The 576,716-nt window shown below is 43.7% G+C and overlaps 1 protein-coding gene and 1 non-coding gene across 3 annotated transcripts; both read left to right on the plus strand.

Moving 5' to 3' along the window:
• The first annotated feature begins 19,549 nt into the window (after nt 1–19,549).
• LOC126413596 (U6 spliceosomal RNA) lies at nt 19,550–19,653 on the plus strand. The gene has a single exon (XR_007575382.1). It is a non-coding gene; the product is annotated as a U6 spliceosomal RNA (small nuclear RNA).
• A 59,249-nt stretch (nt 19,654–78,902) lies between these two features.
• Nucleotides 78,903–373,974, plus strand: LOC126412767 (zinc finger protein basonuclin-1-like). Of its 2 annotated transcripts, XM_050082521.1 has the most exons (9): nt 78,903–79,287; nt 108,278–108,363; nt 223,626–223,731; nt 343,245–343,435; nt 347,259–348,146; nt 354,024–354,229; nt 364,443–365,945; nt 373,517–373,579; nt 373,666–373,974. In XM_050082521.1, the coding sequence occupies exons 1-7, from the start codon at nt 79,278–79,280 to the stop codon at nt 365,758–365,760; spliced, it is 2,805 nt and encodes a 934-aa protein (XP_049938478.1). In that variant the 5' UTR covers nt 78,903–79,277; the 3' UTR covers nt 365,761–365,945; nt 373,517–373,579; nt 373,666–373,974. The 2 variants fall into 2 exon arrangements, with proteins under 2 accessions (XP_049938478.1, XP_049938479.1); XM_050082522.1 differs by lacking the exon at nt 223,626–223,731.
• Nucleotides 373,975–576,716: the final 202,742 nt, after the last annotated feature.

Genomic DNA, 576,716 nt, shown 5'->3' on the forward strand with positions numbered 1-576,716 from the left:
GATAAGACCACGAGACATATTGCTGACACTCGCCTACTTCGTTGGAGCGACGAGTCAAATAATCTGATGGTGTGTGTACTGAAGGTCTTACAGTACGCACACCACACACACAAACGCCGAAAAATGTCTTGAAATGTCATGTGATGTCGCTGGTGTCGGTGAGGATACTTGGTTTGGTACAGCCGTGCTGCCTGCCGACCAAACAGATGGAAACTCATCTGCTTGGCTTTACACAAACACTATCTCGGCTTTTTCCCGACTTGAATACCGGACCATTCTGCTGTTTACAGCACGCTGCGTGAATCACATAGCCTGCAAAATGCTTCAAATGGCTCTGAGCACTATGGGACTTAACATCTGAGGTCATAAGTCCTCTAGACCTGGAACTACTTAAACCTAACTAACCTAAGGACAGCACGCACATCCATTCCCGAGGCAGGATTCGAACCTGCGACCGTAGTGGTGGCGCAGTTCCAGACTGGAGTGCCTAGAACCGCTCGGCCAAATCGGCCGGCACACAGCCTGCAACACGCAAGGAACACACGGCACGTGTTGAGACGAACTGTCAGTCTTCAGCACCATCTACTGTGGCAACGATGTATTTCCGACACATGTTGAAAGGGCCGTCTTTCCTCCATTTCCACTCAGGAACCCGTACCTGCAGTTTGGAGGTTTTATTAATGTCCACTCTGTATATACGTTTCAGAGCAAATATCTCTGGAACAAAAATAGATTTTGGGAATCGACTTTCACTGGAATGAATGTAAGTCAAGGGCCCATGAAAATAAATGCTGTTTTTTTGTCGACAATCCGTATTATTTGTTACGCGATCAATAACATTGTTCAAAATGGCTCAAATGGCTCTGAGCACTATGGGACTTAAAATCTATGGTCATCAGTCCCCTAGAACTTAGAACTACTTAAACCTAACTAACCTAAGGATATCACACAACACCCAGCCATCACGAGGCAGAGAAAATCCCTGACCCCGCCGGGAATCGAACCCGGGAACCCGGGCGTGGGAAGCGAGAACGCTACCGCACGACCACGAGATGCGGGCATCAATAACATGAAAAATCACAAAAAGAATTGCGTTGGTTGCATCGCAATACGTCAATTACATCCAGAGTATCTGCAAAGCGAAGTTGACGCTAGAAATAAGCGAAACGCGACACTATTGCACACTCGAGGTGCAAGCGAGAACCCGACGATCCCCATCATCGAGATGTGATTTACATACCTAATATTACTTTCACTGTTGCCACGAGGGCCGGAAGTATTCATATGATTTCCTGCCACAAACACTGACATGTGGGGTTCCCGCTTACATCTTGAGACGTGCAATACCGGCAGATTTCGCTTCTTTCAACGGCCAAATGCGCTCTGAAATTTCTTAGAATGTAATTGACGTATTGTGATGCAACCAACGCCATTCTTTTTGTGATTTTTCATGCTACTGACTGCCCAAGAAGTAATATGGGGTGCCCACTTAAAAAAAAAGAAACCCTTGAGTCTGTGTTGTAACTTATATTTACTTACGTTTTAGAATGTCTCACAGAATTTACCTTTATGAGCCCCTGCCTTGTACTCATATCCGTAAAAGTCGTTTACAGAATCTGTTGCTGAACTAGACATATTTGTACTGATATGTTCAAGTGGGCCACCCGTTATGAAAGACTATGTCCTGTCTGACTGACTCATCATCCGCTACGGAAAGTAACTTGAAATTTGGGGAAGATGTTGATCTCATACTGTACATGCGGCTTAATAAAGTATTTTCCAAACGTTCACCCCTAAGTGGGTGAAGTAACGAATGTAATGTTTTCTGAAAGTATGTCTCTATATTAAGGTAATTTTGAAGCTACAACTACGAAAATTGGTATTTGGTTTCTCGGTCAGACGTAAAAAGATAGATATTTCAGCATTTTTGCAAACCTAGCCCCTAAGGAGACCAAATAGTTGGTGAAAACGTTTTGAAAATAAATCTTTATTAAAGAACTACGAAACTATTTTACATCTACGAAAATTCATGTTTGACTCCTCTGTTACAAATAAAGTAATACGTTTTTAGTGTCTTTAGAAACTCTCCGCTAAGGGGATGAAAGTTTTTTCTAAAATACTTAATTATAAAAGAATTTTTAAAGATAAATGCTAGAAAGTTTGTTTTAGGCTTCTTAGTTAGAAATTAAAGAAAGTTAGTTCAGTGTTTTTTGACTGTTAAGCCCTAAGGGACTAAAATAAGGGAGGAAAGTCTTTATTAAACTATTTACTTACGAAAGAATTTTTGAAACTAAATCTCTGAAAATCTGGATTCTGCTTCTCGGCTCCTAAACAGTGTGTGTAAGTGCTGCTGGAAATTCCGTCCCTAAGGGGATAAAATAGGGACGAAAATATTTGTCGAGGTGTTTCTATAGTATCCTGCCCACACGTCTAATACGGGATGCCAATGAAGCAGTTTTCTCGGATCGTTAGATAACAACTCAAGCAAATCGTATTAGTGGAGTTTATTACAGTAAGTTAAACTGACAATACTTAACTTTGCGTGTTCAAAAAGGTGCGTCGCAAGCAAATGGCAACATGCAAATAATCAGTGTCCTTTGATGTAATCAATTTCAATGCAAGCAAAACAAAACAGTTCCTCAGTCACTGCTGTAGCGTTTGTATGACTGCGCGTGTTCCACTCTGGCCGCGGCCAGGCCGCACGGCCCTTGTATTCTCTCCGTGTAGAGGCCGCTCCTGCCGTGCTGCCGTCCCAGCGCTATTGGCCGACGTCGTCTCACAGCCCTCTCTGCTGTAACGTTCCTGGCCGACGTGCCGGCGCTTGATGTTGCGCCGGAACAGTTTCCTTACACCAAAAAACATTTAACACTAAATGTATGAAAACTGCTATCTGACTTCTAAAGTAACATGTGTTAAGGGATGGAAGTTTTTATCGAAATATTCCTTCTCTCTCTGGCGCACAGATGACAAAATGGTAGATATCGAAATAGACGACAGAGGGATAGAGAAACAATTAAAATCGCTCAAAGGAGGAAAGGCCGCTGGACCTGATGGGATACCAGTTCGATTTTGCAGAGAGTACGCGAAGATACTTCCCCCCTTTTACAGCGGTGTCTTTAGAAGAGCGTAGCGTTCCAAAGGATTGGCACAGGTCATCCCCGTTTTCAAGAAGGGACGTCGAACTGATGTGCAGAACTATAGACCTATATCTCTAACGTCTATCAGTTGTAGAATTTTGGAACACGAATTATGTTCTATAATAACTTTTCTGTACACTAGAAATCTACTCTGCAGGAATCAGCATGAGTTTCGAAAAAGACGATCGTGTGAAACCCAGCTCGCGCTATTCGTCCACGAGACTCAGAGGGCCATAGACACTGGTTCGCAGGTAGATGCCGTGTTTCTTGACTTCCGCAAGGCGTTCGATACAGTTGCCCACAGTCGATTAATGAACAAAGTAAGAGCATATGGACTATCAGACCAATTGTGTGATCGGATTGAAGAGTTCCTAGATAACAGAACGCAGCATGTCATTCTCAATAGAGAGAAGTCTTCCGAAGTAAGAGTGATTTCAGGTGTGCCGCAGGGGAGTGTCGTAGGACCGTTGCTATTCGCATTATACATAAATGACCTTGTGGACGACATCGGAAGTTCACTGAGGCTTTTTGCGGATGATGCTGTGGTATATCGAGAGGTTTTAACAATGGAAAATTGTACTGAAATGCAGGAGGATCTGCAGCGAACTGACGCATGGTGCGGCGAATGGCAATTGAATCTCAATGTAGACAAGCGTAATGTGCTGCGAATACATAGAAAGAAAGATCCCTTATCATTTAGCTACAATATAGCAGGTCGGCAACTGGAAGCAGTTAATTCCATAAATTATCTGGGAGTACGCATTAGGAGTGATTTAAAATGGAATGATCATATAAAGTTGATCGTCGGTAAAGCAGATGCCAGACTGAGATTCATTGGGAGAATACTAAGGAAATGCAATATGAAAACAAAGGAATTAGGTTACAGTACACTTGTTCGCCCACTGCTTGAATACTGCTCAGTAGTGTGGGATCCGTACCAGATAGGGTTGATAGAAGAGATAGAGAAGATCCAGCGGAGAGCAGCGCGCTTCGTTACAGAATCATTTAGTAATCGCGAAAGCGTTACGGAGGTGATAGATAAACTCCAGTAGAAGACTCTGCAGGAGAGACGCTCAGTAGCTCGGTACGGGCTTTTGTTGAAGTTTCGAGTACATACCTTCACCGAGGAGTCAAGCAGTATATTGCTCCCTCCTGCGCATATCTCGCGAAGAGACCATGAGGATAATATCAGAGAGATTAGACCCCACACAGAGGCATACCGACAATCCTTCTTTCCACGAACAATACGAGACTGGAATAGAAGGGAGAACCGATAGAGGTACTCAAGGTACTCTCCGCCACACACCGTCAGGTGGCTTGCGGAGTATGGATGTAGATGTAGACAAGAACTCAAAGGCGGTTTAACGAAGACCTCGGGCTCCAGCTACCGGAAACAGCCTTTTGGTCATAAGGCCGTTGGGGAACGACCGTGCTTCTATGACATTTGTTACCGTGAAAAGCTTAGAAGATATTGCAATATGCGAAAAACCTAAAAATTCGATTAATAGTTCCTGGCGAAGAGCTAGTTCGTTTATAAAATATGTGTAAGACGGCGATGTATTCTTTCGCCCTTACTGTTCAGTCTATACTTTGAAGTGGCAATGACATAAATAAAACAAAGCTTCAAGAGTAGGATTGAAACTCAACGTGAAAGGATATCAGTGATAAGTTTATTTGATGACTTTGCTGTCCTCAGTGAAACTGGAGAAGAATCTACTGAGTGAATCAGCAGTCTAATGTGTACACAATACGGATTTAGAGTAAATCGAAGAAAGACGAAAGTAATTAGAAGTAGTAGAAATGAGAACAGCGAGATACTTAACATCAGGATTGATAGTCACAAAGTAGATGAAGTTAAGGAATTCTGCTACCTAGGCAGTAAAAGAACCAATGACGGACGGAGCAAGGAGGAAATCAAAAGAAGACTAGCACTGGCAAAAAGGGCATTCCTGGCCAAGATAAGTCTACTAAAATCAAATATCGGCATTAATTTGGAGAAGAAATTTCTAAGAATGTACGTCTGGAACACAGCATTATATGGTAGTGAAACATGGACTGTGGGAAAACCGGAATAGAAGAGACTTGAGGCATTTGAGATGTGGCGCTACGAAAGAATGCTGAAAATTAGGTGGACTGATTACGTAAGGAATGAGGAGGTTTATCTTAGAATAAGAAAGGATTTTATGCAAAACATTGACAATAAGAAGGGATAGGATGACAGGACATATATTAAGACATCAGTTTCTAACTTCCATAAAACTAGAAGGAACTATAAAGGGTAAAACCTGCAGAGGAAGACATAGATTGGAATACAGCCACCAGATAACTGAGGATGTAGCTTGCAAGTGCGGCTCTGAGATAAAGATGTTGGCGCTGAAGAGTATTTCGTGATGGTCCACCTCAAATCAATCATAAACCTGATGCCTCAAAAATAAATAAATAAAGTGTAAACCATCAAACTCTAGCATACAAGATACGAAAGCTATTTTTTCTTCAACCTCCGATGAGTTGCGAAATGGAGAGCCCGGTGAAAATCAAAAGTGTTTTATTTGCCACATTCAGCTACATCTTCCAACTACTTTTCTGCAGAGTCGCCGCTCCGACTTTGACGTTTGTCGTAGTGTGGTACCAACTTTTCATCACTCTTGTTATAGATGACAGCCACTTTTGTTTTCTGCCAATTCCTTACGCTGGTGTCGAGCTTGTCACATGTGCCAAAATTCTGTCCTTGTAGCGAGCAGTTCATTTGAGCTAACAGATAAAAATCAGAGGGAGCCAAGTCCGGTCTGTATGGTGGGTGATTAACTACTTCCCATCGAAAACACTGCCAAAGTGTTTTCGTTAATCTGCCATGTGCGGCCGAAACTGGAGTAGAACAAAATATAAGAAGTATTATTCAATACCGAAAGTGAAAATAATGAATGTCTATGACTCATAAGAAGTGGAAATGTGATAAGAAGGAGGATATCAATTAAAGAATTCAGAGGAAAATATAGAAATAAGAAATTAAGAAAGCTTTCGGTTTCAAGTGCTGTAAGATAAGAATCGCACTTGCATAATGGGAAACAGTAAATGTCCTGTACGACGTTTCATTTAAATTTTAGTAATTTTTATGGGGAAATCTGCATCTACAAGCATATGAATTTGTTGAAAAATACAATTAGCCAGCACAGTTACACAGTATTTAATGGAAATATTTACCGTACGTTTGATTACACTGCTGCCAAACTACCATTCTTCATCTTCATCTTCCTCTTCTTCAGTTTATGCATTAGGAAATTTGCCTGCTACGGTATTCATCTCTAGCACGGTCTTCCTACAATTCTTCTTAAAGAGCATTTATAATCTAGAGCCCTTAATGTGAACCTTTCTCCGCCCACACGCTCTACATATTCTTTACATATTCTCCTATTTTCCTTTACTTTCTCTTTTAGGTTATACACTCCTATGTTTTTCCTTAAGTACATTTCAGTAGTATCAGCTCTCTGAGACTGCAGATGTGTGTGCAAGTTGCGCTTGCGTGAATGTGTGTGTGTGTGTGTGTGTGTGTGTGTGTGTGTGTGTGTGTGTGTGTGTGTGTGTACTGCTGTCAAATCCCTTAAAGGCCGAAAGCTGTGATTGTGTGAATCTTTGTATCGTGCCTATCGCGGCTCAGCATCTCTGCTATATGGTGAGTAGCAACTTTCCTTCTCTGGTATTGCTACATTCCATCCTGGATTTTCCATTGTTTGATTTTTATGATGTAGTTAGCATCGAAAGGTCTTTGAGCCTGTTACTGTTGACGCTGTTGTATACATAGAAACTGATAAGTTACAAAATTACTGCGAAAAACAAGAAGATACGCAGAGGGCCGATTGCTTGGTGCAAAGATTTGCAGTTGACCGTCATCATAAACAAGTGCTACGTACTGCGCATAAACAGGCGGAAAGCTCCGTTGAGGTTCCGTTGTACGGTAGTTGGACTATCACTGGGCAGTTACATATATTAATTATCTGGGAGTATGTGTACAAAGTTATTCGAAGTAGGACGACCACATAAAGTTAATCGTAGGTGAGGCAGATGCCATACAGAAATTGAATGGAGCAATTCTCATGGAATGTAGTGCACCCACGACGGAGTTAGCTTACAGACCCCTCACCAACTTGAGAACTATTTGTCAGTATGGGTTCCTTACGAGGTCAGATTGATGGAGGAAAGAGTGACGATCTAAGAAGATCCAAAGAAGAACAACGCACTTCGTCATGGTTTCATTTACTAATCACAGGCATATTCATCCTCCACCAGTGGCAGTGGCAGAATATACAAGACAGCTGTTGCGCGTTATGCTGTGATTCACTGTTGGAAGTACGAGAATGTTCGTTCCAAAGTGAGTCGACCAGCGTGGATCCAGGGTTCGATCCTCGGGGGTGTGTAAGTTTTCTTTACTGTCTCTGCCCTCTCCTCTCCTCCCCGCTGCCCTCTCCTCTCCTCCCCGCTGCCCTCTCTGCCAAAATATAATTTACTGTCATCCCCGTATTTAACATGCCACAGGTGCATACGGTCTTAACACTAATCGCAATAAATAGTATATAGTGTTTTCATATTAAAAGATGGGTGTTTAATAAAAGTCTTTGCTTGGTAATGATTGCAAAAATCTGGATGGGGGTTTAGATGAAAGGGGGAGGGGGGATTGTTTACTAAAGTCTTCTTTTCTGCACTGAGGTCAACAATGCACTTTCTCTCTCTTATTGGTAATTTTCTGCCAACATCACATTCGTGGACTAGCATGCTTAATATCAATTCACAAAATTTGTGGTATTGAATGTGGCCAATAAAACTGTAATGAGTTGTATTAATTAAGATAAGCACGCAGTGGAATGTGACTTGGTATGCTAAGGTCTGTAGTTTCTTTCAATCACGCATTTCAGTTCCTCTTGCATAATCCCGGTGATATGGCGTTCAAGTATGAAAACTGAACAGGATTGGAAACATGTCACATTGTCAAGAAAAGAAGGAGTTCATTATGACAAAGAATGGTAGTTTATTCGATAAAGACCTGGGATTGCCACTCGTATACATGAATAAGTACGTTAAGTTGCATAACGTATTCATATTACTGTAAGACGTGTATATTTATATTGTTTATTGTCAAATCACAATTTCTGGAAAATGTTTACTCATGAGACAAAATAAATTCCTCTCTCAGAAAATTACGTAAATAGTGCATCCCTTAATACATGTTAAAATGACAAGAAAAAAAAAATGAACACACTGGTGCTATCAAAAGCGGGTTCGAGACTGGGACGAATGGACGTGTTAGGACGAAGTGTTCTCCACGAAGATATTCATGAAATTAAATACACAGGGATACTACAGGTAGAACTTATCCCATAAATTACTACAATAAAAACCATCACATAGGAAGCGGATGGGATGAGGATAGAATTCGGATTCTGTTTGGTGGAAGCAAGACACGTTACACTCTGTAAAGAGGAACCAAAATGAATTCACTACACAATATTACAGGTAATTTCGCATTTTATATGATGAGAAGCAGTGTTAATGGGCTGATATTAAACAGAGGGCGCGTGTGGAGATCTGCGCCTCATGATTGAGTTCAAGTCTATAAAAGCACCGTAATTCATCTGAAATTTATGAACCGGTGGTTTGTGAAACGGCAAAGACGGACTGCTGAAGGGATTTGGTCCATCCACTCAGTTACTTCGGAGTGAATCTAGCTTGACTTCCATACCAAGTGGTAATATAATGGACAAAAGATTGAAGTCCCATCATACGGGCTACTGGGTTAAAATGACTATAAATACGGCAGCACGATGACCTTTAAACTTGACGAGAAAATAGTAACTAAAAGGTTAATGTATGTGGAAGCACGAAAAGTTAACGGTTCATGTGGCTACTCCACGGGAAGAGCAAAGCCTTACATGCTTAGTCACTCTCGCTGAGCGAGAACAAATAGTAGAAATGAAAAATCGGATCCCGAATCACTTTCTGCAGTATAACGTTAGTAAACTTTACTCACTCAAGTACCTGACTCCAGAATGTAACGGAAGAGCCCAACAGCGCAGGACAGTATACTTACACGCCCCTGAAAAGACTGCCTGGCCGCCGGCCGTATACGCACGTAGCGGCCTGATAGGAAATGTATGGGGAAGCAAACGGTATCTTTCTCACACTGATCTCACCCTCTGCTGTCCTCATGAACAACGCAAACAATTAAGCTGGCAAGAGTCACGTGGAATGCTATTAGCTCTTGTTACCAATGGAACTTTCAAAACAACACTCATGGATTTAACCATTCAAAATCCTTTATGGGAAGCAACAGGAAACAAATGGAGACCTGTAAACAGCATCGTTCATCCAAAGGCTTGTTTTTAGATCAAAGAACTACTGTATGGTGTATAGAAAATTTTTATTAAACGTGGCTTATCGATCCATGGAAATGTAATCCTAATAAATTGTCGTCTCAGTGAATAGTACAGTGCTTTTTCTTTTCTTAGGGTGGTGGAGAGAAGGATTTATTCATTTATTTATTGTTCCGTGGGACCACATTAAGGAGAAGTCTCCATGGTCATGGAACGAGTCAATACATGAAATTATAACACGATTGTAGAAACAGATAAAATGAAATATAAGAAACATATTCAGTTGTAGATTGTAGAAACAGATAAAATGAAACATAAGAAACATATTTAGGCGACACGTCGTTAGTTTAAATAAAGAAAATCAAGAATGTAACACTGGAATTTGCTTAATTTTTTAGCTCTTCCAGGAGCTCCTCGACAGAATAGAAGGAGTGAGCCATGAGGAAACTCTTCAGTTTAGACTTAAAAGCGTTTGGGCTACTGCTAAGATTTTTGAGTTCTTGTGGTAGCTTATTGAAAATGGATGCAGCAGAATACTTCACTCCTTTCTGCACAAGAGTCAAGGAAGTGCATTCCACATGCAGATTTGATTTCTGCCTAGTATTAACTGAGTGAAAGCTGCTAACTCTTGGGAATAAGCTAATATTGCTAACAACAAACGACATTAAAGAAAATATATACTGTGAAGGCAATGTCAAAATTCCCAGACTATTGAATAGGGGTCGACAAGAGGTTTTCGAACTTACACCACACATAGCTCGAACAGCCCGTTTTTGAGTCAAAAATACCCTTTTTGAATCAGAAGAATCACCCCAAAGAATAATACCATATGACATAAGCGTAAGAAAATATGCGAAGTAGACTACTTTTCGTGTTGAAATGTCATTTATTTCAGATATTGTTCTGATGGTAAATAAAGCGGCATTTAGTTTCTGAACAAGATCCTGAACATGGGCTTTCCACAACAGCTTACTATCTATCCGTACGCCTAGGAACTTGAACTGTTCCGTCTCGCTTATAACATGCCCATTCTGTCTGATTAAAATATCAGTTCTTGTTGAATTGTGAGTTAGAAACTGTAAAAACTGAGTCTTACTGTGATTTAGCATCAAATTATTTTCCACAAGCCACGAACTTATTTCATGAACTACATTATTTGATAATTTTTCAATATTACACACAAGATCCTTCACTACCAAGCTGGTGTCATCAGCAAACAGAAATATTTTTGAATCACCTGTAATACTAGAAGGCATATCATTTACATAAATAAGAAACAGCAGTGGCCCCAGCACCGACCCTTGGGGAACGCCCCATTTAACAGTGCCCCATTGGGACTGAACATCATTACCACTTTCAATATTGCGGAGAATTACCTTCTGCTTTCTGTTCTTAAAGTAAGAGGCGAGAGAGCTTACAAGCTACTCCCCTTACTCCATAATGTTCCAACTTCTGCAGTAGTATTTTGTGGTCAACACAGTCAAAAGCCTTCGTTAAATCAAAGAAAACACCTAACGTTCGCAACCTTTTATTTAATCCGTCCAAAACCTCACAGAGAAAAGAGACTATAGCATTTTCAGTTGTTAAGCCATTTCTAAAACCAAACTGTACATTTGACAGCAAATTATGTGAATTTAAATGCTGCAGTAACCTTGTATATACAATCTTCTCGATAACTTTAGCAAACACCGATGGCATAGAAATAGGTCTATAATTGTCAACATTATCCCTGTCTCCCTTTTTATAAAGTGGCTTCACTACCGAGTGCTTTAATCGGTCAGGAAACCGACCACTCCTAAAGTAAAAGTTACAGATATGGCTAAGTACTGAGCTAACATACGTGGAACAATACTTCAGTATTCTGCTAGATACCCCGTCATATCCATGAGAGTTCTTGGTCTTTAGTGATTTAATTATTAACTCAATCTCCCTCTTGTCAGTATCATGGAGGAGCATTTCAGGTAACAGTCTCGGAACACTTTTTTCTAAGAGCGCTATATGATTCCCTGTTGGGACTAGGTTTCTATTTAGTTCACCTGCTATATTCAGAAAGTGATTATTAAATACTGTACATATATGCGACTTATCAGTAACACGGACATTCCCACTACGCACTGATTCTATATCCTCGACCTGTCTCTGCAGACCAGCCACTTCCTTTACGACTGCCCATATGGTTTTAATTTTATCCTGAGACTTAGCTACTCTGTCTGCATACCACATACTTTTTGCCTTCCTAATAACTTTTTTAAGCACCTTACAATACTGTTTGTAATGGGTTACTGAATTTAGATTGTGACTGTTTCTAACATTTTGATATAATTGCCACTTTGTTCTACAAGATATTCTTATACGTTTAGTCAGCCACCCAGGCTGCCTGTTTGTGCTAGTACCCTGTTTTGAACGTTCTAGCCGGCCGAAGTGGCCGTGCGGTTAAAGGCGCTGCAGTCTGGAACCGCAAGACCGCTACGGTCGCAGGTTCGAATCCTGCCTCGGGCATGGATGTTTGTGATATCCTTAGGTTAGTTAGGTTTAACTAGTTCTAAGTTCTAGGGGACTAATGACCACAGCAGTTGAGTCCCATAGTGCTCAGAGCCATTTGAACCATTTGAACGTTCTAACGGAAAGCAACTTTCAAAGAGCACGAGAAAAGTCTTCAGGAAAGCATTATATTTATCGTCTACTGTATCAGCACTATAAATATCTTGCCACTCTTGTTCCGTGATAAGGTTTACAAAAGTCTCTACAGCAACAGGATCAGCTTTCCTAAAATGTTGGTAACTATATTTAACATGTGTTGCAGCACAAAAATCTTTTAGACTTAAAATTTGTGCATCATGATCTGAAAGGCCATTCACCATTTTGCTAACAGAATGCCCTTCTAGTAATGATGAATGAACAAAAATATTGTCTATGGTTGTTCTATTGTTCCCTTTCACTCTCGTTGGAAAGAATACGGTTTGCATAAGATTATATGAATTAAGGAGGTCTACCAGCATCCTTTTCCTTGCGCAATCACTTATACAATTTATATTGAAGTCACCACATATAACTAACTTTTTGTATTTCCGATAAAGTGAACCAAGAACCTCCTCTAGCCTTAGCAAAAATGTTGCGAAATCGGAGTCTGGGGATCTATAAATAACAACAGTAAGAAGTTTAGCTCCACTAAATTTAACCACACCTGCACAACAAACACCTTTTCAGTGCAGTACTTTGAAACATCAATTGACTCAAATGGGATACCGTTTTTCACATACATGGCTACTCCCCCACACCGCAAAGAGCTCCTAAAAAAGCTGCCAGCCAACCTGTATCCTGGTAAAGGAAGCCTCTGAATTATCTCCTTATTTAAGAAGTGTTCAGATATACCAATAATTTCAGAGTCAACATCTATAAGCAGTTCACTAACTTTATATCTAATGCCTTTTATGTTCTGATGAAATATACTAATCCCCTCATTAATCGGATACCTAAGCTTTGTCGAAAGTGGTTTCTTTGTTAGACAGACTTCCCTTAAGCAAGAATACCTGTCAGCTGACTTCAATCTAAAAAAGGTACAGCTCTAACATCCACAACTACCGGAATTTTCCCATGAGTGATCCCACCACCCCGACCTATGCTGTCACCTGTAAGCTTTGCCAACCTCCCCTTTCCATACCTGTTGAGGTGCAGGCCATGTCTAGTGAAACCCGTCCTGCTGATAGACTCCACCGACACCACTGAAATGTGACTCATGCCTTCTGTCATTAGCGCACCCCCAAGTCTCATGTTATTACGCCTGAAGGCTGTATTAAGATGAGGACGATCGTGACGCTGAAACAGTTCCACGAAATGCACATTCGTGTTGCCAGTCTGAGTGGCTATCTTTTCCAGGTCACCATCTATGTCATACTCCCCATCCCTATCAATACTATTACCAGCCCCACCCACAATCACTACCTGATCCTCTTTTGTAAAATCCCTACATAACCCCCCTATGTTAAAAGTCACCTGAGCCAATCCTGCGTTAGGCTTCACAATGCTGGTGACCTGGTACTCACTCCCCAAAACTTCCTGCAACTGCTGGCCTACACCTCTACCATGAGAACTACCTAACAGCAGAACCTTCTTCTCTCTCTTAGACTTTGCAACTGTCCTAGCCACCGTAACTGCTGAGGTCTGCTGCATACTTCCTACATCTACAGCTACTAGAGATTCCTCTCCACTAGACTCTGACAGTTAGTCATATCTATTACAAACACCAATAGTAAAACTATCTGAAAATCTCCTTCTCCTAGCAGATCTCTTGCCAACAGCCAGCTCCCATTCCCCAACCCCCTTCTCCCTCCTCACCCTATCTAGCTCCTCCTGTGCGTTTTTCAACTGCACCTGAAGGGCGCAGATCTTACGCTCCTGCTCCTCTATCAACTTACTCTTGCTACATAACCTGCAGTTCCAGGAGAGGATCTCACCAGAATGCCCACTGGCTTCCCCACTGCATTCCCCCCAGCGAAAATACTTCGAACAAGTCTCACACCGCAATCCACTACTCACGAACCTACGGTAAAGCCCACACTTCTCACTCATGGCAAAATTTTACAGTTATTGAAACAAGAAAACAACTTTATCTAAGTTCCGCTACTACAATAAGAAAATGTTAAAAACTGACTACAGTAATCACAAACTTGCTCTACAAGGAAAGTAACTACTATTATTGACAGTGTTAATCAACAACAAATGAGAATATAACAAAATACTAACACAGAAAGAAAATCAAACGTCTAATGACAGTAACGAAACTGAAAGCAGTTCGCAAAAATTTCTTCTGAAGTTATTTCACCGGAAAACACCAAGAACACCGGTTGAAGACTACTAAAGTTCCTAAATAAACTACTGTACACAAACAATTAATTAGTACTTAGCTTTCGATGCGCCGCTACAGCTGCAACTGGTCAGCGCGGAATGTAAACACGGGTAAGAGGTTACGTTGCTCGATTCGAAACACTCACAAATATCAGGTCACAACACAAGAAAGGCAGAGGTGAATGAAGAAATCATGACCCCCATGACAGCCCCACCGCCTCCAGGATCCGTTCTAGCGTGTCAGTAAACAGTCTGCTTCCCCCTGCATATATCTCGTGAAAATACTGAGAAGACAAAACTTAAGAGATATTCCAGCCCATATGCAAGCCTGCCGACAGCTGTTCTTCCTATGAAACATTTGCGTCGGAACAAGTAAGACGGATAATGATAAGTATCCTGCGGTGCATAAGATACTGCGGTATGTGGATTGTAGGTTTGGAATACACAATTAGAAAGTGATTGAGAACACCGCAATATTTTCTGAAACGAAGGGAACGCTTCTGGAAAAATGAGGACTGGTGGAAATTCCAATTCCGAACTATACTTTGTCTGCATTAGAAAACAGGGCGAATGAATTTATTTGTAGAGTCTGAGGTGGACGTACCCCTCAGCTAGTATTTGCTGCAGTTGCAGCTTCGGACATCGTGTAACCCGTTTCCAGGTAGGCCGGAAACAGGCGATGGGACTTCCTGGAAGAGAAAATAAGACCACTGGGTGTGCACGTCGTAATGAGTGTGGAGAGCGCCACTAAGGATGTTGTAAGTCGGAGGATCGCGCGCCGTTACAGTGTTTTACTACCGCCGCGTCACCGCGGCTAACGAGTCAGCGCAGACGACGCGAATCTCGCCGGGCTCGACGGCACGCTACGGCGGTGCCTCCTCGCCTCGCTTTTATGGCTAACGGAACCACTGGTAACACCTCTAATCACAAATAACTTCTTTATTTCTGCCGTGCAATCGCTAACCGGACGCTTTCGACATCGTATATTGTCATCTTCTGTGAAACTTGGCTATAAATTGTGAAAGTGGCATATAGTGGCAAGTGCTGCGCTATTTCGAAATTCATTGCCGTTAAAATCTTACATCATATACGAGTCACCCGTAGTTTGCGTAATAAAGGCGTAATGCTAATCACTTTCACATGCGTTAAAAATGAAATGGTAATTGCTGCTACTGAGCGAGGAGGCGCATTGCTGAAGCCGCTGGAGTGCACGGCGGTTCGAATCCCAGAATGGATTTCCTCGATTTCCCTGTATGACTTGAGGCGAATGTCGGGAAGACTCCTTTAAGAAGGAGACGGCCCATTTTGCTGCTCCGTCCCGTCAGAACCATATCTCATGCCCCATCACTAGTGACATTCAGGTACTAGAACCTCTAGCAACACTACAGAATAGCTCATTCCTGTGCTCGGGCTGCATACTTTGCCGGGACTGTCCTAATAAATCTGTGTGGTCCATTTTCCCTTTCTACAGTAGGTGTTACACGTTTTACCCATTTCATAGCGCTCCACCACACTAATTGTACATCTCCTTTCAATTATGAGCGCACGGTGAGCACATAAAGATGCCTAGAAAAATATTTTCTAGTGCCAAGTGTAGGTGCCCGCTGAGAGGTTTCGCCTGATTTCATGCAACTCCACTTAACGTATATGTAATGCATTTCGTTTTTCTTGAAAATTCTCGGCAGCACACTGAGGGATCAATAAGGATGCCCCTGCAGAGTTTTCGATGGGAAGTGTTTGATGATCCACCATACAGTCCTGACTTGGCTCCCACTGATGTTCATCTCTGCTCACATGAGCCTCTATCTGTGAAGACAGCATTTTGGTACAGACAACTAAATGCAGATCAGCGTACGAAATTGGCGGAAAGCACAGGTGGCGGCCTTTCATGACACGGGTTATTGAAAAGTGGGTTCGACGCTATGCCAGATGTGTAAGGCGGAGTGGAGAGTATGTAAAGAAATAGTTGAAAGGTGTGGCAAACTGTGGCTAGTAAAACGTTTCTTATTTTCACTATGGTTTCCATTTTGTGACCGATTGGACATTGCTTTCCAAACAGCCGTCGCAGAATTGAAGTGTAACCAAGGACTGCCAAAAGTAGACTTTGCACAGGTTTTAATAATCACTACCAAACATACTTACAAGGGAGCCATCCAAGGCAAGCGTTCATACCGTAACCTGCTGGGACAGCATTACGCCACTCCCCTTGCGGAGGGGCTGCAGCGTGAATGTTCAGACACTGATCGACTGAGTACCCGCCTGGTCCCTGGCACGAATCCGCCCGGCGGCTTTGTGTCGAGGTCCGGTGAGCCGGCCAGTCTGTGGATGGTTTTTAGGCGGTTTTCCATCTGCCTCGGCGAATGCGGGCTGGTTCCCCTTATTCCGCCTCAGCTACATTATGTCGGCGATTGCTGCGCAAACACGTACTCATACACCACCATTACTTTACCACGAAACATAGGGGTACACTCGTCTGGTGGGAGACGTTCCCTGGGGGGAGGGGGGTGGGTCCACTGGGGGCCGAACTGCACAATAATCCTGGGTTCGGTGTGGGACGGCGGAGGGGTGAAGTTCTAACGCCGGAAATGCATATCCTGATATTTCCATCTATTGTACTATAAATTTTTTGTCCTTATTTTGTTAACTGAAGATATGACATTTCTGTGTCTTTATATATTGTAATTGTTTTACTATTTGTATATATATATATATATATATATATATATATATATATTTCTGTATTTATGTCGATGTATAATTGGTTGCTTTTGTAAATATTATTTGTATTTTTACGCTGGGTTTGGCCTAGGGATAACTATGCTATCGAACGATTACATCGATAGGTCATGTGGAGAACCAAAGTGTTTTAGGATCTTTGGTAGTGTTAACTCTGCCGCATGGAGCGCGGGCAGAGAGGGTCTGACGGGAGTAGGGCGGTGGAGCAGGTGTGTTGTGTGACGCTCCCGCGAGTTGCCGCGCTTTCTGGGTATGGCAGCATGTAATTGCGCTCGACTTGCTATGATGGCTTCTGACACGGTGTCGCGGACTGGAAGCATTAGCTGGCGCACATCAAGAGCCCGTTTCGCCTGGTGACCGTGTCGAGAAGAAGGGGCGCCAACATCCAGCTTCTGCAACAGCGACGGCCGACAATAAGTGACTGTCGCCACCTCCCTGATCGACGATTTCAAACCTTCAATCAACCAACAAGGAACACTAAAAGAATGTAAAGTTTTAGAAGTGTATGGCAGACCTCAGCTTTTTCAAACTGTTGCCTCACGAAATTACAGCAACTTAGCATGAACCTCTCTCTGTTGCTCATTGTCCCAATTGCATTACCAAGCAGGGTCCCTTCCTTTTCCGGAATGAACCCGAGTGTCGTTCAAATTCCAACGCCAGCATTAAAGTAATATCATTCGATTTCACTGCTTTAATTTCAAAGTTCAGTTAAGGTATTCATAGCTGGCTACAATATTTAGATTACAGAAGCACAAATTAAGAGTGCGAGTTTTGTTACCATATTTTAGCTTGCCTGTGACTGCAGCTCAGCTTGGTACGTACTAAATTTTCCTATTGTTAACTGTTCAGAATCATTTAATTCAAGTTCAAAGTTAAATCTCTTATTTCTAAATTGCGTAGATTCAAGTTGCTTTTGAAATGATTGTTGAGGTAACCCAAGACTAACCTTATTTAATTGAATTTCGTAGTGCTTCAGAAACAAAGTTCACTATTAATTTCAGTCACTAAATTAACTTTCAGTTTTCCGGTTTTACTAATTCTTTTGCTAAATTAAGTCAGAGTGTAGCGAAATTTATTACTTCTGACAAACATTCAGTTTTCACACAGCATGTGTCAACCTTCCTTCAGTTGCCACGCTTTTAGTGCTAATTATATGTGCATTAATCTTCCATTTTCAGTTATTATAGTAGTTTTCCATAGGACTGGCGATCGTAATTTCCCCAAATCTCAAATATCTAATCAACGCCAATTAATTGTTAACGTAACGACCGCACATCTACTTTCTTTATTAATTTCACCCTTTTCTCGTAATTAATTTCCACCAATTTCATTTGCATTTTTCCTTTCATTTAGATGTAACCCTTTCCTCCCTCTTTACCGACAAATTAACTTCGGTGACGATTGCTTTTCCCAAATTTTTATTGGGTGCTCGCGGTTTAATTTTTCACTGTCATTAAGGTCGATAAGTGAGGGGGAGGTTACAAAGTGGACTGCGGTAGTCGTCGTGGGCTTGTGGACCACTGCGGCTGTGGCGGGGACGGAGCCTCTCCGTCGTTTCTAGGTCCCCAGTTAACATACAACATACAATACAATACCCGTAAAATGGAAATTTTGGCAGGTGTTGCAGTAAGTGGTGAACGTGGCACCTGCGGCGACCACAAAGTAACAATCCCGCCCTGGCGCATATAAATACTTGACACCCAACCACGCTAGACATTGAATCGGCGGGTCATCCAGAAGGCATCCGCTGTGGTGACGGCTCCAGCCTTGAGACAGCCGTCACACAACCCTCATCCCGACATCACAGCATAGGGTGTGCCGAGGGCTATCATCCTGTATGTATATGGTTCTGTCATTCGCCTTGACTGGCTAGTCTCCCAGTCGTCTTGTTAGCAGCGTAGTCCGGCCAGACCGACACACCAGCATCCGACACAGTGAGCCGCCGCTGTCCTGGATTCCACATACCACAGGTCGCTCCAGCACCAAGTCAGGCAGGGCACAGTGTCTGGGAACGTATTTATGACTACGCATCGTACGCCATGGCCCACGGGGTCGACGCCCACCACAATGTGCTTGCCATATATGGGCACAAGTCTAATGTAATGAAGTATGGGGAAATAAATAATGATTTCTGCTGACTTCGAGCTGCTTGTAACTTCTTCCGCCCAATTACTTCCATCAGAGAGTACCCAGACCCATACAGACCTTTCGTCCGTTATTGGAGCTACGGTAGGGTGGTCCGAAATTTCAGTCGTGGTCGCTGCAAAGAATCATACACCATTGTCGATACGTGGCGTCGTAGACATATTAAGCAACGTAAACCTAGTTCTCTGCAGATTTAGTTGAAAACTTTAATGGTCGACTCGGATTAAGTCTGTGCACTATTACACCTATGAAATCAATGCAGTTGCTAGCCTCTGCTTGTCCCGTGAAACGGGATTTGACTATTCACTACTCTAAAGTCAGGTATTGTCTCCAGCGGGAAATGTGCTAAACTTCTGCCCAGACAGAAAAGACTAGCATGGCCCATGCGCAAGGATGGCACTCAAAATCGAGAACGATTCCACATTTTTTATCAGACCTCCGAACACGCAGCCAGGGGTGGAACAGATAGCCTCCTAGGTATCTTCAGATGCGCAAAGCGGAAAACTTGTTCTCCAGATTAAATTTTCTTCAAACTGTTCAAATGTGTGTGAAATGTTATGGGACTTAACTGCTAAGGTCATCAGTCCCTAAGCTTACACGCTACTTAACCTAAATTATCCTAAGAACAAACACACACACCCATGCCCGAGGGAGGACTCGAACCTCCGCTGGAACCAGCCGCATAGTCCATGACTGCAGCGCCAGAGACCGCTCGGCTAATCCCGCGCGGCAAATTTTCTTCCATTTTAAGTACATACCACAGTATTGTCGTTATTTATGCAGATGGTGCCCGGCAAGCGAGTGTCCTCCGTTGTTCTGCTGTTTGCCCTGATAGGGTCTTTTAAGTGCAACTCCGGAACAATTTAAAAATTCTGATGTGGAGTTGTACAGCATTATGACGGCGCTGGAGCGGATTCACTGGCATCATAGTACAAGGTTCCTCGTCCTGTTCAGACTCACCCGGTTCCTTACAAGCGGTCTCTACATCTACATCTACATCCATACTCCGCTAGCCACCTGTAACGAAGGGCGTTGCTCTCCGTTGGATCTTCTCTATCTCTTCTATCAACCCTATCTGGTACGGATCCCACACTGCTGAGCAATATTCAAGCAGTGGGCGAACAAGTGTACTGTAACCCACTTCCTTTGTTTTCGGATTGCATTTCCTTAGAAAACTAGTCTGGCATCTGCTTTACCGACGATCAACTTTATATGATCATTCCATTTGAAATCACTCCTAATGCCTACTCCCAGGTAATTTACGGAATTAACTGCTTCCAGTTGCTGACCTGCTATATTGTAGCTAAATGATAAAGGATTTTTCTTTCTGTGTATTCGCAGCACACTACACTTTTCTACACTGAGATTCAATTGCCATTCCCTGCACCATGCGTCACTTCGTTGCAGATTTTCCTGCATTTCAGTACAATTTTCGATTGTTACAACCTCTCGATATACCACAGCATCATCCGCAAAAAGCCTCAGTGAACTTCCGATGTTATCTAAAAGGTCATTTATGTGTATTGTGAACAGCAACGGTCCTACGACACTCCCCTGCGGCACACCTGAAATCACTCTTACTTCGGAGGATTTCTCTCTAGTGAGAATGACATGCTGCGTTCTGTTATCTAGAAACTCTTCAATACGATAACACAATTGGTCTGATAGTCCATTGGTCCAACAAATGTATTCCGTAGACCAGTTGATTCAGCTTATCCATAAGTCCTTACAGCGGCTCCAACACTGTCGTAAGGAGGCGATCTTCTGTTGGGTACCTGGACACATCAGGACAGAGGGAAACGACAGCCGACAAGGAAGCCAAAGAAGCAAGTTGTACGTTAATGAACCGTCTCTTTGCACATCGTCATATCATCATCCGAGAGACTAATGACGCCTCAATGGGAAACTAAATGGTAGAAGGTGGCGGGAAATAAACTAAGGTCTCTCAAATCGGCCAAACATGCTGGGCACTTGCCCACCAGATTGTGCGTAGGACATAGCGCTTCAATACACCTTTTCCTGCTCCGGCAGGAGGATCCACCACTCCGCGCGGTTTGTGATATGCCGATTTCGGTTCAAATGTTTTAGATACGTGTGTCTTGTATACAGGGTGGTCCATTGATCGTGACTGGGCCAAATATCTCACGAAATAAGCGTCAAACGAAAAAACTACAAAGCCCGAAACTCGTCTAGCTTGAAGGGTGAAAACAGATGGCGCTATGGTTGGCCCGTTAGATGGCGCTGCCATAGGTCAAACGGATATCAACTGCGTTTCTTTAAATAGGAACCCCCATTTTTTATTACATATTCGTGTAGTACGTAAAAAAATATGAATGTTTTAGTTGGACCACTTTTTTCGCTTTGTGATAGATGGCGCTGTAGTAGTCACAAACATATGGCTCACAATTTTAGACGCACAGTTTGTAACAGGTAGGTTTTTAAATGAAAATACAGAATGTAGCTACGTTTGAACATTTTATTTCGGTTGCTCCAATGTGATATATGTACCTTTGTGAACTTATCATTTCTGCTGTTACAGTGTGATTATCTGTAAATACCACATTAATGCAATCAATGCTCAAAATGATGTCCATCAACCTCAATGCATTTGGCAATATGTGTAAAGACATTCCTCTCCACAGCGAGTAGTTCGCCTTCCGTGACGTTCGAAATATATTGACAATGCGCTGACGCATGTTGTTAGGCGGTGTCGGTGGATCACGATAGCAAATATTCTTCAACTTTCCCCACAGAAAGAAATCCGGGGACGTCAGATCCGGTAAACGTGCTTCGACGACCAATCCACCTGTCATGAAATATGCTATTCAGTACCGTTTCAACAGCACGCGAGCTATGTGCCGGATATCCATCATGTTGGAATTACATCGCCATTCTGTCATCCAGTGAAACCTGTTGTAGTAACATCGGTAGAACATGACGTAGGAAATCGGCATACATTGCACCATTTAGATTGCTATCGATAAAATGGGGGCCCAATTATCCTTCCTCCCATAATGCAGCACCATACATTAACCCGGCAAGGTCGCTGATGTTCCACTTGCCGCAGCCATTGTGGATTTTCCGTTGCCCAATAGTGCATATTATGCCGGTTTACGTTACCGCTGTTGGTGACTGACGCTTCGTCGCTAAATAGAATGCGGGCAAAAAATCTCTCATCGTCCCGTAATTTCTCTTGTGCCCAGTGGCAGAACTGTACACGACGTTCAAAGTGGTCACCATGAAATTCCTGGTGCATAGAAATATGGTACGGGTGCAATCGATGTTGATGTTGCATTCTCAACACCGACTTTCTTATAGTCCTGATTCTCGTGCAATTTGTCTGCTAGTGATATGCGGATTAGCCGCGACAGCAGCTAAAACACCTACTTTGGCATCATCATTTGTTGCAGGTCGTGGTTGACGTTTCACATGAGGCCGAACACTTCCTGTTTCCTTAAATAACGTAACTATCCGGCGAACAGTCCGGTCACAATAGCCATACATCAACACGATATCGACCTTTTCCGCAATTGGTAAACGGTCCATTTTAGCACGGGTAACGTATCACGAAGCAAATACTGCCCGCACTGGCGGAATGTTACGTGATACCACGTACTTATACGTTTGTGACTATTATAGCGCCATCTGTCACAAAGCGAAAAAAGTGGTCCAACTAAAACATTCATATTTCTTTACGTACTACACGAGTATGTAATAAAAATGGGGGTTCCTATTTTTAAAAAAACGCAGTTGATATGCGTTTGACCTATGGCAGCGCCAACTAGCGGGCCGACGATAGCGCCATCTGATTTCCCCCTTCAAGCTAGACGACTTTCGTTCTTTGTAGTTTTTCGTTTGACACTTATTTCGTGAGATATTTGGCCCGGTCACTATCAATGGACCACCCTGTATTGACGTAAGGGCAGCTCTCAGTTTGGCTGGAGGTATGCCCTCAGTCCTCCCTGATAATGACAGCAGTGTTACACGGGCTGTGGAAGTTTGTGAACTGTAGGGCCTCATCCCTAATTTGCCGAGGCAGGGCAGCAACATCTGACATGAAGTAATCTGCCTGTGGGGACAGCCTTGGAACCCCCCTCCTCACGACCAGCCCCGCCCCCCTCCACTCCAGGCTCTCCCACAGAATGACACATCGTGAGGGCGCCGAAGACCATGTTGTTGAGCGGCCTGCATCCAAAATAATTATCATCGTCTACAGTCAGACATTTAAGCCACATACAAATCTAACCAGCTTCAGAAAGTTTCGAAGATCTGACCACCGCTAACAGTTCATACACCACCTCCTACTGGCTCCCCACGACATCCACCGATAGCCTCCACAGTGCCAAAACTGTATTAAAGCTCAAAGTCAATAGGGAAGAAAAGGTCAAACGAAAGTACCAAACTGAAACATTCTCACAAACAAATGGAATTTATTGGATTAAACTCGCCAAATTCCCTTCATTCCAGTTAGCTAATGTGTTCACACCCTAACATAAGATATCCTTCCTATTGAGCACATACCTGCTCAGTGAAGGGCAACAGACACCTGGAAAACTGCAAGAAGAGTAAACAGAATTCTACGAGCGCACACAGAAACGTACTTCGGGTTATTGTGATCTTTCCATATTTTAAAGTAACTTTGGTGATCAGCATTGACCACTGTTCCCTGACCTCAGGTAAACATAAAAGGCCAACTCAGTCTTACAGGGCCAACGGCTTACCACACCAACTACAAGTGTTGCTGACCAACTACTCTATTTCACCGAGCTCAAAAACGCTACTTAAAATTATTCAACATTTAGCTCTTTCTGCCAATCAGAACCAAGAACAGAATCTAGGAGTTTTCATTCACCATTTCATGCTCCCGCTAAAGGCGCTACTGTAAGGTCCTCCCAGGATTGTTAGAAGTTTCTTTCTGACAGGTGTTGGAAAACGCGGGCCGCGAAGAAAAATTAAACCATTGGGAGGTTAAGCCAGGGTATTCGTCTGCGACCAGAACCTACTTAGCAGGCTAATGGAAAGACCATCCCCTTCCCCTGGCTACCGGAGACTGGCCCTACCGATCAGGACAAACACACAGAGGCGAAATCATATGTTCAGACTTGGTCGTATTCCCTGTATACAGGGTGTTACAAAAAGGTACGGCCAGACTTTCAGGAAACATTCCTCACACACAAATAAAGAAAAGATGTTATGTGGACATGTGTCCGGAAACGCTTAATTTCCATGTTAGAGCTCATTTTAGTTTCGTCCACCTACGCTCAATGGAGCACGTTATCATGATATCACACGGGATACTCTACCTGTGCTGCTAGAACATGTGCCTTTACAAGTACGACACAACATGTGGTTCATGCGCGATGGAGGTCCTGCACATTTCAGTCGAAGTGTTCGTACGCTTCTCAACAACAGATTCGGTGACCGATGGATTGGTAGAGGCGGACCAGTTCCATGGCTTCCACGCTCTCCTGACCTCAACCCTCTTGACTTTCATTTATGGGGGCATTTGAAAGCTCTTGTCTACGCAACCTCGGTACCAAATGTAGAGACTCTTCGTGCTCGTATTGTGGACGGCTGTGATACGATACGCCATTCTCCAGGGCTGCATCAGCGCATCAGGGATTCCATGCGACGGAGGGTGGATGCATGTGTCCTCGCTAACGGAGGACATTTTGAACATTTCCTGTAACAAAGTGTTTGAAGTCACGCTGGTACGTTCTGTTGCTGTGTGTTTCCATTCCATGATTAATGTGATTTGAAGAGAAGTAATAAAATGAGCTCTAACATGGAAAGTAAGCGTTTCCGGACACATGTCCACACAACATATTTTCTTTCTTTGTGTGTGAGGAATGTTTCCTGAAAGTTTGGCCGTACCTTTTTGTAACACCCTGTATACAGAAATAAAGATCTAGCACACTTTCATCGTGCTTCCAGCACTACGCTGGGTTTAAGCAGATAATGCAGTTTTCTGTAACGAAATAATGTTTCGAAAAGGCTGCACAAATAGTGGGATAGATTTTGATAATGTTTCAAAGTGTTCCGAAGACTAGCATCTCGCCTTGAATGTTAAAAAAAGGCAAACTTTAGCGCTTCACAAATTCGCAGTAACCTAGTTTCTGTGACGATAACATCGATGTCTCAGAACCAGAATTACTCAACGCAAACAATTATTGGCTATAGCAATGTGTGGGGATACTAAATAGTATCATCACAAATTTAAAAGAACCCAATTCCTCCATGAAGGACGATATCTTGGGGAACCTCAAAATTTCACGTGAACTTCAAGGAGAGAATCTTTTAACGGATTGTGGTCGCACGTAAAGTACACCAGCAGCAAGATGCAGTCACACTTTTACTGTGCGACAGCATCGGTAATGTTACCGATGACAACACCACTAAGGCGGATTTACTAAATTCGGTTTTCCAAAAGTCCTACAGCAAAGAAGACGAAGTAAATATTCCAAAATTTAAATCTAGAATCACTGCCAACGTGAGTAACGTAGATACAATCCGCGTAGCGAAGCAGCTTAAATCGCTTAATAAAGGCAAGGCCTCCAGACCAGATAGTATATCAATTAAGTTCCTTTGAGAGTCTGCTGTTACTTACACAATCTCTCGCTGGACAATAGATCGGTAGCTACGTCTGGAATGTTGCACTCGTCACACCAATACGTAAGACAATAAATCTCATTTACTGCGCTCTAACAGTATGAACTACCTTGGACAAAACGGTTTATTTACACAAATTACTGAGTGCTGCTGACAGGGATCTATAAGCGACTTCTTCTCAAATTTTGCCACTAGACTCGTGATTTCCTGTCAGAAGGATTCCTGTCAATTAGTAGTAATTCACGGAAAGTCATCGAGTAAAACAGAAGTAGTGTATAGCGTTCCCCAGGGAATTTCTACAGGTCTCCTGTTGTTTCTGATCTACATAAACGATGTAGGAGACGATCTGAGCAATCCTCTTAGATTTTCTGCAAACGATGCTGTTACACACCGTTTCATAAAGTCATCAGATGATCAAAACCAATTACAAAATCATCCAGACATGATATCTGTATGGTGCGAAAAGTGTCAAGTGACTCTTGAAGTCACCCACATCAATAGTGGAATGAATCCGCTGAATTCCGTTTGCATGATAGATGATACAAATCCGATGGCTGTGAATTCAACTAAATGCTTAGGGATTACAATTACTAATAACTTGAACTGTAGCGATCACATAGATAATGCTGCCGGGAAAGCGAATCAAAGACTGCTATTTATTGGCAGAATACTTAGAGCATGCAACAGGTGAACGAAGCAGGCTACTTACGCGACTGTTGTTCGCCTTCTGCTAGAGTACTGCTGTGCAATAAGGGATCCTTAGCAGATGTGATTGACGGAGGACATCGAAGAAGATCAAAGAAAGGCAACTCGTTTTCTACTCTCGCCACATACAGAATAGAGTGTCGTTGAAATGATACGAGAGTTGGGGAGGGGGGGGGGGGCAATCATTAAAACAAAGAATTTCATTGCGGTGAGATCTTTTCACGAAATTTCAACATTCTCCTGCGAACGCGTAAAAATTTTATTGACACCCACCTACACAGAGAGAAAAGATCATCGCGATAAAATAAGATAAATAAGAAATCCCTCTGAAACATTTAATCTTTCCCGTGCGCTTTTCGAGTGGGGGCGGCAGAGAAGTAGAGAGATACTGGTTTGATTAACCCTCTGCCAGCCGCTTAATTGTGAGTTGCAGAGTAGTCACGTAGATGCAGATCGTAGGTAATGCAGGCGATAAACTTTGGTTCGTTGGTAGGCTACTGGGGTAATGCAAGGGGTCAAAACACTCGTGTGACCCATTGCAGAATTTTTTGTCATGTGTGTGGGAACCATACCAGATAAAAATAACAGGGAATGCTGAACGTAATACAAAGAATGGAAGCAGAAACCCTCACAGATTTGTTTAACCCACGGAACATCCTCACCACTATGTTGAATAAGCTGAAATAGCACACATTTGAAGATGGACGCCAACTATTTTGCGAAAGCTTACTTGCAAAGTTCCGGGAACCAGTATTAAGTGAAGAATCTAGGGGTATTCTACATCCCCCTATGTATCGCTCCCTTATGGACCATTACGATTCCACATAAAAGAATGATAAGAAGCTGTATGGCGTCGTACATGCGAAAAAGATATTTTTGACGCTAGATATGACACATTACGAAGCTAAAATCTGTATCCATATTTTCTACACTGAGGAACTAAGGAAACTGGTACACCTGCCTAATATCGTTTAGGGCCCCCGAGAACACGCTTAAGTGCCGCAACATGACATGGCATGGATTCGACTAATGTCTGAAGTAGTGCTGGAGGGAATTGACACCATGAATCCTGCAGGGCTGCCCACAAATCCGTAAGAGTACGAGGGGGTGGAGATCTCTTCTGAATAGCACGTTGTAAGGCATTGACGATATGCTCAATAATGTTCATGAGTGGGGAATTTGGTTGCCAGAGGAAGTGCATAAAATCAGAAGAGTGTTCTTGGAGCCACTCTGTACCACTTTAGGACGTGTGGAGTGTCGCATTGTCCTGCTGGAGTTGCCGAAGTGCTTCGAAAGGCACAATGGACATGAAAGAATGGAGGTGATCAGACAGGATGCTTACGTACGTGTCACCTGTCAGAGTTGTATCTAGACGTATGAGGCGTTCCATATCACTACAACTCCATATGCCTCACACCATTACAGAGACTCCACCAGCTTGAACAGTCCTCTGGTGACATGCAGGATACATGGATTCATAACGTTGGCTCCATACTCGGACACGTCCTTCCGCTCGATACAATTTGAACCGAGACTCGTCCGACCAGACAATATGTTTCCTGAAACTTCCTGGCAGATTAAAACTGTGTGCCGGACCGAGACTCGGGACCTTTGCCTTTCGTGGGCAAGTGCTCTACCAACTGAGCTACCCAAGCACGACTCACGCCTCGTCCTCACAGCTTTACTTCTGCCAGTACTTCGTCTCATACCTTCCAAACTTTACTCTAAGTTCTCCCGCGAACCTTCCAGAACTAGCACTCCTGAAAGAAAGGATATTGCGGAGACATGGCTTAGCCACAGTCTGGGGGATGCTTCCAGAATGAGATTTTCACTCTGCAGCGGAGTGTGCGCTGATATGAAACTTCCTGGCAGATTAAAACTGTGTACCGGACCGAGACTCGAAATCGGGACCTTTGCCTTTCGCGGGCAAGTGCTCTACCCACTAAGCTACCCAAACACGACTCACACCCCGTCCTGACAGCTTTACTTCTGCCAGTACCTCGTCTCCTACCTTCCAAACTTTACAGAAGCTTTCCTGCGAACATTGCAGAACTAGCGCTCCTGGAAGAAAGGATATTGCGGAGACATGGCTTAGCCACAGCATAAGGGATGTTTCCAGAATGAGATTTTCACTCTGCAGCGGAGTGTGCGCTGATATGAAACTTCCTGGCAGATTAAAACTGTGTACCGGACCGAGACTCGAAATCGGGACCTTTGCCTTTCGCGGGCAAGTGCTCTACCCACTAAGCTACCCAAACACGACTCACACCCCGTCCTGACAGCTTTACTTCTGCCAGTACCTCGTCTCCTACCTTCCAAACTTTACAGAAGCTTTCCTGCGAACATTGCAGAACTAGCGCTCCTGGAAGAAAGGATATTGCGGAGACATGGCTTAGCCACAGCATAAGGGATGTTTCCAGAATGAGAGCTTCTGTAAAGTTTGGAAGTTAGGAGACGAGGTACTGACAGAAGTAAAGCTGTGAGGACGGGGCGTGAGTCGTGCTTGGGTAGCTCAGTTGGTAGAGCACTTGCCCGCGAAAGGCAAAGGTCCCGATTCGAGTCTCGGTCCGGCACACACTTTTAATCTGCCAGGAAGTTTCATATCAGCATACACTCCGCTGCAGAGTGAAAATTTCATTCTGGAAATATGTTTCCTGTCATCAACAGCCCACTGTTGGTGTTGACGGGCAAAGGCGAGGCGTGAAGCTTTCTGTCGCCGAGTCATCAAGGGTACACGAGTGGGCTTTCCGCTCCTAAAGCCCATGTCGATGATGTTTCGTTGAATGGTTCGCACGCTGACACTTGTTGATGGCCCAGCATTGAAGTCCGCAGCAATTTGTGGAAGAGTAGCCCTTTTGTCGCGTTGAACGATTCTCTTCAGTCGTCGTTGGTCCCGTTCTTGCAGGATCTTTTTCCGACGCAGCAGTGTCGAATATCTGATGTTTTACCGACTTCCTTATATTCACGGTACACTAGTGAAGTGGTCGTGCGGAAAAGTCCCCACTTCGTGGCTACATCGGGGATGCTGTGTCCCATCGCTTGTGCGCAAACACTACGTTCAAACTCATTTAAATTAGGTAACCTGCCACTGTAGCAGCAGCAACCGGTGTAACTACTGCGCCAGACACTTGGTGTCTTACGTGACCGTTGCCGAGCGCAGCGCCGTATTCTGCCTGTTTTCGTATCTCTGTATTTGAATACGCATGTCTACATCAGTTTGCCCGCATCTCGTGGTCGTGCGGTAGCGTTCTCGCTTCCCACGCCCGGGTTCCCGGGTTCGATTCCCGGCGGGGTCAGGGATTTTCTCTACCTCGTGATGGCTGGGTGTTGTGTGCTGTCCTTAGGTTAGTTAGGTTTAAGTAGTTCTAAGTTCTAGGGGACTGATGACCGTAGATGTTAAGTCCCATAGTGCTCAGAGCCATTTGAACCATTTCTACATCAGTTTCTGTGGCGCTTCACTGTATGACAAAGGATGAAGCTAAGAGCTGTACCCATATATTCTAATTTCGCTGCATAACGCACAGTCGGTATCCCGCGAACGAGAAGTTAAGGAAGCGACGTCGTCTCGAGGACACTGCAGCCGAAGAGGCTGCCACGCGACGTCCCGAATGCCGGGCATACTCTCGCGTCGGGCCTGGGGATTGTCAGTCGCCGCGCGCCGCGGTATAAAAGTGTCACATGCCGCCTGCTCTGGCCAGCGTCACGCCTCGCAGCCGCGGATCGGATTTCTCGGGACACGCGTGCGTATTCCCTGCGGCACGCACTCCTCTCGGCAAAAATGAGATTGCGCTCTTCCAGGACGCCCCAAATCCTTTGTCGCCTCTCTCTCAGTACACAGGACTGTACGAACGCATCGTGTCCCAGCGATGGAAACTATTTAACTTCGCTAGGGCTTCTAACAACCCTACCACAACAAAGGTCAAAAATTAATTATGATTGTAGTGTTGCTCACGCTGCTAGATATTGCATTTTCGGGCAACAACCAAGTTATATTATGTGACCGGTGTCATTAGAGCACAGTTAATAAAGTCATTTCTTGAAATAATGGATAAACTAGGCCCTCATCTTTTCGTGTTTCCCACGCTGGTCTCGTTGTGAACTCATGGCTCAATCGTCGAAAATCTAGGTAGTGATGATTCCAAGCTCGGATGCAAAGCGGCCTAGGTGTTATTCTGCGATATTCAAAAGTTTTATAGATGTGTTTCATAAACCATTCATGAAGATTAAACTTTTGCAAGTTAGGGTAATGGCTATGTAAAGAAGTAATCAGCACTCCGAATTTAAGTTACACTTCTTTTTTACGACTTTTGTTTCAATATCACGTAACTCGTTCCAAAACAACACTTCACAATATAAAACATACTTGAAAATATCTTCCTCACTGTTAAAGTTCACATTTCATAAACTGAACGCAATTTGCGTCTTTTTAACCTGACGACCAAAGCTTGACTCTCTAATAACCGCTTATGCGCCCAAAAATCAGAGTTACAAGTACGTCAATGATCATAGTGACAAAAGAAAGAATACACATAAGAATAACATCATAGCAATATACACATATCGATGTATCGAAGTACCTCTACATTAATGAAATCAAATATGAATGTTGTCACAGAAATATGTTAACTATTTTACACAAACACAGTAGAATATTGCTGGTAACGAGAGGTCGAGGTGAGGTGCCGTAATGGTTACGTAATTCAAGTACCATTACAGGCTACTAGCCAGGTAATGCGGTTAAATATCCACAAGCTTTCGGATGAGTGCTCCTCGGCCGTTGTCAAGTAGTACTGACGTGTGATTTCAGCTGTCGTCCTTATATAGCCGTGCTACCGCCTGGGACCTCACTGGTCCCCAGTCCACTGACATCTAAGCTATTGTTTTCGTTGCGTGCCTGCTTCAAACTGCAGATGACTGAGTCCTACGCTTAGCTACAAACCGTGTTATTTATTGTATGTTGCCAGACAGATTATTTTTCTCTTTTATTAAGTTATTTGGGAAACCGTTTGTCCGTCTAATGACACTGCAGAGCCAAAAAAACTGGTACACCTGCCTAATCTCGTGTAGGAGCCCCGCGAGCACGCAGAAGAGTCGCAGCACGACGTGACATGGACTCGACAAATGTCTGAAGTAGAGCTGGCCCTGAATCGGCACCATGAATCCTGCAGGACTGTCCATAAATGCATAAGAGTACGAGGGGATGGAGATCTCTTCTGAACACCTTGGCCGCGCGGGATTAGCCGAGCGGTCTCTGGCGCTGCAGTCATGGACCGTGCGGCTGGTTCCGGCGGAGGGTCGAGTCCCCCATCGGGCATGCGTGTGTGCGTTTGTCTTTAGGATAATTTAGGTTAAGTAGTATGTAAGCTTAGGGACTAATGACCTTAGCATTTAAGTCCCATAAGATTTCACACACATTTGAACATTTTTTTTTTAATACCATGTTGCAAGTCATCCGAGGTATGCTGAGTAACTTTCATGTTTGGAGAGTCTGTTGGCCAGCGCAAGTGTTTAAATTCAGAAGAGTGTTCCTGGAGCCACTGCTTAGCAATTATGGACCTTTGAGATGCCGCGTTGTCGTGCTGGAATTGCCCAAGTACGTCGGGATGCACAATGGACATGAATGGACGCAGGTGATCAGACAGGATGCTTAAGTACGTGTCACATGTCAGAGTCGTATCTAGATATATCAGGGGTCTCATATCACTCCAACTGCACACGACCGACACCATTATAAGGCCTCCACCAACTCGAACAGTTCCCTGCTCACATGCAGAGTCCATGGATTCATGAGGCTGTCTTCATAACCGTACACGTCCATCCGCTCGATACAATTTGAAACGAGACTCGTCCGACGTACAATATGTTTCCAGTCATCAACAGTCCAGTGTCGGTGCTACGGGCCCAGGTGAGGCCGAAAGCTTTGCGTCATTCAGTCATCAAGAGCCACGAGTGTGCCTTCGACTCCGGAACCCCATATCGATTATGTTTCGTTGAATGGTTCGCACGCTGACACTTGTTGATGGCCCAGCATTGAAGTCTGTAGGAATTTGTGGAAGGGTTGCATTTCTGTCACGTTGAACGATTCTCTTCAGTCGTCGTTGGTCTCGTTCTTGCAGAGTCGTCCAGAATCTCGTTCTTGCAGAATGTCGGAGATGTGATGTTTTACTGAATTCATAATATTCACGGTACACTCGTGAAATGGTCGTATGGAAAAATCCCCATTTCATCACTACCTCGGAGATGCTGTGTCCTATCGCTCGTGCACGAACACTACGATCGAAGTCACTTAAATCTTGGTAAACGGCCATTGCAGCAGCAGTAACAGACCTAGCAACTGCAACAGACACTTGTTGTCTTGTATTGGCGTTGCCGACCGCAGCGCCATATTCTGCCTGTTTACATATCTCTGTATGTGAATTTGCATGCCTATATCAGTTTCTTTTTCGCTTCAGTATAGATGTCACGTCGAATGAAATTCGGTGTATGCTTTCCAGAGCATGGTCTGCTACTGCTGATTTCTCAGAATACCATCCGCGGAAACTCCTCAACCGGCCGTAGTGGCCGAGCGGTTCTAGACGCTACAGTCTGGAACCGCGCAACCGCTACGGTCGCAGGTTCGAATCCTGCTCGGGCATGGATGTGTGTGATGTCCTTAGGTTAGTTAGGTTTAAGTAGTTCTAAGTTCTAGGGGACTGATGACCTCAGAAGTTAAGTCCCATAGTGCTCAGAGCCATTTGAACCATTTTTTTAAAACTCCTTTCGTATTAAAATACGGCGCTGTTCAGTTGCTTGCACAGTCTGTTTGATATAAAACTGTTCAAACAAAAATGCTGTTGTGTATACAGGGTGTTACGAAAATGTACGGCCAAACTTTCAGGAAACATTCCTCACACACAAAGAAATAAATGTGTTATGTGGACATGTGTCCGGAAACGCTTACTTTCAATTTTAGAGCTCATTTTATTACTTCTCTTCAAATCACATTAATCATGGAATGGAAACACACAGTAACAGAACTTACCAGCGTGACTTAAAACACTTCGTTACAGGAAATGTTCAAAATGTCCTCCGTTAGCGAGGATAAATGCATCCACACTCCGTCGCATGGAATCCCTGATGCGCTGATGCAGCCCTGGAGAATGGCGTCCACAAGACGAGCACGAAGAGTCTCTACATTTGGTACCGGGTTTGCGTAGACAAGAGCTTTCAAATGCCCCCATAAATGAAAGTCAAGAGGGTTGAGGTCAGGAGAGCGTGGAGGAGATGGAATTGGTCCGCCTCTATCAATCCATCGGTCACCGAATCTGTTGTTGGGAAGCGTACGAGCACTTCGACTGAAATGTGCAGGAGCTCCATCGTGCATGAACCACATGTTGTGTCGTACTTGTAAAGGCACATGTTCAACATTACCTTCCATCAATTGGGCCAGGTGGCGGTGAATCGAGGAAGTACAGTACATACTGACGAAACTAAAATGAGCTGTAACATGGAAATTAAGCGATTCCGGACACATGTCCACATAACATATATTTTCTTTATTTGAGTGTGAGGAATGTTTCCTGACAGTTTGGCCGTACCTTTTTGTAACACCCTGTATTTCGGGTGTTCTTGGGCTTGCACCATCTTTCACAGGTCTCTTGAGTTTCCAAACATTTGCTGGAGGCCTAAAGACTGAAAACATATGATTCAGTCATGGATGTGACCACTGTCTATGTTCCACGTCAACCACTCAAAGTTGACATGTGGCACCACTAGCAGTGGTGGGTGTTGAAGCGATAGGAGTGACGAGGACAACAGTGCAATGATTGTCGCAATACGGAAACGCAACGATTTATCTCCGCCCTAAAGGGCATGATCATTGGCTTCCGTGCCAAACGTGGGAGCATTTTCAGACCGGTTATGTTTGTAAAGTGTTCAAGTGCTGCTGTGATTTAACTGCACCGTGCATGGCAAAATGGCGCCCTCCAAAGCCGGCTCCGAGACAACTGTGTGGACCACTGGCCTTAGATCACATGGGTGAAGGATCGCAGCGGAGGTGTGTTCGGGAGAATAGACGTTCAACTAGTGAGCTATTGTCTGCCGAGATGAACCAAGGGGTTGCCAACAGTGTCTCCTCAACGAGCTTTCAGCAAAGGTTGCTACGTATGGCGTCAGGAAACAAAGGGTGTCAGTGCAAGAGACTAGCGAATTAAGTCATAAGCCATCATCAGAATAGAAAGAAATTACATGTGGTGTCCCACAAGGATCCATCTTATGGCCATTGCTTTTTCTTGTGTACATTAATGATCTCTCATCAGTTACACTGCCAGAAGCCGAGTTCGTTTTATTTGCAGATGACACAAGTATTGCAGTAAATAGTATGTCGAGTGTAGTTCTAGAAAGATCTGCTAATGATATTTTCATGGATATTAATAGATGGTTTAAAGCCTACTCACTGATATTAAACTTCGAAAAGACTCACTATATGCTATTCAGAACCTGTAAGAGTTTTCCACCCAGCACATGCATAAAGTATGAAGAAGAGCAGATAGAAGAGGTTGACAGTCTTAAACTCCTGGGATTACAACTTGATAATAAATTCAGTTGGGAGGAGCACACCACAGAACCGCAGAATCGCCTTAACAAATCTGTATTTGCAATTCGAGTTTTAGCAGACATGGGCGACATAAAAATGAAAAAGCTTGCATACTTTGCCTATTTTCATTCCATAGTGTCATATGGTATAATATTTTGGGGTAACTCTTCAAGTCAAACAAAAGTTTTCAGAGTTCAAAAGCATGTAATACGTATTATTTGTGGAGTAAATTCACGGATTTCCTGTAGAAACCTCTTCAAAGAACTGGGTATACTAACTACTGCCTCTCAGTATATTTAATCCTTAATGAAATTTGTCCTAAATAATGTATCTCTTTTTCCAACAAACAGCTCAGTTCATACATACAATACCAGGAACAAAAATTATCTGCACAAGGACTTAAAAGCACTTATTTTAGTTCAAAAAGGGGTCCACTACTCAGGAACACTCATCTTCAATAATTTGCCAGCAAAAATAAAAAATTTAGTTACAAATAAAGATCAGTTTAAAAGGAACCTGAAAGACTCACCAGTGGCCAACTCCCTCTACTCCATTGACGAATTTTTTAATAGAAACAAATGATGTATTGTATATACTCGTACTATTAGTATTGTTATTTCAGCTTAAAAATGATGTATTTTATATACTCATACTATTGGTATTGTTATTTCAGCTTAAAAAAAAAAGAATTTTGACATGTCCCACATCCACGAGGATCTCCTCAGCACGGATCTATGGAACGAATAACTAATCTAATCTAATCTAATCTGCACGAGGCGCCTGGTTCGTGCACCCATACTGACTGCCGTTCATAGTCTACAAATGCGCAACTGGACGACAGGTGGCGTTTTCAGGTGAACCACGTTTTGTGCCCCATCGGACAGATAGCCGTTGCTGTGTATGGTTTGCAACGTTTGAAAGCGAATGGTCCATTCTGGGAGAAAGAGCTTTATGGTCTTGGGAATGTTTTCTTAGTGTTTCCTGGGTGATCTCATCATTTTTTAAGGAAAAAGGCTCAACACAAGAAACAGAATTTGGGGACCACGCGAGCCTTTTATGCAGTTTGTCATTCCTCGGCTCAACGGCATCTACCAGCAGGAGAATGCAACGCGTCACACGGCTTGCAGTGTGCGTGCATTCCTCGAAGAGCACGAGGATGTGTTCTCCACACTACCCTGGGCACCAATCTCACCGGATCAAAACCCGATCATGAATTTGTTGGACCACCTCGAACGGGTTGTTCGGGCCATGAGTTCTTAACCGAGAAACCTGCCTCAATTGGCCACTTCACTGGAGCTGTAGTGGCTCCACATGTCCCTCCGTACCGTCCAGAACATCACTGGATCTGCAAGCGCAATTCGTGTTTTTGATAGGTCGTCACATTAAGTGACTGGAAAGTGTAATTTATGCCTTCAGAGGCAACAGTTAATATTTCGTGAACTACAGAATAACAAACACGCCAAGTTCTTCGCGCCCTCCTCTGGTGTCTTCTGGGTAAGTGTGAACGGTGATACGGCGGCAAACAAAATACGAGAGACGTTTCGGCCTGTGGTATACTGACAAATCAGTGGCAGTAGAGCATGAGAGGATACTGAATTGCATTCGATGAGACATCTATCATTATATGGACAAAGGCTGTCTGGGTTAGTGCAACACAAGAAACAACACAAGACAGATATATAAAACACCCTCAGTAAAGGCGGCGGCTTGCAGCTAAGGAAGGGCAGCCACTGTAACGATGAATCAAGCGGCGAGCGCGCAGCGAAGTCGTTACCGTACAGAACGCTTGAATGTTCAGTAGTGACGTCATATTGGAGAGCACGGCTATGTGAGGACGAAAGCGGCACCCACACGACAGTCAATATTTGAAAGCCCTTAGATACGTTAAAATTGCAACACCAAGAAGAAATGCAGATGATGAACGGGTATTCATTGGACAGATATATTATTCAAGAACTGACATGTGATTACATTTTCACGCAATTTGGGTGCATAGATCCTGAGAAATCAGTACCCAGAACAACCAACACTGGCCGTAATAACGTCCTTGATACGCCTTGGAATTGAGTCAAACAGAGCTTGGATGGCGTGTACATGTACAGCTGCCCTTGCAGCTCCAACACGATACCACAGTTCATCAAGAGTAGAGACTAGCGTATTGTCACGAGGCCGGTTGCTCGGCCACCATTGACCAGACGTTTTCAATTGGTGAGAGATCTGGAGAATGTGCTGGCCAGGGCAGCAGTCGAACATTTTCTGTATCCAGAAAGGCCCGTACAGGACCTGCAACATGCGGTCCTGCATTTTCCTGCTAAAATGTAGGGTTTCGCAGGGACCGAATGAAGGGTAGAGCCACGGGTCGTAACACATCTGAAATGTAACGTACACTGTGCAAAGTGCCGTCAATGCGAACAAGAGGTGACCGAGACGTGTAACCAATGGCGCACCATACCATCACGTCGGGTGATACACCAGTATGGCGATGACGAATACACGCTTCCAATGTGCGTTTACCGCGATGTCGCCAGACACGGATGCGACCATCATGATGCTGTAAACAGAACCTGGATTAATCCTGAGAAATGACGTTTTGCCATTCGTGCACCCAGGTTCGTCATTGAGTACACCATCGCAGGCGCTCCTGTCTGTGACGCAGCGTTAGGGCCAACCGCAGCCATGGTCTCCTTGCTAATAGTCCATGCTGCTGCAAACGTCGTCGAACTGTTCGTGCAGATGGTTGTTGTCTTGCAAACGTTCGCATCTGTTGGCTAAGGGATCGAGACGTGGCTGCACGATCCGTTACAGCCATGCGGATAAGATGCCTGTCATCTCGACTATTAGTGATACGCGGCCGTTGGGATCCAGCACGTCGTTCCGTATTACCCTCCTGAACCCACCGATTCCATACTCTGCTAACAGTCATTGGATCTCGACCAAAGCGAGCAACAATGTCTCGATACGATAAACCGCAATCGCTATTGGCTACAATTTGACTTTTATCAAAGTCGAAAACGTGATGGTACGCATTTCTCCTCCTTACACGAGGCATCACAACAACGTTTCACCAGGCAACGCCGGTCAACTGCTGTTTGTGTATGAGAACTCGATTGGAATCTTTCCTCGTGTCAGCACGTTGTAGGTGTCGCCACCGGCGCCGACCTTGTGTGAATGCTCTGAAAAGCTAATCATTTGCATATCACAGCATCTTCTTCGTGTTGGTTAAATTTCGCGTCTGTAGCGCGTCATCTTCGTGGTGTAGCAATTTTAATGACCAGTAGTGTATTGAATAACTTGACGCGGCTGGATGCTTAGGAGTAATCTTTCAATAATAATATGGAAGACTGGGCGTGTAACTCCCATCCTGTTCTAAGGAAATCAGGCTTTGGTGTGCGATGTGAGAAGTGTGTTGTTGGAACAATTCAGATGTAAATTTCAGGTTCTTTGCAAGGTCACGCCTAACATTCATCCCAGAACAACAACATCGCCCGAACAACATTTACGTTTCTGATGTTGATGCTCATTAAGCAATCGTTGTGTATCATTACTCACAAAGAACGAATCGACACGACCTGGGTTGGTGTCCGCACCACACTCCAAACAGGATAGTACGCGTTATTTTGTTGGACAAAGATGCAATTCCGGGAGTTAGTTCTACTGCAGTAAGAAAGAAAGAAAGAAAATTTCGAGAGTAAGTCCATTCCATAGTCAAAGAAGCTAGACTGCCATTTCTGTAAGCATATTAGTGCTATTGCATCATAACAATGATGCGCTCTATCACTCGTAAAAAAATTTTTTCATTGATTTTTCGAAGTTTAAGCGTTCCATTGTAATTAATTTCCAATCTTTGTAATCAGTCTCCCAAGTCTTATCTCATGCCCTGCGAAAACGGCATTAGCAATGAGGAATCGGCAGTCTTTGCGACTACCCCTGAAGTCGCTCCAAACTCACCGCTCACATTCAGCCGAGTACTATGACTCCAAGCTGTCCGCAGCGGGCGATGCAGTCGTTACAGATACTCCTTCACTCGCTGCAAGACCAACGGTTGCCGCTACGTAAAAAGATAGAGGTCGCCTTAATTATCACGACCACGGTGGAGCAAATTGTATCATTGCGCGTCTCCTTACAAGTCAGCGCACGCACAGATCCAACAGAAGACACACAGAAGACAGGCTGAAGGTACAATGAAGCTAAGAGAACTGCCTTCGATGCCAGTAAAACAGCCATCAGTTACTAGAAGTAATTACTCTGAACGAAAGACAGTATTCACTGAGACAAACTATTGTTAGTGCAGTACAACGTAATAATTTAAATGACTGTCTTTTCCAGATTTTAGCTAAATGTAAAATAATGTAATTAAAAGGGTGTGAACTTTATCTATGCAACAGTACGTATTTCTTTGTGTTTGTGTATGGTATGAAAATGATACTGGCCCGGATAATATCTCACTCACCTTACGATAGGAAACTCAGCTTACGTCATCCATACCAAGGACTGATGATTCAAATTCGGTTTCCTACCTGAAGGTGTATGAAATATTATCCGGGCCAGTATCATTTTGTCCAGCCTGTGCTATAAGTATCTACCTCACTTCGGCCGCCTACAACTGCAGACACATCAAGTAATTGTTGATACATGGCAGAGGGCTGCTGTGTGTGTGTTGGAGGGGGGGGGGAGGTGGGAGGCAAGGGGCCCTCTCACACTACCATGTAATGGTCTGTTTACAGTAGTATACATAACAGGCATGCGACGTATATAGAATACGCTCTTATAGAGTGCAAGCATCAGTTTCTAGGAATAAAGTTCTGCTGCATCAGCAACCACATACAAGTGAGCACTACATTTTTTTGACTGAAATAATTTTTAATTTGTCTCAAGTTTTGCAAACTAGGGTTCATTTTCAGAAATGAAACACAGAATCTCACTTTTAAGAGAAATATTGTAAGTATTCATTGCATCTTTGCAATGTCTTCTTTTTTTGTGGGGTCAGCGGTCTTCTAGATCTACATCTACATGGATACTCTGCAAATCAAATTTAAGTGCCTGGTCGTCGAACCACTTTCACAATTCTCTATTATTCCAATCTCGTATAGCGCGCGGGAAGAATGAACACCTATATCTTTCCGTACGAGCTCTTACTTCCCTTATTTTATCTTTGCAGTCGTTCCTCCCTATGCAAGTCGATGTCAACAAAATATTTTCGCAATCGGAGGAGAAAGTTGGTGATTGGAATTTCGTGAGAAGATTCCGTCGCAACTAAAAACGGCTTTCTTTTAATGATGTCCATCTCAAATCCTGTATCATTTCTATGACACTCTTTCCCAAATTTCGCGATAATACAAAACGTGCTGGCTTTCTTAGAACTTTTTTGATGTACTCCATCAGTCCTACCTGGTAAGGATCCCACACCGGGCAACAGTATTCTAAAAAGAGGACGGACAAGCGTAGTGTAGACCGTCTCCTTAATAGGTCTGTTACATTTCCTAAGTGTCCTGCCAATGAAACGCAGTCTTTGGTTAGCCTTCCCCACAATATCTTCTATGTGTTCCTTCCAATTTAAGTTGTTCGTAATTGTAATACCTAAGTATTTAATTGAATTTACGGCTTTTAGATTAGACTGATTTATCGTGTAACCGAAGTTTAACGAATTCCTTTTAGCACTCATATGGATGACCTCACACTTTTCGCTATTTAAGGTCAACTGCCACTTTTCGCACCATTCCGGTATTTATTATAAATCATTTTGCAGTTTGTTTTGACCTTCTGATGACTTTATTAGTCGATAAACGACAGCTTCATCTGCAAACAACCGAATACGGTTGCTCAGATTGTCTCCCAAATCGTTTATATAGACGAGGAACAGCAACGAGCCTATAACACTACCTTGGGGAACGCCAGAAATCACTTCTGTTTTACTCGATGACTTTCCGTCAGTTACAACGAACTGTGACCTCTCTGACAGGAAATCAAAGATCCAGTCACATAACTGAGACGATATTCCATAAGCACGCAATTTCACTACGAGCCGCTTGTGTGGTACAGTGTCAAAAGCCTTCCGGAAATCCAGAAATACGAAATCGATCTGAAATCCCTTGTCAATAGCACTCAGCACTTCATGTGAATAAAGAGCTAGTTGTGTTTCACAAGAATGATGCTTTCTAAACCCATGTTGACTGTGTGTCAATAGACCGTTTTCTTCGAGGTAATTCATTACGTTCGAACACAATATATGTTCTAAAATCCTGCTGCATAACGACGTTAACGATATGGGCCTGTAATTAAGTGCATTACTCCTACTACCTTTCTTGAATATTGGTGTGACCTGTGCAACTTTCGTCGACCGAACGTTTGTATATGATTGTTAAGTATGGACCTAATGCATCAGCATACTCCGAAAGGAACTTCTGACTGATATGATGCGGCCCCCCATCAATTCCGATCCTCTGCAAACCTCTTCATTTCGGGGTAGCACTTGCAACGTACGTGCTCATTAATTTGCTTCTCCTACAATTTTCGTCCTGCACAGCTCCCTCTGGTACCACGGAAGCTGATGTCCTACCATCCTGTGCCATCTTTTTGTCAGTTTTCCATTCATTCCACTTCTCACCATTTCTGCGGACAATCTTGTCATTCCTTACCTTATCAGTCTACTTAATTTTCAACATTCGTCTCTAGCGCCACTTCTCAAGTGCTTCGATTCTCTTCTGTTCCAGTTTCCAGACAGTACATGTTTCACTACCGTACAATGCTACGCTCAAAACGAACATTCTCGGATACTTCTTCCACAAAATAAGGTCTATATGTTCGATACCAGTTAATTTCTTACGGGTAGGAATGGCCTTTTTATCAGTGCTGGTCTGCTTTTGATGTCCTCCTTGCTCCGCCGGTCATGGCTTATTTTGCTGCTCAGGTAGGAGAATGCCTTGACTGCATCTACTTCTTGATCACCAATCCAGATGTTTAGTCTCTCGCTGACCTCATTTCTAGTACTTCTCATTACTTTCGTCTTCCATTTTCACTCTAAATCTACGTTTTGCACTCATTAGACTATTTTGTACTCATTAGACATTTTATTCCATTCAGCAGATCCTGTAATTCGTCTTCACTTTCAATAAGGGTAGCAATGTCATCAGTGAATCTTATCACAGACACCCTTTCTACTTGAATTTTCATCCCACTCTTGGACCTTTCTTTTATTTCCATCATTGTTTCTTCGATATGTAGATTGAACAGTAAGGCTGAAAGACTACAGCCCAGTCTCACACACTTTATAATCGGCGCACTTCGTACTTGGTCTTCCATTCTTATTATTCTCTCTTGATTGTGGTACATGTTGTATATTTACCTCCCTATAGCTGCCCCTATTTTTTACAGAATTTCGAAGACCTTGCACAATTCTAAATTGACAAACTCTTTTACCAGGGCGACAATCATATGAACGTGTCTTCATTTTTCTTTAGTTTTACTTCCATTATCAACCGCAATGTCAGAGTTGCCTCTCTGGTGACTCTACCTTTGCTGAAGCCAAACTGATCATTATCTAAGACATTCTCAATTCTCTTTTCTGTTCTTCTGTGTGTTATTCTTGTCAGAAACTTGGATGAATGAGCTGCCAAGCTGATTGGGTGATAATTTTGGACTTGTTGACTCTTTCAATCTTTGGAATTGTGTGGATAATGTTCTCTGATGTTGTATGGCCAGACTCATACTTTCTACACACCATCGTGAATAATCGTTTTATTGCCACTCCCCTCCCCCCTCCCTCTCCCAACGATATAAGAAATTCACTCGCCGGTTCTTGCAATATTTTAAATTGTGTGGATAATGTTCTTTGATGTTGTGTGGCCAGACTCATACTTTCTACACACCAACGTGAATAATCGTTTTATTGCCACTCCCCCCCTCTCCCAACGATATTATAAATTCTGATAGTATATTATTTATCCCATCTGCCTTATTTGATTTTAAGTCTTCCAAAGCTCTTTAAAATTCTGATTCTAACACTGGACCCCCTATCTCTTCTACATTGCAATTAAGAATCCATGTACGGCACGTAGTAAATGTTTGTTGTTGTTGTGGTCTTCAGTCCTGAGACTGGTTTGATGCAGCTCTCCATGCTACTCAACCCTGTGCAAGCGTCTTCATCTCCCAGAAACTACTGCAACCTACATCCTTCTGAATCTGTTTAGCGTATTCATCTCTTTCTCTCCCTCTACGATTTTTACCCTCCACGCTGCCCTCCAATAGTAAATTGGTGATCCCTTGATGCCTCGGAACATGTCCTACCAACCTATCCCTTCTTCTAGTTAAGTTGTGCCACAAACTTCTCTTCTCCTCACTCCTATTCAATACCTCCACATTAATTATATGATCTACCCATCTAATCTTCAGCATTCTTCTGTAGCACCACATTTCGAAAGCTTCTATTCTCTTCTTGTCCAAACTAGTTATCGTCCATGTTTCACTTCCATACATGGCTACACTCCATACAAATACTTTCAGAAACGACTTCCTGACACTTAAATCTATACTCGATGTTAACAAATTTCTCTTCTTCAGAAATGCTTTCCTTGCCATTGCCAGTCTACATTTTATATCCTCTCTACTTCGACCATCATCAGTTATTTTGCTCCCCAAATAGCAAAACTCCTTTACTACTTTAAGTGTCTCATTTCCTAATCTAATTCCCTCAGCATCACCCGACTTAATTCGACTACATTCCATTATTATTGTTTTGCTTTTGTTGATGTTCATCTTATATCCTCCTTTCATGACACTGTCCATTCCGTTCAACTGCTCTTCCAAGTCCTTTGCTGTCTCTGACAGAATTACAATGTCATCGGCGAACCTCACAGTTTTTATTTCTTCTCCATCGATTTTAATACCTACTCCAAATTTTTCTTTTGATTCCTTCACTGCTTGCTTAATATAGAGATTGAATAACATCGGGTTAGAGGCTACAACCCTGTCTCACTCCCTTCCCCACCACTGCTTCCCTTTCATGTCCCTCGATTCTTATTACTGCCATCTGGTTTCTGTACAAATTGTAAATAGCTTTTCGCTCCCTCTATTTTACCTCTGACCCCTTCAGAATTTGAAATAGAGTATTCCAGTGAACATTGTCAAAAGCTTTCTCTAAGTCTACAAAAGCCAGAAACGTAGGTTTGTCTTTCCTTAATCTAGCTTCTAAGATAAGACGTAGGGTCAGTATTGCCTCACGTGTTCCAATATTTCTACGGAATCCAAACTGATCTTCCCCGAGGTCAGCTTCTACCAGTTTTTCCACTCGTCTGTAGAGAATACGGGTTAGTATTTTGCATCCGTGACTTATTAAACTGATTGTTCGGTAATTTTCACATCTGTCAGCGCCTGCTTTCTTTGGGATCGGAATTATTATATTCTTCTTGAAGTCTGAGGGTATTTCGCCTGTCTCATACATCATGCTCACCAGATGGTAGAGTTTTGTCAGGACTGGCTCTCCCAAGGCCGTCAGTAGTTCTAATGGAATGTTGTCTACTCCGGGGGCCTTGTTTCGACTCAGGTCATTCAATGCTCTGTCAAACTCTTCACGCAGTAACATATCTCCCATTTCACCTTCATCTATCTCCTCTTCCATTTCCATAATATTGTCCTCAAGTACATTGCCCTTGTATAGGCCCTCTATATATTCCCTTCACCTTTCTGCTTTCCCTTCTTTGCTTAGAACTGGGTTTCCATCTGAGCTCTTGATATTCATAAAAGTGGTTCTCTTTTCTCCAAAGGTCTCTTTAATTTTCCTGTAGGCAGTATCTATCTTACCCCTAGTGAGATAAGCCTCTACATCCTTACATTTGTCCTCTAGCCATCCCTGCTTAACCATTTTGCACTTCCTGTCGATCTCGTTTTTGAGACGTTTGTATTCCTTTTTGCCTGCTTCATTTACTGCATTTTTATATTTTCTCCTTTCATCAATTAAATTCAGTATTTATTCTGTTACCCAAGGATTTCTACTAGCCCTCGTCTTTTTACCTACTAGGTCCTCTGCTGTCTTCACTACTGCATCTCTCAAAGCTACCCATTCTTCTTCTACTGTATTTCTTTCCCCCATTCCTGTCAGGTGTTCCCTTATGCTCTCCCTGAAACACTGTACAACCTCTGGTTCTTTCAGTTTATCCAGGTCCCATCTCCTTAAATTCCCACCTTTTTGCAGTTTCTTCAATTTTAATCTACAGTTCAGAGCCAATAGATTGTGATCAGAGTCCACATCTGCCCCTGGAAATGACTTACAATTTAATACTTGGTTCCAAATCTCTGTCTTACCATTATGTAATCTATCTGAAACCTGTCAGTATCTCCAGGCTTCTTCCATGTATACAACCTTCTGTTATGATTCTTGAACCAAGTGTTAGCTATATTTATCCTCCTCATTATTTTTCGTTCATTCTTAAAGAGCTGGGTGGCCTAGTTGTTAGAAAACTGCACTCGTATTCAGGAGGACAACGGTTCAAATCCAGATTTAGATTTCCCGTGATTTGACTAAAACGTTGCAGGCAAATACGGAGGCCGATTTCCTTCTCAATCCTTGGAACAATCGGAGATTTTGCTCCATCTTTAATGACCTAGAGGCGACAGGACGTTAAACCCTAAACTTCCTTCATTCGTTCTTCGTTCTTGTCGTTCGACTCCCGTTTCTTCTTCTATCATGTCATCAGACAAATCGTCTCCCTCATAAATACCTTCAGTGCTTTCTTTCCACCAAACGGCTCTCTCCTCTGCCTGTAACAGTGGTATTCCCACTGCACACTTACTGTTGCCGCCCTTGATTTTAATTTCAGGGATGGTTGTTAGGCGTTCCTGTATGCTGAGTCGTTCCTTCTGACAATCATTTCGTTTTAGATTTCCACACATTTTTCATACCGGCATTTCGCCTTAGCTTCCTTGCACTTCATTTTTATTTCATTCCTAAATGACTTGTATTTCTGTATTCCCGAATTTCCTTAATTTTGAACTTCCTTCTGTCATCTCCCAACTGAAGTATTTCTTCTGTTACCCGTGGTTTCTTTGCAGTTACCTTCTTTCTACCGATGGTCTCCTTTCCAACTTCCCTAATTTTTCTTTTTAGAAATGCCTGCCCCTATTCAACTGAACTGCCTACTGAGCTATTCCTTATCGTAGTATCTACAGCCTCAGAGAGCTTCAAGCATGTCTCTTCATTCCTTAGTAATTCCGTACCCCACCTCTTTGCCTATGGATTCTTCCTGACTGGTTTCTTAAGCTTCAACCTATTCTTCATCACTACTAAATTGTGATCGGAGTTTGTATCTGCTTCTGGATATGTCTTGCAGTCAAATATCTGATTCCGGAATCTCTCTCTGACTATGATGTAAACTAACTGAAATCTTCTCGCATCTTCCAGCCTTTTCCAAGGATACCACCGCCTCTTGTAATTCTTGAACGTAATATTCTCTATTAGTAGCTGAAATTTGTGGCAGAACTCAGTTTCTCATTCCTAGTACCAAGCCCATGTTCTCCTGTAATCCTTTCTTGTCCTCCTTCGCTCACAACCGCATTCCAGTCCTCCATAACTATTAATGTTCATCTCCATTTACGTACTGAATTACCCGTTCAGTATGCTCAAATACTTTCTCTATCTCTTCATCTTCGGCTTGCGAAGTCGGCATGTATACCTGAACTATCGTTTCCGGTGTTGGTTTTGCTGTCGATTCTGGTGAGAACAGTTGTATCACTGAACTCTTCAACGATGACTCACTCTCTGCCCTACCTTCCTACTCATAACGATTCCTAGTCCCATTACACCATGTTCTGCCGATGTTGATATTTACCCTGTACTCATCTCAGCAGAGATCATTGCCATCTTTGCCTTTCACTTCACTGACCCCTACTACATTCAGATTTTGTAGCTTCCCTACAACGTTCAAAGTTCTGTCATTCCAGCCCCTTCTCGTAGAGCGTTATCTTTTAGTGGCTTATTCGATCCTTTTCCCATGGTCACCACCTTCTTAGCAGTCCCCCTCCAGAAAATCCAAATGGGTTATTTTCCCGGAACCTTTTGCCATTGGGGAGATCATCATGAGACTTCATCAGTCACAGTTATTATGTGCCTTTAATGCAGTTGTTTTTTCCGTTGCCTTCTCCATCCTCAGGACGTTGATCATTGCCATTTCTTCCGCCTGTAGGAGTAGTTTCCAAGGTCAAGAGAGTGGCATGAATCTCTATCCGTTCCTCCGCCCCCTCTGACAAGGCCGCTGGCTGGATGAGCTGTGATTTCTGATACCGGAAGTCCTCGGCCAACACTGCTGATGATTTTTACTCAAAATTTACGCGGTATCAGAGTTCAAACCCGAGGCCTTGACCACGGGAGAGTGACAGTTGAGTAATGCTGTGGATGTGATGATATTCAGTGAGGAGTGTTGGATAATATAACACCTCAACACACTCTTAGCATCAGCCTTTATCACCGTAGCGACATGTTTGACTACAACAGAAACAAAAAGCCAACTTTATGTATTGTGCGAGAACCTTCAGTAACAAATGAACAGTTTTACACTCTTTACTAACCATCAAACGTCAGTACAGTTTCACTTGCTGAAATCATAGTATCCTGGAAGAAATTAAGTCCACATAAAAATAATGATGACATTGTAATTCTGTCAGAGACAGCAAAGGACTTGGAAGAGCAGTTGAACGGAATGGATAGTGTCTTGAAAGGAGGATATAAGATGAACATCAACAAAAGCAAAACGAGTATAATGGAATGTAGTCGAATTATGTCGGGTGATGCTGAGGGTATTAGATCAGGAAATGAGACACTTAAAGTAGTAAAGGAGTTTTGCTATTTGGGGAGCAAAGTAACTGATGATGGTCGAAGTAGAGAGGATATAAAAAGTAAACTGGCAATGGCAAGGAAAGCGTTTCTGAAGAAGAGAAATTTGTTAACATCGAGTATAGATTTAAGTGTCAGGAAGTCGTTTCTGAAAGTATTTGTATGGAGTGTAGCCATGTATGGAAGTGAAACATGGACGATAAATAGTTTAGACAAGAAGAGAATAGAAGCTTTCGAAATGTGGTGCTACAGAAGAATGCTGAAGATTAGATGGGTAGATCACGTAACTAATGAGGAGGTGTTGAATAGGATTGGGGAGAAGAGACGTTTTGGCACGACATGACTAGAAGAAGGGATCGGTTGGTAGGACATACTCTGAGGCATGAAGGGCTCACCAATTTAGTATTGGAGGGCAGCGTGGAGGGTAAAAATCGTAGAGGGAGACCAAGAGATGAATACACCAAGCAGATTCAGAAGGATGTAGGTTGCAGTAGGTACTGGTAGATGAAGACGCTTGCACAGGATAGAGTAGCATGGAGAGCTACATCAAACCAGTCTCAGGACTGAAGACCACAAAAATAAAGGAAGTAGGAGTTCCAGAAAGTACAGAGTTCATCACAGGATGCAATAAGAGAAACTTGATAATAACTTGAGCATTTTAAGAGTTTCTCACAAGACATAGCCCACGACATCACAGATATGCTATGTTGTCTATCACCTGGAATCGAGCACTGCCGACAAAGTCCATCAGCATTACAGCATGCTGAGTCAACGAATTTGGCAGAATCCAGCACAATGGAGCAATGTACTGAGAGTCTAGTGACAGTAGGGATAAGAAACCATTGCACCACCGAGGCTGGCGGCGTTCTACTCGAGGTAGCTCCCCCAAGAGAACCAACTTCCACCTGCTCTGTGTACGGTTACATCTCCACTTTTGTAATTTCCGGTTACCTGCTTTCAGGCGTTGTGGTTAATGGCATTTATGGCGCACCTGCCAAACCTGCTATGTCCACGGCCTATGCCATCGATCCGTCTTCGTCCATTGATGGCAAAGATATGAGATATTCTGTGGCACTTGTTTCACCATTTCCTATATATATAGGGAGAGGAACAGCTCTGAGTCAGAGACTCGAGTACATACCATCTTTTTCTTCGTCCAGCTGCGTCAGTAATCACATCACTTAAAAACAATAAACTAGCTCCTATGGATGGTATATCATTCTAAATTCTGAAATACAGACAGGCAGACTTAACTCATCATCTGACCAAACTACGCAGTACCCGTTAGTAAACATGGAAAGTATCAGAAGACTGGAGTCTTACCACGAATGTTAAACTACCGATGAAAGAAAATCTATCAACTGGGAAGGCACTAATAAAGGCATTAACCCTCTCTCAGTGCCAAGCAAACTCTTTTGCCTCGTTTCTCTAAAAGGGATACAAGAAGCAGCAGACTGTGGACTACGACAAGAAGAGGATGGTTTTCGAAGTGAGACATCCCATTCTGAACAAATATTTGCTCTGTGAAATGTAATAGAACAATGCGTAACACTCAACTGCCCACTGCCCATAAACTTCGTTGATTTTAAAACAGCTTTGCCGGTATATACTGTTAATAACTGCACAAAAATTATGAACCTTCCTGAATTCTTGACCATCTCACTGATGTTTTCGGAAACCTGTAACCGTACTCGAGTTGTATAGTACTAGTTATACTAGTTATAGATTTCATAATGAGAAAAATTATGGACAACTCCAACTTGGACATAAGTTGGAGTCAACTGTCTACATTTTCGGATATGTATTTTCATGATGACATTGTTCTTCTCGCGGATCCACTACTAAGTTTACAACTGCTCACCGACAAGTTGGATGGAATGGCCAGTTCTGTATGGCCAAAAAAATGTTGGTAAGGTAGAAACAATCTGCTTAAAAAGGAGAAATGAATCTACTCATATTACGGTGCAACAGAAGCTACTGCAAGATGTTAAACAATTCCCACACATCAGCAACATTATGTACGATAGCAGGGACGTAGATGCAGACATCAGCAATTCGAAAATATCGATAAAATCAGCACCCAAATTCAGTGTTTTTCACCAACGATGCTTGAGACAGTTTTGATGATCAGTTAGTGTGTCCACATTTCAGTTGATAAGTGTTAAGAAAATGTGATCTACGCTGCCTACACAGAAGCGTCGCTGAAAGAAGGCTGAAAACTCCGGTGCATGTTTTATGTCTGGTAGATGGAAGAGTCTCCAAATCAGCACTGTTGTGGAAAACAACAGATGACTACTGGAAACGAAATCTTACAAAGACCTTTAATGCATGTACTGAGAGGAAGATGAAAACCTGGCAGCTGATCCATCTCAATGGAGGAAATGTGATGCCCGATATGCTACTCAGCATTGGAAAAACTAAGTATAAGTAAGTATAAAGGCTCGTTCGCGCAAGGCCAGCCAGTAATTTAGTCAAGTACCAAGTGATTTAGTAGCTCCAAATGCCAGGTAAACGCAACTAAGCAACTGAGCGTTAGTTGCAGTCAGGTGTCGCCTGTTGCCAAGTGTGTACTGCAGCCTGATTTTCAGCGCAATGGGAAAGCACGCTACACATCTTGCAGCAATGTATGTACTGGAAGAAGTGGGAAAAAAGGTTGAAACTCTGAGGAAGAGGAAGTGGATAGGAAAATGGGTTGGGCGAAAATAATTGCATGGAGCATCTGTTACGTTCCTGAAATAACTCGTATATGAAGGCCCAACAGAATAATTTTCAAAAACGAGAATATCGGAACGTTGCTTTAATTTTCTACTAGAAAAAGTGCTTTGTAAAATCCATTGCACTGACACTAGTCTAAGAGATGCCGTATCCGCAGAAAGTAAACTGCAAGCAGGGGGGTGTTTTGGGACCTTAAGACAACTTTTCGACTATGTAAGCCAAATATTTCTTCATTCCTTCGAGACGTTTATGATACTATTTATGCAGTGCCGAAGGAATACATCAAGGAAACGACTCAGAAATCGTCAAATGGCTCTAAGCACTGTGGGACTTAACATCTGAGGTCATCAGTCCCCTAGACTTGTTGTTGTGATCTTCAGTCCAGAGACTGGTTTCATGCAGCTCTCCGAGCTACTCTATCCTGTGCAAGCTTCTTCATCTCCCAGTACCCACAGCAACCTAGATCGTTCTGAATCTGTTTAGTGTATTCGTCTCTTGGTTTCCCGCTACAATTTTTACTCTCCACGATGCCTTCCAATACTAAATTGGTGATCCCTTGATGCCTCAGAATATGCGCTACTAAGTGATCCTTTCTTCTAGCCAAGTTATGCCACAAATTTCTCCTCTCTCCAATTCTATTCAATACCTCCTCATTAGTTATGTGATCTACCCATCTAATCTTCAGCATCCTTCTGTAGCACCACATTTCGAAAGCTTCTATTCTTTTCTTGTCCAAACTATTTATCGTCCTCGTTTCACTTCCATACATGGCTACACTCCATGCAAACACTTTCAGAAACGACTTCCTGACGCTTAAATCTAGACTTAGAACTACTTAAACCTAACTAACCTACGGATATCATACATATCCATGCCCGAGGCAGTATTAGAGCGTGCGACCGTAGTAGCAGAGCTGTTACAGACTGAAGCACCTAGAACCGCTCGGTCACAGCGGTCGGCTGAGAAATCGTCCTATCAGGCTTTATGTATATATTATTGACTCTTCTGGTTCTGAGTTTGGTGTATTCCGGTAACATGCGAGGCTCTCCCATACGGATGAAGTGAGTGCCTCTCTTATGCTGATTGCACTTTCGGTGGAGTTCTTGCTTTCTTGATTTGGAGCTTAAGGTGAACGCGTACGCATCGAAGTGTGGGTTATGATCTCAAATCTCTTTTGCCGAATTGAGTTTTGTAGTACATGCTGTGGACGAATTCTTTTTCGACACAGTTGCATGTGCTCTGGCACCTGCAGAGCCGACAGCAATGGCAATGATTTTAGTCTAAGTGCATGTTGCTGATCCACAAGAAACACACGAATGGAGAGAGAGAGACGGACGATAATCCACGCTGCTTACCACACGAAATTCACACGTGTCCTGTGGCGCGCCAGGTGGGGTGGGGGCAACTAATTATTTGACTGGCTACTATTCAACCTACTGGATCGAGCCGACTAATCCGTTTTACTTACCACCTTCATTAAACAATGTCATTCAGGCACTTGTAGTCACTAAATCACTCACCGCCTGACTAAACTGAACTCGACAGCAACGTCGACAACCGCCCAATAGTACGAACACCGACTTGAGTGGAAAGAACCAAAACAGGTGGCAGCGCTATAAATTCATCATGTGAAATATACCCTGCAAAGTAGTTTTTGCTGCTCCACTCCATCAGACTGAAAGTAGCTACCAAGTAATAAACGCGAATAACCACAAAAAAGACACATGTAAACCTACAGACATCATCTTTTGATAAGTAAGCATTGTGTTCGCGCGTCCATCAAGCAAGTAGAGACGGAGAGAGAGAGAGAGAGAGAGAGAGAGAGAGAGAGAGTGAAAGGCAGGTGTCGGCACTAAAGTTTCTGTTTAATCTCGGAGCTTTTACGACCCGACACCTGGGACGGGAGACACTCCCTGTAGCCTCACCACTTCCCGTATTAAAAAGCAATGAACGGTACCGGCACGTGATTTACTGCCGACGTAACTCAATTGCCCGTCCGGATTTACGGTGAGCATCCGGGCGCGTATTGACTATCGGAGGCAGCCGACGCGCGAGTGCAGCGGTAATTGGCCGACAGCCTGTGGCCGCGGGTCGCAGAGTTGGCCTGCTCCATTACCTGACGAGTTATGACGGACAGCTGGTCCCAGCGCTGATGCGCGGTTATTAACGGTACATTTGCTCACGCACCGTGTCAGGTTCCGCCGTGGAAAGCTATTCCACAGCCCACGTTACGTGATATTAATATTCATCAGAAGCGCTTGCGGTCGGGGAACCAATAACGAAGTAGCAACGGTAGAATGGGGCGCTTCTAAGCGCGCAGGTTTATCGCGGTCCTAGTTGTCTGCAATTTACGGTGGTGGCACGACCCGAAGACGAGCACTTCGCTCAGATTTGATGTTGGTTCCCGTCTTTCAGTGGTTGACCTAACCTCTCTTCCAGTCGCCCCAAACTAATTTAACGGTGATAAACAATTGCAATGGATAGTCATTACTCAGTAAAATTGACTGGCTGAAGTCCAATAAATTCTGACATTCCTCAGTAACAGAAACTAGACAGGAAAACAATTGACACAACACAAATCTTCACAAGTATTCCCTATTCGCGCACTTTACACACAAAAAAGAACTGCAAACTTATTTGGCAACACGGTTATAAAAATTTCTCTCTCCATAAATCACAAACTTGGCCACCACTTGCTCCACACAGTATACATTACCTCACAACAGAATGCAGTGCGATACACAGGGTGACAAACTGTGGCGTGCACGCACTTTATTCAACATGTAAACGTCACTACAGATATTCGGATTTAGGTTATGACATGTTCGATATGCCTGCCATCATTGGTGATGATGTGGCGCAGACGAATAGACCGAGCGAGGTGGCGCAGTGGTTAGACACTGGACTCGCATTCGGGAGGACGACGGTTCAATCCCGCGTCCGGCCATCCTGATTTCGGTTTTCCGTGATTTCCCTAAATCACTCCAGGCAAATGCCGGGATGGTTCCTCTGAAAGGGCACGGCCGACGTCCTTCCCCATCCTTCCCTAATCCGATGAGACCGATGACCACGCTGTCTGGTCTCCTTCCCCAAACCAACCAACCAACCACCCAGCCAGACGAATAGCGAAATTCCGCATGACCCACTGAAATGCATCGCAATATAGATGCTGTCGGTCATCTCCGGAATGGCTGTTTTCAGCTTAGCAATGGATTTGGGGTTATTGCAGTACACTTTGTCTTTAATGTAGCCCCAGAATCGGAGAATACGGCAGCCAGTCCTGGCCCAAGCCAGAGGCCTCTGCGTACCTCAGAGTCCCAAAGTGCTCTTCAGGAAATGAAACACCCTCCCACTTCGAACAGGTCGAGCTCCGCCTTACATGAAGCAGATCTTGTCGAAATCAGGGTCACTTTGGATTAAGGGTACTAAATCATCACTCAAAACCTTCACGTACCGCTCGGTAATCACCGTACCATCGAGGGATATCGCACCGATTACTCCGTGACTGGACATTACATACCAAACAGTTACCCATTAAGGGTGAAGAACTTCTCGATCGCGAAATACAGATTCTCAGTTACCCAAATTAACCAATTTTGCTTATTGACGAATCCATCCAAATGGAAGTGAGCTTGGTCACTAAACCAAGCGATATACACTTCGAAGTCCTGTTCTTGAATTATGTGCACATTAGTTTTGGTGCAACACAACTGCTGTTCCGTGGTCTTGGGGCTTCATGGCTGATGGATTTGGATTTTGCATGGAAAGAGAAGCAGGTCTTCAACAACAATTTTTCACAGTGTCTTCCTGTTGTGTAGCTCGACTGGTCAATTTTCTGGAGCTGGTTTGAAATGTAGTGCCTGTCTTCTCGATGTTTTCAGATGTTTTCACCCTTTTTGGACGAACCGACATTGCCATCTCTGTCAGCACGAAGACTACCCGTTCTCTCAAACTTGCGAATCAAATTCTTGATTGCTAGCACACTTGGACCGGTTGTCTTCAGCTTGAAATCTGTCGCAAACTTCCTCTGAGCCGCAGTTGGGCTGTTATTGCTCACATTGCAGGTTTCACAGGAGCTGTACGCTCAGGCACGCTGTACCGTGAGATTTTCAAGTGCAAATGGCCGACGACAACACGGTGCGTACGCATGCGCATACTAATTCCCGTCACGCTCGGCGGCCAACCGTACAGTTTGAAAGTCCTAACGCAAACCGTTCAAAAATTAGGACGATTTTATTTCGTGTAGTTCGATAATTGTAACCCCGTATAAACCACTGTGCAACAGATCTTTTCAGGCTCAACCACTATGACAGATCACAATAACTAACCATATTCATGTGAATAAACACACTCCAAATGACATCCGCAACAGCCTAATTGTATACCGTACGTAAAATTAATCGGTCTGTAAAACCAGGAACACTGTAACAAAAGAGAAAATAATCTGGAAACATCTTAAACGAAGAAACTGAGCTTAATAGCCAATGGTTCTTCGGAAATTCCAACAGTTTACTTCTTCCTAAAGAAGCCAGAATTCATAAGCTGCACCATTTTACGAAATACGATCACATTTGATATCAGCAGAAAAAGTTCGTTTAGTAAATAAAATCTGTATATAGCTAAATCATCTTATAAATAACATCAGTGTCATTTAGGTATTATTTGATTTGTATAAGTGCGCAAATTTTCTGTGACGTTGTTAATAGAAAGATAAGTATCTCGTTTTTTTAATATGGATCCACTGCTTCTACATTCTAATGAGATCATATTAGCTTTTAGCTCTTACTGTTTTTATTTTAGTATTGTAACTTGTAATATATCTATGTACTGTTAATATAACTAGCAGAAACCTGTTTTTACAAAACGATATAATCTGATCAAGCACAAGAAAATGAGCCACCAGAGATCGAAATGCATCATGTGTGTTAACAGAAATCATGACTTGTTACTGAAGACGGTTTGCTTTCTTTCTTATGAAAGAAATAGAGGCAATGCGGCAGCACTGACAAGAACGGACCAAGTTAAATATACGTTTTGCTCCATATTATAGTTGGCTGCTTATTTACATTATGGTGTACGTACATAAGAATCTGTAGGCTCATAGAGAGTACCCAAACCGCTGACACATCGAGGAAGGAGTGGGGCGGCATCTCACGTTAATTTCTCAGTGAGTGACAACGACGAAATACAAAACTCTTTAAATGTTTTCAGTGTGCTTTTTATTTCCGAACCAACCTTTTGTCCGTGGTGGCATCGACGGCTACGCGCTCGACACATCAGTAGGGAACATCACCCACGTTAAAGAAAGTAGTTCGCACGCCTCAGTGGCTAATCCGGGTCTAGTGAAGCAGGGGATACAACCCGTCGGCTTTGACCAATGACGTCATACATTACTCATAGATAATAATGTCTTCACTTTCAGCCATAAACAGTAAAATAGTTCTGTGTTCTGGATAAGCGGTATAATTGTACATGAAAGTAATTGAATATGATTTTAAAAGAGATCGCTACATACGGTTTAAGATATTCTTCATGTGCAGTTATTTAAATAATTGGTTGTTTGCAATTCATTCGGTACTTAATTTCATTCTTAGTGATATTGAGGTAATATTAGTTTCTTAATTTAGGCCATGAGGAAGTATTGAATAGGATTCGGGTGAAGAGAAGTTTGTAGCACAACTTGACCAGAAGAAGGGATCGGTTGGTAGGACATGTTCTTAGACATCAAGGGATCACCAATTTAGTATTGGAGGGCAGCGTGGAGGGTAAAAATCGTAGAGGGAGACCAATAGATGAATACACTAAGCAGATTCAGAAGGATGTACGTTGCAGTAGGTACCGGGAGATGAAGAAGCTTGCACAGGATAGAGTAGCATGGAGAGCTGCATCAAACCAGTCTCAGGACTGAAGACCACAACAACAACAACAATTTAGGCCAATTTTTAGTATCTCATTTTCGTTCATTTATCTGTTCCGATGACCCTGGATGATTTGAGAGAGGCTATGGGTGTAGACATGTTGACCACGATTTGTTTTTTTACAAATGTGTTGTCTCGTTGACGAGTATGTTCGATGTCGTGAGTGCAGCGAACATATGCACTTCACAAGTGTTTCTCGTCGCGCCGGCCGAGGTGGCCGAGCGGTTCTAGGCGCTTCAGTCCGGAATCGCGCTGCAGCTACGGTCGCAGGTTCGAATGCTGCCACGGGCATGGATGTGAGTGATCTCCTTAGGTTAGTTAGGTTTACGTAGTTCTAAGTCTAGGGCACTGATGACCTCAGATGTTAAGTCCCATAGTGCTCAGAGCCATTTGAACCATTTTTATCTCGTCGCCGTACTCACGTCTTATTCTTGTGGCGCTGCAGCGATGATTGGTTGTGGCGGTGCATTAGACGAGGGACGTAGTTCGAAAAATCTAAGTTCCCCTGAAGAGACATTATGAAAATTACGTACTGTTGGTGTTTGAGATATCCTGTGTGGCTGTGTGTCCATGAATGTCGTGTGAGTAAGCATACAGTTGTGGTCTGGTACTCTTTTTGTAGGGAAGTTTGTGGGGAATACATGAAATATATGGGGGTCGTTGGGGGGTCCGGTAGTTATGGTCGAAATTGAAGAGTCACATTTTGTCAAAAGAAAGTACAACAGGGGGAACCTCCGGTGGGATTATGGGTTTGGGGAGCTGTAGTTTCAGGTCAAGAGTGTTACGATGTAGTGTTTAAAGTAGTACCCACTCGGAGGAAGGAAGTTTTGGTCAGCTTAATTGAAGATCATGTTCCAGAGGGTTCCATTGTAATTTCAGATGGTTTATCTTCATATAGGGATTTAGGGGAAAGGAGTTATCAGCATCTCGTAGTTAATCACAATATAGAGTTCAGATCATTATCCACAGGGTCTTGCACAAAAGGCATAGAGGGTTGTTGGTCAGCTGTGAAATCTTTTGTAGGGAAAGAAAAACGCCGGATTTCCACACTTCAAAGTCGCTTAGACGCATATTCATTGAGGCGTACCATTCCCCAAACATATTGCCCTTTTAAATGTTTTGTTAAGGGTGATGGGCAAATGTACCGTCCGAAATATGTTAGCTAATTTCACATTACGATGGGGGGGGGGGGGGGTGTGTGAATGTGTGTGTCTGTGCGTGTGTCTGTGTGTGTGTTTTCGTGATGTTTTGTTTATTGTGTATGTGGGTATGTGATTTTTGTTGATGTCTTTATAGGCGAGCTTCGGTTCTTTTAAGAAGTTCTGGTGTGATAAGCCGGCCGGTGTGGCCAAGCGGTTCTAGGCGCTTCAGTCCGGAACCGCGCGACCACTTCGGTCGCAGGTTCGAATCGTGCCTCGGGCATGGATGTGTGTGATGTCCTTAGGTTAGTTAGGTTTAAGTAGTTCTAAGTTCTGTTAAGTCCCATAGTGCTCAGCCATTTGAACCATTTGTCGTTCGTTGGCCTTCGTTGGCCTATGGTGTACGTGCATTACGGAGAACGAGAGAGAGCGATCTCGACAGTCATTAGTCCCCCACACAATAAGCGAAAGGAACAGGAAAGAAAATCGACAATATTGTCGCGATGTGCTCTCCACCGTTCACTTTACAACTCCTTTCGGGTTATACATGTAGACATAGGCTACAGGATTTTGTCGAAGAGAGGATATTTAAGCGAATTTCACGTATTTCATTGCTGTATTATACGATTACGTATGTTTTCGTGTACTCCAGTACATAACAGATATTTGACAGCTGTCGTTCTTCTTTCATTTCCCAGCACTAGTACCACTATGAATTTTTCGAATCTGTACTAACAATATTAAAGGCGAAACACCCGACACAACTGAAATTTGTATCATGTCCTTCAATTGACCTTTACACTGACACTACCTATTCGAAAAGAACGACATATGTAACATTGATGAGGTTTACTTGTAGATGACAACTAAAGAGCAGGATACAAATGTTGTGTATAGCTATATAGCTCAACTAAGGTATGGGATATTATTGTCACTGCTGTGATCAAAACTATAACTTTCAGTCGATACTATTAGCATCGAAGGCGAAAAAAAAAGAACTATACCTCATAGTCAAGTAAGGGATAAAAATTGTGTATGTGTCGTCTTATTGTCTCTTCTTGTAGTTCAACTGCGGTACAGGTTGCAAATGTAACGTACGTCCAGTGCCACGTTTTCGTCAGCAGTGAACATATATATAGGTCAACGGAACTATCGGATACAAATATTATGTACATAGTTCCTTCTGCCATCGGTAGTACTACTATGTACGTAAGAACAGATTATTTGTGGTAGCGGAGGCGAGAGAAACACCACATTTAAAATTTGTATCTCGTGCTTCAGTTGACCTATATATTACAACTGAATAACAGGACATTAATGCTACCGAAAACGAAAGAAATCGACGTACGTTAAACTTGTATCCCGTACTACAGTTAACCAATACAGCTCGAATGAGGTTCGAGATACAACCCATATATACGTGACGTGAGGTATTCTATGCTACCAATATTTCCATCCATTTTTTCTCCTTCATTTTCCACAGAAATAATGAGATACTATCACGCGATATCCTTAACGTGAAAACAGTACTTGCCTTGATATATGTCAACTAAATGTTTCATTTCTCGTATTCCTTTTTTTCTGAACAGTCTTGTCAGCTCTTTCATCTGTGTAATAAATGCTGTCTGGCCAATTCTTACGTCATTGGTCAAAGCCGACGGGTTGTATCCCCTGCTTCACTAGACCCGCAAATCCTAAGTGTTGCTGGAGCTATATCGTGGACAACAGATTGTGTATGCTGTCGCTTCTGCCTGGCAGTATGGTGATGTGTACAAAGAGCACAATTGTAAGGAATGAACGACACAATATGTTACAGGAATGCTATGTTGGAAAAGTTATCCATCTGTAATTACCTCAGGCGTGATTCCATTGTCGCGGCGGCGTAAGATCAGTACAGTGTGATGCAGTGAGCAGAGCGCCTGAGTGTGGCTGGCGTTATGTTGATAGAAATCGTTTTCATTTTTTAGTCGCTAGTGCTTCTCAGTTGGAAACTGTTGAAAGCACACTGAACTGTAAAGACTTCCATTACGCTGTATCGGGTGCTAGGGTGTACCGTCGACACAGTATATGTATCCATGGTCTGCTTAATATGTGTACCATGTGTCTGTCCCTTTCCTCCACCCACAGACCTGAGCCCATCCGCTATCTCTCTGTACACCCTCTCCTTCCTGCCTCTGTCTGTCTCCCTTATTCTCTCTATCGCATCCCTCATTCCTCTCTGTGATCAACTCATCCTCAGCCATCTCTATCCATTGCCTCCTCCCCACTCTCTCTATCCATGCCCACCTCCTCCCCTCTCTGTCCATCTCCTCTTTACCCTACCTGTGCCCATCTGCTCCTTCACTCTGACTCTGCCGATTTCCTCCTCCCACCTCTCTCTGACCATCTCCTTCTCCTCCATAGCTCTGATCAGCTCTGCCCATTTTTTTGTACAGCCCCTGGAATGCAGTCCAATACTACCTGCATGACACCCTGTCTTGCAGGGCAGCCTAGATGTGAAGGAGTTAACAAACAATTTCCACATTCAGCCCCACATCCATGCAATCTTGGTGGTTCTTACCCCAGTAGTACTTCTTCCCAGATAATATGTAGCATATCCGCCAAATTGGATTCAAATCAATTCACTGTTTTACGCCATGATGTAGAATGAACAAACAAACAAACACACACACACACACCTACACACACACACACATATATATATATATATATATATATATATATATATATATATATATATGTGTGTGTGTGTGTGTGTGTGTGTGTGTGTGTGTGTAGGTGTGTGTGTGTTCTATATACATGTGTGTGTGTGTGTGTGGGTGTATGTGTGTGTGTGTAGGTGTGTGTGTGTGTGTGTGTGTGTGTGTGTTTGTTTGTTCATTCTACATCATGGCGTAAAACAGTGAAATGATTTGAATCCAATTTGGCGGATATGCTACATATTATCTGGGAAGAAGTACTACTGGGGTAAGAACCACCAAGATTGCATGGATGTGGGGCTGAATATATATATATATATATATATATATATATATATGGTTCATGGTCTGGGTTCCTGTAGTCATGTCCTAGTTCATGAACACGGGCAACGTATGAGTGGCCAAGTAAGTGGTCCCGACAGTCGGGATACCAGTTACTTTGGAATAAGGCTGGGCATCTCGGACATATTCTGAGTCGTGGTCACCTTTGTGCTCATATGGCAAAGACTACCAAATCCACCGGTTAGTCCCTCAGCCGTTAGGGGTAAAAACCAATGGGACTCGGGGCAAGTAAGGCTAGCAACCTGCTTCCCTGGTACTTTAAATATGATGCTGGCAACAATCAGAGCAAAATGCCTCGGACCTTTGGAGGTGACGGAGTCCCACCTCTAACTGACAAACCAGGGACTCCTAAGATACGACTTGGCAAACAAATGGTAATGAGATGGGGAGCTATTAATATCAATGGGGGCTACTCTGGGAAGAAGGTAGAGCTGGCAGAGGCTACAAGTAAGATGGGGCTGGAAATTTTAGCTGTTAGTGACATTTGGGTAAGGGGTGAGAAAGAAGAGGATGTGGGAGAATACAAGGTCCACCTGTCAGGAGACAAAGCAGGAATAGCACAATGGGGTGTAGGGCTTTACATCAGGAAAGAAATGGAACCCAGCGTAGTTGCAATAAGGTATGTAAACGAACGACTGATGTGGATAGATTTGACAGTGTCTAGCAAGAAAATTAGGATTGTGTCAGTATATTCGCATTGTGAAGGGACAGATCAAGATAAGATGGATAGTTTTTATGAGGCACTCAGTGATGTAGTTGTTAGAGTAAAGGACAAGGACAGTGTTCTGCTCATTGGTGATTTTAACGCCAGGATTGGAAATCGAACAGAAGGGTATGAAAAGGTTATGGGTAAATTTGGAGAGGATATGGAGGCCAACAGGAACGGGAAACAACTCTTGGATTTCTGTGCCAGTATGGGCTTAGTAATCACAAACTCCTTTTTTAAACATAAGAACATTCACCGGTATACTTGGGAAGGCAGGGGAACCAGATCTGTCATTGACTATATAATAACAGAACAGGAATTCAGGAAGGCTGTGAGGGACACACGTGTATTCAGGGGATTCTTTGATGACACTGATCATTATTTAATCTGCAGTGAAATTGGGATTGTGAGGCCGAAAGTGCAGGAGGTCAGGTCCATATGTAGGAGGATATGAGTGGAGAAACGTCAGGATAAGGAAATTAGGCACAAGTACATAACAGCGATCTCAGAAAGGTACCAGTTAGTTGGATGTAGTCAATTACAGTCATTGGAAAAGGAATGGACAAGGTACAGGGACACAGTACTAGAAGTGGCTAAAGAATGTCTTGGAACAGTAGTGTGTAAAAGTAGGATGAAGCAAACAGCTTGGTGGAATGACACAGTCAAGGCAGCCTGTAAAAGGAAAAAGAAGGCGTATCAAGAATGGCTAAATACCAGAACCCAGGTAGACAGAGAAAGTTATGTTGAAGAAAGAAACAAAGCCAAACAGATGATTGCAGCATCCAAGAAGAAATCGTGGAAAGACTTTGGAAACAGGTTGGAGACTATGGGTCAAGCTGCTGGAAAACCATTCTGGAGTGTAATTAGCAGTCTTCGAAAGGGAGATAAGAAGGAAATGACAAGTATTTTGGACAGGTCAGGAAAACTGCTGGTGAATCCTGTGGATGCCTTGGGCAGATGGAGGGAATATTTTGAAGAGTTGCTCAATGTAGGTGAAAATGCGATGAGTAATGTTTCAGATTTCGAGGTAGAATGAGATAGGAATGATGATGGAAATAGGATCACATTTGAGGAAGTGGAAAAAATGGTCAATAGATTGCAGTGCAATAAAGCGGCTGGGGTGGATGAAATTAAGTCGGAACTCATCAAATACAGTGGAATGTCAGGTCTTAAATGGCTACACAGGATAATTGAAATGGCCTGGGAGTCGGGACAGGTTCCATCAGACTGAACAAAAGCAGTAATCACACCAATCTTTAAACATGGAAACAGAAAAGATTGTAACAACTACAGAGGTATCTCTTCAATCAGCGTTGTGGGTAAAATCTTCTCAGGTATTGTTGAAAGGAAAGTGCGAGTATTAGTTGAGGACCAATTGGATGAAAATCAGTGTGGGTTTAGGCCTCTTAGAGGTTGTCAGGAACAGATCTTTAGCTTACGGCAAATAATGGAGAAGTGTTATGAGTGGAACAGGGAATTGTATCTATGCTTTATAGATCTAGAAAAGGCATATGACCGGGTTCCTAGGAGGAAGTTATTGTCTGTTCTACAAGATTATGGAATAGGAGGCAAACTTTTGCAGGCAATTAAAGGTCTTTACATGGATAGTCAGGCAGCAGTTAGAGTTAACGGTAAACTGAGTTCATGGTTCAGAGTAGTTTCAGGGGTAAGACAAGGCTGCAACCTGTCTCCACTGTTGTTCATATTATTTATGGATCATATGTTGAAAACAATAGACTGGCTGGGTGAGATCAAGATATGTGAACACAAAATAAGCAGTCTTGCATATGCGGATGACTTAATTGTGATGGCAGATTCGATTGAAAGTTTGCAAAGTAATATTTCAGAGCTAGATCAGAAATGTAAGGACTATGGTATGAAGATTAGCATCTCCAAAACGAAAGTAATGTCAGTGGGAAAGAAATATAAACGGATTGAGTGCCAGATAGGAGGAACAAAGTTAGAACAGGTGGACTGTTTCAAGTACTTAGGATGCATATTCTCACAGGATGGCAACGTAGTGAAAGAACTGGAAGCGAGGTGTAGCAAAGCTAATGCAGTGAGCGCTCAGCTACGATCTACTCTCTTCTGCACGAAGGAAGTCAGTACCAAGACTAAGTTATCTGTGCACCATTCAATCTTTCGACCAACTTTGTTGTTCGGGAGCGAAAGCTCGGTGGATTCAGGCTACCTTATCAACAAGGTTGAGGTTACGGATATGAAAGTAGCTGGGATGATTGCAGGTACTAGTAGATGGGAACAATGGCAGGAGGGTGTCCACAATGAGGAAATCAAAGAAAAACTGGGAATGAACTCTATAGATGTAGCAGTCAGGGCGAACAGGCTTAGATGGTGGGGTCATGTTACACGCATGGGAGAAGCAAGGTTACCCAAGAGACTCATGGATTCAGCAGTAGAGGGTAGGAGGAGTCGGGGCAGACCGAGGAGAAGGTACCTGGATTCGGTTAAGAATGATTTTGAAGTAATCGGTTTAACATCAGAAGAGGCACAAATGTTAGCACTGAATAGGGGATCATGGAGGAACTGTATAAGGGGGGCTATGCTCCAGACTGAACGCTGAAAGGCATAATCAGTCTTAAATGATGATGATGATGATATACACACACACACACACACATATATATATATATATATATATATATATATATATATATATATATATATATATCATGTCTGAAGGTATATCCTCCACATTATGGAAAATAGCGCACACCCATGTCTCAGTGTAAAGTGTCTCTGGAGCTGTGTTGATGGCCAGCAGTTTGTGTATGTTGTCACTTGTGTTTGGCAATGCAGTGATGTGTGCAATGTGCACTGCTGTGAGGAACTCACGACATTTTCGTTGATACAGCAATGTTATGTTGGAACAAATAAGCAAAAGTTATCTACTTGTTATTACTTTAGCAACATTACTATTGACATGGCACAAAAAATAAATATGGAGTGATGCAGAGTGCAGAGCAGCATTGCCTGATGCACTTGGCTAACAACATGAGGTGTGATGAATTTGTGCATGTCTCTATGGAAACATGATGTGCGTTTCTATGGAAATATTTCAGATCGACTATTGGAGTGCATTGTTCCCATGGCTCATTTAATATGAGTACCACATGTCTGTCCATCTCCTACTCTGTGTCTTTGACCATCTGTCCTTCCCACTATGTCCATCTCCCCACACTGTCTGGTAGTCTCCTCCTCCACTGTCTCTGAGAGGAAATCCCCCTTTTGTTGGGCAAGAATTTCCATGCAGACAGGCTGAGACATCAGGAAAGATCCTACAAAAACTTATGTTAACTATTTCTATGACACTTCACGATTTTTGTGAGATGCTGATATGTGATGGATGGGTTCTGCTATTAGGAGCATCAGGAAGAATGCATTCGGCGTTATTTTGGACTGTTTTCGATAACAGTTTCTGAAAGCATTGCAGAAGATCTTTATAGAGCGCCCTGAGGGAGGGCTTTTCCGTTATTTACATAGGCATGAGACATAAGTATAACACTGACAGCCTTTTAGCTGCAGCTGCACGGATGAGTCGCTACGCAAAAATCTCTCTCTCGGCAATTAGGCCTGCACTGGACCAGCAAGTATGCGTTCCGCCTGGGTAAGCGGCCAGAAGCGTCTTGCACGTTCAATTAGGATCGCTAGGGAGAATGCGCCATGTGATACTCTGGGAATTATTGCAACAGATTTCTATAGCGCATTTAGAGGGGAGACTTGACTCTTATTGGCCGGCCGGAGTGGCTGAGCGGTTCTAGGCGCTTCAGTCTGGAACCGCCCGACCGCTACGGTCGCAGGTTCGAATCCTGCCTCGGGCATGGATGTGTGTGATGTCCTTAGGTTAGTTAGGTTTAAGTAGTTCTAAGTTCTAAGGGACTGATGACCTCAGCTGTTAAGTCCCATAGTGCTCAGAGCCATCTGAACAACTTGACTCTTATTTACATAGACATGTGACGTCAGTATAACATTAGAAGGATCCTGACTATACGACGAAAACAGACGCGACTTTCACCTGCTGGCTGTAGGCAGCAGCGGGCTGAGAGCAGTAGCTCGCGCCCCTGCGTTCGTCTCTCCGGCTTTGGCTAGTGTCCGGATTCGGGGGCGTCGGTCGATGGACGCGTTGGAATATCTGTTGGGTACAGTTCGCTGATATGTCGCGGGTGGCGATAGTTGTAAAGCGTTTTTTGCATCCACTGAGTGTTCGTGCACTCCATTATTTTGGGCTGTTTAAGCGTTGTGAGCGTGTATGCAGAGCCTTTTAATACATTTTTTTGACAATTTACGAGTTGTTTGCGCCTCTGCCCATCAGTGTACTGCGTTATTTCGGTTACTCAGGCGTAGTTTGTAGGTCTGTAGGCTGTGTATTGTGACCCCAAGCACGACAGAGCGAGTGTTTTGTGTCAGTGTAATAAATAAACTACTTGAAATCCATCCCTCAATACATTGTTCCGAAATAAATATGGTATTCTCCTTCCCATCCAGCAGCCCAGAAGCGGCTGAGTCGTTTTCCCGACATTTTTCCCCAGACCGCCATGGAATGAAAGCGCCCTCAGCTGGCAGTACTGCATACTAGGTCAATTGGACTCCTGGAGAACACAATGGATGCAGTTATTGCCTCAAATAGTTTAAATAAAGACAGCATGAAAAATAAAGACTTACATCCATCATATCTAGCACAGACTGAGTCATTTTCCCGCCAATTCCGAGGAAGAGGTGGCGGTTAGATGACTTAGAGGAGATAGCCCAAGTGACCTATTCCCCCCCCCCTTTTCTTAGGTTAGTGGACGTGGCCCATGTGACCTTTTCTCCACCAAAATTTGAATTTCCCACCTTTTCTGGAGGAGGGAGGAGGGGAGGGGGTTTGATTAGTTGAAGTAGCCCAGTTGACCTGTTTGAAAGCCAAAATTTGAACTTACCACCATGACATCATGCGATGTTGCCATATCTATCGCTGCTATCTTGCATCCACCATCTTGGATAAATTTGGCAACAATGCGAAGTGGGGCCATACATAGGTTGCCCCACTACTCATAGTGACTGGTCCAAGGAAATGTGGGGTCACGTACTCTTCTCAGATGAATGTGGATTCATTCTGGATAGTAATTCTGGATGTAGGTGGGAACCACATATCAGTGACATTGTTGTACATGATCGTTTTGGTGGTCCAAGTATTATATTGCGTAATGTGTGAAGACAGTGTTGCAAGGACGTATTGACCTCCAAATTTTGGAACACGACACAGCCACCGGCAATGTTGTTGTGACGCTGCACTCCATCCCTGTATGCACTTTTCAGGGATGCTTTTGACCCTGACTTCACTTTCAGGGTTTTGTACCTCAATCAGCAGAAACAGAATCCTTATAGGATCAGTTTGTTGTCCGTCTGTCTGTCCACTATTAAGACCACATTTTCTCAGGGACACGTGAGGTATCAAGTTGAAATTTATGTCAAATACCAAGGTGTACTGTGTCTTCCGGTCTAAAAATGTAAGTTTCTATGTCAATTGCGAACAAAATACACGGCTATTTATGTCAGACACACAGTTTTTAAAGGTCTCTCAGAGCGCTAGTCCTACTTGCACTTGTCCCATTTTTTTATGGATGAGACTGTGCGGCCACGTCGAACAGAGCAGATGAACACTTGAAACGAGAGGATATTTGACGAATGAATTAGCCTGCATGTTGCCTCAACATTAAATACTGTCAGTCATGTGTATGAGGCGCTGACGAGAAGTATTTTTGCACATCTGCGTGCACCAATGACCATCCAGCAGGAGTGAAACACGCTGGTGGAGCAGTAGTACGCTCTACATCCCTTGTGGCCAGCGTGGGAGCTCGTTGCAGGGCACGCATTTCCTTCCATTGTGACCACTCTTCCTATTAAGAACAATGTCCTGCCTTTTGTAATGTCCATGGGACAAATCACGGTGACATTAGTGTAACCATTGTCTTTGTCTCAAAGTGTCTTTTCTGTTTGTCTCACTGCGTTTTTTTTTTTTTTTTTTAGGACTTCCTGTACTACACTGTAGCCATTCCTTTTACGTACGATCCAAGTTTCATCGATCTATGTTACTTGGCAGTAACATGCCATGCTAAATTTACTTTCATTCTCAGGGTTTGCACATTGGTGTAGGTTGCACATCAGTCGTAGCCGATATGAATCTTCTTAACAAAATTTTCTGTTTATATTGCTGAGTGAAACTGAACGTACTGTCTCTTTACCATTCTTTACCATTTCATATCTGACCTAAGTAATCTGCCCTGACAGAACTCAAATTCTCCTATTCATTAATTACTCACAATATTCAAGGAAAATGTGATCTGACTGCTTTCAAATTAACTCAAAAGAATTGCCCTGAATTAGTAGAAATCCTGACAATAACCTATGCATTTCATAAGTCACTTCCCTCGAAAAAATGTTCATACCCCAACTACAGAAATGCCGCAAGCACCAATACAGTCAGCTAAATAAAAGATTCTAACTACTGAAGGCTCTAACTACTGATAGTCATGTGGTTAGCAAAGGAAAGATTTTGTTGCAAAGCAGACAATGTATTTTTACCACACTAATATGATATCGAGTTCAAAACAAATGTATAATAGTCATGGTCGGCAAAAGACGAATTTTGGGGGCTAGTGCTATTTTTTCTTAGAAAGTTTTCTAGATCTTCTAATTACAGGTCATTCACTTAAAGCCATCTGCGATAGCAACATTTTACATACCGAAAATAAATAGCGTAGACTAGGTATTCTAGAAGAATTAGTGATTTTCAAGCATTTTGCTCGAAGCCTTATCCTTAACGAACAGCTACAGCTACGCAACAAAAGTTTTTTCAACGGTATAAAGCCGTTACTCGATATCTGACTTCCGGTCTCCTTCTGCATATTGCCGAAATGTTCTTTTCCTTCCAAAATTGTCAAATGTTTCTTGGCTGCATTTCACGTCAATATCGCTTTCTACAAGTTGTCATTCAGTCCTATCTACATTTTCATAATAATGGTTTCATGTTTTATCTTACTGTTATAAGCTTTGATGTAGATAAAATGTTATGTTGTATGCTACTATGAAACAAACATTACTTTCCATTATGTACCATATACTGTTCATTTATAATCATTTCTGCTATATTTCAATGTGAACTAGCCTAAATGTATCTACGGCTACTAGATGGCGCGCTCGTTGCAGTGCCATGTTCACCTGGCCGCCTTTGTTAACGCGGGCACCTCAGTCCGTTTCGCAACCTACACCACGCAAGTAACGAGCAGCCCTTAATGGTTCGCCATCACAGTTTTCTTTATCTTAAAAATCTTGGTGACTAATGCTCTTTTGTCATATTTATTATTTTATAAATGACATATAAGTACTGCCAGTCTTTCACGACGATTCCGTACTTATACTCAATTTTTAGTCATAATTCTGTGACCGTGTTATAGAATATAGCCCATTCTTTGTTTTAAATTCGCGAGGAAGACACTCCTTGCAGTGTCGAAACCAGGTTAATTTGTTGAAAATAGTGACCGAGGGCTTATTGTCTTTCAATTGATTTCTGCTGTTATTTCACGCAGTGTTGATTGTTTTTTAGCACTACACAAATGCCGCTGCCCTCGGTCGTTAAGTGAAAGCAGTCGGCCACTGCGATGGCCGTTGTGAGAGATAATGCAAGAAATTTAATGTTCTCGGCACGCACTTATCTCGGAATATTGAATTCTCTAAACATATCTGGAATGGAATGTCCCATGCGTCTATCTCCGACTACCATTCCGGTTCAAAGTTAGCTAATTCACGTCATGTGGTATTAATCCCGTAGGGAACCTCATCGCTTGAATTACCTCAGTACAGATGATAGCTCAACCAATGGACTGCCCTTTTATACGTTGTGTGAGCGTACCGCCGTGCATATCGCTAACCATGTACACTACTGGCCATTAAAACTGCTACACCAAGAAGAAATGCAAATGATAACGGGTATTGATTAGACAAATATGTTATACTAGAACTGACATGTGATTACATTTTCAAGCAACTTGGGTTCATAGATCCTGAGAAATCAGTACCCAGAACAACCACCTCTAGCCGTAATAACGGCCTTGATACGCCTGGGCATTGAGTCAAACAGAGCTTGGATGGCTTGTACAGGTACAGCTGCCCTTGCAGTTTCAACACGATACCACAGTTCATCAAGAGTAGTGAATGGCGTATTGTGACGAGCCAGTTGCTCGGCCATCATTGACCAGACGTTTTCAATTGGTGAGAGATCTGGAGAACCTGCTGGCCAGGGCAGCACTCGAACATTTTCTGTATCCAGAAAGGCCCGTACAGGACCTGCAACATGCGGTCGTGCATTATCCTGATGAAATGTGGGGTTTCGCATAATGTAGAATGAAGGGTAGAGCCACGGGTCGTAACCCATCTGAAATGTAACGTCCACTGTTCAAAGTGCCGTCAATGCGAACAAGAGGTGACCGAGACGTGTAACCAATGCCACCCCATACCATCACGCAGGGTGATGCGCCGGTATCGCGATGACGAATACACGCTTCCAATATGCGTTCACCGCGATGACGCCAAACACGGATGTGACCATCGTGAGGCTGTAAGCAGAACCTGGATTCATCCGAAAAAATAACGTTTTGCCATTCGTGCACCCAGGTTCGTCGTTGAGTACACCATAGCGGGAAGCCCTGTCTGTGATGCAGCGTCAAGGGTAACCGTGACCAAGTCTTGCAAACGTCCCCATCTGTTGACTGAGGAATCGAGACGTGGCTGCACGATCTGTTACAGCCATGCGGATAAGATGCCTGTCATCTCGACTGCTAGTGATACGAGGCCGTTGGGATCCAGCACTACGTTCCGTATTACCCCTCTGAACCCACCGATTCCATATTCTGCTGACAGTCATTGGATCTCGACCAACGCGAGCAGCAATGTCGCGATACGATAAACCGCAATCGCGATGGGCTACAATCCGACTTTTAGCAAAGTCGGAAACGTGTCGGTACGCATTTCTCCCCCTTACACGAGGGATCAGAACACCGTTTCTCCAGGCAACGCCGGTCAAGTGCTGTTTGTGTATGAGAAATCGGTTGGAAACTTTCCTTATGTCAGCACGTTGTAGGTGTCGCCACCCGCGCCAACCTTGTGTGAATGCTCTGAAAACCTAATCATTTGCATATCACAGCATCTTCTTCCTATCGGTTAAATTTCGCGTCTGTAGCACGTCATCTTCGTGGTGTAGCAATTTTAATGGCCAGTAGCGTATATAGGTCGATACTCGCATTCTGACATAGTTGTTCTGACACGACCGTCTACCTGGTGTAACAAGAAACGTGATTCATCCGACGAGGTGACCAATTTCCAATGATCCACGGTCCAGTCTCGCTGACCCCGCCGATGTGACAACACGGGAAGCCGTGTAGCGCGTCCGCTGAGGAGACCCACGTCCAGCCATGTGTGCTGAATGGTGTATTCCGAATCACCGTCGTCTGTACGAGGATTTTATTTTCTCATCAGAGCTGCCACAGAGCGCGCAAGCCAACGACTTTTACATTGTATCACGAGGCGTGGATGTTCAATACCTGTAGCTTTCTAGTGTCATCAACGTCCTTCCACAACTTTCCAAAGATGCTCATGACAGCAGCAAGCGAACAGCGGACAATCTTCACAGTTTCCGAGACGCTTGTTCCAAGTCGCCATACCACAGCAAGCAGCTCTTCATCGAGGTCGCTTATGGCAGCGGATTTCCCCATTTGTGGGCCGTATCGTTGCTAGAATTATTCCGTGCTCGTCTTTGCTCCGCTGAAATACTTCGCTTTGCTGATCATGTGCACACAGCGCTACCAGGCGGCATTAATCTCTCTGCGCACAGTGGTCATCACTATACCACGGCAAACAGATTTCATGATTTCTAAGACTTCAAATGATTTTATCCAACAATTACAACTTAGTTACGATGATGTGAATGATGCTATACTGTAGTGGTGGTACTGAACGTGCATGAAAATCATCACGTTCATGACGAGTAAGATAATGGCCCCCCTTGGAACAGCATGAAGCAACTAACAGTCATTGAGCAGAAGGATGGCTAAGGAACGAAAAACGCAAGGATATATGAGGTGGTTCGTAGTATCTTGGTCGAAGTTCCGGCGGGAGTGGAGTGGATAGGGTACGGAAGTGCATGGAGAGTGGCATACTGGTATTATGGTGCAGTAGGGTCCCAGGACCGGTGATTATTTTATAGGATACTGGGTGGCAGCACTAGATTTTCTGATTAATATATTGGGTCGCATAGTATTGCGATAATCGGTGCATGCGTTGTAGGGATAAAAGTGCTGGTAAATCATCGATGATAATTTCCATTTTACTGCCAACGGCTAACGTACATGGCCAGTAACAATCGACAACAAACATCAATGTGATGAATTTATATAATTGCGCAAAAGGCAACACACAATTATATGTAATATAAATTTTCTTAGTTAATAAATGCAGTAAAAATTAACTTCACTCACTCCACAACTTTCTATACGTTTGCCATAAAAATAACATTCTTAGAGTCCTTTGCTCTTCAGCTTGCTGTGTTGTTGATAGAGAGAATATTCTTCTACAAGCTGACGATTTTACAATGCAGCTCAAATACGTTACTACTTTTTTTCGTAGCTTTGGATAAGTATTACCGATAATATGATTCCATACTTATACCATTTTTAAGAACTAAAGGGCGATGTAACTGGGACATGATGATAGCTCTGTTTATGTTTCAGTTTGCTGATTGTTGTATTTTATGCTATTTTATAATGTTCAATCCATAAATTGATGCGGCTCTTCCCTGATGATTTTAACCACCTTCGAGCAACATATATCATGTTGAAAGTGTATATTCTTGAATACAGAATCGATGGGCGTTCGTACGCCTAAAAGTTAAAATGTTCAGTTGACAGTCAACGACTATTGGCATCTGTTGTGATAACTCCTCAGATTCGTTTCGGTAGTCTGTGCTGGTTGCATGCCCAACGTTTTAATTTTCGGCATAATAGTTACTAGGATTATTTTTCTGTTTTCGATGCACTTACTATCCACACAGAATGTCACAAATGATTTACGATGTTAGCTGCTGTTAGCTTAGAACGTACACTAGGATGGCAATTATTGACATCATTAACCACTGGACGAAGCAGCAAAAATTTTCATTCGTATAGATCGTTCAGTTAATGACTACTTAGTGAATTTACCTGTGCTAAAAACTGATAGAGAATCCCAAAAAATTCTGGTCCCACGTAAAGTCTCTAAAAGGAACGAAGGCTCCCATCAAATCCCTCGGTGACATGTCTGGTTTGCCAGTAGAAGGTAGCAAAAGCAAGGCAAAAGTTTTGAATTCCACGATTAAAAAATAGTTTACGCAGGAGAATCGTACAAACGTGTCGTAGTTTGGCCATCGCACAGTGTCCCGTGTGGATGATATAGTAATAAGCATCCATGACGTAGAGAATAAACTGAAAGAGTCGAAAACAAATAAGTCGCCAGATCCGGATGGGACTTAACATCTGAGGTCATCAGTCCCCTAGAACTTAGAACTACTTAAACATAACTAACCTAAGGACATCATACACATCCATGTCCGAGGCAGGATTCGAACCTGCGACCGTAGCGGTCGCGCGGTTCCAGACTGAAGTGCCTAGAACCGCTCGGCCACACCGGCTGGCAGTTCGGTTTCACAATGGCCCCTTACTTAGTCTGCATTTATGGTGAATCTCTCGACCAGCGCAAAGTGTGAAACGAGTGGAGGAAAGCGCAGGTGACTCCAGTGTACAAGAAGGGTAAAAGAATGGACGGCAAAATTACAAAATGGTTCAAATGGCTCTGAGCACTGTGGGACTCAACTGCTGAGGTCGTAAGTCCCCTAGAACTTAGAACTACTTAAACCTAACTAACCTAAGGACAACACACACATCCATGCCCGAGGCAGGATTCGAACCTGCGACCGTAGCGGTCGCGCGGTTCCAGACTGTAGCGCCAGAACCGCTCGGCCACCAGCGGCCGGCGGCAAAATTACAGACCAGTATCGTTAATATTGGTTTGCTGCAGAATTCTAGAGTATTTTCTGAGTTCGAACACAACAAATTTTCTAGAGACCAAAAAGCTCAGCACACTGGACTCGCAATCGGGAGGACGACGGTTCAATCCCGCGTCCGACCATCCTGATTTAGGTTTTCCGTGATTTCCCTAAATCGCTCCAGGCAAATGCCGGGATGGTTCCTTTGAAAGGGCACGGCCGACTTCCTTCCCCGTCCTTCCCTAATCCGATGAGACCGATGACCTCGCTGTCTGGCCTCCTCCCTCAAACAACCTAACCCAAAAAGCTCATGTTCACGAATCAGCACGGCTTCATAACACGTCGCACGTGCGAGACCCAGGTTGCTTTTTTCCACATTTTATTGCAGATCTGAAGATGAGCGTTGCTGGTTGAAACCAGTAATCTAAGGACCTAACAGTTTTGTGTTCACAGACTGAAAACAAAAGCATTATTTTACACTTTCTCCTTTACTTTTCTGTCCACGACCATGTCACAGATTGTTGTGAACTTTCGTTTTTGAAAATTTTTTATAATTGTCCCGGAAGGTATTGGTACTATTTCCTTCATCTTTAGCTAGTGAGGGTCACATCATGAACACTGTTTATGAACATGTTATCAATTGTGAACAGCTGTCTAAGTGTACTTGAGTTTGAAAATTCACTATTGGAACCAGATTGTATCAGTCAATGTTTACAAGCCCATCTTTTCTGCCTGAATATTGTACAATGACAACACTACAATCCCACAAAGTACTAAAATATTTTTCCTTGGATGGCAAGTAGGCCAAGAATGGATCTCAATTTCTCATAAAAGGCTGTAAATTTGCCATAGGTTTTTTCCTCACTCTGTCTGCGAGTGGAAAAGCAAAAGAAACGGCTAATTGCGGTGAAAGGTGCCCTCCGCCACGCGCCCGACGGTTGCTTTCGGACTATGTATGTAGATGTAGATTTTGTTTGAAGTGTGATTCTTTTCATTGTTCATCACATACTACTACGCTTTGAATAAACGACATTACAGTCCTTTTCATCAATTAAGGCAGTTTCTCAGTCTTTTCAATAAATTTCTTTTTACCGCGTTCATTAGCACTCTGTCTTCCAAATTCTATCTCTTTTCCTTTAACCATTGCAACGATGTCGGTAAAGATTCGTTTAACTGACGATAAAATTATTAACTTTGTTAGTAATTTACGTGGTTTTGTTGGCAACATCGATGTTTGGTATTTCGACTTTTACGTTAATGGGCCAAAGACTAGAGTATCGATACCGAAATATCGATGTTTAAACTCCAGTCACCAGCAATTTGTGAAAAACGTCGGACATCGAACCTGCCCGTAATGCATTGCGCGCAACTTCCCAAGACCAGGAGGTGACTGATACACCAGATAGTGAAAGTATGATTTTTTTAGGCAGTTTCCCCCTTTGGTTTAGGCAAATTATTGACTGGTCCTCACTTTTCGTCTCAGAAAAAAACAAACAGTTAAAATACGATAAGCCACAGAACAGCGTTTACATAAGCGCAAAGGAATTACACACACTGGGTAAGAGTCAGCATTGATTTAAATCAATGAGAAGAGTTGAAAATTTGTAATGGACTGGGATTCGAACGCGGGTCTCCCTCTTGCAAGCCATACGCTCAGGCCACTGCTTCATCCGGACACAGTGGTCAGTGCAATTCCACGGACTACCTTAATACAATTCCCGTCATACTCAAATTCTCAACTTACCCACACACCACTGATATAGTGTCCCTTGTCTATTCTCCTCATTACTGGCGGCATTTCGCGGAAATCTGGTAGAGTTCCAGACCGGTGTGCATCCGCACTGAAGAGATCATAGTCCGTCTCCCTTGTCTGTCCGAAAGAACATGTACACACGTAAGTGCCAAAGAAACTGGTATAGGAATGCGTATTCAAATACAGAGATATATAAACAGGCAGGATACGGCACTGCGGTCGACAACGCCTATATAAGACAACAAGTGTCTGAAGCAGTTGTTAGATCGGTTACTGGCAGGTTATCAAGATTTAAGTGAGTTTGAACGTGGTGTTATAGTCGGCGGACGACCCATGGGACACAACATCTCCGGGGTAGCGATGAAGTAGGGATTTTCCCGTACGACCATTTCACGAGTGTACAGTGAATATCAGGAATCCGGTAAAACATAAAATCTCCGACATAACTGCAGCCGGAGAAAGATCCTGCAAGAATGGGACCAACTACGAGAGAAGAGAATTGTTCGGCGCGACAGCAGGCCAACCCTTCCGCAAATTGCTGCAGATTTCAATATTGGGCCATTAACAAGTTCAAATGGGGTTCAAATGGCTCTGAGTACTATGGGACTTAACATCTGAGGTCATCAGTCCCCTAGAACTTTGAACTACTTAAACCTAACTAACCTACACATCCGCGCCCGAGGCAGGATTCGAACCTGCGACCGTAGCAGTCGAGCGGTTCCAGACTGAAGCGCCTAGAACCGCACGGCCACTCCGGCCGGCCATCAACAAGTGTCAGGGTGCGAACCATTCAACGACACATCATCGATATAGGCTTTCGGAGCGGAAGGAGACAACCTCATGAATCCATGGACCCTGCATGTCAGCAGGGGACTGTTAAGGCTGATGGAGGCTCTGTAATGGTGTGGGGCTTCTATAGGTGGAGTGGTATGTGACCCCTGGTACGTCTAGACACGACTCTGACAGGTGACACGTATGTAAGGATCCTGTCTGATCACCTGCATCCATTAATGTCCACTGTGCTTTCCGACGACTTGGGCAACTCCAGCATAATAATGTGACAACCGACACATCCGGAATTGCTACAGAGTGCTTCCAGGAACACTCTTCTGAGTTTGAACACTTCCGCTGGCCGCCAAACTCCACAGACACGAACATTATTCAGGATATCTGGGATGGCTTGCAACGTGCTGGGCAGAAGGGATCTACACCCGGTCGTGCTCGTACTTGCTGGTTTATGGACAGCCTTGCAGGATTTACAGTGTGAGTTCCATCCCACATGTCGAGTCCACGCCACGTCGTGTTGCGGCACTTCTGTGTGCTCACGTTGGCCCTACACGATATTAGGCAGGTGTACCAGTTTCTTTGAGTCTTCCGAGTATACAGGGGGTTACAAAAAGGTACGGCCAAACTATCACGAACCACTCCTCACACAAAAATAAAGAGAAGATGTTATGTGGACATGTGTCCGGAAACGCTTAATTTCCATGTTAGAGCTCATTTTAGTTACGTCAGTATGTACTGTACTTCCTCGATTCACCGCCAGTTGGCCCAATTGAAGGAAGGTAATGTTGACTTCGGTGCTTGTGTTGACATGCGACTCATTGCTCTACAGTACTAGCATCAAGCACATCAGTACGTAGCATCAACAGGTTAGTGTTCATCACGAAAGTGGTTTTGCAGTCAGTGCAATGTTTACAAATGCGGAGTTGGCAGATGCCCATTTGATGTATGGATTAGCACGGGGCAATAGCCGTGGCGCGGTACGTTTGTATCGAGACTGATTTCCAGAACGAAGGTGTCCCGACAGGAAGACGTTCGAAGCAATTGATCGGCGTCTTAGGGAGCACGGAACATTCCAGCCTATGACTCGCGACTGGGGAAGACCTAGAACGACTAATACACCTGCAATGGACGAGGCAATTCTTCGTGCAGTTGACGATAACCTTAATGTCAGCGTCAGAGAAGTTGCTGCTGTACAAGGTAACGTTGACCACGTCACTGTATGGAGAGTGCTATGGGAGAACCAGTTGTTTCCGTACCATGTACAGCGTGTGGAGGCACTATCAGCAGCAGATTGGCCTCCACGGGTACACTTCTGCGAATGGTTCATCCAACAACGTGTCAATCCTCATGTCAGTACAAATGTTCTGTTTACGGATGGGGCTCCATTCCAACGTGATCAAATTGTAAATTTTCACAATAAAAATTTGTGGGCTGAAGAGAATCCGCACGCAATTGTGCAATCAAGTCATCAACACAGATTTTCTGTGAACGTTTGGGCAGGCATTGTTGGTGATGTCTCGATTGGGCCCCATGTTCTTCCACCTACGCTCAATGGAGCAAGTTATCATGATTTCATACGGGATACTCTACCTGTGCTGCTAGAACATGTGCCTTTACAAGTACGACACAACATGTGGTTCATGCACGATGGAGCTCCTGCACATTTCAGTCGAAGTGTTTGTACGCTTCTCAACAACAGATTCGGTGACCGATGGATTGGTAGAGGCGGACCAATTCCATGGCGTCCACGCTCTCCTGACCTCAACACTCTTGACTTTCATTTATGGGGGCATTTGAAAGGTCTTGTCTACGCTTCCCAGTACCAAATGTAGAGACTCTTTGTGCTCGTATTGTGGACGGCTGTGATACAATACGCCATTCTCCAGGGCTGCATCGGAGCATTAGGGATTCCATGCGACGGAGGGTGGCTCTGTAATGGTGTGGGGCTTCTACAGGTGGCGTGGTATGTGACCCCTGGTACGTCTAGATACGACTCTGACAGGTGACACGTATGTAAGGATCCTGTCTGATCACCTGCATCCATTAGTGTCCACTGTGCTTTCGGGCGGACTTGGGCAATCCAGCATAATAATGTGACAACCGACACATCCGGAATTGCTACAGAGTGGCTCCAGGAACACTCTTCTGAGTTTAAACACTTCCGCTGGCCTTCAAACTCCGAAGAAATTAACATTATTCAGGATATCTGGGATGGCTTGCAACGTGCTGGTCAAAAGAGATCTACACCCGGTCGTACTAGTACTTACTGGTTTATGGACAGCCTTGCAGGATTCAGAGCGTGAGTTCCATCCCACATGTCGATTCCACGCCACGTCGTGTTGAAGCACTTCTGTGTACTCGCGGTGGCCCTACACGATATTAGGCAGGTGTACCAGTTTCTTTGGGACTTCAGAGTATATAGCCTTTGAGTAATTCACAGAAATGTGGCATAGACAGCTCCCCTGCCTTAGGCAACTGACAAATGCGGCAACTGGAACGACATCGGGCATGATCACGGAACGTCCCTTGCGTGCAGAAGCCTGTGGTTCCCGACCAGCCTGCCTCTGCCTGCAGGGGCTGTGGTCAGCGCGGCGGCGCGGCCTGTGGGTGGCGTCAGCTGCCGCGTGGCCGCGATGCGTCGGCGTCGCGACGCGCCGCCCGTCGCGTCACACGTCGCATTGTGTCTGTCCCGGCCGGGCGCCGCCCCCGACGCCGCTGGTTCGCTGTCACGGCTGCCCCGGCCCTCCCTGGTTATGGAAAGAGGGGGGGGGGGGGGGTAGGGGGTAGGGGGTAGGGGCCCCTCGTGTCGCCAGCGGCCGGCCTCCAGTCGCCGCGCGGGGTCTGGCCCAGCAACAAGTGGTCACCGCATCCCGTGCTCCGTGACGTCACGCGCGCGTCACCAAACACGCCGTCGCCGATTCTTCGTCGCGATGATTCACCTGTCGTGACTTGTCGTTGAGAATCCGAGAAAGGACTCTGATTCACAGCCGAAATTCGCGAGGGCTGGCTGACGGCGGAATTAGCGCCGTGGTTGTGTGATGCGAGCTCGAGCCCTCTAGGCGACACGCTCTTGTGCCAGTGCTTCCGGCCACTTAGTTCTAAAGCTACAACGTTGTGGCAACAGACTGCTGAGTGTCCGTCATTGCGAGAAAACGACCCTGGCAACGACTAGCCGATCGTTGTCGTTGCCGCACACGAGGTCTTCAGCAACTGGCATGGGAACAGGTAAGGCAATTTCTTATTTTGTTATTTGCTCACTTTGTTATCTTACACCAGTGGTCACTAACGTTTCTGATACCATTACCCCAGAGAGAAATCAGATATTAACTACTAGGCTCCACTCACCATAATCAAAATTAGCAACTGACTAAACCATGCAAGAACGTTCTTTGAACTCTTTCATTTTTAAAATGACGGAAGATGAGTGATTTTAGGTGTGTTATTAAACCACGGACTAGATTAGATTAGATTAGTACTTGTTCCATAGAACATGAACACGACACTTCGTAATGATGTAGAACATGTCAGGTTAATAAAAGGTGTCTATACAAGATATTACATTACACAAAATATTACATGACACTAAAAAAAAAAAAAAAATTTTTGTTGGGAAATTACCCACTTACTATATCCAAAAATTCATCTAATGAGTAGAGGGAGTTGGCATTGAGAAATTCTTTTAATTTCCTTTTAAATGCTATATGGCTATGTGTTAGACTTTTGATGCTATTAGGTAAGTGACCAAAGACTTTTGTGGCAGCATAATTTACCCCCTTCTGAGCCAAAGTTAGATTTAACCTTGTGTAGTGAAGATAATCCTTTCTCCTAGTGTTGTAGCCATGTACAGTGCTATTACTTTTCAATTCGTTCGGATTGTTAATAACAAATTTCATAAGTGAATATATATATTGTGAGGCTACAGTGAAGATTTACAGCTCTTTAAATAAGTGTCTGCAGGATGATCTTGGATGAGCTCCAGCAATGAACACTCTTTTACTCAGTGATGAGTTAGCCCAGAATATGATGCCATATGAAAGCAGAGAATGAAAATAGGCGTGGTAAGCTAATTTACTCAGATGTATATTGCCAAAATTTGCAATAACCCTAATAGCATATGGAAATGCTTCAAGGCCACCATAATCTGCTTGGTTGCCCCATATAACAGCAAGTTTCAGCCAGGTACTACCTCCAAACACTGCTTGTACATCACAGGTAAAGTTCAGATGGAGTCCACGATAAACATTTGGACCTCCAATCAGTTGCTGTTTATTAAACTGTCCAGCCAAGTCAATATCAATCGCCTTCAAACTACGATACACAGGTACACTGCGCCGCCAGCGACGACGGTAACCACGTCGCGGAGGCATTGCTGTGGCACGTTTCAGCAGATCCTCAGTGTATATTTTCCAGTTCAGTCCCTCATCAATGCATATACCTAGAAATTTTGAACATTCTACCTTAGCTACCGATTTCTGATCGAAGTCTATATTTATTAATGGGGTCATTCCGTTTACTGTGTGGAACTGTACATACTGTGTTTTGTCAAAGTTTAATGAGAGCCCATTTTCAGAGAACCACTTAATGATTTTCTGAAAGACATCGTTTACAATTTCACCAGTTAATTCTTGTCTGTCGGGTGTGATAGCTATACTTGTATCATCGGCAACAAGTACCAGCTAATGACTAATGATTCAACGAGTCAACTGGTGCTACTCATTTCTAACTACCTTTTCTTTATATGTGATAAAATGCATCGAGTCTGCTACCTACAGCTCCTTCTTAAATAAGAAGCTAACCATCCACATTGAAGGTAGACGCGTGCTATAAAGCATGCCTCCTCTGCACCACGCGTCTCCATAGTGACAATTGTTTCACCAGTACCCTGCGGCTCCGTTCAAATCAAAATCAAGTTAAAATGGATGCACTCTACCTGTTGTCAGCACATCACTTGACTGCTGGACTCCTTACAAAAGACCGATTTGGAAGACTTCAGGCTGACAGTTCCATTAGTAATAACAATAAAACTGTGTCTGTCGTACAGCGATGAAGTGCCCATTGTACAGTTATTGTTGTGTTCTGCTGTCAGTTCATTTTTCCGTTGCGAAGTGAATATTGAAGTAATGTCTGGTCCACTGTGGCACTACCTACAACTCACTTATGGAATTTTCATAAGACAATTAAACATGTGTGATACATACTCGTATGTCTCAATTTTACTCCCATAGATGTGTTGCACAAAAAACCGAATGTGTGCGCAGCTGGCGGACTTCAAAAAACATGTTGTTCATACAATAGTTTCACAAGCTATTATCTCCACCACATTGTGTCACGGATTAATTCCAGTATTAGAAACACAAGAGAAATGTAATCGTTGGTGACTTATGTAATGAGTATTACAGTCTTAACAGTGATGATAGTAACGATCTTTCAAAAAAATTTAATTTCGTGACCGAAACACAGTCGCACCCTTTTCTTTTTATCCATCATAAATTTTCATTTTACCCTTTTGGAGGTGATTACCCGAAGGTTGGGAACGCACTGGTCTAGAATGACCAGCAATATGACATTTTCACAACGTAGAGGCAGGCTGTACTACAAGTGCGTGCGTCAGATCAAGGTACATCAATAATTTTTTTCTGGCGTATTTACGTGGTACTACTCGTTATACAGGAATTGGCACTGAGTGTTTCGCCATTTAACTTGAGGCTGCACTGACTGAGAAGACCTGTCCACTTATACTGATACGGGAAATACGGAACTTGTTTCATATTTGTAAAGCAAATGTCCTCACTCTGTCACGGAATTGGCTATTAGCCACGTAGTCAGATGCTGTAGTGCGACCTCTCCGTCAGACTCCAGCTATTACTGCATAGTTCTGCCTCGGCTTTTGTTGCAGCATTCCTGCTGCAGCGATCCAGTGTGGAACGGCTTACGCAGCTTGTTAGGAAGTCCATGGGAAGAATACATTATCGGTGAACATTTATTACAAAGAAACGGTTCGGAATTGTTGTGTGCTGTATTGTAGCAGTGGTGTTGCATTATCACTGTACGTGAACACTACTTTCCCTTTATCATTTTGCGCCGGCCGGGGTGGCCGAGCGGTTCTAGGCGCTTCAGTCCTGAACCGCACAACCGCTACGGTCGCATGTTCGAATCCTGCATCGGGCATGGATGTATGTGATGTCCTAGGTTTACGTAGTTCTAAGTTCTAGGGGACTGATGACCTCAGATGTTAAGTCCCATAGTGCTCAGAGCCATTTATCATCCTTTTGCGTTATTGTTTGTCTTCTAAGATTCCGCGACTTGTTGGTGTCCTACCTTCGTCAGTGTTGAACCGTCGCGCTGAAGAGGCTTGAAACCATGTAACTGCACTGTCGACAGCGAGTGCTACTGATCTCTGGATATGCTTCGTTCTACGTCAACTATAATGGTTTCCTGTTAGGTTTGGCTTAAACGGTGATCAACAGCAACATAAGAAAATGATCACCGCGTTATATAGGATGATATTGGAGCTGAGAGAAAAGGAATGCTACAAAGTAGACGAGGAAATTAGGAAAATTAGATTAAACGTGTAGGATACTGGAGCCAGAGTATATGAGTGGTGCCATTAGTCTACATCTGTAAAATGATTCAACGAAGAGTAACTTCTATGTGGGAAGTAGGCTGGTCATTCTGAAACAGCGCTTTGGTGATAGACGTGTAGAGTTGTGCTTCAGTTATCTAGAGGGGTTTGGAATGTAAACACTGAGAGTGGTTGATGCAAAAAGCCTTATTTTTTTCTTTAAAACTGAGGTTTCAATTACTGAGAAAACGCTGGTGCAAATAATGACGTGCTGTAACATTGGCCGTAGGCCGTACATTTCTGTCGGAAAGGTGCGTTGTACGTGTGTGTGTGTGTGTGTAGGGGGGGGGGGGGAAGGGGGGGGGGAAAGAGAGAGAGAGAGAGAGATTTCTTTGTTTATTTAGAATTACTTTATCCTTTTGTAATTAATGTTTTCTGTCCGTAAAAAGTTTAATGCAGTTCTCCACCCTAGTCACAGGGTATAATGGCTGGGTAAAAAAGGATTTCCTTCTTTTTTGGAGAGTCACAATTTCGTTACTCATTGTTCTGTTCCCTACACAGCTCTAGTTATTTGACAGAGTTTCTGTTTTTCATCACGATTGCATCCAAACTTAAATTACGTGACATTAACGATGGAAGATACCCGTGAATTAAGTGTAATTAGATGACAATAACGAATGATAGCACACATACAAAAAATATTATTTTTATATTTCAGTCGCAGTGCCCTCGTTGGCCAAATGTCTCAGAAATCGTTGCGTGAACTACACATTAATATTCCAAATGTTATTAAAACAATAAAATCACTATCAAACACAATGTGAAATGCACAAAATACGGTAAAATCCAATAACATTGGCAGTGGTACAGGTGACTGTGTTGGTCAGCGATACGAAAGGCAAGTCTGTAAACTGTGATGGGCCACACTGAGAAAGAAAGGCTGCCTCAGACGGACGAAATGACAGAATAATTATTCAGTTTCATGTGCAAGTGAACTTTACTCTAAATCTTGTTCGTTCAGGCAGTATATCCTTGTCAATTAGAAGGGGAGACAATATCCGAGTTGTCTGACTTCATGTCAGCACACTTCGATTAAACTACCAAGCGATTTGGCGAAGCAGCAAGACATCCAGATTCGGGTTTTGACTTGGTTTAGCCAAAGAGCGCTGCCCATTTCCCTCCCCAGCCCGAGACTGTACTCCGTCTCTAATGATATCGTCATGGACGGGACGTCAAGCCCCAACCTTTCTTTTACTCTTAAACTGATGCTGATCCGCGAACGACTAGACCACGCACATCAGAGTCACTCGACAGTCCTGTGGCGTCCCCAAATCCAAAAAAGCTGGTCCGAGCCCCGCAACGGCGCATCCGATATAACTGCTTGTGCCTGTGCCGTGTTATTCCTCTGTTTTGCTAAAAAGCACACGAACGCGATTAACTGATTTTTTTAGTGCGCTCTTTAAATTTATTGATGTCGTAGTTTAATCACTAAACAATCGAAATGACTCCGGGTAAGAAATCAAATCAAAATATGTAACGAAGTTTTCTTCTGAGGAAGTTGTTTTGTACTTTGACATCCTCGCTAAAAACAATACAATAAATTTCGTATGGATGCACACACATTTTATTATCACGCTGCTGTTGTTGTTGTTGTTGTGGTCTTCAGTCCTGAGACTGGTTTGATGCAGCTCTCCATGTTAATCTATCTTGTGCAAGCTCCTTCATCTCCCAGTACCTACTGCAACCTACATCCTTCTGAGTCTGCTTAGTGTATTCATCTCTTGGTCTCCCTCTATGATTTTTACCCTCCACGCTGCCCTCCAATGCTAAATTTGTGATCCCTTGATGCCTCAGGACCTGTCCTACCAGCCGATCCCCCGATCCCTTCTTCTAGTCAAATTGTGCCACAAACTTCTCTTCTCCCCAATCCTATTCAATACCTCCTCATTAGTTACGTGATCTGCCCACCTCATCTTCAGCACTCTTCTGTAGAACCACATTTCGAAAGCTTCTATTCTCTTCTTGTCCAAACTATTTATTGTCCATGTTTCACTTCCATACATGGCTACACTTCATACAAATACTTTCAGAAACGACATCCTGACACTTAAATCTATACTCGATGTTAACAAATTTCTCTTCTTCAGAAACGCTTTCCTTGCTATTGCCAGTCTACATTTTATATCCTCTCTACTTCGACCATCATCAGTTATTTTGCTCCCCAAATAGCAAAACTCCTTTACTACTTTAAGTGTCTCATTTCCTAATCTGATTCCCTCAGCATCACCCGACTTAATTCGACTACATTCCATTATGCTTGTTTTGCTTTTGTTGATATTATTACGCTAGTATTTTAAAATTAATATTAGATATAACTGAAAAAACCGTCTTGAAATAAATGACTGCCAATCGGTTGAAAGCTCATTTATTTATAGTGGAAAGTATCTTCAGTCGTACGTCTTTCGGTTTTCTAACAAGGGCTTCACCTCTATGTTTGCGTCTAAGATAAATTCCAATTGCCGTGTGATAACTTATTCTCGATTCAAGCCAAAAGCATTACTATCTGGTGCGGAGCTCGAAAACTATAATGAGCAATCGTCTTCTCTTAAATCTGCTGTTACCTTATTAACTTAAAATTTATTGGTAACAGTGTTGTGACTTCCTTCAGTGTGTTGCTCATTATGGCAGCACCAGTTCCTACAACTGTAAAACCAGTTTCAAATATTGATGTCAGACTGCGTTTCATACCTGTGGATTGCCTGAAAGACATATGCTATCTCAATTTCATTCTTTAAAGAATAATTTGTCTCGCATCCCATCTGAAAAAAGATGCTAATTTCCACAAGTACGCCACCAATGACAATGCCACTGAAATTTTGCAAGTTCGCAGTCACAAAGAACATTATTGTTCTTTGGGTCTGTGGACTGTGCTCTCTACGCACTGTATGTGTGCACGGTTGTTACCAGCAGCCAGATCACGCCCGCCAAGGGATTCATTTTAAGGTAACAATTCTTTTTTTCTATATTTGCCACCGCAGATAAGCTTCAACCGCCATTAAATTTCGGATAAACATAGCCGATGGCTCTGAGCACTATGCGACTTAACTTCTGAGGTCATCAGTCACCTAGAACTTAGAACTAATTAAACCTAACTAACCTAAGGACATCACACACATCCATGCCCGAGGCAGGATTCGAACCTGCGACCGTAGCGGTCGCTCGGCTCCAGACTGTAGCGACTAGAACCGCTTGGCCACTCCGGCCGCAAACATAGTTGATAAGTATTTACCTATTGTTATTGCTGGAAAGGTATTTAATGAAGTAAACTGGAGGCTGCTTCGTAATTTTACAAGCAGCTCACGATAAATACCTTAGTTTTAAAAATGGCCATCAGTATTGTTAACTATTATTCAAAAAATTCCGATACTAAGTCTGTTTAAAACCATAGTTCAGCAAGTTTGATCAGAGGTAAATCAATTTTCACCGATAAGTAGAGACTACTAGCATTTTCCAAAGTAACTGAGTATGAAATTAAGGTCGAAACAGGAAAATGAAATTCAGGGATGATGGCTAATGTTTCAGCCTCTAAAAAAATTTTCATTTTAATACTTCGTGTAACGTTTCTAAGTGTAATGTAAATTTGACGTATTACGTACGTTATGTTCACAATAATACACAATCGGGTATTGACATCCTACTGCACTTCCTATTCAAAATTGTATCTTTTCGCGTTTGCTTATACCTTTGCAGCCAGTAAGAAAACAAATGTCTGACATGTATCGTTATGTACAAATTATACAAACTCTGTCATATGTCTAAGAAAACCTGACGCATTGTAAAGATTATTATTAATTTTCTGTCCCAAGTATGGTGCAGGTTTACAGTGGGTTATGTAACGCACGATTTTGACATGCGTCGGCAGTGGCGTTTCTGTAAATATTGCATATGTAATACGTTTCTCATTCTGGTTTTTATAAAGTTAATAATAGTTCTTGTTATGAATGTGGTACTAGCAACGAGGAGAAAACACTATCTTCAAATTATGTAAAAAGGAGCAATGAAGTCGTGTGCACGTCATACGTAATAAAAAGTATTTTAACTTCAAAGTGTTTAAATATAAAATGGTATTATGGGTACTATATTTACAGAATCACCTTTGTTGATGTTTTTGTCAATAAAAGGGAAACACATCTGGCATATCATTCCATTCAGCTGCAGTACGCTTAAGACAGAAGAAATCAAATAATAATCGTTACCAAACAGCTGCTGCGAAAGATGAACATCCAAACATAATCACGTGTTTTGACTGTAGTAGATAGTGGAGAGCAGAAAAAGAGCGAGCGAGAAAGAGACTGGTAAAACAGGGGAACAACAGGATGGATGATTCCGAAATTTAGTTTTCAGGTTAAGTATTGTGCAGTTTGAAATGATTTAGGATGTCACAACGATGACGTTGTACGACCATCCACAATTGTCATGCGAAAGCTTGCGCACCCTGTTGGAAGCCGTCAAGCCGTAAACTACAGAGAGAAGCGGATCAAGTACAGTGACGTGCTACCTGTCGTTATAAGTTACGAAGCACATTGTTAGACTGGAAGGGGAAGCGAAGTTATTGTCCGTGCTCTCGTTGACGGACCGTTCCCGGAATTTGCCTCAAATAAGTTGCCTAAAGCACGGAAAACGTAGACCATCATGGCCGGAGTACTGTTCGTCGGTTTTGGATGAGATAGAGAAAATTAAAAGCAGAGAGCGTGATCCAGGGCACTTTGGTTCTGGAAGCCAGAGAGCTTTACAGAAAGTATCGATGAATTCCAGTGGGGGGCACTTCAATAAGGACGTTATGCTTCACGGCGAAACTCCTTCCTAAATTTCATAGGTGCTGCGTTTCTGTACGATTTAGAAAACATATTTTGCATCTTGCGATGTGTGTCTCAAAGACAATGACCGTAAAATAAATTCAGGTTTGCACAGACGGTGTAATATATGTACAGAGCGCTAATGAAACAGGAAGGAGCCGATATGATACTTTTACATTATACACCCTTTCTATATAAACAAATAAAGTAGTCCCGTATTCTCCCCGGTGTGTGTGTGTGTGTGTGTGTGTGTGTGTGTGTGTGTGTGTGTGTGTGTGTGTGTGTGTGTTCGTGTCTGTGTGTGTGTGACCTAGGTGGATGCAAGTAGCTGCAGTTGCTCAGAGATGCATGTACCTGCACTCGACATGGTAGCGTGGACAGCTGCATGAAACCAGCCCCCAGACTGAAGACGACGTCGACAACAAGAACTACAACATCTAACGAGGAACCCCTAGAGTGCCATGTCGCAAAAGGCCACTGATGTTCAGGCATTTGACGCCTCTCATATTATCCACCACGCAACCAGGGCATCAGCTGCTAATGGTAACAGAGGTCCGAACTTTAGGTATCCTATGGTGAGCACAGGATGGAGCTACAGAGGGCAGTTAAACTACTTCGACGACGAGCAGCTCATAGCAGTGCTGCAGTGCTAGTGGTTCGAAAATGGTTCAAATGGCTCTGAGCACTATGGGACTTAACATCTATGGTCATCAGTCCCCTAGAACTTAGAACTACTTAAACCTAACTAACCTAAGGACATCACACAGCACCCAGTCGTCACGAGGCAGAGAAAATCCCTGACCCCGCCGGGAATCGAACCCGGGAACCCGGGCGTGGGAAGCCAGAACGCTACCGCACGACCACGAGATGCGGACAGTGCTAGTGGTGTTGATGCGAAGCAGAGAAGTGGCAATGGTAAACAAAGCAAATATTGCATTATATGTACGGCAGTTGCCGAAGTTCGCATTCCGTCACGAAGGAATCCAAGGAATTTCGCAGAGTGAGAAAGAAGTGGCAGATGGAATATAAGCGTTTCTCCAAGATGTCTTCAGTGGCATGTGTTGTATCGTATGCGCTTGAGTGTGTAGACATTGTAAATGAGGAGTGCTATGATGATACATGCTTAACAAGCGAAAGCTATACTGAAACTATTGTCGAGCCATGTAGTTCATCACCCTTGTCGGGCAGGGAGCCACTAATCCCTCCTCCAGTTAAACGCAGTAAAGGACAATTGTTGTCCAAGAAGCGGGTACTAAATACAATGGAAATGCCAAAAAAGAAAAGAAAGAAAAAAAGAACATAAAGAAAACAGGTTTTCGAATAATTCCGCAGCAATGTGACCGTGTAGTCCATAAGAAAAGCAACACATATTCAAGGGAGAACAAGGTGCACTTGTTACTAAAACGGATGTTTCTGAGTTTAATGGCTCTTCGATACAATTTACGGAATGTGCAAGACGGTAACCTACAACGTTGTGAGTGACAGAGATTACAGTGATTTCAAGGGAAGCAGTGGGTGGTTGCATAACTTCAGTGCTACAGAATTGGAAGACGTAAGATAACGAAACTTCAAACAAAGCGCCAACTTGACGATGCACTTCAAACTGCCGAATCGGCGCGAAAATTTGTAGCTGAAATAAACAAACTTATCCCATCATTCAGTAAGGAATTTGTTTTCAACTCCGAGCAGTCGCAATTTTAAGAAAAAACGTATATGAAAGAAACCCTGGAAAACAGAGATACCAAGAGAACTGTATCAAGATCAACTAACAACAACACCTTAATGCTCTCGTACAAAGTATGCCGATTGTAAATTTGGATGGTAAATTGACTCCAAAGTTATTATTTGTGCTGCGAGAAGTTGGAAGTGCTCCGCCCCCTGCGATTCTTTCTAGTGCGTGTGATCTTGCAAGGATAGTAGAGAATATTGATGTCTCAGAAAGCAAGAGTGGGAAAATGGGCGGAAGAGAACTACAAATATAGTATGAGCACTGCTTTTGCCCAATAGCTGGTCAAAATTACGTACTTACGGTTGATTCCTGGTCTGCGTGTAAAAATCATACTCCTTAAGAGCAAACTATCCCTCCTGAATATCTGTGACATAGCAGTTCATACCACCTGGAATTATCGGAAAAATTCAGACTCTGGATGTCTGTTTTTCCGTGCCTATAAAATATATTATCACACCATCTACAGCTACGCCTTAAAGGATAGCCAGTTCCACGATAAGCTCCGTGATAGACTGTTCCGCATTCGGCTGCACACCATCATATTCCATCAGTTCTCATCACTCTGTTACACTAATATGTTTCTACATGCATTCTTTAAGAGTGGGCCGGCCGGGGTGGCCGAGCGTTTCTAGGAGCTACAGTCTGGAACCGCGCGACCGCTACTGTCGCAGGTTCGAGTCCTGCCTCGGGCATGGATATGTGTGACGTCCTTAGGTTAGTTAGGTTTAAGTCGTTCTGACTTCTAGGGGACTGATGACCTCAAAAGTTAGGTCCCATAGTGCCCAGAGCCATTTGAAACATTTTAAGAGTGGATACCTAGCTGAACGTCCTGTATGTCCGAGAAGTTCACCTTAGATCTTGATGGTGCGAACCTTTGTGATCATTGCGGTGCGCCTTTTCGTATTCGGTGTTCGTTGTCCAAGTCAATGGCTTGTTTTGATCATTTCTTGATTGCCGACAATGTCCATTTTGTGAAGTATAATACAGACATCCCGTAGAAGGTTGATCTCTGTACTTCCCGAGCACTTTCTGTCACCCTCCTGGTGCACATGGTGAGTTATTAGCAGCAAATATTTTTTCTGTGCAATGATTAACACAACACTTTCTAACGAGTCTTACTAAAGATTGAACTTACGACATCGCACTTAAGGAGTTCCTTGTAACGTAAGTAGTGGGGTCAGCAGGGCCTCATGTGTAAAATGCGGAAAGAAGGAAAAACATATTTCGAAAAATACGACGACGATTACAGGCCACGAGAAGAAAAGCCAAGAGAAGGTATCTAAGAAGCATGAATGGGAGCTCAGGAAGATTGTCATGGAAATAGATGTAACGAACTACATAGGAAACTGAAAAGGTTTAAGAAGGATTGAACAACCAACACAAATTCATGAAAGATGTATGGAAGAGTGTCAATGGATTATCAAGGTATTGGAAGAATAGGAATGGCATACTTCAGTGACCTACTAAGCTAGAGGGAGCCAAGTGAATTGCTCTAGTTCACAGATACAGCAGCATTTGCTCCAGAATATTCACCACCAACCATTGCTGACGTAAGATCGTCAAACGTCCAGGAGAGGATGTAGCTCCCGCTGAAATTCTCAAGGCTAGGGACGAAGCCCTCTGAGTCAAGATCAATAAATTCACCAACCTTCTTAATAAATTTTAAACATACAAACATATGCAGTGAAAAATTGTATAACGTTAGCTAAAAACATCAAAGACATAAAAAAAATCCCCAGATGAAAGATTTGTGTCTTCTGACATTACTAACCTACACACGAACATCCCAATCCAGAAAACAATGGGTATCATAGAACAAAACCTACTCAAATATAGAAAAATCTCAAGGCACTACAGAAATTTTGCAAGTAACAAAACTTGTCTTACACCACAATTACTTCAAGTTTGATAATAAAAAATATACACAAGAAGATGTCTTCGTGATGGGATGTAGCACTGCTAGAATCACAGCTGACATATTTTTTAACAGCTTGGAAGAAATAGTCTCGGGAAAAAAAACGCAAATAATCAAAAAATAATATACTACTATAGACATGTAGACGACACTGAAACCGTCGCACCCCAAGATGAAATTTACCATAGAACACGAAACTAACAAGATAATTAACTTTCTCGACTTCACTATTAAGAACGTTAGCAACAAACATTGCCTCGAAATGTACAGAAAGCCTACCACAACAGACTGTATTATCAGAGCACACTCATGTCATCCCAAAGCCCACAAACTCACATTCTTCCACCCATTGCTTAACAGATTAATAAATTTGGCACCATAAGAAGGCGCAATAAAAATCTTAGAATGATAGCCCAGCAAAACGATTATGACTCCATAATTGCAATTATACTATAATAAAGCACAACAAAAAGACTAGATATACATAAAGAAATAACATTGAACATACTCACAACGAAAAGGAACAAAACAACATTCGTAACCAAATATTATATAGGAGACATCTCAAACAAAATCAACAAATTATTCAACAAAACCGACATTGCCTTTGCATATCAAAACACAGCCTCAAACACAAAATTCACAAAATTTCGTGTAACACATGCCACAAACTCCACGTAGGGTAAACCGGTAGAAACTTCGACATTAAATATAAAAAGCACTCCAGAGAAAGTGAAAACCGCCCATCCACATTCTTTCAACATTTTCAAACAGAAGAACTCGACGTAAAACCCATAAACGAAGCACTAGAAATTCTGCGTATTACGCATAAGGGAGCAATGATGAATATCCTTGAGAAAATAGAGATGTATTCACATGCATCCATCAACCCCACAAATCTACTCAACGAGCATACCGACTTAATGCGCAAAAAGTACATAGAAAACTTCATTCACTTCGTAAAGCAAGAAAACGGGTAAAGTAATAAATCAGAGACACTACATAGTGCATATCCGTAGTAATAGCGATAGCACCATGAAGAGTATACAACAAAGACATAAAACCAAGGAAATATCACAAATTGTAGACAATAACAAAATTATTACCAAAAAATAGAAATATAACTTTAAAAAATCTCAATTAAAAGTAAAACAAATCCAGGCAAACTTAGAACCAATCCCATAAAAGTAAAAAAAAAAAAAAAAAAAAACTAATTTCTACACATCACCTACTTATAATGGTAACTATGTAAGCATGTAATACTGTCCATCAACTATCATCCAAGCTGTCAAGAGAAAATTATTATACATGAAACCGACGAAAGCTATATATCTGTCTCCAGCGTACATCTATGAAAAAACTGATAAGTCCCAGAAAACACAAAACATGGCAGCAACGATGTCACATGTAAGGTAAAAATACCAAACGAATGCACTATAACTTTTCCGATCATAGCTACAGGCCATTATATTAAGACGATCACTTACTTATGCTTTTACAGCGCACCTGATGACGGCAATATGGCCAAATTGGCTCATCGTCCGTGATTTATAAAATAAAAACCATTAAAAGAGCAGAGTAGCTGGCTGATATTCATAATAGTCGTGTCATTAGAAGACAAGTTAATCTAATCGAGTTAATTTGCACAAAACAGGCAATACCAGTGTATTGGAAGGTATGTGTGATATGCCCATGCACAGAACGAAAGATTAATTAGTATGTGAAAACTATAGAGTCATACCACTACTGAGCATCCTGTAAAAGATCTTTTCCAACCATCTACAAAAACAAATCGAACCACTGGCAGCGGCAATAGTTGGTGAGTACTAAGGAGAATTCCAAACAGGACGATTAACCATCGACCAGATTTTTGTTTTAAAATATATCTGTGAGAAAACGTACGAATACTGCCCAGAATCAATATTCTTCAAGAAACGCTTGCAATAGAATCCATAGACCGGATATGATTAAAACCATGACAGAATTTATCATGCCAAAGAAACTGTGGAGATTTGTAGAGATACGCTTAAATGACACAAAAGCTAAGACAGGCAAAGGTTTCAAGTGGATGCAGTACTAGAACAAGATGGATTATCACATGTCCGTTTGAATTTGGCACTGGAAAATGTATCGCAGGGGTTCTTCAAAGAGAATTTTCAGGGTGCTGAAATCGCCAATGGAAATATCAACTATCTGACCTAAGCAGATGGCGTTGCCCCAATACGACGCACACAAGAAGAACTGAAAGAGATGTATTAAGACCTTGAAATCAGTGGCACTGAAGTTCGGGCTGCAAATTAACTCTGAAAAAACTGAGTGCATGACCACAAGAAGAAAGCTCCACAACTCCAAAGATCTATCAGTGAAATGTAGGCGAGGGTGTTTTAACCTGAAACGCTTCAGACTTTCGCCTCTTGCCAGCCCTATAACAAACGTTCAGTATATCTTATTACTTCATTTTGATTTGATAGCATCCATGTTATGTTTGCCGTAGTGTTTTCTCAAATTACAAAAATTACTCACCAGAAGCAAGCTTTTTCCAAATGTGAAAAACTGTTCGAAGGTGCAACACGCTCTTGTACCTAGGAAAAAACATTCTACTCCAATTTAAGCGCTGAATAGAGAAAATATTGTCATTTCCGATACTGTATTTAGTAGCCTATGTTTTATGTTATTATTCTCCCACACACCGAAAAACAGTAAGCGAAATCAAAGTAAGACGTATTGTCAAAACCCAGTTACAAGTTAAAAACATTTCGAAATAGAAGCTGTTGGCAACTAACACACAGTTCCGTTGACAAGACAGAGAAAATTGTTACGACGTTAAAGAATTAAGAAAACTCAGTTCATTTGTAACCATCACATATACCATGGTAGAAGAATGTCTTCTGAGTCGACGAAGTACAGCTTAACCTCCCATATTTTATGTAACTACGAAGTTTATTCGCTAACTGCGAATCCCTTGACGTCAGTTGTGTTAAGTATAGAATTTTTTTGTCGTTACTGATACGTAGTAAAAGAATCACACAAAAAAATCAGGATCAACCCTAAGGGCACAGCTACTTGTGACCCTACCAAACAAAAATAAACTGCTCCTTCTTCTGACGTTGCTATCCTATTTACACCTAAACTTCCCCCCTCCCTTCCCCTCCGCCCCTCACCAAAGAAAATTAAGATAACTAAAACGGGCAGTCGCTTGAGTGCCAATTCCTCACGGCGATTTTATAAATTTTTATTTGTTTTTGACTTTTTAATCTTTTCATTTATATTTTATTTATTTTGTTAAATTTTGTGTCCGTGTTATACCGGGTCGTTGGTCTGTACGTGTTGGTGCACATTACTGGGAGGGTGATCATGATTGCGTCATGAAATCTTCCCTCATGTTCACATGAGGGAAGATTTGAACCAAGGACCTCTCGTTCCGCAGATGCTCACGCTAACCACGTGACCACGGCGCTGCTGAGATTACATTATCCTTGATGTTGCATATCTTCCACATGGACTACTCAGTTTGTATATTTTGCTTATTTTTTCATAGTTCCACACAACTTCTTCCTATTTTCTCGATTGATCTGTGTTCAGTTTTTCAAGGCCTATCCACTGTGCAAACTTATAACTAAATCTTAGGGGGGTGCGATGGGGAGGTTCCTTGTCAGTAATAACTGGTTAAAGTTTTGATCACTTGTGCTGAATTCAGATCTTCTTCTGTTTTTGCACGTAGTGTGGTGTATAAATGACTATTTATATGTTCTATGTAAGGAATAAAAGTCTCTTAGATACTTATTCTCTTTACGATACAAAACGTATGTTCATCTGAAATTGTTCTGACATTGAACAATAAACTTACTTTCAATTGAGTACTGGGTTATAGCCTTAATAGTGTATGCCAAACTGATAACTATTACCAGTAAAGTAGCAACTTTATCACGTCATTGAGATAAAATGAAATGAAGTATCGTAAAGGAATGCTAAGGTTTCTGAAAGTCGCCTGTCATGCATTGTACGTGTAGGTTACGAAATTCACAAAACAAAATAATTAATTTCACTTGGAAATACAATTCGCTTTCTTCAGAAGAAACATTACTTGTTGCAAGGATTGAATTTTAAGACAATTTCTTGAGAGAATGGAAGGTTGCCGGATCTAAATGACCCCTTTTATGCACCCAAGGATTAATTCTTCTTGAAGTCTGAGAATATTTCACCTGTCACATACTTCCTGCATAACAGCTTTGTCATGGTTGGTTCTCTCAAGGGCCGTAATAATTCTGAACAATCTTCATCTCCTTCATATGTCTTGTTTCGACCTAGATCTAGCAATGCTCTTTCAAATATTTCCCCCAATATGGGATCGTCCATTTCGTTGTCACCCACTTCCTATTCTCTTTCCCTAATGCTCTCATAAAATTGCCTTGCTGTATGTAACAGATCTGTATATTCCTTCCACCTTGGAGCCTTTTCCATTGTGCTGCTGTGGTTATCAGAGATGAAGAAACTGGCACAGCTTAGACCAGCGTTAACATCGGCTTTAAACGAGTACCAGACTGAAGACCACAACGGCAACTCCTCTCGAATAGCCCCTATGGTGGCGCCCGCCAGATACTCGCAGCGGGCAGCGTGTGCCACAGACGGCTCGCGCTCGACCCTACCAATTATGCTACCAGCAATACAATTGCGTATGATGTATGACCTAACATCCAGGCCCAATGAACAGCTGTGAATACAATTTTGTGTGACCCTTCAACAAGAGAGCTTTCTCAGCAAATGAGATATCACATAATTTGTGATTAATTTAGTGTAAAATTATTTTATGTGATCTCTCTTGTTTTAAAAGAGTGGGCTTTTGCCACTTTCAAAAATACAAAGTCAGTATATTGAAATAGTAGCCTAGAGCGTTTGAATACGATCGTCAGCCCACAACTAAAAACAGGTAAATTAGCGCCACCAGATGAAGAAAAGCATGAATGCACGTGCAGTTCCAAAGCGAGGAACACATTTCTAGCGCCGATGTGAACGCGTTAATGTATATTATTAAATGGCTAAGGTGAAGCCCTATGCAAACACAAGTTGCAGGTTGCCAATCTAACGGCTTCCAGGGGCAACAAAAATTTGATTTTCACTGTTTCATATAATTATTGACCGAATCGGTAAGTATAAAATTCTATCGTAATCTAATCATTGAGAGGTATAAAACTACTTTGAAGGTGTAACACAGTAAGTCAAGAATAAAAGTTAGAAACTGTGTACATGTGAGGCAACGTAGTTCATTAGTGCAAATAACTCGTAGTGTACTGTTACAGTATTTGAGAATGAGAGCAATTAGCGGCTTCTAACAAACTTTACACATATTTTCAAATCTTTTAAAAAACTTTTTTCAATAGTAGACTCCCTCCCCCCTCCCCCCCCCCCCCCCCGAACAAAATAATAAAAGGAAAAAGGAAAAGGAAAACTACGGTTTAGCTCTTCAAGCAGTAAAAGATCAGCATCAGGAATGATGTTTCTATTTTGTTGTTATTTTACTACGAACTCTACTCGCAACACATTTTGCAAACAGTGTCCACATGTATCGGTGAATGACTTGGAAAATTATAGCACTGTGCGATACATAGTTCGGGAGATGTGGCGGTTTGTCATGGGGAGTACGATTCTTCAAATAATTGGCCGCAGCGGGAAAGGGGGGGGGGGGGGGGAAGGAGATAATGCTCGTCGCTAAACTATGGTCTGATTACCATCAACACTGTCACATTCCTTCAGTCCATGAGGCGATGTAGAAAGGTTTAGAGGCTGGCGATATAAAGTCTGGTGATAAGAAACATTACGCAAGCACTTGGCAGAATTCGAACCTCATAGTCGAGCGCCACCACCAAAACACGTGTTTAGGCGAAAACATACGGAACTGCAAGCTGGACAGGCATGCAAGATTGAAGACTTCGTGCAAGTATCCTTTACCATCTGTAGGGTAATTTTATACAAGAATTGGCAATGCTCAAGCTGCCGGAGTCGATCAATTTTGAGTCATGTAATTTCGTGCAATCAATTCAATGCAAACATGCTTGAACACATTTATGACAATGTGCAGGCTTGTGCTAGCAATTGCGAGGCGATCTTCGCATCGGCACTTGTCGGGTGACAAGAAACAAATCACTCGGAATCTGCTGGAAAAAAAAAAAAAATCCAGTATATGAAAGGTAGCCTCGTTTCAAGAGGCAAAGAGGTGTGTTGCATACGTCGTGTTTTCAGCAAACTACATATCACATGATACAGATATGCATACCATAATCAAAACGATAAATTCTGTCAAAGTCACCTACAGGAAGAACAGAAAGAAGGAACTGAAAGCATTTGTTAATCCGGGACAGAAAGAAATGAATTTGAAAGTCCACAGAGATGTTTAGACTATTTAAAGTATTCATAGTAGCGCCAACACGCGAGAAGTAGCAGTATTTCCATCAGTCTGTACACCACGTGTCAAGTTTCCTCTTTCGTTTATCCCGCTTCACTACGGCAGTGCCGGCCAAATCGACAAAATCGTCGTCTTCCGTACCACACTTCTTCGAAGCGCCAGCTGATGCTTGCAAAGTGTGAAGGCAAAGGGGAATGACGCATGCTCGCAGAAAACCCTTTCACCACGCACGCTTATCAAGCCTGCAGTTCCATGTGTGAGCACCTTTAGGGACCTCAGCTATGGCATAAGAAATCTAGGATATTTCAGATATAGATGTTGATTTGAAAACCAGTTCTACTGTTTGCGATTCGACTGTCATAAAAACTACGCCAAATGACTTGATAATGCTACCGGAAATTATACTAGCAATTGTGCAAGAATTTTTAGTACTTTGGAATAAGTAGATTTCCTGATGTTTGAATGAAAATTTTGTGGAAGCGTGATTAATAAGTTTGATCTATCCTGTTGAAACATAACAAAAGCTTGCACCCCAACAAGTTGTTTTTGAGGAAATATAGTTCCTGACTCGGAAAGAGCTTTTAAGTTATAATAAACTGCAGTACGTCTTCCTTCGAAGTAATATGGTACATAACGAATGGGTTGTCGCACGAAGTCCTATTTGGCTTCCAGTACACCGCGGGCGTTACTTCAGATTTTCTGTAGGGCCTGGACAGTGTAATACTCTGTTATACATCGTCACGAAATTGAGACACTTCTAGGAGATTTGAAATTGTACCCAGAGCAGTGGCGAAACGTTTAGTAATTTGAAACGTTACGCTAACGATTTGCTTCCCTGCGCCTATCACATTCTGGAGATTAAATCTCCCTACACGGCCACCATTGGAACAAGCTACAGGCCACAGGCTTCAAGCCACAGGCATAACGCGATTTTGTTACACTGACGCCGGTATGTCCAAATGAGGACTAAAACCAAATGTTTACAGAATAGCACTGCGCTGCAAATTAATACCAATACCATATGTAAGAAACGAGGTACTGAGAGAAATCTTCAGAGATGAAGGACCTCCGGACGTATGCCACGAGAATGTTGTAGGACAATCACTGATCACTACACACATCTAAATGATCTAGTGGGTAACGTCGGAATTTCATAAAACTATTCGCCGATAAAACTCTTACACACAGAGAAGTCGCAAGAAGATTGTAGTGAAAGCCAGTTAAATATGTAGACCACCGTCGCATATTTCTGGGATTGGAGGCTAACCGCCGACAAACAACAAAAGTATCCTACTGGGCGTTAATAGGCGGAACGATCCGTTGTTACATGATTGCATGATTCCGAATAATCGTTGGAAGCAGTCTAACCACTTACATATCAGGCAATATGCGTAAAAAACGTTTTTGAGTAGAACTATCATGTAAAACTATTAGTAGGAAAGGCAGATACAAGACTGAGATTCTTTGGAGGAATACTCACGAAGCGTTGTCCACCCACGAAGGAGATGTTATACAGAACCCTCGTTCTACCGATCCTAATAATGTCCCTAATTATCTGCGTATTTCACGTGTCAGCATCACACGTCATGCAAACACTAGATAGCAGACGAATTACATTATGCAAATAATAGTCTCCGTGTAGACATCAGATTGAACAATGAACACGTTGGTTTAAGCAAAGTTCATTATGTCGTTTATCGAACTCCTAAAGCACCTAAACAGTGAAACAAATGCATGTGTTTGGAACGTCAGCCATTCTGCTGTTCCAGATTCTTAAATCGTCTAAGCTAAAGCACTTTGTAATAACTTATTCTGTTTTGGATTTGGCAAACTATAGACATATAATTAATGACGTGACAAACATTGCTGAAAACTGTGTGTTCGTTGCTAAATGTGAGACCCACATGAAGACTGCGTGAAGATATTTCACTGCGCTAGGTTTTCAGTCATTAACATACTGTAACATGGCCGCAAACCAGCATCGGAGTTGCAAGAATAATGCAAAGAAATTAAGTGGTGTTGTATGAATAGGACTAAAAATAATGTCTTCATTAATGTTAGCAGTGACCATGTACGCGTAGCCTGCAAACTGACTCTTTCCATATCACTTCGGTAGAAGAATCGCTCAAACGAGCTTTGGGACATGTAACTAACTAACTAATTAAATAAATAACTTAGACACGTTTTGTATGCATAGGTTAGTTATATACATTGCCTGAAGATGAAGCAGTGAAACCCGAAAAACGTTGCGTATCTCAACACACTTTATATTTGCGAGTGGCGGTAACTGGACAGATTCATTGACAATAAACTTACTAGTTCAAATGCGGTCCTATTAAGTACTGTTTACGTCAGAGAAAGTTAATTTACATGACAGCTTTGGAACATGTAACTAACTAATTAAATAAATAACTTAGACACGTTTTGTATGCATAGGTTAGTTATATACATTGCCTGACGATGAAGCAGTGAGACCCGAAAAACGTTGCGTATCTCAACACACTTTATATTTGCGAGTGGAGGTAACTGGACAGATTCATTGACAATAAACTTACTAGTTCAATCGCGGTCCTATTAACTACTGTTTACGTCAGAGAAAGTTAATTTACGTGCCAGCGGAACATCTACTGTCGGTATCGTAACAAAGAACAGATTTCCGTTGTGAGTTATTACATGGCTATAAGTATCATTTATAACCAGTAATGGTGCTTATCGCAAGAGTTTTATGAGGCATTATTATTATCTGGTGTTTTGCCTCATAGCGAGGTCTTTGGACAATACTGACTCGCCATCCTTCTCTGTGTGTCCCAAAGAGTTCGTAACTACATAACTATTAAGCAGTTTCACTTAATGTATCAACTTATATCCGTTCCTCCTCCTCTTTATTTTTTCATTTAACTTTTCCTTCCAGTGCACCTGTTAACAAACCTTGTCTTCTTAGAAGTGTCTTAGCTAGTTCTTCTTTCTCTCTGTTACATCTTGTAATGTTTCAGTACCAATGGTTTTTGTACTTACTCGTTCTCACCTCTTGCTGCCCATCTTATCCTTTCTAACGACCACCTTATACCCCTTTCTTTTCGTCGTCATTCAATACCATCCAAGTTTCTTTCCAATACGATTGTACGCCTTTGTAGTGTAGCGGTAGCGTTACCGCCTACCAGCAGGGGGCCCGGGTTCGATTCCCGACTGGATGTTTTGTGTCCATCATCACTGACTAGCAAGTCGCCGATGTGACGTCACCTAAAAACGACTTGCAATACGGCGGCCGAACTCCCCCGAATGGGGTTCCCGGCCAGAATGCCATATGATCATTTCATTTCGTTTCCAATACGAGTCACACAAAACGCTTGACGAAACGTTTTCTCAGCTGTAGGTTCATTCTCTCAGTATACAGCATTTTCTTCCGGTTAATTTCATTCTTGGCAATTCCAGTTACGGTTTTTATTTCTTTACTTCGGGTCACGTCCTGCTTAACTAACACGACTAGGTACTGAAAACACTTTGCTCCTGAATTTTGTCTTGTCCTATGATTACGCTTCCTTTCCTTGTTTTGTCTCAATATTCATACTCTTGGTTCTTACCAGTTTTCATTACTCTTGTCATGATGCCTTTAAATCTTCCACCAAGGTGTTCATTGTTTGTCCTCCTATAATTAAACTCACTACGTCATCTGAAAACTTAATCAATTAGACCCATTTTCCAGCGACAAAAATTCCTGTGATCCCATTAAGATGTTTTTTCTTGACCTCTAAGTATACTGGGTGAATTACCTAAAACTTGCACCGCAAATATCGTGGAAATGGAAAGCGTTATTGATGTGCGGTTTTTCAGGGAATGAATTGGCAGTCAGGGGCTCGTATTGTTAGCCAATAAACAGATTGAAATAATACTTGGAAAGTCTACTTTTTATGAAAACACTTTTTTATGTGGAACTATGCCTATTGACATTAATAAAATAAAAATGGGATAAATCAGAATGTCGATGGTGTCTTTTGAAAGAATCTAATGCAGGTCTTTTACGAGTATAGTATTTTGAAAAGTTTCCTCACCGACACTTGTACAGTACCTATTGTAACACACATTAAAGAACAATACAAGTGCGTACACTGGTCATGTGGCTCCTGACTAGTAGCGAGACAAAGATTGTGCTCAAAATGTCCACTGGCAGTGGCAATACAAGTCTCCAGTCTGGTGTGGAACGACTGCTGCACACGTGATAGCATTTCGGCGGAAATGTCCGAGCAGGTTGCAGTAACACGTTGTTGCATATCATTGGGTGTAGTTTGTATGTCCTTGTAGACAGCGTCTTTTTTCCCCACAGAATAAACACTACAGGTGTCGAATCAGGGGAACGAGCTGCCCAAGGCACGGGTTCTCTGCGTCGAATGCAACGATTTGGAAACAATTCGTGAAGACGTGCCGTAGTACTTAGCGCACTAAGGGCTGGACAGCCATAGTGTTGATACCACAGGTTTCTTCTATCTCCAGAGGAACGTTTTCTGTCATCCGTGGAAGATGGCCCGTTTGGAGTCCACAGTACTTTGGGGCGTTCAGTGTTCCGTCTATGAAAAACGGGTCTATGAGGCTGATGATTCACTACCTCACACTACACGTTTTCAAGGCCATGGACGTTGACATTCCACCTGACGAAGCCAACGGGGATTGTCAGCAGATCAGTAGAGTATATTTCGGCTGTTTACCTATGACTGGTAAATGTGCCTTCATCACTGAACAAGATACACGATACAGCTGGAGTATCCTGTCTTAACGCCCACGCACAGAAGTTAATACGATCCTCATAATTGTTTCCATGCAGTTGTTGATGGAGAGAGATGTGATAGGGATGGAACCTAGGTCAATGGAGAATGCGTAGGACTCTTGCTGACTGACGCCAAATCCTCGTGCGATTGCATTACGCTGAAGCTAACGTGCGGATCAACTGCAAAAGCAGCGAGAACATTAATTTCCCCCTATTCTGTCGTCACTTGTTTTCTTTTGTCATGTTGTCTAGGTGTTACATTATCACTTCCTGTAACTAGTTGAAGAGACTGATAAATAATTGCCGAGATGGTTGACTCTATTGGGATATCTTGCCGGATACACCGTAGTACAATGAACTGCATTCTTCCTGCCCTCTGCATACACCATGTGCATGTTGGCGTTTTTCTGCATTGCTAAAACAAATCTTCCACTCACTGCTTGGACTGACACATACAAACTGACTAGCAAGTTGCAGTGCATTCATGGAACACACAAGCATACTGTGAACAAACATAACAACGTCGTACCGAGAAACTACGCAGCTTGAATGTCACAAACAAGTGTCGCTGTGGGAACTTTTGAAAATACGATATTTCATAAACTACTCGCACTAGAATCGTGAAACATAGGCCACTGACCGCCAACGCATTCTATGAAAACCGCAATACTTGCGATGCAAATTTTAGGTGATTCACCCAGTATATTGAACAGAGTAGGAGAGATAGAGATAGAGAGAGAGAAAGTGTGTTTATGTGTGTGTGTGTGTGTGTGTGTGTGTGTGTGTGTGTGTGTGGTGAGAGAGAGAGAGAGAGAGAGAGAGAGAGAGAGAGAGAGAATACAGTACGACCTTATTTCTTTTTACGCAGTCAAATGATTTTCTTTTTATAAGTAGACAAATACATGGAACATTTCTATTGTCTCCTTCTTTTTATGACTGTCATCTGCCAACTTTAAGAACAGTTACGTAGAAGATTCGTTCCATCTGATAACATTGTACCCAACGACAGGTGAAGCAGACAATAATCTTGTCACTGACGCGCAAAATTTGATGTTCTCTTAAACATAAACTTCCCAGATCCTCTCTATACACTATCACATGTTTCATGTTGTCTTGTACAAAATGAACCTTATGCGTATATCAACTGTCTGTAGCAGTCCGTTGAAATTTTCCAAAATTGTATCTGTAGTGTTTTCGTATAACAGAGACAAGGAATTGAAAGAGTTTCTCTTGGAGGCGGCAGAAAGATCAAGGAAACAGAATGATAGCTCTCTACAATAGCTCCCGATGTACACGAACGGTATTTTGCACTTCAGATCATGTAAAATTGTAGTAAACCTAGAATGTGCTGTTCATTGCGTAGCAGCAGTCATGAATCATGTGCTGCATATCACTTTTTGTAAAAAGATTGTTCGAAAATAGTATATGAACTACACTGGAAAACTGTACTCAAGTGCAGAAAATTTGTGTCAGATTTTATTAAGACTGGACGTTGAACATTTACAAATAAGGGAGACGCGAACGGTCAATGGCTTTTTTGTTGTGAACAGGAAGTCGAAAACTTTGAACGTGAAGATTTCGAAGAAAGATATCAAACCTGATCAAGAAAATTTCAAGATTTGGATTTTGGGGTGGAATTTACTCGCCTCACCTCGGGCATGGATGTGTGTGTTGTCCTTAGGTTAGTTAGGTTTAAGTAGTTCTAAGTTCTAGGGGACTTATGACCTCAGCAGTTGAGTCCCATAGTGCGCAGAGCCATTTGAACCATTTTTTTACTCGCCTCAATCTGCAACTGGTGCGGCCAAAACTGTCGAATTTGGTATTCGAATCCTTTGTCCTGCGTATCTGATCCACTATCAGAGCAGTCTCACCAATCTAGCGAAATAAATCAAACGTACTTAGGAAATCTCAACTCCAACGGAGGTGACATGGTGCTTAAGACCCAAGGGTCCTTTCTCTCAGTCTTGTCTAACTACAAATGTACTCCGTTTCCCATAACTTAGGATGTCGATGGGATGGTAAATTTTGGTCATCCTTTTCCCTGGTGAATCATTGTCCCAAATGATTCACTGCTTTTTACAACTGGAGAGCCTTTACTTCCATTCTCTTCGAAGCCTCCTCAATGCTCTGGTAGGCTGAAACTCCAGTTTTACTGGATGGAAACGGTAACCGAATAATGGTTTAAAACCATTAGCTACATTTAGAAACATTTTTCGCATATGCGGTCGTTGTAAAAATGTAGTTTTTGATGCTAACAGAGGCAGAATGTGCTCATAGCTCATAACTATAGATCTCTATATCCGAAATAGTGCCATTTTATAGAAGTAATATCGGTACTCATACGCTGATAATGTCCTGTTGATGTACAGACCATATCGATACAAAAAGAAAAAGAAGAAAGGCAACCCCACGATCAGGCCCTGAAGACCATGCGACAATCGTCCGACCGCCGCCTCATCCTCAGTCATTCACTATAGAGTGTGGAACTGAGGTGCATGGAGATGGTGGTGGTGGTGGTGGTCGTGGTGTTGATGGTGGTGGTAAGGTCCTATGGGACCAAACTGATGTGGTCATCCGTCCGTAGGCTCACACACTACTAAATCTAACTTAAAGTAACTTACGCTAATGACATCACACACACCCATGCCCGAGGAAGGATTCGAATCTCCGACGGCGGTAGCCGCACGAACCGTGGCAAGGCGCCAAAGACCACGCGGCTACCCAGCGCGGCAGGTGCATGGAATCAGCACAACGCACTCCCAGCCGTTTTCGACGTTTCGACGTTGGGCGGCTACATTTCTCGATATATCAGGATTCCTCGTTTCTATTTTGTACATACCTTTCCTCGGTAATATAACATACCATTCTTTTCACACGTCTTGTCAAATAAACTTATCAAAACGAATATCCATTATTTTTAATAAATCATAGGTATATCTCCTCAGCGAAATTAGATGGTAAGTACTTAACTAGGTTTTGGTGATTTCATTTTCACTTCTTGATATTCTATATATCTCACACATCCGTGTCTCTCTCTCTCTTCATAGAGAAGGCGAGAGACGAATTCATAAAATGGCTTAGTAAATGCGAATAATAATCTGAACCAGATGCAAAAAATGAGGGACATGCTCGAACGAGAATCTTTGAAAATGGTTCTCGAAGTGAATTGGCTTATTGGCTCTTAGGCCAAATCTTTTCCTGCTGTGATACTCAGAACATTCTAAATAAATTATTTGTTTTGTAATTCGCCTTATTATTTTTTGCAGTGATGTGGGAAGCATAATTCTGTGGTATCAGAATCAGTTCTCAATCTTTTTCGGTTCAAAGAAGTTATTTACGGAAAGAGATACAATGTTTTCTCCTGACAAACGTGAGATTTGTCGCTTAAAGATTTAATCTTGCTTACCTCTCTTCGTTTTCCTGTAACTGTAAAATCCCTGTGTTTTCTCTTCAAATGATCTGTGAGTAAATGGAGGAGTCCTTGGCTCACGGTAATCCGGATGGAACCACTGCTTGGCAGAAAGACCATGTACCATCTAATAACGAATGTTCGAAACGTTTCCTTCATGCTTTGACTCTTGGAACAGGTCTAGAGACATACAACAGTGTATCGAGAACGTGATAGTAATAAAAAAGCATTTTGGAGAGAAAATACACTTAGAACGTTTGCAGCGAGGTACTGTCGTTGCAAATTATTCCGAAGAGCAGGACGATTTGAAGATGAAAACCACTTGGCACAAAGACTGACAGATGATCCTTAGAATAAATGAATACAGTGCGACACACGTACGTAGACAGAAAATAAAACAAATATCGTGTGACTATACGATCGGCGATCAGTCTCTGGAATCAGCTGTAGTTGTCACGTAACTAGGAGTATCTGTGCGGAGCAATTTAAACTGCGACGTCCACATAAATCCAGACGTCGAGCAAGGAAGATTACGGAGTGAGATTTACAGGTAAAATGCTGTCGACGTGTAGTTCACCCACAAAACAGGTGTCATACAATACCATCTTTCGCCCTATTCTTGAGTATGGTGCGTTGATCTATAGCTTTACGAAGTACATTTATCGGAAGAGAGGGCAGATTCGAAGAAAATATGCCCTGTTTGTCATGAATCTATGCAGCCAGCGACCAGCTCTCATTTTGCTAAAAGACTTGCAAGGAGACTGTAAATTATTGGAAAGAATGTTGCACTCATATGGACTGTTCATACTATAGTGGGAATCCATACCAAGTAGAAACACGAACAGAGTATGAATGCAGACGAACTAATAAAATCTTTACGGTCGACTTTGTCATATTCAAATGAAAACTCAAAAGCGATCAGTAGAAACGTAAACGATTAAATCTAGATAAGGAACACAAGTATAGATACGTGCAAATCGTATATACTGTTACAGCAATAGTGCTTGGTACTTAAATACTCCACGTGTTTCGTGACTGAAATTTATTTACAAATGCTGTAAGATACATTTCCATCATAGGTAAATTCTTCCGGCGGTGTAGCAGTTGGTATATTTCATGTCCTACTTCGATTCATAAAAACGCTCGTAATCTACAGCTGTTGACTGTCCATTTTCTGAACACGCTTATGATTTCCAGAAACGTAGAAGAGTACAGAGCTCTATACACAGTCATTTAATTACTAATAGAATTAACAGGACATGGCAAATGTTCTACATTGTACTACAAAGTAAAGAAACTAAGTAATGTTGACAACTGTCTGGATACTGATAGGAATAAAATTCCGTGTACAGGCAAAGAAAGATCTTTTGTTCCATATATCAAAAGGTCTGTCAGCATGTGAGGCCCCTCTTGATCTCTTAAACCCTTTGTACACCAGCGACTTGCTTGTGCCGATTGGAAAGTGAATCTACTGCAGCGCCGGCAGCGTTTGTTTCTGTACTGAGTCTCGCTTGTCACAAGTGCTCGTCTTTGTTTACACGTTGCCGCCAAAATTGTGTATGCCAAACGCTATCTGCTGCACTGATGTCCCGATTGGTGCAGAAAGATTTTGTGTCAGATACCCGTCAACAAAACGTCACGTTCCCATTAGACAAATTGGCAACATGTCTTTGTTTAGCTCTGTATTGAGTTGTGAAAGTGAAGTGATGAGGGACGGTCCGTCTCACAGAAAGTTGGAATATAGTTATATAATAATAGTAGAGTTAATTAACGGTGAAAATAGAATTCATGAGCAGTTTCGGGGCCAATGGTCGAATGGTTTGTTTTGTATACTGCTAGGAACTCAACGACTGGAAAAATGTGTCTTAGACACATTTCGAGATATCAACATTCATTTGCTCAAGAAAATATGTACATTCAGATCACACCAAACAATACTGAGAAGGCATTGCGTAGTGCCATTTCGCTTTATCTTTCTTGCCTTATTTTCTCTGTAAGGGCCAGATAATATAAGAAGTGTATTTTTCTCCTTAAAAAGAGCTATTTCTTTAAAGAAACAGTTCTCATTGCTGTTTTTACTTATTGCATATAGCAGGCTTTTGCTCAGGTATTGTAAAACTTTTTCCATCAGGTTTTTGGTTACTCTTGTGAGACAACCATCTCAGAAAAAGTGTAGAGTCGTCATGCAACAGCCGCCATTTTTGACGAAAACAGAGAATAGAATAAAGAATAATAAGACACAAAAGCACAAAGTCCGTTACTATGCCGTGAGTGGTCACTGCGTTAAATAGATTAACTTTCGATGTTCAATGACGACACCAACACTGCCCGTTTAAACGCATGCGCAGTCTTCAGCTTGTTCAGGATTGCAGAACTTTGTACTCGGCACAGTCACCTGATCACTGGCGTTGTTGGTGAAACTGACATGTGAAGTGCTCCGTCACAACCAGTCAAGTTAAATGAGAAAGACGCTCGTACAGAACAGGTTGTAGAATGAACGTCACGATGGTAGGGCACAGTGATCTCCACTGTTGGCTGCAGTGTGGACGTTCTACTTGTCGGAATGAAACATATTTTGTTTGCAGGCGAGGACTACCGGCTGCAGGCGCCCAGAGCTGAGGCTGGCCAATCAGCGCCGAGCCCTTCGCCGACTGGCGGGCCTGTGGAAGGGGTAAGTGTGATTACCCGCCACACACCTCTCCGGCGCAGCTCTCCTCACAACGCATTCTCCACCTGCGATCACTCTCTCTCTCTCTCTCTCCGTGCATGATACGCCACGCATTATGCCTTCATTTTCAACCCCCTCCAACATCCGCTCGTCACGTTGTTCACCAGACGAACAATGGCCATGTACTGTACACAGACAGCTTGCACGTGCGCCGTCTGACGTCCAGAGCCTGACGTTGGACGGTGCGTATGTATTACGTAATTGCAGATCACACAACCTTTGTCTTCGTGAGGGCTCGTAGCATAGCTATCACGATCGTTTCCTGGCAATGGTGTTTGTTTCTTTACGGCACTACAACGTTATGATCGCAGTTTGACATTCCCTGAGTAGTGTGGTAGTGACACTTTACATCGACTGATCAAGGTTAAGTGAAATATACAGCTGAGATTAAGTCATCAAGTTGTGCGTCTAACTAATGATAATTGGATAAGAAATTAATTTATGTTGCCATGTATCATGATAATGAACGGTTCTGTTTCTTGTTGGCTGAAAACGATATACACAAAAACATGTGAAATAAATCTTCCACGCTGCCGCAAAGTAGTTGGATTCTTCATAGAAGCAAATGTCACATTTTGATTTCACAAAAATCTCTGATATCCTGAAACTGTTCACAAGTAAGATGACTTAAAAATATTCTCCAACATTCGCTTAAATGTCCTCTCTTCGACAAAATCCTGCAGCCTACGTCTACATGTATAATCCGAAAGGCGTTGTAAAGTGCACGGTGGTGAGTACATCGCGACAATATTGTCGATTTTCTTTCCTGTTCCTTTCACTTATTGTGTGGGGGAATACTGACTGTCGAGATCGCTCTCTGTCATTCTCCGTAATGCACGTACACCCTAGGCCAACGAAGGCCAACGAACGACAGATGGTTCTTATGGCTCTGAGCACTATGGGACTTAACAGCTGAGGTCATCAGTCCCCTAGAACTTAGAACTACTTAAACCTAACTAACCTAAGAACATCACACACATCCATGCCCGAGGTAGGATTCGAAACTGCGACCGTCGCGGTCGCGCGGTTCCAGACAGAAGCACCTAGAACCGCTTGGCCACTTCGGTCGGCTCGAACAGCAGAGACTGGATTCAGCCGAATATTGGACGGTGACGTACTGGCAGTCGAATTCTCATCCACACAAACGAAGGGTTTGAGGCCAAGCGATACGGTCATGTGGAATCGCAGTTGGCTCGTAACTTGCCGTCGTTGCTCCTGTGTTCAAATGGCTCTGAGCACTATGGGACTTAACTTCTGAGGTCATCAGTCCCCTAGAACTTAGAACTACTTAAACCTAACTAACCTAAGGACATCACACACATCCAAGCCCGAGGCATGATTCGAACCTGCGACCGTAGTGGTCGCGCGGCTCCAGACTGTAGCGCCTAGAACCGATCGGTCACATCGGCCGGCAGCTCCTGTGTTGTTAGTGTTGTCAAGTAGCGTAGTAATTATGTATCCATTAATAGTCACTCAAAGTTTCATTCGTTACCTTCGTCATTTACGACGACAAGATAACATTAAAGCCACCATTTTCTTATCCATGTCGTGCATATCACTCTCTAATGGCTGAGTTATTTTCGTTCAAGCCTCTAGTCTTTTCAGTTTATTTTTATAATCGCAGTTCGTAGGGGCCGATTAACATTCCTGTTCACGATAAGGCTCTATCAGCTTTAATGCTGTCTCTATATTCCAATCTACACTCCAGTAGCCGGCCAGGGTGGCCGAGCGGTTCTAGGCGCTTCAGTCCGGAACCGCGCGACCACAACGGTCGCAGGTTCTAATCCTGCCTCAGGCATGGATGTGTGTGGTGTCCTTAGGTTAGTTAGGTTTAAGTAGTTCTAAGTCCCATAGTGCTCAGAGCCATTTGAACCATGCACTCCGTTATTTTTAAAGACAGTAAAAACACATCCTTACCGAAGGAAACAGCGAATGTTGAAGTTTTTCACGATAGCCGCATTTAGTGTTTTATTGATGGTTTTGCTCTTTAATGTAACAGTCAACTTCTCTACTTCAAACTGTAAATTCCAGAGCTTCTGCTGATGCTCGTTCGACTTAAAGAGCGAAACTGGTCAATAAAGTAAACTAAGTGCGACTTGTGACTGACCTTAAATACACACCCAATTTAGAGGCACACTGAGGTGACAAAAGTCAAGGGCTAGCAGTACGCACATACACAGATGACGGTAGTATCACGTGCACAAGGTATGAAACGGCATTGTATTGGCGAAGAAGTCATTTCGTCTCAGATGATTCATGTGAAGACGTTCTGGAGGGAATTAACAGAAATCGAACGCGGTTCGATATTTGGAGCTAGGTGCATGAGACATTCCATTTTAGTAGTCGTTAGGGAATTCAATATTCCGACGTCCTCAGTGTCAGGAGTGTGCCGAGAATACAAAATTTCAAGAATTACTTCCCACAATGTTCAACACAGTGGCCGAGGGCCTTCTCTTAACGACTGAGAGAAGCGGCGTTTGCATATAGTTGTTAGTGGTAACAGACAAGCAACATTGAGTGGAAAAATCGCAGAAATCAATGTGTGACGTACAACGAACGTATCCGTTAGGACACTGCGGCGAAACCCGGCGTTAATGAGCTTTGACAGCAGACGACCAACGCGGATGCCTTTGCTAACAGCACAACAGTACCTGCAACGCCTCTCCTGGGATCGTTATTATATCGGTTGGACACCAGACCACTGAAAAAGCGTCGCCTGGTCAGATGATTTCAGTTTGTAAGAGCTGATTGCAGTGTGGCGCAGACCCCACGAACCCATGGACTCAAGCTGTCATCGAGGCACTTTGCAAACTGGTGTTGGCTCCATAATAGTGTCGGCTGTGTTGACATGGAATGGACTGGGTCCTCTGCTAAGAGGGACTTGGAGCCGTTTTCAGCCATTTATAGACTCCATGTTTCCAAACAACGACTTTATGTCATCCGGCCACAGTTGTTCGTGACTTGTTTGAGGAACATTCTGGACAATTCGAGTGAATTTTTTTAGCCACCCAGACCGCCCGACACGAATCCCATCCAAAATCTGTGGGAATGAATCGAGAGGTCAGTTCGTGAACAACATCCTGCACCGCCAAATCTTTCGCAGTTATAGACGGCTATAGAGGCAGCATTTCTGCAAAGGGGTTCCAACGACTTGAGTCCATGTCGCGCCGAGTTGGTGCACTGCGTAGTGCAAAAGGAGTTCCGACACGATATTAGGTGGTTCCCATGACTCCTGTCACCTCAGTGCATATATTCCGAAAATCATTGTAAAGTGCACGGTGGAGAGTACATGGTGCCAACACAATCGATTTTCTTTCCTCTTCCATTCACGTATTGGGCGAGGTAATACTGACTGTACATATCGATATCTGACCCTCTTTGTAGCGGAGCGGTCAGCGCGGCGTGTGGAGGAGCACGTTTCGATTCCCGGTAGCGTCAGGGACTTTCGTTGGTGGGAGAAGCGGGGACTGGTACAGGCTGCAGTCAGCCTTGTTAAGCCTCTGAGGAGTTACTCGACAGCTTATTAGCGGTTCCAAGGTCAAGAACCAGACAACAATCGGGAGAGCGGAGTACCATCCACATGCCTGTCCATACCGCATCCAGTGACGCATTTGACAGAAGGTGTGGCGGTCTGTCTGCCCCGATTGGTCCAGTGCGACCATAGGGCGGAACATTTCATTACCTTATGTCGCCCTATACGAGCCTTAAACTCAGTTATTTCATTCTGATAAACCACAAACGAACTCTACGATGGTGGTAGCATAATGGTCGCAGAGTCTTCTTCCAATACAGAGCCTCTAAATTTAGCCAACAACTTTTCGCAAGAACAACGTCGTCTTTCTAGCAAAGATTCGCATTTCAGTTCCCAGGGCATTTCTGTTGCACTATCGTGTGGGCTGTACTGACCTCTTAAGAACCCAGTAGCAGATCTCTAAATTCATTGACGTCTTCAGTAGGGACATAAGCTGAAATAATAAATTAAAACTTGTGCCACAGCAGTGTCTTGAGTTCGAGTATCTTGCTTGTTAGACAGATATACTAGCCACTACACTACGGTGCTATTACGGCTACCGCCCTGCACACCTGGCCGCCCTAGTCGCACGCACTCCCTAAAACAAACGTCAGTCCACGTCATTTGCATATTTTCCCCTTCTTAAATCGTCAGTATTGCCGAGGCTCTCCAACATTGGAGTAACACTCCAGCTTTGTACGTAATGAGGAAAGTCTGCCTTTACCTCAGGCATAGGTGATCTATTGAAGTGGTGCAACAACATTTTTCGGGAGACATTTGAGTCTCTACTTTATCTTCGATTAGTTCACCTATGTCTGAGGTACAGACAGGATTTCCAAACTACGTACAAAGCTGGGGTGCTGTTCCAATATCAGAAAGTCTTGGCAAGATCAGTAGTTTATGAAGGGAAAATAGGCTGAAGATGTGAATTGAGGGTTGTGTTTGGGAGGTCAGTGGACCAGAGTAGTCCATGCAGCTGTGGAAACCACAATACGGCGGCGGTGTAGTGGTTAGTACGCCTGCCACGTAAGACAGAGACCCACGTTGTTATCTGCCGTGTCTTGAGTAGCCACTACACTACGGTGGTATTACGGCTACCGCCCTGCACACCTGGCACGGTAGCTCAGCGTATTCGGTTAGAGAGTTAGTTACCCTCTGTACTAAAAAAAAAAAAAATAAAAAAAAAAAAAGAGTGAATGGACCGACTAACAACGTAAACGGGTGTCATCGGACGTCGGTCTCAAACAAATTCAAAGAAAAATATAGAAGAAAATGAGACTAAGAAAATGCAGGCTGTGGGACAAATTTTACTTCATTACTTCAGCTTGTATCCTTATCGGAGGTAAAGTTGAGACTCATATATCTGCAGGAAAATGTAACTCTATCACTTTGACTGTTTTTATGCCTTCCTGATTAGACCCCTAAAACCGGACTATTACTTACGAATCCATCTCACTAGGTTCTTCTAAGCTATTTCCTTTGCGCAATATTACCCCTAAACACACGAGACTCCCAAGAAAGGCGAAATACGGGGCATAAGCTTTCTGCACTGTTGAAATGCCAATTACGTTTTGTGTACAAGCAAATGTTGAGCTACCAGCAGATGCTTGAAGATGAGGCCAGTTGTCTCTAAGGCTAAAGCCTTCTTATGACGTTTCAACACACACAGTTTAGTTAGGAATCTCGAAATAAACTGTAATTCCCTACGTATAAGGGGCAGTCAGATGAAAACTAGACAGGTGGAAAATAGTAAGAAAACTATTATTTCAAAAGTAATCTCCATAACTCTTAATACATTTATCCCACTGTGAGCCAAGACAGTCAGCAGCTTCATGGAAAACTGTTTGCGGTTGCCTAAGGAACCATGACTGTACTCAGGCATCCACCTCTTCGTCCGAAGTAAATTGATGACCAAGAATGTCTATCTTCAAAGATGGAAATATGAAAGAATACGGAAATCGCACGGAGTTATATCACGACTGTGAGTATAATCACGTGGGCCTGCCCATATGTTGCCAAGATTACTTCGACTACGCTGCAGAATTTTCTCTGGGAATCCCCTACACATCCTCCATACAGTCCGATCTCTCCCCAGTCGTCAATTTTTCTTCTTGACAAATAAGGCGCTTCATCCTGATTGGGGTTCATTGGTAAATCCGTCTGAAGTTTGGGCACTGGAGGTGTTCAGCTTTAACCGTGGATTACGCACTGCACAGTTTAACACAGTTTGCAACGCGAAAATTAGCCTCATACTACGCGTCTGAAGCTTTTTTCTGTACGTTGGAAACGCTTAGCAGGAATTTTCAGGTATTAATAAATCACACGGATGACAATACTCCGTCATACATTGTGGTACGAAGTTAAACTTCCGTAGATCATTATTGCCTGAGCTATAGGTTGCTTTCCGAAGACAAAATTTGTGTGAAACTATCGTAAAATCTTTTTTACCACACTGTTCAGCAGTTAGCGCCTGGAGAACAACGAAATTATGGGAACACTGCCCAAGAATTCTTTGGTACCCAGAAGAGTAACCAACGGGTACGATTAATAAAACTCGAATACATCTGGTGCGCAGTCTTACCCTCTCCTTCAACCCTTGTTGCCTAACTCTATATACGTACAACAATACACACAACTACTAAGTAACAGGGAACTATGCGGCAGGCACTTTCCATAACGTCTGCTCCATAAAAGAAATAAGGAGATCATCTGCAGGCGCCGGTGCTTTTGTGGCAGCAAACTGCTGGCTGTTAAGGGATACAGGTGTCTGAGAGACTAACGCCACGAGAGGATGGAATAAAGGACACGAACGCACTATCATCAGGCACTTTCGCTACGCTAAGGGGCGGCATGGGTAAATACTGGAGTATCGTTACGATACCTCGGTACACAGGAATGACCGGGAGGAGCAACGGCGGTGGGCAGAGCGGTCAGGTACGCCACCGGAAGCGCTGCTGAAGTGCCACAGATGCTCAAAAACGGAGAGAATGAAAATAATCAGATGCTTGAATGGGCAACTGGACTTGCGAAGAGGGCAAGTAATGACATTGTGCGCTAAAGGCCGAATGTAAATCTGTGGTACTATACGTTGTTATTTAACGTTGTTACTAAAAGTCTAGAGAACAACTACATCGATTTACTTCAGATTTTTACACAATACTGTAATAAATGTTCGGATGGACGTGAGCTGCATATTTTTTAATATATATGGTGCATAGATCTATATTTACCATATAAGCGGGTGACCGTCATAAAAAATCTCGACAAATTGTTGTCTAGTTTACTTCTGATATTTGCGCTATACTGCAATAAACCTTCGGATGGACGTAGGTCACAAATTTTAAATATTCGTGGTACACAAATATATATTTAAAGTCTGCACTACTGTTCAAAGAAATGTCGTCACTTACATTGTTACCAAAACTGTCTAAAAGTTCTTGACTGATTTACTTCAAATTTTTACACAATAACCCAATGAAATATCGGGCGGGCGTCAGTTACATTTTTAATTTAGTTCAGACTTTTAGCAACACTTTACTAAAAGTTCGGACGGACATAATCTACATTAAAAAAAAATGATATTTACATATGTACGTAATAACTTATGAAGAGGAAATATTGGTACCAAAAATCCCGAAAATTTACTGAACGATAGACTTCTAATTTTTACACGATATTATATATATATATATATATATATATATATATATATATATATATATATATATATATATAAGTTGTTAGCAAACACCTCGAAAAGTTCTCGGTCGACTTACTACAAATTCTTACACGACCGTTGCAACTTTTTTTTCAAAATATTCAAACAAGCACTTGGACAGACATAGGAAACATATAGGGAAAAACTGTCAGTGGATATCTCGAAAAGTTCTTGACCGACTTACTTCAAATTTTTGCACAATACTCTAATAGATAATCAGACGGACGCAGCCTGCTTATTTCTTATTTAAAGAGGAATCTACGGGTTTTCCTTCCAAACTAACTCGAGAAAGAAAACGCTGTGCTGTCATAATGTGCCGTTTCATTTTCTTTGTGGCAGTAATATTTAACTACAACAGCAGGGCATTTAAAGCTTTAGAGAGATTCTTGCTCCTATATGTATTCTTCCCCCTTATTATAAACATAAATGTTTACACATCTGGGTGATATTTTGTTTTCTTTGCCACAGTCGATTTTAACAGAAAATACGAAAACTGTATACGTGGGTTATCGCCTTATGATTATTAGGCTTCGTGCAAAGCTCTGTAATCCCACCAGTTTGTAAATTAAAACGATTTGAAAGGTTGTAATTGAAACTACTGCGCTCACAGATCCAGCAGTTGGAGAAGTCTTTCTCATACCCCGTATACCAATGATTCCAACCGATTTACCCATTTATTTTAAGCGACTTCAATTTCCAGTCAAGTTTTCGTTAGCTATAACAATAAACATAGCTCAAGGTCAGTGAGAGGTGGCGAAGAGGTGATGTAAAGAGTGGAGGAAGGTGAGGAAATGGTTATAGAAAGAAGGAAAGAGGAGACCGACAGAGAGAGAAGAGAGGAGAAGGCGGAGAGAGACAGGGGGAGGAGGAAGTGGAGAAGATGAGTGAGGAGGAGATGAACGGAGAGAGGGAGAGGGGAGAAGGATATCAGGACGTATATGCAACTCACATCCATATTTAGCAATTTCGAAGCGTTGTCGGATTCATTAGATGTCGAAATAAGAACACATTTCAGATCATGTCATGTGGACTAAAGAACAATGTAATATGTAAGCATTAGCCCTTTCTATATCTATGTCTACATTATGCAAGATAAGTTACAGCGTCCAACTGAGGGTACCTCCTGTACCACTGTCACTTACCCCGTACCTGTTCCAGTCGCCAAAGGTTCACTCGAATTCCGCTAACTTTACGTTCATGGCCTTTTCATGATATATAAGTATGACGAGGCAATATTTTGTTTCACGCCTCCAGGTGCATGAATTTCAACAGCCAAGTACACAGTGATCCAGAAGCCTTCTCTTGACGCGTCTGCCACTACAGTTGGAGAAGAACCTACACTACTGGCCTTTAAAATTGCTACACCAAGAAGAAATGGAGATTATAAACGGGTATTCATTGGACAAATATATTATACTAGAACTGCCATGTGATTACATTTTCACACAATTTGGGTGCATAGATCCAGAGAAACCAGTACCCAGAACAACCACCTCTGGCCGTAATAACGGCCTTGATACGCGTGGGCATTGAGTCAAACAGAGCTTGGATGGTGTGTACAGGTATAGCTGCCCATGCAGCTTCAACAAGATACCACAGTTAATCAAGAGTAGTGACTGGCGTATGGTGACGAGCCAGTTGCTCGGCCACCATTGACCAGACGTTTTCGATTGGTGAGAGATCTGGAGAATATGCTGGCCAGGGCAGAAGTCGAACATTTTCTGTATCCAGAAAGGCCCGTACAGGACCTGCAACATGCGGTCCTGCATTATCCTGCTAAAATGTACGGTTTCGCAGGGATCGAATAAAGGGTAGACCCACGGGTCGTAACACATCTGAAATGTAACGTCCACTGTTCAAAATGCCGTCAATGCGCACAAGAGGTGACCGAGACGTGTAACCAATGGCACCCCATACCATCACGCCAGGTGATACGCCAGTATGGCGATGACGAATACACGCTTCCTACGGTGCGTTTACCGCGATGTCGCCAAACACGGATGCGACCATCTTTTTGCTGTAAACAGAACCTGGATTCATCCGAAACAGTGCAGCATCGTAGGCGCTCCTGTCTGTGACGCAGCGTCAAGGCTAACCGCAGCCACTGTCTCCGAGCTGATAGTCCATGCTGCTGCAAACGTCGTGGAACTGTTCGTGCAGACGGTTGTTGTCTTGCAAACGTCCCCATCTGTTGACTCAGGGATCGAGAGGTGGCTGTACGATCTGTTACAGCCATGCGGATAATATGCCTGTCATCTCGACTGCTAGTGATATGAGGCCGTTGCGATCCAGCACGGCGTTCCTTATTACCCTCCTGAACACACCGATTCCATATTCTGCTAACAGTTATTGGATCTTTGACCATCGCGAGCAGCAATGTCGGGATACGATAAACCGCAATCGCAATAGGCTACAATCCGTCCTTTATCAAAGTCGGAAACGTGATGGTACGCGTTTCTCCTCCTTACACGAGGTATCACAACGTTTCAGCAGGCAACGCCGGCCAACTGCTATCGGTTGGAAACTTTCCTCATGTCTGCATGTTTTAAGTGTCGTTACCGGCGCCAACCTTGTGTGAATGCTCTGAAAAGCTAATCATTTGTATATCACAGCATCTTCTTCCTGTCGGCTAAATTTCGCTTCTGTAGCACGTCATCTTCACGGTGTAGCAATTTTAATAACCAGTAGAGTATATGACGCATTGGCCCTTAAGCGAATATGTAACAGAACATGCTGCTCTCCTCTGCTACCTACATCTGTCCTATCTGGCAGAGATCCCAGTATGACGAGCAATAATTAAGTATTGGTCGAATGAAGTTTTTGTAACGCACATGCATCGTGGGCGGACTGCACTTCTTGAGGATTTTTGCAATGAATATCAGTCTAACGTCTGCCTTACCTACGCTAAGTTTTATGTAGTCGTTCTACACTGACGAAAAAAAAAATCACAGCACCAAGGAAGAGTTGCGTAATATAAACTAAAGTTGGTAGGCGTGTTTCTACATTGGAAGACGATGTCTATTCAGACATCAAACCTGTCCCGTAAGAGTAGCACTAATAGCGCCACTATGAGGATGCAAATCAAGTTTGCTTTAAATACCCGCCGTAACTGTCCAGAGAGTTAATCACCTTTGAGGTTGGATGAGGTGAGTTAATGTTAGTCAAGAATGACTTCAAGGTGACAAAGAGCCATAATCAGCACCTCACTAAGCTTGTACGATGCCGGGTAGAAGGGCTACAGGGAACTGGATGTTCCTTCTGCGACATTTCAGGAACGGTTGTCACGAATGTAGCCAGTGGTCACGCAAGAAGACCGGACTCCGGGAAGCCACGTGGCACTACCGAGAGGTAAGACCGTCGTGTTTGGCGTATGGCTCTGGCGCATTGTACTGCCTCTGCAACAGAATTTGATCAGCAGTTGGCACCACAATGACACAGATAGCTGTTACAAATTTGTTACTCCAAGGACAGTTCCGAGCCCGACGCCCTATAGCGCGCATTCCACTGATCCCAAGCCACCGCCATGGTGGTGTCAAGGAAGAACTCATTGGAGGGCAGCGTTGAGGTCTGCTGTTTTTCCTGATAAAAGCCGGTTCTGTCTCTGTGCCAGTGATGGCCTGTGTTGGTTAGAAGAGGACCTACAAGTAGCGTTATGGTCTGGGGTGCGATTTGGTACGACAGCGGGAGCGCTCGAGTGTTTATCGCTCGAGTGTTTATCCGTCTCGGCATTGAGATTTTTTTACCGTCAGTATTTTAAATCTTACTGTACTCGTACTCCTAATTACTTAATCTATGTGACTACTTGCAGTGATAGTTCCGCAATCGTGTGAATAATGGAAGTTTCTTTCTATTTCTGCACTATATATTACGTTTATTTGACGGTCAACTACCAATCATCCATGACCCTTCGCTCGTCTGCAGGTGTTGCTGCATACAATTTTGTAGCCTCGTTATTTCTCTGAGTGCAACAGCATCATCCACAGAAAGCCTCACAGTACCTCTGACGTTATCAACTGCGTGATTTGTGTATATCGTGGAAAGTAATGGTCCTAAAACACTGCTTTTGGATACTTCCAGAGACAATGTTAGGCACTTTTACGTCCGAAGACTTCTCTCCCTTAAGAATGGCCTGCTACGTTCTGTTTGCTAGGAACTCTTCAGTCCATTCACACAGTTGATCTGCTATTCCGTACACTAGCGTTTTGTTCATTGAGCAGCTATAAGGAATTATATGGAACGTCTTGCCAAATCCAAGGAACAAGCCATCAACCTGGGTGTCACGTCGGCACTTACTGCTTTCTGGGTCTCCTGGACGAACGATTGTTGTTTCTGTAACCTGTGTTGATTACTACAGAGGAGGTTTTTCTGTTCCCATACACGCTGTAATACGCGAATGCAACACACGTTAGAAAAATCTGCAACAGACGGACGTAAGAGGCATACATGTGTTTGGCGGCCGTACTTGAAAACTATTTATTTTCTACCCGCTGTGAACAGTTCACTGCTGCTAAAAGAGGGGCCAGTTCTTCCGTATACTCTACGTTAAATCGTATTAGAGTCCCATCAGCCCATCGTCATACCACAACACAGAAAATAATTTACTAGAAAACATCTCATACCAAAAATTCACACATGAGTAAAATACAGACATGAAACCGGAAAATCTTTTCATCAATTGAAAATCTGTTACTCGCTCATCCTGTTATTAGCTCAGTTAACACAGCGTTGACATGCGGCACAAACTGAGCAATGGATGTGTATGTAAAACAGGAAATAAATTTAATCATGATGGCATCAGCGGACGGTTAACTCAGTGTACGTCACCGCACAGAATCACGATCTCCTGATTCAGTTTACAATGTGCTCGAATGGCTCACAGGAAATCATGAATAAACAGAAGTTAAAAGGAATAAACACGATTTTCTAGATGAAATAGTCAAAATCACTAACATAGGAATTTCAGTGGTAATGAGGATTAATGGGGGCGATTTTTTCATTGGCAGCATCCCGAAGGTGGCGGTCCAATATCCAGATTTTTGTTTTCCCTGGTTTCGCTAAATCTCTCGAACCAAATTCTGGAATGGTTCCTTTGAAAATAACGTGGCTGAGTTTGCTCCCTACTCTTCCCCAGCTTTTACTCCGTCTGTAATGACCCCATTGTTAATGCTACATTAAACCACATTCTTCCCTCCTTTCTTCCTTTTAAGGGTCCGTATCTTAATCGGCTAAACCGTTACTCTTGTAGGATCAATTTTCTGCCCTTCTGTCTCTTTGTCTGTCTGTCCATCAGTAAAGACTGCTAGACTATTTCTCAGGAACGGGAAGAAGAGTTGTAACGTAGAAATTACATCGCATACTAACGTCTACAATCCCTTCGTGGATTTAAAAGTTTAAACTTTTAAGTTAGTGCAGTGAACAGATGCGGCTATGTTTGATATTTGCAAGCTCACTCACTGAAACATGCACTGGGATGACGAATGACGTCGGGCAGCGATATGCACACATACAGATGGCGACAGTATGGCATACACGACGTATAAAAGGGCAGTGCATTGGCAGAGCAGTCATTCGTAATTATGTGATTCGTGTGAAAAGGTTTACGACGTGATTGTGGCCGTACTTAGGAAATTGTCGGATTTTGTATGCGGAATGGTAGTTGGAGCTAGACGCATGGGACATTCCATTCGGCAAACTGTTAGGTAATTCAATATTCCGACATCGACAGTGTCAAGAGTGTGCCGAGAATACCAAATTTCAGGCATTACCTCTCACCACGGACAACGCGATAGGAATGACCGTCACTTAACGAGCGAGAGCAGCGGCGTTTGCGTATCAGACAAGAACTACTGCGTGAAATATCCTCAGAAATGAATGTGGGATATACGACGAACGTGTCCGTTGGTACACTTGTAACCTCCTCCTCACTTATCGACCTTAATGACAGTGAAAAATTAAACCGCGTGTAACTATGGAAATTTGGGAAAAGCAAATCGTCACCAAAGTTAATCTGTCGGTAAAGAGGGAGGAAAGGATAACATCTAAATGAAAGGTAAAATGCAAATGAAACTGGTAGAAATTAATTTTGAAAAGGGGTAAAGTTAATAAAGAAAGTAAATGTGCGGCCGTTACGTCAACAACCAAGTAGCGGTAATTAGATATTTGAGATTTGGGGGAAATTACGGTCGCCAGTCCTATGGACAATTACTATAATAATTGAAAAAGACAGGTTATTCCACATATAATTAGCACTAAAAGCGTGGCAACTGAAGGTTGACACGTGTTGTCTGAAAACTGAATGTTTGTCTGAAGTAATAAATTTCGCTACACCCTGACTTATTTTAGCAACGAATTAATAAAACTGGAAAATTGAAAGTTAACTTAGTGACTGAAATTAATAGTGAACTTTGTTTCTGAAGCATATCGAAATTCAGTAAAATACAGTTAGTCTTGGGCTACCTCAACAATCATTTCAAAAGCTACTTGAATCTACGCAATTTAGAAATAAGAGATTTAACTTTGAACTTGAATTAAAAGATTCTGAACAATTAACAATAGTAAAATTTAGTACGTATCAAGCTGAGCTGCAGTCACAGGTAAGCTAAAATACGGTAACAAAACTCGCACTCTTAATTTGTGCTTGTGCAATCTAAATATTGTAGCCAGCTATGAATACCTTAACTGAAATTTGAAATTAAAGCAGTGAAATCGAATGATGCTGGTGTTTGAATTTCAACGACACTCGGGTTCATTCCGGAAAAGGAAGGGACCCTGCTTGGTAATGCAATTGGGACAATGAGCAACAAAGGTTCATTTAGTTATGAAAATGGATCAGTTTGAAAAGCTGAGGTCTGCCATACAGTTCTAAAACTTGCTTACGTGCTTCCAGTCTTCCTTGTTGGTTGATTGAAGGCTTGAAGCCGTCGATCGAGGAGGTGGCGACAGTCACTCACTGTCGGTCGTCGCTGTTGCAGAAGCTGGATGTTGGCGCGCCTTCTTCTCGACACGGTCTCCAGCCGAAACGGGCTCTTGATGTGTGCCAGCTAACGCTTCCCGTCCGAGACACCATGTCAGAGGCTAACATAGCAAGTCGAGCGCAATTACATGCTGCCAAACCCCGAAAGCGCGGCAACTCGCGGGAGCGTCACACAACACACCCGCTCCACCGCCCTACTCCAGCCAGGCTCCCTCTGCTCTGCCCGCGCTCCAGGCGGCAGAGTTAACACTACCAAAGATCCTAAACACTTTGGTTCTCCACACGACCTATCGATGTATTCGTTCGATAGCATAGTTTTCCCTAGGCCAGACCCAGCGTATAAATGCAAATAATATTCACAAAACAAACCAATTATACATCGACATAAATGCATATATATACAAACAGTAAAACAATTACAATATACAAAGACACAGAAACAGGTAACAAAATAAGGAAAAAAATTTGCAGTGCAATAGATGGAAATAGGAGGATATGCATTTCCGGCGTTTCACACTGCGGCGAAATCTGGCGTTAATCGTCTACTGTAGCAGACGACCAAGGCGAGTGCCTTTGCTAGCAGCACGACGTCCCTCGCAGCGCCTCTCCTAGGCTCGTGACCATATAGGTTGGACCCTAGGCGACTGGAAAACCGTGGTGTGGTCAGATGCGTACCGATTTCAGTTGGCAAGAGCTGATGATAGATTCGAGTGCGGTGCAGGCCCCACGTAGCTATGGACCCATGTTGTGCAAGCTTGTGGTGGCCCCATAACGCTGAGGTCTGTGTTTACATCGAATGGACTGCGTCCTCTGGTCCAGATCAACCGATCATTGACTGGGAATGGTTATGACCGGCTACCTGGAGACCATTTGCAGCCATTTGTGGAGTTCATGTTCCCAAGCAATGATGCAGTTTTTATGTATCGTAAAGAGTTGTGTGACCGGACCACTATTGCTCGCCATTGGTTTGAAGAACATTATGGACATTCTAGTGCATGGTCTGGTCACCCAGATGTCTCAACATGAATCCCATCGAAGATTTATGGCGCACAATCGAGACGTCAGTTCGCGCACAACATCTTGCGCTGGAAATACTTTGCCAGTTATGGGCAGCTGTAGGGTCGGCATCGGTCAAAATTTCTGCAAGGGCTTCCAACAGATATTATGAGGTATTCAAAGACTCACTGTCACCTCAGCTTGTAGGGCACTTCCTCTTGACCTAAAATCATGAAATTTGGCAGTAATCAAGTTCCACAGTACAGGTGAATGAAAAAATCTGAAAACTGTTCCTTTGTAATTATGTCATATAAAAACAAATTTTTTATCTTTACAAACTTACATTGCTTTCGTAATCGGTGAAAAGTTTTATGAACTACTGGAGGGATTTTGACCAGGTTTGCAGTAAGAGGTAGAAAGAGCTCAGTCTTCATAATCAAAAAATATTTCGTCCTAATCGGTTGAGCTACGAAGAAGTACTCAACCCTTGGAGCGCGAGTCCTACCGCCTTCTTTTTATGTACATGATGTGGAAACCCGCTCTAAACGACACGTAACTGGTGTAGGTTAGGGCCACGCAAGTCGCACAAGTGACATCCAATAGAAGGACTCGCATCATGCCATCGAGCCGTACGAAATACATTTGTATAACAGTACTGTTCTCTAATTTGTTATTGGATACAGACACTCAAGATGACTAAAGCAACGTATTAGTTTTCCATTAAAATGTATGAGCTGCTGTAATTTCTTATATTTATAATTATTCAGGTTATACTGGTTGAGACCACCATATGAGTGGAGCTGTAAAAGTTGACGGCCCTAGTGCAATCATTGTTTTAAATTTATGCAAGTCCTTAAAGTAAGCTGCTTTGCTTCATCATACTTCTAGTACTGCGTCAGGGAGAACATAAATGGACGCAACGTACCGTAAGCAGCAGGACTGCCTGTATTCATGTCATGAACAAGCCGAAATGGTATTAGTGTCGGCAAAGCAGATGGAAACGGTCGATAGGCGGCACGGCTATACCAGAACAAGTACCCTCACATATACCAACCACATCACCCAACATTTTATGCCCTTCATGCCATTCTTGGGTCCTTCCAGGCAGACGAACATACGTGCACCAGATTTGGAGGACCGAATTCTACAGGGTATCGAGACAAAGCCTGTACAAGCTCCAGGCAAGTGGGCCGCCAGAATGGTGTAAGCCAAAGTGCGGCAGTCCATGATGCGACGTGTGAACGGGTGCATTGCATCCCATGGAGGCCACTAGGAACATATTTTGTGACAGGTCTGTACTGTGTTCCGGGACGATTTGTCGTCGTTGCATGCACACCGTCATTTAACGGACATATGTTCGTAGGACCTTACTTCCTCCATTTTCAGTCAGGTATTGCTCCCTGCAGTTTGTAGGTTTTTATAATGTTCATCATGTATACGCTGAAGCAAAGATACCCAGTCAGGATCAATGTTTCTAGAGCAGGAAGCTCTTTGGTCATGAGACACACGTGCATCTTTCTTAAATTGGTCAGGGAATGTGATGAAAGTTTCTGGTTGTCCGATAACACTTTGCGTCAGCCGATACTTCTCTGGTGACTGCAATACAGCGCGGAGATGTTCGGGGCGAACTGCACTGAAAGCTGTGGGTAACGAAACCTTCTGTTACTCCACTACACGTTTTGCGAAAGGCCTATGGTAATTCCTATTACTTGTGTTGCCAGAATCAAAGCCATATTCTGGGCGTATTAAGACTGCAGAATTTTCGGGCAATTGGTTCTGCAGGAAGCTTAAGATGATTAACGAGCAGAAGGTAACTCCACATATATTCTGGCTTACATGTATTTTCTTATGCCCTATCTTAATGTGTTTTTCAATGGCGTTTTATAATTATAACTACTATAAGAGTTGGCGAAACTTACACTTTCGGTAACGCATGGTCACGTATTGTGGCCGTGTGTGCACTTGCACTGTGGTTACAACCCCCATCATTTATACTATTTTCGACTAAATACAGATTGTCATTTTACACAAGCTCTTTCTCGTGGCCACAATCTCGCCTTTTTCTAAAATACTGAGCTGTGTGCATTTCACACACAGGTCCACGAAAGTTTTCTTACGGTGTATGAGTTAAGTTTGTTGCTGAGTGAATCTAAGGCTGAGCATCCTCTGGAACCGTATTCATCCGACTATTAGGACAGCTGTATACGACTGCACGTGGCCGAGTAATCCCACGATCTATTGTGGCATTGGCACGCGTCCACTGCACACGACGAAGTCGGCCACATAAGGCCGTAAACGGCCGGCTGACGGAAGAATCCCAGTGAAATGGGATTGGTCGGACGTACTCGGTCGCTCGAAGAGATTTCAGGATTGCAGATGGTGATCGTAAACTTCCCTCCGTGATATTTCAACAGGACACCTGCCAGCCATCTTCAGTTTTCTGTTTATCGTAGGCCCACTCTCACAGATCTGTACTTGCACTCTTCAAGTTGCCATCACCCATCCCAAAGCCGTGAGGGTGCTTAAAACCCCTGTTCACAGGGCCTCCAAAGTGTCGCATGCAGATAGTTATCTAAAGAGCGCGCACATTTAAAGACAGTGTTCAGAGAGAAAGGATACTCAACCCGACAAATGAACAGGACATTCTCAACTAAAACGAAAAATTGGGAACAGGATAAAGAGGAGAGCGCGCCAGCAAATTTCCTAGCATTTCTTCTCTTCGCTGCAAATATTCCCTTCAAATAAGCAAGTAATTTTCAGATGAAATTGATTTTCCTCCCACCATCTAAGATTTCGGACCTGCTACGACCCGTGAAGGATAACCTGTTATTGCGAAGACCGGTAATTTGCAAAGTAACTTACAAGTGCGGTACGGTCTATGTAGGACAAACAACGCGCACAGTGGAAGAATGTTGCACGGAATGTAAACGTTGCACTCGCATTCTGCAAGCCAGCAAGTCTGCAGTTGCAGAACATTGTATCTCCAACGGACATTCAGTGGAGTATCACAAAACATAAATTTTGACCACAACAACATCTTTTTGGGACTCCATTATAAAAGAATCCGTTGAAATACGCATCGCGGAAAATCTAATGAACCTTGACAGCTGCTACCAGCTGGAAAATGCAATCCCTCACCTCCAGACGAAGACGCCAGATCCTTAGAGTTCCTTCAGCGAGGGTTTTGCCAGCGGGCTGTGGGCTCCTTCTGTCAACGTGACTCTGACGCATGCGCGGCAATCATATCAGACGGAGCAGAGAACGACTTCGTCCGTTTTCAATGCCACGTCTGAAGGTGAATGGCAGGTATCCAGCTGAAATATCGTAGAGTGAAGTTTTGGACGACCGGCTGCAATCCTGAAATCTCTTCGAACATTTAATTCATCGTGAAAAGTTTAAAATTGACGTAGTCGGACGTATTCGGTGTAAACGGAGGCCTTTTGTTGTTGCATCTATCTCGATATTCTAACCGTCACCACCTTATTATAACCTAAATTCGATTCATTAATTTTGAAGTAAGTTTAAATTTGGGTGGATGGTCACAATATCACTTGGCACTCTGAGGCAGTGACGCACCGCAGAGAGAGGTAGCAACGGTAGAATTTAAATAAACAGTTTTCATACAACTCATCTGTTAATTGTTCTTCGTTGTTGTCAAAAGTTGTTGGCTCGTAATGCATGTACGAGCTAGATTCCGTAATGTAATATCATATACTGGTGTAGAGGATGCTCGGTTTCATTTTCTTAAATACACACATCAAAAAACCTTTGGCATCACCTCGGTTCCCAGAACTCCTGAAGGTAGACGTTGACTGTGGATACTGTATCACAGATACAGTCCCTTTGACTGTTCAGAGATGTCACTACACCCGCCCAGCGGTTCTAGGCACTACAGTCTGGAACCGCTCGACCGCTACGGTCGCAGGTTCGAATCCTGCCTCGGGCATGGATGTGTGTGATGTCCTTAGGTTAGTTAGGTTTAAGTAGTTCTAAGTACTAGGGGACTGATGATCTTAGAAGTTAAGTCCCATAGTGCTCAGAGCCATTTGAACCATTTTTGAACACCCGCCCAAAGATGTAAACAACCATGCATGAGCAGCGTTTATTAGACTGAGGGGGTCCGACAGCCTATCATTTCCAGTCATTCCACCAGGAAGGAGCTACACGGCTCGTGTTGTATGTAGACGGTCAATATTGCGGTTCGAACGCGTCCGAATTGTTACTTTGTTCCAGTAGGGGTTCTCAGCAAGGGAAGTGTCCAGGCGTCTCGGAGTGAACCAAAGCGAAGCTGTTCGGACATGGAGGAGATACAGAGAGACAGGAACTGTTAATGACATGCCTGGATCAGGCCGCCCAAGGGCTACTCATGCAGTGAATGACCGCTACCTACGGTTTATGTCTCGGAGGAACCCTGGCAGCAACACCTTCATGTTGAATAATGCTTTTCGTGCAGCCACAGGACGTCTTGCTCCGACTCACACTGTGCGCGATATGCTGCATGATGCGCAACTTCACTCCCGACGTCGATGGCGCGGTCCATCTTTGCAACCACATCATGCAGCGCAGTAGAGATGGGCCCAACAACATGCTGAATGGACCGCTCAGGATTGGCATCTAGTTCTCTTCACCGATGAGTGTCGCATATGCCTCCAACCAGACAATCGTCGGTGACGTGTTTGGAGACAACGCGGTCAGGCTGAACGCCTTAGACACACCTGGTGTTTTGGGGTGGCAATATGCGGGGCCGGCGTGCGCCGCTGGTGGTCATGGAAGGCGCTGAAACGGCTGTACGATACGTGAATTCTGTCCTTCGACCGATAGTGCAACAATATCGGCATCATGTTGGCGACGCATTCGTCTTCATGGACGACAATTCGCGTCCCCATCGCGCACATCTTATGAATGACTTCCTTCATGATAATGACATCGCTCGACTACAGTGGCCAGCATGTTCTCCAGACATGAACCCTATCGAACATGCCTGGGATAGATTGAAAAGAGCTGTTCATGGACGACATGGCCCACCAACCACTCTGAGGGATCTACGCCGAATCGCCGTTGCAGCGGGACAAATTGGACCAACAGTGCCTTGATGAACTTGTGGATAGTATGCCACGACGAATACAGGCATGCATCAATGCAAGAGGACGTGCTACTGGGTATTAGAGGTACCGGCGTGTACAGCAGTCTGGACCACCACCTCTGAAGGTCTCGCTGTATGGTGGTAAAACATGCAATGTGTGGTTTTCATGAGCAATAAAAAGGGCAGGTATGATGTTTATGTTGATCTCTATTCCAATTTTCTGTACAGGTTCCCGAACTCCCGGAACCAAGGTGACGCAATTTTTTTTAATGTGTGTGTGATATGAACATTGGTTGAGTTTGTGTTATGGAACAGATACATTTTTAGTCATTTCACTTCACAATGCAATTATGAGCAACCTCCATGGTAACTCAACACATATATAACTCGTATTCCCGACTCGTACCGAACAAGAACAAAGATTTACCGCTCTCAACACATAGCAAAGAAAATACTGTTGTATTTTCTATCTATTCATGCAAAATCACCTTTAGAACATACATTACAAAAGTAAAGTACAAATAATTGTTTATCATTGCTTCTGTTTTTAAGAAATCCATAATCATCATAGTAATTACATAAAGTATTAATATATGTCGATGTTTATACATTTTCGAATAGCTATACGGCAGTGGATTTCTGGATTTTGCGTCTTCAACCTAGGAATCGGTCATTTCATATTATGCTGTATCGTTTAGTACTTTTACCTCACTATAACGAATTTAATTACATTGTGTTTCGCTCTTAATTATCAACTATGGACGTAGAGAAGCAAGACAAGAGATAGCACCACCGCAACATACAGAGGAAACTATGATTAAAAATTACATCGGACATGAGTTGGCAGATAAATGGAAACGCTAATTATTATGTAGCAACAGATAATACTGTGCTATGAGATTTACTGAATATGTCTACATGACGTACAACGTACATTGAATAAGACTGTTTAAAAAATTCTAGAAAGTATATTTAACATCAAATCAAAACTAAGGAGAACATCTTCAACCATACTATCACCCCAACTAAGTAGGATCATCTAAAGTACTCAAACCGCTCCCTTTCGTACACTTGCCAAAAAAAAAAAAAAAATAAAAAAAAAAAAGTAAAGTTATCTAGGGTGGAATGCACTTCACTGACATCACGGTTCTCGCCAACAGAAGCGTACCTTTTTGTCGATTAAGTGCCAAACGATAGCATCTGCTGGTTCTTCTCACTTCAGTTCGATTGTGAAGTCGTGAAACAAGCATATACATTCAAATACAGTGTCAACATTATCTTGCTTATCGTTTCCAATATATCTTTTCAGCAATCGCTGTTTACTAGTCAAGCTCCCAAATGTTCATTCTATCACTTGTCGAGTCCCAGTGATACACCTGCTGAGAGTAGTTTGCATTGGTCCAAGTTTTGTCACTGGGAATGGTCTCATAACGTAAATCTTCAGATCAGTTGTCCCGCGACTGAGTGGCGTCCAGCCGTGTGTCGGATTTTCCTCCGCTGGAGTGTACGAGCTTCATCAGTCGGCCGTAGTCATATGACCATACGGATTACCTGTTAGTTGGGCGAATATTGCCACAGTGGACGTCCAGGCTAAGAGTTGCGGGACATGTGCACAAAGGGATTGCTGACTAATCACGTAGATTCATTTCAGGGCTACGATCAATAAGATGTCACGTCTTTGTTCTGAACGGGTGGCTGACTCTGTCTCCTGCTGCCTGTTGAATTATGTGCTTCGCCCTTTAGAAGCAGCCATTCCCATTGTTTATGAGTAGAGTTTCCTAGTAATCTAGTGAGAGACTATTGATTCTGAGTGTCTGTGTTTGTCGACTTATTGCTCTTACTGCCATAACCTGTTCACACGATCGTTTACAGACTCGCTAGCAACAGCGATTTAACTGCAGCTCCCCTAGTGTGCAGTGGTCGTTAGCTTCGGAGAACCCTCTCCGCCCCCTTCCACTACTGTAATCCCCTTTCCTATTGTGCTGTCGGTGCTTCTGTGAGCCGAGTTACTTTCTGCGCTCTCTACTCGCGCAGAGGACACACAAACTCGCGGCCTGCTCTACAGAAGGAAATTTCACTTTCTCCCTCTGACACGCTTGAAGCCTGTGAACGTGTTTTCTAACGATCTCTTTTAGGGCGAAACTCACGCTGAGACACATCACGTCGTTACTAAATCAGGAGTGTCCGACAACACTACACAGATGAACTTCACGTCCTAAAATGCATTATCCAACGACATACGAGGTGAATGCTTGGAACGACAGCTTAGATCGCTCCTGGATGTTAAGAATGATGAAGGTGGCTCTCGTAATACTCCGATTATCTCCAGCTACTTAGCTGCATAGTTTTCGCAAGTTCCTTGATACGTAATTCCAACAAGACATCGTCCGTCCACAAGTCGCAAAGAATGTTTGAGGCTTTTCCTCTGGAAGCAAATCTCACTTCATCTTTGACCTCCTCGCTCAACCGATTCGTCGTCTGTGGCCTGGGATTTACCGATTTTGGCGACTCGCTCTTACCACTTGTCCTATAGGCGTTACAGCTTGTCTATGTAGAAGGATAGAAGCTATTATCGCAATTGGTGGCGGATTTGTCAAATACTGCGTTTATTTATGTTCTATTGTTCTGATTCTTTTTATCAATATTTTAAACGGACATCTTGTTCCTCTTGTGTCTGCAAAAATTTTCATTTTACTATCGCAATTTCGGTGTTGCGGCATTGTCAAATATAATTAATTAGCGCCTTACTGCGGCCAAGATATAAGTAATGATTCAATTGTAGGCTTGTGTCCCACTTCATACCAACTGAGGCAACAACTGCGACCATTGACATAATTAACTTAATGTTTCCATTTGTGCTATTCCCACGCAGACTGAAAAAGATGTAATTTACACCGGTGCCGTGACATGGCACCAGTTAATTATGCTGGGAAAGAAGTTATCAGTACATGTCACGTAAGGGCTAAATTTCATCTACTCATTTATTACTCTGCGTGTGGACGTGTGTGCACGTGTTCAAGCGTGTGTATGTGTGTGTGTGTGTGTGTGTGTGTGTGTGTGTGTGTATCTTATGTAGTTAGCGACTGGAATACAGCACACCTTTTGCGGGTTCTAATTTCTTTGTGTATGTTTACAATTTCCAGGTGGTGTGTCTGTCGGTAGACAATATTTCCGCCGCCGTATTGTACTTCTACGAAGTCCGATATATTAAGTCATTCTTTGTTAGTTAGCTGTTTTTCGTCCACAGATCACTTAGAAATTGGTATTAGGCATGCCATCGTAACTGAAAAAGGTACAGTTAAGAAAATAACTAATTTTTGCGTACAGGAAATCAATCTGTTCAAAAACAATTCATTTGTATCAAATCACTGGTCAGCCGGCCGAAGTGGCCGTGCGGTTAAAGGCGCTGCAGTCTGGAACCGCAAGACCGCTACGGTCGCAGGTTCGAATCCTGCCTCGGGCATGGATGTTTGTGATGTCCTTAGGTTAGTTAGGTTTAACTAGTTCTAAGTTCTAGGGGACTAATGACCTCAGCAGTTGAGTCCCATAGTACTCAGAGCCATTTGAACCATTTTTGAAATCACTGGTCACTGCCCTCACTACACACAAACTACACTACATCGCTCTGTACACACACACACACACACACACACACACACACACACACACACACACACACACACACACACACGAGCTCGCACTCATCGCATGAGGACCTTTATGACACTTCATCCATGCCTCTCTGAAAAAGCTAGATCAGCAGCTCACCACAGTGAATGAGTTGTGGAGTTACAGAAGACAGTAAAAAGTTAGAATTCTCCAACCAGACATTTTGGTCATAGAATTTCACAGTAACAACCTTTAAACTATGACAGTCGACTGTAGAATGATATTTACTTACTGCCGAGTAATGTTAGTTCCAATTGTTCAAATGGCTCTGAGCACTATGGGACTTAACATCTGAGGTCATCAGTCCCCTAGAACTTAGAACTACTTAAATCTAACTAACCTAAGGACATCACACACATGCATGCCCGAGGCAGAATTCGAACCTGCGACCGTAACAGTCGCTCGTTTCCAGACTGAAGCGCCCAGAACCGCTCGGCCATAATGCTCGGCTAGTAATGTTAGTTATTTAGCATTTCCTATTCTGCTTTATCTAAATAATTCTTTATGTGTATTATAAATTATTTAAAAGGTATACTGTAACTGTTAAAATATTTGAATTTTATTGTACAGTTCTACTCCCGTGTAGAAAATGCTGATTTTCGATTTTTGTAGATGTACGTTTAACCTCACCCTTTCCTCATGATCAACAATGCTTCTGTTTAAGGTGATATTCTTCTTGATGTGGATAACAGATTGGTAGATGTACTCACAGGATCCAATCCACTGCTGTTTAGACAGATCTTTCCATCGAGTTCAGATTACTTTTAATTTATTATTCTAGTTTCTAGTTATGCTGGTCTTAAGACTATGCCCGTATTGTGTGTAACGTGACCATCACAGAATAATTCTGGAGAGAAAGGTAGCGTGGGTGTAAGAATAGCATGTGAATGCAGGACGTTGTCTCACATAGCACGCTCATGACATCTTTGTCAGTGTACTTGTGTGTATATGTCAATATTAATTGCTAAAAAATTGTATTTGCTGTATTGTTTACGAAATTTTTTGTACTCAGTTAATATTACATAATTACACTCGAAGACACATGCTCACAGACACACACACACACACACACACACACACACACACTCACGCACACACACACACACACACACACACACACACACACACACACATACAGAAACACACAGATGAAAGACGCAGCACGAAGGAATTATCCGAATGGGACGGAAAGCGGTAGACGTGATGTAGATGTACAGACAGGCAAATGATTAGAATGTCAGAAAAATTGGATGATTTATTCTAGGGAAACAGCTTCAAAAACTGAGCAAGTCGATAATATTTTCGTAAACTGCTGGCCGTTATGCAAGCTGTTATTCGGCTTTGCACTGACTGATAAAGTTGTTGGATATCCCATTGAGAGATATCGTGCAAAATTCTGTTCAGTCGGCACGTTAGATCATTAAAAACTCGAGCTCGTTGGAAGGCCCCACCCTTAATGCTCCAATGGTGAGAGATCCGACTACCTTGCTGGCCAAGGTAGGGTCTGACAAGCCCGAGCACAAGCAGTAGAAACTCTTGCCGTGTGCGGGCAGGCATTATCTTGCTGAAATGTAAGCCTAGGATAGCTTGTCATGAAGGGCAACAAAATGGGATGTAGACTATCGTCTATGCTGTAAGGGGGCCCACCGCTGCCTGGAACCTTTCCAGACTAGTCTCCGCTTGTCATCAGCGTTCAGTTGGAAGTGGGATCATCTCTGAAGACAGTTCTACACAAGTGAATGAGATTCCAGGCTGCAGAAGTACCCGGAGACGCCTCGCACAGCGGTGGGATACGAACAGTAGTGGCACCACCGTTTAGGATAGGGAAAGTCAGTTTTGTGCGATGTTCTGAGCGCAAGCTACTGCCAGGTGCGGGCCGGATTGCAGTGAGTTACGCTGACCAGAGGTTGCGAAGTGCAATGGAGGCCACAGGGGCCATCGAACCACTGAAAAGAGTAAACGCAGTGGTTCGCATGCCGCAAGCTATAGGCAGAAGGGGCCCACTGGCGCAACCGGGGTGTGGGTAGTATGTTACTCGGAGCGATGCGTTAGTGAAACTGAGGTGTTGTTTCCTAACGAGATTCATTCAAGTGTGGCAGCTCTCCTGAATGGCAGGGCATGTCACACTACTGGCGACACACGGCAACAGATGAGGCGACAGTGTCCCAGTCCACGGCAGGACGTCGGTTCGACCCTCTGAGGCCGATGCAGGGTCCACAGCCAGCCAGGGTGGGCCACTCTTTGGGTCACTACCGCGGGCAGTTGACTCATCTCCCGACACACGCTGGAGACTTGCAAGGCAAGGGCCGCGGGTTCGGACGCCGGCACAGGGGCGGTCGTTGTCGCCACGTTCCCAGTTATGCCAGCCGAGGAAGAAGCCGCAGCGGGGCCGGCCTACGGCTCCCAGTGGAGCAACACGGAGCCAACAGGGATGGTGGCCACTGAGTCGGCTAGCGGCGCAGCCATCCCGACATAATCGGAACTCTACAGCTGCGTACAAGGCCAGCTCGACACAGTGTGTTCCACAGGCCGCTGGGGTGCGACCTCAGCAATGCGGGGCCTGTGACGCAGACCGAGCTGAATGACACTCTGTAGTGGAAACGAATAAATCATTTGTAAAGCTCGGCCGAGTTTTAATATGGCACCTCCTGGCACCCATCCACTACATTTGGTGTCAATATGCCACATCTGGCGTCTGATACTGCAACAGAACCTATTGTCCGCCATATGTTCTGACAGCAGGACCCTCTTGATTGTCATCCGCGGCACGCTTACTGCACAGTGGTATGTCGACGATACTCTGCGTCCCCTTTGGTTACCATTATTGATAAGCCATCCTGGGCTTATGTTTGAACAATATAATTCCCGCCTGCACAAGGCGAGAGTTTCTGCTGCTTGTATTCGTGCCTGCAAACCCGTACCTTGGCCAACAAGGTTGCCAGACCTCTCCCTAGTTGAGAACGTTCAGAGCATTATGGCAGGGCCCTCCAGACAGCTCGCGATTTTGACGATCTAACGCACACAGTGAATATAATTTGGCACGATATCCTTCACAAGGACGTGCAATCCGAATAACTGCTTGTAAAAGGGTCAGATGTCCACCAAAGCGTTCCTGATTTACTCAGTTCGTAAAGTTCTTTCTCTTTAATAAATCACCCACTTTCTTCTTAAATTGTAATCATTTGCTTTTCTGTACATGTACGTCATATCTACCGATTTCCGTCCTTTGGGATAGTTCCTTGGTGCCGTGTCGCTTATCTTACAGTGTATTTTTTGTTTGAAGCAGAAATTCCTGTTGTTTACTTTCTTTACGTTTAGTGAAAGTTTATTGAAAGATAACCAGATACAAACACCTCAGGGTTTCATTTGCTTTCTGTACAACAAGTTTCGACGTTTTATGTTTGGTTACAATGTTGCTGTCGTCAGCAAAATCTCATAGACTTTTCAAGTCGCTTTGAGCTCTGAAACTGCTGTTCATTAACATCTGTTCACATCTGTGGCGTGTTTTCGCGTCCAGTTCTTGTCGGTGATGTTGTTACTACGATGTGGACGCATTAGTTTCCACGCGCCTGCTCCGTTTGCCACTCACTACGAAGAGCACCCGTCTTACGTGCGAGCTATTAGTCGTGTGCGGCACTTCTCTCGCAAATCACGCTGACTGACGTTTTAATTATCGTCCGCTTCCTAATTAATCACCCGCAACGCTTATCGAGGCTTAAGCAACGCGCGAGCAGATTTAAGGCGAGCGAACTTGTAAATAGCAGCGCGAGTGCTGCAGATAAATTCCGGACATTAGTTTAACAAGTTTCCCCTCGCGGAGGAGCGGTCGTGGGGGAGGGGGTGGGCGCAGGACCTGCTCGCAGGGACGCCTGCTTTATTACTCATTGGCGGCCGTTAATTGCTGCGGGACAGAGCCGCGGCCTGCCATTAGGAATCCTTAAATACGGCGCCGAACGGACCGGAGGGGGGCCCCGGGAAGAAAGATGGAGCGCTAGAAAAAATTCAGGATACGCCGTAAATTTCTTCCGTCCCTACTTTACGATGTTGTTCGCGGCGGTGGCGGCGGTGGGCTAGCGGCGTCGCGCGATGCAGGAGTGGGCAGAAGGACGAAGGAATAAGGGGTGAGGGAGGAGGGCGAGAGGCGGAAGAGGACGTGGAGAGGCACGGACGATGAAATATGAGGCTCATCGCGACCGGCGAACAATCAGGAGAGGCCGCGGTCCAGGCAGAGAGCGGAACACCTGCCGGAGGACGTGGAGCTCCGAAACTAACGAGCTCGCACTGTGCAACAGGATGCTGCAGTCCGCTTCCTGGCACGGCACTCGCTACTTCTCGGGCCACGGGGCGAGAATTACGTCGCAGCTACAATCGACTCTTGCCAGTTCGAAACGCAATAAATCTATATCGATAAATCGAACCAGCTCTCGAGTCGCTTGAAAAAACGTCTATAAACATAACAAATACAGTGTGTTTATAAAGAAGTTATGCACTACTGGCCATTAAAATTGATACACCAAGAAGAAATGCAGACGATAAACGGGTAATCAAAAATGGCTCTGAGTACTATGCAACTTAACTTCTGAGGTCATCAGTCGCCTATAACTTAGAACTAACTAAACCTAACTAACCTAAGTACATCACACACATCCGTGCCCGAGGCAGGATTCAAATGTGCGACCGTAGCGGTCGCTCGGCTCCAGACTGTAGCGCCTAGAACCGCACGGCCACTCCGGCCGGCTAAACGGGCATTCACTGGACAGATATATTATACTAGAACTGACATGTGATTACATTTTCACGCAATTTTGGTGCTTAGATCCCGAGAGATCAGTACCCAGAACAACCACCTCTGTCCGTAATAACGGCCTTGATACGCCTGGGCATTGAGTCAAACAGAGCTTGGATGGCGTGTACAGGTACAGCTGCTCATGCAGCTTCAACACGATACCACAGTTCATCAAGAGTAATGACTGGCGTATTGTGACGAGCCAGTTGCTCGGCCACCATCGATCAGACATTTTCAATTGGTGAGAGATCAGGAGAATGCGCTGGCCAGGGCAGCAGTCGAACATTTTCTGTATCCAGAAAGGCCCGTACAGGACCTGCAACATCCGGTCGCGCATCATCCTGCTGAAATGTACGGTTTCGCAGGGATCGAATGAAGGGAAGAGCCACGGGTCATAAAACATCTGAAATGTAACGTCCAGTGTTCAAAGTGCCGTCAATGCGAACAAGAGGTGACCGAAACGTATAACCAATGGTACCCCATACCATCAATGATACTGTAAACAGAACCTGGAGTCATCCGAAAAAATTCTCGTTTAGCCATTCGTGCACCCAGGTTCGTCGTTGAGTATACCGTCGCAGGCGCTCTTCTGTGTGATGCAGCGTCAAGGGTAACCGCAGCCACTGTCTCCGAGCTGATAGTCCATGCCCCGCAAACGTCGTCGAACTGTTCGTGAAGACGGTTGTTGTCTTGCAAACGTCCCTATCTGTTGACCCAGGAATCGAGACGTGGCTGCACCATCCGTTACAGCCATGCGGATAGGATGTCTGTCATCTTGACTGCTAGTGATACGAGGCCTTTGGGCTCCAGCACGGCATTCCGTATTACCCTCCTGTACCCAAAGATTCCATATTCTTCTAACAGTCATTGTATCTCGACCAATGCGAACAGCAATGTCGCGATACGATAAACCGCAATCGCGATAGGCTACAATCCGACCTTTATCAAAGTGGGAAACGTGATGGCACGCATTTCTCCTCCTTACACGAGGCATCACAACAACGTTTCACCATGCAACGTCGGTCAACTCCTGTTTGTGTATGAGAAATCGGTTGGAAACTTTCTTCATGTCAGCACGCTGTAGGTGTCGCCACTGGCGCCAACCTTGTGTGAATGCTCTGAAAAGCTAATCATTTACATATCACAGCATCTTCTTCCTGTCGGTTCGTGGTGTAGCAGTTTTAATGACCAACAGTGTATAAAATTAACCTCTAATTCTGAATAAGTTAAATAATTTTTAGAAATGTTTGATACTGAACTGACTGCAGTGTATCTTCAAGTTTTATTTACATATGTTGAATGTAGCTACTTTTTGCAACACGACAAACGTCTCATCCGTAATAAGTTTGCCGCGCGGAGTGGCCGCGCGCTTTTTAGGCGCCGTATCACGGATTGTGCGGCTCCTCCCCCCGGGGTTCGAGTACTCCCTCGGACATGTGATCAGTCTCCTAGCAAAACCTGTGAAGCAAGTTTTGATGTATGGTCGCAACTGCGTGTGTTATCCGTTGTCGCATCTCCGTCTTTGATGTAACTCCATACACAAAAGTCTATTGCGGTTAAATTACGTGATCACGTTGGCCAGCATAGTGTTTCACCACTTCCAAGCCAAGTCAGCCATCCCCACAGAGATCCGCGACAATTTCACGGTGATAATGTCGTGGGGCGACATATTACTGAAAAATAAATTTTGTGTCCATGTCCTGTTATAGCTGAGGCATCAGACAATGTTCAAGCATGTCCAAGTACGATGTACCAGTTACAGTTGACTCAGTAGAAAAGAAAAAAAAAGGCCATCAATCTTGTTACAGATTTCAGAGCAAAAAACATTTACCTTAGGCAAGTCCCGTACATATTCGTTACGTGACATGGTTTGCGCTCACTCCATATCGAAACATAATGCTGATTCGCTTTACCGGAGTTACGGAAAGTGGCTTCGTCACTTAGCACAATTTTATTACGAAAATCATCTTCAGTCTGCATTTGGTTTATTTCTAACCCAAACTCAGCTCGTTTTTCTCTGTCACTTTCTCTCAAAGCTTGCAACAGTTCCAATTAGTAGGAGATCGCATACAGGACGCTGGTGGGACCTACTCTTGAGTAGTGCTCGAGTGTTTGAGATCCGTACCAGGTCGGACTAAAGGAAGACATCGAAGCAATTCAGAGGCGGACAACATGTAAGTGTTACGTGATGCTCCGGGAACCCAAATGGAAATTCTTGGAGAGAAGGCGGCCTTCTTCTCGAGAAACACTATTGAGAAAATTTAGGGAGCCGCATTTGAAGCTGACTGCCAAACGATTGTATTGCCGCCAACACACACTGAGAAATTGGGACTCAAACGGAGGCGTACAGACTGTCGTTTTTCCGTCGGTCTATTTGCGAGCGGAACAGGAAGGGAAATGAGAAGTAGTGGTACACGTTACCCCCCCCCCCCCCCCCCCCACGCAGCGTACGGTGGCTTTAGGGTTATCTATGAAGATGTAGATTTTTGAATAACCGGCGTTTCCAAGATACCTTCAACACTGTAAAACTGGAGATATTCATTCCTAACCTGGCATGTCTCGTTGATTTACCAAGGCTATGAATGTAAAACTGCCGAAATCGTTCTATTGCTCCATCGCAGACTACTGGTCGAGCCTGACCCAGAATCCTATGTAATACGTGGACAGTTTTGATAAACCCATTTTACCAATTAATAACACTTTGTATTTAAGATGCTGGCTTACAATATTTAGTCCCGACTGTAGCAGCTGATTTGGATTCATGAAACGATAAACAACACTGCGCACGCTCTACACAGCTATACAACTCCACAATGACTGCTGGAATCACTCATTTGCGCATGCCGCCTAGCGTGGACGTCGGAAACTAGTAGTGTTAGCTGGGAATAAAACTTGAAGATATGTTGCATTCAGTGCTGTATCAGATATTTCTGTAAATTATTGACCCTTTTCATAACTAAATATTACTTTTGTGTAACTAATTTATAACCACCCTGAAGTTTATGTTATTGTTTGCTCAATAAACCGAAGCGATTGTCATTAGGGCTGTTAATAAAGTATCGACATATCGACATTTTTTTAAAAAATGTCGATATATACGGGCTTTATCGATATCAAAATGGTAATGTCGATTGCCGATATTTTTATTTTACATCACACTTTTTTCACAATTTTCGTTACGTGCTTGAAGTTATGAAATCTTCACGGGTTATCAGCCAAGTGGCGTCGTCTTCTAGTCGTAATGTTTCAATGGACTGCGTATCGATCATCTTCAGGCGAAGCATTCCAAAAATGGTTCGAATGGCTCTGAGCACTATGGGACTTAACATCTGAGGTCATCAGTCCCCTAGAACTTAGAACTACTTAAACCTAACTACCCTAAGGACATCACACACATCCATGCCCTAGGCAGGATTTGAACCTGCGACCGTAGCGGTCGCACGGTTCCAGACTGAAGCGCCTAGAACCGCTGGCCACAACGGCCGGCTAAGGCGAAGTCGTTTCATAGCCCAAATAAGCCGAGTAAACCTGCAGTCGCGTGCTTGAAGTTGTTCTTTTGAAATCGTAATAGAACAAAATTTTACTTTCACTGTGTGAAGCAGTCTTACTACTTTTTGTGATTTCCTCACGTTCAGTCTTTCTCTCTGACTGTGTGAAGCAAGTATATATAGCCCAAATTCTTCTTTTCGGCAAACAGAAATTTTCGCGGCGTTTATTCTGATTGGCTTGTGCAGGCCGAGGTCCTTGGGCCCCGCTAGATATAATACATTAAATGGCTCCAGTCACCACTGGGGGTGGAGGGTGGAATGAATGGTATAACGAGATTTCCGATGTGAAGAAATAGCACTCCAATTGCATTAAAAAACGCCGGCCTCGGTGGTCTAGCGGTTCAGGCGCTCAGTTCGGAACCGCGGGACTGCTACGGTCGCAGGTTTGAATCCTGCCTCTGGCATGGATGTATGTGATGTCCTTAGGTTAGTTAGGTTTAAGTAGTTCTAAGTTCTAGGGGACTGATGACCACAGATGTTAAGTCCCATAGTGCTCAGAGCCATTGCATTAAAAAACAATTTTTAATGCAGCTAGTGATTTTTCCGGTCGCTCATTCTTCAAGAACAGTTGCTGAAAATGATGAACAAAAATCTAAATCACGAGATCGGTCCTTACGGTGGGCGGAGACGTGTGAGGAGAAATGCTGACGCAAAGGTCGCTCTGCGCTGCCGACAGAGACAGCAACGTTTAGCTTCACCGCGCTATTTTGACTCTACAACTGCTAGGTCGATGACGTTGGCAGAAATGACAAAACAAGGAAACCGACGTGAAGTGTTCCGGACAAATCCGATGTGTGATAAAAGCGAACGACAGACCCATCCCACACCATTGCTAGCAAAGTGGTTATCGCTAAGCGTGGACGCATCGTTTCCCTTTCAATTCTTGCTTTAAGGGGAGCCGGAGGTGGTCAAATCCAAAAAATTACGATTTTTTTTTGCTACCGAAAATTAATTGGAACATTCCTCTTTAATGTAAACTTTGAATTATTGTTCTACTCGCCCTAGAAGTGGAGTTATTACCATTTTCCCCCACGTCTGCAGAGGAAATGGGCGGCCGCTGAATGCATCTAACACCCTCTCGTGACTTCCTGGCGAACTGCTTGGGATTTTCTCGGTCTGTAACGCATACAGCGAGTGTGCAAGGGTTGGCTACATTGTTTTCTGTGACAAATGAAGCGCTAAGATGGCGCTGAGCACTATACGACTTAACTTCTGAGGTCATCAGTCGCCTAGAACTTAGAAATAATTAAACCTAACTAACCTAAGGACATCACACACATCCATGCCCGAGGCAGGATTCGAACCTGTGACCGTAGCGGTCACGCGGTTCCAGACTGAAGCGCCTTTAACCGCACGGCCACACCGGCCGGAAGCGCTAAGAGCTTATGGGCGCACGGCTTCGAAGGCTCAAACAAACTTTGGGTTCAAGTAAGCTCAGTGATGGAAAGACAATAGGAGAGAGAGGCAGGCTTACTGATGAACGTCTACAGAGATACTATGGGTATGCTATAAGGCAAAATACTAATAATGTTAGTGACATGCAAAAAGCAGTGTGGGCATTGTTCCTTCATACTGCCTCTGCCAATGGATACCCTCAACACAGCCTGTGCCCAAAAGATTCCTGGTGCAAATATAATGCAAAAAAGGACTATGATCACATACATGGTTTGCCAGCAGCTGTGATAAATGCAATAAAACCAATTTTTCATGACTTAGCACAGCCAAAATTGTTATACAAATATCTACACGGAAAGACGCAGAATCCTATTGAGAGCGTAAACAATTTGATTTGGAAAGTGATTCCTAAAATGGTGTTTGTAGGCATAAAAACACTGCACTTTGGCATTTATGATGCAATAGCAACCTACAACCAAGGGAACAGTGTGATGTGTGAAGTTCTGAAGGCATTAGGATTTACAGCTGGGGTGAACACTGTACGAGCACTAAGAAATAATGACAGAGGAAGGATAAGAGGAGCAGAAAGAAGAGAAAGGCATATGAAGTATGATGGAACAACTGGCCAGAAAAGAAGACAGAAGAGGAAGCTTTTGGAGGATGGAGAAGAAGACCCTGATAATCCATCCTATAGTGCAGGAATGTATTGAGAAACTTTGATAGCCATTTCCCGTAAATTAGAATTTTTCGAATATAAGGAACATTTTCTCAAAAATCCACTCAAGCTAGAGAGATGAAATTTTCATACAGCGCTCCTAGTGGTCAAAGTTACATTGTAACACAGCCATTTGGCAATATGTTCAGTAGTTTCATTTCAGTTTAATTATAAAGGAATTATTTGTAAAAAAATGTGGGTCATTAATAAAAAAATAATTGGAAGGAAACTAGAAAAGATACTCCAAAATCCCTCTGTCATAACTGCAATACTAAACCACTCTATATGTAAAAAAAAATTCAAATTTTTCTATTTGGTAGTTTATTCATAAATGTTCCTCAAACTTAGTGATTTTAACATGGGCAGCATAGGCACCTCCGGCTCCCCTTAAGGGGGATAAGCAGGCTGATAGTTTGTTGATGTAAGGAATATCTAATCATAAATCAATATTTAAATCTACAACTCTAAAACTGGCAGTATATTTACAATGTTAAGCCGATATTTTTATGGACCGGTACGTCAATATCTTTTTCCGTCGATATATCGATACCTCTTTTCCTGATATATCGAGAGCCGATGATGACACTTTTTAAATGTCGGTATATCGGATTCCCGATGTTTCTGAAAATATCAACAGTCCTAATTATCACCCTGAAACACTCGCTGTAATTTGGTTTTGGCAACTATATATTATTCGGTGGTTCCAGCAGCTTCAACAGTTTTTCAGATAATTATTTCGTCATTGACCTCCTTGTAACATTCGGAATGACGTCGACTCTTCCTGCACAGACCTTTTCCGTAGCTACGCCCACGCAATCGCGCGGCTCGCCAGTCGGCTGTTTTTCCAACGTGTCGTAAGCTGTGATGTCTTGCTGACCGCTGCCACTATGTCTAAGCCACTTAATGTAGTATATCTAGCGGAGCCCAATGACTTTGGACTGCATGAGCCTATCACAATACTAGGCGCGAAAATTTCTGTTTGAGATAACGTGATAGCAACAGGAAGCGGCTCCGGTGCTGGTTTTCACACTGAACGCACGACGATACGGATATAAGAGTCCAACCTACCGTCTCATATATGTAGGTGCAGTCGCGGGATGGCATTGTCCAACTTTGTGCATTTCAGGCATGTATCACTTACGTTCTTTAGAGTAATGTTTGTACTGACGAAATTCTCTTGTCGCATTCTTGTTCAAATGGGAATGAAAATCAACATTCTTTTGTGATCACTTCAGTAGATAGAGATATCTAGTTGTGATAATTAAATCTGAGAGTGTCAATGGCATTCAACGTGTCTGTAAAAGTCGGAAGGACACTTTGATTGCATTATTTCTTGGTCTTGTTAAATAGCTAATCAACGGATAATTTTGTGCAGAACATGTTACGAATTGTAACTGCCTAAGTGGTACTGCCTGCCCTATGTTTAGAGCTTCTTTCAATAGTGACAGTAGAGTCACACATCGTTTTTCAATATTGATTAAATTTCGTATCTTTACTTTCTTAACTTTGCTGGATGTAAATACACAACTAGTGGTGTCTGAAGCAAGACTCTTTCGCTGTGGTGTCCAGTGTGGATGTGTTAAAAGAAGCCTGGGTGGGACTGGTCATTTGAATACAGGACGGCTTACAAACGCCTTCTGAACTTTGGGTTTGCACCATTGCTCAGCCGACTACAGGCCTGCTCCTTCGAAATTAAAGCATAGTGACCACAGGTCCCCTGCGTATTGCTGTTTCGACGAATATGTGCTTTCTGTAGGCTGACGCAAACACTCGAAATCGCCATTTTGCCGTCGCCATTTCTGAAACTTACATTCTAATGTCATCTGCCAATCATATGGACCAGCTGTTTATCCCTCAAATTTGCTTGAAATCCAGGGTTTCATAACAGATACCAGACATACACCCACACTCTCTGCCTTACATATTATAATAATTACAGATAACTGTCTTATCATAAATAATTAAAGGTAAAATATGACACAAATACATGTATCGAGAAAAAGAAATGCTGTTCCCTCCTGATTTACGCTCATGAATTTTTAATGAACCCCTCAAAGATGTGAGCTGCGACAATGAATCTATATGATGATGTTAGCTCTTTTTCATGTATTCACCGCTCAATTCGACACTTTTTCATGATGATAGATCACTTGTTGATGATTTGTTGTAAATTTTTGCATTTTGGCTACTCAGGAATACAGCTCCAGTACAAATTCACGATCACTGCGGATATTTACTGAATAAATCCGTCTCAAACACTTGGTATACATCCTTATGTACATCACTGTTTCGGCTGTGCTATCATTGGATAAAAACTTAGGCCTTCGGTCAATGAAGTGCAACTTCTAAATTTTGATATTATGAGGACAAGAGCCAAAATGGAGTAACAAGTAAAGAAGTATATTAAGCGATGAAGATGGTTAGACACACATCTGACGAAAGAATATGAACTAAGTGGCCACCACGTATTGAGGGTAAAAATAGAACATTCTGGCAGTGAAGAGGCAATCGAAACCATCCAAACCCAGTGTCATCCTCTGCTAATGGAGTCACTGGGCGCTCCATGGAGGGATGTAGGTCCAGCAAACCACTCTCCCTGCATTTATCATGCCTTTTGGCCTTGGAGCCGCTACTAGTCACTAGTCACTGAAGTGGCTCCTCAGTTTTCAACACGAGGCTAAGTGTGTCCCGTTCCAGCCCTCCCACCAAGAAAAAACTCCCTCACAATGCCTAGAATCGCACCTGGGCCCTCAGCATAGCAGCCACACATGCTGACCACTGAGTTATGGAGGCGTACACTATCATATGATAGTGGGGAAAAATGTGACAGTCCAATGAAGTAGCGCCTATCACTCGTCCTGTGCAGAATCAGCTGGAGCGATGTTGTGGAAAAAGGACACCCGTTTGGACAACTGCATAGAAGCTTTTTCATCTTGACACCCTTCCCACCAGCTCCTATGTTTCAATGGTATACCCATGTGACTGCTTCCCTTCAGGGCCTTACGACGCTCGTTCAATAAGTAATGCAACACCTTTTTCTTCTCGGCCAGTTTCTGTTAAAAAATGCGGAATATGTTGCGGACATCGTGGAATATTCCCGCTTCAGCCGCTGTAGTCTCATAAAGTTTCGATGGTGAGCGCGGTAAGTGTAGCCTTTAGAATGATGCCTGCGATGGAGGTGTGTTCCAAGCAGAGAGCTAAGATTGAGTTTCTTTTGGCAGAGAACCAGAACATCGCAGATATTCATAGGAGCTTGCAGAATTTCTACAGAGCCTTAGCTGTGAACAAAAGCACGGTGAGTCGTTGGGTGAGAAGTTTATCATCATGGCACCTAGGTAGCGCAAATCTAACCAATCACGCGCGTGCAGGCCGGCGGCACACAGCTGTGTCTCCTGCAATATTGGAACGTGTGGACATTCTCATTCGAGGTAATCGACGGATCACAATCAAACAGAGGTGCAGTGGTAAGGCTCTACTTGTACTGCACAGGTGTGGTAGCACAGGCGCCCTGGTCGCAACTTGAATAGCTCGCAGATAGGCAGATCGGTTCTTCATTGAAGGAAGATCAGCCTGGGCCTCATCTTCAGCCAGTCACTGTTTTGACAGGCAGCTCCTTGAGTCCAAGCTCCCTTCACACCTAGATGGCTGCCAATTCGTAACGATGGACTCCAAGGTGACGGTGGCTGTAGACACTTTGTTGTTTTCGCCAGGGAATCCTGTCGCGAGGCTGGAAGGAAGGCGATAGTTTTATAGCAGTCAATGACGTTTTCCCCCATAAGGGTGACCGGATGTGCTCGCCTTTTCTGAGCCTGTCAGCGCTCTTGTCTGGACTAATGTTTGACTTCAGGGCTTCAGAGCGATCCTTTATGCAAAATTTGCAATCCGGAAGCCGTTCTTGCGTCATATCTAAGAGGAGTTGCTACATGTAGCCGCGTCACAAAAGAGCGTTGTACCTGTTCCACCCTAAGTGCTGAATCAGGCGTATCGTGGTGAGCTCTTTCGAACTCTATGAGCCAACAGGCTACTGAAGGGAGATAGTGGGCTGCCCTGACAGCTTATGCTCTTTTCAGCCGTATACTTGATTGTTGTATCTGAGTTCTATCTTGGTTTTATTATAATTTCATTAATATTCATTTTGATTTTCGTCTTTGGTCTTGAGAGAATAAATTGTATACCCTGTTCTCACCTTACAGGCGAGGGAAACCACTCTAAATTCTCACCTTGGATTATATTGTAGACAGTAGGTTTGATTGTTATTTCTCTAATTACTTTTTTATTTATTCATTTTTTGACTTTCCCATAAGAGATGGTTGATACTGCTGGCTAGGCCTGTTTACAGTTTCATTTCCTTGTAATTTTACATCTTTTTACTTTATGCAATAAACTGGTGTATATGACGGCCATAGTGCTGAAATTTTCGAAAGCTGAAAATTATGATTTCATGTTTAAGTAGACCCGTCGTCTGTGTATTGGCACTTATTCTGTTCAGCCTGATCAGTAAGTTGCTGGCTTATAATTCTATTTCGTATGTGGCGTTGTGTGCCATTCGTGTGCTAGATCTTGTAGCTTTTCTAAGGAGCTTATTTCTGTGTTGAATAAACTGTTTGTTTGGCTTTCGTTAGCCATCCACACGGACGGTGGGTATTAGAGAATTGCTCTACTGACGATCTTATATGTACAACAAACTAATTCTTCGTTTGAAGCGTCATTAATTTGCCCTTTAACCCAATCACGCTGCCGGCCGAAGTGGCCGTGCGGTTAAAGGCGCTGCAGTCTGGAACCGCAAGACCGCTACGGTCGCAGGTTCGAATCCTGCCTCGGGCATGGATGTTTGTGATGTCCTTAGGTTAGTTAGGTTTAACTAGTTCTAAGTTCTAGGGGACTAATGACCTCAGAAGTTGAGTCCCATAGTGCTCAGAGCCATTTTGAACCAATCACGCTGGCGTGTGGGTCACACTGGACCCTCCAATCGGGAGGCGTGATCCACCAGTGGTTCACGCTCGACTCTACCAGCAGAACAATAATGTGTAATGAATCACCTGTAAGCCAGGTGCAACGAAAAGCTGTGAATACGTATTGTGTGACCCATTCACGAGAGAGGTTTCTGAAAAAATGAGACATATAATTTGTGATTAATTTAGTGTAAAATTATGTGATGTCATTTCTAGTTGTTTTAAAAATAAAGTTTCAGTATGTTAAAATAGTTGCCTATCGCGTTTCTTTATGCCCACCACCTCACAACGAGAAACACAATTCATTGCGCCGACGTGAAAGAATTAATCAGTTTTAAAAGACTGAATTGTTGCCTTCTCTCGCTATGACGTTGTCTATGTCAGGTTTCTATGATAAGATAGTATATGTAGTTTGTATGAGAATTTTTTTTTCCTTTTTGGTGTTATTTCTTGTCCCTATATTTTTAACTTTACGTCTTCTGGTATTTCCTTTTCATCTATTGTGAAATTTTCGTATCCGAAGATAATTAGTTGAATTTTGGCGATATTTTGCCGATGTATTACACGTTTATTTGTTTTAGACCTCCTGTCGTTTTTCCGTGACAACAATATAACTACGTCTACATCTCCATACATTTTCATCTGTGTACAACGCTAGTTGAGGTATATGGCTGGTGAATATACTATACAGGGTGGTCCATTGATCGTGACCGGTACAAATATCTCACGAAATAAGCGTCAAACGTAAAAGCTGCAAAGAACAAAACTTGTCTAGCTGGAAGGGGGAAACCAGATGGCGCTATGGTTGGCCCGCTAGATGGCGCTTCCATAGGTCAAGCGGATATCAACTGCGTTTTTTAAAATAGGAACCCCCATTTTTTATTAAATATTCGTGTAGTACGTAAAGAAATATGAATGTTTTAGTTGGACCACTTTTTTCGCTTTGTGATAGATGGCGCTGTAATAGTCATAAATATATGGCTCACAATTTTAGACGGACAGTTGGTAACAGGTAGGTTTTTTAAATTAAAATACAGAACGTAGGTACGTTTGAACATTTTATTTCGGTTGTTCCAATGTGATACATGTACCTTTGTGAACTTATCATTTCGGAGAACGCATGCTGTTACATTGTGATTACCTGTAAATACCACAATAATGCAATAAATGCTCAAAATGATGTCCGTCAACCTCAATGCATTTGGCAACACGTTGAACGACCTTCCTCTCAACAGCGAGTAGTTCGCCTTCCTTAATGTTCGCACATGCATTGACAATGCGCAGACGTATGTTGTCAGGCGTTGTCGGTGGATCACGATAGCAAATATTCTTCAACTTCCCCCGCAGAAAGAAATCCGGGGTCGTGAGATCCGGTGAACGTTCGGGCCATTGTATGGTGCTTCGACGACCAATCCACCTGTCATGAAATATGCTATTCAATACCGCTTCAACCCCACGCGAGCTACGTGCCGGACATCCACCATGTTAAAAATACATCGCCATTCTGTCATGCAGTGAAACATCTTGTAGTAACATCGGTAGAACATTACGTAGGAAATCAGCATACATTGCACCATGTAGATTGCCATGTATAAAATGGGGGCCAATTATCCTTCCTCCCATAATGCCGCACCATACATTAACCCGCCAAGGTCGCTGATGTTCCACTTGTCGCTGCCATCGTGGATTTTCCGTTGCCCAATAGTGCATATTATTCCGGTTTACGTCACCGCTGTTGGTGAATGACGCTTCGTCGCTAAATAGAACGCGTGCAAAAAATCTGTCATCGTCCCGTAATTTTTCTTGGGCCATTCGCAGAACTGTACACGACGATCAAAGTCGTCGCATGCAATTCCTGATGCATAGAAAAATGGTACGGGTGCAATCGGTGCTGATGTAGCATTCTCAACACCGACGTTTTTGAGATTCCCGATTCTCGCGAGTTTGTCTGCTAATGATGTGCGGATTAGCCGCGACAGCAGTAAAACACCTACTTGGGCATCATCATTTGTTGCAGGTCGTGGCTGACGTTTCACATGTGGCTGAACGCTTACTGTTTCCTTAAATAACGCAACTGTCCAGCAAACGGTCCGGACACTTGGATGATGTCGTCCAGGATACCGAGCAGCATACGTAGCACACACCCGTTGGGCATTTTGTTCACAATAGGCATACATGAACACGGTATCGACCTTTCCGCAATTGGTAAACGGTCCATTTTAACACGAGTAATGTATCACGAAGCAAATACCGTCCGCACTGGCGGAATGTTACGTGATACCACGCATTTATACGTTTGTGACTATTACAGCGCCATCTGTCACAAAGCGAAAAAAGTGGTCCAACTAAAACATTCATATTTCTTTACGTACTACACGAATATTCAATAAAAATGGGGTTTCCTATTTTTAAAAAACGCAGTTGATATCCGTTTGACCTATGGCAGCGCCATTTAGCGGGCCAACCATAGCGTCATCTGGTTTCCCCCTTCAAGTTAGACGAGTTTCGTTCTTTGTAGTTTTTTCGTTTGATGCTTACTTCGTGAGATATTTGGCCCGGTCACTATCAATGGACCACCCTGTATAGAAAAGACGATAATGATAATGGTACTTAAGCACTCGGGATGTTTCATTAAAGTGTAGCAGAGGGCACCAAGGAGCACTTGGTTGGAATAAAGTCAGAGGTGTAGCTTCAAGAGACGCTAGTGGTCTTCCAGGGAGTGTTGCTCCAGCTGATCTGCCACCAACTGCACAGTCTGATTCGTCGCTGGTTCATTGCCATTTTACGGTACACATTTGAAAGCGCTCAACTGGCCGATCGGCTCGGTTACCGGAGTGGAATGTACAGATTATATTATCTCATAGTTCTGACTCCACTTGAGAAGGCGGGCAATGATACGACAAAAACTAGACACTGTTGTTGCCCATGTTTCTGTGGTCTTCAGTCAGACGAATGCCTTGATGCGGCTTTCCATGTTGTTCTCTCCTGTGCATGTCTCTTCCCCTCTCCAGAATTTCTACAACCTAATTATACTTGAAGGTGATTGCTGTAGTATGGCGTTGGTCTTTCTCTGCAATTTTTACTCCCTCTGTTCCATTCATGAAATAATTGACGATTCCCTGATGCCTCAGGAACATGCCTATAAACTGACACCTCCTTTTTGTCAAGTTGTGCCATAAAATTCGTTTCTCCTCACTTCGACATAGTTCCTCTGTATTAGTTATCCGACCCACCCACTTAATCTTCAGGATCCCTTCGTAATGCCACATTTTAAAACCTTCCTGTCTCTTCTTACTCGATGTCTTTATGGTCAATTTTGCACTCCCCAGGAAGGTTGTAAGCCAGATAAACACCTTTCACACTTAAACTTCTAACATATTCCATTTTTTCAGATTTTTTTTTTTTTTTGCTGTTTCCTGTTTGAATTTATATCGGCTATTGTTAGTTACTTTGCTTGTCAAACCTTATCTACTACTTGATATCACTCATTTTCTAAACTAATCCTCCGAGAATCGCTGATTTTATTATAGTCCATTCCTTTACCCTTGCTTTACTTTTGTTGATGTTCATCCCGTATTATCTTTTCAAGACACCACTTGTGCCGTTGAGTTATTCTTCTAAGAGCTTTCTCGTTTCCGAAGAAACTGTAGTGTCATCGACAGATGTCAGATTTTATTCCCTCTCGCTGAACTTTAAATACCGTTCCAAATTTCTCTGTTTTCCTTTACTCCATGTTCAGTGTATAGATTGAATAACGTATGTGATAATCTACAATCCGGTTTCCCTCCGTTATCAACTAATGCTTCCCTTTTATTTTCTCCGATTCTTAACTTAAGTCCTCGTGATAAATATAGTCGCAGTCTGTTTCTGAACAAGTTGCAGATAACCTTTCGCTTCCTGTATTTTATTACCGACTACCTTCAGAATTTCATAGTTCATTCGAGTCAACAATCTCAAAAGTTTTCTCTAAATTCTTCTAAGTCTAAGTTTGCCCTTCATCAGTCTGTCATCTAAGATAACCCCTAGGGACAGTATTGTCTTGCATGTTCCTACATTTCTTCTGAATCCATCTCATCTTCCCCGAAGTCGGCTCCTATCAGCCTTACCATTTCTGTGTAAATAATTCGTGTTATTATTTCGCCACCATGATCTAATAAGCTGCGTTATTCATTTGTATTGCAGACGATAGTTAAAATGTTAATGACGTTTGGTCCTAGACTAGCAGTGAACCGTTGGAGACATAATACAATAGAGAATTTTCATCGCTACTACACTAGTGGCCAATAAAATCGCTACACCTGGAATAAATGCAGATGATAAACGGGTATTCATTGGACGAATATATTATACTAGAACTGACTTGTGATAATATTTTCACGCAATTTGGCTGCATAGATCCTGAGAAATTAGTACCCAGAACAATACCTCTGGCCTAATAACGGCCTTGAGTCAAACAGAGCTTGGATGGCGTGTACAGGTACAGCTGCCCATGCAGCTTCAACACGATACCACAGTTCATCAAGAGTAGTGGCTGGCGTATTGTGACGAGCCAGTTGCTCGGCCACCATCGGCCAGAAGTTTTCAATTGGTGAGAGATCTGGAGAATGTGCTGGCCAGAGCAGCATTCGAACATTTTCCGTATCCAGAAAGGCCCGCACAGGATCTGCAACATGCGGTCGTGCATTGAACTGTTCATGCAGATGGTTGTTGTCTTGCAAACGTCCCCATCTGTTGACTCAGGGATCGAGACGTGGCTGTACGATCCGCTACAGCCATGCGGATAAGATGCCTATCATCTCGACTGCTAGTGATACGAGGCCGTTGGGATCCAGCACGGCATTCCGTATTACCCTCCTGAACCCACCGATTCCATATTCTGCTAACACTCATTGGATCTCGACCAACGCGATTCGATAAACCGCAATCGCGATAGGCTACCATGCGCCCTTTATCAAAGTCGGAAACGTGATGGTACGCATTTCTCCTCCTTACAAGAACGTTTCACGAGGCAACGGCGGTCAACTGGTGTTTGTGTATGAGAAATCGTGGACATCGCCATCTTTGCCAGGGACCAGTGGCACACTAGATGGATCTGATCTACACAGCACTAGAAATCTCACATTTTTACTAACTGTATAGAAACGATGTGAACAACCTCCTTTAAGGCTAAGCTTGTACTTTTAGGTAATTTTGTGGTTTCCTCCGATTATTTTTAAAGCGGACCAAATATTATTGTGCATTCTAGAACTGTACCTGTTGATTCCTCTCTGTCTCTCTCTTACACCTTCCCTTTCTTTGTCTCCCTATTTTTTTCTTTTTTTCGTTACCGTCTTGTTGTCTGTGGCACTTTTTCCTCCGGAGATTGTCTAAGTTAAGATGCAGGTCAGGAAAGATTGCACACTGAAGTTAGTTCAAAAGCCATTACTCTTCGCTTCCGTACCAGATGGTTGCTGTGTCTCATGTCTCGACACGGAGCAACGTTGCAAATTTTTGCACCGGTTTCTCAGCGTCTGGGATAATGAGTATCCAGTAAGACATCGGATCTTGAACCAGCCAAATATCCCTAAAAATGCCGCGTAATAACTGATGCAAAATTCCCGATAAATATTCGCACAGCGCGCTCTCGGGTCTCGTATCAACTCTTAAAAGTAGATAAATAATACGGGGACGGTTGTCGGTGGATGGCGATAACTAATTTGGAGCGCGGCCGTCTCTGCTAACAACCATAAATATTTATAGTTGGCGACGGGCGGAGGAATTATTTATGAAGGAGGTCGGCCCGTACATTACCATAATACGAGAAGAAGTAGCAATTTTCCAATTTGCATCGTAATGCGGCCCGTGGATTACGGCACGAAGGCCGGCGCGGCGCCCTGGGAACGGGCCGGTTCACACAGCGGCGCCACCGTCGCGCCACCCGGCGCCGACGACCGCCACGTTGACGCCCCCACCCGCTCTGCGGCGTCTGGTAACGGCCCGCTCGTGGGAAGCGCAAGTGTTACTTCCTGACACGGGACCCGGCGTGGGTGAAACGACGCGTACCGCGTCTGATTATAGTCTAAAACTCGAGAGTCAGTTGGAGCTGCTGCCCTGACATCAACTGACTGTAGTAAACAACATCAGCATTGCTAGTGGCAGTTGAGAAGGAGATATTTCTTCGCAATTATGAATACAGTGGCGACTAAAGGTGTGAAACACTCATGGGAAGAGGGAACGAAATTAAACTGAACGTGTCGAGAATAGCTTCAACAGAAAGAAGGAAGCCTCATGGTGAACGGACCCTGGATTCCCGTGCTGCAGCAAACGACCGTTGCAGGTGGCAAGAGGAGAACCTCACCGGAAATGACCACGGGAAAGTCCATGGACGCTGGCACTCCAGGTACATATAATTAGCCTCCTGCCTCGGGCATGGATGTGTGTAATGTCCTTAGGTTAGTTAGGTTTAAGTAGTTCTAAGTTCTAGGGGACTGATGACCACAGATGTTAAGTCCACTTAAAAAAAAAAAAAATTAGCCTCCTCGAGCTCGAATCCAGTTCACCATCAGCAATGAAGCGTGAAGCCTTGACAATGCCAGCCACTCGTGCTGGCGAAACGTCATAAAAAAAAATAAAAAAAAGTCGGCCGAAGAACCCGAGACAGAAGCCAACAGGCAGTTTGTCAATAAGAAGCCACGAAAGCCGTAACAGGTGCCGCGAGCGGGAAGCATATATCGCTGGTTAATGGCGTCGCAGTGTCTTCAACGATGAGCTGCGATACTGCACTAACCGGAATGGCCATCGTAGGAGAGTACGTTCACGTTCTGAGAAGAAGTCCCATTCTTCCAGCGTTCTGGAGAGGCGTATAGGTGTTACTCTAGTAGTCAGGATATGGGGAGCCGTAGGTTATGACTCGGGGTCATAGCTGGTAGTGACTGAGGGAACGCCGACGGCACGACACGTCACCGACATCCTCCGACGTCATGTGTTACCTCTCACGCGTCAATGTTATGCCGACCGTTTCCAACAGGACAATGCTTCTCCATACATGACACTTGTCTCTGTGAACTGTCTGCGTGATCTTGAGGTTCTGCTGCGGCCAGCAGTATCCTCAGATCAGTCCTCGGTAACACACATGTGCCACCAGCCGGGAATTAACTCTGTCACAGTGTCCCAGAGCCTGGATGCAGCATATCAGGGACGAGTTAACAGCAACTCTGGGCAAGCTTGCCTCATTAAGAAGAAAAAACGGCTTCAATATACCCTTTCCAACCGTATCAGTGCATGCTTCCAGGGCAGAAAGGGTGAAACGTCGTACTGAGAAGTTCGATCACACTGTCAATTTCTTTGTACATTAGACTCTATATTATTACCAGAAGACGCAACTCAAGTAGTTACTTAACAGCATGTGTGGGTTTATAAATGACCAGAAAAAATACAGCTACAGCGGAGCATTTGACATTTCATTCAGTTTTATTTTAATAATTTTATCACCTGTAGTTTAAACAAGCTGGTCACTGTATGAAGCGTCAAGCAGTCATGTATAACTATTTCAGCAGCGGTTGCCCCAGTTTTAAAATTATCTATTTTGACGATATTATGACATTGTAGCAACGAAACTTTTGCTGTAAGTCGTTTATCGTTGCGGAAATAGAAATTACCTTTAACTGATTTTCATTTTTCTATTTATCTTGTAAAGTTCACATGGTGTTCAGTAGATGAACACAGTTCTAACGATGATATCCCGAATACCAACGCTTCTGGTTATAGAAAGTGGCTGTGTAGTTAACATGCCAATGGTCACCTTAGCATCATCAACTATTTTACCTGCGATGTTTAGTTTATCTCATAGTTGCAATTAGAAAACACGACAATTATTGTACACATGCAGACTGAAGCGACGAATAAAAGTTTGTAGCAAGGCCAGGATTCGAAACCAGGTCTCCTGCTCGCCAGGCAGATGCACTGAACCACGGCACCACTCTGGTACAGTGGCTCTGGACACCAGCCTGCCTCATCAACCCAAATCCCAGTTAACGCGTCAGCCCACATGGTATCTTGGTGTTCTCCCCAATCTCGAATACACTGCAGACGTTCTTCAGCTGTATTGGAATAGCACCTCAGCATCGAACAAGACTGGCCATCCTACCTGAAACCCACGCATAGGTGCTTTAATCAAATGAAACTGCATGGTTCCAAAGACGTTTTCAAGTCTCAAAACATCTGTGTTGTATACAGGGTGGAGAAAAATTGTGTCACGAAATTTTAAACCTACACAGCTGATGTCAGCACGAACCAAAATTACTAATGTCGTGTGGGTCGACAACGCACTATTTTCAAACTACGGAAACTTGGCGCCACTCGCTCTATTTGGCGCTCTGTTGCCTTTCGTCGGGTGACGGGCAGCGCTATTGTTGTCGGTTCACACATGCAAACGTCCCTCGCCCTGTCACTAACCCAACGTGACACGCACACGTTGTCGAATAGGTCTTGCTGTTTGTCTCCACCTCTCGTCAGAGCCATTCACACGTAAGCTTCGCTTCGGGGAACACGCATGTCACCTGCGACTTCGTCATACAGTAAACATTGCGGCGCAGTATTCGTTTGAAGAACAACGAGACATGGTTTTCGTTTATGGGCTAGCCGACGGTAATGCGCATGAAGTTCGACGGTTGTATGAGGAACGGAACCCAGCAAGACGCCATCCACAGCCGCAAACGTTTACAGCAATTCCCTGGCGACTTGGCGAAACAGGCTCGTAACTGGGATATCTCGAACACGACGGTGTGCTGCATTTGAAGAAACTGTTCTCGAGCCCTTCGAAGAAGCAGCTACGATAAGTACTCGAGCGACTGGACACGACATGGGGGTCACTCATGGGTTAGTAGGGGAGGTTTTGAAAGATGACGGCCAGCATCCATTTAGTTTCCGTCCTATCCGAGACCTAAATCCTGTGGCGGACAATGCACACGGGCTACGGTTTTGCCGATGGTTTCTGTGATGTGCTGCACGAGATCTTGACTTCCCCGCCATTGTGTTGTTTACCGACGAGTGCACCTTCCTTCAAGACGGCGTCACGTACGTCCAAGGACAGCATGAACGATTTTCGCTCAACATTTGTGCAGGCATTGTGGGTGGCCATCTGATTGGGCCGGTCCGTCTACCTCCTCGACTTACCAGGGCAACCTACCTTCACTTTTTGCAAGAAACTCTACCCGGCCTGCTGGAAGATGTTCCCCTGGACATACGGCTACGCATGTGGTTGCAGCATGATGGGGAGCCCGCACGTGTCGTGTTCTGCGCGGATATTTAAATGAACTCTTCGACGGCCTGGTAATTGGCAGAGGTGCTCGTAGGACATGGCCCCCGCGACCACCAGACCTCACGCCATCGGACTTTTTCCTGTGGGGTTTCTTCAAGGTTCTAGTTCACTCACCTGGACACGAAACACCTTGAAACGGAGAGCAACTAATGTATGCATCCAACATGCCAACATTCACTTCGGGGCAATGCCAGGAAGCTTTGAAAGAGTTCGGCAAAACACTGTAAGACGTTATCAAGCTCGTGTTGCATCAGAGGGTCGCCAGTTCGAGCACCTGCTCTAAGTAAAAAAATGGTTCAAATGGCTCTGAGCACTATGGGACTTAACATCTGTGGTCATCAGTCCCCTAGAACTTAGGAACTACTTAAACCTAGCTAACCTAAGGACATCACACACATCCGTGCCCGAGGCAGGATTCGAACCTGCGACCGTAGCAGTCGCGCGGTTTCGGACTAAGCGCCTAGAACCGCCAAACCACCGCGGCCGGCTAAGTAAACGATGTCGTAGCTACAAGAAGGGCCCTTTTCAGGGCCGACACAATTTCTAAAAACTTTCTGTATGCGAACTAACAGCTGTTGAACGGTTTGTTCCCGGGACGTCTTATCATGAAACTACAATGGATGTGTCGGGGTCCCGGCGGGGTCCCCGGAGTGGAAGGCTGGCGCGCTACCACTGAGCGTGCCGGCCGCCTCGGATACATCTCTATCTGCGGCAGGCAAAGCATTCGCAGTCATGCGTTAACCAGAGCATCCGGCAACAGGGCAATCCCGCGGCCAGTCGGAGCCCGTGGCACCAAGTTTCCGTAGTTTAAACATTGCGCGTTGTCCACCTACACAACATTAGTAATTTCGCTTCCTACTGGCATCAGCTATCCAGAGTTAAAATTTTGTATCATAATTTTTCTCCACCCTGTATATGCAGTTTGAAGTGACAAATGCAAGTTTGTACCAAGGCCAGCATTCGATCCTGCGCTTGCTAGGGTGGTCTGTGCAGTTATGTAAAGCCACTGTGCAAGAGCGGTGTAGTGATTAACGCGTCTGCCCAGTGAGCAGAAGGCCCGGGTTCGATTCCTAGCTTTGCGACAAGTTGTCATTTGTTGCTTCGGCTTGCATACATACATTATATATCTTTGAGAATTGGCAAAGTTTCTGGAACCATATAGTTTCATTTGACAAAAATTACAGTCTGGTCATGCATATTTTGTCGTGCGGTAGCGTTCTCGCTTCCCGCGCCCGGGTTCTCGGGTTCGATTCCCGGCGGGGTCAGGGATTTTCTCTGCCTCGTGATGACTGGGTGTTGTGTGATGTCCTTAGATTAGTTAGGTTTAAGTAGTTCTAAGTTCTAGGGGGCTTATGACCATAGATGTTAAGTCCCATAGTGCTCAGAGCCATTTGAACTATTTTTTTTTTCATGCATATTTAAGTTGATCTACTTAACATGTTTTCTTATCTTCCATCCTTGCCATTGTGGTAATTCTGCGCTCCAGATGGCACAATATTTACAGAAGTTCTCGAGTAGTCGATGATGTATTTTGCAATTGATATATGTCCCCAAATGAATTCGATGCAGTTCTTCAGTTCTCTGATTCTCTTAAAGTACCCGTACGTAACAGGTTACGAAAACACTTATGAATATGTAGAAGCTGCTAGCGTTTGTACCGGCACGGTTGCGCAGTCTAAACGTCCGCTGCTGTCAGTTCCGGCTATGTCATTCCAACTTATACTGTCGCAACTGTTTCCTACACGTGCTGCGGCTTTTCTGCAAATTGCTGCTTCTGACGATCATGTTCCTGTGCAATAATACGAAATCGGCGGTGTCCACTCGAGGCTACAACAGAAATGGTTCAAATGGCTCTGAGCACTATGCGACTTAGCTTCTGAGGTCACCAGTCGCCTAGAACATGGAACTAATTAAACCTAACTAACCTAAGGACATCACACACATCCATGTCCGAGGCAGGATTCGAACCTGCCACCGTAGCGGTCGTTCGGCTCCAGACTGTAGCGCCTAGAACCGCACGGCCACTCCAGCCGGCCTACAACAGAAGACTTCGCTTTTTGTAGAGTACAGTTTCACCTATTGGATGCAGCAGACCTTACTGATTCTGTTGGGTTTCTTTATTTATGACTCTTTTTCTGGCAATAAAACATCCTACATTTTACCCATTGTCTTGGTCAGGTGACGAGGTAAATCTCAACTGGCAGGTAGTCGATTCGGATAGTGGAGATGGGAGAAGTTTCCTTCGTCAGAATGTGGACACTAAGGCACATAGAAACGATGGTATTCGTTTCCTGATAACGTGTCTGTACGTCAGTGCCCTGTTTCAGATGTAAGCCTATCAAAAATGTTTCTTGGAGTGTGTGTGTGTGTGTGTGAGAGAGAGAGAGAGAGAGAGAGAGAGAGAGAGAGAGGATGGAGGAGGCATATCTGAAATCCCTTAGCAGCGTCTCGTTCATAAGGCGTGCTTCGCACTTCATTTTGAAAAATTTGTGGAAGGACTATGGGACCAAACTGCTAGGCTTTCGCACTACTTGATCTAATTTAAACTAACTTACGCTAAGGACAACACACACACCCATGCCCCAGGGAGGACTCGAACCTCCGACGGGGGGAGCCGCGCGAACCGTGGCAAGACGCCTCAAACCGTACGGCTACTCCGCGCGGCCCTTCGTTTTGAGACGTCAAATGCTGTTACCCATTTGCTGCTAATCGAGAGAATGGTTTCCAGAAATGTTGCGAAGTGCTTCGAGGGCCTGTAGAGGGTGTCTCGAGGAAGAAATGGAGGATAAGATCCCGTGTCTGGAAATACCATCCAACGACGCTACAGAGCTTCGAAATCTTGGCGTCTGCGGCAACACCTCTTCGGCAGCAAACGAGACTTTGTACGCTGACGGGCAGTGGGCGGAATGTCTCGCAGTGTTGTTTCTTTCAGCTATCGCGACTGACTGCCACGATCGCCAGCGGACAAGATGGAGCCAGCCGCAGCGTAGATACGCCTTGTCTCCCATGAATGCGACGCACTGTTGCCTCGGGGAATGAAGCTCTCAGACACGGGCTTCCACTCGCAATTTATTTTTCTCCTGGAACACCTTTAAAATCATCTGTGTTATTCTATATACAGGAGAAAAATAAATTGTAGATGGAAACCCGTGTCGGAAACCGTCATCCACAAAGGGAACAGAACATCGCATTCATAGGAGACAAGGCATGTCTACGCAGCAGATACCTCAGTGGCAATCAGTCGCGGTCACTGAATAACAGACAACATCGCGAGACGCTCCACCTACGGTCCGTAGCGAATTCAGTCATCTTTTCCTGGTGAAGCGGTGACCCTTGTGTCAGGCGCCGGCGCCCATAACTTCAGAGTTCTGCAGCGCCGCTGGATGATTTTTCCGGCCACGGGTTCCTGTCCTCGATTGTTTTCTCAAGGTATCCTCCACACTCACTACAACCACTCTAAATTTGTCGCAACATTTCTGGGACACCACGTGTATTATCAACAATTCAAAACGTGGCGCACGTTCCGTGAAGGAACAATGTTAACTTGAACCACATATGTCTTGCTTGCTGAGAGAGTTCCGTTATTATTCATGCTTACCTGACTTTGTAACAATATTTCGCACAAAATTATGAAATACGAAAAAAAAGCCTTATCCCATTAATAGTCGTATTGGAAGCACAGTAAACGCTCGGAAGTACATTTCTAAATTCTTAAGATATTATTATTTTACGAGGGCTTTTCGGAAAGTAAGGTCCGATCGGTCGGGAAATCGAAACCAATGTAAAAATCAAAAACGCTTTATCTGCAACAGTTAACTACACCCTACGGCTACTGTTCTACATAGTCGCCGTTCCGACTTAGATATTTATCTTATCTTTTTACCAGCATTCCATTATCATGAAAGGCAGCCACCTGCGTCTCCCGCCAATTCCCGTCTTGAAGAAGGAAGTGGATGACAGTTACGTTATGGGGGCTGTATGACATCAGGCGAAATCGCTCACCAGGCCCTCATACTTGGCGGGAGGCTCTATTTTCTAGGTGTCTTTATGCGCTCACTGTGCGCTGAGAATAGAAAAGAGTGACGTCATGCGATTGACGGGCAACACATACATGCGACGTTTCATGGGATTGTCACTGTGTTGGCCGGTGTGGCCAAGCGGTTCTAGGCGCTTTTGTCTGGAACCGCGCGACCGCTACGGTCGCAGGTTCGAATCCTACCTCGGACATGGATGTGTGTGATGTCCTTAGTTTAGCTAGGTTTAAGTAGTTCTAAGTTCTAGGGGACTGATGGCCTCAGATGTTAAGACCCATAGTGCTCAGAGCTATTTTTCTTTTAATTGTCACTCTCGTTTCCATTTCGCAACTGATCGGAACTCACTTTCCGAACAGCCCTCATATGGCTATTGCAGGTACTACAGCAAAACTTTCATGGACTATGGATCCACACTAACGCAACTAGGGGAACGAATCGAAGAAACTATTTGGGAGTTACTTGTAATTGGGCACTGAAGGAATCTTACACATCTCATGATTTAACAAAACAACGTGACTTGTGGTAAGTCTAAACTTTACATAACAAAATGGATGGAAAACACTCACTCTCTCTTTTACACAAGGGACCAGTTACCAACTTTGCCTACCTGAAATTCCGGCCATTGAAATGAATAAATTTTGCGAAGTGACAGAAACCACTGGAAACAGATAATCGTACAGAGTACATAAATGTTCAGTGCGATACTTGCCAACCCAACGTCCTCGACAACTCTGCACGCCATGTGATATCGTCAGAACAAAACACAACTCTCTATGGGTTACGAGTTCAGTGGGCAAATGCGGGAAGTATGCACCAAAAATAATCTTATCAGTGGAGTATGTAAAATTCGTAAACGAGTCAGCGATCGTGTTTGGCACTTATGGATGTCCGTCTTGATCACACATGTTATAAACTCACAATGATCGGTTTCGAATTACTGCTGTCATCAGATCATCACAATTTTCTGACAAACCTTGCCACATCACGACTCTGACGATTAAGTATTGTTGTAAGCCAGTGTTTAGTATACTGAAGACCAAAGGTAGAAAGTACCAAATGACGTGAGACATGAGAGACGGACATGGAATAAACTCCCTTCAGTTTGGGAGAATGACAGGAAATATCCCAAATGTTCCTCTTCTTGTCGACAATGCAGCACTTGCTTCTCATTGAATGCAAAAATGAAAATTATTAAATCTCTTTTATTTAGTAAAGCCTTCATCTGTTATATTATGAAATGAAATAAATACACTCCTGGAAATGGAAAAAAGAACACATTGACACCGGTGTGTCAGACCCACCATACTTGCTCCGGACACTGCGAGAGGGTTGTACAAGCAATGATCACACGCACGGCACAGCGGACACACCAGGAACCGCGGTGTTGGCCGTCGAATGGCGCTAGCTGCGCAGCATTTGTGCACCGCCGCCGTCAGTGTCAGCCAGTTTGCCGTGGCATACGGAGCTCCATCGCAGTCTTTGACACTGGTAGCATGCCGCGACAGCGTGGACGTGAACCGTATGTGCAGTTGACGGACTTTGAGCGAGGGCGTATAGTGGGCATGCGGGAGGCCGGGTGGACGTACCGCCGAATTGCTCAACACGTGGGGCGTGAGGTCTCCACAGTACATCGATGTTGTCGCCAGTGGTCGGCGGAAGGTGCACGTGCCCGTCGACCTGGGACCGGACCGCAGCGACGCACGGATGCACGCCAAGACCGTAGGATCCTACGCAGTGCCGTAGGGGACCGCACCGCCACTTCCCAGCAAATTAGGGACACTGTTGCTCCTGGGGTATCGGCGAGGACCATTCGCAACCGTCTCCATGAAGCTGGGCTACGGTCCCGCAGACCGTTAGGCCGTCTTCCGCTCACGCCCCAACATCGTGCAGCCCGCCTCCAGTGGTGTCGCGACAGGCGTGAATGGAGGGACGAATGGAGACGTGTCGTCTTCAGCGATGAGAGTCGCTTCTGCCTTGGTGCCAATGATGGTCGTATGCGTGTTTGGCGCCGTGCAGGTGAGCGCCACAATCAGGACTGCATACGACCGAGGCACACAGGGCCAACACCCGGCATCATGGTGTTGGGAGCGATCTCCTACACTGGCCGTACACCACTGGTGATCGTCGAGGGGACACTGAATAGCGCACGGTACATCCAAACCGTCATCGAACCCATCGTTGTACCATTCCTAGACCGGCAAGGGAACTTGCTGTTCCAACAGGACAATGCACGTCCGCATGTATCCCGTGCCACCCAACGTGCTCTAGAAGGTGTAAGTCAACTACCCTGGCCAGCAAGATCTCCGGATCTGTCCCCCATTGAGCATGTTTGGGACTGGATGAAGCGTCGTCTCACGCGGTCTGCACGTCCAGCACGAACGCTGGTCCAACTGAGGCGCCAGGTGGAAATGGCATGGCAAGCCGTTCCACAGGACTACATCCAGCATCTCTACGATCGTCTCCATGGGAGAATAGCAGCCTGCATTGCTGCGAAAGGTGGATATACACTGTACTAGTGCCGACATTGTGCATGCTCTGTTGCCTGTGTCTATGTGCCTGTGGTTCTGTCAGTGTGATCATGTGATGTATCTGACCCCAGGAATGTGTCAATAAAGTTTCCCCTTCCTGGGACAATGAATTCACGGTGTTCTTATTTCAATTTCCAGGAGTGTATTATGAAATGAAATAATCGTTCTTTCTTTTTTTTCTTTTTTTTTTTTTTTTACGCCACTTGGGTGACTTGCTCGTCGATGATGAAGAAATCATGACGAAGACAGCGCACTGTATATAATGTTAATGGCTAATTGGCTCTTTCGGAAAACGCATAGTGGTGCAGTAAGAATTAAAGGATACGCGAAACGACGCTGCCTGTTCGCAGCTCGCCCTACAAAGAAAGCATCGCCTTTCCTGACTTCTGATTGCTGAAAGTATGGCAGAATAGCTGGACCCCAGGCTCGTGACTTCGCTTCGGTTTTGAGGGCTGAGTTTGTCAGCTCGGTCTCAGCAAATAAGTTTGAAACTTCATTTTTTGAAGCTAACCTTGAACGTTTACTTTAGAAAGGAGGTATAAGACTATCAGGTCACTCTGACAAGCACATGGTGCTACAGTGAGTTTCTCATTCATATGTAATCTTTGGACTGTGATTGTAATGAAGTGTCGTAGGTCACATTGGGCAACGACTATAAATTATTCCGGTATTCAGCAAAATGAAGAAACCATTCAGCCAAATTAGAGGGTCCACCATCGTCATTACAGTCCCGACGGGTGTAATGAACGAACATACCACCGTACAGGATCTTCAGCGAGAAGGACGCAGCTACTACAGGGCCCAAGGTGAGCAGACAGAACTTTGCTGACGTGCGGCTGAAGCGTACTCCCACGTTAACTGTTAGAGTCTAACGAACAGTCTACGTCACTACGTTTCCAAAAGTAACTTTGATTGATGATGTTGTGTACAGATGATCCCTAAATGAATACCTCTGAAGTACAATGGATCTAACGTCAACTAAGATAGTGAAGCGTTTACAACATATATTACTAGTTTCACCAACTGCGACATAGTCGCGTATACAAACAGTGATCCATTACTGTCAAATGTTTTTTATTCCCGTCTTTGATCACAATATCAATTCTTTAGATGATGACCGGTTTCAGTCCATAATGATCTGAGGACGGTCATTACGGATTGAAACCTGTGATCATCTAAAAAATTGATATTGTGATCAAAGACTGGAATAATAAACATTTTTCGGGTCGGAGATTTTCTCCGCTCAGGGACTGGGTGTTGTGTTGACCCAATTATAGTCATTTCATCCCCAACGACGCGCAAGTCGTCAAAGTGGCGTCAAGTCGAAAGACTTGCACCTGGCGAATTGTCCACCCGACGGGAGGCCCTAGTCACACGACATTTAGATTTTTCGTGGCTGGCGAGGTGGCTAAGGCTGGTTGGTTAATGGGAAACTCACTCTCTTCGGAAATCATATGTTCTCTTTCCACCTCATTGCTACAGATGAGCTCCTAACAGTTTTGGTGACGATACAAGATTGATGTGATCTACTTCTGATGCTGTCGACTGGCCACTTTCCTTTGTAGGGAAGGATAGGTCTTACCAGCACCAAAATCAGCTACAGTGGGAGGTGTGTTCCACACCTCTGTTCTGTATAAAACACCCAACTTGATTTTTTAATCACCTCGGCTCTGTATTATGGTAAACTTTCTCCCCTATTTTATACAACTTGTCCGCTAGACCACTTTCTGTTCGAGTTTCATGTAGTCGGTTTCGTTCTTTCCATTTTCTGATAGACCTGTGCAGTGGTCATAGCCTCAAAACATTTGCTGTAAAATGTCATGCTTGCCACACCTGCAGTTTGTCTTAACCTGCACTAACTGGAATACATGGTGTCGTGTTTGAGTTCAAATGATCAAATGTGTGTGAAATCTTATGGGACTTAACTGCTATGGTCATCAGTCCATAAGCTTAGACACTACTTAACCTAAACTATCCTAAACACACACACCCATGCCCCAGGGAGGACTCGAACCTCCGCCGGGACCAGCCGCACAGTCTATGACTGCAGCGCCTCAGACCGCTCGGCTAATCCCGCGCGGCCGTGTTTGAGTAATTCATGATATATTTTGTCTTTGTCAGAGATCTCATAACAATCCATAGGCGCAAGAGGTGTGTGACTTAAACTCTCTATCACCTTCTGGTTCGTCTCACTGGTTACAAAATATCTTAAAAGGAAACCACAGCTATATTCAATCCACAGCTTGTTCATATTCTTTGTCGTGGCTTAACGATGTAGAGGTACATGTTCGCTTGTTCTGTCAGCACGCACAAAGCAAAAATAAAACTTATTGCTCTTTGAGGTATTCCGGAAACAGTCAGAGTAACGTTATACCACCTCAGGTAACTGCCTTCCACATAGAAACGTGAACAGATAACACACAATATTTTCTCAATAATATTAACTTTACTATTTTATCCTATTATTCTTCTGAATATTGAATCTGTATTTCATTAAGCACGGGTTCAATGTAATTGATTACTATTGAGTTACATATTCCAAATATTCACAACATTTATTCATGGAAAAGAATAAAAGTACGTTCACATTGACAGGAATTAAATATGGCCAAGCTTTCCTTTTATGATATTTTACAACGAGCGAGTCAAACCAGAACGTGACAGAGAGTTGAAATCGAGCGCACCTTTGGCCTGTGGCATATGTAATGTTACGTGATCGCTGAGAAAGATAAAATACAATGGTCACAAAAAAGACGGAAGTTTTATTAAATAATCTATTACTAGAATGGAATACAACACTCATTTATTTTTCAACGTTATCTTCCTCAAGTTCTATGCAGCTATGGTAGTGCTGGATTAGCTTCGGAGTTCCAGAATTCTTGGGGGACATGTACGTAAACAGATACGCCCTGGACTTCTTCATCATCAGTGAACATTGAGCCACTAAAAGCTTCTTTCAGTGGGTTAAAAATGCACACCATTTTCATTTCCCGTTACAATACAGTGAAGAAATCCCTCCCCTTCAGCCTCGTACTGTCGCAAAATCTCCCTGCACACATCCAATCGTCTTTCTTTCAATTCTGATATTAAATGTTTTGGGCCCCACGACGCACACACTTTCTTAAAGATCAGTACGTCATGAACATTACGGTGGGGTGACCCGACGCTAATGTTCATATTTGCTACAACATCACTCATTCTAATACACCTGTTTTTCCCCTAACAACTCTTCAGCTCTTCCAATGTTGTTGTCCGTGACCGCACAGACAGAGCGTCCTGGGATGTGACTCTTCAGCACTTGTTACACAACATTTGCAACGTATCTTCCCACACGTCCACTTGTGTTCGACTCTGACCACTTCCACCATATTCGACTGCCACTCGACGGTGAATTTCGATTGTTTCAACCCTTCAATTAACAGAATGTAGTGTCACTCCGCTGCTTCAGGTTGGTACAAACCCGCAAGGGTGCTGCCATTTTGTTTCACTGATTGCCAGTGCCATCTTTCTGTTCGCGATTCAGGAGTGCCAGGCCCATACGATAATAGTTAAAAGACCGCTGAAAAATCTGCAGTTGAGATACAAGAAATATTCAAGTATATATAATTTTTAACTTTAGGACCTTCTATCTCAGAATGAACAAAAATGGATTTCTACCACTATTGAAATAAGCCCTTCATATGTAACAAAGAAGCACAAACTCTGTCGAAGTTTTATATTTTTATACCACCTCCCGGTTATTTATTGAATATGTTGTGAATATCCCGAATACGATGCACTACGTAATATCTTTCGGTTTTCTTAACTACCATCAACCCATTACCAATGTTACCGAGATGAATCTTTTATCACACTTCAGTAAATGTCTGTTGATGTGATCTGCTGCCTGCCTTGGATGTGGTAGCCGTTTCTTAGCTCCTCTCCGGAATCTAACCCTGATTCCCCGTTACCGGTTACAAACATGGTAGGCGCAGAACGTACCATCGACAGTTGATAAGGCAGACATTTGAAAGATGCGTCGCCGGTATGAGGACTGTGCGATCAGCCCAAAGTTATTCAGAGTCACCAAGGCAAACGGATCGGACAAGCCGGCCGATTGGTTTCGATCTAATGAAAGCGTCCCTTCCATCTCTGGTCGGGACTCTGTTCGCATGTATTAGCTCTAGAATTATCACAGTTATCAAAGTAATGTGGCTACGATCTAAGGAATCATAACTGCACTACACTTGATTGCAGTTAGAGAAAGAGGAGAACGATACACGAGCGACATTTCTGCAATGTAGTTGTAAGAGCAGGATTGGGCAGAAGGTTAGAACTTGTGGAATGAAGGATTCCCAAGACAATACTCGTATCTCGAAGAAAAGAAACAAGCGAACCAAGAACTACATACCAATGTATGTAGTGATCTCGGACATCAACAGGAAAATGACTATTTTCTTCATAAACATCCTTGTACTGGATCAGGTAGAGGTTCGAAAATCAGTTGTTGAAGTTTCTTGTGTACAAGAAAACATAGGTTGGCTGGATCCAAGGCATCTGGATTAGGTATTTATAGGAAACAGAATTTTACAATTGCGCAATTTATAAATAAAACAGAGGTGGATATGGAGATGAAATGTGGCTAATTATGGGTACCCAGGAAGTAAGTATAGTTCTGATTATAGCAGTTCTAAGACACATGATGTAGTCCAGCGAGCTGTGTGTCAACAGGTCTTGTTTTAGCATTCTTCATCCAAGCTGGCAAAAAATATCCAGTAACAGGGTAAACCAATCCTAGAGATGAAACGTGGAGAGTCGATGAAGAGCATCCGCGTGGGGTACCACAGAGTTGCTGGAGAACGCTATTTCGAGCTTCAGTTTTGGCAGCCGTTCTTAGCAGACATTGTTTCTATATAATCGTCCTATCAAGTGTCGCACCAAGGTAATTCGGATTTCTTGTACAAATATTCTATCAAGAGCCGGCCGGTCTGGCCGAGCGGTTCTAGGCGCTTCAGTCTATAACCGCGCGACCGCTACGGGCGCAGGTTCGAATCCTGCCTGGACGTGTGTAATGTCCTTAGGTTAGTTAGGTTTAAATAGTTCTAAGTTCTAGGGGACTGATGACCTCAGATGTTAAGTCCCACAGTGCTCAGAGCCATTTGAACCATTTTTATTCTAACAAGGAAAGTATGAACAAAATCTTACATGGGGCTCGTGCGAGTACCATGCGAAAAAGGCTGCCTTACCTAGCGTCGTATGACGTACGACCTTTGTCAGTAACCGCGCACTGGGCTACAGACACGGGATAATTATCCCCTTGTACCACGCCGCAAGTATGACAAACGATGTCCTGTTTCTTATGAAGGACGAAGGACGAGCGACGCCTTAACAGCCTCGGCCGCACAAAGAGGCCCGCCGCATAACGACAGCTTAGGCCCTCATCTCACGAGTCTGCGACCGGTTGCAGATCTGTTACGCAAGGCGTGCAAGTGCCCACATTTGTGGACAGGTACTGGTATACCTCGTGCAGTTACCGTGTCAGACAACAGCGGACAGCTTCTGCAAAAAATCTTCTGTGTGTAATTCAGTTTCCGCAAGCATTTTAAAGCACTTGTTCGTATTGCAAATAATCTCACCGGCCAAAATATCTGTGAATTCCTTTAGAGACCAAGCGAACATGAAATGTACTCGCAGTTTCGAATACAGACGACCATCAGCTGTTTACTGGAATGGCAATAGTAAAAATTTGTGCCGGTCAGGTTCAAATGGCTCTGAGCACTATGGGACTCAACTGCTGAGGTCATTAGTCCCCTAGAACTTAGAACTAGTTAAACCTAACTAACCTAAGGACATCACAAACATACATGCCCGAGGCAGGATTCGAACCATCGACCGTAGCGGTCTTGCGGTTCCAGACTGCAGCGCCTTTAACCGCACGGCCACTACGGCCGGCCGTGCCGGTCAGGGACTGGAACCCGGATTTCTCGCTTTAAGCGAGTGGTAGCCTTAAGTGCTTCGGCTATCCGTGCACGAATTACAGATAGACCCAAACTCCCATATGTCGTCGTTCCTGCGTCACACCCTATACTCGTACGCACGCTATGTAATTCGTGTACAGGGGAGGACATTTTAATTGAAACTCGCTGCTTGATCTCGACAGATAAGTATGATATTGCAGTGCATGTTGTAACCTCCCCACCGAAAATTTTTAAAAGATATTATTTTAAGTGCTAATGGACATTGTGCTAAGTGTAAGCTCCCCAGAGAAATTTTGAAACACAATAGTTGAATGTTAACTAGAATAAAACCTAATGTAAGCTCCCACCAAATAAATTTAATGACAATAAAAATGAGAATCGCAATCTGACTCAAGGTGTAAGCTGTCACGAAAATGATAAAAAAACAATTCAATGCTAATGAGACTTCATTAACAATGTAAACTCAATTAAACCGAAATATCGGTCTTTGGCCCTGTGCAAAAAATCATAATTAATTTCTTACCTCATTCGAAACTGCATGTCAAAGCTCTGCTCTTATTGTTGGCCACGGGTTGGAGCAAATGCATTGCAAGTATTATTATTATTTTTTTTTAAATATTTTTTAAAAAATTTAATTGAAACTTTTCTTTAAAGGAAATGGAAGGAAATCGTTCGTTCAATTAAATTGTTCTTTTGTTAAAAATATTGCTTTGAAAACCAAAATTATTATTGGGACGATACTTGCACAAATTAGTTACAATTAATTTACATTATTAGCTGAGCGCATTTAAAAATAATATACCTCATCCTGAATCTTGACCAGAGTGCCATGTCGACGCCCGCCGACTCCTCACACACAACTGCACTGGGCTGCTACTACCGACATACTGCCCTGCTCACAGACTGCCCACTGACAGACTGCTCGCAACTGTACTGCACGACTACTACTGACCGAGTACCGCTCGCAACTCTCGCGCGGTCAAGCGCAGACTAGCCACGATAAATGGCTCTCTGGTCAGAGACTCTGCAATGCCTCGCCATCGCCGCCACACAACATACGTGTTTCAATGTGTTATTAAGAAGTACGATGCCTGAAGACGTACAATACCACGTAGCGACTTGCAGTTAAAATGTCCTGTCCTGTACGAGAATTACATAAGATGTGTACAAGTGCAGGTTGTGACACAGGAGCGACTATATATGGAAGTCTGGATCCGGTGTGAGTCGTGCATGGATAGCCAGAGCGGTTAAGGCGACTGCTCGCGTAAAGCGTGAAATCGTGATATCGAGTCCCTGTCTGGCACAAATTTTCATTGTCATCATTCTGGTATACAGCCGATGTTGGTGTCTATTTGCAACTGCGAATATATTTCACGATGGCTATAGTCGCCGCAGTGCCTGTTCCTTTAGTTAGACATGCATACATGTCAGTAGGAATAGTGCATCGCTCTTCTTAACAACACAGGGACTACAATATCGCGTCCAGACCTAGTTTTCGTATGATTTCCTCAAATCGGTCCAGGCAAATGCCGCGATGTTTCCGTCGAAGGGGCACGGTAAACTTATGAGGTGTGATTGGAAAGTTTTAAGAATGGATCCGTTACTGCTTACCGGTTTGGCGGGCAGGTACATAGAGGGTGGGGAGTGAGTCATGCCTTGACCTTGAACGCCCTCTGACAGGAAACTGCGTTTCCTTTATTCATTTCATTGTGGCAACTGGTTGAGTGCGGGTCTGTTAGGGCTTGCTACCGGATTCTGTCTGTGTGGAAATGTATGTAAAAACGAAGCAACGAGTTTGTGTAAAATTTTGTTTTAAAACCGGGGAATCAGCTTCTGAGGCTTACGAACTGTTAAAAACAGCTCCTGGAGATATGCAGTCAAACGTTTTTGTGTGGTTCAACAGATTTGAAAATGGCCACGAATCATTTGAAGATGAACCATGGTCCGTCCGTCCTTCCACCTCAAAAACGCATGAAAATGTTGTGAAAGTTCGATACTTATTGCGCTCTGATCGTAGACTTACAATTTGGAAGATAGCTGATGAACTTAATTTAAGTTTCTATGCAGTTCAGTCAATTTTAACTAAAGATCTGAACAAGCGTCGATTGTCCGCAAAATTCATTCCAAAAGTGTTGTGAAGTGACCAAAAACAATTCCGACATGAAGTGTGCCAAGAACTGATTAATAGGACTAAAAATGACCGAGGTTTGTTAAATAGGTTAATTACAGGTGACGAATCGTGGGTATATGGATATGATCCTGAAACCAAAGTGCAGTCTTCACAGTGGAAGACTGCAGGTTCACCACGAGCCTAAAAACCGCAGCAAGTCAAAGAAGACAATGTTGATGATTTTTTTCTATTCTACCGGAATTGTACATCATGAATTTACCGCTGGAGGACAGACAGTTAACCAGGAATACTACAATTGAGTCCTTGAGCGTTTGCGCGAAAAGGTGTGGAAGGAAAGGCCTGCATTGTGGAAAGACAAGAGTTCGGTGCCACACCGTGACAATGCTCTGGCTCATCGTGCCTTCTCCACCGTTGAATTTTTGACCAAATTCAAAATTCCGGCACTTCCACAACCACCATATTCCCGTGATTTTGCCCCTACAGACTTCTACCTGTTTCCGAAACTGAAATTTTCGCTGAAAGGGAAGCAATTTGACTCGATTGAAGACATCCACACAAATACGGAGAGCATCCATAACACACTTCGGGAAAACAATTTCCAGCAATGTGGAAGCACCGTTGGAGTCGGTGTGTTCAGTCAAAAGGGGACTATTTTGAAGGAGATGCATCACAGTAGCATGTAAGTACCACCATTGTACAATTACTAGCCTCGTACTTTGCTTCTTTAACGAAACAGTCCGACTTTGTATTCCATCTCTAATGACACCGTTCATCGAAGCGATCTTAACTGATATTCCTTCCTTCTTTGCTTGCTTGAAAGAACAGATTGGCCGCACCAGAGCGCTGTAGGCGGTGTGGAACTGGTACCAGACGATCTTGTGAACCGTCATAGTGGTGTAAGTCATGGCAGAATCCATACGAGAGATCGGTCGACGTGGAGGCGCGACACAATGTCAGGAAGCAGCTGTAGTTACATACGACATTGCAGTGCCTGTGTTATTGTGATGACGATGCTCTGTGGCGATCACAGCAGTTACCAAACGCATGAGATGAATTCGCAATTGCGAGTAATGACCACCGCTGGCGATAAGCGGGAAATACGAATTCGAGTCCCGCTTCTGGCACAAATTTTCATTGCCATCATTCCATTCTACAGCTGATGGTAGTCATTACTCGCAGTTGCGAATTCTCATGTGAGCAGCTACAGTGTTTGGAAGTGCCCATCATCACATCGTGAATGAAACTGCTGGTTTCTTTTCTGTGTATTAACGCGGGCTGTGCATCGTGTCTGCAATGAATGATGTACCGACAAGAGTGGAGGCGATCGTCACTCCTTGTCAAGACTACCACCGGCCGCTGTGGCCGAGCGGTTGCAGGCGCTTCAGTCCGGAACCGCACTGCTGCTACAGTCGCAGGTTTGAATCCTGTCTCGGGCTTGGATGTGTGTGATGCCCTTAGGTTAGTTAGGTTTAAGTAGTTCTAAGTCTAGAGACTACTGACCTCAGATGTTAAGACCCATAGTGCTTAGAGACATTTGAACCATTTTCAAAGACTACCACTTCCGAAACCGAAAGCAATGATCGAATACGGCATTACTGGTGTGCTGTTTGACATAGTCACGTCGGTTAAATACCTCAGCGTAGTGTTGCAAATCCACCTTAAGTGAACGAGCACCTAAGGAAGGTGAATGATACACTTAGGTTTTCTGGAAGCATTTTAGGGAAACATAAGTCATTTAGTGCGACCCACTCTTGAGTACTGCCAAAGAGTTTTGGATCTGACCCAGTTCGTATTAAAAGAAGACATCGAAGCGAGTCAGAGAAATGCTGCTGCATTTGTAGCCAGTCGGTTCGACGAACACGTGAGTGTTATGGATTTGCTTCGAGAACTCCAGTGGCAATCATTCGAGGCAAGACAACTTTCGTTTGGCGGAACGCAGTTTAGAAAATGTAGAAAACCGACATTTGTGACTCACTGCAGAATGATTCTACTGCTGCCAACGCACATGTCCCTTAAGGCAAGAGAAATTAGGGCTCGAACGGAGGCATACAAACATTCGATTTTCCGTCTTTCCATTTGCATATCGAACAGGAAAGGAAATGACTATAGTGGCTGTCACGAAAATACGCAGTTCAAGGTCATCTCTCTGTCTTACAGTATTGCCAGTTAGTGGTGATTTCAAGTGTTGGTAACAATTCAGAAAAAAATTAAACACCTCTATTTTAAGTGTACAACATGATAAAGTATTTTCCAAAAGTAAATTCTTGCCTGTTGTACCGAATATATACACACAACAAAAAAAGTTTTGCACCACTTCAGTTAGGAGAGTTCTGGAACCTGTACAGAAAGCTGAAATAGAGATCAACATAAACATCATTTGCGCCCTTTCTATTGCTCATGAAAACCACATATTGCATGTTGTACCACCGTACAGCGAGACCTTCAGAGGTGGCATTCCAGATTATTGTACACACTGTTACCTCTAATACCCAGTATAACGTCCTCTTCCATTTATCCATGCCTGTATTCATCATGACATACTATCCACTAGTTCATCAAGGCATTGTTGGCCCAGATTGTCCCACTCCTCAATGGCGATTTGGGGTAGATCCCTCAGAGTGGTTGGTGGGTAACTTCGTCCATAAACAGCCCTTTTCAATCTATCCCAGGCATGTTCGATGGGGTTCATGCATGGAGAACATGCTGGCCACTCTAGTCGAGCGATGTCGTTATGTTGAAGGAAGTCATTCACAAGATGTGGACGATGGGGGCCCGAATTATCGTCCATGAAGACGAATGCCTCGCCAATATGCTGCCGATATGGTTGCACTATCTGTCGGAGGATGGCATTCACGTATCGTACAGCGTATCGTACGGCGCCTTCCGTGATCACCAGCGGCGTACTTCGGCCCCACATAATGTCACCCCAAAACATCAGGGAATCTCCACCTTGCTGCACTCGCTGGACAAGGTTTCTAAGGCGTTCAGCCTGACCAGGTAGCCTCCAAACACGATTCTGACGATTGTCTGGTTGAAGCCATATGCGACACTCATCGATGAAGAGAACGTGATGCCAATCCTGAGCGGTCCATTCGGCATGTTGTTGGGCCCATCTGTACTGCACTGCATGGTGTCGTGGTTGCAAAGATGGATCGCGCCATGGACATCGGGTGTGAAGTTGCGCATCGTGCAGCCTATTGTGCACAGTTTGAGTCGTAGCACGACCTCCTGTGGCTGCACGAAAACATTATTCAAAATGGTGGCGTTGTTGTCAGGGTTCCTCCGGGCCGTTATCAGTAGACAGCAGTCACTCACCGCAGTAGTAACCCTTGGGCTGCCTGAGCGAGACATGTCATCGATAGATTATGTCTCTCTGTATCTCCTCCATGTCCGAACAACATCGCTTTGGTTCACTCCAAGACGCCTGGACACATCCCTTTTTTAGAGCCCTTTCTGGCACAAAGTAACAATGCAGACGCAATCGATCCGCGGTGTTGGCCGTCTAGGCATGCTTGAACTACAGACAACATTAGCCTTGTACATCCTTCCTGGTGGACTTGAAACGTCCCCTTTGAACAATTATACGGGACTGTGCTTAACCTGACACACAATATTTTTAGCGCAACGCAATCTGACTTTCAAAATTTCCTACTAAAGAATGGCCCTGACAAACATTAAACTATACCTTTCACAAATCACTTACCTCACAAAAATCTTCGCTGCTCAAGCTACTGCAATACAGCGAGCGCCACTACTGCCAGCTAAATAAAGGATTCAAACTACTGAAGGCACTAACTACTGATAGGGATAGTTAGCAAATGAAAGATATTAATAGAGAACAAACAATGTATTTACCTTAATATCATCATATATAAATATATCAGTTCATGAAAAATTACAAAACTCCGCCATCTCTCTCCCCACATCCACCACTGCTGGCGGCTTACCTCCAACTGCGCAACGCTACGCGCTGTTCACATCCAGCTGCCGCTGCCCAACACTACAATGGCAGACAACAATGCAAACTAGCGACAGACTGCACACAGCACAGCCAGTGATTTTCATATTGAGCGCTACGTAACGTTGCCAATAAGAAAACATAAACAGCCTACTTACATAGCCCCCATGCTCCCCACAAAAATTTTTTATTTAGCTGGCAGTAGTGGCGCTCGCTGTATTGCAGTAGCTTGAGCAGCGAAGATTTTTGTGAGGTAAGTGATTTGTGAAAGGTATAGTTTAATGTTAGTCAGGGCCATTCTTTTGTAGAGATTTTTGAAAGTCAGATTGCGTTGCGCTAACAAAATATTGTGTGTCAGGTTAAGCACAGTCATGTAGAATTGTTCAAAGGGGACGTTTCAGGGTCGCCATATGAAACGTCCCCTTTGAACAATTATACGGGACTGTGCTTAACCTGACACACAATATTTTTAGCGCAACGCAATCTGACTTTCAAAATTTCCTACTAAAGAATGGCCCTGACAAACATTAAACTATACCTTTCACAAATCACTTACCTCACAAAAATCTTCGCTGCTCAAGCTACTGCAATACAGCGAGCGCCACTACTGCCAGCTAAATAAAGGATTCAAACTACTGAAGGCACTAACTACTGATAGGGATAGTTAGCAAATGAAAGATATTAATAGAGAACAAACAATGTATTTACCTTAATATCATCATATATAAATATATCAGTTCATGAAAAATTACAAAACTCCGCCATCTCTCTCCCCACATCCACCACTGCTGGCGGCTCACCTCCAACTGCGCAACGCTACGCGCTGTTCACATCCAGCTGCCGCTGCCCAACACTACAATGGCAGACAACAATGCAAACTAGCGACAGACTGCACACAGCACAGCCAGTGATTTTCATATTGAGCGCTACGTAACGTTGCCAATAAGAAAACATAAACAGCCTACTTACAGACTGACTGGAACTGATCGGCTGTCGGATCCCTTCCGTCTAATAGGCGCTGCTCATGCGTACTTGTTTACATCTTTGGGCGGAATTAGTGAAAGCTCTAAACAGTCAAAGGAGCTGTGTCTGTGATACAATATCCACAGTCAACGTCTGTCTACAGGTGTTCTGGGAACCGGGCTGATGCTAAACTTTTTTGATGTGTGTATAAGAAATCTACTGCAAGAAATTTTCAAACAAACGTTTTTTGCTTCAAACGAGTTGGAAAAAACAGAAGCACTAACGTACTGAAAAAAATTAATATTCTTAAAGTTCATAGAAAGATGTCATATATCTATTTCATCGTGAAAATATAAAAGTGTTCCGAAAAAAGTAACGAAAAACGACGTCGCTGCTGAATTTGCATTGTGTTAGACCTGGTAGAAACTTCCAGCGAGAAGGCTGTTAAAGAAATAATAAAATTAAATTTGGAAACGTCTAAGACATCATTACTGTATCGTGCCAACCGTAAACCCTGATTTATTTACGGGAAATTCTTTGTGCGGCGGCTTGCAAGTACTTGTACTTTGCGGCCAGGATTTTTGTTCCGACGGCTAGCCTTGACAGGAACCGCGAATATGCTATAACTAACGAAAATTTTCTGTTTGTATTTTTTACATACCCTTCATCACCACACCCATCCCCATAACGATGATGTAAGCTTTACAAAAGTAGCAATAGATAGTGGAACAAAGTCCGACGTAGCGTTGAAGTCGAGAAAAGTATACTTGTGTTCGTATTGTGTTGTGACCCCCAAGTTTTATCTAAACATATGACAGGCACATTCTCCTCAGCACGCAATAAGAGCAATACATACAAAAACTGCGCTACTGCTGTTGCAAAATCCGTGCATTCCATTAAAAATCCAATTGAAAATCAGGTGAGCGCGAAGACGAAGAACTGAGGTCTCTGAGTCAGAATAATTAACTTTTCCACGGGGATAGCTGAGTATTTTTCTAGTCGTAGGATACTTTCCTCTGTCGTAATAACGAAGTACAGTTCGACGCACTAACGTTTCGTTGAAATTGTCTAGGTCTGTACCTTTCCGTTCACGTTTACATTCCTTTCCTGAAGAATTGGAACACTTTCACCCATCTGGAGATTCTGCCGAAGCTACAGCACTTTTAATACGGCTACAGTCGATTCCGAAATACCACAAGTTTTGCTATCAGTGTATGAATTTGCGCCAAATTTATATTGTTCCTGGTTTCTTCACTGTTGGTCGGATCAGAGGAAAAAAATGACGAGTCAATGTACCTTTTCCCGAAAGAGTGAAACCACACGTGAATATGAGTCACCGTCTCGGAATGCTGAACATTACAACTGGCGAAATCCCCTTCATTACTACTGTGTGTATATGGCAAAAAATCTGTCAAGCAAACAGTTCACACTTCTTGACGCCTGAAGACATCACCCACCGGGTGTGACTTTCAACGCTCGACGAAAGATCTGTACCCAATGACTGGGAAGTTGCACAGCTCAGACCAATATTCAAGAAAGAGGCATAATCCACTTAATTACAGGCCCATACCGCTAACCTTGATAAGCAGCAGGATTTTGGAACATATATTGTGTTCAAACACCTCGAAGAAAATTGTCTATTGAGACACAGTGAACACAGATTTAGAAAACATAGTTCTTGTGAAACACGAGTAGCTCTCTACATATACGAAGTGTTGTGTGCTATTGATTCATATTGATTCCGTATTTCTAGACCTCCAAATTGCTTTTGACACTGTACCACACAAGCGGCTTGTAGTGAAATTGCGTGCTTTTGGAATATCGTCTCAGTTATGTGACTGGATTCTTGATTTCCTGTCAGAGAGGTCACAGTTCGTAGTAACTGACGGGAAGTTATCGAGCAAAACAGAAGTTATTTCTGGCATTTCCCAAAGTAGTGTTAGAGGCCCTTTTCTGTTCCTTATCTATATAAACGATTTGGTAGAAAATCTGAGGAGCCGTCTTACGTTGTTTGCAGATGACGCTGTCGTTTATAGACAAATAAAGTCATCAGAAGATCAAATCAAATTGGAAAACGATTTAGAAAAGATATCTGAATGGTGCGAAAAGTGGTAGTTGGCCCTAAATAACGAAAAGTGTGAGGTCATGAGTGCTGGAAGGAATCCGTTAAACTTCGGTTACACGATAAATCAGTCAAATATAAAGGCCGTAAATTCAACTAAATACCTAGCAATTTCAATGAAGAACAACTTAAATTGGAAGGAACACATATAAAATGTTGTGGGGAAAAGTAACCAAAGACTCCCTGTTATTGGCAGGACGCTTAGAATATGTAACAAATGTACTAAGGAGCCTGCTTACACTACGCTTGTTCGTCATCTTTTAGAATTCTGCTGCGCAGTGTGGGATCCTTACCAGATAGAACTCACGGAGTACAATGAAAAAATTCAAAGGAGGGCAGCACGTTTTGTACTACTATCGCAAATTATGGGAGAGAGTGTCACTGAAATGATGAAGGATTTGGACTGGACATCATTAAAAGAAAGGCGTTTTCCGTTGCGACGGAATCGTCTCACGAATGTCCTCCAGCGGTAAATTCATGATGTACAATTCCGGTAGAATAGAAAAAATCATCAACATTGTCTTCTTTGACTTGCTGCGGTTTTTAGGCTCGTGGTGAACCTGGAGTCTTCCACTGTGAAGACTGCACTTTGGTTTCAGGATCATATCCATATACCCACGATTCGTCACCTGTAATTAACCTATTTAACAAACCTGGGTCATTTTTAGTCCTATTAATCAGTTCTTGGCACACTTCATGTCGGAATTGTTTTTGGTCACCTCACGAAATTCCAATCACCAACTTTCTCCTCCGAATGCGAAAATATTTTGTTGACACAGACCTACGTAGGGCGAAACGATCACCATTATAAAATAAGGGAAATCAGAGCTCGTCCGGGAAGATACAGATGTCCATTCTTTCCTTGCGTTATATGAGATTGGAATAATAGAGAATTGTGAAGGTGGTTCGATGAACTATCTGCCAAGCACTTAAATGTGATTTGCAGAGTATCCATGTAGATGTAGTGACGGCCACTATTCTAGTAGTACTAGGTACCCTCCGCCAAGTACCACACTTTTGTCAAATATCAGAGATATATGTGAGAATAAGATTAATGTACCAATACCAATGGAACTTCAGATTGTCAATTGTAAATAGCATCCAGAATCAAGTTAAGTAATTTTTATGCTTGTTATTATTTTAATAAATGTGTGTGAAAATTAATCAAGTTCTGTTTAATGTTGGTCACCATCAATCTGCTTCTCTAAGCGTGCAAGTGGCATTTCTATTGGCTGACCTAACGGCAGAAGATAAACACGCCACGATAAGACCACGAGACATATTGCTGACACTCGCCTACTTCGTTAGAGCGACAAGTCAAATAATCTGATGGTGTGTGTACTGAAGGTCTTACAGTACGCACATCACATCACCGAAGACGACACGTTTCAGAAGAAATTCATCGTCATGCAGCAACACTTTGTCTGTAAAATTAGCATATAAACCGCAGTCTACAGGCTTTAGAGGGTGTAACACGTTTACAAGCAAAACTGTTTGAGCAGCTATTTTATTCTGTGTATTATTTATAATTTGAAGTTGAATACAAGAAATGATACAAAGCCTTAATATCGGCATATTCATTTTGAATCACCCAGTGTTTCTATCGACGAGTAACGTACATTGGCATATATATACCGCAATTTTTCAAGCGCCGATATTGTGCTTCTCCTCCTGAGTGTTGTACGTGTACCAAAATTTTTGTGCATTTTCCTCCAAGAAACTATACGTGGCGCTCTCGCGTTTCGTCCCTAACGCGGTTTTTGCTTGACCACCCCTTAATATATCATGGAACGCCAAGGAAGGAGTATGGCGCCCTGCTGCGAACCAATCATCTGCAGCCTCTCCGAAGTTTATTAGGCCCGTTTTGTTGTTCTCGTTTATATGTTCGCTTGGTTCTCCGTAAAAAGAAAGAAACGAGTGAATTTACATATATCATCAGAGATATTGTTAACAGGATACGATAAAGAGAGTGGGAGAGGTGGTGGGGGTGCGAGGTGGGGGTGGGGTGGGGGGGAGAGGTGGTGGATAGACAAGGGAGCAATGTAATTTGTGAAAAGCGTGAGAATGACGTGGAACAAATAGCGAGGTCTGTGTTTAGTTATGCCTGACAAAATGGTGAAGCAGCCGGAAGGGGAGCAAAAGAAGAAATGGGACTTAACGGGTTGAGGGAGTGTGTGGTGTTATTGATCACAAAACAGACTCTTGCAAACTTAGAACTTGGCAATGTGAGCCCACTTCTCATTTTAAGGTTGCACCACCTCTGGCCAGGATACACTCATCAACAGTCCGATTTCAGTGTTGACAGACCCAGGCGAGGCGTAAAGCTTTGTGTCGTGCAGTCATCATGGGTACGCGAGTGGGCCTTCAGCTCCGAAAGCCCATATCGATGATGTTTCAAAATGGCTCTGAGCACTATGGGACTTAACTTCTGTGGTCATCAGTCCCCTAGAACTTAGAACTACTTAAACCTAACTAACCTAAGGACATCACACACATCCATGCCCGAGGCAGGATTCGAACCTGCGACCGTAGCAGTCGCACGGTTCCGGACTGAGCGCCTTAACCGCGAGACCACCGCGGCCGGCGATGATGTTCCGTTGAATGGTTCGCACGATGACACTTGTTGATGGCCCAGCACTGAAATCTGCAGCAGTTTGCGGAAGGGTGGCACTTCTGTCACGTCGAACGATTCTCTTCAGCCGTCGTTGGTCCCGTTCTTGAAGGATCTTTTTCTGGCCTCAGCGATGTCAGAGATTTGATGTTTTACCGCATTCCTGATATTCACGGTACGCTCGTGAAATGGCTTGGCTCTGAGCACTATGGGACTTAACATCTCAGGTCATCAGTACCCTAGGTCTTAGAACTACTTAAACCTAACTAACCTAAAGACATCACACACATCCATGCCCGAGGCAGGATTCGAACCTGCGACCGTAGCGGTCGCGTGGCTCCAGACTGAAACGCCTAGAACCGCTCGGCCACCAGCGGCCGGCACACTCGTGAAATAGTCGTACGGGAAAATACCCACTTCATCGCTGCCTCAGAGATGCTATGCCCCATTGCTCATGCGCCGGCTGCAACACCACGCTCAAACTCACTTGAATCTTGATAACCTGCCGTTGTAGCAGCTGTATCCGATCTAACACCTGCGCCAGACACTTGTCCTGTATAGGCGTTGCCGACCTGTTTACATACCTCAGTATCTGAATGAGCATGCGCATACCAGTTTCATTGGCGTTTCATTGTAATTGAAAGAGCTCACTGGTCGCTTTGGAGTGCTCTATATGGTGTACAGTTCGTATTAGACAGTCGCGTGACGCCCCTCCGCTGAAGAAAGTCGTGGCAGTGAAGTGGTGTGTATATGCAGCAGTGTAAGGAAGGAGCTCAGTTAGATGAGACGTCATAGAATAGCAGGAAAGAACTGCCTTATTTGTGCTTGTCCATGACCACAACGTAAATGAAGCTGCCAATACGTTGGTGTGTCAACACAGACTGTACAAGGTTTCTTGAAAGAATGGCGTGCCTCCCGCAACCATGTAATGCGGCGTGATAGCAGCGACCGTAAAGAAATTCAAAGCGACAGGAATAGGGGACGAGTGTGACGTCTAGTGAACAACAATGGGTTGTAAATACAACAGGAGCTGCTGCTGTCGGTGAATGCCGGTCCATCGAAAGCAGTTTCCGAGCGAACGGTGCAAGGGGGACTACATGTAATAGACACCTGGGGTATAGTGCCTCGCAACAGGCCACTGGTCACAGCGACAAATAAAGCTGCCCGTCTTCAAAGGGAACAAAAAACACAGATATGACAGTAACTGTCTGTGAGTTTGTAGTGTGGTCCGACGAGTCACAATTTCTTCTGTTTTTAAATGATATAATGCGTCAAATAAACCGCTAGCCCAAAGAAGTACTTCAGGCGCAGTGTCTAGAGCGTTTAAATGTTGTAAAGATATTTAAAATTATTTATGGGTTCTTGCGTTACTTGTTGGTAGAACAATATAATATTTAAATAACGTATTTAAGGTTGTATAACCGGTACACCGATTAGTTCTACAGTTTTTTTTTATTTCATACTAGTTTTCGGCTTTTTAGGCAATTTTCAGGAAACAACTGAGTAGCATCTGAAAGGGAGGCTGGTTCTTAGATAAGCAAAGATACAGTCACTTGTATAGAGTGTTGTGCATGAAATTTGTTTCTGAATGTAGAAATTACACATTGCGCAATGGACAATGTTAAGCATAATAAACAGTTAAACTGCACAGTATCACAGGTTAAATGTTTATATGGTAAATTTTGTGAGATCTTGCTTGACATTGGCTGAGAAGCTGTTGAACTGAGCGCTCTTCATTTATGTTGAGCAACAGATATGTTTTTTAACATTATAAACTAGACGTTAGCCAATGTACAGTATTATATACAACAATTAGAATTTAGGTAACATGATTATGGTATCATAGTTTCTTGCACAACGTAAATGAAGAGTGCTGAGTATAAGAGTTTCTCAGCCACTGTCAGTACCTCAAAAAATTTAGCATATTACCATTAAACCTGTAATACTGTCCAGTTCAACTATTTATTGTGTTTAACGTTGTCCATTGCGCAACGAGTAGTTTCAACGTTAAGAAACAAGTTTGAAGCACAAGACTCTATACAAGTGACTGTATCATTGCTTATAATCTTCGATTTCTTAAGAACTAGTGTCCTTTTCAGATGCTAATCAGCTGTCCCCTGAAGATGATCTGATAATTCGGAAACTAGTTCCAAATAAACAAAAATCAGTAGAACAAAACAGGTACCCGTTGTTCATCCATAAATATTTAAGATTACCTTTAAAAAAACAAAAAAATAAACTTATTTAGCTGGATATAGAGAGCCTGCACGACAGAACTGCGACGTAACAACGATATAACGGCCGCACAAAGTCTCGACTGTTGTCAGTAACGGTGCAGCAATGGCTGCAAGCAACAGTCTTGTTGTTTCTCCCACCGTCTGCGAGTTTCGGCCAAGCATAGAGTTTCCTAATGCACAAAACACAGAACAGCTCGTAATTCGTCAACTGTGTCACCTGTGCGGGGCAAAGGTCGTTAGCAAACAGATGATCCTTCACTGGTGCAGCAGTTTAACGAAGGTCGTCAGCGACCTTACTGAAGGGTACCGTGAACGACCATTCATCAGAGACGAGCTACTGGAGCTGGGGCAGTGGCCCTTTGTGGAGGACCGTCGCTTCACTACTGCGGATCTCAGTAGGAATATTGGGCAATCGCGACCATTGCTGCATGAAACTGCCGCTAAGCACCTGTTGCTCAAGAATGTATGAATGATCGTATTGGCCAGGTACTCCGTCTGAGTTTGGTTCAATCCCGTCTCCAGCCAACCTGATTTAGGTTTTCCGCGATTTCCCTAAATCGTTTCAGGCAAATGCCGGGATGGTTCTTTTGAAAGGGCACGGCCGATTTCCTTCCCAATCCTTCCCTAACCCGAGCTTGCGCTCCGTCTCTAATGACCTCGTTGTCGACGGGACGTTAAACACTAACCACCACCACCACCTCCGTCTGGGTTTGTTCGGCCGCCTGGTGAAAGTCTTTCTACTTGGTCCAGTCACGTTAATGTGACTGTAGCCTTTGTTCGACGTCAGTCTGTAACAACCACTCAGAGACAGAAGATGGCAGCACTAGCAGTGGAGGGTATATAAAGCGCGTCGGAAGGACGCAGGAACAGTGTTGTCGTTATCGTAATCCGTAAACGGATCGTTTTATCTGATTTACAAAACAGAATGATCATTGGCTTTCGGGCCAGGGGTGGAAGCATTTCCGAGACGGCTAAGTCTGTAAACTGTTCATGTGGCGCCATGTTTGAAGTATCTCCATGCATGACAAAAAGGCACTTTCAAATCTTACGCCATCTGTAGTGCAACGTGGGCTATAGATGACGTGGGTGAAGGACGGCTTTGGAGATGTGCACGGGCGAACAGACATGCAACTGTTGAGAAACTGACCGCCAAACTGAAGCAGTTGGCTACTAACAGTGTCTCCTCAACGACCGTTCAGCGAACGTTGCTGCACCTGGTTCTTGCATCCATGCTGACTGCTGTTCATTGGCAATGGTGACAGTTGACCTTTTTGGAAGAATCGTGTTTTATACTCCATCGGACAGATGGTCGTTGGCATCTACAGTCTGAAACGTCAAAAGCAAACACCCCGCAGCAATCTTCGGAAGGCTCCAGGCCGGGGAGCGTTCCCTAGGTCATATCGCCATTCTGGAAGGCACAACGGATCAACACAAGTATGTAACTGTCTTTGGGGACCATGTCCACCCCTACATGCAGTTCTTTTTTCCTCGGCACGATGGTGTTTACAAGCAGGACAGTGTAAGGCGTCACACAGCTCGCAGTCTACGTGCGTGGTCCGTCGAGCACCAGGATGAGTTTACCGTACTCCCCTGACCACCAAACTCCCCAAGTATAAGCCCAGTCGACAATTTGTGGCACCACCGCGATCTGCTTGTTCGCGCCGTAGATCCTCAACCGAGAAACCTAATGCAGGAGGCCACGGTACTGGAGTCTGTAAGGCCCCACATCCCTGTCACACCTTTCAGAATATCACCGATTCTCCACCTGTGCGTCTCGCAGCGGTAAGCGTTCCAAAACATGGTTATTCGTATTAATATCACTGGGCAGTGCAACTGACGCCACCTCGGCGCCTTACACTTCTTCGTGATGAAGATGAGATGAAATGGTTAGGACAATGCAAGCAACTAGATCTCGACTGAAGAAAATATTCGACTCGGCTTGGTATCGAACACGGGACCCCACGAACCAGATGTAGCATCGCTAACAACTAGACTACGAGATGCGGAAAGTGTTCAAGAAACTGTGTGTCAGATTTGTGCCAAAAAATCCTGATACCCGAACACAGAATAAATCGCTTAGGAACAGCAATGACTTTTATGCAGCGCTATCCATGGTGACAGGATGGACACGGGGGTTGAGACGTGGGTTGCTCGCTTTGCCCCACAAGCAGAGCAGCAGCCCATGTTTTCATTGCGCAGTGAATCTCCGGTCACGACGAAGTTCAAGCAGACTGTATCGGTGTGAAAAGCGATGTGCACGTGTTTTCTGCGACGGGAACAGCATTCTGGTCATTGAATTCCCGCCAAGATGTGAAACAGTGAACGTTAACTGGTACTGTGAGACAATGCGGAAAATGTGACGGGCCATTCGAGACAAGAGACGTGGAATTCTCAGTGTAGGTGTTGTGCTGATTGATGACAACGCTCGCCCTCTTACGACTCAATACACACAACTCCTCTGAAGTACGATCGTAAGGGTTATTAAGCGATATTTGTGACTGTATTGCGGATTTTTTTCGTAGGGAGGACGCAGTATGTTATCTTGGATGGACAGATGGAGATTCGTCGATAAATGTAAAAGTAACTTCGATTGTGTCCCGTCGAAGTGTGTTGGGACCCCTGCTGTTCATGTTGAATAAGGGACGATCAAAAAGTTTCCGTCTGAAGATGTTGCTGCTGTGTATATGTAATGCAGCGTGATGCCGATGCGGGTATAGAAGCAGTGACATGCAGAGAAGGGATTGTGGTGGCATTCGTGTCTGACGAGCGTGCGATAAAGGCGTAAACTTGAACTATGGCGGTGTTGTGACCAAGTGCGTCCTAACAGGCCAGCGCTCTGTTATTCTTTTCTTGGCTGCCGAAGGACAAACACCGGTATAAGAACGAAGAACGTGTGGTGGGAGCATGTCCGTCTCAAACCACCGTTGTGGAACGGTGCACCGAGTTCCGTCGCGATTCGATACGAGATGCCGAAGTCAAGTGGAAGACCTCAGGCACCCGCCCTGCAATTCTGATGTGTCCCCGAGCGGTTATGAGACCTTAGGTCCCTTAAAAATGGCCTTGAAGAGTTGACGATTCCAGTCAAACGAGTCGGAGCAGCAGGCACTTACGAACTTCTTCACGCAGCCGGATGCGGTGTTTCACCAGACGAGTATGCCTCTGTGATGATTGCCTCAGCGCTCGCGGAAACTTTACCCAGTTCGAATTCCGAGTGTTGACTCTACGGCCTTAAAAATGAATCTTTTCGGTGGCACCTTTGCGAACAGTGTCAATAGTAACATCAGGCTATTCGCAAATGACGCAGATATTCAATAGTAAAGTACTGTCTGAAAGAACCTATACAGGTATTCAGTCAAACCTTGAAAGTATTTCAGAGTCGTGCAAGGATTGGCGACTTGATTTAAATGTTCAGAAATGTAAAACTGTGCTCTTCACAAAACGAAAAAACCCTATGACTACAAGAGCAACGAGTTACAGTTGGAATTGGTCAACTCATGCAATGCTTTGTACGGATATCAAATGGAACGCACACATAGGCTTAGCCGTCGGTAAAGCAGATGGAAAACTTAAGTTTATTGGTAACATGCTAGGAAAATCCAGCTAGTCTACAAAGGATAGTGCTAAAAAATCTCGTAGCGACTTTTCCTAGAATATTTGTCAAGTGTGGCACCCGTGTCAAATACTGACAGGGTACATTAAACGTTAACAGAGAAGGACAGCACGAATGATTACAGGTATGTTTGACCCGTGGCAGAGCATCACGAAGATTTTGAAACTACTGAACAGAAAGACTCTTCAAGATAGAGTACTGTCCCGCGAAAGCATACTTGCAAAGATCGAAGCACCGGATTTAAGTGATGACTCAAAAAATATTCTACAACCCTCCAAAGCACGGCTCTCGTATGGATCATGAAGACAGGATTAGATTCTTCTCGCGCACCACATGTGAATCGAACGGAAAAATGTCTCAGTAATTGGTACAGTGGGACCTGCCATCTGCCATGCACTTCACAGTGGTTTGCAGTGTGTAGATGTAGACGCAGATGAAGGATTTCGCTGGGACTTGTCTCATCACTCATCTTATAGTCCTCATCGTGCTTCTAACGATTACTGTCTTTTATTGCACCCGAAGAATTTCCTGTTCTCCGATCAGAATTTTAACATTGACGAAAAAATGAAGACGACTGTCACAAGGTGGTTCTAGTCCCAGACGATAGACTTCTACGACAAAAGAACGCATAACTTCATCCCACAATAAGATAAGTGTCTGAATTCTGGTGGTGATTTTGCCGATAAGTAACTCATACACTACTACATACGTTGCCAATAAAGTTTTTCATGATACTATGCTTTGTAAAAAACGTGCTGTTTTGGGGGCGTTTTTCCTATCATGATTCGGGCCCATTCATTCAGATTACTGAGAACAGACTCCTGTTGATGAAAGTGTCCTGTTTTATACATCTTTACGATCATCTGCTGTGGATGCTGTCATCGTGCAAGTTCACACAGTCGTCCTCACATGACCACAGACATACGCTCCTGCTTCGACGATCTCTCAGGACCCTTGTAATTCCTAAATCAGTCGAGCTTAATCCCATCACGAATGTCTGGCCTATTTTGAACGGCGAGTGAAACGTAGCTTACAACAGACTTACACTTTGGTAACTCTATGGACTCCAAACTTTAATGAATAACTCCATCTGTATATGGCACACATGAAGAAACCTGTAGTATCTCCCTCGCCAGATTGAAGTCATTAGGAAGGCTGAAGGCGGTGTTACACGGTATTATCTTGGTGACCGCTGGAAGTGACTAATTCTACTGTCTCTTGTGCTTATCTACATATACATCTACATATATGTCCATCGAGTCACCATACGATGCATGGCAGAGGGTACTGCTGGTAGCCATTCCCGTTCCCTTTCCACTTGCAAATGGAGAGAGCGAAATCGACTGTCCGTATGCTTCCGTACGGGGCCTGATTATCTTATCGTCCCTATCATTACTCGTTATCTAGTAATTGGGGGCAGTGGAATCGGTCTGCAATCAGCAGCACATGCCAGTTCTCTAACTTTTGGCAATATCATTACGCGAAAAGTACGTCGTCTTCCCTCCAGGGATTCCCATCTGAGGTCACTCGTGTTTATCGAACCTACCGGTAACATATATAGCTGTGCGCCTCTGAAATACTTCCATGTCTCACTTTAATCCAATCTGGTGGGGATCCCAAACACAGGGATCCCCAACACAGGGATCCCAAACACACGATGACCGCTGAAGAATGATCCGCACAAGAGTATTTCCGTACTACCGACGTTACTTGCTCGTTTCCCTTCATGTCGCTTTGTAGCGATGGCCTAGATATTTCATCGACATGATAGTGTCGAGCAGCACACCACTAAGGCTGCATGCCAATATTACGGGATTTTTCTTACTTCACATCTTAATTCATTTAGATTCCTCCACGTTTAGAGATAACTGTCATTTATAACACCATATCTATATCCTGTCCAAGTCATTGTTTACTCCTCTACAGTCGCTCAGAGACAACACTGACTCTTCACTAAAGCGTCATCAGCCCAGAGTCACCACACGTGTAACCACGAGTGTTAACGCGACCGCCTCCGGGAACGGAAAGTATGACGTCCCCGGATCGAATCCGGATTAACGACTAGGGTCCGAATGCTGGTCAGTCTGGATGCTGTTTTTAGACGGTGTCCCACACTGCGCTAGGCGAAAATCGGGCTGGTTCCGATGTTCAGCCTCAGGTACACGCTTTGCAGTCATTTAGAACACTTACTCACACTTGCACACAGAATTCAGACTGTTTAACTACGACTTATCTTAGAAAATAGCATTTGTAGACTTAGAGAAAGCTTTTGAAAATGTTGACTGGAATACTCTCTTTCAAATTCTGAAGGTGGCAGGGGTAAAATACAGGGAGCGAAAGGCTATTTACAATTTGTACAGCAACCAGATGGCAGTTATAAGAGTCGAGGGGCATGAAAGGGAAGCAGTGGTTGGGAAAGGAGTGAGACAGGGTTGTAGCCTCTCACCGATGTTATTCAATCTGTATATTGAGCAAGCAGTAAAGGAAACAAAAGAAAAACACGGAGTAGGTATTAAAATCCATGGAGAAGAAATAAAAATTTTGAGGTTTGCCGATGACATTGTAATTCTGTCAGAGACAGCAAAGGACTTGGAAGAGAAGTTGAACGGAATGGACAGTGTCTTGAAAGGAGGATATAAGATGACCATCAACAAAAGCAAAACGAGGATAATGGAATGCAATCGAATTAAGTCGGGTGATGCTGAGGGAATTAGATTAGGAAATGAGACACTTAAAGTAGTAAAGGAGTTTTGTTATTTGGGGAGCAAAATAACTGATGATGGTCGAAGTAGAGAGGATATAAAATGTAGACTGACAAGGGCATGGAAAGCATTTCTGAAGGAGAGGAAATTGTTAACATCGGGTATAGATTTAAGTGTCAGTGAGTCGTTTCTGAAAATATTATTATGGAGTGTAGCCATGTATGGAAGTGAAACATGGACGATAAATAGTTTGGACAAGAAGAGAATAGAGGCTTGCGAAATTTGGTGCTACCGAAGAATACTGAAGATTAGGTGGGTATTGAATAGAAGTGGGGAGAAGAGGAGGTTGTGGCACAACTTGACTAGAAGAAGGGATCGGTTGGTAGGACATATTCTGAGGCATCAAGGGAGAAGAGGAGGTTGTGGCACAACTTGGCTAGAAGAAGGGCTCGGTTGGTAGGACATATTCTGAGGCATGAAGGGATCACCAATTTAGTATTGGAGGGCAGCGTGGAGGGAGACCAAGAGATGAATACACTTAGCAGATTCAGAAGGATGTAGGTTGCAGTGGGTACTGGGAGATGAAGAAGCTTGCACAGGATAGAGTAGCACGGAGAGCTGCATCCAACCAGTCTCAGGACTGAAGACCACAACAACAACTACGTAAGAAACGATACTGGTCGTATGAAACTATCCTCGGGCACTCCTGACGGTACCTTTGTCTCCGATGGATACTCGCCGTCTACGACAGTGTAGTGGGTTTCATTACTTCGAGCTATGCACATATCTGTGAATGATTTCCATGTGCTCTGATCGTTTTTAACAAGCTGTAGTGAGGCACTGTGTCAAGCGGTCTCAGGAAATTCAGGAATACGATTATATATTTTGAACATGGCTCCGCTACAGCATCGGTGACAGAGCAGCAGGTGTAATAAACAGCCAACCAGCTGCAATAAATGGTCATTTTCAAATAACCTTTACCGTGGTTTCGGCGGATTTAAACCCGTTTTCACATCAGCAGTCAGTCAGTGAAGCTATCTCCACATGAGAAATGTCGGCAACGATCTGTATGTCCATATTAAAAGTTAAGGCCCCTAGAATAAAGAACTTGTCACATCAGTAAAAACAAAGTCTTAAAATAACAGACCATGTTAATAGCTACATGTCGACTTTCAATATGGACATACAGATTGAAACGTCCCCTTAGAAAAACTGCCCGCATCTCGTGGTCGTGCGGTGGCGTTCTCACTTCACACGCCCGGGTTCCCGGGTTCGATTCCCGGGAGGGTCAGGGATTTTCTCTGCCTCGTGATGGCTGGGTGTTGTGTGCTGTCCTTAGGTTAGTTAGGTTTAAGTAATTCTAAGTTCTAGGGGACTGATGACCATAGATGTTAAGTCCCACAGTGCTCAGAGCCATTTGAACCTTAGAAAAATTAATGAATTACATTGCTGATAAACCTCTTACATTATTTGATGTTCAAACAGCTGAGCAGAATTGAACGTACTCAGACATTTCGCTCCTTGCCTATTCTGATCAACACTAAACTGACACACAATATTTTTAGCGCAACGCAATCTGACTTTCAAAAATCCCTACAAAGGAATGGCTCTGACTAAGAATAATCTATACCTTTCATCAATCACTTACCTCACAAAAATCTTCGTTACTCGAACTACTGCAATACAGCGAGCACCACTACTGCCAGCTAAATAAAAGATTCAAACTACTAAAGGCACTAACTACTGATAGGCATAGTTAGCAAATGAAAGATTCTGATAGAGAACAAACAATGTATTTACCTTAATAGTGTTCAAAAGTCATCTATGTAAGTAGGCTGTTCAGGTTTTTATATTGGTAACGCCACGTAGCGCTCCCTACGAAAATCACTGGATGTGCTGTGTGCAGTCTGTGGCTGGTTGGCATTGTTGTAATATTCGCTATTGTAGTGTTGGGCAGTTGGCTGTTGATAGCGCGTAGCGTTGCGCAGTTGGAGGTGAGCCGCCATCAGTGGTGGATGTGGGGAGAGAAATGGCGGAGTTTTGAGAGCGGATGATCTGGGCGTGTGTCTATCAGAGACAGTAAATTTGTAAGACTGGATGTCATGAACTGCTATATGTATTATGACTTTTGAACACTATTAAGGTAAATACATTGTTTGTTCTCTGTCAAAATCTTTCATTTGCTAACCATGCCTATCAGTAGTTAGAGCCTTCAGTAGTTTGAATCTTTTATTTAGCTGGCAGTAGTGGCGCTCGCTGTATTGCAGTAGTTCGAGTAACGAAGATTTTTGTGAGGTAAGTGATTTGTGAAAGGTATAGGTTAATTTTAGTCAGGGCCATTCTTTTGTAGGGATTGTTGAAAGTCAGATTGCGTTGCGCTAGAAATATTGTGTGTCAGTTTAGTGTTGATCAGAATAAGTTAGATAGTAATGTCTGAGTACGTTCAGTTTTTCTCAGCTGTTTGAAAAGCAAATAACGTAAGAGGTTTTCCAGCACAGTAATTCATAAATTTTTGTAAGGGGACGTTTCAAGATCGTCGCCGACACGTGTCATGTGGAGATACATTTACTGGCTGACTGCTAAAGAGAAGTTTCTTTGTCCTTTTGAGGAAGACCGGTTTAAATCCGTCGAAACCATGGGAAAGGTTATTCGAAAACGACCATTTATTACAACTGGTTGGCTGTCTATTACATCTGCCGTTAATATGCTTGTAGGACCACTTTGAGTACTATCTGTGTTAAACAGAAAGAGAGACCTGTGTATGAAACGAACAATAACACCTTTAAGGGAGCCACTTGTGGTACGCTCGAAGCTACTATCCCGTCTCAGAGTTCCTTCCCCGTAAGAAAGTCACGCAGTGATGCTGTGTTGTAATTGCTGGGCACCGAGCTGCTGGTCTGCTACTCTGGTATCTTGTTCCTAGCGCGCAGGGAACCTGTCTCACGCCCCGTTGCCAGTGCCCGCGACACGCGGTCCCTGGCAACGCACCTGCCGGGATGCAGCACGGCGCGTGTCTCTGAGATCCGTATCGAGAGTAGAGCGCACCCCCACAGTGCGTCCGACTGGCCGACAAGCGGCGAGGCAAGGAAGGCCGCTGTCGTCACGGCAGAGCAGCCAGCCAGATACCATCTGCGGCACGTCGCACCCCGGCCGGCAGGTAGCCGCAACCCCCACATTATGTGTTATAACTCATGCCGCCTCATCTCGCCCTCCGCGCCTCTCCGCCGCCGGACGGTCGCGTGACCTTGTCGACCCAGATGGGCTCCCCGGCCCGCCGTGCCTCTCCGCACGTCCTCGCAGGTAGAAGCCGAAGTTCTGTAGGCTGCGTGTTCTGTCACAGCGGCCACATTTAGCACTGCCTACCAGGGATGTACGATGTTGGCAAATCACCCATTCAGATTTCGGTTTCACAGTCGATGCCTAAACATCGCTGGTCGACAATAGTCAACCCTTGACTTCTGGACCTCAGTCAGTTAAAATCGCTCAAAAGAGGAAAAGCCGCTGGACTTGATGGGATATCAGTTCGATTTTACACAGAGTACGCGAAGGAACTTCCCCCCTTTCTTGCAGCGGTGTACCGGAGGCCTCTAGAAGAGCGTAGCGTTCCAAAAGATCGCGAAAGGGCACAGGTCATCCCCGTTTTGAGAAAGGACGTTGAACAGATGTGCAGAACTATAGACCTATATCTCTAACGTCTATCAGTTGTAGAATTTAGGAACACGTATTATATTCGAATATAATGACTTTTCTGGAGACTAGACATCTACTCTGTAGCAATCAGCATGGGTTTCGAAAAGATCGTGTGAAACCCAGCTCGCGCTATTCGTTCACCAGACTCAGAGGGCCATATACACGGGTTCCCAGGTAGATGTCGTGTTTGATACAGTTCCCCACAGTCGTTTAATGAACAAAGTAAGAGCATATGGACTGTCAGGCCAATTGTGTGATTGCATTGAAAAGTTCCTAGATAACAGAACGCAGCATGGCATTCTCAGTGGAGAGAAGTCTTCAGAAGTAAGAGTGATTTCACGAGTGCCGCAGGGGAGTGTCGTAGGACCGTTTCTATTCACAATATACATAAATGACCTCGTGGATAACATGGGAAGTTCACTGAGGCTTTTTGCGTATGATGCTGTAGTATATCGAGAGGTTGTCACAACGGAAAATTGCACTGAAAAGCACGAGGATCTGCAACGAATTGACGCGTGGTGCAGGAAATGGCGATTGAATCTCAATGTAGACAAGTGTAATGTGCTGCGAATACATAGAAAGAAAGATCCTTTATCATCTAGCTACAATACAGCAGGTCAGCAACTGGAAGCAGTTAATTCCATAAATTATCTAGGAGTAGGCATTAAGAGTGATTTAAAATGGAATGATCATATAAAGTTGATCGTCGGTAAAGCAGATGCCAGACTGAGATTCATTGGAAGAATCCTATGGAAATGCAATCCGAAACAAAGGAAGTAGGTTACAGTACACTTGTTCGCCCACTGCTTGAATATTTTTCACCAGCGTGGGATCCGTACCAAATAGGGTTGACGAAGAGGTAGAGAAGATCCAACGGAGAGCAGCGCGCTTCGTTACAGGATCATTTAGTAATCGCGAAACCGTTACGGAGATGACAGATAAACTCCGGTGGAAGACTCTGCAGGAGAGACGCTCAGTAGCTCGGTACGGGGTTTTGTTGAAGTTTCGAGAACATATCTTCACCGAGGAGTTAAGCAGTATATTGCTCCCTCCTACGTATATCTCGCGAAGAGACCATGAGGATAAAATCAGAGAGATTAGAGGAGGCATACTGACACTCTTTCTTTCCACGAACAATACTAGACTGGAATAGAAGGGAGAGCCGATAGAGCTACTCAAAGTACCCTACGCCACACACTGTCAGGTAGCTTGCGGAGTGTGGATGTAGATGTAGATGTAGATGTAGAGACTAGTAAATGTGCCCATGTAATGGATGATTTTCCTCATGCGCGTGATTTGTTCATTCCGCGTTGACAGATGCTTCACAAAAAATATGTAGTGGTGCTATTCTTTCGAGCTGGTGGTCTTTTACAAATGGCTTGTTTCAATCAAACTGTAGTAATTTTATGTATATAGACTGAAGCGGCGAGTGAAAATCGAACCCGGGACTCCTGCTTATTAGGCAGGTGCGTTAGGCACTAAGGCACATTGGTAAAGCGGTTCACACAACAGCACGGATTATCCTGCCACGCCTCCCTGCTCGATCCAAATACTCACTGCCGCCCCAGTCTGCTTTAAATTCCCCCTCACGTACAAATGGAATTGCTTCAATGGCAAGAGATCCCGGGTTCGAGTCTCGGTCGGGGCACACATTTTCAGCTGTCCCAATTGAAGTATATCAACGACACCTGTCGGCAGCTGAAGGTTTCAAATAATTATCATTTATTCTAGAGATGCTGCGCGGTCATCGAGCGGGTTGTCTCCGTTTGGAGAGGTAGAAAAGGTCCAACCATCCCATCACCCAGCCTTCTGCGACGTAGCTGAGCGTTCCCGAAAGAACAGTTACTATCTCCATAGATGACAATACTCTTTAAACGCGAGAAAATGTAAGACACAAACAATAAACAAGAGAAAGAAACCGATGGAGTACTACTACAACCTCTGAAAAAGTAAGTTTCTTTAAATACACACATCAAAAAAAGTTTTGCGTCACCCCGGTTCCCAGAACTCATGAAGATAGACGTTGACAGTGGGTATTGTATCACAGACACAGTCCGTTTAACTGTTCAGAGATATCACTAAATTCGCCTAAAGATGTAAACAACCATTGTGTGAACCATGACATGATGTTAGAGAAATTACAATTCTATGGTATAAATGGTACACCATATGAGTGGTTAAAGTTACATCTACAGAACAGGAAGCAAAAGTCTCTTTATATGCTTCAAGTGATTCAAAGGAGTTTGCCACTTCATCTAACTGGTGTGAAATTACATTAGGTGTTCCACAAGGTTCGATCATGGGTCCCCTCCTGTTCCTGATATATGTCAATGACCTCCCTTCTTATGTGAAACAAGATGCTGAACTAACACTGTGTGCAGATGATGCAAGCATAATTATTAATCCAGTAAAAGAAAGTCCTTTAGAAAATGATACAAATAAGGTCTTTGGAAAAGTTATTAATTCGATATCTGCGAATGGGCTTGATCTTAACTTTGAAAAAACACAGTACATTAAAGTGTCTCCTGCAAAAAGTATAATTCCTTCAATAAATATAACACATTAAAAGAAGTCAGCTATGTTTTTGGGTGTACGTATAGATGAGAATCTTAATTGGAAAATTCAATTTTGGATCTCCTACTGCGACTAGGTTCAGCAACTTTTGCAATCACAGTAATTGCCAATTTTGAGGATATAGAAATTAGTAAGCTAACATACTTTGCATGCTTCCACACTCTGATGTCATACGGAATAATATTCAGTGGCAACTCAACACTTACGCATTAGGTATTCACTGCTCAAAAGAAAGTAGTTAGAACAATGTGTAGGGTTCATAGTCACACATCTTCCAGGCATCTGTTTAAAAGTTTAGGAGTTCTTACAACTGCTTCACAGTACAGTTACTCAGTAATGAAGTTTTTCTCAACAACATGCACCAGTTTAAAATCAACAGCGACATTCACGATTACAATACCAGAAAAAAGAAAGACCTACACTATCCTTTACTTAACCTATCTTTGGCACAGAATGGGGTAAAATATGCTGCTACAAAACTTTTTGATAAATTACCAGATGAAATAAAATGTCTGACAGACAGCAGTAACGGTTACAAAAACAAATTGAAATCATACCTCCTTGACAACTCCTTCTGTACCATAGATGAATTCTTGAATATGAGTAAATAAATCTGGAGATATAGCATATGCATTTTGTGCCATTTAAGGGAATGGGATAGATAATAGAAATATTTAGGTACAACACTATAATGTAAACAAAAAAAGAAAAGAAAAAGCTTGTATCCTGTGCGCGTTTCTTGTGCATTTGACACGTTCCACATCATAACGGTTTCCCGTGGTATTGACCAATGGAACACGTAACTAACTAACTACCCCTTCCATGTTTTACCACAGCAGTCAGTCAGATTATAGTAGTATAAGTATTATCGACGCAATATCTCAGGATACATGTGCTTGTAGTACCATCAGCTGCTAGGACCTCACTCCACTTTATGACATCATTTGTCAGGTATTGCATATTTAGTCAACTGAGATGTGAAGTGTTGAGAATAAAGCTTACGGATTCCAGGGCCAGAAATGTTACACCCATAAGCACCATACTATCAGAGGCATTCGCATGCACTGATGTAATGCGAATTTACCACCATCTGTCGCAAAAGACAGGCCCACCAGTATAAAAGGAGCGGTAAGTGTTGTGTTGTCAGTTGAGACGCAGTAACTGCAGAATGGGTCGGTCATCAGAGTGAATGACTTCGAACGTGGACCAGTCGTTAGCTGTCGCATCAGTAACAGAATCGTCAGGGACATTTTAACCCTTCTAAAGCTGCACAGTCGACTGCTGGTGACGTCGTTGTGACGTGGAAACGAGAAGGAACAACACTGATAAATCAAGACCAAGACATACCGCCTTTACTGATTGACAGGGGCCGTCGAACGTTGCGGAGGGTCGTTATAAGAAATCGCAAAAAATCTGTGAAAAGAGCCGGTCATGAGTTACAAAGTGCTACCAACAGTCCAGCTAGCACAATCTTCCTTTCTTTATTCGTGTCACAGGTACACTAAAAAGAACACATATACGATACATACAAAGAAAATTATACAGTATTCACCCAGAATTGGGCAACTTTGATAGCATTGGGTGTTGCAGACGTTAAGTCATTCATGCTACAGCTGGTTGAGCATAAGTTACATTTGCAGAAATGCTGGGCTATCTGCAATTCACCTCATTCGCACGCTGTTGTGTTGGCATTTGGCAGTTGGAAATTCCATTTAAGGAGATTGTCCCTCGACTTTGCGACTTCGGTCCGTAGTGTGTTCAAGGACTTCCAGATGACCCACTTCTCCATGTGTCCAGGTGGCAGGGATTTTTGTGGTGTCATACAGTTTGACAGGTGTTGGCATCTTTATTTCCACTTAGTGAGTCGGGTAGCCGCAGCTGATCCTTCTAAGGGCTGTGAAGTTGTTAGGAAACTCTTCCTGGACTTCAGTCTTCGCTTGGCAGGTTGATGTCCAGAGAGTGGATTGAACTTCGTCCATGGGGGTTGGCCTTAGGCAGCCTGTAACAGTCCTGCAGCTGTCATTTAAGGCTACATCAACCTGCTTTGCATGTACTGAATTGTACCACACTGGGCTAGCATACTGTCCTGCAGAATAGCACAGTAACTGTGTGAAGCGAGTTAAAACAGTGGGGTAGAATGTTCGAACTGCCCCTGATGAGTCACATGTTTCTCCAGTTAGTGTTAGGCGAAACTTCAGGTGGTGTAAAGAGCAACCTCACTGCAGTGTGGAGACTGCCAACGAGTGATTTGCGCTTTGCCTTAATAACGGCCTTGATAAGCCCGGGCATTGAGTCAAACGGAGCTTGAATGGGGTGTACAGGTACAGCTGCCCATGCAGCTTCAACACGCTACACGCTGAGCCAATCTGATGGAGTGTTTACATTTGGCGAATGTCTTGGGAATTTTTTGGGGAGATCACTTGCAGTATGCAATGAGCTGTTACCTTAAGTTTTTTGTCGTTTCGATACTTCCAGTGCACAGCACTTCATTTGCCTTCTGTTTAACTTTGGTTGCGTGAATCAGTGTCATTTTGCTGTCATGTGTAGACCTAAAAATTAAGTATGGACTAGGCCGTGTTACAGCATGGGGATGTTTTTAATGGTTGGGATGTGGTGCCCCTATTGTGGTTTAGAAAATGGAAATGCAGAGGGATACGAACACTTTTTACAGCGTTGTGTTCAGCGTACAGTAGGTGAGCAGTTCGGATACGATATTTCTTTGTATCATCCTGACGGGCATTCTGTTACAAAGCAGCTTCTGTGAGGCAGTGGTTTGTGTATAATAACAGCCATGAAATGGATTTGTCATCCTAGACTCCCCTCTTGAACGCAGTCGAACGACTTTGGGATGAGTTATAACGTTGAATTCGCTCCACACTACAGCGTCCTCTAACTTCTCTGGTTTCGGCTCTTGAGGAAGAATGGGCAGCTATTTCTCCACAGACTTTAAGACACCTAATCGAAAATGTCCCCAGCAGAGTTCAAGCAGAAGGATGCACACACACACCAAATCAATACCCGTCAATAAGTGCTCGGATACATTTGGTCATACAGTGTATATACACTACTAGCCATTAAAATTGCTACACCAAGAAGAAATGCAGATGATAAATGGGTGTTCCTTGGACAGATATATTATACTAGAACTGACATGAAATTACGTTTTCATGCAATTTGGGTGCATAGATCCTGTGAAATCAGTACCCAGAACAACCACCTCTGTCCGTAATAACGGCCTTGATACGCCTGGGCATTGAGTCAAACAGAGCTTGGATGGGGTGTACAGGTACAGCTGCCCATACAGCTACAACACGATACCACAGTTCATCAAGAGTAGTGACTGGCGCATTGTGACGAGCCAGTTGCTCGGCCGCCATTGACCAGACGTTTTCAATTGGTGAGACATCTGGAGAGTGTCTGGCCAGGGCAGCAGTTGAACATTTACTGCATCCAGAAAGGCCCGTACAGGACCTGCAACATGCGGTCGTGCATTATCCTGCTAAAATGTAGGGTTTCGCAGGGATCGAATGAAGGGTAGAGCCACGGGTCGTAACACATCTGAAATGTAACGTCCACTGTTCAAAGTGCCGTCAAAGCGAACAAGAGGTGACCGAGACATGTGACCCTATACCATCACGCCGAGTGATACGCCAGTATGGCGATGACGAATACACGCTTCCAATGTGCGTCCACCGCGATGTCACCAAACACGGATACGACCATCATGATGCTGTAAACAGAACCGGGATTCATCCGAAAAAATGACGTTTTGCCATTCGTGCACCCAGGTTCGTCTTTGAGTACTCCATCGCAGGCGCTCCTGTCTGTGATGCAGCGCCAAGGGTAACCGCAGCCATGGTCTCCGAGCTGATAGTCCATGCTGCTGCAAACGTCATCGAACTGTTCGTGCAGATGGTCGTTATCTTGCAAACGTCCCCATCTGTTGACTCAGGGATCGAGACGTGGCTGCACGATCCGTTACAGCCATGGGGATAAGATGGCTGTCATCTCGACTGCTAGTGATACGAGGCCGTTGGGATCCTGCACGGCTTTCCGTATTACCCTCATGGACCCACCGATTCCATATTCTGCTAACAGTCATTGAATCTCGACCAACGCGAGCAGCAATGTCGCGATACGATAAACCGCTATCGCGATAGGCTACAATCCGACCTTTATCAAAGTCGGAAACGTGATGGTACGGATTTCTCCTCCTTACACGAGGCGTCACAACAATGTTTCATCAGGCAATGCCGGTCAACTGCTGTTTGTGTATGAGAAAACGTTTGGAAACTTTCCTCATGTCAGCACGTTGTAGGTGTCGCCACCGGCGCCAACCTTGTGTGAATACATCATTTGCATATCACGTTGTCGTCTTCCTGTCGGTTAAATTTCGCGTCTGTAGCACTTCGTGGTGTAGCAATTTTTAATCGCCAGTAGCGTAGAACCTTCTGTATTCAAATTAGATAGTATATTATTTTAATGTCTGAAAAGACTGCCTTTTGAAAAGCAAATAAAGAAACGGAGATGCAGAGGTCGAAGTGGTGAACTACTTGCGCGGGGAGAGACGAACCGCGTCCAGAGTTGAGGCGTGGCGCGCCGCGCGCTCTGTTGACGACATGGCGCGGTCTGCAGGCGGCAGCCACGCACGGCGCAGCACAGCTCGGAGCCCGAGATGGCCCGTAATTGCTGTGGCTGAGGCCGCGGCGGCTGCGGCGAGGTCGATGCCGCAGATCGTGACGCTCGCAGCCTTGGCCGACCAACCGACACTCCGACAAGATCTGAGCTCGCCGCGCCGGCCACATTCCTGGGCCCGCCCGAGGCGAGGCGAGGAGCGGGCGGCGTTCCTCCGCAGACGCCAGGCCGTCCGCCTCCCGTCCGCTCGTCTCGAGAGGTCTGTGGCCACCGCAGCTGCGGGCGCCTCTCTCCCCCCATCTGCATAAGTCTGCCCTTCTGTCCGCAGACAGCCAGTGGTTCTAAAAGTGTCGGCCATAGGACACGCTCAGCTACCTCGCAGAAGGCTGGGTGAAGGGATGGTTGGACCTTTTCTACCTCTCCAAACGGAGACAACCCGCTCGATGACGAAGCTGCAGACAGCTACCGATAGGCCATTGTAGTTGTGGGTCCGCAGCTCCCCACTCATAAGTCCTTTTTACACAAAGACACAGACACACGCTGTGCGGCTGGTCCCGGCGGAGGTTCGAGTCCTCCCTCGGGCATGGCTGTGTGTGTTTGTCCTTAGGATAATTTAGGTTAAGTAGTGTGTAAGCTTATGGACTGATGACCTTAGCGCCGGCCGCAGTGGCGGAGCGGTTCTAGGCGCTTCAGTCCGGAACCGCGCGACCGCTATGGTCGCAGGTTCGAATCCTGCCTCGGGCATGGATGTGTGTGATGTCCTTAGGTTAGTTAGGTTTAAGTAGCCCTAAGTTCTAGGGGACTGATGACCTCAGATGTTAACTCCCATAGTGCTCAGAGCCATTTGAACCATTTTGATGACCTTAGCAGTTGAGTCCAATTAGATTTCACACACATTTGAACGTTTGAACAGACACACAATAGGGCCGCTAGCTCAAGACATTTGAGAAAATGGCGATACAACTGCCTGCAGCGATTGTACATATTTATCAGAGAGACTAAATAAAACTCGAACACTTTAAAAAAGAGATTTTCTTACCCAGTGTGCTTGACTTTTAAAGTGGAAACTGAAGCGTAACACAACAGCTACGAAATATGCTGTTAAGAAGTTCAATTGGCGTTCAAAAAGATTTCTGAATTGTAGACGGTCGTCGTAAACTTCACTCCGCATCATTTCGACTGGACATCTGCCACTCATCTTGAGGTGACCCGTTGAAGACTGACAAAAACTTTTTTTTCTTTATTGTGATTCCCCTGCCCCGTTTGGTCAGGGTAGGGCTGGCAGCGGCACAATCCGCCGCTCTTCAGCCGAGTGACACTACAGTTGAATAAAAAGAGGAAATTGTATGTTAATGGTTCAAATGGCTCTGAGCACTATGGGACTCAACTGCTGTGGTCATCAGTCCCTTAGAACTTAGAACTACTTAAACCTAACTAACCTAAGGACATCACACACATCCATGCCCGAGGCAGGATTCGAACCTGCGGCCGTAGCAGTCGCACGGTTCCAGACTGCGTGCCTAGAACCGCGAGACCACCGCGGCCGGCTAGTATGTTAAAAAGGGCGAAAATAGGGCGACATAAAAATATAGTAAGTGGAGACAATGGGGGTTAAAATATACACAGAGATGGGGACATTCATTGTGATTGAGTTAAAAAAGTAGACATAAAGTCAAAAGAACACAGTTGGTGATTCGTGGAGAACATAAAATACACTGGACTCATTTGCACAATTTAAAAGTTGGCTACCGTATAAAAACACTCCAGAACGAGAGACATTTAAAATATCACTGTAAGTGATGGAGCACACATGAAGAATAAAAATTAGTGGGTGGGACTTGCCGAGGGAGAGGAGGCATGAGAGGAAGGAAAAGGAGCGGAGAGGAAAGTGCCGAGGGGTAGGGGGCCTGGAGGGGGTGGGATGAAAAGAAAAAGGGAGGTCAGGGGCGCACCAAGGGGCAGGAGACGGACGTAGAGGAAGATGGAGAGTTTCAAATGGCTCTAAGCACTATGGGACTTAACTTCTGAGGTCATCAGTCCCCTAGAACTTAGAACTACCTAAACCTTACTAACCTGAGGACATCACACACATCCAGGCGCGAGGCAGAATTCGAACCTGCGACCATAGAGGTCGCGCGGTTGCAGACTGTAGCGCCTAGAACCGCTCGGCAACCCCAGCCGGCAGATGGAGAGGGAAGGAAAGTCAGAAGGTAGCGCAGGGACAAAGAAGGGGGCCACAGGAAATGGAGGAAGGTATATATGAGGGAGGAAAAGCCCTCAGGGGAAGAGAAGAGGAGGAGAGACCCTTAGGAGCAGAATCGGGAAGGTAGGGTTAGAGCTGGTAGGAGTAGAGATCAGGGTGCAGCTCATCATCCAGTAGAGGTATGTGATATAAGTTATGTTGGGAAAGGAGGTGGAGGGTATGAAGATATAGAGAGGGAGGAACACAACAGTAAATGTGCGGCAATGGGCTGGGGGTAGAGAGGATAGAAAACACCGTGGGTGGGGGGGGGGGGGGGGGCATCGAGTCAGCAGACGGTGGAGATATGTTCGAGGAAAAGGAGAAGATTTGGCAAACGGATGGGGTCATAGAAAATCCTCGTGGGGGACGGGAGGCGAATATGGAAGGATAAGTGGAGTGCGTGGCGTCGTTCAAGGATTTGGAGGGCCTTACAGAATCTGGGAGGGGCGGAAATCCAAGGGACACTGGCATAACAAAGGATGGGGTGGATCAAGGATTTGTAGGTGTGAAGGGTGGTGGAAGGATGCAGTCTCCATGTTTGCTAGACAGGAGTTTCAGGAGGCGAGTGGACTTTGCGTTGGATCATAAGGAGATGGGGAGTTCAGATGAGGCGACGGTTGAGGGTGAGGTCAAGGTATTTCAGGGAAGGAGAGAGGCGGATAGGATGACCATAAATGGTGAGGTAAACATCGTGGAGACAGAAAGGTCTTGCCTAGGTCTTGGAAGGGTTGATGTGGAAAACGAAGACATTATTCATTCTCAGTCTTCGATGCCTCACCTGCGGATTGCTGGCAGTCATCCAGTCGAAATATTGTGGAGTGAAGTTTACAACGAGTGGCTACAATCCGCAAATCTCTTCAAACATTTAGTTCACCTGCAAAGTTTTAAATTTCACTGTCCGATTGGTTACACAAAGAATGTGAGCTGGCCAGTCACGTGAATGGACACACACACACACACACACACACCAAACTTTTGCAGAACGATAGTCCCATCCTCCTATCGTGAGACATTTGATTTTAGGATCGTTGAGGGGACCTTTCCTGCTAGGTCTTGTGTGACGCACTTCAGTTGCTGGTCACAGGTATCTCAGTATTTTGTTTCAGATGGCAACGATCTGCAGCAAGTCATATCCAGTAGACGTCTGTCTACGTTTAGGTATTCCGGATGCACAGTATGACAGTACGCGAGCCATCCTCTGGCTCCACATAGATGGCCGAAAACCCCAAATGACTTACGCACAGAGTCAGCGGACAATGTAGATTGTTCAGCTCCTGATTGGGAGATCTTGCTGGCCACGGGAGTATCTTATCATCATGCCGAGAGTTCACAGAGACACGTGCATGTGTGGGCGAGCATTGTTCTGTTGAAAAATGGCACCACAATCCTGCCACATGAGAGATGCTTCTCATGCTTCTCGAAAACATTGGAAGAATGGGACCTATCCCCAGCTCAACAGCGTATCTGTGGTCATCCGGATTAGTGCACAACGACGAGTCACCGCGCAACATAATGCAACACCACTCACCAGCAGTCCATGTTTTCCGGTCAAGGCACACCTCCAAACGCAGCCGTTTTTGTTGTAATGTCAAATACAGCCTCCAAATGGTACGGTAATGCCGACATCCGTATGCTGTTAGTCTCCGAGCAATGGTGCGGGAAGACAAGAAATGCTTCAGGGAGTCAGTCACTTGTTCGCAGATGGCAGGCGCAGGATGTTCAAGGGTTCCGATATGCTTGGTGCACTAGACGACGGACATACCTTGTGGTAAGAAAATGAAACACCTACAGCCGTCCTTGTGATGTCATTTATTGTAAGGCTACCAGTTTCGGCGCTTCAGTGCACCTTCTTCAGACCTCAGCTGACGCTAAAGCGGTTGACACAATCCGTATACATGACGCATCAGTGCCCAACATATCTGGTTTACGCAGACTACCTGTAATTGTGATATTCTCTCTCCAACCGACAACCGTCAACATGTTGACAGTTTATGGTTAGAGAGACAACATCAAGTTACACATAGCGTGCGTAAACCATTTATGTTGGCCACTGATGCATCGTGTATAGGGATAGTGGTAATCCATTCAGCATCAGCTAAGGCCTGAAGATGGTGCACTGAAGCGCCGAAACTGGTAGCCTTACAATAAATGACATCACAAGGACGGCTGCCAGCCGCTGTGGCCGAGCGGTTCTAGGCGCTTCAATCCGGAATCGCGCTGCTGCTACGGTCGCAGGGCATGTATGTGTGGTGACCTTAGGTTAGTAAGGTTTAAGTAGCTCTAAGTCTAGAGGACTGATGACCTCAGATCTTAAGTCCCATAGTGCTTAGAGCCATTTGAACCATAAGAACGGCTGTAGGTGTTTCATTTTCTTACAATAGTAAACGGCCATAGTCCCCCAGACCTCCAGTCACTAGTGTGGACAATCAAAATCTCCCTTGTGGTTGTCAGACGTGATCTCCTGGAAACTTGACGTCCAACATCGGACCACTGTCATACCTGAATGCCCCATAAACCTAACTCCTGGACAATTCTGCAAGACGTTCAAATTGAGACTCCCAATGCAGCTCCTTTCAAAGCCTGTCAAGTACTAATAACGCTGTCTCGCATGGGTACCCAGCATTTCCGTATCGTTGACATGCTCATTCAAAATCGCACACTGTTCACTCCCCTTATTAATCCTACTAGTTCTGGCAACAACATTAAACACGAAAAACGCCACTGCAATCTGCTGGCCATTCAACGCGTCCAGAGAATTACAACTGTAATAATTTACATACCCACCTGTAGTGAGTACGCGTACGAAGCCACAAGACACTCGATAATGTCTTCTGGGTGTTTCTCATATTTCTGTCAGATAATGTAGTCACTGTGTTATTTTTTCTGGTATTAATCGTAATGATGGGAAGAAATCAGATATTTCATATATAGGTGTTTTGTAAGGGGTGAATAGGATTAATTAACTGTAATCGAAAACAGACCTTTTCAGGGAAATAATATAGTTTATTTACAATTTCACAGGTGGAGGATACCCACTTTATTTACCAAAATAATTACAGATGCTATACTGAAGATGTATTATCTTAATTAGCTCCGTAACAAAAAATTGCTTTGACGCTATTTGAAAAATTATTCAAATCAGCGGGATAGGTGAACAGGAAGGAGGAAAGGAAGGAAGAGTAGGGGGTAAATTCCCTCGAGCACTACATCATTAGTGATGGAGCATAGTCTTGGTCTTGTTTCTTGCCGCTAACATACTTTATGTATGACCAGAATCTCTTTTGATTTTCTGCCAGGTTTCGAGATGAAGATTCGTTGTGGAAGGTGTTACAAGCATCTCGCATTGAAGCCCGCGCTAAATTTCGAGCTTCTGTAAAAGATCGCCATTCTTCAGGATTTTCGGCCTGTTTAAATTTGGCGTGTTTGTTTCGTTATTTCTGCAACAGCGTTCTGGCCCGTTTTGTGTTCCAAGGAGGATAAGCTCCGTCGTTTGTTAATTTATTTGGTATAAATATCTCAATTGCTGCCGATGCTATTTTTCTGAATTGAAGCCACGTCTGGTCTGCACTTATATCATTAATTTGGAAGGAGTTATTCAAATAATTATTTGTTTCTCCATGTTTAGAGAATGCTGTTAGTCCGCAGATGTATACTGTAGTAATGAATAGCTGCTCCATTTGCTAACTTCTTCTTTATTGTAGTACAGTCCCAGTTTTGACTTACCTGTTAAAGCCATTCCCCAGTTGCTTCAACACAGCACGATTTTCGGATACATTACAGGACTGTTTAAATATAAAAGCCGAAACGAGCCGTCGACTACCATAAAGAACACATTAGCTAGAGGAGTGGCTGTTTATTAATAAATAATTATTTCTTTACCCTAGCGTAGCCGAGAAGACTCACAACCGCCGCTCATCGTCCGCCTCAAGTGCATTGCAGACTGGTTCTCACCCACGTGGAAGAAAAGGAACGTTTTAGTAACAGCCCAGACTGAGAAATCCTGCAGGTGCGCCACGGACCTGGATGCAGAGTACGAGCGTCGGGCCTCCAGTGCAGTGGCGGTGGCCGGCGGCTGACGAGGGCGATAATCGCCGGCGATGTTCAAAGGCGGCGGCGGCGGCTGCTGCCAGCCGGGGGGAAAAGACCCGCCACAAAAAACTCTGCTGTCACTGGAGGTGTCGCCAGGCCTCCAGGCTTCCTGGAACGTCCGCACGGGGACACGCGGCGGCTGGAGCGACTGGAGCTCTCTCCGGAGATTAAAAGCGACAGCCCGCCCTCCCGACAATGGGAGTGCCGAGTCAGCGCGAGCCGTGATGCCTCCGCTGCGGGCCTGCCTTCTAGGCGCCGGCTTTTAGGGAGTGTTTACACTCACGCAGGTACCGGCAGGTGTTACACAAGCGTGCCTCAAAGGGGCCACAAATGCAGTCACCACCTTTATGGCAGTCACCGGTTTATCCCTTCATCCGCAGTCCTTCACAGAAAGATATTTCCACCATATCGTTTGGTTAAAATAAGTACTTATTTATTACAAAATCTGGCGAATTCCAGACTGCTTAGAACCTAAGACTGTGGTACGATCATTCTCTTCTTATTTTTCCAGAGCTTCTTTTCGCTCTCTATTCGTTTTACATCACTCTCCTAAATTGTAATTTTTGTTGCTGGAAAGGAAATTTTGCGCTATTGATCAGTAGCCCGATATTTTCTCTGCCCTGCATAGTGTATTTTATAAGTTTGCTCAATCCCCTTCTTATCTCCTTCAGCCATCTGTGGAGTCATCTTTTTATTTTGAACTGAAACTATATGACCGTAAAACTTTAATCACCTCTTCCTTAATTTGACTGTGATTGTTTCTATGTTTATATATAACTCTTCATTTCTCCTCTTCGTCCAGTTGCTATCTTTGTTCTTTTGTAGTCCTAAAATTTCTCTGAGTTTTTTTCTTTCATTCTTTTCCACACCTTTCTGTTCACCTCTTTCCTTCAGTGTTATGCTTTGAGATCCATAGAGCGCTTCCGGTTAAATTATCATTGCATATGGTTTAATGTTTTCCTGGAACAATACTTATCATTTATTTCGTCGGTTTTGGGTGAGTTTGTATAATAATTCAAATTTCTTCGACCTTTACTTTTGGTGTTATCTCATCCATTTCATTGTATCCATTCTCGCAAATACTTAAACTTGTCAACTCTTTTGATGTTTCCGTGTTGGCTTGTATATATTTTCCACTGCTGAGCTGAATGTATTCCGTATAATCCGGCTTTAACTGGAATTCCGTGAAGTGTTTCTGTCATTATCTTTCCATCTGCTTTGTTATTTGGAATAAGGTTTGGTGGTTGACAAATGCAGTGTTCCAAATTTCAAACATCGCTTTTGATTGGCAATGATGCTGAAAATTAGGTGGATTGGTGACTGTAGAATGTGGATGTTCTCTGGAGAACCGCCAAACGAGGAACATAACTGAAAACTTTGCCACGAGTTAGTGACAGGGAGATAGTAGGTTTGTTAAGAGCTCAGGGAATAACTTCCATGGTACTAGATGAGGCTGTAGAGGGTGAAAACCGTAGGAGAAGGCATAGATTGGAACATACGCAACAAATCATTGAGGAAGTATGGCGCAACTGTTACTGTGAGGTGAAGAGGTTGGCACAAGAAAGGAATTCATAGCGAGACACACCAAACCAGTCCGACGATTCAAAAAAAGAAAAGAAAGTACTTTTGCCATCTGCAAGAAGTAAAATATTTACGTCTTCTGAAACTACAAATGGAGTAACATTTGTGTACAACAGAAATAACATAGGACCTAAAATCGTGCCTTGTGGTACAGCATTTCTGATTGCTGCAAATTCTGCGTATTTATCGTTGGGTGATTGATGGGGAACTGATATACATTACGAGATGAACTTTTGCATTAGGACATCACTGTCCACACAATTAAAAGCCTTTGGTAAATCACAAAATATTCTTAATGGTAGAAATTTCCGAATGTGTCGCATATAAACGTGCTACTTTGGTACTAGGTCCAAGCCGGGGCCATGCCTTGATAGAGAAGTGGGCCCATAGCTGGTGGCGGTTATTTTTTACCGAAGGCCGGGAGAGAGGAGGGACGCTACCTGCCGCCGATGGGTGCCCACAGCCCCCGGCCTATCGTAATTACCATCTGAGCGCCACGACGTGACGGGGCTGCAGTGACGCCACACTACACGGCGCACTGTGGGCTGCACTGACCTTGCACGTGCTGGAGGGGGGCCAGCCCACCCATCCGAAGCCACTGAGCCGCCTCCAGTGGACCCCCACCGCCGTTTGCTCCTCACTGACCCTGCTTCTGGTACATTCCCACTGATCACACTCGTTTAGTCTCTCGCCGAGGACAGTAGATGGTACCAGCTGGCAAGGTCCCCACCCACGGTAATAGGGAATAGTAACATAAGACAACAGAAGGAAAGCCAAAGTATGAAATTTCGCGTATAAAAATCATTCACGCAAGCTATCGTACAGACTTACTATCGTTTGACAATCTTGCTGTCTCTCGTACGGAGAACATAAACATAAGCATCCCTATGGTTGAAAACCAGGTGAAAGAATCGAAAACAAGTAAATCGCCATGTCTAGAAGGAGTCCAAATTGTTGAGACCAGACGAAACTACAATTTTCCGGCCATAACTGTGGGTTCTTTGGGTGCTCTAGGAGATGGCTCATCTTAACTCCAACGTATTAGTTCACTTTATTAAATGAATGAACAAAAAGATTTTCTTAACTTGATACAACGCTTTGCCAACGGATTGCTTAATAATTTACAAGTATTACACACCATTAAAGCACCACTGGATGCACTAATTAGCAAACCGTTCTCTTAAAGTACAGCGTGAAACATTTACAAAAGTGCATTTCCATCTGAGATTCGACTAACGCTGGTCCTACTCTATGATGTCGATCGCTTCAGCTGAGGTCGCGAACTGGGACAGATAGCTCCCATGCTCCGCTCTGAATTAACCTCCGTGCGGGAGCTCTCCTGTACTGAGACAGAGGGCACGTCTTCTTCTGTCTCTCCTATCACCGTTGCGAACTACAGCGAGACAACACTAATGTCTGCGGTATCGATGGGTGTTGCCAACTGTGGTATGGCACAGCGATTTTCTGACGATACCCCACGTCATTTTTTTTCTTTTACAGAGAGAACTTTTCGACATTGGCCCCACACTTAGCCCAGTGGGAAGTTCCAAGAGACAGGAAAGAGACAAGAAAAGAACGGACGGCGAAATGGCAGATCAATTTCTGTAACGTTGGTTTGCTGCAGAATTTTTGAGCACATTCTAAGTTCAAATATAATAAATTATCGAGAGAGAGAAAATATTCTGTCCATAAATCAACACTAGCACAGAAAGCGAAATTCAGTTTGCCTGCGAGCCATCAACGATGAGCAACGCGCAGATTCCTTACTCCCAGATTTCCATAATGCGTCTGACAATTTTAATAAATTTACCTTTAAAACTTTTTAATGTAAGGAAATATTTTATTGTAAATTTTTATCACCTTTTGCTCTCCCTAAAAGAGATGAATTTCCAGAAACACTCAAAAAGTACTTTTTTTTATTTCTAACCGAGAACTCAAGTACCAGTTTCCGTAGACATAGCCTTAAAAATCGTTTAGTAGTTCTTTGGTCGTTATTTATTTTCAAGAAAGTTTTCACCCACTATTTTAACCTCTTAGTGGTTGAATTTCCAAAATACTGCAACATGTATTTTTTTATTTTCTGAGATCAGGGCGTGGATCTTATATGTAGGCATCGTTTAAGAAGGGATTGTCCGAAGTTCTACTGCTAAGGGGGTGAAATAGTGGATGAAAGACATTTTGAAAGCATGTCTCTATTAAGAGAATTTTGAAACTAGAACTACGAAAACTGGTATTCGGTTTCTCAGTCAGCCAATAAAAAATATGTGTTGCAGCATTTTTGGAAATTCAACCACTAAGAGGGTAAAACAGTGGGTGAAAACTTTCTAGAAAATAAATAACTACCAAAGAACTGCTAAAGGATTTTTAAGGCTATATCTATGAAAACTGGTATTTGAGTTCTCGGTTAGAAATAAAAAAAGTACTTTTGAGTGTTTCTGGAAATTCAACTCTTTAGGGAGAGTAATAGGTTATAAAAATTTACAAGAAAATATATCGTTACATTAAAAATTTTTGAAGTTAAATTTATTAAAATTGGTATTTCTCTTCTCGGTTAGATATAAAGAAATGTTTGTTACGGGATGAAAGTTACTGTGGATCTATCTGCACAAGAACGCAAAAGGCATTATTATCAAAAACTTTGAACTCCAGCTAGTAGAATCGCTTTCTGGTCAGAAGAACATTCGGAAAAGAGCAAGCTTATATAACCTTAATTAGACTGAAAACATTACAGTCTGTTGTAATTTGTGTATAACATAAAAACTCCATTAAATAACAACAACAAAATCTCTGCAGACCATAGATTCTAAACGAGCGAATCAGCGAGCGCTTAAGCTAGTTTATAATGAATAATACAGAGTGTCCTGACTCCCTCCTAGGACGATATCAAGTTTTCCAAATACAGGAAGTAATAATGCTGTCAGTATGTAAAGCTCGTTGCATGGTACACCAGCACTGCTGAATTAGATATTGTAAAGTCACTGGTTTCAAAGTCATGCACAACGTCGGATTTGAGCGATTTCACAAAGAAGGTGGGAAACTACTTCCTAAGCCTCGATCGACCCCTTTTAATATCACTAATTGATACTGTGTGGTGTGTGCACAATTTTCGTTCTACACGTCGCCACATATCGCTCACTGCTACAGACAATTGCCGCGTAGACAACAAACTTCTCAAAAACACCAGAAACAGCGCCCACCAATACCTCAGCGGCTTAGCGGCGCTGACGTGCATTCAAAAATGTGAACGAACTAAAGCGGAAAAGTGACTACACACCCGTAGTTGGCTGTAATGACTGCGGAACGTAAATTATGTTATGCTGTCGGTTGCAAAGTTCGCGGGAGTAAGTGAATCTACCCTTTATCCGTCCCGTCGCTTGAGAAAGGACCACTTCTCTCTTAGTGTGTCTCTATTACTTTATAATCGATAAGCAAGATAAGCGCTGACAAGTGAGTAATGACTGATGTTTAGGCAGGGAAGGACACTGAGTTCCATTAACGGTCGCAGCTTCGGCGAAGAAGTAGGGGGACCGAAGGACGAAGAGCGCTGAGTCACAGAGGGGTTCGACATTAAATGGTTGGCTGCGGCACAGCTTCGCTGCTGCTCCACTGCTCGAGGTCGCAAGCAAGGGGATCGCTTGACCAGGACCAAGGAGGCATGTGGCAACTGGAAAGTGGCAGGAAATCATAGTATGCTATTCCTTAACAAAAAAATTAACGTTTTTCTTATTCAGCTCATACTTCAATGTGTGTGAACGGTAACATGGTACATGCAGCGTCTTTCAACTTGATACCATTTCAACAGTTCGTAACGAACTGAAATTCCTCTGACTTGCGATTAATTTAATGTAACATTAAATTACGCCGATGAGTCTAAACGCTAAGACCACGTCTGGAATAGCTGCTTCATTCCAACGCAGTACAGCAGCAATGCTGGATCTAAAACGCTAATTCCATACTCTGGCCTTGACTGAATTCACTCAGTCGAAACTTTCCTCCGTTCCGTAGAGCGTTAAACTTTCCATAGTCGAAATAATGGCTATTGCACCCTCGCTATGGGTTGGAGCGACGTGCACAATTTATTTGCCCGCAAAAGTTCCTGCAGGAATATTTAACTACTGCTTTGCTACCTGTCGCCACGATACGTGGAGCGTATCGACCTCACTTCGCAGAAAGCAAACTGTCAATGCCTTTGCTTATCACCACACACTTGCGCGGTGTGCCATGAGACAGAGAGAGAGAGAGAGCCTTAATTTTAGATCTCAAAAAGCTTTTATATAATGGGGATCTCCCCATCGTGTCGCTTCTGCATCGCCAAGTATGGCTTCAGCCAATCACCACCTTTGTAGAGGTGAGTACATTTTTATTTTTCTTTCTGAGTCGCAGCCTAACCCTGTTAACGACGTGCAGCCACTTACCCTCGGTCCCGGCCTTATTTACGCTAAAAGGAATAATATATTGTCCTGGCCTTATCCCTTTCTGTGCTGAGACTCGCCGTTCCCTTGCTAAATGGGAGTTTTACGATATCATTAACCACCTGCTCGGTTTGTCTCCGAAATGTGTTTCGCTTTAACTTGTTTGTTTCTTGCCACTCACCATATATTGGTAACGATTGTTTTTTTTAGTTTTCGGGAACATGAGATTAACTGCAATTGCCTTTTATTGAAATAATGTAATTATTATTTTCTGTCGATCTCATACTGTAGGGTACTGTTGTTATGGACAAAGTTCATGTAAGGTCCGTTAAATCCAGACGTCTTACAACAGCAACCACATCAGACAACATTTCAAGCCCTTTTTGGGCGTTTGTGTGATTATGTGTCCTCTCAGATAGACTAAATATGCAGAGAGGTAGCAGACTGTGTGAACACCAGATTTGGAGGGTCGGGCTGAACAGCATATTGTGACGAACTCTAATATAAGCTCCAGGCAAGTGGTCTGCAAACATGGTGTAAGCCAAAGCACGATTATATGTATCCTGCATAACGACCGCTGCTATCCCTATCAATTGTAACGAGCACAAGGATTATCAGCAATGGATTTCCCTCTGTGGGAAGGATTTTGTCGATGTTCAAATGTGTGTGAATTCCTAAGTTATCAAACTGCTGAGGTCATCCGTCCCTAGACTTACACACCACTTAAACTAACTTACGCTAAGAACAACACACACACATTCACGCCCGAGGGAGGACTCAAACCTCCGGAGGGAGGAGCCTCGCAATCCGTGATATGGCACCTCTAACCGCACGGCCACACCATGTGGCGAATTTGTCTATGGTTTTACACTAGGTCATCATTATTATAGGATTTCTCTCAGCAGTCCTCTTTACCGACGGATCAGCTTTTGTCAGAACTTGGACACCTGTTCATAGGATCTTTTTTCGCTCATTCCCGTCAGGAATATGACCCTGCAATTTGTCGGTTTTATTAAGGTTTATCGTTTATTTCTTTGTGTACACCACAAACTTCAATGTACTCAATGAAAAAGTAATAATCAATAAAGAAGAATCTGAAATGATAAATATGTATTATTTCGGGACAAACTGTGTAAAGAAAAGGAAGACCTATTCATGCTTATTACCGAATGGGTCCCGAATTGAAGGTACTGTTGAGAAGGTGATGTCGGTTGTTAGCAATCGAGCACTCACAGTTATCTTCGCTGCACTTGGTCTGGGCTATTTGATAAAATCTTCAGCGGACCCAAGCATTGTTACTGTACGGCAAGATAATATGGCCGGTAGTTAGCGAACAATCTCACGCACTCGGCAGAACTCTTCCTACATCCAGGGCGTCCCTTCCTAAGTCTCCCAAGACACAACGACCTATTTCCTCACTGTTGTTGTTTGCCACCTAACTTCTGAAATGCACTGCACACGACAGGGAGCAGTGGAGAGTGGAGGAGGCGAGATTACTTTTTCCATCATCATCTATTAATTCCTCCACATTTTTTCACTTCCTGAGGTTGTGCAGACGTTTATCGTTTTCTTAGTCTGTGAACCAAGTTGATCGGCATCAAACAATCAGATTCTAGAGGGGTGCAGGAACGCGACTAAAACTGTATCCCTTTGGTGAGTATCAAGAACGTGGGGCATATTAACTGATTTTGACGTTTGTTATTGTAATATTTATGGTGAAAGCAATGAAACGCAGCACATTTGCATCTGTGTGTTACTCTGCAGTTGACACGGAGTGTTTGACAAAGAGGTCACAGAACTAGTTTCAGATTACTTCTCCACTGCTCCAAACTCTAATAGCACAACGGGAAAATTATCACTTACATCTTTCCATAAAAACTCTGATTTCTGTTATTGCATTACATTTGGACCGAGCGAGGTGGTGCAGTGGTTAGCCCACTTGACTCGCACTGGGGAGGACAACGGTTCAAAACCCGTCCGGCCATCCTGATTTAGGATTTCCGTGATTTCCCTAAATCGCTACGGGCAAATGCAGGGATGTTTCCTTTGAAAGGGCAAGGCCGGATTCCTTCCTTATCCTTCCCTAATCCGATGGGACCGATGACCTCGCTGTTTGGTCCCCTCCCCCAAATCAGCCAGACAACTATTACGATGGTCGTTTTTCTCAATGTACAGGGTTCGGAACAAAATACTTTCGCATTTGCAGGAGAAAGTTGGAGATTGAAATTTCGTGAAAAACTATCTCTGAAACGAAAAACACGTTTATTTTAATGGCTACCGCACGAACTTCCAAGGTAACAGGCAAATTTGCATGGCAGTTTCATTGAAAACAAGATTGTATCTCTAATTAGAGGATGATATCGAACTGGATTCCATAGTGGAATGTATACATTCAAGCATACAGAATCACAGTGACTAAATTCTGAGCTCTCTGCAGCCTCATTTCCTTTCATTTAATGTGATACTGTTCTTTCAGGATGATTGTGTGTGCGTGAGAAGGCACAACACTATGCATCTAAGACAGGACGGATAGAGAAGGCAATGAAGAAATGGGTCTTTGTCTTGAGAGTAGGCCGGTGCCTCTGATGTTGATTGTGCGGAAGTGCTGCAGGTGGACTGTATAATCGGAATTCTGATCGGGTGCCGATTATCGACAAGTTCTGTTCTGGTTTGGGTTGCAGTCTGGTTTTGTCTAGTGTCGGTACAAGCTGATTCAGAATTTCTACAGTCGTGAGGAGAAGGATGGGATTTTTCTGGTTACTTGCCGTGGTGACTGTATACGTTATTTCAAAAGTTCGTTCTAAATACCTGCAAAATTATCTAGCGATCAGTCCCCATTCCTACTTGCAATGATATCATTCTGCGTGGTGGGGTGGAATCTCATAATTCGTCCATTTTTCGTTAAACGGATGGTGATTATACACTCATACTCATAAATTAAGGATAATTGCAGAATGTTGTGCCACACAAAGTGACACTACACTAAACTGGCGCTAATAGCATAGGCACATAGGGAACACACACGACACAGATCTGTAAGTCCACGGTACTGGTGATAAGTTGAGAAAACCGTCCCGAAACACGTGTTCTACAAAACGCCACTATTTTCTGCGCTTGTCCCCCGACATCAATATGGGTATGATCACCATGCACACGTAAACAGGCCGCACAACGGGTTGGGATACTCTGGATCAGGTGGTCGTGCAGCTGCTGGAGTATGGCCTCCCATTCTTGCACCAGGGTCTGTCGGAGCTTCTGAAGTGTCGTAGGGGTTTGAAGACGTGCAGCGATACGTCGACCGAGAGCATCCCAGATGGGGTTTAGGTCTGGAGAACAGGCAGGCCACTCCATTCGCCTGATATCTTCTGTTTCAATGTACTCCTCCACGACGGCAGCTAAGTGGGGTCGTGTGTTATCATCCATCAGGAGGAAGGTGGGACTCACTGCACCCCTGAAAAGGCGGACATACAGCTACAAAATGACGTCCCGTTAAACCTGACCTGTTACAGTTCCTCTGTCAAAGACATGCAGAGGTGTACGTGCACCAATCATAATTCCACCCCACACCATCAAACTACGACCTCCATACAGGTCCTTTTCAATGACATTATGGTGTTGCTATTCGATTCCTGGTTCACGCCAGATCAAAACCCGGCGAGAATCAGTGTTCAGACTATACCTGGACTCGTCCGTGAACATAACCCGGGACCACTGTTCCAATGACCACGTACTGTGTTGTTGACACCAGGCTTTACCGTCTCTCCTGTGACCAGGGGTCAGTGGAATGCACCTTGCAGGTCACCGGGTGCATAAACCACGTCTGTTCAGTCGTCAGGTAGACTGTGTATCTGGAGACAACTCTTCAAGTGGCTGCGGTAAGGTCCCGAGCAAGGCTACCTCCAGTACTCCGTGGCCGTCTGCGGGCACTGATGGTGAGATATCGGTCTTCTTGTGGTGTTGTACACTATGAAATTCCCGCACTGTAGCGTCTGGACACGTTTGCTGTCTGCTAGAATCGTTGCCATAATCTTAAGACCACACTTTGTGGCACATGGAGGGCCCATACTACCACCTGCTGTGTTTGAACAGCCTCCAGTCTCCCTAGTATTCTACCCTTCATAACGTCATCAATATGTGTTCTTTGAGCCATTTTAAACACACAGTCACCATTAGTACGTTTGAAAACGTCTACCCACCTACTCTCTGCACCCTACTCTGACGTGTACTAACATGTCTGCGTATGTGGACTGCTGCCAGCGCCACCGTTCGACGACCACAGGTCAAATGCACCTCATGATCATGCCCCGAGGTGATTTAAACCCGCAAACCACGCACCAGAGCGTTGTTCCACCATGTACAGCATTATCCTTAATTTATGAGCATGAGTGTACGACAGAATATCACTTTTTAACCAGTGACACTGGGGTTTCAAAATTATCGTCCTCTCCTGCATTTTTAAAGAATTATTTCCGTGTTAGATGTTGGATATTGAGAGCACGTGTTTCCGTTTACTGTTTGCGAGAATTCTGTTTGTATTTGCTGCTTTGGGTACCCATGTTGTCTCTGTAAACCAAATGCATTATTTTGAGAACAATGTGAGAGGGCGTGCTGTAAAGTGATGCCTTCTAAATTTGTACGTGAAAATTCTGAAAGGTTTTAAAATAAAGCAAATTTCGTTAACACACTATGTCTGTATTCGTCACGTCTACATACTGATTTTTCAACATAGTCAGCCTGGAAGTTAAGGAACGCAGCGACAAAGGGACTCCAGTATCCACTGCTTTCTGGGTCTCATATACGATTAGGGCGAGATGGATCTCACAAGGTAGTGGAACCTACGACAATTTCTACAGATCTCAATACACGCTGAAGCAGAACCACCGACGAACTTCCAGAGGTGGTAGTAGGGACCAAACCAATTAAAAAAGTCCTAGTAAAGATTTTAAGATGGCTGTTTTTTGATTATGTTGTTGGACGTGTTAATATTTGTAAAGGAAAATGATATATTTGAAGAATTTTGTTCAGAGAAAAAGTTGTTAGGCCACACTATCTGTGTCTGTGTTTGCGATGGCAGCGCTGTGGAGTCGTAGAATCTTCGACTGTCATTAGTGGATTGCTGCGGTGTGCACCAGGCGAGGTTTCGTTGAGTGTACAGTGTAATTCATGGACGCACTTTTGGAACTATGTGAGATGCAGGTTTATTGCGAGGAGGAATGATGACTCAGTACAATGGATGAATACTATACGGGTATGAAAAAGGTTTTGAAATGAAGAACAAGGTGTTATTTAATGAAGTAAGAAGTTTATTTTTCTTTTTGTAGACATCTATTGTTGATCCGCTTCAACCTCGTCACAGTCGTGTTTTTAATAATTATTCTATTGATTGATCTTCTGAGTTAGTTTACTGTACCATGGAAGTTATTAGATTAAATGAATTTTCATATTAGAGTCCATAACTGTTTTCTTTGATGAGTTCCTTCCTAAATGAAATTTCAGAACGTATAGGTTGAGTCAAGTGTTTGATTGCATTCTGTGTCAAGATTATAAACCCAGTTTCCCTGGACCAACGGTAGTTAGCTTTTGGCAGAATTTTTTTAGCTGTTGTGGAGTCTTGCTGTTTCCGCTAGTACTTTATTTTGCAGATGAGATTCGTAATACGTGATTGTTTAGCAGGGCTTTATATGTATATGGCCCTGCTAAACACACACACACACACACACACACACATATATATATATATATATGTATATGCAGGGTGAGTCACCTAACATTACCGCTGGATATATTTCGTAAACAACATCAAATACTGACGAATCAATTCCACAGACCGAACGTGAGGAAAGGGGCTAGTGTAATTGGTTAATACTCGTAGAAACCATAAAAAAATGCACGGAAGTATGTTTTTTAACACAAACCTACGATTTTTTAAATGGAGCCAGGTTAGTTTTGTTAGCACATCTGAACATATAAACAAATACGTAATCAGTGTCGTTTGTTGCATTGTAAAATGTTAATTACATCCGAAGATATTGTAACCTAAAGTTGACGCTTGAGTACCACTCCACCGCTGTTCGATCGTGTGTATCGGAGAGCACCGAATTACGTAGGGATCCAAAGGGAACGGCGATGGTCCTTAGGTACCGAAGAGACTGGAACAGCACATTACGTCCACCTGCTAACACCTTTTTATTGGTCTTTTTCACTGACGCACAAGTACATTACCATGAGGGGTGAGGTACACGTACACACGTGGTTTCCGTTTTCAATTACGGAGTGGAATAGAGTGTGTCCCGACATGTCAGGCCAATAAATGTTCAATGTGGTGGCCATCATTTGCTGCACACAATTGCAATCTCTGGCGTAATGAATGTCGTACACGCCGCAGTACATCTGGTGCAATGTCGCCGCAGGCTGCCACAATATGTTGTTTCGTATCCTCTGGGGTTGTAGGCACATCACGGTACACATTCTCCTTTAACGTACCCCACAGAAATAAGTCCAGAGGTGTAAGATCAGGAGAACGGGCTGGCCAATTTATGCGTCCTCCACGTCCTATGAAACGCCCGTCGAACATACTGTCAAAGGTCAGCCTAGTGTTAATTGCGGAATGTGCAGGTGCACCATCATGCTGATACCACATACTTCGACGCGTTTCCAGTGGGACATTTTCGAGCAACGTTGGCAGATCATTCTGTAGAAACGCGATGTGTGTTGCAGCTGTTTGGGCCGCTGCAATGAAGTGAGGACCAATGAGATGGTCGTCAATGATTCCGCACCATACATTTACAGTCCACGGTCGCTGTCGCTCTACCTGTCAGAGCCAGCGAGGATTGTCCACGGACCAGTAATGCATGTTCCGTAGATTCACTGCCCCGTGGTTTGTGTAACCCACTTCATCGGTAAACAGGTAGAACTGCAACGCATTCTCTGTTAATGCCCATTGACAGAATTGCACTCGATGATTTAAGTCATCACCATGTAATTGCTGATGTAGCGACACATGAAACGGGTGAAAGCGGTGACGATGCAGTATGCGCATGACACTACTTTGACTCAGTCCACCGGCTCTCGCAATGTCCCGTGTACTCATGTACCGAGCGAGGTGGCGCAGTGGTTAGCACACTGGACTCGCATTCGGGAGGACGACGGTTCAATCCCGTCTCCAGACATCCTGATTTAGGTTTTCTGTGATTTCCCTAAATCGCTTCAGGCAAATGCCGGAATGGTTGCTTTGAAAGGGCACGGCCGATTTCCTTCCCAATCCTTCCCTAACCCGAGCATGAGCTCCGTCTCTAATGACCTCGTTGTCGACGGGACGTTAAACACTAACCACCACCCCCGTGTACTCATGGCAACAGCAGCTAACTGACCAACTGCACCCGCTTCTCCTGTGACGGGCCTGTTACGGACCCGTTTGCGTGCTACGACCATACCTGTTGCATACAGTTGGCGGTAGATGTTTTGCAATGTGCGGCGCGTTGGATGCTCTCTGTCCGGGTACCGTTCTGCATACACCCTGCAGGCTTCGGCTGCATTTCGTCGACACTCGCCATACATGAGTATCATCTCCGCCTTTTTAGAGTTCGAATACACCATGGTCACAGTTCCTACAACACTACACTATCACAGACGTCTGGTAACACGGTGTACTACAGTTGGTCTGCGTGCGGAGACGAATGCAGAATAACAATAGCAGCAAGCGCTACATGCGGACACTGCGACAGCTAGACCAAACCACAACAGTGCACTACAGCCTCACTCGTAAACACGGTCGTCATCGTAAACATATCCCTGCAGATGCTGCTCGCCGACCGTGGACCGTGTTTGTTACAACACGCAACTGAACGTCGGAGGTTTCAAGCGTCAACTTTAGGTTACAATATCTCCGGATGTAATTAACATTTTACAATGCAACAAACGGCACTGATTACGTATTTGTTTATATGTTCAGATGTGCTAACAAAACTAACGTGGTTCCATTTAAAAAACGTAGGTTTGTGTTAAAAAACATACTTCCGTTAATTTTTGTATGGTTTGTATTAAACAATTACACTAGCCCCTCTCCTCACGTTCGGTCTGTGGAATCGGTTCGTCAGTATTTGATGTGGTTTACGAAATATATCCAGCGGTAACGTTAGGTGACTCACCCTGTATATACACTGGGTGTTACAAAAAGGTACGGCCAAACAATCAGGAAACATTCCTCACACATAAAGAAAGAAAATATGTTACGTGGACATGTGTCCGGAAAGGCTTACTTTCCATGGAATGGAAACACACAGCAATAGAACGTACCAGCGTGACTTCAAACACTTTGTTACAGGAAATGTTCAAAATGTCCTTCGTTAGCGAGGGTACATGCATCCACCCTCCGTCGCATGGAATCCTTGATGCGCTGATGCAGCCCTGGAGAATGGCGTATTGTATGACAGCCGTCCACAATACGAGCACGAAGAGCCTCTACATTTGGTACCGGGGTTGCGTAGACAAGAGATTTCAAAAGCCCCCATAAATGAAAGTCAAGAGGGTTGAGTTCAGGAGAGCGTGGAGGCCATGGAATTGGTCCGCCTCTACCAATCCATCGGTTGTCGAATCTGTTGTTGAGAAGCGTACGAACACTTCGACTGAAATGTGCAGGAGCTCCATCGTGCATGAACCACATGTTGTGTCGTACTTGTAAAGGCACACGTTCTAGCAGCACAGGTAGAGTATCCCGTATGAAATCATGATAACGTGCTCCATTGGGCGTAGGTGGAAGAACATGGGGACCAATCAAGACATCACCAACAATGCCTGCCCAAACGTTCACAGAAAATCTGTGTTGATGGCGTGATTGCACAATTGCGTGCGGATTCTCGTCAGCCCACACATGTTGATTGTGAAAATTTACAATTTGATCACGTTGGAATGAAGCCTCGTCCGTAAAGAGAACATTTGCACTGAAATGAGGATTGACACATTGTTGGGTGAACCATTCGAAAAAGTGTACCCGTGTAGGCCAATCAGCTGCTTATAGTGCCTGCACACGCTGTACATGGTACGGAAACAACTGGTTCTCGCGTAGCACTTTCCATACAGTGACGTGGTCAACGTTATCTTGTACAGCAGCAACTTCTCTGACGCTGACATTAGGGTTATCGTCAACTGCACGAAGAATTGCCTCGTCCATTGCAGGTGTCCTCGTCGTTCTAGGTCTTCCCCAGTCGCGAGTCATAGGCTGGAATGTTCCGTGCTCCCTAAGACGCCGATCAATTGCTTCGAACGTCTTCCTGTCGGGACACCTTCGTTCTGGAAATCTGTCTCGATACAAACGTACCGCGCCAGGGCTATTGCCCCGTGTTAATCCATACATAAATGGGCATCTGCCAACTACGCATTTGTAAATATTGCACTGACTGCAATACCACGTTCGTGCTGAACACTGACCTGTTGATGCTACGTACTGATGTGCTTGATGCTAGTACTGTAGAGCAATGAGTCGCATGTCAACGCAGGCACCGAAGTCAACATTACCTTCCTTCAATTGGGCCAACTGGTGGTGAATCGAGGAAGTACAGTACATACTGACGAAACTAAAATGAGCCCTAACATGGAAATTAAGCGTTTCTGGACAAATGTCCACATAACATCTTTTCTTTATTTATGTGTGAGAAATGATTCCTGAAAGTTTGGCCGTACCTTTTTGTAACACCCTGTATTTATATATATGTGTGTGTGTGTGTAATTAATTTTTCTTTAAACTATATATATATACAAGTTTGTTTGTTTATTTATTTGTTTATGAATGAGATCGGTTTTCAAACACATAGGATTCTTTTCAGTTTCATGTAAGGGATGTGGCTTTGAGCTCAATAGCACTTTTAGATTATCAGTTGACATTCCCAGGTTTGTATTAACGATAAACGCTACTCACAACACGGAGTCTAAAATGCATACTTTATGAGATAAGACCACTTGTTCATTTTCTCTACTGTGATACACATCACATCTACTGAAAGATCTTTGCCTTACATTTTTTGAAAGGTGGTAAAGAAATTTCCAGTAAACATGTGCTCTAAACTGCGTGCCTTAAGAGCTATGAGTGTTTGTTTTTGCTGCTCTGAAATACGTCCCCACTACTGAACAAGCACCCAAATCTTTTAAGGTATGCATTTTAAATCCCCTATATACTAGAATTTTTTTCTTGTTTTTGGTCCATGCCACCACCTCTTAAAGTCTGTCGGTGGAATACCGGTTCACTCTATATTTCGGCCGAATGGGTGTTCAATAAATAGCGTTTTTAAGTGAAATAACCTTCACGAAGCAGAGTCCTGTTCCGGTGATTCGCTGCTTCACAGAATGCGCAGCCTGTCCGGTTCTCTCAATGTGAATAACAACCACACAACTTTACAGGCAAACAAAATAGGGTGGCAGGTTATGTGCATGGCGTGACAATGCGCACTTAGTCCAGGAAGTGTGGCGACTACGGTCTCTGTTTGTGTGCAGGGTTCGAGATGCTGCGTCCCGGGTTGCGACTGCGCCGCCTTCACGCCGAGCCCCGGAAACGGAAGTCGTTTCTGCTGCGCCTGCGGACACGGATGGGTACCTCACGGTGAGTGTTAATGCCGAGCGGCCACACAAGCACGTACCGGCAGCTGTGCGGAGAGGCTGCCAAGGTGGTGACTACGCCTCCGTTGTAACTCACGTACTTTTATCCCATAAACTGGTGTTGGGCAAAGCTGCAGTCTTCAAAGTCGCGTAAGTAAGACTGGAAGAAAGCCATAAGTAGCCAAATCGCTGCATTGTGGATCTCCGGCACTTGTTATAGTCTTCATACGTTCATTTCATACCACTGTGAAGTATATGGCAGAAGGTTTCTGTCTGTTCAATTCACTTACTAAACACGGGAAGAACGACTGCTTAAATATCTCTACGTATTCTGTAATTAGTCTAATGTTGTGCGCGCGATTATTATGGGAGCGATTAGTAGGAGGCAGTAGTATATTTCTAGACTTCTCACTTAATACTGTTTCTCGAATCTTTGTACCCTACTTTCGAGAGATAGTTGACGTCTGTCTTTAAGCATCTTCCATTTCAGGTATTTCAGCATTTTCGTGATGCTGTGCCGTGAGTCAAATGAACCAGTGACCAATCGTGTTGCCATTCTTTGGATACGTTCACTATCCCCTGTTTGTTATGAGTATTACACGCTTGGACAATGTTCTAGGGTGGGACGCACAAGTCTTTTAGAAGCTTTCCATTTTCTTGAGTGCATTTACCGAGTATGCTACAGATTAACCTGTCTTACCTACAACCGTGACTTCGCTATTACTCCAGCTCATATCGCCACAAATTGTTACACACAGTTATTTGTATAAGTTAACATATTCCACTAATGCGGTTCGTTAATATAGTAGTCAGAGGGTATTAAGCTTCCACTTTTTGTGACGTACGTGTTTATCATCGTTTGAAGAGAGTTGATAATCTTTGCACTGCTTTGAATTTTTTTCATAATCTGACTAAATATTTGCGTGACTTTTTCCAGTTAGTGGTTCATTATAGATAATTGCATCTTCTGCAAAACGTCTGAGGTTGTAATGAAGTTACTTCTATCTGTCTATGTCTCTCCACGAAAATCTAACACGCTGCGTCCTCTCTGCCAAGGAATCCTCAGGCGAATCAAATACAATTGTAAGTTCTCTAATAACTGATTGTGTTATGCTGAGTCAATAATCGTAAATTCGCTAATAAGTGGCCGTTGTTGCGCTGAGTCAAATGCTTTTGGAAATCAGGATATACTCCATACACTTTAGTGCCGTGCACGACGGCTTTCGGGAGGTCAACAGCTTGTATTACGGTATTGGTTCAAACGGCTCTGAGCACTATGGGCCTTCACTGCTGTGGTCATCAGTCCCCTAGAACTTAGAACTACTTAAACCTAACTAACCTAAGGACATCACACACATCCATGCCCGAGGCAGGATTCGAACCTGCGATCGTAGTGGTCACGCGGTTCCAGACTGTAGCGCCTAGAACCGCTCGGTCACTACGGCCGGCTATTACGGTATTGTCTAACACGTACGTGTACCCATTGCTGTAGAGCAGGTTGGGGCGTAAAACCACTACACTGTTCCACTCTACACACCAAAAACAGTGTTCACTTACACGTTGTTGTCATAGGTGCTTCTGTGACAGTTAAGGGCAACGCAGAGGCATACACGACGCCAGTCTCACGTCCCCTACGACGCAGAACCGTCGACGCAGACAGGTGTACACAACCTATGCTGAGACATGGCGCTTAGCCAACAGTGAGATTTGTCACCGCCATGCGGAGACTATACCAACGATCCTGAGTTGTGGACGCATTACGTGGTCCACGTTTGTTCGTCGCTGAGTAAGCTCTCCTTCTGTGCACTGGATCTCTACACGCCTCACTGTCGTATTAGATCGACTTGTGCTAGCTAAAAATTCGTTTCTTGGAGACTGATTATTGTGCCTTATATGTGGACTCCTCATAGGAATCACCAAGGAGCATTAAATTTACTAAAACTACACTTATACAGGGTGTTCAAAACAAAGTGTCGAATACTTTGACAGGTGGTAGTATTCATCGAAGCATGAAACGTAAGTCCAATAAACATGGGTCCGCAAACGCATACTCTCCGAGGTAAACATTTGTTTATAGGAAGATGTGCGCGACACTTGTTGCGGACATTAGCACAGTCGTTGCATTGGCACTCCGTCAAATGTGTCGGCAGGTTATTATGATGTCTTACTCATAATACTCTACTTGCCATTCGATGGTCTGCTCTCAGTTGTGTGGTTCGAGTAGTATTGTATGTTCAAAATGGTTCAAATGGCTCTGAGCACTATGGGACTTAACTTCTGAGGTCATCAGTCCCCTAGAACTTAGAACTACTTAAACCTAACTAACCTAAGGACATCACACACATCCATGCCCGAGGCAGGATTCGAACCTGCGACCGTAGTGGTCACGCGGTTCCAGACTGTAGTGCCTAGAACCGCTCGGCCACCCCGGCCGGCAGTGTTGTAGGCAACGCTAGTTTTCGTCGTGTTTGTGTACTTTATTGTACAAAACCGTCAGCCTGGGTACGTATCATCGTCTTTTCCTTCTTCCAAACGCGGAGTCACTTATGCGTTTACAGTTATTGCCCTCTTTGTACGGTCAAATGGTGTAGTACATTTACATTTTCTCTCTTCCACCACTTGTTATCAATGGAAATCTACTACTCTACAAGTGAAATGGCGGATATCATATTCTGTTATGGCTTAGCAAGTGGACGTAGCCTGCGAGCCCGTACCCTCTACGCTGAAATATCTCCACAGAGCTGGGTGCCCTCTGCTAAGCTGTTTGGCAGACTTATCCAGCGTCTGCGGGACACAGGAGCCCTGGTACGTCCGAACACTGACAGTGGAAGGCCCCGCACAGTACTCACAGCTGACATGGAGGAGCGTGTGGAAGAAACCCATGGAAGCCGTTTTACGACGATCAGCAGCAGCAGAAGGCATGTCTCACCCTCTTATCTTGGAGGTACTTCATGACCAGTTGCTGTACCCCTACCATCTACCACGCGTTCAGGCCCTAAGGCCACAGGATCATCATGACAGCGGTCAGTGAATGGCTGTTGCAGAAGTGTGCCACACATCCACTGTTCATATCCAAGATTTTATTTAGCGATGAGGCAGGATTCACACGAGATGGTGTTGTGAATTTCCATAACCAGCATGTATGGGCAGATGTAAATCCTCAAACAGCTCACGAAAGAGGGCATCAACGTCGATTTTCAATCAACGTATGGGCAGGCGTACTTTTCGATAGGTTAATAGAGTCATACGTGCTACCACAAAGGTTAACTGGGCGCATAGTCTGGACTTTCTCATTAATGTGTTGCCTACCTTGCTGGAGGCTGTGCTGTTGCAGCAGCGAATAGAAATGTGGTTCATACATGATGGGGCACAGTACACTTTTTGCTCAATCTGCACCGATGTCTAACGCAGATATTTCAGGACCGCTGGATTGGCCGGGGAGGGTGGGCCAAGGGGGGGGGGGGGGGGAGGGAAAGCGAGATCCACACCTTGGCATGCTTGTCCCCAGACCTCAATCCCTTAGACTTTTGGTTATGGAGACACTTGAAGAAATTGGTCTATGCCACGCCAATCAGCGATGTGCAGACACTATAGGGTTGCGTCTTCAATATGTGTCACCAGGTGCAACAAGAAGCTGGTATACTTCAAATGGTGCGCTATTCCTTATAACCACGCGGGGTAGCCTCGCGGTCTAGGGAACCTCGTCACGATCTGTGCGGTCTAAGGCGACTTGTCACGGTCCGTGCAGCTACCCAGTCGGAGGTTCGCGTCCTCCCTGGGGCATGGGTGTGTTTGTGGTCCATAGCATAAGTCAGTTTAAGTCAGATTAAATAGAGTGTCGGCTCAGGGACCGATGACGTAAGTGGTTTGGTCCCATAAGACCTTACCACAAATTTCCAAATTCCTTACACCGGAAAGCAGAGGAGTGCATTATCATTAATGGACGCCAAGTTGAAGACCTTCTGCAAACACGTGTTTGTCGCAGGATGTATGCATTTCCGGTCCCATGTTCATTGGATTTATCTCAGAAAGTATGCATTTCCGGACCTACGTTTGATGGACTTGTTTTTCTTGTTTCGATGATTGCTAGCACCTCCCAAAGTGTTCGACCTTTTTTTGAACGCCGTGTTTACCGTTGACAAACTACCATTTGCAAAAGACATTATGAATACTTCCCATGCTTTGTGTGTAAATGAAAATGCCCATTCATCTCATGAGTAGCTTACGATCTCTGAGTGGAGGCATCCTTATTGCACCCATTATTGAAACTTTGTAAGAAAATTTTTTTCAGTGTCCAGAGTAACAAATTGGCTGTACTTTAAACATATCAGTATTTCTTCAGTAATATAATTTTTTTTAATAGTGATAAATGTTCGTAATATTAGCCACTGCAAATCGTAACAAATATTTTAGGGTTATCCGTGCTTGTGTAAGTTATGTTACATCAACGTCAAATAGTGATAGAAAGGAATTGTTGAAGACTACAACGACATTTCCATTAATTTTAATGTACGTTTTTGTGTCATATAAAGTAATCGCCTCGGAGGCTAGCAGGTTTGATTCCTGGTGGTGGATGAAATTTTCGCTGCCAGTCCTCGGCAGACCAGAGGAAGAGAGTTGTGGTCTAAAGTTTCTGATCACCAGTTGTTGCGTCAGGGTCCTGGATTGTTTCCAAAGCTCTCAGAAGTATCTCATGAACTGAGAGCATGACACTGTTGGTGGCAATCCGTTCTTCGGATTGGGACGTTTGGCTCGGCGGCCCCTTAGTGTTGTGCGAGAGGAGCGGGCTATGTGCCAGCAACGGGGTTCACCCTCTCCGTCCTACCATCATACAACAGGAACACAACAATACAGTATACACGCACTCACGCACCTGTACTCTGTACAAACACACATGCGAGATATGATAAAACTCTCACCTATCCACAAAAAAATATTTTCACAAAGCTGAATAGTTGCAAACGGAGGAAATTTACTTGTCATAACAAATGAATTTTCAGGTGGATCCAATTTCCGCTGATGGCGGTTGTGGGGTATCAACAATCATGAATGCCCAGAAACTTTTGACACACATTGTAAGAGAAGGCTGCTGACGTTTTCCTATCCACACTTTTTGTCTTCTGAATGGTTTGATGCGGCACGCAGCGAATTCTTATACGTTGCTAATCTGCGAGTGGCAAATATCGCAATGTCCCGAAATAATTGTGGTACATGTTGCAACTACATCTCAGCATCCTGTCCTTTCTTCTAGTTAGGGTTTCCCACTTGCCTTTCGTCACCGGTTCTTTAAAGAGCCACCTAATTTCTTATCTTATCAGTCTAGTTAATCTTCAGCATTCAGGATTCCTGAATGGTGATACCAGAAGCACACTCAACCAGACACCACCAGAGTACAGACGTAGATGTAAGTTTGAGACTTACCTCATTTCTGTTACTCATTCATGGTTTCGTTTTTTTTAGTTCACACTCAATCCATATTCCCTGTGGTTATCAGACTGTCGACTACGTTCAACACAGCACTTCTTTCGTAGTTTCACTGAGGACAGCAATGTTATCAGGACATCGTATCATCGACATTCTTGTCGAGGAAATTTTAATCCTACTCTTGTAACTTTCTTTTATTTCTTTCATTGATTCTTTGTTATATAGATGGAACAGTGAGTGAGAAAGACTGCAGCCCTAGTTTAACTGACAGCGTGAAGTGAAGCAGTGACTCGTGATGATGATGATGATTAGTGTTTAAGGGCGCACAGGGACTCGTACTCTGGTGGACGGCAGCTGCCATGTGATTTCCTTAAATCGCTTAAAGCGAACAGCTGGATGGATACACTGAACGGCCACGATCGATTTGCATCCGTCTCCGAGCTTCTTCTCGACCTCTCGTAAACTTCTACCCGTCCAGTTACAAACTGTTTTTAATTACTCGGTAATGTATTAATTGCAACATACGTGAGCAAAAATATTAATTCCAACGTGTTGCTGAGTGATGGAGAAAGAGGGAAGAGGGGAAAAATCATTTCAGTAGTATTCGTGGAAAAAAAAATTAGGTCTTTCAGTGCTTCTCGCAGTATCATATCTCCCATTTCATCTTCATCTACGTTATCTTCCATTTCTATAATATTGTCCTTAAAAACATCGCCCTTGTATGGACCCTCTATATACTCCTTCCACCTTTCTGCTTTCCCTTCTTTGCTTAGAACTGGGTTTGCATTTGAGCTCTTGATATTCATGCAAGTGGTTCTCTTTTCTCCAAAGGTCTCTTTAATTTTCGTGTAGGCAGTATCTGTCTTACTCCTAGTGAGATAAGCCTCTACATCGTTACATTTGTGCTCTAGCCATTCCTGCTTAGCCAGTTTGCACTTCCTGTCGATCTCATTTTTGAGACGTTTGTATTCCTTTTTGCCTGCTTCATTTACTGCATTTTTATATTTTCTCCTTTCAGCAATTAAATTCAATATCTCTTCTGTTACCCAAGGATTTTTATTAGCCCTCGTCTTTTTACCTACTTGATCCTCTGCTGCTTTCACTATTTTGTCTCTCAAAGCTACCCATTCTTCTTCTACTGTATTTCTTTCCCCCAGTCTTGTCAATCGTTCCCTAATGCTCTCCCTGAAGCTCTCTACAACCTCTGGTTCTTTCAGTTTATCCAGGTACCATCTCCTCAAATTCCACCTTTTTGCAGTTTCTTCATTCCATAACCAATAGATTGTGGTCAGAGTCCACATCTGCCTCAGGAAAAGTCTTACAATTTAAAACCTGGTTCCTGAATCTCTGTCTTACCATTATATAATCTATCTGAAACCTGTCAGTATCTCCAGGCTTCTTCCATGTATACAACATTCTTTTATGATTCTTGAACCATCGTATAAATTGTACTCGCCAGTTGTAATTTCGTATCGATTTTGAACTGACGTGTTTTTGGTTGCGCCAGGCTATGGCTTCTTACAGAGTGAATATTACGGGCGCAGTGACTCAATTGTTCTTTGAAGGATGTATGCAGATTTCTAGTTGAATGATCTGTACTTTCTTTTGCTGAGAGAAAATCAGTGACAGTGTAATTCCTTATTTTCAATTAACTGCAGAGTGTACAGTTTCTTATTATCCTTTATAGAATCGAATTCCCACGTGTAAAACAGCTTCAAAAGTCTGATTGCAAATGGATGAATGTGCTCAGTATTTGACTTTAAACATGTAATGGAGAAAAAGCTTCGGAAAGTATTGAAGTTATGCTTAAAATCTGTTGGAAGTCGCAAAGTGCACTCGTTATGAAACACTGGCTGAATGTAGTGAGGGTAGTTTGCGCTCTAATTTAAGCAAAAGGTAGCTTTTTACACATCTCAGTGTTTATAACGTCACATCTCCTGAACTACCTGTCGTATAACGATATACACTGAGGCAACAAGCGTCAAGCAATACTTCCGAATATAGTGTCGGACCTTACTTTTGCCTGGTATACTGCAGCAGCTCAACGTGGCATGGACTCAACAAGTCGCTGGAAGTCCTCTGCAAAAATATTTACCCACGCTGCCTCTATAGTCGTCCTTAATTGCGAAAGTGTTGCCGGTGCAGGAGTCCGTGCACGAGTTGACCTCCCCATTATGTCCCACAAATGTTCAGTGGTATGCATGTCGGGCGACCTGGGTGGCAAAGTTATTCACTCAAACTATCCAGAATGTTCTTCAAACCAATCGTGAACGATTGTGGCCCGGTGATATGGCGTATTGACATACATAAAAATTCCATCGTTGTTTGGGAACATGAATTCCACAAATGGCTGCAAATAGTTTCCAGGTACCAGAACATAACCATTTCCATTCAGTGATCGGTTGATTTGGACTAGAGGCACCACTCATTTCCATGGACGCACAGCCCACACCATTATAGAGCCACCACTAGCTTACACAGTGACTTGTGGACAACTTAGGTCCTTGGCTTCGTGGGGTCTGCACCCCAGTCGAATCCAACCATCAGCTCGTACCAACTGAAACCGGGACTCATATGACCAGGCCATGGTTTTCCAGTCCTCCAGGGTCCAACCGATATGGTCAGGAGCCCAGGAGAGGCGTTGTAGGCGATCTTGAGCTGTTAGAAAAGGCACTCGCGAGATCGTCTGCATCCATAGCCAATTAACACCAAATTTCACCTCAGTGCCCTAACGGATAAATTCGCCGTACATCCCATTTTTATCTCTGCGGTTATTTCAAACAGTATCGTTTGTCTGTTAGCACTGACAAATAAACGCCGCTGTTCTCGGTCGTTAAGTGAAGGCCGTCGGCAACTGCACTGTCCTCGGTGAGAGGTAATGCCTGAAATTTGATGCTCTTGGTACAGTCCTGGCGATATGGATCTCGTAACTACTTTCGAAATCTCTTGCCTCTAGCTGCAACTACCACTCCGCATTCAAGGTGAGTTAATTCCCGTCGTGCTGGCATAGTCACGTCGGAAACCTTTTCACATTAGTCACCTAAATATGAATGACAGCTCCGCGAATGCACTGCCGTTTATATCTTGTGCTAGCACTCCGTCTTCAGGCCACAAGCGGCCCATCGGGACCATCCGACCGCCGTATCATCCTCTGCTGAGGATGCGGATAGGAGGAGCGTGTGGCCAGCACACAGCTCTCCCGGTCGTGATGATGGTTTTCTTTGACCGAAGCCGCTACTGTTCGGTCGAGTAGCTCCTCGATTGGCATCACGAGGCTGAGTCCACCCGGAAAATGGCAACAGAACGTGGCGGCCCGGATGGTCACCCATCCAAATTCCGGCCACGCCCGACAGCGCTTAACTTCGGTGATCAGGCGGTTGCCTGGATCCGCCATATTGAATTTTGTAATTCCGACTCGATTGCTAATCAGCGCCCCCAAGTTTCGTAAAGGTTTGAAATGCCCGAGGGAGGACTCGAATCTCCGCCGGGACCAGATGCACAGTCCATGACTGCAGCGCCCCAGACCGCTCGGCTAATCCCGCGCGGCTGAAAACTGTGCAAATAGATTCTGTAGTAAAGACGTAATAAATTAAAGCGTTATGCCTGATGAAGAAGTTTTGTTGCACGAACAGCGAGAATTTTGTGGAAGAACACAATTTCGTAGGATTTTATATCCATTCTTTTATTATTTCAAGGTTTTGAAGCGAGTTGACCCACTGTGCGACTGGACATTAAACCCTAACTTTCTTCTGTTTCCTGCCTTCGCCGGCCGGAGTGGCCGAGCGGTTCTAGACGCTTCAGTCTGGAACCGCGCGACCTCTAGGTCGCGGGTTCGAATCCTGGCTCGGGCACGGATGTGTGTAATGTCCTTAGGTTAGTTAGGTTTAAGTAGTTCTAAGTTCTAGGGGACTGATGACCTCCTAAGTCCTATACTGCTGAGAGCCATTTGAACCATTTTTTTCCTACCTTCCGCCCTTTTCAGTGGCAATACTTTGCTCTCGTTCGACCATTATCGTATCTCAGACCTGCTTTGACAGCGACCAACGCCGCCAGACTAACGCGTATGCAACCGAGCGACCGCGCATGCGCGACATGCAAGGCGCCGGCGCCAGCAAACGAAATCCGGACCACCTGCGTGGCTGCTCGCTCGCACGGAGCAGCCCAGCCCCACACACGCGATCGGAGCGTGCGCGCACGTCGATACGAGGCGCTTTCAATATCGCGTGCCATTGTCGCGCCTTATAACTTCATAAAACACAATGAGCCCGGCCGAGCGACCCCCGCTGCGCCGGGCCGTGCCTCACGCGGCGGCTACAGACCGCGGCCGGGGAAACCCGTTCCCCGTAATGACTTATTTCCCGGAATTTGGCTCCGAGTTATAATAATAATCAGCACCTGTCGGCGCGGGCAACTTTATTAGCCTTTCTGCGGGACGTTCAAAGTGGCGCCCGCATTTGAGGCGAATAAAAAAAATGAACGGTCCGGTGGTATTTTCGACGTGCGACACATTGTGAGATCCCTCCGGGCAACAAAACGAGCCATGAGGTTCCCACCAGCTCACGTTACTATCCCGCAGTCAGCGGGAGCTGTAGATCTCTCACTTTTCTTGTGTTTTTGTTGTGGTTTTCAGTCCGAAGACTGGTATAATGAAGGAATCCACGCTAGTCTCTCTTGTGCAAACCTCTCCATCCCAGAATTAATACGGCGCTCACATCCACTGCAACCTGATATATAGGCTAGACGTGATCTCCCTTAACCATTTTTACACCCCACACTTCCAGCAATTACCATGTTTCTCGTGTCTGAGAGTGTGATCCACCAACCAAGCCTTTCACGTCGTACCACAAATTCACTTTTCTCCCAATTCAGTTCAGTACCTGAATAGATCCCTTCCTTTACTCAGGTTGTGCCACACATTTCTTTTCTCCTCAATTTCATTCAGCGCCTTCTCATTAGGTACATGATCTGCCATGTACTCTTCAGCATTCTTCCTTAGCACCACATTTCAAAAGTTTCTATACTTTTCTCGTCTGATCCGTATATAGCCGTCGTTTCACTTTGATGAAAGGCTACACTCCAGCCAAAAGCCTTCAGAAAACACTTCCTACACTTCCTAGAACTTACATTTATTTTCGACAGTAAGAAGATTTCTTCGTCACAAATACTTTTCTTGCCACTGCTGGTCTTCATTCTACATCCTCTCTGTTTCGGCGATGATCTGTTAACTTATTGCCCAAATAGGAAAACTCATCTACTATAAGCGCTTTAAGTGTATCGTTTCGCAATCTGTTAGGTTGGTGCATAAGACCGCAGCGTTTCCCGTAAGTTAATAAAAAAAGAGATGCACGTACAGAGACTTTGGTCATCAATAATATACTCTCCTTCACAGTTTCCAACCGTCTACCAACGCTGGGATACCTCTTCGATTCCACTACTGTAGAAATCACGTGGTTTTGAGGCAAAGAGCTCGTCGAAAAGTAAGTTACTTGAAAGTTGTTCGGTAGAGATCGAAAAAGATGAATATCTGAGGGCGCAAGATCAGGTGCATAAGATTGATGCGGAATGACTTCCCCACCAAAAAATGTTCAAATGTGTGTGAAATCTTATGGGACTTAACTGCTAAGGTCATCAGTCCCTAAGCTTACACACTGCTTAACCTAAATTATCGTAAGGACAAACACACACACCCATGCCCGAGGGAGGACTCGAACCTCCGCCGGGACCAGCCGCACAGTAAATGACTGCAGCGCCCTAGACCGCTAGGCTAACTTCCCCACCTGCACAGTATTTTTTTGTCAGTCTAGCAGAATGTGGATGGGTATTATCGTGGATTAGCCTTACTTCACGCAGTCTTCCTGGTCGTCGATTTTGGACTGTGTCTGCAAGACGTCATTTGTTGATGGTAAATGTCAGCAGTGATGGTTAACCTCTTTAGTACGCCACTACGTGACCATTCCACCAGATGCATAACATTGTCTTTTGTGGATACGTGCAAGTCCTTGTACGGAGGGTTGTTGCTTTGTTTGAGTTCACACATTCCTTTGTTTTACTGATATTAGCAAAAAGACACCATTTCTCATCACCAGCGACGATTCAAGATAGAATGAAAAGTGTTGTTTACAAGCCAACTGATGACAAGTAAGAAGAGATGCACTTACGGCCACCCGCTGTTTGTTTGACTTTGGCTTAGAGCATGCGGTATGCACTTACGGCCACCTGCTGTTTTTTTTACTTTGGCTTAGAGCATGCAGTATGCACTTATGGCCACTTGCTGTTTTTCTGACTTTATCTTAGAGCATGCTGTATGCATTTATGATCACCCGCTGTTTTTTTTTTCTTTGGCTTACAGCATGCTGTATGCACTTATGGCCAACCTCTGTTTTTTTGACTTTGGCTTAGAGCATGCGGTATGCGCTTATGGCCACCTGCTGTTTTTTTTTTACTTTGGCTTAGAGCATGCGGTATGCACTTATGGCCACCTACTGTTTTTTTTTTTTTTTACTTTGGCTTAGAGCATGCTGTATGCACTTATGGCCACCCACTGTTTTTTTGACTTTGGCTTAGAGCATGCTGTATGCACTTACGGCCACCTGCTGTTTTTCTGACTTTGTCTTAGAGCATGCTGTATGCATTTATGGCCACCTGCTGTTTTTTTGACTTTGGCTTAGAGCATGCGGTATGCACTTATGGCCACCCGCTGTTTTCTTTACTTTGGCTTAGAGCATGCGGTACCCTTACAGCCGACTTTTGAACATCTCCAATCACGTGCAAATGACGGACCACAGTGGAATGATCGCAGCTCATCACATTCGCCAGTTTTCGAATACAACACTGTAACTATTACTCAAGGTCTGTGGTTAGAAAACAGCATTCAGTGTTACTCAGAACTCTCTTAAACTGGTAGCATTATTTGGGACTGGTAATGCATTTTTTTTTTTTTTTGTGCTAGCAATGCATTGCGTTGGGATCGATAATTAATTGCTGGGGCATTTGCTGCAAATGAGGATAGGTAACGTCATTCGTCATGAGTCAGCTGTAGCAAGATTATGAAACAAGTAGAGTATATGTGATCACATTCATGAATGACACACACAAATGGGCAAAAAAAAAAATGCAAGTACTACAACAGGTTTAATAACTAACTGCTTATAGCACATTAATTTCATGAATAGCTTCTCCTGTAAAAAAATACAAAATGGATTATTCAGCTGAAAGAAGAATCGCATATTATGCTGAAAAGTAGTGAACTTCGAATTAACAGGTAATGAAACGTGTACTCAATATGCATGTACTCTAGCTGTCCTTTCCAAAACATTCAGTCATTATACCATGGGACATAAGACATACTGTCAAAACGAACTGCAACAAATACTTAAATAACTACATAGCATCTCTTCACTAACAGTAAATATATAAACTTCATCATTATTCTCATCTGCAAGGAAAACTTCATTATTCATACACTCCTGGAAATTGAAATAAGAACACCGTGAATTCATTGTCCCAGGAAGGGGAAACTTTATTGACACATTTATGGGGTCAGATACATCACATGATCACACTGACAGAACCACAGGCACATAGACACAGGCAACAGAGCATGCACAATGTCGGCACTAGTACAGTGTATATCCACCTTTCGCAGCAATGCAGGCTGCTATTCTCCCATGGAGACGATCGTAGAGATGCTGGATGTAGTCCTGTGGAACGGCTTGCCATGCCATTTCCACCTGGCGCCTCAGTTGGACCAGCGTTCGTGCTGGACGTGCAGACCGCGTGAGACGACGCTTCATCCAGTCCCAAACATGCTCAATGGGGGACAGATCCGGAGATCTTGCTGGCCAGGGTAGTTGACTTACACCTTCTAGAGCACGTTGGGTGGCACGGGATACATGCGGACGTGCATTGTCCTGTTGGAACAGCAAGTTCCCTTGCCGGTCTAGGAATGGTAGAACGATGGGTTCGATGACGGTTTGGATGTACCGTGCACTATTCAGTGTCCCCTCGACGATCACCAGTGGTGTACGGCCAGTGTAGGAGATCGCTCCCCACACCATGATGCCGGGTGTTGGCCCTGTGTGCCTCGGTCGTATGCAGTCCTGATTGTGGCGCTCACCTGCACGGCGCCAAACACGCATACGACCATCATTGGCACCAAGGCAGAAGCGACTCTCATCGCTGAAGACGACACGTCTCCATTCGTCCCTCCATTCACGCCTGTCGCGACACCACTGGAGGCGGGCTGCACGATGTTGGGGCGTGAGCGGAAGACGGCCTAACGGTGTGCGGGACCGTAGCCCAGCTTCATGGAGACGGTTGCGAATGGTCCTCGCCGATACCCCAGGAGCAAAGTGTCCCTAATTTGCTGGGAAGTGGCGGTGCGGTCCCCTACGGCACTGAGTAGGATCCTACAGTCTTGGCGTGCATCCGTGCGTCGCTGCGGTCAGGTCCCAGGTCGACGGGCACGTGCACCTTCCGCCGACCACTGGCGACAACATCGATGTACTGTGGAGACCTCACGCCCCACGTGTTGATCAATTCGGCGGTACCTCCACCCGGCCTCCCGCATGCCCACTATACGCCCTCGCTCAAAGTCCGTCAACTGCACATACGGTTCACGTCCACGCTGTCGCGGCATGCTACCAGTGTTAAAGACTGCGATGGAGCTCCGTATGCCACGGCAAACTGGCTGACACTGACGGCGGCGGTGCACAAATGCTGCGCAGCTAGCGCCATTCGACGGCCAACACCGCGGTTCCTGGTGTGTCCGCTGTGCCGTGCGTGTGATCATTGCTTGTACAGCCCTCTCGCAGTGTCCGGAGCAAGTATGGTGGGTCTGACACACCGGTGTCAATGTGTTCTTTTTTCCATTTCCAGGAGTGTATTACCATAACTTCATTACTATCATCACCTGCAAAGAAAAACTTCATTATTCATATTAGCACATTCTTCATATAACTATTCATCATATTCATTATCATCTGCAAAAAAGACACTTCATTATTCATTATTCATATTACCATTTACTTCATACTACTATTCATAGTATAGAGTTTCTTATTTCTAGCATATTTCATCACTAAAACTAATATGTGTAGTTCTGTCTGACAGCCTGCATCAATTGCCTCGTATTCTGAAAGAAAAATTAGTTAAGACTGCTATCATACGATGTGTATAGTATATTCATGTTAATGTTTGTTAATTCTAATCCATTTACTCTTCATGACGAGGTATTGCATCTTCTTTCGTTCATTCCGAAGGTGAAATTCCCATTTCATTGTAATCCACTGTGGTTTGTTTAATTTATTTCTTTTACACGTTATTGCTTTCTGAAAATGATGAACAATGATTAATGTCTTGCATTTAAATCATATACCCATTAAATAAAAACTGGTTTTTAGTGATATAATTAAGCATACAGCATAGCATGACAGAAAACGTAATATGTAAAAAACATAGACAGTATTCAGGCGCAAAAATGTACACACAGTCTCATAATGTAGTAGCAAAAAAAATGTAAAATAGTCACGATGTTGAGGTATGATAAAGCAAAATGTCAAAGTCAACTGGTGTTTGTTACATCTTACACATTTCATAGCGCATACAAACAAACAGGAAAACAATCACACATACATGAAAAATGGAAAATGTGTACGGTCTGATATATAACGACAAGAAAAGACTTTCTTTGTGTTCAGCTTGTATGTTGTGTCGTTGATAGAGGCGAGAGTTGAAGACTTTAATGGAGAAAGAATTTGATAAAATTAATATATCACTAGATAGAATTGCATAATTGGTCATAAAATATGTAAGTTTACCTGGAAAAATGTGCACGGTCTGATGTGTAACGACAAGAAAAGCGACCTGCTAACCTTACCTTGCCGGCACTTGCCAAGAAAAAATACGATAATCATCAGTAAGTATTCATATAAATGTAATTGCATAAGTGGTCATAATATGTGTAAGTTTATCTGAAAAAATGTGCACGGTCGGATGTGTAACGACAGGAAAAGCGACCTACTAACCTTACCTTGCCGGGCACTTGCCAAGAAAAAATACGATAATCATCAGTAAGTACTCACATAAATATAATTGCATCATTAGTCATATGAAAATCAGAAAATGGCGTTACAGTGTGATAAATCATAAAGCATGTTCATTCAATAAAGGGTTTAGTATTGGAGACATGGTGATTGCCTTTATTCTTTCTGGTTCTTAGAGTTTCGACGTGTACTACATTGGGGTGACGAATGCTGCGAATTCGATATGGATCTGCGTATAGAAGCTCAAATTTACTACATCTACTCTTTCCTCTATTGGATAGATAGTGTGTACGTACTAATATCTTCTGTCCAATGTGAAAGTCGCGGCGTGTACAAACCTGTTTTTGCTGTCTTCTCCGGTGCTCTGCGGCACGTTTGATGTTGTTGAGTGCAATGTCAATTATTTCATGGTGTTGCAGTCAACGAGAGGTAGGAAAGGATACTAATTCTTTAATTTTGTTAGGTGGTTCAACATTTTTCATTATAACAGTCGGAGATAGCATAGTAGATTCATTTGGTATGGTGTTAATTACACCTGGAATTACAGTATGTGTGTATCCCAATCAATATGTTTTTTATGGCAGTATATTCTACATAGTTTACCAATTTCTTTCATTAGACGTTCACAAGGGTTCGAGGAAGTCTGATACTTGGATATATAAATCGGAGAAATGTTTCTTGTTTGTAACATACGTGTTCATATAGCAGATCGAAATTGTGGTCCATTGTCGGAAATTACTTTCAATACATGCCCTACATGGAATAAAAAATGTTTTACAAATGCATTCCAAACAGATTTAGCAGTAGCTTTGAGTAACGGAATGAAGGTAACAAATTTTGAAGTGAGTTCAACAGCGACAAAGATGTAGCAAAAACCTCTATTAGTTCTGGGAATCGGACCAAAAATGTCTACAGCGGCCATGTGTCTCAATTTAACAGGTGCAATGGGATGTAATGGAGGAATATGTAAAGTCGTATCTGACTTAGCTTCCTGGCAGATTTTACATGACGCGAAAACTCGTCGAATACGTTTCTCCATATTGACAAAATAACAGTTCTGTCTCAGTATAAGAAAACATTTTCTGGCTCCATAATGTGCGTAACTTAAATGAGTATACCAAATTAATTTGTTAACAAGCTCGTCAGGAATGCATAGTAACCAGTTGCTGTCAGGGCGAGAGCGGCGAAACAGAATATTATTGCGTACAGTGTAATGGTTTCTAATGGTAACATTATTTCTATCTTACCAAAGGTGTTTAATTTCTTTCCATACGTTGTCTTTACTCTGCTCCTGTGCTATATCTCGTAATGACGACGAAATGAATTTTTCAAATGCAACTTGTTGAATATACATCACGCTGAAATTTGCTTTGCAGAAGTTGGTTGCGATGTCTTGCTGATTATTGCTGAGAGAACGGGATAGTGCGTCTGCTACAATATTTTGTGTACCGGGAATGTGAACAATTGTAAAATTAAATTCCTGTAAATAAAGTTTCCATCTGCTTAACCTGTCGAGTGTAAATTTTGCGGAAAGTAAAAACTGTATAGCTCTATGATCTGTGTAAACGGTAGTGTGTCTTCCATAAAGAAAATGCCTAAATCTCGTAAATGCCCATACAACACATAATGTTTGAAGTTCTGTGACAGAATAATTGCGTTCAGCAGGTGACAGAATGCGACTCGCAAAGGCGATGTTTTTAATTACTGTAGATCCGTCTTCTTCAATTTCCTGAAAAATGTGTACGCCTAAAGCGCTGTTGGAACTGTCGGTGGTAATGGAAAAATTTCTAGTAAGATCTGGATGTGATAAAAGTGGTGCATTCAACAGAGCTTCTTTCAGATTCACAAATTCAGAATGTGCTTGGCTATCCCAGGACCAGATAGTGTTTTTACCCGTCAATTGACATAATCTAGGGGTGTCTAAAGCAGAGTAATGAATAAATTTACGAAAAAAGTTAATTGAACCCAAAAAGCTGCGTAGTTGTTTCTTCGTCGTAGGAACAGTAATGTCACGTAAAGCTTGAAGTTTTTCCGGGTCAGGCGCAATGCCTTCTGCTGAAATTACATGTCCAAGAAATTTTATAGAAGTATTGCCAAAGTGCGACTTGCTAAGATTAACTGTGAGTCCTTGTGCACGAAAAGTTCTTAACAGTTGTTCAAGAATCAGATTGTGTTCAGACCAGTTAGCTTCTGCGATAAGAATATCGTCTACATACGTTGTGATTCTGTCTTTAAGTTCTATCGGAAGTATGGTATTAAAACCACGAATAAATGCTGCTGAAGAAAATGCTACAGGTACCTCTCGCTCAGTAAAACCCGGTGGGAATGGTACAAAGACATTTTCTGCCTTTGCAGTAGGAGTGTAGACGTGTCAGTCAGGAAGTAATGGTTGGCTTGCCGAAGAGTACGGCCGGCCGTAGTGGACATGCGGTTGTAGGCGCTTCAGTCTGGAACCACGCGACAGCTACGGTCGCAGGTTCGAATCCTGCCTCGGGCATGGATGTGTGTGATGTCCTTAGGTTAGTTAGGTTTAATTAACTCTAAGTTCTAGCGGACTGATGACCTCAGATGTTAAGTCCCATAGTGATCAGAAACATTTGAAGAGTACGTGTGTTCATCTTACTTATAAATAAAAAAATGTTCACTGACACAGTTCAGACAGTGCCTAATACTCAAGGTGAGCAGTAGACGCTAAAGTCAGTGTGTCAATGAAGACAAAAATGAATAGTACACTCAGGTAACAAGATTCATGGGATGCCTCCTAATATCGTGTCGGACCTCTTCTTACCCGGCGTAGTGCAGCCACTCGACGCGACATGGACCCAACAAGTCGCTGGAAGTCCCCAGAAGATATACTGAGCCATGCTGTTATAGCAATCCATAACTGCGTAAGTGTTGCCGGAGCAGAATTCTGTATACCAACTGACCTGCCAATTATGCCCCATAAAAGTTCGAAGGATTTCGTGTTGGTGATCAGGGTGGCAATATGATTCTCTCAAACTCTCCAGAAAATTCTTCAACCAGTGGCGGAAATTGTGGCCCGGTGATATGGCGCATCCATAAAAATTCCGACCTTGTCAGGGAACATGTAGTCCATGAATCACTGCAAATGGTTTCCAAGTACCCGAACGAACTATTTAGAGTCAATGATCCATGATAAACTCACCCCAAACCATTATGGAGCCACCACCAGCTTGCACAGTGCCTTGTTGACGACTTGGGTCTCTGGCTCCATGGGGTCAGCGCCATACTCGAACCCTGCCATCAGCTCTTACTAGCTGAATTCAGAAGTCATGTGACCTCGCCACGGTTGTCCAATCGTCTAGACCTCTGGCGTGCCACAGGGGAGTGCTATGGGACCATTGCTTTTCACAATATATATATAAATGACCTAGTAGATAGTGTCGGAAGTTCCATGCGGCTTTCCGAGGATGATGCTGTAGTATACAGAGAAGTTGCAGCATTAGAAAATTGTAGCGAAATGCAGGAAGATCTGCAGCGGATAGGCACTTGGTGCAGGGAGTGGCAACTGACCCTTAACATAGACAAATGTAATGTATTGCGAAAATATAGAAGGAAGGATCCTTTATTGTATGATTATATGATAGCAAAACAAACATTGGTAGCACTTACTTCTGTAAAATACTGCGAGTATGCGTACGGAAAGATTTGAAGTGGAATGATCATATAAAATTAATTGTTGGTAAGGCGGGTGCCAGGTTCAGATTCTTTGGGAGAGTCCTTAGAAACTGTAGTCCATCAACAAAGGAGGTGGCTTACAAAACACTCGTTCCATCTAAACTTGAGTATTGCTCATCAGTGTGGGATCTGAACTATGTCGGGTTGACAGAGGAGATAGAGAAGATCCAAAGAAGAGCGGCGCGTTTCGTCACAGGGTTATTTGGTAAGCGTTACGGAGATGTTTAGCAAACTAAAGTGGCGGACTCTGCAAGAGAGGCGCTCTGCATCGCGGTGTAGCTTGCTGTCCAGGTTCCGAGAGGGTGCGTTTCTGGATGAGGTATCGAATATATTGCTTCCCCCTACTTTTAGCTCCCGAGGAGATCACGAATGTAAAATTAAAGAGATTCGAGCGCGCACGGAGGCTTTCCGGCAGTCATTCTTCCCGCGAACCATACGCGACTGGAACAGGAAAGGGAGGTAATGACAGTGGCACGTTAAGTGCCCTCCACCACACACCGTTGGGTGGCTTGCGGAGTATAAATTTAGATGTAGATGTAGACTTCAACCAACATGGTCACGAGCCAGGAGAGGCGGTACCGGCAATGCCGTGCTATTAGCGTCGTCGTCGTCTTCCGCGACAACCCTTTAACGCCAAATTTCGCCGCGCTGTCCTAACGGTTACGTTAGTCGATCGAAACACATTGATTTCTACGGTTATTTCACGCAGTGCCCTCTGTCTGTGACCGCTATAAACTCTACGCAGACGCCGCTGCTCTCTATCTACGTAAACTCCCATTCCACGTTCAGAGTCTATTAATTCCCGTCGTGTGTGCATAATGACGTCGTACACATTTTCACAAGAATCACCTGAGTACAAGTAACAGATCCGCTGATGCACTGTCCTTGTGTACGCGATTCTACTGGCATCTGTAAATATATCCATAACGCTATCCCATGACCTCAGTGTATAAACTAATAATGAAGCTCATGCGTTGGGTACTCACGTTACCCATGACACAGGAAGGTCTCAGTACACACGAGCACGCCGTCACTTTCGGGAAAGAGTTGGCGGCTGCCACGAGGGGACTGCCCCTCTGGTCCAGATTCCACGGAGTTTCTTCGCGCTTCGGCTCTATTTTCGGACTGTGCCAATAAACATTTTATTGAGATTGAGTTGGTGGGACTTTAATTAGGCAGCCGCGTAGTAAAACGCTTTTATGACGGGGACCACACTCTAGACGGGACGGGGAAACGAATTTCTTTGTCTAAGCTCCGCGTGTGTCCGGGCGGGCGTCGAGCGGACCCGCTGCTCGGCCGATAATTCTCTGTCCTCCCTCTGACCGGCCCCCTCCCCACACACTCCTTTGATTGAGGACCCGGAATGGCCCTGAGGAGAAATGAGATTTGTTTCCTCTCTCTTCTTTTGGGCCCCGTATTCAATTTGTTTCTATAGCGCGAGGACCGGCGGCAGGCAGCGTCGTAATGGCGTCCGTACCTGCCGGGACGTCGTCGCTGATGATGACGTCGACGCCGCCCACGTCTCCGGCGATGCAATGGAAGGAGCCACGTGGAACCGTGCGTGAGACGCAGTTTTCGCTCCTACGGAACAGTATTTTTTCTTCCATTTCACCCATGTACGGTCTCTCAGTAACAAAGGGCGGCAGAAGTGATACGAGCAATTATATGCATGATGATCTCTTTGTGATCATAGTTTTACTAACGCAAAGGATGATAAAAAAATTATATTGCCGTCGTTGGCCCTACAACTGTTTGATACAGCCCATATAACGCGGTCGTCGGCATTATTAAAAACTTATCAAAAGCTTCGGAATATCCAACGCCGAGTTATAATAAAATTTTAAATACGAGCTGTGATAATACACTGCCGGAGAAAACTAACACACCAGGAAGGGCGACATCCATTTTGATTCTATGACGGCATGTTCCACCTGGGGAATAGTAGATGTACTGATAATGGTTTCAACGTCGTCCGCCAACAGCGAGCATAGTGGCATAGCTGCCAGAGCACCATCACTGCCTACCCTTTAATAGAGAATGCTGAAATTGTAATGTCACAAATTAATATTAGCAATTTTATTAGTGAAATGACTGTTTGACACTGCGTGATGTATGTGGGATGAGAGTCGCTGTAATCTTGCACAGAGATATGAACAGTACTGTCATCTCTGATATGTATATACAGGGTTATTACAAATGATTGAAGCGATTTCACAGCTCTACAATAACTTTATTATTTGAGATATTTTCACAATGCTTTGCACACACATACAAAAACTCAAAAAGTTTTTTAGGCATTCACAAATGTTCGATATGTGCCCCTTTAGTGATTCGGCAGACATCAAGCCGATAATCAAGTTCCTCCCACACTCGGCGCAGCATGTCCCCATCAATGAGTTCGAAAGCATTGTTGATGCGAGCTCGCAGTTCTGGCACGTTTCTTGGTAGAGGAGGTTTAAACACTGAATCTTTCACATCACTATGAGTGAAACTTGCCGGAAGCGTTCAACCGTTCCTTCGCTCACTGCAGGCCGACCCGCTGATTTCCCCTTACAGAGGCATCCAGAAGCTTTAAACTGCGCATACCATCGCCGAATGGAGTTAGCAGTTGGTGGATCTTTGTTGAACTTCGTCCTGAAGTGTCGTTGCACTGTTATGACTGACTGATGTGAGTGCATTTCAAGCACGACATACGATTTCTCGGCTCCTGTCGCCATTTTGTCTCAATGCCCTCTCGAGCGCTCTGACGCCAGAAACCTGAAGTGCGTATCAGTAGCGTGTCGTGACCATATGTCAATGAATGGAGCTACAGTGAATTTATGAAATCGCTTCAGTCATTTGTAATAGCCCTGTATTGTTCTTCTGAGTATTGTTCTCGTTAAGATTATCTTGAAAGTATTACAGCTCTACGGATATATTGTATTGTATCAGAAGAAATAAAAGAGCTCATCTCAACTGATTAATAGGTGAGACTTGAAATTAATTATTTTGATACAGTTATATTCTCATAAATATCTAGAGAGTTCCAGATATCTACGCTGGCGTGCATTTGGAGCGACGCTGGAGATATCTACATCTACATCCATACTCCGCAAGCCAGCTGACGGTGTGTGGCGGAGGGTACCCTTCTATTCCACTCTCGTATTGTTCGTGGAAAGAAAGATTGTCGGTATGCCTCTGTGTGGGCTCTAATCTCTGATTTATCCTCATGGTCTCTTCGCGAGATATACGTGGGAGAGAGTAATATACTGCTTGACTTCTCGGTGAAGGTATGTCCTCGAAACTTCATTAAAAGCCCGTACCGAGCTACTGAGCGTCTCTCTTGCAGAGTCTTCCACTGTAGTTTATCTTATCATCTCCGTAACGCTTTCGCGATTACTAAATGATCCTGTAACGAAGCGCGCTGCTCTCCGTTGGATCTTCTCTCTCTCTTCTATCAACCCTATCTGGTACCGATCCCACACCGGTGAGCAGTATTCAAGCAGTGGGCGAACAAGCGTACTGTAGCCTGCTTCCTTTGTTTTCGGACTCCATTTCCTTAGGATTCTTCCAATGAATCTCAGTCTGGCATCTGCTTTACTGACGATTAATTGTATATGGTCATTCCATTTTAAATCACTAATAATGCCTACTTCCAGATAATTACTGAATTAACTGCTTCCACTTGCTGACCTGCTATATTGTAACTAAATGATAAAGGATGTTTCTTTCTACGTATTCGCAGCACATTACACTTGTCTACATTGAGATTCAATTGCCATTCCCTGCACCATGCGTCAATTCGTTGCAGATCCTCCTGCATTTCAGTACAATTTTCCATTGTTACAACCTCTCAATATATTACAGCGTCATCCGCAAAAAGCCTCAGTGAACTTCCGATGATACCACAAGGTCATTTATATATATTGTGAACAGCAACGGTCCCAAGACACTGCCCTACGGCACACCTGAAATCACTCTTACTTCGGAAGACTTCTCTCCATTGAGAATGACATGCTGCGTTCTGTTATCTAGGAACTCTTCAATCCAATCACACAATTGGTCTGATAGTCCATATGCTCTTACTTTGTTCATTAAACGACTGTGGGGAACGATATCAAACGCCTTGCGAAAGTCAACAAACACGGCATTTACCTGGGAACCCGTGTCTATGGCCGTCTGAGTCTGGTGGACGAATACCGCGAGCTGGCTTTCACACGATCGCCTTTTTCGAAACCCATTCTGATTCCTACAGAGTAGATTTCTAGTTTCCAGAGAAGTCATTATACTCGAACATAATACGTGTTCCAAAATTCTGCAACTGATCGACGTTAGAGATATTGGTCTATAGTTCTGCACAAGTTCAGCGTCCCTTCTTGAAAACGGGGATGACCTGCACCCTTCTCCAATCTTTTGGAACGCTACGCTGTTCTAGAGACCTACGGTACACCGCTGCAAGAAGGGGGGCAAGTTCCTTCACGTACTCTGTGTAAAATCGAACTGGTATCCAATCAGGTCCAGGGGCCTTTCCTCTTTTGAGCAATTTTAAATGTTTTTCTTTCCCTTTGTCATCTATTTCGATATCTACCATTTTGTCGTCTGTGCGACAATCTACAGAAGGAACTATAGTGCAGTCTTCCTCTGTGAAACAGCTTTGAAAAAAGACATTTAGTATTTCGGCCTTTAGTCTGTCACCCTCTGTTTCAGTGCCATTTTGGACACATGTGTCTGGCCATTTTATTTTGATCCACCTACCGCTTTGCCATAAGACCAAAATTTCTTACGATTTTCTGCCAAGTCAGTATATAGAACTTTACTTTCGAGTTCGTTGAACGCCTCTCGCATAGCCTTCCTCACACTACATTTCGCTTCGTATGATGTATGGCAAACGAACCTGCAGTCACACGACAAATCCTACAAGACTCAAGAACTTACAATTAAATAAACAGCGCTTTATCAAGATTTTGTCACTCATAAAATTGTGCAAAGGACGAGTTTAGTTAACAGTACATCGCCTGAAAGCCAACAGTGAAACGTCCCCTTAGAAAAATTAATGAATTACTGTACTGATAAACCTCTTACATTATTTGATTTTCAAACAGCTGAGCAGAACTGAACCTACTCAGACATTTCGCTTTTTACCTATTCTGATCAACACTAAACTGACACACAATATTTTTAGCGCAACGCAGTCTGACTTTCAAACATCCCTACAAAACAATGGCCCTGACTAACAATAACCTATACCTTTCATGAATCACTTACCTCACAAAAATCTTAGCAACTCGAACTACTGCAATACAGCGAGCGACAGTACTGCCAGCTAAATAAAAGATTCTAACTACTGAAGGCAGTAACTACTGATAGGCATAGTTAGCAAATGAAAGATTTCGATAGAAACAAACAATGTATTTACCCAAATTGTGTTCAGAAGTCATAATATATATATCAATTCATGACATCCAGTCTTACAAATTTACTGTCTCTGATGGACACATGTCCAGATCATCCGCTCTCAAAACTCAGCCATTTCTCTCCCCACATCCACCACTGCTGGCGGCTAACCTCCAACTGCGCAACACTACGCGCTGTTAACAGCCAACTGCCCAACACTACAATAGCATATACTCCAACAATGCAAACCAACCACAGCCTTCACACAGCACTGTCAGTGATTTTCATATAGAGCGCTACGTGACGTTACCAACATAAAAACCTGAACAGCCTACTTACAACAGTACAGACCAAAACCATGACTTAATAATATTCGAGCACAACATAAAACAACATAAAATACGACAACAAATGAAATAATATAACAACAGCCACAAGCCTCAGTCTGGTACAAACTGTAAAGCAAGTAGGCAACCATACCATGGAGACACACTCGTGCTTCCTACAGACAACTGAACGAATTTGAAAGGAGTCAAATTGTGGCCTTCCCAGTGGTGGGATGATCCTTTCGGAGAATTCCCACCCAAGTTGTAACTGCTGTGTCAGTTCTGCCATGATGCTAGTATCAGCAGTCATGTGAATATTGTCACAGAAATGGACACCTGAAAGCCAACAGTACAAACCAAAATCTTGTCCTAATAATATTCGAGCACAACATAAAACAACATAAAATACGACAACAAATGAAATAATATAACAACAGCCACAAGCCTCAGTCTGGTGCAAACTGTGAAGCAAGCAGGCAACCATACCATCCCGAGACCCACTCGTTCCTCCTACAGACAACTGAACGAAATTGAAAGGAGTCGAATTGTGGCCTTCCAGTGGAGGGTGATCCTTTCGGAGAATTCCCACCCAAGTTGGAACTGCTGTGTTAGTTCTGCCATGATGCTAGTATCAGCGGTCGTGTGAACACTGTCACAGAACTGGACATCCGTGCAGCACAGACTCCCGCCAAGATCGTCGAATTGTAAAGGCGGCAGCGGCAAATCCTACAACAGCACAGGCTGCAGGGCTTGTGTGCGTAGACGTCTCAACACAAACTGTTGTGCACTCGTTATTAGCGGTGGGACTACGGGCACGCACACCTCTACCTCGTCTTCCACCCACGCCACAGCATCTACTTTCAGGGCTCGACTGGTGCCGTCAGAGTATCACTTGAAAGATGGAATGGCGCACTGTCGCCTTCAGAGATGAAATCAGATCCTTCCTGCACACAAGTGACGGTTGTCTGTGTGGACCTGGTGAGCGCTGTCTCGCAGAGCGCATTCGTCCAAAGACACGCCGGCCCAACCCCAGGCAGTGTGGTCTAGGATGCGATAAACAACAACTATCGTTCACCTTTGGCGTTTCTGGTACAGACGCTAAACAGCGCTCGGTACGTGCAGAATGTTCCTACACCCATCCTTTTGCCGTTCTTTCAACAGGAAGTTGACGAGTTGTTCCAGCAGGATAACACTCGCCCACACGCTACCCGTAAAACGCATGAAACTCAACGTGCTCTGCAAGACGTGCATCAAATTTCCTGGCCAGCACGATCTCCGAACCTGGCCCCAGCCGAGCACTTCCGGGATATGATGAGACGAGAGGTGACTCTTGTGAATCGTCAAGCAACAAATCTTACAGAGCTACGTGAAGAGGTCGTTCAGTCGTGGCATAACGTATCCCAGCGCAGTATTCGCTGTCTGTACGATCGACCGGATGCCTAAGTCACAGCCTGCATTGTCGCCCGAGGAACCTACACCACGTACTGATATGTTATTTCAGCCTGGGTCGACACCTGGTACCTCAGAACTGCTTGTGCTACTCATCCGTAAATGTAACCATTTCATGTACTCCATACGTCCTGTTCCAGCAATACATCATGGGTGAACCGAAACCTTTAAAACGGTGAACTACTTCTTTTCGGTTGTTCCACTTTTACTTGCACGAAATGATAACATGACATTAGAAAGCAAGAAAACACTAGCGATTATTGGAAGGCTCACAGGTTTGTCGATGATGTACACTACTGGACTTTAAAATTGCTATACCGCAAAGATGACGTGCTACAGACGCGAAATTTAACCGACAGGAAGAAGATGCTGTAAAATGCAAATGAATAGCTTTTCAGAGCATTCACGCAAGGTTGGCGCCGGTGGCGACACCTACAACGTGGTGACATGAGGAAAGTTTCCAACTGATTTCTCATACACAAACAGCAGCTGACCGGCGTTGCCCGGTCAAACGTTGTTGTGATGCCTCGTGTAAGGAGAAGAAATGCGTACCACCACGTTTCCGACTTGGATAAAGGTCGGATTGTAGCCTATCGCGATTGCGGTTTATCTTATCGCGACATTGCTCCTCGCGTTGGTCGAGATCCAATGACTGTCAGCAGAATATGGAATCGTTGGGTTCAGGAGGGTAATACGGAACGCCGTGCTGGATCCCAACGGCCTGATATCACTAGCAGTCGAGATGACAGGCATCTTGTCCGCATGGCTGTAACGGATCGTGCAGCCACGTCTCGATCCCTGAGTCAACAGATGGGGACGTTTGCAAGGCAACAACCATATGCACGAACAGTTCGACGACGTTTGCAGCAGCTTGGACTATCAGCTAGGAGACCATGGCTTCGGTTACCCTTGACGCTGCATCACTGACAAGAGAGCCTGCCATGGTGTACTCAACGACGAACCTGGGTGCACGAATAGCAAAACGTAATTTTTTCGGATGACTCCAGGTTCTGTTTACAGCATCATGATGGTCACATCCGTGCTTGCCGACATCGCGGTGAACGCACATTGGAAGCGTGTATTCGTCATATTCGTCATCGCCATTCTGGCGTATCACCCGGCGTGATGGTATGGAGTGCCATTGGTTACACGTCTCAGTCACCTCTTGTTCACATTGACGGCACTTTGAACACTGGATGTTACATTTCAGATGTGTTACGACCCGTGGCTCTATCCTTCATTCGATCCCTGCGAAACCCTACATTTCAGCAGGATAATGCACGACCGCGTGTACAAAAAAATGGTTCAAATGGCTCTGAGCACTATGGGACTTAACATCTGTGGTCATCAGTCCCCTAGAACTTAGAACTACTTAAACCTAACTAACCTACGGACATCACACACATCCATGCCCGAGGCAGGATTCGAACCTGCGACCGTAGCGGTCGCGCGGTTTCAGACTGTAGCGCCTAGAACCGCTCGGCCACACGGGCCGGCACGACCGCATGTTGCAGGTCATGTACGGGCCTTTCTGGATGCAGAAAATGTTCGACTGCTGCCCTGGCCCCCACATTCTCCAGATCTCTTACCAATTGAAAACGTCTGGTCAATGGTGGCCGAGCAACTGGCTCGTCACAATACGTCAGTCACTACTCTTGATGAACTGTGGTATCGTGTTGAAGCTGCATGGGCAGCTGTAACTGTACACGCCTTCCAAGCTCTGTTTGACTCAATGCCCAGGCGTATCAAGGCCGTTATAACGGGCAGAAGTGATTGTTCTGGGTACTGATTTCTCAGGATCTATGCACCCAAATTGCGTGAGAACGTAATCACATGTCAGTTCTAGTATAATATATTTGTCAAATGAATACCCGTTTATCATCTGCATTTCTTCTTGGTGTAGCAATTTTAATGGCCAGTAGTGTAATACAGATGATGTTATGTAGCTATTAAATCTTTTAATTAATTGCAGTGGCGAACAGTGCGTTTGTAAAGCAACTCTTTACTTCAGTGCTCCACTTCGATCAACAACCAATACTATTTTAAGAAAATGCGTTGTAAGGTAGTCAGCTTCTCTACAACGTATTTAGTTTTCAGATTGCATAACGTGAAAAAAATGAGTTATCGAGAAACTACGCTTTATAAAAAATATATGACTTAGGTGAATTTTTGGCATAGGCGTCATGAATCAGTGGCATATGAACAATTTTCATGGTCTCCATTTTCCTTCTGCTGTAATTTTATGTTAATTATTCCATAGTGGGCAACCTCTTCTTCTGACATGTCAATATAAATACATAGCTTATATGTATTTTACCACATGCTTTCCTCGAACACCACAAATGTAACAGCTATACTCAAAGGACTCACAGGGACGATGACCAGCCACACACTGCTACACCATGTCTTCACAATAAATAAATTCTCTGCGTTCCAAGTGCACTTGCCTTTCAGGCATAATAAAATATATTACTGACTTAATTTCATTTTATTATACAATTTGTTTCTTGTTGTAACGTTATAGAAAATGGCTTACAAAAATAATAATATCTACGTTTACTAGTCTGCTCAGAAAGAAAAATTTCAAGATTTATGCAAACAGTGCCCTATGCTATAAACAGTAGCATTACTCCTGCATATAAGAATCGTAAAAAAGTGGATCCACAAAATTACAGAACAACATACTTAACATCAGTTTGCTACAAAATTCTTAAGCATAATCTAAATTCGAATATAATAAATTTCCTTGAACCGGAAAAGATTCTGTCCACAAATCAGCACTTGGAAAGCTTCGCTAGTGCGCAACTCACCTTTCCCTTCCCTCACATGGTATACTATGGTTGAAGAACAACAGGTACATTCCTATCATTTCTAGATGTCCGAAAGGCATTTGACACCATGCCTCACTACAGACTGTTGTAATATTGTTGCTTCAATTTGTTCTGAAAGCGGTGCTAATATTCAAGACCATAAAAGTGGGTTAAAAGCTGTGAGCTATCTGAGGAAGTTAACCTTGCATTACTGCGCAACTGTTTCACCAGGTATCCAGTACAGCTTACCAAATTCCCAACCAGACTGACATTAATTATAATCTTTTAGTACTCATCTTACGATAACTGGTGATTATATATATATATATATATATATATATATATATATATATATATATATATATATATAAAGACAATTTAAATAAAAAGAAATAAATCAGTTTATATTTGGACATTTATTTTAACATTGATCATTGAAATTTCAGCATATTAAACTTTATTCATAGCTAAACTGGTGCCTTATTTAGGATTGTGAAAATGTGAGTTTTTAATCTTACGGAACACATCAAATATGGAGCCAAGATTGGGAGACTGCATACAACACTGCATTCATAAAATAACACACGAAGAACGTTGAAACATATGCAAGAGGAAATTAACCACAACCAACCTATTCAATTTTCACCCAAAGAAGTTACGTTTGTAGCGCAATCCTGTCCGTCATGTAATTACCACACACTGGTATACTAAATTCATACTAATTCTCTGTGAAATCTTCCCAAAAAGAATAACTTAGGGCTACTTTGATGATTACACCACATGCTTCACGTGGTCAACTTGGTTTTCACAAAGAGTGTAATTCCACAATAATTTTGATAATTAAAATAAATTAGATCGAAAAGCAATTTACAAAAGAAAAACCTGGAACTGGTTACTATGGTCTTACTATTAACCTGATGGGTCAAACAATTGTATAAGCATGTGGTACTGGTCTCACAAAGTACACCCCACGTAGGTTGAACGTAAAGAAAAGTTGCTATATTGAAAAATATTGTCAAGACGAGACATTATAATCTCACACACATTCGCATTTAAGATTGATGATCTTAGTTAGAGTTACTGATCAACATGTGGTTCCACTTTACTCACAAAGTAGTGACAAAGCAACTACCAGAAGATATTCTGAACTTCACACTCGAATTACACTGCGTTGCAATTTAAGATAACATTAGATATTTTAGAGCTAAACCTGAAATAAAGGCGATGAAATGTTCCGTTAGGCTGAATTTAAGAAATCCATTGTCCTACGGACTTAGCAGAGACGCGCTTAGCCGGAGATCTTACCATTTCAGACGCTCACCGTGGGCAGACTGACCTGGGCCCCTACCGAGCGTGATTAACAGATACAAACGGAAGTGGCCAAAGAGGCAGCTACCTATACCAACATGACAAGGGACGGACAGGACCATACTAAGGATAGAAACCTCTCTGCTTTTAGAAAGCGTAGCTACCTGTTCCGACGTTGGTCCTACTGTTCTCTAGCAGACAGACTTGTCTGCTACCATCAAGCAAGCAACTGGAAATACATTTGCTCATTCATCCTCTCACACAGAAGGGAAGGGGGATGACAGTATCTTATCATATACAGTATATAAAAGAAAGCGGATGTAGGTTCCGTATGAGACTGTGTGACATGAATTACATATAAACTGTGTTTTAAAGTGTAGCAGTGTGACAAATCGTTCTTGTTTATGTGTAAAAGTAACACGTTTCACTGCTCAATCTCCTCCCAGATAGTCAGAAACACCACAGTAAATTTAGAAGAGGAATTTATGCCGTAAATGACAACAGATTTAAGAAATTAACATGAAAGGAATCCAACAGACACCTTTCACTGTTAACGAAGATAGGAGCACATGGAATAGATTTTCAGCAATTTGGGAAAGTGTGGTTCATCTGTGAGTGAGACAGCATACAGGCCGCTAGTCCGGCCCACTCTCGAGTACTTCTCGAGTGTTTTGGAATTGATATCAGGTTGGATTATGGAAAGGCATCCAAGCAATTCAGAGGCGATTGTAGAGTGGCTCTGAGCACTGTGGGACTTAACAGCTGAGGTCATGAGTCCCCCAGAACGTATAACTACTTAAACCTATCCAACCTAAGGACATCACACACACCCAAGCCCGGGGTAGGATTCGAACATGCGACCGCAGTGGTCGCGCGGTTCCAGACTGAAGCGCCTAGAACCACTCGGCTACTTCGGCCGGCGGCGATTGTAGATTTGCACGTTCGAACAACTCGCAAATATTGTGGAGATACTTCCGGATATGAAATGAGGATCACTAGAGGGAAGGTGACGTGCCATACGAGGAAGACTGCTGAGGAAATTTAGAGAATCGGAAGTTGAAGCTAAATGCAGAGCGATTGTACTGTCACCATGCACATTTTTCGTAAAGGCCACGAAGATAACAGACATCAGGGCTGATAAGGAGACATATAGACAGTCTTTTTTCCCTCACTCTGTTTGTGAGTGGAACAGGAACGGGAATGACCAAGATTTGTACAGGATACACCCCACCACTTTCCGTACGGTGCTTGCGAGTGTGTATGTAGATGTTGACGTACTTGTTACATTTACTGAACATTGGCGTGTACATCAACACACCTCAAACAGAATTATCAATGGAAATTAACAAATATATAAATAAAAATTATTCCGTGCCTTGATGTTTCGAAGGTGTGTGTCTAAAACGTAGGTTAATGACAAACTAACTGTGTCATCACATTCTCCACGCTAGTATATCCTGTGCGTTTCTCTGCACGTCTGCGTAACTTCTCTAAGCCAGATATACTTTAATCTGTTTACTGTTATCAAGCCTTAATCTTTCGCTACAATATTTACCTCCCTCACACAGCCCTCTGTCTCCAAACTAACTATTCCTTGATACCTGAGGATATATCTTATCAACGTATCCCTGTTGTTGATGAGGTTGCGCCGTAAAATTTTCTCCCTGATTCGATTCAGTTCCTCTTCGTTTACTATCTGATCTGCTCATTTATTCCTCAAAATTCTTCTGTAGTGTTACATTTCAAAACCTCCTGGTATCTTCTCGCCTGAGGTGCTTATGATTCGCGTTACAAATCCATATAAGGCCACACTGCAGATAAATACATCCATAATAGAAATTGTAAGCCTTAAATTTACATTCTACGACATTTTTACGTTTGTCTTCGTCTCTGCATAACTTCTACAACCTATAACCAATGAATTCCAGCTTGCAAATCGACCACCCCTACACTTCATTCCATCACTAAATTAACTATTCGTTGATCCTATCAACTAATCCCTTCATTTCGAGATGTTCTTATGACTTTGTACCATAAATTTATTTTCTCTCCGTCTTTAATGAGTACCTTCCATTAGTTTTTTTTATTTACCCACTTAATCTTGAGCATTCTTCCGTAGTACCATATTACAGAAACTTTCATTTTTTCCTTGTGTATGGTGTTTATCGTTCACTTTCACTTCCATGTATACACTCTAGGCCAGTACACGCAAAAAAACGACTTCTTAACATTTACATCTACATTACACGTTAAGATACTTTTGTTTTTCAGAATACCTTCAGCAGACAGTTGGTATTTACAACACCGTTAAATATATTATAGTCAATGAAATGAAAAAAATGAAATGATCGTATGGCATTGTTGACCGGGTGGCCCCATGCTGGGAAGTTCGGCCGCCCTATTGCAAGTCCTTTTTAGTTGACGCCACCTCGGCGATTTGCGAGTCAATGAAGATGAAATGATGGTGAGAGACGCACAACACCCAGTCATCACGAGACAGAGAAAATCCCTAACCCCCGCCGGGAATCGAACCCAGGACCCCGTGCGCAGGAAGCGAGAACGTTACTGCAAGACCACTAGCTGCGGACATTATAGTCAATTATTTTGCTGCACAAACACAAAAATTTGTCTACCGCTTCGGTTGTCTCGTTACCTAATGTAATTCTCAACTTCACCTTATTTAGTTCGACTATATCCTTTGTTCATTTGTACATGTTTGCTGTTCATCTTATAACCTCTTTTCAAGTCTCAGCTCCGATCATTTGATCTTAAAAGTCCGTCGCTCATTCAGAACGAATTACGGTGTCTTGGGGGAAGCTATACTTTTTGTTCCCGTTGTTTTCAGTCGTCCCACAGTACTAGCACAGTAAGGTCGTATTGGCTAAAATAGGCCCACACCAGCCATTTATCCGGACAGTTCTCTCAACAGCTACTGGAGAGGCTGCAGCCTTCTTTAGTAACGATATAGTTGTACTGTACTTAGGATCTCAAGACTTTTTTGGTCGATACTTTAGTTTAATGACTGATGCTGGAATCACATGAAGTGATGAGAGAGCCACGTAAGCAGTTTCAGCTATTTTCTGTAGCTTTTGGTGTTGCTAGACATGAGATTTAGTTTTGCGCAGTATTTATGTATATTAAGCGTTCTACACATTTAAGTGCTACGTAATATATTAAAGCTATTTGGAATACGTAATTAGTTCCTCAAATAGAAAATTTTATGGTGAGTAAAATGATATATTTTTTAGAACTGTTTATATAACAAGTGGACAGTTAAGCCATACTTCGTAGGTCGTGCACCATCTTATATCGTGGAACAGAAGAAAACCTTTGTCACGAAACATGTGATACTTGCAAATGATCTAAGATTCTTTGAGTCTTAACAACTATCATTTCTCTTGAAAAACGAAATTTGTGTTAGTTTCCAATACATTCTATTTCAAAATGTTTTAAACTTGAATGGCAGCAGTTGTAGCGCCGGCCGTTGTGACCGAGCTGTTCTAGGCGCTTCAGTCCGGAACCACGCTGCTGCTACGGTCGCACGGATGTGTGTGATGTCCTTAGGTTTAAGTTGTTCTAAGTCTAGGGGACTGATGACCTCAGATGTTAAGTCCCATAGTGCTTAGAGCCATTTGAACCATTTTGCACTTGTAGCACGACCATCTCCCATCGCGTCAAGGTCTATCGTTCATACTAAACTTCTTAACTTTCTACTGTGTATTTGACGGTATCAAGTGGCTGTTAAAAAGTAGGAAGCTATAGAAATGACCAATGTTGTAAGGAGGTATGTTACACTGGAATCTTAAGCAGCATCTCACGGGCATGGTTGAGCAAGAAACTGAGAAGTGCCTTGCTGCGAATGATAACTCGAAACAAAGTGAAGCAAACATGGGCTCTAAAACGCATCTCTTAAGAGCTACGAGCAATTTTGATCTTCGATACTGTGAAACAAGTCTCTTCTGCTGCAGCCTCTTTGCCCTCCATATTTTGGAAAGCCGTAGTATGGGCCAAAACAAGAAAAAAAATGTCCGGTAAACATGTGCTCTGAAATGCATACCCTCAAAAGAAGAGTTGTGTTTCAAAGTAGCGAAGATAAACAAGTGCTCATAGATCTTAAGGTATGCATTTTAGAGTACATGTGTACATTTTTTGATGTTTTGGTCCCTACTACCACATCCCAAAACATGGAAAGCAAAGAGCTTGCAATAGAAGAGAACTGTTTCACAATATCGAAGAGTCCATGTTTACATGACTCTTTTGCATCGAATGATCATACCTGTCATATCTCTAAATACTGACCTTCACTTCTGAAACAAGGGTGGTCCATTTATAGTGACCGGGCCAAATATCTCACGAAATAAGCATCAAAGCGAAAAAAGTGGTCCAACTAAAACATTCTTATTTATTTATGTACTACATGAATATCTAATAAAAAATGGGGGTTCCTATTTAAAAAAACGTAGTTGATATCCGTTTGACCTATGGCAGCGCCATCTAGTGGGCCAACCATAGCGCCATGCGGTTTCCCCCTTCAAGCTAGATGAGATTCGTTCTTTGTAGTTTTTTCGGTTGATGCTTTTTTCGTGAGATATTTGGCACGGTCACGATCAATAGACCACCCTGTGTATATATAACTGCCATACGTATTTAAAATCATATTATTTAAAACTGCACATATTCGCAAGAGAAAGATTCATAGATTTGCTTTCTCTTCTTTCGAATCGAGGCCTATTAAACTAGACAAACTGACAGAATGAAAAGCTTCTTACAATTCTGTTAAATACCTGTTGTATTGACGTGTTGCGTGTTGGCTTTTGTCTCCTTTGCAAAACAAACATCTGCCGATTTTCACGTGAGAAATTCCAACAGGTGGTCACATAGGCCTTAAAAACTTGTTCCACGTCTTTTAATGTACTTTACAATTTTATCGACAGTGAAATCCGTTTACAGTACTTAATATCTGACCTACAAGTCATAACAATCTTGTGATATTGTCTATATACTTCCAAATCCTTAATTTTAAAGTGACATTATTCAGCATTATTCAGATATACGAGTTCAATCCGAAAAGAAATCTCTTCGATGTCTAGACCATTAGAGACAGACCACATGCTCGCATTGGGGACGGAATCGACTTGTCTTTTCTTAGGCTACAACCAAGTATTCCCCTTCAACTATATAGGTAAATCTAAAAAGTCCGGGTGGCTGTGGCGGGAATAAACCCAAATACTCCAGAACTTAAGTACAACGATTTTGTCACTACTACGTCTCATGTGGTTTCGAGTCCAAATCTACACAACTAAACAGTAGTTAAGGAATTAGCTAGAAGTCAGCCTCTTACGCTAACTGGAAAATAAGATACACACATTTTCAAGTGTGTGTGTGTGTGTGTGTGTGTGTGTGTACATTACACTAATATCACGGATTCCTTGAAGCCCGTTTCTAGCATGTAAATCAAACGGCACAGTCATTATCAATTATAAGACGTACCTTGCAAACAACTATGCTGGCATTAGAATTATGGATATAAGTTTTTTTCCGATGTCTTAACGATCTTCATATATAAGCGTCGTGCGTGCCTTACCTGTGCTTGTTTTTTGCTGTCGGCTGCTCTCTTCCTATCGCGTTGTTTCCTGTCACGGGACACGCAGCAGATTGTTTTCCTCTCCCTCTCTTCGGGGACGTCTATCTCCGGCCATGGAGCATTGTCCCCGACTGGAAACACACATACACACTCACTCACTCACTCACACACACACACACACACACACACACACACACAAACGCACACACACGCGAACGCGCGTATGTCAGAAAATGTCATTGTCACCTACAATGCACTGCCAAGAGAGGATATCTAAGTGTGTGGACAGTCCTTTCGCCACGTAAACAGCATAAAAAGGACACACTGCAGTCTCCAAAGAAAACTGGCTTGGTCGAGCTTCTCGTAACCAACGAAGCGTGCCCTAATCATTTCCTACGTCTGTAAGCAAATTGCACCGCACCCAGATTATTCGCTAACGAACCGGTCGAGCCTGTAATTGAATGAAGCGTCGTCCAAGGCGATGTAAATACGAGTAATTGCCTTCCTTCGTCAAAGTCATTATTCTAACAGTGATTAATGTTATTTAACTTGAACATAAAACACCTCAGTCAAATGCGGGATATTTATACACTGGTAGGTAGTGGGGGCGATATTTGAGTGATTAATTTGCACAGTGATCAGTTAGGATTTATTGTTGTAATATTACATATTCTGAAAACTAATATACGACAATTTCATGCCACAGAAAAATATTAATTAATAAAAACATTGCCTCTCTCAGCAGTTTACAGTAATACAAAATGCAATTACGTGCTCTCGCTATGATGACAATATCTGCCTCCACTCTTTGGTAATATCGTTGCTTCTCACACATATTTCTTTATATATAGCAGAGATTTGTTCTAAGACAATACTTGCAAAAGTAAATAGCATCAGTCGGGTACCAAACCTGTATCACCATCACCTGTCAAAACAAATCCTAATATCCGAAGACGTGACCAGACGATTCCTTAAACACAACTCATAAAATTCAATCCAATTTATATGCTACGAAAGCTCGCTGGCTAGAACCCAGTCTTAAAGTAGCGTAATCCTCTTTCATCGTTGTTTCGTTAGACTCTCAAGTACTGGACAAGAGGAGACAGCCAATTTCATAGTATTAAAATTAGCAAGCACGTCGGTAGTGACTGACATAGAACATAGCAATTCTAATCACGAAGTTGCATCTCTTTTTATACATGGCTCATCCTGGTAATTCATTTACTACCGAATAGATGCACCATAATTTCGTTAATACATCCTCACTACACACGAATTCCAAAACAATTCAGTTTATTGTCATGGATTTTAAATTTTTGATCCGGAAACTCTGAAAAGGTCGTACATATTCAATATTTATGGTGAGATGAGAATATAATATTTACATTATTTACGTAGTTATAAACTATGTCAACAGCAACCATTGTTAAATAAATGTAAAAAAAGCAGACTACTGAAAAGATAATGAAATAAAAAGAACATAAAAAAGGATTAATTCAAGTTCGAAGTGAATAACTTCCAGCTTGTGTAACTAGATATGTTACTGGCAGCCCCTCGAAGAACTTTAGGTTTGCCAACGAACTACGATTATGCCTGCCCGTAGCACTCCAGTCGTTAGACTATTATAAACTGCTCTGACTGTTATCTACGTGCCCGAGAGTCTCCGAGTCTACGCATACATGTGTGGGTAGTCATTGCGTTTTTTAAATATTTCTTTTTTTTTTTAATTAAGATCTGAATGTAGTTTGAAGTTTCTCTTAATTACAGTAATATGTTCCTCGCAGTCTCTATCATGGATAAAACGCTTCTTGTGACGTGTTGACGTTAATTATGAGCTTCCACTTAATCTTACGTACTGGAACTTTAGCAGTTTCCTTCTAAATATTCCATGTTTAATCATATTAACTGTAGTTCTAAAGTTCTCGCAATTTACAGTTGTTTGTATACAGCACTGTAATTGTCTGCAGTCTCCCTCCACTTGGAAGTTGGAGCAGCTGAGAACGACATGATCAGCAGAACCTTCCAGTCCACTTTCATAGTTTGGTGCGTCGCCACTCGTTGCAAATGTTTGAGATACGTACCGTGACCTGTTAAGGGGGACACGCCACCTCGAGTAGGGACAATGTCGTTCAGTTTGAGCCTGCTCCTAACGCTTAGGAATATGCTGTACACCCGCCTCGCAGTGCTTCCATTGCCCCAGTGAGGCTGCCACTCATCTAATTTCCAGGCTCATGATTGTCTTCCATGAGTAATATTATCTCCCCAATCTCTTACACGATCGTATTGTTCCTTCTCAAACCAACATAACACAACGTATCACAATACTCATTGGAGATACCCCTAGGATTACCAGTAAACCGTCGACAGGTGTTGAGCAAAAGGCACCAGTGAGGCTCAGAAGTACGCTCCAAGGAGTTCATAGAAAGTATTCTTTTGTTTCTCTCCAGCCGAAGGTGATGCGTCGCACGCTGGCAGCGATATTCACAATGGCTTTGAAGATAGCTTTGCAATATGAACACAGCACACAAGGGTAATTTATTGTCAGCAGTCCTAGCACATTCTATCTTGTACATAATTTGAACATTTTTCTGAGTAACACATTTATATATTCTACAAAGTTCCTTTTTTCAGTAGAAGAACTCCTAGCCTAGATACATACAGTGCTGCGTTTCATAGGGACTCCAGCAAGACACAGGAAAGGATTTTTGACAAGAGAAAGCCTTCCCTTCAGAAATTTGTACATATGTGATTTGATAGACAGTCAGTTTGTTGTCGGTGTACCAACGCTGCATCTGAGCAAGCACATCATTCGTCTTTTCCTCGAGTCTCTCCCTGGAATCTGCAGACGCAACTACTACTATGTCATCCGCCTATGCAACAAAACCTTCATTAGTGTCTGTCCCGTCTAACATGTAATAGGGATCCAATACAAAGATCGCAGGACAATGGACCGTCTGCACAGCCTCGAAGACAGCCCTCTGTAATATTTTTAATTGCCTTTCTCCTGCCGACAAGCTCCTGGTCAAGTTATGGTAAATGTCGGACATGTCCGAAAGAACAGATACCATCGGTGACTAAGCAGCTCGTTAGAATGATATTACAATGAAATGAACATCCTTAGCTGCTTACATGCGTTGACATACGTCAACGGGGACAGATGAAATGTGTGCCCCGACCGGGACTCGAACCCGCGATCTCCTGCTTACATGACAGACGCTCTATCCATCTGAGCCACCGAGGACACAGAGGATAGCGCGACTGCAGGGATTTATCTCTGGCACGCCTCCCGCGAAACCCACATTCTCAACGTATTGTCAGATGGATAGAGCGTCTGCCATGTAAGCAGTAGATCCCGGGTTCGAGTCCCGGTCGGGGCACACATTTTCATCTGTCCACGTTGACGTATGTCAACGCCTGTAAGCGGCTAAGGGTGTTCATTTCATTGAAATTTCACTCTTGCTTTAGTCCTGGAACAGCTGTTAATTTAATATTTCATAGTCCTCATATTCTTTTCAGTGTTTGAACTGAACGGCGGAAAATCCCTTACTTTAGGTCTGTTTACTTCGCCGATTTTTTTTTTTTGCTTTCCTAATAACGAACTTCCTGTGGGCGCACTGGACTCGCCTTCGGGAGGACAACGATTCAATCCCGCGTCCGGCCATCCTGATTTAGGTTTTCCGTGATTTCCCTACATCGCTCTAGGCAAATGCCGGGATGGTTCCTTTGAAAGGGCACGGCCGACTTCCTTCCCCGTCCTTCCCTAATCTGATGAGACCGATGACCCCGCTGTCTGGTCTTCTCCCCAAAACGACTCAACCAACCTGTGGGCCACATGGTCATCCACCTGAAAAGTGTGTGTGGGTGTTTTATATTATTTTATGCGTGTGCGTGTGATGCGGAAGTAGCACCGAGCGGTGTAGCGGATTTAGAGTCAATTTACAGTAGGAGAACGCACTACCGGTTACCACTGCACCAGTGGACAGATGAGTTAGGAGGGCGTCGCAGGGAACACAAATATTACGACGGCCTGTGGGACGTGAAATAAGAACCGCGGGACGTGAATAGACGCGTGCCGGGCCGCTAACGGCAGGGCAGCGGATCGGCGTTGCGCAAGCGGGCCGGGCAGGTTCCAGCCGCCGCCTGCCATCTGTCCCTGGAGCGGCGCACCGTGGACTCTTGAGCAACGGGGCCGCGGGGTGGTCGGTCGCCGAATATTACAGGCCGCGCGGCGAGACGTCCATAATTCCGACTTAATGAGATTACGGCAGGCGGCTGCTCAGAGAAGACGATTAGCCCGTGTGTCGAAACCTAACTGCCCCCACACGAACTCCTAAGTGGGCTGATCGAATGCTGGGACAAAATCGTGCGACCTCCATCGTTTGCGAACCCAATGTTGTCAGTTTCCTGTAATGCGAGCTCTGTCTCTCTGCGTGTGCAAAGTGAATTATGCTCCTGTGATGACTTCCTGGCATCCTCCTGGTTTTGAGAATGTACATAGCTACGTCATATCAACAATGTAGCACGTGAAACTTCCTGGCAGTTTAAAACTTATGAAACGTCCCCTTAGAAAAATTAATGAATTACTGTGCTGATAAACCTCTTACATTATTTAATTTTCAAACAGCTGAGCAGAACTGAACCTACTCAGACATTTCGCTCTTTACCTATTCTGATCAACACTACACTGACACGCAATATTTTTAGCGCAACGCAATCTGACTTTCAATAATCCCTACAAAAGAATGGCCCTGACTAACATTAACCTATACCTTTCACAAATCACTTACCTCACAAAAATCTTCGTTACTCGAACTACTGCAATACAGCGAGCGCCACTACTGCCAGCTAAATTAAAGATTCAAACTACTGAAGGCAGTAACTACTGACAGGCATAGTTAGCAAATGAAAGATTTTGATAGAGAACAAACAATGTATTTACCTTAATAGTGTTCAAAAGTCATAATATATATAGCACTTCATGACATCCAGTCTTACAAATTTACTGTCTCTCATGGACACACGTCCAGATCATCCGGTCTCAAAACTCCGCCATTTCTCTCCCCACATCCACCACTGCTGGCGACTCACTTCCAACTGTGCAATGCTACGCGCTGTTAACATCCAACCGCCCAACACTACAATGGTGAACATTCCAACAATGCCAACTAGCCACAGACTGCACACAGCACAGCCAGTGATTTTCATACAGAGCGCTGCATGGCGTTACCAACATAAAAACCTAAACAGCCTACTTACAAACTGTGTACTGGGCCGAGACTCGAACTCGGGACCTTTGTCTTTCGCGGGCAAGTACTCTACCAACTGAGCTACGCAAGCACGGTGCATCTCCTCACAGCTTTACTTCTGACGGTATCTCGCCTCCCACATTCCAGAAGCTCTTCTGCGAAACTTGCAAAACTAGCACTCCTGGAAGAAAGGTTATGACGGAGACACTGTTTTTCCACACACTGGGGGACGTTTCCAGAAAGATATTTTCACTCTACAGCGGAGTTTGAACTGCTCTGAAACTTCGTAGGTAGCTCAGTTGATAGAGCACTTGAACGCGAAAGGCAAAGGTCCCGAGTTCGAGTCTCGATCCGGCACACAGATTTAATCTGCCAGGAACTTTCACATCAGTGCACACTCTGCTGCAGGGTGAAAATTTCGTTCTGGACTGTGAACAGAAATCACTAATCAGGGTAGAATGCGTCAAATTTTTGGATGTGCATTCAAGATATGTAAGAAGCTTCTCAAAAAATTAAGTTTAGCTACTTTTACCCTTCGTTTTTTGCTTGTCTCTTAACGCAGTGGTACACCAGTTCCCGTCAGATCACCGATGTTAAGCGCTCTCGGGCTTGGCTACCATTTGGATGGGTCACCGTCTGGATATGCCGAGTGATGCTGATGAGTGGGGGCCAATCAGCCCTTCTGGGGTCAATTGAGGAGCTACTTGGTTGGAAAGTAGCGACACCGGTGATGAAAACTCACAACAAGGGGCAGGGCGGTGTGCTGACCACATGCCTCTCCATACCGCGTCCGCTGATGACACTGGGCTGAGGACGACACGGCAGCCGGTGGGCACCGTTGCGTTTTCAAGGCCTTTTGGGACGACGTTTATTTTATATTGCTTGTATCAGAAACAAACGACTGAACCTCCTAACTTCTTCTCCAGGTTTCAATTCAATAACATCTTATCGAATACTTCTACCTTAGTAAATCATGACTTACAAAGAAAATACCCACTGCACAAAAGCGAACAGTAAGAATAATACGTGGTGACTGTCATCTTGTAGGTATGTCTTCAAAGTGGTTCAAATGGCTCTGAGCACTATGGGACTTAACAGCTATGGTCATCAGTCCCCTAGAACTTAGAACTACTTAAACCTAACGAACTTAAGAACAGCACACAACACCCAGCCATCACGAGGCAGTCTCTTCAAGGAGTTTGGCATTTTAACAGTACATTCACAACAAAGAGTGTTCCCCACTTAGCTCTGCCACTTGACATACTTCCGAAAAGAAGCATAACGCGAAAAATTCAATTCACAAGGGATCCTTCTATGTCACGGGCTTTCACAATGAGCAGGGATGCATAATCCATAACTCTAAACAAACATTACTTTCAACACATAGTAAAGTTTGTTTTAAACGGTACACTTGTTTTTTTTTTTTTCTACAGAAATGGAAACTGAAGTTAATTTGTGATAGCAGGCGTGTTTCCACCGTTCCAAGTCCCATACTTTCTGAAATGCATAGACTTCAAACAATGGCGACGGCGCCACTGATTCTGTCGTAACGCGCGGAGGAAGGGTTGCATACACCAGGCTTCAGGACAATGCAGGCAACCCGCACTGCGGCATCACAGCATTACGGCAGAAACTGTGGTATCGTGTCCATTATTTGAAGTCTAAGTATAAGGTTTAGAGCACTGAAACCAAGTGTGCCGTCACCAGGTTTAGAGCACTGAAACCAAGTCTGCCATCAGCAATTGTACCTCTAATTTCCGTTTCGGTAGATAAAAATACGTGTAATCTTTAAGAAAACGTAACTTTGTTTTGAAATTGATGATTGTTTAATTTTAGGGATTGTGCATTCCTACCGATTGTGTGAGCCCCCGACATAGTTTCATCCCTGGCCAATCGTATTTTTTACATTTTGTTTCATTTCGGAAACACACTAAGTGCTCAAAAGTATCCAGGCATCTTTCTGAAAATGTCTTACAAGTTCGTGGCACCTTCCATCGGTGATGCTGAAATTAAACATGGTGTTGGCCGACCCTTAGACTTGATGAGAGCTTCCACTCTCTCAGGCATACGTTCAATCAGGTGCTGGAAAGTTTCTTGGAGGATGGCAACCCATCCTTCACGGAGTGCTGCATTGAGGAGAAGTATCGATGACGCTCGGTGAGACCTGGCACGAAGTTGGCGTTCCAAAACAACCCAAGGGATTCAGATCGGGACTCTGTGCACGCTGGTCCACTACAGGTATGTTATTGTCGTGTAAACACTCCGCCACAGGCCGTGCATTATGAACAAAGACTCGATCGGGTTGAAAGATGCAATCGCCAACCCCGAATTGCCCTTCAACAGAGAGAGGCAAGAAGGTGCTTAAAACATCAATGTAGGCCTGAGATAGTGCCACGCAAAACAACAAGGGGTGCGAGCCCCCTCCATGAAAAGCACGACCACACCATAACACCACCGCCTCCGAATTTTAATGTTGGCACTACACGCGCTGGCAGATGACGTTCACCGGGCATTCGCCACACCCACACCCTGCCATCAGATCGCCACGTTGTGTACCGTGATTCGTCACTCCACACAACGTTTTTCCACAGTTCAATCGCCTAACTTTTTCGCTCCTTACACCAAGCAAGGCGTCGTTTGGCATTTACCGGCGTGATGTGTGGCTTATGAGCAGCTGATTGACCATGAAATCCAAGTTTTCTCACCTCCCGCCTAACTGTGATCGAACTTGCAGTGGATCCTAATGTAGTTTGTAAATTCTTTGTGACGGCTTATTACACACTACGACCCTACATCTACATCTACATCTACATTGATACTCCGCAAGCCACCCAACGGTGTGTGGCGGAGGGCACTTTACGTGCCACTGTCATTACCTCCCTTTCCTGTTCCAGTCGCGTATGGTTCGCGGGAAGAACGACTGTCTGAAAGCCTCCGTGCGCGCTCTAATCTTACATTCGTGATCTCCTCGGGAGGTATAAGTAGGGGGAAGCAATATATTCGATACCTCATCCAGAAACGCACCCTCTCGAAACCTGGCGAGCAAGCTACACCGCGATGCAGAGCGCCTCTCTTGCAGAGTCTGCCACTTGAGTTTATTAAACATCTCCGTAACGCTATCACGGTTACCAAATAACCCGGTGACGAAACGCGCCGCTCTTCTTTGGATCTTCTCTATCTCCTCCGTCAACCCGACCTGGTACGGATCCCACACTGATGAGCAAAACTCAAGTATAGGTCGAACGAGTGTTTTGTAAGCCACCTCCTTTGTTGATGGACTACATTTTCTAAGCACTCTCCCAATGAATCTCAACCTGGTACCCGCCTTACCAACAATTAATTTTATATGATCATTCCACTTCAAATCGTTCCGTACGCATACTCCCAGATATTTTACAGAAGTAACTGCTACCAGTGTTTGTTCCGCTATCATATAATCATACAATAAAGGATCCTTCTTTCTATGTATTCGCAATACGTTACATTTGTCTATGTTAAGGGTCAGTTGCCACTCCCTGCACCAAGTGCCTATCCGCTGCAGATCTTCCTGTATTTCGCTACAATTTTCTAATGCTGCAATTTCTCTGTATACTACAGCATCATCCGCGAAAAGCCGCATGGAACTTCCGACACTATCTACTAAGTCATTTATATATATTGTGAAAAGCAATGGTCCCATAACACTCCCCTGTGGCACGCCAGAGGTTACTTTAACGTCTGTAGACGTCTCTCCATTGATAACAACATGCTGTGTTCTGTTTGCTAAAAACTCTTCAATCCAGCCACACAGCTGGTCTGATATTCCGTAGGCTCTTACTTTGTTTATCAGGCGACAGTGCGGAACTGTATCGAACGCCTTCCGGAAGTCCCTCTTCAACTAGGCGGTCTCTGTCAATCAGCAGACGGGGTCGGTCTATACTTTTGTGCTGTACGTGTCCCTTCACGTTTCCACTTCACTATCACATCGGAAACAGTGGACCTGAGCACGCTTGAAGTCCGTGTGTTCCGCGGAGCGCCCCATTCTGCTCTCTCACTATATCTAATGACTACTGAGGTCGCTGATATGGAGTATCTAGCAGTAGGTGGGAGCACAATGCACCTAATACGAAAAACGTATGGTTTTGGGGGTGCTCGGATACTTTTGATCACATAGTATATGCGAGGGGCCAAAGTTATGTGGGACACCCTGTATATATTTGCTAACTACATTTGTCATAAATAATTCATCACAGATTGAGACAGATAATGACATCCACGTCTAATACAACAGAAGAAAAAGTGACCTTTTGTATTCCTTATTAGGAATATCGTTTGCTCAGGAAGGAGTTCAATATATATCAACAGAAGTCATCGATCATTTGCCCAGTAACATAAAATGTGTAATAGGCAGCTAACCAAGTTTTAAATGTAACCTAAGATCATTTCTTATGCACAAATACTTGTATTCTATAAAAGAGATTTTAGTGAAAAATTAGTATCTTGTAAAGAAACTTTATTGTGAAGTGTAGTTGAGTGAGTTGTTCTCAAAATTCGTATGCTCAGTGGTGTTAAAACTAATCATATACACTTATCTTGTAACCCCTCTCGTTCCACATCATTTCTATAAAAATCTTTCAAATAATCTATGAAACAGTGAATCAACTAAGTGCCGATTGTAGGACAGCGTTGCGTGGCTCGGCTTAGTAACGTAACTGTCACCCTAGAACTTTAAATTTTGGGGCATCAGAGACCAGTGGATTCCAGGACTTATTTTTCTTCGACTTGACTCTGACTTCATGTTAAGAGAGGTTCAAAACGATGAAACGTTAATCTGTCATCTACCCGGAGGACGCCCTCAATACCACGAATAGTCGTGGTCCTACTCTACTTGGTCTAATCTTGTCTTCCACCAGCCCTTGAAATGGCTTACCCAGCAATTACAAGAGTAACTACAGTTTGACGTTGACTCCAAATCACGATGCCGTCTTGCCTTTTTTCACATTAGGCTATATGTGAGAGAAAAAAAGATCTTCGGGCTTACCGTTGTTCCAACCGCATCCGTACTTGGGTATTGAGCCTTTTCCTCTTACCTCTATTCTCCCTTTCAGTCCGTCCTTGCTCCTTCAGCGGCGTAGGCTCTATGACATTGTTTTGCCTTCATTGGCGTTATCTGCATTGCAATGCCATCCGTCAAATCTTCCAGTTATTTTGTCATTTTAAAATAAGTTAAAGTAAAATTTCTTCATTAAAGCCTGAAAATTCTTAGGGACTCCAATGTCTCCTTGACATGATAATAAAATGAATGTTCCGGAATTAATAAAATATCACTCGAAGATATATCTTGCAGTCCTTCTTGTAATTAAAAATGGAAATAAAAGATTATTTTAGAAAATTAAAGTTTATGAAGTACTGTATCACCGAGGTTCACTGTGTGTCACATATAACGGGCTTAGTGAATTCACCGACTGAGGGAACATTCTAGTCACCCGTACCTGCTAAGCAATATTAGTGGTCAGATCAAAAATTATGTTGATACAGCATCGCTTCTGGGATCAACCTGAATTCCACCATTAACGACTGCATAGGGTTTGGCTGTCTGTCTCAGATGGTCCAAGAGATTGAGGAAAGCAGCAGAAAACAGTGCTCTAATTTGTTCCATGTTCTTTGACGAATGGAAGACTTATGAAGTAGATTCGCAATGTCGGACAAATTACGACCTTAACGGAAAACTGAACTACAGCTTGACCTAATAAAAAAGTTATTATGGAAGTAGCATTTGAGGTGGCCTAGCAATGTTCTCTAGGACCATTTCTGTGTGCGGTATATTCAGGTAACCAAGTGGGTCAGTCGGAACTTCCATATCGTTGTTCGTAGTTCATGATGTTTGTAATACGCCAGAAAATTATAAATGCAGTTGATAGATTTGTGCCCTCGACAGAAGCAGATATGACGTATCACGCACAAAAAGTCAGAAAGAAACATTCTCGATCATCTACTGCGTTAATGCAAACAGCCGTAAACAGTAACTAAAAATCATCTGGGGGTATTTCAAGGGATCATCATTTACAATGCCACACTTTCGAGTGTAGCACACTCACTCACTCACTCACACACACACACACACACACACACACACACACACACAAATACAATATGTTCAGCTCTACAGTAACAACAGGAAATTCATCTGAAATGTCTTATAAGCTCACGAGCAAGAGTTTCTCCTTCGATGTAAACGAAACACAAAAGGAAGAGCGAGGTAGCTGAGGTGACGCCGCCACACAGAGATGTAAAGAGTACTGCCTAAGGCACAGGCGCAGGTAGGAATTCCATTCTGTGAGCATGGCCATAATTTTAGCTCTTCTCTTTATTGGATGCTGACAGACACATATTTATATGAGAGTGGACGATGCTTACACATATAAAAGGAACTTATATTCGTAGCATGTAATAATTATACAGGGTGATACAAAAAGTACTTTACAACTTTGGAATGATATAGAAATTTGTAGAGATAACTTACAGAATTGGTAGATGCGTCATTTCGTACCAAACAACTTCCAGTGTCACATAAAAGTGTGAAGTGTAACTATGGTGTAATGTGACTACCATTTGTGATGCATCAAACATCCCACCAGTAATCATTTTCTTCCCACACTCGTTGCAGCAAGTCGGGCGTAACTTGTGCAGCGGCAACGTATTTTCGATTTTTAAAGTCAACTGAGTTGTTTGGTAGGTGAGGAACGCACAAGCGGCCTTTAATGGAACGTCAGAAAAAGAAATACAGTGGCGTCAAGTCTGGGAAGCGAGCTGGCCGCGCAACTGGTCCTTATATGTCAGTCCACCAACCTGGGGACGGGATTATCGAGGAAATCTTCAACTTCTGTGAGGAGAAGAGATAGCGCACCCTTTTGCTGGTACTAAACAATCCCATCTCGGTCATCGTTATTGATCTCTGGAATTAAAATGTTTTCAAGCATATCCGGATACACAACAGCAGTGACATTATTCTCCTTGAAGAAGGAAGGACCGTACACTTTCAATTTTCCAAGGGCGCAAAACATATTAGATTTGGGACTATCACGAACGTAAATCCAACTTGAGATTGAGTGAGGCATCAACTGATTCTGTAAGTCACATCAATAAATTTCTGTAACATTCCAAAGTTGCAAAGTATTTTTTGACTCACCCTGTATAACCTTGTGAAATGAAAGGAACGTAGAACAGAAAGGGGATTAAGGTTGGAAGAAACTTATCACAATGTTCTTTTAGAGTGTAGAACGGTCATAGACTCCCACTCGTAGCAACAAAAAAATTTGACATGTCGACCAAATGAAGATCAGTTTCACAATAAAACAGTTTGGAAAAAAATCGATTGAATCATAGTTGGTACAAACCGTGTGAGATCATTAATTATTTTTTGTTTCTGGCTGGCAGTGCATAGCGGCATTTCTATTTCACTATTCGTAATTTGAAGAAAATTTAAGGTTAACATTATGGGAACGGAGTGAAGGCAGCAATTTAATAATAATGATGCCCAGACCGTTTAACGATTTCTTAAACTTATTAATGATTTATTTCATGTAACACGTTTTGGGTACTGCCACTTTCCAAGGTTGTTATTAAGGACAAAATTTTTATAGGAAAGACGTTTGCTATGCGCACGTTACCAGCTAACGAACATAATTAAGGTAGTGTAAGTGGCAGTCAATGCTCCAATAGTGTACACATATGCCAGATGACGAAGTTCGACAATATGCAGTTTGCTTTGCAAAACCTCTGCAAACACAAACCAATGAATGAGTTTGCTTTTATTGTCAATTAGCAGTTGTAATGAGTTTCTACAACTTGACATACATCAGGTTATGTAGTTCAATGATAAACATCATACTAAAGTTATAAAGTAGTGATAAACTACTGATTTCAATGTTATTACGCCGAAATACTTAGCCACCATCAGTGAGTGGACCGTCTAAGGTCGTCAATGCAGCACGCTTACATCCTATCCACGATTGCATAGAGACCTTAATGAAAGCATTTTTATGTATCGTATATCTGTAACACTAAAAAGAAGTATAAAACAAAACTCATGTTTCGACAACTTTGCAGTTGTTCTCTTCAGGCAGCTGCCCGGTCCATCAAACAATTTTAACATCTCAGTGGAAATTAGAACAGCTCGTATTGGTCTAAGAGATACTAAAATTTCGTCTCTGATTGAAAACAGAATTCTAATCTGGAAATCCAGATTACACGTCACGAAGGTAGAAATGGTACACTGAAAAGCCTCACAGATTCCTGCTCTTCTTGAGGATCATGTTCCGAAGAGAAACTGGATACGTTGTTCACTGTGGTGAATGCACTGACTTTTAGTCAATAAGTCTGCTTGTCTTTGGGATGTTTAAAGACTGAAAATGGTGTTTCTCGTAGGCTACCATGAGTCAAACACAGTCGTCATCATGCTGTAACCCTAATAGTTTTCCTCTTGGAGCGTCCACAAGATGGCTTGTATGATACATTCAGTAGCATTTCCGTTGCCAGAAATCGGTTGCAGAACAAGGAAGCCAAGAGTGTCACGGCAGTGGATCATCGCGTCCAATGTGGGAGTTTTCCCGTCTCGTAAGACTGAAGGTGGAGTGTGCAAACGATTGCTGACTAGCGGAACAGGGAACAGACGGTTCACCGAAGGCAGCAGTCGGAACTACCTGCGATTGACTCGCATCTAACTATGACGATGTAGTCTTGTCCAGCCATGTCCTCGATCAGCGTTTATGTCTTCTGCTGGTGTTTCTGGAGTGGAAGAATTTCTTAACACTGTAAACTTATTTCTATTTCATTGTAATGATAATAAGTTTTTTCCGGTTTTCTTTAATTATTGAGTGTAAATATTGCAATCTACATCTACATCTACACCTAAAAAGCCATCTTATGGTGTGTGGCTGTCACTCCCCCCCCCCCCCCCCCGTCCCCCTCTTTCGAAATGTAGGAAGAAGGCCTTCTCTGGTGTCTTTGCTACTTTTGCTGTAACTTGAGCTCCAGGTAAATGTGTGGTTTTAGCACGTCTCTTTCGACAAAATGGATTTTTGTTACATTCGATTTTACCATCTCCGCCCAAAAATAATGAGTCATTTCCCACAGTCACCATTACATCAGCAGAAGTAGCAGAAATGTTTGAATCTGTATCGTGTTCAGTTTCTTCAACACCGTCACCTTCAAAATCACAGCGTCCTCCCACACGTTCGTCATTAACTTCGCGAAATAATTCCGCAATAATTTCATCAACAGTCATTATTTTAGTTATCCAGTGTCAGGAAAAAAGAACAGTCTTGTCATCTTCCCTTCGACTAAGACAAGATATATGATATGAAAACGAAACTTGTAACCTCCTCCTCACTTATCGACCTTAATGACAGTGAAAAATTAAACCGCTTGTACCTAATGGAAATTTGGGAAAAGCAATCGTCACCGAAGTTAATCTGTCGGTAAAGAGGTCGGAAAGGGTTACATCTAAATGAAAGGAAAAATGCAAATGAAACTGGTGGAAATTAATTTTGAAAAGGGGTAAAGTTAAAAGGAAAGTAAATGTGCGGCCATTACGTTAATAATTAACTAGCGATAATTAGATATTTGAGATTTGGGGAAAATTACGGTCGCCAGTCCTATGGACAGTTACTATAGTAACTGAAACAGAAAGGTTATTGCACATATAATCAGCACTAGAAGCGAAGCAACAGAAGGTTGACACGTGTAGTGTGAAAACTGAAAGTTTGTCAGAAGTAATAAATTTCGCTACACTCTGACTTAATTTATCAAAAGAATTAATAAAACCGGAAAATTGAAAGTTAATTTAGTGACTGAAATTAATAGTGAGCTTTGTTTCTGAAGCACATCGAAATTCAGTAAAATTCGGTTAGTCTTGGGCTACCTCAACAACCATTTCAAAAGCTACTTGAATCTACGCAATTTAGAAATAAGAGATTTAACTTTGAACTTGAATTAAATGATTCTGAACAATTAACAATAGTAAAATTTAGTACGTACCAAGCTGAGCTGCAGGCACAGGGAAGCTAAAATACGGCAGCAAAACTCACACTCTTAATTTGTGCTTGTGTAATCTAAATATTGTAGCCAGCTATGAATAGCTTAACTGAACTTTGAAATTAAAGCAGTGAAATCGAATGATATTACTTTAATGCTGGCGTTTGAATTTCAACGACACTCGGGTTCATTCCGGAAAAGGAAGGGACCCTGCTTGGTAATGCAATTGGGACAATGAGCAACAAAGGTTCATGCTACGTTGCTGTAATTTAGTGAGAAAAATTTAACAGTTTGAAAAGCTGGGGTCTGCCATACAGTTCTAAAACTTTACGTGCTTCCAGTCTTCCTTGTTGGTTGATTGAAGGTTTGAAGTCGTCGATCGAGGAGGTGGCGACAGTCACTCATTGTCGGCCGTCGCTGTTGCAGAAGCTGGATGTTGGCGCGCTTTCTTCTCGACACGGTCTCCAGCCGAATCGGGCTCTTGATGTGTGCCAGCTATCGCTCCCGTCCGCGACACCATGTCAGAAAGTAACATAGGAAGTTGAGCGCAATTACATGCTGCCAAACCCCGAAAGCGCGGCAACTCGCGGGAGCGTCACACAACACACCTGCTCCACTGCCCTCCTCCAGCCAGACTCCTCTCTGCTTGCGCTCCGCGCGGCAGAGTTAACACTCTCAAAGATCGTAACTACTTTGGTTCTCCACACGACCTATCGATGTAATGGTTCGATAGCATAGTTTTCCGTAGGCAAGACCCAGCGTAAAAATACAAATAGTATTTACAAAACAAACTAATTATACATCGACATTTATATATATATATATATATATATATATATATATATATATATATATAACAATTACAATATATAAAGACACAGAAATGTCATATCTTCAGGTAACAAAATAAGGAAAAAATTCTTAGTACATTAGATGGAAATAGGAGGATATGCATTTCCGGCGTTACAAACTGGTAAGTATGAGGGTCGTTCAGTAACTAATGCCCCAATTTTTTTTAAAAAGCTATTAATATACATAGACAAAGGTCCTTGTTGATGCTTCACATCTGATGTTTTTTCTGTGCACCGGTGAAGTTTCGAACCTTTCTGGCAGATGGCAGAGCCGTAGTACAGCGTCAAAATGGCGTCTACATACGACTCACGTTACAAGCAGCGTGCTGTTATTGAATTCTTGTGTGCAGGAAAAGAAACCGTGGTGAACATCCATAAACGTTTGTTTGCAGTGTTTTGCGATGCTGCAGTTGATGGAAGTACAATTGGGCGATGGGTAAAGAAAGTTACAGCCTCAGGAAATGCAGAATCAGAGCTCTATGATCAGCCACGCTCGGTACGTTCTGTTACAGCCACTCCTCCAGACATGCTGAATCGTGCGGATGTCATTATTCGTGCCGACCATCACATCACAACTCGACAATTGGCTCTAGAGTTGTCCGTCAGCATTGGAAGTGCGTCTACAATGATCGAGACTCTCGGATATTCAAAGAGGTGCTCACGATGAGTTCCACGAATGCTCACAGCGGACCACTATATTCAAAGAAGGGCCATTTCATCTCAATTGTTGGAGCGTTTTGAGACCGACGGAGAGGCGTTTCTGTCACGGCTCGTTACGGGAGATTAAAGCTGGGTGCACCGTTTTGCGCCGGGTACAAAAAGATAGTACATGGAGTGGCATCACCCACATTCACCACAAAAGACAAATTTCAAGACAACCCCTCTGCTGGAAATGGTGACAGTATTCTGGGATTGTGATGGCGTCATTCTCGTGGATGTGATGCCAAGAGGGTTAGCTATCGGTTTAGATACATACATGAAGGCTCTGAATAAACTAGAGAATCGTTTCCCACGTGTTCGACCGGACAAGAATCCAGCAGAAATCTTGCTCCAACACGATAATGCATGGCCACACACAAGTCTGAGAATCCGGAACACCCAAATTGAGTTGGGCATCATTGTCTCATCCACCCTTCAGTCCAGACCTGGCACCCTCTTTGGGCCCCTAAAAGATTCTCTACGGGGAACACACTTTGAAGATGACGAGAGTATTAGTCATGCAGTAAAAACATGGCTACTCCTTCGGGACAAGAGCTTTTACCAGCAGGGAATACATGCTCTTCCACAACTTTGGCGTACAGCCATAGAATGTGATGGAGACTACGTAGAAAAATAGGACACCGACAAGACATGTTGGTGTGTATTGTCAGCAAATTCTGGCTCTTGACAACAAATGTGTTCTGAGAAAATAAATGTGGGGCATTTTTTATCGAACGACCCTCGTATTTTGGTTTACATAAGCAGAAAAGAAGAAATGCACTAATTCTAACTCCTGTAGCCGCTATGTTGCACTGCCGAAATTTCGTATTCGTGGTGGTTCGCAGGTGGAAAAAACGGCAGAACGCAAACGCAAACACTCGCGTCAGGTCAGACGGACGATAACGCCAGAACGCCAATAGCCGCACCAGGTCAAACACCCAGCAAACGGCAGTTTAGCGCGAAATATGACTCCAAATGCACTATCCCGAACAGTTCAACAATCAAGGAATATACATGCCACTGGGAGTTTTAAAAATCTACATCTACATACATACTCCGCAAAAAGCCATACGGTGAGTGGCAGAGGGTACCTCGTACCACAACTAGCATCGTCTCTCCCTGTTCCACTCCCAAACAGAACGAGGGAAAAATGACTGCCTATATACCTCTGCACGAGCCCTAAACTCTCTTATCTTATCTTTGTGGTCTTTCCGCGAAATATAAGTTAGCGGCAGTAAAATTGTACTGCAGTCAGCCTCAAATGCTGGTTCTGTAAATTTCCTCAGTAGCGATTCACGAAAAGAACGCCTCCTTTCCTCTAGAGACTCCCACCCGTGTTCGTGAAGCATTTCCGTAACACTCAGGTGACGACCAAACCTACCAGTAACAAATCTAGCACCCCGTCTCTTAATTGCTTGTATGTCCTCCCTCAATCCGACCTGATAGGGATCCCAAACGTTCGAGCAGTACTCAAGAATAGATCGTGTTTTATAAGCGGTCTCCTTTACAGATGAACCACATCTTCCCAAAATTCTGCCAATGAACCGAAGACGACTATCCGCCTTCCTCACAACTGCCATTACATGCTTGTCCCACTTCATATCGCTCTGCAGTGTTACGCCCAAGTATTTAACCGACGTGACTGTGTCAAGCGCTACACTACTAATGGAGTATTCAATCATTACAGGATTATTTTTCCTATTCATCTGCATTAATTTACATTCATCTATTTTTAGAGTTAGCTGACATTCTTTACACCAACCACAAATCCTGTCCAAATCATCGTGTACCAAAAAAATGGTTCAAGAGACCAAGAGATGAATACACTAAGCAGATTCAGAAGGATGTAGGTTGCAGTAGGTACTGGGAGATGAAGGAGCTTGCACAGGATAGAGTAGCATGGAGAGCTGCATCAAACCAGTCTCAGGACTGAAGACCACAACAACAACAGCCTCACAGACACCAAATACATCACAAATGGTTCAAATGGCTCTAAGCACTATGGGACTTAACATCTGAAGTCATCAGTGCCCTAGAACTTTGAACTACTTAAACCTAACTAACCTAAGGACATCACACACATCCATGCCCGAGGCAGGATTCGAACCTGCGACCGTAGCAGTCGCGGGGTTCCAGACTGAAGCGCCTAGAACCGCACGGCCACCGCATCTTGTATCCTCCTACAGTCAAAAATGTTACGTGCTATACGAATTAGGCAAAACAAAAATTTCTCGGTTCATGTTGACGCGACGCGACTAAGGGTTAATGCGTTGTGAGTGTGTTGGAGGAGGCTGGAAACTGTAGCCCCGCGGGGGCGGCAGTGAAGGGAAAGCCGGAGGTGGGGGCGAGGTCGACGACTCGGGATGTGACGGATCTGCCACAAACGGGTTCCGCGGCACTCCGCGCCGCGGCCAGCTCGGGGCGTTCCCTGGCAGCGACGCGGGCCAAGCGGCGGTTCCCACGCACGGGCGGCCGGCATTCCGGCCCCCGGTCCTGCCCGTGTCCCGTGCGCTCTCACTCTGTCTGACAGCACGACGCTGGAATGTTCGACAGCGTCCTGCCGGTTCCCGCCTCACTAAGGCGCTCCGCTGAAACCCTCTCCGATCAGCATCGTTGAAATAAGGTTTCATTGTTATTTCGTCCGTTTTCGTATAGCGTTCTGTGTAAGAGCTGCTAAGGGACAGAGACATTGGTGGACCGGAATACTCACAGGCAATGTGGACGACGTGAAAGACTGTAGACATGTAACATAGGGGGAGTGATATGTAACATAGGGGGAGTGGTACTATAACAGCCCCCCCCCCCCCCCCCCCGCGTCCCGGGATTTGCGAAATTACAAGTTAACAATGACCGTGAAATATGAATTTTGACTCGTGTCGGGATAAGGCACCCGAATCCGAACTAAATAATGATTATTCCGCGGGAAACAGGAGACGTTATAACTTGATAGTTATTGAATCAGTAATTTCATTCAATAACCTATATCATTGACGTCGATTTACAGTAGGGTTTTGGAGCATATACTGTATTCAAACATTATGAATCACCTCGAAGGGAACGATCTATTGATACGTAATCAGCATGGTTTCAGAAAACATCGTTCTTGTGCAACGCAGCTAGCTCTTTATTCGCACGAAGTAATGGCCGCTATCGACAGGGGATCTCAAGTTGATTCCGTTTCTAGATTTCCGGAAAGCGACTTCAAAAATGGCTCTGAGCACTATGGGACTCAACTGCTGAGGTCATTAGTCCCCTAGAACTTAGAACTAGTTAAACCTAACTAACCTAAGGACATCACAAACATCCATGCCCGAGGCAGGATTCGAACCTGCGACCGTAGCGGTCTTGCGGTTCCAGACTGCAGCGCCTTTAATCGCACGGCCACTTCGGCCGGCTAAAGCGACTTCGAATCAAGCTGCGGGCCTATGGGGTATCGTCTCAGTTGTGCGACTGGATTCGTGATTTCCTGTCAGGAAGGTCGCAGTTCGTAGTAATAGACGCCAAATCATCGAGTAAAACTGAAGTGATATCGGGTGTTCCTCAGGGAAGCGTCCTGGGACCTCTGCTGTTCCTGATCTATATAAATGGCCTGGGTGACAATCTGAGCAGTTCTCTTAGGTTGTTCGCAGATGATGCTGTAATTTACCTTCTAGTAAGGTCATCCGAAGACCAGTATGAGTTGGAAAGCGATTTAGAAAAGATTGCTGTATGGTGTGGCAGGTGGCAGTTGGCGCTAAATAACGAAAAGTGTGAGGTGATCCACATGAGTTCCAAAAGAAATCCGTTGGAATTCAATTACTCGATAAATAGTACAATTCTCAGGGCTGTCAATTCAACTAAATACCTGGGTGTAAAAATTACGAACAACTTCAGTTGGAAAGACCACATAGACAATATTGTGGGGAAGGTGAGCCAAGGGTTGCGTTTCATTGGCAGGACACTTAGAAGATGCAACAAGTCCACTAAAGAGACAGCTTACACTAGACTCGTTCGTCCTCTGTTAGAATATTGCTGCGCGGTGTAGGATCCTTACCAGGTGGGATTGAAGGAGGACATCGAAAGGGTGCAAAAAAGGGCAGTTCGTTTTGTATTATCACGTAACAGGGGAGAGAGTGTGGCAGATATGATACACGAGTTGGGATGGAAGTCATTAAAGCAAAGACGTTTTTCGTCGCGGCGAGGTCTATTTACGAAATTTCAGTCACCAACTTTCTCTTCCGAATGCGAAAAAAATTTTGTTGAGCCCAACCTACATAGGTAGGAATAATCATCAAAATAAAATAAGAGAAATCAGAGCTCGAACAGAAAGGTTTACCCGCGCGCTGTTCTGGAGTGGAAAGGTAGGGAGATAGTATGATTGTGGTTCGATGAACCCTCTGCCAAGCACTTAAATGTGAATTGCAGAGTAATCATGTAGATGTAGATGTAGATGAACGATCGGGAAATGAAATAATGGAAACAATTCGGGAATAAATTTTGCCAGTCGAAATTTTGCCGAAATGATTGAGTTGTAAAAGCAATTAAAAAATCGGTCGCCAGCTCAACTGATGAGCGATAGTACTGTTAAGTACGTGAATAACTGTGTCAAAAATAAAGTTTTCCTGTTTGTAGCGCAGCCGGTGGAACGGGAACTTTTGCGTAAGTGCTGTGTCAGGCTCAGTAGTCATATAAAATAATGTCATAGCAATCTAACTACACTTAAACATTAATGGTTAACTTTAAATAAGTATTTTGATAATTATTTTGTTCATAATTTGTCGGATAAGTGCAATGCTGACAACACATAATTATCTATCGAGATTTTGAATAATGAACTGTAATTCTGTCTTTAAAATTACGTACTTTGCACAGTTTAATCTACTCATAAGGAAATATATTGCCAATAATTGATTAACTATTTTTTGAATGATAATAATTCATTAATTGGGCGATTGTCAGGTGGAATAAACTTTATAGTTTCATCAAATATCCTTCAACTAACTTCAGCTGAATGTGCATTGAAATAAATTTTAATAATCAAATTTATTACTTCAGTCTATTATTAAGTTACTACGGTTGGCGTAAGCTTATTAAGTGCAGCAATTAACTGCGATAACCGATCGTCCAAAACAGTCTGAAATTTACTCTTCACCGTCTATGCAAATAATTTGATAGCCGGCCGGAGTGGCCGTGCGGTTCTAGGCGCTACAGTCTGGAGCCGAGCGACCGCTACGGTCGCAGGTTCGAATCCTGCCTCGGGCATGGATGTGTGTGATGTCCTTAGGTTAGTTAGGTTTAATTAGTTCTAAGTTCTAGGCGACTAATGACCTCAGAAGCTAAGTCGTATAGTGCTCAGAGCCATTTGAACCATTTTTTAATTTGATAATTAGCATATTTTCTCTTGATAATGACGTGACACACTCGGTTCAATTAGGTAAGGATCGGAAGGAACCTACTTGGTGCTATTGTCGGGTGGAATGTAACTGCAGCACTTCCAGCTTGTTATTAATTGTTCAACTTCAGAGAAAAGCACAGTCATTGGTAAGCCTTCTACAATTTTATCCTATGAAAATTACGTAGATCTTACTTCCCTCGTTGTCGGTGGATCGACGGAAGTCCACGGCGGCGACACAATGTGGCAGCGGGCTTTTACTGTTGCGACTTGGGCCCGCAGTGCGCTTCACATTTAAGCCCTCGTTTCTTCAGCACTGTGCCCATTAATCCATAATAACTTGCCCGGCCATGCTTCCAGATATGCCGACCATTACTTTCCCGTCGAACTTAGAACCACACACTAGCCGTTAGATGTAACACAGCTAGGACTAGCAGCACTCGACTGTACGTCTTACTCCGAGCACGGCGTCACTGCTACTACTGCCGGCTGGCGCGCTCCCGCGCCCAGCGGCACGACAAAACAATCTCTCTGACTTCAACCTTAACTAAATATGCGCTGACTTGCCAGTGTTAAATATTACATAATTTAAACATAGTATTTACAATACGTATTTACACTAGACAATACATCGTATGCAAACAGTTTCATGTGCGAAGTAAGCGAAGAAATTAATAGAAAAGACTGCGTTGTAGCGTGACAGTACATTTACAACGAACAAAGGTTCAGATTTCTCCTCATGCGAAAGCAGGATAACAAATAATGTTTATGTTTGACACAGGTCAGACTCCCAAAATAAAGGTCGATGTCGGACTCTCCTAAGGAATTTATCCTCCTCTGGCACTAATATACGTTTTGCACCTGTTATTCATACTGGTTACCAAATTGTTGAGGAGCTGGGGTGTTGGCCCATTCCTCTCTCAAGGTGGTTTAGAGTTCTTCCACGATTCGCGGAGGGGCAAACACGTCTGCTAAGAGGCTCCTACTGATGCTCCAAGGGTTTAGCTCCGGGGAGCAAGCAGGCCATTCCATGCGTTGAATATGACCGACACATCAGCGCTACACTGTGGACGAGCATTCTCCTCCATAAACAGAAACTCAGGGCCCACAACAACCCCTAAACAGACGGAATAACCTCCCTGCAATAGCGTTAAGCTGTAAAGGTACATCGCGCAAAGATAGGCAGCGGATTCGGCCACTGCGCGTAATTCTTGCCCATACCATACCACTGCGGTTCATGAATAATCTCTAACTGTGTGTATAACGTGTTTCCCTCTTTGTCCACAGAGGTGGCCAGAATTACTTGCCACAGTGAAGCAGGCTTCGTCCAGGAACATACACTAAGGCCCCAAAGAAATGGTACAGGCATGCCTATTCAAACACAGAGATACATAAACAGGCAGGAAACGGCGCTGCGGTCGGCAACCCGTGTATAATACAAGTTCAAATGGCGCTGAGCACTATGGAACTCATCTGAGGTTATCAGTCCCCTAGAACTTAGAACTACTTAAACCTAACTAACCTAAGGACATCATACACATCCATGCCAGAGGCAGGATTCGAACCTGCGGCCGTAGCGGACGCGCGGTTCCAGACGGAAGCGCCTAGAACCGCTCGGCCACACCGACCGGCAATACAACAAGTGCCTGGTGCAGCTCTTAGATTGGTTACTGCTGCTATAGTGTCAGGTTATCAAAATTTTAGGTAGTTTGAACGTGGTGTTACAGTCTGCGCACGAGCGATGGGACCCAGCATCTCCGAGGTAGCGATAACGTGGGGATTTTGCCGTGCGAGCATTTCACGAGTGTACCGTGCGTATCAGGAATTCGGCAGAACATCAGATCTCCGAATGAGATTTTCACTCTGCAGCGGAGTGTTCGCTGATATGAAACTTTCTGGCAGATTAAAACTGTGTGCCCGACCGAAACTCGAACTCGGGACCTTTGCCTTTCGCGGGCAAGTGCTCTACCATCTGAGCTACCGAAGCACGACTCACGCCCAGTACTCACAGCTTTACTTCTGCCAGTACCTCGTCTCCTACCTTCCAAACTTTACAGAAGAAAATCTCATTCTGGAAACATCCCCCAGGCTGTGGCTAAGCCATATCTCCGCAATATCCTTTCTTTCAAGAGTGCTAGTTCTGCAAGGTTCGCAGGAGAGCTTCTGTAAAGTTTGGAAGGTAGGAGACGAGGTACTGGCAGAAGTAAAGCTGTGAGTACCGGGCGTGAGTCGTGCTTCGGTAGCTCAGATGGTAGAGCACTTGCCCGCGAAAGGCAAAGGTCCGGAGTTCGAGTCTCGGTCGGGCACACAGTTTTAATCTGCCAGGAAGTTTCATCAGATCTCCGATATCGCCAGAAAAAGATCCTGCAGAAACGGGACCAACGACGACTAAAGAGAATCCTTCATCGTGACAGAAGTGCAACCCTTCCACGTATTGCTGCAGATTTCAATGCTGAAACATCAACAAGTATCAGCGTGCGAACCATTCAACGAAACATCATCGATATGGGTTTTCAGAGCCGAAGAACCACACGCTTACCCTTTATGACCTCACGACACAAAGCTTTACGCCTCGTCTGGGTCCGTCAACACTAACATTGAACTGTTGATGACTGGAAACATGTTGCCCGGACGGACGAGTTTCGTTTCAAATTGTATCGAGCGGATGGACGTGTACGGTTATGAAGACAACCTCACGAATCCATCGACTCTGCATGTCGAGCTCGTGGAGGCTCTGTAATGGTGTGGGGGTGTGCGGCTGGAGCTATACTGGACTCCTGATAGGTCTAGATACGTTTCTGACCGGTGGCAAGTACATAAGCATCCCGTCTGATCTCGTGCATCCATTCAGGTCCACTGTGCATTCCGACGGACTTGGGCAATTCCAGCAGGACAATGCGACATCCCACACGTCCATAATTGCTCTTAGTGGCTCTAGGAACACTCTTCTGAGTTTAAACACTTCCACTGGTCACCAAACTCTCCATACATAAACATTATTGAGGATTTCTGGGATGGTTTGCAGCGTGCTGTTCAGAAGAGTTCTCCACCCCATCGTACACCTACGGATTTACGGACAGTGCTACAGGATTCATGGTGTTAATTCCTTCCAGCACCACTTGAGACATAGTTGGGTCTATGCCACGTCGTGTTACGGCACTTCTGCATGCGCGCGTGGGCTCTACACGATATTAGGGAGGTGTACCAGTTTCGGTAGTTCTTTAGTGCAACGCTGGACCAGTGTTGCTCATCCCAATCAAAATACTCCCTACACCACTGAACTCTTTCTCGACGTTGGCGACGTTGAAGGCAACCGAGCGTACAAACCATCCTGAGTCAAACGCCGCGAATTGGTTCAAGCGGAGACACATGTATCGGTAACGGTTCCAAGGGCTCCAGCGATCTGGCTGGGAGTGAGATGTCTGCCACTTTCCGCCAGCAGGGCTACGTATCGATCCTCCTTCGGTATGGTAGTCCGTATGGTGGTCCGTTTATGACCACCGGCATGCTTTCTCATATAATTTCCAACCTCATCGGCCTTTTTTTGGTAGCGAGATAACCCTTTGGGCATACCATTTAATGTGGCTACATTAGTAACACATTGACGTGCTTCGGCCCGTCGAACTGCTAGTCCACGATCGTAAGCACTCTAATGATGCCTTGCAGACATGTTGTCGTACCTCACGGAATGTCGCATTCCACATCAACTTTTGCCAAACACCACACTACATGAACTTTTGAATGCGTACAGATCCTTCGTGCACAAGCTTCGCCGCAGTTAACACGTCCTGTCCTCTACTTTTTATTTCACTATCGTAGGTCGGTTGTTCCGTAGCAGTTGTTAGTTGTTCCGCAGCGGTTTTCAATTGTTCCTTAACAATTGTCAATGGTTCCTTAGCATCTGTCAATGTCAATGGTTCCTTAGCAACTGTCAAGCAGTATAATTTAACCACCACACACACGACGCATATACAACTCCTCCCACATCGATCGTAAAAAAAAGTCGGATATAAAATGTGAGATCTGAGAATTAATTTTGAGAAGACGAATATCTATGCTGCAGAGAAGAGAGAAGTAACTTGGACATTGGCGAACATCAAATTAAATAATTCGGTAGCATACTATCAAGCGATGGGAAAGTGGTTTTGCTCCTTGATGTGATCCTTCACGTACGCTTGACTGCTGAAGAGATTATTGCACCTTGGAACACTTCTCAAACTTTCGAGTCTAGCCAGACTTACAATAGAAGTTTATTGCACTTCCTGATTCCATTTTGAAACGATAGCACTAACTTTATTCATGCTCCTTTTATTTTCTGAAACTACAACAGTTACTCCGGAAAAATTAGGCTTTCCAAATGTGAAAAACTGTTCCCAGGTATAACATGTTCATGTACCAAGGAACTGATACTCTGTTCAAATTAACGAATGCTGCAGTCTTGTCAGTACTAGCTCTTAACTCGCACAAGTGTTGAGTGCTATCGACGAGGACTTCAAATTGATTCCGCGTTTCTAGATTTCCAGGAGGATTTGACACCTTGCCTCACAAGCGACTTGAAATCAAATTGCATGCTTACGGAATACTATCTCAGCTATGCGACTGGATTCGGGATTTGATGTCAGAGAGGTCGCAGTCCGTAGCAACTGACGGAAAGTCATCGACCAAAATACTTTTCCTTATCTGTTGTTGTTGTTGTGGTCTTCAGTCCAGTGACTGGTTTGATGCAGCTCTCCATACTACTCTATCCTGTGCAAGCTGTTTCATCTCCCAGTACCTACTACAACCTACATCCTTCTGAATCTGCTTAGTGTATTCACCTCTTGGTCTCCTTCTACGATTTTTACCCTCCACGCTGCCCTCCAATGCTAAATTTGTGAGCCCTTGACGCCTCAGAACATGTCCTACCTACCGATCCCTTCTTCTAGTCAAGTTGTCCCACAAACTAATTTTCTCCCCAATTCTATTCAATACCTCCTCATTAGTTATGTGATCTACCCATCTAATCTTCAGCATTCTTCTGTAGCACCACATTTCGAAAGCTTCTATTCTCTTCTTGCCCAAACCATTTATCGTCCATGTTTCACTTCCATGCATGGCTACACTCCTTATAAATAGATTCAGAAACGACTTCCTGACACTTAAATCTATACACAATGTTAACGAATTTCTCTTCTTCAGAAACGCTTTCCTTGCCATTGCCAGTCTCCATTTTATATCCTCTCTACTTCGACCATCATCAGTTATTTTGCTCCCCAAATAGCAAAACTCCTTTATTATTTTAAGTGTCTCATTTCCTAATCTACTTCCCTCAGCATCACCCGACCTAATTCGACTCCATTCCATTGTCCTCGTTTTGCTTTTGTTGATGTTCATCTTACATCCTCCTTTCAAGACACTGTCCATTGCGTTCAACTACTCTTCCAAGTCCTTTGCTGTCTCTGACAGAATTACAATGTTATCGGCGAACCTTAAAGTTTTTATTTCTTCTCCGTGGCCGGCCGAAGTGGCCGTGCGGTTAAAGGCGCTGCAGTCTGGAACCGCAAGACCGCTACGGTCGCAGGTTCGAATCCTGCCTCGGGCATGGATGTTTGTGATGTCCTTAGGTTAGTTAGGTTTAACTAGTTCTAAGTTCTAGGGGACTAATGACCTCAGCAGTTGAGTCCCATAGTACTCAGAGCCATTTGAACCATTTTCTTCTCCGTGGATTTTAATACCTATTCCGAATTTTTCTTTTGTTTCCTTTACTGCTTGATCAATATACAGATTGAATAACATCGGGGATAGGCTATAATCCTGTCTCACTGCTTTCCCAACCACTGCTTCCCTTTCGTGTCCCTCGACTCTTATAACTACCATCTGGTTTCTGTACAAATTGTAAATAGCCTTTTGCTCCCTGTATTTTACCCCTGCCACCTTCAGAATTTGAAAGAGAGTATGCCAGTAAACACAGTCAAAATCTTTCTCTAAGTCTACAAATGCTAGAAACGTAGATTTGACCTTTCTTAATCTATCTTCTAAGATAAGTCGTAGAGTCAGTATTGCCTCACGTCTTCCAATATTTCTACGGAATCCAAACTGATCTTCCACGAGGTCAGCATCTAGCAGTTTTTCCATTCGTCTGTAAAGAATTCGCGTTAGTATTTTGCTGCCGTGACTCATTAAACTGATAGTTCTGTAATTTTCACATCTGTCAACACCTGCTTTCTTTGGGATTGGAATTATTACATTCTTCTTGACGTCTGAGGGTATTTCGCCTGTCCCATATATTTTTCTCAACAGATGGTAGAGTTTTGTCAGGAATGGCTCTCCCAAGGCTGTCAGTACTTCTAATGGAATGTTGTCTACTCCCGGTGCCTTGTTTCGACAGGTCTTTCAGTGCTCTGTCAAACTCTTCACGCAGTATCATATCTCCTATTTCATCTTCATCTTCATTCTCTTCCATTTCCATAATATTGTCCTCAAGAGCATCGCTCTTATATAGACCCTCTATATACTCCTTCCACCTTTCTGCTTTCCCTTCTATGCTTAGAACTGGGTTTCCATCTGAGCTCTTGATATTCATACAAGTGGTTCTATTTTCTCCAAAGATCTCTTTAATTTTCCTGTACGCAGTATTTACCTTACTCCTAGTAAGATATGCCTCTACATCGTTACATTTGTCCTCTAGCCATCCCTGCTTAGCCATTTGCACTTCCTGTCGATCTCATTTTTGAGATGTTTGTATTCCTTTTTGCCTGCTTCATTTACTGCATTTTTATATTTTCTGTTTTCATCAATTGAATTCAATATTTCTTCTGTTACCCAAGGATTCCTACTAGCCCTCGACCTTTTATGTACTTGATCCTCTGCTGCCTTCACTACTTCATTCCTCACAGCTACCCATTCTTCTTCTACTGTACTTCTTTCCCCCATTCCTGTCAATCGTTCGCTAATGCTCTCCCTGCAACTATCTACATCCTCTGGTTCTGTCAGTTTCTCCAGATCCGATCTCCTTAAATTCCCACCTTTTTGCAGTTTCTTCAGTTTTAATCTACAGTTCATAACCAATAGATTGTGGTCAGAGTCCACATATACCCCAGGAAATGCCTTACAATTTAAAACCTGTTTCCTAAATATCTGTCTTACCATTATATAATCTATCTGAAATCTTCAAGTGTCTCCAGTCCTCTTCCATATATACAACTATCTTTTATGATTCTTGAACCAAGTGTTAGCTATGATTAAATTATGCTCTGCAAAATTCTACCAGGCTGCTTCATCTTTTATTTCTTACCCCCATTCCATATTCACCTACTACGTTTCCTTCTCTTCCTTTTGCTACTACCGAATTCCAGTCACCCATGATTATTAAATTTTCGTCTCCCTTCACTATCTGAATAATTTTTTTTATCTCATCAAACATTTCATCAATCTCTTCGTCATCTGCGGAGCAAGTTGTCATATTAACTTGTACTACTGTGGTAGGCGTGGGCTTCGTATCTATCTTGGCCGCAATAATGAATTCACTATGCTGTTTGTAGTAGCTTACCCATTTTTTTATTCATTATTAAACCCTCTCCTGCATTACCCCTATTTGATTTTGCAGTTATAGCCCTGTATTCAGCTGACCAGAAGTCTTGTTCCTTCTGGTACCGAACTTCACTAATTCCCACTATATCTACCCTTAAACTATCCACTTCCCTTTTTAAATTTTATAACGTAACTGCCCGATTAAGAGATCTGACATTCCACGTTCCGATCTGTAGAACGCCAGTTTACTTTCTCCTGATAACGACGTCCTCCTGAGTAGTCGCCGCCTGGAGATCCGAATGGGGGACTACTTTACCTCCGGAATGTTTTACCCAAGAGGACGCCATTATCATTTAACCATACAGCTAAGCTGAATGCCCTCGGGAAGAATTACGGTTGTAGTTTCCCCTTTTTCCCCTTGCTTTCAGCCGTTCGCAGTACCGGCACAGAAAGGCCGTTTTGGTTAGTTTTACAAGGCCAGGTCTGTCATTCATCCAGACTGTTGGTCCTGCAACTACTGAAAAGGCTGCTGCCCCTCTTCAAGAACCACACGTTTGCCTGGCCTCTCAACAGATACCCCTCCGTTGTGGTACACCTTCGGTACGGCTATCTGTGTCGCTGAGGCACGCAAGCCTCCCCACCAACGGCAAGGTCCATGGTTCATGGAATCTATATAAACTATTTAGGAGACAATCCGAGCAGCCGTCTTGTTTCCATATGATGCTGTCCTTTATCGTCTAGTAAAGTCTTCAGAAAATCAAAACCCTATCCGAAACGATTTAGGTAAGATCGCTGTATAGTGCCAAAATTGGTAATTGACGATAAATGATGAAAAGTGAGAAATCATCGACATGAGTGCTAAGACTTACCCGTTAAACTTCTGTTACACGATAAATCAATCAAATCTAAAGGCCTTAAATTCACCTAAATACCTACGAATTATGATTACGAACAACCTACATTGAAAAGAACTCATAGCAAATGCTGTGGGAAATGCGAACCAATGACTACGTTTTATTGAAGGAACACTTGGAGGCTGTAACAGATATACGGAAGAGACTGCCTACACTACGCTTTTCCGTCCTTTTTTGGAGTACTTCTGCGCTTCGTGGGATCGTTACCGGATATGTTTAACGGAGCACATCGAGAAATTTCAAAGAAGGGCTACCCGATTTATATAATCGAGAAATTGGGGAGAGGGTGTCACGAACATAACACAGGATTTGGAGTGAACATCTGTAAAACAAGGGAGTTTCTTATTGGTGCAGGAACTTCTCACGAAATTTCAATCGCCAACTTTCTCCTACGAATGCGAAAACATTTCGTTGACTCCGATCTACATAGGGGGAAACGACCATCATAATAAAATAAGGGCAATCACAGCTCGCACGGAAAGATGTTCGTTTTTTCCGCGTACTGTTAGAGAATAATAATAGAGAATTGTTGTGAAGGTGGTTCGGTGAACTCTCTGGCAGTTACTTAAGTGTGATGTGCAGTGTAGCCTTGTAGATGTTGATGTATAATACTGCATTTAGATGTCTATTATTCTATTACACACTAATAATCTATAAGTGATATCAGATCAAGAAGGAGTATTTTAAAAAACAGTATGAAAACATTTTCGATAAGAAGCTATTGACAGCTAACACAAATTTCCATTTTCAGGATGGAAAATTGTTAATACGTTAAGTAAACTGAGTTTATTTGCAAATTTCACGGGCTCCATGGTCGAAGACCTTCGCGTTTCAGTTTACACGACGGTGCACAACCGATGAAAACAAAAATTGGTTTCACGTTCTGGCCCTAGACATTCAGGTCCGACCGAGCGTCATGCCGTCCTCTGCCAATGAGGATGCGGTATGGTGCGACAGGTGGTTGGTTGGCTGGTTGATATTGGAGAGCCCGCATCTCGTGGTCGTGCGGTAGCGTTCTCGCTTCCCACGCCCGGGTTCCCAGGTTCGATTCCCGGCGGGGTCAGGGATTTTCTCTGCCTCGTGATGGCTTGGTGTTGTGTGCTGTCCTTAGGTTAGTTAGGATTAAGTAGTTTTAAGTTCTAGGGGACTGATGACCATCGATGTTAAGTCCCATAGTGCTCAGAGCCATTTGAACCGTTTTTTTTTATATATATATATATTGGAGAAGGGACCAAACAGCGAGGTCATCGGTCCCGTCGGATTAGTGAAGAATGGGAAGGACTGCCCTTTCAAAGTAACCATCCTGGCGTTCGCCTGAAGCGATGAAGGGACATCACGGAAAACCTGAATCAGGATTGCTGGACGCGGTTTGAGCCATCGTGCTTCTGAATGTGAGTCCAGTGTGCTAACCCTTGCACCACCTCGGTCGGTGTGACACGTGCTAGCACACCACTCTTCCGGGTTTCTTGACCTGAACCGCTACACCGCCGTTAATCGGTCGGGGAGCTCCTCAGCTGGTCTCACGGGGCAGCGTGTACCCCGAACCCGTCCTCCCACTAAGGAAAAATCCCTGGCACAACAGGGAATCGAATTCGGTTCCCCGCGTAGCAGTCAGCGTGGCTGAACTCTGAGCTACGGTGCTGGACCGACGTGTTACGTAGCTACATTTAAAATTACACAGAATTTCACTCCGTGTAATAATCCGTAACTGATGAATTAGCAATAACCTCCAATAGGTTTAATACATTATACAGCACTTAAATATGTAGACTTCGTAGTATTTAGAAATAAATACAGGGTACCAAAAAAAAAAAAAGGCTTCTAGAGGCAGATTCATTGTACAGAAATAAGTAAAAAAGGTCTAGTAAACATGGGCTCTTAAATGTATACATTAAGAGGAGTGAGCACTTATTCGTCTTCGATACTACGAAACAGTCTATTCTGCCACAAGGTCTTTGCTTTCCATATCTTTCTTTCTTTTTTTTTAATTTGTGGTAAGTTCCTATCGGACCAAACTGCTGAGGTCATCAGTACCTAGACCTACACACTACTTAATCTAACGTAAATTAAGTTATGCTAAAGACAACACACACACACACACCCATGACCGACGCAGAACTCGAACCTCCGACAGGGGGAGCCATGCGAACCGTGGCAAGGTGCACGAAACCGTGCGGCTACCTCGCGTGGCCCATATCTTTGGAGGAGGAAGCATTGACCAAAAAAAAAAAAAATCTAGTGTATACGGATTCTAAAATGCGTACCTTAGGAGTTATGAGCATTTTTTCATCTTTAACAATGCGAAACACACCTCTTCTACTGAACAAGCCCTCATAGCTCTTAAGATATACGGTTTAGAGCTCATGTTTACTAGGATTTTGTTCTTTTTTTAGTCCAAATCACCTCCTTCCAAAATACGAAAAACAAAGAATTTGCAGTAGAAGAGGTGTGTTTCATAACACTGAAGATGAACACGTGGACATATCTCATAAGGTATGTACTGTAGATCCCTTATTTAAGACACTTTTTTTCTTGTTTTGGTGAAATGGTTCAATTGTCTCTGAGCACTATAGGACTTAACTTCTGAGGTCATCAGTCCCCTAGAACTTAGAACTACTTAAACCTAACTAACCTAAGAACATCACACACATCCATGCCCGAGGCAGGATTCGAACCTGCGACCGTAGCGGTCGGGCGGTTGCAGACTGTAGGGCCTAGAACCTCTCGGCCACCCGGGCCGGCTTTGGTGAAAGAAACTTGTCCGTAAAGATTGTCGGTGCTTTTTGGGACACCCTGTATATAGACATGTGGTGTCTGTTGTTTCGGACACGTCCGAAATAACAACTATTTGTCTAATCCAGCAGACCTACATTGACATGAACCGGCAGCGAATTTATTTATTTATTTCTTTTTTTAGTGTGCGCTGCTATGAAACTTCCAGGAAAATTGAAACTGTGTGCCGCACCAAGGTTGGAATACAGGACCTTCTCCTTTCATAGGCAGATGCTCTACCGACATTTTCTTCTTTTTTTTCAGCTCATAAGTAGGAGAGAAAACACTTTGGAAAGGAAATAACTCAAAAGAAACAAAATACACTTTTTTTTGAGTTTATAACGATATAATCCACCGGGAGCAGTTCACGAAGGAGGTAATACGTGTTCTTGAAAAGAAGAAAAGAGAGAAAAAAATCTCTGCAGTGCCTCAACTACTGTCGAATGTAGCCGCATAGAAGATTTACGGTACTATGTCCAAGCACGCAGTGTATGAGAAATCATAATCACGCTGAGATGACGGGTAATAAACGCAAGTCCTCTACGGTAGGAGTGTAGCGTCCTGCCGATGCGCTTCGATTAACACTGGAGATAATTTTCAGGAATACACGCATGAGTGCGGCGCGCTTTGCACATCGTTAGGCTGTTGTCGAGGCAGCCCGTTCGACCACTCGCACGCGTGTCGTAACTATAGGTACGGGGAAGTCTGCTTCCCGTTCACCGTGCTGACCTCAGCTGCGGCAGCGGCGGAAACTTGTTTGCAAGAAGCGCGCTCCCCGGCCCGCACGCGTCGCGGGAGGTGGAGCTTCGGCTGCAGAGCAAACAGACCGACAGCGCCGGACCGGACCACCACCTCCTGCCCTCCTCCCTCCCCCCCGCCCCCACATCCGCCCACCTAGCCCCCTTTCGGACGCGCGCACAGGTGAGTCCGGCCGAGCAATTAGACGGAATTTTCCGGAGCGCCGACACAGGAGGTTCAAGAGGGAGACAGAGAGAGAGACTCTGCTCGCGGGACGTGTTTCATGCGAAGGGCGGCTGCGGAATTCATCCTGTGTGTGTGTGTGAGGGGGCGGTCTGCACAGAGGGACGTAGGAAGAGCAGCGGTGCCGGCGGGCTAATATTGACTCTGGCAGAGTCGCTTACATGGGATTTAAGCTACATTTGCTTACAGTGCGTTCTGCAGCTTCCTCGCAAGAGGGGTTGTCGGAAAGGACATGCTAGTCCGCCTGTGTGTGTGAGTGGTGAGTGAGTGTGTGTATGTGTGTGTGTGTGTGTGTGTGTGTGTGTGTGTGTGTCCGTGTTTGTGATACATTCAGGGTGTTTCAAAAATGACCGGTATATTTGAAACGGTAATGACAACTAAACGAGCAGCGATAGAAATACACCGTTTGTTGCAATATGCTTGGGACAACAGTACAATTTCAGGCAGACAAACTTTCGAAATTACAGTAGTTACAATTGTCAACAACAGATGGCGCTGCGGTCTGGGAAACTCTATAGTACGATATTTTCCACATATCCACCATGCTTAGCAATAATATGGCGTAGTCTCTGAATGAAATTACCCGAAACCTTTGACAACGTGTCTGGCAGAATGGCTTCACATGCAGATGAGATGTACTGCTTCAGCTGTTCAATTGTTTCTGGATTCTGGCGGTACACCTGGTCTTTCAAGTGTCCCCACAGAAAGAAGTCACAGGGGTTCATGTCTGGCGAATAGGAAGGCCAATCCACGCCGCCTCCTGTATGTTTCGGATAGCCCAAAGCAATCACACGATCACCGAAATATTCATTCAGGAAATTAAAGACGTCGGCCGTGCGATGTGGCCGGGCACCATCTTGCATAAACCACGAGGTGTTCGCAGTGTCGTCTAAGGCAGTTTGTACCGCCACAAATTCACGAAGAATGTCCAGATAGCGTGATGCAGTAATCGTTTCGGATCTGAAAAATGGGCCAATGATTCCTTTGGAAGAAATGGCGGCCCAGACCAGTACTTTTTGAGGATGCAGGGACGATGGGACTGCAACATGGGGCTTTTCGGTTCCCCATATGCGCCAGTTCTGTTTATTGACGAAGCCGTCCAGGTAAAAATAAGCTTCGTCAGTAAACCAAATGCTGCCCACATGCATATCGCCGTCATCAATCCTGTGCACTATATCGTTAGCGAATGTCTCTCGTGCAGCAATGGTAGCGGCGCTGAGGGGTTGCCGCGTTTGAATTTTGTATGGATAGAGGTGTAAACTCTGGCGCATGAGACGATACGTGGACGTTGGCGTCATTTGGACCGCAGCTGCAAAACGGCGAACGGAAACCCGAGGCCGCTGTTGGATCACCTGCTGCACAAGCTGCGCGTTGCCCTCTGTGGTTGCCGTACGCGGTCGCCCTACCTTTCCAGCATGTTCATCCGTCACGTTCCCAGTCCGTTGAAATTTTTCAAACAGATCCTTTATTGTATCGCTTTTCGGTCCTTTGGTTACATTAAACCTCCGTTGAAAACTTCGTCTTGTTGCAACAACACTGTGTTCTAGGCGGTGGAATTCCAACACCAGAAAAATCCTCTGTTCTAAGGAATAAACCATGTTGTCCACAGCACACTTGCACGTTGTGAACAGCACACGCTTACAGCAGAAAGACGACGTACAGAATGGCGCACCCACAGACTGCGTTGTCTTCTATATCTTTCACATCACTTGCAGCGCCATCTGTTGTTGAAAATTGTAACTACTGTAATTTCGAAAGTTTGTCCGCCTGAAAATGTACTGTTGTCCCAAGCATATTGCAACAAACGGTGTATTTCTATCGCTGCTCGTTTAGTTTTTATTGCCGTTTCAAATATACCGGTCATTTTTGAAACACCCTGTATATACAGTGTGTTACAAAAAGGTACGGCCAAACTTTCAGGAAACATTCCTCACACACAAAGAAAGAAAATATGTTATGTGGACATGTGTCCGGAAACGCTTGCTTTCCATGTTAGAGCTCATTTTATTACTTCTCTTCAAATCACATCAATCATGGAATGGAAACACACAGCATCAGAACGTACCAGCATGACTTCAAACACTTTGTTACAGGAAATGTTCAAAATGTCCTCCGTTAGCGAGGGTACATGCATCCACCCTCCGTCGCATGGAATCCCTGATGCGCTGATGCAGCCCTGGAGAATGGCGTATTGTATCACAGCCGTCCACAATACAAGCACGAAGAGTCTCTACATTTGGTACCGGGTTTGCGTAGACTAGAGCTTTCTAATGCCCCCATAAATGAAAGTCAAGAGGGTTGAGGTCAGTAGAGCTTGGAGGCCATGGAATTGGTCCGCCTCTACCAATCCATCGGTCACCGAATCTGTTGTCGAGAAGCGTACGAACACTTCGACTGAAATGTGCAGGAGTTCCATCGTGCATAAACCACATGTTGTGTCGTACTTGTAAAGGCACATGTTCTACCAGCACAGGTAGAGTATCCCGTATGAAATCATGATGACGTGCTCCATTGAGCGTAGGTGGAAGAACAAACTAAAATGAGCTCTAACATGGAAATTAAGCGTTTCCGGACACATGTCCACATAACATCTTTTCTTTATTTGTGTGTGAGGAATGTTTCCTGAAAGTTTGGCCGTACCTTTTTGTAACACCCTGTATACAGGGTGGTCCATTGATAGTGACCGGGCCAAATATATCACAAAAAAAGAGTCAAACGAAAAAAAAAATACAAAGACGAAACTTGTCTACCTAGAAGGGGGAAACCAGATATCAACTGCGTTTTTTTAAATAGGAACCCCCGTTTTTTATTACATATTCGTGTAGTACGTAAAGAAATATCAATGTTTTAGTCGGACCACTTTTTTCGCTTTGTGATAGATCGCGCTGTAATAGTCACAAACGTATAAGTACGTGGTATCACATAACATTCCGCCAGTGCGGACGGTATTTGCTTCGTGATACATTACCAGTGTTCAAACGGACCGTTTACCAATTGCGGAAAAGGCCGATATCGCGTTGATGTATGGCTATTGTGATCAAAATGCCCAACGGGCGTGTGCTATGTATGCTGCTCGGTATCCTGGACGACATCATCCAAGTGTTCACAACACACATGGTTTGAGATTCTTTATGTACTGGTATTTGAAGACGTGCGTCACGCAAATCAATTTTTGAAAAATAGCGACCAGCGCTTAATCTGTCCATGAGATCCTCTGGGCGTGGCAATGGATAAGTGTGAATCCCAGTCTGTGTGTTGACTGTAGGCTTAAAGTCAACACAGAGGCGAATGCGACCTGAAGGTTTGGGGAGCAAAACCAGTGAACTTGGCCGGACTAGTATGTATGGGTGCAATAGCTCCGCTATCTTGTAATGCTTTAAGTTCAGCACCCGATTGTCCGTAATGCAAGGCGAACAGTTCTAACACGGCAAAATTTCGGCTGAGCATTGTCTTTCATAGTAATATGTGCAACAAAATTGTTAGCGTTGCCTAAGTCTTCATAAGTGAGTTCAGGGAATTTTTTCAGCAAGCTAGCTACACAGTCTTTTGCATTGACGGCAGTCACTGACAATACGTTTTTTCTGAATTTGGAAGCCAAACAAATCAAACGAATGAAGGCCAAATACGTTCTCACAATCGCGTGATTGTACCATAGTGAAAATCATAGATCGCCTATGCGAGCGATACACGGCAGGCAAAGTACATTATCCGAGAATGGGAATGTCTTGTCCATTACAAGCCGTCGGGTGCGTGCTAGTTTTAAACAGGCGTGGCGACCCTAACAGGTCATATGTGTTACGATTCAGCAGTGTAATAGAGGCAGCCATTCCAACTGAAATTTCAAACGTTTTCCGCTAATATGTAAATGAACAAAAGTTCTGATGGACTGGTGCAGCATTGAAGAAACTGTTTGCTTGCTAATGTTGCTAACGCCTGCAGGAGGCTTTGAATACACTGCACTGATTACATGGGCCTTGTGACTAGATGTTTGTGAGTGGGGAGAATTCTTATATTTGTTCCATCGCAAACATACAGATTGTGGGTGACCTTTCCTGCCACAAGCGTAACACCGTGCTTGTCTGGACTAGCGCTCTTGGCGTTTGTGCTGTGAATAATACTGAGATCATGACTTAATTCTGTTCTCCTGTTTAGAGGGCTGTTTAAGCGGCGTGGCGTGCACAGGCTGTTGCTGCCTACTGGGCCACTTGTGAGCAAGGGACGACTCAGCCCGAAACATTCTTGGCTGCTCAAATTTATCAGTCACTACGGCACTTGAATCATACTGACCTATAATTTGCAACGTGATGAAATGATAGATCTGACTGTTTCAGAATCAGTTCTCTAAGTCTGACATCAGTTACATTGTACACAATCTCATGCAACATCACATCTAAATATGAAGCACCACAAGCACATTAGAATTTCATTTCCTCGTGATACCCTGCAACTCTGTTACACACTCGCGATAAGGTTGTTATGACCGTTTTTTGCAACGGAGGAATAGGTACCTAGCCGCCACCCCATTTACTTGTTGGTGTTGGTAATGACTGTTAGTTAGAGATCCTACAACCTGATCATACGAAAATTCACTTAGAGTAGCGTGAGGGAACAATTTCTGAATGAGGCGAAAGACTGCACCTCCTACCGTTGACAAAAAGTAATGTAGTTTCACAGTACCTGATACATTGTGAGCAATGAAGTGAGCATCAGTCTATTGCAACCACTCGAGCTATTCCTGTTCTTTGTCATCAAGCTGACGAAAAGGCGGTATGGCACTTGGAGCTACAAGTGTTGTCTGTTGTAATGGTGGCTTGACTGACGAGTAGCTGCTGTACCATGTTTAGGAGCATAGCTGTCTGCTGTATCTAAAACTGAAACATCTGTTTTAGCTGTGCTGCATCTGTCGCTTTCAGCTGAGGCGCCTGAGCATGGTGTGGGAGAGGTGGGTTGCTCATTTTTGAATTTGCAAATGCAATAAATAGACAATGCAAGTAAGAAAGCCGGACGGGGTGGCCGAGCGGTTCTAGGCGCTACAGTCTGGAACCGCGTGACCGCTACGGTCGCAGGTTCGAATCCTGCCTCGGGCATGGATGTGTGTGATGTCCTCAGGTTAGTTAGGTTTAAGTAGTTCTAAGTTCTAGGGGACTGATGACCTGAGAAGTTAAGTCCCATAGTCCTCAGAGCCAAGTAATAAAAATAAGCACACAAGCAAAGAAAATTTCTGCAGCGCCCACCTGAAAACACTCAATAGAAAAAAAAACACTGTAAGCGACGCAGTTACAAAAAGTAAACCTCCCCCCCCTTCAAAGAATATACAAAGTAGAATTAAGGCGTCAGCAAAACAGAAAACCTCACGACAAAAGAAAACTGTGGCAGGTAGACTACAGGTTGTGACATTGGTGTTCACCTTCTCATCGTAAAATATTATGTTCGGCCTTGTCATCAAATATGTGCTGTCCAGGAATCCTTCGTACTCAGTTTGCTACACAATCAATCAAACAAATCGTATTAATGTGTTCTATTACAAAAATATAAGATTCAATACTTAAGTTTGCAATTACACAGCTATGTCGCAAACGAAGGGCGACATACGAAATAATCCCAAGTCTGTGCTATATAGGGTGTACAAGAGAAGTAATGAGCGTAGACACTTCTATCCTAGTGACTAGTCTTGAAGCTACTATTCACCTGGGGCGTCGCCACCCGGTCGCGGCGCCCGTGTCCTCTTCACATAGGACCCGCTGCTGTCACGTTGTCATCCTGGAGGGAGGTGTGGTCAGCATGCGATTGGCTGACTTCTTCTCACGGCCTTCCCTTCTCTATCGTTACCGACTGGAGTGCCGGCGCTTGACTTTATGCCGTAACATAATATACGTATATTTTTCCAGGTTTTTGCTGCAGTTCACACTTTATTAACTTGTTATATTCACACCATGATGAGCTCGTTTCGGCAGTTTTTACCATTTTCGAGTGATACTTTACTGTCATTACCGGATCACTTGAAAATCACAAAAAATACTGAAACGACATCATTTCATTCAGCATCTCGGTATCTATAGCCCTGTGCTTTGTTTTACACCTGTTATTCAGTAGTCTCTTTGCTTTTAGAAGCTTTTACAGTGACTGCGCCATGGAAGGTCTCTCCCACTATGAAAATAATAGGAAAACGGCAGCATAGCCCCACTTTGTTAGTGCCGGTTGAATACTTTCAGGTGCAACAGACACTCAGGGGCAAACCTGATTCATTTATGGTCTTACCCTATTGTTCTGCTAAGTGGTTTACAACCCTGTGAGGTTGATTTATGACCCCTGGGAATATTCCGCCATTCTGAGAAACCCACACCCCTACTCTGCCCCTCTTCTTCCTACAGCCTTCTGGGAAGCCGGAACCCCTGCCCTCTCCACATTGACAGTAGAAGCACACTTTTGATATCAGATTAATTGACTAGCTGATTAAGTATATAAATTAATTAACCCATCCCTCTCTGGGAAATACCCCAGCCTTACCCTCCCAACCCATCCCACAGCTCCTCCTTTCCCCTATCTCGAAACTGGTGGGAAAAGGACTCAGTGTGTTTTGGAGTGTAAGTATCTCATAGAGGTACAACAGGGGGATTACATTTCAACTACCTAGTTTCAGCTACTTTTCCAGTTCACGCGACTACTCACTTTCTGCTGTTTTTCACTGTAACCAAGCAAAAGACAGTTATGAATTATCTTAAATAGGAGACTGTTTATGGATTTTCGGCAGAACAAGGTATTCTACAAAGCAGAAAATTAGCACATGAAATTTTTACTCGACAACATTAAAATTTTACAACTTCCTGAAATTTCTTTTTCCACTCCTGTTCCTTGCATATTCTTTTGAAACAATAAAGACCCATTTTCAATTTCTCTTGCCTTATGTCTACATAAGTCGCAAGTCGGACGTGAGTTTCATCAAATTGCACACATAACTTACAACGGAATCTCAAGCAGCATTCCACTTTCGTTGTTGCAGTTTTCCCACTTTTACATGGTGCCTCCACGGAAATAGTAACGCCATTTGAAAGTAAACTCCATATCGAAGATGAGAAACTGGCTGTCGTATTACATTAATTATGAAACTGATACTGTATGAGATACACCGTCGCAAATATAACAGCAAACTGCGATGCACTGAAGAAGGAAAAAGAGATATTTTAAGTTTTGCTCGTTGGAGAACGTAATGGCCAAGTGAGCGGAAAATAAATTACTACGGGCTCGACCGCGAGAAATAATTTCGAAGACCTTGTAACTCAACAACTTCCCAGGAAAACTCGTTCGTTCCTGTTCTTCTTGCTAACCTGCTACAGAATGCACAAATGTAACGAAGCGGGCGTAATAGTCTGGTGACGCTTCTCATCTGCGACCACTAGGAAATGAACAATAAAAAAGGAATCACCCGGCGGGGAAATTGCGAAGCGCGCTCCATTATTACGAGCAGGAGGTACGCGTCAGTCCGGCGGCTCGACGTGATATCCCAGGCGGTGCGGCGTTTCGCTAATGGCTGCGCTGACATCCAGACCTCGCTGGCCTTCGTCTGTGGACGCGGCCAGCAAAATTTCTATCGTGCCAGTCTCCCGCGGGGACTCAGACTGGAGAGGTTGCTCAATGACAAATTTCATGTTTTCCAATTACGAATACGTGGAGAATTGAACGTTTTGGATGGTCGAAACCACCGTATATTTAAAACAACACAACGGAAAAAATCGCGTCTATAAAAAATAATTAATGTAGAATAATGAAATTTTTGGAATACATTTGTCTAGTAATATACACTACTGGCCATTAAAATTGCTACACCAAGAAGAAATCCAGATGATAAACGGGTATTCATTCGACAAATATATTATACTAGAACTGACATGTGATTACATTTTCACGCAGTTTGGGTGCATGGATCCTGAGAAATCAGTACCCGTAACAACCACCTCTGGCCGTAATAACGGCCTTGATACGCCTGGGCATTGTATTAAACAGAGCTTGAATGGCGTGTACAGGTACAGCTGCCCATGCAGCTTCAACACGATACCACAGTTCATCGAGAGTAGTGACTGGCGTATTGTGACGAGCCAGTTGCTCGCCCACCATTGACCAGACATTTTCAATTGGTGAGAGATCTGGAGAATGTGCTGGACAGGGCAGCAGTCGAACGGTTTCTATATCCAGAAAGGCCCTTACAGGGCCTGCAACATGTGGTCGTGCATTACCCTGCTGAAATGTAGGGTTCGCATTGATAGAATGAAGGGTAGAGCCACGGGTCGTAACACATCTGAAATGTAACGTCCACTGTTCAAAGTGCGGTCAATGCGAACAAGAGGTGACCGAGACGTGTAACCAATGGCACCCCATACCAACAGGTCAGGTGATACGCCAGTATAGCGATGACGAATACACGCTTCCAATGTGCGTTCACCACGATGTCGCCAAACTCGGATGCGACCATCATGATGCTGTAAACAGACTCTGGATTCATCGGAAAAAATGACATTTTGCCATTCGTGCACCCAGGTTCGTCGTTGAGTACAGCATCGCAGGCGCTCCTGTCTGTGATGCAGCGTCAAGCGTAACCGTAACCATGGTCTCCGAGCTCATATTCCATGCTGCTGCAAACGTCGTCGAACTATTCGTGCAGATGGTTGTTGTCTTGCAAACGTCCCCATCGACTCAGGGATCGAGACGTGGCTGCACGATCCGTGACAGCCAAGAGGATAAGATGCCTGTCATCTCGACTGCTAGTGATACGAGGCCGTCGGGATCCAGGACGGTGTTGCGTATTACCCTCCTGAACCCACCGATTCCATATTCTGCTAACAGTCATTGGATCTCGACCAACGCGAGCAGCAATGTCGCGATACGATAAACTGCAATCGCGATAGGCTACAATCCGACCTTTATCAAAGTCGGAAATGTGATGGTACGCATTTCTCCTCCTTGCACGAGGCATCACAACAACGTTTCACCAGGAAACGCCGGTCAACTGCTGTTTGTGTATGAGAAATCGGTTGGAAACTTTCCTCATGTCAGCACGTTGTAGGTGTCGACACCGACGCCAACGTTGTGTGAATGCTCTTAAAAGCTAATCATTTCCTTATCAGAGCAATCTCTCCCTGTCGGTTAAATTTCGCGTCTGTAGCACGTCATCTTCGTGGTGTAGCAATTTTAATGCCCAGTAGTGTATTCAAATGATTAACATTGCAAGATCAGGGGTAATATAGGCGCGAGATATATCATTGCAAATGTGAAATGCTGCTATATTAATAACCGGTGTAACCACTAGAATGTTGAATGCAAGCAGGCAAATGTGCATGCACTGTGTTTTACAGGTCCGTTTATGGGATGGAGTTCCACGCCAGTTGCACCTGCTCGGTCAGTACAGGGACGTGTTAGGGCCATTTGTGGGTGACTCTGAAGCTGTCGCGTAGATGGTCGGTTGGAGACAGGCTTCGTTATCAAGTAGGCGCGGGGAACATGTCGACATTGTGTAGAGCACGTTGGTTTACAACGCCGGTATGTGGGCGAGCGTTATTCTGCTGGAAAACGCCCCCTGTAATGCTGTTCATGAATGGCAGCACAATAGGTCGAACTATCAGACTGACGTACAAATTTGCAGTGAGGGTGCATGGTATAACCACAAGATTGCTCCTGCTGTCCAGCGTGTCTAGCAGGCAGACAGGTTGGTTGCACGCTCTCAATTTTCCTGTTTTGAAGCAGCACAGAGGCAGAGCCAGCTTCCATCAGAAAACACGACAGACCTCCACCGTGTCCTCCAATGCACTCTCGCTGAACAGCACAAAAGTAGAAAATGGCGGTGGATTTTGACCACTGGAACGCACGCTGCAGGGAGTCTGGCTGGGAGCTGTGGTGCCAACAACTGTTCAAGCTGCTCCTGCAGATGCCCCGGAACCGTACGCTGAACATGATGATCTTGCCTCTCAGTAGTGCCACGTCGCCGTTCGGAACCCTGTTGAAACCTCTCCTTAGAAAAATTTATGTATTACTGTGCTTATAAACCTCTTTCGTTTTTTTTTTTTTATTTTCAAACAGCTGAGCAAACCTGAACGTACTCAGACATTTCTGTCTATACTTATTCTGATCATCACTAAACTGACACACAATATTTTTTTAGCGCAACGCAATCTGACTTTCAATAATCCCTACAAAAGAATGGCCCTGACTAACAATAACCGCCGGCAGCTGGTGGCCGAGCGGTTCTAGGCGCTTCAGTCTGGAACCGCACGACCGCTACGGTAGCAGGTTCGAATCCTGCCTCGGGCATGGAGGTGTCTGATGTCCTTAGATTAGTTCTAAGTTGTAGGGGGCTGATGACCTCAGATGTTAAGTCCCATAGTGCTCAGAGCCATTTGAACCATTTTTAACAATAACCTATTCGTTTCATGAATCACGTACCTCACAAAAATCTTCATTACTCGAACTACTGCAATACAAAAATGGTTTAAATGACTCTGAGCACTATGGGACTTAACTGCTGAGGTCATCAGTTCCCTAGAACTCAGAACTACTCAAACCGTAGCGGTCGCGCGGTTCCAGACTGTAGCGCCTAGAACCGTTCGGCCACTCCTACTGCAATACAACGTGCGCCAATACTGCCAGCTGAATAAAATATTCTAACTACTGAAGGCACTAACTGCTGATAGGCACAGTTACCAAATTAAAGATTTTGATAGAGAACAAACAATGTATTTACCTTAATAATGTTCATAAGCCATTATATATATATATCAGTTCATGATATCCAGTATTACAAATTTACTCTTTCTGATAGACACACGTCCAGATCGTCCGCTCTCCAAATTCTGCCGTCTCTCTCCCCACATCCACAGCTGCTGGCAGCTCACCTCCAACTGCGGAACGCTACGCGCTGTTCACATCCAATTGCCCAACACTACAATGGCGAATATTCCAGCAATGCCAACCAGCCACAGACTGCACACAGCACAGCCAGTGATTTTCATACAGAGCTCTACGTGGCGTTACCAACATAAAAACCTAAACAGCCTACTAACACTGTCTCCTTGCGACCGTACAATCCTGTGACTGCCGCGGCCAGCTGTCATGTACAGTGGCTACATTCCTGTCAGTTCTTTGTGCAGTATCGCAGAAAGAGCAGCCAGCTTCTCGTAGCCGTGTTACACGACCTCGTGCGAACTCAGTAAGATGTTAATAATGGTATCTCGGTCGTCTTAAAGGCATCCTTGACTAAAATTATCTCACCAAGTCCGAGCTGAAAGGTAACTGAGGCTCACGACCGTTACAGTGTGTATTTAAAGCAAATGTGATTTGTACCCATTGTTATGCGACTGGCGCGAAATTTGAGTAGACATCATGTTTGAGGTGTAGAAACACGCTTACCAAATTACGCTTATGTCACACAACTCCTTCTCGATGCCACGATATTTTCCCATCAGTGTATATAAAAAAAAGAAGAAAGAAAAAGGAAGACAAGACCTAGCTTTAAGCTGTGTTCGCATTATTTGTTATTCAGGAATCTGACAGATAGTACGATAAAAAGAAATTGCGTTGTTGTAACCAATGTCGTTACGTTCCACAGTAAGAGAGAAAAATAAAAATAAACACACTGTGCAGTGACACGAATCACACCAGGTTGCCATTATTGCACTCCCGGGGCAAAAGTATCCGGACACCCTGTGTAAGGTAGAACTGACTACAAGTTGTCACGAGAGGCTTATCCTAGAACAAAATTGGGGGGAGAGTATTGTCAATAGAGAAGCAATGGGGCGCTCAGGAGACATCATTGACTACGAAGGTGGGCTAGTCAATGGATATCACGTGAATAACAAGTACATCAGGGACATGCCAACCCTTCCAAAGCTGCACAAGTCAACTGTTGGTGATGCGACAGAGAGGTGGAAACGCGAGGAACGACCGCCTGTAAACCAACACCAGCGGGACTTCATGTGGTGACGCACGTGGATCGTCTAGCATTCTTGAGGATGGCTGCGAGCAATCGCATCTGATCAGAGGAAACAATTTCTCGTGAACTCCGTAGTGTTGCGAGCACTCAGTGTAGCATAACGACTGTGGGTATAGAGCCGTAAAGCAACAGATAACAACGGTCGAGCAGCGCGTTACCGGCCACCACTTCCTGTAGTCGACGTCAAGTGATGGTTGAGTTGGTGTAAACAGCGAGACTTATGGGCAGTGGATGACTGGAAACGAGTGATTTCGTGTGATGAATCACGCTACGCCCTCTGGTAATCCGATGGAAGAGTCTGGGTTTGGCGAATGTTTGGAGAACATAATCTCGATTCATGTGCAGCGCCAACAGTGAAGTAGGAAGGTGGTGCTGCTACGGTACGGTTTGTTTCCGGTGGTTGGGGTGTGGCCGCCATATTGCACTTAACGCTAAACGTGGAAGGACATGAAACGCTCTTAGAAGACTGTGTACAGAATACAGCTGGGCTGCAGCTGGCCAGCGGTGACTCTTATGAGCATGCGACGCACCCTAAACTAAAGCATCAGCTGTGAGGCAATGGTTTATGGACAGTAACGTTCATGAAATAGATTAGCCTTCCCAGACTTCCGACCTGAACAGTGTGTAACGCCCTTGGTATGAGTCAGAACGACGGCTTCGCGCCCAGAGTCCAACGTCCAACTTTACTACCTTCTTTGGATTCGGCTATTAAGGAAAATGCGCTATGATTTCTCGACAGACATTTCACTGAGAGAGTCCCTAGAAGATTTGAAGCCGTTATAAAAGTGAACAGTGACCACACCCCATATTAATGTCCAGTCAAACGTCTCCGCAAGCATTTGATCAGATAAACTATGTGATCAAAAGTATCTGGACACCCCCAAAACACACATTTTCATATTACCTGCACTGTGCTACCACCTACTGCCAGGTACTCCATATCAGCGACCCCAGTAGTCATTTGACATCGTGAGACAGCAGAATGGAGCGCTCCGCGATACACAAGGATTTCCAACGTGATCAGGTGACTGGGTGTCACTTGCGTCATACGTCTGCAAGCGAGATTTCCACACTCCTAAAACACCCCTAGGTCCACTGTTTCCGATGTGATAGTGAAGTGGAAACGTCAAAGGACCAGTACAGCACAAACGAGTACAGGCAGACATCGTCTGTTGACTGACAGAGACCTCAGACAGTTGAAAAGGGTCGTAATGTGTAAGAGGCTGACATCTATCCAGACCATCACACAGGAATTCCAAATTGCATCAGGACCCATTGCAAGCAGTATGACAGTTAGGCGGGAGGTGAGAAAACTTGGATTTCGTGGTCGAGCAGCTGGTCATAAGCCACTCATCAAGCCGGTAAATGCCTAATGACGCCTCGCTTGGTATAAGGAGCGTAGGCATTGGACGATTGAATAGTGGAAAAACGTTGTGTGGAGTGACGGATCACGGTACAAAATGTGGCGATCCGATGGCTGGGTGTGGGTATGCCGAATGGCCGGTGAACGTCATCTGCCACCGTGTGCAGTGCCAACAGTAAAATTTGTAGTCGGTGTTGTTATGTTGTGGTCGTGTTTTTCATGGAGGGTGCTTGCACCCGTTGTTGTTTTGCGTGGCACTATCACAGCACAGGCTTACAATGATGTTTCAAGCATATTCTTGCTTCCCACTGTCGAAGAGCAATTCGGAGATGGCGATTGCATCTTGCAACACGATCGAGGACCTGTTCATAATGCGCGGCCTGTGGCGGAGTGGTTACACAACAATAAAATCCCTGTAATGGATTGGCCTGCACAGAGCCCTTATCTGAATCCTACAGAACACCTTTGGGATGTTTTGGATGGGCGATTTCGTGCCAGGTTTCACCGACCGACATCGATACCTCTTCTCAGTGCAGCACATCGTGAAGAACGGGCTGCCATTCCCTAAGAAACCTTCGGGAACCTGATTGAACGTATGCCTGCGAGAGTGGAAGCTGTCATCAAGGCTAAAGGTGGGCCGACACCATAATGAATTCCAGCATTACCGACGGATGGCACCACGAACCTTGTAAGTTATTTCCATCCAGATCAGAAAGAACACTGGAATAATATACAAGGACACGAAAAATTTAAAAAAAAATGTAAATTCGTGGAATGACTGTTTCCTGCGTATGCTTAATTTATTACTGGCAATAAACAAATCGTCCTGTTGATAATAGACACTTCTTGTATTAGTAGTTAAGACCCACAATTCATGTGGATTAATAATCCGTTTTATTGATTATGGGTCTGAAATTAATATACTCCATTAGCCAATAATTCGCGCAACGGAATCTTTCTCTACACCTGTCCCACATCTCGTAGCTCAAGCGGCGATAAACTAACCTCATACGCCAAAAGGAAACTTTTACGTACTTACCCGTGTGCAGCGTTCAAGGGGAGATCAAAAAGTTTCCGTTCGAAGGCCGTACAGTCCAAAATCGCTATGTCAGTCAGGCAGAATCGCCATGAGCATAGAGACAGTTGGTCCACCGACGCACCAGGCTTAAGACACCCGCTTGGTAAAACACCGTGTCTCCCGCTGCGTTAAGAACTCCGTAACTGCCTGGTGCACATCCTCGTACGACAGGAATCGCCGATCCCTCGAGGCCTTTTCTAAGGGACCGAAAGCTTCAAAATGGCATGTGGAGAGATCAGGACTGTAGGAGGGGTGCTCGATTGTCTCCCACTTGAGTTGGCTTAACTTGCAGCGTGACAACGTGCGTCGTTATGAGGCAGCTGCGCCCCTTTTTTGCACCACTCGACAACGGTGGTTTTCGACCGGTGTGCTACCCCATTCACATTCTTCATTCTGCGATGCATGTCTGCCGGTGTTTGTACTTCGGCAGCCAAGAAAAGAGTAACAGCACGTTGGTCCTGTTTGGAAGCATTTGGTAATAACGTTGCCATTGTTTACTTTTCATTTACCGTACGTACGTTGGAAAGACGGGAATGCCACACTAATCCATTGAATGCATGTCGGTACTTCTATACCGGCATCGGAGTCGCGCTCTGCAGCATATACACTGTAGCAACGATCTCAAACGGAAACTTTCTGGCTGCCCGTTGTACGCAGTTAATCTGTTAGAAGAAGGGGAAACTGTGCTAGGCACAAAATTACGGAAATTTGGGAGAGGGTGTGAAATATCGCTGACAACAATTTCTATTAAATTTTTGTTGAGTCGGGAATATAAATCAGTTAATGCGGTTCCAGTCACATTGACCAAATTCTAAAGGCACACAGTGCGTCATGACATGTTATCGCAAGTGCAAGACTCAGTAACGCTCACAACAATCATGATTATCAAAAAGCATTGAAAAACACGTTGGGAACGGACATAAGAGAATATCGTCTATGAGAGATAGAACACGTGTGGGATTAGCGATTCGTCGTTACGCACTTTAAGATTCGAGCAAGCCAACTAGTCGATATTCTGCGATCGCAATACTTCTAAGGTGTTGTTGTTGTTGTGGTCTTCAGTCCTGAGACTGGTTTGATGCAGCTCTCCATGCTACTCTATCCTGTGCAAGCTTCTTCATCTCCCAGTACCTACTGCAACCTACATCCTTCTGAATCTGCTTAGTGTATTGATCTCTTGGTCTCCCTCTACGATTTTTACCCTCCACGCTGCCCTCCAATGCTAAATTTGTGATCTCTTGATGCCTCAAAACATGTCCTACCAACCGATCCCTTCTTCTAGTCAAGTTGTGCCACAAACTTCTCTTCTCCCCAATCCTATTCAATACCTCCTCATTAGTTACGTGATCTACCCGCCTTATCTTCAGCATTCTTCTGTAGCACCACATTTCGAAAGCTTCTATTCTCTTCTTGTCCAAACTGATTATCGTCCATGTTTCACTTCCATACATGGCTACACTCCATACAAATACTTTCAGAAACGACTTCCTGACACTTAAATCTATACTCGATGTTAACAAATTTCTCTTCTTCAGAAACGATTTCCTTGCCATTGCCAGTCTACATTTTTATATCCTCTCTACTTCGACCATCCTCAGTTATTTTGCTCCCTAAATAGCTAAACTCCTTTACTACTTTAAGTATCTCATTTCCTAATCTAATCCCCTCAGCATCACCCGATTTAATTTGACTACATTCCATTATCCTCGTTTTGCTTTTCTTGATGTTCATCTTATATTCTCCTTTCAAGACACTGTCCATTCCGTTCAACTGCTCTTCCAAGTCCTTTGCTGTCTCTGACGAAATTACAGTGTCATCGGCGAACCTCAAAGTTTTTATTTCTTCTCCATGAATTTTAATACCTACTCCGAATTTTTCTGTTGTTTCCTTTACTGCTTGCTCAATATGCAGATTGAATAACATCGGGGAGAGGCTACAACCCTGTCTCACTCCCTTCCCAACCACTGCTTCCCTTTCATACCCCTCGACTCTTATAACTGCCATCTGGTTTCTGTACAAATTGTAAATAGCCTTTCGCTCCCTGTATTTTACCCCTGCCACCTTCAGAATTTGAAAGAGAGTATTCCAGTTAACGTTGTCAAAAGCTTTCTCTAAGTCTACAAATGCTAGAAACGTAGGTTTGCCTTTTCTTAATCTTTCTTCTAAGATAAGTCGTAAGGTTAGTATTGCCTCACGTGTTCCAACATTTCTACGGAATCCAAACTGATCTTCCCCGAGGTTCGCTTCTACCAGTTTTTCCATTCGTCTGTAAAGAATTCGCGTTAGTATTTTGCAGCTGTGACTTATTAAACTGACAGTTCGGTAATTTTCACATCTGTCAACACTTGCTTTCTTTGGGATTGGAATTATTATATTCTTCTTGAAGTCTGTGGGTATTTCCCCTGTGTCATACATCTTGCTCACCAGATGGTAGAGTTTTGTCATGACTGGTTCTCCCAAGGCCATCAGTAGTTCTAATGGAATGTTGTCTACTCCCGGGGCCTTGTTTCGACTCAGGTCTTTCAGTGCTCTGTCAAACTCTTCACGCAGTATCTTATATCCCATTTCATCTTCATCTACATCCTCTTCCATTTCCATTATATTGTCTTCAAGTACATCGCCCTTGTATAAACCCTCTATATACTCCTTCCACCTTTCTGCCTTCCCTTCTTTGCTTAGAACTGGGTTGCCATCTGAGTTCTTGATATTCATACAAGTGGTTCTCTTCTCTCCAAAGGTCTCTTTAATTTTCCTGTAGGCAGTATCTATCTTACCCCTAGTGAGACAAGACTCTACATCCTTACATTTGTCCTCTAGCCATGCCTGCTTAGCCATTTTGCACTTCCTGTCGATCTCATTTTTGAGATGTTTGTATTCCTTTTTGCCTGTTTCATTTACTGCATTTTTATATTTTCTCCTTTCATCAATTAAATTGAATATTTCTTCTGTTACCCAAGGATTTCTATTAGCCCTCGTCTTTTTACCTACTTGATCCTCTGCTGCCTTCACTACTTCATCCCTCAGAGCTACCCATTTTTCTGCTACTGTATTTCTTTCCCCCATTCCTGTCAATTGTTCCCTTATGCTCTCCATGAAACTCTCTACAATCTCTGGTTTTTTTCAGTTTATCCAGGTCCCATCTCCTTAAATTCCCACCTTTTTGCAGTTTCTTCAGTTTCAATCTGCAGTTCATAACCAATAGATTGTGGTCAGAATCCACATCTGCCCCTGGAAATGTCTTACAATTTAAAACCTGGTTCCTAAATCTCTGTCTTACCATTATATAATCTATCTGATATCTTTTAGTATCTCCAGGATTCTTCCAGGTATACAACCTTCTTTTATGATTCTTGAACCAAGTGTTAGCTATGATTAAGTTATGCTCTGTGCAAAATTCTACAAGGCGGCTTCCTCTTTCATTTCTTCCCCCCAATCCATATTCACCTACTACGTTTCCTTCTCTCCCTTTTCCTACTGACGAATTCCAGTCACCCATGACTATTAAATTTTCGTCTCCCTTCACTACCTGAATAATTTCTTTTATCTCGTCATACATTTCATCAATTTCTTCATCATCTGCAGTGCTAGTTGGCATATAAACTGTAGTAGGCATGGGCTTTGTGTCTATCTTGGCCACAATAATGCGTTCACTATGCTGTTTGTAGTAGCTAACCCGCATGCCTATTTTCCTATTCATTATTAAACCTACTCCTGCATTACCCCTATTTGATTTTGTGTTTATAACCCTGTAGTCACCTGACCAGAAGTCTTGTTCCTCCTGCCACCGAACTTCACTAATTCCCACTATATCTAACTTCAACCTATCCATTTCCCTTTTTAAATTTTCTAACCTACCTGCCCGATTGAGGGATCTGACATTCCACGCTCCGATCCGTAGAATGCCAGTTTTCTTTCTCCTGATAACGACGTCCTCTTGAGTAGTCCCCGCCTGGAAATCCGAATGGGGGGCTATTTTACCTCCGGAATATTTTACCCAAGAGGACGCCATCATCATTTAATCATACAGTACATACATCATTTAATCATACAGTACATACAGTAAAGTTAAGGTGCTGGTTCGATTTTGACCGATAACGTAAGAAATAATAGGAATGGTCAAAGGTCATTCGCGAAATGTTTTTAAGAATAATAGTTACGTTACCCGTACTCTGCAGCGTAGTCCGTCAGGAATATGTCGATTGTGCCTCGCGATCACCAGGAAAGGGTGAGATCACTCAAGTAGAGAGTTTCTGGAAGTTTCATAATATTACTTGACCAACTCAAGGAAAGAATGTAAGGAACATATGTCTTGTTTGCGAAGAGTTTCCTGCTTCAGAAACATCGATGCTGACAGCATACCCTTGCTTCATCAGATACATCGTCTGCTGAATGCTTACGAAGTACTACAAATCTGATGGAAGTTAGTGTGATGTATATTTATTGCTATACATACAAGCATCAGAGCTGAATTTCACCTACTCTTAAAAGCTTCACAAGTGCTAATATAAAATAAAGATACTTTGAAAAATTTACGGCATCTGGAAACTTCCCGACCGAGTCTCGAACTTTGAATCTACATCTACATCTACATCTACATTGATACTCCGCAAGCCACCGAACGGTGTGTGGCGGAGGGCACTTTACGTGTCACTGTCATTACCTCCCTTTCCTGTTCCAGTCGCGTATGGTTCGCGGGAAGAACGACTGTCTGAAAGCCTCCGTGCGCGCTCTAATCTCTCTAATTTTACATTCGTGATCTCCTCGGGAAGTATAAGTAGGGGGAAGCAATATATTCGATACCTCATCCAGAAACGCACCCTCTCGAAACCTGGCGAGCAAGCTACACCGCGATGCAGAGCGCCTCTCTTGCAGAGTCTGCCACTTGAGTTTATTAAACATCTCCGTAACGCTATCACGGTTACCAAATAACCCAGTGACGAAACGCGCCGCTCTTCTTTGGATCTTCTCTATCTCCTCCGTCAACCCGACCTGGTACGGATCCCACACTGATGAGCAATACTCAAGTATAGGTCGAACGAGTGTTTTGTAAGCCACCTCCTTTGTTGATGGACTACATTTTCTAAGCACTCTCCCAATGAATCTCAACCTGGTACCCGCCTTACCAACAATTAGTTTTATATGATCATTCCACTTCAAATCGTTCCGTACGCATACTCCCAGATATTTTACAGAAGTAACTGCTACCAGTGTTTGTTCCGCTATCATATAATCATACAATAAAGGATCCTTCTTTCTATGTATTCGCAATACATTACATTTGTCTATGTTAAGGGTCAGTTGCCACTCCCTGCACCAAGTGCCTATCCGCTGCAGATCTTCCTGTATTTCGCTACAATTTTCTAATGCAGCAGCTTCTCTGTATACTACAGCATCATCCGCGAAAAGCCGCATGGAACTTCCGACACTATCTACTAAGTCATTTATATATATTGTGAAAAGCAATGGTCCCATAACACTCCCCTGTGGCACGCCAGAGGTTACTTTAACGTCTGTAGACGTCTCTCCATTGATAACAACATGCTGTGTTCTGTTTGCTAAAAACTCTTCAATCCAGCCACACAGCTGGTCTGATATTCCGTAGGCTCTTACTTTGTTTATCAGGCGACAGTGCGGAACTGTATCGAACGCCTTCCGGAAGTCAAGAAAAATAGCATCTACCTGGGAGCCTGTATCTAATATTTTCTGGGTCTCATGAACAAATAAGGCGAGTTGGGTCTCACACGATCGCTGTTTCCGGAATCCATGTTGATTCCTACATAGTAGATTCTGGGTTTCCAGAAATGACATGATACGCGAGCAAAAAACATGTTCTAAAATTCTACAACAGATCGACGTAAGAGATATAGGTCTATAGTTTTGCGCATCTGCTCGACGACCCTTCTTGAAGACTGGGACTATCTGTGCTCTTTTCCAATCATTTGGAACCCTCCGTTCCTCTAGAGACTTGCGGTACACGGCTTTGCCTTTCGTGGACAGATGCACTGCCAACTGACAGACCCAAGTACGATTGAAGACCCCTGCTTACAGCTTTACGTTTGCCATTACTTCATCTTCTGCCTTCCAGGCTGTGGCTAAGCTATGGCTCCGCAATATCATTTCTACCAGAACAGCTAGACCAGCAGGTTTCGCAGGAGAACAGTTGTGAGTTTCGAAAGATAGCAGGTGAGATACTTGAAGATATATATAGTCCGAATGGGTCGTGCTTGGGTAGCTCAGTCTGCAGTCCACTTGCCCGCGAAAGGTAAAGGCCTCAATATCGTGTCTCGGTCCAACATACGGTTTTAATCTGCGTGAAGTTACATATCAGCGTACACTCCTCTGCTAGAAACATGGCATTTCGCTAAAATAAGAAGGTACAATCGTGATACCTTATGTAAAAGATCAGTCGTATAGAATCCTCACCTTCTGGTTGTCTGCTGTGAACATTGCCACAGTTCTTACCACCAGCTGGTAACGCTGTCTCCCGTATACTAACGAACGGAGCAAACAGAGTAATCCACAGTGCTGTGCATAACAATATTCGTTTGCGGTATGTATAAGGCATTTCGTTATTACTCTACACCGTTAATCATATGTACACAATCCGGTGTATAATCTTATTCAATGAACCGTCTGAACTGCTGAATTTCCCCCATTCATGCACGATACATTATATTTGTTTAACTCGAGGATCAACATTGATTGTTGGCATTTGAAAATAGTACGTTCTTGCTTTCATCGTGATTTGTGTGTGTACTTCGGCGTTTATTTTCAATAGCACGTGTGCTCGTTTTTTTATTATCGACGATCAGTGCTTTAACAAGGTGTTAATGATACCAAAATTAAACAAACCAATTTTTTCGTTGTAGGTGGAGTTAAGATACTCTGAAATTGTCAATAAATAAATTTTGGTGCCTGCTTGGTGAAGTAAGTTTCTCTTATACAACTTCAGTCCAAAAAGTGTGGAGACTGGGTTAATAAAAAAATAGGTCGTGCATGGTGCCCCCACCCTTTAGCCCCGTGCAACACACAGAACGTTTATGCAGCCAAGTGAAAAGTCAGAATAGAGCTTGTTTGAGATGGTGTTCAAATCAAGCGTCACAGTCACATTGGCTTTATTGCCAGTCATGTCGTCACATAGTCGACTCTTCATATAAACCTCTGTACTTTGACGTTTGTGGTTTTTTTTTTCTTTTTTCAAGAAAAGAACTGCATTTCAGTCGAGTCGTGGCAGGCGTTCACGCGTCGTTCAGCTCGTTTGCGAGTCAAGGTGTGCGAGACAAACTTTGAACACACATCTCTCTTCTTGAAAACATTCTGAAGTATGGTCTGAATACTTATACATCTGGGATCAAATCGGTCTCGTAACTTTTTGGACAGACGGTGTGCAATGAAATACGCAGCTGCTCACTCAGTGCATTCCACCAAAATATCGAAATTCCTGGAACAATGCAGTGTTGTCCACACCACAAAAGCCCATACCAGCTACGTAAGAGGTCCACTGTTTTACGGCGCAGTGTGCAGCCTGTAACGGATATAAAAGCGGAAATTTCTGTTGGTGACACTGGGCAGTGTATTGAACAATATTACGTCAGCATTTACATTATCTGCGAAATAAGGATTATGGCTATTAGGAGTAGTACGTTTTTCGGTTGTTTAATACTTCCAAGTATACGTGGCAAGAGCAGGCTACACTATGTGATCAAAAGTATCCGGACACCTGGCTGAAAATGACTTACATGTTCGTGGTGCCCTCTATCGATAAAGCTGGAATTCAATATGGTGTTGGCCCACCCGTAGCCTACACTCTCGCAGGCATACGTTCAGTCCGGCGCTGGAAGCTTTCTTGGGGAATGGCAGCCTATTCTTCATGGAGAGCTGCACTGAGGAGAGGTGTAGATGTAGGCCGGTGAGGCCTGGCACAAAGGTGTTCTATATAATTCAGGTCAGGATCTGTGCAGGCCAGTCCATTACAGGGATATTATTGTCGTGTAACCACTCCGCCACATGCCGTCCACTATGAACAGTTGCTCGATCGTGTTGAAAGATGCAATCACGTTCCCCGAATCGCTCTTCAACAGTGGTAAGCAAGAAACTGCTCAAAACATCAACGTAGGCCTGTGCTGTGATAGTGCCGCACAAGACAACAAGAGGTGCAAGCCTCCTCCATGAAAAACACGACCACGCCATAACACCACCTCCTCCGAATTTTACTGCTGGCACTACACACGCTGGCAGATGACGTTCACCGGGTATTCACTATACCCACACGCTGCCGTCGGATGACCACATTCTGTACCGTGGTTTGTCACTCCATACAACATTTTTCTACTGTTCAATCGTCCAATGTCTACGCTCCTTACACCAAGAGAGGCGTCGTTAGGCATTTACCGGCGTGATGCGTGGCTTATGCGACCATGAAAGCCACCTCCCGCCAACTGTCATAGTACTTGCAGTGGATCCTGATGAAGTCTGGAATTCGTTTGTGATAGTCTGGGTAGATGTGTGCCTATTACACACTTCAGCCCTCTTCAGCCGTCAGCGGTCTCTGTCAGTCTACAACAGACGAGATCGGCCTGTACGCTTTTGTGCTATACGTGTCCCCTCACGTTTCCACTTCACTATCACATCGGAAACAGTGGACCTAGGGATAATTAGTAGTTTGGATATCTCGCGTACAGACGTATGACGCAGGTGACACCCAGTCACCTGACCACGTTCGATGATCGTGAGTTCCGCGGAGCGTCCCATTCTGCTTTCTCACGATGTCTAATGACTACTCAGGTCGTTGATATGGAGTGCTCGGCAGTAGGTGGCAGTACAATGCACCTAATAGAAAAACGTATGTTTTTTGGGGTGTCCGGATACTTCTGATGACACAGTGTATTATTGCTTAATACCTAATGGGCAGCAGCTCAGGTGTTGAAGTGTGAGGTTGGGACGCAAAATGTTTACTCCATACCGACAGGCGTTGTCCACTTAGTGGTGCAGTTACCACCGTGCAGAAAACATCAAGTAGTAAACTAAGTCACGTGTTTGTGAAAAGATGGGGAGAAAAAACAACCGACACACTCGTGTGTGTACATGTTAAGGTACCATGCGAGGTGCCAGGGCTAGCAGTGTATTTAACACTAAATTCTTCTCGAATCTTCATATGGAAATGATGCTTTAAGCCCCCTCCTGCCCCCCCCCCCCCCCCGTTTTTCTAACTCTTACGTTTGCTGTTGCACATGGATTAAGAAGAAAGGGTAAGATAGAAATATGAGAGGGGGCTTCTGCCACCTCTCAACCATATATGAATAATCTTATACCTATTACACCCTGTATGTTTACTTTTGGGAACCTTACCAGTCGCGCAATCTCATCCCATTGGCAAGATGTCCTCCATAATGTGAAATTGTAGGCCATTAACAATTTAAACACAAGAGTAAGGATGTCCTGTAATAAGTACATCGCTAATGCTTCACTTAAGCCTAAATAACAATAGAACAAAATAAAATATCTTAGTCAATTGCCGCACATAATGCACGCGATTGCTGAGTGATACTAGCAGTGCCTGTTGTCGCCTACCAGTAATCTACACCTACATCAATACCTACACTCCACCAAGCCACAGCTCTGCGTCTCCCTTCATCTATTACAATAAATGGACTTCAAAACACTGATGTTCTATTGAAGTAGTTACAGGATACACTCAGATAACTATAGTTGCACTGTCGAAGAGTATCATGTGACTAACCACTCGATATTAAAAACACATTTTTTATGGAATGAAAACAATTAACTTCTTCTGTGTGTTTCGTGCTCTTAACTAAGCACTCTTGTACGTAACAACAAGATAATCGATGTCTCTCGACCGAATATCGACGTACTAACGCAAGTGCACTTATTTCGTAAGCAGTCGAATTAAATGCAATATCTCAAAAATTCATTCTGTCACGGCTCCTTTTTTCCACATTTTACTAACACTTTGAGATTAATTGTTCCTTCTCATGTAACGTCCCGCAGCGCTGTAGATTGCTGGATACCTGACTCAACATGCCCATTACAGAATCTTCAGCTCACTTGTAATTTACGTTTATCTTCATTTAATTGACTCAGTGCCAACGCTCTCGAGTTGTAATTAAATTTTTAACAAAACTCCTCCGTTTAACTTTGCGCTCACAAAACGTACATGCGATCGACCATATTTGTGACTCAGCGGTGACTATACGACTGCATGCAACTAATAATTTCTGTCCCGGACACTCTTGTAGCTACGTAACTCAAAAACATCGGCAGTAGGGCAACAGTACGCCCAGATTGACACTACGTCGCTAGTTAGTGGGCTGTGGAGGGGTCGGTATAACTTTTTGACAAATCTGTAGTTGTTTTTTTTGTGACGTAGTGCGAGGAAACGAGTAGAGGGAGTGGGTACTAGCCTGCGCACTCAAGCAGGGGAGTGCACGACCACAGTCTGGCAACCTAGCTTCCTCATGCTTTTCATCTCCACCCCTCCTTTCAAGCCTGTTACAGCCCCAGCGCAAAACTTATCTCTTAATACGGTTCTACTATACTTCGATGTTCTTTTTTGAATCATCAGCTTCTGCTTGGTTTGATGTGGCCCGCCACGAATTCCTCTCCTCTGCCAATCTTTTCATCTCAGAGTAGTGCCTTCAACCTATGTGCTCAGTTGTTTGCATTGGCTTCTCTGCACTTCCTTCTCATTTCAATTCCAAATGACTTGCATTTCTTTCTTTCTGAATTTCCTTGAATATTTTGATACTTTTTCTTTCACCAATCAGCTAAAGTATTTCTTCTGTTCTCATATTTTCTACGCAGTTGCCTTCGCTGTACCTACGTTTTCCTGTCCAACTTCTGTGAATCCCCATTAGAGACGTCCATTCCTCTTCAACTGAACTATCTGCTGACGTATTCATTATCGCAGCATCTATAACGCCAGAGAACTTTCAGTATACCTCTTCTTAATGCTTTCATAGCACACTTCCTTACCCATTATTTCTTCCTGACAAGTCTTTTAAACTACAGCGTACTCTTCATCATTACTCAATTTTCATCAGAGTCTGCATCTGCTCCTGAGTACGCCTTACAATCCAATATCTGATTTCGGAATCTCTGCCCGACTATAACGTAATATAACTGGGATCATCGCGCATCTCCAGGCCTTTTTCAATTATACCTCTTCCTCTTGCGATTCTTGAACAAGATATTCGCTATTACTAGATGAAATCTGTTGCTAAACTCAACTAGTCTTTCACCTCTCTCCTTCCTACTACCAAGTCCATATTCTTCCGTAAGCCTTCCTACTATCCCTTCGCCTACAACCGCATTCAAATCCCTCAATACTATTAGATTTTCATCTCCCTCTACGAAGTGAATTACCTATTCAACATCCTCATTTATTTTCTCTGCTTCTTTATCTTCTGCCTGTGAAGTTGTCATGTATACCTGAACTACTGCTGTCGGTGTTGGTTTGCTGTAGATTCTGATTAGATTTGGTATGTACGTTTAATACTGGTGCCTAACCCACTTTATTTGACAATAAACATAAATGTTATACCATTGAAACACCATTTTTAGTCATCTACGTTTTTTCCATCCCCTGCAAAGCAGAAACTATTCGTCGTAGAGAAAAAAATACGTTTGACGGTATTTATAGGAAATTTAATATAAGTTAATTTTATACTGGGAAACATTTTCACGGTTTTTCGAGTTGTTTGAGGAAACATAAAAAAGCTACGTTTAAACGCTCAGAATCCCCATCACGCCATCCACTCCCACGCTTACATTAAGATTTTTAGTACGTTGTTGATTACACTTCCCCTACCACTGTACGAATATTCACGATTGCACGAATTTTTTCCCCTAATTTTCCTTCGTTGACTGGGCCAATACAGCAAAACACATTTACTACTTTTAGGCTCTCATTTATTAACAATTTTTTTTTAAGAATCACCTGATTACGGTCTATCCAATGACATATGCGGTTGGATAGAAAGTTTTCTTACAGGCAGGGAGCAGTATGTCGTTCTGAACGGGGTAACTTCAACAGAAACAAGAGTAACTTCAGGAGTGCCCCAGGGCAGCGTAGTAAGTCCTCTGCTTTTTATGATTTACATAAACGATCTGGTTGATGGTATTGACAGCGGCCTTAGAATGTTTGTCGATGATGCTGTAGTCTACACGAAAGTTATATTACACGAAAATTGTGAACAAATCAATGAGGATTTGCAGAAATAAATGCGTGGTGTAATGACTGGCAGTTATCTCTCAATATTAGTAAGCGTAACCTACTGCGCATAACAATGCGAAAATCCCCATTAATGTATGAGTACAAAATAAATGATCAGTCTTTGGAAGCGGTAACATCTGTCAACTATCTGGTTGTGACTATTCGAAATGATCTCAAATGGAACGATCAGATTACACAAGTAATGGGTAAGGCGAACTCTAGATTGTGGTTTTTTGGTAGAATCCTGAAGCGATGCAGTCCTTCAACAAAGGAAATAGCTTTTTTTTTTTTTTTTTTTTTTTTTTGTCATCAGTCTACTGACTGGTTTGATGCGGCCCGCCACGAATTCCTTTCCTGTGCTAACCTCTTCATCTCAGAGTAGCACTTGCAACCTACGTCCTCAATTATTTGCTTGACGTATTCTAATCTCTGTCTTCCTCTACAGTTTTTGCCCTCTAAAGCTCCCTCTAGTACCACGGAAGTCATTCCCTCATGTCTTAGCAGATGTCCTATCATCCGGTCCCTTCTCCTTATCAGTGTTTTCCACATATTCCTTCCCTCTCCGATTCTGCGTAGAACCTCCTCATTCCTTACCTTATCAGTCCACCTAATTTTCAACATTCGTCTATAGCACCACATCTCAAATGCTTCGATTCTCTTCTGTTCCGGTTTTCCCACAGTCCATGTTTCACTACCATACAATGCTGTACTCCAGACGTACATCCTCAGAAATTTCTTCCTCAAATTAAGGCCGGTATTTGATATTAGTAGACTTCTCTCGGATAGAAATGCCTTTTTTGCCATAGCGAGTCTGCTTTTGATGTCCTCCTTGCTCCGTCCGTCATTGGTTATTTTACTGCCTAGGTAGCAGAATTCCTTAACTTCATTGACTTCGTGACCATCAATCCTGATGTTAAGTTTCTCGATGTTCTTATTTCTACTACTTCTCAGTACGTTCGTCTTTCTCCGATTTACTCTCAAACCATACTGTGTACTCATTAGACTGTTCAATCCGTTCAGCAGATCATTTAATTCTTCTTCACTTTCTCTCAGGATAGCAATGTCTTCAGCGAATCGTATCATTGATATCCTTTCACCTTGTATTTTAATTCCACTCCTGAACTTTTCTTTTATTTCCATCATTGATTCCTCGATGTACAGATTGAAGACTAGGGGCGAAAGGCTACAGCCTTGTCTTACAACCTGCTTAATACGAGCACTTCGTTCTTCATTGTCCACTCTTATTATTCCCTCTTGGTTGTTGTACATATTGTATATGACCCTTCTCTCCCTATAGCTTACCCCTGCTTTTTTCAGACTCATATATTCTACACACCAACGTGAATAGTCGTTTTGTTGCCACTTCCCCCAATGATTTTAGAAATTCTGATGGAATGTTATCTATACCTCCTGCCTTATTTGACCGTAAGTCCTCCAAAGCTCTTTTAAATTCTGATTCTAATACTGGATCCCCTATCTCTTCTAAATCGACTCCTGTTTCTTCTTCCATCACATCAGACAAATCTTCACCCTCATACAGGCTTTCAATGTATTCTTTCCACCTATCTGCTCTCTCCTCTGCATTTAACAGCGGAATTCCCGTTGCACTCTTAATGTTACCACCGTTGCTTTTAATGTCACCAAAGGTTGTTTTGACTTTCCTGTATGCTGAGTCTGTCCTTCCGACAATCATATCTTTTTCGATGTCTTCACATTTTTCCAGCAGCCATTTCGTCTTAGCTTCCCTGCACTTCCTATTTATTTCATTCCTCAGGGACTTGTATTTCTGTATTCCTGATTTTCCCGGAACATGTTTTTGTACTTCCTCCTTTCATCAATTAACTGAAGTATTTCTTCTGTTACCCATGGTTTCTTCGCAGCTACCTTCTTTGTACCTATGTTTTCCTTCCCAACTTTTTAGAGATATCCATTCCTCTTCAACTGTAGTGCCTACTGCGCTATTCCTTATTGCTGCATCTATAGCGTTAGAGAAATTCAAACGTATCTCGTCATTCCTTAGTACTTCCGTATTCCACTTCTTTGAGTATTGATTCTTCCTGACTAATGTCTTGAACTTCAGCCTACTCTTCATCACTACTATATTGTGATCTGAGTCTATATCTGCTCCTGGGTACGCCTTACAATCCAGTATCTGATTTCGGAATCTTTGTCTGACCATGATGTAATCTAATTGAAATCTTCCCGTATCTCCCGGCCTTTCCAAGTATACCTCCTCCTCTTGTGATTCTTGAACAGAGTATTCGCTATTACCAGCTGAAACTTGTTATAGTACCCAATTAGTCTTTCTCCTCTTTCATTCCTTGTCCCAAGCCATATTCTCCTGTAACCTTTTCTTCTACTCCTTCCCCTACAACTGCATTCCAGTCGCCCATGAGTATTAGATTTTCGTCCCCCTTTACATACTGCATTACCCTTTCAATATCCTCATACACTTTCTCTATCTTTTCATCTTCAGCTTGCGACGTCGGTATGCATACCTGAACTATCGTTGTCGGTGTTGGTCTGCTGTCGATTCTGATTAGAACAACCCGGTCACTGAACTGTTCAAAGTAACACACCCTCTGCCCTACCTTCCTATTCATAACGAATCCTGCACCTGTTATACCATTTTCTGCTGCTGTTGATATTACCCGATACTCATCTGACCAGAAATCCTTGTCTTCCTTCCACTTCACTTCACTGACTCCTACTATATCTAGATTGAGCCTTTGCATTTCCCTTTTCAGATTTTCTAGTTTCTCAACCACGTTCAAGCTTCTGACATTCCACGCCCCGACTCGTAGAACGTTATCCTTTCGTTGATTATTCAATCTTTTTCTCATGGTAACCTCCCCCTTGGCAGTCTCTTCCCGGAGATCCGAATGGGGGACTATTCCGGAATCTTTTGCCAATGGAGAGATCATCATGACACTTCTTCAATTACAGGCCACATGACCTGTGGATACACGTTACGTGTCTTTAATGCAGTGGTTTCCATTGCCTTCTGCATTCTCATGTCGTTGATCATTGCTGATTCTTCCGCCTTTAGGGGCAATTTCCCACCCCTAGGATAAGAGAGTGCCCTGAACCCCTATCCGCTCCTCCGCCCTCTTTGACAAGGCCGTTGGCAGGATGAGGCTGACTTCTTATGCCGGAAGTCTTCGGCCGCCAATGCTGATTATTTATCAAAATTTAGGCAGTGGCGGGGATCGAACCCGGGACCGAAAACGTTTTGATTATGAATCAAAGACGCTGCCCTTTTTTTTTTTTTTTTGTTTTTGGAAGGCATTGTTATTTATTTATTTGCATGTGTTTTTGTAATATTCACTAATAGCATGAAATTATGGGAACACATATGCGAAAGATAAAAGAAATATAAATTCTAGGTAAAGAAAAGAAAGGAAAAAGGAAAAGCAAATAGAAATAAAATCTTCGCAATCTGCGACGCGCTCTCCCATCCGCGGAGGTCAGAAGGAGAATAGATCGTAGGCGGTTGAAACTCAGACACCGCCGGGGGAGGAGGGGTGGGTGCCCTCTGTGCCAGGCACCCCCCAACTCAGTGGAGGTCTAACTAGGACCGCTCGAAGATAGTTAGCAAATAATGTTCGGTAACGTGGCGTGTTTTCGAGAGCTGCATGGGCTGTTCGTAAATAGGTCCAGAAGTCTAGGCGGGATTTAGGTCCCTCATTAAAGAGATAAGCGACCGCCCACCCTTTGACCCACGTAATAGCATGACATTTGGCGGCGGGAAAATGTCGGTCCTCCGGGTATAGAAACATTCGAGGCTCGACTGTGTCTGGTGGCACCCGGAGATAGCAGGCAACGATTTGCTGCACGAAGCGCCATACATCTTGCGATGAGGCGCATGTCAGACGGTGTTCATCAGTGTCCAGTTGCTGGCAAAGGAGACAAAGAGGGGATTCTGACAAGCCAATGTTGTGCAGGCGCTGCTTCGTGGCAAATTTCCTGTTGACTATGTGATACCACAGCGCCCGGACGTTCGTAGGGAGGAAGGGCTGGTGGACAGTAGTCCACACTATGGGCCACTGGATGGAGGGGTGTTTGGTCTCCATCACATTCCAGGGAACACAGCGCAGCAACAGGCTGTAAAAATCCTTAGTCCTAGGTGGGCGTGTATCTGGGAGACTGGTATGTATATAACTGTAGTCGACGAAAAAGGTCGAAAGATGGGACAAATGAGGCACGATATGGCCGACAGACACTGGTGGTGAGGTGGAAGCTGGTAGGAGGATCTCAAGCAAGCTGCGTGTTAGAGATGTACCCTGGCCCATCCACTGTTTTCTCATGGTACTCATGTACAAGGCTGCAGATCGCATACGGACATTGACGAGCCCGACGCCACCATACCGTGTGGGCAGGGTAAGTGTCTCATAACGGACTTTAAACATTGAACCAGCCGTGAGGTAATAGCCAAAAGCCGCCTGAAGGTTGCGCCCAATTGCAGTGGGCAGAGGGAGAACTTGCGCGATGTGAACCAATTTTGATGCCACATAAAGATTAATAAACGCAACCCTTTGAAGTGTGTCCTGGCGGCGCAGGAGGTTCTGGCGGACGTCGTTGCGGATGACGTGTAACAGGCGACGGAAATTCGTTGCCGCCGTGCGTGTGACCGTGGGGGTAAAGGTAATGCCCAGGTACCGGAAAGTCCGCACAAGCGGCAGTGGTGCCACTTCACCCTCCTGGAGGCCTCGTCCAATGTGCATTGCAGAAGATTTGGCGACATTCATGGCACTGCTAGCGGCAGCCCCATAACGGGTAATCAAGTCGAGGACATCCCGAATCTCAGAGCCGGAGCGAATGAGGAGGAGGAGGTCATCAGCATATGACCGACAGCGAAAAGTGTGTTGGCGTAGGGTGAGGCCAGAAAGCTTGGTCGTCAAGCCCCCAATAAGGGGCTCAAGGGCAATAGCATACATGAGGGTAGAGAGGGGGCACCCCTGCCGTATCGAACGGCAGATAGGTACCGGCCCTGCTATACGTCCATTGACTTGGACACGTGAACTGGCACTGTCGTAAAGACGCCGGATGACGTCGAGAAACGGAGGGGAGATGCCCATTCGGGCTGCCACCGAAAACAGGAAACGATGACGCACTTTATCGAAGGCGCTGTCGAAGTCTATAGCGACGACCGCTGCCCGGAGCCTGCAGGCCGCCGCTATCGCAATTAAGTCGCGGCATTCCCCTGTGGCAGTCTGTATGTTAATCTGTCCGCCAGGCGTCGTTTGTTCTGGCGAGAGGATATGAGGGAGTGTAGTTCGGAGCCGCATTGCCAGTAAGCGCGCGAAAATCTTGTAATCGGCATTGAGGAGGGTGAGCGGTCTGTAACTCGTGACCATCGAACCACGGGCTGGTTTGTGGACTGGTATAATGATGCCCTCAGCAAAGGTGGTGGGATTGCTTGGTCAGATGTTATCAGTTCTTGATACATAGTCGTCCACCGTGGGGCCATGAGGTCCCGAAAGGTACGGTAAAACTCAATCGGTAAGCCGTCAATGCCGGGCGATCTGTTGACTGCACCGTTGGCGATTGCGTTGTTGACTTCGTCTAGCGTGACCGCCACTGTCAAAGCATCCGCCTCCGTGTGGGGGAGGGTGCGCGTGACGTAATTCAAAATGGAGTCGTCTGCTGCAGTTTCAGCGTCGTCATCACTATAAGTACGACGGTAGTGCTCGACGAATGCGCGGACGATGTCATTCTGAGTGGTCACCTGCGTTCCATGAGGCGTTGTCAGAGTGCTGATGATCTGCCGACGACGCCTTCGGTTGTCGGACACTATATCATGCATGGATGGAATTTCTAAATCCGCGTGATCGTGGCGCCGCGTCCGTATCACGACCCCTTGCAATTTCCGGCGTGCCAGCGCAATTATCTTCGCCTTAGTTCTTTGCCGTTCCAACTGGTTGTCCGGGGTTGGCGGTTGAGCATCCAGATCTCGGAGAATCGCGTAATAGAAGTCAACAGTGGTGCGATGCCAGTCGGCCATGTCCTTCCCGTACCTCATCAGTGTCCTCCGGATCGCCGGCTTGGCGCAGTCCAACCACCATGTCAATGTCGAGCGGTAGCGGGGAAGGCGTCGTTCGCAGGCTGTCCACTTGTCAGTGACTTGTTGGCGACACGCCCGGTCATGCAAGTGTGAGGTATTGAGTTTCCATGGCGCACGGCTGCGCCATACTGATTGCGGCGGAAGGAGGACCGTACAGATGTAAGCGCAATGGTCGGAAAAGGCCAGCGGCCAGCGTTCGGCGCCCCGTATCGCAGATCTAAGAGTTTGTGAGACATATATCCTGTCCAGTTGGCTTGCGGAATGACTTGTAAGAAAGGTATGGCCAGAAAGGTCGCCGTGTTGTACTTCCCAGGTATCGTGAAGCAGGAGGCTTCGCACCACTATACGTAGCTCCTGGCATGTAGTATAGTGGGGAATCTGATCTTTAGGATGCAGAACGCTGTTAAAGTCACCTCCTATTAGGCAATGGTCATAACGCCCTAAAAACAGGGGAGCGATTTCCTCGGAATAAAACTGGGCTCTTTCATGCCGTCGTTCGGTGCCTGAGGGCGCGTAGACATTAATGATGCGTGTCCCCATGGCAGTGAGTGCCATGCCCCGAGCTGATGGAAGGAAGGCGACATCGGTCACAGAAATCCCGTGGCGGACGTAGATGGCCACCCCGCGGCCCATAGGATCACTCGCGGAGGCGTGGGCGGTATAGCCATTAATATCCGGGAGACTAGCCAAGTGAACTTCCTGCAGAAGGGCGAAATCAATATCCGAAGCCCAGAACATCTCCTGCATAAGGCGGATTTTCACCCTGGAACGGATGTTGTTGGTGTTGATGGTTGCTATCCGGTAGGCCTGGTGTCGGATTGCTGGTGGCTGGTCCACTCCGCCGTCCGCGCAAGGGTGTGGGCGTCGCAGCGGAACGTTATCCCGCTGGGCCGCAGGGAGTCTGGGGAGAGTATGATTAGTGGTGCGGCCGTGACGGCGCAGGGTCCCGTAACGGCTCCTGCTCCGTGACCTCCTCCTCGTGCCACGCCGTGGAAGCGGAAACTGGTGTATCGTCCATTTTGTCTTCAGAAGATGTTATAATTGTGCGTGGTGTCGTGTCGCCTGTGAGACGTTCATGATTTAGTTCAGCGTCAGCACGGGGCGCAGGCACACCGATAGATGTCTCCGCGCTCATGACGTCTTCGTCAGCAGTAGCGGGTTCTGAGGCTTCGTGCTGGTCGACGGGTACGTCCTCCTCGACTTGTAATGTCTCCTCTTGGCCGGAAACGGTGCGACGTCTTCGCTTGCGACGTTTCGGGGAACGTTGTTTCCTTGTGCGACCCTCCGTGTCCGACGACGGAAGGGAGTCACGTCGTTCTGGCAGAAAGGCCGCTGTAGGAACGATGAGCGAGTCGATCTCCATCGTGTTTCCGAGATCAGGGTCAGCGTCTGGTTGCGTCGGCATCTTCGGAGCGGCGTCAATGGCCGGCCGAGGCGGCGGGTCGTCCGAGGCGCTCTCCGTCAGTGTCTGCTCGGGCTCGTTGGTGGCGTCGTTTGTGGTGACCGGGCGACGTTGCAAAGTGGTAGGAGAAGCCAGAGCAGCGGCATAGGTCACCGGTAGCACTGTAGGTTGCGACGTGGGTGGTTTTTCGGCAGCTGGAAGTTGCGTTATACGCCGTTGTAGGCATTCGGATCTAAGGTGGCCTTCTTTGCCGCACCCGGAACAGGTCCGAGGCTGGCCATCGTATATAATTATGGCACGGCATCCGCCGATCTGTAAGTAGGACGGGACGTGGCTTCGGAGATCTATGGTGACCTGTCGGACCCCGTTTAGGACAGGATACGTCCGAAACTGTGTCCACTTCTCCGCAGTGTGGCCGTGGACTGTGCCGTATGGTCGTAGTGCCGCGACGACTTCCTCAGCTGGAAGTTCGAATGGCAATTCGAAAATGCGTATCGTTCGCATACCTAAGCCTGCGTGGTCGACGGTTACCTCTCCCACATGGCCATCAGCGTGACAGAAGCGGAGCCCCTGTTTGGTCTCACGTAGTATGCGTTCGCACGCCGCGTCGTTAATGATTTTCACATAGACCGTGCTGCTCACGATGGACAAATGTATGCCTATAATATCGGTCGCCGGGATCTTCACTTCCTCTCGCAGAAAACGCTCCACCTCAAGTGCTTTGGGTCGGGCATAATCGTTGCAGAAAGTAAATCGGAGTGTTGATTTACGGTAACGGTTCGCCATGGATCGTACAAGGTAAGCCGGCACTTAAGCAACGGCCGTCAGAAAGTAAACAAGACGAGCTCGCGCGCCGCACGAAGTCAACACGTACGCGTCCGCTCTGTTGCCCTGCCGAAGGCAGACTGCTGAACCACTATCCGCTCCTCCGCCCTCTTTGACAAGGCCGTTGGCAGGATGAGGCTGACTTCTTATGCCGGAAGTCTTCGGCCGCCAATGCTGATTATTTATCAAAATTTAGGCAGTGGCGGGGATCGAACCCAGGACCGAAAACGTTTTGATTATGAATCAAAGACGCTGCCCCTAGACCATCGGCTAGCTTACAATACGTTATTTCGTCCAGTCTTAGAGTATTGTTCGCCTGTATGGGACCCTTACCAGTTGGGTCTGATTCAAGAGATTGAGAAGGTCCAAAGAAGAGCGGCAAGATTCATGACTGGTACATTTAGGCATCGCGAGAGCGTTACAAATCTCATAGAAAGTTTGAAATGGGACACACTTGCAGATAGACGACGCGCTAAACAGACGGGGCCTGCGCACTAAATTCCTAAATCCAATCTTCGCCGAGGATGTAGAGCATATATTATTACCACCAACTTTCACATCGCGTAATGATAATCATTCAAAGGTAAGGGAAATAAGAGCTCGTACTGAGGCGTTCAGACAGATCCGCGAGTGGAACAGGGGGGGGGGGGGGATATATGACTTTGGTGCGAATTGTGCCCTCCGCCACACACCTATTGGTGGCTAGCGGAGTATATATGTAGATGTAGATGCAGATTTAATTCGAATATATTCGATTGCCATCGTTTTATTTTTGTTGACGTTCATATTGCAGCCTATTTTCAAGACACTGTCCGTTCTGTCAGCTGCTCTTACAAGGCCTTTACTGTCTCCAACAGAACTGCAATGTAGGCAGTGAATTTTAAAAGTTTTATTTCTTCTCCCTGAACTTAAACTCCCGTTCCATATTTGTCTCTCGCTTCCTTTATTGCTTGCTATATGTGTAATAGACTGAATAACGTTGAGGATAGGCTGTAGCCCTTTCCCACTCCATTCTCGACAACTGCTTCCCTTTCATGTGCTTCGTCTGTTGTAACTGCGGAAGGAAGGAAGGAAGGAAGGAATATTCTGTTTAACGTCCCGTCGATATCGAGGTCACTAGAGGTGGATCACAAGCTCAGATTGTGTCAAGGATGTAGGAAATCAGCCGTACCCTTTCAAAGGAACCACCCCGACATCTGCCAAGAGCGATTTAGGGATATCATCGAAAAGTTAATTGTGAATGGCCGGACGCGGGTTTGAACCGTCTTTCTCCCGAATGTGCCATCTCGCTCTGTCTGCTGTAACTCCTATCTGATTTCTATACAAATGGCAATAACCTTTAGTTTCCTGTATTTTATCCTTCATACCTCCAGAATTTTAAACAGTGTAGTCTCGAACTATTATGGCCTCACGTTTCCCAACATTTCTTGAAAACCCAAAATGATCTTCCATATGGTGTGGCTCTGTCAGTGTTTCTGTTCTGCCGTAAGAAATATTGTGTTAATAATGATGTTAAATAAGAAGAAAAGCTGATTGAGGTAAAACCTTTCGATAATAATGACAACTGTTTTTGAAGAACTTGTTTAATTTTAAAAACTGTGTTTAGTTAAAAAAGGCTTCGTATTTTACTGAACATAAAGTCAGTATATGATTTTCCTGCATTAAGCAAGAATGACAGTCAGCAAAATTCTGTATACTGAACAATGTTCACAGTGCATCTGAAGTGACAGAAGTTTTTGTTGCACGTTTCTAAACCACATGTACGAAGGTAATATTGGTAGCAGTCGGGACGTTAATTTCACGGTGTTCTCTGAGACCTACAGAGTTTCTCCAAGAGTCTATTGGTGCTAACGAATATAAAGGAAGCAAATGAGCAAATAGCCCCTTGCAGACTACTATGCGTTTGAATTTTGCTGCAGATAATGTAAGAGATTTATAGAGTATCTTATGCGATTAGTCCGGACAGAGCGGCACGGCTGAGATCTGGACGTCCTTGCGTGAACAATTCCTTTCCAATTGCGCCACCGTCTCCATTTACTAGGATCAAGTTCTCCGACTTCATTTCTCAGAAGTCTGGCGAATGATCTCATCCGCATGTGGCGGTCACACGGTAATTGGCGTTAAGCTCCTCTGGCGTCACCAAACCCACCAGCCTGTTTTTAGTGTATGTGACCTTTGTACGAATGATTTTAAAACGTGATTTTGATGTTGCCTGAATCAGCTCTTTTCGTTCTGTCTCAACGTAACGTTGGTAGAAAGACGTTAAAAAAAATCAAAACGTGCGTAATAGCTAATTAATCTCCAAGAATTATTTAGTAGTCATACTTCCAAATCTTATAGCATTAAACTGTTCTTACCTGTTTCAGTAAATATACAGAGAGAACAGAAAGTCCACCAACAAAATTTCGGAGGTTGTTCGGCAATGTTTTCTGAATTTCTGATATCAGGTACCCGTGTTCTCCGCCGGTTCATTATAGAGTAAGTCTGTAGGCTTTCTTGGCCGTTGTGATTAAGCATAAAATATTATAGGTTGCTAGAAAGCGTGTGTGTTCTACTAGGAGTATGAAAAAGGTCCCAGCAGACAGATCGAAACGTCGATCATGAGGAAGATATTTGAAGAGAAACATGATGCGGCCAAACAACCCAGATATTTTGCGTTTAACTGCATTTCTTTTGGCTTTTTACGGCCATTTATCTTTTTATCTGTTGGCATATTGCACTAAAAATATTTACGTGGCAATGCAAACGTCGACGGTATACGCTTTGCTTCTTCTATGGCCTCACGGTACGTGCTGTTGAATGCAGTAATGCACATTTTACACTTAGTCCTCAAACTTGCAATCTGTGCTGCTACATTTGGTCTCGGTTTTGTTTCTCCGGCATTGTTCTGCGTTATCATCGATACTTAGTAGTATGATTACGATTACGACGGAAAGTTGCCCGGCCGGCCTGGGTGGCCGAGCGGTTCTAGGCGCTACAGTCTGGAACCGCGCGACCGCTACAGTCGCAGGTTCGAATCCTGCCTCAGGCATGGATGCGTGAGATGTTCTTAGATTAGTTACGTTTAAGTAGTTCTAAGTTCTAGGGGACTAATGACCTCAAAAGTTAAGTCCCATAGTGCTCAGAGCCAGTTGAACCATATGACAGTTGCCCGATATGCATCTCGTGTATGGGTTTGCAGAACGCAATGGAAGGGGCACATTGACGCTTTACTGAGCTGTTCCCGTAGCGAAGGCAATCACAGCACTACACTTTTGTGTGTCAGTGCAGAGGCGCACACCTTGCGTTCAAGTGATTAAATACGAGGGCATGCGGAAATTAAGGAGCGATAAGTCGCGAAATGGAAACCACAGTGAAAATCATAACTGTTTTATTTGCAACGGTTAGCTACACCTTCCAGGTACTTCTCTACACAGTCGCCGCTCAGACTTAGACATCTGTCGTTGCGTTTTACCAACTTTTCAATTCCATCGCTATAAGAGACTGCCGCCAGTGCTTTTCGACAATTTTCTACTCTGGGCTGCAGCTCTTTGTCTGTGTCAGAATATTGTCTTCATAGCCAGCGGTTCGTTTGAGCGTAGACAATTACGGGCTGTATTGTGGGTGATCAAACACTTCCCATCGGAAACGCTGGAGGAGCATCTTCATTGCCCCTGCAGAGTGCGGCCAAGAATTGTCGTGTGGAACGAACCACATGACAGTTATGTTACGTGGATTGCATAGCTTCAGGCAAAATCTTTCTCTAGGCCCTCATGCTTGGCGGGAGACGCTAATTTTTAGCCATCTTTACGTTCTCACTGTGAGCTCAGAACTGAAGCGAGCGACATGATGCGATCGACGTCCGTACTAGACACAGTGCCCAACGCATCTGTTCAGAGTTTCATCAGAGTTTCACTGTATTTTCCATTTCGCGACCGATTCCTTACTTTCCGAATAACCCTCGTAATATAGGTTTTTCATTATTGTGAAAGCGTTTTCTCAGAAAGGTATGTAATTGTGGTACAAACCAAATAAATCTTAAGCCACAGGTCCCTTGTACCCTAACAGAGAGAAAATGTGCCTCCGAAATTTTGTCGCTCCAGTTCAGGTTCATCCCGTGCACCAGCATGTGGGTTCTGGTAACGTGACAGTACAGAAATGTGAAACTGACAGGTAGTATACATTTCGTCCATTCGTACGTGTAACGGCTGTTACCTTTCCACAACTGGAACTACATGGACTGCAGAGGAGCGATAAATTCCCTTATATGGGTACCATCGCGATAACAGTTTTGTCACTATTGTGAAAGTTAAGTATCAGTACAGTAGATGAGGTCTACCCAGTACTGTAACAAATTGCGTCAATACAAGCTCTAAGACAAAAAAAAGCGGCTCACCGCACAGGAATTATCCGAATGAGACGTAAATAGATAGATGTGATGGATATGTACAGAAAAACAAATGGTTGAAGTTTGAGCAAAATTGGATGATTTGTTCTAAAGAAAGAGCTTCGTAAATTGGTCAATAACGGTTTGGTCCACCTCGGCCCTTATGCAAGTGGTTATTCGGCTTGGCATTGATTGAAAGAGTTGCTGGATTTTCTCCTGATGGATACCATGCCAAATTCTAACGGTGAGTTAGATCATTAAAATCTGGAGCTGATTGGAGAACCCTGCCCATAATGCTACCAACGTTCTCAATTGGAGAGACATCTGGCGACCTTAACGGACAGGGTACTGTTTGCGAAGCACGAAGACAAGCAGTGGAAACTCTCCCCATGTGAGGGCAGGATTTATGGTGCTGAAACAGCGCAGGAGGACTTGCCATGTAGGGCAACAGAATGGGGTGTGGTACATCGCCGAGGTTCCACTGTGCTGTAAGGGTTCCGCGGATAACAACTACGAGGTGCATTCAAGTTCTAAGGCCTCCGATTTTTTTTCTCTGGACTGGAAAGAGATAGAAACATGCGCATTGTTTTAAAATGAGGCCGTGTTCATTGTCAATACGTCCCAGAGATGGCAGCACCGTACGGCAGATGGAATTTTACCGCCAGCGGCGAGAATGAGAACTGTTCTAAATACTTAAAATGGCGACGTTTTCCTTACTTGAACAGCGTGCAACCATTCGTTTTCTGAATTTGTGTGGTGTGAAACCAATTGAAATTCATCGACAGTTGAAGGAGACATGTGGTGATGGAGTTATGGATGTGTCGAAAGTGCGTTCGTGGGTGCGACACTTTAATGAAGGCAGAACATCGTGTGACAACAAACCAAAACAACCTCGGGCTCGCACAAGCTGGTCTGATGACATGATCGAGAAAGTGGAGAGAATTGTTTTGGGGGATCGCCGAATGACTGTTGAACAGATCGCTTCCATAGTTGGCATTTCTGTGGGTTCTGTGCACACAATCCTGCATGACGACCCGAAAATGCGAAAAGTGTCATCCAGGTGGGTGCCACGAATGCTGACGGACGACCACATGGCTGCCCATGTGGCATGTTGCCAAGCAATGTTGACGCGCAACGACAGCATGAATGGGACTTTCTTTTCGTTGGTTGTGACAATGGATGAGATGTGGACGCCATTTTTCAATCCAGAAACAAAGCGCCAGTCAGCTCAATGGAAGCACACAGATTCACCGCCACCAAAAAAATTTCGGGTAACCGCCAGTGCTGAAAAAATGATGGTGTCCATGTTCTGAGACAGCGAGGGCGTAATCCTTACCCACTGCGTTCCAAAGGGCACTACCGTAACAAGTGCATCCTACGATAATGTTTTGAAGAACAAATTCCTTCCTGCACTGCAACAAAAACGTCTGGGAAGGGCTGTGCGTGTGCTGTTTCACCAAGACAACGCACCCGCACATCGAGCTAACGTTACGCAACAGTTTCTTCGTGATAACAGCTTTGAAGTGATTCCTCATGCTCCCTACTCACCTGACCTGGCTCCTAGCGACTTTTGGCTTTTTCCAACAATGAAAGACACTCTCCGTGGCCGCACATTCACCAGCCGTACTGCTATTGATTCAGCGATTTTCCAGTGGTCAAAACAGACTCCTAAAGAAGCCTTCGCCGCTGCCATTGAATCATGGCGTCAGCGTTGTGAAAAATGTGTACGTCTGCAGGGCGATTACGTCGAGAAGCAACGTCAGTTTCATCGATTTCGGTTGAGTAGTTAATTAGAAAAAAAAATCGGAGGCCTTAGAACTTGAATGCACCTCGTATGAAATCAGTGGTGGTTGTCTGGCCGTATGGTGGGTGACAGTTAGGTTAGTATGCCACCGCTGTCCGGAGCGGATCCAGACACAACTTCGTTGATCATCGGGGCTCAGTTCGAAGCGGGACTCATCACTGAAGACAGCTCTACTCCGGTCAGCGGGGTTCTACGACGAATGTGCCCGACACCACTGCAAATAGCTTGTTGTGTACGGAGGCCAGTGGTAGTCGCCACAATGAACGGTCCTTGTGGTCATTGAAGCACCACTTGCACGTCGCATAGATGATAATGTTGAATTCGGGATTCTGAGTGCCTCTCTGACGATAACTCGGTCCTCACGTTCCGTCATCTCTCTAAGTCGACAGTTCGGCCATGGTGCACCCATTTGTACCAACATCATCGAATAGTGGCACCACTCCTACTCAGATATCGAGCGATTCGCCGATTACTCCAGCCGGCATCTTTGAGTTCTACTACACGTTCTCTCTCAGATGCTGACATCTGCGTATATTCTTCACGTGCCCGTCTGCGTGGCTTAGTTACTGTCCAACTAAGTACATGGATTGAAGTTCGCAAAGATTATGACCTGGTATCGGCATGTGCCCTATTTACAGCTCTTGGCAGCTGTGCTGTGAAATTGGCCGCCGAGGTTTTCCATTTTCCGTCGTTAGCTATATGAATATAAATTTGTGACCAATTTGCGTAACTCCTTGGTTGTGCGTCGTATGTTTTGCCTTAGAGTGTGCAACTTCATAGCAACAAAGTAATTTAATTTAGCAATACAAGTACGGCGTATGAAGTCTAGCGAGTAATTGTCACTAATTACATCCGTACACGCAATAAACATAAGCGTAATTTGTCGATGTGTGCCAGTATAGCTCCACAATCCGTCCGCAAAACCGCAAGAGGTTAATGGTATGGTAGCCCTCAATCTCCCAGCCGTGAGGAAGATTTACGATTGGAACTGCAGGGGGTGAGTTCGATTGTCAAAGAGGGCGTCACACGGGTTGCATGTAGCTGGTAGAGCAGCTAGGAATCGACTGCCGAAGTGGCAGAACTTGGCCGGAACGTACCTTCCGGAATGTTGGAGGCTCTCCGAGAAAGTTCCAGAACCTTACAGATTATTCCATGAGGTTTGGAAGTATTTCAGAATGTTTCAGAAGGTCTCAGAATTTTCAAGAATGTTCGAGAATACTCCAGGATGTTTCAAAATGTCTACGCTTCAGTATACTTTCCGAAATCGTTTAGGGCGTAGCAAGGAAAAGTCAAAAACGTAGGAACTGAAATAAATTTAAGTGGTAGTGAATACTGCATTGATTAAAATCTTAGAGTGTTAAGTAATATTAACGTTTAACAGCATCTCGGGACGTGAAGAACAAGAGCTTGCCTTTGGTGAGTGGGAAAGCCTGAAATACGAGGAACAGCGAAGAAATGAAACGTATGAGACGAGAAGAACGTTCAGCTTCAGAACGAAAGTAGTGAATAGGTTGAGAGAAAACGACACGAAATTTGATAAGCGGATCGGGTAAGACATTCAGTAAACAAGCATAGAGAAACTGCTAAACAAAAAAGATTTGGAAATGAAGTGGGTTTACAACCAGTGATGTTCGTGAAAGATAACGATGGCAAGCGCATGAACGAATCATTAGCAAACGCAAAGTGCAAAGCAGAAGAAGCAGAGATAACAGTTTGGCAGGTGAAGCTTTCCATTATAATCGCAATAAAAAGTACAACAAATACAAAGACGTCGGAGCCTCCACCGCAAGTGCCTCATTACGTAACTGAATAAACTCCGAAATCAGAACATACATAGCGCACAACGCCTTCTATGAAATGGCATCATTTCGTGCAACTTTTATATGCAGTGAAGAACAGCAATTCAGTCATGTGTTTTCGATTAAAAAATAAGTCAGTCATAGAGAGGATCATTGTTACCGTCGCCAAACGAATCATAAATTTTTGCAAGTGTATTTTATAGGCAACGGACAAACAGACTTCGATCAAAGTTGAGCAAGTGCGAGGGTCATTCAATAATTAAAGAGACAAATTCGTCTGGAGAAAAAAGCGTTTACTTTTACAAGCGTTTACTTTTTCTACTTTTCAACATAATCCCCTTGAGCATTTGTGCACTTGTTCCAACGGGCTACAAGCTTTTTTATTCCGTCTGCAAAGAACTCTTTATCTTCATGTTTGAACCAATTTCTCACAAACTTTTTCACGTCCTTGTCCTGGAACCTCTTCCCACGTAATGCCTCCTTCAGTGCACCAAACATAAGGAAGTCACTAGGGGCTAAATCAGGACTGTAAGGTGGATGAGACAGTACTTACCATCCCATTTTGTCGTTGGTTTCAAGGGTTAGTTGAGCAATATGAGGACTTGCGTTTTCTTGCTGGAGAATCACACCTGTCCTCTGAGTTTCACGACGTCTCTCTCTCATGGCTGACTTCACCTGGTTTAAAAGCAAATACGAGTAGTACTGGCTATTCATTGCACGCTGATTTTCGAGATGGTCCGCAGCTCGTGGTCGTGCGGTAGCGTTCTCGCTTCCCGCGCCCGGGTTCCCGGGTTCGATTCCCGGCGGTGTCAGGGATTTTCTCTGCCTCGTGATGACTGGGCGTTGTGTGATATCCTTAGGTTAGTTACGTTTACGTAGTTCTAAGTTCTAGGGGACTGATGACCATACATGTTAAGTCCCATAGGGCTCAGAGCCATTTTTTTGATTTCCGAGATAATCTCAAAAAAACTGGACGTTCAGCATCCCAAAACACCATCAACATGACTTTTCCTGCTGAAGCTTGGGTTCTGAACTTTTCCTTGACAGATGAGTTGGTGTGCTTCCACTCCATGCTTTGTCTTTTTGATTCTGGTTCAGAATAGTGGACTCAAGTTTCACCGCAAGTTAAAACTTTTTGAAGAAGTGTTCACCTTTTCTTTCATAACGTTCCTTTAATTCTGTACACATTCTCAGCCTTGTTTCGATGTGTAGCCGCGTCAACTCCTTTGGGACCCATCTTGCACATGTTTTACGGTACTTCAGCTTCTTACATATAATATTATGAACTGTACCAGTACTAATTTGAACCTTATCAACTATCATTTCCACAGTCTCACAGGGGTCGGCACGAATGTCATCAATACGACTTTCAAATGAGGGAGTTGGAACTGCATCTGGTCGGCGAGAACGGTGTTCGTCAGTCACTAAGTCGCGACCATTTTTGAACTGCTCTACTCACTTGTAAAAATTTGCTCGATTAATACAACGTTCACCATAAACTTTAGACAGTCTACACTATATATTCACTGTTTTCTTACCTTCAGCAAGTAAAAAAACGAATAACAGAACGTTGTTCAACTAATGTGGACGTTTCAAGCTGGCTCGCCATCTTGAAATGTGTTTTTGAGGTTATAAACAAAACAATGTTGATACATAAGCCGATCATGGCTGATCCCAGTGACGCCAACTGAAACCCATAAAAGTACGAAACTTGCTCTACTTACAGTTTTTCCCCAAACCAGTTTATCTTTTTAGTTATTGAATGATTCTCGTATCTGTTGATCAAACGGGAAATTATTAAAAAGCTCCAGAGGATTTTACATCAGTATAATCAGCTGGTTTCACGTGTTCCAAACAGTTCTGGATCAGATGGTATCAAACAATGTAAAGTTGTGATTCGGGCAGGTAAAAGACCAGTTGGAGAACACGATTGTCGACTCCATCCGCATCGAGTCAATCAAATTGTTGCTGTAATTGTGGATAGGAGTACATAAGTTCGGTGCCGAGCGAGAAATTGATTCTCGAAACAATCCCCTAGGCTGTGGCTAAGCTGTGTCTCGCCAGTATCCTTTCTTCGAGGAGTGCTAGTTTCGCAGTGTATGCAAAAGAACTTCAGTGAAGCCTGTAAGATAGGAGACGAGGTACTGGCGTAAGCAAAGCTTGTAGTGGGTAGGGGGTTCGCAAGACATATCTGGATAGCTCAGTCGATAGAGCACTTGCCCACAAAAGGCACAGGTCTTTGTTTCGAATACCGTCCCGGTACACAATATTAATCTGTCTGGTAGTTTCGCCTCCACCTTACTTTTCTACCTTTGGCTGCCCAGTATGTTGGCGGAGCCAAGTTAGGGGGTTTCCATTTCAGGCCTCTTCGAAAGTTGCACAGATAGGTAGATATTCCTGAATACATGTCTCTTTCGTAACAGACTTTTACAGAGTAGTGCCTTTCTAGGCTGCATCTACATCTACAGTTGCATGTATATCTATATCTACATTATTTCTCTGCAATTCACAATTAAGGGCCTGACAGAGGGTTCATCGAACCACTTTCGAACTATTTCTCTACCGTTCCATTCTCCAACAGCGCACTGGAAAAAGAACGCTTCAAACTTTCAGTGCGAGCTCTGATTTCTCTTATTTCATTATAATTATCATTGCTCCCCATGTAAGTGGGCGCCAACAAAATAGTTTTACATTTTGAGGAGTAAGTTGATGATTAAAATTTCGTGAGAAGGTCCAGCCGCAGAGAAAAAAGCCTTTGTTTAATTGCCCCATCAATTCGCTTATCATGTCTGTGGCGCTCTCTACCCATTTAGCGATAATGCAAAACGGGCTGCCCTTTCCTGATCTTTATCGATGTCCTCCGTTATTCCTATCTGATGCGGATCCCACACCGCACCAGAAGAGGGCTGACAAGCATAGTGCAAGCAGTTTCCTTAGTAGACATGTTGCATTTTCTAAGCGTTCTGCCAATATCAGTCTTTGGTTTACCTCACTCACAACGTTATTTATGTGGACGTTTCAATTTAAGTTATTCGTAATTGTAATCCCTAAGTACATCCTTTAGTTTGCGTGATTTATCGTGTAACCAGAATTTAGCGAGTTCCTTTCAGTACTCATGCGGATGACTTCACACTTTTCATTACTTAGAGTCAACTGCCACTTTTCGCAACACGCGGATATCTTGTCTAAATCATTTTTCAGTTGGTTTTGATCACATGTTGACTTTACAAGACCGTAAATGATAGCATAATTTGCAAACAAGCTAAGAGGGTGCTCAGATTGTCTCGTAAATCGTTTTTGCGGATCAGGAACAGCAGACGGCCTGTAACACTTCCTTGGGAAACATAAGATATTCTGCATTACTGGGTGACTTCCCGTCAGTTACTGATAACCGTGACCTTTCTGACACCAAATCATGAATCCAGCTGGGCAACTGAGACTATACCCTGTATAGCATGGAATTCAATTAGAAGTCGCTTATGACGAACGGTGTCAAAATCTAAAAATATGGAATCAATCTGAGATGCCCTGTCGGGACCATTCATTATTTGCTGAGAATAAAGAGCTAGTTGTGTTTCACAACAACGATATTTCCTTCGTCCATGTTGGCAGTTTGTCAGTAAATCGTTTTCTTCGAGGTAATCCATGATGTTCGAACACAACACATATTCAAAATCATATTCATATCGAAGTTAGTGATACGGGTCTGTAATTCAGCGGATTACTTGTATTTTCTTTTTTGAGTATTTTTGTGACTTGTGCAACCTTCCCGTCTTTGGAGAAACATGGGGTAAAGAGCAGTAAAAGCGGCCACTGCATATTTCTTTGTCCTGAATAGTGCTGCTGCCTGCTGGGAACTGATCGGACTAGTTCTAATATACACCGTCACAGCTGTCAGTGGGTTTGACGCAGGAAGTTTGTTCCGTCATATCTTAGTAAAGACTACCCTTATTATCAGTCGTCTGATGTAAGTAAGTTATACCAGTCTCATTACCTCACTTATATTTTGAGTGATTCTTTTTTACCGTATCAGTGTTTCAACAAAGTCTTTTGACTAACAAATATAGTTCCTTGTTGTGTGATTGTGTTTGATAGTTTCATCTGTAAACTACTAATGCCGGCATGGTATCCAGCCGGCAAAAGTGGGCAAGTTGTTTACCCTGGTACGGGTTAGTTTACTTCAAATATCACGCTTAATACTTCAGGTCGGATTAGCTTCAAACCCCTTTACATAAAAAGCTATCACCTTTCATTCTATCTCATGAATTACATTATATATCTTAAGCCATCTCCGTCATTTTATATGTGGCCTAATGCAAAAATCCGGCTGACGCTTCGTATTGATTCAGATACTAGGACACTAAGATGCCCAGAGAGTACGTCTGAATATCACAACAACAAACATGAGAGCCTACTGCGATGGAACTGACGACATTACCGCCAGGAAAATGGCACTTCGTAAGCCATCAGAAAAATACATGTCGCTCCTGTACATTATTTTCGTTTTCACTTGCAAATATTTGGTTTGATACCTTGTAGTATGTACCGGGTGATCAAAAAGTCAGTATAAACTTGAAAACTGAATAAATCACGGAATAATGTAGATAGAGAGGTACAAATTGACACACATGCTTGGAATGACATGGGGTTTTATTAGAACCAAAAAAAATACAAAAGTTAAAAAAATGTCCGACAGATGGCGCTTCATCTGATCAGAATAGCAATAATTAGCATAACAAAGTAAGACAAAGCAAAGATGATGTTCTTTACAGAAAGTGCTCAATATGTCCACCATCATTCCTCAACAATAGCTGTAGTCGAGGAATAATGTTGTGAACAGCACTTTAAAGCATGTCCGGAGTTATGGTGAGGCATTGGCGTCGGATGTTGTCTTTCAGCATCCCTAGAGATGTCGGTCGATAACGATACACTTGCGACTTCAGGTAACCCCAAAGCCAATAATCGCACGGACTGAGGTCTGGGGACCTGGAAGGCCAAGCATGACGAAAGTGGCGGCTGAGCACACGGTCATCACCAAACGCCGCGCGCAAGAGATCTTTCACGCGTCTAGCAATATGGAGTGGAGCGCCATCCTGCATAAACATCGTACGTTCCAGCAGGTGTTTATCAGCCAGGCTGGGGATGATACGATTCCATAACATATCCGCCTACCTCTCATCCGTCACGGTAGCAGCTACAAAACCAGAATCACGCATTTCCTCGAAGAAAAAAGGCCCGATAACGGTAGATGTGGTAAATCCAACCCATACCGTGACTTTCTCGTAGTGCAATGGAATTTCCACGACAGTTCTAGGATTTTCGGTAGTCCAAATTCTGCAGTTGTGGGCGTTAACAGACCCTCGCAGCGTGAAATGAGCTTCGTCGGTCCACAACACGTTACTCAACCAATCGCCATCTTCCGCCATTTTTGAAACGCCCACACCGCAAGTGCCCTCCGCTTCACTAAATCGCCAGGTAACAGTTCATGATGCCGATGGATTTTGTACGGATAGCATCGGAGGGTACGCATCAGTGCCAACCAAACAGTAGTGTATGGAATGCTGGTGCGACGTGCGACTGCACGAGCGCTGAGTTCCCCGTGCATAGACGAACCCGCTACAGTCTCCATTTCTTCCTGAACTGTCTCAGCAGCATTACGCCTTGTGCCCGGTCGACCACTACGGGGTCTATCGTCGAAACAACCCGTGGCTTCGAACTTCGAAATCATTCTCACCACAGCTGCATTTGTCAACGGATCTGTACCCGTTCGAAACCTCTTCCTATGGCGATGGGATCGTACGCTGAACTAGCACATTCCCCATTCAGAGAATACATCTTCACTAAAAGCGCCTTTTCAGGTAACGTCTACAGGCATTTATACTGACTTTTTGACCACCCGGTATATTCCAAAAGTGTAGTAGGTAAGTTTCTATTGAAAACCATAGTTTGGTGAAAACTGAATTGCCCTTACATTGACCACTTTCGCCATGTTTCCCTAGGTAGGCTAGGGTTCTTTCGACCTTCGAGCGGTTGTGCGTGTTTGTTAAGAACGTACCTATATTCCGCTCTGAAAGGAACCTAACTGGTATACAATCGCCAGTAGGCTGTTTGCAATAATAATTATGAAACGCAGGAACGGAATCTGAAAGACAGGTTGGCACTGTACAGTAACTGCTGCTCGTGCTGTGCTGGTATCCGCAGCAGCATCTTGATCGGCTCGGCGGTGTGTTGCAGCGGCCCTGTCGGCGACGGCGACGGTGGAGGAGGTGTCTGGCGCCGTGCTGCTGGGTTACCAGGCTCTCACCATCCGGCTCAAGATCCTCCTGGACCGCCTGCTGTCCGGCTTCTCCAGGGACGAGGTCCTCCACCTGCTCGCCGGCTTCGGATGGACGCTAGAGGACTACGCCAGAGGATACATGCTACAGGTAAGCATTCTGCCGCTCATCACTTAACCCTTTCGTGAGCTGTGGGAAACATGCTTCCCACTACAATGAACTCACTCCTAGTGGGATTCACAGTTCTCACCTCTGTACGGTGCTATCTCCTAGTGAACAGTATAGGGTACTACTTCCAATCTGATGTTCCCGCTGTTTTTGCTGTAGCTTCGCGCAGAGGCATTGTATAGCTGAGTGTTGCCTTGTAGAGGAGCCTTTCAGTGCTGTCTGCGTGACATTTTGTGATTTTTTCCTCAAAGCTATAGTATATTTATGAAGGAAAACGTAAAATTGGAACGAGGAGAGTTCCAGTTTGGAACAAAAGGAGCAATTTCTGCAGTAAAATGGATGGATAACCGTCCAGTCACTTTCCTGTCCTCAATTCATGACCCATGAGAAACAGCCACAGTGAAAAGGAAAAACAAGGATGGTACTAGTACAGAGATTTCTTGTCCTGCGGTTGTGGCAGAATACAACAAAATAATGGGTGGTGTCGATATGTTTGATCAATTACGAGAAAGGTATGCTTTTCGCAGACATTCTGAAAAATGGTGGCGCAGAATATTTTATTTCCTGGAGGACGTTGCTGCAGTGGACAGTTTTATCCTGTGGAAAAAACCTAAAAGAGAAAGTGGACAGCATGATCAGCTCACATACAGGATCCATCTAGCCAGACAATTGATCGCTGGCTTCTCATCCCAAAAATGGCGTGGACAAAAACCTGTCTTTCTGGCAAAAAGGGGTAAAGTACCTGAAGATTTTAGCCATGTGGCTGTAGGGGAGCATCAACCCATTTTAGGAGAAACCTACTGGACGTGCCGTCATTGTAGTACCAAAGCTGTGGAGAAGAGCACTCGCTGTGTTTGTACATATTGTCAAATACCACTTTGCAAAGACCCATGTTTCAAAAAATTTCATGGCAAGTAATTGTAAACAATCATTCTAACAACAGAAGTAAATTTATCAAATAAGTATGACATATATTAAAAAAGTTGTTTTTGTCATTTAACTCCAAGGAAGGGCAATGGGAAGAATACTTTCCAACTTGTTGTGTGACCTCACTTTCACAGTTGGAGCAAATTTGATATTCTGTATGATAAATATACCTATTTGTTAACTACTATCTGCTCTCCATTCATTAAAAAAACTGCTGAATAATTTTTCCCACGAAAGGGTTTAAAAAAGACCATAAAATGAAGTCTATTCGACCTTTTAATAACTCAGGAAACTGAAAAACTCTACATGTTTTATGAGCGTGTCAAGACGCCCATCTCACTCCCACGAAGAGTGGATCTCCTATGAAGAATATGTGGCACAAACAGATCAAAATTTTGTGTCTAATAAAACTAACAGATCAAACTTTCGTGCCCAATAAAAGCGTCTGTTTCTTTAATATAGCATAGTCAGTCACACTAAGGATAAAAGAGTTCAATCGGAAGCCAAGCCCATTCAACAAGACAACTGAAAATGAGGGTCCCAGTCTACTCTACAGTTACGTCATCATACGCTGTACACCTTGTGGTGAAACTGGTCCGTCTTTGATATATTAAACGTTGATAAAAATCATAGTTTATGGACAGACTGTCTCCTGCACAACTTCTAATATTTCATTCTTTCTGAGAGTATATCATAAATGACGTAAATATTCGCAGGGTAGCTTCATTTAAGGAAGAATACGGTACGAAAGGAAATCTTTTTCTAAATTCTTCACTCGAAGTAGTAATATCACACATTTATTAATACTGTCGGAAGTAGTCGTAATGTAGTGTTGTTTCTGTTCCTTACTCAAACAGCCCATGATGATATTTAATCCGACACTCATCCAATATCTGCAAATCGCTGGTTACAATGTTAGCAGTTAAACTTTGAATTAAAAGTTTTTCACGTTAATTAATTTTGGGATCAGTTTCAAGCAATCGGAGTAACTATCTTTCATACACGGAGAGTTTACATCTCACGATTTTCTTTGCAGTATCAAAAGATGGTTTTGCAACTGCATCTCGGCGAAGTATTTTAAAGTCAAAGGTGTCATTATTCACTATTCACTTTTAGCACAACTTAGGGACTTTTTCGCCATATATGCAATGAGTATATCAAATTTTCAACGATGTCGAAGTTATTTGTAGACACATCAGAAGATGTGGATAGTTCATTTATTATTATTTTCACAAACGCTTGAAGTGGTTTACCTCATTACTCTACGCATTGAACGACTTAACTAATTAAAAAAAAAATTTCTCTATCGCAGCCAAAAAGTGGCTGCCTAGAATCTTAAAAACATTCAAACATCCTGTAGTCATTCGCCACATTTTATGTCGTGGTCAACTACAGCTGTAATTATTCATTCTCGTTAAACAAAACGCAGCAGCTGTTGAATAATCCTTTACTTTAATAAGCTGTTTTGTACTACGTTAGCATCGCCAGGAACATCTGAATAGAAAGAAACAGAGACTTGAGTACAAATTTAAATAGAACTAACTGACAAGATATCCAGAGAAATCAGTATGTAACTTCAGTCATATTTAGATACTACCCTTGGATGTGCTGCCATATCGTCTCACACTGCAGATGACGCAGGTCTCCATGTCTTGCGGCAAGCTCCGTGATTCTGTATGGGTGGCCGAACTAGTTCAGTACCTACAGAGGTCTGCATGTAAGAATGAGGTACTGGGGCGATGCGCACTGGCATAGAGCTATACATCACCACGTAGTGCTAGAGCCAAATCGTCACCGTGCTTCGTCTACCAGCAGCGTGCCTGGATACAACATTTGGAGTAGATTTAGGTATCAGATTAGATATGAGAAATGTACTTAGTGCTGAGCCACTACAGTCGTCATTACGGGCGGCATAAAGCAAACACGTCAAGCTGAAAAGTGCGGTATGGTAAAGGACACATACCGGCGGTGCGGCGAAGTATTCTCCGACCATTTCTGCGGAGAACGCATAAAGCATCGTAGTGCACACCACCAAAGGAGGTTACTAAGTCAATTGGTGTACAGAAGCTGCTTTTTGTATGGTCAGATGTCCACAAGACCCACGAAACGACACGAAGCACGGCGGTAATATGTGCACCGAAAGATGCCCCAGCCATTGAGACTGACACAAACAAATTATCTCCACTTAATCCTCTATCGTCAAGTAGCAAACATCTAATGAACACCTAAAATGAAACCTATAACTAAAGAAGCTGCTAAACAACCTCCGCCGTCTTCCACGCGTACAGTCACTTGAGCGGATATGTTTCCACTTTGAAAACGACGCCTCGATTATCCCCTATCTGTCATCCCACCTTTAAAAGATTGTCAGATTTTCTAAATAAAGGAACACCACACATTCCGAATCCCTTTCAAAATAAAAATGCTGGTATCCATCCCAACATGAATGCTCTATAAGCGGCCGGCTGGAGTGGCCGAGCGGTTCTAGGCGCTTCAGTCTGGAACCGCGCGACCGCTACGGTCGCAGGTTCGAATCCTGCCTCGGGCATGGATGTGTGTGATGTCCTTAGGTTAGTTAGGTTTAAGTAGTTCTAAGTTCTAGGGGACTGATGACCTCAGATGTTAAGTCCCATAGTGCTTAGAGCCATTTGAACCATTTTTTTGCTTTATAACCTCAAAACATTGGCCCCAAAATTTTTCACATATATGACCTTAGAATTACCCTTGTCTCCCGTTTTATCAAGTAGCAAAGGCAAATTATTTTGAGTTCAAATTTAATAAGAAATACAAAAAGTAATTTTTTTTTACAATTGAAAGAAAATACTACTCTGTTCTGTGAAACAGATTTGATTCCTTTCTTTCTTATTTCTTTTTGTAGGACAAGTACGGAAAGATGCTGCAGCGCTGGCACATATGCAGCGACGAAGAAGAACCGCTGGTCCTGCGGAGGTTTCTCGGGTTTCCTGAGACGAGAGGGTTAGCGATGAAACTCATGCAGCCAAGCATCGGACCACGGTCCGAATGCGGAAGCAGCAACGAAAATTTGCTTGTGGCTCCGTTTTCCGGCGATCTGCCACTCTCGTTGAATGGAGCACCCTACGAAAGGCGTCCCATCCTGAAGGTACTGTCCCCGCCTTCGGGTGCAACTGTATGCAAGACTGCGCTGCCCATACCCCACCCATCTCCACTGTACCAGCTCCAGAACATGCAGCCCCTGGACTTCTGTAAGATGGAGAGGGCGAACGGGGAGCGACTGCAGCAGCAGACGGTCCAAGAGGAGCCGGGGCTCATCAACCTGAGCATGCCGAAGTTCGCTGAGGTTCCCAAGTGGTACAGAGAGGACGCGGACCAGATGAGAACGAGCTACGGAACTTCGACGGCGTCCTTATCCAGGCCGTCCCCTCCGACGAGCGTGTTTTCGGAAGCGGACAAGACGAGCAGAGGCAGCAGCTGCCTGGCCGACTCTGGAGATGAAGACGACGACGTCGAAAACTACCAAAGCGCGATGAATCTCAGTAGGGACTCCAGCAATGGAGCGAGCCATACAGCGCAAGAAGACACGAAGCGACGAGCGCCATCTTCTCCGAAGAGGAAGTGGGGCTCCAGTCTACTGGACTTGCCTTTCAACCTGGCCACGCCCGTCGTGAATCAAGTGACGGGCAAGAAGCGTGTGCAGTGCAACGTCTGCCTCAAGACTTTCTGTGACAAAGGCGCGCTCAAGATACACTTCTCGGCGGTCCATCTCCGTGAGATGCACAAGTGCACGGTAAGCCCAATCTCTTTCATTTTCATTTATTTTCGCCTTACATTGTCCACTGCGTGACTTAAACCTTTTGTTGACGTGTCTGGTTCCTGATTCAGCGCCCTACACCGGGTGAAAAGTATTTGAACCGACAAACTCTGGGAGGTTGTAGGGGACATCAAAACAAATATTTTTCCCTAATGTCATTTTTTCCTATGAGGAGTATTTAAACCGGTAGAGGAAGATTTCTCTGGCAGCAAAGTAATTAAAGCAACAAATAGCTTTCCAATTTTTTATGACCAAGAGACAACACATTAACACAACCCAATTTCAATTGCAGTAGATTTTCAAAAATGCCTCCATTGACACGTAAACAAAGGTTATACCGTCGAATCACTTTCTGTCTGACACGGGCAAAAACCCCAGGAGTATCCTGAATTGTTCCTGCTGATGCTACTATCCGGGCAACCTGATCCTCTTCTGATGCAACAGGATTTGCGTAAACAGGGTCTCTCCCCACACAAAAAATCTGGAGGGGACATATCTGGGGATCGAGCAGGCCATGGTACAGGACCACCTCTGCCAATCCACGTTCCTGGGAACCGTCGGTCCATGAATCGACGCACACGACGACTGAAATGTGCCGGCGCCCCGTCGTGTTGGAACCACATGCGTTGTCTTGTAGGGAGCGGGACGTCTTCTAACAATTCTGCCAATGCTCTGGCGAGGAAATTGTAATAGTGCCTGCCATTTAATGGCCTAGGTATCAGATACAGCCTAATTAAACAGTCCCCAACAACACGGACCCACACATTAACAAAGAACCGCACTTGATGAGCGCTTGTAACTGTGGCATTTGGGTTATCCTCACTCCAAACATGTGAATTGTACATGTTTAAGACTCCATCACGCCCGAATGTTGCTTCATCGCTACGGTCGCAGGTTCGAATCCTGCCTCGGGCATGGATGTTTGTGATGTCCTTAGGTTAGTTAGGTTTAACTAGTTCTAAGTTCTAGGGGACTAATGACCTCAGCAGTTGAGTCCCATAGTGCTCAGAGCCATTTGAACCATTTTGTTGCTTCATCGGTAAGCAACACAGAGGATGGAAATGTAGGATGCATTTCACGCTGTTCCAGGTAGCACTGCGAAAACTGTGTTCTCGGTGGATAATCAAGTGGTTCCAGGTTGTGGACACGCTGTAAGTGAAATGGACGTAACAATTGCTCTCGAAGGGCTGTTCTTACATTAGTCTGATTCTTCACCATGTTACGTGCAATTGCACGAGTGCTGATTGAAGGATACCGCTCCAAATGCTGCGAGGCAGCTTCCTCAAATTGCAGCGTTCTTACCGTGCGACGTCGTCTCTGCCCAAGTAATTTGCTAAATGACCTGGTGTCATACAGACGTTGGTTCACAGCAGCAAAGGTCGTATGATGCGGGATACGGCGATTAGGATATTGTTGTTGATAAACCCGCTGTGCAGCTCGTCCGTTGTGGTGCGCTACGTAGTACGCACCAACCATATCGGTGAACTCAGTCCAGGTGTATCGCTCCATTAGCACAGAGACAGTGCACTACTACACTGGTGGACAGCAGTTGCCTACAACTGAAGAGCGTAATACGGCCTCTAACAACTGAAGATCGTAATACAGCCCCTAACAACTGAAGAGCGTAATACGGCCTCCACCGGTTTAAATAATACTCCATGCCCCCTACAACCTACCAAAGTTTGTTAAATACTTTTCACCCAGTGGAGCCATAAACTAATGTGCCCCAACATTATGCCCACCTGGTTAATAGAGAGTTTGTTTAATTTTGAAACTCAGTGTATCAGAAATTCGGCGTGACACAGATATGTCAGGTCCTTGATAGTTTCCGAACGTATGTGGCAAAGCGCGTCGGGGTGTAGATCACGCAGTGACCATAAATTACGAGCCAGTGTTTGTGGGCATGGAACTCGTGTTTGATACAGTCCCAGACGTGTTCCATTGGGTTCATATCAGGCGAGTTTGGTGACAAAGATATCAATATCACGCTCTTCAAACTACTGTGGCGCGATTATCGCCTTTTGACACGGACAGTTATCCCGCTGGAAAATGCCATCGCCGTCGGAGAAAATCTTAAGCATGTCGGGATGCAGCTGGCCCAAAGTAATGTTGACGTCGTCCACTGCCGGTATGGTCCCTCCGATTAGCACTACACATCCCATGAGAGCCCCGGTGAATGTCCACCGTAGCATGACAACATTTCCGGACACGGTATTGGCTCTGATACTTCTAGAAACATTATTCATTTGACCAGGTAATGTGTCCGTTGATCCGCAGTTCATTCTCAATGGTCCCGCGCCCTCTGGAACCGTAGCTCACACTCTCGTTGTGTCAACATGGGAACACATAGGGGTCTGCAGCGGAGCCTTTTATTCAACTATGAGCGCTGAGCGGTGTGCTCCCAAACGCTTGCCCCTGCATCAGCTTTGTACTCCGTCGTTAGATACGCCACTGATCGCCACCTATTCGACTTAACAGAACGGCAAGCCTCTGACCTCTACGTTCAATGGTGAGGTGTGGAAGCCCAGCGCCTTGTTACCTATTTCAAGTTTCGCCGTCCTGAAACCACTTTATGTAGACGCCCACGACAGTAGCACGTGAACAGCCGACCAGCTTCACCGTTTCGAAGCTGCTCGTTACCAGAGTCGGACCAGAACAATATTCCCATTGACAACGTTGCTTATGTCAGTGGATTCCCACATTTGCGACCCGTACTGTCCCTAGAATGTTTCCCCATTCGTCTCTGCTCCACGTATGTACTTCCCTTACCTCGTCACTTGCTTCAACGCCCATGGTTGCAGTCGACCACGTCTGATCGCAGCAGGGGAGGACAGCCATATTGTGCACCAAGCATATCGTGACCGCTTCACATCTGCTCCTTCTACCGCAGAGCATTTTATTGACTCCTCGCAACACTCTGTGTAAAGCCTCACTAATGGTCGTAGGCTAGCAGCAGCTTGACAAGAGGTATATCTTCCGGTGCCTTGGCTGCCGTTAACACCACAACAGAAAATTCTGCTTTAGAGAAAGTGCCGTTACCGCGAGCGGGGACCACTGAGGAATGGCGTCACATTCTGTTCAGCGATGGATTTAAATTCGAGACTACCCTGAATGACTACTGTCGGCGAGTATGGCAGTCATCGGCGACGATGTCCCATCCATCCAGTGTTTTGGAGACACACAGCGGTGTTACTCCTTGCGTCACGGTTTGGATAACTATCGGGTGTCACATCAGGCCATGGCTGCTATTGACTGACGAAACACTGACAGTTCAACGGTACGTCACAGACATCTTGCGTCTTCAGGTGTCATTCCTTATGTGGCAGTATCGTTACGCTATTATTGAACACTGCTCTATGAACTGTCTCCTTGGTTCAGAGGTTCTCCTGTGGCCAGAAGGATCCCAAAATCTGTCTCCAAAATGACATGTGTGGGACCATTTTGGACGCCAACGCCATCCCAGTGCTAGTATTGAAGACTGCTAACAACAGCTGTAGGTCAGATTGCCTCAGGAGACGATAAAACGGCCTTACGACGAGCTTGCTAATAAATGCCTGCATCCATGTCATAGGGGATAGAGCATCATACGGGTAAGTAGCCTTGTACTGCCAAATTATTTGTAAATTTGATTCAATTTTTAATCACCTAAATAATATCACATACACTCTCAACCCGTGAAGTTTCATTTCCTTTTCTTCCCCCTTTCTGCATGCTTCACTATTTCACTCAGCAATATACACTTGAAGAACCAAAGAAACTGGTGCGTCGGAAGTTCACTAAGTCTTTTTGCGGATGATGCTGTGGTATATCGAGAGGTTGTAACAATGGAAAATTGTACTGAAATGCAGGAGGATCTGCAGCGAATTGACGCATGGTGCAGGGAATAGCAATTGAATCTCAATGTAGACAAGTGTAATGTGCTGCGAATACATAGAAAGATAGATCCCTTATCATTTAGCTACAATATAGCAGGTCAGCAACTGGAAGCAGTTAATTCCATAAATTATCTGGGAGTACGCATTAGGAGTGATTTAAAATGGAATGATCATATACCGTTGATCGTCGGTAAAGCAGATGCCAGACTGAGATTCATTGGAAGAATCCTAAGAAAATGCAATAAGAAAAAAAAAGGAAGTAGGCTACAGTACACCTGTTCACCCTGCTTGAATATTACTCACCAGTGTGGGATCCGTACCAGATAGGGTTGATAGAAGAGATAGAAAAGATCCAACGGAGAGCAGCGCGCTTCGTTACATGATCTTTTAGTAATCGCGAAAGCGTTACGGAGATGATAGATAAACTCCAGTGGTAGACTCTGCAGGAGAGACGCTCAGTAGCTCGGTAGGGCCTTTTGTTGAAGTTTCGAGAACATACCTTCACCGAGGAGTCAAGCAGTATATTGTTCCCTCCTAAGCATACCTCGCGAATAGAGTGTGAGGATAAAATGAGAGAGATTAGAGCCCACACAGAGGCATACCAACAATCTTTCTTTCCACGAACAATACGAGACTGGAATAGAAGGGAGAACCGATAGAGGTACTCAAAGTACCCTGCACCACACACCGTCAGGTGGCTTGTGCGGTATGGATATAGATGTAGATGCACATAAGCCTAATATCTTGTAGGACCCCGCGACCATGCAAAACTGCCGCAACACGACATGGCTTGCATTTGACTAATGTCTGAAATAGTACTGGAGGGAAATGACACAGTGAATCCTGCAAGGCTGTCCACAAATCCGTAACAGTACGATGAGGTGGAGATCTCTTCTGAATAGCACTTTGCAAGGCATCCGAAGAATGTTCAATAATGTTCATGTCCGGCGACTTTGGTGGACAGCGGAAGTGTTCAATCTCAGAAGGAGTGTTCCTGGAGCCACACTGTAGCAATTCTGGACGTGTGGGATGTAGCATTGTCCTGCTGGAATTGCCCAATTCCGTCGGAATTTGCAGTGGACATGAATGGATGCAGGTGATCCGACAGGATGCTTACGTACGTGCGACCTGTGAGATTCGTATTAGACGTATCAGGGGTTCCATATCACTCCAACTGCACACGCCCCACGCCATTATAGAGTCTCCACTAGCTTGCTGAGATGCAGGGTCCATGGATGCATGAGGTTGCCTCCATACCCGTACACGTCCATCCGCTCGATGCAATTTGAAACGAGACTCGTCCGACCAGTCATCAACAGTGCAATGTCGATCTTGACTGGCCCAGGCGAAGCGTAAAGCGTTGTGTCGTGCAGTCATCAAGGGTATACGAGAGTGCCTTCCGCTCTGAAAGCCCATATCGATGATGTTTCGTTGAACGTTCCGCACGCTGACCCTTGTTGGTGACCCAGCATTGAAAACTGTAGCAATCTGCGGAAGGGTTGCACTTCTGTCAAATAAAGCGATTCCCTTCAGTCGTCGTTGCTCCTGTTCTTGCAGGTTCTTTTTCCGGCAGCAGCGATGTCGGAGATTTGATGTTTTATTGGAATCCGGATATTCACGGTAAATTTGTGAAATGTTCGTACAGGAAAATCCCCACTTCATCTCTACCTCGGAGATTCTGTGTCCCATCGCTCCTGCGCCGACTCTAACTCAACATTAAGTCATTTAAATCTTGATAACGTGCCATTGTAGCAGCGGTAACCATTCTAACAACTGCACCAGGCACTTGTTGACATTGTAGACGTTGCCCACCGCAGCCCTGTATTCTGCCTATTTAGATATGTCTGTATTTGAATACGCGTGCCTATACCAGTTTCTTTGTCGGTCAGCGTATTTTCTGTTGTATATTATGTTCCCAAAATACAAATGCCCGCTGCACTACCTCGTTATCTTAGCGGCTCGGCTCGGTTGTCTGCAGGTGGAGGGCTGCAACATGATGTTCAGCTCGCGGCGCTCCCGCAACCGGCACAGCGCCAACCCCAACCCCAAGCTGCACTCGCCGGGCTTCAAACGCAGGACTTCGCCGCAGGAGGGCCGCCCCGGGCGCTTGCACGCGCTGCCGCTGGTCGCCCCTGCGGCCGCCGCCACCGTGGCCGGCGGCTGCGTCGACCTCTCCACGCACAAGTGAGTTTTTTTCTCTTTAATTTTTTAATCTGACTTTGGATTACAAGGACCATACAGCCAACACTGCTTATTAATGTGGCAAAGAAAACATAATCCCAAAAAGTGAAAGAACGCAAAATTACAAAATGAGCATTGCAACGTGGTGGTTACGTGCAAACCGGTGACAAGTGAAATAATAAGTACAGAGGACTTGGAAGATACAACATATTTATTTACTGATCAAAAGTTTAACCCAAATGGCACAGTATTTACACAAAAATTTTGTACAAGTGTCTCTTACTCACAAGTCAGAAAAATCCATTACACAATACCTTTCTAATTGAATTAAGTGCAAACAAGAACTTCTTATAAGTTCTCTACTAACTGTAAGTGCTTCAATAATAAAAGGTAAAATCAGTTCCATTTAACAAAGGGCACTTTAATAATAAAGGTGAAATAAGTTTCTTTTGAACCGGAGACACAAGTTAAAAATACATTACACAAAAGCTTTCTGACTGAATTACTTGCAAACAAGAACTTCTTATAGCTTCGATCTTACTGTAACCGCTTCAATAATAAAAGGTAACTGTATAAGCAGTATAGCAAACGGAACAGACACCTTGGCGTCCCAATGCAGAGGAAACTTAATGCAAGATCCCCACTCACTGCAACTCGAAAAACTCAGTGGCCGCCGTATCGATTGCCATTTTTCCCGGCGGCCAAAAGAACCTCCATTCCCTCTGGTACTGGTCGGCCAAGACGTCGTACTCCGGACATGGATTTAGACATGGACTAGATGCCCGCTGCAGTGCTGCAACAGAAAAGCACAAACACACAGCCACAGCCAAAAGAAACAATGTTAACAGCCCCAGAATATAGTAAGATAAGATCCTGCAAAGATAGATCACATCAAGACAAAGGCAAATTAAAAATGGTTAAAAGCATTAACTGTAGACTTCAGTTTTCAAAATATGTAAAACTGCCCCAGCACAAACAGACTAGTTTCAAAATGGCAACGATAATACAAGGCATAATTTAATTACACCAGTACGTCACAGTTCCAATACAATACTTCCACTCATAAGAAAAGGTAGAAGCTAGTGTTAACACGGGTAGGCCCGCATGCAAAACTAGAAGCTTGAATGTCTACTTCTTCAATAGACTCCACTAGGCAAAATGAATAACACATTGCTCAGCGTCCTATGTAGAAGACCACGGCCCAGTCACGCCTCACGAACTTGCAATAACAGGCCCGTTTCCGCACTCCGAGCCACATACAGCGGTCAAATCCAGCTAATTCCACGCAAACACAAGTTTCACTCTCCGTGGAGCGACACGTACCGGCCGTTACGAAGCGAAAACCCAGTCTGCCCGCCAGCCCACCAGCACCACCACCGGCCAACGAGGCAAAGATAAGCAACGCCAGAGGGAAACAATCAATCCGGGTGAATCGAACGGAGAAATCACTGGCGCCGGCGCCTCCCCACGTATCAAGCATACAAACGCTCTCTTAAAGTAAATAAAAAGTGCAATTAGACATACAACAAACAGCCAGCGGCAGTGATGACAATGGCATTGGAGCAGAATTGCAAACAGCACTATATAGCAACATTATCATAAACATGCATATGTTCATATAGTAAAAGACAAAACGTCAAAGGGCAAACACCATACAACAAACAGTAAGTATAACCAATAGCTGAATAACAAAATTCCAAATAACATTTAGTATAGTACTGATTACGCGGTAAATAGGTATAGTATAGTACTGATTACGTGGTAAATAGGTGTATTAGTGTGATTTTTAAGCGTACCATCAAAGGTTTCACTTTACTTTACGTAATATAGCAGAAAACGCGAAAATGTCGTGTAGTCGTACTTTCTGTTTTCGTTTCGCCGCATCAAATCTGTAGAATTTCGTTTAACTGTTCTTTGCTCTCTCCAGCAATTTAACTGCAGCGTACCTCTTCATTATTTAACTCACATTTCCGGAAAATAGACAAGGCCAAGGGAGATCTTGACAGTTTACGGAGGGAAAAGGGTAAAGAGAGATGGGAAGTGGCAAGAGGCAACAGGAGGAAGTGGCCTAGAATGCTTCTTGGTGAACGTGGAAAATAGATTTGACCTGTCGCTTCAGTTAGAAGCTGGTGACCCTACAGCAGTTGCAGGTGTAGGCTGGGCACAACAAACTTTCAGCAGGAAATTGGAAAGTAAGAATGTAGGAAAATCAGTAAAGGGAAAGAAAGTGTTGTTCTTATGGAAGAGGTTCCAACTTTTGCAGAATGAACTAGAATCAGAATTCTAGGTCACCAATTTTTTTTAAACCTAATGCTGGTCTAGAGCAGGTGACAGAGGATTTAGGATCACTTTGCAGAGATTTCCCTAAGGAAAACACAGTGTAGAGTGTGACCTGGAAAAGACTGCATTACAATCGAAGCGTACTAGTGTTGAGGTTCTGTTTGTTCTTGGGCGCCATAGTTGACCTCATTCCAACTCTTCTGTCAGAAGAGTTAATCTGGAGTTGGAACGCGTATGTCAGATGCAGGGTAACACATTGGTGTGGTTCCTGTTGATTGGCTCAATAAGTGGAATTATAATAGGCATGGCCTTCACCTCAACAGGAAAGGGAAAGGTAAACTTGCTGGAGAGGCACTATCATGAGTCATAATATATCAGTGGTGAAAGGGTTAAGAAAAGGCCGTTTCTTAGGGGTGGGATGACAGAAAGAAACCAAGTTTTAAGGGAGGTTAGGATTGAAACAAACCTTCAGTTACATCAGCATAAACAGCTGTTGGTTAACAATTTTCAACAATCAGCAGAAATTTCTACTCTACCCAATTTTAACTGAGTCAATCTGAAATGTCAGCTATCTTTATTGTATTAAAATATTCGAAGACCGAGAAATAAAATTAATTAATTAATTATCTGCATAGATGAATTATGGTCCTCAAACCCAGCTGACATAATCTGCCTCTCTGAACATCATGTGACCACTGGCATAGAACTTTTAAGTGCTACAGGATTTAGTTTAGTATCTTACTTTTGTAGAGGATAAATGGAGAAATGAGGAGTTGCCATATTCATCAGGAACTGTCATAAATTTAAGAACATAGACATTCATAAATTTGGCCGAGAACAGCATATAGAAGCATGTGCAACAGTAGTAGAATTTCATAAAAAATCCTTCATAATATTACGTGTATATCGAGCAGCTGGAGGTAATTTTCATCTGTTCATAAACCACCTTGAAGCTGTACTGGCCCATTTAGCAACCAAAAAAAGAAATAGTGGTTGCTGGTGACATCAGTGTAGATTTCCTTAAAGGCTCTCCCAATAAGAACTTATGTGAGTTAGTAACGCTATCATTCAACTTAATTCCCACTGTAAAGGTCTCAACTAGAGTAGCCAATTACTCACAAAAGCCATTGATAATATTTTTGTAGAAGAGTGCAATGAACAAAATTATATTACAAAACCAATAGTCAGTGGCCTGTCAGACCGTGACATGCAGTTCCATCTGTTAAATGTTGATACTGAACAGGATATAAAATCTGTTAAATCTGAACTCAAGAGGGTAATCAATAAGCCAAAAACTGATAATTTTAAGACACTCCTCAGACACATTCACTGGAGTGATGTTTACAGTGCTCATGGCATGAATGAAATATATAACACTTCTGCTAATAAAGTGCTTACCTTATTTGAACGCTGTTGTCCCCCAAAACTAACCAAGGTTAGAGCAATGTCTACAAAGAAGCCATGGATTACTCTAGGAATAGAGGTATCTTGTAAAACAAAAAGAAAACTGTATCTGTCAATCAGAAACAGTTCTGATGTTGATGCTACAGCACATTACAAGAAAGACTGCAAAATATTACAGACTGTAAGGCAGCCATCAAAACAAATATATTACAAGGGAAAGATAGTCTGATAACAAAATAAAGACAGTATGGGATATAGTGAAGGAGGAGACTGGTGAAACCAGACATGAAGAGGGGCAAATAGCACTAAGAGTAAATGATACATTGGTGACAGATGTGTACAGTGTCGCAGAACTTTGTAATAAACATTTTATAAATGTTACTGAGATAGGGTTGTCAGGTTCTGTAGATGCTGCAATGGGATACCTCAGGCCAGACATTTCAAGTAACTTCCTTAGTATGAATTTGACCCTCACTAACCCAGCAGAATTAATGCCTATCACAAAACCTTTAAAATCCAAAACATCTAGTGGGTATGATGAAATATCAACAAAGTTAATTAAAGAATGTGATTGTGAGTTCAGTAACATTACGCTATCTGTGTAACCAGTCGTTTATCAGCGGAATATTTCCTGAATCGTTGAAATATTTTAGAGTTAAGCCACTGTTTAAGAAGGGAGATAAAGAAATAGCATCAAATTTCCCTACAGTTTCACATTTGCCAGCATTCTCAAAAATTTAAGAAAAACCATCGTCTCACAAATAATATACTGTCAAAGTCGCAGTTCGGATTTATAAAGGGTTCTGATATTGTGAAGGTTATCTACACTTACAGTGAAAATGTACTTTATTCATTAGACAAAAAATTGTAGGCAAATGATATATTTGTGATCTGTCAAAGGCATTTGACTGCATAAATTACAATATCCTTTTAAGTAAATTAGAATATTATGGTATAATCTATTTCTCTAGAAGGAAACAAAGGGTGTTATTAGGAAAGAGTCACATATTAAGCTATTAGGCATCATCTAACTGGGAACTAATCACATGTGGGGTCCCACAAGGTTCCATCTTAGGGCCCTTACTTTTTCTTGTGTGTGGCAATGACCTTTCATCAGTAACATTAACAAATGCCATGTTTGTTTTGTTTGCCTGCGATACGAACATTGCAATAAACAGCAAATCAAGTGTAGTCTTAGAAATATCAGCTAGTAAAATACTTGTGGAGATTAATCACTGGGTCCTAGCCAATTTTTTGTCACTAAACTTTGAAAAAACACACTGCATGCAGTTCAGAACGTGTGAGGCGTGCCCCACGAGTATATGCCTAACATACGATGACAATAAGATAGAAGAAGTGGACAGTGTTAAATTCTTGGGATTACAGCTTGATAATAAATTCAACTGGAGGAGCACTGCTGAAGTGTCTCAACAAATCTCTATTTGCAACGCGAATTCTGTCAGACACAGGAGATATAAAATTGAAAAAACTGACATGCTGTGCTTACTTTCACTCCATAACGTCATATGGGATTATTTTTTGGGGTAATACATGAAGTCAAGCTAAAGTTTTCTGGGCGCACAAACATGCAATAACAGCTACATGTGGTGTGAACTCAAGAACATCCTGCAGAGGCCTGTTTAGTGATCTAGGGATACTAACTACTGCTTCCCAATATATTTATTCCTTAATGAAATTTGTCCTCAAAAATATATCACTTTTTCAAACCAACAGCTCAGTTCTTGGAATCAATACTAGAAATAAGAATAATCTCCAGAAGGTTTAAAAGTCACTTACTCTTGTACAAAATGGTGTACAATACTCAGGAACACACATTTTCAGAAACTTGCCAGCAGCCATAAACTGCTTAAGAACCAATGAAATTCAGTTTAAGAGAAGCCTAAAGAATTTATTGGTGGCCAACTCCTTCTACTCCATTGATGAATTGCTCCGTAGGACCAACTTATTACAATCTAACTCCTGCACCATTTCAGTGCAGTCATGTGTTCATTGTAAATAAGTATTGCAGTAGTTCTATTATATGTTTATTATCTTACAAATAAAAAAAACATTTTTTTCTTAAATTTTAAATTCAGTGCATTAATGCGATCTCGGTAAATGCGTGTTGTAAAATGAACCTTTCATATAGTGTGCATAAAAAAAATGACGATCATTCCACTTGAGATCTGTGGAAGGCACATTAGCTTTTTTGTTTTAGTTGTAAATATTTGTCATGTATTATTGTTTTCTTGACATGTTCTACATCTTGGAGGACCTCCTCACTATGTATTAATTGGAATGAAAGTAAATCTAATCTAATCATTATACAACAATAAGATAAATGTAGCATAAAGACAGACATACTTAAAGTAAAAGAAAAACCCAAAATGACAAACACAATACAACCAGCGGCATGTACAATAGTGTCAGTAGAACAGTGACATTCACACGTCAGTGCACAGTGAGTGTGTTCTAAGTACAACACAAAACTGACTATAAACTTACAAAAATAGATTCGACCCTTAAAAAAAACTCAAAGAGACCTTTGGAGAAAATAGAAGCACCTTAAGAGTTTAGAATGGAAACCAGTACCAAGCAAAAAAGGGAAAGACATTAAATAATTTTAATCAGTGAAGTTCTTATAATAGTATTTCATTCAGCTGTTCTTCTGGCTATGAGCTGATATCAACACCATGGTCACTATCAAGTTATTACTCTTACAGTTCAATTTCGAAGTACTTACATCCTTAGCACTTCGTAATCGCTGGTGCTGTCAAAATTTATTATATGTTAATAAGTTGGTGGATTTTTATTAGTCTGCAGTTGCTGAACAGTAGTAATAAGATGTCTGATTCGTTTTTAAAAGCTGGCTGTTTCTGTTGACAGCTGGTTACGATGTACTGTGGGTATATTCCTGGTTTATTAATATATGGATTTGTGTGATATTATCATCGTTGTATTATTTACTAGTGGTATTACCTTTGCCTAAATGGTTTGTTCGTGATCGTGCCGATGATTACAGTAAACAATTTAGGCAAAGTTAATACCACCTGTAAACAATACTGAGATGATAATACCACACAGATCCGTAGATTAGTAAACCAGAGATGAAATCACATCACATATTTAAAGATAAAATCACAAATAAATAATACAAAGATGATGATATTGACAAGATGATTGCACCTGAAGATCCTGTACTTGAAATAATATTCAGTTATGTATACCGAAGATGTACTGGCTGCAGCCTCATTGTAACGTCGAACAATTAAAGAGCTAGGTAGGTTAGTTGTTAAAAGCGACTCCAAAACCCGGCAACAAAAACAAAAAAATATACAAAAAAGATTTCAGAATTAACACTCCAAAGAGCAAACAGAGACCGTATGAAACGCAAAAGAACAGAGTGCCCCTGGTGGCCAGCCCAGACCTCAGCGGTTGCCGTCATTCACTTGTTAACACACGTCACAACTTAACAGTCACTACAGCACTTCACAGCAACAGCGTCGCCGGATGGCGCGGACCATGTGTACGTGCGCGAATACAACAATCGACGCGTGTAGCGGTCGCTACAGTAGCACTCAAATCCATAGGTTAACATATCAGGGATGTAAGCATAGTACATCGTTAGCAAGCTGTCAACAGAAGCTCTCAATTTTAAAAACAAATCAAACATATCACAAATAGTGGTTAGCAACTGCAGATTAATAAATTTCCATCAACTTGTTAACGTGGAATACACTCCGACAGTACCGGCCATGACAACGTGCTAGGGACATAATTACTTCCAAATTGTAAAGTAAAAATTATAACCTAATTTATAACTAATGAAAACGTACAAAAATTGTGTACCAAAATCTCATATGATTTGCCGACAGCTTGAAAATGACTAGGTTGTCGACATGAGCTCAGAGCCACAACAACAGCTGAATAAAATACTATTATAGCAGCGTTATTGTTGAAAATTATTTAATGTCTTTACAAAAGGTTTACAACGCTTAGGGCCCACGAGAAATAAAAACAAAGATGTAAAAGCTGAAAGGTGGAAGAAGCACAAAGAGAGGCTATATAAGGGAAACAAAAATCACATAAAGAAAGAGGAATTAAGTGAAAATGAGATGGGATATATGATAATACCAGAAATAATTGACAGAGCTCTTCAAGGCTTAAGTCGAGAAAAGACCCATGGAATATACGACATTTATTCAGAATTATTAGAGTGTTACAGAGGCCAGCGATGACATAACTATTCCCACCTGATGTGCAAGTCGTATGAGACAAGATAAATATCATCAGACTTCAAGTAGAATGCAATAATTCCTGTACCACAGTTGACCTAATTCATTTACCGAGGAATGGAGAAGCCGGTAAAGGCCGTCTCAGAGAAGATTAGTTTGGGTTCCAGAGAAATGTAGAAACACGCAAGGCCATACTACCGTTACAGCTTGTGCTAAAAAATTGGTCAAAGAAAGGCCACTTTACTTTTGTAGCAGAAAACCTTGTACACAGGGAAACCACAGCTATGACTAATCGTCTTGAGTGTCAAGATGCCGCTCCCGCCGTACTTATCTTTCTGTTATCAGATCACAACCGGTTTCGTGGCACTGAAAATCACATTCTCAGGTGACATGTAAATAAGTCATAAGAGCTAAGGAACCCGGAACACGGAACCCAACATCCGTTGTCGAACCAGACTATTAAACCGTTAAATGGCAATAAGTTTATGAATCATGGATAAAATACACGGAGCGAAATGTATATAAAACTTGCAGAGAGACCAGACTGCAGTTATAAGACTCGGAGGACATGAAAGAGAAGCAGTGATTAACAAAGGATTGAGGGAATTTTCTACCCTATCGCCAGTGTTATTCCACCTGGGCATTGTGGAAGCAGTAAAGCATACTAAGAAAAAATTATGAAAGACAATTGAAGTTGAGAAAGAATAAATAAAAAATTTACTGTCTGCCGATGGAATTCCAATACGAGACGGCAAAAGACGTGTAAGAACAGTTGAACGGGATGGAAACTGTTTCGAAAGGAAGTTAAAAGATGATTACCAACGAAAATAAAACGAGAGTAATGGAATGTTGGCGCTTTAAATTAGGCGATAATTGGATTATGAAACGAGATACTAAAAGTAACAGATGAGTTTTGCTATTTGAGCAGCAAAACTGGTGAAAGTAGAGAGGATATATGCAGACAGGCAATAATAAGGCAAGCATTTCTGTAAAAGCGCAGTTTGTTAACATCGAATACAAATATGTTAGGAAAACTTCTCCAAAGATATTTCAACGTCGTGTAGCGTTGTACTGAAGCTGAAAGTGAATGATAAGCAGTTCAGACAAGATTAGATCGGAATCTTTTGAAATGTGGTGCTATAGAAGAATGTTGGAAATCATATGGGTACATCCAATAACCAATGAGGTGCCACTGAATTTTCTAGCACAACTTTATTAAAAGAAGGGGGGCTTGGCAAGACATGTTCTGATGAGACATCAAGGAATCGTCAGTTTGGTTATGGAAGGAAGTGTATGGTGTGGGGGGAGGAGAGGAGGGAATTACTAAGCTGCAGAAGGAGACCACGGCTGGCCTACAGTATGCAGGTTCAAATGGGTATAGTGTGCAGGAATTACACAGTGATGAAGTGCCTTACGCTGGACAGACTACCTGTATCAGACCACAACAGCAACAGTAAAGAAAATAGCAGTTTACCAAATATCAAATTGTATTTGTGACATTCAGTAAAGTTCTTCTGGACATATAACCGCATTGTCAACACGTAAAATTCTCCGATGTATCGGTCAGCACTACAAATGGGCATCTTCAGCGTGCTTTTCAACTGTGACTGTGACAACGTACGCGGAAGACTATGTTTACGTATATATTTTTATATCTTCCCAGCATAGCGAACTCAACTTGTCGTTAACACAACTAAATGTATACCTATAAAAGTAACTTCAGGGGTACCTCAGGTAAGTGTTACAAGCCCTATACTAATCCCAATACGTTATAAATTAATGATGTAGTGTATAACGTCAGAAGTTGCATGGGGCAGTTCGCGAATACTACTGTTTCATGCAATGTGAAAAGGATCGCCACTAACAAAATATTTGCGGTCGTTCAGAAATAGTTTCTGAGAAATGATATTGCGGATAAGTCAGTTAGCACAGAAGAGGGGATTTTTTGCTGAATAACGTTGTCACTCTGCAGCGAAATCTGAACTGATTTGAAACTTCCTGGCAGTTAGAACTGTGGTTCCAAAAACTGAATCCTACACATGCTCATTGCCAAGGTGGAAACTAGTGAAAAGTACAACGAAGGATTAACCTTCAGTCTTTAGCTATTTCACATAAATAACTCGTTTCACTTGCAGGGGCTTATGGCGAATTTTCACAGTGGACACAAACAGTAGCACTTTAGTAAGCTCTCCAGTTCAGTTACTAGTCGCCCTATGCGTTATAATGCTAATACTGTTTTGTCATTAGTACATCAACTTTGCTACTATTAATGCTGATTTAATGTTCTCTTCCTGCAGGTATGACGAGAAGATAGAAGACAGCTGGTATCAAAACGCCGATGGAGCATCGGATAACATACGTTTACGGCCACTTACCAATGGTGTTGCCATTAAGACTGAGAAAATCGATGAACCATATGGCGAGTACGAGAAAGACGAGGAAAATTCGTCAGTGCCGTTTAGTTTCAGTGCAAGTCTTTGTCATCCGTACACCGATAAGCAGAAGTTTTCACAAGGCCCTTACGAAGAAAACCAACTTAAGGAGGAGTTTACTGATGTGAAAACTGAGTGCAGAAGTGAAGACACTCACCTTGATAACCTTGCTAAGGAGGAGTTAAGTGACGTAAAAAGGACGTGCGTAAGAGAGGATTTGAGCAAAGCCAGCGAGCAATTACCCCTGAGGGGAGTGCGTAAACGAAAAAGTCGAAATCCGACACGCTACGGGTCGTGCCCAAAAAGGACTCACGTACTGTCCTTAGAGTCTGTCGCAAGTGAAAGGGATTTCAACGAATGTGTCGAACAAACTATCACAGATGGAACATATGATGCAGGACGATCAGACCAGCAGAAATGTGTCGCAGTCATCAGTCACACAGAAGAGACATCAGAAGTTCGGGAGGAGAAAGATCGATGTGTACCAGTCGGCGATGTATCAGATATCGATACTAATCTGTGTACTCGGAAATCGGAGCAGAGTCCAGAAAATGAAGAGGGCTGTGTTGAAGACAACTGTAAAATACCAGAAAGTGGGATGGATGATTACAGCTGTCTGGAATCATATAGTGAATTAGTTTCGGATGTGAAGGACAACGAGGAAGCACGAAGTGGTAGAGAGGTTGTTCCTAGAGATACGAGAAATTTTATCAACGTGGAGCCGGAGAAGTGCATCGCAACAGAAGTTGGCGAAGTTACCAGAGACTGTAGTGATCCAAACAGTGAGGTTGATGAAAAGACATGTATAGACGACCAACTGAAGATGCGGGTTCTTGAGGATACCCCCAAGCAGAGCAAGGGGCAAAACTCGGATGAAGCTTGTTTGGCTTCTCAGATTGAGACGTCAGAACCATTAGAGGAGAACCGCGACACGCCGAGCAGGGAGATACCGATGGACAAAGAGAATCCGCGCAGGTGCCTAGGGTGCGGGAAGGTGTTCCTGAACCACTTCTGCGTGAAGACGCATTACCGCAACGTGCACCTGCGGCTTCAGCACGGCTGCACCGTGCCCGGCTGCTCGGCCACCTTCCCGTCCAAGAGGAGCCGCGACCGCCACAGCGCCAACCCCAACTTGCACCGCAGGCTCCAGCCGGAGGGACAGCTGGAGGCGGCCGACCAGTAACGTTCCAGTCTGGGGTGACACCAAACGCTCAGCGTAGGAGATGCTGTGACCCACCCCAGGACTTCTTGAAATACATGCCGCGCCACGGGTTTCAGGGGACCCTCGAATCACCCCAAGACGGAGGCATCAATACGCGACCGAGCGGGCTGGGCGTACAGTGTACGAAAGATTCCACGGAAATCCAGGTACAGACTGCAATGTGTTCTTCATTGTGCATTAATGTTACCACCACATTTATGTACATTTCTGATACGAAACTCTTTCTGTCGCCGATGCATGTAACACTAGCAAGATACATAATGCTTTCAAGACTCCAGACAGTGTACTGACTGTCCAAGTGAGGTGGCCCAGTCCTGATCTCTTATTCGGGGGGAAGGTGGTTCAAATCCCGTCCAGCCGTCCCTACGCCTCTCCAATACAAGCTTGTGATCTGTCTCAATGATCTCGTCCACGGAAACTTGAGCTCTTATCTTCATTCTTAGTACACTGTCTGATCCAAAGTACCTGGAGACCTGTTAGTGGGTATTAACATGGGGTGTCGCCACCCTGTACCTTTACATCGCCCTGAATTTTGCTGGAGACACTTCCAATGAGGTACACTATGTGATCAAAAATATCCGGACACCCCCTAAAACATACGTTTTCCTTATTAGGTGCATTGTGCTACCACCTACTGCCAGGTACTCCATATCAGCGGCCTCAATAGACATCGTGAGAGAGCAGAATGGGGAGCTCGGCGGAACTCACGGGCTTCGAACGTGGTCAGGTGATTGGGTGTTACTTGTGTCATACCTTACTACGCAGATCCCTAGATCCACTGTTCCCAATGTGATAGTGAAGTGGAAACGTAAAGGGACACTTACAGCAAAAAAGCATACAGGACAGCCTCGTCTGTCATTGACTGACAGACACCGCCGACACTTGAAGAGGGTCGTTATATGTAATAGGCATACATCTATCCAGACCATCACACAGGAATTCCAAGTTGCATCAGGATCCACTGCAAGTACCATGGCAGATAGGAGGAAGGTGAGAAAATCTGGACTTCATGGTCGAGCGGCTGCTCATAAGCCAAACATCACGCCAGTAAACGCCAAACGACGCCTCACTTGGTGTAAGGAGCGTAAACATTGGACAATTGAACAGTAAAGAAAGGTTGTGTGGTGTGACAAATCATGCTAAACAATGTGGCCATCCGATGGCAGGGTGTTGGTATGACGAATCCCTGGTGAACGTCCTCTGCCAGCGTGTGTACTGCCAACATTAAAATTCGGAGGTGTTGGTGTTATGGTGTGATCCTGTTTTTTTTTCATGGAGGGGGCTTCCACCACTTGATGTTTTGGTGGCACTATCACAGCACAGGCTGACATTGATGCTTTAAGCACCTTCTTCCTTCCCACTGTTGAAGAGCAATTCGGGGATGGTGATTAAATCTTTCAACACTGACTAGCACCTGTTCATAAACCACGGTCTGTGGAGGAGTGGTTACACAACAATAACGTCCCTGTAATGGACTGGCCTGCACAGAGTCCTGACCTGAATCCTACAGAACTCCTTTGGGATGTTTTGGAACGCCGACTTCGTGTCAGGCCCCACCGACAGACATCGATACCTCTCCTCAGTGCAGCACTCCGTGAAGAATGGGCTGCCATACCCCAAGAAACCTTCCAGCACCTGGCTGAACGTATGCCTGCTTTCATATGGAAGCTGTCGTCAAGGCTAAGGGTGGTCCAACACCATACTGAATTCCAGCATTACCGATAGAGGGCGTCACGATCTTGAAAGTCATTTTCAGCCAGGTGTCCGCATACGTTTGATCACATAGTGTATCTAAATGTCTGTGGGGGAATGGCAGGTCCATTCTTCCTCAATTGCCGAAACTAGAGAAGACAGTGATGCTGGACGCATAGTATTTAGTGCGGTCGACTTTCTAACTCATCCCATAGGTGTTCCATTGGATACATGTCCAGGAATGTTGTTGTCCACAAACCATTGCTCCACAAATTCTTCTTTATGAAAGGGTGCATTCTCATGCTGATACAAACAAGAATCTTTCCTATCAGTGCTGCAAAATACGTGCATCTCGTGATGCATTTACCGTTTTCTGAACAAAGCAGACTACACACTAACCACGGAAAGAACTCGACAGCGTAAAGGATCTCTTCGAACTTCACTGTTGGCGCTACCACAGCGACAGGTAACGCCCTCTAGGCAGTTGCCAGACGTAGCCCGTCGCATCAGATTGCCATAGGGTACAGCGTGTTTGGCGACTCCAAATGACTCATTTGCTGTCATCCACTATCCAGTGGTGTCACTCTTTACACAAGAAAAAGCGCAGGTCATTCCCATTTTTAATAAAGGTCGTAAGACAGATCCATACAATTATAGACCTATATCGTCGACGTCAGTCTGTTGTAGAATTATGTTTTACGCTAAAAAATTATGACGTTTTTGGAAAATGAAAATCTCCTCTATAAAAATCGACATGGATTCCGCAAACAGAGATCCTGCAAAACTCAGCTCTCTCTGTTCCTCCATGAGATCCACAGCGCAGTGGACAACGACGCTCAGGTTGATGCCTTGTTCCCTGATTTCATTTAGGCACTTTACACCGTCCCGGTCCGCAGCTCGTGGTCGTGCGGTAGCGTTCTCGCTTCCCACGCCCGGGTTCCCGGGTTCGATTCCCGGCGGGGTCAGGGATTTTCTTTGCCTCGTGATGACGGGGTGTTGTGTGATGTCCTTAGGTTTGTTAGGTTTAAGTAGTTCTAAGTTCTAGGGGACTGATGACCATTGATGTTAAGTCCCATAGTCCTCAGAGCCATTTGAACCATTTGAAGACCGTCCCGCATTGCCGTTTAATGAAAAAAATACGAACTTCCCGAGTATCGGAAAAGACTTGCGATTGGATTCAAGACTTTGTTGCAGATAGAACTTAACACATCGCTCTTAATGGAACAATATCAGCAGATGTAAAGGTAATATCCGGAATGCCACAGGGAAGTGTGACAGGACCGTTGCTGTTTTCAATATACATAAATGATCTAGTAGGAAACGTCGGATGCTCTTTAAGGCTATTCGCATATGATGCTGTTGTCTATACCAAAGTAGCAACGCCAGAAGATAGTAAGAATTTGCAGAACGACCTGCAGAGAACTGATGAATGGTGCAGGCTCTGGCAGTTGACCCTGAACGTAAACAAATGTAACATATTGCGCATACATAGGAAAAGAAATCCACTACTGTACAGCTACACTATTGATGACAAACAGCTGGAGACAGCGTCTGCCATAAAATATCTTGGTGTAACTATCCACAGCGACCTTAAGTGGAATGGCCATATAAAACACTCCTGATAGATTTATTACTCAGATGTCATCCAATAACTAGTACTCATTCGAAGTCATTGAGCTCTGCTGACCAATCTATTCTGCTGTTACTGCGTCTCTACTGACAACTTCAGTACTGCCCGCTTCCTTTAATACTGGCCTATCTTGGTATCTAGTCGTCCGTTCCGTATTACATAGTGCTGTCCGATTTCTTATGACGAGATAGTGAAGAATTTTCAGTAACCATACAATAAAGGCTTTCAAGACTGGTTGTCTTAGCTGCTCGTAAGTCCTGTAGTTCATTGGTAGACAAACTGCGGCCCGAACCAAGTATTGGTGCAAAACCCGATATTGCACGGGTATTCATTTTCTCAGTTTTCTATTAGAAATGAAAACAAGAAGGAACGGTATTCGTAGAGTAATACCGAAAAAATTTCATTTTCAGTCCCTCCGAAATTATGAAACAGTTCCTGTTCGCTGAGAGCAGCTGCATCTTTCTTTCTTTCTTACTTTGCCTGAAGCTTGTCCCGCAGTTACGCAGGGTCGGCCATGGTTAATCGGACGTGGAACGGTAAGTTTAAGGGGTGGCCGGATGCCCTTCCTGCCGCCACCTCGTAACTACCGGGAAGGAATTAGTGTACCCCAGCTGTCTGTGTCCAATGTAAGCCATGGAATAGTGCGAATGTGTTGCAGATGTCTGTGGGTCGTGTAACTGAGGCGGAACATGGGGACCAGCCCGGCATTCACCTAGGGGGATGTGGAAAACCACCTAAAAACCACATCCAGGCTGGCTGGCACAACGGCCCTACGTCGTTAATCCCGTAACTACCGGGAAGGAATTAGTGTATCCCAGCTGCCTGTGTCTAATGTAAGCCATGGAATAGTGCGAATGTGTTGCAAATGTCTGTGGGTCGTGTAACTGAGGCGAAACATGGGGACGAACCCGGTATTCACCTAGGGGGATGTGGAAAACCGCCTAAAAACCACATCCAGGTTGGCCGGTACAACGGTCCTACGTCGTTAATCCACTGGGCGGATTCGATCCGGGGCCGGCGTGCCTGCCAGAATCCAGGAAGCAGCGCCTTAGCGCTCTCGGTTACCCTGGCGGATCTGAGAGCAGCTGCATCGCGCGTCTAAAACGCGATTTTGTAAACGTCTCTATAGCAACGTCTCTTGATAGCTCTATAGACAGCTATCGTTTTCATCTACAGCCTTTTGTGCTTTGCAGTTGAAAGTGCTGCCAGGTGTCAGGGATTTTCTTGCCTCGATTGCAGGAGTGTCTAATTACTAAAGAATGCATGTATTAAAATTTCGTGCATGAAGCGGCATTTTTCCAAACATCTCATTGTTTATGACATCATATCTCTTTAACTATGTGTCGTACAACGACATATTTATGGAAGTACATTCGGCAGCATGTGTGGATACTGTATGCGTAATATATTGTGAACAGAGAGAGCAGCAAAGGAGTAATAAATTTCAATGTCATACATGATGTGGCATTTTACGTACGCATCTCATTGTTTATGACGTCATATCTCCTTAACTGTGATAGGTAGGTGGTTCTTACCACCAAAGTGGCTGTTGAATGACAATAACGGATATGTGTACCAAGTTTGGTTGATATCGGTCCATTGGTTTAGGAGATGTGGAACATAAACAAATACATACATACATTTTTATCAATTGTATGGATACACTTAACAGCAAAATTCGAAAAAGTCATCTAACGTCAAGAGCTTCTTAAGAGTTTAGAAGCTCAGTAATGAATTGAAATACATACGGAAACAGTCACTAAACTCGCCCAAAGATGTAAACAACCATGCATGAGCAGCGCCTATTAGACGGAGGGTGTCTGACAGCCGATCAGTTCCAATCATTCCACCAGGAAGGAGGTACATGGCTCGTATTGTCTGTAATTCAACCATGCCTACACGGTCAGTACCGCTGTTCGATCGCGTCCGCATTGTTACTTTGTGCCAGGAAGGGCTATCAACAAGGGGAGTGTCCACGCGTCTCAGTATGAACCAAAGCGATGTTGTTCGCAAATGGAGGAGATACAGAGAGGCAGGAGCTGTGGATGACATGCCTCGCTCAGGCCGCCCAAGAGCTACTGCTGCAGTGGATGACCTCTATCTATGGATTATGGCTTGGAGGAAACGTGTAGCAACGCCACCATGTTGAATAATGTTTTTCGTACAGCCACAGGACGTCGTGTTACGATTGTGTGCAATATGCTGCGTGATCGACAACTTCACCCCCGACGTCCATGGCGAGGTCCATCTTTGCAACCGCGACAACATGCAGCGTGGTACAGATGGGTCCAACAACATGCCGAATGGACCTCTCAGGATTGGCATAGCGTTCTCCTCACCGATTAGTGTCACATATGCCATCAACCACATAATCGTCGGAGAAGTGTTTGGAGGCAATCCGGTCAGGCTGCAAGCCTTGACACGCTGTCCAGCGACTGCACTCCTGTTGTTTTGGGGTGGCATTATGTGCAGCCGAGGTACGGAAGGCGCCGTAAGGGCTGTACGATACGTGAATGCCATCTTCCGACCGTTAGTGCAACCATATAGGCATCATATTGGCGAGGCATTCGTCTTCATGGACGACAATTCGAGTCCCATCATGCACATCTTGTGAATGATTTCCTTCAGGATAACGACATTGCTCGACTAAAGTGGCCAGCATGTTCTCCAGACATGCCTGGCATAGATTGAAAAGGGCTGTTTATAGACGACGTGACCCACCGACCGTTCTGAGGGATCCAAGCCGGATGTCCGTTGAGGAGTGAGACAATCTGGACCAACAGCGCCTTGATAAACTTGTGGACAGTATGCCACGACGAATACAGGCAACCATCAATGCAAGGGGACATGCTGCTGGGTACCGGTGTGTACAGCAATCTAGATCACCACCTCTGAACGTCTCGCTATTTGGTGGTACAACACGCAGTGTGTAGTTTTCATGAGCAATAAAAAGGGCGGAAATGATGTATATGTTTTTCTATATTCCAATTTTATGTACAGGTTCCGGGACTCTCGGAACCAATGTGATGCGAAAGTTTTTTTGATGTGTGTCTGTGCTTAATTTTAATTGACGTTGACGAATTGTGCCTTGGGCAAAGTAAAGTTGGCTGCTTACCTCAGGGTCATAGGGGTAAATAGCGCGGCTACTGGGGCGCTGGACGATGTGAGGGGGAGGAATGTTTTACTGTTTGTCCTACAGTAATCACGACTCGTACCTATCGGCTGTTGCGGTACAAATTTCTACACGAAAGCAACATGAATTCGTGGATTGCATTACAGAGATAGTCATCTTCAAATGACGTACTTATATGTAGCAAGGAACATTAAATTAAAGCTGTTGTAATGCAGCACAATGAGTAGAATAAAACCGACATTCAAGCATTTATTAATAGTATGTGTCCTTGTCTGATATTGTATAATGTAGGTACATTAATTCTTATTAAGTTTCTGGTCTCCCAGAAAACACAACATATTTCGCCGGACAATTACATTGTCACATATTCGTGACCACTGAGGTTGGCAGCAATGTGGAACAGGGAACAGTCAACACGAACTGTTCCGAACTGTGCCGACTTCTAACGAGCAGTAGTTGGAGGTCGGGGGTCTATTTATCGCGTGCCCTTACTGCTGGTAGTGTGTTATGGGCTCGTAACGTAGTACTTTATGTGGGTTACCAATTAATTGTAAATCGGCACATACGCGACCCGAGAGGCTGTCCAATAATATCAGTATTGGCTCTTGACGAAAAAAGTTTGACGACCACTTTTCTATTACATTCCTTCTTTCTTTCTTTACTTTAAAAAAAATTCGAGAAGTTTCCTCACTCTCCCTCTGAAACATTTTTATTTAATAAAATGTTCTTTTCTATTGTGGAGCCACACAGATACAACGTTCTCTTGTGAGATCCCCAGGGACCCGGACAACTGCCCCTTGTCGTTCTGAAATGTTGGCGGTATCTTCGCAAGGGCAGGAAGCTGTCGGCTCGTTTGTCCTGAAAATTATAGACCTGCACGGGGAGCTGGCGCATTAGCTCGTCCACCTGGAACGTTCTCAACATCAACTGACTCACAAACACGGCCCTCACGTCATGGAATCCGGGAGAACCCGCTTCCCGGCACAAAATACACACCACACCAGGACAGACAAAAATAACTTGAAATGAAGTAAACATGATCCTATAGATTTAAATAAGGTGTCTCCAGACTTTTTGCTCACATTTTTCATAATTGTAGCACACGTTGTTCTCTTGATAACTTACACGTACAGCTGTTAGAGCCATAAAACAATTTCTTTGTCGCATAATATACTACATAAAAATCTAGTAACATTACGACAATTTGTCGTTGTTTTTTTATGCTTCATGCGATATTTAATTACTATCATTTTCACCTGCAGGTGTATCACTGCCGCATCATTTCGCAAACGGACAAGACTCGGATCAGAAACTCTGCAGGCTAGGTATGTTCACTGATCCACTAATGTGGAAACTGTGAAAATGATTCTTACATTCAAGCATCAAATAATTATGTTGCACGGTTTTACAGGGAAGGAAGGAATCTGAACAGCATCTCAGAATGTACTAGAAAGGAAAGAACTTCTCCTCACAGCCACTTTGCGTGCAGGATCAGTTCCAGAATTCAAACAGCAACAGGACCAACATCCAATGACGGTCTCTCTTCTCAAAGGAGCCAAGTGCGATGATGGACCAACACTAATGACTTATTATACGCTAGTCAAACAATGTATTTATTGAAGCCTGAAATATTCTAGTTCCTAAACTGAAGTACAAATGCGTTATAAATATTTATTTGTTATGTTTTTTCGTCGTTTTAAGAATGTACTATTATGTTAGTGCTTAGAGCTGTATTTTCTTGTATAAAGCTCTTTGAATATAAAAGCTGTAAATAAAAATAAAAACATTTGTATTAATCCTACGTTTTGCAAGACGAATACCTGAACAAATACAAATCATTTCCCAGTAATTTTGTTACCAATGCCATTAATCTAATTTCTCCTTTCACTACATTGTCAAATAAACAGGTTATTCATTTTATGTTGTTACATAGGAGAAGTTTTATTTCCAGCATCTGGTAATGGAATTCATACTTATCGTGGACCGGCTGGAGTGGCCAAACGGTTCTAGGCGCTACAGTCTGGAACCGCGCGACCGCTACGTCGCAGGTTCGAATCCTGCCTCGGGCATGAATGTGTGTGATGTCCTTAGGTTAGTTAGGTTTAAGTAGTTCTAGGTTCTAGGGGACTGATGACCTCAGAAGTTAAGTCGCATAGTGCTCAGAGCCATTTGTAAACCCACATACAGTCCATTTAGCATCTACAGTGGGACCACTTAAATTCACAGGGAGTGGACTGGAAGTATGACGCAGAACGTTGTTTTGTTTGTGTGTTATTAAAAAATACCTCACACACCTCGCTATAATACACTAAAAATGTTTCGCGTGGATTTGCGTTATCCTGGATTTTTAGAAACTGTCAATGTCTGAAACTACAAAAATCTTATGAATTTACCTCTTTAGTGGATTATGCCATGTACTTTACAATAGAATTGAAAAATCTCTCTGAATAACATCACATATCAAACATAGGACTGCGTACATAACACAAATCAAAACATTGTAGCTGTCACATCAGGAAGAAAAAACGCAAGTATGAAATCATCATTTTTCAACATGAGGCTGTTTGCTCAAACATTCCACAGGTGTACTCCAGCTTCATAGTATCCAATGCCGTTAGGGAGGCCATCGAAATATTCCAACGGACGACAACATCTAACGGTTCTGTGACTATAAGATTTGGAAGCTGGTACGGTGTGTAATTAAGGAGATGCTCAGCGAACACCCCTACCTGGTGACCAGGTGAGTTGGTGTAACTACAGATATCGACGCCATTGCCTTCACAGCCAGTGACGAGCGGACCTGGTCGCGCACAGCCTAGGGAACGGCTCGCAGGGGAATTGGATATAAGTCGTCCGCGCACCCAATGGAACCCAGTTCGTTAGCGCAGCTGACGATGTCGACATGTATGATCGCTGAAATATTGTGCTATTTGGGCAGTATTAACTGGCACTACATCCGTGGACTATTCAGTCAACAAATACACTGGGAGAAACTGAAGGATCACAGTGCACTACTTATTTACTAATATTTAAGAGGGCTAAATATATGCATTTTCATCAAACATCAAAGCAAAAGGCAACTTCATTGCTTTTACAACATTACAAAAATGCTTATAGGAGATTAAAAACAACAAGCAAGAATAAAAACTTCACGAAAAAATATTATTAAAACTGTCATGGCAATCGGTTCTTATTACAACTGACAATTTATTCAAAACGTAATAAACGAGATCAACGAATATTCAAAGAATGTTTTAAAATATAAAAACATAAGAAAAAATATGATGCACTAGAGGCAGTGTAGTGAAGCCCAGTCTTGGAAAGACTTCAGGCTTGCGGGGTTTAAATATCATGAAATGAAATGGTGTGATGGTGGTCCTAAACTACGTACCGTCAGACTCAGAGTTGAAATATTAAAAGTTTTGGCTGGTTTCGTTGTCTAGGGGCTGGGATACGTAGTTGCTGCATTACAAGCCAAATGCTGCTGAGTCTACAGTATATAATATGAATAGACACATGAATCGAATGGTCGAAGGTTCCTATCACTAGGCAGTTGCAAATGTAACGTACAAATTTATAAATGAAAGATTACAATTAAATAAAATCTGCAGGTACTATCCTAACTACTTTAAATGATGAGTACGATAGTAGAAGTACTTTTGAGAATGTGATATATTTCTGCAAAACGCTTATTGGTGTCGATGGTCCAGCAATTAAATAAAATATAAGTTGGAGAACAGGGAACCAATACATTCCTACTTCACGTAATTACTTATGAACAACAACATAGCTCGCGAGATATTCACTTCCAAACACGTACTACGTCTTCACTGCAGAAGCAACGGAAATTCACAGGTACGCAAGTCAGCACAACGACATATTTCTATCTCTCGCGACCAAGAGCGAACTGCTCCACTCCAAGTCTTTCCCGCGACTGTCGCCTCCAGCACCTCCCCTGTCCTGTGTCGTACTCCCTTCCATTCAATTCGGTAGTGGTCTCCCTAAGTTACGAGCGCTGTGATTGTCTAGAGGGCGCCCTTCATGTCACCAGACCAACCTACACTCACAAACATATTGAAACACATACGAAATACTGTATTTACATTAAAATAACTTGAAATTAAATAAATATTCTTACGGCTGGGCCATAAACAGTCTCTATCATACATTATTAAATACATAAACAAATTAAATAAACCTATATCAGAGGAATAGCAACAAAAGGTAGTCCAGTAGCCTAATGTCTCTGTGCTTTCTAAAACACAGTAAATATTTAACCAATTTCTTCATGAACAGTATATATCGGATATAAACAAAGACATAGACGAATAAATATATTTACAAGCATGCTGCTACCGTTTTTTCGTGTACCTGTGGAGTACTTTTGGCCTGACGCCATCGATAGTAATCGGCCATTTTGATCTCCAATAACTTATGTACTATTCAAGTTAACTGCCTGTAATTTATACCAATTTAGATTTACACTAATAGCTTTTTAAAGATACGTTGATCGAGACAATTGGATGAAGCGTTTAGATTTCGGAAATTCGTTGCAGTGTGTTACTTGTATAATTTAGACAGATACTAAACTTTAAACTAATAAACATATTGAAAATCTGATTACACCGTCAGAATCGTCGTGCAAATAATGGTAATGTACATGTTTCTTTTTGAGGTATCATCATTCCTCTGGCTACTATTAATTTCTATACGAAATGTGAAATGTCTGCCATTAAGGTTTCACAAAGTCCGCCATCTTTGGCCCTCCCAGTGCACAGTGTCACCAAGGAATTTCCAGCCACGTGCTCGATGGACCAAGCGCTGGGGCTCCCCTCATGCTCAGCTAACGTTCGGCTCCACGTGGCTGCTGCCGGGCCGCGGCTCTGACGAGCGTCCTGTGCGGCTGCCCCAACTCCGAACATGTAGTAATTCCAGGTCGCTTCAACTCGCCTGTTGCCTCACACGCTTTCAAATACCACTTCCAGATCAAACAGAACAAAAGAGAAGGTTACGATATGATCAAGGCTGTACATGCAACCAGTACAGTTTTCCCGCTTCTCTCTTTCCTGTCTCCAGTTTTCACTGCGCTACCTATAAGAGAGAATGGGAAAGAGTGGGGATGGAAGAGTGGTCGTCTTTCGCACTTCACTTGAGCGGTACGAAAAGGGGGGGGGGGGGGGGACGTGGCGGTGAGTAGAGGAGGGCATACTCTTTCGGTCGTACACCATTCCCGTTGTACCTCAAAATCGCAAGATAAAGAAGAAGTCTTCGGCGTGTATGCTCCTCTGGGGGTGCCTCTGCCTCAAGTCAGTACAGTTCTGTAAGCCTACAGAAGGCTTATCACTAAGGGGAACAACATATTAGGGTTCTCCCAACTTAATACTCCATATGTATTAGGAAATGCAAATGAATATCTTACCAAAGATTACAGAAAAAAATTATTTCTGCCATGTGCAAAGCTCATTCATTGAAATGGAAAATGTGTCCAAAACCAATATTAAAATTACTCTAGTATGGACAAAGACAAATTAGCAGATAATCAATCAAAGAATCTTCTACTAGTGGGGGATGAAATTAGAAATTTTGACTGGAATGCTCTTCAAAAATCAGCAAATAAACTAGACTCATAATAACTAACACTAATATGCACTGATCAGTCAGAAAATTATGAACACCTAACAGGCTCTATGTCCACCATTGTCACGGATAACAGCGGCGACGCTTGCTTTGGAAGCAATGAGGCCTTGGTAGGTTGCTGGAGGGAATTTGCACCACATTTGTACACACAAGTCACCTAATTCCGTAAATTCCGCGGAGGGAGCGATGAGCTCTGACGCCTCGTTCAATCACATCCCAGATGTGTTCGACCAGGTTCAGATCTGGCCATTCGGGAAGCCAACAGCTCAATTCGAACTCGTCACTGTGTTCCTCGAACCCTCCATCACACTGTTGACCTGGTGACATGGCGCATTATCTTGTTGAAAAATGCCACTGGCGTGATGGGGTGTACGTGGTCTGCAACCAGTGTACTATACTGCTTGGCCGTCATGCTGCCTTGCACGAACTTCAGTGTACCCATGGACGCCCACGTGAACTTTCCCTATAGTATAATGAAGCCGCCGCGCCAGCTTGTCTCCGTCGCATAGTACAGGTGTCAAAGAGCTGTCCCGCTTGAAGACGAAGGATTCGCGCCCTCTCATCGGCATGATGATGAAGTAACTGGTGTCTTCAGACTATGCAATGCTCTACGTCTGCGCCAACGTCCATTGCAACGTGCCCATTCCAGTCATAGTTGCCGATGTCGTGCTGTTGACATTGGCATATGCATAGGCTGTCAGCTGCAGAGGCTTTTCGTTAGGAGTGTTCGGAGCACTGAGTGTTCAGACACACTTGCACTCTGCCCAGCATCAAAGTCGGATGTTAGTTCAGCTACAGTTCACCACCTGTCCTGTTTTACCAGTCTGTCCAGTAATGCAATAATGATTGGCTGCCCAACTCCATGGCGTCTGGACATGGTTTCACTTTGATTTAGTCAAGTGTAGAAAAAACTCACCGCAGCACTCCTCGAACACCCGAGAAATCGTACAGTTTTCCAAATGCTTGTTTCGAGCTTCCGGCGCCTCACAATCCGTCCTCGGTGAAACTTAACAGTAGGAGGCGTCGACGTTGGGATCACAGATTTACTTCAGACTTCGCACACGTCTAGGAGGCCATTAAAGCAACACAATCTGCAAGTACATACTACTCTGGAAATACCGAGAAAATCGCAAGATAAATCTTACGCGTCTATTACGTGGCTCATGTAACTGTGCGTAGGTGCCACATGTTAGAGACAATGGTGGACAAGTGTTAGTGTTCGAGTTAGGTGAAGCGAACGTGTATGTGGCGACTGTTCGACTCCTGAGCAGCCCTAATTTTTGTAGTACAACTATAAATTCTTTGATATTCAAAAAATTTAGCCTACACTCTTCGTTCTAGCTACATAATGAAAGTGTCACCGCTATGTGGGTCCCAAAGGGGGCCTGCCTATGTGTCACGCAGCTCGAATCGTCGTGGTGCAAAGTACACTACTGGCCACTAAAATTGCTACACTAAGAAGAAATGCAGATGATAAACAGTTATCCATTAGACAAATATACTGTGCTAGAGCTGACATATGATTACATTTTTACGCAATTTGGGTCCATAGATCCTGAGAAATCAGTACCCAGAACAACCAACTCGGGCGGTAATAACGGCCTTGATACGCCTGGGCATTGAGTCAAACACAGCTTGGATGGCGTGTACAGGTACAGCTGCCCATGCAGCTTCAACACGATACCACAGTTCATCAACAGTAGTGACTGGCCTATTGTGACGAGCCAGTTGCTCGGCCACCATTGAGCAGACGTTTTCAATTGGTGAGAGATCTGGATAATGTGCTGGCCAGGGCAGCAGTAGAACATTTTCTGTATCCAGGAAGGCCTGTAGAGGACCTGCAACATGCGGTCGTGCATTATCCTGCTCAAGTTTAGGGTTTCGCAGGGATCGAATGAAGGGTAGAGCCACGGGTCGTAACACATCTGAAATGTAACGTCCACTGTTCAAAGTGCCGTCAATGCAAACAAGAGGTGACCGAGACGTGTAACCAATGGCACCCCATACCATCACGCTGGGTGATACGCCAGTATGACAACGAGGAATACACGCTTCCAATGTGCGTTCACAGCAATGTCGCCAAACACGCATGCGACCATCATGATGCTGGAAACAGAACCAGGATTCATCTGAAAAAATGACGTTTTGCCATTCGTGCACCCAGGTTCGTCGCTGAGTACTCCATCGCAGGCTCTCCTGTCTGTGATGCAGCGTCAAGGGTAACCGCAACCATGGTCTCTGAGCTGATAGTCCATGCTGCTGCAAACGTCGTCGAACTGATCGTGCAGATGGTTGTTGACTCAGGGATCGAGACGTGGCTGCACGATCCGTTACAGCAATGCGGATATGAAATGCCGTGTGACGAGGGCCTCCCGTCGGGTAGACCACTCGCCTGGTAAGATGCCTGTCATCTCGACTGCTAGTGATACGAGGCCGTTGGGATCCAGCACGGCGTTCCATTTTACCCTCCTGAACACACCGATTCCATATTCTGCTAATAGTCATTGGATCTCGACCAACGCGAGCATCAATGTCGCGATACGATAAACCGCAATCGCGGTAGGCTACAATCCGACCTTTATCAAAGTCGGAAACGTGATGGTACGCATTTCTCCTCCTTACACGAGGCATCACAACAACGTTTCACCAGGCAACGCCGGTCACTGCTGTTTGTGAATGAGAAATCGGTTGGAAACTTTCCTCATGTCAGCACATTGTAGGAGTCGCCACCAGCGCCAACCTTGTGTGAATGCTCTGAAAAGGCAATCATTTGCATATCACAGCTTCTTTTTCCCGTCGGTTGAATTTCGCACGTAATCTTCGTGGTGTAGCAATTTTAATGGCCAGTAGTGTAGTTCGGGATATCTTACAAGAGTGTATGCGTAAGGCATTTCGCAAATCACGAAGGTATACATTTTCAGGAAAATTCTATGCCTTTTTTCGTATACGCGTCGACAGCTGTAAATTTGTTTGCTCCAATAATAAAATTTAACACAAAATAGGAAGTAGTCAAATAACATGAAATTCAACAAAACTCTATCCAAATACACGTGGTTTTTTCTTACTTATATTACGCCTCGAATGTCATAAATTAAATAATATGACCTGTGACGAAAAAAAATATAAATTGAAAATTAAGTTTGAGTGGGAATCGAGCCGTCACCTCATACACGTTAATCTTAAGAAGCTCGAATGCTTTTTTTCTTAAAAAAAATCTTATTTTGTTTGTTGCAGTTCTTCTGGACGGACGTCTCATGACACCCATTTAAGTTCATCGTTGATTCATTCACTCAGTTTATTATTATTACTATTATTATTTTTACAGACGAGAGAAGACCCTCTGACCGAAGACGCTGAGCTACCGTCCAGGCACGCTAATAGCTTGTCCACCATGAACTCTAACGTCCGGCACCTACGCACAGGTACACAAGCCACACAATAGACGAGTAAAACTTCTCTTGCGATTTACTCGGAATTGGCGGAGTAGTGCACATTACTACTTGGACATCGTGTTGTTTTAATGGCCTGCTACAGCTGTAGAGCGAAATTCGTGATCCCAACGTCATGCCATCGCCTTCGCAGATAGATAGCGTGGCTTCCGACTCTAGGCACGGACAGGGCGCTCACTGAAACTACAGGCACCGAGAGTTTGTGTGACCAGAAATCACTCCTCGGCAGGTGACGCTGCAATCTACTGGACGGGTTTATATCGACAGTAGGTCGGTGGTCATAATATTCTGGCTGATAAGTGTACACTTCGTGTAACTTCAGAATACCTCTGCGAAACGGTTACATGAGCTTTCTCTCAAAAACGTCAGCAATTCTGACTTCAAATACACGGAATAACTTCATCATCTATGGAGAAGTTTCTAACCTATTCACGTAGAAGGTGGTTCACTTGTACATTATATACATACAGGGCTATTACAAATGACTGAAGCGATTTCATAAATTCATTGACATATGGTCACGACACACTACAGATACGTAGAAAAACTCATAAAGTTTTGTTCGGCTGAAGCCGCACTTCAGGTGTCTGCCGCCAGAGCGCTCGAGAGTGCAGTGAGACAAAATGGCGACAGGAATCGAGAAAGCGTATGTCGTACTTGAAATGCACTCACATCAGTCAGTCATAACAGTGCAACGACACTTCAGGACGAAGTTCAACAAAGATCCACCAACTGCTAACTCCATTCGGCGATGGTATGCGCAGTTTAAAGCTTCTGGATGCCTCTGTAAGGGGAAAACCGATGGATCGGTCGTGTTGGAGATCATGATCAGCAATTCATGCCGGCGGTTCAGGCGCTCAGTCCGGAACCGCGCGACTGCTACGATCGCAGGTTCGAATCCTGCCTCGGGCATGGATGTGTGTGATGTCCTTAGGTTAGTTAGGTTTAAGTAGTTCTAAGTTCTAGGGGACTGATGACCAGAGATGCTAAGTCCCATAGTGCTCAGAGCCAGCCAGCAATTCATGTCATGGCCTCCACACTCTCCCGACTTAACCCCATGCGATTTCTTTCTGTGGGGTTTTGTGAAAGATTCAGTGTTTAAACCTCCTCTACCAAGAAACGTGCCAGAACTGCGAGCTCGCATCAACGATGCTTTCGAATTCATTGATGGGGACATGCTGCGCCGAGTGTGGGAGGAACTTGATTATCGGCTTGATGTCTGCCGAATCACTAAAGGGGCACATATCGAGCATTTGGTAATGCCTAAAAAACCTTTTTGAGTTTTTGTATGTGTGTGCAAAGCATTGTGAAAATATCTCAAATAATAAAGTTATTGTAGAGCTGTGAAATCGCTTCAATCATTTGTAATAACCCTGTATATTGTCAGCGTAAAAGTAGTTGTACAGCTGATGCTATTATTACTCTTACCAAAATCTGAATTACTTTTTTATTTGTTTTGTGTTCGTACAAAGTACGATAGCCACCAAACGCTGTAACAACAAAGATAAACGCAACGCCTATACCTGTTACCCGTATACACGTTTCTTCTGGAGTTTACTTACACAGTGAAAAAGCCTGTTATCTTAGCAACAGCTGGTCACACACATGTCTCATATTTCGACCCTAAGTATATTTCAACTGAGGTAGACGTTTCTAAGATAGCTGCTTCTCAACATGCATCTCCTGTAGACAACATGCCTGCCAGCGGAAACGTAGCCTACTTTCAATTACATCCGCAGATCCACACCGTCCGTGGAGTAAATATTACTGTGAGTCGCCTGCTGCGTCACACCATACCAACAAACTATGCGCTCTCCGCCGGCTGGTGTGGCCGAGCGGTTCTAGGCGCTACAGTCTGGAACCGCTCGACCGCTAAGGTCGCAGGTTCGAATCCTGCCTCGGGCATGGATGTGTGTGATGTCCTTAGGTCAGTTAGATTTAAGTAGTTCTAAGTTCTAGGGGACTGATGACCTCAGATGTTAAGTCCCATAGTGCTCAGAGCCATATGCGCTCTCCAGCGCTTCTTTGTCAGAATCAAAACAGGTGCTCTCTAGCGCTTCTCTGCCCATACATGCTAATCTACACGCTCACTGCCTCAGTGGCAACCTACTTTCCGACCCATGGTTGCAATAGGCTGAAAATTACTTCTTCAGAAACCGTTGTTACTATGACAAGTGCATAATCCACAAAACAACCAGCACATTACACTACATAACATCAATACCTCGAACTGGACGCAAACAAATACCACTAACTTCCTACTGTCATCACTACACATATCCTCAAACCCACGCATACAGAGCGCTACTACTGTTAATTCCAAACAAGGTTATACACTGAAGCGCCAAAGAAACTGGCATAGGCTTGTGTATTCAAATACAGAGAGATGTAAACAGGAAGAAGACGGTGCTGCAGTAGGCCTATATAAGACAACAAGTGTCTGGCACAGTTGTTAGATTGGTTACTGCTGCTACAGTGGTAAGTTATCAAGATTTAGGTGAGTTTGAACGTGGTGTTATAGTCGAGCATGAGCATCTCCTAGGTAGCGACGAAGTGGGAAGTGTACCGACAAAACAAATTTCCGAAATCGCTGTCGCCGGAAAAAAAACCCTGCAAGAACGAAACCAAGGACAACTGAATAGAATCGTTGAACGTGACAGAAGCGCAACCCTTGAGCAAATTGCTGCGGATTTCAATGCTGGGCCATCAACAAGTGTCAGTGTGCGAACCATTCAACGAAACATCATCGATATGGGCTTTCGGAGCTGAAGGTCCACTCGTGTACCCTTGGTGACTGCACGGCATAAGGCTTTACGCCTCGACTGGGACCGTCAACACCGTCATTTGACTGCTGATGACTGGAAACTTGTTGATTAGTCGAACGAGTCTCGTTTCAAATTGCATCAGCGGATCGATGTCTGCGGGTATGGAGACAACCTCATGAATCCGACGGACGTGGCGAATTCCAGCAGGACAATGCGTTACTCCACACGTCGAGAATTGCTGCAGAGTGGCTCCTGGAACACTTCGTAGTTTAAAAACTTCCGCTGCCCACCAAACTCCCCAGACGTGAACATTATTGAGCATATGTGGGATGCCTTGCAACGAGCTGTTCAGAAGAGATCTCCACCCCCTCGTACTCTTACGGATTTATATTAGTCGTGTCTATGCCACCTCGTGTTGGCCTCGTGTTGCGGTGCTTTATTGTGCTCGCGAGGGCTCTACACGATATTAAGCAGATGTACCAATTTCTTTGGCTCTCCAGCGTACATACCATAATAGCGAAGAACACCAAAGAAAATAGCGAAAACGTGGAAAAACAGGTCTCTTGCTTCTTTTTGTAAGTCTGCATCAACTAGTACATACACTGTACTTTCAAAGTGTTCTTACGAAGTTCGCAATATACGTCAAAACCGGGATCGTAGAAGTCGAAATGGTTTCGATATTAGAATAATATATCCTTCAACACGCAAGGCTTAGATACTACGTAACAAGATAAGCTAGGAAAGGTGAAAGCAAATGGTGTTCCATCAGCTGGTAGCTCATGGCTGCCGGACAGTGCCCTAGCGAAAACACCGTAGCTCCCAATGCCCTGGACGGTTAATGGTTTCCTTCCACACAGCAGAGAAAGTGTTCACGTTTCGAGTTGGCAAATGTCTGGGTTCCTTCCAGCTCCGCCCGACCACAAAATCTGTTGCGGTACCATGGTCCATGGCCCTTCTTCAAGGTAGCGGCCTTCTAAAATGATCAACCGGGCTTAGCCTATTTGACTCGTCTCACGTTGGACAGGTAGTGACATCACGTGTACGTTTTATGTCGATATTTTTCTAGGCTAATTTCTAGATTCTGTAATCCGCAATTCCTCTTACCTAGCGACTTTCTCCATGTCCTCCAAGTACTGAATGAATTTATCAGTACCCTCACGAGATACAGAAATAGTTCTCTTATGCTACTAATGGGAAACTTGTTCTCCAACCTTGTCACTGGAGCTAGGGCGCCAATTTCTTTGACAAATGGAATGATTCAACAACGCATTTTTTGGTGAAATCCTGTACAGATTCCCGTCTGTAGCTTGACTTTCATCCCCTCCCCCCCCACTCTCTTCCATTTTAGATTACCAGAGACATCGTTCTGTTTGCCTCTCTTCTTCATAATGACGCCCTTGAATTCAGCCAGTTTCATATTTCGGCATTACTTCTGCTAACTAACGACTCTTTGCTTAGAAAATTTTCCCCCTTTAAATCCTCTGTAAGCAAAACGTCTTCAAAATCTTTCAAAAACTATATACACTGTTCATGAGCATCAGAATCCGTTCAAAACATTGGAGAATTTAACAATATCATTTGAGAACATTTAAGAATAAATTATGCACATAAAAAGTCTTGATGATTATTACAGAAACAGATCAATCTATCATCGTTGAACAATATCTCGAATGAACTCAAGTTTCCTAAAAAAGAATATATTAAAAATTCAGAATAGAATTTTCCACGGGGAATAAAATTGTACAATATATTTTCCAAGAAGATAACTAGAACAGACTTGTTTAAGAAGGCAGTTAAAAAGCCTCTGTTAAGAAATACTTTCTATGTGGTGAAAGACCACTTACATATTACAGTGTAGAGGTTTGGTAAAAAATGAAATACAGGTTAGTAATAGTAATAAACATAGAATATTACACTAATTTTCTCCATGGAGAAAACCGCACACCATAGTTCAGCAAAGGATAACTCAAATACCTTATCCTGATACACTAATGTAATACATTGCTACCTGAATGAGATTTTCACTCTGCAGCGGAGTGTGCGCTGATATGAAACTTCCTGGCAGATTAAAACTGTGTGCCCGACCGAGACTCGAACTCGGGACCTTTGCCTTTTTTCTGGAAACATCCCCCAGGCTGTGGCTAAGCCATGTCTCCGCAATATCCTTTCTTTCAGGAGTGCTAGTTCTGCAAGGTTCGCAGGAAAGCTTCTGTAAACTTTGGAAGGTAGGAGACGAGGTACTGGCAGAAGTAAAGCTGTAAGTACCGGGCGTGAGTCGTGCTTCGGTAGCTCAGATGGTAGAGCACTTGCCCGCGAAAGGCAAAGGTCCCGAGTTCGAGTCTCGGTCGGGCACACAGTTTAATCTGCCAGGAAGTTTCACATTGCTACCTGTTTCGAGGATGTACTGATCGTCATAACGTGTTTTGTACTGCATAAATATGAATACAGTTCAATACCTAATGTTGCAGGAACGTGTGGAGAAACATCTTGTAATCAGAATCTGGACTTTCTTAGAAATATTTAAACTGTTAATGACTAAAAAACAACAAATACTTTTTTTAGAAAAAAATATTCAGGAATATACTTGGACTGGTAGAGGCTACAGATCAGTTAAAGATTATATAGTAGCGAATCGATGGACACAATGTCATGTAAAAGATTCAAGAGTATACTGAAGTTCTGATGTCTTCACTCATTATTATCTTGTGATGTGTAAAACTGACACTTTTGCTAAGTGGAAACAGAAGGAACTCTTTACAACACGGAAGCAAGAAGAGGCGTATAATGTATGTTTACTGTAGGATGAAAATATTAAGGGTCTGTATCAGAATAAATTAAGAGTCAAATTAGAACAGTTAGTTACCTGGGACAGCATCGTATAAGATTTGAAAAATATTGTAAAATCAACAAAAAAAGTCTGAAAATAAGGTAGTAGGTAAGCAAAGAAATGTCGCCGAATGTTTGGATAAAAAATTTGATCAAAATACTATGGCAACCAAACGCTGTCACAATAAGGATAATCTCCACTCCTATACTCGTCACCTGTATATAAGAAAAACAAACACCATACAAATGTAGTTTTGAAATCGTACCCCAAAAATTAACAAATTTATAAACAGAAAAGAAATTACACAAAATGAACAATGAAGAGAGCCCACCACTAAGCCAGTGACACATACATTAGTAATACACAACATGGCATTCATGGCTGTCAGCAGATTGCTTATAAATCTTTGAAAATATTAAATAAGAAAGGAAAGGATACAGATCTTTTGAACAATATCACCTTTTTGCAAGTATATAAATTATTCAAACGAAATTATATGGTTCCAGAGACCTTTACAAGTCTCACTCAACTGTAGTGTATACATGCAGACTGAAGCGACAAATGAAAATTTGTGTCTTGCGGCTGCCAACCGAAATCAGCCACACGTCTAAATTAGTAAGCCATACCGTCTGCAAAAGAAGGGATATTACCATATCGTCTGCAGTGAATTTTTGTTTACAGTCGGCTCTTTAAAATGTATGTTCGGTTAAAAAACGTGACAGTGGCAGTTTTTGGCCTTGCCATTGTAGCACTGCAAAGTGACAGCCCATATAGCACATTTGCAGACCACTTCATTAAAAACAACCGTCACCTAAGTGGCACAGAACCATGCCTTCAAATCCTAAAAAACAGTTATCATCTGTACCATTTTTTAACAATAGAAGAAAATTACCACATCCAGAAATCTATCACCCAAGGCAAAAAAATATCAATGACCCAACAAAACAGCACTCAGCACTCTAAACACTCACACAAAAACACACGCGGAAACACATACACAGTGACACACATGGGCGCGCGCTGGACAAAAACGAAAGGAACAGTTTCAAAGTTCGCGGACGTCAAACCAAAACAAAACAGCAAACATGCGCATAATAAAAGTAAATCTAATTTTTATCGATATCCATCGATCAGAACAAAAAAAAAAACCACATTTGCCTCACAAAAACAAACCTGTCACAGTTCAGGACTAGCCAGACATTGGAAAGGTAAGGGCAAAAATGGGCATATGCCACGATTTTTAACTCAACAAACGTTTCACAGATTGTATTATAAACCTAAATTCATTGCAGACGATATGCTAACATGTCTCATGTTTGCAGGTGATATGGTGTACCTATTTAGACCTGTGGCTAATTTCTACTGGTAATCACAGGTCGCGCACACAATATAAGATAAAAGGTAAAACACATATCTAACTTATAAATAATGACAAATCCGATGTGCCATATTTCCAAATATAACCATTATCTGCACGTATATATTTCAGGAAAAGGAAAGAAAGGGCTCACTGGAAGTGCCACAACTGTGATGAAACATGTTTGGGAGTTAAAATAACACTTTAAGAACTTGCAAAAGGGAGGGCTCATCTTCAGTTCACTATTATTTTCAGCAAGTCCTTGAACTGAGCTTGAATCTCCAATATGACAATATCACAAAAGAAGAGTGGGTTAAATAATATAAATACCTATGCTATGGTGCTAACATAGAAGAGAAGAAGGAAAATGATCCATAAATAGAAGTAAAGGGCCTATTTCGCATAAAAATATAAGAATTCACTGCAGCTTTTGAAACCACAAAAAATCTAAAAGCAGAAAATTTAGATGAAATTAATGTAGAGTTGATTAAATATGGAGTATTATCACTACAACTGAAATTGTTACGTTTGCTTAACATGCACTGAAATCAAAACGACGTAACATAAAATTGGATAAAAAACGAAAGTAATACAAATATATAAGAAAGGAGAAAAAATATATGTGAAAATTACGCAGGGATAAGCCTAAATCACACAGCATACAAGCATTATGGAAGATTTTAAAGCACAGCACTGAAGACAGTTGCAGAATGTTTGCAAGTGGAAAACTAGTCGTACTGAGAAGGACACGATGAATGAATAATGCAATTGCTATTTTACGACAGCTTGTTGCAAAGAGATTTAGGGAAAGCTTTTTGTAATGTGGTTAGAGAAAAGTTCTGGAGAATGATGGAACACAGAGGTTACCCTTTGCAACTTATTTCAGCAATTAAAAATTTGCATAAGGAAACATAAGTAAGAATGAAGACTGAAGTACAACTAAACAATTCGGTAGAGTTAAAATCACTCCTATTTGCTAATGATCTTACAGCGACATTTTCAAGAGAAGATAATTTACGAAAACGAATTTATGTACTAAATAATATATCTAATATGAAAATGTCTTCTACTAAACGTAAGTCAGTGGCAGTTTCTTTTTAATATTCTGTAAGAACTAACAGAGTAGTTAATGAAAAAACAATTGAACAGTTAAATATTTCAACTCTCTAGAACGTAAAATATTCTGTGAATACGAAGAAGATATGCAGATTACGTTGAGAAGATTTGGAAGTGTTTGAGGAACAATTAATAGAAATTTAAAGCGTAAAACATGGAAAGAAACACCGCCGAAGTTTTTAAAACAGGCTTCCTGCCAATCCTGTTATATGAAATTGTATCGTGGGCACGAACAAAAGAGAAGAGCAAGAAATACAAGTAGAAATGATTTTTCTTAGGATCGTGAAATGATGTAACGCAATAGATAAAGTACGAAAGGAAGATATTCGAAAGGGGTTGAAAACTTGGAATTTGAAAGAAAAACTGAACGAAAACAAAAATAAATAGAATGAATATTTACAAAGAATGTATCCAGAGAGACCACCACGTCAGATAAAGAACTTTAAACTTACTGGAAAAATGACCCTGGTAGGCCGAAGACAAAGATTGGAGCAGTAACAGGTCACAGCTGGCCAAAAAAGGAATGTTCAGAAGAAGATGAAAAAGTAACTTGATTTAAAATTAAATATGTAATAACTTAAAAACCATGTTTAATAAAATCTTAATGAAATCGCTTCTTGAGGAGAAACTGAGGGTGGGGAGGGCAGGAAAGTGACATTCATTCTTGTTGTTTTTGCGATATTGTAGATACAATATCCATTTTTGTAGACGTTTATTTCTGTTGAAATGATAAAAGTCTTAGATGATTTAATATTTCCTCAGGCGGGTAGATGGCTGCTTGCGTAGATGCTGTGGCCACTTCTACACCTGACTTCTAAGTTATGAGTCGCATGTTGGATTGTTGTTTAAGCTGCATGTCAAATATTGCTCGGGTTCTAAAATGTTAATCCAGCCTAGTAATGTCTCTTAGGTAAGAATTCACTCTTAATCTAATATTAAAAATTCATTAAGAGATTAACACAAGACACAGACTAGTGCTTCACTAAGTACTCTCTGAAAGTCATACATCTGACTACCGCTAAAATTAGAAGTTACTCTACTGAATTGCCACCGGAGTTCTGTAGGTGAAAATGTTAACTGTGCTTGCCTGTTCGAAGTCTTCATCGATGAAATGATCTCTGTGAAGAACCTTCGCTGCATTGCAATCACTGCTGACCGACTCCTCCACCAAGTAAATGTAACAAAACACAACAGATGTGTAAATATGCAACATATAATAGGATACATAGACAACAATTGAAATTCCACATCTAAATCATATGCCTTCTCTAAATAGATTGACAGTTAAAATGTAAAAATCTGAATTTTGTTGGATTCAGTTAATGTTGCACTATCACAGATAATGTCCTAACCATTCACCGAGGATTAAAACCGTCTGAATGTAATGCTTGCTACATGTACTGTAGCAGTGTGCTTATTAAGTGACTCTCTTTTCTGGTATTGGGAGTTCCTCTCAAGATTTCTGCAGCTCGGCGAAATGAGTCTTCTGCCGTGCGACGTCTCGCCGCTACGTTCGTCGAAGGGAACAACTCAGGAATAGTTCTGCAAGGCTCGCAGGAGAGCTTCTGTAAAGTTTGCAAGGTAGGTGACGAGGTACTGGCAGAAGTAAGGCTGTGAGTACCGGGCGTGAGTCGTGCTTCGGTAGCTCAGTTGGTAGAGCACTTGCCCGCGTAAGGCAAAGGTCCCGAGTTCGTCTCGGTCGGGCACACAGTTTTAATCTGCCAGGAAGTTTCAACTCAGGAATAGATTGGACTACTCGTGATAGCCGGTTCGGAAATCATCCATGCAATGACAAGATTCTAGACTGGTTTCTGGTAAGCATTACTCGTCCTATAAAAAAAAAAGAGGGAAAAAATTCTTCTAGAAAAGTTCTGACCGTGAGCAGGCTCTTGGATTTTTACCGAAGTTCTTCCGTTCCAAGGTCTGTTCCGATGAGAAAACTGTCAGAATTCATATAGACTGTGTCACTTGAAATAAAATTTGAAGTTACCTTTTCGCATCAAGAAATGATGTATTTTCGGATATTCTTCTCATGCAACAACGAATCTCGTTTTTATCTATCTTATTTCTACTTTAGTGAATCATTAAACTTTCTGAATTCCAAATTTAACAAGTTGGTTGACTTTCAACGATGCATGAGATTAAATTCAGACAAGAAGTCACTGAATGTCTTCTCAAAAAGAGATCTAGCACCAGAGTGTCCTTTCATAATTCGTTAATCCAGAGAGAAGCGATGCGCTCTATAGAGCGAATCGCTTCTCTCTTGCAATTGAAAAGCGTTCGCAGCCTCTTTACATAGTATTAAAGTTAACGTGTTGCAGAGACTGAATCAAGATTGAGTTAGAGTTTGCTTATAACTTATCAAATAGCTAATTTTAGATTATTTCAGTAACTTTTAAGTTCATAAGCATCCAGTATAATACCATTGTTCGTTAGTAAAGCGTACTCGAAATGAGTAGGTACTTATTAAATAAAAAGATAAATACTTAATGTGACTTGTAGCAAAACAATTTATCCGTTACAGTCACGGTACCAACTCTTAGTCGCCATGGCGACATTCAAATATATGATCTATGTTTTTGATTCTGAATTTGTAATGCCATAAAGACTGGTTTACACCGAAGGGAACACAATAGAATTAGCATCAACTAACTCGAATACTCTCTGGCATAAAAGAAAGGCGAGCACAGGCAAACAGCGTGCGGTTCGCATTCGCTGGTGCTCGCGCGTGTTCGGCTGGTTGCTGGTTTTCCAGCGAAACAGCAAAGAAAGTCAGCGCCCTCTCCGCTTCGAGATTAGCAGCACAGAGAGTACTGGACTGCTATTTTACCAGTACCTGCTTTTGTTGTTGACATGAGTCGCGTGAGCGATGAATTGGTCTGAATAAAAAAGTACTGATTTAATAGGTGCTTGAGGGGTCCAAGAGATCTGCAGTATAAGTGCCAATGAAAAATAAATGTGACCGTTAGAAAACTGCCGAAGCATTCAGAGGTCCCACTGGCGACACGAAATAGACGATAACCTTAAATTTCATTAGATGTTTCCCTCAGGCGGTAACCGAGTGAATACGCTAAAATGTGTACTTCGTGTTATTAAAAATGCAGTACGATAAATTTCCTTAGAAGTAAAGAAGTACCAATATGTATTTATTATGATGATTAAAATTAAAATATGCGAACGACCTGGTCATTCTGATGGTTACGTTCGTGATACTTGTGTTTACATGGCAGATAGACCACCTTTATTTTAGAGGCTTTAGATGTAATAACCGAATAATTAAACTTCTTTCTCCTGCGATTACGCTGTCTCCACTGAAAAAAGTATGCACCAGATTTTATCAAGTAGGCTATGTGACAGGTTGTAAGCATATTTCATATTTCATTAATCATATTTTATTGACACTGTCTTTCCAGTCCATGCTTCAATAAAATTCGTGATGTGTTTCACACATGTCACTGCAGATATCAGGAACTATCCGAGATGTAGCAGCTACTGAAATGCGAGCCACTTACTGACCAAAATGTTCCAGTTGTTAATAAGCGTAGTATAAACACTAGCCTTTCTGCAAGTTACGCTGATTGTCGGTAACAAGTGTTCTGCTTGTATATTACATCCTCAGCTGTAATGTAAATCCAGCAAAAGGAGTCAACGGATATTGATGTGCAAAAGTTTGAAATAATGCTAGGAGTGAAGCTTCAATTCAGTGTTAAGTGCACTACTTCCACGCACCTCACACTTACGTACAAAATCAGACACCTACAAGTTTCCTTTGCAAAGTACTTTGAAGATTAGTTGAACGGAACGGACAGTGGATGTAAGATGTACATCACCAATAGCAAAACACGGATAATGGATCGTAGTTGAATTATATTAGGTGACGCTGAGGGAATTGCATTAGGAAAGGAAACAATTAAAGTAGTAGGTTAGTAGATGAGTTTTTCTATTCGGACATCAAGCAGAAGTAGCCGAAGCAGAGAGCATATAAAATGTAGACTGGCGATGGCAAGAATGGTGTTTTTGAAGACGATAAATTTGTTAACATGAATATAGATTTAAGTAGTGTTAGGAAGTCTTTTCTGAACGTCTTGTCAAGGGTGTAGCCTTGTATGGAAGTGAAACGTGGACAAAATCAGTTTAAACAAGAAGACAACAGAGGCTTCTTAATTGTGGTACTACAGAATAATGCTGAAGATTACGAGACTGGTAGAACACGTAACTGATGGGGAGGTACTGAGCAGAATAGGGGAGAAAAGAACTTTGTGGCACAACATGACCAGAAGAAGGAATTGGTTGGCAGGACACATTTTGAGACATCAAGTGGTCACCAGTTTAGTTTGGAGGGAAGATAGTGGGGGGGAGGGGGGAGGGGAGGGGGCAGTTAAAACAGTAGAAGGAGACCAAAAATACAGTAAGTAGATTCAGAAGCATGTTGGTTGCAATAGCTATTCGGAGATGAAGAGGATTACACACGATAGAGTAGCATGGAGAGCTACATCAAACAAATCTTCGGACTGAAGACCACAACAAGAACACATGTTTCCAATGGTTTAACTTTCTTCGTCAAAAACAGCCGACTCTTGGTGCGAAACAATCCTATCCGAATATCAAAGCTTTGTATCGTGTAGTTATCGAATGGCGCGTGTGTCGCTGTTATCAGCGATGTAAATAACGCAGAGTTTCTAGGACTGGCACGCTTTGCTAGGTTTCTACTGCTCACTCCAGTGTAAACGTTTGTTCACAGGTACAAACGAATGGTAGTGAATTGTCCATGAATACTCACTGTGTTCTCTTCGATTCGTTCTGGTTTGAACGAGGCGTCACATATCCAATATTTTTGCAAGAGATCCACAGATGAGCAAAACTACGATTGCTATTACAGACAATTTAACTGAAAACCTGCTGGGCAGCTTGCGAGATCCTTGACACGACGTTCTGAGGGACAAACGGCTCGGCATAAAGGCTTGTCCCCGCCAGGCTGACCAGAACAGGAGGCCCCTGCCTGTCCACCACTACGTCAGGCGGCAGAGGCTGCGGCGACCGCTAACGACACGTGCTTAATGCTAATGCTGACGTCGGCACGCCAGGGACGGGACGGGGCCTATGCTAATGGCGGCGCGCAATTCCACCAAATTACAGTTCCATATATTAGCTTACAAATAATCTTAAGTAAAAGGGGAAACCGCCAGCAGGGAAGTGTGCTGGCTGCACAGGCGCTGATTGTTTCTGTTGCAACCTAGCATTCCGTCCGAGAAAATTGATGCAATTATTAAAATTTTAATTTTTAAGAATTCTTCCACGAAAATTACTGCTTTTCACGGGCGACTCTTATAGAATATTAATGTAGGGAGGTATTTTGTCTTGCTAATGTCATCGTGCCTTTATTTCGTATCACCACAGAAGATTTAATTCACTTCTTGTTTACGGAGAACAGAAAACAATTTGTACCCTGTTCCATGACTTCGTTATATCCAATCATTTCCATTTATTGTTTTCCACTCATGGCAATAGATTTCAAAGTCAGATGGCCTCATCCTCAGACACAAACGACGGTCACTAAAGGCTTTAAGTATTTTAAAATGTCTTAGTCACAGTACATGGGGAGCCGACATGAGTTGTCTGCTCCAGTTTTACAGGGGGTTTGTGCGATCTCGGTTCGATTATGGGTGCACGGTGTATGGGTCTTCAAGGCCTTCTTACTTAAAGATGTTGGACGTTGTGCACCATGAAGGGCTGTGGTTGGCCACTGGGGCATTCAGAACCAGCCCCATACCGAGCCTCTGTGCAGAGACTGGTGAAGCGCCACTTCATATGCGGCGGCGGATACTTTTGGTGCGCCAGGCGTATAAAACTTTGTCCACTCCATACACACCTGCATACCATACCGTTGCTCAGCTTCCTCTGGCACGGCTATTTCATAACCGGCAACGTGCGACGCGGCCCTGTGGATTGCCTGTCTGCGATGGATATGGCTGGTCTTCATGTTTTAAGTCGCGGTTGGAGCAGTTTTCCACCTTGGCTCCTCCTGAGACCCAGACTTATTTTAGATTTGACTAATTTTAAGAAAGCTAGTACATCAGATTTTACATTCCAATCTCTGTTTTTTAACGTTTTAGATGTGCTTCACGGCCTTACCGTCGTTTACACTGATGGCTCCAAACAGGAGAATTTCCTTGGCTGATCTGTAGTGTTCCCTGATCATGTTACCCGGATTCGCCTCACTGATGAATATACTGTGTTCGCAGCGGAGCTTCACGCGATCCTGACGGCACTGGAGCTGATGAATCGTGTTCGGGGCAATCGATTTCTCCTCTGCTCCGATCCTCTTAGTGCCTTACAATCACTGCAGAATCTGTACCCAACTGAGGCGTTGGTTTAGCTGATATATGACCAACTCTACTTTCTCCAACGGCGGGGTAAGAAGGTGTCCTGCTGGGTGCCTGGTCATGTAGGAATATGGGGCAATGAACAGGCCGATCGGGCTGCCAAGGAGGCCTACAGAGACCAGGATGTGGTCCACTGTCCTATTTCCTAGCAGTCTGTCATTTCTGCACTCCACAAGAAGTGCATGGAGTTGTGGGAGGAAGAAATGGCTGGCAGTGACGGCCAATAAACTGCGGTTGGTGAAGTCAACAACTCGGCCGTGGCGTTCCTCCTGCCGGTTGCTCAGGCGGGAAGAAGTGACCCTCACACTTCTTCGGGTCGGGCACTGTCTTCTCACACAAATCTTTCTATTACGGCGAGAGGATCTCCCGTTTTGTAATGCTTGTGGTGTGCTCATCTCTGTCCGGCACATTTTAACAGACTTCATTTTGTACCGTGATGCAAGGGCAGAAGCTCAAGTTGATGGGGATCTGGCTTGTGTTTTAGCTAACGATGAGACGTGTGTGTCTAGGGTTTTGAAGTTTTGTGATGTGTCTGGACTCTGGCCTAAACTTTTAGGCTGGAGGTTTTAGTGTATTGCAGAGTGGCTGGCTCCTCCACTTTTACCCTTGCGGTCAGCCAGCCACTTCCATCTGCTATATTGTTTTAGCTCGCTCTACCACTTTCTCCTGTGTTGTCCATGTTTTACTGCTGACGACACGCTTAATCCCACGTTTCGGCGTGGGTAGGCACATATTTTTCAAGCCTTATTACCTGTGCTTTACGTTCTGTTTTATCTTACTGTTCTGAGTATTTTCTTGACACCCGTCTCAATCTGTTACTGAGCGGGCGCTGGAGACCTTGCTGTCGTGCGCCCAAAAAACCCTCTGCTATTACTACTACTACTCAGACACAAAGTGCAATAATCGGCGTACTGCGCGTCCGCAAGTGTATCACGCAACCCGAAAGCATCACCTGTCCATTATCGAGGGTATGAAACGTATTCGAAGTGGCGAATTTGGGCAACCATCAGCTGTGTAATGGAATGACGACAATGAGGATTTGTGCCGGACCCCGATTTCGCGCTGGTCCAGAGCGATCGCCTTACATTAGGCTGTCTGAGCCCGGCTCACGGACAGGTCCAGACTTCCGTACATCGTCAGCCATGTGTCTACAACCTGCTCTCTTTTGTTCATTATGTGTATTCCTGTTCAAGGGACACGTATTAATTGAAAGTTGCTTGCTCGGTGTCGGTGGATAAATACGAGGCGACCGCCGTGGCCGAGCGGTTCTAGGCGCTTCAGTCTGGAACCGCGCTGCTGCTATGGTCGCAGGTTCGAATCCTGCCTCGGGCATGGCTGTGTGTGATGTCCTTAGGTAAGTTATGTTTAAGTAGTTCTAACAAGGAGAGGCCACGACGTTTGGAACGCGGATTTACTGCAAACTTCGTACACTCGTAGTACTCCATTAGGACAACAAAATGTGTAAGCAATAGCGCGTACTTCTCAAGCGTTATTGAGAAAATCTCAAGATAATTTCGACCGTCAAATGTCGTCAAATATATACACCTGTGCGTCACCATTTTTACCAGGAAGCGCCGGCAGCCGATTAGAGTTCAAGTCCCGTAATCGCTGGGTCGCTGGATCGAGTCCCACTAGTCATTTTTTTTATTTCTAAGGCAGTCATTTTCTTTAATATTTATATTACAATCGATATAATAGGAAAAATACGTGTAATCGGATGAACTTTTATTAAATTTACAATGTTATTTGGCAGTCTGCAAATTTTTATCATCACAAATAATGTAATAGTCATAACTACCGACTAGTAAACGACCAAACGCATAAAGTGATACTGAAAATGTATGCTTGTCCGTGTCTTCAACATTGTTCGTATTTAATCGAAAGAGAACGAGAAATTGCTCTATTAAAATACACCCAAAACTGCATGACCAATGATCAGCGCCGATATTTAAGGAAATGCTGCGTTATGAATGATATGCTTCCAAATTATCGGCTGAAAGAGAGGTTTTTGAAAATGTTAACGAGGTATGTTTTTCCACGGAGAACCTCAAAACACCTTGCGTGTGCGTAAACATAGCGTTTATTCAATTCAGCTGGTGACGTTTACCTTTGTTTTTCATGTTTTTACGAAAAATACCATCCCGCAACTTGTAATCGTAACGTCGAAAGCGAAGATTAATTGAACATCTTTCGATAGCCGTCTGTGCCGGTCAAAACTTGGAGGTAACAAGTAGTTTCGGGCTCTTTCCAGGTATAAAGGATTTCTCAAATCACGGACAAGCATAGATTTTCAGTATCACTTCATGCGTTTGGCCATTTATTAGTCGGTAGTTATGAATATTATATTATTTGTGATAGTAAAAATTTGTAGACTGTCAAATAACATCGTAAATTTATTAAAAGCTCATCCGATTACACGTATTTTTCCCGTTACAGCAACTCTAACATAAATAGCAAAGAAAATGACTGTGTTAGAAATAAAAAAAACTGATGAGCGGGACGCGATCCAGCGACCCAGCGATTACGGGACTTGACGCTAACCACTTTTCTTTTTCCAGCTTACCACTCTGCTGCCGGCGCTTCCTGGTGAAAACGGCCACGCACAGGTATACATGTTTTACGATGATTGCCCATCGAAATTCTCTAGCGATTTTCTCATTAACGCTTGAGAAGTACGCGCTACTGCTTACACATTTTGTTGTCCTAAGGGAGTACAACGAGTGTTTGAAGTTTGCAGTAAATCCGCGTTCCAAACGTCGTGGCCTCCCATTGTAAGTCTAGGGGACTGATGACCTCAGATGTTAAGTCTCGTAGTGCTCAGAGCCATTTGAACCATTTGATAAATACGATATCGCTGTGCCTCTGTTGTTCGCAAGTAGGATGCAATGAGCCTTCGGACATGCGTGTCTACCTGAGGAAACATTGCATCCTACTTGCGAACAACAGAGGAATTGCAGTAGCGTGTATATCGTATTGTAGTTATCGACTATATCCACACAGCAACTAAAAACTTCAACTGAAATGACAAGTCGATCGCCCAAAAGCTTTATGGTTCGCGCTTTGAAACCGATTACAATTACTAGAGGAAAACGAAAGTGTACGTCGTGCTAAATATTAAAATAATGCAGGGGAGTAAACAGCTTTTTTTTCGTCGTAGTGAAAAACTTTGCAGCTGACATCCCCCTTTCTTCCGTCACTGTGGAAGTAACGAGACTTATTTCATTTCTAAAATTAAAGAGCCTTCAACTGACTCTCTCAGTTTCTGGCATTATGTCATGCGTTTGTTTTCAATTTCGTACCACAGAGTGATAAGGTTGGCACAACTTAGTTTTCAATAAGGCGGTTGTCATCCCTGTGATTCGTTGAGCCGCTGGTCAGAGATGGTGTTAGGTCCCTCTGGAGGAAGCAACATTACCACGCGGCTCCGAGCAGTGAGCAGTGGACTTAACGCTGTGAGCCGAGTACGTGGTTGTTGGCTACGGAGTGCGTGCGCCACCATGCAGTGGTTGGACAGAAACGCGGGAACGCCGCGAGAAATGGAAGCCCGATCACACGTGCTGATACTAGGCAAGCGTGCAGAGTGCGCTGTTCTATTTGTCCACGAAGAGCACCTGTGCAGTGTCCTCAATACGGTGCAAGTATCAGCCGGAGATAAATCAATTACAATATGGCCATGTTGGTGCTGGTATGGTGCATAATTCCATTACCAGGTGAGCCGAAGTGTAAGATGTTTCAAGAGAAACCGTATCGAAAATTTAGGCCGCATACAGGGAAGCAGAAACAAAAACACCATCCGCCAACTCAAGATCGCGGACGAAAGTGTGTGTTGAGTGATCTTGACGGACGGCTAGTGAAGGCGACTGTGACGAAAAATAAGAGGACGACAGCTGCAAAAGTCACTGCAGAACTGAACGTCGCCCTCAGCACCAAAACAACACCAAGGAAGCTGTATAAGCAGCTTGAAATGCCACGCTTAACCCGCAGGACAGGACAGATAGAATAAAATTATGCAAAGGGGCAAAAATAAAGGGGCTGTCAGTTACACTCGAACATACAACCTTATTATTTGACCAAACAGTGGAATGCAGAGTATAAAGGTAGATGTAAATGTAAAGACACAGGAGTCACTGTCTCCGATGACTCCTCTAAGTGGCTACGGTGTTTTTCTCAGCTGTTTTCTAAATGAACCAGTAATCCATCCTTAATCACCACGAGAGGTTTAATTTATGGCCTCCTTCTCCTCCTACCTTCTCGCTTATCAAAGAAAACATATGAATCGCTAACTGCAAGAACAACCTATGTCACATTCACCTACTTTTAGGGAAAATGGGAAAAACGATATAAATGATACATAAATTACTAAAATAAGATGGAACTTAGCTGAAGATTAAGTAGCATTCAACAGGTTTATTATCGACATCTCACACCTACATGCTAACCCGTTTGCATTGCAAAAACTTTCTATGCTGTGGGTTTAGTTTGTTTTTGCAATCAATGCATTTGATGATAAAAAAGCTTCAAAAAAATTTATTTAGAACACAGTACACTGTTCTGTTTTTTTGCAGAGCTGTAATAGGATATATTTGAATGGTTTCGCTATTTAGCACTGTTTATAAATGGAAAAACAAGTAACAAAACAAAATAGTATTTAATGTTTACAGCAGAGAAGTCCACCCAACGTTCTTGCATATTTGCCGTAGGTCAAGATAATATTTCATTCCACAAGGATGACACATTTTCACTGTCAGGAACAAATCATACACATTGTTTAGTATATTCCATTTTCTTTACCCCAATAGGTACTTTCATATCCTTGTAACACTTTCGCGCGGGATTAGCCGAGCGGTCTCTGGCGCTGCAGTCACGGGCTGTGCGGCTGGTCCCGGCGGAGGTTCGAGTCCTCCCTCGGGTATGGGTGTGTGTGTTTGTCCTTAGGATAATTTAGGTTAAGTAGTGTGTAAGCTTAGGGACTGATGACCTTAGCAGGTAAGTCCCATAAGGTTTCACACACATTTGAACATTTTTAGACTAATTTTCGTTTCGAACTATCACTCAATTCAGATATCGTTCGAATAGTAAAAGTTTCAGCATTAAGTCTTTGAGCAAGATCCTGAATTTGGGCTTTCCACGACAGTTTACTATCTATGTGAACAACAAGAAATCTGAACTGTGCAGTTTCACTAATCATATGCCCATTCTGTAAAATTAAAACTTAAGGGGGGGGGGGTTAGAAACTCTAAAAACTGGGTCTTCTGTGATTTAGCGTTAGTTTATTTTCTACGAGCCATGAAGTTATGTCATGGACTGCACTACTTGAAACTGAGCAAATGTTGCACGCAACATCCTTTATTACCAAGCTAGTGTCATCAGGAAACACAAGTATTTTAGAGTAACTCGTAATACTAGAGGCCATATCATTTATACAGATAAGGAACAGTAGTGGCCCAAACACTGATCCCTGGGTCACCTCCCACTTGACTGTACCCTACTCAGACCCCACATCATAGCTAGTCTCAATATCGAGAATAATGATGTTTGCTGTCTGTTGCTAAAGTAAGAGGTGAACCAATTGTGAGCTATTTCCCGTATCCTGTAATGGTCCAACTTCTGCAGTAAAATGTCGTGATCAACACAATCAAACGCCTTAGTTAAACAAAAAAAAATATGCTTATCGTTCGAAACCTTTTGTTTAACCCATCCAGTACCTCACAGAGAAAAGATAATATACCATTTTCAGTTGTTAAACGACTTATAAAGCCGAACTGCAAATTTGATATCAAATCGTATGATATAAAATGAGCACTTATCCTTACATACACAGCCTTTTCAATACCTTCAGCAAACACTGATGGCATATAAATGGATCTAAAGTTATCTACATTATCCCTTTCTCCCTTTTTATAAAGCGACTTTACTACTGAGTACTGTAATCGTTCAGGAAACTGACTATGCCTAAAGGCAAAATTACAAATATGACTAAATACAGGGCTAACAAGTGCAACACAGTACTTCAATGCTATGTTAGGCACTCCATCATAACTATGAGAATCCTTAGTCTTCAGTGATTCAATTATTGACTAAATCTCGCCATTGTCTGTATTACATCTGTAATTTTGACAACTTCCTCTGACAGCATAGCATTAACACTCTTCCATTTCCCTCTTCCGTCTTTCGGTGTATGCCCACTATACAGTAATTCGCGAATTCTTTTAACTCTCGCACCAGTTACTGCATAAATACTTAGAGAAGCTTTTCTACGTACCTCAAATAGTTTGACTCCAACGAGGACACAGTAGCTATAAGATTTTTCACACGTGCACCACTTCTCAATTCTTGTGCGGTGTCTTTTAACATCACTAGCTGTGATCAGTCATTGCAGGAAAAGTTCCTCGTCATCCTTGCATTCCATGTTCAGTAAATGTGCTAAAGCTTGAGTTCTGTTGTCTTCTGCAATAACACTAAGACAGCTTTTTCGACACTTCCAGTCTTCTCCTGTCACCTTTCTCGGATTTACTTTGCCTCTATAATTCACATGTTCCTCTCCATGAATTTTAGCTTTCTTGATAATATTTCTTTGATATTCCAAAGTATGTTTCACTCTTTTCTTCTCTTAACTAATGGTACCACCACTTCATCCATTTTCACAAGAATACTAAATTCAACACTGCCAATTTCTTCAGTGCGGTTGTACCGCACTTTACTGTAGTGCCAACAGTTGAGAAGAAAAATAATCGAAGTCCTGGACTTCGGATGTTTCTGCACTCAGCTCATATTTCCTACTTCTGTTTGAACGGCAACAAGCGATGACTTTGGCTGTTTTTGTGAACAGTCTGGTGTAGCTACATGTAGGGGATGCATTTTTGCCTTTAACTCAGTTTTCACCAAAAGTGGACTTAGGGGTTCTTGCAAACAACGATTCATACAGAGGCAGATAGCACAAGAGTTCTAATACGAAACGAATTTGTTTTTCCCGCTTCGACCAAAAATTAATCTTACTTCAACACGTATTGCGCTGCGCAACTGACACAGAGTAATGTGCAGAAGTACATCTACAACTAATCTATGGAAAAGAAGCTTTATAAGAAATAACATTAAGGTAGAAACAAAAGAAGCTTATGACTGCCGATAGATAATCTACAATATTTTTGTCACACTTATCATACAGGTCAGTGATAACAAAAAGAGACCTTCATAGACGGCAGCTGTATTTTATTTTCGCTAAAGGTGGGCCGTTGGCCATTTGATGCTTCGTAATGTGACTGAAATGACTGATGATCTCAATGTTTCATAGTACAACTGCAATGATTGTTGTTATCGATGTTACAAGTGTAGTATGCTACCAGTCTACAAATATCAATGGTTCCTCTCTGTCACAGTGAACTCCTTGCTTCTCCTTTCCTTCCTCAAATTTATGGCTTCGTGTTTATTGATCTTCTTACAACTTTGATTTTTAATCAAAAGAAACTACCTTAGCGCAATTGGCTAGTGAGCAGGAGACCCGTGTTTGAACTCCGGCCTTGGTACAAATTTTCATTCGTCGCTTCAGTCTTCATGTATACATGCCTCGATTTTAAATACTTTGATTGAAATATATGTTCTGAGCTATTTTACAAATGCTCCACTTTCCTATGTTCTAATTCGAGTATTTTGTAGTGCTGAAGCTACGGCTCTGTTGATAAAAAATTGATCCATGTTGTTAACAATTATTGTTGCATTTAGAATTTAAATCAGACTACGTACGTAGTTGTAACAAGTATTATTCATGTAACTATTAAGCTTAATTTCATAAAAAAAGCGAACCCCGCGATCAGGTTCTGAAGTCTACGCCATAGTCTACCAATTGCCGGGTCATTCATCACCAGATGCGGCCTGATCTCTTAGAATACAAATTACATATGTTGTTTTCAGTTAATAATCGCCTCATAACGATGATATCTGATGCCATGGGCATTACCTTCACAAATGCCACCTATTGACGAATTTTTTTCTCTTGTACAGTGTCGAACTGTCAGCTGCACACTGTTGATGTTACCGGACAGTAAGAAACATGGTACTCTATACTGATGCCAATGGTATGTTATGCGCTGTTACTACGTTGTCGCAATTTAATCTTATCAATACCTTGTCTTATATCCTATGTTTCATGCCAGAGATCGGATGATGAGGTTCTTCCAAAGTTCTTCATCCAAATAAAACTACTTTCAAACAAATTACAGCACCAGTTGTAGTTTATTTTCTAACACAACGACCAGTTTCAGCCACGAAGGCGATCTTCAAGGTTTGAGCCAGCATCAGTGTTGACTCATAACCACTTGAAAATGGCGTTGGTAGTTGAAATGAGAGATGGCGTCATTAGAGAAGGATTGAGGGGAGATGGAAAATTTAATCGATCTAGGGAAACAATGGGAAGTCTAAATCTGGATTTTTGGCTTCGAAATCGAATCTCGATACAGTTGAATGGAAATCCAGTCTCTTAATGACTGCACCATGTTGTTCGATACAATAAGCGGTTCGGGACTGCCTAGCTCTGTACAACATCTTTGGACTATTTCTCCACGACTGTAAAAGCAGGTCTACAGTATCAATATTCGAGATGAGTTACTTAAACAGGTATTTTTGCTATCGATGTACGGGCTCTTCGGAAAGTAATGAACTATCGGTCGTGAAATGGGAACCACAGTGAAAATCAAACCGCTTTTATTTGCAACAGTTAGCTACACCTTCTAGCTACTTCTCTACATAGTCGCCGCTTCGACTTAGACTTCTGTAGTGGCGTTGTATCAGCTTTCCAATACCGACGTCATAGAAGGCAACCTCCTGTGCTTACCAACATTTTTATGCGCTAATATGCAGCACCTTGTCTGTCCCAAAATGTTGTATTCACAGCCAACGGTTCATCTGAGCAGATATGAAAATCAGATCGAGCCAACTCCGGGCAGTATGGTGGGTGATCGCTTTCCATCTAAAACGCAGGAGGGGTATCTTCATTGACCTTACAGTGTGCTGCCGACAACTGTCGTGAAGAAGGAATTACATGACAGTTACGTTATGTGGGGTTGCTTGAAATCAGGGGAAATCTTTCTGCAGCCACCCACACTTGGTGAGTGACACTATTTTTCTAGGCATCTTTACAATGGGGTTACTAGATGCACTGCCCAACACATCTGTGCAAAGCTTCATCGTATTTTCACTGTGGTTTCCGTTTCGCGACCGATCGTTTCTTACTTTCCGAAGAGCCCTCGTATGAAACACCACCAAACCAGTGGCCTAACAGTCAGGCTTTAAATCTGATCCTCTTTAACCTAATTTAGCAATTTACACAACCAGACACTTCAACAAGTAAGAATGTCTTGTCATTTTAAACAAATTTCTTCAGTGAGGAAAGGTCTCTTGTAGAGAGAATTGTGAGTATTTATATCTTATGTGAGTAAGGAGAAATCGTATATTTGTAGAGAATTGCATGCAAGTTGATGAAAAAAATTTCACAAGAAAAATAATGATGTCTTCATCAGTTTTCTGTTCACGGTAGCGTCGAAGGGGAACAATCTTATAGCACCGCAGTCGACGTGGCTCGATCCTTTAATTCCGATCTTGTTTAGACAAAGGAGGTGGCGCACCCGTAGGATCTCGTCTAGGAACAATATGAAACATTCGATGAATCCCATGGGATCCAGGTTCACTTAGCTCCGGTTTAATAAAGTTTTTGCCGGTAGGGTGTCGTCCATGATGCCTCCTAAATCAGAATTAAAGACAGAGCGGGCTGAGACGCGCCAACTACCATAACAAAATTTCTCGGAGGGGAGCGGATGATTTCATTAAGGTGCCGCGGAAGGGGCAGGGAGTGTTTGTGCAGTAGACGAGCGGCGGTAGCAGCCGAAGAACCGGTAAGTGCGAACAACCTGTGACGCTCGCAGTAGGACCTAACTGACTGGAACTGTCAGAAACGAGAGGTAAAAAACTTCAATAGTGTGGGGCAGTCACTCTGCACTGCAAGCATATTGTCATCTGATAAACGTTTGCTTCGGGAACAACACTGGAACTGGATCTCGTGTAATACGAGGGTGGTCTGAAAAGTTCTCAGAACGGAAGAGAAAAAAAGTACTTACATCACTGAAACTTTTTTTAATTTTTTAATGTAGTCTCCTTGTAGATAAATGCACTTGGTCCAACGGTGTTCCAGTGCCTTGGTCCCATCTAGAAAATGAGATTCCTCCAGGCCTGCAAAATAGTTGTCAACGTCGGCTATCGATCCTTAGTTTGAAGTGTATCTTCGTCTACCAAGAAAAATTTTCAGTTTTGGGAAGAGATGGAAGTCTGACGGAGCCATATCAGGTGAATATGGCGGAAATGGCAACAATTCATACCTTAGTTCGTGTAATTTTGCCATGGCAACGGCACGTGTGCGGGCGCGCGTCAAGACTAGCGACACCCATCTTGCAGATAATTATTTAATTCTAATGCTTCAGTTAAAAAGTGATATACCCTCTCAGATGACTTCTGGAAAGCGTGAGGAATTTCACGTACTTTCAATCGGCAATCCTCCATGACCATTTTGTGCACTTTTGCTATGATTTCTGGAGTAGTGACACATCTTAGTCGACCACTGCGCTGATCGTCATCTAAACTCTCCCGACCAAATTTAAATTCATTTGTCCACTGGGAACAGTTGAATATGAAGGAGATGAGTCCGCCAGTGTATTCTGGAAATCGCCATGATGTCCTTTGCTTTCGTACCTTTCTTTGCGAAGTGCTTAATCACCTCTCGAATCTCGATTTTTTTCCATCTTCGAAAATCACTACGCGGGAGCAACAGAGTCACGTCACTGCCACAGTTATCTATCAAGAGCACTGACGTGGCACGTGTTTACAGGCAACAGTCCAATGAAGATCACGTGAACAACTCGTTGTGCTAGCGCTGACCTCTCATGGTGATTCAGAGAACTTTTCAAACCACCTCGTACTGCCACACGTTTTTTACTCCATAAGGAGTAGCCACCAAATCGCACAACGACTCCTACACTACGTCTGAATACAAAACCCTCGACATATATTGGTGATGTCAGGCACATGGCTGTGGCAAGCCACGTCCTTTGATGAAAATATATACTATTAATCTACGTTCGTTAGTGAATAAAATAAGGATATCTCCGGTAGCTAACAGTCTTATGAGGGTAATATTAACAGCAACAAATGATGCATCCTAAACTATAGCTTTCATAACAATGACACTTAAAACAGGATGTCCAGGTGCTAAAGACTTAATTTAAAGAAAAGCGTGATATACGTTACACTAAGAGGTATTACAGCATAAAATACCGTAAAATAGCATGAACAGAAACTGTAGGGTAAATAGAAACGAAACTTCTGAAAAAGTTCAGTGCTATCATGTCGTGGGAATATCATTCAAAGATTTGATTGTCTAGTTTAGTAGTAAACCAGCCCAATAGAGAATTTCTGTGTTGGCAGCGCTTCGCTTGATGTTTGTTCATTCCACAACAAACATCAGATGTGGTACTGAATTCGCTTACTTCGAACTTGATTTGCATCAGTCTGAACTGTGCTGTTTTAATTTAAGAAAATGGTAAGAAAATTTGGAATCCCATTTCATTAACCAAATGTTCAGTTTCGGCTAATTGAAAACATAGTATTGTGTTTTCGGAATCTGTGGGGTGGATAGAAACCGTAATCGTCGTGTTTCTTTAAAAGAAGATACAGACTATGACTGAAATAAAGAACTATTTGGCACTGTACTCAACCAAGGAGATTATGCTATGATTAAAGTATGTGGAAAAAGTAAGCCATCATTTGGCTTGTATGAATGTTAAATTTGTGATCTAGAAGTCAAAAAGTACGAGGCTGACGTTTTCCCAAGAAAAACATGGTCCAGTAAGAGAGGTTTGTCGAGGAGATGTTCTTCGAGAGTCGCCGTTACTTCCGGGGGGGGGGGGGGGGGCGGTACGACTTTTAGATTCAAAGACGTATTATCAAACAAAGTAAGGTAATCAATTTCATGTTACAACAAACTCATCATCGTCTACATCCGATTTCAAAATCGGTCAGGCCATCTCTTCTTAGGCCTTCCTAGACATTTTACCTCTTGGTTTATATTGTTTTATGCTTTAGTGATTCTTGCATCTGGCGTACAGTCTCTATGTTCTTTCCATCTTAACTGATATTGTTTAGTGACAGTTATGATTTGCATCTTCAGTTCAGCTCGGATGTCGTCATTCCTCTTTTTATCCACCAATGTATAACTAGAAAAATAACAATTTTATTTGGAAAATAGAGTAAAAAGCCACAATTTACACAATATTTACGTTTTGGTGTCGACTAAAAGTTTTTTGAACGAGATAAATTTTATTACTTACTCTCTTAGATCAAAGCAGATTTTGACTTCTGATTCACAAGCATAATCTAGGTCTCATATCTAATTATGCATTTAAAATTAATTTACAATTTTAATTTTCAAATTTCATTTTATGATTATCAGTTTCTTGTTTTAAATTTGAAAATAGTTTCTGTTCATCCCATTTTATAGCAACAACAGAAAATAAAATGTGATAGTACCACAAATATCCTATGTGCTGTGACAGGCCTTTATTGGGGAGCACACATGAGAGAGTGCATTAGCATACATCACGCTCTAATAAGACCTTACACGGACTACGGATGCCTCTGCTACAGTTATCAGTTTCTTATAGAAACTAGATAAGTCGCAGTACAAAGCCATCAGTTTTTATGCTGAAGGATTCATATCGACTGCAACTAATGATTTGCTAGCGAAAGCAAACGAAATGCCATTAAGAACTAAGCACAAAATTATTTGCCGCCATATTCGTGTTGAAATGTTTCCTCCTTTTAGTCGTATGGAAAGAGCAGAGAATTCACGATTAAATGCTGTGCAGACAGATATTGGTTTAACAAGAAACAGCTGCCCTAAACTTAGCTTTTGCGTGAATACAAGACCGCTTCCCCAAATCTGAACCGTTCCAACATGCCCTGCCTTAACAACTCAGTTTCGCAGAACATTTAGATGAGCGTAGCATACATCAAAGGCACAACGAAAGTAGGACGGCCTTCGTCGAGAAAGATTCACACAGATTGCTTTAAGCTTAAAGCAGAAGCTGGAAGTGCGTTCATGCAGTAATCCAGAGGGTTAATTTAAGATCCTTGGAGTAAAGTTCGCAAAGTACGCAAAAGGTGTTCAAGAGGAAAGTATAATTTTACCAGAACTTCTCTCGGCACTGATGATGTTAAAATCCTACGATATGAACGACACCAAAAATTATCTCGTTTATCACATTGCAGTAACAGTTCAGGAACTTTCCCACCTAAATAAGACAACCGTTATGTTTTGGATGAAGGCACACAGCAGAATAAAGCGCAGTGAAGATATTTAGTGCCAGCTGACGAGCTCCATACCACAATGTGTAGAGTCAGAGTGCGATGGAACGGAAACTTTCACTAGTCTTACGAAATTAAAGGGAAACACTGTGTCATAGTGGTATCTAATCTCGCATGACGTCCTTGGCACTACAATTGCAAATACAGTAGAAATATTGTAGAGAAAATGACACCCATTCAATTTAATCACGGGAGATATCGAGAGCGTCTCAACATGACCCCGTGTTCCTGATGTGAGTGCGATAGTGAGGAAAATATTAACCAGATTTTTTTTGCCTGTGACAGGAGACACCAAGAAATCATGGTATGTCGCAGTGTGTGATATCCTCCCGCAATATATTACTGATGAACTTTCAAACTCTTTTACTGACAGAAGACCAAAGAATATAGAAACACCTGTAGGATTTTATAGAAAAATGATAAATAAAGAAATAGGTAAAGCGTTATTTTTTCACGTAAAATAGGAAATGAACAAGTAAGTTTTGTGTTAACAGCCCTCCTTTTATATAAAATAATTTTTTGTGATATGTCATGGATTGAGCTTCAGGTAATATCAGTCTTTCTTCTTTTTCCTAGCCTTTATCACATGTCTTCTTGGATTTGGCGAAGTTAGTGGTTGAAGGTAGTCGTAAACAGTTCCTTTCCTTGCATGCTGCCTTCGAGGACGTGCCGATATAGCAACCAGCGGCGAATATTCCTAGACTGCTTACTTAACACAGGTTCTTAATACTTTACAAGTCGGGTTCTCCAGTACATTTGGCTTCTATCTTGAAGAGTCCTCTTTTTTTTTAAAACAAGAAAAAAAAAAGCATTTGAGTGCCGCTTTCACATATGTCGAACAGTGCTGTGAGCATAGGTGTTGCTATGTTTGTATATGTTGAATGCACGCTGTCAGTCCTGTGTGATGTGGTTTCCAGACAACAATTATTGTCTAGCATTGGTGACCTTAGTGCTTTGTACACGATGCCCACTGGAGACTGATTGCATTTCTCTATTACCCTACCAATGAAATGAAGTATACCATCTGCCTTACCTATGACTGACCCTATGTTTCTGCGTTTTGTAAAGTCCGCAATTTTACATTCCTGAAAATTTAAACCATGCTGCCGCTTTGAATTCTTCTCAGGATATCACTGGATATTGAGCAGGTTATGAATGTCATTTGGGTTTTGTATATGCTGTAGATTGCTGACGTCTATCAGCTGATAAAGTTGAACATTGGTCAACTGGCGTATATAGGGTGCTTCGGATACTTCTACCATTGGGTTCTCTGCTACCCGCAGCACCTTCTAATGCCACTTGCAAGGTTTTTCATATTCTCTCGCTCGCTACGCACAAACTGCAACTCCAAGGAAAAAATTAAAAAGAACTTTGTGTAGAAAATTTAATGTAGCTAAATTTTGTACTGGGATATACTTTCGCAAGAGGCTGCAGTTTTCGAATTATTCAAGGCAAGTAACGGTCAAACACTTTTTTCTTGAATACCTCGAAAACACTGACCTCCAGCGAAAACATTTCCCAGTACAAAATTTAACTACATTCAGTTTCCTCCAAAAATCTCTTGTTCATTTTTTTCTGTACGGCTAATATTTTGCACATAACAAGCGAGAGAATACAACAGTCTCGCTCACAGTTTTTAAAGGCATTGCAGGTTGCATAATATCCAGCGGTAGAGGCAGCTCAGTCAGCCTGAATGTGCAGTGACAGACATTCGTCACGCTAACTTCCGATACGCTATCAGTACTAAGTCAGCTCTCAGAGTACGTAATATCCATTGAAGCAATCCGTAATGCATGAAAATTTGTGCTGTGTTAAATCGACGTTACTAGTAGGTATCGCCTCATCTTGTTATCAAAATTTGCTGTTAGGAAAAGAAACAAGGGTGCAATGAGTTGTTTGGAAAGTATTTTTATATATATTTCTGTAAAACGTTGTAGTGATTTACTCCTGAAAATAGCTGAGCAGCAGAATCGGGTCAAAGATAGCGAGTTTAATGAAAACTAACGACTGCAGAGTTGCGGCTTCCGGTAGAGGTAACATCTATTGCGCAGCTGGCCACCGCAAGACTCCAAGAGACAACCGCAAGAAAGAAAAAAGGAAAAAAAGGTTGAAGGGGAGAATTAGCATGCTATGTTTGTTCAACGTAAATGGTTCTTGGTTTGTCCTATGAGAAATTCAGTTAGTCGTTAGATGTTTGCCGGACTAAGACCAGTCAGAATCGGGGCTAGACTCCTCAGTGTTTGAGTCAAACGTTACAGTCGTTTAGGAGAATTCAGTGACATTGTTGTCGACGTGCCTGAAAGATATTTGCCGCGCGGGATTAGCCGAGCAGTCTAAGGCGCTGCAGTCATGGGAGTCCTCCCTCGGGCTTGGGTGTGTGTGTTTGTCCTTAGGATAATTTAGGTTACGTAGTGTGTAAGCTTAGGGACTGATAACCTTAGCAGTTAAGTCACATAAAATTTCACACACATTTGAAGGTTTTTTTGAAAGATATTTACCCCAGTCCATGATCATTCTGATCTCACTCTTTGGAGCGAAAAGCGCCAAGTGGTTTATTTGTGTTCGAACTTAAAATCTGGTGTGAGGTAGTACAGGGGGTTTCAAAAATGACCGATATATTTGAAACGGGAATAAAAACTAAACGAGCAGCGATAGAAATACACCGTTTGTTGCAATATGCTTGGGACAACAGTACATTTTCAGGCGGACAAACTTTCGAAATTACAGTAGTCACAATTTTCAACAACAGATGGCGCTGCAAGTGATGTGAAAGATATAGAAGACAACGCAGTCTGTGGGTGCGCCATTCTGTACGTCGTCTTTCTGCTGTAGGCGTGTGCTGTTCACAACGTGCAAGTGTGCTGTAGACAACATGGTTTATTCCTTAGAACAGAGGATTTTTCTGGTGTTGGAATTCCACCACCTAGAACACAGTGTTGTTGCAACAAGACGAAGTTTTCAACGGAGGTTTAATGTAACCAAAGGACCAAAAAGCGACACAATAAAGGATCTGTTTGAAAAATTTCAACGGACTGGGAACGTGACGGTTGAACATGCTGGAAAGGTAGGGCGACCGCGTACGGCAACCACAGAGGGCAACGCGCAGCTAGTGCAGCAGGTGATCCAACAGCGGCCTCGGGTTTCCGTTCGCCGTGTTGCAGCTGCGGTCCAAATGACGCCAACGTCCACGTATCGTCTCATGCGCCAGAGTTTACACCTCTATCCATACAAAATTCAAACGCGGCAACCCCTCAGCGCCGCTACCATTGCTGCACGAGAGACATTCGCTAACGATATAGTGCACAGGATTGATGACGGCGATAAGCATGTGGGCAGCATTTGGTTTGCTGACGAAGCTTCTTTTTACCTGGATGGCTTCGTCAATAAACAGAACTGGCGCATATGGGGAACCGAAAAGCCCCATGTTGCAGTCCCATTGTCCCTGCATCCTCAAAAAGTACTGGTCTGGGCCGCCATTTCTTCCAAAGGAATCATTGGCCCATTTTTCAGATCCGAAACGATTACTGCATCACGCTGACATTCTTCGTGAATTTGTGGCGGTACAAACCGCCTTAGACGACACTGCGAACACCTCGTGGTTTATGCAAGATGGTGCCCGGCCACATCGCACGGCCGACGTCTTTAATTTCCTGAATGAATATTTCGATGATCGTGTGATTGCTTTGGGCTATCCGAAACATACAGGAGGCGGCGTGGATTGGCCTCCCTATTCGCCAGACATGAACCCCTGTGACGTCTTTCTGTGGGGACACTTGAAAGACCAGGTGTACCGCCAGAATCCAGAAACAATTGAACAGCTGAAGCAGTACATCTCATCTGCATGTGAAGCCATTCCACCAGACACGTTGTCAAAGGTTTCGGGTAATTTCATTCAGAGACTACGCCATATTATTGCTACGCATGGTGGATATGTGGAAAATATCGTACTATAGAGTTTCCCAGACCGCAGCGCCATCTGTTGCTGAAAATTGTAACTACTGTAATTTCGAAAGTTTGTCTGCCTGAAAATGTACTGTTGTCCCAAGCATATTGCAACAAACGGTGTATTTCTATCGCTGCTCGTTTAGTTTTTATTGCCGTTTCAAATATATCGGTCATTTTTGAAACACCCTGTAGTAATGGCTAAGGTATTTGTAGTTTAGGATTCGGTTTTCATGGTTGGTGATTTTATACCACAACACTTACTGAACGAAGTGTAGCTCGAAAGCCACTGGTTCCTGGGAGACACGTATCTCGGTTAGATTAGAGATTTTCCATTTTGTCGTGGAAGATAAGTGACATTATTACGCTGTAACGCCGGAAATGCATATCCTCCTATTTCCATCTAATGTACTATGATTTTTTCCTTATTTTGTTACCTGAAGATATGACATTTCTGTGTCTTTATATATTGTAATTGTTTTACTATATATATGTCGATCTGTAATTGGTTTGTTTTGTAAATACTATTTGTATTTTTACGCGGGCGGAGGAGAGTCTGTCTGGAGCAGGGCGGTGGAGCAGTTGTTTTGTGTGACGCTCCCGCGAGTTGCCGCGCTTTCGGAGTTTGGCATCATGTAATTGCGCTCGACTTGCCATGATAGTTTCTGACACGGTGTCGTGGATGGGAAGCATTAGCTGGCACACATCAAGAGCCCATTTCGCCTGGCGATCGTGTCGAGAAGAAGGCGCGCCAACATCCAGCTTCTGCAACAGCTACGGCTGACAATGAGTGATAGTCGCCACCTCCTCGATCGACGACTTCAAGCCTTCAATCAACCAACAAGGAAGACTGAAAGCACGTAAAGTTTTGGAACTGTATGGCAGGCCTAAGCTTTTCAAACTATTCCAATAGCAAAATACAGCACTTTACCATTAACCTTTGTTGCTCATTGTCCCAATTGCATTACCAAGCAGGGTCCCTTCCTTTTCCGAAATGAACTTCGAGTGTCGTTGAAATTCAAACGCCAGCATTAAAGTAATGTCATTTGATTTCACTGCTTTAATTTCAAAGTTCAGTTAAGGTATTCATAGCTGACTACAATATTTAGATTACACAAGCAGTAATTAAGAGTGCGAGTTTTGTTACCATATTTTAGCTTACCTGTGACTGCAGCTCAGCTTGGTACGTACTAAATTTTACTATTGTTAATTGTTCAGAATCATTTAATTCAAGTTCAAAGTTAAATCTCTTATTTCTTAATTGCGTAGATTCAAGTAGCTTTTGAAATCATTGTTGAGGTAGCCCAAGACTAACCTTATTTTATTGAATTTCGTAGTGCTTCAGAAACAAAGTTCACTATTAATTTCAGTCACTGAATTAACTTTAAATTTTCCAGTTTTATTAATTCTTTTGCTAAATTAAGTCAGAGTGTAGCGAAATTCATTACTTTTGACAAACATTCAGTTTTCACACAACACGTGTCAACCTTCAGTTGCCACACTTTTAGTGCTAATTATATGTGCATTAATCTTTCATTTTCAGTTATTATAGAAGTTGTCCATGGGACTGGCGACCGTAATTTTCCCCAAATCTCAAATACCTAATTAACGCCAGTTAATTGTTAACGTAACGACCGCGCATTTGCTTTCTTTATTAATTTTACCCTGTTCTCAAAACTAATTTCCACCAGTTTCATTTGCATTTTTCCTTTCATTTAGATGTAACCCTTTCCTCCCTCTTTACCGACAAATTAACTTCGGTGACGATTGCTTTTCCCAAATTTCCATTAGGTGCACTTGGTTTAATTTTTCACTGTCATTAAGGTCGATAAGTAGGGGGAGGTTACAACGTGAAATCCTTATCTGAAATTGCCGGAGAAGAAAGTACGCATTGAGGCAATAGTGCGTCTGTGTTGCGGTAGTGGATCTGAAGGCGAAAGCAAGCACTTAGGAAACTGTAATTTTGTGAAATTGTGTTAGGACTTATTTTGCGACTTCAACGTGAGTGTCTGTAATGCGTAAAGTCAAGCGCCGGCACACCAATCGGGAACGATGGTTGTGAGAAGACGTCAGCCAATCGCACGCTGACTGACCTCTCTCCAGGACGACAACGCGACGGCTGAAGCCCCTGTGTGAAGAGGACATAAGCGCCGCGCCCGACTGATTTCGGCCCAAACGAATAGTAGCTTCAAGATTAAGCACTTGTATAGCAGCGACTTACGAGTGTTTGTTCTGGAGAATATTATTTATTTTCTATGTCGCCCTTTGCTTCTGACACATCTGCGTAGTTGTCAAAGTTAAGTACTGTCGTTTACTTTGTTGTGGCGTAACAAGACAGCCACGCCACTCGGAAGTAGCCGAAAGGCACGCGCTAAGCTCACGCAGATGGGCGTGAGGTCTGAAACAGGATACCTAATGAATGCTATAAAGAAAAGTAAGTAGCTGCTGGAATACTTAACTTTAATCCATCATTGTTGTACATCGCTCTTGACGATACAAGGGAGACTCTGTAGATACATGCAATGTTACTAATGGCGCCTTGCTAGGTCGTAGCTGAAGGCTATTCTAACTATCTTCTCTGCAAATGAGCGAGGCTTCGTCAGTGTGCATCGCTAGCTACGTCGTCCGTACAACTGGGGCGAGTGCTAGTAAGTCTCTCGAGACCTGCCGTGTGGTGGCGCTCAGTCTGCGATCACTGACAGTGGCGACACGCGGGTCCGACATGTACTAATGGACCGCGGCCGATTTAAAGCTACCACCTAGCAAGTGTGGTGTCTGGCAGTGACACCACATACTTCTTGTAATAAAACTCATTAATACGATTTGTTTGAATGTTGTCTAGCGATCCGAGAAAGCAGGTTTCCTAGACACCCCACATTTGACGACGAGCAGGGAGACATAAAAGCGTCGATGTATTTTAGTGTGTGTGTGTGTGAATTCCTAAGGGGCCAAACTGATGAGGTAATGGGCCCCTAGACTTACACACTACTTAAACTAAGTTATGCTAATAACAAAACACACACGCATGCCCGAGGGACGACTCGAACCCTCAGCGGGAGGGGCCGCCCAGTCCGTTACATGGCGCCTCAAACCACGCAGCCACTCCGCGCTGCGATGTATTTTAGTGAATGTTTGGAAATCGCTATATAGATACACAGACTGTGTTATTAGTGAGAAAAATTTAAATTTGTAGGAGATTTGCACCCGGGGTCTCGAGTTTAGTAGCTTCTCCTATAAACACCAAACGACAAAGCAAGAGCAATTGTTAATCAGGACACGCTCACTGTCTTTGCTATAGTGTGAATACTGTGTTTTAAATAATTTCAATAGCAGTGGGTCCGCGGAAAGTCAACGCCTGAAGCTGGATACATTCAATTTCTCTGTTAAAAGTCCAAGCAGTTTAAAACTGGCGGTGACACAGGTTTTTCCTTTAAATTTCATTTTTTACTTTTCCTCTTAGAGGGGTTTGCTGACTGGCCAGCACTCCTAAAATCAAAGCAATTTCTGTTTTAAAAATAAAAATAGTGTCCCAAGTCTCATTTGCCCCATATTTAATATTCAAAGATATTTTAAAAGGAATGATCAATTTTACAGCAATGAATAATTTGCAAATATCGTAAAATGTTAGAACGAAGTAATAGATTAGATAAAGGAAAGTCTGCAATAATTAAAAAAGTAAAGATATAAATTCCCAAATAAATACGAATATTAATTCAGATTTGTTAATTTCCAGAGAGATATGTTATTTCATTTCTTAAGTTAAAAAGGAGAGAATTTATATCCAGGAATGTCCGCAGCTCGTGGTCGTGCGGTAGCGTTATCGCTTCCCGCGCCCGGGTTTCCGGGTACGATTCCCGGCGTGGTCAGGGATTTTCTCTGCCTCGTGATGACTGGGTGTTGTGTGATGTCCTTAGGTTAGTTAGGTTTAATTAGTTCTAGGTTCTAGGGGACTGATGACCATCGATGTTAAGTCCCATAGTGCTCATTGCGATTTGAACCATTATATCCAGGAATTTATTTAGAAGGAAAGGTGATTAATTCTTGAAAGAAAGATAAGTTATTCATTTCTGAGAGTGTGAGAATTCTAAAACAATTTAATACCTTGGTAGTGAAGTTATGCGACGATGTTGTTGTAGCGTGGTTGCTACGTTCAGAAGTTATCTCTGATTAATAACGTCAGTTAAATAAGAGAGTAAATTATATCTCTGAAGTGCGGCGTAAAATGAATGTTATTTAAAAGAGCAGACAGGTACACTGCAATTAGCTGGTTCTACGTAATTTAGTTATGGTTTGGAATTGGAAAGTTATTTATACGGCATTATCTTTGAATATTCCTGTTACGCCGTTGCTTAGCGAGGTTTACTGTCGTATAGTAAGAGTTACACACTGCAAATTTTTATTCTGTTGCAGTGAGTGGTGAGTTCTATCTAACATGTATTATAGCGCATAATATTTCCCATTGAAGCCGGCCAGTGTGGCCGAGCGGATCTACGCGCTTCAGTATGGAGCCGCGCGACCGCATCGGTCGCGGGTTCGAATCCTGCCATGGGCATGGATGTGTGTGATGTCTTTAGGACAGTTAGGTTTAAGTAGTTCTAAGTTCTAGGGGACTGATGACCTCAGATGTTAATTCCCATAGTGTTCAGAGCCATTTGAACCATTTTGAATTCCCCATTGAAGCTCAGATCGTCTTCGGTGGTAGTTAATTCCTGTGAACTTTTTAGCTATCTTGATAGATGCGTTATTAATATCATTATTATCATATGACGGTAGCTATCACTAGCCAATCAAACCACAAATAGTATCCGTGGCAATTCTGTGGTGGAAAACATCTTGGTAGTGGTATGTGGTGAGGACTGTATCGAGAGACTTTCAACATCGAAGTAAAAGTATCTACGTTGTGACCTGGACAGACGATATTCCCAACAAAGAAATTTATGCCCGCTGGTTATCTTAGGCGCAGACTTACCTGCGAAGTCGACTGACATACTTCCACGACAGGGATAACATAGAAGATCTTGTGGTGTGCTTCTTGAATACAACTGAGTGAAACTATGTTGTTAATTTCAACTGTGTGACGATGCTCTGCTCTTACGTATTGTAAGGTGTCAGGCAAATCCAACACCTTCCATGAAAACCCTGACATGATAAGCAAATCCGTCAATGTGTAACATAGCTCCGAATAAATCGTGACATTAAATTAACCAAAGTAATACGATCAACGAGTGAGCAAATGGAATACCACAGACTAACACAAGAACGTTTAAATGCATGTCATACCTTCCCATCGTGAGACAGACGCAGTTCCGAGGGGAGAAACGAGAACAGAAGCCGAGAGCAGAACCGTGTTAAGCTAGAAGGCCCTACGATAATGGACGGATACCCACGTCGCCAGCTAACCACCAGGACCACCCCCAAGCCCATGTTAAAAGATAGAGCCCTCCAGAAGAACAGTATAGATCTTACGATAACACTAAAAGGGCCACACCAGCTGCAAGTTTTAGTGTGAGACTTTTTCGCGTCTCTGTTACGTTACAAACGTTAAAAACATTGCCCCACCACGAAAAGTATAATGTTTCTCATTGGATAGACAGAATTTTTGTAGGCAGAGCTTAAGGTTAACATTGAGACCCTGATTGGTCATATGAAAACACATCCAGATAGTTTTTTTTAAACCAACTTCGGTAAATTGTTGTAAGGAGAAGTTAGGAGAGAGTGGCTTCCGAGACGGCGAGGTGCGTGGAGCTGTGCCGCTCACCGCCCCCTGACGAACACCGACAAGGTAATGAACGCACGCGATGCCGCATTTTTGAGCGCATAAGGCTTCACTCAGAACTGCAGAAGTCTCATCTGTTACATCCCCTTTTTACGTAATACTAGTGTCGATCGTCAATTGAAGCTCATGGTATTCACATTTGGTACGTAAGTTAAAATCTGAAACGCGATGATTTTTCTGTTATATAATTATTGAGAAGCCACATCAGCCACTGTAATTTACGACAAGTTAGATCAGTAATTAAAGATAATTGAGGGTCAATGTAGACCATTTTGATAGTTTTCTCTTTTGTGAAACTTAATTTAAGCCTAGATTATAGATGTGATATGGCATAGGTCATCCTTCGATCCATTGTAGAACTTGGAAACCCACTCAGGGAATATTCGTTCACATTTTTGTTGAACGCAGTTGGTTTTTATCATACTGTATAAAAATATTTCCTTTTATCAATAGTGCAATTTATAAACAATGTTTTGTGAGTAGAATAAAATTTCCAATGGTAAACGTAACTACTTTTTCGACGATATTTTACCAGCTAACTAAAAATAGGAAAGCCTTGAACCCCTTCCACTAAATTTAGTTAGTATCAAGATTCTTTTACAGGGAGTGCAGTGGAGCTGACGCTGAAATCATTAAGTATTTGGTTATATCATCGCTAGTCTCACTGAACTCTTCTGAACTTTACATGTCATGTGTGGTCTGGCGTCTCCTTACCAGCAACAGGTCCCAGGTTCAAACTAGTCAATTCCCTAAAAAACATACTCAGAGCGTCGTTGCGCGGAAGTGGTAGGGAGACACGACTTAGAACAAACAGACACCACGCAGAATGTTAGAGTATCACTGGGCCTCTCTAGTGCCTACTCGTTATTTCTACAAGGGGGTAGTGTCTGTAGGGTAGCGCAGTACAAATTATATCTTGACATTATCGATATACCTACAGCACGAAAGTAATTTGGGGACGAGACACAAGCATGTTACCTTGTTTTCTGCTGTTATCTTGGTCAGCGAATTTGTCGAAAACTTTCGACTGCCAAAACCGCTGGTAGGAGTCTCTGTATGACCGGATACTTATCTGGCAGTGAACACTTACCTGGTGTGACCGACAGACTCAGAGGACCTACATCGAATGTCTGCACTGCAAGATGTTGATACCCAAACTGACATCAGTCTTGCATATTTCGCGAAAAACTTTTGATCACCCATATTACGAGGGGTGTTCAAAACGTAATGTAACACATATTTTTCCTGAAAATCGGATGGTTTAATTCAGAGTAGCAACATACCGTATTATTCCCCACCCTTTTGGCTACAGTCGCTGTTTTTCAACATAATCTCCGCTAAATGCGACGGCCTTACGCCACTTTATTGTGAGGGCCTGTACGCCTGTATTGCACCCGTGTACTGGTCGACGTCGGAGCCAGCGTCTTGCTACATCAGTAGCCTCCTGATCATCCATGTACTGATTCCCGCAGGAGTGCTTACATCAATGGTCCAAACGGAAGGTGCGAGATCCGGGCTGCAGGGTGGGTGAAGAAGAACAGTAAAATGAAGTCTTGTGGTAGCCTCTCGAGTACACAGACTTCCGCAAGGTCTTGCACTGTTGTAGAGAAGGAGAAGTTCGTTTGCATTTTTGTGGCGAAGAGCAAACTGAAGTCGTTTCTTCAATTTCCTGGGGTAGCACAATACAATCCAGAGTTGATCATTTCACCATTTGGGAGGACAAGAAACAGAGTAACCCCTCCAGAGTCCCTGAAGAACGTCGCCATGATTTAAAGGGCTGAGAATGCAGCTTTGAAATTTTTTTGTGGGGAGAGAGGTGATTCCTTTGCGACGAGGATGTAGTTCCTCAAACATGATCCTTTGTTGACGTTTGCCGTCTTCTGTTAGGCGGCGAGGAACCTAGCGCGAGCACACCTTTGAGTACCAACAGAGACGTCCAGTTGAGCAGCGAGCTGTTTGATTGTGATTCGCTGATCACATCGACTGAGAGAGTCTGCACGTTCAAACATTTCAGGAGTCACAGCTCTGTGCAGCCGGTCGACATGCGGATCGAACAGGTTATCGCAGCCTTGCTGCGATGACGACAGACACCTCGCCCAACTCACAGTGCTTTTGTTCTGTTTCAGGTTTTCGTAGACAATCTGCAAGCGCCTATGAATATCTGCGATGCTTTTGTTTTCCTCCAAAATAAACTCAACTGACACCTCCCTGCCTGCAACATACGTCCGTTATAGACGCCTTTTTTTGAAGGTTGCGATAGCGCCGCCACCAATCAGAGAAACTATGTGAGCTGTAGCGCGAATATCACGATGTCCAACAACAAATACTGCACCTTTTCAACCGAAATTGCCAAAGAAAAAATGTGTTGCATTACTTATTGAACGCCCCTCGTATTTGTGTTAATTGTGTCAAAATTAAAGCCGTGCTCTCCATCCTGTTTTCGGAATTTAGATTCATTGGTTTTCGGTTGTAACTGACAAGGGGAGGCCGCCGATTGTTAAATTCAGATCCGATTCATACTGCGCATAATAAAAGCTCACGGCCAGAGGTGTAATGTGGCAAAGCACCAAGATGCACTTCTCAGCCGTTGTCGAGAAAATCGACAGTTAAAAGAAACCGTTGCGGTGAAATACTCTCTACGATTATTAATTTTATAAAGCGTCGTGGCGTAGCGGTAAGCGCTCGGGTTCGTAATCCGAAGGTCGCCGGATCGAATCTCGCGCCATGCAACATTTTTTTTATTATTAGTATTTTGTAATTCAAATATATATATATGAATTGCTTATGCATGGTGGTGAAGGCGGATCGCTCTCCAATTGTACCGCCTCCATTTTTCCGTTTGTTTAACATGGTGTACCAAAGCTCTCACGTCCGCACTGATTTTCGACGATGTTATAAGTTGCGCTAGGGTCCGCATCTACCTTCTTTCGAAGTTAGCAGGCAACTACGCTGTTATGCGGCGGCTCGTTTCGGCCCATTCAACATCTGTCCTTCAAGTGTAACGAGCGAGTAACGGAGTTTATATTTCATACCTGCCACAGCAAATTTTTGTTCGTGGGGTTTCTATTTTAATTCGAACGTTTGACTTACGCTATACATATTCGTTTCGGAATATCGTTTCTATGTCTTCCGTTAACTTTACGTGGTTAACATTATGAAGACAATTAATAACATTTGTGAAATACAACTTTGTTTGCGGAAAACATAATGATGTTCGAAGTCGCCAGTTTTTCCACGACAAACGACTTTCAACAACTTACTATATTCATAATTGTTGCCCGCCGGGAATTATATATATATATATATATATATATATGTGTGTGTGTGTGTGTGGGTGGGTGGGTGGGTGTGGGTGTGTGTGGGTGTGTGTGGGTGTCTGGGTGTGTGTGTACACACATTTGAAGTACCAAAAACAAATACTAAAAAAAAAAAGAGTTGCATGGCGCGAGATTCGATCCGGCGACCTTCGCATTACGAACCTGGGCGCTTACCGCTACGCCACGACGCTGTAGGTAACTACTAATCGTTGAGAGTATTTCACCGCAATGGTTTCTTTTAACTGTCGATTTTCTCGACAACGGCTGAGAAGTGCATCTTGGTGCTTTGCCACATTACATCTCTGGCCATGAGCTTTTATTATGCGTTGCATGAACTGAATCTGAATTTCACAATTGGCGGCCTCCCCTTGTGAGTTTAATCCTAACGGGTGTATAAGCGAATCAGTAATTCTATACCTCTATTCAGAAAACGGGTATACGTTTGTGTGCGCGTAGTCCCATTGCTAATAACAGGTTTGCATTCACAACAGTTCGTGTTGACACGTCTGGGCTCACAAGCCTTCTCACCTGTGCCGTGGTAGCTGTACGATCTGCCACTGCTGTCCTTACAATACGACGATCCTGGCAGCCGCCTATCCTGCCTGGGCGTCCAGAACCTCTCTACGGGTGTGAGAATGGTTACGTGACCACTCATACAGATACCAGCATCGTTGCACATCTGACACAGCACGTGCAACTTAAGTGGAAATTATCCGAAAGGACCGTCCAGCCAATCGAATGGCCACAAACTGAGATCTTTCAAATTAGCTCATTTGGCTGTAGGAAGCACTAGTGCGTCTCCGTGGCGTGGTTACCAACTTACTTCACATGTTTGCACCACACTGAGCCCTTTGGCTGTCATCATTCCCTACTAAATGGTAGCCACAGATGCCGCTCTGGTAGCTAGGTCATTACACAATGTTTTGGCGGATGACGTGGAAACCACTACTAGTACGTCTACTATTCCCCAGGTGTCATGCCGGCCGAAGTGGCCGTGCGGTTAAAGGCGCTGCAGTCTGGAACCGCAAGACCGCTACGGTCGCAGGTTCGAATCCCGCCTCGGGCATGGATGTTCGTGATGTCCTTAGGCTAGTTAGGTTTAACTAGTTCTAAGTTCTAGGGGACTAATGACCTCAGCAGTTGAGTCCCATAGTGCTCCGAGCCATTTGAACCATTTGAACCCAGGTGTCATACGCCGTCATCGGGTCAAAATCAACGTCCTCTTTCCAGATGTACATCCCCACCCCCCAGTCCGGCAGCGTACAAGCTGTTGGCACATTGGGGATTTGGTGCACGAACTGACCTATCGATTATGTCCCACAAATGTTCCATAGGATAATGTCGGTGAACTGCGTGACCAAGTCATTCACTCGAACTGTCCAAAACGTTCTTTAATCCTGTCACGAAGAATTCTGGCTCTGTTACATGGCGCAATGTCATCCATAAGAAATCCATCTTTGTTTAGCAACGTGAAATCCATGAATGGTTGCACATAATTGTCATGTCGCCGAACATAAACATTTCCAGGCAATGATCGGTTCAGCTGGAACAGAAGACCGATCCATTCCATGTACACATAGCCATGAAACCATCACTAGCTTGAACAGTGCCCTGACAACTTGGGTCAATGACTTCGTGGCGTCAGCGCCACGTTCGAAAGCCACCATCAGTCCTTAGCAACTGAAGTCGGCCACAGCTTTTCGGTCGTCTAGAGTCCAAACGACGTGGCCACGAGCCCAGGAGTGGCGCTGCAGGCGACGTCGTCCTCTTAGCACAGGCGCTAGCACCAGTTGTCTACTGTCAGAGACCATTAAGGCCAAAGTTCGCAGCTACAACGGTCCTACGACCCACATTGATGTCAGCGGTTTTTTCAGGCGGTGTTGCTTCTCTATTAGCACTGACAATTCTACGCAAACCTCGCTGGTCTCGGTCGTTACGTGAAGGCCGTCGACTAATGCCTTGTCTGTGGTGAGATTTCGGAAATGGCATGTCCCATGTGTCTTGCTCCAAGTACCACTTCGCGTTTAGAGTATATTAATTCCCGCCGTGCAGCCAAAATCACGTTGGAAACCTTTTACCATGCATCACCTGAGTACAAACGACAGCTCTGCCAATGCACTGCCCTTTTATAGTTGTGTAAGCGATACTACTACCTATATGTGAATATCGCTACCGCACGACTTTTGTCACCTCACTCAACGGATCCTATGTTATTGTTGTTCTAAACGTAATGAAGTGACACAATTGTCGTAATGACGCATAGCACACTAATGCAATCTTTATATGTGACACGGTTGCCATAAACTGCATACACAGGCGCCTCATGGTAGAAATTAGGACTCTTTCCGCCAGAAATACATTAGAAACAAACGATCAGACGTAATTCTGCATCACAACATTCAGTATTAAAGCTTCATCAAACTGCAACATTTATTTTAACCACCGTACATTTGAAAAATACGATTCATCTAATTAAAAAAATCGCGTTGCAAATAGTTGAAATAACTTGTTTAGCAGATTACAAACATAAAAAAAAAGTTTTGCATCACCTCGGTTTCGAGAGTTCCGGAACCTGCACATAAAATTGGAATAGAGATCAACGTAAACATCATTTGCCCCCTTTTTATTGCTGATGAAAACCACACATTGCATGTTGTACCACCATACAGCGAGACCTTCAGAGGTGGTGGTCCAGATTCCAGTAATAACCGGTACCTCTAATACGCTGTAGCACGTCCTCTTGCATCGATACATGCCTGTATTCGTCGTGGCATACTATCCACAAGTTCATCAAGGCACTGTTGGTCCAGGTTGTCCCATTACTCAAAGGCGATTCGGCGTAGACCCCTCAGAGTGGTTGGTTGGTCACGTCGTCCATAACCAGCCCTTTTCAATACATCCCAGGCATGTTCCATTGGGTTCATGTCTGGAGAACATGCTGGCCACTCTAGTCGAGCGATGTCGTTATCCTGAGGGAAGTCAGTCACAAGATGTGCACGATGGGGGCAAGCATTGTCATCCATGAAGACGAATGCCTCGCCAATATGCTGCCACTATGGTTGCACTATCGGTCGGAGGATGACATTCACGTATCGAACAGCCGTTATGGCGCCTTCCATGACCACCAGCGGCGTACGTCGGCCCCACGTAATGCCACCCCAAAACGGCAGGAGTGCACTCGCTGGACAGTGTGTCTAAGGCGTTCATCCTGACTGGGTTGCCTCCAAACACGTCTCCGACGATTGTCTTGTTGAAAGCATACGGGACACTCATCGGTGAAGAGAATGGGATGCTAATCCTGAGCGGTCCATTCGTCATGTTGTTGGGTTCATTTGTACCGCGCTGCACGGTGTCCTGGTTGCAAAGCTGGACCTCGCCATGAATATGCCGAATGTAGTTGGGCGTCATGCAGTCTATTGCGCACAGTTTGAGTCGTAACACGACGTCCTGTTGCTGCAAGAAAAGCATTGTTCAACATGGTTGTGTTGGTGTCAGGGCCCCCTCGAGCGATAATCCGTAGGTAGTAGTAGCCCTCGGGCGGCGTGATCGAGGCAGGTCATCAACTGTTCGTGTCTCTCTGTATCTCCTCTACGTCCGAACAACATTGCTTTGGTTCACACCGAGACCCCTGGAGACTTCCCTTGTTGAGAGCCCTTCCTGACACAAAGTAACAATGCGGATGCGATCGAAACGTGGTATTGACCGCCTAGGCACGGTTGAACTACAGAAAACACAACCCGTGTACCTACTTCCTGGCGGAATGATTGGAACTGATCGGCTGTCGACCCCCTGGGTTTAATAGGCGCTACTCATGCATGGTTGTTTACATCTTTGGGCAGGTTTAGTGACATCTTTGAACAGTGAAAGGGACTATGTCTGTGATGCAATATCGAGAATCAACGTCTGTTTTCAGGAGTTCTGGGAACCGGTGTGATGCAAAACTTTTTTTAATGTGTGTATATTTGACAATCGGGAGTTAAGGAAAACGGGAAAGACCGGGCCCACACATCAGCCGGTTATTATTTCATGCAAATAGCAATTTATTGATAACTTAAAATTTAACTTAAAATAAAATAAATAAATACTGTAATTAAAATCTTTATGCCATACTTCAAAAGAAATATTACATGCTTTTAATAGTATGAATAAGAAAAGAGCCAGCCATGTGAAAGTTCAGATGAAATTTTCACTGTAAATCTTAAGGCTACAGTTTGGAGAAATAGGACTACAAGGTTACTCTTTTTAGACTACTATAGTGGAACGAAGCCACACCTAGTACTCATCTTGTGTAAGGTGTCGGCGCTGCATGGATGCAAGAGGTGCCTTGAGATGGTCCGAGCGGTCTCAGGCGCTGTACTCATGGGCTATGCGGCTGGTCCCGGCGGAGGTTCGAGTCTTCCCTCGGACATGGGTGTGTGTGTTTGTCCTTAAGATAATTTAGGTTTAGTAGAGTGTAAGCCTATGGACTGACGACCTTAGCAGTTAAGTCCCATAAGATTTCACACACATTTGAACACATTTTCTGAGATGGTAATTTTTAAACAAACAGTCGGGTGGCGTATCAGACGAATCTGTCCAGGGTGAAGGAGACGAACCAGGTTGCGAGCAATGTGAAGTGATATTGCATACAACCCGATGAATTGCTGTGTCACTAAACCAACGATCGGGCGGCCACAAACTTGCCCCTTTGCCACAGCCGCAGGCCCGCACTAGCTGGCGGACGCGAAGAAGGCAGACACGACCAACCGACCGAGACGCCCCACTCACCACTCGTCCAACAGTCAATTTCCTGTGTTGGGCCGATGCGGCTTTCGCAGACCAACTTGGCTCAAACAGCCCAGCTCAAACAGCCCAGCTCAGCTCTACATAGTAATCTGATGTCACGAAACAACTTGGCCCTAACCGTGCAACTCCGCTGTCTCGGAGCAATTGCCTTCCCCCAGAAATACCACGGAGCCAGCAGTTCCCCCTAGGCTGAATTTTAGCAAAGATGCTTACTGAGCAAATAGTAAATCGATAGGAAACGCGAACCAGTGGCGCCAGAAGAAAAATATAGCGCCACGGTTCAATATTGATACACTACTGGCCATTAAGATTGCTACACCAAAACGAAATGCAGATGATAAACGGGTATTCACTGGACAAATATATTATACTCGAACTGACATGCGATTACATTTTCACGCAATTTGGGTGCATAGATCCTGAGAAATCAGTACCCAGAACAACCACCTCTGGCTGTAATAACGGCGTTGATACGCCTGGGCATTGAGTCAAACAGAGCTTGGGTGGCGTGTACAGGTACAGCTGCCCATGCAGCTTAAACACGATACCACAGTTCATCAAGAGTAGTGACAGGCATATTGTGACGAACCAGTTGCTCGGCCACCATTGACCAGACGTTTTCAGTTGGTGAGAGATCTGGAGAAAGTGCTGGCCAGGGCAACAGTGTAACATTTTCTGTATCCAGAAAGGCCCGTACAAGACCTGCAACATGCGGTCGTGCATTATCCTACTGAAATGTAGGGTTTCGCAGGAATCGAATGAAGGGTAGAGCCACGGGTCGTAACACATCTGAAACGTAACGTCCAATATTCAAAGTGCCGTCAGTGCGAACAAGAGGTGACCGAGACGTGTAACCAATGAGACCCCATACCGTCACGTCGAGTGATACGCCAGTATGGCGATGACGAATACACGCTTCCAATGTCAGTTCACCGCGATGTCGCCAGACATGGATGCGACCATCATGATGCTGTAAACAGAGCCTGCGTTCATCCGAAAAAATGTTTTGCCATTCGTGCACCCAGGTTCGCCGTTGAGTACACCATCGCAGGCGCTCCTGTCTGTGATGCAGCGTCAAGGGTAACCGCAGCCACGGTCTCCGAGCTGATAGACCATGCTGCTGCAAACGTCGTCGAACTGTTCGTGCAGATGGTTGTTGTCTTGCAAACGTCCCCATCTGTCGACTCAGGGATCGAAACGTGGCTGCACGATCCGTTACACCCATGCGGATAAGATGCTAGTCATCTCGACTGCTTGTGATACGAGGCCGTTGGGATCCAACACGGCGTTGCTTATAACCTCCTGAACCCACCGATTCCATATTCTGCTAAGAGCCATTGGATCTCGACCAACGCGAGGAGCAATGTCGCGATACGATAGACCGCAATCGCAATAGGCTATAATCCGACCTTTATCAAAGTCTGAGGCGTCACAACATCGTTTCACCAGGCAACGCCGGTCAACTGCTGTTTGTGTATGAGAAATCGGTTGTAAACTTTCCTCATGTCAGCACGTTGTACGTGTCGCACTGTGCGACTGATCCCGGCGGAGGTTCGAGTCCTCCCTCGGGCATGGGTGTGTGTGTTTCTCCTTAGGATAATTTAGGTTATGTAGTGTGTAAGCTTAGCGACTGATGGCCTTAGCAGTTAAGTCCCATAAGATTTTACACGCATTTGAACCCTTTTTGTAGGTGTCGCCACCGGCGCCAACCTTGTGTGAATGCTCTGAAAAGCTAATCATTTGCCTATCACAGTATCTTCTACCTGTCGGTTAAATTTCGCGTCTGTAGCACGTCATTTTCGTGGTGTAGCAATTTTAATGGCCAGTAGTGTACTTCACTGGGCAGCTTGTGAAAACAATCAACTTGTCCCTTCTCATTGTCTACAGCTGAGGCCTCCAAATGTTAGTACGAAGATAACAATACGTACGAACGTTACAGTACTAAACGAATTTACCTACACCGTAGACGAGAATCGTTTTGAGAACGGCACCCACTCGTGCTAGCGCAACGTCGGGAAATCAGCGGCCGTAGAGACCGAGAAGAACGCGAGCAGACTGCGCGGCGGTAAGCCGGCAGGGAGAGAGTATGCCCGGTGGGGCCGATCCATCGCGGCGCCGTACGAGCCGTCCGTCGCTGCACAGTGGGACCTCGGGTCGCCGGCAGGTGTCCCGGCAGCGCGGAGCGACGCGGAAGCTGCGCCGCGCAGTGCGATGGCCCGCCAGATACGTGCCGAGTGTGCCCGGCCGTGGCTCGTTAGCCGCGGCGCACAAATTAATAATAAGTCGTTAGCGGCCGCGCCAGCCAGCGCCGCAGGATATACGGGGTCCGACTGCCCGCGGCCCCGCCGGGTCGTTACCCCCGCGCCCGGCGCTGCAGACGGAGGCCGCGAGTCGTCCTGCCACTTTGCGCTGTCGCCTGCCGGCCCCCACAGCGGCCGGCTCCGCAGGAATGCCCTCTCTATACATTTTCATTTACATGCCCTTTTGTTTTTTGGTCATCAGTCTACTGACTGGTTTGATGCGGCCCGCCACGAATTCCTTTCCTGTGCTAACCTCTTCATCTCAGAGTAGCACTTGCCACCTACGTCCTCAATTATTTGCTTGACGTATTCCAATCTCTGTCTTAATCTACAGTTTTTGCCCTCTACAGCTCCCTCTAGTACCATGGAAGTCATTCCCTCGTGTCTTAGCAGATGTCCTATCATCCTGTCCCTTCTCCTTATCAGTGTTTTCCATATATTCCTTTCCTCTCCGATTCTGCGTAGAACCTCCTCATTCCTTACCTTATCAGTCCACCTAATTTTCAACATTCGTCTATAGCACCACATCTCAAATGCTTCGATCCTCTTCTGTTCCGGTTTTCCCACAGTCCATGTTTCACTACCATACAATGCTGTACTCCAGACGTACATCCTCAGAAATTTCTTCCTCAAATTAAGGCCGGTATTTGATATTAGTAGACTTCTCTTGGCCAGAAATGCCTTTTTTGCCATAGCGAGTCTGCTTTTGATGTCCTCCTTGCTCCGTCCGTCATTGGTTATTTTACTGCCTAGGTAGCAGAATTCCTTAACTTCACTGACTTCGTGACCATCAACCCTGATGTTAAGTTTCTCGCTGTTCTCATTTCTACTACTTCTCAATACCTTCGTCTTTCTCCGATTTACTCTCAAACCATACTGTGTACTCATTAGACTGTTCATTCCGTTCAGCAGATCATTTAATTCTTCTTCACTTTCACTCAGGATAGCAATGTCATCAGCGAATCGTATCATTGATATCTTTTCACCTTGTATTTGCACTATCCGATCAAAAGTGTCCGGTCAGCTATTAGTGGATATTAAGAGAGCTGTTCAATAACTAAAGCAACACATTTTTTTTGTCTGCCAATTTCGGTTGAAACAATGCGGAATTCGTTGTGGTCCATCGTGGAATATTCCTGCTTCAGCCCCTACGGTCTCACGGAGTTCTGGTAGGCGGTGGATAATACGTAGCGTCTCCAACGGAGGTGCTCTGCAAGCAGAGACCTTGAAAGACGCGCACTTCATTCACCATTTAGTACTCGTATTTCATATTTCTAACCCCAGCATTCTGGTATTCGGTAAAATAATGATACAGGGAATATTAATAATTTCTATCGGTTGCCTGATTTATTTGACGATTTTTACAGCTTGTCTCACACTGATCTGTGAGAGGAGCTTGGCGCTAAAAATTTTCTTTATTGATGGGCGAGGGCAGCAGTCTTCCTAGCAGCCATGATGGCTTCCCGTTTCCCATCCCTTTTCCGATCGCCAGGGTAGTACGTGGTGTCGTTTGAAAATTCAGTAGTGGCCTAAGTTTCTCCTGTTCTCAGTTCCCCAACCTCCCTGTTTTTTTTTTTTTTTTGGTCATCAGTCTACTGACTGGTTTGATGCGGCCCGCCACGAATTCCTTTCCTGTGCTAACCTCTTCATCTCAGAGTAGCACTTGCAACCTACGTCCTCAATTATTTGCTTGACGTATTCCAATCTCTGTCTTCCTCTACAGTTTTTGCCCTCTACAGTTCATTCTAGTACCATGGAAGTCATTCCCTCATGTCTTAGCAGATGTCCTATCATCCTGTCCCTTCTCCTTATCAGTGTTTTCCACATATTCCTTTCCTCTCCGATTCTGCGTAGAACCTCCTCATTCCTTACCTTATCAGTCCACTTAATTTTCAACATTCGTCTATAGCACCACATCTCAAATGCTTCGATTCTCTTCTGTTCCGGTTTTCCCACACTCCATGTTTCACTACCATACAATGCTGTACTCCAGACGTACATCCTCAGAAATTTCTTCCTCAAATTAAGGCCGGTATTTGATAGTAGTAGACTTCTCTTGGCCAGAAACGCCTTTTTTGCCAAAGCGAGTCTGCATTTGATGTCCTCCTTGCTCCGTCCGTCATGGGTTATTTTACTGCCTAGGTAGCAGAATTCCTTAACTTCATTGACTTCGTGACCATCAATCCTGATGTTAAGTTTCTCGCAGTTCTCATTTCTACTACTTCTCATTACCTTCGTCTTTCTCCGATTTACTCTCAAACCATACTGTGTACTCATTAGACTGTTCATTCCGTTCAGCAGATCATTTAATTCTTCTTCACTTTCACTCAGGACGGCAATGTCATCAGCGAATCGTATCATTGATATCCTTTCACCTTGTATTTTAATTCCACTCCTGAACCTTTCTTTTATTTCCATCATTGCTTCCTCGATGTACAGATTAAAGAGTAGGGGCGAAAGGCTACAGCCTTGTCTTACACCCTTCTTAATACGAGCACTTCATTCTTGATCGTCCACTCTTATTATTCCCTCTTGGTTGTTGTACATATTGTATATGACCCGTCTCACCCTATAGATTACCCCTACTTTTTTCAGAATCGCAATCAGCTTGCACCATTTTATATTGTCGAACGCTTTTTCCAGGTCGACAAATCCTATGAAAGTGTCTTGATTTTTCTTTAGCCTTGCTTCCATTTTTAGCCGTAACGTCAGAATTGCCTCTCTCGTGCCTTTACTTTTCCTAAAGCCAAACTGATCGTCACCTAGTGCACTCTCAATTTTCTTTTCTATTCTTCTGTATATTATTCTTGTAAGCAGCTTCGATGCATGAGCTGTTAAGCTGATTGTGCGATAATTCTCGCACTAGTCAGCTCTTGCCGTCTTCGGAATTGTCAGATGGTATATCGCCAGACTCATATATTCTACACACCAACGTGAATAGTCGTTTTGTTGCCACTTCCCCCAATGATTTTAGAAATTCTTATGGAATGTTATCTATCCCTTCTGCCTTATTTGACCATAAGTCCTCCAAAGCTCTTTTAAATTCCGATTCTAATACTGGATCCCCTATCTCTTCTAAATCGACTTCTGTTTCTTCTTCTATCATATCAGACAAATCTTCACCCTCATAGAGGCTTTCAATGTATTCTTTCCACCTATCTGCTCTCTCCTCTGCATTTAACAGTGGAATTCCCGTTGCACTCTTAATGTTACCACCGTTGCTTTTAATGTCACCAAAGGTTGTTTTGACTTTCCTGTATGCTGAGTCTGTCCTTCCGACAGTCATATCTTTTTGAATGTCTTCACATTTTTCCTGCAGCCATTTCGTCTATGTTTCACTGCAGTTCCTATTTATTTCATTCCTCAGCGACTTGTATTTCTGTATGCCTGATTTTCCCGGAACATGTTTGTACTTCCTCCTTTCATCAATCAACTGAAGTATTTCTTCTGTTACCCATGGTTTCTTCGCAGCTACCTTCTTTGTACCTATGTTTTCCTTCCCCACTTCTGTGATGGCCCTTTTTAGAGTTGTCCATTCCTCTTCAGCTGTACTGCCTACTGCGCTATTCCTTATTGCTGTATCTATAGCGTTAGAGAACTTCAAACGTATCTCGTCATTCCTTAGTACTTACGTATCCCACTTCTTTGCGTATCGATTCTTCCTGACTAATGTCTTGAACTTCAGCCTACTCTTCATCACTACTATATTGTGATCTGAGTCTATATCTGCTCCTGGGTACGCCTTACAATCCAGTATCTGATTTCGGAATCTCTGTCTGACCATGATGTAATGTAACTGAAATCTTCCCGTATCTCCCGGCCTTTTCCAAGTATACCTCCTCCTCTTGTGATTCTTGAACAGGGTATTCGCTATTACTAGCTGAAACTTGTTACAGAACTCAATTATTCTTTCTCCTCTTTCATTCCTCGTCCCAAGCCCATATTCTCCTGTAACCTTTTCTTCTACTCCTTCCCCCACAACTGCATTTCAGTCGCCCATGACTATTAGATTTTCGTCCCCCTTTAAATACTGCATTACCCTTTCAATATCCTCATACACTTTCTCTATCTGTTCATCTTCAGCTTGCGGCGTCGGCATGTATACCTGAACTATCGTTGTCGGTGTTGGTCTGCTGTCGATTCTGATTAGAACAACCCGGTCACTGAACTGTTCACAGTAACACACCCTCTGCCCTACCTTCCTATTCATAACGAATCCTACACCTGTTATACCATTTTCTGCTGCTGTTGATATTACCCGATACTCATCTGACCAGAAATCCTTGTCTTCCTTCCACTTCACTTCACTGACCCCTACTATATCTAGATTGAGCCTTTGCATTTCCCTTTTCAGATTTTCTAGTTTTCCTACCACGTTCAAGCTTCTGACATTCCACGCCCCGACTTGTGGAACGTTATCCTTTCGTTGATTATTCAGTCTTTTTCTCATGGTAACCTCCCCCTTGGCAGTCCCCTCCCGGAGATCCGAATGGGGGACTATTCCGGAATCTTTTGCCAATGGAGAGATCGTCATGACACTTTTTCAAATACAGGCCACATGTCCTGTGGATACACGTTACGTGTCTTTAATGCAGTGGTTTCCATTGCCTTCTGCATCCTCATGTCGTTGATCATTGCTGATGCTTCCGCCTTTAGGGGCAATTTCCCACCCCTAGGACAAGAGAGTGCCCTGAACCCCTATCCGCTCCTCCGCCCTCTTTGACAAGGCTGTTGGCAGAATGAGGCTGACTTCTTATGGCGGAAGTCTTCGGGCGCCAATGCTGATTATTTATCAAAATTTAGGCAGTGGCTGGGATCGAACCCGGGACCGAAGACGTTATGATTATGAATCAAAGACGCTGCCCCTAGACCACGTGTATTTCTCAACCTCCGTTACCAACCTTGTATACGCTATTTCTGCTCAATTTTAACGTCGCGAGGTCGCCTCCCTGTGAAATTCCGGCCCTATGATTGGTCAGTTCAGGTGCGCGCCTCTTTCTCGAGGGCGGGCGCCAACCGCCCTCCGCGGATGGGGGGTGGACAAAGGGCAGTAGGGGCAGTTCTAGTGTGGCCGTGCCGGAGGCCGGAGGTGCCGCTTCCAGGAGATGAAGTTCGGTAAGCATGAGCGCCGGCGTGCGGTGTGGATCGCGACCTGCGGCGCAGAGGGAACCTTATGGGTCATTCCGAATAGTCTCGCGTCTTGCGGGTTTTATTCCTTCAGTACGGAAGGCTACCTCGCGATTCACGCGCAGTAGCATCTTTCTTGGTCTTTGGCAGTTTCATGGTGGTGGTCGTTGCACGCCTGCAACCCCTTCCTTTACTAAATGGGATTCTATTTGATAATACGGCGATCGTTACTAAAATTCCTTACCTCCTGCTATCGTGTACGTTTGGGGCAGGTTGCTGAACTCGAATCTTTCTTCCCCACACCCCCATTTGGTTGTATTATTGTTCGATTCTCAACTGTTTAATAAATGTGTCCGTTAATCTTACATACTCTGTTTTTCATTACGTGAACTCACCCCAAGTGTAACAGAATAATGCAGAACTATAACGGTTGCTATAAGGTCGTGCAGGTCTCGCACCATTAACTATGGTATAAAGATTCAATATCGCGCGCCTTGAACGACCATTGCACACATGGCACCGATAAAAGTAGTAATCATGTTCATTTACTCCCCATTGATAAACTGGGAAGTGTTCACGGCTCAGTGTGAGGACGTGAGCACTAAATCCACTTGATGCGGTGGAAGTAGTGGCCTCTGTTTTACCTTGCTGGTTCAGACAAAAAATCTCAAAAATCACAGCACCTACAGCAAGGAATAATAACCCGTAAAATAAAATGACCCACCACTTTTAACCTGTCACTGTGTTTATCTTGGATAACAACCAGAGCACTGCAGATATTCATAGCCGCTTGCAGAATGTCTGCGGAGATGTGACAGTCACCAAAAGCACGGTGAGTCGTCGGGTGAGGTACCTGTCAACATCGCAACAAGGTCGCACAAATCTGTCCGATACCCGGCGTGCCAGCCTGCCACATACAGCTGTGACTTCTGCAATGTTCGAACGTGCGGACACTCTCATTCGAGGTGCTCGACTGGACGTCTGCATTGGTAGTGCTGACATACTCGCCCACCAGTTGGGGTACTCGAAAGTGTGTGCCCGCTTGATTCCTCGCAGCATGACAGAAGAGCATAAAGACCGGCGATGGACCATGTGCGCGTAATTGCTGACAGTGACAATTTATGTCAAATACCGTCACAGGTGACTTCGACCCAGAAACAAAACTGCAATCCATGGAGTGGCGCCACAGCACCCCTTCTGCTAAGAAAATGTTCAAAGATTTTTGGACAACATGGTTATGGATTAACAGCGATTAATATAAATTAACTCAGTATTAAGAAAACAGTCTTAATCGCGTTTTATATTTATTTAGTGCCGACCGGTTTCAGCCCATCGCAGGGGCCATCTTCAGAGCGAACATATTCTGAAATTACAATATATATCTTAAACAAGAGTAATGATAACTATCTTAAAAGAGTGGATTACGTAAATATAATGTTTTTCCCATTGGTCCATTGCTGATTGCTGGTGGCGTCACGTCTACCAAGGTGTGGCAGGAAACTGTAAGGAATGTACCCTATGTCTGGGTTTATATAGCAAGCTCTGAGCACGTGAGCGTGAGCAACGCCTCCAGCGGGGACCAATGGTAGACGTCTAGGCATTAAAAATTGAAGTATAAGTACATTTTGTGTTAATATTACAATGTAAAAATACCATGTTCATTTTAAAAGACACTGTTAGACTTATAAAAGAACGCTAGTAACTTACTTATCTCCACTCGTAATATACTATGGGAGAAGAATAACAATTTCCTGTCTGTACTGTATTTACTTTGTGCTTATTTATATCATTTTTCTATTACTTAATAATGTAACAATTTTAAGTGTGCCTATTTGTAATCCTACATACAGAGCCCTCTAGTCCAGGTATTATGGACGCCGTTCACATGGTAGCGGCCCAACATGGCTGCCCTCTCAGCTAGGATGTTATCTGTTGCCTAGTCCAGGCTCAATGGACGCTGTTGTCATGGCAGCGGTGCAATATGGCTCCCCCCTTTGCGACGCTGCTGTCCGTCGCTTAGGCAACGATAGGATAGATACATACTTTAGAGGGAATCCATCGTCAAAGTGCAAAAGCTGTTGGGAGCCTACACTGTGTATAGAGACATCTGCCAAAAATACGAACATTTTGCCTTTATATTTAGTATGATTGTATTAACGATATTTAGTGAGTGACGATGTATTGGTAGTTATTTTAACGAATGTCGGTTGGCGTATTGCTGTTAGCTGCATAAAGGAATTATTTTGTAAGTATTTATGTAGTTGTCAAACTGTACATTATGCTGACAGAAGTATCAGCTATGTCCATTACTGGTTTATGGTATGGAAATCATCGTTAGGGCATCATCGCGCTACATGTCACATAGGATTATCATAAAACTATGTAAAACTTGAAGTAACGTCTTAAGGTCATGCAACTAGAAAACTTATTGACGCCACTTACAAAGGATTACATCATGGTAATTGTCGTTTATTATTATTATTTTTTTAATCAAGGCAGCCTCAGCAAGTGAAGTCTCAAGCGGTTACTCTGTTTGATGTCCCCCCTCATTGTACAACGCTCAGTTCGAAATGTTGTTGTGCTTGCCTTTCGGGGGAGGCAGTATGTGGACGATGGAGAGGTTATTGATGCTCCAAGACGTTGGCTCCGATGTCGACCCATAGAGTGGTACCATGCGGGCATACAGACCCTCTGAGTAAGGTGACGTAAGGCCACCACATTGAAAGGTGATTACTCTGAAAAATAAGGATTTGTAGCCAAAAGAGTGGAGATTAATATGGTGTGTTGTAATCCTAAGTAAAATCAACCTACTTTGAGAAACAACAAGTGTAGCACTACTTATTGAACTCCCCTCGTAATATGGAGTGTTTCCAAAGTTTTCCGTCTGAATTGTTCTGAGTACACTTTCAGTGAGATGTCTCATTCTCTGTGGAAAAGCAGTAGCACATTCTTCCTGAGAAACGGAAATCAGAGGAGGTACTATCGGAGGTTAGAGTGTGGATTGAAGTGAACGTTGCAGCTCATCCAACAGATGTTTCATTGAGTTCAGATCGGAGTTCTGGGCAGAAAATTCTGCGCCTGGTATGTAATCGTAGACATACCATTCCACCACAGATACTGCTTTATGACAGGTGTATTGTCAAGGTGATACAACTATCGTTCCCTAAATGGCTCCCTACTATACGCAGTACATTGCGCTGTAGAATGTGTTTATATTCTTCCACATGTAGTGTGTTCTTATCAACAATAAGGAGACCGCGCTCTAGCCACGACAAACATTGCCACATGGTATCAACACCTCCTCCATTCTTCTCTACTGGCATTACACAAGCTGGAACGTCAAGTTCTCCAGCCATTCGCCAAACTCCGATCCCTTCATTGGATTGCCGCAGGGTGTAGCGTGATTCATCACTCCAGATCACTGGTCCCCCCTCATCCACTGACCAGTAGTGTCGCTCTCTACACAACCAGAAACGTCGCTTACCATTGAGTACAGAGATGTATCCCTTACCGGGAGCTGCCCGACCATTGTGACCCACTACTTTTAACTCCACACACACCGCCGTGATGCTAGCTCGACTGCTGGCAGCACTGTGAATCTGACTAATGACTCCTTCCACTGGTTTCATGTGATTTTTTACCAACAACCTCCGCAATGCTCAGCGGTCGCTGCCCGTCAGTACACGTTATCCACCTTGTCTTGGCGTAGCTGGTTGTGTCCTCACGTTTCAGCTTCAGTCGCAGTAGTCGACTTGGGCAGCTGTAGAAGGTTTGAAATGTCCCTGATAGATTACTCAGGCTACTCCACGTTAGAACACATTGAGCTCTGCTGACTGAACCATACTGCTGTCACAAAGTCTCCACTGACAACGCACCCCGCCGCCTTTTATAATGGTGGGTCCGTCACTTCTGGAATTTAGTGGTTAATTCCGCGTCACTTACTGATGTCCGGATACTTTTGATCGGATAGGGTACATCATAGGGTGCATGTGTCAGATTACCTTGTACAGCTGCTCGAATCCAGTTTCAAATGGTACGAGGGAAGAACAACAAGAATAGCTGCCCACGTGCTTCCGTATGTAAGCCTCCTACAAGTAAATTTTTATCGCAGTTTGATTAATTTTCCGTAATCGGACTGTTTAACTTGTAGTAGAGCTTACATCCACTGGTAATATTCGTTCGTTTTTTTTTCCAAAGCCTTGAGCGCGTGCCCGGTTACAATCATTATTATTAAGGTGTACTGTAATTGACTGGAAAGGTTTTCAATAATAATAGTTCAGGTTTCAAGAATCTCTCGAAATTCATTTTCAGTCACTACGACCTCTAGCTATCACATACACATTGTTGAAATTATAATTCTACATTTCATACACATAAGGCCGTAGCTAGCGATCATTTTTCCAGTTGTATGAAAAATTCGACGTAAGATACTTTCTGCATAAATCACTTGCGACGTCGTTTCATCTCTGCCTTGCTAACTACCAGTGCTACAACCATTTTAATATCTTCAACTCGACTGCAAGCCTCACGTCCTTACTACTCGTCGCTGCCTCCACGGTCTCCACACTGCTGACAAACATTATGAGTGCCCCCATTTGCCGTGCTGCAGGCCAAACAGAAACAAAGCCAGACTATGACGTGCGCAGTCCGCTTTCACGTACTAGCCAAGATTTCTCTCGTCTTGTTATTCATTTATTTATTTACTCGTCAAGTTCCGTAGTACCAAATTGAGGGGCAAATGTGCAAGGTCATGGAATGCGTTAGTACTTGAAATTAAAACATAAAAGTAACAACAGATAATAATAAAATGTTTATGAACCCAAAAATGTCAAGCCATACGTTTAAGTAAAGGCAATCAACAATACTACAAGAATCAGATTAATTTTTCAAGGAACTCCTCAACAATATACTAGGAGTGACCCATGAGGAAACTCTTCAGTTTCGATTAGAAAATGCGTGGATTACTGCTAAGATTTTTAATTCTACTGGTTTCTTATTGAAAATGGGTGCAGAAACATACTGCACTCCTTTCTCGACAAGAAGTTCATAGTTCAAAGTGTGTGAATTCCTAAGGGACCAAACTGTTGAGGTCATCGGTCCCTAGACTTATACACTACTTAAACTAACTTAACGCTAAGGACAACACTCACACCCATCCCCAAGGGAGGACTCGAACCTCCGGCGGGAGGGGCCGCGCAATCCGTGACACGGCGCCTCTAACCACGCGGCCACTCCGCGAGGCTCTGGACAAGAGTTAGGGAAGTCCGATCCAAAAGCAGGTTGCATTTCTGCCGAGTATTAACTGAGTGTAAGCTGTTAATTCTTGGGAATAAGCTAATATTGTTAACAAGAAATGATAGTAAGGAATGTATATATTGAGAAGCCAAAGTCAAAATACCCAGACTCGTGAACAGGAGTCGACAAGAGGCTCGCAAACTTACACCACTTATTGCCCGAACCGTCCGTTTCTGAGCCACAAATATCCTTTTAGAATGGGAAGAGTTACCCCAAAATATAATACCATACGACATAAGCGAATGAAAATAAGCAAAGTAGACTAATTTTCGTGTTGAGCGATCACTCACTTCAGATACCGTTCGATTAGTAAAAATGGCAGCATTAAGTTTTTGAGGAAGATCCTGAACGTGGGCTTTCCACGACAGTTTACTATCTACCTGAACACCAAGAAATTAGAACTGTTCAGTTTCACTAATCATATACCCATTCTGTATTTTCTAGAATTGTGCGCTAGAAACTGTAAGAACTGAGTCTTACTGTGATTTAGCGTTAGCTTGTTTTCTACAAGCCATGAAGTTATGTCATGAACTGCACTATTTGAAACTGAGCCAATGTTGCACACAACATCCTATACTACCAAGCTAGTGTCATCAGCAAACAGAAATATTTTAGAGTGATCCGTAATACTTGAGGACCTATCATTTGTATAAATAAGTAACAGGAGTGGCCACAACAGTGATCCCTGCGGCATCCCTCACTCGACCGTACCCCGCTCAGACCGCACATCACAGCCGTTCTCAACACTGTGATTAATGACATTTTGTCTTCGCGGTCTACGCGAGATCTATGTTGGTGGTGGTAGGGTCGTTCTGCATTCTGTCGCAAATGCTGTTCCTTTAAACTCACTCAACAGTATTTCCCTCCAGTGATTTCAATGTGACTTCATGCAGCATTCACAAAACACAAGCGTGATGATCAGCAACAAATCTAGCAGCATGCCCTCTGAATTTCTTCGATGTCTTTCTTTAACCGACCTGCCGGGAATCGCAAACAACAGAGCACTACTCAATAATGGGTCGCAGTAGTGTTCTGTACGAGGCGTCCTTTACAGGTAAGCTGTACTTTGCTAGAATTCTCCCAGTGAATCTAAATCATTCGCCTTCGCTAAAATAGATCTCACGTAATCGTTGCATTAAATGTCGCTTTGCAACGTTACCCATAGGTGTTTAATCGACGTGATTGTATCAAGCAGCAAACGAATAATACCACATTCAAATATTACAGGATTCTTTTTCCTACTTGTCTGCATTAAATTTACACGTTTTTACAACAACAAATAATGGTTCAAATGGCTCTACGCTCTATGGCACTTAACATCTGATGTCATCAGTCAAAATGGTTCAAATGGCTCTGAGCACTATGGGACTTAATATCTGAGGTCATCAGTCTCCTAGAACTTATAGAACTACTTAAATCTAACTAACCTAAGGACATCACACACATCCATACCCGAGGCAGGATTCGAACCTGCGACCGTAGCAGTCGCACGGTTCCAGACTGAAGCGCCTAGAACCGCTGGGCCACACCGACCGGCCGGTCATCAGTCCCCTAGACTTAGAACTACTTAAACCTAACTAACCTAAGGACGTAACACACATTCATGCCCGAGGCAGGATTCGAGCCTGCGACCGCAGCAACATTTTTACATTTAGAGAAAGCTGCCCTTCATCAAACCAAATAAAAGTCGTGTCTCTGTGACCCTACACACTCCTACAGTCACTCAACGACTACAATTATTCCGTACACTAATGGGTAACACACGTAGATTGCTGCTCACCCTATCCGTAAGTTCGTTTATACATGTGCAGAGCAAGACAATTGTAGTCACGTTTCTCTGGGACTCTCCTAACGATATCTTTTGTCATCGATGAACATTCGCCGTGCAGTACAACGAACTTGCATCTATTGCTCCAAATGTCTTCACACCACTCGTATATCTGAGAGCCTGTTCCGTACGCTCGGAGCTTTGTTAACAGTCGGAAGTAGGGCACGACGTCAAACGATTGCCGGAAACCTAGGAATATGGGACCACCCTATTGCTCCTCGTCACGAAACAATGTGACAAAAAGCCAAGTTGAATTCCGCAGGTACTGTGCAAATTTGTGGACCAAAGCTTTTCTGTCTCAAGGAAAATTCATGGCATTCAAAGTTAGAAGATGGCCAAATATTCCGCAGCAAATTTCTACATCTCTACTCGGTAAACCACTGTGAAGTGCATGGCAGAGGACACGTCCCTCTGTACCAGTTATTTGGTCGATTCACGTATGGAGCGCATGGAGAATGATTACTTAAACACATATTGCTTTTATATTCAAACTGTTTTGTGTTTTTATTAAGTGACCTGGATATCCCTTTTGTTTCTTACATTCACAGAGTTTTATTCTCTCTAAATTATCGAAAGCGTGTTACCTGTGTTTGTATGTTGCTGTTGTCACCGTTGGTCTTGGATACGAAATCCGGTTGATGCAGCTCTCCGCGCTGTCCTACCCTTTGCAACACTCTTGACCTGTGTATAAATTTTGTACCCTACTCACATTTGAACCTGCTTATTATAGTGAAGCATTGGTCCCTTTCTACAGTTTTACTCCCCACTCCGCTTCTCTCCAAATATATCGACTACCAAGTTGACGACTCTTTGCTGCTTCATGATGTGTCCCTATCAACTACTCCCTTCTTGTAGTCAACTTGTGCAGTACATTTTTTTTCTCCCCATTTCGATTCAACGCCTATTCAGTGTTGATCAGATCTACCCACGTAATCTTCTGGACTCTTCTGTATCACCATATTTCAAAAGCTTATATCTTCTTCTTGTCTGAACTGTTCGTCATCCAAGTTTCACTTCTGTACAAGGCTACACTCCAGATAAATATCTTCAGAAAAGATTCCCTAACCAGTTTACATTCAATACTATTCACCTTTCTTCTCGTTACTGCCAGTCTGCATTTTGTATTCTCTCTACTTCGACCATCATCAGTTATTTTGCTGCCAAATAAAAGAACTCGTTTATTACTTTTAGTGTCTCATTTCCTAATCTAATCCCATCAGTATTTCCAGATTTCGTTTAACCACATTCAACTACTCTTCATTTAATTTTATTTATGTTCGTCTTGTAACGTATTCTCCAGACACTATCCATTCTCTTCAGCTACTATTCGAGATACTTAGCCAACTCAGCTAGAATAACGATGTCATTAGCAAACCTCTTAAGTTTTTGTTTCTTTCCCCTGAACTTTAATTCTCTATCTAATTTTTTTCTTGTTTCTCCCTACTGCTTGCTCAAACTACAACTGGACTGCAGCCCTGTCCCATTCTCTTTTCAATTATTGTTTCGCTTACCTGCCCTTTAACTCTTTTAACTGTAGTCTTGTTTCTGTTTTTGTTTTGTAAGTCCGAAAAATGAAAGGTCATATTACCTGTATAAAAATGAAAGAATGACCTCAGGATTAATTGTAAATTTGTTACTTAAAGTGAAGAATGGGTTCAGCATCAGAATTACAAACATTGAAACATAAGGTGTATGCCAGAACGATGTTATCTCGCGTAGAACACCGTGGTCTGTGGCCATCACTACGCCTATCCGAGCCCTTCTTGTTCCGAGGGAAGTACGAGACAGCAGTCCAGTAATGGAGTGGTGGCGGCAGTGAGAGAGACGTTACTCTGGGAACCTGACGTGCAGACAGCACGCCAGCCAGCGATGTGCGAGGCTCCGGCCGCGTTTCGCTAATTGCTTGATTACGTGTACATTCCTTGAAAGCAGCTGTACGTGTTTTGCCGAGAACTCCACCACGGCCGGCAACGAACTGGCGTCGCAAGAAAACTCAATGGATGTGTGTGCCTCTTGCAACAGTGGAATGCGTGTCAAGGTTGTACTGTTGTTCTCAACCCATAGGAGGAGGGGGGGGGGGGATGTTTTTTTCTTAAACTGCACAAAACGTCTGTCTCCCTGTGTCAGAGTAAAACTTCATTTGTTGTAACCACTGCGGCTTGTCTTAGGAACGTGACACTGTTAGAAAAATTCAATATTAAACTACGAACTGCACCAACATTCATGTAAATGGAATTATTGGTACCACAACTGAAGGAAGAAAAGCAAAACAAAAATCCTTTTTTCCGTTACTATTTGTTTATTACTAAATATCATCATCTAACAAACGAGAAGCGTCCACAAAAGACACTATTGTGCAGGAAACCAAACAAGAAAACTATAGTAATTAATGGCACAGACTTCAGGAAATATCAAATCAAGTCCCCTGTGATTCACCATTTTTGTGTATGACCTATGTTTTACTTTACACCAAAATGTGTTATGATTGTTTCTATGTCAAAGGATATATATTTCCCAAGGGGATTCTACCATGTTTCGTTGATTCATTCGCATGTCGTGCTCCCTAACGATCAGTTAATTAGCTAGTTAATGTTTCATGTATCATTTGAACGACTTTTTAATCGAAATGTTGTGGAGCGACTCAGTTTACACTATTATGATGAACTCATTTTTTTCAGATCTACACAGGTAACTGAACATAAAACTATGATTTCCCCCTTTTTTTCCTTTTAAATGGCCTCAGCTATGAGTAGTCCAATTGCTCATGAAAGGCCTTAACTTACCAGATGTATCTCACATAGCTCAAAATATTAAGTTAACGGTGTGCATGATTTCGTGACATGAACCAATTTCTTACACTTGTCATAAAATTTTATCAGATCTAAAAGTGAAAATAAATTTTACTTATCTCTATTGTTGATAGAAGCAAATCGTTGTTGTTGTCGACATTCGTTATATGCTATCTTCAATTTCTTGGGTTCAAATCTACAACAAACACATTATAGGGCTGAGTTCTTTGGACGGATTATAATTACTATTTTCTCATTTCATTGGTCGAAACATATTTAAAATATTCAAGAACTGTAATACAACGAACTGAATACAAATTGCATGATACTATGGTCCAACTTTTAAAATGTTCTGATGAATCAGATGGACCAGAAATATTAATTTCCAGTTCCCTTGACATTTTTTCCGGCAAGAAAATGTTCAGACACGCAATGTATATAACATGGATTTCTGAAGGTACAAGATCAAGAAGTCATTCATTTTCACATTTTAACAAATAACTTTTACGAACTTCCAGCATGCTGGATTAGCTTGGGTCAGTAACTTCTGTTAATCGGTAGAACAAAAACCAACCCAAAGTGCGAAATTCCTACTTTTTATTCACTTGATGATAAATTTTGGGCAGAGACCAATTTTCATATCATAATAACATGGTCGAGAATGGCATTTCCTAAGATGTCAAAAACGTACAATGAACATTTTTGACTATGTTATGATGATATGAAAAGAGGTCTTGCCCCCAACCTTATTATCGAGAGAATAAAAGTAAGTATTTGCAATTTTGGACAGGTTTTTGTTCTACTAAGTAACTTTTAGTTTAATTTTAATACTGGCATTTAATTTACAATACAACCTTTTTTGTATAAAGTTATTTTATGTGCCGAATCGCAGATGAACGTTAGCTCATTCCACACAGTTTATACATAAATAAATCAAAACACCATAGTTTACAAATCGCGCTTAACGAATTACGCCAAAATTTTAAAATCTGTTTCGAAACATAAAAACTAACAATATATGCCGCTATAATTTGTAATTCTATTTTATATCAAAGCAGTCTTTTCTTTAACAGTATATAAGTTTCAAGTTCTTTAAATGAGTTGTCAAGTTTGATGTTCCCCATTAAACATATCAACATAACATGAAGTGTCTTTTTTCTAGTTATTTAGGAAATATTACCTAATCTAGCACAACTTTCTTTCATGACGAAAAAAATATTAATATTCTGCACAAAACTCAAGTTGATGCTTTATTAGAATAGTGAACTGATCATTACTGCTTATTTTTAAAGTTATTTAGGTCAGTTACATAATAAGGTCTACTTAGATATTAAATTAACTTCAAAGTATATCTCTGCCCTGTATCATTTATATGATAGACGCAATAGTAGTGTAGGTGAAACTCATGGTGTTATGCATAGCAGTTAAGCATTACATATTGCGATTTATACTCATATTTGGCAGACATATTCCGTACTTTATGCATTAACACTCTGGAAATGCACAAATTCATCCAGCTACAGCCTAATTATAGATTCAACATTAACATTCAAAGTGCACATTGTATAGATCTGTAGCAGACGAACTCGTTACAGTCTCAAATGTATCTGCTAATTAAAGAAGATGTACACAATACCGAGTGTAAATTCAAAGATTTCAGAGTATTTATTCCTTCAATGGTCACATATGATTTCAAATTCAAGAATGAGCAAGTCATCCAAAGTAAATTATTACATACTTACAAAAACGGCAATCCAAATCTATCAAATTTCCGAATTTATTCAACAGAAAAGTCATAACTTCTACATCGAAACAGGAACTGTGTTGCTTCGTCTTCTACAAGCCAGAGCTAACATCCAGCTTGATCTTATATACAAAATTCCGCAACTAGTTCTGAATGACCATTTCAGTTTATAAGTTACTTCATCCACACAGAAAGTGACACTCAAGATGTAATGAAACAATCATGGTTTATTTATAATTCAGCCACGAGGGACGAAATCTGTGCAGTGTGTCTTCAGCACCTCGCAACGGGCAAATGCCTTTTTAGTCAAAATTAATGTATTATATAAAAAGTTATTCATAAATACCTCTGGGGTTTCAGAAGACGAATGCGCGAAAACTGCTACACACGGTGAGAAATGACACAGGTCGGTGCTACAGAGCATCTCCCCAAGTTTCACCGTGGCACAGCTGCACTGGAGGGCAGGCAGGTCGGAACATGCTCCATATTGTCACATCAAATTAGTTTGCACCTGTAGTTAGGTAACCCAATAAGCAGGTTGCTGTAGACCTTCTCAGGCAGTTCATGTCAGCAACTTCAGTGGAGTGCACGCACATATTGAAGTTTGCCACGTGGTGGATGTTGCCCACACTGGGCACCGGTAACTTGAATTAAGAAGTTGTGGAGATGCTCCATCCACTAATGTGTGTCCACTTTATGAATGTCTTTCAATTTTTGTGAAGTTGTCTTCTGAAATTTGGAGATACTTATGAACGACCCTGTTGTCGGTGGCAGAACTTGTTTTGATTTACTACAAACACATTACCCACAAGAGCAGTGGGTGTAGTTAGCCATTGTGTACAAGTACCTGTTCAGAGCGTAGAGAAAACAAATGGATCCGTCTGTAGAGCTTCAGTTCATCCAAAGAAAACACATGAAGTACATTCTCTGACAGAAAACCGAAGAACCCAAAAGACAAGGTCAGACGTAAACATAACTACACATACAAGAGGACATATAAATGATTAGGGTTGCAGTTCCCTATGGCAGGTAAAATGGCTGTTACAGTGTATTAGTGATCGTGTTTATTGCTGTTACCAGGCCTGGTAGGGTGTATAACGTGTAAGTAGGCTGTTTAGGTTTTTTTATTGGTAACGCCACGTAGCGCTCTGTATGAAAATCACTGGCTGTGCTGTGTGCAGTCTGTGGCTGGTTTGCATGGTTGTTGGCTATTGTAGTGTTGGGCAGTTGGCTGTTAACAGCGCGTAGCGTTGCGCAGTTGGAGGTGAGCCGCCAGCAGTGGTGGATGTGGGGAAGTGAGACGGCGGATTTTTGAGAGCGGATGATCTGGACGTGTGTCCATCGGAAACAGTACATTTGTAAGAATGGATGTCATGAACTGCTATATATATTATAACTTTTGAACACTATTAAGGTAAATACATTGTTTCTTCTCTATCAAAATCTTTCATTTGCTAACTATGCCTATCAGTAGTTAGTGCCTTCAGTAGCTTTTATTTAGCTGGCTGTATTGGGGCTCGCTGTATTGCAGTAGTTCGAGTAATGAAGATTTTTGTGAGGTAAGTGATTCATGAGAGGTATAGGTTAATGTTAATCAGGGCCATTCTTTTGTAGGGATTACTGAAAGTCAGATTGCGTTGCGCTAAAACAAAAATTGTGTGTCAGTTTAGAGTTGACCAGAATAAGTAAAGTGAGAAATGTCTGAGAACGTTCAGTTTTGCTCAGCTGTTTGAAAAGCTAATAGCTTAAGAGGTTTATCAGCACAGTCATGTATAATTTTTCTAAGGGGACGTTTCATATGTCGACCCTTAGCCAAGGATACCACACTGGAATCTTCTGATTTTTTTTCTTGTAGTTTGTGTAATAAGTGTAACTATTGTTTAATGCTAGCGCATAATTATAGAGAGAATTTCCTTTTTAGTTGTAGTTTTTCATTGTTGTACAGTAAAACAGTTGTGGCATGCATGTAGATTTGCACCAAGTATTTCGCAGCTGCGCTTGCAATTAACTAGATATTATTTTCAGTGCTATGTTAATGTGTTTTCTTATTTTGCTCTTCAAATTGTGCTTTTCTGTGTTGTCGTGTGAAATATTGTGACAAAAATGGCGTGTGAAAAACGTGATACTAGGCTGCAAAGTAAACTGAGAAATGACAGTGAAGACGAAAGCAGTGTGTTAGCGCCACCGTGTAATGAATTAACTAATGTTCAAACTAGTAATTTGGTAATTGTGCATAGGGAAATGGAGCGGGCTGCAAATAATGGTGTAGACAGTGAAACAATTAGTGAACAGGGAAGCATTATCGATCGATCGGTCGGCAACAATTCGCCTCAGGAATCCGAAATGACAGGACACAATCTTGCAAATCCTTTAGATTAAGGTTTTGCAACTTCACCGTTTTCTCAGATAAGTCAAGACACATTTTCTGCTCGTCAAAATGTGAATGTTGCCGGTGCAAATGCACTGCCGAAACGCATAGAGGAACAGATTCCAGACACTAATACACAATGGAACAAAATCTTCAAAAGTTAGACACAATGGAACAACACCAGAGACAAACACAGCAACAGTTAGACGCAATGGAACAAAATCTTCAAAAGTTAGACACCACACTTGAACAAACACGTGAAGATTTAACTACTGAGTGTGGTGTCACCGCCAGACACCACACTTGCTAGGTGGTAGCCTTTAAATCGGCCGCGGTCCGTTAGTATACGTCGGACCCGCGTGTCGCCACTGTCAGTGATTGCAGACCGAGCGCCGCCACACGGCAGGTATAGAGAGACGTCCTAGCACTCGCCCCAGTTGTACAGCCGACTTCGCTAGCGATCGTTCACTGACAAATTACGCTCTCATTTGCCGAGACGATAGTTAGCATAGCCTTCAGCTACGTCATTTGCTACGACCTAGCAAGGCGCCATTATCATTTGCTATATATCTTGTGATGCATGTACCGTCAGACCGATGTTTACCAATTATGGATTAAAGTTAAGTATTCCAGAAGCTACGTACTTTTTTTACTAGACTCAACTCCTTTAACTGTTCCAGACCTCACGCCAGCCTGCGTGAGCTTAAACGCGTGCCTTTCGGCTATCTCATAGTGGCTTGGCTGTCTTACCAAGTCACAACACTGAGTTACATAAAATCGAATCGAAATGTCAAAAAGTCTGTAATGACATAAAAAAAACAAATTTGTGAGCATTTCCAACCAATTTTTTCGCGTCATGAAAATGCATTACAGAATCACGAAGCTGCCATAAAGGAATTGCAAACTATTGTTCATGAACATCACGACACGTTGCAAGCTAAAATTGACTCAGCTGCATCTACCGATTCGGTTACGCAACTTGCAAAACTCAGGAAAACTTAAAGGACACAGTAGATACGATTTCAACACAAATGGACACTCTGAAACTTGGTTCAGAAAAACACACTTAGGAAATAAGTTCACTATCGGAGAAAGTAGCCGAACTTTCGGATCAGTTCACTAACTTATGTATGAAGGTGGATGATGATCTGAGTGACACAAGACCAGCCTTCACTGACACAGAAGAGCATGAACAAATTAAGAAATTCAAACAAAATCAGAATCAAATTAATACGCAACACAAAAGAGAAATCCGGGAACTACAAGATCAGTTGGCACAAGTAATACAAGAATTACATATTTCAGAGGCCACTAGCGCTCCAATACGGGAAGATGGACATAGAAATACGGAACACCCACAAAATAATAACACAGAGCATTTCGGAAATTATGGAAGAAATTGGCAAGGTGCACCGAATTTTGAAATGGAACCGCCGAAACGACGTAACAATGACCGACATGCGACTCGCCGACACGATGATTTTGGCTATAAGCTGTTCATTACTACATGTAAATTCAAAACATTATAGAATTCTGGCAATGAAATTCATCCACAAGCGTCGCTTCATCAATTCTCCCATTGTTTTCCTCCCAACTGGTCATTAGAGCACAGATTAGAATATTTCTGTAACACAGAATTACGCAGCTATCTGATCATTTAACTATTCATCCACAAGCCTGGCTTCATCAATTCTCTCATTGTTTTCCTCCCAACTGGTCATTAGAGCACAGATTAGAATATTTCTGTAACACAAAATTACACAGCTATCTGATCATTTAACTGAGAGAGACAAACATTTTTTTTACAACGTCAGTGACCGATGTTTACGTAATTAGACAGTTGGATAACATCACACTTATGAAATTGTATTTTGTCTGTACTTTGTGAACTGTTCATATTTTTTCGGAACCAATGTCATACTTCGAGAGCTCTGAATGATGTATTTGGTATAGGATCATGATTTTAAAGTACGTTTGAGGTAGATGACACTACTGAAATGAGCAGAGAGTTTTTTTTAGGTTTTGAAATTACTGGAGGAAGCTACGACTATTTTGAGAATTGACTGAGATGTTATGATATTATTACGACGACGATGTATATTATGCTGTTGAGGTATGTTTATGATCAATAAGATGATGCTACCGTATATGAGGAATTTGATTATGCTACGTATTTCCTATGATGAAATATTGAAGAAGTGTCGACGAATATGTATATGTATAATAAGGTAAGAAATAATGAGTAGTGGTTAGGGACTCTGATTTGTGGAAAAGGATGTTGGAAACCAAGAATCGTACTTTAAGAATTATGAAATGTGTGTACATGCGTGAATGTATTACAATGCTGTCGAAAATTTTTTGGACACTGTTATATTTATAGGACTTTGTTTCTACACATTTGTAACGCAAATTCTCGACCTGTGAAATTTTTTATATGAGACTGTCACTGTAGCGCAAACTGCTGTCGTAAATATTTCGGTAAGAAAGCCAAGTGACCTTGATGTAATGCGTCGTGAGCGGCCAGCTGTGCCAGCCACCTGGAGAACCAGCCATTAGGTGGAGAAAAAAGAGGCCATTAATCTCGCTATTGACATTCCTTTGTAGAAAGCATCGCAAATACGACACGCACATTACTTGGAAAGATATGATTACGTGTACTTTGTGCTACTTACTGAAATGCTTATGAATTGATGGGAAATATTCGTACATCTGCGCACCTGATTATGACAAGTGTCTTTCTACGAGAATTGAGAGAAATTCTACTAACTTATGAAATGGCTCATGACTACTGAATGATATTTTAAATGCTTTACTTTCTACATAGTTGCTTATTTTATTTGATATCTGTTTTCCAGGTGTGTTGCATCATTGGTTTTATAAAATAAAGTTAAATGCTTTTGCTAATGTGAACACTTTCTGTCAACAAATCTGTTAGATAATAATTTTATGATCCACATTCTTCAAAAAAAAGGAGCACTTGGAAAGGAAAGAACAATAAGAAGGGACTAGTAACAGTAACTGCATACATAATATTCTTTTTAAGCACTTGGTAATTTTTATGGTAGAATAAGTTGTGGTGCACCACTTTAATGACATAGACATTAAAATGTGAATAGACATTTTCCTTATCTGCAGTGTTGTCTTTAGTGTACTATTTTTTCTGATTGAGCTTTGTCATGTGCAGATATTAGTTATTGCATTTACTGCTGCTGTTTTCCAGGCATAGTGCTACTAAATTTCACTTTGTATTACTCTGTTAAGCCAGTTTCACTACTGATTTATTTTTCTTGTATGCTGCACATTGCCTTATGTTAGTTATAATATTGCATTTGCTTTGCTAATTTAGATATACTGCTGCTTGCCTTGCCAATTTGCATTTTTTTGTCATTGCTGTTTGTATTAATTGATTTGTGCTGCTGCATTGCCACGTCCCTTAGTTTATGCATCTGAGCTCAGTAGATTTAAGTTAGCTTAAGAAGGGGTAGACTATATAAGAGAATGAGTTGCGATGAATTGGAAGAAATGCATTGAGAAACTATACGAAAAAAGTACAGAAAGCAGGTATAGATAGGACTTTTTGGAAATAATGAAGAACGAAGGGAGATCTCCGAGAAGTAAAGAAAGTTTTGTTTGCAAAATACTGCAGTAGAACAAACCCTGTCCTTTCCTTGTGTCATCCCACTATGTTTTTGTGTACCCTTGTGTATTTGTGTTCTTCCTGTCTTTATGTGTTTATCTGATGAGAGTTACGTTGTAGAATTTTTCTGATAATATGTTATTTACTTTGTAAACATGTTTAGACATTATTTATTCTGTTTTGTTTTAATGTTCACGTGTGAAGTTGAAGTTTCAAAAGTTATTCTGAATTTTTATGTATTTGCTTATATCATAATTCCTGTAACACTGATGTATACGTTTATTTCTATTCTTTTGTAAAGTCCCTATTACTACAAATGTTATCTGTATTGTTATGTTCTTCAATAATGTATTTTGTACCTTTGTTATTGTATTCTTATCTTATAAAATTGTAATTGACACCAGTTCATCAAATTAAGTAACTTGTAAGTTACACTTCACTGCACACGTTTCTGTTGGTCATAGTATATGGACAATATGCGAGAAGTAGGGACTGACAGTGTTTGCACGTGTGTTAATAATTCAGCAAGGGACTGCATTGCTGGTTCAAAGGACATTTAAAAAAATTTTTTTGTGTGTGCACAAGTGGTGGTTCATGGACTTGCTATATTGTCCACAAGACTCTTCTATGGTGATTGTGCACCTGCACAGTCGCAACGGATGGCTGTTAGCCATCTCTACAAGGACTACAGTGGGGCTACACCTTTGATGACTCACCAATACCATTGTGACTACAGTGGGTAGAATAAGTAAAGTGAGAAATGTCTGAGAACGTTCAGTTTTGCTCAGCTGTTTGAAAAGCAAATAACGTAAGAGGTTTATCAGCACAGTCATGTATAATTTTTCTAAGGGGACGTTTCATAAACGGACGTGAAGAGCTTCTGAGGTTGAGTGATCATGTGAAAGGAGGATATCTGTATCGTGTAACAGGCACATCATAACACCTTCACATCTCAAAGTTTTAAACATGGCTGCTTGATTCGGTGACCGTTTCTAAATTAAAACTGAAACAAATGAGCCCTCGTTCACTATTATTTTTAGTCTTATTGACCAGGTTACAACACTTCTAAGAGTGCCTTCATCAAAATTAACCTGTGGCTGTAGAGGAACGAGCAGCCCATAGTGGCTTGCCTTCACGTTTTCCTTTTTATGTATTTTGTGACTAAAGACCTTTTGGGTTGTTAATTATTTTATATGTGACATGTAAGTACTGCCTCTGTCTTTTACTGTTAGTCAGCACTTACAGTTTTTTTTACATAAAAATGTCTTTTCATATGAATTTCTAACTATGTTATAGGTCATTTTAATTGTTTTAACTCTGATAAAGACCATCTTTGAAGTGTTGAAGCCGGCCGGAGTGGCCGTGCGGTTCTAGGCGCTACAGTCTGGAACCGCGTGACCGCTACGGTCGCAGGTTCGAATCCTGCCTCTAGCATGGTTGTGTGTGATGTCCTTAGGTTAGTTATGTTTAAGTAGTTCTAAGTTCTAGGGGACTGATGACCACAGCAGTTAAGTCCCATAGTGCTCAGAGCCATTTTCTTGAAGTGATGAAACCTGGTCAATAAGACTAAAAATAATAGTGACCGAGCGCTCATTTGCTTCAATTTTAACCTTCACATTTGTGTCTGCCGTCAGCGAACAAGAAATGGACTTCCTGCAACGATCAATTTCGTCCTGCACCCATTGATTGGAGACTGGCTACAGACGGACTAGCGAATTACCGTCCCAAGCTTAGCTCTTCGGTAACATCACAACAGAAACAGATGTATCTGGCATGATGCCGTAACCTAGAACCATGGGCAGCAGACGAATGGCGTCGATCGTGTTCAGGGCTGAATCGTGGTTCTGCACTATTCGGATGACTGCTGTCAGCAAGTATGTCTGCTACCTGGAGAGAGTACCCGAATTCCAAGATTTTAGACAAGTGCAGTGGTGTTTTTCTTTTATCATGCTGTGGGGGACAGCGGGTATGATTTCAGGTCATAGCTGGTAGTAGTTCACGGCATAACGGTACGTCATCGGAATCCTGCGACTTCCTGTATCACCTCTCGTGCGTTGGTATCGTGGTGCCATTTTTCAACATGACAAAGCTCGTCCACACATGGCATGTTTCTCTATGAACTATTTGCGTGATGTTGATGTACTGATATGCCCAGCAAGATCCGCAGTTTTGTCTCCGATGGAACACGTGTGGGAGCTGCTCGGACGTCAACTCAGGCTCACTGCTAGCATCCAGGACATCAAGGACCAGTTACAACAACTAAGGACCAGTTTATCTCACGAGAGAATGGCTTTATGAAGTTATTCGATACCAAATCAGTGCACGTATCCAGGCCAGATGGGGTGCGACATCACGCTGATAACAGCACTGATACTGCAAAGTTCTTTGTAAATTTCACTCGATTGTGCAGTCACTTAAATAACAATACATACCCTCACAGTTAACGAATTTTCCTTTCGTTTCCTCCTTCCCTTAAAGGTGCTTCACATTTTTCTCTCTCTCTCTCTATTTGTGTGTATGCTTATTTGTTAGTGTGTGTGTGTGTGTGTGTGTGTGTGTGTGTGTGTGTGTGTGTGTGTAGGCAGTGTATGCCATGATGTTCCGATTGACATGATCACTCTTCTTCTGGTTAGAAGACACATCGAAACTCTCTCCCACTCTCTCTGTGGGGGAACATGCGTTAATAAATAGTGCACTACTCTCCGAAAGGGAAATATGATCAGGAAAAACAGAAAAAAAGGAAATCGGAAAGGTCATAAGACACCATATATAGTTAAGACTTTCCCAAAGGCTGTATAGCCTGCATTCTACAGGGAACTCATTCATAGATAACGGGAAGTGTGCTCTAGATGCATAATACCTGCATCAAAAAAAGTTTTCCATCACCTCGGTTCCGAGAGTTCCGGAACGTGTACAGAAAACTGGAATAGAGATAAACATAAACAACATTTGCGCCCTTTTTATTGCTCATGAAAACTACACATTGCGTGTTGAACATACATCAAGACCTTCAGAGGTGGTGTTCCAAATTGCTGTACACATCAGGACCTCTAATACGCTGTAGCACGTCCTCTTGCATTGATACATTCCTGTATTCGTCGTGGCATACTCTCGACAAGTTCATCAAGGCACTGTTGGTCCAGATTGTCCCACTCCTCAACGGTGATTCGACGTAGATCCCTCAGAGTCGTTGGTGGCTCACGTCGTCCATAAAGAGCCCTTCTCGAACTACCCCAGACATGTTCGATAAGGTTCATGTCTGGAGAACATGCTGATTACTATAGCCGAGCGATGTCGTTATTCTGAAGGAAGTCATTCACAAGATGTGCACGATCGGGGAGAAAATTCTCGTTCATGAAGACGAATGTCTGGCCAATATGTTACCGATATGGTTGCACTATCGGTCGGAGGATGGCAGTCACGCATCGTAGTGCCGTTACAGCGCCTTCCATGACCATCAGCGGCGTACTTCATCCCCACATAATGCCACGCCAAAACAGCAGGAAACCTCTACGTTGCTGCACTCGCTGGGCAGTGTCGCTTCCAAACACGTCTCCGACGATTGTCTGGTTGAAGGCATATGCGACACTCATCGGTGAAGAGAACGTGATGCCAATCCTGGGCGGTCCATTCGGCATGTTGTTAGGCCCATCTATACTGCGCTGCATTGTGTCCTGGTTGAAAAGGTGGACCTCGCCATGGACGACGGGGGTGAAGTTGTGCATCATGCAGCCTATTGCACACAATCGTAACACGACGTCCTGTGGCTACATTATTCAACATGGTGGCGATGCTGTCAGGTTTCCTCTAAGCCATAATCCATAGATAGAGGTCATCCACTGCAACAGTAGCCCTTGGGTGGCCTGAGCGAGGCATGTCATCGTCAGTTCCTATATCCTCCATTTGCGAACAACATCGCTTTGGTGACTCCGAGACGCCTGGACACTACCCTTTTTCAGAGCCCTTCCTGGCACAAAGTAACAATGCGGGTGCGATCGAACTGAGGTATTGACCGTCTAGGCAAGGCTGAACTACAGACAATACGAGCCATGTACCTCCTTCCCCCATGGAATGACTGGAACTGATCGGCTGTCGGAGGCCATCCGTCTAATAGACGCTGCTCATGCATGGTTGTTTACATCTTTGCGCGGATTTAGTGACATCTCTGAACAGTCAAAGGGCCTACGTCTCTGATACAGTATCCACAGTCGCCGTCTATCTTCATGAGTTCTGTAAAGCTGAGTGATGCAAAACTTTATTTGATGTATGTATCTTAGTGTCGTTTTCCACTTTCACTGTGAGCACCCTAACTTCTTTTAGGAGTCTACGTCGTATTTAAGTAGGACTCTAGTGTAAGATGTAAAATCCTTGGACGTGCTAAGTTTTACGACAAATCGTAATATTAAGCGTTAACGTATTACGAAGTCTCAACACTTTCGTGGTGATATCGTTGCTCAGGAAATCTCATTAATTGGCAGTAGAAGTTTGACTAAAATTAACGACTGCAAAGCAGGACAACTTACTGGCTATAACAGGGCGACGAGATCCAATGTGATCCACACAGCAGTTATCTGTAAAACTGAACACTTCCTTGAAGGGTTGCAGCTCTGACTTTGCATTGGGTGCAGGAAGCAGTTGTCTTTGCAGTCGTCCGGACGTGTCTCTCCTTTAACACGTCTAGCCAAAGACCGACCATTTTTTGTAGTCAATAACACGGAGATTCGAACATAATCGTACATGGGTGACGTAATGTGCTTTTCAGAGATGAATTTTGCTCCAGTTGGAGTGCAATTTTCGACCCCCATTCGTATGAAAAGAATGTGGTAAGCGGCACATTTAAATCAATGTGCTGGAAAGAGGACAGTTTCTGTTGACGGTGTGATCTCGGTATGGGGATCATTATACCAGTTGCACCAGAAAAGTTCCATCGTCGATCGGAGAAACATTACTAACGCCCAGAGGTACAGCGCTGGGAAACTGCAATCACATGACCAAGTGATCAGAGGTACAGTTGACTAAAATGTAATTTTGATGCATGAAAATACCTTTCCACACTAAGCTACTGTGGTAGATGGTTTTCTTGCAAAGGCCTGTCTGCAAAGTGTTTGTTGTAGTGCTGTATGCATGTTACCACAACATAAACAGGGTCTTTCTTCGGTTAAGTTAGTGATGTCTCCCAGTAATTGCACTGAATTGTGTCTGCCGGTGAAGATTTTCCACTATTTCTGTTACAGTGCGTCTACATGTATACTACAACAATTCTTTTACAGTCTCTCTACATATAAACTCCACCATGTGTGCTGCAGCCTCTCTACATATACATATTCCAACGCTTCTGTTACAGTCCCTCTACATACAAGCTAGTGAAGTGTGGATTTGTGTGGTTCTTAGATCACATTTTTCTCTCGCATCTTGAATATATTTCTTCTGTTCGAATGGGACATACCTTTGTTAGCAATGACTGACACATCAAGTGGTTCACTGCAAAAGAGAGGGAGAACGTGTACATTATCCGTATCGCTTTCACGCCTGTAATCACGTTTGTCGAGGAATATATTATATGCAAAATTTTAAGATTTGGTATTATTTTGTTGTAAAATTATATCAGACGTATTTTGTTTGTTCGTGGTACTGATAATGCATATTATCAGGATTAAGTGTTGAGCCTGTCTCAGTTCTCGTGTTGAGCGTTACCGCAATTATCAGTAGACACTCTGGAAGGCTTTTCGTTTTTCTGATAGACTGATAGTAATTTATGTATAGTTTTCAGCGCTACCTGAAGTGGCTCTCGACCCTACCTCTCCTACCAGGCGCCCAGTTCATCCCCCTTTTACTCTGTCTTAACTGCTTTCATATGCAATTAGTTCTGTTTTTTTACTCCGTTCTATTTTCCTTTTTAGGAGTGGCACTCTGATGGAGGCAAGGTTTCCTTATCGTTAGACAGGTTTTTATGCTTTCTTAGAGAGACAGAGGATTTTATCACCTTCTTTAACACTTTGACTATAACGAATCAGGGTGGGGTGGTTTTGAGGCGAACGACCCACACCCGTCACATGCTGTACCCTGAAGGACACTCGATTACACCCAAACTATATACAACTTATTGACCTGATTAACTCTCTTACCTTAGTACCGCCGCTCCGACTGCCGTTCATTACGGTTTTAGCCTTCTCGCTTTTACTACTACTAATCTCCCACTTGGAAGGCACTGTAACCAGCATAGCAATTGATCGGTTTGGCGGGGGTATTCAGATGTGTGACAGATTTCTCTAGTCAGAGATGAGCCCGGGAAGAGATTTACTCTGCTCTCGGACCTATCTACTAGCCTGACCCAAATATTTTTCGCGCGGCCGTATAGCATCACACAACCACGTCGTGTAGGTTGGAATGACCTCGTTTGCAGTAAGACGAGTGTCCATGGTACAGATCAATAGCTCTCAAACTTTTCATGTCGCGTTTGCCTTCTGAAACATAAATTACGCTATGTGACCAAAGGTATCCGGACACCCACAAAAACATTCGTTTTTCACATTAGGTGCATTGTGCTGCCACCTACTGCAGGTACTCCATATCAGCGACCTCAGTAGTCATTAGACATCGTGAGAGAACAGAATGGGGCGCTCCGCGGAACTCACGGACTTCAAACGTGGTCAGGTGATTGGATGTCACTTGTGTCACATGTCTGTACGCGAGATTTCCACACTCCTAAACATCCCTAGGTCCACTGTTTCTGATGTGATAGTCAAATGGAAACATGAAGGGACACGTACACGACAAAAGCGTACAGGTCGACCTCGTTTGTTGACTGACAGAGACTGCCGACAGTTGAAGAGAGTCGTAATGTGTAATAGGCAGACATCTATCCAGACCATCACACAGGAGTTCCAAACTGCATCAGGATCCATTGCTAGCGCTATGACAGTTAGGTGGGAGGTGAGAAAGCTTGGATTTTGTGCTCAAGCTGCTGCCCATAAGCCGGCCGCGGTGGCTGTGCGGTTCTAGGCGCTCCAGTCCGGAGCCGCGCTGCTGCTACGGTCGCAGGTTCGAATCCTGCTTCTGGCATGGGTGTGTGTGATGTCCTTAGGTTAGTTAGGTTTAAGTAGTTCTAAGTTCTAGGGGACTGATGACCACAGCAGTTGAGTCCCATAGTGCTCAGAGCCATTTGAACCATTTTTTGCTGCCCATAAGCCACACGTCAAGCCGGTAAATGCCACACTATGTCTCGCTTGGTGTAAGTAGAGTAAACATTGGACGATTGAACTGTGGATAAACGTGTCGAGTGACGAATCGTGGTACACAATGTGGCGATCCGATGACGAATGCCCGGTGAACGTCATGTCCAAGTGTATGTAGTGCCAACAGTAAAATTCGGAGGCGGTGGTGTTATGGTGTGGTCATGTTTTTCATGGAGGAGGCTTGCAACCCTTGTTGTTTTCCGTGGAACTATCACACCACGGGCCTACATTGATGTTTTAGGGACCTTCTTGCCTCCCACTGTTGAAGAGAAATTTGGGGACGGCAATTGCATCTTTCTACACGATCGAGCACCTGTTCATAATGCATGGCCTATGGCGGAGTGGTTAAACGACAACATCCCTGTACTGGACTGGCCTGCACAGAGTCCTGACCTGAATCCTATAGCAGACCTTTCGGACGTTTTGGGAGGCCGACTTCGTGTCATTTCTCACCGGGCAACATCGATCCCTCTCCTCAATGCAGCACTCGGTGAAAAATTGGCTGCCATTCCCCAAGACGCCTTCCAGCACTTGATTGAACGTATGCCTGCGAGAGTGGAAGCTGTCATCAAGGCTAACGGTGGGCCAACATCATACTGAATTCCAGCATTACCGATGGAGGGTGCCACGAATTTGCAAATAATTTTCAGCCAGGTATCCAGATACTTTTGATCACATAGTGTATCTCTGTTTAAATTATGTCTCATTTCTGTCATCAACATTGCTTTCACTGCCGCTGTTTTATCACTCCTGTATACAGGGTGGCGCACGAAATGTGTGACCAATTGTTTCTTTCACAATTTACGACGCACATTAGACATCCCGCTGGGATCTCTACAGCAGTACCAGCAGAGCTTGGAAAAACAAATGAGTTACGAAATGACGTGTAATTCACGATACTGCCGATAGGAGACAAGTAAGCAGCAATGGCTGACAATGGAAGACTGACGACACACCAACGATTGTGTTACTTTTTCATGAAACTAAGAGCCTTGTTGTGACTCAGAGGCGTCTTAGACAACAGTTTAACACACGATGTGTCCCTTGCAAGAAGACCATCCACAGGTTGTACGATAAATTTGTACGGGAAGGAACAGTATCAGAAGGGAAGCGACCTCGGCCTAAGCCTGTTTGTTCGCCGGAGAATATTGAAGCGGTACGAGTTGCTGTACAGAGAAGTCCCGAGAAATCGTGTGGAAAGGCAGCAGTGCAACTGGGAATACCCAGACGCACCGTTCAACGCATTCTTAAAAGTGACCTCCATATGTACCCATACAAGATGACCTGTGCACAGAAGCACACTGAATGACACAATCAGCAGAGACTACTGTTTGCTCAGTGGGCGGAGGATAGGGAAGGAACTCTCAACAACGTTTGGTTTTCAGACGAGGCGCATTTTCATTTAGACGGTGTGGTTAACAAACAAAATGTACGCTTTTGGGCCACTGAAAACCCACAAGTGCTTCATGTTCGACAACATTATGTTCCAGCGTGGGCAGCAATTTCCAGTCACGGACTTATTGGACCCTTTTTCCTTGAAGAAACTGTGAACGGCGAGCGTTATTTGGGCATGTTTCGCAATAGCTTCATTCCACAGCTTGTTGCTACTGCCTTGCCCTTCAACACGCAGTGGTTCATGTAAGATGGAGCAAGGCCACATACTGCAAACACTGTGTTAGAGTTTTTACACGAGCATTTCGACATGCGGATCACTTCACTCAGGTTTCCAGGTCCCTTCAATGACGGACAAAATCGGCCCCCCAATAGTCCAGACCTCAATCCATGTGACTTTTTTCTTTGGGGGTACCTAAAGGAAAAAATTTTCCCGAAACATCCACGTGATTTAATGGAGCTCAGAAGACTTATTCTTCAAGCTTGCAGTGAAATTACGGAATACATGTGCCGTAGGGTAATCACTAACTTCAGTGTTCGTTTGAAGGAAGCTAGGAAACGAAATGGTGGACGTATTGAGCATGTGCTGAGTTAGAACAAATCTCCGTGGACGGCTCTTCATTGTAGTATATGTCACTTTCAGATTGTATTGACAATAAAGTTTACATTCAAAAACAAAATGGTAACACATTTCGTGCGCCACCCTGTACTTTCACAATTCAGTGCAATTCCTGGGTGACGTCACTGACACCAGACAGACTGTGTTTTGGACTAATGACCTCTTTTTTTGTTTAGTCATCCTCCGACTCTGACTTCCGCGAGAGTCCAGTGTTTCAAGAAAAATGAGTTGAATCTGTTCACATATTGTGGACACTGTAGTAAACTTGTATGCCTCGCATGCTGGTCAGGAGACGGGCTCTTAGCTCCGGGTTCGGCGCCGCCACGCAGCCCACAGTGGAGCAGGTGCACTCGGGCTCCAGCTCAGACTGCCTGTAATTTGGCGCAGGTGCTCGCTGCAGGTCGCTCTTTTCACGGCGCATTAGCGTCCCAAAGCAGAGTGCCGTCACTCCCAGAATGGGGAATTAATGCGCTGCGGCGAGTCGCCGCTACAGCTCTCTGCGACCCACCACGCCACTCTTGCCACACTCGGCGCTGGCTAATACATCATGGCGCGGCGGTTTTCGCCACACCGAGGCGCGCCCGGCACAGCCGGCCGGCAAATTTATTGCTGCTCCGACAGTGTCTCAGACGCTGTTCTGTTTGTTACTTCTTTATTTGCGGAGACCAGAAATATAGGTCCACTGTCGCAGGCGAAAACGATTTAATCCACCTGTCATGCTCGACAGCGACAACCAAAGTCTACCGCGCAGTGCTCTGCATGTGTAGCTTGTATACCCGTTGCCTGTTGCGAACAGCATCCCCTTATTCGAAAGTTTAATTTCGTCTCCTGCGAGATACATGGGTCATTAGTAAGACGAATGATAACGTTGTAGAGAGCGTCATGTTGACATCTGGCTTACAAGATTTTGGGTTTGCAGTCGAGATGTGATCCTTTTCCTTACATGGTACGTCGAGAAATTCCTCGTGATATTTGTCTGGTCTCGAGCGCAGATTTCGTTGCTCACCGTTCGAACCTATGGCATTACGACTGACTTCCGAAAGTTTGGATGTTGTATTTTCGACCGTGCTTGGAACAATAATTTTCCCCATCACACAGGCTGCAGTAATTCTCCAGGTTTGAAATGTGAGACTGAAATTGATTTATTACCACAAGAGAAGAGCATATTCCCTGTTATGTAAACTACTCTGTTTGCAACGGCCCAGTTACATGTATTTTCCTACTCCCCAATAAAGTATTAGCTTCAAATGTAAGCGAGAAAAAGTAATAATTTCAGATTGTTGCAGAGCGACGGGAGAAGGGGGGCAGGTGGAAAAAAACGTTTTATTGTTGATATGTGGAAAATGTTTTTACATTCCGTCGACTAACAAGGGGAAGGCTTGAGACACGGCCAGCCGATTCGGCTCAAATTTGGAATGTCGCTTTTGTACAACCTAAAACGAAGGACTCTAAGATATTTTGGCTCAACGCCCCATCGTTTTTGTGTGAAAATCACCCACAAAGGATACGACGAGCAATTGACTCAAAATTGACGGGATCGACAAATAATTGTAAACAGAGCCTTTTTTATCATCAGGTACGGGGTCCCCAAACGCATACTTTCCCAGAAATCGATGAAAAAACTTTTACAACCGTCGCTTGTGTAACCACATGGTAAAGGCTTTTCGGCGAGAGTGCCGATAGCGCAATGCACACGGTAAATGGCTGGGAAGCGAAGGGCCCGTGTTTGAATCTCGAGGAAACTGTAGGGTTTTCATTTTTTTAATTGTAGTTTTTCGTATGAGAAGTCGTAGGGATAGGAGGGTTAATAAGGTACGTAACTCAGTACGGAATAATAATAGTAATGAGGTAGGCAAACTAATTTCCCAAACGACGTGATTTGGTAAAGAATTAAACTTTTAAGCCTTGTGACGTGAAAACAACTCCGAGTAAGAGTGCTGCGAATTCCTCACAAGGGTCCACGGGTAGCCAACGGCGTTACGCTTGTTTACAGCGAGGCAGGGGACAGGATGCACGCGGGAGAGTTATGTTGGCCCGCTTGCCTGCTCGTCATATCATACTCGTGTGTCCAGCACGAACCTTACAGAAGTCAATCGGAAAGAGTTGTTTTTCAGTCATTAGGGCGCCGCGAACCTCAAAGATAAGAGTAATGATTTTTCATCGTTAATCCGACGAACAAAAAATGTGGAACAATACAGTGATCTTCTGTAAGTAACATGTAACTTGTACTGTATGTAGTTTCTAGTAATTAGCTTCTCTCTTTATGCTCTACTAACTAGCTATTGTTTGTTGTGTTATATATTTCAGTTGCATAATCTGAATAATGGAGGATGTACAGCTTTCGACCAGCGCTGAAATACATAGTTGGGAACCTGTCGCAGACACCGGCTAGCGGGAAGTTACCGACGCTGTGTTTTGGTTCGTAAAAGTGTTGCAAGACAGATGGATTATCAATGAAACTTCCGGAAGCAGGCAGTCCTGTTTCTCGACGTTCCAGATTGATTGGAGCGGCTATATTCGAGAGTTTTGTGGAGCTGACGAACGAAATGACTTTTGTTGATACTGACGAACTGTACCATGAAGGCGATGCAGAAGATGATTCAGTGGAATATATCGTATCATGATCAGTGAATTGCAAAATGGCCATAACACTTTGGAAATGTGCACGTCGCAGGCAACCTGTGCTTCATCCGTTCCCGATGAGTATTACGAACCGGTTACTAAACGAGTGAACTACGGCGCTATACCACTTGTAGTAAAAGGTCCCGACGCAGTCGTGAAGTACCTCGCGTGGACTCGCGCAGAGGGGCTTCGATGTCTTAGTAGAGCCCCATCTCCGCACACCAGAAGGCATCCGCAAGCCTGACATCATCGCGGTCAGAGGCGGCCAGGCCCGCATCGTCGACGCCCAGATAGTCGGAGATCACCTCCGGCTCGACTGGTGTCACCAGCAGAAGGCGGCGAAGTACAACACGCCGTCCATCAGGCGTGCCGTCCTCGGCCTTCGTCCCGGCGTCCAGAGTGTTGCCTTCTCCTCGGCCACCCTGAACTGGAGGGGAATCTGGTCCCCACAATCCGCGCGGGACCTCTTGAAGCTGGGCTTCAAGGTGCGGGAATTTTCCATCGTCTCATCAAGGGTGTTAACGTCGTGCAGCGCTTCATACAAGATCTTCGAGCGTATGACGGCTCGTCGCCCGATGCCCAGGGCTGGCGTTGGATAGAGCATTGATCTCTTCTACTCTGAAAAAATGGAAATGTCGTGTGGTCTCCCGTCGGGTAGACCGTTCGCCTGGTGCAGGTCTTTCGATTTGACGCCACTTCGGCGACCTGCGCGTCGATGGGGATGAAATGATGATGATTAGGACAACACAACACCCAGTCCCTGAGCGGAGAAAAATCTTCGACCCATCCGGGAATCGAAGCCGGGTCCCTTTTTTTTTTTTTTTTAATATATAAGACAATGACTTTATAAAATAAAATTCTTCTGGGAAACGTAAATAAGTGGACTTTTTTTTTTACATAATAGTGAAAAAAAGAAAATAAAATATCCTGCTTCTGTCAGGACAAAACAATAACGTTCTACGTTCCTCTTTTAGGCGCGTACCTCCCTAATCCCGTCATACCTCGCGTTGGTGTCGGGTACGTCTTCACGTGTGTTGTGGATCCACTCCACTGTCCTGGTCCTTTCTTGTTCTGAATACTTATAGACAATAATTACATTCTCCTACCCGGGACACCCCAACTGGGTGGGGGATCAAGCAAGGCACTCCCTAAAAAATTTGCGTAATATGTTCGATATCTCGGATGTCTCATAAGTTGTGAGTGATGTTCCTGTAGTAAGGCCCAAAAGTCAAGCACATTCTTACTCCCGTCTCGGAAAAGATAACGCACAGTCAAACCTCGAATCCAAGTCACTGCGTTTGTCTTCGTTCGGGGATAATATGTCCTATCTGGGAGAAGTAGTGTGCGTGGTTCTATTGTTTGCGGCCCCACCCGAAGGAGGAAGGCGATCATTTTTTTGACCAAACACCATACGTCCGCCGAAGGACCGCATATCAGGCGATGCTCCTCAGTGTCTATAACATTGCACTGCGGATACAGTGGCTCGTCCGCCATATGAATTGTATGCAACTTGGAACGAGTCACGTATTTCCCATTTACCACCTGATACCACAGTGCGCGCGTTCCCGTATCAAGGTGTGGGTGGTGCACTGTACGCCATACCACTGACCACGTAACTGTTGGTTGGCGGCGCTCTACGGCATTATTCGGCCGTCGTCGAGTCAAGATGTGATATATATCACGTGCCGTCGCCGTCCTGGTAGTCGGTAGTTCCATATGTACATAACTGTGTTCCACAAAGAAGGTTCGCATATGGGCAAGCGATGGTGAGATGTGAGCCACCGCTACCGGAGCCGAAAGAGAAGGTGGAGCGAGTTCGTCTATCAAGCTGCCCGTCAGACTTGTCTGGTGTCGTGTCCACAGCTTTATCATTGTGGTTACATAAATAGCCACTGCTCGGTAGCGTACGTGGACTAGTCCAAGACCTCCACGACTACGAGGAAGGGTGAGGGTTTCGTATCCTACCTTAAAAAGCAGACCTGTGCTCACAAAATATCCTAGTGCCGCCAGGATTCGGCGGGCCAACACCACCGGCATAGGAAGAACTTGTGCCAGGTGGGGGATGCGAGAGGCTAGATAAGTGTTGGCAAAGGTGACCCGTTGTATCATATCCAGTGCCCTTAACCTGTGACTTCGGACACTCGCACGAATTGTTTGCAGAAGATGTCTGTAACTCAGTGCCGCCGTGCGTCGAACGTCTGTAGTGAAGATAATTCCTAGGCATTTCATCTTGTTGATCGGCTGTAATGGTGCTACATTTCCTGTCGGGAGTCCTCTCCCGATGTTCATCGCTCCTGACTTTGCCATGTTCAGGCGACTTCCCGTAGCCATACAATACAAATTAATCCAATGCAAGGCCACTCTTGCCTCGTCGCCTGACCGGGCTAAAAACACTAGGTCATCTGCGTATGTTCGGCATATAAACGTGTTGTGCCTTATCGTCATTCCTTGAAGTCGATTCCGGAGCCCGCAAAGCAGCGGCTCGACAGCGATGGCATACAATATCGTTGACAGCGGGCACCCTTGTCTGACCGATCGTGAGATGGTGATGGGCCCCACCAAGCGTCCATTAATGAGCACTTTGGATGCGGCTCCGTGGAGTAGTCTCATGACGACGGTGACAAAACTTTCCGGAAACTTCATTTTCGTCATCACGTCCGTGAGATAAGCATGACTCAGCCTGTCAAATGCGCGATCGAAGTCTATCGAGACCAATACACCCCGGAGACGACATGTTGAAGCCAGTGCGATAACATCGCGGTAGTCGCTGAGTGCCGTTTGTATATTGCTAGCTCCTCCTAGCTGGGTTTGGTCGAGTGAAATCACTTGGCGTATCACGCGTTTAAAGCGTGCTGCAAGTATCCTGGCGTAGATCTTGTAGTCGCAATTAAGAAGGGTCAGTGGCCGGTAGGCCTGTATCCCTGTGCCGCCAGATGGTTTGTGGATGGGGATGATCATTCCTTCCACGAAGGAGGGTGGAAGAGTCACGTTGGGAGACATCAATTCGCAGTACATGGCAGTCCATCGTGGAATCATGAGATCTTTAAATGTACGATAGAACTCTAACGGAAACCCGTCGGGCCCCGGCGATTTGTGCGACGCTCCCTTATCAATCGCTTCCATTACGTCGTCAACTGTGATTTCACCTGTTAACTCCAGGTTGGCCGACTCGTCGAGACACGCGGAGAGCGTTCGTCGGACCTCATGAAAGGCGGCCTGATCGTGTTCCGCTTCTTGATAGAGATGACCGTAGTGTTCCACGAAAGCGATGGCAATGTCTTTTTGCGTTGTCATGCGGCGACCATCTGGCAGTACGACCGTCTGTATTAAGGTTCTGCGGCTACGTTGTTTTTCTCTGATAACGTGATACATCGACGGGGATTCTCCACGGACTCGTTCAAAGGCCCTTGCACGGATTGCGACACCCTCCAGTCGGCGGCGCGTTATGGAAATTATTTGGGCCTGTGCTCGTTTTATACCGGCACGACGCTCCTGTGAAGGTGCTTGTACAGAAAGTTCGCGGAGCATCGTGAAATAAAATTCCGTCGTGTATCGCCTCCACATCATCTGCTCTCGTCCGTATGCATTTAACGCTCGGCGCAATGCAGGCTTAACGCATTCCAGCCACCACTGCAACGTCGTCGGATATGTCGGGAGGCGTCGTTCACACACGTGCCAAGTGTCTTCGACTAAGCGTCTGCACTCAGGTTCCCTAAGGTGTGCTGTATTCAGTTTCCAAACACTGCGACTCCTCCACACTTGTTGACGACTCAGGGAGACCGTGCATATATATGCTATGTGATCTGAAAAGGCGACAGGCCACAATTCCGCATCGAGGATCGCAGGTTCGAGACGACGTGTTACGTAAATGCGATCGAGACGACTTGCAGAGTGACTCGTGACGTAGGTGTATCCACGTCTGTCGCCATGTATCTTCTCCCATGTATCAATGAGATTCATGTCCTGTATGAGTTGCCGTAGCTCCGGGCACGAAGTATAACGTGGGTGTTGATCTTTTGGTGCGAGCACGCAGTTGAAGTCGCCTCCAAATAAGACATGTTCATACCGACCTAAGAATAGTGTTGCAATCTCCTCTGCGTAAAATCGGGATCGGTCGCGCCGTCTGTCTGACCCCGACGGTGCGTAAATGTTAACTACCCGTACTCCCAGCACTGTGAGCGCCAGTCCTCGCGCTGACGGCAGGTACACCACGTCCTCGGCTACTATGCCGCTACGTAGAAGTATCGCCGATCCGCTGCCGCCGTCGGTAGTAGGTGTAATGTACGTATCTTACTCATAGAGGTCGGGGAAGCTCTCAACACATACTTCCTGCAGCAGAACGATGTCGACGTCTGACGCATGCAACATGTCTCGTAATAATTGCAATTTGACAGGCGTTCTGATCGTATTAATATTAATAGAGGCTGTTCGATATGCCTGCCGCTGTTCCTCAGTGCGTAAAGCGCACATGAACGCTTATGTTAATTTGTGTGCTGCTGCCCGGTGACATGCTGTCCGTGCGTCAGTCTGCATCTTCTGCGCGGTTAACATCCGGTGGACGCAGCACTCGCCATGGCGGGTGCGTCGTCGGTGTGGGGGTCAGTATCGGATTCGTCGGCCCAGTTCCTGTGCTGGAGGTCCAGCTCCCGTCGTGTCTCTCCGGCCGGGCTGACCGAAGGCTGTGGCGTTGCTGCGGTGGGTGGAGGGACTCCTTCCGTCGGCTTTCCGTCCGATGTGTCTGTATTTAACCCCTGTGTGGCGTGATTCGCGTCGTACTGCTGTGTGGGAGGGAGAACCTCCCGTTGCGCATCCGGATGCACTGTATCGACGTTACACCCAAGTTCGTCTGCCGTGGACTGCAGTAAGCAGGTATCCGACGGCGCTAGCCGTCGTTTCTTGTGGCGCTTCGGCGATCGTTGTTTGCGCGTGTGCGCCTCCGTATCCGAGTGCGGAAGTGACTCCCGGTGCTCAGGGACGAAAGCAGCTGTCGGCACAATTTCCATTTCCCCTACCGATCCTTTTCGCTCGGTTAAGTGCGTCGTCGGCGCCGGAGCGGCAGAGGTGTGTGTCGTTTCGTCACTGGAGGCGGTCTCTGCCGCAGTCGGTTGCCGTAAACTGTCAGGATTCTGTAGCTGGTCATTCTTGGGGATGGGATCCGTTCGAAACGCGTCCGCATACGTTAGTGGCAGCGGCGTCAACGTGGACGGAGGTACGGGTTCGCCGTTTGGAACTTGCACTATCCTCCGCTGCATACATTCGGAACGGACGTGGCCCTCTTTCCCGCAGCCTGAGCATGTTTTGGGTTGTCCATCGTATATGACTATAGCTCTGCATCCGCCGATGAACAAGTACGAGGGTACATGTTGTGTCAGTTCTATTCTGATTTGACGCACCCCATTGAGAACGGGGTAAGTCGTGAAGTTGGACCATTTTTCCTCAACGTGGCTAAGCACTCTTCCATATGGGCGTAAGGCGTCAACGACCAAGTCAGACGGAACCTCGAAGGGAAGTTCGAAAATACGTATGTTTCGTAAGCCCAGTCCTGCGTGATCAATAGTTACTTCTCCAACATGTCCATCAGAGTGACGAAATTTGAGTCCATGTTTCGTATCTCGGATGATTCTGTCACATGCTGCATCGTTAATCAGCTTGACGTAAACGACACTGCTCACTATGGAGAGGTGGATTCCGATAAGTTCGTTGTAGTCAAATTTAACTTCGTCTCGTAGGAACCTTTCTATTTCGTAGGCTTTCGGTCTCGCATATTCATTCGAAAAACTAATCTTGAGAGTCGACTTTCGGTATGCATGTGCCATTCTAGATCGAGTCGTCTAAACGCACGAGTACGCCGAAGAGGTAAACAACTGCGCGAGCGCGAACTTCTCCGGCAGGGACGTAAACAGACGTCCGTGCCGTAGCACCGCCGAAGGCAGACTTAATGTCTTAGTGGAGCCCCATCTCCGCACACCAGAAGGCATCCGCAAGCCTGACATCATCGCGGTCAGAGGCGGCCAGGCCCGCATCGTCGACGCCCAGATAGTCGGAGATCACCTCCGGCTCGACTGGTGTCACTAGCAGAAGGCGGCGAAGTACAACACGCCGTCCATCAGGCGTGCCGTCCTCGGCCTTCGTCCCGGCGTCCAGAGTGTTGCCTTCTCCTCGGCCACCCTGAACTGGAGGGGAATCTGGTCCCCACAATCCGCGCGGGACCTCTTGAAGCTGGGCTTCAAGGTGTGGGAATTTTCCATCGTCTCATCAAGGGTGTTAACGTCGTGCAGCGCTTCATACAAGATCTTCGAGCGTATGACGGCTCGTCGCCCGATGCCCAGGGCTGGCGCTGGATAGAGCATTGATCTCTTCTACCCTGAAAAAATGGAAATGTCGTGTGGCTAGGGTCTCCCGTCGGGTAGACCGTTCGCCTGGTGCAGGTCTTTCGATTTGACGCCACTTCGGCGACCTGCGCGTCGATGGGGATGAAATGATGATGATTAGGACAACACAACACCCAGTCCCTGAGCGGAGAAAAATCTTCGACCCATCCGGGAATCGAAGCCGGGCCCTTAGGATTGACAGTCTGTCACGCTGACCACTCAGCTACCGGGGCAGACTGTTCTACCCTGACTCCTGGGGTCTTTCAGAGGAGCAAGAACCAGTCTTTATTCCTTTCTTCCTTCTGTATTTTGTTCTGTTTTGTTATTTAAGTTATGTTTATATCTGTCTATATATATTGAGGTGTTACGCTATATTGAGGTGTTACGCCCTGTAAAACTTCGTTCCTGAGGTATGGAGTGGCATAAGACACTCAGTACCTGTATCTCATGTATGTTTATTCCTTGGAATACAGACGGCTTTAAATAAAGGCCATAGCGCTAGCCAGGAATCATCCAAATTGGAACCTACAAACACTGCAAAAGAATGGAGCAACAACAGCCATGAAAAGAAAGAAGGGCTAAAATTATCGGAAAATGATATCGTTAAAGGAGGGGCAAGATACGACAAATACCATGCGATAAATAAGTGGACATTCGACCGATTTGTCGAATCTCGCCGCCGTAATGGGAATGTAATAACGAGAATACTGCAGGAGTGGGCTGCAGGTGCAGCGCGGACGACAAAGGTTTTACGTTTGCTGCATCTTTATTTTGGATAAGCAGTTTCAAATCGGAATATAAAATTCGTCAGCGGCATGTCACTAAATAAGTCTCCACAAGGAGGTAAATAATATAGAAGATATATAGAAAGCGTCGGCTCTTTTCAGCACGCATACGGGGTTGCTTAAGACCTGTTTTGATCTTGATTGCGTGATCGTCACCGATCACACAGGATGCAAGATCGGGTGAATATTCGACGCACATTATCGCATTCGTACACGGCGCAATAAGCAACCACAGCCTCTGGAAAAGTGTTGCCTAAGGTTTTCCTGTGTTTCAAGAGACGAATGTTACATTTAGTCCTCGGGTTATAGAAGAGGTCAGTCGCTTAGCCGGCTCGAAAAATGTTTACATTACTTGCTCCAAATCCGGGAGATTGACAAATGCGATTTACAGAACATTTCTTGAGAATGTTTTCAAACCATACGTTGCTGGTAACAAATTTTTTCTAATATTGGATTCCTGGGGTGGAGAAACTAATGTTCTAAATATAAGACTCGATGTTTATAGATGACGAGGGTCAACCGACGTGAACGGCAAAAGTAATTCCGCCAAACTGCACACCTGTGCGCCAGCCACGTGATGTTTATTTCTATCACCAGGTTAAAAACTTTATTTCGAGGCTTCAGAATTGTGTGCTTCTGGAATCCCAGTGGGAATTGCACAACCGCATGGATGAAATAGCTATTCACAGCAAAATTCATAACCAAATTTCAGCGCCGATTTTTGAGACAATGATATCGTATGCATGGTACGCATCAAAATTAATTTCCGATTTACTATCCCAAGAGGTTTGAAAAATTTTTTGCCTTCCTTTTTATCATTCCTTATTGTTTTACTTACCTAATTAACCCTCCTATACCTATCAATTGAGGTTCAGAAAAATACGAACGAGAAGAATAACATCCGCTCGTTTCCTCGAGATTCGAACCCAGGTTCTCCGCTTCCCAGCCAGTTACATTTTATATAATCTCATTTTGTTCGTTACAGTTCATTGCATTTGTTCGGGGCGGACTTCCCAGCCACCCCTTGAAGTTCGTTGTAGATCCAATCACTCAGCTTTTATTATTATAGAGCGGAACTAATCCTCTGACCGAACACGTTGAGGTACCTTGGCCGATGTGCTATCGGCGCTCTCGGCGAAAAGCGTTTACCATGTGCGTAGTCGTAAAAATTTCTTTCCTCGATTTCGGGAAAAAGTATGCATTTGTGGAGACCATACCTGATGTGGGAAAATGCTCTATTTACAGTTATCTATCGACCCAGCCAATTTTAAGTCGATTGCACGTCATAACCTTTAGAGGTGATTTTCTCAAAAACGGGAGGGTGTTGAGCAAAAATATCTTCGTTTTAGGTTGTACACAAGCGACCTGCCAAATCTTAGCCGAACCGGTTGGGGCCGTGTTTGAGGCCTTACCCTTGTAAGAACTTCCAGGCCGGCACCTAGCTTCGAGTTCCAGGGAATACAGTACACAGAAGTCTTATGAACACGCGATGGAGGCACGTAGCGGTGGACCGAACAGCTCGAAGGCCAGAACTCAAGTCTAACGGTCCGCAACAAGAAAATTCTTGTAAAATGAATTCCTCAGTGGAAGTTTTGTCTCCGTTTTGTACTGATGTACGAGTAGTTACGTTTGCAGCAAGTTACGGCTATCGCAAATAACATTAATTTTGGTTTGTTTTTGAACACAATTAACTATCAATTACTACAAGACGCAGAGCCTGTAATTTCTTGTAAGGAATATTATCTGTTCAGAGCAATTCGTCATTTTATTTACAAACTGAGTGAAGTGAAAGTGGGATTATTGTAGGGTGCTTCGGTAGTAGAGATGGGAGAAACAAACAGCCTTGACTGCTGATACATTAGTTAGTCTTTAAACTTTAGTAATGCTTAATGTCATCGTGTTACGTCAATGTAATTTTCTCACAGCCGTCTGCCATACCAGTGTTCATAAGTCCATAAACGTGCCTGTCCGCCTGCTTAGCTGAGTACTGCCACTTCGTTCAATCTACCGCCTCGTGGATGACGATGCCCACCAACCGACTTGTGCTGCCGCCAGTGAGGTCTGGAAACTGGGTCGACAGTTCGCTGCCTGTTACCTCCTCGTTCCGCCGGATTAGTTTGGCCCATGGACTTTTTTCCGTCCTGAAGATACTTATTTCCCCGCCACCAAAAATCATGCGATGGTATGGGATCACTTAAATGTATAATGATGGCGATAAATCACGCCTTGTCTTCTGACAGTACTTAGAAACCGACCACAATGTAGTCGAGCACCGACCGCGCTACCGCGCCTTCTTCGCCAATTACCTTCACGCGATCTTTACGTCACCCACGCTCAGCTGGATGGTGCCAAATGTGAACGCCACTCTCCCCCTCTTGCTGACATCTGAGACTCTCCATATTTCCATATCGTAACTCACAGTGGAGTGGGCGCATGCACACGCGCCTCTTTCTTTTATGAACTATGCAAGAACACGCTGGTCATCCCTCCAACTCTACTGCCCCCTCCTTCTTGGCATCTGCCCTACTTTCTACGCTTCTTGCCAGTAATGGTGCCGGGGACACGGTGGCTATACCTCGCATGTTGACCCCAGCCCACTCTGCCTCCACGCCCCATCTGCTGAGCAGATGCCTGAAAGTCTTATCATACCCCTGAACCTTCTTCCCTCTTGTCTACGGCCTCACACGTCTTATCTTACTTCAGTATTATTGTTATTATTTTTTTCAACACCTTATTAATAAATACTTTTGCTAGCCTTGTTCGAATGTAATGTGTAATGTCTCGTTTTCGCGACCGCTACGGTCGCAGGTTCGAATCCTGCCTCGGGCATGGATGTGTGTGATGTCCTTAGGTTAGTCAGGTTTAAGTAATTCTATGTTCTAGGGGACTGATGACTTCAGACGTTTATAGTGCTCAGAGCCATTTGAACCATTTGTCTCGTGTTGATTCCGCCGGAAGAAAGGCCTTTCTGTTGCATTTACACTTGTAGAAATAAAGAATTTTGCTTACATACCCTGTTTCCACTGAAAAAATGAGAGAAATTGTAAAAATTAAGATATGTGGTTTACATACCCTATTTCCCGTAAAATGAAAGAAAAGAAAGGAAAGAAAAAGAACAGAACTAGAATGGAGCGGTTCAGGGATGGGAAGTGGGAGGCATCGAGGCCAGGCCTCGGGTTTCGATCCCTGCCCACCGTGTCACCACCGGCTCAAAACTGACCGCTCTACTCCTCAATAAAAAAAACGGGGGGTAGCGTTTTTGTTTGCCTACCATGTAGTACCGGCCAGGATGGAGATTTTTCTCCATTCGTTGGCTGGGTGTTGTGATGTCCTCATCATCATTTTATCATCACCGACTCGCTAGTCGCCCAATGTGCCGTCGCCTGAAATAAAACTTGCAACTCCGCCATCAACACTACACGATCACTTAATTTGTACGAATGAGATAAATCTGGGGCGAAGCTCTGAACTGCAGACGGTTGAAAAAGATGCGCTGGCCACTCAGTCACAGACAGTGATCTCATGTGTATTTAGCATCCTCTGGCGGCGTGCATGCGTGGCGCTATCAATTGGAGAACAGCGACCAGTGGAAGAGAGAACTCGTCCGGTGGCGTGCTGGTGAGAGGTTGAAGAGTACCGTCTCTCGAGCAGGTGAGAGAGGCGCGTGCCGTACCAGATGCGATAGGAAAAGTTGCTATTGATACCGCTTTTTATTTCCAATTAATTACACAGAATACAGTTTCGTATTTTTGTTAAGTCGCTCCCTGAAATTGCAATTGGTTATTTTAAGTTGTTTCTATTATCTAAGTCACATTAGTATTTCAGGGTCCCAGTCAAGATTTTTATGGTGATTAATTAATATTTCCAGGGGATTTAGAAAGACCACTTTACGTTATTTTTTCAGAGATATTAATCGTACTTGTTTAACTCATTTTTAGGTGAAACTTCCTGGCAGATTAAAACTGCGTGCCCGACCAAGACTCGAACTCGGGACCTTTACCTTTCGCGGGCAAGTGCTCTACTGGCAGAAGTACAGCTGTGAGTGCCGGGCGTGAGTCGTGCTTCGGTAGCTCAGTTGGTAGAGCACTTGCCCGCGAAAGGCGAAGGTCCCGAGTTCGAGTCTAGGTCGGGCACGCAGTTTTAATCTGCGAGGAAGTTTCATATCAGCGCACATTCCGCTGCAGAGTGAAAATCTCATTCTGGAATCATTTTTAGATAATTATTTTTGTTATTCTACTTTTGCTTCAGTATTCCACTTTTGCAAGTAATACTTCAAACATACTTTCATTCAATATTTAAAATCAATGAATGTTCTGTAGGAAATATCAGCATTCAGTAAGAGTAAACCTCTATCAATGCTGTATACACTACTGGCCATTAAAATTGCTACACCAAGAAGAAATGCAGATGATAAACGGGTATTTATTGGACAAATATATATTACTAGAACTGACATGTTATTACATTTTCACGCAATTTGGGTGCATAGATCCTGAGAAATCAGTACCCAAAACGACCACCTCTGGCCACAATAACGGCCTTGATACGTCTCAGCATTGTGTCAAACAGAGCTTGGATGGCGCGTGCAGGTACAGCTGCCCAAGCAGCTTCAACACGGTACCACAGTTCATCAAGAGTAGTGACTGGCGTATTGTGACGAGCCAGTTGCTCGGCCACCATTGACCAGACGTTTCCAATTTGTGAGAGATCTGGAGAATTTGCTGGCCAGGGCAGCAGTCGAACATTTTCTGTATCCAGAAAGGCCCGTACAGGACCTGCAACATGCGGTCTTGCATTATCCTGCTGAAATGTAGCGTTTCGCAGGGACCGAATGAAGGCTAGAGCCACGGGTCGTAACAAATCTGAAATGTAACGTCCACTGTTCAAGTGCCGTCAATGCGAACAAGAGGTGACCGAGGCGTGTAACCAATGGCACACCATACCATCTCGCCGGGTGATACGCCAGTATAGCGATGACGAATACACGCTTCCAATGTGCGTTCACCGCGATGTCGCCAGACTCGGATGCGACCATCATGATGCTGTAAACAGAACCTGGATTCATCCGAAAAAATGACGTTTCGCCATTCGTGCACCCAGGTTCGTCGCTGAGTACATAATCGTAGTCGCTCCTGTCTGTGATGCAGCGTCAACGGTAACCGCAGCCATGGTCTCCGAGCTGATAGTCCATGCTGCTGCAAACGTCGTCGAACTGTTCGTGCAGATGGTTGTTGTCTTGCAAACGTCCCCATCTGTTGACTCAGGGATAGAGACGTGGCTGCACGATCCGTTACAGCCTTGCGGATAAGAAGCCTGTCATCTCGACTGCTAGTGATACGAGGCCGTTGGGATCCAGCACTGCGTTCCGTATTACCCTCCTGAACCCACCGACTCCATATTCTGCTAACAGTCATTGGATCTCGACCAACGCGAGCAGCAATGTCGCGATACGATAAACCGCAATCGCGATAGGCTACAATACGACCTTTATCAAAGTCGGAAACGTGATGGTACGCATTTCTCCTCCTTACACGTGACATCAGAACAACGTTTCACCAGGCAACGCCGGTCAACCGCTGTTTGTGTGTGAGAAATCGGTTGGAAACTTTCTTCATGTCAGCACGTTGTAGGTGTCGTCACCGGTGCTAACTTTGTGTTAATGCTCTGAAAAGCTAATCATTTGCATATCACGGCATCTTCTTCCCGTCGGTTAAATTTCACGTCTGTAGCAGGTCATCTTCGTGGTGTGGCTCTGAGCACTATGGGACTTAACATCTATGGTCGTCAGCCCCCTGGAACTTAGAACTACTTAAACCTAACTAACCTAAGGACAGCACACAACACCCAGTCATCAAGAGGCAGAGAAAATCCCTGACCCCGCCGGGAATCGAACCCGAGAACCCGGGCGCGGGGAGCGAGAACGCTACCGCACGACCACGAGCTGCGGACCATATTCGTGGTGTAGCTATTTTAATGGCCAGTAGTGTAATTTGTTGTAATTACGGATTTTGATGCACAGACAGATTAAAAATAATGAGGTAGTAGTATAGACTAAAACAAGAACGTTCAGTAAAAATGGACTCTAAAATACTAACTAAAATACTAACCGAGGTAACTTTGTACGACTTTTTTCAGTTTTTGATAATGCTGGATACAAAATAAATCACACTTCACAACAGGCGTTGTAAAATTCCACATTTATAGTTTCTCAGCACTTGTGAAAGTGAAAATTTATGTCAAGTATACCTTATTACAGCAAAATTTCAATTTTAACACTGGTACAAAGTTGCCCTGTCAATTAGGACACCTTCAGACAGATATTATAAACATTGTGTTTTTCCTGTATCTAATGTTGTGTGTAATTTTTTGCCATGGCAAAAGAAAGTCAGGTGTTGAGAATTGAAAGCTAACAGTTTTAATTTAGTATTTCAGGTTTACTTTGAAATATGAAGATATTTGTACCAACCTGGCACCGTTCGACTGAAATCACTATCTTCATAGCCAATACTATCAAAGAATAATCACAACACTAAGAGCTTGTAGGAAGGTGGAGAAATAACTGAAATACGAACGAGAAGTAACAGAGGTAATAGAACTTTTAGTTTTAGCACAAAATAATGCAGGCAGGTGGAGCACCAGCCATTTCAAACAAAAGAGGTAAGTGGTATGCCTACAAAAATTCCATTATTGGTAAAAAGTTACTTTGATTCACTCTACCTTAAGAGGTACGTGCACTCGTTCATCTTCGCTATTATGGAACACATCTGGTCTACTGAAAAGTTTTTACTTTTACCTATGACCTACACAATGCAGTAAACTGATGGGGACACATTCCTCTGTTACTGTCCATAGATCCAGTAAACACCTGTTACAGTTGTTACTGTAAACGGTATTTACACTTCTGTGTAACTGCAGCACTTACGTTAGTTCTAATAGAACCATTTTGTATTCTGACAAGTTTCTGAAACACTTATCCATTGCAGCTGCATCTTTGCACTTGCCGCCATGATGGAAGCCTATTATTTTAGACGGGAAATGGCGGACATGATCTTCTGTTATGGTCTGGCAAATGGAAATAACCGTCGAGCCCTTTTCCTGTATACTGAACAATGTCCATTTTTTTCCTCGTCTGTTTACTGCATTCTGTAGTTCGTTCGTAATACCGAAGCACTTACAGTAGAAAAGGCGCTTCCACTGTTCTGACGAGGAACAAATGCTCATAGCTTTTAAGGTACAGGTATGCATATTAGAGTATATTTTTAATGGACATCTGTTTTTCTGGTTTTGCTCATACTAGCACGTCTCAAAATATGGAATCTTTCTTTTAACACTCTGCGTACTGTACCACGTACAAACAGTGTGTGTGAACTCCACCACGACTCAAACATTAGTGAAGGATTAGTACATATCACATGTTACATAGCAGTGTCTTTCCTCTTTCACAATGCAGTTCTGATATATAGAATAGAATCATCGGTTGCTAGCAGTCAGCTGCGGGATGTTCTCGTGATCACGAGCCAGCCAATCAGTCAGGCAGCAGCAGCCGGCCGCGACACGAGCAGCAACAGGGAAGTAACCGATATTGTGACTTTTACGAGTTCCTAACCAGGAGCGAATTTTATAATATCATCTCTGTGCTTCAATAGTTTAGTTCCTTGTGTTTCTGCGTGTTTATTTAATATCCAATAGCCACAGTTCACGCGTTTTCGTTTACGTCGGAAAGTAAATCGATTTTTTGACATATTAGAAGTTCCCAATCAGGGGCGAATGATTTAGTTTCACCTGAGTGCGTCGAAAGTTATGTTTTTCAATCTCTGCGTGTAAATCTAATTTATTGGACCCAGTTCCTGCGTTTTCTTCAGGTCTACAGTAGAGTTGCACAACACCTGCCGATGGTCCGTTTATCTGCACAGTTTAGTTTTCCACGGCCATTACTATGGACAGGGGCTGCAATTGTTGTTTGCGGATGCGAGCCGAGTTGATGACACTTCGATCTCAGCCTCACGCTGTGATGGATTAGGTTGCACAGCTTGAGGCTGCAGTGGATGGGCACCACTGTTGTGGGCCGGCCGTGGGGATCCAATCAGTGGACTGCCCAGTTACTACTCGCACTGAGGCTGCCCCTCACCTGTGGTCGTGTGGTAGGTCGCCCAGGGGCGAAGTAGGAGGCGAAAGACTTCCCAGGATGCCGCACCTAAGGGCTCCCCGGTTTGTCTGACAAACAGGTTCCAGGTGCTGTCTGTGGCTCACACTGTCGCTGAGCCAGATGCTGTCGCCTGTCCTGTTTCAGAGGAAACCTCTCAGCCTGCAAGTACGACAATCACAGAGGGTGGGTTATTGACAGTTGGGAGCCCCAATGTCGGGCTCGTTATGGAGCCCCCTAGGAACATGCATGCCAAGAAGGGAAAGAAAAACAATGAGCACTCCGTGTGCGTACCGGGTGAAGTCATTCCAGGTGTGGAACGGGACCTCTCGGATACCATGAAGAGCACAGGGTGCAGTCAACTGCAGGTGGTGGCTCACGTTGGTGCCAATGATGTGCGTCCCTTTGGATCAGAAGAGATTCTCTCTGGTTTCAAGCGGCTACCAGAAGTGGTGAAGGCTGCCAGTCTCGCTTGCAGGCTGAAATCAGAGCTGACATTTTGCAGCATAGTCGACTGGACCGAATGAGGACCTCTGTTACAGAGCCGAGTGGAGGGTCTGAATCAGAGGCTCAGATGGCTCTGCGACCGTGTAGGCTGCAGATTCCTTGACTTGCGTCAAAGGGTGGTTGGGTTTCGCGTTCAGCTGAATAGGTCAGGTGTCCACTATACGCAGGAGGCGGCTACACGGGTAGCAGGGGCTGTGTGGTGTAGACTAGGCGGTTTTTTAGGTTAGAGGGTCTCGGGAAAACACAAGAGGGGCTTCAGCCACAAAGGATGCAAGTCGAACACAGGAGCAACGTAGATAGAGGAACCACCTGTATAACAGTTCTAAATTTTCGTAGCTGTGTTGGGAAAGTACCAGAGCTCCAAGCGCTAATAGAAAGCACTGATACTCAAATCGTTATAGGCACTGAAAGCTGGCTAAAGCCAGAAATAAGCTCAGCCGAAATTTTTGCGAAGAACCTAACGGTGTTCCGAGAGGATAGGCTAAACATGGTTGGCGGTGGCGTCTTTGTTGCTGTTAGAAGTAGTTTATCTTGTCGCGAAACTGAAGTAGATAGTTCCAGTGAGTTAGTATCGGCATAGGTCATTGTTGGCAACAGCAATAAAGTAATACTTGGATCCTTTTACCGACCTCCCAGTTCAGATCATACAGTTGCTGAAAGGTTCCAACACTTACTCGACTCAAACGATTATCGCTGGTGGTGACTTTAATTTACCCTCAATATGTTGGTGAAAATACATGTTTAATTCCACAGATATGCATGAAACATCTTCCCAAATTGTGCTAAACGCATTGTCTGAAAATTATTTAGAGCAATTAGTTTATGAGCCCACGCGAATAGTAAACGGTTGTGAAAACACACCTGACCTCTTAGCAACAAATAATCCTGAGTTAATAACGAGCATCAAAACAGATACAGGGATTGCTGAACACAGGGTTGTCGTAGCGAGACTGAGTAGTGTAACCCCCAAATCCTCCAATAATAAACGAAAATTATGCCTATTCAAAAAAGCAGATAAAAATTCACTTGACGCCTTCCTGAGAGACAACCTCCACTCCTTCCAAATTAATGATAATTAACAAACGACGGGGCTGATCCTCCTTGGTACACAAAACGGGTCAGAACACTGCTGCAGAAACAACGAAACAAACATGCCAAATTTACACAGACGCAAAATCCCTAAGATTGGCAATTTTTTCAGAAGCTCGAAATTTAGCGCTGACAGCAACGTGAGATGCTTTCAACAGTTTCCACAACGAAACTTTGTCCCGAAACCTGGCAGAAAATCCAAAGAGATTCTGGTCGTACGTGAAGTGTTAGCGCCAAGAAGCAATCAGTGCCCTCTTTGTGCGACAGCAATGGAAATACTATGGAAGACAGTGCTGCCAAAGCAGAATTACTAAACACAGCCTTCCGAAATGCCTTCACAAAAGAAGACGAAGTAAATATTCCAGGATTCGAATCGAGAACAGCTGCCAACATGAGTAATGTAGAATATCCTCGGAGTATTGAAGCAACTTAAATCACTTAATAAAAGCAAGTCTTCTGATCCAAACTGTATACCAGTTAGGTTCCTTTAGGAGTATGCTGATGCATTAGCTCCATACCTTTCAATCATATACAACCGTTCCCTAGACAAAAGATCCGTACCCAAAGACTGGAAAGTTGCACAGGTCACACCAATACTCAAGAAATGTAGTAGGAGTAACCCACTTAATTACAGGCCCATATCATTAACATCGATACGCAGCAGGATTCTGGAACATATATTGTGTTCAAACATTATGAATTACCTCGAAGAAAATTGTCTATTAACACACATGCAACATGGGTTTAGAAAACATCGTTCTTGTGAAACACAACCAGCTCTTTACTTGCATGAAGTGCTGAGTGCTATTGACAAGGGATTTCAGTTTGATTCCGTATTTCTGGATTTCCGTAAGGCTATTTATTGACACTGTACAACACAAGCAGCTTGTAGTGAAATTGGGTGCTTATGAAGCATCGTATCACTTATCTGACTGGATTTGTGATTTCCTGTCAGAGCGGTCACAGTTCGTAGTAACTGACGGAAAGTCATCGAGTAAAACAGAAGTGATTTCTGGCGTTCCCCAGGGTAGTGATATAGACCTTTACTGTTCTTTATCTATATAAACAATTTGGGAGACAATCTGAACAGCCGTCTTCGGTTGTTTGCAGATGACGCTGTTGTTAATCTACTAATAAAGTCATCAGAAAATAAAAACAAATTGCAAAACGATTTAGAAAATATATATGAATGGTGCGAAAATTGGCGGTTGACCCTAAATAACGAAAAGTGTGAGGTCATTCGCATGAGTGTCAAAAGGAATCCGTTAAACTTCGGTTGCACGATAGAACACTCAAATACAAATGCCGTAAATTCAACGACATATCTAGGAATTTCTGAAAGTATTTGTATGGAGTGTAGCCATGTATGGAAGTGAAACATGGACGGTTAATAGTTTGGACATAAAGAGAATAGAAGCTTTCGAAATGTGGTGCTACAGAAGAATGCTGAAGATTAGATGGGTAGATCACATAACTAATGAGGAAGTATTGAATAGGATTGGGGAGAAGAGAAGTTTGTGGCACAACTTGACCAGAAGAAGGGATCGGTTGGTAGGACATGTTCTGAGGCACCAAGGGATCACCAATTCAGTATTGGAGGGCGGCGTGGAGGGTAAAAATCGTAGGGGGAGACCAAGAGATGAATACACTAAGCAGATTCAGAAGGATGTAGGTTGCAGTAGGTACTGGGAGATGAAGAAGCTCGCTCAGGATAGAGTAGCATGGAGAGCTGCATCAAACCAGTCTCGAGACTGAAGACCACAACAACAACAACATCTAGGAATTACAATTACTAACAACTTAAATTGGAAGGAACATATAGAAAATGTTGTGAGGAAAGCTAACCAAAGATTGCGTTTTATTGGCAGGACACTTAGAAAATGTAACATATATACTAAGGAAACAGCCTACACTACGCTTGTCCGTCGTCTTTTAGAATACTGCTGTGCGGTGTGGCAACCTCACCAGATAGGAATGATGGAGTACATCGAAAAAGTTCAAAGAAGGGCACCACGTTTTGTATTATCTCGAAGTATGGGAGAGCGTGTCACTGAAATGATACAGGATGTAAGCTGGACATCATTAACACAAAGGCGTTTTTTGTTGCGACGGAATCTTCTCACGAAATTCCAATCACCAACTTTCTCCTCCGAATGCGAAAACATTTTGTTGACACCGACCTGCATAGGGAGAAACGATCACCGCGATAAAATAACGGAAATCAGAGCTCGTACGAAAAGATACAGGTGTTCGTCCTTTCAGCGCCCTATAAGAGGTTGGAATAATAGAGAATTGTGAAGGTGGTTCGATAACCCTCTGCCAGGCACTTAAATGTGATTTGCAGAGTATCCATGCAGATGTAGATGTAGATCACTGGCTGCCACGAATCCTGTGGCTGGGGGCTGCTCAGCATCCGCTGTGATGATTCTGTCGTCAGAAAGTTGGGTCACTCGCATGCTCGACATGAAACAGGAAAACAAAATACATCTAAGATATTTTCGTTTCATATATTGTCGTAATACAAAAATAAAATCATTTTGATACACAAAAACTCACTTTAACATACAGGGTGTTTCAAAATTGATGGTCAATATCAAAATGGTTCAAATGGCTCTGAGCACTATGGGACTTAACGTCTGAGGTCATCAGTCCCCTAGAACTTAGGACTACTTAAACCTAACAAACCTAAGGACATCACACACATCCATGCCAGAGGCAGGATTCGAACCTGCGACAGTAGCAGTCCCGCGGTTCCGGACTGCAGCGCCTAGAACCGCACGGTCACCGGGGCCGGCGGATGGTCAATATTCAGGGATATGACAGAAATGATTATTCGATACAAATATGTGCACAAAAACGCATATCTTAAGAGCTGTGGGGAATTCTTGATCTTCGATGCTGCAAAACAAATCCGTTCTACTACAAGTTCTTTGTTTTACATATTTCGGGAAGTCGTAGTATGGACCAAAACAAGAAAAAAAGTCCAGTAAACATGTGGTCTAAAATGCATACCTTAAAAGTTATGAGCACTTGTGCTTCAAAGTAGCGAAGATGAACAATTGCTCAATACTCTTAAGGTATGCATTTTAGAACACATGTTTACTGAACATTTTTTTCTTGTTTTGGTCCATACTACCACGTCCAAATTATGGAAAGCAAAGAGCTTTCAGTAGACGAGATTTGTTTCACAGGATCGAAGATGGAGCATTGCTCACAGCTGTTAATGTATGTCTTTAGAGTCCATGTCTACTTGACTTAATTGTTTCGAGTGATCATTCCTGTCATATCCCTGAACATTGACCATCACTTCTGAAACACCCTGCACATAAAATAACTACTACGGCTCCTCACGTGCAGTCACTTAGGCGGAACATGCAACAGTGTGCAAGCTCCAGTATCAATATATCGAGACACTACAAATTCCAACCAAATTGTGGAAGGGATACAGTGACCGCCGTACTAGCTATTGTTTCTCGGCGTTGTTAAAACAGTAAGCATAAATTCAAATCCAACAGAACGGCTATGCCAAAACGTAAAAAAAGAAAAAAAAATTACTCAATAAAGATGCCATCAGACAAAACCTTTCACTAAGAAACCTTTTGATATCCCCTTCTGCTCTGGCTTGGTGCAGCAATAGTAGTTTCGCATTCCAAATAAAAGACAGGCTCCGTTGTAGTATTTATCGATTAATAACGCGTTTCGCGCTCTCAGCACATCACCACATTAAAAAGGCAGCGAGGCCGCATTATCCAGAATTCAGTGCCAGGGCGGCAATCAGCTTAGCACTATTAAAACCGTTCACTTCAACCGACTTTTTCCATTATTTTAATACTGGCTAAGATGATTGGAACTATGGCATTGAGTTTTGGCTAGTGCGACCGCCGCTGTCTCTTAAGTCAGTCTGATGATGTACCAAGAGCGCGTATCGCGTTATTAATCAATAAATATTGCAACAGAGACTGTCTTTTATTTGAAATACTTTTGATTGGCAAATGTTTTCTTATTCCAGCCTCTGATCATAAACTCAGTTCTTTAGACGATGACCGGTTTCAGTCCCCATCTTCAGATCTTTTTTACACCATGTCCTACAGTGATAAGGCCATAATGGCATCGTCAAGAGGTGATTATATTTATGGCCTTATCACTTTAGGACATGGTGTAAAAAAAATATGAGGATGGTCATTACGGACTGAAACCGGTCATCGTCTAAAGAACTGATATTGTGATCAGAGACTGGAATAAAAAACATTTGACAGTATTGGATCACTGTTTGTGTACGCGATTATGTCGCAGTTGGTGAAACTTTTGATTGCCATTTATTTAAGATCAGAGAGAAAGTGAGAGAGGGCGTTGAGATGTTATCCGAAATGATTTAAGCGGTCTGAGTGACGGATCCCATTTTCTGCTCAAACTAAAATGTCTGCACCTGTTGATTAAATTATACGTCGATCTAATCTCAACTACCTCAATTGGATCTACAATTTCTATTGTAGGAATTATTATATTCATTGTAATTATATGAGAAAGAATGATTACAAACCAAGCAATTACATTTAGAGCTAATATAGTTCCTTCCACTATTCTATCTCAGATTTTCATCGCCTACACCGCAGAGACGGTGCAACAAGTGTCCGCTAGACACGTGACGAAGACCTAGGCAAGTTGTCAAAAACCTGTGCAATGAGAAATTGACAATTCAGCTGCAAAACGAAAACCTTGTAAACCGCCCAGTTCTCCTAGGAAGTCTGAAGGATCACAGGTCACAATCTATTTGATAGTGACCAGTCAAAAGTTTATGAATAAAAAATGGAGTAATAGTTGCCGAGAATAATGGTTTCCAGTTCTTTTGCAGCTTAGCTTTGATAACTATCTGGCAATTAGAAGCACAAGGTAAGTGATCGAAACAGCGCCTCTCTGAGGCAACGGTACTTTACATCTGCATTTACGTCTACATGATTACTCAGCATCTCTCACTTAAGTGTCTGGCAGAGTGTTCATACAGCCACTTTCAAAATATTTCTCGACTGTCCCACTCTCGAACAGCGAGTGGGAAAGACAAATCTTTCTGCGCGAGCTCCGATTCCGCTTATTTTATCTGTATGGGAATTTCTCGATATCTAGGTGTGACTCCAATATTGAGTTAGTTGGAGAATAAACTTGGCGATTGTAGTTTCTTGAAACTTTACGCCGCAACGAAGAACGCCATTGTTGCAACGATCGCTTCCCAGTTCGTCTATCACATCCCCCTTTTAGTGATAATGTGATAATGGAAAGCGAGCTGTACTTCTCTGAACTTTCATACGTCCTCTGTCAGTACTACACTCCTGGAAATGGAAAAAAGAACACATTGACACCGGTGTGTGAGACCCACCATACTTGCTCCGGACACTGCGAGAGGGCTGTACAAGCAATGATCACACGCACGGCACAGCGGACACACCAGGAACCGCGGCGTTGGCCGTCGAATGGCGCTAGCTGCGCAGCATTTGTGCACCGCCGCCGTCAGTGTCAGCCAGTTTGCCGTGGCATACGGAGCTCCATCGCAGTCTTTAACACTGGTAGCATGCCGCGACAGCGTGGACGTGAACCGTATGTGCAGTTGACGGACTTTGAGCGAGGGCGTATAGTGGGCATGCGGGAGGCCGGGTGGACGTACCGCCGAATTGCTCAACACGTGGGGCGTGAGGTCTCCACAGTACATCGATGTTGTCGCCAGTGGTCGGCGGAAGGTGCACGTGCCCGTCGACCTGGGACCGGACCGCAGCGACGCACGGATGCACGCCAAGACCGTAGGATCCTACGCAGTGCCGTAGGGGACCGCACCGCCACTTCCCAGCAAATTAGGGACACTGTTGCTCCTGGGGTATCGGCGAGGACCATTCGCAACCGTCTCCATGAAGCTGGGCTACGGTCCCGCACACCGTTAGGCCGTCTTCCGCTCACGCCCCAACATCGTGCAGCCCGCCTCCAGTGGTGTCGCGACAGGCGTGAATGGAGGGACGAATGGAGACGTGTCGTCTTCAGCGATGAGAGTCGCTTCTGCCTTGGTGCCAATGATGGTCGTATGCGTGTTTGGCGCCGTGCAGGTGAGCGCCACAATCAGGACTGCATACGACCGAGGCACACAGGGCCAACACCCGGCATCATGGTGTGGGGAGCGATCTCCTACACTGGCCGTACACCACTGGTGATCGTCGAGGGGACACTGAATAGTGCACGGTACATCCAAACCGTCATCTAACCCATCGTTCTACCATTCCTAGACCGGCACGGGAACTTGCTGTTCCAACAGGACAATGCACGTCCGCATGTATCCCGTGCCACCCAACGTGCTCTAGAAGGTGTAAGTCAACTACCCTGGCCAGCAAGATCTCCGGATCTGTCCCCCATTGAGCATGTTTGGGACTGGATGAAGCGTCGTCTCACGCGGTCTGCACGTCCAGCACGAACGCTGGTCCAACTGAGGCGCCAGGTGGAAATGGCATGGCAAGCCGTTCCACAGGACTACATCCAGCATCTCTACGATCGTCTCCATGGGAGAATAGCAGCCTGCATTGCTGCGAAAGGTGGATATACACTGTACTAGTGCCGACATTGTGCATGCCCTGTTGCCTGTGTCTATGTGCCTGTGGTTCTGTCAGTGTGATCATGTGATGTATCTGACCCCAGGAATGTGTCAATAAAGTTTCCCCTTCCAGGGACAATGAATTCACGGTGTTCTTATTTCAATTTCCAGGAGTGTATATGGTAATCCTCTCATACTGCACAGCAATAATCCAGGAGACGACCGACAAACGTAGTGTAGGATATCTCTTTAACAGATTTGTTGATCTTCTAAGTGTTCTGCCAATAATACTTGGTCTTTGACGCCTTCCTCGCCACATTTTCTGTGTGTTGGTTCCAATTTAAGTTTTTCTTCATTGTAAAACCTTGGTATGCGGTTGCACTTGCGTCGTCTAAATTCGTGTTTTTAGCATATAACTGAAATTTAACGGTATATTTTTAGTGTTCATTTGGAGTACATCATCTTTTTATTCCTTGGGAACAAATGCCAGTTTCCCAACTATGCAGGTGTCTTTTCTAAATAATTTCGTAATTCGATTTGATCGTCTGATGACTTTACTGGACAGTAAACAACAGCATGGTCTGCAGACATTCTTTGAGGCTTGCTCATATTCTCCTATGTATTTTAGGTAGGTTAAGAACAGTAAAGGGCTATAACACTTACCTTAGCAAACTGATTGCCATTCCTTGAAATAATTCTCTGCAAAATGCAATACATTATTTACAACTACACTACTGGACATTAAAATTGATACACCAAGAAGAAATGCAGATGATAAACAGATATTCATTGGACAAATATATTATACTAGAACTGACATGTTATTCCAAAAATGGCTCTGAGCACTATGGGACTTAACATCTATGGTCACCAGTCCCCCAGAACTTAGAACTACTTAAACCTAACTAACCTAAGGACAGCACACAACACCCAGTCATCACGAGGCAGAGAAAATCCCTGACCACGCCGAGAATCGAACCCGGGAACCTGGGCGTGGGAAGCGAGAACGCTACCGCACGACCACGAGCTGCGGACATGTTATTACATTTTCACACAATTTGGCTGCATAGATCAATACCCAGAACAATCACCTCTGGCCATAATAACGGCCTTGATATGCCTGGGCATTGAGCCAATCAGAGCTTGGATGGCGTGTACGGGTACAGCTGCCCACGCAGCTTCAACACGATACCACAGTTCATCAAGAGTAGTGACTGGCGTATTGTGACGAGCCAGTTGCTCGGCCACCATTGACCAGACGTTTTCAATTGGTGAGAGATCTGGAGGATGAGCTGGCCAGGGCAGCAGAACATTTTCTGTATCCAGAAGGCCCGTACAGGACCTGCAACGTGCGGTCGTGCATTATCCTGCTGAAATGTAGGGTTTCACAGGGATCGAATGAAAGGTAGAGCCAAGGGTCTCAACACATCCGAAATGTAACGTCCAGTGTTCAAAGTGCTGTCAATGCGAACAAGAGGTGACCGAGACGCGTAACCAATGGCACCCCATACCATCACGCCAGGTTATACGCCAGTATTGCGATGACGACTACACGCTTCCAATGTGCGTTCACTGCGATGTCGCCAAACATAGATGCGACCTTCATGATGCTGTAAACAGAACCTGGATTCATCCGAAAAAATGACGTTTTGCCATTCGTGCACCCAGATTCGTCGTTGAATAAACCATCGCAGGCACTCCCGTCTGTGATGCAGCGTGAAGGGTAACCGGAGCCATGGTCTCCGAGCTGATAGTCCATGCTGCTGCAAACGGCGTCGAACTGTTCGTGCAGATGGTTGTTGTCTTGCAAACGTCCCCATCTGTTGACTCAAGGATCGAGACGTGGCTGCATTATCCGTTACAGCCATGCATATAAGATGCCTTTCATCTCGACTGCTAGCGATACGAGGCCGTTGGGATCCAGCACTGCGTTCCGTATTACCCTCCTGAACCCACCGATTCCATATTCTGCTAACAGTCATTGGATCTCGACCAACGCGAGCAGTAATGTCGCGATATGATTAACCGCAATCGGGATAGGCTTCAATCCGACCTGTATCAAAGTCGGAAACGTGATGGTACGCATTTTTCCTCCTTACACGAGGCATCACAACAACGTTTCACCAGGCAACGCCGGTCAACTGCTCTTTGTGTGTGAGAAATCGGTTGGAAACTTTCCTCATGTCAGTACGTTGTAGGTGTCGCCACCTTCGCCAACCTTGTGTGAATGCTCTGAAAAGCTAATCATTTGCGTATCACAGCATCTTCTTCCTGTCGGTTAAATTTCGTGTCTGTTGCACGTCATCTTCGTGGTGTAGCAATTTTAATGGCCAGTAGTTTAATTTCATAAGAGAACTGGGGTGCTGTAGAGTTCTAGTGGAACTGACTTGCTATGGAGCAGCTATAAGATGATCACCAGTGAACATTACAAACTGTTGCACTCAGTGAGTATGTAAAAATGACCTTCTTTCTTGAACATATTGAAAGTCTTTCATTTAGAGCTGTTCGTTTTTACGCTATTTGTGAGTCGCTAAATTATTGCAGAGACATTGTGTACCCGAATTCTCGATTGCTAGGTGTGCGACAGTCTTTGTCTGGTAAAGTGAGGGAGTCTTAGTGGATACCTTGGAAGTGTAGCTGACTAACCAACGAAATGTCCGCCCGCAGTGTTGAATCGATACGTGTGCTATTGAACGTGAGTCAAATGCACCTCTAATTCCGCCTTTTGTTTCCTGCATTTCGACGCTTGTCAAAGGGGATGGATGCTGTGTACTGATTTAAAGATACGTTTCTATTCTAGAGTTTATTGAATTTTCCTTTGTTCTCATTCTCATGTATCATGGACTTGTATACCACGTGATCCGTCATAGGATGAACAAATTTGTTGTTTGTCACAGTTTATAAAATAACTTATTAATGATCACGAGTTTATTGTGTACTGTGTATTTAACCGGGGACATAGAAACGACAGAGACACTTCGTCCCCGCTTAGCCCTTAGCCCCCCCCCCCCCCCCCCCGCTCACCCCACCCGGGGGAACGTCTCATACCAGATACCAGACGAGTGTAACCCTAAATGTTTGCGTGGGAGAGTAATTATGGTGTACGCGTACTTAGAGACAGTGTTTGGGCAGCAATCGCCGACTAGTGTAACTGAGGCGGAATAAGGGTAACCAGCCCGCATTCGCCGAGGCAGATGGATAACCGCCTTAAAAACCATCCACAGACTGGCCGACACACCCGACCTCGACCCTAATACGACGGGCGGCTTCGTGACGGAGACCGGCATGCCTTCCCACTCGGGAAGCAGCGCGTTAAATCGCGCGGCTAGCCAGGCGGGCCATTCTGCCTTCAACAGAATTATTAGTCAAAAAGAGAACTGCCATCAGCAGAAATATTTTGAATTCTCTGCACGCTTTACAACCGTAAGGCAAATCAATGTTGGCGAGGCTTCGAGATTTCATTCTGCTCCAGACTGCGTTCACCGTGACTTATATTTCATTTCTTTTGATGGAGAGGCGTCAGGCTTCCAAAAATGAAGTTACACGTCCTCATTGGACGTGATCTACCTATCAAAGAGGTCACTCATACACTTATGAATTTTTCTAGGTAATTACATAGTGTAATCATGGTCCTGAATTCTTGAAAACATGTGTGGAAGCTACCGTTTCTTTTCTGTTGTGCAGTGAAATATATTTTGCAGACAACCTTGTAGGGAAGGAAACCATAGCTGTCAGTAATCATTTTTGATCTTAATAAACCACTTCAGCTGTATTTAGTCCTTCAATTATAGGTCAGTACCCGGTTTCATGGCAGACGAGAGGAATTCTTTGAAGAAGTTTTACAAAAATATAATTTTTCGTGTTTTAAGGTTTATTCAGCGGAGACCGCCGCCACCTGTTTCGTTGCAGTAGTATACGCATTTGATGTTCGGCTTTTAAATCACTAAACGTTCAAGTGTTCCTTCGGGTTCGCGTAACTTACAAGCGTTATTGGTGAAAATATATGTCAGCTTTCACTATTATTTTCTACGGATTGTTTTTCAAAATGTTTTTGTACTTGTTATCCCAATATTCCTTGATCTCATTCACCGTTTGCGTGTCCCCCAAAGGACCACCGACCATTCGCTAGGGCCCGCGCAGCATCAGCGCCTGCGCGTGCCATCTATAGGCAAGCTGTTTACTTTCTTGCCTACTGTAAGACATAGCACGCGGCCGTGTCCCCCGCTCGCGATTGCAGAGAAGCGGTAAGTGTGGCTTTCAGGCTCTACTTTTCCGTCAGTAGCTATTTACTTGAAGGGCTTAGTCCAGGTTGAACATCCCTTCATTTTTTTTGCTAGCGTGTCTAGTTTTTTCATGCCAGCCGCAAATTAAGTGTCAATAGTGCCTCATTTATTTTCACCTTATCAATGAGTCACTGTGGTGTATATTGTCTCATTGCTACACTCCGCACGAAACGCAACACCGCTCCTGGTCACGATCGTATCACTTACCGTCACCTTCGTGAAGCTCCTGTCTCTTTCCTCTCCATCCTGGCCAGGCTCTACAATGTAGTCCTGTCCTCCGGTTACTACCCCGACCTGCGGAAAACCTCCCGTATCCTGAAGTTCCTTAAACCTGGCAAACCGGCGTCCGCCGTCTCCTCCTACCATCCCATCAGCCTTACCTCGGTCTTCAGTAAGGTCCTGGAATCTATCCTCACCCGCCGCATCCACCAGCATCTACACCAGCACCGCCTCCTGCCCATTACCCAGTGTGGCTTTCGGCCGTCCTTCTCTTCCAACGATCTTCTCCTTCACCTCACTCATCTCCTTTCCAACCAGCTTAATTCCCGTCGCTCTGCAATCTTCCTCTCCCTGGACCTCGAACGAGCCTACGACCGCATATGGCATTCCGGTCTCCTCTTCAAGCTCCAAACCTTCGCCCTTCTCATTAACTACGTCCGTCTGATCGGCTCCTTTCTCTCCCACCGTCCTTTCTACGTCACCATCCATAACACTGACTCCTACACCTTTTCCCCCTCCGCCGGTGTGCCCCAAGGCTCCGTCCTCTCCCCCCTTCTGTACCTTTTGTATACGGCGGACATGCCGCCGCCGTCACCCCCCGTCCACCTCCTCCAGTTTGCCGATGACACCGTCTTCCTTGCCCTTGCCCCCACCCTGCAGCGCTCCCAACACCTTCTCCAATCCCATCTCGACCGGTTCACCGCTTGGTGCAACCAGTGGTTGCTCAAGGTCAATCCCTCCAAAACCCAGGCGATCATTGTAGGGAAAACGACCCCTTCCTTCCGCCTTCTTGATTTCTATCTCACCATCTATGGCCGTCGTATCGCCCTCACTCCCACCCTTAAGTACCTTGGCGTCACCCTCGACCGTCACCTCCTGGACTCCCCATCTCTGGACAATCCAAGCCATAGCACACTCCCGACTCCATCTCCTCAAGCTCCTTTCCGGTCGTACGTGGGGTCTGGACCCCTCCACCATCCTCCACACCTATAAATCCCTCATCCGCCCTATTCTTTGTTACGCCCATCCGGCCTGGACCTACCTTTTATAAATCCCTCCAAATCCTTGAACGCCATGCTCTCCGCCTCGCCTATCGCATCCGTCTCCCCTCCCCCACGTGGATCCTGTATGATCTCATCCCCTTCCCCTTCCCCCACCTCCTCCTTTTCCTTGAAAGGATACGGATCCTGTACACCTCCCGCAAACTCGATCCTCCTCATTCGCTTGTCTCACCCATCCTCTCCCACCCCCGCCCACTGCCGCGCCTGAATTCTCACGTCCCACCCGGTCTCCATCTCTCCACCCTCCTTACACTCTCCCATGGTGGCTTCCGCCAGCTCCCCCTCCCTGATGATGTCCTCCTCCCCTCCATCTACCCCTCCTATCAACTCTGATCCTCCCCCCCCCACTTCCTGTGTCCTTTCCTTTAGGCACCCTCCCTCCCTTCTCTGTCCTTTTTTCCCCCATCCCTCTTCCTCCATCCCTCTTCAACCGGGCTTCCCCTCCCCCTTCCTCCTTTCCTCCTATCTCCTCTGCCCATGGCATCTCTGCTCTCCCTCTCCCAACTTCCCTCCTCCTTTCTTGGCAGGTCCCCGGACTTGCACATGCCACGTGGACTTTCGCGCACTGGAGATCATCGCCATTAGTGTCTCGTGTGTGCCGTCGTGTTTAGTGTTCAGTGTTCACCCTCGCCCTTCATCTTTCACCTGTGCCATCGCCATCTTCAGTGTTTGTGTGTTGTATCAACAGTTTGCCGTGTGGTTTATCGTCGAGTGTGAACGGCTCCGTGTTTGTCCTTATGTGTCTACTGTTTTATTGCCCACCGTTCTGTAACTTATGTGTATTCTTCCTGTTTTTTCTCCTTGTGTATTCTATGGCTGAAGAGCAGCGTAGAATGCTGCTGACAGCCTGCCTGTTGTACAGGTTTTAAAATAACAATAAAGTAAAAAAAAAGTGTATTTTGTATCCCTCCCTCTTCCTGTGTTTGCTCCTTTGGGCACCCTCCCTCCCTTCTCTCCCTCTTCCCTCCCTCCTCCACTTCTCCCCACTCCTCCCCCGGGCCTCCCCTCCTCTGTCCCTCTCCTCCTCCCCCCATCTCCTCAACCATTGGCATCCTTGTTCTCCCCTCTCCCCCACCTCACCCTTCTTCCCCTCTTGGCAGGTCCCCAGACTCGCACACACTAAGTGAAGATTCACGCGCCAGAGATCATCGCCATAAGTGTCCCGTGTGTGCAGTCGTGTTTAGTGTTCAGTGTTCACCGTCACACTCCATCGTTCACCAGTGCCATCGACATCTTTAGTGTTTGTGCTTCGTGTCAACAGTTTGTAGTGTGGATTGTCATCGAGTGTGAATGGCTTCATGTTTTTTTTATGTTCATGTGTCTACTGTTTTTTCCCCGCCGTTTTGTTCCAACTCATGTGTCTTCTCTGTTTTCTCATTGTACTATCTTTGGCTGAAGAGCGGCGTATTGTGCTGCTGCTAGCCTACCTGTTATATGGGTATTAAAATCATAATAAAGAAAAAAAAGTGTATTTTGTTTAGGATTCATCCACCATACTGGATTTGAATCCGGCTGGTTTTAGCAGTGTTTTGTTCTGACAGAGAAAGAATGTTGACTACAAACTTCCGACGGTCAGGAGCTTGTAGCATCTGGAGAAGCTGCTATTGCGTGGTGACACCGAACGCGCAGTTGTCATTCGCCACCGCTAGTCCCTCAGCCATAATACCATAAACTTTTAACGTTCCGCTTCTGTTTCTGCTAACGTATCTCAATTCTCGTGGCTTGCATTTCTCGTTTCTGAAATTCAGTCCTCGTCATTATTCTCGCTCACTCTAAGTATTGGTTTTACGATTTCACTGTTTTGCTGAACTTTTGACGCATTTTTCATGTGCACTTCCTGGCTTACAGCAGAAAGGCAGCTCGCCAAATCGTAGGTGAATGCTAGAACACTAGCGCAACCGCCCGACAGGGTTATCTCAATAATTTTTTTTTGTGAGTTTACTATTTTCTTTCACGTTTAACTGCAGTGAAGGCCTTTCACGTACTGTAGCTTTCCTCTGTCCCTTTCTGTTAACTGTATCAGCGACTAGACAAGCTTCCAGTGAAAGTGGATGAAGACGGTGGTGTGATGTGTCATGTAATTGTGCGTGTGTTGTGTTGTACAAGTTCAGCAAGCTTACAATAAAATTAGTTACTTATTATAAATATGAGGTTTTATTTAATTACAGCTTTTCCCGGCCACTGAACGTCATTTTTTTTAAAGAAATCTCAACCTGGGAACGTGTAGCAATGTTGTCTGTCAAGCAGTGTAAATGTCACTAACTTCATTCACAAAAAGTAATCATTTTTAAGCAGCAAACAAGCTAAATGTACGATAATTAGACAGAACTAAACAAGATTAATTAGTTTTAGTAATTTCAGTGCTGTTGTTTAAAAGATTGTTTGGTAGATACAGATCGTTTATCAAATTTAACGCTACTGTTATTCGAGGTGGCAACACATTTCTTTACGCAAAATGAACAGTTTTGTCACACAATATCACACATACACAGCACTAATATATTTTCCTGTCAAAATATTTGGTAAGGGCTGTTATGAAATTGCCAGGCTTCGTACATCAGCAGATAAAAATTTATACTGTTTGCATTCATAGAAGCTCAATGTGTTCAAAATCTAACTGGAATTTATTACCTCAGAGTAGGTCCTCGGCCACTAACACACAATTATTATTGCGTTTAACTCTGTGTAGCAAATCGATTTAAAAATGCCGCTGGTATATTTCACTAAAATGGCGGTCAACATAAAACAATCACTTACCGATTCTGCTTCAGGCTGTGTTTTACTCGTAATAAATAATAATTTAATCTTTTCTCACCTTCACTATATGCATTAACATTTGAACCATGGACGTTACCGCTGGTTGGGAGGCTAGCTTGCCTCAGCGATACAGATAGCAGTACCGTAGGTGCAACCACAACGGAGGGGTATCTGTTGAGAGGCCATACAAACGTGTGGTTCCTGAAGAGGGGCAGCAGCCTTTTCAGTAGATGCAGGGCTAACAGTCTGGATGATTGACTGATCTGGCTTGCTGTGATGGTGCTACGAATGGCTGAAAGCAAGGGGAAACTACAGCCGTAATTTTTCCCGTCTGCATGCAGGTTTACTGTATGACTAAATGATGGCGTCCTCTTGGGTAAAATATTCTGGAGGTATAATAGACCCCCATTTGGATCTCTGGGCAGGGACTACTCAAGAGGACGCCATTATCAGGAGAAAGAAAACTGGCGTTCTACAGTTCGGAGCATGGAATGTCAGATCCCTTAATCGGGCAGGTAGGTTAGGCAACTTAAAAAGGGAAATGGATAGGTTAAAGTTAGATATAGTGGGAATTAGTGAAGTTCGGTGGCAGGAGGAACAAGATTGATCAGGTGAATACAGGGTTATAAATACAAAATCAAATAGGGATAATGCTGGAGTAGGTCCAATAATGAATAAAAGAATAGGAGTGCAGGTAAGCTACTACAAACAGCATAGTGAAAGCATTATTGTGGCCAAGATAACACGAAGCCAAAACCTACTACAGTAGTATAAGTTTATATGTCAAATAGCTCTGCAGCTGATGAAGAAATTAATGAAATATATGATGAGATAAATGAAATTATTCAGGTAGTGAAGGGAGACGAAAATTTAATAGTCATGGGTGACTGGAAGTCGATAGTAGGAAAAGGGAGAGAAGGAAACATAGTAGCTGAATATGGATTGGGGTTAAGAAATAAAAGAGGAAGCCGCCTGGTAGAATTTTGCACAGAGCACAACTTAATCATAGCTAACACTTGGTTCAAGAATCATGAAAGAAGGTTGTATATATGGAAGAACCCTGGAGATACTAGAAGGTATCAGATCGATTATATAATGGTAAGACAGAGATTTAGGAAACGGGTTGTAAGACGTCATGGTCTCCTGACCTTCGTTGCTTACATATTCTGCCATCACTATCGTATTCTGCACATCAAGACGCTTCACTCAAACCTAAACTCGATAACATAAAATCAATGTTGTATGGATTCATGTAAACGATATGCAGATAACTAGTAAATCGCAAGTGCACACTGGGGTTGAAATACTGGAGGCTGGTGTACACACACACATTCAAGACACGACGGTCACAAAAGCTTCTAGTTCTGGAGAGGCAAACCACACGCCAGGAGGCCGGTCCCTTCAGAGGACGAGTCAACCTATCTACGTTGGCCGGCGACCTCCCGTAGAGCAGACAGCGTTTACCTGAGTGAAACGGAGAATGATATCGTGTTCGGCTTAAAAGCAAATTGCGCTACATTGTGTGGGAGCGTCCATCCTATGCATTCTTTACAAACATAGTCCGCAGTTTCAGAGATTTTCACAGGCAGACAGTTAACGCCAAACCCCGATGCTACACATTTCCGGATTAGTCGCCTTAAACGAAACGTCATTCTCCCGTTTTAGAAGAGCAATGCTGATTGGCAGACGACATTCCTGATGCCTTGAGCTGAAGGAGTAATGGAAGAGGCCGAAAGATATACCCCTTCACGTCTGGTGTGGAGAGCGGCCATTCCGTTGTCGCTCTTGGAGCGAGAACACGTAACGAGAGCGTGTGAGCGTGTACGTGTACTCAAAGAGCGAGGAACAAGTCTCTCTTCAGTACTTCACTGGGAGAGCACCTCTGTCGAGAGAGAATCGGAGTGCGACTCCATACTGAGTCCTTGCGATTGAGCATTGTTCACTGTGTTGGCCGCCACACTTATTGTGTGGTGTGAACGTACAGAGTTATTGTTAAACACCTGCGAGCGAATTTTTTAGTGGCATCATGGTGGACTGGTTATCGGACTGGTGTACCACGCCAATAGTTAGACTAGGGGCGAATAAGAGACCTTGGCTTCATCAAGGCGTAGGGGGAGTTGATTGGCGAAGGTCAATCCAGATAGAACGAGAGTTATCTTATTTGTCAGCAGCAAGCGGCGCAGACAGCAGTCATTGCAGCTTACGGTATTGTGCACTACAGCTCTTGTGAGCACCATATTTCCTCCATAACAGTGCACTTCACTGCATTTCACATGCGACAGCCTTGAACGAACCTAGCAACACTCTAACGAATAATTATTCAAGTTGAGAAGACGTGGCTCTCAGCCATTCTGCTAAGTCAATAACAATCTTAAACTTTATATAGAAATTCCATTAGCAAATCCTATCCTTAAGCGGTAACATCACATTCCGAAAAGAACTCGGAAATAACTTGTTCAGTTCATAACTAAAAGTGCCGTTGTGATTTCTCAGAATTTTTGCAAAAAAAAAAAAAAAAAAAAAAAAAAAAAAAAAAAAAAATGTATATATATATATATATATATAATTTTTTTTAGTTTCGTGTTTTTCTTATACTAACTAACACTACTCCAGTACCCAAGTATTCCACTAGTTACGTAAGAAATTTTGTGTCATTTCCTTACAGTGGACAACTCCAGAAGATATTTATTGCTGAAAGTTTTTCAGGCGTTTCTCTTTAGAACATTAGGAGCCTCTGTCTGACTTCTGTAGTGGTGTGGGGATGGAAATTGCATCTTGCAGGAGCCACAGGAAAAGGGGTACATCTCAGATTAAACTGTTGCGCAGAATTTCAGAATAGCACCCACGTCGCTCACAAGGTTTTAAATTGTAAAACATTTTTGGGGGCAGATAGAGACTCTGACCAAAATCTATTGGTTATGAACTGTAGATTAAAACTGAAGAAACTGCAAAAAGGTGGGAATTTAAGGAGATGGGACCTGGATAAACTGAAAGAATCAGAGATTGTACAGAGTTTCAGGAAGAGCATAAGGGAACAATTGACAGGAATGGGGGAAAGAAATACAGTAGAAGAAGAATAGGTAGCTTTGAGGGATGAAGCACTGAAGGCACCAGAGGATCAAGTAGGTAAAAATACGAGGGCTAGTAGAAATTCTTGGGTAACAGAAGAAATATTGAATTTAATTGATGAAAGAAGAAAGTATAAAATTGCAGTAAATGAAGCAGGCAAAAAGGAATACAAATGTCTCAAAAACGAGATCGACAGGAAGTGCAAAATGGCTAAGCACGGATGGCTAGAGGACAAATGTAAGGATGTAGAGGGTTATCTCACTAGGGGTAAGATCGATACTGCCTACAGGAAAAATAAAGAGACCTTTGGAGAAAAGAGAATCATTTGTATGAATATCAAGAGCTCAGATGGAAACCCAGTTCTAAGCAAAGGAGGGAAAGCAGAAAGGTGGAAGGAGTATATAGAGGGTTTATACAAGGGCGAAGTACTTGCGGACAATATTATGAAAACGGAAGAGGATGTAGATGAAGATGAAACGGGAGATAAGATACTGCGTGAAGAGTTTGACAAAGCACTGAAAGACGTAAGTCGAAACAAGGCCCCGGGAGTAGACAACATTCCATTAGACCTACTGACAGCCTTGGGAGAGCCAGTCCTGACAAAACTCTACCATCTGGTGAGCAAGATGTATGAGGCACACGAAATACCCTCAGACTTCAAGAAGAATATATAATTCCAATACCAAAGAAAGCAGGTGTTAACAGCTGCAAAATACTAACACGAATTCTTTAGAGACGAAAGGAATAACTGGTAGAAGCCGACCTCGGGGAAGATCAGTTTGGATTCCGTAGAAATATTGGAACGCTTGAGGCGATACTGACCTTACGACTTATCTTAGAAGAAAGATTAACGAAAGGCAAACCTAAGTTTCTAGCATTTGTAGACTTAGAGAAAGCTTTTGACAATGTTGAGTGGAATATTCTCTTTCAAATTCTGAAGGTGGCAGGGGTAAAATACAGGGAGCGAAAGGCTATTTACAATTTGTACAGAAACAAGATGGCTGTAATAAGAGTCGAGGGGCATGAAAGGGAAGCAGTGGTTGGCAAGGGAGTGAGACAGGGTTGTAGCCTCTCCTTGATGTTATTCAATCTGTATATTGCGCAAATAGTAAAGCAAACAAAAGAAAAATTCGGAGTAGGTGTTAAAATCCATGGAGAAGAAATAAAAACTTTGAGGTTCGCCGAGGACAAAGACACCAAAGGACTTGCAAGAGCAATTGAACGGAATGGACAGTGTCTTGAAAGGAGGATATAATATGAACATCAACAAAAGCAAAACGAGGATAATGGAATGTTGTCGAATTAGGTCGGGTGATGCTGAGGGAATTGAAATTAGGAAGTGAGACACTTAAAGTAGTAAAGGAGTTTTGCCATTTGGGGAGAAAAATAACTGATGATGGTCGAAGTAGAGCGGATATAAAATGTAGACTGGCAATAGCAAGGAACGCGTTTCTGAAGAAGAGAAAGTTGTTAACATCAGGTATAGATTTAAGTGTCAGGAAGTCGTTTCTGAAAGTATTTGATGTAGCCATGTGTGGAAGTGAAACATGGACGATAAATAGTTTGGACAAGAAGAGAATAGAAGCTTTCGAAATGTGGTGCTACAGAAGAATGCTGAAGATTAGATGGGTGGATCACATAACTAATGAGGAGGTACTGAGTAGAATTGAGGAGAGGTGGAGTTTGTGGCACAACTTGATAAGAAGAAGGGACCGGTTGGTAGGACATGTTCTGAGGCATCAAGAGATCACAAATTTAGCATTGGTGGGCAGCGTGGAGGGTAAAAATCGTAGAGGGAGACCAGGAGATGAATACACTAAGCAGATTCAGAAGGATGTATGTTGCAGTAAGTACTAGGAGATGAAGAAGCTTGCACAAGATAGGGTAGCATGGAGAGCTGCATCAAACCAGTCTCAGGACTGAAGACCACAACAACAATAAAATTAGGAACATGTCCAGTAGCTGCATTCTATGAAGAATAGTCAATGGAAGCTTTGGAAATTCAGTACCCAATTTCCTTAAAGTAATTGAGAAGCCTAGAATCAAACCGCACTTTCTCCAAAATTATCGAAATTAAGGTTATTGCTTGTTTCAATGCGCCATTGTTTTTCAAGAAATATGATGCCCTAAGCGATCGGTGTCTATAGTTGCTCTTTATCCCTATAGAAACCGACGAGAAAATTACCGTTTGGAGACATATAGCACTCTCTCCCTAGAACAAAGTGCAGAATGACTCCAAGATAGTGCCAACCAATGGCAGTGTCCCATTCGACGCCACATTCCTTGATTATATGATGTCATCTGTTTGCCTCATAAGTTATTTTTCATATTAATACTAATAAGTTGCAATTATTAAGTGATTTTGTTATTATATGTAGGGCCTTTCTGTAACAAAACCGACCTTAGTATTAATTCAGAGGATAATAAATAGAGGAAAGTTATTCCACGGCCTGAAATCTGGAAGAAGAATATTCTGAAACCTGAGAACTTAGTTAGCGTTTTAATGCTATTACTGAACCTCAACTAAAGCTATTTAAAATGTGCTGCTAACCGACAACAATATATGTAATTGTCAGAGAAAATTATACAAATGCAGAAAATTAATGTGTATCCAAATTACATTAGGCGCACAAAGTTTCTTATTCATCATACCATCATATATAAAGCTCGTGGAGATTAGTTACGTCTTTATAATTGTGTTAGAAAACTTTCGTATGATTTTTTTTCTCTCTTGTTATAGGTACAAAGCAAAAGTGTGCCTGTTTACCCACAATGTAAACATGAAGACCGTACACGGTACAAATGTAAAACACTAAAAATGCATGATATCAAACGTTTCCATGAAATTTTCTACCAAAGTCTCAAAAAGATGTTGAAGACCATTTCATTGTAAAACGTACTCGTGTGGCTGAACTAAAACCTTGAGAAGCAGTAAAAGGAACCTATTCAGAAAAGGGTGCAACAGCCAAGTACTTTATTAGAACCGAGACACAAAGTGAAGTTTGAGTGCGCAGAGAGGCATTTCTCTCCGTTCTTGGTACAACTGCCAGGCGGGTTAAAACCGTGTTACAGAAATATTACCACAATGCGAATGTCAGCAAAAAGAGGTGTTGTTTTCGAAGAAAAGATGAATTTGAAGATAAGGAACAAAGTAAGATTCATTTCATCTAGTGTATGGAGTCACACTACAGCAGGGGAAAGAGCAACTGAAAATACTTAGCTTCGGAACTAAACGTCACAACGTTGTGGAAGATGTATTCAGGGATTGAAGGACACGTAACATTAAAGGAAAGCTATTTCCGAACGGTTTTCAATACCAATCATAACATGGGTTTTTGATATCCTAAATCAAACATGTGCTCATTGTGCCTACAGCTTCGAGGAAAAATCTCTTCAACCAAAAATGTAACAGAACAGGCAGGCTTAACAGCAGGACTACGTGTACATAAAGCTCGTGCTAAAGCATTTTTTGAACTTCTACAAGATGAAGATCCATCAAAACTAGTGGTGTCATTTGACTGCGAAAAACAGAATTGCCCTGACTACCAGATCAAGGTGTCTATTACTCAGGACAGTTTTATATGTTCAACTTCACAACCGTCAGAGGGAACAGGGAAACCATCCTTGGTCCTGAAAATATTACTTCTTACATGTAAGCAGGAAATTACTTTCTGAAAGATGCTAACATAGTGGCATCATGTGTGTTTTTGATTATCTGGATTCCAATAATATGGCAGAATAGCATCGGACGGGTTTGGAGGACAGAATAAAATTTCTATTATGATTTGTATGTTAATGAAACGCTTTGGAAATGCACCATGTAACACCCAAAGCGTGGAAATTGTCTTTCCGGTTACAGGGCATAGTTACGTTCCAATAGACAAAGTATCTGGATTCATTTAGAAAGAAATCATGGAAACGTGAAGTCTTGAAAACCTGCGAAGAACTGAAAGAGGTAGTATCACGGTACTCATCCTTCAAAAAGTTGGAATAAACACCAATACTTATGATTTTAAATATTCTATGAAAAGCGTTATCAAAAAATGTGCATCTTTGCACTTTCAGATTTTAAAGATTTAAGAAAATCCTCTTCAAGAAATCCAAAACCAATGATAATTTGGTATGTGAGAGCCTCATCTCAAAACCAATGAAGGTAAATTCAAGAATCTGTTCACAACTTCCTGCAATTACCATGACATTCAACGCATAAAAATTCCAAAGTCAAATATAGTGACGCAATGAAAGGAGAAGGATGTGGAGAAGTTGCTAAGAAACAGTATGGAGACGAATGGAGGACCAATGAGTTACTAAAATTTAACAGGTTAAATTCTCTTGATATGCAGTGTTGTCAGCCACAGGACGATGAAGAAAATGTCATCATATAAATAATTTGTTCAGTTATCGGTTAATGTGTACACTGCTTCGTAAGAACTATATGCCTGGGGTAGTTCAATTATTTACAAACAAAAATCATACCACTTCCGTAACGGTGCGTAGTTATCAGTAATCTAGGCGTCTATCATGTCTTGGATGCAGTATATTGCTCTACAAGTATGATTTATCCTTGAAATTAAATATTTCATTGACAAATAGTGTTGCTGTTAGTACATGAGTTGCGTTGATACTACACTTTATCCATGACCAAGAGCCCTTAAATTCTAGAGTATATCAAATATATCTATTTTTATTGATTGATAACGTAATCTTTAAGTTCAAACATTAATATGCGTGCATCAGTCCTGTGTAGTGTCTTTGAGTTCAATTGGATTCAGGTTTTTTGTCTCTACGAAATATCATGTATTTGGGTAAAGTGCGATTTGACTCCAGAGTAATTAATTGTAATGATGAAGTTGCTTAATAATGTGGTTGTTACACATTAGCAGAATAACAGGACAGAAGAAAAATGTGGATATATTCTTTATTAGAGTGGCGGGATACCGGATACAAAGAGAAACGATGATATCAGGCAATTGCTGGAAATTTTTGACGTGTATGAGAAACTGAGAAACAGGAGAAGCAAGCTCGATAAATATGTGGCAAGACCGTACACAGTCATCGGGGATACAGCTCTAATACCTACGTCAAAACATGAGGAAATGGAACCTTGATATTTGGAGAAATGATGGTTCGACTAAGACTTTTCGAAACCCAAGTCGAAAACGATGGTTGGACTAAGACGTTTTGAAATTCATGTCAAAAATGTATTGACGAGACAATATATGATAACTTGATTGAAGACAATGAGCAAAATGTAAGTTTTCATTTGTTTGTCTCCGAGACTTGAAAAAGAGACTGGAATGCGATCTCAAACTCCAAAATGTCTTTCATCTGGTTAAAAATTTCGTCAGTACCTACTTCAATGATTGGCAATTCTGCGTTAGTTATAAACACCTTATTAGTTATAAACTCCTGACCTTTTATTAACTACACAAATATCGTTGTCCTCTTAATTATCTGTATTTGAATATATTGTAGTATTCTTTTATAAACTGACACAGCCCATTAACAGAAGAATAAGTCAGAACTTAAAGAACTTGTTCCTTTTTCCTTTGCCATGAATGTATGTAGAATTTATTACACTACTCATGTCGTTTAGTTCTCTTTTTTTCCTCTGCGAGTCTGCTGTAGCTACAAGAGCCGGAAATGGAACAGTTTGCAACACAAGGCCTTTTGCGTTATTAATTAACAGATGTGTATCACTTTTTATATCTGAAAAATACTCTTACGGAGAAATAAGGTACAGCGTTAGACAGATAAATTTGTAACTGCGATAACATCTTTCAGAGCCAGCTGTTTCACGAGACAGATTATCATAAGAAGCTGGAGATCACAGAGCAAGAAAAAAGTGTTACAAAAAGGGTTTTGTACTCAGAATAGAACTCAAGGAGGAATTTTTCGCTTTCTTTTGTAACGACTTTTGCGCTGAATTGAGCCTTATCGGCAGACTACAACTGAATGGTAAATAGGACGTCGAAATTAATTCTTACCTTTGAATCAGAAGTGATGGGGCTTGGTTACGACGGGAAACTTGCATTCGGGAGGATAGGAGTTTAATTCTCCGTCTGGCCATCCATACGTAGGCACCATTCCTCTGAAAACGACACGGCAAACTTCTGTCAGTAAAGAAGTGGGAAACTGAAATACTGAGGATTGATGAAGTTCGTTTGAAATTCTCTGAGGCTGTACAGACTGCGATAATGAATATTACAAAAGACAGTTCAGTTGAAGAGGAATGAGCACCTCTAAAAAGGGAAATCAAAGACGTTGGCCAGTAAAATATAGGTGCAACAAAGTAACTGCTTAGAAACCCTGGCTAACATAGGAAATACGAGGAGTGTTCAATAAGTAATGCAGTACTTTTTATTTCTGAAAGCAGGTTTTGTTTTATTCAGGATCCCAATACACCACATTATTTCCCACTAGTTTGACTATAAAATCCTATTTTTCAACATAATCTCCGTTCGACGCGACGTCCTTACGTGTGTGTGCCTGCATGGTGCCAGTCTCATTGTCGACGTCGGAGTCAGCGTCTTGCTACATCAGTAACATCCGTGTCCGCCCCCGGTAGCTGAGTGGTTAGCGCGATGGAATGTCAATCCTAAGGGCCCGGGTTCGATTCCCGGCTGGGTCAGAGATTTTCTCCGCTCAGGGACTGGGTGTTGTGTTGTTGTAATCATCATCATTTCATCACGATCGGCGCGCAAGTCGCCGAAGTGGCGTCAAATCGAATGACTTGCACCAGGCGAAGTCTACCCGACTGGAAGCCCGAGTCACACGACAATTTAGTAACATCCTTATCATCCACGTCCTTCTTCCTGCGAAGTGCATCCTTCGCTGAACCAAACAGATGGAAGCAGGAAGCTGCGAGATCCGGGCTGTACGGCGGACGAGGGAGAAAAGTTAGATGGAGTTTGGTGAGCTCCTCTCGGATGCGCAGACTTGTATCAGGCCTTGCGTTGTCGTGAAGAAGATCCATCAATCAGCTCAAATGAGGGTGAAATTACAATGAAATCCAGACCTTTAGCTGCTTGCAGCCGTTGATAATTATCAACAGGGACAGCTGAAAATGTGTGCCCCGACCTGGACTCGATCCCTGGATCTCGTGCTTACATGGCAGGCTCTCTATCAGACTGAGCCATCGAGGACACAGAGAACAGTGCGACTGTAGGGACATATTTCTGACCCACATTTCCAACTTATTGTCCACACCCTACATTTGCAGTGCCCCTGCCCACTGTACTCATTACTCGTGGCAGTCAGTCTACCGATTCCCGTAACAGTTCCAGCAATGTGAGTGCATCCGCACTGAAGAAGATCATTGGCCGGTGAAGCTTATCTATATGAAGATGGTATCTGTTCTTTCGGACAAGGCACACGGGATATCGGACAGGTGTGAACGACCTTGCTGGAATGGAGACAAACGCCGCCCCTAACGACTCACCATGCTGTTGTTCACTGCCAGGTCTCCGTACAAATTCTGAAAGCACCTATGAATATCTGCAATGCTCTGGTTTTCCGCCAAAAGAAACTCAATGAGAGCTCTCTGCTTGAAACGCACGGCCGTTACAGATGGCATTTTGAAGGCTATTTATAACGGCGCTACCTATCAAAACTTAATTAAACTATAGGGGCTGAAACGAGGATTCTCAACCATGTCCCACAACAAATTCCACATTTTTCAATGGAAATTGACCGAGAAAATAAATGTGTTGCATTACTTACTGAACATCCCCCAGTACTTGAACTGATCGACGAAAGAAGGAAGTACAAAGATGTTCAGGGAAGCGCAGGGAACGCAAGGTAAAATGACTGCAGGGATAACGTGGAGAAATATAAAAAGAAAGGGTCGTCTGGAGGACTGATCAGCGTACAGAAAAGTCAGAACATCTTTCGGTGAAATTAAAATGGTTCAAATGGCTCTGAGCACTATGGGACTTAACTTCTGAGGTCATCAGTCCCATAGAACTTAGAACTACTTAAACCTAGCAAACCTAAGGACGTCACACACATCCATGCCCGAGGCAGGATTCGAACCTGCGACCGTAGCGATTGCGCGGTTCCAGACTGTAGCGCCTAGAACCGCTCAGCCAATACAGCCGGCCGGTGAAATTAAAAGCAAGGGTGTCATCATTAAGAGTGCAATGGGCATTCCACTTTAGATCAGAGGAGTGAGAGGGGGGGGGGGGGGGATCCAGTATTAAGGTCAGAGTTTAACAGAGTTTTGGAACACTTAAGAGCAAGTAACGCAGAAGAGATAGATAATATTCCATCGTAAATCTATAAAATCGTTGGGGTCCATCCAAGTCGGTTTCTGGAATCGGTGGGTGTGGACGCATTCTATTTAGAATATCATTAGCGAAACAGTGCTACAGATAGCAAGGACATGAAAGTGTGAAAACTATCGCACAATTAGTTTAACAGGTCGTGCATTCTGTTACTGACAAAAGTAATAAGTAGAAGAATATTAAAGACGTTCTGAAGTGCGCTTGACAGTGGAAGCTAGAGTTAAGATCAATCAAGAAATGTTCATAGGATTCGTCGACCTAAAAAAAGTGTCCGACAATGTAAAATGTTGGAATATGTTCAAAAACCTCAGCAGAACAGGTGGAAGCTTACGAAAAACGGTTAACATACAAGAGGTGCTACAACCAAGAGGGCCGGCCGTTGTGGCCGTGCGGTTCTAGGCGCTTCAGTCGGTAACCGCATGATCGCTACTGTCGCAGGTTCGAATCCTACCTCGGGCATGGATGTGTGTGATGTCCTTAGGTTAGTTAGGTTTAAGTAGTTATAAGTTCTAGGGGACTGATGACCTCAGATGTTAAGTCCCATAGTCCTCAGAGCCATTTTTGAACAACCAAGAGGAGTAAGATTGAAAGACCAACAACGAAGTGCTAGGATTAAAAGGAGTGTAAGACAGTGATGCATTTTTCCGCCCCTAGTGTTCAATCTATACATCGAAGAAGCAACGACGGAAGTATCGTGGCGGCAAAAAACTCCCAGCTCCCATTGGTGGCGGAAAGGTGGGAGGGGGCGGAATGACAAGTACAGAAAGAGGGGAAAGGAGGAAACGGAAAGAGTAAGGGGGCAGCAGGAGGTGGGTAGAGAGAGGACAGGGGAGCCGATGACAGAGGGAGGGGGAGGGGAGGAGGACAGGTTTAGGAGAGTCGAGAGAGCGGGAAGGAGAAAGAGAACAGTGAGAGAGGGAGAAAGATGTGGACAAAGAAAGGGGGAGGAGGATGGAAAGAAAGAGTGTGGGAAGGAGAAATGGACAGAGAGGGAGGAGGAGGAGGAGATGAAAAGAGAGGGGGAAGAGGAGATGGGCAGAGAATTGGGAGAGCAGTATATGGATAGAGAGGGTAGGAGGAGGAGATAGAAATGGGAGGAGGGGACGGACAGAGAGGGTAGGAGATGGGCAGAGAGAGGGGGGACGATGAAATGGGGAGGCAGAGGGGTGTAGGAGGAGATGTGTGCAATATGTCTGACTTAGACGTACACGAGCGAAGCTACAGGTAAACGGCAAGATTTGAAGAAAATTACGTGAAATCGCTGAGCTGAGAATTTCAAGATAATGTAAAACTTTATAACTAGAACCATAGTTGAACTCAGACACTATTAAAGCACATTTATTACAAAATAATGAATCTGTAAATCCTTTAAAACAGAAATACAGCCGGCCGAAGTGACCGTGCAGTTAAAGGCGCTGCAGTCTAGAACCGCAAGACCGCTACGGTCGCAGGTTCGAATCCTGCCTCGGGCATGGTTGTTTGTGATGTCCTTAGGTTAGTTAGGTTTAACTAGTTCTAAGTTCTAGGGGACTAATGACCTCAGCAGTTGAGTCCCATAGTGCTCAGAGCCATTTGAACAGAAATACATCCGAAAAAGGAATTGTTCGTAATTTTTAATTACTAGATATGTCTGACCGTCAGAAATTTTTAAAGTCACCTCACTGAGCGCATTGAACGTTGTCGTCTAAAGCTAGCTGCTACTAGATGGTGGTGACAGTGTATTATGCCCGAGAGATTCAAATAGAGCTGTTACATGCCTTGTGATGTGTGTATAATTAATTTGTAGATTGCAACGGTTTGTGTGTTTTCACTGGACATACGTTTGTTGGAAATATGCACTAACGTTGTCCGTTAACTCTTACACTTAGAAAATAGAATATTTTCATCCCATGAAACTGTTATTCTCGTCTCTTTCTGACTTTTGGGCATGGAAAAACGCATTAAGATCCGAAATAATACACGGAAGACGCCATTTAATTTGTTCACATGTCAAACCGGGGCGCTAAGTCCAACAGAAACATTAACGTCGCTTTCTGTTGACCCTCTTCCACAGTGCTTACTTTACGACCGTTGGTTATCGATATAACGGCGCTCTCTGCCTCCCATCGCAGCTTAATGTGCACATTTCAAAATGGTTCAAATGGCTCTGAGCACTATGGGACTTAACTGCTAAGGTCATCAGTCCCATAGAACTACTTAAACCTAAGTAACCTAAGGACATCACACACATCCATGCATGAGGCAGGATTCGAACCTGCGACCGTAGCTGTCACGCGGTTCCAGACTGTAGTGCCTAGAACTGCTCGGTCACACCGGCCGGCTGCATATTACATTCATTGTAAATATTGTAAAGATTTACGTGACAACACCATATAGGTACACCACAGAATAAATATGTTACTAATAAGAAATATGTTGCTTGGTATTTAGAAATCGGTTACTACAAAACAATGCATTAAATTACAAATACATAAGACGTTTCACAGTTCGTATTACAGGCTCTAGAGGTTGTGGAGATAACTTGCTGGATAAAATATAATAACAAACCACGCACAGAACTGCACTGCTTGGATGTAGAATAAATCTGAAGATCTGATAACTTTAAAATCTCCGACTTCACGGTGGGCACACAAACTAATGAGAGGGTCCCTTCTTCAGTCCGTGTTGTAGTTATGACGTCCGTCCAACTACAATAACGACTGCAGGAAACTGGTACGTTCTGTAACGTCAGTATTAACGTTAATTAAATATTTATTTACGTCCAGAGACACATGTTTTGAGAGAGAGGACAGGTAGAAAGTTTTTATACACAACTGCCGGGAATTATGTTCATCGGAAGTTTTACTACGCGATGTTCAGGTAGTTCTGTCTTCTTCTTGTTCTTCTTCTTCTGCAAGTTTCTCGCGTAGGCAGCATTACGCTGTGCGGCTCAATTTTGCTTTAGAGATTAGATCAAGAGCGCAGCCACTGATATGTTAATTTTTTTGAACAAAGTTTGTTGAATGATACTGAGAAATTTAAGGTAAAAATCACTTTTCTTCTGTTATTCATTTGTTGTTAGTCAGTATCTGAATGCTCCCCCCATACTTGTCTCCTTAACTGCAAAAGATGCAAATTCTACGAATTCTAATTATGTGTCAGTCCGCGTGTAACACCGCTGTGGAACGTAATTATATAAAATGGTGACTTTGTCAAATATTTGTCTCCACGCACTCCCAAGTACTTCTGTCAGAGCCATCATAGCAACGAGTACTCGAAATATCGCGCATGCCACGGCTTCATGCAGTGAAATGTCATGTGGCTAGGGCCTCCCGTGGGGTAGACCGGTCGCCAGGTGCAAGTCTTTCTGTGCTGACGCCACTTCGGCGACTTGCGCGTCGATGATGATGAGGACAACACAACACCCACTCCCTGAGCCTTTGCAACGCACTTCGTCGCGCTGACCACTTAGCTATCGGCGCGGACACGGGTTGCTGCAGAGTGGATAGGTCAGAGATCATTGTTTCTGCTGTGTGCGTACACTGGAGTGGGATACTTCAAAGTGATCCGATCCGATATTCAAATTTGGTTCGTACTCAAATGGTACATGTCCGATCACAGATTCCTTACCAAAGCTTCAGCTACTAAGTCCGCTACTACAGCCCCTAAAAGCCTGTAGAGGGAAATGTGAAAGACATATGCAAGGTGCTCTAATAATTCCCCATACAAAGTTCTAGGACTTGCAGAGGACTCAGTAGTCAACATTCTGAACTGGAACTCATGTCTGGAAAAGGTTGCGTTTGAAAACATGTTTGCTGCGTAGGTATGCAACAAGTAGTGGTGGTGTGGTGGAGCGTGATTACGTCGGATCGGCTGATGTCGTTCGACGTCTGTCCTACCTCTCTGACTTGTTTCGAGCCTCGTTCACGCGTGTGTGAGTATTAGAGCAATGTGGCTGAGTACACGTTCCCAGAATTCATCTACACGGTCCTTCTGTATGCCGTAGTTGACGGTGACTGAAGAGCTCCTCGTCCCCTTTACCGAGATCTTTATCCGCAACGTCGGACTCCATCTCGTACGCTTTTCGCACAATTACGCAGTGGCTTCGAGAAATGGGTGCCTTCACGATCAGCAGGCGTGACTGTGGTGCTCCAAGGAGACGCTGCACATCCGAATTAGAAGAGTGCGTACTGCATCGCGCTGAAGAGAACCCGTGAGTTCTGTACGCAGTTTCGGCACGAGTCCTCAGTATCTCCACGGCGCACACAGACTGTCCGACTGTTGAAAACCCTTCTTTTCAGGAACGGGTAGACGTATCAAATTGAAATTTGTGTCACACACAAATGTATACAGAACACTGGCGGTTTAGTAAATGTAGGCTTGAACATCCATGTAACCATAAAATACGACCATTTACGTCACATATTTTGATACAGTACTGGCCATCAAAATTGCTACACTACGAAGATGACGTGCTACACACGCGAAATTTAACCGACAGGAAGAAGATGCTGTGATACGTAAATGATTAGCTTTTCAGAGCATTCACACAAGATTGGCGCCAGTGGCGACACCTACGTGCTGACATGAGGAAAATTTCCAACCGATTTCTCATACACAAACAGCAGTTGACCGGCGTTGCCTGGTGAAACGTTGTTGTAATCCCTTGTGTAAGGAGGAGAAAAGCGTACCATCACGTTTCCGGCTTTGATAAAAGTCGGATTGTAGCCTATCGCGATTGCCGTTTATCGAATCGTGACACTGCTGCTCGCATTGGTCGAGATCCAATGACTGTTGGCAGAATATGGAATCGGTGGGTTAAGAAAAAAAAGGTTCAAATGGCTCTGAGCACTATGGGACTCAACTGCTGTGGTCATAAGTCCTCTAGAACTTAGAACTACTTAAACCTAACTAACCTAAGGACATTACACACATCCATGCCCGAGGCAGGATTCGAACCTGCGACCGTAGCGGTCGTGCGGTTCCAGACTGTAGCGCCTTTAAGTGGGTTCAGAAGGGTAATACGGAACGCCGTGCTGGATCCCAACGGCCTCATATCACTAGCAGTCGAGATGACAGGCATCTTATCCGCATGGCTGTAACGGATCGTGCAGCCACGTCTCGATCCCTGAGTCAACAGACGGGGACGTCTGCAAAACTACAACCATCTGTACGAACAGTTCGACGACGTTTGCAGCAGGGTGGACTATCAGCTCGGAGACTATGGTTGCGGCTACCCTTGACGCTGCATCACAGACAGGAGCACCTGCGATGGTGTACTCAACGACGAACCTGGGTGCACAAATGGCGAAACGTCATTTTTTCGGATGAATCCAGGTTCTGTTTACAGCAACATGATGGTCCCATCCGTGTTTGGCGACATCGCGGTGAACGCACATTGGAAGCGTGTATTCGTCATCGCCATACTGGCGTATCACCCGGCGTGATGGTATGGGGTGTCATTGGTTAAACGACTCGGTCACCTCTTGTTCGCATTGACGGCACTTTGAACAGTGGATGTTAGATGTGTTACGACCCGTGGCTCTACCCTTCATTTGATCCCTGCTAAACCCTACATTTCAGCTGGATAATGCACGACTGCATGTTGCAGGTCCTGTACGGGCCTTTCTGGATAGAGAAAATGTTCGACTGCTTCCCTGGCCGGCTCATTCTCCAGATCTCTCACCAACTGATAAAGTCTGGTCAATGGTGGCCGATCAACTGGCTCGTCACAATACGCCAGTCACTACTCTTGATGAACTGTGTTATCGTGTTGAAGCTGCATGGACAGCTGTACCTGTACACGCCATACAAGCTCTGTTTGACTCAATGCCCAGGCGTATCAAGGCCAGAGGTGGTTGTTCTGGGTACTGATTTCTCAGGGTCTATGCACCCAGACTGCGTGAAAATGTAATCACATGTCAGTTCTAGTATAATATGTCTTCATTAATGGCATAAAATATAGAGTACCATCAAATAACTAACGTGAAATTGTAAGAAACGATAAAAGTATAAAAAAATAATAATAAATGCTCGAACTGTCCACGGGTGTACTGCCGGTCCATAGTGTCCAACGGGCACAATATTTCGGCGACCAGTCATGTCACCATCGACAGGTGCGCTGACGAACTGAGCTGCTGTGGGCGGGCGGCCGTCCTAAATCACCTTTCCTCGCGAGGCGTTCTCTCCAGCACTGAGTCTAAATAAAAAGAGTCTCAGCAAGGAAAACGAACGAGCGACCAGGGTGGACACCGACGCCAGCACAGACGCCGACACCAGCCTCTCAGCGACCGCTGACGCGCGGCCGCTGGCGGGGAGAGAACGCCTCGCGAGGGAAGGGGATTTAGGACGGCCGCCCGTCCTCAGGAGCTCAGTTCTTCAGCGCACCTGACGATGTCGACATGTCTGAACGCTGAAATATTGTGCCCGTTGGACACTATGGACCGGCAATACACCCGTGGACTGTTCGAGCACGAAATACGCCGGGAGAAGTTGAAGAATCACAAGATAATAAATAGTCGTACTCGGAAAATTACTATGGTAACTACCCAACAAACGTCGTGAATGAAAGGTGTCAGTGCCACATAATATGAATGGTTCAATAAAATAGGCATTAGTGTCATTAACCATCAGAGATGCGTCAAAGCAACAAATGTGGCCCAATTACCAAGTGGTTCTTCGTGTGAAGAAGCTGCGTAACTTCAACCTTTCGCCTTGGCAGCCAAAATTTTGGCAGTGCATTTCTTTCCGTGTATTCTTCCAATGAGGAAAATTTCGGGATAGGTGTCGACATTTCGGATTAGACAATCCCTTGTTAGCAGAAAACAGAAGACTGGTGAGCGGCGTGCTCACGAAACGAGCCGGAGCTGATGTTGCGTAGTGCATATGTCTATGTAGTTACGAAGTTGGCCCCAATGCAGCAGCACCACTGGCTCTTGGCAGTAAGTGCAGTACGCCTGTCCCAGTCTGAGTCGCGCGGTCTCCAAATTACGACCAGTATCGCCAGCTATCTGGGGGCTGGTGGAAACTGCGGCAGAGTGACTCTCTGCTGTAGAACGGCAGCGCCGGCTGCGTGTAGGTGCGAATTAGCTCGGCAGCGCGCGCTACCGCCCAGCTAGGATTGGCTCCGCAGCGAGCGGATAATAACAGTCCGCCGTGGCGGCAACCTCGCAGATCGCCAGCTCGCAGCAGCCGGCTCCCGACGAGTCCAGCGGCGCCGAGCAAAGGAACAATAAGGCAGCCGCTGCCTCCCACTCCCCTGGTATCCTGTAATAACTGTTGTCCTGTTCCAAACAATAACAACAACCATCAATACGAGGAAAACATTATCGCTGGAGAGACTCGCACTGTGGTTTCTCCTTCAGATCTTCCGACGTATACATTACACTTAAATCTACGTACGAGTAGTAGACCTAAAGTTTTAATTATCACTTCGTAAACAAAACGTTACGTGATTACGTAGGCTTTCCCGGCGTAATAAGTCTTGAAAGTCTCTTCGGGATTGCTGCCGGTTCCTAAAATCAACTTGACTCGATATTTCGGCGATCCAACTGTCGCTATCTTCAGGAAAAAGCTGCTTCTGCTGATGAGTCCCGCTGTGAACTGACGCCAGGTTGCAAATTGACGTCCTATATAGGCCACGGTGTGTACAAAATTCCGTGTCAATGTGGGAAAGCTTACATTGGCCGTTCGATTCGCACAGTGAATGACAGGTGTGTGGAACATCGCCGTCATACGAGGCTACAACAGCCGAAAAATTGGCAGTAGCAGAACACTGCCAAAACGAGAGACACAGTATGAAATTTGACGAAACTGCGGTAGTTGCCAATATTTCCGGTTTTTGGAGCAGTGAAATTAGGTTGGCTGATAATTTAATCAACAGAGACAACGGGTTTCCTCTTGGCAAGACGTGGAATCCTGGATTATCTCGCATCAAAACTGAACGTTCTTCGGTGCGGCCTTGATTGCAATATATCGCTGCCAGCGGTGTTTCACTAAAGGCGGCGCCACCTCCCTGTCTTGGAAGGCCGTGTACTAAACGGTGGCCTATATAGGATGTCGATTTGCAACCTGGCGTCAGCTCTCAGCGGGACTCATCAGCAGAAGCAGCTTTTTCCTGAAGATGGCGAGCAATTGGATCGCCGAAATATCGAGTCAAGTTGATTTTAGGATCCGGCAGCAAACCCGAAGAGATTTTCATAACGTTACGTAGTTATTTCTTGTTTGCTGGTGGGTAATGGCACGGATGCAACAAGTAGTTGGAAGTCCCCGGCACCAATACTGAACCGTGCCGCCTCTGTAACCGTCCACAACTGTGAAAGTGTTGCCGGTGCAGGCTTTTGTGTACCAACTGACCATAAACATTCGATGTGATTCATTTCGGGCGATCTGGATGGCCAGATCATTCGCTCGAATTGTCCTGATTGTTCTTCAAACCAGTCGCGACCTTTGTAGCATAAAGTCCACGGATGGATTCAAATGAAGTAACCGAACACAACCATTTCCAGTAAATGACAGGTTAAGTTGGACCAGAGGACGCCGTCCATTCCATGTAAGCACAGCCCACACCATTATGGAACCACCACCATATTGCACAGTGTCTTGTTGGCAACTTGGATCCATAGCTTCGTGAAGTCTGCGCCCACTGGCGCCCTGTCATCAGCTCTTACCAACCGAAATTGAGGCTCATCTTGTAACATCCCCCTCACTTATCGACCTTAATGACAGTAAAAATCAAACCACGTGTACCTAATGGAAATTTTGGAAAAGAAATCGTGTCCGAAGTTAATCTGTCGGTAAAGAAGGAGGAAAGGATTACATCTAAACGAAAGGAAGAATGCAAATAAAACTGGTGGACGTTAATTTTGAAAAGGGGTAAAGTTAATAAAGAAAGTAAATGTGCGATCGTTACGTTAACAAATAACTGGCGTTAATTAGATATTTGAGATTTGGGGAAAATTACGATCGCCAGTCCTATGGACAACTACTATAATAACTGAAAAAGAAAGGTTATTGCACATATAATTAGCACTAAAAGCGTGGCAACTGAAGGTTGACACATGTTGTGTGAAAACTGAATGTTTGTCAGAAGTAATAAATTTCGCTACACTGTAACTTAATTTAGCGAAAGAATTACTGAAACCGGAAAATTGAAAGTTAATTTAGTGATTGAAATTAATAGTGAACTTTGTTTCTGAAGCACTACGAAATTCAATAAAATAAGGTTAGTCTTGGGCTACCTCAACAATCATTTCAAAAGCTACTTGAATCTACGCAATTTAGAAATAAGAGATTTAACTTTGAACTTGAATTAAATGATTCTGAACAATTAACAACAGTAAAATTTAGTACGTACCAAGCTGAGCTGCAGTCACAGCTAAGCTAAAATATGGTAACAAAACTCGCACTCTTAATTTGTGCTTGGGTAATCTAAATATTGTAGCCAGCTAAGAGTACCTTAACTGAACTTTGAAACTAAAGCAGTGAAATCGAATGATATTATTTTAATGCTGGCGTTTGAATTTCAACGACACTCGGGTTCATTTCAGAAAAGGAAGGGACCCTGCCTGTTAATGTAATTGGAACAATGAGCAACAAAGGTTTATGCTAAGTTGCTGTATCTTAGTGATGCTAATGGAATAGTTTGAAACAAAACCTCAAACCACACACACAATAGTTTGAAAAGCTGAGGACTGCCATACAGTTCTAAAACTCTACGTGCTTTCACTCTTCCTTGTTGGTTGATTGAAGATTTGAAGTCGTCGATCGAGGAGGTGCCTCTTACGGCATTTCTACATTTCCTTTTCCACACTTGCCTGAATCTGTGTAACCACAGGGCACAGTCTCATAGACCTCTCTCAGCTCAGTATTCTACTTAATTTTGTCTATCACTGTTAGAGTTTAGAAACTGATTACTGCATACTTCGATTCAGATCATACAAATTCCAAAGACATTTGCTCTGGACAAGTCTTCTTATGATGAGACTCATACACGGGCTATTCATATAGCCCTAAGGAGTTCCATTCCAAGATGGTTGGTTGGTTGGTTTGAGTCAGCCGTGCCACCTTAACGGAAATATCCCGGCATTTTCCTGAAGCGATTTAGGGAAATCTCGGAAAACCTACATCAAGTTGCTCAGGCGAGGTTTGGAACCGTCGTCCTCCCGAATGCGAATCCAGTGTGCAAACCACCGCGGCATCTTGCTTGGTCATACCAAGACGAAAGAATCATCGTCTTTCGGGAACACACCTCAAACCTACGTTTTGTTTGCGAAAGTTTAACTGTTTGTTGCTAAAATCCTTTGAGCCAGACAAGTTTATGAGGCGGCTATACCTAAAAAATTCGGCTGGTCGGACTCGCTCCCTAAGGGTTCTGTACAAAAACTTTATCATGTGCATACAGACAGTTCATCCACTCCAGGTATCCAGCATCTTGGCCGTTTTTGTTTGTTATCGGCAGCGATGCTGGCTAGATATCGGTCAGGAAGATTCCAAAATTTTCCAGAATGTTTTAATTTCAGTAACATAAAACAATCATTCATTGTCGGCCGTAGCTGTTGCAGAAGCTGAATGTTGGCGCGCTTTCTTCTCGAAACGGTCACCAGGCGAAACGGGCTCTTGATGTGTGCCTGCTAATGTTTCCCGTCCGCGACACTGTGCCAGAAACTATCATAGCAAGTCGAGCACAATTACATGCTGCCAAACCCCGGAAGCGCGGCAACTCACTGGAGCGTCACTCAACACACCTGCTCCACCGCCCTACTCCAGCCAGACTCGCTCTGCCCGCGCTCCACGCGGCAGAGTTAACACTACCAAAGATCCTAAACACTTTGGTTCTCCACACGACCTATCGATGTAATCGTTCGATAGCATAGGTTTCCCTAGGCAAGATCCAGCGTAAAAATACAAATAGTATTTACAAAACAAAATTTACAAAACAAACCAATTATACATCGACGCAAATGAATAAATATATATACACAAATAGTACAATATATAAAGACACAGAAATGTCATATCTTCAGGTAACAAAATAAGGAAAAAATATTATAGTACAATAGATGGAAATAGGAGGATATGCATTTCCAGCGTTACAATCTGACCAGGACATAGTTTTCCAGTAGTCTATGGTCCAACCGATATGGCCAAGAGACGCGTTGCAGGCGATGTTGTGCTGTTAGCAATGGCACTCGCGTCGGTCGCCTGATACCATAGCCCATTAACACCACAATTCGCCGCACTGCCGTAACGGATATGTGAGGCTTATGGCCTATATTGATATCTGCGGCCATTTCACGCAGTGTTACTGCCCTGTTAGCACTGACAAACCTACTCAAACGTCACTGCTCTCGGTTGTTAAATGAATGCCGTTGGTCAATGCTACCTTCGTGGTGGATGCCTGGTAATCTCGGCCCACTCTTTACCCTGTGGATCTCGGAATATTAAATTCCCTGATGATTTCTGAAATGAACATTCCGTGCGTCTAGCTCCAGCAACCACGACGAGTTCAAGTCTGTTAAGTTCAGTCGTGCGGTCATAATAACGTCGGACACCTTTTCAGAAGACTCATCCAAGTACAAATGGTTCAAACGGCTCTGAGCACTATGGGACTTAACTTCTGAGGTCATCAGTCCCCTAGAACTTAGAACTACTTAAACCTAACTAACCTAAGGACATCACACACATCCATGCCCGAGACAGAATTCGAACCTGCTACCGTAGCGGTCGCACAGTGCCAGACTGTAGCGCCTAGAACTGCATGGCCACTGCGGCCGGCCAAGTACAAATGACCGCTCCGCCATCTGTATGTCAACATATCGCTATCCCATGTGCGAGCTAACATCGCCAAGATGTTCGGGCTCACATGCGGTTCCTCTTCTTCGAAATGTCTCGGCTCAAACTCGTCTAGGGGTTGAACCGCACGTGTCGCATTACACGCCCTATATTTGACGCTTGTGACCCTTTGGTTAAATTGTCTGTCTGATGTCAAGTTTGCGTAATACTAAGTTAATGTAACATATAATAACAGTAATAATAATATCGGAAATTAGAAAATTTACTGGGTGATGTTTCCCGTCGTCTGCAAAACATTTGACCGATCCCGAGTTCATCCACGGAACACTGATCACTGAAGAGGTTTGATGCGCAGCTAAGGAATTCAGTTCGCTTTTTATTTCATTAATTTTCTTTTTAACATCACTATTTTCAATTTTAATACCAGATTCTACTTGTTCCTTTATTTTATCTACTTCTTTCTCCCCTTTATCTATTCGAATGGATAAGTTGCTAATTGCCTCTGTCGTCTCAGCCATTAGAGCATCTTGCCTACTCTTATAATTTCTTACGTTGCCTCCCAGATCTGCCGGCAACTTCTCCACCTTATCACTGAAATTTTTCTCCACTTCATCTACCATTTCAAACCGAACGGTTTTTTATTTTCCGTCTATCATTTCCTCGATTCCACTAGCCATTATACCTACTTCGTCTTTCACAACCGAAGCTATTTCGGATTGAACCGAATCAATTTTTAAATTTACGTCAACCATTTCGGTTTTAACAGAGTCAGTTAAAGTTACGTCACCCATATCGGTTCTAACAGAATCAATTTTGGATCCCACATCGGTTTTAACAGAATCAATTTTGGATCCTAATCCTCTTATCATTTGCATTAATTGCGAAATCATGTCTCCCACAAATTCATCTCCCTTGCTTGATTTCGGACTATTTGCCCTACTAAATTCACCGCCAATCACGCTCTCCCGCTCCGACTTCCGGCTAAGCGGCTCGCTAGTATTTTCGGACCCACACAAACTGGCAGACTGCTTAATATGAGCTACGTCTGTTATTGGCGATTGAATTACAGAATCATACGTAATCTCGCTATCAGCGCAGGTACTTAGCTTTGTCGTGCTGGATCCTTCTGCCATGGTATTGCTGCCGATGTTGCAGTTGAAGCCGACGCTGAAGATTTCGTAGCCTCTGCTGTGGTACTGCAACCACCACTGCTCGATGAACCACCGTTGAAGATGCCACTGCTGGCTGGAACCAGGTGCTTTCGATGTCGCCTCTTCTTCCGCGTTACTTTTTCATCACTTCTAACCAGTGCTGAAACTCGGTGCACACAACTGTTGCAAAATTCGTAGCTCAGAGCCCCCACGCAAAACTCTCTAAACTGCCACACACTTGGAACCTAGGTCACAGAATGCCGTTAACTATAAGAATTTCACAACTATTAAAGGAACGTGATATTGAGTCCTGAACCGATCTCACATTTAACTTTTGTGAGAAGTCCTGCCTATCGAAGTTCAGATAATACTTTTGGAAACACCTTGCACAATTCAGATCCAGTTCTAAACTTTTCAGAGTTCATATTCCGCAACTAACACTTTCCAAAATCCAATCCTTTTCCAACACTTCGCAAGATTCTTATCCCTCAACAAACACTTCCCACGTTCCTGTCCCGGACGAGCCCCCAGTTGCGAGCTAACATCCCAAAGATGTTCGGGCTCACATGCGATTCCTCTTCGTCGTAATGTCTTGGCCCAAACTCGTCTAGGGGTTGGACCACACGTGTCGCATTACACGCCCTAGATTAGACATTTGTGACCCTTTGGTTAAATTGTCTGGCTGATGGCAAGTTTGCGAAATACAGAGTTAATATAACATATAATAACAGTAATAATAATATCGGTAACTAAATTAACGTCCCATAAATGATGTAGGCCTCACAGTTGCGATTTGGTTAAAATAATGTTTATTCAGAAATCAAATTAATAGCGGAACGGGTCGGATTTAGAGCTACACTCGAGCGCATATCTATTCGATACAGTTCGATGATTCACAATCTCATCGAGAAACACAAGTCCAGTACTCCGCCTCCGTTACTACACGAAAAGTTAGATTTCACAAGAGGCGCGCGGCTGCTCACCTCTCAGAGACTAAAAAGTCCCGCGATACCACACAATGCGAAATTTTCTAAGTTGTTTCACTTCCCAACTACCTAAAGACCGACCGACCGCTATCGAGTCTCCTCCAGCACTGTCCCTCTGCTGGTCCCCGGCCGCGTTTCCTGCGCACCGAATATCCTCGCTCAACTGACTAGGGCAGTTCCCTTTCCAGAATCCGTCATCTGATTGGCTACAGCTTATTCCACATTATTTTACATTTTAACATATTTAAATAATCAAAGCTTGACCACTTTCACGTTCTAAATAAAGTAACAATATTATCCATCGTTAAATTCGTTTACGTAAAACCAGTACAATTCCCTTCTTAACTTTGAATGTCATGGCCAGTAGCCTTGCACCAATGTCCTTTCTGATAAATAAATAAAGACCAAAAGTAACTATTATGCACTAAACTTTACAACAAATATTCTATTACCTAATGGTTCAATAAGGTGTCATGCTGTCATCGTTCAATGTGTTTTGTGTGGAGGAAATTATGATCTGATGCTCAACTGAAAATACTGATAATTTAAATTTACTGTATCTTTTAATCAAATAAAGTCACAGAGTTGATATTTACAACGTTTGTCATTTTAATGATGCTCTTCTGTATGAAATATGGATCGTTAAGATCGACCAAAGCGTTCAGACTTTAGCACTCAGGTCTTTGTTACTGAACTTGTTAATTTCACTTTAACAGTAAATCTTAGACTATTACAGATATGATAAAAATTCAGGTTTTTTAGGATCAACATTAAATTTTGTGAGGGATGGTACATTAAAATTACTGTGGCTTCATTCCCTGCACTACTACAGAATTAAATAATTTTCATAAATGTTTCCCTCTATGGCCGACCTTAGGTCCGCCATATTTAATACTGCTACGTCTCCTCGGCCACAAACGACTTCTACTGGGTTTCCCTATGACGTATGTTCTCGTCTGTCTCACTCGCACACTACAGCGCTTTGGCATGAATAGACAATACACGCCTGTGAATTTCCCCCTCTCATGGTGAATCTGCGCCCTTTGTGGCATGCGGTCCTGGACGACAGGGTTCGTTTCACAATTTCTGTAGGCCGACTCTTTCGGCGATATATATAAATGCTACCGCAATGCTCGTTAACTCACACATGGTTTCTATCTCCTCAGTGTAAACACCCATACCACAGCACTGTAGCACACAGCTATGGCACCCAAAACGAAATGTCACAGACCATTGATCGAGTGGAGTAGCGTATTCGAAAGGGGGCAACGATGGAATAATCGATACTGATTAGCTACAAGTATACACAAAGAACGCAACAGCCCATGACACATTGGTTACTTGCATACCTACGGATTATAATAACGAACAATTAAGACTGCGCCATCGCATAGAAATTTTTAAGGAAAGCCGGTCGCAAACCAAAGGATGCAATTTATTCGCAGAACAATTAACAGACGCAACAAATTTACTAAAGAGACTTCCTTCAGTACGGTTGTACACCCACTTCGTGAGTAGTTAAATGCTACCCGATTCTTGCTGCACAAGATTTATGAAGGACACCTAAAGAAGGGTAGCTCGTTTTGCACTCTCGTGAAATGAAGGAGAGAGTGTCGCTGGTATGATAAACGAGTTGCATTGGCAATCATTAAAACATAGGCGTTATTCGTCACAGCGAAATCTTTACACGAAAGTTCTTTAAATAGTTTCTCCTCCGCTTGCTAAAATATTTTGTTGACTCCTGCCTACATAGAGAGAAATCAAAACCGTAATAAAATAAGAGAAATCGTAGCCTGGAAGGAAAGATTTTGACGTTTATTTTTTTTTCACGTGCTGTTCGATAATGGAAAAGTGGATGGTGGAACAGCCTGAAAACGGTTCTCTCAACCTTTTGCCAAGCTCTTAAATAAATCTGACTTGCGGAATAACGTAGATATAGACGTAGATGCTGATGTGGATGTAGATTGTTAGGTGGCACAGTTGATTGTATTGTGGTCGAACGAGTTTCAACGACGAAGAACGAATTAGGAGACTACCTTTCTGTGAAGAAACGGAAATAGCAGTGTAAGTTGAGGCCATCGTGATACAACGTCAGAGTATCACTGCCGAGACGATAAGGAGAAACGTGGCAGTCACTTATGGCTCGGTCTTCAACATCTGGCAGGACACTTTGAACGTGTTAAGCCCGGTGGATTACGCTGCTACTCATACCTATTCAGAAAGCCCGGGCAAGCGAGGCGGTCGTGGAAATGTCGTTGCTGTGACAGGCCAATCCAGATGACGTATTATCATCCTAATGAGTGGTAGCTGGATCATTATGAAAACAATGTTGCTGAGAGTGCATTTTTTTCTGCAATCGTGTGGTGCTTACAGATTACGCTCTTAAGGAGCAAACCGTAATAGGAACAAAGTACCGAAATCTTATGGCGAAATTACGGGAAGCTTCTTCTCCTACCTGATTTGTTTTTAATAAAAGATTCATTAATATCGACGATATTAGTTGGCAGTGGAACGCAATGCACTGACAACCATTTAATGCTTATGGCTCATCTGTATCATAGTATTGTGTTTTTGAAACTATTGTTCATGTAAAATACCTGTCAATACTCCTAAATAATAATGATGTAGGGTTGATTTCATATTACAGCAGTGGACACAGGTGAGAATTAACATTCCATTAACTATTTGTCATTCCCAAACATAAGAGATATTAGGGGTATATGCCCTGATATTTTTATTGACGACCGTGGGCAGTATACTGAAGAAGATTACATCAGTATTCACTTGATTTGCAGACTTATAATTGTAGCTATTACTGGTAGTATTTGTTAGTATCTCAAAGTACGCTTGGCACAAGTAAGCCAATAATTTTTATTTTCCCCTGGGCAGCACGTTAGGTAATGAAATGTGGACGCGTTGTTGCAAAACGGATAATATGTATTGACTGGCGTGCGGGCATGGGCCTCTTACAACGTTAAAGAAAACATGAGGTAGTAAATTATGTAACGCGTTTGCGGGAGCCTGTTACATACAGGAAAAAAACTAACACACTAAACTGGGTACTTATTAAGTTACCAACTGTCACATTTTCTGAAAGACCGTCTTTTTACAGGATGGTTGGAGGGCTGTTCACTATAAAATGTCAAATCAGAAACACCATCAGCCATCTGTACTTACTTTACTTTATTTACGCGAACAGTTACGGCGTTTCACTACACCATTTTCAAGCCCCATGACCGACTTGTAGAAAGAGACAACCTGATGTGGAATCGAAATAGGGACCACCATCCGTAGACTTTTCTTTAACAAAGTGATCCCTTCGTTCGTGAGTTGCAAACAGGCCGTATTTCGATTAAACATGAGGACGAGTTCTTCCTACACGTCGGTCAGGGAGCCTGAAGATGGCATTGTGATTTGATCGTACAAGATATTAACAAAATAACTGTATCATGGCTACACGCTTAACTTCTGAACTAATTGACATATAAAACTTCCTGGCAGATTAAAACTGTGTGCCCGACCGAGACTCGAACTCGGGACCTTTGCCTTTCGCGGGCAAGTGCTCTACCAACTTTTTTTTTTTTTTTTTTTTTTTTTTACTAGAAAATCTCCGACCCAGCCGGGAATCGAACCCGGGACCTGAAGACTGACAGTCTGTCACGCTTACCACTTTTTTTTAAAGAAAACAAATAAAAACCTCTTGGGTATGAAAATAAAAGACGACGTTCTTCATAAATAACACAACATCCTTTGAAAACGTAAAACATAAAAGGTAGCTATATTTCCGCAACGGCCTTCTTTTGTATTTGTATGTTTTTTGGTAACATAAATGAGTGTACAGTCTCACCATCAGCATCATTTTTTTTTTTTTTGAGCACAAGAGAAAGAAAACAAATAGGCTGCAGATAGAGAGCCATGTATGAAAGGGATAAACATGTGTAAGGAGAAAAAAAAACTTAGAAGAGGAGGAGAAAAGAGAACTGAAATAAAATAGGAATACTTTCCGCGCCATGCTCCAATTTGGCGCGCCAGCAGAACAAAATGCATTCTATCATTGACCATTGAAGGGGAACGTGGGATCGTCCAGCCTTGGCTGGCACGGTTCGTTGAGATTCCAGCTTTGAGGCGGGTTGGTGAAAATGCTCTGTAAATAGTTCGCGAAAGTGGCCCGATAGTGTCGATGCCGGCGAAGGGTGTGGTGATACACTTGGAGGCGTGTCCAAAAGTCCGCCGGATCGACGATGTCGTCTCGGAAGAGGTAGTCGACAGCCATGCCACTGATCCATGTGATGGCGTGCCACTTAGCCGATGGAAATTAGGTCGTGTCGGGATATATCATCATAGTGGGAGAAACGTGATGTGGTGGTACTCGGAGGTAGAAAGCCACAATCTTCTGTACGAGGGTCCAGACAGCTGCTGCTGGCCCACACTCAAAACGATGTAAATCTGTATCTTCGACATTGCACTTGAGGCACAGGGGTGAGTCCACCAGTGCGATGCGATGTAGTCTCTGTCTTGTAGTATACTTGCCGTTGACGAGAAGGTACCACATAGAGGTGATGTCAGTGGCGTGATATGGTTGGTGGATCGTTTTCCAAACTGTAGGCCATGAAACCTGGGGGTGACGTGTTTCGACGGGGTTGCGGGGTGGAGACTTTCGGAGAAGGCGGTAGATGTCGCGGGTGGTCGTCTTCCTGGTCCTGGGGAGCTCGGTGCATATGTAGCTGTACTCCAAAAAGAAACGGCCGATATGTGACATCGGAGGTGGGATGTGTGCCAAAGACGTCGGTGGGCGTCTCAAAACAGGCGCGAGCTCGGTGGTCAACATTCCAGTAAAACTAGCATTTTGGCTTTTCCATAACCGGAGCATAGTACTGATGTAAAGTGCCGTTGTCCTGGCTCTCACATTAACCAGATCGAGGCCACCGTCCCGCTTCGGTAAGGTGAGAGCTTCATACTGGACTTTGAAGATGTGTCCAGAACAAATGAAATAGCCGAATGCCGCCTGTAACCTGGCCGCCATTGTCGCAGTGATGGGCAGAATCTGCGCTGTATGGGGTATCCGAGCTGCCAGATGGGTATTGACGAAGGTGACTCTCTGGCAAATATTCAGCGGGCGTAGTATGTGATTTTGTATGTTGGCCCGGATGCGTTGCAGCAGCGCACAAAAATTGATCGCCGAGGTGCGGCGAATGTCTCGCGTGTACACCAATCCGAGACAACGAATGGTGTCTACCAGTTGAAATGGAACTACGCTGTCTGCGGGAAGGCCGCGGCCGATCTTCATGGCGCATGATTTTGCCACGTTCATAGCGCTCCCTGCCCCTGCACTGTAACGGGTAATCCACTGCATCGCAGCTTGTACTTCAGCCGCTGAACGTACGACGAGGGCCAAGTCGTCCGCGTAAGCTCGGCAGCGGAACATATGATCCCGGAGTGGAATACCTGTCAAACGTCGCCGTAATCCGCAAATGAGTGGTTCCATCGCAATGGCATAAAGTACCGTCGACAAAGGGCAACCCTGCCGTACTGAGCGTTCAATCCGTATAGGTTCTGTAAGTCTGCCGTTGACGAGAAGTCTGGACGTTGCTCCACGAAGGAACCGCATAATCACGTGCGTGAACGTCGGGGGAATTGCCATTCGGTCCATCACTGCGTTGAGGAATGCATGATTGACGCGGTCAAACGCTTGTTTGAAGTCGATGGAGATGAAAGCGCCTGGCAGTCGCGAGTGTGTTGCCACAGCGATCACATCCCGATAGTCACTGAGGGCCGTCTGTATATTACGATCGCCGCCTAAGGATGTTTGTTCGTGGGAGACAATGTCCCGTAATACATGTTTGAGTCGCACTGCCAGAAGGCGTGTGAAAATCTTGAAGTCGGAATTGAGTAACGTGATCGGCCGATAACTGTCGAGTCGTGTTCCTCCTGCGGGTTTCGGGACTGGTACAAGTAAGCCTTCCATGAACATTGGTGGCGGGTTCGCCGCGCCGGACAAAAGTTCCCAGTACATGTCCCTCCATCGTGGCATCATCAAATCTTGGAAGGTTCTGTAAAATTCGAGAGGTAAACCGTCCGGGCCGGGAGATCGATTCAGAGACCCCTTGGCCACAGCGCCTTGGACGTCGTCGGTGGTCACTTCAGCAGTCAGGAGGGTTGCAGCTGCTGCGTTTAGAGTACCAAGTGTCTCATGGGCAACCTCAGCAATGGCCTCTGCACCGGCAGGTACTTCTTGATAGAAAAGTCTATAGTGCGTTGTGAATGCATCCGCAATGGTAGCTTGCGAAGTCAGCCGTCGTCCATCAGGTAAGTCTAAAGTTGTCATTAAAGCCTGTCGGCGTCGACGAACATTTTGAACAATATGATGCATAGAAGGTTCTTCACCATTAATCCTGTCTTGGCTGCGGGCTCGTACAATGGCTCCCTCTAGACGGCATCTGGTCAAGGATAGAATCTTTGCCTTGATGCGTTGAGCTTCTTTGAGGCGATCCGGGAATGGAGGATGATCCATGAGTTCACGTAGAGCGCTATAGTAGAAATCAGTTGTATGGTGATTCCACCTGGCTTTTGCTCTGCCATAGTGTGTCAATGTGCGTCGGATGGCCGGTTTGGCGCACAGCAACCACCAATGCAGTGTGGTCTCGTAACGCATAATGCGTTGAACACAGGTGTGCCACGTGTCGGTGACCTGTTGTCGACATTCAGGGTCCCGCAGTAGCGCGACATTGAGTTTCCAGGGTCCTGCACTGCGCCATATAGATTGTCGACGTAGGTTCATGGTACAGATATAGATGTCATGATCCGAAAAGGCAGACGGCCAACGTTCCGCGTCGAGGAGTACTGATTTTAGAGCGTTAGAGATGTATATTCTATCAAGTCGGCTGGCGGAGTGGCTCGTGATGTGTGTATACCCCGGGCGGTCGCCGTGTATCACTCGCCAAGTGTCGAGGAGACGAAGGCGGCGGACGAGGAAGCGAAGTTCGGGACATGTGGTGACATGGGGGTATTGGTCTGTGCGCTCGAGAACACAGTTGAAATCTCCACCTACGATGAGATGATCGTATCGACCGAGGAATAAAGGCGTGATATCTTCTGCGTAGAACTGGGAGCGATCCCTCCGTTTATCAGTGCCCGATGGGGCGTAGAGATTTATGATTTTGAGTCCTTCAACTGTTATGGCCACCCCTCGCGCTGTTGGGAGGTATGCGACATCGGAAACTGCAATTCCTTCTCGGAGGAGGATGGCTGCGCCTGTGTGTTCCATAGCTGCAGGGGCGGCGTACGTCTCATATCCATAACACCCAGTCCAAGTCGCTGTCCTCAGTTCTTGTAACAGGGCGATGTCGATGTCCGCTGCTCTTAGCGTGTCACGGAGCAGTTGAAGTTTAGCATGGGAGCCGATATTATTAGTATTGATAGTAGCTATTCGGTACGCCTGATGGGAGATCCGTGCTGTCGATAGGGTCGTAGCTGGTGAAGATTGTTGTTGTGGATGCTGGAAGTCCATAGAAGTCGCAGGATTCGCCGTAGAAACTTCCCCCATTTTAGTTTTGGTCTAACGGAGAAACAGATCTCATTTCCGCATCAGATGGAGGTGGGAAATCCGTGTCATCCGCCCATGAAAGGTGTCCGACAGGTTTGACATCGGCGAGAGGTGGCAGCGCTGGCCGAGTCGGCTCAATGGCGTCGGTGACGACAGGCGTGCTATGTTCCATGGCTTCTGGGCGCGGGGCTTGCGCACGATCTCTGTCGGACGGTTCACCGTCTTGTGGATGACGCGTCTCCGTGGCAGAGGAGAAAGTGTTATCGTGTTCTCCGTCGGAGTGATGTGGCATTTCTTCGTCCTGCGGAGGGGGCTCAATGGTCGATTCTGATGTCTTGCGGCGTTTTTTTCGTCGTTTGGGCGACTTCTGCTTTCGGCAATGAGTTTCGGTGTCTGAGGAAGGAAGAGATTCACGTCGTTCCGGTACAAAAGCCGCGGGTGCTATGATGCGGTCTTCATTCTCCAGAACACTCTCATTGGTATCCTTGTGATCTTCTAGCGTGAGTGTGTCCGGCTGTTGGACATGTTCACGGGCGGCATCGCCGGTGTCAAGGTGTTGGGACGCCTCCGGGTGTATCGGACCAGAGAGACGCTCGTGAACGGCGCCTTGTGAGGGCTGGACGTGCAGTGCCGCCGCATAGGTGACTGGAAGGGTGGTCACGGTTCTGTCGGTGTTCGTATCGTCGGGCCTTAGTTGTGTGATGCGGCGTTGCAGGCATTCATTACGGACGTGGCCTTCTTGGCCACAACCGGAACATGTTCGAGGTTGTCCGTCGTAAATGACCACCGCACGGCAGCCGCCGATAGAAATGTACGATGGAACGTGCCGTTTGAGATCGATTCGGACTTGTCTCACACCATTAAGCACCGGATACGTCGTAAACTGTGCCCATGTCTCGGCTACGTGGCTCTGGACTTTTCCGAACGGACTTAGCGCCGCGATGACTTCATCTTCAGCCACCTCGAAAGGCAGTTCGAATACACGGATCGTCCGAAGGCCAAGTCCTGCATGGTCGACATCCACAGGCCCGACGTTTCCGTCGGAGTGCCGAAATTTTAGTCCATGTCGCGTCCTTTGAATGATCTCGTTGCAGGCAGCGTCGGAAGTCATCTTAACATAAACGACGCTGCTAATGATCGATAGGTGTATGCCGATGAGTTCGTCACGCGGGATCTTCACGTCTTCGCGTAGGAAGCGTTCGACGGCCAGTGCTTTGGGTCGTGCGTATTCGTTTGAGAAGGTGAACTTAAGAGTGTTCTTCCTGTAAGAGTTGGCCATTACAGCTTGTTCGACTGAGAAGCGCTGTGACGAGGAAGTAAACAAAACACTCCGCGCGCGCAGCGGCGTGGACGGCCGAGCGCGGTGCGCACTGCTGCCCTGCCGAACGCAGACTGTGCCAACTGAGCTACCGAAGCACGACTCACACCCGGTACTCACAGCTTTACCTCTGCCAGTACCTCGTCTCCTACCTTCCAAACTTTACAGAAGCTCTCCTGCGAAACTTGCAGAACTAGCACTCCTGAAAAGAAAGGATATTGCGGAGACATGGCTTAGCCACAGCCTGGGGGATGTTTCCAGAATGAGATTTTCACTCTGCAGCGGAGTGTGCGCTGATATGAAACTTCCTGGCAGATTAAAACTGTGTGCCCGACCGAGACTCGAACTCGGGACCTTTGCCTTTCGCGGGCAAGTGCTCTACCAACTGAGTCTCGGTCGGGCACACAGTTTTAATCTGCCAGGAAGTTTCATATCAGCGCACACTCCGCTGCAGAGTGAAAATCTCATTCTAATTGACATATAAATACTACATATATAAACTGCATATTCTGTGAGTAACAGTGATTTGTAGCATTCTCGTGAAGTACGAATTTTGGAAAAGTTAAAACATATATTAATTTTATGCTGACACAACAGGTAGGGCGTCTTCCTTATGGGAAAAAATTAACTTCTATTAATTATGGATCACAATAGCCCTACCACTTCTGATTTCGACGTAACTGACAATACCAGTAACACGCATTTAGTGTGGTCTAACTTCGATATTAATTTGTATAAAAGCTTAGACGCTTCTATTTATTTTGATAGCTAGGTCTTTATACTACATTCTATAAATTAGCAGTGTGAGTCAACTGCACCTGCCTGTGGGTTTTATGGGGTCCACAACATCTTCAAAAACCACATGCGAAATTTCAATATTCTCTCGCTTGCTGCCTGCAAACTCTTAGTCCCATAGAAAAAATGAACAGGAACCTTAAAACAGAAATGTCCTATTTGCATATCGATTTTCAAATGGTTCTGACAATAATGAAGACGTGAATTTGATGATGTACTCAACCTCTGTAGTATCGATAGAACTATATTGCGTGTACATCTGTTCCTGAGACCACAGATGTTCGTCAGAGAGCTTAGTTCTTTTGAAGAGACTAGCAGTCAGTGTGTGTTAGACGGTGTGGCTATTTACTTGCGTTAAGAAGAATGGAAGCTGTCCTGCCGTGCAGTGGAGACGGCATCTTTTAAAAAGTTTTCTAATAATATGTTCTGAGGACATGAAAATTGACTCTCACCAATACCGCTTAACTGTGTTTTTGTAAAGGTTATTACAGAAGGGCGAGAGCAAAAGTCGAGTCAAAATGCAGATCAATTAATCAAGTTACATAGAAGTAATATTAGAGTAGATAGTCTCGCCTTTGCAGATGATCTGGCACTTTTAACTAGGAGTATTACCACAGTTCAAAAACAAATTGAAATTCTTAAAGAAGTTGCTGAAAAAGTAGGACTGCAAATGTCATTCGAAAAAACGGAATGTATGACGTGCAACAAAGAAGCACGAAAGTTTTTGGAAATGAAATATGGAAAAATAAAAAGGGTTTCTCAATTTAAAGATTTGGGGGAATATATATAAAAATTTTCCTTTGAAATTCCTGTATTCATATGATCTCATTTTCACAATTTTTTCTGGGAACATTATTGTTATTATTATTATTATTATTATTACTATTACTTTTATTCACATATGGGTCCAATTGGATCATGTGATGTACAATCAGCCAATGTCACTTTTGATGGTTGTCCTTCCTTTGTGTCCAGATTTGTTTCATCCTTTCAGAATGAAGTCATTTTCTTTCACAAGACCACAGTGTTCCAGTCCCTTTTCTAATTTTCCTCTGACCAACTTTCCAATGAAATATCTTTTATCTGAATGCTTTCCTATCTGTAAAGCCTGCCTGAGTCATACCAGCTACTTCAAGATCCTCGTTAATCTCAGCAATCCATTTAATTGGCTCAGTTTTGGCCTTACTTCTGTTTTCGTAGAATTCAACTATTTGTTTTCTCAACCTAGTGGGTGCCATTCTTTTAATTTGCCCAAAAAATTTAAGTCTTCGTTTTTTCATGTCACCATGTCTGTCTGTGTATTCTTCCATTTACTTATTACTACTCAGCGTATAAGTTTTTCCATCGGTAATTTTGGGGCCTAATATTCTGCTAATAAACTTTCTTTCTTCCTTTGAATTTCTTCAATATTCGTCTTTCTATTTAAAATCAAAATTTCAGGTTGCGGGCTTTCAAAGAGAAAATGTGATGAGTAGCCCTCAACTACAGACCCTCCGAATCAGAGTTTGCCTGGTTTCATTGTCTAGGGGCTGGGATATGTAGTGGCCGCACTACAAGCCAAATACCGCTGAGTCTACAGTGTACACTATGAATATACACATGAATCAAATGGTCGAAGGTTTCTATCATTCGACAACTGCGAATTTTGAATGTGACATAGCAATTTATAAATGAAAGATTGGAACTAAATAAAATCTCCATGTACTGTTTTTAACGACTTTAAATGATGACTATGATAGCAGAAGTGCCCTTAAGAATGCCGTTTATTACTCCAAAACACTTACTGTTGTCAATGATCTGGTAATTGCATAATATGTAAGTTGAATTACAGGGAAACAATAGATTTCTACCTCACGTAGTTAGTTATGAACAGCAACATAGCTCTCTATACATTCACTTCTAAACAAATACTACGTCTTCACTGCAGAAGCTATGGAAGTCTCACATGTGCACAAGTCAGCACTACGAAATATTTCTATCTCCCACGACCACACGCAAACTGCTCCACTCCCCAAGTCTTTCCCGTAACTGTACGCCGCTGCTCCACGTCCAGCCTTTCCCGCGACCATGCAGCCGTCACGCCATGCTGTGCAGGACTCTCTCGTGTCCTCTGCTGTCCTCCCCCACTTCCATACAGTCTCCCCATTAACGAGTGCTGTGATTGGCTACAGCGCTCCCGCCATGTCTTCAAGCCAATGCACACTCACTAACATATTGAAACACATACAAAATACAGGATTTACACTTAAATAACTTGAAATTAAATAAATATTCCTATGGCTGAACCATAAACACTCTCTAACACACATTATTAAACACATAAACAAATCAAATAAACATATATCAAAGGAATAGAAACAAAAGGTAGGCCAGTAACCTAATATCTCTGTACTTTCTAAACCACAGTAAATATTTGACCAATTTCTTCGTGAACAGTATATATCGGATATAAACAAAGACATAGACGAATAAATATATTGATAACTATGCTGCTACCGTTTTTTCGTGTAACTGTGGAGCACTTATGGCCTGAAGTGATTAATAGTAATCAGCCACTTTGACCTCCAATAACTCATGTACTATTCAAGTTACATGCGTGTAATTTATACCGATTTAGGTTTACACTAATAGATTTCGAAAGATACGTTAATTGAGAAAATCGGATGAACCGTTTAGATTTTGGAAATTCATTACTCGGTGTTACTTGTATAAATTGTCGTCAGACACTAAACTTTAAACCAATAAAAATATTGAAAGTCTGGTTACACCATCAGAATCATCGTGCAAATAATGGTAATGTACCGGTTTCTTTTTGAGGTATCATGATTCATCTGCTTACTATTAATTTCCGTACAAACTGTGAAATGTCTGCCATTAACGTCTCACAATGTCCGCCATCTTTGGCACTCCCGGCATGTCTCCTTCATCGACACAGCGTCAACATGGAATTCCCAGCCACGCGCTCGGCCTGGAACACGCGGCCGCTGACGAGCTGCGGCCTGCCGAGAGGCCCCCTCACGGCCACACCAACTCCGAACTTAGAATATTTTCAGGGCGCCACAACTCCCCCGTTACCTCACAAGCTCCATAAACCCATTCAGACTTGATAAGAGTGCTGTAATTCCTAAGTTTACTAAATTTAGAAAGTTATTTTTTTACTATAAATATTTTCCATTAATCTTAATGCAGTTGCTATTTTGTCTGATGGTTGAAATAAATGTCAAGGAAGACGGTGATAGTTGTGAGAACTTCATGAAATGGTGTGTTGTTGTTATGGCTTAAGGAAGCAAAGTTTAACTTAGAGTCTTTGTTCTAATTTATTAGTTGTCAAGTTTAGTTCCTCATTGTTCATTCTTTACATTTATGGATATCTTTGTACACTCGCACTACACATCGCGAGTTGTGTGCTCCAGAAACATGTTTTATGAAAAGTGAGAAGACGCCGTCTTCCATTGCACATCGCAAGAACGGAAAATTAAATTTGATTTTTGACAGTTTCATCGTTATCTTAATACTAAAAGATAGCAGAACAGAAGAGCGTTCTGTTAGCACAGGTAGGCCAACAAACTTAATTATGACAAACTGCCTATTCGCTTCTGTCTCGGGTTCTTCGTCCGACGTTCGTGTGACGATTTTACTGACGTTTCGCCAGCACAGCATTCTCAAAGCTTCACCCTCCGTTGCCGGTGGTGAACTTAATTATCATCAAATTTCATGTCCACTCTAAGGTACAGTAAGGTACAGAGATTGTCGGAGTGTATTTGTGAAAATATCAGTTCAGAGATTCCATATCAGTAAAAGATTTCAGGAATGTGCTATCTTGTAAGTTTTCAATCAGTTCAGCGGAGCCGAATGCTTTAATTTATATTTCAGTTGCTCTGTACTTATAGTAAAAATTCTGGTACAGTGACTTTTGCAAGGCTAAAGATAAAGATTAGCAGTATTCAGGGCCAAAATTTTCATCTGCATCATATTGTCTCGCAGTCAAATAGAATGCAAATTTATTTGAAAACAGGTTGCTTTCTTGCACTCTTTGATGTACTGGATAGTCTGGACTGCGCTCGTGTAGCGTGAGCCTCACACACTTCCGGTCAAAATTAGATCGTAACAAAGTTCTGTAGCAAAGCACTGGGATTTACGTAATTTCTATATCAAAATAAGTTTTCTACCACTTTTTCAAACATGGACGATAAATAGTTTGGACAGGAAGAGAATAGAAGGTTTCAAAATGTGGTGCTACAGAAGAATGCTGAAGATTAGATGGGTAGATCACATAAATAATGAGGAGGTATTGAATAGAATTGGGGAGAAGAGGAGTTTGTGGCACAACTTGACTAGAAGAAGGGACCGGTTGGTAGGACATGTTCTGAGGCATCAAGGGATCACAAATTTAGCATTGAAGGGCAACGTGGATGGTAAAAATCGTAGAGGGAGACCAAGAGATGAATACACTAAGCAGATTCAGAAGGATGTAGGTTGCAGTAGGTACTGGGAGACGAAGAACCTTGCACAGGATAGGGTAGCATGGAGAGCTGCATCAAACCAGTCGCAGGACTGAAGACCACAACAACAACCACTTTTTCAGATACCTATCAGACACTTACAAACACGAGCTTCAACAAATGTAAACACGAATTTAGAGAGATTTAACATTAAATTTTTGTAGTAATTTTTTGTAGTAAATTTAATGTAGTAAAATTCTATTCTGGGATAGTTTTCGATGGAGGCCACGGATTACGCGTTATTCAAGAAAAACTCGTTTGAAAGTCATTTTTGTACATTTTATTGAATAATTCTGAACTTGCTTCTAGCGAAAAGCGTCCCAGTACAAAATTTAACAAGATTACATTTGCTGCAAAAAGTTCCTGTTAATTTTCTCTCAAGTACTCATATTTTGGGCGTTGCAAGCGAGAGAATATGAAAAATATGTTTGTGGTATTTGAAGGCGTTGCTGGGTCCATTAAACCTATAGGTAGGGACAGCAGAATCACTCTGTTTAGCTTCTCAAATGTGATTAATTAAATAATGTAACTAGAGACAGCGTCCCATCAGCTAACCAGACGGGTGAGTGACGAACGCGTGAATATTTGTAGAGACCTCTCACCAACATTTATGCTTTGACAGCTAGCTGAGTGTCTTATCAATTTTATTAACGGATATAATTAATTTCAGACTATTAGCGAAACATGTGTTTTGGCTAGCTCTAGTTTTCGAGTTGCCAATAGCATTAGAACATTCTGATAACCATTAATTTAGTCTCAACTTTTTCATAGTTTTTGCTATTGAAGGGCGTTATTTCTTCGTGAAATGTCACAACTAATGCGAATAACATGAAGTACCACTATGCTGTTTGTCCAACAGCTGCCACTGCTCCATGGTTGAACAGCTTTCACGATTTTTCTCATCCCCCGCCAGTAGTAGGGAGTTGGCGGTACGAGGACACTTTTGATATCAAATTGATATGTAATTAATTAAATCGATCAATTAATCACCCCCACACCCACCAGGCCCCACCGACTCCCACTCCCAACCACGCCCACCCCCATCCTGCAGATGATGTCACAGGTTTTTCCCAGCTGTACGTGTGCCCAGCCACCTTTCCCGTTCCTCCATCCCTCCCCCCTTCTCCACACACACAACTCGACCCAACCTAACCTTTTGGCGGGAATTTCGAATTTTGGCAGGAATTTCTTTGTCCCAAGGCTGTGCTGATGTGCTCTCCCCACCCGCACCCGGAAATTGACGTCAAATTAATAATTGGCAGTACCCTTTCAGGGACTCGAACCCTGGTCCTATTGGGTGGAAAGCCCAAGTGAGGCCCCCTAACAGAATTGAATCACCAGAGGCACTTGGAATTGACGGGAAATTAGAAATGGCGATACCCTTTCTGGGTCTCAGACCCTAATTCTATCGGATGGAAACCCCAATTGCAGCCCCCAACACATGGAAACTGTACAGATGCGGGAGAGGAGGATTAGGTCAGTGTATTTTTATTGATTTTGGTTGGGGAACTGACGCAAATATCGATCGTAAATACGTAATTAATCACAAAGATCCGTCCTAATTACACAACTATGTGCATAGGGCTGCTCAAGGACAGCATAAAATCGCAATACAGAGCAAAAACTAAGTACACAATACAAATGGTGTTATACTGTTGGCAAAACATTTCGCAAAACCACTCCAAACCGACCCAAATTTTATCTTTTTCCTTGTTAGAGGTATTCTCCGTGACTAATGATAATTTTATATATGACTAATGCAAGCACAGTATAATTTCTGAACCGGATGTGAACAGTGGACGCTATACATCTCTGTAAAGGTACATTGTGCACGTATCACACAGAATCTATATTTTAAGGAAGTGTTTTTCTCATTTTACAGTTTGTTACCATAGTTTATCGTAGAGAAAGCTACAGGAAGGATGTATGTCGAATGATAACAGCGCTGAATTCCACATGACTGACAGGTCAGAAACTGAAGCGATCTAACATTATAGCCTACTTTAAGTGCAGAACCGTGTAGCCTTAGGGTTGCGTGTGTTTATGTTCCCTCTTACCAATACCCTCCTGTTACTGATCCCAGACACTAGAACACCACTTTAAAACTGATAGCGTAGTTGATTTACGTAAAATGCTTCGAACTCCATCCATCTGGGGCTCCATCATGCATAAAGACCACCCGTTTCTTGTTCTTCTTAACCGTCTGCTATTGCATCACAGTACTTTCAAATTTACTACTACAAACCGATAAAGGGTGCTAAACTCCTAGACATGGTCACGTCTGGAGAAATCTGTTGCACTTGGATGGGCGAGGACTCAGCAAGCTCCATTCATTCACGAGACACGAAATGTCACGGCATACTTCTGGTCAGCGTCAGATTAAATCGGTAACGGTACTGCAGAGTGGATTGGTCAAAGACAGTGCGAGGTAGTCTTTCAGTCTCTAATTTCATTCTAAGACTGCGAGAAGGCTCTGTGATTCCAATCCGCATAGAGATAGATCGTAAATTATGCACTATGCTCGAGGTGCTAGAAATATGTGGAGTGCTGTCTGGTATACTTCGATGATGTATATGCACAGTCATCTACCTACATTCGCAATAATATTCGCAAAGTAGAGAAGGGACGGTTTAGCGATTACGTGGAAATTGGGAAACATGCTGTCGCATCTTTGGTCGGTGTTGAAATTACTGTAAAATTGCCAAAATTGTTCGCACTGTCAACTGTGATGCTTATTATTACAGTGCATCGACGGTGCCTTTTCCACCCCATCCATCCACTGGTACGCTGTTGTATACCACATAATGACTGGCTGACACCGCTTGTTTGAGATGGAGAAAGAGATTTGGTGGAGGGGCAACACCTTCTGGCGATGGCTAACATCCAGACAGCGATCGAGTGCATGATTGCAATATGAGGAATCGGTTGAAGTGGAATGCAGAGCCATGAGCAACTCCATCACTGTGAAAGATGAGTTTGAATGTAGAGGTCGTCCGTCAATCACCTTCGGATAGCAGTTGGGAAACTCTCCACAACGCAGTCGAACGCTTCCAGTTTCCTTATGCTGCAGCTGTCTTTTATTTAAAATCATCCAGTGTGTGTCGTGTGTTATGGTAGCAACAGTATCAACATAATTTATACCGTGCGACTTCTAGTTTTCTGCGAGAAGCAATGGATCAGAACGTGTTAATGTCAGTTTAGAACCTGACACAGACCTCGAAGTAGTGGCGGCAAAAAATAAAATGTATGGCAGTGTACAAAGCCTGTTGCAGCAGAAAAAGCAATGTTTCGAACAATGACAGAGGGTTACAGGGAGCGTCTCTTGCGACTCATTGTATAATTCATGGGCCGGCCGCGGTGGTCTAGCGGTTCTAGGCGCTCAGTCCGGAGCCGCGCGACTGCTACGGTCGCAGGTTCGAATCCCGCCTCGGGCATGGATGTGTGTGATGTCCTTAGGTTAGTTATGTTTAAGTAGTTCTAAGTTCTAGGGGACTGATGACCATAGATGTTAAGTCCCATAGTGCTCAGAGCCATTTGAACCATTTTTTTTATAATCTGTGGGATACGGTCACCCTCCTGCAGTACAGGAGATGCAACTTTGCACTGGTCTGTGCAGTAGATCAACAAATGTATATTTAACAGAACAGCTACATGAGCTCGATGCCGGCACTCAGATAGTTCGTAATTTTTCTATGCTGGATGGTGCACAATAGCGATGATAGAATGTTTGGGTGATAGACGTGAATGGATCCTGAGGGACACGGATCTGCTTCGATGTTGAGTCTTCCTAATTTCCCCAACAAGAAACACCTCATTAACTGTTCGTACTGTAGTCGTGTTGCTGGAGCAGGCTTCAGTTGACGCTGACCTCACACATCGTACACGGATGGTGGAGCTTCGAAAACATGTTCCCACTTCCAACGAGTGGTCAAAACGCGCACCTATAGCATTAACTGAGCTCACTCTGTTTCTAAACCGGTTGCAGAATGTGGTGGATAAACACGCGATTAGGAAAAGCAAAAATATTGTGAACAAAAATGAAAGTGCAAATGAACAGGCCATTTTGAAGCTAATCTCTTCGAGGCCTAGATATTTTCCGCAAAAAAATTACTTTGGTGTACGATTTGTGGAAACTTTTTCCATGTTGTAAAAATAAAGTAAGTATCAAAGTACAATATAAATCGAAACTTTTCTTGTTTCTCTCCATGTATAAATATTTGATAATAATGGAACACAAATTGACATTTAAATATATGATATGTTATACTTTCCGAACAGAAATGTAACACAAAAAAATTAAAAAACTAGGTCAAATGTTTTGTAAAATTAAATGTCTGGAAATAAGAAATTAAACAGGTTAGAGAAACATTTTACGCACCTCATTTTCTGTACCTGATTACGTCAAATGATTTTATAACCTATTCTAAAAAAAATAGTTCAAATGGCTCTGAGCACTATGGGACTCAACTGCTGAGGTCATTAGTCCCCTAGAACTTAGAACTAGTTAAACCTAACTAACCTAATGACATCACAAACATCCATGCCCGAGGCAGGATTCGAACCTGCGACCGTAGCGGTCTTGCGGTTCCAGACTGCAGCGCCTTTAGCCGCACGGCCACTTCGGCCGGCTTAACCTATTCTATTTCCTACTTCTATACACATCATTCCACAAAACATTTGAAGTTTCTTTTAATGTCTTAAAGTTTCTTATCAGGTCCTAGGATAGTTTTTACCTGCCTACAGAGCTATCTCACTTTTCTACTTACAAACAACAATGTTTCCCCTTGCCTCACACAGCGTAATGAAATTTCAATCTTCCGTCAGCACAATTGTTAAAGTTCGCTTTCTGAAAGCTTTTCTCACTCTGAACCGGATGCGACTGACAACTTACAACAGTGTGTTACGTGAGTCCGACTTTACAATTGTTTCAGTGTCTTCCATGACTCACGTAACGACTGCTGTCTCTTTTCGTAAGTGCAAAATTGCCGTCTCGCAGAAGAGCACGTACATAGTAACGGCAGAGCTGTTATGGCGCTACTCGAAGCGGAGGTCAGTATATAATGCCTCGTACTAACACTCCTACACTTATGATTAAAGAAAGACTTTGAGACAAATTACTAGGTTGTCCTTTGTAATCTCATCTACTGCACTGGTGTTCAGAAGTGTAGAATAGAGGCACTGGAAAACCCGGTTACACCATTACCCGACAACATCAAAATAATTCATAATTGTTAGAGCCTGTCGCAAAACTAAAAATAGTAGTTAAAACAATAGTTAACTTGAAACCGGCCAAGCGTTTTATATCACAGTGAGCAGTTATAACGTTTTCTTGTTCCCAGTTGCGTTATATTTATTGCACTATGTCCAACCGATTTCAGAAGGAAAAAATGCTTTTCGTCGCCTGAAAACTAAAACCCTGTTCTGAAACGAATGAGAATGAAACTGACACAGTAAGCCTTAACTAAATAGCAAAGATCCTCCCTAACATCTTGTCTGCTGTTCAACTAGTTAAAACCACTAAAACGTGTCGTGGCACATGGAACTTTACCGTAGTCGTTTCGAATTAGACATGGCTAGAGAATGCAGCCAATGTTGAGTCATAAATGGCAATAGCTTTCAGGGCATAATAAGCCTTTGCTTTCGACATTCGCAGTAATGGACTGGGTGCCGCCGGCGTTTCTTCGTATACTTTGCGCCAAAATTCTGCAAGAATCACATGGTTCATGGGCCATCGGAGTTTCGATACCATCAGCGACCTCCGTTGCTACGAATTGTCTAACGGTCGGTCTGATGCCCCCTTGTTCCAGTATCCTGAGGGACCCTGTACGTCAAGTCACTAATGTAATCTTTCTCTGACAAGTGTGCGCGTTGTCTGCAGTTTTTCCTTAAACAAAGCTCTGTGCGTAGCCCCTTCAGACTTTCGCGGTACATGACCATCTCACTGCTTCCCTCCATCCCTGTCTGTCCCTGATCACCCTCCTCCACTTTTCCCTCCTCTGGAGGGTAAAAGTCACGTCAGGCTAACTACCATCTGTGGAACTGCGATATTTCTTGTGTAGGCCTATATTTCGCATCCTAAAGAACGAAGGCAGTGCTTATTCACGTAGCAAAGTACGTGTGGAGAGCTCATAGGGTTTTTCACGTTAGAAGAACAACCTCTCCCCTTTAGGGCTAATGTATAACCCTCCAAGAACTCAGATATCAGTCACACTACTCTCAAAAGAGAACTTTCGTCCTTGCATATCGCAAAAAGAAAATGTAAATACGATTTAGTAAAATGCCGGAGATCCATCGTAAGGCCCCAGCATTAGAATTGTTCATTGATGGAATAATGTCCTCAAAGTATTAGCAACAGAAAACTGAAAAAAAAACAGAAGTAAATAACAATTCAGATTGGAATATATGAAGGGCGTTCCATAAGTAGCGTTAAACACAGTTCTTTCTCGGCCAATCTCGAATGAAAAAATGCGGGATTTGTTGTGGGACATCGTGGAATATTCCCACTTCAGCGCCTATTGTTTCATGAAGTTTCGATAAGTGGCAGCACTGTACGTTGTCTTCAAAATGGCGTCTGTAACGGAGGCATGTTCCAAGCAGAGAGCTGTCACTGAGGTCCTTTTGGTGGTGAACCAGAGCATCGCAGATGTTCATAGACGTTTGCAGAATGTTTGCCGAGCCGTGGCAGTGAACAAAAGCACGGTGAGTCGTTCGGTGAACCGTGTGTCATCATCGCAACAAGGTAGCGCAAACCTGTCCGACATTCCGTGTGTCTGCCGGTCGCACAAAGCTGTGACGCCAGTATTGTTGGAACGTGCGGACACTCTTATCCGAGGTGCTCGACGGATTACAGTCGAACACCCCACTGCAGAACGAAAGACCTCACCCAAGTTTGCGCACCCGAGAGGAACCCAAAAGACTTCCTTGGAATGTTCTTCCTCATGCGCCTTTCAGCCCATAACTCGCACCTTGAGAGTTGCATCTGTTTCGCCCAATGAAGGAACTGTTCCATGGGAAACAGAGTACGTGGGTAATGGAGAAATCATTGATGCAGCACGACATTGGCTCCGACGTCGCCCGGTGGACTGGTACCATAAGGACATACAGACCCTCCCGGTAAGGTAGCGTAAGGCCGTCACATTGAACGGAGATTCTGTTGAAAAAAACAGGATCTTGCAGCCAAAAGAGTGTAGAATAATGTAATGTATCAGAGTCCTGAATAAACCCAACCAGCTTTCAGAAGAAAATGTGTCGCATTACTTATTTAATTGCCCTCATACATTGCAAGGATAGGCTGCGCGCTGACGGTGGCGCTGTATATATTGCCTTAAGGACTGGGTGATATCTAGAGAGATTATAACAGAATCCGAACGTGAAATAACCTGGGGTGAACGCAAGCATTCTAGCGTGGGATTTTGATGCAGAGAGGTCCGTGCTGGGGCTTGTGCATTCACGGGGCTCAGTTTAAAAACTAATTCATTTCACATAATGAAAACTGGTTGGTAGGTACTCAGAGAGTGCACAGGATAAGGTTACGATTGTGGATGGGGCCGTAAACAGTTACTGTGAGTTGCACAATCAAACACACAACTTTAGTTTTCTAAGAACCACTTATTTAGACATTGCTTTAAAGATCACAATTAAAGAATACAGCCGAAGGCCTAGTCAAAGAAAACTTGACATGCTTTCTGGGCTGAAGGCCCAAAACCACACCAAAAACAAGAATGGCTGAAGGCCCGGCTTAGAAACCAAGAGAAATAAAAATAGGAGCTAAATTTTTTTTAAAAAAAAAAAAAAACATGCAAGTGAAAACAATTAGCGGTTGAAGGCCTACACTACACGCCTGAAGGACAACTATAATTAAAACACATCAATATACAATTTTTCTAACCGAAATTTCTTTTTAAACGTACAATAGAACGACCAAAAGAGTAATTAAAGAAATATTAACTTATTGCACCGCTGAAGGCCACAAACAAATTTGAAACAACGGCTGAAGCCCTGAACAACAAGTCAGACAAACAATTTAAAATAAACCCCTCACTACTTACAAAAAAAAAAAAAAAAAAAAAAATCTTCAAAGAATACACACAGCTGAAGGCCTTATTAAAAGAGGTTCACGTAAATCCACAGCTGCAGGCCACACATAACACAGCAAACACTAACGGCTTAGGGCCTGGATTACAAACTATTTCAGAGAGAACAAATTTAAAAAAAAATTCTTTTAATAAAATCAATCTTCATAATTTTAATTTAACATGGCCTTCATGCAAAATTTAAATAAAACTGAATTAATACAAGGCCGAATGCCTCGCACAATACTTCAAACTAAAATGAAAATCACAATCTAAAACAAACAGAACAAGTGGTGTTCAGAAATGTCCCAAGGGTAGGCCTGAGAAGGTAGCTTAAACGTAAGGTGATGTGAGAAAGGCAGCCAAGAGTTGAAGTTAAATAATCGGATGGCAACCCAATCTAGGGATGGCCAAAGGATCGACCAATAATTTAACCAATCTGTCCGACCAATGGCACAACGATGGAAAATATCGACCGAGGACGAGGATACGAACAGCACTACATCTTCAGAAATTGGCATTTAAAAACAGCCTAGGGAACAATAAACACTCTTAGCAAATATGAACCAAACAATTTAAAAGTTTATCAAATTAAACACTGTGCTGGACAGCATCAACACGACGAGGAAAGGCACACTGCCGGAAAAGTACACTAACGACCAGAGCAGGTAACTGGTGCGTTAACGGCCACAGGGCAGAAAATACTGCTGGTGCACTTCTCTGTCAATTTAATAATACAGGAAGACGGCTGCAAGATTTCGCCGATGCCAACACATCATATGTTCCTGCTAGCTCGAACGGCCCAGGGAGCAACAACCCGCAAATGAACGAAGGGATTTAACAGTAACTGAGGCTTCATAACAGGTTAAATGACCACTCAACTTCAGCGTCCAGGTTCAGTGGGCAACGAACTTGTCGCTCTCGCAGATAGCACCTCACGATCCGACTGCGTGTGCACGCTACCAGCGGTCCCAGACTGGCCTCGCGCCCCGGAGGGTTCTTCGGTGCTGCGTACCAACTGACTGACTACATGCAGCTCACAGACAGCATTAAAATAGTTGCTCAGTTCAAAAATTGTTCAAATGGCTCTGAGCACTATGGGACTCAACCGCTGTGGTCATAAGTCCCCTAGAACTTAGAACTACTTAAACCTAACTAACCTAAGGACAGCACACAACACCCAGCCATCACGAGGCAGAGAAAATCCCTGACCCCGCCGGGAATCGAACCCGGGAACCCGGGCGTGGGAAGCGAGAACGCTACCGCACGACCACGAGATGCGGGCAGTTGCTCAGTCAAAACCACATAAGCTACACACAGTTCCATGAAAACACTTCCACAAACAACTCAAACACTACTAAAACCAGTGACTGTGGAAGAACAAGGACGAATCACAAGTCGACACTCACGGAGAACCCAGAAGCAGTCGACGACCAAATACATGTTGTCTGATGAGACAACCGACTGAACGACCAACCGAGGTCGTCCCCACTCGGTGTGTCGCCAACAGTCGGGTGAGTCATGGCTGTTCGGTCCTCTCTGCTGCTCCGTCCCGACTGAATTCCCGACACACGACGACCCGGAAATACTGGTAGTCGCTCCAAAGACAGTACAACAGTGCTCTTATCGATAAGCGCTGCTGCTGCCACTCACAGGCAGGCAAGCCAGCAACTTAGTGACGCCAGTAAATCGAATAAGAAACGGGACGGCAGTACTGCAAAGACAAGATATCAAGCAATAAACGGCACGAACACGAGCCGCGCACAGTTCACATAAATAACTTACGGATAGAGAATAATGACAAAATAACAGTGAAACAAAATATAATTTTGTAGCCTATTATAGCTCCTTAAGCAATGCCCAAACAATAAAATAAAACTAAATTATCTTCAATGCAACGAACAGGATGAAAATCAAACCTATATCCCAGGATACGCAACAGAGCGACACAGTAACAATTTCTATATATTAACCTCGGGCATAAACGGGAAAAACAACAATATTACTTCTGCAGCTAACCATAAGACACCAAAACAACACCCCGATTTGGTTCAAATGGCTCTGAGCACTATGGGACTTAACAGCTTAGGTCATCAGTCCCCTAGAACTTAGAACTACTTAAACATAACTAACCTAAGGACATCACACACATCCATGCCCGAAGCAGGATTCGAACCTGCAACCGTAGCGGTCGCGCGGTTCCAGACTGCAGCGCTTAGAACCGCTCGACCACTCCGGTCGGCACCCAGATTTAATTAAGATCATCTACACAGCATACACTATGTGATCAAAAGTATCCGTACACCTGGCTGAAAATGATGTTAAAAGTTCATGTTGCCCCCTATCGGTAATGCTGGAATTCAATATGATGTCGGCCCACCCTTAGCCTTGATGACAGCTTCCACTGTCGCAGGCACACGGTCAATCAGGTGCTGGAAGGTTTCTTGGGGAATGGCAGCCCATTCTTCACGGGCTGCTGGACTGAGGAGAGGTATCGATGTCACCCGGTGAGGCCTGGCATGAAGTCGGCGTTCCAAACATCCCAAAGGTGTTCTGTAGGATTCAGGCCAGGACTCTGTGCAGGCCAGTCCATTACAGGGATGATATTGTCGTGTAGCTACTCCACCACAGGCCGTGCATTACGAACAGGTGTTCGATCATCTTGGAATATGCAGTCGCCATCTTCGAATTGCTCTTCAACAGTGGGAAGCAAGAAGGTGCTTAAGACATTAATGTCGGCCTGTGCTGTGATAGTGGCACGCAAAAAAAAGTGGTTCAAGCCCCCTCCATGAGAAACACGACCACACCATAACACCATCGCCTCCGAATTTTACTGTTGGCACAACACAAGCTGGCAGATGACGTTGACCGGGCATTTGCCTTAACCACACCTTGCCATCGGATCGCCACATTGTGTACCGTGATTCGTCACTCCACACAACGTTTTACCGCTATTCATGCGTCCAGTGTTTACTGTCCTTACACCAAGCGAGGCGTCGTTTGGCATTTACCGGCGTGAAGTGTGGCTTATAAGCAGCCGCTCGACCATGAAATCCAGGTTTTCTTACCTTCCACCTAACTGCCATGGTACTTGCAGTGGACCCTGATGCAACTTGGAATTCCTGTGTGATGGTCTGGATAGATGTGTGCCTATTGCACATTACGACCCTCTTCGACTGCCGGCGGTCCCTGTCAGTCAACAAACGAGATCGGCCTGTACGATTTTGTGCTGTACATATCCCTTCACATTTGCACTTCACTATCACATCGGAAACAGTGGACCTTAGGATGTTTAGGAATGTGGAAATCTCGCGTACAGGACGCATGACACAAGTTACACCCAATCACCTGACCACATTTCAAGTCCGTTAGTTACACGGAGCGCCCCATTCTGCTCTCTCACTATGTGTAATGGCTACTGAGGTCTCTGATATGGAGTACCTGGCAGTAGGTGGCAGCACAAAGCACCAAATATGAAAAACGTGTGTTTCTGGGAGTGTCCGGATACTTTTGATCACATAGTCTATATCGACATACTGCTCCACTACTATATCAATCGCCAGGTAGCCACTGCAACAATCTACCTGTGCATGTATCTCAAAAAATGGCTCTGAGCACTATGGGACTTAACTTCTGAGGTCATCAGTCCCCTAGAACTTAGAACTACTTAAACCTAATTAACCTAAGGACATCATACACATCCATGCCCGAGGCAGGGTTCGAACCTGCGACCGTAGTGGTCACGCGGTTCCAGACTGTAGCGCCTAGAACCGCTCGGCCACCGCGGCCGACTATATATCTCTGTAAAGTTCGTAACAATAGTACGTAAAAATAGATCACTCACTCGGATCAAGTAACAACGTGATTTTCGTAGTACAACTTGCGCCAAGAAATCAATTACATTCACGGGATAATTCAAAGAAAATCGCTTCGTATATAAAACAACTAGTCACCGTCAAGGAATGTAATTTAACAGATACAACGGCTCGGGCTCACAGAGAACACACCTGCATTCCCAGTGTGCCAACATGTACTGTATCGAAGTAGAAAACCACCAGGCTGCAGCTGCCAACTCCCAGCTGCTAACGCGATCAGCTAGTGCACATCCTCCCGATAAGCAGAAGCCCTATTCCCCAACACCATTGTAATCGCTGACCTCTCGGCCAGGAACAGACACGGCATGCTCCACCAGGTTGTCTCCAAGCAACAGCCACGACCTGCTTTCGCAGCGGGGCCCGCGAGAAATAAGGGCCCCCCCCACAACGAACATGTGACGTCACGCTACTCGGCTTACCAGCAAAATTTCGCGAACGCTCGGCTCCGTGCAGGGCTCAAGGGGAATCAATGTGCAATTGAAAAGGTATGTACTGAATGTTGCCGAACGGGATTAGCCGTGCGGTCTAAGGCGCTACAGTCATGGACTGTGCGGCTGGTCCCGACGGAGGTTCGAATCCTCTCTCGGGCATGGGTGTGTGTATTTGACCTTAGGATAATTTAGGTTAAGTAGTGTGTAAGCTTAGGGGCTGATGATCTTAGCAGTTAAGTCCTATAAGATTTCACACACATTTGAACATTTTTTGTACTGAATGTCGTAACTTTGTTGTGTGTCATCGTGAGGTTGCATGCATTAAAAAAATATGATACTTGTCTAAGATGCACTGGTGTCCAGAATTAGAGCAACAAACCCCGTTGTGTGTCTAATTCACTATATAATCGTACAAACTATGCACGGAAGATGGCATTCCGGTCAGTGGACAACCACACCAGCGATGGCGTCAGGGAACCTATCAAACGGGATAGTATTTGCCGTGTAGTCTCACATCCACAGTTGATGGTTCACATTCAGACGGTGCAGTACGGCAGAGAGAAGACGCCTACCATGATCTCCGCAATGGATTGCCATAGTGGGAATGGAAGCAGGACAGACGCAAACTGATGTGTCCCGAGGACTTAAAGTGGATCGTTCTGTTGTTTCGCGGATGTGGCGACAGTTTATAGAGACCGAAATTTTATTCCGAAGACCAGGGCAGGGGCGACCACGTATGACATCAGAAAGAGATGACCGTTATTTGATTGTAAGGGCACGACGGTACCGCCTTAGTGACAGCCGTGGTGGCCACGCGGTTCTAGGCACTACAGTCTGGAACCGCGCGGCCGCTACGGTCGCAGGTTCGAATCGTGCCTCTAGCATGGATGTGTGTGATGTCCTTAGGTTAGTTAGGTTTGAGTAGTTCAGTTCTAGGGGACGGATGACCTCAGAATTTAAGTCCCATAGTGCTCAGAGCCATTTGAACCATTTGTACCGCCTTAGTACTGCGTGGAAGCTGGTATCTGATCTCACAGCATCCACTGGACGCGTTGTATCGAAGTAAATGGTGTACAGGAGTCTTCGGCAGCGTGGTTTTTACTGTCAGAGACGTGTTGTATGTGAATTTCTGTCCCGTTTCACACAAGGGAGCGTCTACAGATGAGTCGTTCACATGCCACCTGCACGGTCGAACAGTGGGCCAACGTTCTCTTCACAGATGAGTCCCGATGTGGTCTCGAGAGTGATTCACGACGGTTTCACATTTGGAAGGAACGCGGAACACGATTTCAGGACCCAAACACTGTGTAAAAAGACCGACATCGAGGAAGATCACTAATGCTCTGAGCAGAGATTATGTTGATCAATCGAACGCATCGTCATGAAATTGTACGGGTAAATTGGCAAGGTTTAATTACTTCCAGGTATCGTGATGAGATCTCGGGACCTCATGTGCGTTTATTGCGAGGTGCTGTGGGCCCATACTTCGTATGGATGGACGGTAATGTTCAACCTCATACAGTACGGGTAGTTGATGTTCTCTTGGAAACGAAAGATAATGCACGCATGGTGTGACCTGCTCGCTCTCCCAATCTGAATCCCATGGAGCACATCTGGGGTGCACTTGGGATACGGGTTGCTCCATGTCACCATCCACCAACCACTCTCCAAGACGTACGAGCAGCTCTGCGGGAAGAATGGGCGTTATTGCCTCAACATGATACTGATGCCATCATTCACAGCATGCTTTATTGTTGTCAGGCCTACAATGCTGCCAGGGGTTGTCAAACCCCACACTGAGCACATTAACCAGCTGTGTGCAAATCCGTTAAGTTGGAAAAGAACGAAGACCATTTTTGTCTTCCTTTATGCGTGGTTTCTTCAGGTTGTTTTTAGTTTACTGTCACCTATTCATACTGTTTTGTGGCAAAATAAACGCAACCTTGCAAAATTTCCCTTTGTTGCTTTAATTTTGAACACCATTGTAGTTACTAGCTCCACACTGGAAACGGTTGCAGATTCTCACTGGACCTGCAGTGTCACGTACTGTGAGGTACCCGTCACGCCCTGTCTTTCTCGTGGTCCTGGGCTGACCGTTAGTGACGTGGGATCGACAGCACGGCAGGCTCTCGCTCTTGCGTCTGCCAGAACTGGCTGCTGCCTCTCCATCCAGCAACTGACCACCCTGCTCCTTCCGGCTCGCGCGTTGACCACCCCAAGACCGCTACATACCTCCAAGCGCAGCTCGAGTCGCCAACCCCGGCCACCGCCGCTAGCTTCCCTCGCCCCGCACTCACTGTTCACGACGCGCCGTAGGCTACCAGACCGCAGCCACCGTTCTGTATTCCGGGAGACGAACCACATTATAAGTGGAGCAGGTGACTGCACACTCTCGTCTCACTCTGTTCCACCGAGACACAGAGCGGCGCCAGCAATTATGAAAACGTTGCCGACCGCGCCCCCTGACCAAGCAATAGCACTATGGCAGCGCTGACGCAGCCGGTTGACAGGGCAAGCAACTAAACGCACCGCAAATTGAAACGTTCTCTGGAACAAGGATTTAACTGAGATCTACGTCAACCATTAATTGTTACATATTTACACTACTGGCCATTAAAATTGCTACACCACGAAGATGACGTGCTACAGACGCAAATTTAACCGACAGGAAGAAGATGCTGTGATACGCAAATGAAGAGCTTTTCAGGGCATTCACACAAGGCTGGCGCCGGTGGCGACACCTACAACGTGCTGACATGAGGAAAGTTTGCAACCGATTTCTCATACACAAACAGCAGTTGACCGGCATTGCCTGGTGAAACGTTGTTCTGATGCCTCGTGTAAGGAGAAGAAATGCGTACCATCACGTTTCCGACTTTGATAAAGGTCGGATTGTAGCCTATCACGATTGCGGTTTATCGTATCGCGACATTGCTGCTCGCGTTGGTCGAGATCCAATGACTGTTAGCAGCATATGCAATAGGTGGGTTCAGGAAGGTAATACGGAAAGCGGTGCTGGATCTCAACGGCCTCGTATCACTAGCAGTCGAGATGACAGGCATCTTATCCGCATGACTGTAACGGATCGTGCAGCCACGTTTCGATCCCTGAGTCAACAGATGGGGACGTTTTCAAGACAACAACCATCTGCACGAACAGTTCGACGACGTTTGCAGCAGCATGGGCTATCAGCTCGGAGACCATGGCTGCGGTTACCCCTGACGCTGCATCACAGACAGGAGCGCCTGCAATGGTGTACTCGACGACGAACCTGGGTGCACGAATGGCAAAACGTCATTTTTTCAGATGAATCTAGGTTCTGTTTACAGCATCATGATGGTCGCATCCGTGTTTGGCGACATCGCGGTGAACGCACATTGGAAGCGTGTATTCGTCATCGCCATACTGGCGTATCACCCGGCTTGATGGTGTCGGGTGCTATTGGTTACACGTCTCGGTCATCTCTTGTTCGCATTGATGGCACTTTGAACAGTGGACGTTGCATTTTAGATGTGTTACGACCCGTGGCTCTGCCCTTCATTAGATACCTGAGAAACCCTACATTTCAGCAGGATAATGCACGACCGCATGTTGCAGGTCCTTTACGGGCCTTTCTGGATACAGATAATGTTCTACTGCTGCCCTGGCCAGTACATTCTCCAGATCTCTCACCAATTGAAAACGTGTGGTTAATGGTGGACGAGCAACTGGCTCGTCACAATACACCAGTCACTACTCTTGATGAAATGTGGCATCGTGATGAAGCTGCATGGGCAGCTGTACCCGTACACGCCATCCAAGCTCTGTTTGACTCAATGCCCAGGCGTATCAAGGCCATTACTACGGCCAGAGGTGGTTGTTCTGGGTACTGACTTCTCAGGATCCAAGCACCCAAATTGCGTGAAAATGTAATCACTTGTCTGTTCCAGTATAATATATTTGTCCAATGAATACCCGTTATACATCTGCATTTCTTCTTGGTGTAGCAATTTTAATGTCCAGTAGTGTAACTATCATGTCATATATTCTGAAACAGCAATATTTCGTTTATACTTGACTGAAAATTATTACATGTACGAGGTAGTGAAACGAATAAAAAAACTGTTTATAATCTTCGATGCTCGGTATCCGATTTCAGTATATTTCATTTAAGCCGTTGTTCCAGAGAACGATTTCATTACAAAGTCACGGCATAGCAACAAAGGTTGTCCAGATACTGCAACCGGATTATTTTATGCACCACCCTCCTCAGGAACCGTTACCCTGCACATATTAACCTCAGCGTGGACCTTTATCCGCACAGACGATACTACTGCGGGTAACAGCCGATATACCCACGAATATCTTCATCCATGCTTCCATAGAAAGAGGATGCTGGAAGGTATGAATATCGCCTGTCAGTTTAATAAGTCACGCTTGCGAAATGCTAACACAGATTCTGAACAGAAAAACGGAAAGAAACGTGGAAGCCGACATCGAGGAAGATCAGTTTGGATTCCGGGGACTCGAAGGAACGCATGAGGCAATACTGACCCAACGACTTTTCGTGGAATACGTGTTAGGAAAACACAAATCTATGTTTATAGCATTTGTAGATCTGTAGAAGCCTTCTGATAATATTGACGAGAATTCTCTGATATTGTGAAGGTAGCAGGGGTAAAATACAGCGAGCGAAAGGCTACTTACAACTTTTACAGAAACCAGACGGCAGTTATAAGAGTGGAGAGGAATGAAAGAGAAGCAGTGGTTGAGAAGGGAGTGAGATAATATTGTAGCCTATTCCCAATGTTATTCAACCTGTACATTGAGCAAACAGTTATGGAAATAAAACAAAAAATTGGAGTTGGGACTAAAGTTCTGAGAGAATAAATAAAGATCTTGAGGTTTGCCGATGGCATTGTAATTCTGTCAGAGACAGCAAAAGACTTGGAGGAGCAACTGAAATGAACGGACAGTGACTTGAAAGAAGGTTATAAGATGAACTCAACAAAATCAAAACAAGGATAATGGAATGTATTCGAATTATATCAGGTGATGGTTAGGAAATTAGATTAGGAAACGAGGCAATTAAAGTAGTAGTTGAGTGTTGTAATTTGGGAACCAAAATAACTGATAAAATGTTGAAGTAGGGAGGACACAAAATACAGACCGGCATGGCAAGAAAAGCGTCTTTGAAGAAGAAAAATTTGTTAACATCCAATATAGATTTAACTGTTACAAAGAATTTCATGAAAGTGTTTGCCTGGAATTTTAGTCATTTTTGGAAGTGAAATATGGACGATAAACAGTTTAGACAAGAAGAGAATAGAAGCTTTCGAAATGTGGTCCTAGAAAAGAAAGCGGAACTTTAAACAAGGACAAAACGTAACTAATGAGTAGGTACTGAATACAAATGGGCAGAGAAGATTTGTGTGGGGCATTAGAAAAAGGTATCGGTAGAAGGTACAATCAGAGAGACCAAGGCATCACCAGTTTAGTATTGGAAGCAGAGAGAGACATCTATGTGCTCTCGCTAAGAACACCTGTTCCTCTCACAAGTTGAAGGACTGACGCAGGGACAACAGATTCGAGTGAAATTTCGCAGGTCGCTTGAGTGCAACCTAAAATTAAAAACTCTTAAGGTATTTAGATTCAATACTGCTCCGACTTTGAGAAAACCACCTCTTAAGTTCATGACGCTCGATCGACTTAAAATTGACATGATCGATAGGCAATTGAAAATTGAGCATTTTTCATCAAAGTATGAGGGATCAACAAACACATACACTATGTGATCAAAAGTATCCGGACACCTGGCTGAAAATGACTTACAAGTTCGTGGGGCCCTCCATCGGTAATGCTGGAATTCACTATGGTGTTGGCCCCCCCTTAGCCTAGATGACAGCTTCCACTCTCGCAGACCTACATTCAGTCAGGTGCTGGAAGGTATCTTAATACACTTTCAGTGTAACGCTGCGATATTAATTCACCTCTCGTTTACACGGTCATTTATACTGTTTATATTTAGGTCGACTACTCCAGTTGTGTTATAAACGATTTATGAGTGAAGTAATTTTTGGCAATGAAGACGTCACTGTACTTGAAGATCCACCTTCCCCACTCGATTTGGAACCATTTTATGATTTCCCTATTTCCTAAAATCATATCTGCGGTAGAAAGGGATTAAATTGGGGCGAGAGAAGAGATAAATGCAAAAACAGTGAAGCTTCAGAGAAACCTCATGAGAAACAAAATGGAAAAATGCAGTAGACGGAACGAATGAAGGCGTTAGAAAAATCAAACTGGTCCGATTTTGAAGGTGAGCCTCATTAACTGATCACAAAATTGCAAATCTCGTAATAATTTCATAAATGGTATGCCCTCACTAAGTAGCAGATACCTTAAGCAATTATTTGACGACTTACAGTTTAATGTTGTTTTCGAAGCCGGTGCGACTTGTTTTTGATACACTCTGAGTTTGAAATATTAGCAGACATACAGGCGGATGTAATTTTAACAAATCCTGCTCCCTCAGGCAACTGAACTATTGAGCTATGTACTTCTGTGCTAGGGCAATGTAACTGCAGGAAATTTTGCAATAAGCAGTTGATTTACTTCTTCCGTTTGTCCTTCTGTGTCCCACTTGCTGTTCCCGACATACAGTGCTTGAGATATAGTCTTCCACAGCAGCCACATACGAGACCTTTCGTGCTGGAGTGATTATAACGTTATAGGGTTACATTCTCCTGTAAACGTTTGCATCGGAATCACGTATTCGATACTGCGGCGGGACTTGGGCTTGTTATACGTAACGCTGAAGCAATAACAGTGGTGCGACAGTGTAGCTGTCCGGCCCGGCTCTAAGTGCTGGATCGTGACTCCCCTGCGAGCTGTGGCGCGCTGCGGCCGCTAAATATTTCTTACGTTGACCGAGGGGACGGGTGCGAGCGCCTTGTAAACTGCGAACATTATTCGTGGACCTAATCCAGCGTTCTGCTCCTCGCGCCTTATGTAATATGTATGTTAATGCGGCGCATTTTTCTCTGGGGACGGCTCCGCTTTGTATCTGCTGCGCGATCTGAAGGCTGCCGCACTCCTTGTCCGGTTGATTACGCCAGAGTCCGGTGAGACATTAACGTGCTGCACAGTCTCAGGGCGACCGGCCGCGGCCTTCGCTGGTGTAGACAGTCCACTGCATTCAGGTACGCCTTCTGAGCTTCCTGTAGGCTGACAAGGGGAAGGCCTCAGATACGGCCAGTCGATTCGGCTCGTACTTGGTAGGTGGTCCTCTACAACGTAAACTTAAAGACGTTACGAAATTTTGCTCAGTACCTCCCGGTCTTCGAGAAAACCATCCCTAACAATCGACGCAAAGTTAGAAAATTGTAAACGGAGCGTTTTTTGGCATCATACACTCTAAGGGAAAGAAAAGCGACACCCCACGGAGGAATTATGCGAATGGGCCCGAAATCAGTAGGTGTAAGTCAAACAAATGATTACAATTTCAGAAAATTAGATGGTCTGTTCAAAACAAAGAGCTTCACAAATTGAGCTAGTCACTTACGCGTCGGTCCTCCACCGGCCCTTATGTAAGTAGTTATTCAGCTTGGTATTGATCGATACCGCTGATGGATGACCTCTTGAGCGATATCGTACCAAATTCTGTCTGACTGGCGAGTTAAATCGTCAAAATCCCGAACCGGTTTCAGGGCACTGCCCATAATGCTCCAAATGTTCTCAACTAGGGACAGATTCGGTGACCTTTCTGGCCAATGTAGGATTTGTAAAGCACGAAAACGAGTAGTAGACCTATCTCCTTGTGCAGGTGGGCGTTTCTTCCTGAAACGGAAATGTCGTGTGACTAGGGCCTCCGATCGGGTAGACTGGTCGCCAGGTGCAAGTCTTTTCACCACTTCGGCGACTTGCGAGTCGATGGGCATTAGATGATGATGATGAAGACAACACAACTGGTCGCACATTTCAGCAAGACAATGCTGCTCCCTGCACACAGGGAGGGTTCCCACCGCTTGTCTTAGTGCTTATCAGACCCTTCCTTGGCCAGAAAGGTCGCCGGACCTCTTTGCAATTGGGAACGTTTGGAGCGTTACGGGCAAGCCCCTCAAACTGGCTCGTGTTTTGACGATCTAATGCGGACAGAATCCGGAACGATATCCTTCAGGAGGACATTCAACAGCACTGTCAATCATTCACAAGCTGAACAGCTGCTTTCATAACAGCCCGAGGTGGACCGACGAGTTATTGACATGTACAGTCTGTGAAGCTCCTTTTCTTGAACAAATCATTCGATTTTTTTGAAATTGTAATAATTTGCATTTATATGTATATCATATTTACAAATTTCTGTCCAGTTCAGATAATTTGTTAGTGGTGCGCCGTTTTCTATTCTTATAGCGTATACGGTGTCTGCAGACACTTGTATTATTGGAAAATCCAAAAAAATGTAAAAACAGAAAAATTGCTTTTGCATTTAGAAATCGAACACATGTTCTCTGCTGCGCAACCATACATAGTTACGCCAGCGGCGTTTTCCTGGAATAATGTGTACCTTGCCGGTACATAATCACCAGTTCTGAAACGTTTCCTCCCTCGATGTCTAGGAAAATACACTATGTGATCAAAAGTATCGGAACACAGCCAAAAACATACGTTTTTCATATTAGGTCCTTTGTGCTGCCACCTACTGCCAGGTACTCCATATCAGAGACATCAGTATACATAAGACATCGTGGAAGAGCAGAATGGGGCGCTCCGCGGAACTCACGGACTTATAACGCGGTGAGGTCATTGGGGGTCACTTGTGTCATACGTCCTGTACGCGGGATTTCCACACTCCTAAACATCCCTAGTTCCACTGTTTCCGATGTGATAGTGAAGTGCAAACGTGAATGGACACGTACAGCACAAAAGCGTACAGGCTGACCTTGTCTGTTGACTGACAGAGACCGCCGACTGTTGAAGAGGGCCGTAATGTGTAATAGGCAGACATCTATCCAGATCATCACACAGGAATTCCAAACTGCATCAGGATCCACTGCAAGTACTATGACAGTTAGGCGGGAAGTGATAAAACCTGAATTCATGGTCGAGCGGCTGCTCATAAGCCACACATCACGCCGGTAAATACCAAACGACAGCTCACGTAAACATTGGACGATTGAACAGTGTAAAACTGTTGTGTGAACTGACAAATCACGGTACACAATGTGGCGATCCGATGGTAGGGTGTCGGTATAGCGAATGCCTGGTGAACGTCATCTGCCAGCGTGTGAAGTGCCAACAGTAAAATTCGGAGGCGGTGGTCTTATCGTGTAGTCGTGTTTTTCATGGAGGGGCTTGCACCCCTAGTTTGTTTTGCGTGCCACTATCACAGCACAGGCCTACATTGATGTTTTAAGCACCTTCTTGCTTCCCACTCTTGAAGAGCAATTCGGGGATGGCGACTGCATCTATCAGCATGATCGAGCACCTGTTCATAATGCACGGCCTGTGTCGGAGTGGTTACACTACGATAACATCCCTGTAATAGACTGACCTGCACAGAGTCCTGACCTGAATCCTATAGAACACTTTTGGGATGTTTTGGAACGCCGACTTCGTGCCAGGCCTCACCGACCGACACCGATACCTCTCCTCAGTGCAGCAGTCCGTGAAGATTGGGCTGCCATTCCCAAGAAACCTTCCAGCACTTGATTTAATGTAGGTCTGCGAGAGTGGAAGAAAGTGGAAATCAAAGGTAAGAACAACGAAATTAAATTTTCTGTTCAACTCAAATCCATAAACTGTATTTTTTTCAAACATACAAAAACCAAGCAAAACAATTAAATAAATATCATTCTCTGGCATTAAATATAGTTTCTACAAGCGTACAGTATCGGTGTTGTTGAATAACAACTATGCATGCGCCAATACATGTACTTAGTTATTCGAAATACGCCGATGCTCCGAACCCAAGCAACTCGTCTCTTATTGTAAACAAATCGGCCTCACCACCTACCAAATTCCAGTGTCGTGCGGGCTGAATTTCTCGGCCAATCAGAACACACCACACTTATATGACAGATTCGCGCACATTCTGTACAAAGGCGATTTGCAAACTTTCTCGCCTCTTGAAGTTCCTTATTTATTACGGAAGAAAATTGGAACTGGGAATGATGGTAAATGAACTGAATGAATAAGAGCAGATGTAACTATTACTTTACAGAATAGCAGAAAAATTGTAGGGAGAAATGTGGAGCGAACACTACATTAATAAGTTGGTATTGTTGCAACGATAACATTGTCTTAGATCGATGAATTGTAATGTTACGTCTGAAATAACATTTTATTTTAAAGAAAAAGACGGCTATTACATTACTTTTGCAATATTGGGAGCCTGCTTTAATGTATCAGTCTCTACTTTGGCTGCACTTCACCTCGTTGCAGTATTTCTGGTACTGTGGCACTAGTGAGGCGTAATTCTGGCATTTGACGATTCTGCGATGAAAATAAGGTCTCCAGGTCCGTTATACATACATTTCAAGTATGGCAGGACTCCTGTGCTATCGCAGCTGTCACCGATAGCTTGATATCATGAGTCGCCAGCTCCGAAGTGCGCACAATTTAAAATACGCGCCACTGACATATTTATTCAGTATATTCTTCTATATATTGCCCTGCTTCGTGGCACTCGTGGGACAGTATCATTTCAGTGACTGATACTAGACACGAAACTTCCTGGCAGATTAAAACTGTGTGCCGGACCGAGACTCGAACTCGGGACCTTTGCCTTTCGCGGGCAAGTGCTCTACCAAGTTGTGAGGACGGGGCGTGAGTCGTGCTTGGGTAGCTCGGATGGTAGAGCACTTGCCCGCGAAAAGCAAAGGTCCCCAGTTCGAGTCTCGGTCTGGCACACAGTTTTAATCTGCCAGGAAGTTTCATATCAGCGCACACTCCGCTGCAGAGTGAAAATCTCATTCTTGATACTAGACAGTTCAGTGCCGTTTCATATTAAAGCACATATGATTTCATGCACAGACACGTTTCATGAGTGAAACACCGATTTTCGTGCACTGCACACACAAAAAGTGTCCGAGTTAATCCAGTCATAAAGAAGAGAGCATTGTTCACAGTTTGCTCAACATTAATCATTGTCTTTCTGCCCTTCACGTCAATACGGTGCACATATTAATTTAATTATTTTATCGGCGTCTTTATGCACAAAACTAACACACCAGCCATGCCTTTACGTTAACAACCAGCGTTCTTGTTTGTCACCTACCTAGCACTCTACCGTTCAGTATCAGTAGCCGAAAACAAGCTCTATTATGGCAAAGATACAAAGAGATACATTGAAACATTCACGTTATGACAGATGTTTTATATGAACATGTTGATATTTACTGCTAAACATAACGAATAAAACAATAAAATGGATTCAACTATTTAAATAGGCTCCCTAGAGCTGTATTTTTACACATGGTCTCCTGTGCACCTCTTTCCCTGTAACAAAATTAACGCCTTTTAACGCACATTCATTTTCGGAAATAGAAAATAATCTACGTTACCAAACGAGGATCTTCTAGGGCAGTTATGTTGTTACCTATCGAAAATTACTTCACTGGTAAAATATTGTGGGCAGGTACTTTTCCCCGGTGCAGCATCCATTCGACTGTCCACAACTCAGGGGATTTTCTCACATGTTCACGGAATTTTTTTCCAAAACTTCTTTACAGAAGTTTCGTAGAACTGTGTCACACAGCGGCAGTTGCTCGCCCTTAACTAAAGTCGTTGGCCCATAAGGAGTAAGCCTATAGCTCTGCTCTCTATATATATTATCACGGTGTTATTTCAATGAACTGTCTGATCTTGTTCACTAGCGTTCCTGGGTGCTAGGCAGTTACGCAAGTTTGATGGTCTTTTATTTACTTGCCGCCGATTTTCTGATGTTCTACCAAAAAAAAAAGTGTCGATGCTGGCGGGTGGGGTGTACGTCTCTACTGGTCTGCCGCTTTAGACTATATAGACTTCTCTACACAGACCGTCTCCCTTGCACAGCCAACAGTGGTCAGAACATTCTTCCTGTCCGTAGTGGTGTCTATCACATACTGAATCGTACGAATACTGTACAAGACATGCTTAACACACTGTGTTCACTAGTTCATTCACCGACTACAGCTACTGGTTCCTGTTCAGCGATGTGGTACATATATTCCGTTCTTTTGTAGTTTTCCATAGCTCTGGGTATCAGTCTGGAGCTATAGCCTCTATATACCACTTGAGCGTAAATGGCTGCGGACAACTTCCTTGGCCAATGGCTATAACCCTAAACGCAGAGCGATAGCAACCAATAAAGGAATGGAAGACAGGTGGGACATCGACAGGCTGTAGCCAGTTGCACGTTTTCCTTACATGAAAGACGTCAACGGTAGAATTGATAAACATCTTCGACGATTTGGTGTCCAGCTCATCTTCAACAGCAGCCGTAACATCCAGGATGTGTTAACTTCGACCAACGAAAACATAAAAAGTTTTGCACACTGAGTGCGTACACAAGACGACTCTGAGTGTGTAGAAGTCAACATCGACTACGGGAGCACGAGCGCATCATCCATTTTCATGATGTTTATTTTGGTTTGTGGGGCGCTCAACAGCGCCGTTATCAGCGACCGTACAATTTCCCGATCATTTCACTGCCAGTCTCGTCATATTCCCGAATGATGATGAAATTATGAGGACAACACAAACACCCATTTCCAGGCGCAGAACATCCCCGACCCGCCTCGAATCGAACACGGACCCCGTGATCCAGATCCAGTTACGCTAACCATTACACCATGAGCTGCTTCAGCCATTTTGGGCAGCGCAACAAATCGGCAGTGACAAAGTGCCAGAAAGACAACGGCAAGAAAATAAAATTCAACGAAACTAGCACACTTACCAAACAGCTTTCACAATCCTGTTTGCCAGCCACTACAGCCCAACAGACCGCACAAACAACTTAAGACACGAGCGTTAATACACCAGCGAGAAACAATGCCTTCCAAGAGGAAAATAACAGTCCACATTGCATTCGCCAATAATTACTAGTCATGGTTCGTAGAGTAAGTGGCATAGACAACAACACATCCCCACTCCGTACACCACAGGAAACCAACGTAATAAAGTAACCCACTTCTGTCACCGCAGTAGACAAATAACATCTCCTGTTTCTGAACTTCTGACTTAAGTTCGTGTTCAGCAGAGAAGTCATGACGAAATATAATGCACGCTGGTCAACAAATTTTGCCAGTAGACCCAGAAGTAGGTCATTGCCACAATGGCCGAAATATTGATTTCATTCTGTAGTATGACGTGACACCATACCCAGAAAACTTTTATGTCTAAACCTATGCAATTATAACACACAACACGTGATTAGCTCACCCCTTATCGTTATCTTCAAGGTGAAGTACGTAATCATGGTTCAAGGAGTACTCAGTGTTTACAAAGTTCCCAAAAGTGTTGTTCAGAAGTTTTGGAAAACACTGGGTCAACATGAGAGAAAAGACGCCCTCATTTGTGGAGAGTCCTATGGATCTCGCAGCAGAAAAAAGTACTTGCCCACAACGCTTTGCCAGTGAAGCAGTTTTAGGTAGATTATATTAGATTAGGTTTACTTTCATTCCAATTGATCAGTAGTGAGCAGGTCCTCCAAGATGCAGAACACGTCAGAAAAACATCAATACATGACAAATATTTACAACTAAAAAAAAGCTAATGTGCCATTCCACAGGTCCCAAGTGGAATGATCGTCATTTTTTAATGAACACTATATGAAAGAGTCATTTTACAAATACTAATGCACTGAATTTAAAATAAAAAAGTTTTTTTATTTATAAGGTAATAAAAGTGTAATACAACTACTATAATACTTATTTACAGTGAACACATTACTGCACTGAAATTGTGCAGAAGTTAGATTGTACTTACATAGACACACATACACACACACACACACACACACACACACACACACACACACACATTTACAATGAACACATTACTGCACTGACATTGTGCAGAAGTAATATATATATATATATATATATATATATATATATATATATATATATATATATGAGAAATTCATCAATAGAGTAGAAGGTGTTAGCCACCAATAAATCCTTTAGGCTTCTCTTAAACTGAATTTCATTGGTTGTTAAGCTTTTTATGGCTGCTGGCAAGTTATTGAAAATGTGTGTTCCCGAATAATGCACACCTTTCTGTACAAGACTAAGTGACTTTAAATCTTTGTGAAGATTATTCTCATTTCTAGTATTGATTCCATGAATTGTGGTGTTGGTTTGAAAAAGTGATATATTTTTAATGACAAATTTTTAATGACAAAATTAGGTAACATCGCAGTCCACCTCTCACTCCTGGTTCGGTATCGCCGATTATTTTCTATCGTCTGTTTTCTATGGTCACGGGTGTGTTGGAACCCAAAGAAGGGCGTCATGGAGATGCTGAACAATCAGAACTGGTAAACACTTCAAAACAGACGTGAACTACCTCGAGAAAACGTACTTATCATGTTTCAAGAACCAGTGTTAAGTGAGGACTCTAGGAATATATGCTCCAGACCCCTACATACTGCTCATTCAGGAGCCTCGAAGACAAGATTAGACCACTAACAGTCATTCAAGTAGTCCTTCTAACCGCCATCTGCCGCCAGTGGAAAGGCCGGCCGAAGTGGCCGTGCGGTTAAAGGCGCTGCAGTCTGGAACCGCGAGACCGCTACGGTCGCAGGTTCGAATCCTGCCTCGGGCATGGATGTTTGTGATGTCCTTAGGTTAGTTAGGTTTAACTAGTTCTAAGTTCTAGGGGACTAATGACCTCAGCAGTTGAGCCCCATAGTGCTCAGAGCCATTTGAACCATTTGAACCAGTGGAAAGTACCCCCTGCCATACACTTCACAGTGGTTTGCAGAGCGTGGATGTAGTTGTAGACATATACGAAAATATCGTTGGTTTGACACAAAAGAATCCAGAGTAACGCAACAAATTTGTGTACTTAAAAAACAAATTTAGTTGGTCACGTCCGCTCTTACATTAGGACATTTGTTACTGCCACTGTTCGAACCAATCTTTTGTTATAATTTATCTCTGGGCTCCACAGGAGCCTAACTGTTTTGTTTATCGTTAAGACTCCAAGAACAGGTCTGTTGCCACTGAACTGACGGAGCATGTTGATACTTGTCACATCGTATACACAGATTTTAATGGGATAATACACTATGACAAATAATCCCTTAATATATCACCAGCAACTCGTAGGAATATTCTGAGTATTAATATTTATCTGATGTCAAAATTTAGTTGTGGACCCGCATCGTATGCAATTCGAAAGACATATTAAACGTCAGAGGAAAATGCAACGGACAAGAAAATGTATTTTTAACAATAAAATGACGATTAACGCATGAAGAATCGAGTCGTAACTTCTGACTCAGCACGTTAGCAGCGTCTCCTCGTTTCGCCTGACTCCCCGAGCGAACACGTCTTACTCTTTTGCACAACACGCATCTGCATCCATCAGGCTAATAATCGCGAGTCATATTGCCAGTTTCGCTGGCAGCTCGAGCATAAACCGTAATGGCAGCTAAATACGTGCTGCGGAAAAATTACAACACGTGTCAACCTCTGGCGGCGCGGCGGTGCTGTTCCCCCCGTCGCAGTTACGTGGTTAATATTCTCGCCCAGCTGTGCAACTGGCAGGCAATTTATCATCGAAAGCCCTCCGCGTCTCGACAGAGCTGCAACTTAAAAATTCTCTGCCGCTGCTGACTTACACATTACCTACAAGCAAGAAATGAGCAGCTAGAAAAATTTGAGTTGTAAATAGCACGTAAACATAGAAAAAGATAGAGGAGTTAAACACTTTTGTATCTGTGTGTGTGATATTCTTCCTCTGCATCAAATAATTCTTTGGGAAATCTGCAAGTCATGTGTAAACAACTATAATTGTGAACTCGCAGGCTGTCACGTTGTCGCCGGATTTTAGGAGACGTATACGTGTTGGCAACCGCTGCAATGAATCATGGGAAACGAAGGCAGAGCGAGATGCAGGTATCCAACGAGAATAATGCTTCATTTTTTATGTTACGCAAATGAACTTAACCTATATTTAATTTTTGTCATGACGACACATTTTTTCACGTCTTTACTTTTCGTTAATAAAATAAGCTAATAATTATGTTTGTCTCGTAGGAATTCAGAATTTACATTACATACAGTTAGCGAGTTTCGATAGGTTTCATACTAGCGAGATTTCTTAGATGGTTATATATTCCGTGATTTACTCTGATTTCTGATACTGTGATGGTTTGCAGTGTCCGAACACATACACACACACACACACACACACATATATATATATATATATATATATGGTATTGAATGGTGTCGTCAAAGACGGTTGACATATCTCTCGTCTTAGTAATTGATTTTGTGGCAGAAGACTATCGGTTGGTGATACTTTGGAGCTGACATTTCTGTGCGACAGTAACTGTTCCAGTACTTTCATAGCTTCAGAACTACACCTGGCCGAACTCACTTGGCATACTGGAGGAGTTTTTGTCTCGGTGTGTGTTTTAGGTTGGCATAGAGACCTTCATGGCAGTGAAACGAAAGTCCAGAGAAGAATTTCATAGAGGAAAGCGTGTTGTCGGAAGCTGGGTCTTCGTTGAACTGGAATGAGACAGCTGTAATTATATCTTCGAAGTAGTACAGAAGAGGACGAAACATATTCTTCTCGGGATTCTGAATAAGTATGTATTGCCAGGGAGCACTGTTATTTCCGACTGTTTTTCTTCATACATTTGCCCTGGCGACGAAGGTTTCGTTCGCCCGTCGCTGAAATATTGTTTCCACTTCAAAGGCCCAGAGGCAACTGCACACACGAATAGCACTGAGGGCACGTTGCCTGCCATCAGAAGTCCTTCCCGTACTTCTAATAAGTGCAAGAATACTTTTGATTTCAAAAGGATTTATAATACTAATGAAACCTGTGGCCTATTCTCCTTTTTTCCTCTTGTTTATCTTAGGAGCTAAATATGTTGCTAACTGCACTTCAAGCAGTGACAAAGACCTGTGAATATACAATAAAGTTGTGTTGTTCAGTACACTTCCCTGACACTATTTCCTTACTTGATCTACAGAAGAATCATATTTTTTCTGTAGTCTGCAGCATACCGTTAAACACGACCTAATACCACAGGTTCCAGTTTTGTTACTGATTGTGAAAAATAATTTGATATTTCTTACTATTAATTTAACATTTACGAATATACCGTTGGCACGCAACCTAATAGCAAAGGTACAAATACTTCACAATTTCTTGTAATTATGTTATGATGTCCGAGTTTGTCGTCGGACTGCAACTTTACAGCACAGCTTGCTAGTCAAAAACGTTTCACTGTTTTGTAACAATATGTGGCGACATTACGTTACAATGTCGGAATATGTGGTTAGGGTGGAACTTCATAGTACAGCTTACTTGTCAGAAATGCCTCACTGCTTCCTAACAATATGTGACGATTCTCTAGGCTGTGGTTATGCAGGAACCTAACAGCACAGCTTAAATTTACTGCGAGTAAAACGAACGCCAGTCGTAATAGCGGGGAAGTCCATTTACAGCGTTCGATGCAAATATATTGCTGGAAGCACGGTATGCACGCAGATTTGTTCACAGTGTGAAGTAAATGAGAAACTGCAACGTGTGACAATTTTCAAGTATGTTGTTATTCAGGAACCTAATAGCGTAGCTTACATTACTGATAGTGAGACAGATAGCTATCGTATTTATAGCCTTGCTTGCCATAATTGTTTCCCTAATTTCTATTAACATATGACGATTTTCGAAGTTGTGGTTAGGCAGGAACCTAATACGACAGCTTAAATTACTGCGAATAAAACGAACAGCAGTCGTATTCGTTTCAAAGACACAGTGTCCGATGCAACTACGTTACTGAAAGCACGGAGAGATCGCACGTTTGTTTACAGAGGGAAACAAATGAAAAGCTAGAATCTCATTGGATACTTGCATCTCGGTCCTGATTGCACGTTACCGTTTCCCATGATTCACCGCGACGGGTACAAACATATTCATTTCTCGTAAAATCTGCTGACACCGTAAACGCACTTTGACTGTTTTGGAACATTTTCTGAGTACTTTGATGTAAGGGACCCATGGTTTCCTGTGGCTTGTTACAGAGAAAACTGTATCTCTTTATTTAAAATTTGTCGTTTATTTGGGTCTCAATTACGTCCCTTTCTTAAATATGACTAGTTTCGGTCAAAGTTTATCATCTTCAGATTTAAAAATAAAACTGCTTTTCCCTACTTTATCTCCAGTATACCAAACACCCTTACCCCACTCTTCCCCCCTTTCACCACCTTCCCCTTCCCCTTCTTCTGCCATCTCCTCTTTTTCTTCTTTATTGTGATTTTAATACCCGTATAAAAACAGGTAGGCTGGCAGCAGCACAATACGCTGCTCTTCAGCCCAAGATAGTACAATGTTAAAACAGAGAAGACACAAGAGTTGGAACAAAACGGCGGGGAAATAACAGTAGACACATGAATGTAAAAAACTTGAAGCTGTTCACACTCGATGACAATCCACACTACAAACTGTTGACACGACGCACAAACACTGAAGATGTCGATGGCACTGGTGAACGATGGAGTGTGATGGTCAACACTGAACACTAAACACGACGGCACACACGAGACACTAATGGCGATGATCTCCGGCGCGTGAATGTCCACGTAGCGTGTGCGAGTCTGGGGACCTGCCAAAAGGGGAAGAAGGGGGAGGGGGGGAGAGGGGAGAACGAAGATGCCAATGGCTGAGGAGATGGGAGGAGGAGTAGAGGGACAGGGGAGGGGAAGCCTGGGGGAGGGGTGGGGAGAAATGGAGGAGGGAGAGAAGGGGGAGAGAAGGGAGGGAGCGTGCCCAAAGGAGCAAACACAGGAAGAGGGAGGGAGGATCAAAGTTGGTAGGAGGGCTAGATGGAGGGGAGGAGGGCATCATCAGGGAGGGGGAGCTGGCGGAAGCCACCTTGGGAGAAGGTAAGGAGGGTGGAGAGATGGAGACCGGGTGGGACGTGGGAATACAGGCGCGACAGTGGGAGGGGGTGGGAGAGGATGGGGAAGACAAGCAGGTGAGGAGGATCGAGTTTTCAGGAGGTGTACAGGATCCGTATCCGTTCAAGGAAAAGGAAGAGGTGGGGGAACGGAATGAAGTCATACAGGATCAGCGTGGTGGAGGGGAGATGGATGCGATAGGCGAGGCAGAGAGCATGGCGTTCAAGGATCTGAAGGGATTTGTAAAAGATAGGGGGGGGGGCGGAGATCCAGGCAGGATGGGCGTAACAATGTATAGGGCGGATGAGGGATTTATAGGTGTGGAGTATGGTGGAGGGGTCCAGACCCAAGTACGACCAGAAAGGAGCTTGAGGAGAAGGAGTCGGGAGCGTGCCTTGGCTTGGATTGTCCGGAGATGGGGGATCCAGGAGAGGCGACGGTCGAGGGTGACGCCAAGGTACTTAAGGGTGGGGGTGAGGGCGATAGGACGGCCATAGATGGTGAGATAGAAACCAAGGAGGCGGAAGGAAGGGGTGGTTTTGCCTACAATGATCGATTGGATTTTGGAGTGATTGACCATGAGCAACCACTGGTTGCACCAAGCAGTGAACCGGTCAAGATGGGATTGGAGAAGGTGTTGGGAACGCTGCAGGGTGGGGGCGAGGGCAAGGAAGGCACTGTCATCGGCAAACTGGAGAAGGTGGACGGGGGTTGACGGCGGCGGCATGTCCGCCTTATACAAAAGGTACAGAAGGGGGAGAGGACAGAGCCTTGGGGCACACCGGCGGAGGGAGAAAAGGTGTAGGACTCCGTGTTATGGATGGTGATGTAGGTAGGACGGTGGGAGAGAAAGGAGCCGATCAGACAGACGTAGTTAATGGGAAGGGCGAAGGTTTGAAGCTTGAAGAGGAGACCGGAATGCCATACATGGTCATAGGCAAGTTTGAGGTCCAGGGAGAGGAAGATTGCGGAGCGATGGGAATTTAGCTGTTCAGAAAGGAGATGAGTGAGGTGGAGGAGAAGGTCATCGGAAGAGCAGGACGGTCGAAAGCCACACTGGGTAACGGGAAGGAGGCAGTGCTGGCGATGATGCTGGTGGATGCGTCGGGTGAGGATGGATTCCAGGACCTTGCTGAAGACCGAGGTAAGGCTGATGGGATGGTAGGAGGAGACGATGGACGGCGGTTTACCGGGTTTAAGGAACATCAGGATACGTGAGGTTTTCCACAGGTCGGGCTAGTAGCCGGTGGACAGGACTACATTGTAGAGCCTGGCCAGGGTGGAGAGGAAAGAGACAGGAGCTTCACGAAGGTGGCAGTAGGTGACCCAATCATGACCAGGAGCGGTGTTGCGTTTTGTGCGGAGTGTAGCAATGAGATACTGTGTAGTGATAGGGGCATGGAGTTCCGTGTGTGCAATGTTGTCCAAGTACTGGAAACCAGGGAGAGACAGAGGTGTCAGTTCGATCGCGGACATCAGGGAAGAGGGAGTAATCGAACTGGGGATCGTTGGGGATGGAAAAGATATCAGAAAGGTAGGAGGCAAAGTGACTGGCCTTACTAAGGGTGTCAGACGTGGACCAGAGGCCCACGCTGCTGGCGTCTGAAGACGATCAAGTTATATCGAAATAAACTGTGCAACCGAGACAGTAAAATAAACCACAAATTTTAAATAACAAAACAGTTGCGGAATCTCTCGCGACGAATGTACCTCCAAAACGTGACTGTATTTCCTTTGATTTCTTACTTCATTTATTTTTGCATCTGTGTTGTAGCCAGCCGAAGTGGCCGTGCGGTTAAAGGCGCTGCTGTCTGGAACCGCAAGACCGCTACGGTCGCAGGTTCGAATCCTGCCTCGGGCATGGATGTTTGTGATGTCCTTAGGTTAGTTGGGTTTAAGTAGTTCTAAGTTCTAGGGGACTAATGACCTCAGCAGTTGAGTCCCATAGTGCTCAGAGCCATTTGAACCATTTTCTGTGTTGTACTGAAAAACTCGCCCCAACAGTGCAGATGACTTCGGTATGCGCTGTATGTCTTTTTTGGAAACAAACGTGTTCTGTTGACGCACGGAACTCACTGTTGACAACACTAATGAACACTTTACTCTTCGCTCTTCAGCTTGCAATCAGTGTGGCTCGGTTTTGTTTCTCCGGCAGTGGTAGTTGTGCGCTAACAATAACACACAGCAGCATGGATAGGTTTACTGACGAATAGTTGGCCGATATGCACCTCGTGTATTTCACAGAATACAGTGGACTAGCGACACAACTGCACTGTGCTGCGCTGTTCCCTCTGCAACGGTAACCACACCACATTACTCACTCCTTATTCGTGATTTGTGGTGCACGTTTTGGTGATACACGTTTCAGGCCTTATCACCGTTCTGAAAGTATTTTCACATAAACGTATACAGGGTGTTACAAAAAGGTACGGCCAAACTTTCAGGACACTTTCCTCACACACAAAGAAAGAAAATATGTTATGTGGACATGTGTCCGGAAACGCTTACTTTCCATGTTAGAGCTCATTTTATTACTTCTCTTCAAATCACATTAATCATGGAATGGAAACACACAGCAACAGAACGTACCACCGTGACTTCAAACACTTTGTTACAGGAAATGTTCAAAATGTCCTCCGTTATCGAGGACACATGCATCCACCCTCCGTCGCATGGAATCCCTGATGCGCTGGTGCAGCCCTGGAGAATGGCGTATTGTATCACAGCCGTCCACAATACGAGCACGAAGAGTCTCTACATTTGGTATCGGGGTTGCGTAGACAAGAGCTTTCAAATGCCCCCACAAATGAAAGTCGAGAGGGTTGAGGTCAGGAGAGCGTGGAGGCCATGGAATTGGTCCGCCTCTATCAATCTATCGGTCACCCAATCTGTTGTCGAGAAGCGTAAGAACACTTCGACTGAAATGTGCAGGAGCTCCATCGTGCATGAACCACATGTTGTGTCGTACTTGTAAAGGCACATGTTCTAGCAGCACAGGTAGAGTATCCCGTATGAAATCATAACGTGCTCCATTGATCGTAGGTGGAAGAACATGGGGCCCAATCGAGACATCACCAAAAATGCCTGCACAAACGTTCACAGAAAATCTGTGTTGGTGACGTGATTGCACAATTGCGTGCGGATTCTCGTCAGCCCGCACATGTTGAGTGTGAAAATTTACTATTTGATCACTTTGGAACGAAGCCTCATCCGTAAAGAGAACATTTGCACTGAAACGAGGATTGACACATTGTTGGATGAACCATTCGCAGAAGTGTACCCGTTGAGGCCAATCAGCTGCTGATAGTGCCTGCACACGCTGTACATGGTACGGAAACAACTGGTTCTCCCGTAGCACTCTCGATACGTAGTCTGCGCTACATTGTACAGCAGCAACTTCTCTGACGCTGACATTAGGGTTATAGTCAACTGCACGAAGAATTGCCTCGTGCATTGCAGGTGTCCTCGTCGTTCTAGGTCTTCCCCAGTCGCGAGTCATAGGCTGGAATGTTCCGTGCTCCCTAAGACGCCGATCAATTGCTTCGAACGTCTTCCTGTCGGGACACCTTCGCTCTAGAAATCTGTCTCGATACAAATGTACCGCGGCACGGCTATTGCGCCGTGCTAGTCCATACATCAAATGGGCATCTGCCAACTCCGCATTTGTAAACATTGCACTGACTGCAAAACCACGATCATGATGAACACTAACCTTTTGATGCTACTTACTGGTGTTCTTGATGCTACGTGATGACTGGGTGTTGTGTGATGTCCTTAGGTTAGTTAGGTTCTAGGGGACTGATGACCATAGATGTTAAGTCCCATAGTGCTCAGATCCATTTGAACCATTTGATGCTAGTACTGTAGAGCAATGAGTCGCATTTCAACACAAGCACCGAAGTCAACATTGCCTTCCTTCAATTGGGCCAACTGGCGGTGAATCGAGGAAGTACAGTACATTCTGACGAAACTAAAATGAGCTCTAACATGGAAATTAAGCGTTTCCGGACACATGTCCACATAACATCTTTTCTTTATTCGTGTGTGAGGAATGTTTTCTGAAAGTTCGGCCGTACCTTTTTGTAACACCCTGTATAACTGGGGCAACAAACTAAATAAATCATAATTTCATTATTGGACGTCCGACATGACATGGTTTCTACAGCGTTGAGTAGCAAAATGTAGTATTCGGAGCTTCTGTTCTATGTTGTTTGCCAACAAAGACACAATACTTGACCTTCTTAAAGAAATTGAAATATTTATCTACACAAATACAGCACCTGACTACCTACTCAATGATCAAACTGAACTGAGAAACAAATTTTTCCTTCAGAACTTTGAAGATCTACTTGTTCAAAACAAGTAATAACTCAATGAACCCTACACCGGCTCCTCCCCCCCCCCCCCCCGTCGCAAAGACACCCCCTCCCTCTCCTTACATCCTAACCACACTGATGTCAATGTAATATTCTACCACAGAATAAAACCTGTACTATATTTCTAAATCTTAAAGCCCTCTACTGTTAACATAAATCAGTACTTTTATACATATTAATTCTAACTGGAACAAACAGAAGCTGCCTTTAACAATATTCCAGATCACTCTAATGTAAGAATAAAAATAAGTCAACAGTTAAAGAACTTTTGTTCATGACTTTTTAAATATAGAGTGTACAGCCATACAAACAGCTTTAGTCCACTACAATCATTATAACTTTTATACATATACCTTTATCTAAAATAAACAGAATCTACTCTTGATAATACCCCAGATCATGTAAACATAACAACAGGAATAACTCAACAGTTCATCTGAAGATTTGTTATTAATTTAATTATAAAGGTCATAGTCATACAGATAGCTGCATCTCACTGCAGATATAATAGCTCTGTATTAATTATTCCTGGGTACTCATGTAAACGCCAAACATGATTCAAGAAAAATGCTATAAACTGCCTGTAATATACAATTAGAAATAACATATCAGATCACCTAAAGTTTGTTCTTGTAGTAATTTATTTATTTAATTTACCTTGTACGCTCATGTTATCGCCATTCTGATTAAAATACTTGCTGTTATATCGACTTTAATACATGTAGAGAACAGCAAATTACATCTCTGTACAAAGAAGGCCTATGCCATATCTTTCTGTCAAGATCTTTGTTACAAGCAACAGTTTCAGAACGCATGCTGGATGCTGGAAAAGTGTGTGTACTGACATAACTACTGGACATCAAAATGGAGGCAGACAGATGGACACTAACCGAAAAAAACCGGCTATACTGAAACTTCCTGGCAGATTGAGGCTGTGGGCCGGACCGAAGCTCAAGCTCGGGACCTTTGCCTTGCCCGCAAAAGGCAAAGGTCCCGTAGTTCGGGTCTCGGACCGGTACACAGTTTTCATCTCCCAGGAAGTTTCATATCAGCGCACACTCCGCTGCAGCGTGAAAATCTCATTCTGGAAGCCGGCTATACTGTCGCAGTAAGTAAAAACTAAATTTACGCCCATATCGAGAGATAAGCTATAGTCATGGCGATACATTAAAGTGTGACCCATCTTTCTGCCATAGAGCCAGCACCCAGCATTGTTGTTGTTGTGGTCTTCAGTCCAGAGACTGGTTTGATGCAGCTCTCCATGCTACTCTATCCTGTGCAAGCTTCTTCATCTCCCAGTACCTACTGCAACCTACATCCTTCTGAATCTGCTTAGTGTGTTCATCTCTTGGTCTCCCTCTACGATTTTTACCCTCCACGCTGCCGTCCAATACTAAATTGGTGATCCCTTGATGCCTCAACACATGTCTTACCAACCGATCCCTTCTTCTAGTCAAGTTGTGCCACAAACTTCTCTTCTCCCCTATCCTATTCAATACTTCCTCATTAGTTATGTGATCTACCCATCTAATCTTCAGCATTCTTCTGTAGCACCACATTTCAAAAGCTTCTATTCTCTTATTGTCCAAACTATTTATCGTCCATGTTTCACTTCCATACAGGGCTACACTCCATACAAATACTTTCAGAGGTGACTTCCTGACTCTTAAATCTATACTCGATGTTAACAAAGTTCTCTTCTTCAGAAACGCTTTTCTTGCCATTTCCAGTCTACATTTTATATCCTCTCTACTTCGACCATCATCAGTTATTTTGCTACCCAAATAGCAAAACTCCTTTACTACTTTAAGTGTCTCATTTCCTAATGTAATTCCTTCAGCATCACCCGACTTAATTCGACAACATTCCATTATCCTCGTTTTGCTTTTGTTGATGTTCACCTTATACCCTCCTTTCAAGACACTATCCATTCCATTCAACCGCTGTTCCAAGTCCTTTGCTGTCTCTGACAGAATTACTATGTCACCGGCGAACCTCAAAGTTTTTATTTCTTCTCCATGGATTTTAATACATACTCCGAATTTTTCTTTCGTTTCCTTCACTGCTTGCTCAATATACAGATTGAATAACATCGGGGAGAGACTACAACCCTGTCTCACTCCCTTCCCAACCATTGCTTCCCTTTCATGCCCCTCGACTCTTATAACTGCCATCTGGTTTCTGTACAAATTGTAAATGGCCTTTCGCTCCCTGTATTTTACCCCTGCCACTTTCAGAATTTGAAAGAGCGTATTCCAGTCAACATGGTCAAAAGCTACAAATGCTAGAGACGTAGGTTTGCCTTTCCTAAATGTAGCTTCTAAGGTAAGTCGTTGCCTCACGTGTCCCAACATTTCTACGGAATCCAAACTGATCTTCCCCGAGGTCGGCTTCTACTAGTTTTTCCATTCGTCTGTAAAGAATCCGCGTTAGTATTTTGCAGCCGTGACTTATTAAACTGATAGTTCGGTAATTTTCACATCTGTCAACACCTGCTTTCTTTGGGATTGGAATTATTATATTCTTCTTGAAGTCTGAGGGTATTTCGCCTGTTTCATGCATCTTGCTCACCAGATGGTAGAGTTTCGTCAGGACTGGATCTCCCAAGGCCGTCAGTAGTTCTAATGAAATGTTGTCTACTCCCAGGGCCTTGTTTCGACTCAGGTCTTTCAGTGCTCTGTCAAACTCTTCACGCGGTATTATATCTCCCATTTCATCTTCATCTACATCCTCTTCCATTTCCATAATATTGTCCTCAAGTACATCGCCCTTGTATAGAGCCTCTATATACTCCTTCCACCTTTCAGCTTTCCCCTCTTTGCTTAGAACTGGGTTTCCATCTAAGCTTTTGATATTCATACAGGTGGTTCTCTTTTCTCTGAAGGTCTCTTTCATTTTCCTGTAGGCTGTATCTAACTTATCCCTAGTGAGATAAGTCTCTACATCCTTACATTTGTCCTCTAGCCATGCGTGCTTACCATTTTGCACTTCCTGTCGATCTCATTTTTGAGATGCCTGCTTCATTTACTGCATTTTTATATTTTCTCCTTTCATCAATTAAATTCAGTATTTCTTCTGTCACCCAAGGATTTCCACTAGCCCTCGTCTTTTTACCTACTTGATCCTCTGCTGCCTTCACTACTTCATCCCTCAAAGCTACCCAATCTTCTTCTACTGTATTTCTTTCCCCCATTCCTGTCAATTGTTCCCTTATGCTCTCCCTGAAACTCTGTACAACCTCCAGCATTATGCTACCAGTAATGATATAACTTCCTGAAACCATCTGAAAATGAACCTGAAAAGGTCCGAAAACCGGTTCATGGAATAAAACACAATTATTCAAAAAAGTGACTGGTTACAGTTCTGTACAACCTATTTACATAATTAGTTACTTCTTTTTAAATCTCGACTGTTAGGATTTGTTCGATATTTATGGATTATTGTTTGCTCAGCCGTTCACGCGTGTGCTAACAGGTGGTGTGTGTTGTTGTCTAGAACCTGCAGCCTTCTTCCGTCGTGATTTGACAGTTGTGACTTGTGTTTTCTGTATTATTTTAAACTTGTCTTGAGTGGTGTTTGATGCCTTGATCTTGGTGAGACCGAGTTAGAAGGTGCAGGTATCTTGGTTTACTCGACATCGTCCGGTATTCTCTGTTGTTTTTGCAGCTGGATCTGACGGTTGGAAATCGGTCAGATTGTCTGTCGGAGTGCTAGTATGTCTGTCGGTCAGAGCCGCCTCCGTCATGTTTGTCGGATTCGGCGTGTTAACGAATTTATTGCTTGGAGTGCAACGGCCTAATTCCTGAAATATGTTTTGATCTTGCCTATCATCTTGAGAGGCGGTATCTGTGTAGTGTACAGCATGATAACTTATTTGGCCAACCTTGTATAATTTTATATAAAATTGCATTTCAGGGCTTTTATTTAAATGGTCATTTTAGTATATAAAGTTGTCACCCTTCCACCGTAAGGCTTTTCTTAGAAGTTAAAATCAAGTTGCACCTTCGGTGGCAAGTTAATCTTTTAATTTTAGTGTTTTGTACCATTTCCATCCCTCCTACGGGGTGCATAGTTTGTGTCATTGTGTGAATTGTTAAAACTTCTAGTTTAAAGTAATCTGGTGCGATGCAGATTTGCACCAGTGTAGTCTTTCAGAGATTATTGTGAGCGGTCGTGACTACGGCCGTGTCAAAAGGGAGTGGCAAGGTTCTCAGCCCGAAAGCTCATACACTCAAAAAATTTGTTTCTTTCTGTCTCTGAATAAATTGTAACTTGATATTTAGAGGGTGCTTTCTGCTTATAATTTTAAATCTGTTTCTTTTTTTTTAAAAAAAAAAAAGGGAGAAACGCCTTTAGAAATAAAATTTCCATTTGTTAAAGGCAATTTGATTATGATTTCATCAGTTACTCGAAGGCAACTACTTCACGCTCACATAGTGTGATTAAATGTGTTAATGTTCTTGATGAATTGCTAGTAAATAAAATAAAATTTTTAGAATATTCTTTGAAATTAAATCCACAGTTCATTACTGGTTACCCGTATTACTAGAGGGCATATCATTTATACAAATAAGTGATAGGGGGGCCCCAACACTGATCCCTGGAGCACCCTCCATTTGATCGTACCCCTCTCAGACCCCACATCACAGCCATTCCTAGCACTGTGAATAATGACCTTTTACTGTCTGCTGTTAAAGTAAGAGGTGAACCAATTGTGAGCTACTCCCTTCTGTAATGGTCCAACTTCTGAAGCAATATTTTGTCATCAACACAATCAAATGCCTTAGTTAAATAAAAAAGTATACCTAGCTTTCCAAACCTTTTGCAGTACCTCACAGAGAAAAGAGAATATGGCATTTTCAGTTGTTAAACCACTTCTAAAGCTGAACTGTACATTTGCTAACAAATTGTGTGATATAAAATGATTAATTATCTTTACATACACAGCCTTTTCAACAACATTAGCAAACACTGATGGCATAGAAATAAGTCTAAAATTGTCTACATTATCCCTTTCTCCCACTTTATAAAGCGGCCTTACTATTGAGTGTTTAGTTGTTCAGAAAACTGACCACTCCTAAAGGAAAAATTACAAATATGGCTAAGTGCAGAGTTAGCAGAGTTAACATGTGCAGGATAGTACTTCAGTATTCTGCTAGGCCCTCCATTATATCCATGAGAGTCCTCAGTCTTAAGTGATTTAATTATTGACTCACAGTCTCCCCTTCGTCTGTATCATAGAGGAGTATATCTGTCATCAATCTCGGAAAGGCTTTTGCCAAGAGAGTTGTATGATCCCCTGTAGAAACTAAATTTTTATTTAATTCACCAGCAATGCTCAGAAAAGATTGTTAAACACTGTATGTATATCTGATTTCTCAGTAACAGAAATATTTTCACTACGAATTGACTTTATGTCGACGACCTTGTCCTGTTGGCTAGACACTTGCTTCACAACTGACCATACGGTTTTAATTTTATCCTCTGAATTATCTATTGTATTTGCGTACCGAACACTCTTTTTCTTCCTAACAACATTTTTAAGCACCTTACAGTACTGTTTATAATGGGCTACGTTAGCTTTATTGTGACTACTTCTAACATTTTGATATAACCCTTGCTTTGTTCTACATGATATCTTTATCCCACTAGTTAGTCCCAAGGTTGTCTTTTACTTCTAGTACCCT

This window comes from Schistocerca serialis, chromosome 7 (assembly GCF_023864345.2).
Source record: "Schistocerca serialis cubense isolate TAMUIC-IGC-003099 chromosome 7, iqSchSeri2.2, whole genome shotgun sequence".
Classification (NCBI taxonomy): Eukaryota; Metazoa; Arthropoda; class Insecta; order Orthoptera; family Acrididae; genus Schistocerca; species Schistocerca serialis.

Excerpts from the sequence above, each read along its gene's own strand:
- LOC126412767 (XM_050082521.1), top strand. Across the intron at positions 223,732-343,244 it reads ACACGGATGGGTACCTCACG|CGGCCCTGTCGGCGACGGCG; the intron begins GTGAGTGTTAAT and ends GGTGTGTTGCAG. Across the intron at positions 354,230-364,442 it reads GTCGACCTCTCCACGCACAA|GTATGACGAGAAGATAGAAG; the intron begins GTGAGTTTTTTT and ends CTCTTCCTGCAG.